This window comes from Megascapheus bottae, chromosome 29 (assembly GCF_031878675.1).
Source record: "Megascapheus bottae isolate mThoBot1 chromosome 29, mThoBot2.hap1, whole genome shotgun sequence".
Classification (NCBI taxonomy): Eukaryota; Metazoa; Chordata; class Mammalia; order Rodentia; family Geomyidae; genus Megascapheus; species Megascapheus bottae.
In genome coordinates this window covers 2889815-3466530 of record NC_143537.1, presented here as the reverse complement: position 1 = coordinate 3466530, position 576716 = coordinate 2889815, and the positions used below count along the sequence as shown (strand labels likewise).

General features: G+C 40.6%; 1 long non-coding RNA gene across 1 annotated transcript; it reads right to left on the bottom strand.

Annotated features, from left to right (window-relative positions):
* Positions 1 to 68822: 68822 nt before the first annotated feature.
* LOC150044540 (uncharacterized) lies at positions 68823 to 78084 on the bottom strand. Its single transcript, XR_016533118.1, has 3 exons — positions 77999 to 78084; positions 71418 to 71721; positions 68823 to 69097 (listed from the first exon to the last, which is right to left on the bottom strand). It is a non-coding gene; the product is annotated as an uncharacterized LOC150044540 (long non-coding RNA).
* Positions 78085 to 576716: the final 498632 nt, after the last annotated feature.

Here is a 576716-nt window from a genome sequence, read left to right as displayed (position 1 = left end):
ATGCCAGTGTCATAAACTAAAATACAAAAAAAAAATTGTGCAATGGAGCTTCCAGTGATGGTGGAGATAATTTAGATCAAGCTTTTCCCTGCTGAAGAGGACTGGCAAAATTAGACTGGAAAAATGCTAGTGAAAAAACCCTCAGAATGAGTGAGAGATTAAGGGGAAATTTCATGGAAAAAATAGCCTTTTTCCCCTGGATATTTTCCCCACCTCTGACTGGGTTATTAAGTGTGGCCGGAGTAGCTTCAGGTAAGCATTTAGGGATAAGGGAGTGATAGGTATCTAGGTGGGAATCAGCCATGAGATGATCCTCAGAACATGTATGAAGTATATGCTTTTAAAAATCAATGGATACGATCCCTCAACCAATAAAAAGCAACCAAGATGGTGCAAGGAGTTTGGCCTAGTGATTAAAGTGCTTGCCTAGCATGCATGAAGACCCGGGTTCAATTCCTTAGTACCACATACATAGAAAAATGCCGGAAGTGGTGCTGAGGCTCAAGTGGTAGAGCTCTAGCCTTGAGAAAGTCCAAGGACAGTGCTCAGGCCCTGAGCTCAAGCCCAGGACTGGAAAAAAAAAAGCAACCAAGAACAGGAATAGGAAATCCAACATGGAGCCCCTGGAAAAGCAACAGAAACAGTAGAAGGTAGAAATGTCTAACTTTAGTTGTAAACATTACACTTACCAGGTTCAACTTTTGGAATAATGGTGTTCACTCTTCAAAGGAAGAAGAAATCTAAAATAAGGATTGAATATTTACAGAGGACTTGACATTTTAAAGTATTAAATAGAACAATAGCAAGTAAATCACTTAGATGATCAGGGTTACACACATTAGACATGGGAAGAAAATCAAGTGAGCGATAAATGAGCAGTGAATTTCTTGAGTGAAGCAAAAGGATGACAATTGCAGAATACTTGAAAAAAATGACAGTAAAATTGTAAGTAGCTATAGTTGGAATGTAGGGGAAAATCAGGCAGAGATTGGTATGGAATTCATATTTGAAGAGAGGGTGGTGCAAAGCGTGGCAAAATGGGTGCAAGATTTTCAGTCATTGGATCAAGAAGGCTGCAAACCAAAATCGAGAGGGTAAGGAAATCAATTGATCCTTACCTCTCACTAATATTAAAAATTAATTCCAAGCCGGATGAAAGTGACTCACACTTGTAATCTTCGCGACTAAGAAAGCTGACCTCTGAAAGTCACTGTTTGAAACCAACCCTGGGTAGAAAGTCCACAAGACTCATCTCCAATTAACTATTAAAAAAATCTTGAGCTGTGGTTCAAGTAGTAGAGTGCTAGCCTGGAGCGCAGGCCCAGTGCTTAGGAGTGTGTTTGTGTAGGGTAGCAATGCAAAATATCTGCTTTACTGAGAAATGTAACGATGACTCTTCAGAAGTTCATCCAAAGTATAAGCTGTAAGGAAAAATGTTAATTTCCCAGAAAATTTGAGAGCTTATTCTCAAAAGTTTCCATTAAGAAAATGCCAGGTACCACCACCCCCACAACCACAATAAAACGATCATTCAGATTACGAAAACATGATTTCCCTGCATTCGGGTGTTAAGAAATGGTGTCCGGAACATAGATGAAAGAGAACGAGAGAAAGAGAACATGACCCCTGCATGAGAAAACTGGGCCAGAGGCTTGAACAGGTGATCCACTTATCAGTCAGAGTGATCCACCCTAGAATTATTTAAATGGAAATTGAGGCATGGGGAAAGACTGGCCCAGGTGCTCAGCAAATTGGTCAAATGAACAAGAGGGACGCCACTTCAGTGTGCGCAAACAGCCTGAATTCTCTATTTTACTACAGGGAGAGTAACTTTGGAAAGCAGTTTGGCCCCAGCCTCTAAACAGAATTGATCATCATGACATTCGGAGACCTCTTAGGAATTGGCCTTCAGTAGGGTAGTGAGAGGAAGTAGAAGAGTTTAGACGTCTTGCTTGGTTGGCCGTGATTGATGTTTTCATCTCGTGATTTCAGAAGCGTTCCTGGGTGATGTGCTTCTGTTTCAGGTTCTTTGTGGAGAAATTTCACCCTGGAGAAAGTGACAAGTGACCATTTTGTTTTGGCATTCTCTTTAAAAAAAATACACAAAACATCAAAGAAAGGCTGGGAGATGAGCCTGGGAAATTGTACCCACGAACACTCAGGTGCCTTGTTGTAGACAAACTCAGGGAGCAGCGCAGGGCAGGAAGACAGGTTTCAAGGTGACCTCTGTGCCCTGTTCAAGGTCATCTCCCTGAGTGTAGAGCAGGGAGACAAATGAGTGGAACCCAGGCGGTCCATTCACGTGAGCCCTTCCCTACCAGCCAGCACCCCAATTCCCATGGCAGAAGCTCTGCCTGGGTGTGTGAGAGAGACAAAAGAGAGAGAGAGAGGGAGAGGGAGAGAGAAAGGGGAGGGGGAAGGAAGAGGAGGTGGAGGGGGAGAGGGAGGGAAGGAGAGGGAGAGATAGATAGAGACAGACAGAGACAGAGACAGAGGCAGAGGCAGAGGCAGAGACAGAGGCAGAGACAGAGACAGAGACAGGGGCACACACAGATGGATTTTCCTAGTGCATTTATACCCCATGTTATTCTTCAGTATTTTGTGATCAAGTCATTGTACAAGGGGGTTACAATTCCCTAAGTCAGGTAACAGGACAATACAGAGCTTGCTCAATATCACCCCTTTCACCCCTCGGCCTCACCTTCCCCCTTCATTTAAATCCGCTGAACATTTTATTTTCCTGGCCTTCCAGTAGATACACCAAGGGGTTTCCGGGCAGCAGCTCCGTTTGTGAATACAGCGCATCTTGATTGACGTAGGCACTTCCAGCATTCCTGGAGTCCCATCTCTTCCAACCTTACCTGTGAAACGCACGTTTCCTGGTCCCGTGTTCACATAGGTACATTGAGTATCGAGAGTGAGCTCTCCCACTCTTCCTCTCTCCATCTGTCTGTCCCCCGCACTCCCTTTGACATCTCCCCCCGCACAACACTGTAGCTTCTGGTATGCACGATGTTCAACTAAGAGCTGGTTGTTGAAAGGACTTACACCACTGGAGTCTGCCCATAAACAGTCCCCATTTTAGTCACTCTCTGTGTGTATAATCCTGTGTAGGTTCCATATATATTATTTGAGAAAGAAATAGGAAGTTTAGTGAAATGCAATCATCTATTTCCTAATCCTTTACAAAGCCTTTTTTTAAAAAAAAATTGTAATTTTAGTCAATGATGTGGTTCACATCTCCGCCAACAGTGAGGATTTTATGCAAGCCTCCTGTAGCAGGTGTTATTTTTGTTTTTTGAAATATTTGGACATGTCTGGTAATCATATTGGGAAGCTGCTGGACTTCATGCCTGGTTTTATTCTACAGGCTGAGCTCTATAAAATCAGCCTTTAACTTCAAGTCCTCTTTGTAAACCCAGCTGCCTGTCCCTCTACCCTGCAAATGAGTTTCTCTACATTTTCTCTGAAGGTTCGCAAATCTCCCAGTGGTTCCCTGCATTAAAATGATTTATTGTCCCAATTATTATTTAGTTTCGGTTCGACATTTACCTTTCGCTTTTCACAAATTATTCTCTGATTTTTTTTAGAGATTCTGTTTGCTAACCTACTCAACATCCACAATCCATCTTTCTTACAGCATTGAAATCAGGATTTATACAAAATTCCAAAATATATTTCATATTTTTATCACATGAAAAAATATTCTTTTTATGATGAACGTGCATATATCCATAGAGATGTATGTATTTATATATTTATTTGACTGGCTTTTGAACATCTAAATTCTTACTGGTTTCATCTCCTTTTTCTGCCATCTTGGCATCTCATACTACCCACGGGGCTTAAACTCAAGCCTCAGTGCTGTCCCTAAGCTTTTATGGTAAGGTTACTGCTCTCTGACTTGAGTTACAGTTTCACTTCTAACATTTTGCTGGTTAACTCTAGCTAAGAATCTCACATACTTTCTTGCCCGAGCTGGATTCAAAGCCTGATCCTCAGATCCCAGCCTCCTGACTTAGCTAGGATTATAGGAGTATGTAACTGGTGCTTGACAATAATATGGTTATAATTACCACATATTGCTAATAGCTACCAACTCAACATGTATGCATTACATATCTCTCACAAGCGCTTAACTTTGATTAACATAAGCACTTGTTGGTTATTTTTCATTAGCATCATTGATTTATTGGATCCAAACATTTGTGGACAGACAAATGTTAGAAAAAATACAAACACATTTCTAAGTTATTTAGCAGTGGAAGTAGGGTTTGATGAAGTACTTTGAGAGGGGTAGATATAATCTTAGCTATGTAAGGGGTTTTGTTTAGCTATTTCAAACATTAGTAAGTGTTCAACATCAAAGATCAGAAGAAAAAGCTTATTATTTTAAAAGTGAAGGTTATGCGAAATATTTTGAAATTTATTGAATTTCATTTCAAGATGATTTACTGGAAACTCAGAATTTTTCTTTCCTTTTCTTTTGTCTTTTCTGTTTTGGTACTTGAGAACCCAGGATTTTGCACTTACAAGGTGAGCACTTTGTCGCTGAGCAACTTTCCAGCACAGAAAGTCAGATTTCTTTGTGAATTCTGTTTATCAAAGTTTGCTGCTATAATAAATCTCATAGCCTGAGAGCCTATCACCAATTTTATTATAATTCTGATTTTTAAAAATTATAAAATATATATCAAAATTATAGAAACCTTAAAAGTTATTTTTTCTAATAAAAATGATACATTTATAATTATTTAAAAGTTTTTCAAAGTATGTTTTCTTGAGCATTGGTTTTCAAATGCTAAGTAATATGTGAAAGTCTGAAAATGAGGACTTAAACCCATAGAGTTCACTTATTTGAAAATTGTTTCAAAACAAATAACCGCAAAGTAGAAATGGGAAAATATAAGACAGTAGTGTTGAAATTTATTTATTATTTTTCTATATTTTTTAAATTTCAGGACATGCTAATCTTTTATGACTTCCTGTTTAGTAGTATATACTAGTCCTAGATATTCTTACGTTCTCATCATAAAAGTAGGTATTCTCCCGGGAGGGGTTAAACCCAGACAAATGACATTTTTAGCAAGTTCTCCCATGATGCTCCTTGAAAGTCACACATTAACAAACATGAAGAAATAATAGTGATCGTCCGTTTTATACTTCTTCTACCTTTCTACACCTTTGAGTGTCAATGTTTATAAACACTTGCAGAAAATATAAAGTGGAGTTTGAGTTCGAATCTGTATAACTCCATCCGCTCCAACCCTCTTATTTCAGCCTTGACCAGGCTGTTTGCACATTGAAGACAATGCAGTCACTCACAGAACAATATGTATGCTGAAACAGCACACATTGTCAAGTGTCCCCTCTTGCTGCAGCCCTGGGCAAAGGACAAGTTATTTGGAGAACTATTTCAGAGAGAACTCCAACATCGTAAGTGGTTATTATGCACAGCAGGTGTAAATGAATTATTTATCAAATATGTTTTCATTATTTCTCCATGAAAACATTGAAGATCTTCCGTCCCAGCTCTCAGTTTCAACAAGCATTTGTATACTGAGCAGGTCTTCACTTAGACAAATATTTATGGATATGCATTCAGATGAAAAATGAAAGAGCTATTATGAACACAAGCACTGTACCATATTTTGAAAGCGTCAAGTGAATAATTAGTAAATAATTAGGCCATTTGATAAACAGTTTTCTTCATTGCTCACTTTACTTTATTGTGTGTTTTAACATTTGGTGTTTTTGAAGGGGTATATCCCTCTCAAGAGATAAGAAAAATCTATTTATATGAATTTAAAGATCGCAAGCTGTTTATGCATCTGAGTGTCACAGGTATTGTAAGAATGAGCTCCAGAACTGCAAGCAAGTATCAGAACCCAAATACGCGCATGGAAACACGAATTTCAGCCACACAGAAGGAGGTTGAGCTACATGTAAAGAGAAGATGATTCAGTTAGTGTGTCACTGGAAAATTGGAACTTGTGTGTGTGTGTGTGTGTGTACATTTGCAAATGGGTGTGGGTACACGCACACACACACACACACACACACACACACACACATTCATAAATTCTCCTCTGTCGCCATTTGAGGAGCAGGTTCTGTGGATGATTCAGACAACCCAGGTCTCTCATACACATGAGCCAACATCTCCAACTCACAACTGAGCCGAGCATGGCAGAGGTCAGTGACTTAGCAATTCAAAAGGACCAAATCGCCACCGTGAAATCGCGTCCCCTCCCCAGGCCAATAGGAGCCATTTCACAAGCACAAATCGACAGCCCAAGCTGTTTCCTTTCCGGAGGCATTCAGTCCACGGGGTGAGTTTTGCAGCCCGATGGAAACCCCATGGATTAGACGGATGACAATATAATCCTCTTTGAAATCACGTCTGTAGGGACCCTTCTCATGTCTATTCACTTAGGCCACAACAGTTGGTGGTGTTGGGCAGGGGGTCTCTGCAGGTAGGGGTCAAATGTGTTTTGAGGGTTACGGGTATGAACAGCCAGGATGGGCTTTCTGCCCTTAGTAAGATGACAAAAGGCACCAAATAGCCCTCTGTTCACTGTCCACAAAGAGAGCCTAAAGGGCTGGACTGGAAACCAGTCTGCCCACATCAAGAGCCTCCAGACCATCCAGGTAAATGAGTGGGCTCTTTCATCTCTAACCCAGTGTAGAATTCTGGGTTAATCAAGACAACAGGCTCAGTCCTCATCCCTTCTCCCCAATACATGACAAGAGGCATTTCAGTAGGAAAGATAAAATCAGGGCAGCCATTGCTTCTCATAGCATGTGTTTATCTCACAGGGGACTCCTCAGTTCAGAGAGTACACATTCTTCTCACCAGCCTCTCCTGGCCTTCATGAAAATCTCCAAGAACAACCAGGGATCTGGTATGAGGTGACCCGTCGTCTTATGGAGATGAGGAAAAGTCACCCGGCGCCATCCTAAACAGAATTATTTTAGATGCTATTTCCAAAGGAAAGTAAAATAGGGTGAAATTAATCTGTGTTACTTCAAGGCACTTTGTAATGAAACCAGGTTTCTTGTGGCATTTTGTTCTTACCGGAAGAGCGATGTGAGGGCTTGCAGGTTAAACATATTTTGTCAGGTTTTTCAATATACTTAATTACCATAGAGGAAGATTTTTGATGTGCCTTTGTCTTTATAAGTGTAAGTGGTCTATTGCTATTTTCTCCTATGTAGATCGAAATAATTATTGGATACCTATTTTATTCAGATGAAATATTTAATGGCTGAGGCCAAAGGTTTGCTTTTGAAATTTCATCTTTCTTTTTCCCATTTAGGTGTTTCATAAGTAACTTCAAAAGACAGAACAAAACTAGAATGGCCTATCACTTTCCTTTAATCACTGATGCTTATTAGAACAGTTTAAACAGAATTGAAACACATCATTTTTGAACATTCTTTTCTTTTTTTCCAAAACACTGGATCTCTTATTAGAATGAGTACAAGTAGAGACTGTACCTGATGATTTTATAAATGTATGGTCATTTGTTGTGCTTCATACATAGCAAGATATCTTATACTGTTGTAATGGTCCTGTAGTGTTTTGTATTGAACTGTTAACGAATTTCAAAATTCTCAGTGAAAATAAGATTGATCAAATCTTCTATGGAACCAACCCAGATGCCCCTCAGTTGATGAGTGGATTAACAAAATGTGGTATTTATACACAATGGAATTCTATGCTGCTGTCAGAAAGAACAACATCACCCCATTCTTAGGGAAATGTTCAAAGGAACATAGGCTCAATGGTTTCCCTCATTTGCCATAATCAGTAGAAACCTTGAACTCTTCTAGCAGAGATTTACAATAGAGCAAAACCTAGATACATAAGGCCATATAGTGTGACACTAAATGAAAGGACCTCCAGGATATAGAAACAAAAGCCATATAATGAGTGATTGTCCTTAATGTACTATGTTATCTCTCATCTCTTTTGCTTTCCCTTGGTTATCTCATATTGTTACAGTATTTCACTTTGTTATCTGATATATTAGATATATGCGTATTTGGTTATTTGAAATCGGATAAGGAAGGGGGGAAAACAAGATGAGGGATGGGGGTGGGGGGAGGGAAATGGGGACCAAGACATGAGAAAGGGTATTAATGTTTGTGAAGCAATGCACCTTCTATCTGGCAAATATAATATAACCCTTCTATTAATTACAATAAAAATATATGAAAAAAGATTGATCAAATCTTCAAAAACAGATGTCTGCAAAGAAACAAAAACCGTGTGCAGTATTCTGCAGATGGCAGGCACACGTCACTTAATCAGAACTTTGAGGTAATTAAGGGATGTCTGGAGACCTCTTACTACAGAGACAAATACGAATTCCAGGCCCTGGTGTTAAACTATAGGAGTCAGACAGCATTACCCCAAAGGTTTTTGTTTTTGTTTGAGTATCTTTCATAAGAGATACCTTTAACTGAATACATAAATCTGGTCAAATATGTGAGCATAAAGGGCCTTGTCGAAGGACCGATGGACCTACCAGAACTATCCGCCCAACCCATATTCATGGTTAGTTGGTTATTTTTTCTTACTGAGTCTCTTCCGGTGAGAATATGACAGCATTTGTCTGTAAGAGTGCGTGTGGGAAACCCTTAGGTGTCTGGCTCCGTGATGAACAGGAGTGTGTTTATTAACGGCCTTATTTTTCTCTCCCTTTCTAGTGCTCCTACAGACAGACCCTCCAGTCTGTGTGGACATTCTATTGTCCACCCTCTTTGGGGCTGATGGTTTATTGTGGGATTCAGCTTCATTTTCTTTATAATCCCAGTGCCTCTGATAAATTACCGGCTCCCACTTTTCTACTCATGTTTCTAGAAACCCTTCTTGAGTTAAACAATGCTGTAAAGACAAAGTACAACAGAAATAGTAGGAGTGTGTAGCCTTGGTGTTCTATGCCTACATACAGATTTGAGAGGTGAAAAAAAATGAGATTTGACCATTTTTGCCTCAAGTAGCTAATTTGTTCTAAGATTAAAAGAGACAGTGAACAACACTTCTTTTTCCAGTTCAGGATTGTGCATGATACTTCATAAAACGTAGCTGTTAAACTACAGGACCCTTTCATAAAATTAAAAACAGTATCGGGAAATGAAGGAAATTACTATATTTTTCTATTTCTATATGAACTGCCCATTCATGAGAAAACAGTAAAAGGCTCTAACAGGAGAATAGTACTGCTTAAAACTTTTAATTTGGACATTTATAGAAATAATGACCTTTGGGGATTGTTATATTGGTCTTCAAAAGTGTTTATTGATCCTACTAGCATCATACTTATATGATACTATAATATATAATTTTATTATAATACAAGTATTGTAATAAAATCTTGGGATAAATTAGTGTAAATGAATAAAAATACCATTAAACTATGTGGGCTTTTGATTGAAGTCTATAGTGTGAGGAAATATGTTGAGTGATTAAAGGTGAAGAAAGCATGTCTTCATTTCATAGTGGCAGGCATTAATCTATGGGAGTAGATAAAGGGATGAATTCTAGGAAGACTCTTTAATATTTTTTATTGTATTTAATAAAAGGGTTACATGATATTTGCCAGATAGAAGGTGCATTAGTTCACATACATTGATACTCTTCCACATGTCTTGGTCCCCATTACCCTCCCCACCACCCCCCATCCTGGTCCCCCCCCCTTCCCTGTCCAATTTCAAGTAACCAAATACAAATGTATCCAATATATCAGATAACAAAGTGAGATATTATGACACTATGAGATAACAAAGGAACAGCAAAAGAGATGAGAGATAACATAGCACCTTAAGGACAGCAATCATTCATTATATGGCTTTTGTTTCAATGTCCTAGAGGTCCATTCAATTTGATTCCACATTTTAAAAGGACATGCAGGTTCTGTATCCATTGGTAATTAACTGATGAGTCTATGTCTTGTGGTTTCTATAAACAACATCTCAAAACATGGCACCTTTTGACCTTTTGAATCCTGCAGTTGTGCATTATGGCTTATGTGTGGTTTAGTGGAAAGGAATGGCAAATCTCTGCTTCTGGTGCAAACAAGGAAGACTTGAGCCTTCATTGTCACTCGGAGGCTGATACCTGAGAGAAGACAAAGTCAATTGGGGATGTTTTCCACAGCTATAGATTCTGACAAGATGCACTGTTATATCCAAACAGAGCCTGGCACTTGATCTGTAATTCTGCTGGGGAGGGCAGAATACCAGGCCATTAAAAAAAATCCCCAAAGTGAAAGGAAAAGCCATGTGCTTGGAAATTCCTTATCAATGAGTGTCAGAACACACAAAATGGACCACAGGTTAGCTGTTCGACTTGACAAAGAAATTTCAAATTCATTTCTCTCTGTCTTTTATTATTTTTGGAAATACACGAAAAGGTAGGAGTGAAAATGGAAACATGCCTTAAGGAAGGTAAACAGCAAACCCAGAATTTTCCATAATCTCTATCAAAACTACTGAATTGATCCTGAGAAATGAGAGGCATTTTCCTTTTGTGCTTCCCAGGAATGTCTACATAACCTCACAATTGGTATGCATGTCCCTCACAATCTATGTGGGATACTTGAGGATCTGCATGCTGTCCTCAGAATTCTTAGTATTGAAAATAAGCGGCTTTTTACATTCACGTAATGTGTTATCTATTCAATAAGTAAATAGAAGTAGAGGCGTGGTTCAAGGGCACAGAGCTCGCTCCACAAGTTGAGGGCCCTGGCTTACACGGTCAGTTCAGAAAATAAAGAAATAAAATATCATGTTTATCAGGGTGGTGTGGGAAGAAAGTGAATGATAGAGAACTAAAAAAAAATTGCCAAAATATAATGTCTGTAGTTGGCATAGGAAAATCTCACTGAGAGCTCCTGCACATTCATGGGGGGGTGGGGGTTAGGAGAGATGGAGGAGGTTGGGGGTGGGGGTGGGAGAGCTGGAGGAGGTAGGAGAGGAGATCAACAAAGGAGCACAGTCTGACTGATATAAAATACAGTCACCGTAAAATATCATGGTGAATTTCCTCTTTGGGTAACTCATATAAAAAAGGAGTGGATGAGAACATGACTGACAGGAAAGTAAAACAGACTCTGATAGGGAGCCACTTGCCGGCAGGGGTGAGGGGTGAGGAGCCAAGGGCGAGGGTTGTCAGGGGAATAGAACCCTGGCACATTACATGCAGGTATGCAAACAGAACAGTGAGAGCTGGTGAGGTTGTTTGGAGAGGGGAGAGGGGGAGGGAGGGCGGTGGTGCTGGTAAAGTGATGCCCTGTATTATACACTTGTATGGAAATACAAGAAAACACGCCTCCCACACTAACCGTGCTAATAAGGCATTTCTTTTCAAAGAAACCCACAGAGCAAACGCAGAGTTGATTGTTACTTCGAGAATAACTGATTTGTTCCCCAAGGCGGGGTTATCGTGTGGATTTGTATCAGTTTCCCCAGGCGTGCCCTACCACCTTCTACAACATTATGGTAATAACTCGATAGCGAGGGTGACATTTGAATGTCCAACTTGGTGTTAATAGAGCCATTTCACCACCTGTGACACCACTGGTGGCTGAGATCTCTGATAGATTGTAAGTAACTAAAAGGAAACCAAGGTGATTTTATGAAAAAAAAAAAAAAAAGAAATCTCCAGGCTAACATGTCACTCATGGAATAATAACCTGGACGACAGTTCTCACCCCGGCGGCTAGACATCTGCACAGCTGAGAATGCCCTAGGAGATGTCACACCATCAGATAGGAGCTGTGAGTGTGGGCTGGTCGAGGCCAGTCCCAGCGATGGCGAACTCGCCAGGCTCTGTCATCCTGACGCCCGGGTTGAGCTGTCACTTTAATAAATGAATCTCCTCTTTGTTTTGATCAGCAGTGTCAAGGCTTATTTGAAAAAGAGACTCTGATTCCTCTTACAGGCCAGCCCAGCCAAAGTCAATTGGTACCATTTCAAGGTGAATTTATTCATTCTTTATAAAGTTCTGTCCACGAATATATCAAGACAGTTGCATAAATTGAAATAAATAGAGTTGGAGTTACATATTCTCTCAGTAATTGAAATAGTTTCCCCCAATAAATTTATAGTAATAATTCTACCTTTATGAAACCTGGCCTAGCTACAGAAAAGAAAGCAGAGAATTACCATTTAGATAATATTTGGAAAATGCAATTGGGGCTAATATGTTGATAAGGGCAGCTGACGTTGTCCTTGCTTTTAACCATTCCACGTTAAACTTGAAGTCAAATACAGTTGATAAAGTTGCCTGATGAGCCGGCACCGAAGTGCAAATATTTACCTTGAATTTGGTCCTTTCTATTTAGAAATGGCCAAGCACTCTTCTTGTCTGATTTAAAGAACTTCGAATTTGCATTACACACAGGAACTAAAAATACAACAGAGAAATGAGGAAAATCTTGATACCTGGATGTAAAATTGATTGAATATGGGTTGCTTCTGATATTACCCTTGCCATTCTTAACGTTATAAACTAGTTTTGAGTTGTCAGTTCGTTAAACTTATTAATTTTGGAAAGAGTTTAGATGCCAGGGGAAAAAAATGTCCTGGTTAGAGGAGAGAAAGCTTCTTCAAGTTTATATCTGTGTGTGTAGGAAGACTTAATCTCAAACACTTACATCATGCTGTTCTTAAAAGGATTTTCAAAGCAAAAAAGAAAAAAAAAGAAAATCTTATCTGGGAAGTTTGGCTCCCCTTCTCACCATCAATAAGCCTTGGGAAATAAGAAAGTCTGAGGTTTGGAGAGAAAAATGCTTAGACTTGATAATGACGGACACCCAGGAGTGATTCACTTCCCTAAAGGAAAAGTGGAATAACGGAGGTGTGATGCTAAGAGGGAATTTAGGGGGTCATATCATCTATGCTAATCCACCGAAGTCTGGAAGCCACCTCTATGAGAATGTTTCCCCCACTGACAATCCACAAACATAATCACACTGATCAACGGAAGATTCCTTCCCCCTCCCTTCCCCTCTCTTTATCTCATTCTTTCAAAGGCAACTACAGCTCCCTTTCTCATCTATCTGGCTATTATCTTTTCTGATGTGTACCCAGGGACAAGGAAGCATTGCTTTGCCTTTAGAATGTTTTCATTTTGTGAAAAATGGACAATAAATGTGAGCGTTACCTTAAGGCTGAGGAGCTATAGGGCTTGAATTATATAAATTTCAAAAGAATATTTTACATCTGAGCCATATATATGCATATATATCCTATTTGTTATTGATTAACAGTCTTGTTACATGGCTCTTCTAGAGCCACCCAGATGAATGAGGCGAATATTTGTGTTCTGATTTCAGCAGAGGACATCTCCGCACTCTTCATGGCACCTTTTTGCCCAAGGTGATGGTAAGGAGGACTGGGCTCTAGGGATGAGGTTGCCTTTGGGGAATTCCCTGTTCGAATGAAAATGTCCCACACCTAGAGACGAGGCACCAGGACAAAGACTCGTCCTCTCAGAGGAAGTGTGTATTCTGGTTTGGGTTCACTACTCAGCTAGACCCCTGCCTGGTTTTTACGATGGTTTTAGCGACAAGGTAGAGAGATAGGCTGGTGAAAATGATGATTTCTAAAACTTTCCCCCTCTAGAACATACGTTGTGTCATTTTCTTTTATGTGTGTGAACTGCCATGAGGAGGAAAAGCCAAACTTTACTGCTTCCATAGAAATATTACTGTCTGGGTTCACAATGAACAGAAATATGGCTTTGGAATAGGCAGGGAATGCCATGTCGTTTGCCTGAATGGGTGATTCTGGCGGTTTAAGCTTCGGTCAGGAATGAGATGAGGACGTTCGATTCTGCCATCTAATCTTAGTGTAATCACTCTGTGACATCTGCCCAAAGAATATGTTTTCTGCCGATTCACCTCTCAGATTGTGCTCCTCCTAATTAAGCGGCAGAACCATTGGCTGCCAAGACTTCAGTGAGATAGAACTTAGGAAGAAATGAAGGATAAACTGTAAAAGAGAAAAGGCAGGACCTGGATGCTGGGATGCCCTTTTGCTTGGTAGATAAGTACTCTACCACTGGAACCCAAGCCCTTTTGACTTTACTTACCTAGGGCTGTGTCCATATTGTCTGTGCCTTTTACATAGGCTGGGACTGCAGATTCTACCACCAGACCGGCCTTGTTTCTTTGATAGAGGATCTGCCTACTGGTTTTTGTCTTCCTAAACCACCCTTGAACTATCATCCTCTTTTTTTTTCCTGCCTCCCAAGTAGCTGGAATTATAGCCATGTGTCAGTCACTATATCTGGCTACAAAAGGAATTTTTGAATGATGGAACTAGCCACATCTCATTTTTGGACTGTGTGAAGGAAAGAACTGGTAGCATCAGTAGCTTGAAAGGTAGAGATGGTATCTCACTCTAGAAAGAATGAAGGTGTACCAACTGGTTAATCGATATGTGCTAGCGTCTCCATGTTGAGGGAACTTCCACTGAGAAGCAATCCTAATACAAACACAATCTTTCTGAGGCCCTAAGGGGGTTGTGGTGCCAGGAAGAGAATGCAAGGAAAGAAGGACCTGGAGGTATGTCACCAGAAATCTCCTACTTCATTTCTGGTCCAGTAGTCTGGAACCTCTGACATTCACCAAGATATGACTGGCCCATTCCTAGATCAAATATTTTTTAAAAAAATTCTGTAAACTCATTGGTGGACTCAGCTCTTAGAAGCGGAAATGGAAGGGCCAAAGTTCTCATGTGTTAGAAATACGTTTTGATAATGACATCGATCACCTGTGCAGGAGTCTCTGCTGCTTCTCTTCCTCCAGCATCACTAACAAATTGTGTTTCCCAAGTTTTGATATTTGCCAACTTGCTAAAGGGAAATGATAATTGATTGTGTGTTTTAACTGGCATTTCAGGATGAATTAATGAATCTAAATATTAACTCAAAACCTTTAGAACTATGTATATATAACTTGCTTTGGACTGGTGGTCCATCTCTATTTTTCTTTTTTTTTCTTACTGAATATAACTCTTTAAGGTGTTACCTAATGGAACTTGTGCCTTTCAAACATTGCCTCTAGTTTTTTTTTCCCTCTCATTTTTAGTTGCCTTTTTCATGTAAACACTTTTTTCTTATATGTTTCTTTTTAAGATTGAATAGGCCACAATATTAGTACTGTGGTTTTTTGTTTAAGATTTTCTTACTGTAAGATGATGTAATATTAATATTAAATATTATCAATATTAAGTGTGATTAATTTCATAATAAATGTAAATAGAATAACTATATTTTTCTGCCTTTTGCCTTTTACCTTTTTTATTTCTTCTATTTTGATCTTTGTGGTATATTTCTGAGGAAGAGTTAGGCTAGAGATCCATCTTCTTTCTTTTCATGGATTTAGGAAAGTTTTGAAATAGTCCATGATAGAAATCTTAATTGAGATTTGGGACAAAAACAGAATTTTCTTGAGAATAACTTAATCACACACTTGAGATAAACTATTAGCCGAATCTACTAAACCGTTAAATTAAACATTTCAGCTAATTACCAACATTGTATTGGGTGGTATGATTTGCTTTAGCCACGAGGCCTTCTTCACAGAGGGCAGGAAGAGGGGGTAAGATTATTTAGCGAGGTCATTTCCAGGTTGTAGTTTTCAGTATTCTTCCTCACTGTTCTTGTTTTCTCCATCCTTTCCTTTCCCTTGCCTCTCTCCTTCTTCCTCTTTTCCCTTGCTCCTTCCTCCTTCCCTCCCTCCCTCTCTCCCTCGGTCCCTTCCACCTCACCCTCCCTTCCTATTTCAATCAACACCAATTCTTTACTGTAGTGCTGGTGTTTTCTGTGTACAGTGTTATGAGCATTGTCATTTAAAACCTTTGGGTGTGTTCTTTTGTTCTATCTGTATTACCTTTGAGCTTCCTGCATTTTTGTGTCCTTTCCAGCCTCTTTGGGGCAAGGATCTTGCAGCATCTGCTTACCTATTGTCTGCTGTGCTTCCCTGCGAGCATTCTACTTTCTAGTTCTTCTTATTCTCATGGATCATTCCGTTAGTAGGATCATACATGTTACTGGAACTTTTTGAGCCACTTATTCAAAGGGATGAAATGAATACGAGTTATCTGGGTGCCAGGGGCCATGCCTGTCATTCTGTCTACATAGGAAGCTGAAATCAGATGAGTCCAGGTTTGAGGCCGATCAGCCCCTGCCCCCTGAAAAACAAAGAAGGAAGGAAGGAAGGAAGGAAGGAAGGATGGAGGGAGGAAAGGAAGGATGGAGGATGGGAGGGAAGGAAGGAAGGAAGGAAGAAGAGGAGGGAAGGAGGGAGGGAGGGAGGAAAGGTTATGAGACTCATTTTCAGCTGCTTGTCGGGTGTGGTGGCACACACCTGTCATCTCAGGGATGTGGAAGGCTGAAATTAGGCCGAAGAAGCAAAGTCTATGAGACTGCATCTCATTAGAAGGAGATGGGTCGGATGGTAGGAGGCTGTCATCTCATCTTGGATGGGAAGTTTAAAATAAGCAGATCAGAGTCCAGGAAGATCTTGTACCCAGGAGGAAATGGAGATCTTGCCTTAGAAATAGCCAGCACCAAGAAAGGCTGAGAGCAGGTGTGAGAGGTAGAGCGGGCATCGTGCCTATGGGATCTGCTGACTTGGCAGCCCCTGCAAGGAGACAAGTTCATTCAGGACCTCGGGCCGTGTGTGAGACAGAACTATGTGCTTTACCTTCGTGAAGCTCTGTGGTTATGAGACTGCGCCGTAAGTAATCCTGATCCATTCTCTCCTCCATCTTCCTTCTCTTTTGCTCTCCAACAATGGCTTACAAGAAAACTCTTCATACCTAGAAAAAAAAACTACTTTAATTATTTCATAACAGAAACAACAAAACATCATGTTAACAAATCTCTCCAAAAATCGTAAGCAATGACTTCTTATTCCAAAATAATAAGGCATTTTCTCCAGGCTTTGTTGTTGTGTGTGTTTAGATGTCTGACACCAGTAAAGCTTTTTGTTTTCAGTCCTTGTCAGCCACTGATTGGCTTTTTAATAACATAATTTACCTAAAAGAAGTTCATGTTCTGGCTGGGTTCCAGAAACACAATCCTGTGATACCGCCTACTCAGGAGGGAGAGATGGACTGCAATTTGAAGCCAGCCTAAGCACAGAAAGCTTCTGTTTGGAGACCCCAGTGTAAACCTATGGAGTAGAACTGTGGGAGAACCTCTCACCTCCGCAGTATAGGAATGTGCGGAGGGGTAGATTGTGGTTGCCTGCCAGGGCAAACAACGTTACCTAGACTCTAGAGATGGAGGTGACAGCTGTAGTCTCCTCCGATTCATAATTTACCAGGTTGTAGGCAGCCTAGCAGTGACGGATTCTCCTTAGGCAAGGTGTTACTCATTTGAAAACCATATTATTGCTTTATATCAGTGTGAACTTATTCAAAGGTTTAGGCTGTCCCGTTACTGCCATAAACAATGCCCAAGCACAGGGTTCCCTCCAATATCTGAATGCATACTCAACCACACTTAGTGCTGTGTCTAGCTTTCCCCTCACTTAACCCTTCTGTGTATTCACTATTACAGAGCAGGTATTGTGCCAGCATGGAAAATATTGTTAGGAGGAGGGCACACATTTATTATGGCATGAAACATACACACTGATGCCATTTTTAAAAAAATGTATCCTTAGACGGGGCTTCCAGCACACCCTTGTAATGCAAGCTATTCAGAAGGTGGAGATGGTAAGGACTGAAGTCGGAGCCGCCCAGGACAAAGCATCAGTGAGACACCAGCTCAGAACATAGGCTGTTGTCAGAGCTGTGTGCGAGCTGCACGTGGGACTGGAGTCCAAGGTAAAGCATGCGACTCCGAGGCCATCACTGTGTGCAGGAGGGGCCTTGGAGGGTCTCCCCTGTCCTAGACTGGAAACACCCATACCATCCCTCAGCCACTCAAGTGATTCTTCTTCATGAGCCACGAGAGGGGCCAGTGTGAGACGGCATCATGGAAGGCTGCGAGTGGGCTGCAGACCGGCTGATGTGGCTGGCCGCCCCCTCGTGTGGACTCCAGGGTGAGGCTGAGTTTAAGCTTCTCTTCCTTCACGGATGGATGGGTTAGCTGAGCCATTGTCCCCCAGGGAGACAGGATCCCAGACAAAGGACCCTTTTCAGCTCTGGAATAGGAAGCGGTGGTAAGAATGCACGTCTTCACCGCGTGAGTTGAGGTAGAACATACCAGATGTGGTGATCAGTTGTGACCCACACTGCCTTGAAATAGGGATTTATTTATATTATAACCGTTCCAGAACCAAGAACAGAATAGAGCACATAACACACTCCTGACCATTTATTAGGCGGACTGCAATTAAATGCCCTTTTCAACTTGTTTTGAATTAATCAGCAAAGTTGCCTCTAAGTATTGCTCGGTGCTTTCAATGTGAAAATTTTATATTTGAATGCTAAATGAAATGTAAGCCACAAGCTCTTGAAAATTCTCCCGACTGTTGATACCACACACAGTCTATTTTATATTGTTCCTTGACATAGCGTTCTTTTTTAAAAAGCAGTTGTACCAATTTGTAGACCAAATGCATGCATTGTTTTTAAGCAAGCATTATTTTTAAAAAAAAATTCCATCCTTCAAGACCCGCAGAGTAAATGTGAGATCAAATATGCATTCATCAAAAGGCACCTGAAGACTCTTCCCGGGTGCCTTCCTCTCTGAGTGGGAGATTGCTGTATTAGCCTGCTGTTGCTTCAGGCAGTAGTTGGTATCTTACCTGTGGTTAAGATGAAGCTTGTAAGAGTCTTAAGTCCTATCCCTCTAATTAACAAGGACTCTAAGAAAACCCAGGTGTTTATCCCACTGAAAAGACAAAAGCTGACCTTGGTTCAGTGAATGTAACAAATCCTTTGTTTCTTCCTTGTCTTGTTACAATTACACTGAGCATTCTTCTAGCTTCAGGCTGAAAAGAAACCAGATCTGGTCTTTCTCTCCTGTCTGGGGACTTTCTTATTCAAATAGCTCCTTCATTCTGACTTGCAAACTGTCAGCTACCTAAAACTCAGATTAATAATCTGGTGTTCAGTAAATCCTGAGAAGAATCTGACCAGCTTTCTGAACTTATTTGTGTTCCCCTTGCTCCTTCAAAAATGAAAGGATGGAAGAGACCCCAGAAAGGAAGGAGTTCTGGAATTCACGGGTGCTCAGAGGGCCTTGGCAGGGAAGCCAGGACTGAAGGCTCCGTGGCAGGCAGTGATGGAGGAAAGGCTAAACCACTGCTTCCCCCGACGGGAGGGAAGCGGCCAGGCCAGCAGGCCCTGATGAGCCGTCCAGCTCAGCACGAGGTTCGCACAGGGTCCTGGGCTGAGGGGCTGCAGACATGTCTAGAAGATGGGGAGTGTGAACAAGTTAAAAAAGTGTTCTCCCAGCCCTAGCTGCTTAAGAATGTGGATTAGATGTGAGAGCATCTGTTTACAGTCTGAAAAAATATATGTATATATTATATATGCATGCATATATTTATGCATACATAATGCATAAAATGTACATTATATTATATAACATAAATTATATATTTATATGTAATATATTTATCAATGACATATATAAATATGTGACATGTAAAAATATAAGGTATATATAGGCATAGAATGTGTGAATAATATATAAATAATACATATGTGATATATTAAATACATATCACATGTATGCATAGTGTGTAATGTATTAATATAAGTATATAAAACTATATAAATTGTATATTACATATTAACACATAATATATTACAGTGTATTAATATAATATATGGCATTATATGTATCATATATATATAGTTAGTTAGGTAGTTGACCCAAAATATTTCTGAACAATTTTATGTTTACTTTTTCTCCTTTATTTTTTTGCCCATTTTACTCCTTTGGTCTGATCTGGAGAGAAGTCTAAGGTCTTTAGCCATTCGAACTCTCTTTGGTGTCCAGGCCGCTGCAAGTGCATGAGGGGAAACTGCCTGCTTCCCACGAGTTTTCTGAATGAGGAGATAATGTGTTCATGCATCTGAACTCCTCGGCCTTCCATTGTTAAATACAGTGTGGCTCTGTCACATAGGACACTTGGTTTTATGAACACAAGTGGATTATTTTTCTAAAGGCCTAAGGGTGCTGTTAAACATCTAAGGCCATAGGCAAGAATCTAATTTCCATTTCAAATCATTCTATGAGGTATGAAAGACTTAACTCTATCTCCATCCCAACCAAATGCCACCAACATGACATAACAGAGACCAGCACCAAAATATTTTTCTAGGAGGAAACTGAAATTGCTCTAAAGGACAAGAAAGTTGGAACAAGGTAATTTAAAGAGTAAACAAAAAATATGAATAAGGTGAGGTCACATTTGAATATTTCAAAAGGCAAAATTTCCCGGGATTTAATAAAACTTACTTACAATAAAGCATATCTTTCAGGCACGTGTGAATTTCCACAATAGATCACAATTCCCACAGTCGAACTTGATGGTTACAATTGAAATTCCAGAATTCACAGTGTCTGATGCTGCCAGTTCTTCAAATGAAAGAAGGAAAGCTTTTGTGACCGTAACACAGACATTTTCAGCTAGTTATTTCCATAGATTGTGCGTGATTCATATACTAAATTGGAGATTCATATACGGAATTATAAAATATAATGCAGACACCCGTGGCTCATTCTCACCCATGGCTGAGGTCTGAGGATTATGGTTTGATGCCAACCCAGACAGAACTGTCCATAAGACTCTGATCTCTAGTTAACCACCCAAATCCGAGCAAAAAAGCACAAAGACTATGCCCAGGCCCTGAGTTCATGCTCCAAGACCAGCATAAAACAATATAAACAATGCAATATACATCAAGAATTTTCCTAGAACATTTGCTAAAATGACTGTCTTCAGATAGGTTTAATAATTTACAAAGAAAAATGGAAAACTTTAAACTTCAATCCAGTTGAGTTCTCAGGGAGGAAAAAAAATCATGTAAATGGAAAAATTTAAAACTATTGAAGGAAAAACAATTAAATAGATGGGTGCAGCAAGGCATGGCTATTATATTTTCTGTGTCTGTAGGGGTACTGGGTGTGACAATATTAGGATAAAGATCAGATTAGAAGTCAAAAGAAATTTTCATTTTCAAAATGAGAACAATAACTTGTGTTATATAATTGCTTGTTCCAGTGTGGGGTTTCCTGAGCGAGTCCTGCTACGCTCTGGCAAGCTGTACTTTCTGGAAAAGGGCAGCATATTAAAGCATTTCACAGTGTCACATGATTCCATATTTGTGGAATGCTACCCATGAAACACTTTGGGGGCTGTAATGAGAGACATTGTTCTTCAAAATCTTCAGTGAGTTATTTCCTCCTGTTAGCAAAACTAAAAGCTAAAATGCCATGAATAAGTATGTTTCTTTGGCGAGTGTGTTGCAAGTAGATGATTTAATATGAGAGTCAGGATGCTGTCAGATTTTTTTATGGCACTCGACGATGCTCGAGGAATTTAGTAATACCCATAGGTAAAGCTGGTACTGATTCATTTTGTTTGGGGGTGAATCGAGCCTGCAGTAACCAAAATTCATTCTGTCGATGAGGTAAATATTGGTCATTCCTGTATTTCCTTCACATTCTTTAAACAACAGATCCCACATTTAAAGTGCTGTCTCCAGGATCCCAAAGTTTTACATTAACTACTGCCTTTCTTTTTTTGTTTAATGTTATATCTGGTTTAAGTTTAAACATTCCCTGACTTTGGTTAATTTAATGTATCAGTTTATGTTGGCTGCAGGTCTCCAGGTGGAGAGTCAAATGTTATTCTAGATATTTCTGTGGAACTATTGTTCGATGACCACATACACATCACCTGCCCTTTTTCCAAAACTTCACCGAAGTTCAAGAGCTTTTAAACACACATCAAAGAAATCTATCAGATGCAAATGAGTAATTTCAGCCCACAATGACTGTTTCAAATGACCTCTTCTTAATGTAGGCACTCTTGATATGTTTGATGGCTTGCCTTGTATATTTTGTACATCAACTATTATACAAATAAGATTAAATCATTGCAAGTGATGAAACAGCTGGAATGAAACATCGTGTGATGTTAGCTGAGATATTTATCTCCTAATTCTGTCCATCACCAAATTTGTTTTTCCTATACGAGCACACCGTTTTCTCTCAGAGACTCAATGAAAACTAAATCGATCTATGATCAATCTACAATCAATTATCTACTATCAATCATCCAGCAATCTATGACATTATGTATACATTCTGTATTTCTCTAGTTATCTGTTGGTATATCTATCTATCATTCATCTATCTATCTATCTATCTATCTATCTATCTATCTATCTATCTTTCTATCTATCTATCTATCTTTCTATCTATCTATCTATCTATCTATCTATCTAACCATATCTATCCATCATCTATCCTCTCTCCGTAGCTACCGTATCTCTATCTACCATCTGTCTGATTTTCTATCATTATCTGTCACTTATCCATGTATCAATTCACAGGTGTTTATCCATCTAGATATTTCAGCAACATTTTCTCCCTTTTTTTCCTACTAAAAATGATTATTGTACAGCCTTCTATGTCTCCCCCACCCACGCAATACTCAAAATGGTCTTTCATCCTGTTTTCCTTTGACAAAACAAATCATCAAGCACTATTACTGCAAAATTGCCATATCATTTTGGAAAATAGTCGAGTTTGACAGGGCTGGTTTGTAGAGTATTTGAATAGTACAATAGGCAATCGCTCTCTCTGTGGCTTTAGCTTGCAGGAGAAAATCGTTGCCTGGTCGAGCTGGGTGTCCTGTGAATCATCTCCACATGACTAGCAAATCCAGGATGGTAATTGTTTCTTAGGAAAGTCTTCATCGTGCCTGAGTGTCAGGTAAAACACCAGGATGAGGATAAAAGCAAGAGTAGGATGCTCAGCAAGACCTGGCCAGGACGTCGGTGCAAGGCTGTTGGAAGTGCCCTGGGATCATGAATGGCTGGAGGTAGCGTTGGTAGATTAGGTGAGATGACGGTGACACAGCTTGACCGTCATGGCCACTGCCCAATCCGTGCCTCCAGTACAACACACAGCTCTGAAAGCTCAGCTCCTACGTAAGAAGAACACAATATGTGCGATTCTTCACATTGGAAGTTGTTATAGCTCCTTACAATTAAATTTCAGATGCTCGAGAACTTAAGTCAAGAGCCTCACCTTTTTCAAGCACTGCAGAATATGTCTGCGAAGCTGATATTTCTGTAAAACAAAATATCAGTTCACCCTGTGCAGTCCCTTTCGGTGGAAGTGTTCCTTCTCATTGGTTATGCATTTATGACAGGACTGATGAGAAGTCTGAAAGTTGCATTTTTTTTTTCCTCTCCGCAACTTGACATTTTAGGGAAATAACTGCGTGGTTGATAAAAGCCCAAATTGGAAGCTTAGTTGAAATCTTGCGAAGCTGAATCAGAAATGGTCATTTCTTTTCTAATTATTCCTTACCCTAAGTCCTGAAAAAAGGAAAAATAACATCTTCAACTTCTTGGTAACGATACATATAGCATCATTTGAATATATTCTCAAGATGTTTATTTTGAAAACTCTTTGTTGTATATGGTTTTACATTTGTAGCTAATCGGTATTAATTCCTTATTGTCATGCCTTGTATGTTTTCAGCACTTACCTGACACCAGTTCAGGTCCCAAACAAAATATTTACCATTTTCCCATAAAAGCATAAAAAGTATCACAGAATTTAGCTTACAATTTGTTCATTATTTGTGACACAATTACTGTACAAGGATTAATCATTATAATTTCTGAACCTAATAATTTATGCATTAATGCTTTGTCCCTGTCATGTCTTTAATTTTTGCAATTAATTGTTTTAATAATGGAAAGGTTAATTGCACTATTCATCAGAATTGCTTGCTGTGAAATAGTAGACAAATAAGAACCTTACAGATAAAGGGCGTACTTACTAATCAAGCCTGTCATTGCTTTAGAAAGTAAACTTGTTGCAAAGCACTAACAGATTTATGTAATTTGCAAACTCTTGGGGTTCAGAAAAGTCGGCTAAAGCAAATGACGTTCTTATAATCAGCTTTGTTTTTATTTACACTCAAAGTCACTCACAGTACCATGCAGTGACCTGTGTTTTCCCTTCTTTGTGTACATTTATGTAGCCTAAGACTGTGCATGTGCACACGGGCACATGTACAATCTGGTTTTTTTTTTCAGTCGTGGAATTGAACTCAAGGCCTGGGTACTGTCCTTGAGCTCTTTCACTAAAGACTAGTGCTCTACCACCTTGAGCCACATACCACTTATGGTTTTCTGTTAGTTAATTGGAGATAAGGGTCTTACGGACTTTTGTACCAGATCTGGCTTCAAATATCGATCCTCAGCTCTCAGCCTCCTGAGTAGCTAGGATAAAATGCATGAACCCCCCGCACATTTACAGTATTTTATTAAGGTATAGCTTACGGTGTTAATGTTTTATCTAAATGTAGAAGCAGATACTATTACCCTTTAACAGTCATTCGTGCATATTGAATAAATCATATTATTGCAATGGATATAAAGTCAACCAACATTAGTTTCCTCAGTATTCTAGATATTTGGAATAATTAAAGTACTATGATAAGTAGGTATTTGTGAACTTCTTTCAACCCTCCACACAAGCTAGAAAAGATAATTAAATTATACAATTTTTAAGGTGCTAAAGTAGTAATTCATAAAGTTTGGCTTGGTTCTAACTGGCACTAATATGGTTGAAGCATGATATTTGTGGCCACAGAAAATAATAATGGTAGAATTTTCTTTTTTATTGTAATTAATAAAAGGGTTACATGATATTTGCCAGATAGAAGGTGCATTAATTCACATACATTGATACCCTTTCACATGTCTTGGTACCCATTTCCCTCCCCCCCCCATACCCCCTAATGGTAGAATTTTCTTCCAGAGAACTTGGTATCCAAAACGTACATAACCAGATGACTGACTTCTAATAATGCCTTGTCTTGGTATCACTGGTAATTTTTATTCACAATATTGTCTCATGGGTACAAAGTGGCCCCTGGTGCGCCACCCATTTCATTCGTATCCTGGACTTCAGGCCAGAGACATTACAGTGGATGCAAAGAAATACTCAGATATTCCCTGTGATGAACTCCATTTGAGAGCTCAAGAATAAGTAGAATGTGTAAACAAGTGTGTGTGTGTTTGTGTGTGTATATGTGTGTGTATGTGTGTGTATATGTGTATGTGTGTGTGTGTACATATAGAGTTCACTTTATCACTAAAACCAAAGGGACGGTCATAAAGTCTCAGATTGCTTCCTCATCTTACCCATTTTCAAACCGATAAGCAATCTTTCCTCTTGGAGTTGGATTTCCGTGCTGATTAGCTTTTTTCACTATTGTGGAAGGATACCGGTGAGAAAGAAGAGCATGAAAGGTTTATTTTAGTGGTATCAGAGATGTCGGTCCTGAGAGACAGATAAAAAAGACTGAGAAGAGGAGGGAGGGAGGATGGAGAGGAGAGGGAGGAGAGCGGGAGGGATGGGGTGAATAAGGAGGGAGGGGGGAGGAGGGAGAGAGGAACCATTTCTTCTGGAGGTGCTTACAGAATTGTTTACTGTGGCCTGCGTTTCTCTGTTTGAGGAACATAGGAGAACTTGGCACAAAGGCCTCCTGGGACCTCCACCAGCCTTCTCAGCCCAAGGCTCCCCAGTTAACTGGGCTTCTGTTATAAAGTAGGCCTGGGCACGCTCGCCCTACGAAAGAAACCCGTTGTCTACCTTTGTAGGTAGAACTCTGCCACTCCGTCTGGCCTGTCGTAATGTCATGCTGAGCAGGGACGCTTGGCCTTCTGTCCTGGGTTTTAGAAATTCCTGAGAAGAATTAATCCTATACGTTTCACCATGTATGTAGACAGAAGGGGGTGATGATCCTCTCACACCCCACTGCTTGAAAAATGCAAGTTATAGTGTCTAAGCCACCAGCAACCAGTTGCTCTTAAAATATAACCAGAGCATAATAACCTATGCTTACTATAATATGTATAATATAGTGAGTAATGGTGCCAGCGAGAGTACACAAGTCTGGAAATTAGGGGAATAAGAGGACATACTAGCAAGTTATATGAAAATTTACTTTGTGAAAGAAATGCATGCTGGGATAAGAGATTTGGGGGATGGCGTGTTCAGATGATAAACCCTAACAAAACATGCTCATCGAGTTCATTGAATAGACATTTAGAACCATTCCTCAGCCAGACCTATCCCAGTTCCTGGATTGAGTTCTTTTATCTTCTCCTTTGTTGAATCAATATGACTATGAGCTGCTGTTACATAACCATTTAATTGATGAGCGCTTGGTTTGGTGGTGTCCTTGCAGTCTGACCTCTGTGTGAGGTGTCAATCTCGTATTCATGTTGTGGGTATGAGTAACGTGACATGTACGTGAATACTGCGCTCGGAAGCACAGAGTGTTTGATGGCGGGGTATGGCCGTTAACTCAGATACACAAATAGGGGATCCGTGCTCTTCTAAACACGAATACTGCCGTGCATGAGACATGAGGCTGGACTGTCCTTAGAGAAGGAAGGGAAAACAGCGCTCGAAACCCAGACAGGCAGGAGCAAGCGGCATGAAGGAGGGAGGAGAGGAAAGAAGCTTGGTCTGGAGACGATATATTACATTTCACAATGTGAAATGGACCACTGTGCTTTGGAGACATGAACAGATGAAACAAAGACAGCAGGATCATGGAGAATTTATATTCCATGCTGACGAATTCAGCTGGCACCTATGCCAGCTGTAAAAGAAACGGGTTGGAGAGTATCAAAATCCCCTCCGCTCACCTGCAGCATAGACTGCCCCTGTTTAAGTGATTTTGAAAAATTTGCAGTGCTGAGGCAGAATCTTGAAACACGTGGCAGTCACTCCCCTATCATAGCCGTTAGATTGTTTTCACAGGAAATAAAAACAAGGTGATGTTCAGTATTCTTTCAGAGTAAAAGACTTCAAGTAGAATTGTCTCCATTTATTATGGAAGTCTCTTTTGTATTATTTTTTAGTGGAATATGCAGCCACCCAATTGTTTACAGAACTACAGTCAGAGAGAAAGACATGAGCAGATGGAAGATCAAAGGGCAGCAAAGCAGAGAATCTGGCAGGAAGTCTTAGCAATTTATAGCCGGGTGAATAAAAAAACTTGTGGTGGCATTATAAAAAGATCATAATCACAGCTCCTATCTTCCATCAGATACTGTGAGATTTTCTGATCTTTCCTGAGAGGAATTTGGATAGCTTGGACCTTCCTGAGATTTCATCTTAGAATTCTGTCTCCATTTGCTTTTTAGGAAAGACCCAGGCCTTTCTGTAGAAGAGAGCCATTGTGTTGAATTGTAGAATATCACAAGGAAATGAAAACCAAAAAGAAACAGTCACATAAAACAATATTATGTATAAAACATCATCATTCTCCTATTAGACACCCAGCTATAAAATTTGTAAGCTTATTAGGGCATATGCTATTTTAAGGCAAAACCCATATGCTGGAGAAGAAATGACCTCTTCAGCAAATGGTGTCGGGAAAAAGTGTTGATGCACAGGAGACTGGAAGTAGACTCCTCTCTCTCTTAAGATGGCCTTGGGAGCTCCTATGGAAAAGTAAGGGGGAAAGCTTGAAGACATCATCACAGGTTACTGTTTTATGAATATCTCTCTGACTGCTGAGGAAAGAAAGCTCGGAGGGAAAAATAGGATTGTATTACCTGAAAACACTTATGTACATCAAATAAAACTATTACCTGAACAAAGAGACCAACTACAGAATGAAGGGAAATCTTTTCATCTGGGTGCTGGTAGCTCACACCTGTAATCCTAGCTACTCAGGGAGCTGAGGATTGTGGTTCAAAGCCAGCCCAGGAAAGAAAGTCCCTGTGAGACTTTTATTTCCAATTAAGTACTCAAAAACGAGAAGTGGGGCTATGGCTGAAAGTGGTAGACCATTGGCCTTGAGCAAAAGAGTTCCGGCCCTGGGTTCAAGCCCCTCAACTGAAAAAAGAAAGAAAGAAAAGAATTTTTCATGCTATTCATTAACCAAAAGACTCATATCTAGAATACATAACAAGCTCAAGAAATTAAAATCACCAAGAACAGAAAAGTTCTGCTAATGAATGGCCTGGTGGTATTTTTCATTCAGAGAAAATATAAACGGCAGACGCCTACAAAGAAACCGTTCAACATCCTTAGCCATACAGAAAACAAAAATCAAACATACTCTGAGACCCCATGCTAGTCAGAAAGAAGTCATCAAGAAAACCAACAACCTCAGATGATGATGAGGCTGATAATGCTGGTAAAGAAACCGTTTTCAAGGTGTTGCTGCAAATGTAAATAAAGGCGACCAATTGGGAGGTCATGATAGAGACTCCTCAGAAATCTGAAAATAGCACTACCAGATGAATCTGAAAAGCTGACAAAACAACAATAACAAGAGAGAGAGACCTCTGGAAACTCATGAATTATTTTAGAATAGGGCAGGCTGTAAGAGTAATACAATACCAAATTGCCCTGTTAGACTGAATGAATGTGTGGAAAATGAATGATTACTCTGTGGGAAAATAAGCATGAAACACCATCTCATGTATTTTAACATCCCTCAATGAAATACTTAGACCCAATCTAATAAAAGATGGGGCCGGAGTCGTAGATCCCTGGGGAAAGGAACAGAATGGATATCTCTAAATATAAATGACCAACAGGTATGGGAAAATGCTGAGTAACATTCAGCATCAAGGGCATACAAATCTAAATTATAATCAGTATTGTCTTACTCCCATGGTAGTGAAAGGATAGAACACAGAATCGGGATAGACACTGTGGTGAATGGTATACAAGTTTCTGACACACACACACACACACACAAATTATTCAGATGCAAAAAAAAAAAAGAATGAAATCTTGTCCCATGCCCGAACACAAACAGAAGACATTATGTTCCACGAAACAAGGCAGATGTAGAAAATCAAGGGGTTTTCTTTGTCCTACGTGAAAGCCAAACCAAGGCGTTGACTAATAGAATCATGACAGCTAGACTCTGAGGAAGAAAGAAGTTTGAAAGTCACTAAGTGAACAGGAGGGGAAGACTCTATTTCCAGGACAGCACTGATTGTGGAGGTGGGCGTGGCAGGTATCTCTAGAGGGAATTCATTCCCAAGCAGAATTCTGGCTAGTTATTGCCCGGATGATGACAGACAACTCACAGTTTATGCCCCAAGCCACTGGCTCTTGTTCAGTCACCATAGCTAATAGACTTAGAGGAACATGGCAGGTTTCATAGTCACCCCAAGCAGAAAAATATGCCACTTTTTTCATCACCAAAATAACCACCAAAAAGCAGGGCTGGAGAAGTGACTCCAGTGGCAACTTATGAAGCCCAGTCTGGCATACATATTAACAAGCAAAACCAGCAGTGAAATGTGTACCCATGTGAAAACAGATACGAAATAGAAAGAGTATGTAGATGTAAAAAAAATAAAAATAAAAAAATAAAAACACCAAAATTGGGTGCTCTCTTTACTAGGGGCCAAGTATAAGACATAATAGTTCTGGTGAAAGAATAAACAAATGTTTATGGAGTCATGCAGAAAGTCTAGCAGTTGACTGACGACTGTCAACCGGTTTTGGCCAAGAAATGCAACAGAGAAATGAGTCACTTTAACAAATGGGCCAGGCGCAGATGTAGACACACACACAAAGCATAAATCTTGACACAGACCATAAACCTTTCATAAAAATTTGCTCAGTCTGGACCATGGGTCTGAACATAAAATTCAAAACCATGAAATGTGCAGGTGATAATGTAACAGATAAGAGAGAGAACGTTGAGTTTGAAAGTGGTCTGATACCTGCAGTAGCCACTATAACAATCCATAAATTGGACGTCCTAGAATTTTGAAAAGATCAATCATAAAATAGTGAAATAAAATGTGAAGTATACTGCCAAACAAGAAGCCAAAATTGTTAGGCAATGTTTTTGAAGGCTAGTTGCCAGTGGCTTATCCCTGTAATATGAGAGCCACACAGGAGGATGAAATCTGGGGAAAAAAAAATCACAGTTTGAGAGTTCATGAGACTCCATGTTCAAAATAACAAGCAATGAGCCAATCCAGGGAAATGGGGCATGTTGTAGAATGCCAGCCAAGTAAACAGTCTGAGCAAATGCAAGAGCCCTGAATTCAGACTGCCAGTCCTAGAAACAAAAAAGGTTTACAAAGGATTATCATACAAAAAATACTCTTAAATATCAACAGTAACAAAACAAGCTAACAAAGTAATTGGGCAAGTAAACCAGGCACATGGTTTACCAATGATATATCATTTCTTAGATATCACAGTTATTGATAGTGAGTGGAAAGCAAGACAAAGAATGCCAGCAACATATAGGTCTATGTGGTTATTTTAAAGAAAACTTGTCTTTATTCTTGAACTGATATACATTTGATTTATTTCTGAGCTCATGTAGATGTTTCCATGTTATTCAGATGTGTCTTGTTTAGCAACACCATCAAAAGTCTGTATTTATTGAGGTTTGATGTGATACATTATACATATACTTAAATATGCTAAAACGTGATGAGATGTCTCCTGGGACAAACTTAATTGATCATATTTTATTTAATATGGTGGCAAACTTCTTTGGATGGAAGTTTTTTTTAGACTTTTTCCTTGCATTATGAAGGGAAACCAAGTTATATTTGTCTACTTTTCCTAAAGAGTGCATTATAAAGCAAAATTAAAAAGTGTTGGAAAAGGTGAAAGATGCATAGGATCTAAAGAGAGACATGTACTCATTACCTTATTTATGTAACTGTAACCCTTCTGTAATTACCTTCACAATAAAGGTTAAATTAAAAAAGTAGATAGTCTTCAAATTATGGAGGCTGGACACTTTCTAGTCTGCTTAGACACATTTATAAACACTATAGGAATAATTTTACTATTTAGACTGTTCAGTGAGGCCACTTGGAAAATTATCAAATCCTGGAACATATTTTGTGTATATATCTGCATTAACATACAATTTATATTAATTCTAGTAATCTCAGCCATACTTTCCAATCTATAACTTTGTTCAAATTCACTAGTATTGATGTGAATATAATATGTATTTTTTCTCTTCTGGTGTATTGTTACTTTGCTTCTCAAATATGTATTCTGTTTTTCTACCATTCTTAGTTAAATTTAGACATGTCTCATAATGGCAACTTCCTTTTCCATTGTAATTTCTCATCTTCTGCCCTTATTTTTTTGTTGTTGTGAAAGCATTTCTTTCTGTATTCAAAGCCTTTCTTAACTTGAAAGCATTGGCCACTATGAATTTTCCTCACAGTGAGTATTTGTCCATATTTGTAACTTTTGGTACATAGTAATTCCTAAGAACATTCTATAATAAGTTCAAGCTTCCAGACATTTTTTTAAAGTTTTTTTTTTAGAAAATCCTTAATTTGCTGGGTACCTGTGGTTCGTGCCTGTAATCCTAGCCCTCCAGGAGACTGAGAGACAAGGATCATGATTTGAAGCCAGCCTGGAAAAGAAAGCCCTTGAGATTGCATGTGCATTTAACCAACATAAAGCAGGGCAGGGGCTGGATGGAGGCGTGGCTCAAGAAGGAGAGCCAAGGCTGAGATCAAGAATCCCCTGAGTTTGAGTCTTATTTCTCTTACATTATGATCTGAGAAAAAAAGATCCATTTCCTATTCCTCCAAGCCCTCTTGATTTTTTTTTGTTTTACAAAACCTAAGAGACCTAGAATGCTGTGATTATATTAGGCAATCATACTTATCCTACCTAGACTTTTTATAATAATAATAATTCCATATGAGGAAAGGAGCTAATGGGTTTATGAATTCCTTGTTTATTGCCATGATCTTTTGTGGCTGTTGACAGGGTAATATATGAAAAATCTAAACTCCCTACTCCTTTTGTTCAGGCTGCCTTGGGTTTCCTGTCAGGCCTGATGTGTGTATTCATTCAGTTAGCTGCTGGCCTATTACTAGAAAGCCTTCTATTTTTGCTAGAAAATTCTACGCTTCACATTGCCGCTCTACACTCAAAAGATAAACTTTTTATCTCGCCTCTTCTGCAAAGGCCTCTCTGATCCTGTGCAATCTGTTCTGTCATAATCTGTTTCTGAACTTCATTAGTACGCTGAATCACACGATTATTTTCAATAAGGACCTTCAATTATTTAATTATCATTTACACTACCTGCTGTTTATTTAACATCTGGAGAATACTTGTGGTTCCAGCTGAAGTAAAAGAAATGAGTCCATAATTACTGCTTTACTATATGAAAAAGTCAATGAGTTGATGATAACAGTTTATGTTGTGGACAGTAGAGATTTATTTTTTGCCCAAAGGTAGAGGGAGCACGGATGGATCTTAACTTGCACCTGGAAGCTAAGCATTCTCAGAACCTGCTTGGTGTCTAGCTGACTGATGGCTAACTGACTTCAGGCATGTTCTAAGCAATGGCATCAAATGCTATGCAGCAGGGCTGTCGTGTGGCGCCTACCAAAGCGATGATTACAAGGCAAGTGTGAGATTTTCATGTTTCCATCGTCCACTCAGAGTGGAGGACGGATGTGGGTGGAAAGGAAAGCAAACCAATGCAAGGCAGCGCTCAAGCCTGAGAGGCACAGGCTAGAAGGTAACACCCAGTCAGTTCTGCTTCTCTTCTTCCTTCCACCCTCTGTTCTTACTCTTCCCGTAGAGGAAATGGAACTTTCTGACATTTCCTAGTGTAGTTCTTTTTTTTTTTAAGCAATAAGCTGAAATTACCCCCATGGAAAGAGGAAATGTGAGTAATAAAAAAATATTCCTGAATTTCTCCTCTATGAAGATGTGTCTCAAGGAGCAGGCTGACTTTATGACTTAGTTTTTCTTGTGCAGCAGTGAAATTAGAGTGCTTTGAAATGTTAATTATTTATCATTTTAAATTATGCATCTTCAAAAAATCAAAGAAACACATAACCTATGATTTATTATTCATTTAGCATGGAAACATCTTTCTATGTGGCTGCTTCTTTTCTAGGTACAGAATTTGAGTTTTGATGTAAAACTTATCAACATACGACTTCAAGTAGAATATGAACAAGTTCAATTATTTAAAAATTGTGCATAAACCCTCCTCATTTATTCTCCAGTGTGATTTTATCATGTTATATATCTTAATGGTATTTATGCCTGTGCCATTCAAGACAAACCTTAGATAAATAAACAAATATTTATGCACAAACCCATGCACATACCCTCATATATAGATATACGCACATACACATAGATATATCTACATATATCTCACACATAGTTATCTGTAGATATGTAAATATATATCTATGTATGTGTACATATCTACCTATTAGTTTGCACACACACAATTATCAATATATGCATATTGATGACAAACATATGTATATGTAGATCTATGCATAAATGCCATATACACACATATCTATGTGTGTGTGTGTGTGTGTGTACTTGTCTTTAATGGCATGGTACATTAAGTGTGTCTGAGATTAGAGAGAATATATAAATGTCACTTGGCAATAAATTAAGCAGCCTTCAGTATCTAGAAAACGGAAGTGTGTAAAGGGTTCTTTGCCATGATGTCAGTAGACATGTTTCTGATAGAGAAGACTCTACCTTCTAGCTGTTTGACATGCAGTAAAGGGAACTCTATAGCTGTGAATTATGAAAACCTCCTTGTTCTTCAGAGACACGAATTCTCTATTGAACTACTTCAAACCACAGACAGTGCCCCCTCCAGGTAAATGTTGACGGGTGTTTCAGGGGTTACCAAAGGCAGTAATTCATCATCATTTATGCACACTCAGTGCCCTTGAACTGGAAAAATATACGTTATCCATGCAAAATGTAGAAAAGAATATCAGTTTCCTCAATTCTTTGTGCCAGAATAGAAGCTACACCTCCCTCTATCTTTGCAACCTTATTTTGAGATTCCTTTGTAAGGAAACTTAAGTTTAATTTTATTGACCGGCCCTGGAGGTCCATCCTCTGCCTTGTCTTGGCTTGCCTTCTCTTTTTTTTTCTAGATTATCAACACCTATGTTGGTGTTTGCCTCAACTTCTTATAACTATAGACCTTTGTTGTTTTAAGTGACTACATCTCGGGGTACTGTAATTTTGTTTCACAACAGCTATCTACTGCCATTGATAAAAGGCAATAATGGATGGAAATTCAGGGATGCTGCTATGCTAGAAACTTTCTGAAATTGAATTTTTAAGTAAAAACCAAACCAAACAAAACCCTGAAGTCATCTGGCTGTGCGTAGAGTGAAGGGGTGTGGACTTCACTTGTGGTCAGTATCTAAATGCTCCCTACAGAAAGAGCCCTCTATGAGAACAGCTATGTTATATGAAGTACCCAGTTAACCCATCACTATGCTTTGGGAGATTGAGATCTTCCTGTAAAAAAGAACAAACAAAACAGATTTTCTTCGTCACAGAACTTGAAAAGTTCCCTTTGCCAGCATTCTGTCTCTTCCACCATTTCATATTATGAAAGATAATAGTCATACCTAACAATCTAGGACAATATTCCCTGCAGGATAAACCACTGTAACGTTAAAGCTCAGTATTTATTTCCTGTGCCACCTTCCTGTGGACAAGCCACGGATGCTGCATGTAGGAAGTCGAAGAGTGATTCCTCAGTACCTGGTGCATTAGAAAAGATTGCGAAAACTCTTTGTACACAAATCAGTTGAAAGCATAACTTATCTGTTGCAGCCCAGGAAGATTAAACACAGGGCCATAAAAAATCCCTGCAATCACAGTAACCGGAGTTGAGGTGGTTGCGATTGCTTTAATAAATCCTTTAAGTACGCTCTCAATCTCTCAACAATTCCTGACAAAGCTGGTGTGCTGTTGTGGTGTGTCTGCCTACCTGGAAAGTCCTGATGGTGAATATTTCATGTGGCTTATCCTTTCTGCGAGTTCCTTGTCTGGGGAGAAGCGAGTTCTACTGTTTGCTGGTTCTGTTTAATAACCTTATTAGTTGAAGATGGATTTGTACTTCCAGCCTTTAGCCACCTAATTTCCTGCTACAGAAGATAAAATTTTTATTTTTCCAAATGATAGATGAGGTGATTATATTTCACAAATTTTAAAGCCATGGACCATTGAGCGAATCAGTCATTTTACCCTTATGGATAGAGTCTGAGAAGACAGGTCCTTATTATAATACCTGCCTATGACTGCAGCCTATTCTTCCTGAACTTCATGTGGAGATTTTATTTCAGCATACATAATTGTGTAAAAAAAAAAGGTAACCCCTTCTGGGAGAGACTAAGTGAAATATGGAATTATTTATTTTCTTTTTATCTTGGCATCTTTGATGGAGTGACACCCCCCAGATTAACTCACTGCCCTGAGGAGAGGGAACCAGGAGCACATTTGCAGTTCAGCAGGCTCTAACCCTACATTACAGAGTGAGGAGATGAAGCCACGTTGCCATATCGGAGCATCAGGGTGGTGGCAGCTGCAGTGTGGTACATTCATGGAAGAGGATCTGGGGTGTAACTCAAGTTCTCTAACCAAAGGGTTAGCGAGAAATGGGAATGCGTGTCGTAGGAAGAGGGAGGTCCGGGAGCTGGGATAGAGAACAGGAGAGAAGAAGTCACAGTGTCAAAGGGACCCAGGAAAACCGAAGGGATGGGTGGAGTTGGGAGAGGTGGGGAGAATGAAGGCAGGAGGGGAGACCCCTGTTCTCATAGATGGCTAGGCAGAGTGGAAGCCCCTTTGTATAACTACTTAAAGATAACAGTACAGTACTACACGTAAGACAGAAATGGGGCTACTTCAAAGCTCTTACTTGCTGAGTGTGCTCAGGCCTCGTTTGACTTCCACGTGTGGGACATTACTCGTGGGGAAATTGTGACTGGATATTTTTCAGCTCCCCTTGGAAGCATCACGCACCACATACCATCTGCAGAGTGTGAGCGAAAGCACGGCCCACGCTGCAGTCACGGACTGTGAACCTGCAGTGTCACCATGCCCAGGAAGAAAGTTCCCACAGCTCTGAGGTCATTGCACCAGACTCTGCCTGGAAGACACAAGGCTGAAGAGGGCCTTGGAGTCTTTTCCTTTTGCCATCCTATTCCAGCTCCCTGTGTTCTCCTCCCTGGTGGAAGTGGCTTAGTGTTAACCCCTGGCCTCTGCGTTCAGACATCCCTACCCGACACACAGGGTCTTTGCCACTGGGTGATTCTGGGGCCGCTGTAGGCTGGACACTCTGCTCTTTGCAAGTGAACATTAATTGGACTCTTCATCAACCGAGTGTGATCCTTTTTCTCCTCGTCTTCCCATCTGCTCTTCTCTGAGTCCCACTAATGACACATTGTGTACCTCATAATTACACCCCGAGTGTCTCTACCTGATGGTTAAAAATCGGATTCCTTCCTAGAAACGATCACCCAGTCGTCTGCCTTTTGCACAGAGCCATCTTTAGTTTGTTTATGGAAATGGAATGAAATAGCTCATGGTTCTTGTGAGTCTTGTTTTCTCGGAATAGCCAAGGTTGGCCAAGAACCACAGTCCTCTTGGGTAGGTTTGCAAGTGTGAGCCACTGCTTCTGTCTGCATGTGTGCTTTCAGCAACAAGGCCCCAAAGACGACACTCCAATGTCTTTGGCCCTCTCTGTAGTAAATTGATAGTAACATCCGTTACTCTTCCCAAGGCATGTGAAGTTTAACAGGGTCACTAGTTCTTTCTGGTTTTCCAAGACTTTTCTGGTTGCTAACCCTGAATGCTCCATGTCCTGAACACCTCCCCAACCCCAGGAAAATCGTAATGGTTATTTAGTTTGTCTATCTGTTTGCTTTCCCAATCCAGTCTCCATTTCTACATGAATGAAGCTGTTTTCCTCATGAACAGAACTGGAATAAAACTCCTCCTGGGTTGGAGAGAGAGAGAGGTCCTGGAGAAAACTGCAATCCTCAGATGGATTCCACACTCATGCAGGCATCAGAGCTTGGTGTGAGGTTCAACAGTTGCTCTGGAAAATTCCTTCAGAAGGTTCCACCATGTCTGGAGGCAGACATCGTGTCTCTCGGCATGTCTGACACTGACAGTTTTCTTGTTTTTTTTTTTTTCTTTCTTTTTTTTTCTCCTAGAGCTTCAACAGACTGCTCTTTCTCTGGTTAAACCCCAGAAGGATTGTGTGCAGGAAGCATGTGGTATGAAAAATCACAGAAAACTGGCTTATTGAGTCGTCTCCACTCAGTGGGGGTGTGAGCACAGCGCAGTCTGTTTTACAATCTCTGCTTTCCACTGCAATCTGTCAAAATGTGCTTATTGACATCGCTGACAGATTTCACAACTTTTCAATCACTGTGGTTCTTTGAGCTCCACCGTCAACATAAAACCTTTATGTGAGCGGATGTAAATCCCATCTTTTCTTCCTGGGGAACCCAGCTGAAAACCATCTACTGCTGGAAGCTTGGGACGTGAATGAGATGGAGATGGGGTCTAGTTCCGAGATGTGTGATTTTTCCCTTCAAGGCTTCCTTTACTACTTTCCAAGAGAGTCCAGGAAAAAGAGGGAGACAGACAAATAGCTGCCTTAACTTGGCTGTTGTGTGATCAAGTATTTTCCTCAGTAACGTTTCCCTTCTCTGGTCAGAATGTTTCTGTAGAGCCCAAGTGTGCAATCCTCCACGGGCACAAGGGACTGCCTGAATTCCTCTGTGCCCTTAGGAACTTTGTGCTGCTATCACAGCCATGCCCCAGCAGAGTGACAAACATGACATTCTCTTGACCCAGCTCCCTGTGCTAATTTCTATTCTTCCTTCTTGCTGCCATCAGAGAATGAGCACCCAGAGACAAACAAACAGATAAACAAACAACAACCAGAAAACGTTCAGGCAGGCCACAGACTTGGAGACAGACAATAGCCCCCATTCTTCCAAGCAACCCCTCTAAGTGGTGATTAAAATTGTATTTATTTTTATCCTAATCCTTTCCAGCTCATCATGGAAGGAGATAACAGAATCTCCTGCCAGATAACGTTTCACTAGTGGTTCTCTTTTCTTCCTCTATTTCTTCTGTAGCTTTCTCATCTGTGAGGAAGAGGACTGAAATAGTGTTGAGGGGAGGATTGCATTGTCATAGGTACCTAGTAAGTATATGTCGTGCATAAAGGTTTATGTAGCTTGGACAGAATCGTGCTTAACATGTAAAATGTTTTCAAACTTAATCTTTCTCCCTACTTCAAGTATCCGTTTGGGCTGAAAAATATAGGGTAGGAAAGGCTAGAAAGTATTTCTTTAGTACAGCCAATACTAATGTAAAAGTAACTTCCAATTATGTTACTTAAATAGCACATTGTTTATTCCAAAGCAGAAGTTATTTCTGTAAATGTCGTAGTTTTTCAACCAATGTTTTTATGGATTTTTATATTAATAGTGAAAAATATATGCCTTTTGGTTTTGTAATAATAGTTTTGTGATCAATATTCTCCATGGTGAAATGTAGTTGTAAAATAGTAAACAAATAACAAGCCTGCGAGCCTAACCACTCAGGAGGCTGAGATCTGAGGATTGTGCTTTGGCAGGAAAGTTATTCTGATTGATTTATCAAAGTGCATATTATTTTTATTTCACTCATTTTTTGCTTGTTTTTTTTAATGTGTTATTTTTAGTGACAGTTGGATGCCAATTCAGTATTTTCACATCAAACCCTTCTAGCTAAACATTTGAGTTAAGACTGAATCTAGGTAGCAGATAAACCATGCTCTTTTGTATATCTGAAACAAAGGACCAATGTGGTCTTAAGCCCAAAGGAATACACTCAAATAGTTGGTTATTTTATTTATTCCCAGTTCTTTGTGTATCAGTAATAAAACACCAGGTGATATTTAACATGCTTTTATAAAATTAATTAGAATAAATTGCAGTCCATGTTGACTAGTCTAATGAATCTTTGCTTATGCTATTAGATTAAAATATGGTTCGGACATTTGGTGTGCTGTCTTTGCAAAGTGAGGAAATCTAACCTTACCACCAGTTAGCACAGCAAGGGTCTAACTGAATTTAGCTGAGACTTGGTCTTCTAGATAAGTTCCCACTTATTCCTGTTGACTCCTATTAGCTACTGGGCCAAAATGGCTCCTGGGAAACTACATAGAACATCAAATTAATGCAAGCCATTTCTCAATCATTTCCCACTCTCCTGAAATGATTGAAGCTGATGTAAGAGGGCTCATTAAAATGAAAACATTAGGTTCATTAAAAAGCCATTAAACTGCCTCACTTCTCTGATTTATATGATCCTGTTTTTAGGCATTGTTTAAAAGTCACTGCATTCCCCCCCTCCCAATTTCTTCTCTTACTGTTGTGGAAACGTTATCCAGAATAAACACTCTGGCAGGGTGGCCATAGCATCCGGATAAATGTCACAGCCATCAATAGTCTTCATAGCTTTTGTCCACCCTTGCCTTACTTTTCTGCATTTTGTGGTGCTTCCAGTGAGTTCTTAACTGAATTCTCGACTCCCCTCTTCCCTCACGTACCCCTCTCCCTTTGCCCAAACCTTCCACACCCCGTCCCTGCTGTTGATTTTGAGATGAGTAAAATTCCATTCTGTATATATACCACATTGTCTTGATCCATTTGTCCTCTGAGGGGCAGCTGAGATGATTTCGTATCTTGGCTATGGTGACAGTTTTGTTCAGCTGTGCTCATTCTTACTGTTAAAGGAAATAGAAGATCCGACCTCGGGTAGATGCATCATTCTGGGAAGTCTTAGCATTGTCTTTAAGATTGTATTTGGAGAAAAGTAAAAAGTGTGGAGAAAAATAGGATGGAGTCTTCACTTAATTTAGTTTTGGACATTCAGTGTAACTCAGATGGAGTTAATTATACCATCTAGTTTAAAATATAATGTAATTGGCTTACAACTCCTACTGAGAAATTGTCACAGTGAAGGTATTATGTGAAGAGATAATACTTAGAAATTTTAAAAAGTTAAACTTTTACTGAACAGGTATTAGGTTGACCCAAAACATTCTAGTAATTGAACAAAAGTATATAGTTAAAAGCATTGATAAATTGGTTCACAAACTTATTGCCCAAATTTATGCTACTCCAATCTTAACAATAATTTCAAATGTCAAGATAAAGTAATAAATCAATAAATAATATTATCAGTTATATTTATCATTGATTCAATGATTATTGAATTGAAATCATTTGATTATATTCTGCTACAAAATTTAGAAAAATTGTTAGATCTTATGAGCAAAGTATGATTTTAAAAAAAGGAATCTTAGGAGAGGAAATCAGAGACATGGATCCAACTGCGAACTGACTTACATTTCTGACACACATTCAAGTCTACCATTTGCAAAGAGACCTGGATGAGGTTTGTGGGTTAATTGGGCTATAAAGATATTTTGTGCTTTTACTTTCTATTTTTAAACCTAAACCAAGCAAGTAGAGATTTCTCCAGAGTGAATCTTAAGAGAATGACAGAAATGGTTAGAAAAACCACTTTTGAACATGTTTAAAAAATGTTATCAACAGTTGGACAAGAAAAGAGTTATGAGAATGAGGTAACTTTTATGTGAAATCCAAAAAGTTAATGAAAGTGAACTCTCATTTAGGAAACAATATACTTTATTTAATATTTTTTTTGCCAGTCCTGGGCCTTGAATTCAGGGCCTGAGCACTGTTCTTGGGCTATCTCAAGGCCTAGAGCTCTACCATTTGATCTACAGCACCACTTCCGGCTTCTTCTGTGTATATGGTACTGAGGAGCCAAACCTAGACAAACACTCTACCACTAGGCCATGCTCTCAGTCCTTAATTTATGCATTCAAATATCAAAATCTTGATTAAATTCAAAGGCAGATGAAAGTACTTTCCAGAAGAGATGAGGGTATATAAGTCAAATGCATAATTCCATCTCTTCTTCTTCTTCTTAAACTTTTCACCTTCTACTACTTTAAAGAAAAAAAAGTCATAGGCGGATCAGCATGTAAAAATATGTACACACGTGTGGCAAGGAGTCACGGAGACATCAAAATAGACAGTTGTCCTAGTAATTAAAAATAAAGCTGAATTATGTATGCCTTCTTGCCTTATTGTCAATCTCACAGAAACTGCCAAATGCCTAATCTAGTAACATATTTGATATGTTAATAAGGTTTACTTATCAGATGACAAAAAAATTAGAAATCCTATTGGCAAAATAAAATAAAACCAATGGGAAGTATCCTTTATAAATTTCCTCTCATTTGAAGGAAATAAATATATTTATTTAAAATATACAATATTGTATTGGGGAACGTTTCAGGGAATTAGTGTATGTAGATTGAATACTATAAATTCAGTGTGTTGGTAACTCCTGCTTAGGATCCAGAAGAGATTTCACTGCACTGTGGCAAATGAGTAATTTGAATGAGACACAGAATTATGCAAACAATTTCTAGTTAACAGATGGTTTTAATTAGTTGATAGCCATTTTGAATAGTAACAAAAAACATGACTTTATTCTTCTGGTACATTGACTATCATGCAAACCAATATTAGCATCTTTCGTTAAAATGATGTATGACCTAATAGAGTCTCTCATCTATCCATCTTCTTCTGTCTGTCTGTCTGTCTATCTATCTTTAATAGGATGGTTGATAAGTTCTTGGATCCAGTGAATTAACTTAGTGTATTAAAATACGTCTTTTTTTAACCTGTGTGGAAGTGATACAATGAAAGCTTTATGATTATGAAAGGATGGTCATAAAGTCGTGGTCCTAATTTACTTCACAGCCTTGTTTTTTTTCAACTGAGGTCTTCATTGCCACGAGGCCTATAATAAAAGTTATAGAATTCCCCTCCATCCAGCTCACACTGCTTTCCTATCAAATGGAAGATCCGCTGAGCTCCCTACGTGAATCTGTCCTTTTGTCCCCTCATAATCGGCTGTGAGGTGGCCAGGCGTCTGGTGCTGACAAGCAGACGTCTTTGATTTATTGGCTAATATCACTGCTTGTTAGTGGATGGTTGAGCAGGAGACTAAAAGAGCATAAAATCAGAGAGAATAAATTATGAAGGCACCGAACTGTGCCATTATGAGTCCTTCCGTGTCACAGCTGTGACATCTCAGAGGAAATGGAGGGTGACAACGCATTCATTCTTCAAAGAATGAATGTGCCTTCTCCTTGTGATCCTGACCATAAAGAGATAGATAGATAAATAAATAAATAAAATGGAAACACACCACAGGAACCTATGGGAGTCAGACAAAATTTATAAAAAAAAATGCCTTCCTCTCATTAGAGCACTTGGGTTTCACACCGTGTGCGCAGAGGTGACCTATTGAGCATGCTCCACTCTTAGCCAGCACAATAGACCCATCTGTAGACACTTCTAGAATCCAGGCAGCCTGGGCTGGAGAGTTCTAGTGCACGGCGCTGTCTTGTGGTCTCCACCTCAAGATGACTCCTGGGCAGGTAGTTTGCACCAAGCTTATTTTAGTGAGTCGGTGCAGTCTGTCCATTCATGCTACTAAGGTCTACCTGAAAAAGAGTGAGTAGTTGGTGAAATAACATTTCCAGAGTAAATGAAAACTACTAAACTCACTTTGAAATTTGTTTAATCTGTTCATTCAAATGCATATATTCTTTGCAAGAATATAGTATTGAATGAAACGGGCAAGGCAGCCGTGTTGCTCTAAGCCATAGGAGGAAAATCACAGCTTGAAGCCAGCCTGGGCAGGAAAGTCTGTGAGACGCTCTTAAAAAAAATCAGGGACAGCACCAAGGCTCTGAGATCAAGCCCAAGAACAACACGCACACACACACACACACACACACACACACACACACACGCACACACAGCGTGTGGTGTGTACATATACATACATATGCCATTGATTGCTTAGATGTTTGACTTCTCATATATGGCAGTGATTGAAAGGTAGTTTTCTTTGTAAGACAGAATGTAAGGTGATTGACTCTCGAGAACTCATGGTGATAAATCACTGCAGTTTGTGTGATAAAGGGGAAGCAAAGCAAGGCATCTCTCCCTTCCACAGATTTTTTTGTTCTCCCAGTTGCACATTTTCTTTTCTTTCATTCCAAAGCCACCAAAGGAAAGCTTTTGGGAAAAAAAATGCCAGACCAGGCTCAGTGCCGTCACATTGTGTGTTCAAGTACACACACACAATCAAAATCAGTGTGGAAGAATGACGGTGAGAAGAGAAGGCTGAGAGGGAGTGGAATAGCTGAGATGACGGTCTCTGTGCCAGAATCAGGTTGGATAATGTATTAGTTCATACCTTTTTACTTTAGAAATAGCTGATTACTACTTGGAAAGATCTGAAATGTGTAATAAGATGTAATAAGTTAAAAGTAAGGCTTACAAAATAAAGTCAGTACAACAACATTAAAATAAACCCCAGAATAAAACTGATACTAAAATCCCAAATTATAGAGTTCTTTCATATGCTAAGGATGGTTCATAATTTTTGTTCCAAGCATTTCACCAACGAGTTTGAAAAGAGAGGCAATGATAAATTTAGTTTTAAATACCTTTAACCTAGCAGTAGAGGAGGAAAGAAGACATTTTATAGGAAACCTTTTGCATTGGCTTAAACTATCTTCTTATTTCTTATACCAGTTTATTCACCACAAAGCAATTCCATTTGGTGAAGGACACAGTAAATAAATACAGTATTGATCAGGGATGCCTTAAAGACCTATTCTTAAGTAAAAATCCTATTTTTTTTCTGGGTGATAGTCACATATACTTCCAAGTAAGTCAAAGATTGTCTCAAAATATACCCACATTTTTAATGGCAAAAATAACCTTGGTACTCAGATGGCTTTTTCCTCACCCCCCCCATCATTAATGAATCAATGTCCTATGGTCACATATGGGATTTAACCACCTTCCTTTTGATGACCCTTCTGGAAAACAATCATCTTCTGTTAGGGGACTTCTAGGATGAAGTGGTATGCCTTTATAACTTGTGCATCCACAGCCTTGGGTGAGAAATACCAGAGTGTGGTTTTCTGGATCCCTGCAGTGCAAGGACGAAACAGGGCTTCTCCAGACTGGAGAAGGTGAAGAAATGGAGCTGTGAGCAGGGGCCACACTTTGTGTCCAGGCACCATTCTCTCGGTGCAGGGAACTGAACAACCCCCATTGTACAGCAGCCAGGAAGAAGGTGCCAGGAACTCTTCTTGAAGCATGAAAGGGGAAGGCTGGGAGCTGTAGAGAACAGGAATCATTGAATGTCCTTTTTCAATATGATGTGATTGTCATGGTGCAGAGTGTTGCACAGAGGGGTCACCATTTCATAATCAGGTGATGAGTACATTTATGGGGGGCATGTCACCTTTTCCTTCCAGCTCCCCCCAGTTTCCCATGCCCGTGTCTGCCCTCAGGTTCTCCTGTTCATTTTTCACATCCTGTCTACTGGATAGCAGGATTGCGTTTGTTCTTTCTTCCTCCCTCCCTTTTTGTCCTACAGTCTTTACACCTCCTAAAAGAAAATCCCCTCAAACCCAAAACAAAAGCAGGCACCACCACTACCAACAACAAAATGACAATGAAAGCAACCCCCACAAAACAAAAGCAAAATCCCCAAGCAAAAACAAAGCACTGCTACCACCGCCACCATTGCCCACAACTACCAGAAAAGCCATTTTTTTTTCCATTCATTTTTCTAAATACAAAGAATCCTGGCTTGGAACTCAGTGCCATCATGCCGTGAAACAGACACTGTCACAAAAAGAAATTTACAGAAGAGTGGACTTTTATAGTCCACAGGTTTTATGTGGAAGAGCACAGTTTAACTGTAGCCAGTTCTCAGGGCATTCTTAATGTCTTCCCCTTCAACACAGAGGAAAATAATAATGAAACTCCTTCCTACCACCACTTTACACTAGAAATAAAAAATTATTTCAGATTTCTTCAGTTCATAGATAACACGCAATTCATTGTGATGTCACGTGTGTATATGTACATTGGGCATGGATCTGTGCATATACACACATGTATGTATGTGTATATACATATAGATATAGAGGGCATAAATATTATTCAATTTAATTAAGCAGTTTAACTCTGGTCAATAGAATTGTTAAGATGATTCATGTACATAAAAATATATGACTGTATTTTAACACTGGGAGAAATAACTACAATAATATACATTTATGTGGTTTTTAATATGTTTGACTCATACTGAACATTTATATGTAAGATTGTGTTTTGCATGTAGAAATGATCTTAAGGAGTTAACATCATTTCGTCAGCGTTCTTAGTCTAATAATAACTATGGACTATCTTGTTACTATGTTAGAGAGCTCAGAGTCACATCCGGAACTTGTGTGCTTTTGTTCCATGTTTTGTTTTTATCTGACAGCACCATTCTTAATGACCCGAATGTCATCCACAAGTCCAGGCTGTAATGTCTTCACGGTGAGGTGTAGATGTGATTATTTCAGCGTGCCACTTGCTGTACCAGGGGAAATCCTGTGAACTCTAGGAAACCTGTCCTGACATGAGCTGAGGGGACACCCTGCCTTCCATGCTACCCTGAACAGGATGTGTGTGTCTGTCCCTTGAAGGGGGAAAAGGAGGCCTGGATTTCCACCATTGGTGAACACGTGTGGGGTTCCATATACATGGACACACATGCCCTTTCCACACAGGCAACTCTCCCCGCCAAGGTGAAATCTCAGAGGCACAGCCGTGGCCACTTCTTGCACACTTGAGTGGGCACAGGGCAGTGGTGTGTAGCTGTGTGTGGTGGGTCTGTCAGCGCTCACAGCAGAGCTCTGAGCAGAGGGCTCAGCCGTCAGCCCACCCAGGGTTCAGGCTCGTGTCCAGCCTGGCACTGCCACACAGCCCAGCCCTCGGGGACATCTCCTCTTCCCTGGCTGTGCTTCGCTTTGCCAAGCTCTGTTTTGCTCTTGGTCATTTGAGGGGACAGTGGAATCTGGAAATTACCAGAGCTTCAGTCCCTCTCCCTCCCTTCTTCATGAAAGAGGACCAGAAGCTGTACACAGGCTGAAACTTTCCTTTTGTGACAATTAGAGTCAAAAGCAAACAAACAAAAGAGAGCAATGAGGTTTGCTGTATTTCCACAGATTTTAGGCATCCGTAACACAGAACCTGAATTTTAGACGATCACATAACTAAAATCGAATTTCTGAGGCCAGGTGTCTCTAGTTTCTACTTGGACTGATTTCCTAATTTCAACCGAACCCAGGTTTGTACTTCTGTCAAGATGCCACCCTTACCACACTGGCTTCCTAGCCAACTTTCTGCCTCTGTCTGTTTCTCTCTCTGTCTGTCTATCTGTCTATCTGTGTTCTTTGCACAACTTAGCATTGACTATTCCTAGCCCTAAACCTTAACCTGATCCCTGTCCATCCATAGTTTGGAGTCAATAAGCACAATGAGAAAAGGAATTCACTGTTTTGAATAGCATGTTGGCATACCTAGCTCTTGAGCTGCGAATGGTCAACTACTGATATTCCCTGTGGAGAAGGAGAGATTGCAGAGTGGAGAGATTAATGGGAAATTGTAAAAGAAATGAGGAGAGTTATCTGCATCGCTCTAATGGGTGGGTTAGAACCAGGCATACGACAAAATAAATAGTAATAAAGTGCTTCTTGAATCGTATCCCATCTGAACGTGATGATCAAACACTTCATAAATATTTCCCATCAAACACTCGCTCCATCTGTCCACCACGAGCAAACAAAAAGTACTTGACAGAGAATAAAGGGAATGATTTTGAAGTAAGAACAACTGTATTTTATGTGTAGATCTATCCTTTGTTAGATAGCATCCCATAAATCCATTGATCACCACAGACTTCAAGTTTATAGCTGTTGCGCAGAATATTTTAAATGATTGTTGGCTAAGAGGAAAGTATCTGGGAAAATAACGTATTGTAGAGTCCTTTGAAAGAGTGAAATGGTAAAATTATTAGGTTGTCATCTAAAGAATTACGTTGATCTTCAAGATCCCATTATTGTTTATGATATATCTTAAACAGAAGGAGTTTGATCTAAGACCCCAAAAGCACTGACACGGCACTGTACCAATTTATAGTCATATAGAGGTGATTGGGGTTCAAATCACCACCGGCTGCTGTCAACAAGAGCCAGTAGCTTCTCTCTAGCCTGTTTACTGTGCATACCAGCTTTGGCATTCTCATTTAACATGCGGCGTGGGGGCAGTGTCTGGTAGATGGAGCATCTCCAGTTTTAATCACTTCACTTTTCATTTGAAAAGTGATTCATCATGAGAAGTCAGTGGGGTACAGAAAACACTAATTGCAGAAAAATATCAAGGACAGTTTTCCTCTGTCTTAATTAAACATTAATGAGTCAAGTTATTTGCAAATGCGTGTTGCAGGGATGGGCTTGTCTGTCTACATTTGGTAAATACTGACATGGGATGTCAAAATAAAGCACCTTAATTGATTTATACAGGAATAGTTTAAAAAGATTGCACCTGGCTTGACATTTCCCTGGGTTTTTATAGAGTACTTTTGGATAAATTATTTATAAAGACACTTTTCCTGACCTATAGTAATTACAGAAGTGATTGTTTCAACACTAATCAATTGGCTGGGAATTTGACTCTACTGTTTCTATTATGCTAGCAACTTGAATTCTACAATAGATAGTTGAAAACATTGTCACTTAAAAATATTTTTCAATAGGATTATACAGTCAGGAATATTTTTTCTTCAGCATTGGAAATAAGTTGTAATTTTTCAAAAAACATTTTCCTTTATGGAAATTAATTAATTTTGTGACTATATTAAACTTTTACTGCAAAATACTTGTTCAACTCATTCATTTGAGCTACAACCCCAAACATTAAAAGTTATATTTAATGTATTTATATACATTTATTATATATATTTAATATATTTTAAAGGAATATATTAAATTCAAACTCTATTACCTCACATAGTTTGCCTTTGATATTTCATAGTGCATAAGTTAAAACAGTAAAAATTAAATAATTAATTAATTAAGGCAATCATACTTAAGATTTTGATTCTCATTTTTTAGATGGCCAAACACAATTACTTAACATAGGCTCCAGATTTTTTGAAATGTAACTTTTTAAATTAAAATTTTCAGAAATTTTCTAAGTGACGCCTCAGTGGCATTTATGGTCATAGGAACAATTAATCATTTAGAAATCATATACATCACATGTAATATGAGTCTTCTGTATTATATTAATGGCTTCCAATTAACAGTATAAGAAGTAAAATGACTAGTTACGCAGCTTAAACTACAACAATGTTTTATGTAGATCATGCAGTAATGCTATAATTTTCAGAAAATTACAAAAACTCTGTACGTATATAGTTTAAAAGTATGATAGTATCTATTGTTTCTTAAAAGGGGAAGAGTCCCTGATGTGCCTTAGAATGGCTTGTAAACTCTGTATAAAGTGTTTTCAGGGCCCCCTGTGAAATTCTATTTTGAATTCTCTGAAACTCCCACTTTCCCAAACCATATGGCTGGATGCAGATAAAATTGGCTACAGCAAATTGTGTAAACACATTTCACATTTTTCCACCTGTGAAACTTCTGACACGATAGGGTGCATGTCTCTACTATTATTAGTGCTAGATTTCTAGTGAGTCTTTTAGAAAAGGCAAATCAGTGCAAAATATCATATCCTCCCTGTATTAAAAGCATACAAATAAGGCAAAAATTGTAATGAATTCATCTCAGAAAAGGAAGGGGGTAGAGGAAAATGCTAGAGAAAGACAAGAGAAGTTGCATCTTCTCAGATCAGCCATACTCAACAATGTTTTGATGTATCAGTGAATGGACACTTCTTAGTTTAAACTTAAAAAAACAACAATGTGAACACAACTGCAAACTTTGATGCCCTGAGATTTAAAATGAAAGGAACAAAGGGGTATCAATGTGTGAGAAGTAATGCACCTACTATCTGGTGACTATAATGGTAACCCCTCTATACATTACCTCGATAATAAAAAATAAAATTACACAAAAAGGAAACCCAGTATACCATTTCCAATGTGCAACAAAGAGAGCTTTTTGTATTTTATGGGTGAAGTTTTGGCTTGGTTTTCTTTCTGTAGAGAGGCAGCATGGGAAAACAAAGGATAAGGAAAACCAGACTTTATTATGAGGAAATATGTTGGTGGCAGAAATCAGGAAAGAAAACCATCAGATATTAACCAGGTTAATATCTGCTATTTAAGTCCCAGTATTTTATTGAAGAAACAGATTTTCAATTTATCATATGTATAGTTTTATTTTTTAGACTCCAGGTTGTTAATTTATTCCTTAATCTTTATTATTTCTTTCTGCCTGTCCTTCTCAGGTTTGATTTGTTCCCATTTATCTAGAACTCTATTGTGAAGAAATAGTTGTTATACACAGCATATATACATATGTACACATGTCTATACATTAATCTTGTATATGCATATATTTCTGTGTATATAAATATATGTATGGTATGTATATATACATATGTGCATAAATATAAATAGAAGTATATAAATTATACTTATATCTTGCATATATGTGTATGTATCTTTTTATGTAGCCACACTTAATAGAAACACAAACACACCTATATTAATATATATATATATTTCTCTTCAATTTATGCAGCTGCTCATGGTAGTATTTTCCCTGCTAGCCCTGCTACTACAGCTCTGGTAGTTTTAGACTCTAGGAACTGGGACTTTCTTCCCTCCTTCCTGACCCCACTAGCCGCTCAACGATGTGGCATTCTGTCTCGTGCAGGCTAGCTCTGTAAGAACTCTGCTGTGAGCATGGACAGGGTCTACCGTCTCATGGTGTGTTTGCATTCCTTTTGGTTTTTGTTTGCTTTGGGGTTTAGTTTTGCCTTTCTGAAACCTGTCATGACCCTAATATCGATGTCATCTCTAATAAAACCTAGCGGGAGCCAGGCTGCCTCAGCTAGCCCTGGAAAGGCCCAGTCAGTCCACAACCGACTTCTGTTCTGCCTGGCATAGACTGTCACCATGGCAGCTTTTCACAAAGAAGAGAAGCGAGGCCTGCTAGGGGTTTTCCAGTGACCTGCATCTATCATGCCCAGTCTTTCACAATCCCTGAATGAAGGGTTATGATGCAGAATAGTGATAAGGAGAAGGACACAGAGGCAGCCGTGGAGGGGGAGCTATTCCACAGGGAAAGCACACTCGTGGGTGCCTGGACTGCGTTGCTGAACCCACAGAAGGGGGATCAGAATGAGAAGAAGCTAAGGGGGCTTCCACGAGACAGAAGAGAGGTCAGAGCTGGCAAGGCCTGGCTGTCCAGGCTGGGGAGGCTTCAGGACTGTGGCTCTGAGGATGGGACAGCGCCTGCTCAGGGCTGGAGAAGAGTCCAGGCACAATCAGGTGCAGACTTTTGAAGGAAGGGGTGCAGTGGCAGTTCCTTCTCCAGAGCCGCCATCTAGACTTCTGCACTTCTCTGTATTCCTTTCAGGCTCCCCGTTCTTTTTCAATCTCAGAGCGGGTCGGAAAGATGCCGTTTAAACCATCTTCACTTGACCTATATGCTTGTTTTTGTTTTAATGAGGCTGTGTAAGACAGTACAGTATTTTTTTTTTCTGATTGTTTATTCGCATGTAGCTCCTGTGATCTGAGTCTTTGTGGCTGATTTATTGTGCGTTTTTTCCTTTTTCCATCAAAGTGTTCAATCTTCAACAGATGATCTGAAAATCTAAAGCCTTTATATATTGCATTAACACAGCCATAAGCTCTGAGTTACGAAGTGCAATAATTAATTTCCTCATTTATTCACATTTCCATGTTGGTAAATGTTAATCAATTCCTCCTGTTTTAGAGGTCAGGCATTTAAATGTTAGAAATAATATCCATAAGGAAATACATTTATTGATATTTAAGTCATTGAAAACAGGAGGATAGAATGAGAAACCATTTAATATAGCACTAAATTAAATTTACTTGATATTCTCTGAGAGGTGTGAATTTTATGACTGCCATCATAATAAATATCACTTAATAAAGTGAAATGTCTTTGGATTTATATTCTTGCTTCTAAACCTTCAGAATTTATTTGTAATTGCTCAAATTATAATGGTCTTTAGACAATTTATGCATTAAAATATAAAACCCTATGGTAAGTTTTTATATTATAATGGACTATTAAGCAGTGTAATGTACATATAGCTTACGTTTCATTACTTATTGATCTCATTCAGCAATCATCTGTTGGGCACCTGCTCTGTCTTGAACTGGTTTATCTTTAGATATAGAAAAGAATAGAAGGAATATCCATGGCCCATCAGAAAAAAAATATAAATAGAAAGGTAATTCTTTAATAGAGAAACTTAGACCCCTCTCTTCCCCCCAAAAGCCCAACAACTTATATTTTACCTGGTGATGAGGGTTGTAGAGGGAAATGAAGAAAAAGAAAAAAAGAACAAGACAAAATAACAGATCCGTGCCATGGAGAGTGAAGTGTGAAGAGCAGAAATCACTTCTTCCATTTCCATTGAATGGTCGGGGTGGGTGAGATTGAGAAAGAGAGATCCAAGAAAGGTGAATTAAGGTGCACAGCTGTCACACCGGAGTGGCCTACGAGGCAAGCAGGCCTGGCTGTGTGAGCAGGCCAGGTGATCACCGAGGAATCAAACTCACAAGGGCGGACAGGAGGTCAGTCCTGAGTAGCCAGAGATGTTAAAGACTTTCTTTACTTGAGGATAATTGCAGAGCCTTTCCAGGCTCTGAGAAGTCATGTCCTATGTATAAGATTTCAACACAGTGATCCATGGCTGCTCGTGTGTGTGTGTGTGTGTGTGTGTGTGTGTGTGTGTGTGTGTGTGTAACTGGAAGAGCTGTACTGGGAGAGCAACAATCATACCAGCTCAGGACCCAGACTGCTAACTCTAAACTTGAAGCGTGCATTTCAGCCGGCCAGATGAAGAGGCAAAAGGCACAGCCTGACTTTCACAGAGGGCAGTGATTAACTATGGCGATGAGAGGTTCTCCTAATCTTTCCTTCTAATCTTATCTTCCCTACAAAGTGCCTCCTCTGGAATTCTAATGTTATTTTTTTTTCCTTTTGGTTGGACCCCTGGTGCGTTATTGTCTGAAGGCAGTAATTGTCCAGCAAAGGGCACAATTTGAGAAGTACCCCACATAAGCATAAATGTCAGGGACGGTGAATGTGGCTCAGAGATGTAGACACTTCTCAGTCACCACTTGCCAACCTTAGGAACCTTTTTGGTTTGGGCTCCACCTCATTCCCTTGAACTTTCGAGGCACCCTGTTGTATTCATGTGTAATATCTCTTTCAAGTAGTGTCAGTCTCACAAGCTTTTATAAACATCCACTTTTTTTTTTCCCTTGACACTCTTTGTACTGTCTCAGACACATGTGTGGTCTGTCTTGTGGCTACCAATGTTTTCAAACTGAATTTTCAGAAAGTTCTAAATATTTTGTCTGCATCCACTCTGAGCTAAGAGAATATCTTGCATTAGATTAAACAATTTAATCTAAGGGGAGGTATATTTAAAGCTCCCCCCACTTTTTTGTGAGCCACGGGGCTTGAACTCTGCCTGAGTGCTGTCCCTGAGCTCTTCAGCTCAAGGCTACTGCCCTACCCCTTGAGCCAAGCCCTACTTCCGGTTTTCTAGTGGTTAACTGGAGATAAGAGTCTCAGGTCCTTTTGTGACCAGGCTGGCTTGGAACCTGGATCCTTAGACCTCAGCCTTCTGAGTGGCTAGGATTTCAGGCAGGAGCTACCGCACACGGCTATTTAAAGCCCTTTTAAATACTTACTTTCTTCCTAGATGAAAGAGATGAGGCAGAATAATGGAAGGGGTGACATGGGTGAAGATGCCTTGTCCTCACAAACCCACGAGGTGAATGGAAAGCCCCTTGGTGCAACTACTTCAAGATAATAAAAAATTACAATGAATTCAACTTAATAAACAACGCAGCTCTTATCAGGAACTCACTAGTTCCTGATACCATATTTCCAGAAAGGGTCAAATAAATCTATTTTAATGTGAAAATTTAGCATTAGCCTTTCTGTGTTAATGAATTATTACATTTCCATCAAAATGATTGTTTGCCTAGAATGTATTAAAACAAACCTAAGCCAGAGATTTAAATTTCTAAATATTATGCAGTCTTTTCAAAATGAAATGGGCATATTTCAGAGCTAATGAGCGTGTACTTCTAAATAACCAAGCAAAACAAAGATAAGGCAAGTTATAAATTTATTCAGTCTGAGGAGCTTTTATCTTAAATAAAGCCAAATTGCTCTTAAAAACATTCTCTTGATGCCTTAATAAGCCCAACTTAGTTTCTCACAAGAAGGGTCTCAAGCAGTGTTATTTTAAGTTCTAAAGTAGTTAAAAATATAAAATAAGAATTTACTTTGGGAGAAGATTCCATCGTAGCTATAAATATATGTCCTCAAAATCTCCAGTGGGTGTGTTTTTGACAAAATGAGGCCAGTGTTAAAATAAAGCATAAGGAAAAGGAGACATTCAGATAAATATGTATTGTAATAAGAAGAGGAATAGAGTTTAGGGAACCTTATTTGAGAATTACTTATGTAAAGGCAACATAAACACAAGCATAGAAACAGTATTGAAGAGGACTTGTATGATGGTTATTATCTTTGTCTTAATTTATTCCTTTAAACTGGGCATATGCAAACCAAGGCACTGTGCAGGAGGAGCTAAATCAAGCTGGGATTTGCAGACAATAACACATTGGTATTTAAGATTGAACTATTGTAATATTATGGGGTTTCAATCCCTAGTGACTTGACAATTCAAGTAGATTATCTTGATATTATAAATATAATATTTATAGTTCTTTAAATCCCTGAATTCTGTCCTGAATGTCATGCAAAATGCTAGACTATGTATCACAATAACTCTGTAATTATAAAATGACTTTATATTGTCTTGTACATGTATCTTGTAGGGCTGTCTGGGTAAAGTCTGAAGAGACTATTCAGATTTCTGATACATCCATTCAAATAATTTCAATAGGCATTTCTTTTTATAGTCATAAAGTTGAAAAAAGGCATTTTGATGCATATGTCATTTTAAAATAACTTTGGATGCTACTTCTTTGTCCCTGAACACAGATGAGAAAGAATAGTTATTTTAGTCTTCAAAACCATTGTATATAATTCCACTGGGGTCTATTCTTTATCTGTCTCTTTTTCCTAAGGAAAATGTTTTGAATGGGAAACATTCTAAGTCAAACATAGTGTATATATTAAACTAAATCTGAAGCATTAAGGATTACAGGGAAAGTGTGTAACATGTAAAACACTGAAATTCTTGCCGAGGAAGAGATGAACAGGATTTCAACCATTTGGTACAATGCCAACTGGGAGCTTTTACAGTGTGGGAATTTTGAATTTTTCAATGCCATATTGGTTTTATAGTGTTTATATTCAAAACAAAAAACAAAACCCAACGAAACCATGTAGCCCGTAGTTGAACTACAAATTCAATAGCATGATTGCTAGGTCAGAGGACTTCAATGTGTCTGATGAGAATAATTCTAAAAGTATACGTTAGTAAACTTAAAAAAAACTATAGCTTGATTATCTTTACTTGTGCAAAGGGATTCTCCCTCAGCCAATCAGTTTGTGAGTACAATTGTATGTTGCTTGTTCTGAACCCTGTCATCATCTCCTCGCTCCCTCCCATCCTGCCTCCTCTCCTAGAGGCCATGTGGAGACTATTTCAAGGATGCTTCCCTTCTTCTGCTCCTCACTCCTCTCCCCTCTGGCCTGGAACTTTCCACCATAGACTTTTCCAGTGCCATTTTTCCCACTATTTACCCTTGAATCTTAGCCATTCACTCTCATTTCTGCTCCAGAAGTTATGTAGTGAAAAAAATATCCATTACCCACCCAAAATAGGGTCACAGAATTCTTTGCATGAACCTATTTTCTAATTATACATGTGTATGTGTGTGAGAGAGAGAGAGAGCAAGGCATGCAGAAATTAAATATACAGACACATAATACATCTGATCACATCAGATGTGTTAGCCTTCCCATCTCCCACATAAAAACTGTAATTAGCACACAGTACTTGTGAGGTGGTATTTACCACCTCAGTCACAAGTCTTCCTAGACCCCTACTACTACCACCGAAAAAGAATCGGCAGACGGTTACCATGCAAATAAAAGTTAACTCAGCCAGCAGTGAAGTACTAACACTTGTATGGAATTAACATGGATATTTTCTTTCAAAGGAGGAATATTCCATTCAATTTCTCATTTGCTTTGGACACCAATCCTTTGCACTGAATACTTGACTATTTTTCCACAAGGGAGACATGACAGCCACAAATGTTCCATGCTTCTCGGCATTAGCCAAAAGAAATGTACGTCGTCCTTACTCATGTTCTGAATTTGTAACTTGAAGGCCACAACAGAAAAAGCATAAACCATAAAGAAGAGGCTGAGTCCTAAAATATTATTTTCTCGATATACCTCCAATTTTAGATTCAGAGCATACAAAGTTCAACATTAATTTTTATGTGGCCTAAATTATTAATCTTAGGGTTGGGATATAGAATATTGTATATGGGAAAATGGTACTAGCTCACAAGAAGGTGTTAAGAAATAGAAAAAAATATAATTATGTCTTTATAGATACACACTGGATTCTGTGTTGTTCTACCATTTCTTTTAAATCTTCAGCAGGTGGGAAGAAGCCCCACCCATTTAAAGGAGAACAAACGTCTTTACTCTGTGTTCTGATTCAAATATCAGCCATATCTAGGTTAAGACGCTGAGGATAATGTTTAAATATCAAGGCAATTATAACCCAAGCAAGCTGATATGGCCTATCAGGCATGCCATGAACGGGAAGTGCTGGTGCCACGTTTATGAACTGAAGTAACATTTAAAGAGGAGATGTTGGCTTGGCGAAACTGTTTCCAGAAATGAAGATTCAATGGGCTCAACACAAAAACGTTCAAATCAGAATTTTCTCACTGGCCAAATTACTCTTTGAATGGACACGATATTCATGTGCTTGTTTCAATGTTATCTTGTTTTGTTTTGCTTTTCCTGTAGACTTTCTCTACAAGGTCATTGTGGATAAATTCTAACAGTGAACCCTTTTATATTTCTTGCTCTTTGTATAGTTCATTATGTAGCTCTCATATTTACTGGAAGTCATGTGAACAATCAGTTAGAAGAATTTAATAGTGCAAACGACCTGGGATCGAAAAAAATTTAAGCTTATTTTAACAGATCTTGTATTTATTCGCTTCTTTGTGTGGAGCGCTAATTTTCTAGCCTGAGAATCAAAACTTGTCCCTGAACCAAACTCCAGATTTCAAGTTTAAAATTCAAAAGTAAGGTTGTTGAGTGGGAAATGCTATGAGGACAAGGACGGATAAAGAGTTTGGGTTTTTTTTCCTTTGGTCAGTCATGGGGCTTGAACTCGGGGCTTACGTGCTAGCAAACTCTTTTCACTCAAGGCTGGTTTTCTGGCTGTTTATTGGGGATCAGAGTCTCTTGGATTTTCCTGCCCAGGCTGGCTTTGAACACTGATCCTCAGATCTCAGCTCAGTGAGGAGCTAGGATTACAGGTATGAGCCACAGACATCCGCAGCGCAACCAGTTTGACCCACCTGTCAGCTCTGCTGTAGAATGAGACCTTGGTGGGAAGAGGTGTTCCTGCATGCTTCGGGAACTGTATCGGGGGACTTCTCAGTCACCGCCCCATCGAGTCAAGAAACCATAAATTATTTAAATTTTTAAAAAGTACAGGTTTACTTTTCTTTTTGGACACTTGTTTTTGTTTTTAACTTCAAGGACTGATTCCAGTCTGCCAAAGACCTTAAGCATAGCTTTGTATGTGATTTGGTTATCTTTTTTTTTTCCTTTTAAATTCAAATAAGGCCTCCAAACTTCTAATTCTAGAAATAAAAAGAGCCAGATAAGAATTTAAAAGGTGCAAGTGGGAGGGGGGTGAAGTGATTGATGTGAAATAGAAAGGATTTTGACAGGATAAGATACAAATCTTTTTCTGTTTCCTATGTTACAAATTTGAGCAAATCAAAGATTAAAAATCTTCTATGCAATTTGCCTAAAGTCCCAATTCATCCTCAGATTTTTTTTTAACACAACCAATTTAAACACGTTCTATTATCTCCCAGGATCAAAAGAATCAATCAACATCTTCTACAGTCTTGTGGGTCCTCAATCATGCTTGCCCAAGGCAATGAAAATCAAATCAAAAGCTTCCTCTATGGGTAGGGGTTATAACTCAATATATCAGAAAAGACCGCCGTAGTGAAAACCTTGCATAAAATGAAATGAAATTCATGCTCATTGAAACTGTATCTTTTCAGAGATTATGTGAAGATCTTTCTCAATTTGTTCCTTTTCGCCCCTCCAAATGAGTTTTCAAAATGTCAACCTGTTATTCCATCTGAGGCAGAAGATTAATTTTGCAATCAGTTCAACCCCCAATGCTATCTTCAAGTTGGGAACTTTCCTCTTTGACCTTCAGGTTCAATCATTTATTTTTTGAGAAATCAATACACATTTTGAAACTAATATATACATATCTAAAGGCACGCATACACTGCTATGTAATTATCATCACAACTGGTGGCTGTGTTGGGTGACAGATGTCAATATATTTATGTGAGTTGGATTTGGCCAAGAAGGGAAAATCCTAAAAACAAACACAAGACAGAACAGTCTTTGAATTAGTAATGTGAATATGGCTAGTTCTATTGTTGTGGAATCAATGCCCCTAGCATGTTATGTCTGGGTTATCAGTGGCACAGACAGTTGACTTTGCTATCTTTATTAGGGATACATTTATTTTTACCTGTTATTTCTCACAGGCGGATGAGGAAACATTGTCGTACATGCATACGTTCAACTAGACAACTGAGTAAATGGGTGGGAGGTGATGCAATTCCAGTTCTTATTGCTGGTTTATAGGCCAAGCATTAGAAATGGAGACAGGTGGGATCCAGACATTTTTCAACCCAGGTCGGGCTGGCGGAGTGTAGAAATATGCAGTGTGCCAGCCGTGACTTCCAGGCTATCCGCTGAGCAGATTCATTGGAGATGTAAGCACATTTATTCAGAGCCCAAATACATAATGAAAACATTTTTATTCCACATAACATCTCTGTTGATATGTGCAAAATGTGTATTTGCCATATTGCACAAATAATTAAGCAATTATAATCTTTTCTGTGTCACAATATTAGAATCTCTTTTGTGTTGATGAGAAAAAGATTAAATTTCGAAATGGCGTTGAGGATATAAACAGAAGTGGTATGCTAATAAAGATATTTTAATTACACGCTGTTTCCATTCTACCACAGTTACTCTGGGGGCTGTGTGTATTTCATAGATTTCCACACACATACCTGTACAAATGGTGACATTTTTCCCTTGCTGACTTATACATATTCACAATCTAGCATCAGTAGAATCCACCAAAATGAAAAGGCATAACAGAAATTAAAGACTATATTGGTAGATAATGCACAGCAATGTGTCCTCTGAGTCAGGAAAGTCCTTGAAATGAGGTTTCAATTCCATTCAATTTTCCTGATTATCACAGTTAGGGGGCACATTCATATTCTATAGTACATAGGTGAGTAGCCGTGTCTTACATCGAATGTGAGAGATTGGGTTACATGTACCGTGATGTAAAAAGTATCAGGGAAGTGCAGAAGTGGTTTTTAAGTCTCACTCATGATAGAACCAAACATGCTAATTTAACACTTTAAGATTGGCCAAGTTCATGAACATACTTGGCTGTATAATCTGATTATTTAACGTTCGATGTGGATAGTTTTCTGTTTTGATGGGCGGTGGACCAGGAAGGCCTTAGATCTGTGATCCTCCATTTCTGCTCCTCCTTCCTCAGTCTCCAGAGCTGGGACTACAGGTGTGTACTGCCTGGCTCAGCTGTGCCATCTTTATATATCGCCTCCACCGGGGGTTCTAACGGGAGCACAGTGAGCTGGATCTCATGATTTTTACCCAGAATCAGCACAGAAGAAAATGTGGAGGTATTGGTTAGACGGTTCTACATTTCTCCGTTATCATGAACTGTCATGCATTTGTGCATGGCCTGGAAATCCATTTTGTAGAGTCTGCAGTGGGGTGAGTGCCAGCTGACTTCGTGTGGTCGAGGGGAGCGAAGCTGACTTCAGATCTGGCTGTGAATCACGGTGGAATCTCCTCCTAGGTACACGTCAGGCCTTAGTGCAGCCTCCGAGTCTCCACATGATTTTAGGCATTGACGACCAATTCCAGATTTTCTTCTTTACCACACAGCTCTTTATAGGATATTTGAAGACAACTCTTTCTTCGTGGCTTTTACATTTTTATTGGAAGCAATTATAGTTGTGCCAGAAGGGTTTCATTTTGAAATGTCCATATATATAAAATATATTACATATGTAAAATTTATTATATATAAACAATATAAGGTGAATCTGATCATTATAATATGTAATAGTCTATTGTCTAATATATAGTATGATACTATAATACATTATTAGGTTATATTTCATATTATGCAATGTAATATATAATATGATAATATTATATTATATGTTATATAAAATATAATATATTGTGTTTTCAAATTTCTTTTTTACTCTGGGTTACAGTTATTTTTGTTTATGAAAGCCAAGATTATGTAGGAGAAGAAAAAGTGGAATGTACAAATAGCCGCACAGAACTCAAGGTTCAGAATTAGAAAACACTTTTCCTGCCCAGCGTAGTGGCTCACACCTGTAATCCTAGCTATCCAGGAGTCTGAGATCTGAGGATTATAGTTGAAAGCCAGCCTGAGCACTACAGAACATGAGATTCTTATCTCCAGTTAAGCACTGGAAGTGGTGCTGTGGCTTAAGTGGTAGAGTACCAGCCTGGAGCTGAAGAGCTCAGGGACAGCGCCCAGGCCCAGTGTTCAAGCCCTACAACTGACCAAACAACAAACAAAAACATACAACCTCAAGGTTCAGAATTAGAAAACACTGTTCCTGTGGTCGTGTGTGACAGATAATACCTGCTCTCCATAGTTTATCAAAATATGATATTCATTAGAAACCTTGGTAGTAGTCTCAGGTTGTGACTGTCAGTGCAGAAGAAACCAAGATGATGTGTTCAGGCCAAGGCTACATGTGGATCTGGAAATTAGTTTTAACTATTGAGATGCTGTAGAACATTGTATTGTTAGATTATACTTGTATATTTGTGAATAGCAAGAATATTAACTTAACTAATGATCCTTCAAATGGATATGTAAAATATAATTTAAGCTACTTGCAACATGCAAGGGGGGAAAAAAGGAGGCATCGCTTGTTATTGCCAAAAATCGCTGGCATGTGGAAATCAGAAAACCATTAGGCTGCGTAGAAATAGTTTAATACAAGGGGGAAAGATCACGTTATTTAGAGCAGTTAAATGACAATCGATGCAAACAGTGGTGAAATTCAGAGGGAATAAAATCTAGATATGATTTAGTGCATGATAAATTCTGTACTTAGTATTTATGCATGCAAAGGTATGGAAATCTTTGCTCATTAACCAAGGCACTTAGTTTGTGAGCCAAAATCCTTCAGGCAGTAGTCCTAATTGTCATAAATGTTTATCTCTATGCAAGTTTAATTTAGACTTTAGGGAGAAAAAAAAAACAACATGTTATCCTGAGTGGTGAATGTTCTGCTTTTCTTTGTATCTTCATGATCGAATAAAACCAGTTTGCTCAATTCTCTCTTCATGTTCTTTTTCTCCTTGCAGTCTTCATGTTATCCCAGGCATAATTCTCCCACTACTTCTCACTGCTTTATCTGGAAGACAACACTGTGCCTGTAGTCTATGTACAGGCACACTCCATTTACCATAGCATTGCTTGCTAGCGTGGTGATTTTTCATAGCTGCTTAACAAGTAATGGGTCTTACGGTGTCCACCTTCATTCGAGTGATACTTGCCAACTGTCTCTTTGTGCTGGCAAATCTCCTCACCATTAGCATACTCAGCTCCAGCTCACCGTGTCTTTAATTCCCGTGTCTTTAATTCCTGGAAGTTTCCCCCAAGCTGAATGGGTAAAATAGGACAGCAGGCAGGATTCTGTGTATGAAACTTGGGTGACTAGCGACAGGGGTGGAAAAATTAGCCTGTCTCTCCCATTTGAACACTTCTCGTGAGTGAAACGTCAGGTAATTACCCCTCGCTCTTCTGTGATTTTCATTTCAAATGGTTGTGCGGGAAACCCATCTCCATAGGTGCTATCAGGATTTGTGATTGATTGATTGATTGATTGATTGTGGGTCATAGGGCTTTAACTCAGCCTGGGCACTGTCCCTGAGCTCTTCAGCTCAAGGCTACCACCCGACCCTGAGCCAAGTTCCACCTCCCATTTTCTAGATTATCAATTGGAGATAAAAGTTTCAGGTTCTTTTGTGCCCTGGCTGGCTTTGAACCTTGATCCTCAGATTTCAGCATTCCTGGTAGCTAAGATTACAGGCATGAGCCACCACGCCCGGCTTGGATTTGTGATTTATTTCTCCCATGGATGGAAGCTGTCTTGGATGTTTTTTTTTTTTCCCCAAATAGAGAATGGTGTTTGTCCCTCTGTGTACAAACCCATATGTCCTGTAGCAAATGAACAAACCCTTCAGAAAAGTATGATAACTAAGTAGTAGGAACCTTAATGTAGATAAAGGCCAACACACATCTGTGAGGAGAGTAAAAATTAAACATTATGGACACAGAATCTCATTAAGTTGGAGCTGCTGAAAAGTGCCCGCTGCCTGGAGCAATTGCCGCTTGGCTGTAGCCATTGCAGGGAAGCCATGTAAATATGATTTTCAGGAGTCTTCCAGCTTTTCAGGAGAGCAGAAATCTGATTTGATGATATGTTTACACATTCTCCATTACGTTAACTTACAGTTACCTAATGGCACTGACTAGATCAACACAAACATTGTCCTGGATGGAGCTTTGCTTTGCTAAGATCCTTGTTCACAAGTTCTGTTGTGATCACTCACCTGTCTACCTCCATCTCTCGGCCTCCTCCCTCCATCCCACCTTTCTTCCATCTCTCTAAAATGAAAGAATAAGTGACAAGGACAAGTGCCACATTCCTTCAAAGACACCTTGTCAGTGACCTAAAGATGGCACTCGACTCTCCACTTCTTATATTTTTATTACAGACGCCATTTAACAAAGCTGTTTATGAACACAATGCATCTCCATCAGTGTCATCTCTTTCAACCTTCTCACCGCCCCCCTGGGCCTGCCCCTTCTCTTTCCCTAATTTTGTGGTATAGACAGTGAACCCTGAACTGCATTCTCCCTTTTCCTGGCTTCATTCTTCTACCCCTTCTCCTGTTGGCCCCATCCTCTCTCCTTCACATGCCTGTTCCCTGGTGTTGATTCAGCTTTGACCTGGTCTTTCTAGACGAGGATGCTATTTGAGCTATCCAGGGAGTCTGTTACATCTCAGTTGATTTATTTGTAACCGCTTGCATACCACCCAGTGTGTTCACTTAACAGATTTCTCAGCCCAAATGGAGAAAACCACACAAGCTTTGTTTCTCTGGGTCTGGCTAACTTCACTTAATATCATCCCCCTCCCCCCCGCCCCAAACCTTTCCATTTCCCAAGGAATCGTACAAGATCAGTCTTTCTAGTAGATGAGAGACATGGAATTAATCAGTCCAGAGGGCCCTCAGTGGACAAATGGCCTCTTCTTCAAGCCCACCACCCTCTGTTTCCCTCAGTGACCCACTGGGGCCCAGGCCTTTAATACGTGGCCTTGGGTGGGTGGTCCACAGCTGACAGCACACTGCTGGCGTGAGTTCTCTGTCAGCACGCTCGCCTGGCTTCACAGAATCGCTGTCAAGATGTTCTCGTGTCATCAGTTTCCTGATATCCCTCTGGGTCTTCAGAATGTGGGACCAGGCCACGGCACTAACTTTCTCAGCCATCTTCTGTGACTGAATCGACTCCCCGCCCCCAGCTCATTTTCATGTAATTGCCTCTCAGGTGGATTTGGTTTTATGTTATGAATATTTCCATTGCTTTTATAACTTCAACAATACCCCAGGTTGCAATAAACCTGGGAATTCCCATGAAACATTGTAGAGGAGGGTTTTTGCTTTTATTTTTTGCCTGTATCTATTTTCTAAAAAAGGAAATTTTGCTATTTAGTTTAATTTAAACTAATTTAATGCTGTAGAACCTTATACAAGGTTCTCTAGAGGCTGTGTGTTCTCTAGAGGCTGTATTGCTGATACTCAAATATTTTCTAAGGATATAATCTCTGTGGTATTTTGCCTTATATTAATTTGGATTGGTAAAGATGCTTTTGATGGATGGAAAATTATTTTTTCAGTGATGGGAAGTATGCTTCTGTCAGTAAATTTCTATTATTGAAAAAACCAAGTTTTTTAAAAGTGTTTCCATGATTATAAATTACTGTTAGCCAGGCATGTATAACTCATGGCTTTGAACCTAACTACACAGCAGGCTGAGAGCTGGGCCTTAGTATCATTTTTCAAAGACACCCTAAATAGATAAATCAAGAGAGCTTCTTTCTTCTATTTAACTGGCAAAGAACTAGAACCGGAGACATGGTTCAAGTGGCAGAGTACCATCATGAGCAAAAACTAGATTGAGACAATGAGGGCAGGAGTTGAAGCCCCTGTACTATACAGACTCAGAAAGGAGTGTGTGTGTGTGTGTGTGTGTGTGTGTGTGTGTAAGATCCAGTTGACAAAATATTGTTATTTTTCAACATATGGTCTTAAAATGCTATTTCTGAAAATAGGAAATGGACATTACTGGATGGGTCTCCTTCCAAGTTTATATTCTTGTTTTAAGATTATTTAATAAATACCATTATTTATGTAAGAAGGATGCATCTTCGTTTTTTTGTTTTTGTTTTTGTTTTTTTTTTGCCAGTGTTGGGGCTTGAACTTAGGGCCTGGACACTGTCCTCGGTACCACTCGAGCCTCAATGCCACTTCTGGCTTTTTCTGTATATGTGAGTCTGGGGAACTGAACCCAGGGCTCTGTGCATGCTAGGCAAGCACTCTATCAGTAGGCCACACTCTCAGCCCCGAGTAGGAGACATCGTTTAAAGTCAGATTTGGTGGGAACCTTTTATTGTGATTCTTGTTAACCACAAATATTCTACTCATCCAGGACTTGTCAGGGCACTGCTGATTTAAAAAGATTGTTTTCCGTTGAGCTTCACAGTAGCATCAATAGATGTAGCAGAAATAAAGCACGGGATTGAGTTGAATGATCTCTCCTTTGCATTATAGGGTTGGAGAAGTTATGGATGGAATTTCAATATCCATCTGCAAAGTCTACTACTAGTAGACTAGAAGAATATACTTCATAGCCAATCATGCTCAAGAATATCGAGGTTGTTCTGCCATGAAACCAATGAAGGAAAATCTGTTTTTCTTTAAATGGGTCTTATTTTTGCTCCCATGTAGGTATATTTGATTTTACCTATCACTGTTTTCTTTTCCCCTTTATGTTGTTCGTATCCTTCATTTTGAGTTTGTAAACCAAAAGTACCACGCAAGAGAATCTTTGGCTCATCTTGGCTTAAATGTCAGCTTTGGAACCAATCAAACACTACTAGCATTCTGTAGCATTGTAAAAGAACAGCTTCACTGGAGGTAGACAGATGGGGTGGGTCCTTGAAGAAGGGGTGAGCAGACACTTCTGGGTAGACGTTTATGTGCCACCACGTTTCGTGTCACACTTCCTGCCAGGAAGGTATCTGCTGTTATCTACAGGAAGCTTTGGTCTGAAGGGAACTGAGAGGTGTCACTACAAAACATTGTATCCCTTGATAGGCACAGATAACTAGTGACACATAAGACTCAGCATCCCTAAAAGTTATCCTGGGATCTTACCTAATCAAACATCCAAGATTTTCCACAGGAGAGTTAGAAGCCAAAACCATGAAGTGATTGCCCAAGAGTCTATTATTCCTAAGTGCCAGGAACACCCACACTATCCACCCACAAGCTCACGTATTTAATCCTTCCTTCACGGCCTTCAGAGGCTTCCTTAAGCATTTCCCGTGGGCAGCCCTGTAGGTGAGACTACCTTCCCTGGAGAGGTTTCAAATCCACAGCCATGCTGACCCCAACCCCACAATTCTGAGGCATGAGCTTAGCTGATTATATGCACCGAAATACCTGCTTAGCTAGGTCCCTGGGCCAGGCAAGATGCGGTTCAGAACACCCAGCCATGTGGTTTTCCATGCCCCGGACAATGGATCATTTGTTGACAAATGATTGAAAATGTAACAAAGGCCACAGAATAGATTCCTAAAAGTAAAATTGAAAAGATAAACATGACTTTGTGACTTCCTTCCTTCTTCCATCCCTCCCTCCCCCCTCCCTCCCTGCCTCCCTCCCTTCTTCCTCACAGACTGACTGTACTGTTGTATTATTAAACTATTGAAATCCTTAAGTCCTCTTTTTTTCCAAAGGTAGCTCTGCCTTTGAAAGCCAGCGTTTATAAAACAAGTAACCATCTGCATCTTGGATCTTCATCTTGTCCTTGAAGAAGTCTCCACGTTTCTTAGGAGACCCCTTTCTGCAGCTGTGTCCCTTGTTCTTGATGCTGCATGTCTTCGGACAGCCCGTTGGGTTGTGTTTATCTGTGCCTACTTGTTCTGTGAGCATACTCTAATATTAATGAATTTAAAATACGGAGAACCATATAAATCTTATAAATGATGTTATTTCCAAGTTTCAAATGATCGGTCTTTGCTGTCTAATTACAGAGGTATAAAATTTTAATACCAACTCTTAGGCCCACTATGGTAGTGTTTCTTACACTTCTACAACTCAATCTTTCTAGGAGCTTTAAAGATTAACTTGATAGTTTAAATTTAATTGATATATTTCCTTATGCTGTAAAAGCAATTCTTTGTGCATTTGTACTTTGATGTGATCGGAAATGAAACAAAATAATCCTCAGCTTTAAAATTATAAAAAATACATGCAGGAATTATGGAATCATCAATGTTTCAGAAAAAATTATAATTTTTCCTACAGTGGCATCGCATAGCCTTCCACATTTCTGTGTCTTTAAGTTTGTAAAATAAACTAGATTTTAAAAGCATCTGTTTCAAATTTGATGCATACTAAAATATTAAAAATTCTTAATAATACATTAGCCTGAGATGTCTTGATTTTTATACCTTATGTAACAATTCAGTCTTTTAAAAGCTTTAGAAAGCTATTTTATGGCATTAAATACATCTTTTTCGTGTTTTTAAAAATACTTGTCTATTTTTACAAACATGAATCCAACTTTGTGAATATATAATCAGCCTTTGAAATCCATTTCATTTCCATGAGAAAAGTAGATGGGCTCTTTCTCATCTTTTTACTTTTGATATTCATGGGACGGGAAAATGTCCAAAATATCTCTGAAGTCGAAAATGAAATAAACACTTACAAAATTTCCCCACTCTATCACCCAGTGTGCAAAATTAGACCAACACAATTTCCAAAAGAAGATATCTATAGTAAAAAACAGACCTATGCAAATTTCGGGTTTTAAACAGATGAGCCGTATCATGTCACGTGAACAGTGAAATTGAAACTCCACAGGGTTTTGTGTTTGAAATGACATTCATAGCATCGTCCAACTTCCTGGGCTTGAGTAAGTAAGACAGTTCTCTGTCGTGGAAGAGATCACGACAGAGTATGAAGATGTTTGATGGAAACTGGAAGTGATTGACTGGGAAACCACAATGGGTGTGTATTCTGTTCTTTAATTCTCTTTTCACAAATCTCTGTCTAGAAGATTATGGTGGCTTCTGCCCATTTGTAATCCTAGCAGAGACAAGAAGATATTTGCTGAGCCCGGCACAACCGCCATACCACTACTTTATAAATAAAAAGAATAGGTCACTTCAAATATAAAACAACAAAATAAAGTAAAACAAGTTGTGAGCTGTGGCATTGCGATGCCAGTTTTTACAGAAAAAAAGATCCTGGTCTAGGATCAGCCTTAGTTAAGACTCTGTCATGAAAATAACCAGAGTCAGAAAAAAACAAACCATAGCTGAGGGTTTGGTTCAAGCAGTCAAGCACGTGCTACCATTGGCATCAAGTAGATCCCAGGTTTAATCCTCAGTATTGCTAAAGGAACAGCTGGCTCTTTAGAAAAAAGTTATATACGATTATGAGCATAATGATAGGTTGTGAATAGTTCATTCATTCTTTTTCATAGCCAGGTTAATCTGTGTTTCATTTCAGAAATAACATGATTATTTTTGACCTTTAAAAAATTCATAGTCAAATGGTACTGCAGGGCATTTTCTAATTTGTTCTAAATCATTTCCTGTTCAATAACCGTGTAACACAAAACTGTGATCCATTTTGCCTACTGTACTATATAATTGTGTGATTACATCCACATGCATCTACAGAGATCCCTTACTCGGGTGGGGGCATTTTTTGTTTCAAAATAATCATGTGTCTACCCAGCACACTTCTCATGGTCACCTTTCTCTATCATAAACCACCTTTTCATGATAATTGGTTTCGTCGTTGTGAAGTATTAGTGGCATACACAAATGTAGGAAAAACATATCTCACCTTACAAGGTTGACATGTTGGCAGGGATTCTCCGCAGGGTGATGGAGTCCTTGTAGCCTTCATTTTCCCCAGCATGTCACCTCTCTCAGACAATGCCAGGAGAGATGGCAAACTTGATCCCAGCTCTTTTGTTTCTTGCCCCCTCTAGACTTGGACACATCCACAAAGAAACCTATGAACAGAATCAAATGTGCACTATGAGATGGTCTTCCTACGAAACACTGGCTGACGTCGATAACCATACCTTGCCCTGACTTTATAAAAAGTAGCTGAGAGCATCAGTGTTCTGTGCTGCAAGGAAACAAGCGTTCACTGTGGAAATCCCATTTCTCCTTACGTTTCGCTGAACCTTGTCATCTGAGCATCTTGTTTTCAGGGACTATAGAATCAAGACCCTGTTTAGAAATACTTTGTGTCGGTTGTCAACTCATTTCTAGTGATGCTGACCTGTTACAGGTTCAGCACGAGTGACAAGTAACAGGTTAAAGATTGTTTTAGACACAAACTTAGAAAATTGTTGGGAATTAGTTTATCGGTTAATTTCTCAATGGTTTGGGCAAGAAAGGTACCTTTTGAAAATGAAAGATAATATTGGACATGAAGTACTGAGCATTTGGGGCTCATTTTTAATGACCTTTTGTATAAGCTTTTTCCATTTTTCTGGTAAAGAATGTGTTACATAAAAACACCCCCAAAAGACTTGTCTAGCATATCATTCCATTTTTTTTGGAGTAATCACCCATATCTCACAATTTAAAATATACATTGAAAATCCTACAAGATGAATTTTACTCTGTAAAGCAGAACTTGAAACCTCAGCAGCTGACTTGCTAATTGTCTTTAAGAATCAGACTTTATTCAGATTCTTTCCACAGACTTTCAGGATTGAGTTTTTTTTTCAGCTCATTTATCTCCCAAATAGCAGCTAAATTAATAGCTACGCCTAAAAATTAGAGAAAAGATACTTGGTTTATATAGAAAGGTTTCATCTGGGGGGTGGGGGGAGAATAAACGTCTTAATTTTTACCACACACATGTTTGCATACCATCAACACAAATTTCTGAGAGGTGACCATCAAAAAGTTATAACTGCTTTCGTGTTCCTTATCTGGCTTCCACTTCTTAATGATGGAAGAGATTTTCTGAGCCATCGCTGCAAAAATGCCACTCATCCCATTTCAGCCCCGAGTAATCCAAAGTCATTTATCATTCTTAGGCAGAATTCTATCTTAAATGTATGTGTGCTTTTTGCATTCTTTACAATGAAATGATGTCTTCTTCCACAATCACATGTGTTTTGAGATGGTGATCTTGGCTTAACGAGCCTAAACGTAAAAATAAACAACAAACCACAGTGACAAAAAGGAATACAACACTTAAGTTCACCTTGTGGCCCTGTCTTTGGGTATCATTTTTACAGTATTTATTTATTTATTTATTTATTTATTTATTTATTGCCATTCCTGGAGCTTGAACTCAGGCTTGGGCACTGTCCTTGAACTTGACACAGCACCACTTCTAGCTTTTTCTACATATGTGGTACTGAGGATTCCAACCCAGACCTTTGTACATGCTAATTCGAGTACTCTACCAGTTGACTCTCTCTCTCTCTCTCTCTCTCTCTCTCTCTCTCTCTCTCTCTCTCTCTCTCTCTCTCTCTCTCTCTCTCTCTCTCTCTCTTTCTCTCTCTCTCTCTCTCTCTCTCTCTCTCTCTCTCCCCATCTCTATTCCTGAACATTACAGTATGCATAAGTCTCTGGGAAGATATTTAAGGGAAAGGAAGCAACATTGCTAATGAAAGGAATGTTAGCTCTGATCTCTAAATCTAGCTGGCAGCCTATCTTGGAACTGCATAGTGTTCACATAGAGATTTGTCTAAGGGAGGGTGTTGCCTTTCGTTTGGGTGTCGAGGAGATTGATTGATCTGAAGTTCAGAAAATAATTCTTTCCTTTGTGCAAAAATAGAGGTTTCCTGTAATTTCTTGTTTCAATATACACAAGACTCATGTGCATACTGCGCCAAGCATGTATGGTGTTCTGACAGAATTTGTTATTGAAAGCAATTTGGCCTGAGAATTCTTAAGCTCACCTAAAAATTGCTCAGTGTTCTTTCCTCTCTATTGTATATTTTTATTCATATTCAACATTAGAAGTCTTCGTGCATTTTAATTTCCGGTGCTATTTTGTGACTATTGGGCATATAGCTTAGAAGCCAGCATATTACTGTACTTTAAAAGATTATTTTATTTATGACAGAATTATCAGTCAGAACAACTTTAATGATATTTCAACCCCGATGTAATATCGGCGAGGTTATGATAATTTGTAACCCTCTGTAGTATCAGGAAAATCACTTTCAGATATTTTACCATTAAAATGTATTCATCAACCACCAAACTAATCTTTTCATTAGTGATGTGATTCAAGTTTGAGAAGTGAATGTAGAAAAAGCTTCAGTAATATCGAGACAGGGAAATGTGATTGAAAGTCCTATCAACACACTTCACAATTGGTGATCTTGATGAGAAGAAAATGCAACTAAAATGAGAAAGAAATCATCTTTGATGATACTGTGTTTCCTCCTGATAATTCTTATTTTTCTATGAACAATGGTCAATTAGACCAACCGAGTGGAAAACACTATTTTTTCCACCTCTTTCCTCCTCACGTGGCCCATATTGTTTTAAATTTTCTATGTTTATATATTCTAGATTGCTACTCATGAGAGAGGGCCAGGAAGGTGTGTGTGTGTGAGTGTGTGTGTGTGTGTGTGTGTGTGTGCTTGTGCGTGTATGTGTGACATGCATACCAGCTCTGGGACTTGAACCCACGACCTGGGTTTGGGCCACATCTCTACTTCCAGCTTTTTAAGAAATAAAACTGGGACTTTCTTGTCCCCGTTGGCTTCAAATCATGATGCTCACATTGAGCTACCTCAGTAACTACAACTACAGGCGTGAACCCCCAGTGCCAGGCTCAGATTATTTTTTTTAATTTTAATAAAGCAAATCTTGACCTCACTTTTTGGAAGCATGAATATAGACTAAACTTTTAAATTGTGGGAATCACCAGAAAGAACCTGACTACCGTATAATGATAGTATTACCATTTCTAAAGAGTATGGCTAAACACTTGAAGCACTGTAGAGCGAGGAAACAGATGAGCAAAATGCTCATTTTGATGCTAAATGGGAACCAGTTAAAACACAATGGAACGCATAAAACTGAGTTAAAACACAACAAAAGACAGCTACTAGAAATCTGTATGACATACAGAACTCTGTTGTGTATATATGCACACTATTCAATTGTGTTTAAATGTTTAAGTGACTTTAATACTACAAGGAAAATTTAGCAAAGAACTAAATACCCTTGAGGCTTTGCTGAACCAATTCATAATACACCTTAACTAGGACTTTGTATCAGTAATGGTATTTGCAATGAGTTTATTTCTGAATGACTCAGAACTTTCTCTTATTATAATACAAATGGAAGATGATAATGAGCTAGAAAATTATATGTTTGTGCTCCAAATTTCATCTCTATACAATATAGAAGATAAGTCATATCGTCTCTTCCCATAACCAAATATTGTAACACAATACAGCAAATTCCCATTTTAATCAAATTACATTTTTAAAGATACCTTTTCTATTGTCTGAAATTGCATGTGGCCATCTGTAATATCCAACTGGCCTCTCTGCTTCTTGCAGTTTTCAGGGCTTCAGCAAATATTTGCATAAGGTGATGTGCTTGATACCCCATTGTGCTTTCGTTGTGCAGTATTTGAATTTGGTGTGTTAAGGATCTCTTCTTTTAATATCCAGTAGATCAAATTGTGATCTCTCCGCTTACAATGATTCTCTTACATTGAAGCTTCTTTTTTTCCTTGTAAGCCAAATAGCGACAATATTAGTGCCTCATGAGGTTGTGTGAAGGACCAAAATGAGCTGTGAGAGATCAAATTAACATAGAATCACAAATAGGAAGTTTAAAATGAATGTTGGTTCCCCCTCACTGTCTCCAGCCCCATTTTACAAAGAAACTAAGCTAGTTTCACTCACCGAAGCACCTGTATTTAAGACAAATATTACCCTGAATTGCCTAAAATTCACATTTTTTTGCAGAAAGACCATTAGGTACTATAAATTGAAATGTGTGTGATAAATAAACTGTGACATGTAGAATCACCAGAAATAGTGTCATAGGATTTTAATCAAAGAAAAATCTTGTTCATATCCTGACTTGCAACTTGATCACTCTGACCTTCTCAATGACGGCCCCAAAGTCAAAACAGCCACCCAGAGCTATGGTGTGACGGACCAACCAAGATCAGAGACCCTGAAACAACTTTCCTTGGTATAAGTTATTGTATCTTTACTTCTAGAATATTCTTCTTTAATACTGAAAAAAAAGTTCTGAGCATGCTAAATGGAAATTTTAATAATATTACTGAAACTTAAAAAAGTCACAGGATGTTCTCAATGGATGATGCCTATGGCACTTTCACAGTCTTTGTTCTTGTAATCATTTCTTCCTGCTTGCAGACTCTTCGGAGGGTTTTGGTGAGCATGCACTAGGCATGAGGCTTGCAAGCAAAGCTTAGTGTTCATTTTAGAGAGCCATTTTACTTGATATATGCGCATCCTTCAAAATATTCAAATTAAACCAGAAATGATGGACTTTTAGGTGCAGAAAAATATTTACAAGTATGTAAATCAAAGTAATCATTACTCAGAATTGTTGAAATCACACATGCTTTACTGAAGTAATGGAGAAATTTCTGAGCAGAAAATACTTCCAAGAAGTTTATGCCCCTAGGATGATATATGTGTATGTGTGTGTGTGTGTGTGTGTGTGTGTGTACTTAATTTTAGAACTTTAGGATTATATATTATATATATAAATTGCATATACATTATATATTATTTATATAATATGTATAATAAATGCATGTAATTTACATGAATTATACATCAAATTTTATATATAACCTATAGGATTATATATCACCTGCAGATAACTAAATAATTATTATAAGCTGGCTTTCCTTTAAGCAGAAAGCTACTTCCAGAAATATTAATAATAAATCTCACATATGCTGTGGTCAAGTGAGAACAACCAGACACAGATTTACATTCCTGAGGAGGAGCTTTGACTTTCTCTCATTTTCCTCAATTATAGAGAAATGTCATTTAATCCTTATTAAAATTTAAACTTTTATGGCAAAGGGAGACCAGCATAATCATAAATGTGTGACCTTCGTGACATAGCAATAGTCTAATTTGCAATTCTTACACCCAGCATAATTTTACTTGTCTTTTTAGGAACTTACTTAAATGTGAGTACACATGGTTGGCATGCTCGCTATTGTAGAGGATATTATACAAATAGATCAAGCAGAGATGATAATGAACTGAGTTCTCGGTGTCAGAGGTGCTGCAGGTATCATGACTTCCATGGTGACTGTGAGTGTAGATGGAGGGAGGATTCCTCGGCCTCACTCCACCTCCTGTAGGAAGCAATTCTTCCCCTCCCATGCTGGGGCTTCTCACACATGTGTCCAAACACTGACAGTGGATTTGACTTCCCATTCCTTGTCCAGTGGTCTTTCAATCATCCTGCTAGCCTTGTCTTCTCCCTCATTTCTCATGGCCTCCGAAGAGGAGGCAGTGAAGGAAGGTAGGCAGGCAACAGCACGTGGGATGATTATAGAATATATTTCTTCTCTTGGATGTAAGCAAGGCAAATGACCACTGTGTATTTCATACGGCCGCGTGGGTTTTTACCAGACCTTAGGCATCTTCGTTCTCTTAGTCACATCGTATTATGTATTCCAAACATCCTTTATATTCCATACCTCATCACCATGTGGAGCCTCTTTTAGCCAAGCTGGGTCTTTCTCAGCTCTGTATTTTCCATGCTCCATCATCATACTTTTCTTCCCTCCCTCCTTCTCTCCCTCCCTCCCTCCTTCCTACCTTCCTTGCATGCTTTCTGATCCGTCATAAAGTTTGAACTCGGGGCCTAGGCACTGTCCATGAGCTCTTCTGTTCGAGGCTAGCACTCGCTCACTTTGAGCCACAGCACCACTTCTGGTTTTCTGATTGTTGATTGGAGAGAAGAGTCTCGTGGACTTTCCTGCCTGGACTGGCTTTGAACCACCACCCTCAGATCTCAGCCTCCTGAGTAGCTAGGGTGACAGGACACTGGCCAGCAGCCATCACAACCTTTGTGCATTGCACCAATCGAGACGCAGCCAGCCCAGTCCAGCCTCGCCTCTTCCCAGGCTTTCCCGAACTGTATCACGCAAAATTCAGATTCCACACACATCTCCGGAGTAGCTCCTGCCACCAAGTGAGTTTTGCAATACTGTCTCCAAACCAAGCCCGGACACGTGACCAAGTGACGTACTGGGGAAACGATTGATCATTCAGCTGTATCTCATTTTACTAAAAACACGGCAGGCTATTGTTTTCTCAATATTGTACATGTTCTCTTAGACCAACCACTAAGAAACACTTTTGTTGGTGTACTTGTTGCAATTGCCGTGAGAGGTGTTTTCTCTTTGGATATGTACTGGTTACTTTTTCCTTGTTCGACCCTTTCGCGTTCTATTTTTTCATCATATTTATTAGTATTTTGCCTCTCAGATCACTTATTCACTGCAACACTGATTCTTTGAACTAGTATTGATTGACAGCTGTGTGTATTTTGCCCTTCTAGACACAATAAATATACCTGTAATGAATAATAAAGGTACAGTTCCTGTATATCTATCCTGTTACATGAGTGAGGAAAGGAAGAGACTGAAATTAAAAATTAAAATAGAACATGAGGTGATAATTGCTATGAGGGAAAACAATGAAGAACAGTAGTACAGAAATGTGTATGTAATCATGTGGAAAGTATGTAGTCTAAAAAATGAAGCCAAATGAAAAGGACTGCCAGGAGTTTGGCCTAGTGGTAGAGAGCTTGCCTAGCATGCATGAAGACCTGGGTTCGATTCCTTGGTACCACATACATAGAAAAAAAACGGAAGTGGTGCTGAGGCTCAAGTGGTAGAGCTCTGGCCTTGCAAAAGTCCAAGGACAGTGCTCAGGCCCTGAGCTCAAGTCAGGACTTGCCAAAAAGAACTATCTATTATATAATATATAATATGATATATAATTCCTGACATTGAAGCACCCACATTAGAGGCACAAGTACTAATAAACACAAAGTGAAGAAAGACTGGGGACCTTCCCAAATTATTTTCAGTAATGGGAGCTCATTTAAAAACAAAGAAAAACAAAACAAAGAAATGCCAGTGTTAAATTGAACTTACACCCTTGACCAGATGGAGCTTAAAGATAATTAGAGAATGTTTATCAGTAACTGAAAAATGCACGTTTTCTCACCTCCTACGTTACAAAACAATTCTTAAGTAGGAAACTCTGAAAATGTTTGTTCATAGGCAAAGACTTTTTGGACGCCGGAAACACTAGAACGGAGCAAACACAACAAACGGGATTTCATGAAATAAGAGGCCGCTGCACAGAAGAGAACACAAGTCCACAGAGGAAACCAGAGGAGGGAGGGGATGATTTGTAAAGTGTCGGTTGTGATACCCACAACTCCATATGATCTTCCAGGCAAAAATAACTCCAATATGAAACGGGCCCTAGATAGAAACAGATGGGGAAATGCTCATCTCCACTAGCAATTATGGTAAAGAAGATGAAAAGGAAGAGATACAAACCACCTCCAGAGCACCGGACTAATGCCGGATGGAAAGAAGCAGCTGCCAACCCCCATGTGTATAGAATGCGGTCCCTGAATCTTTTGGGGGGCCATGTGTGTTAGAACAGGCATGGGGAACTTGTAAAGGCTGTTGAGAGGTGTACGAAAAGGAAAGCAGGCTGTCAAAGAGACGGACACATGAGTGTCCTGCCCACGACAGCCACGGAATGGAAAGTGGGAACTACTGAAGTATCCAACAACTGATGCATGGATGCAAGCATGCAATATTGCTCTCAGCCATGTGCAATGCAGTAAAATGTGTGTGTGTGTGTGTGTGTGTGTGTGTGTGTGTGTGTGTGTGTGTGTGTGTGGAGAGAGAGAGAGAGAGAGAGACAGACAGACAGACAGACATTTAAACAGCCCACAGCACTTTTCTTTAAGGAAAACTTCCTTGATTCTTCCTTAAAATAAAACTCTTCCTGCCCACTGGCAAAGAAAGGCTTTTGGAAATTTCAGTTTCTCCACATATGCATAGACGGATTAGTTTATCATATTTGATAATACTGTTTGTTACTTGATTCGTAAGGAGTCTCTACTCGTGTAGCCTTTTGCCTCCTCTGTTTCTCTTCCCTTTCTCTCCACGTCTGTCTTCTGATGACTCTGGAGAACAATTACTTCTGCCAGGAGCATTTTCACTTTGGAAAGAGAAGGGAAATATTACCCCATCTTTCTTATTTTTTATGTGTTGGGAATTAGGCCCCATTTTCTCACTGACATTCTCATTTTCCTGCCTACTTTTCACTCAGATCATGACTTCTAGCAGAACGGGAGTACAGATTGGTATTTTAGTGTGAGACTGTCTTCAATAACTTATAAATGGCATTTTACCAACTGAAGAAAATGATTTTTCCCTTCACTAATCTTGAATCACTGAAAAAAAATCTATAATTATACCAATTAAAAAATCTCCATGAATTGCCTTTAAAAAACATAATATATGGTGATTAGTTGTCATAACTGAATTTCACTGAGTTCAAAATCATGATTTATTAAAGCCAAACTCATTTCTTATGAGTTATCTTTTCTTCTGGGATTGATTAGCCATATTGGTATTTGGGCTCTGACCGAGCATGGAAGGGTATTGTACATGAGACATTAATCAGGAAATTGTGCATTTCTCTCACAACTGGACTTTACTTTGTGATATTGTATTAGCGCATAACATGCAAATTATTTTAGGTAATTACCTCATTTTTCAGTGGCCATTTGATGGATAGAAGTTTCATACAGATTCTTCAGTGTAATTTAAAGTCCTGCAGTGATTTGTTTCTTTCCTTGTTCATAACAATCCCCATTTGAATTGTCATCTATCAGACACATGAGGCCACTTGGAAAAAAAATTCTCATTTGTAAAAGCTAATTTTCCCAGCTCCTTTCACCCTAATTGAAATTGACAATTTGAACAAATGTTATTAAAGAAATAAATAGATAGATGCATAATACGGCTTTGCACATCTAAAACTCTTCGGGAGATTTCACTGAAATTAAAGATATCTTCTTCTCCCTTGTAGTTGAATCTGGTGTTGAGGAAATTTGGGTCCACGGGCTGTCTATCTACTCAACTAGCCAAGTTGCTGTTTATTTCTGCTTAAAAAACTACTGCCTTACCTACTAACCGAAAATCCCACATTATGAAATGATAGCTGTATTTGCCCATCCTCATAATAAAGAGATCAGCTAAGTATTCCAAGCAAAAGAGTTTCAATTAACAGTGTGATATGCTGCATTAGCATAGCCAGGTTATTTTATGATGGCAGTTGTCCAACACATTGAATATATTATCAGAAATCCAGTCCAGACTATTATAAGATACATTTGTACATGGGAAATGCCTGAAACGTTTAAATCATTCTTCTCCATATTTTCAATCTAGTATGTCATTTAATCATGAATATTTGTTGTGATCGTGTCTATCCAGACACCTGCTGTTGTAAAATAGCTTCCCCATAAATGTCAAGTAATGTAAAATTGAATGCCTATATTTAAATAGATTTTAACAGATAATAAAACTCTTGAGATTAAAACGGTTTCATTCAGGAAGGCAGACAATTCTTTCCATGGTGTGCAATTACGTGTCACGTTATGTAAAATACAATTTTTAAAACTTCTTTCTTTAAAAAAGGAAGCACAAACGAAACAAAAATAAATAAATAAACAAACAAACAAATAAATAAATAAAGAAGCCAGGATTTAATGTTAGCATCTGAGGTTCTCTTTGGAAAATGTGAAATATAATGACAAGGTACAAACTTACATTTTCTAAACATTGCTTTGATGAGATCTGCTTTTAGAAGAATTCCTGTGAGGGTTATTCCACACATTCAAGCTATCAAAACAGTTTTTACTCACCGGTTCACCTTCCTTCATCTAAAACAAAACAAAAGAATTAGAGAAGTCTGACACCCTATTATAGAAAGCATACGAGAAAATTGTGTTTCCACTTACAGGTTTGTATGTGGCACCTTATTTCCAAGCACCTCGATCTACAGCTTACAGTTGGCTCAACAGCACAAAACGATGATTCTTGTCTCTCGAAGTAACCGCTACTGACAGTATTCCACTCACGGAATATTGAAATGCATGTGTAAAATTAGATCTCTGGTAAAGACTCTTTTTTTTTTAAGAATGTTTTAGGCTAATAAATATTCAGCAGTCTTTCCATGATGGGTGAGGTGTATGAAAGACAGTGTAGAAGGTGCCAGGATGTTGCCAAAAAGTAGCTTCCATACCAGAGCAAACAACCCTTGTGTGCATGGGGTTGAGAGACAGAGATTCCAGAAGAAAAAGTCCAATTATGAGAGGTGAGAGGTGCCAACGCTTTTAAACCAAAGCCAACCAAGAACTCATCTGAAGCAAACTTGGGTGCATTGAATTATGCAAAATAAAAGAAGATTCCACGAGAAAGGAGCAGTTCAGGATCTAAAAAAGGAAGTTTTCCCAGGATTCAAGCCCGAAACGGATGATCTGAAGGAAGGCTCAAGATATGCTAAAGACAGGGAGAGAATTCTTTGGTTTAGAATATCCTGATTTAGAAAGGAGGGAATATGTAACTCCTGCTTACATTTCACTCATGTAGAGCTTATTTGTTGTTTAAAACATGAAGTTATTCCCACAATCTTCTTTCTTTTTCATTTTATTTAGTTATTTTTATGTTATTGTTTTGTAAAGGTGATGGACAAAGGGTTACAGTTATGGAAGTAAGGTAATGAGTTTATTCCTTGGTGACATTGTTACTCCCTCCCTCCTTTTTCTCCCTCCCTCTTGACTACTCTGACACCCAGGGTATAAAGTTCAATTCCAACACAGTGTCTTGTGAGTGTGGCTGTTGCATTGGTTCACATTTGTCCTTTGTCTCACCATTTTGTTATTTCCATTCCCTGCCCCAAATCAGAGAAAGCAGTATACAAGATACCAAAATAAAAAATTAACAAAAAACATGGATAACAGGTAATTGAATTAAATGGGGGAAAAAGAAAAGAAACAACTTCATATTGTACATTTAAAAGAAGAGAAAAAACTCCTCTTGTCTTCATATCTCAGAGTTTATGGTGTTTAGCCTCATTTTATGTAGTCATATGTACATGTGTATTGCACTTTTGTGATCCTCTGCTAGGAAAATCCTAAAAGCACATTAATTCTTACAAATGAAGGAAACCATGGAACCTGTGCTTCTTTGGGTCTGGCTTACTTCATTTAATCTGATTTTTTCCAAATCTTTCCATTTCCCTATGAATGGGGCAATGCCATTCTTTCTTATGAAAGCATAGAATTCCATTATATATATATATATATATATATATATATATATCATACTTTCCTTCATAAATCCAATTGTTCAGGCATTGTTAGTGAAACACACTTTGATAATCTGATATTATCTTTGCCTTCCTTTTTCCTAGTTTTAAATGTTTTAGAGACTTTATGCTTTGGGCATTTGGGCTATATTCTAGTCTCAGATCGCATTTTGTATTAGCATTTTATTTCCTTTATTCCTGTGTAAGTATATTCCTTATATGAAGAAGTAGTCATTTGAAAGAGCTAGGTTTTACTTACACTGAGCTTTGCTTTTGCTTAGTTTCTTCTATTCTTTTAGCTTTATTGATATACAAATCAATTTTGATGGTGCCATTTTGGCTATTTGGGGTGAGAGATTGTTTCCAATTTTAAATTTTCTTGCAGTGTAAACACATACATGATTTGAAATCTCTTTTTCTGAGTCAAGCATTGAAGGCTATGAATGGTCCACAAGGAGAGATTTTGGTTGCATCGTGCACATTTCAGTGTAGTTTCGTTTTCCTTCAACTCAAGATATTTTCTAATTTCCCCTGTGCCTATTTCTTTCCCTATGTTTTTGTAGTCTCCACAATTGTACTTTTCACTGTTTATTATAGGCAGTTATTTGTCTAGTGTGAAAATTAACCGTACAGTGCTTGAATCACCTAAAATGCCAACTACTGGTATGAATTTATAACAAAAGCCACACTGCAAACTAAAAGTGGAGTGCAGTAAATCAGGTGAGCCATTGTGACATAAATTTGAAAGATACTTTGGGATTTAATTTGAAATTATGATGACTTGACCAGATTCTTCTTGTTTCTAGTCTTTAACCCTTCTTCCCTCTCCCGTTCCTCCTCCTCCTCTTTCCTTTTCTCCTTTTCCTTCTCCTCTTTATCCCATTCCTCTTCCTCCTTCTTTTCTCCTCCTCTTTCTTTTTCCTTTTGTACACCTTCTTCCTCCTCTTCCTCTTCCTCCTCCTCTTCCTTCTCTTCTTCCTCCTCCTCCTCCTTCTCTTCCTCCTCTTCCTTCTCTTCTTCCTCCTCCTCCTCCATTTATCTTTCTACTTCATGATCTTCTACTTTACGAATTACAATCCTTAAACTTCTGTGCTCTCACTAGACTGTGCAAGGTGGTGGTGGAGTTTAAGGATTTATCATATTTTCTCCCTCCTCTAAAATCTATTTAGCTTTCTCCATTTGGGGAAAGCTTAGTACTTACCTCATTTCTTTACCTAAATGGTTGTCATCGTGTACTGTAAAATAATCAATTTTGTGACTAGTCAAACCTCTTATTTGGATCATATAGAAATGAAATCATTAAATAGATGTAAATGTGTCACAAATTATAAAGTTCTGTATAATTGCTATGCTTCCATTAAAACTTAGCAGTCAAATCCTATAGAATAGATGAAAAGTTTTCACATGCCCATTATAAATTACATGTGAGTGTGATAGCTTCAATGATTGTGAACACATTGTATGTATGATAGGGGTAGATAAATAGGAAGAAAATTACTGAGTTTTGAACTTTCTGCTGTGGAACACAACTAAGATTCATCTTAAAAATGCCAGATTTGTTTCATGTGTATGCTCTCATCTTATCATTCGTTCATTTTTGTTATGTCAGTATTATTTTTATTTACTTTTCCTCAGTGAAACCAGTCTGTGATGATTCAGTGTTTTCCCCCTACTGCAGAAATACTCATTTAATTTGTTGGAAAGGGGGGGACAATATTACTGTTTATGCTTGAGGAATACTTATGTATGCATGACAGCATCACTGGAGACCTTTTTTTCTGTTGTAGGTATAGGACGTTTGGGGATAAGACACAGAAGCTCTTCATCTGAGGTAAGACTATCTTTCCCCATCCCCATTTCCATGTGTTTAGAAGTAGTGACACAAAACACAGTGAGAAACTGCTTCCGATAAACTAGTCTCAGTGCAAATTGTGGGAGAAATAGCACAATCATTTTGCAACAAGTATGCCTACGATGGTGGGAACAGTCTCTTTCCAAATCTTCTTTGCCATCTCCTCAGGTGATGGAATTCTAAGATGTCAGTCTTGTCCTCAGAGTGTGCTATCCTCCGCCAGAAGAGTGCATTTCCGTGCTATGTACAAAATGCCTATTCTGAATGTAAACCAGCTTAAAATATCATACAGAATTGAGCGCAGGAGGCTCACATCTGAAATCCTAGATACTCAGAAATCTGAGATCTGAAAGTTGGCTGATCAAAGCTAGACTGGGCAGAAAACAATGTGATTCTGACTCAAACTATCTAGCAAAATGCTGGAATAAAGGCATGGATCAAGTGATAGAATATTATCTGTTAGTGAGCAAGTAGATTGAGTCCAAGGTGTGATACTGGGCTTGGAAACAAAGGTAACAACAACAAATCAGACAACAACCAAAAAAAAGGAAGGAAAAATGTATATACAGCTATCCAACTTTATGTATCTGTGTGTAATTATGTATATATCATCTATCTAGCTATCTATCTACTATCTATCCATCTCTCTGTCTGTCTCTTCTATATCTTACCAAGATATTCCCATGTAAACCCATAGAGACAGTGACAGAAGACTAGCATGTAAAGGAAAGCTGAGCAATGTAAGCTTTCCCAGTTTAGTCTTCCAATCAGAGTTGGTTTCCCAGTGCCAGTGAGAGGAAATGGTGGCCCTTATGAAATCAAGGAGCTGAAAGCTGACTTTCAGACAAGGTGGGCCTCTTGAGACCATGGAGACGACAATGCTGCTACTCAGTCCAATCAGAGCAGCCGATGGTTCTTTGGGCCGAGGCAGACCTTTGTATATGAGTTCACTGAAGTGACTGGATTCATTCTATAAATGATGACATCGTTTTCCTATCTGTGTTGCTGTGAAATATTTCCTTTTGTGTTGATTCTTACACATAATGCATGAAAGGTCAGGTTTAACCCAAGTAAAACTATGTCTTTAGTGAAAACAGAAAAAAAAAAGAATGTAAATAACTCTCCTTCAAGTATTAGGTTAAATATCCATGAACTACAGCAGAAGGCTACACGGCAGAAACTTAAATTTGGTACTTCTTTTCTTAAATTGGAAAACTTTTTAGAAAGTCTGTTTATAATTTACTTCAATAAGTTATTCAATTTATTCCCAAAGATAAATTGGTTAAAATCTGTGCCTAATAGATGAAGCTTTCCATCTAAATTAACATTATTTCCTCCGTCTGCTTTACAACATTTTTTTTAATCACTGTTGAATATACTCAAATGATAACCAACTAGGATTGATTCTGGCCTGGTAACCAGTTTGATTTGGGATTACAGGGAATTTTGAATCATCATTTTTGGATCTTTCTTCCCTCTTGTGGGTTATGTAAATAAAAATGTTACATTCAATAAATTAAAGGAAACTCAGATGTGTTCAGTGCTGCGTCAGCTCGGAGATACTCGTGCCTAATTTTCACGATGGTTCATAAATTATTCTGTAAGCACTTGTCTGCAGTGAACTTACATCTCCCCATACATCTCATTTTACTCTGGGACGTGGCCTCTATTCTCTCTTCTTATTTCCTTTCTTAAGTGTATTATCGCGCATTGTTTCTTAACATAAGGCAACCAGGTAATGATACTGTCAAAAATAGGTCTTCAAACAACGGCTTGTGAGATTCTGACACTTTTTTTTTTTTAATGTTGAGGGCTTTTTTCTCTCTATTTACTTTACTGCTGATGAATAATGAAACAAAAAAGGTTCTCAGGCATTATTGATGAGTATAAAAAATACATAAAAGCAACATTTCTGACGATGTTTGCTTATTTGATAAGTTTATTGTGAGATCCTAGAAATAAATGCAACAAGAAGCTGGAGGTGTGGGTCGGATGGCAGCTAGGTGTCTTGGATCCATTCTTGCTGCCAAAAAAAAAAAAAAGAAGAAGAAGAATTAGGAGTTAGGGGAAAAGTAGGAAAAGAGGAAAAGTTATTTGAAAAGTGAAAACAAACCGGGTGTCTGGGAAACCGAGGGAAACCCTTATGTCATCTAGTTTTGCCATTTCCTTTTCATAGCAAACAACCCTACAGACGTGATCAAAAGGAGATGGTGTCCCTGGAATGGGAATGCATTGTTCATTGGAAATCTATGCAGGGTGTGTGTGTGTGTGTGTGTGTGTGTGTGTGTGTGTGTGTGTGTGTGTGTGTGTTTGGTTGTCACTAGACATACTTCCCTACGTTGTGAACTTAACTTTTCTTAAATATCCCAACCTGGAGCACATGATATTTATTGATTTCAAGTGTCTGTGAAAGAACATTTTGGGGACCACGATAACTGATCCCCTGAGAACTGGCATCTGTTAAACAAAAAGGAAGTAGGCTCTGGGCACTGTGATACTCTTTTTCTCTTCTATCAATCACTCAGCAATAGAAAACAGGGAAGAAATGTTTTCATGTGCAGGGGTGATGTTTTCTTCCCCGTTTTAGGCCGTTTTAACAAAAGAATGTAAGTCATCATTACCGTAATGGCCTCAAAGGTGGAATCTGAGCTCCGTCCAGTGGTTTCGTTTAACATCAATGGCTATGGTTGTGGTGCACAAACTGTTGTTTTGCATTGCTGCCTTAGCTCAGGAAGGGGATAATGGCGCCCAGAGGGAGATGAGTGATGGAAATAATCTGAAAACTGTCAGTCGCAGCGTTCCACCGACTTCATCAAAGATGCAGTATTTTTTTAAGCAGTCAGATTCAGAGCCTCCCAGTGTCCTTATTCAAAAACTGACTTTAATGTTTGGAACTATTGTAGAAAGTTAACGGTCTTCTTCATCGTTTCATCCACTTGATTTTGTTTAGGGGGTCTTTCTTCGTTTTAATGAGCAGCTAGAAAGTGAGATTAAGTACATCACTTAATAATCATTCAGCCAGCACAGTGTCATCCACATAACCATGGACAAATTAAGTTTCTTGGAACATGTTAGTTTTTAGAGTTCAATCCCAGTTAGTGTTTGGAAAAGCATAAAGGATATGTGAATTATTCCCAGGAATCTAAACTTTATCTGTATTTGTGAATCAGCTTGGAGAATTTTTTTTTTAATTATCTTTTTTTTTGGATAATATTTGGAAAGGAGGGAGCATTTAGAATCCAGGTTCTCTATGTATCAATCATATCCTGAAAGTGGCCTGGAAAGAAACTTCCGGAAGCTCTGCTAACCTATTTGACTCCCTGAAAAAGTTCAGGGGATCATGCTTGAGAAGGAACTGGAGGGGGCGTTTAGCACATGGATTACTAAACTGATTCAAGGTTCAGTCCACTGGAAGGCCCGGTGGCTTGGTCAAACCTAGGTTAAGATGTTCAGTCAGATCACAAGTTCAAGTCTGAGTTGTAAGCATCCCGGTGATGGCAGAGCTGACTGGACTCCTCTCAGCAGCCTGGTTGGAGACGTTTGGCCATTTCCGCGATTTAGTGACTTTCACTGCTGCCAGGACCCAAAGAATTCTCTTCATGAACTGTGAAGGAGAAAGCAGTTTGCTTTAGGCACTGGCTTTGTTTCTTTGTTCTTTCCAGGCTCTGCCCATCAGTTGAAGTTTTGTGCTTCGTTTTGTGAATAAAATCCACACCGATTTCCTTCTATTTCATTTGCCACGAACACAAGGTGTGGAAGTGGACTAAAACAAAACGTATCTTGGGGGAACGGTGGTAAAGACAGCCAAAGAGCCATTGCTTTGCTCCGCAGAGGTATGGACGCAGTTCTTATCCAGGATTACCAAGGATCTGTTTTTGACAGGAAAGGAAGGAGCGTGTCTGTGGAAAGTCCCCCTCTGCTCTCCCATCCTCAGCGGCTCTCAAGCTCTGTGGCCTCCCGCTCCAGCCCCAGGGAGGTGAGAACGTGTGGCCTGCAGATCTAATTTTTCTACCCTGAGCTGGGTGAGAGTGATGCAGGGCTGGTTGTGGAACACACACACACACACACCCATCTGCCAGTACTCTGGCTTCTCTTTTTGTCCATATTGAAAAGAAACTTGAGGTTCTATGACTGGCTACCAGAAACCCCATCTCATCTGGCTGGATACTTTGTACTCAGGACCCCACCTATCGGATGGAGTACATGCAAGAAGACCTCTCCTGGGGTCCCCTCCTCGATGCCATCCCTTACACGCTCTGCCTCCCCACATTTTCCTCGGAATGCTCGGGGTCATTGACAATCAGTCTTCCTGTGTGATTGTATCGGGGGCTGAGTGGCGAGTTCAGAGGTCTGCTCATAGTGACACAGAGCCGAGATTCCTGCACGGCTTGTCCCGTGGGTAGAGCCTCTGCCCTCCATGGTCAATCTGAGCCTCCCTTTCCTACCTCCTCTACATTGCCCACCATTGACCTGAACTCTCAGTGTGAGGTGGCCAAATTTGAACCCCTTATCCCATGGCAGAGGGGTCGGTTAACCTCGGTGGAAGGACATGAGAGCCTTTTGTTAAAGTATTAAATATCTTTTCCGTCTTCAAGAAAAACATTCTTAAATGATACACAAGTAACTAAACAAAAAAGAAAGATATCTCACGAGATGGGAAACGTGCATGAGATGAAAACCGTCCATGAAAATGGGTATGGACGAGCACTTAGGTTCGACTGTTTTTGTCGGACTTAGCCTCTTTGCAGTAGTGAGTGACAGAAGGTACCAGGCAGACACATGGCTGGGGCATAACTATCCCCCATCTATGGAGCAGTGTGGTCAGGCACTAAGGCAAGTCACCTCTGGAAACTGAGGAGAAGTCAGCGTGGACAAGAAATGGTTAACATTAAGTAATATGGTCTAATACCATTATGGTACTACAGCCTTATGAAGTAAGATTGTGGAAAATGCTTCGAGTTTAGTCTTCAGAGAAGAAAGCCCCAGTGTTCAATTACTAGCACCAGAGTCCTCTGCAGCCCAGTTCATCACGCGCCAGCAGTCTAAAAGGCACATCATGGCAGAAGCTCTGAGCCAGGGCCCCCAGCCCTGACCCTCCTGCCCGTTTCTTGACTCCGCTCTAATAAGGGCCAAGAAAAGCTCACAACTCATTTCACCTATCAACTCCATCTTCCCCAAGGCTTTCCACACCCTGCGTTCATCCGTCGTCCTTCCGTCTCAACTCTGATTGTCAACTTCATGAGTGACATAAGAGCGAAATGAAACATGGATTGGAAATTAATCTACATCATCTACACATTTCATGGAGGTCGTATGGGAGACCATCTTTGAAGAACCAGAGGGCGTTTTGACAGGTGGACACTGGGGAAGGGGTAACAGTTTACATGCTTAGTGCAGTTTGAATAGAAACCTACAGGTGGGGTTTGCATTGTCTCTTTGTGATATATAAATGCTCCTGAACGATTCGAAGGCCATGAGCATATATGTAAACTACATTTGGATATATATTCTGGAATTACCATGTGTACTGATTGAGTGTGAAAATAATTTAGTAAGGCAGAGGAATTTCCTTCCTGTGTTTTGCCCAGAGATAATGGTCATAGAAATACTTTCGAATTGCAGTTAAAAAAAATAGTGTGCACAAACCAGGGCTTAGAGAATGCAAATGAACAAGACATGGAAAAAGATATTACAATGTTATCTACTGTTGATTTGAATCCATAATAATGAGCTTCTTAACAGTTAATAAGAGTTGGCCCAGCATAGGCATCTGATCTGTGTCTCATCTAAAGTTAACACATTGAGTGAACCACCCTTGAAGAAATGTGGTTGTTTCATTGTTGGTAAGAAGCAAAATGAGTCCCTCTTCCCTCTAGCTCTCACAAAGTTCACTTTTCCTCATTGTTGTTTATGTCTTCTCAGTTAGTAGATTGGCATGTTTTAAGATCTAGCTTTAACTACTGTAACATCATGAAGTGAATTAATGTCTTACTAAAAAAAAAAACCTAGTTGACTGGCCTAGGGGAATAGCTCGAATGATAGAATGGTAATACAGGTCCATGAGTTCAAATCCCAGTACCCACATATATTAAGAAGGATGAGAAGGAGCAGGAGGAGGAGGATGAAGAGGAGGAGAAAGAAAATGTATTCTAATCACAGAAGCTTGAGCAAGCAAACAAGAAAAGACAGCGATGCCACTACTTTAATTACAGAATATTTGCCCTTATTATGTTGGTGACCATAATTTTTGTTACACAAGTGCTATAATTGTTTTATGATCAGTAGCATCACAGGATAAGGACTCGTGATTAATCTGCTTAAAGTTGTTCAAAATGCAGTTACTAAGAAGCTATTAGCCGGGCACTGGTGCCTCATACCTGTAACCTTAGCTACTCAGGAGGCTGAGTTCTGAGGAGCATGATTCAAAGACAGCCAAGGCAGGAAAGTCCATGAGACTCTTATCTTCAATTAACCAGCCAGAAAGCCATATGTGGAGGGGTGGCTCAAGGGATTGAGCACTAGCCTTGAGCACAAAAGCTCAGGGACAGCATCTCAACTCTGAGTTCCCACCCCATTAGGGGCAGATGGAAGGACAGAAAGACATGTATACATTGGCACTCTGCTTAGTGACATGCATTAGTAACTCCGATTAGGAGAGGGTTAAGCATGCAGTTTTCATTGAATCTTCATCCCTGCCCTTCAGGCACCTACACATCGTGTTGAACCATCTGATCATGTGCAGAATATGCATAACTCGGGACGGGATTATAAATACACACGCTGAGCTGCGCGGAACCTGTCATCACATTCACTGTTGAGAACTCTACGCGCGGGTGTCAGGGTTTTGGAGGCAGATGTGCAGTGATAATGGAGCATCCAGGGCTGATGTGAAATGGGGCGAGCTGTGGGGAGGGTGTGTCACAGGGACTGCCCTGATCTGGAGGTGGGAACCGAGGGGACAAAGGAAGCAGCTCTCACAGAAAATCTGGGATCACACGAGCCCGGAGTGGATGTCAGAGCCCAGGGAACGCTTGATTGACTGACGCCGGACAAGAGGTCTGAGTCAGTTCCTTCTCTTTACTTTTTTTTTTAAAACGGAGATTTATTCAATAGCCAGTTTCCTCACTTTTACTGAATTTCTTGATTAGAATCAGGTGTGGAAGCAATCTCTGAAAAAGCAGAGAATGTACACAAGAGCCTGACCTTTGTTTTATTAATATCCCTTCCAAGAGGGAATAGAGAAGTTTTTCTTATAAGTAGGTGCCTGTCCATTTGCCGATATCTCCTCATTTTTTTGTCATCAGAACATATTAAAAACGTATAGAGGGACATATGCATAGATAAATAATCAAACTGACCAAGGCCTGGTCTGTGCAGGGCTGTCACTTGACAATGCACTGACAGTTTTAGCAAAATGAATGTTAAAAGATGGAAACCTGTGTTGTGTAGGGCGAGGTAATGAAGTAGGTAGGTGAATGAAGAGTGTAACAGCCTATCACTGTGTTCCTCATCTTTAATATACATCTGTGGGATGCGATCTGGTGACTTGGGGTGTTGAAAGAGATGAGGGATTAGGATGGAAGGAATGACATTGATCAAGTATCTTTAACCCTTCTCTAGATCACGGTGATCATTTTTAAACAGGTGAATTGTTCTCACTAATGGACATCTTGAACCGAAACCCATTTGTACAATTATGTAAAGGGAGTAAGCAATAATAACAATAGCAATAGTAATAACATTAAAAAATAATGAATTGTCAAACAGGAGATGTATGGTGTCTACTTGTAATTTTCATTTTGTGTTTCGGGGTTCTCATTACTGAAATGTATTAAAATCTCCAAGTAGAGTATGGCATAGTGGTAGAGTGCTTTGCCTAGCATTCATAAAGCCCAGGTTCAATTCCTCGGTAGCACAGAAAAAGTCACAAATAAGAGAGAAAAAGGACAGTTTCCTAGCTCTGAGTGCAAGCCCCAAGACTAGGGAAAAGAAGTCCAATCATAGCTAATGCCTTGACAAATATTTTTATAAGCTCATGTACGTTATTAATTTGTGGTTGACATACTTATTTTATAATGGGCAGGAGTAGTTTAAAAGTTATAACACAAATCTAACTCTAAATATTGATTTCTTTCTGTTGTGTGTCTTGCCGGTTTGGGCTGGTAATTAATATGTGCACACAAGGTAATTTTTTCACATGTCACTAGGCTCTACATGGCAGTATTTCATAGCAAAGGTTCCTTTCACAGATTTCTGTTGGGATTGAATAGCCATTTTGTCATCAGGAAAGGAGAGACAGTACTTTTTGTGGCAGTGGTACTGCCTGTCCGTGTTATTTTTAATATGGAATTGACTGGGATCAGTGGAAATTCAATGATCTCTTAGTTTTTTTGCCATAGCTGAGGCTTTTGCAAGGTGAAAATAGAGAGGTTGCTCTTTCTCCCATGATTCTACCTTCAAGAAAGCTTGGAGTCAAACATGTGATTCTCCTACTGAAAAATGTGAGGTGTCCTGTGTATTTCTCTTCATCTCTGAGTTTTCTACAATGTACTCCATCTTTATTCTGCTAAATTTATTATTATGAACCATCTAAAAGAGATTGTATGTATACATATATATATACACACATATGTATATATATATATATCATTTGGGGGCTGGACTTATCTAGTAGATTGGTCTCTGCCACTTGTGACACACCTCCATTTTGGATTTTTGCTGGTTGTTTTGGACATAGACTCTCACATACTTTCAGATGTATAAACATACATAAAGTACTTACAGAAGCTGAAACCTTATATATTATTATAAGCATCCTATATCGTACATAGCCCTAGTATAGAAAATACAGAAATAGTAGCTATAATTCTTTTCAAATTTCTAAGAAAAAGCTGGAAGCGTTATTTCTTAAGTTTTCAAACAGGAAATGGTGTTTTCCCTCTATTAAAAAGAACCTATGCTGGTGAACATAAAAAAATATTTAGCAAACAGATTTCCTGGTGATGTTGGAATTATCATTTCTACTGGTGTGTGTGTGAGTGTGTGTGTGTGTGTGTGTGTGTGCACGTGTGCATGTGTGTTTGTGCAGGCACGTGTGTGGCTGTGTCCATTTGTAAATGGCTGGGAGGTACATACAAAACTAACCCCAATATCCTTAGTGGCTAAACTATTTATACTGAACTTCCAGTTCTGTTTTATTTTTTTAACCTGCAGATCATTCTTCATCAAGGTTTAATTAGCCACAATGATGCATTATTTCAAGTGTGCAACTTAATTTTAATTGATATTTAATTGCTCTACTAGCTCTGCCTACCCCTACAGTATTCTATACTTTCCCAGATAATTTTACATGATCTAGAACTTGAACTTTGTGTAACGCATCTAGGGAGCTTTGCTGTTCAACTACTAAGCACTCTTTCTTTGATTTCAGGCTTACTTCAGGGATACATTTGCAAAGAGAAGCTTTTACATAAAATATTGAGATCTACTTTATGTCAATTTTGGTTTTTATCCAGTTATATCTGCATAATTTAGCTTATTTGATCTTAGAAATACAGTGTGATAAAATGTCAGTGAATGGAACGTTGGATATTGGGAACCAGGAGGAAACAATTTATCTAAATTATACCTCAGGCAAAGAGATCTACCCTTTATGCAAATTTATCTACATTTACTTAATATACTTTAAAAACCTATGTTGGAAACTATTTGTTCTAATATAAAATACTTTAAAATCACTGTATTTTTCTTAAAAAGTTTGAAAATTAGAAGGTGAACATCAATTGAGATTGCTAATAGGATGTGTTTCATTCTTGCCTGATATATACAGTTCTGAAACAGGCCCAGATAACTCTCTAAATCTCTTTCCTTTCCATCAGGAATTGTGCTTAGCCTGTTTAGTTAGGACATTTATATATTGACTATCGTTAGTCCTTGCTCCACTGTAATTTACAATCTAATTATTGCACGAATGGATTATTTCTAATGGCAGAAATCAATAGGAACCATTTCCATGTATGAGCTTAAGATAACATAATTTAAACTAAGCAATAATTCCATAATGGTGGAGACACGGAAGCTTCTTCTAGGCTGATAACATGGACAGGCAGTTTATCATGAAATGAGGGCCCCGTGCTTACCACAGGAGCTTTCCAAGACTGGTTTGGGGGAGGAAATCACACAATAGAGAACCAGAGGAAATGCACTGTGACTTTTTGCCAGTCATTTGGGGAATGGAGTCTCATGTACTTTCCTCTCTTCCCTGGGCTGGTTTGGAATCGTGATTCTCTAGATCTCTGCCCTACCGAGTAGATTGAATTATAGGCGTGAGCCACTGCGGCTGGGCTCCAAGTGCTACTAGAAGATAAGAGGTAAATCCTGGTGGCTTCTTATGCTTATTCTTTTCTACTTTAGTCTTCTTGGTAAGACATTGGCTTCAGGAGTCAACCTGGAGTCTGCTTTGTCTCTACAGAAAGGCTTAGCCCAGTACCCGAGTCTCAGTTTCTAACAAGGTCTTCCACTAGCAGGGCGCCCATTGCTTTTGATCTGTGAGAAGACGAAAGAAGCCCTCACATAGGGAAGTGATCATTTTCAAAGCCTCCCACCTATTTAAAAAGAAAAAAAAAGGAAGAAGAAATGCATTTGAAGGCACTGGGGAAAATGTAGGGGAAATCAGCTACTTTAGGATTATTCTGTTCATTTACTCACAAATATACACCCATCTATTATCTATGAGGAAAAACCCTAAATATCAAAAGATTAAACATAACAACACTATGAGATTTATCAGTATGTTTTAGATGGGACAATGTCAGTAGAAAGATAAACTGGGTTAACCTCTTCCATTCTTGTGGAATGGGAAAAAAGGAGTAGAAAAAGAGGACAAGATTGTGAGATGTCATATATCATATATTTTTTTTTCCAGTCCTGGGCCTGAGCTCAGGGTTTGTGCACTGTCCTTGACTTTCTCAAGGCTAGAACCCTATGAACTCTACCACTGAGCCACAGCACCACCACTTCCAGCTTTTTCCCCCTATGTTATGTGGTATCAAGGAATCAAACCTGGGTCTTCATGCATGCTAGGCAAGGGCTTTATTATTCTTAAAACTAAGATAAAGGAAATAACCCCATACCAAACTGCCTCTGGGACCTCACTTCATCTCCACTCATATATATCTTCCGTGTTCAAAATGCACTTAGTCTCTCAACTAGCATATTTTTTGGTGAGTAGGGATGAATTGAATTTTAAATTACAGCTTAAGCAACCAACACAACATCTTCAGAAGCGTTGGAGGTAATGGTTTTGTTTCTTCTACTGTGAAGGATACTTGAACCTTCCCAATTATCATGTGCATAGACAATCTAATGAAGGCTTGATGCTGTTCATTTCTTGTGTTACTTATGTTGTTTATAGTCTGGCCTTGAGTCTTTTTGTAGAACTCAATTTGCATACTCCCTACCCCCATCCACTCAAAACTTAATATTTTTAATCCATCAGCACGACTTCATCTCCACCCTACTCATATTCCTTTATGCAATGTACCTAGGATCACAGATTGTTAACATCTAGAATCTTTACATATGGAAGTCCACAAAGACTATATATATATATATATATATATATATATATATATCCAAAGACTATCCTAGCTGGAAGTAAATTTACTTCTAAGCTGACTGATATCTGTGGAATTTTGTTATTAATGGAGTGATTTTCCAGGCATGTAACTTCTCTCAATAAAAGAGAATATTTACATGAAGATTATATGCTTTCAGAGAAGAATAACTTAGATATTATAGGTGTTCACGTAAATCCTTGGGAGGATATGTTTCCTCAGCGTATTTAGTCAGTACAGCTGATGTTTGCAAATGGGCCAGTCACTCTTCTTGCCCCTGGCGCATGTGGATGGCTGTCTATTCTGGATTTCTCCGCACCCGATTGAGAATTATAATTAGAGTTTAGCTGCATGCTCATGAATATTCAATCACTCCATAAAAAGAATTAACTTGAGCCCTAGATCAATTATATGGAAGTTGATAAACTCCTTTAGCAAGTGTGATATTTTCAGGGAACAAATTCAGGGATGAGAGAAATGTCATTTCCTTTATATATATTTTTTCTCCTTATAATTCAAATTAATCACTTCATGTGATAACAGAAAATTTAATGGAGTCCAGTTCTTCCCTCTCTCCCTCTCCCTCTCCCTCCCTCCTATCCTCCCTCCTTCCTTTCTCTGTCTCCCTCATTCTTTATCTCTCTGAAAATAGTCTTTATTTATTTAAATAATGATATATTAGCCTGGTAATGTTGGGTCAACCCTGTGATCCTAGCTACATAGGAGGACTGTCATTTAAAACCAGCCTAGGAAGGAAAGTCCATGAGACTCAAACCTCCAGTTAGTCACCAGAAATCTGTAAGCAACGCTTTGGCCTCAAGTGGTAGATCATTCAAGAGCTGGAGCAGAAAAGAGCTTGGGGACAGTGCCAGAGCCTAGATCCTGAGATCGACCCCCAGGCTCAGCATTATGATAGATCATTCTTCCTATTGATATTCTTCATGAATATCAAGAATCAAGATTCTCCAGGAGTGGAGTCAAGATTCATCCTCATCATCCATCTCATACTCGCCCTGAAATCCCCATCATTTGATATACACGGAAAGGAGAACCTGACAGAAGGTTTCCCACACTTTTCCTGGTCCTGGAGATCTGGACCCTCCAGGGTCCCTGCACACCTGGATTCGTAGGCCCTCAGGTGCACTGAGGGAGGAGGGTGCTTGCTCGCAGTTTAACAGTGATTTCATATTTTCCGAACGCTGAGATTTCCCAGAAGACAGTGAGAATGCAGCTTTATTAACCATTCTGTCAGAATCCTACCACTCTTGCCATCCGTCTGGGCGGGACTGTTTACCTCCCGGAGAATTTCAGGGGCTTGTGGGCAAGTCCTGGAGGAAATCAGGGGAAGAAAGTGGGAAGAAAGTGAGTATTTAAAAAAAATACATAAACACAATTTATCTTGTCCTGGATCAAGTTAAAATATTTCAAACCGAGACACTCATATTTTTACTTCTGTGATGGAGCATGAATATTTGTTTAGATGAATAACGTGATTGTCCAAAGATGGAGCTAGTTATTGTACAATAGTTTCTGCTTACATTTTATTTTTGAGAAGGATCAGTTCATTTATTGCACTTAACTAAGGTACATGTTCTCTCTAACAAATAGGGTGATAAAGCAAATATAAAGTTATATAGTTTGGCACAGGGTCCAAATTTAATATCTGTTCTTCTCATTTAAGCTAAATGTGAAACTACTGTGTTTGTTTGGAAAAGTAATTACATAAGTGCAAACTATATTTAAATTCTGAGAACTGTGTGTGTGTGTGTGTGTGTATGTGTGTGTGTGTGTGTGTTTTACAGATCAAAAGGAAATAGAAGCAACCAAAATATAAAAGTGGGTAGATTAGATTGAATAAATACTAATAATACTTATTGAACCCCATGTAATTTTTTTAGCATAGTATTCTTGAACTTAGAAGAACGGATGTGGGTGGGTTGTTGACTTGTTCTATATTTTTATCATCTTTGGAGGAATATATGCAACTAATTACCATGCTCAGAAAGAAAAGCACTCACATGGAAAATGAAATTTTTAAAAAATGCATATTTACTTCTGCTCTAATAGCACAACAAAGGGCTTACATATCATTTTTCTCTTGATGTGAATTCTACATTCGTGAGAGCTCACATTCTTTATAACCTGGGTCGTCTATTTTTGCCTGTCAGCGTTTTAAGTGTTTTCAAGAAAAGAAACATTTTATTTCCCATGTTTAAATTGTAGTACATGGTTTCTCCATTTGTATTTTATCTGTGCTTGACTCTCATTTTCTATTGTTTAGTAGACTCTTGAACCTTTTCTCCACCACTAATTGGTGGTGAGTGACTCTGGGCAGAATTGAGTTTTCAGGGATTTCAATGGAGGGTTAGAGAAATTCCCAGCAATTAAAATGGAAAAGCCTTTTTTTTTTTTGCTAGAGCTAAGATTTATAGGATTCAAATCTGGAACACTACAGTGTGGATTCTTAGAGGAAATAAAAATTAGAATAAATACAGTCCTCATGAAAAGTGAGCTGGAATAGGTGATAGGCTTATCAAGCTAACCTAGGCTACCAATGAGATCTCACCTCAAAAACTCAGGAGGCTGGGATCTGAGGATCGTGGGTTAAAGGCATCCCAGATAAGAAAGTCTAATTAAGCACTGAAAAGCTGGAAGTGCAGCTGTGGTTCAAGTGGTAGAACACCAGCCTCAGACAAAAATCTCAGGGACAGCACGCAGGCCCGAAATTCAAGTTCTAGCATCCACACACACACACAAAGCTAAATATTTTTAACTAGAATACACTAGGCTCAAGTATTACATCCTATGATGCGGTATGATTGGTTTCACACCTCTCTTTGTAACAATGTGATCATAAATGCAAAAGCTCAGTGTAAATGCCGTTTATCCTAGCGCTTCAAAGCTGCTGAATGGATGACTTTCTTAAATGCAGTTACTTGTTTTAGTTGCTAACGAGTAGTTTAATATGACTGATCTTTCTACATTGACTTTATATCTGAAAGCCTGGATTAAAAAAAATTAGGAATTGGTTCTAGAAGTTATGTAACTTTTTTTTAGTTGAGGTACTTGCAATTTTCTACATAGAAAACAGTGACCAGTCAAGAAAGGTTGTTTCAATTCTTGTTTCCTGATGTGTAAGGATTTTCTTTCTTTAATGGAACTGCAACTGTAGTTTGACTAGGAGTTAGGAGAAAGTTTTTTGGCTTTGTCCCTCATCTAAAGAATAACTCAAGTTCTGAGTCACAAATGATCACATTGACGCTAGTGTTTCTTATTGGTTTGGTTGGTTTGCCTTCTTTCTTTTCCTTTTCTTCCGTTCCTCCTTTTAATTTTTACCCTTTCTTTTATCCTTCTGGGGTTTGATTTTTGAATACTTTCCTCTTCCTCACCTATGCTCAAGCCGCTGGCTTCCCTTCCTTCTCATTCTTCCCTCTTCCTTCCCTTTTTTCCTCTATCTCTTGGCTTTGGTTGTCCTGAATTTACTGAGGAACTCTAAATCACTCTGCTTTTCATCATTACCTTTTGAATTTAGTTTATCCTTATAATTTTTGAATTTACTGAACTTTGTGACAGTGGCTCACCTCATGTTACATGATTCCAGAACCTCCGTTACTATTCTTTGTTATACTCATATATTTATCTTGCTGGTCCAATTTCTTTTGCCATTGTTTGTCTGCCTCTATTGATTTTCCTGTGTTCTTCCAGTGCCTGACTCGTGTTTGGCTTTGTTTAGTTTAGTTTTGTTTTCATGTCATGTCTTGTAAAATTTTTTTTGAGGTTATTGGATGCTAGACTACTTTCCAGGCAGTGGCTCATTGTATCTTTCTTTCTGTGGGGAGTGGAGAATTGATTTCTTTTATCCTGGTGTAAGCTGACTTTATAGTTTATTGTTGCCATGGTTACCCTCAGGGGTAACCAGTGTTGTGGACACAAACATGGCGACCACTTTGCCAGGGGATATTTCCTGATCCCTTTCTCATCCTCATCTTTAGTCTTGGTGCTGGCTTGCTGTTACTATTCCTTTCTGGTTAGATTTGTTGGGGGTGCAGCGGTGATTTCCTTCTCATTCAGATTTCATCTCAGAGTGAAACACACCTTGGTACCCTGGAACTCAGGAGCCATCTCTGTGTCCTGGCCTTTCCACCGGTTCTCTCTCTGGGATCAACCTACACTTCTCTCACCTGACTCTTCCTGAGGAATAGAGAGAATTGTCCGTCTAACTCCCAGCCAGCAATTTATTTTCATCAGTGCCCTCAAGCAGCTCCTTCCCTTCCTAAAACTAAATGTTTCCATAGAATGGACAAGGAAGTGGGCCTGGTGATTTGTGTCCAGCCCAGTGATCGAAGGCCTTGCAAACGTAGGCTCTGATGGAGGCTTCCTGCGAATTCTCCTTCATTTCTCCAAGTATTCTCTGGGGGAAAGCATTTCAGAATAGTCTGAACTCCCCATGTCTCTTCGACTTTGCGTGGCTAGGATTAAGTTAGAACCACCATTACAAAATAACAGATATTGAGAAACTTAAACAAGGAGAATGGATATCACAGTTTGAGAGGAGAGAGAGAGAGAGAGAGAGAGAGAGAGAGAGAGAGAGAGAGAGAGAGAGAGAGAGAGAGAGAGAGACAGACAGACAGACAGACACAGAGACAGACACAGACACAGAGAGTGGGCACTCAGCTGTCTTTTCCTCTTCCAAAAGCGCACCAGTCGGCTTGTCCAAGTGGGATACAGTCATGACCTTGACTATCTTAATGGTTTCCCAAAGACATCAAGTCCAACACCGGCCCATCAGAGCTCAGGGCTCCACGGATGAGCGGCAGTGCCCAGGAGCCCTCACGCCCTTCCCCAGCCCCCTTGGGCACCCAGGCCTTCTGGTTCAGTGCCAAGAGCTCACCTGCTCTCTGTCCCAGGAAAAGGAGGACGCCCCGCGCTTCGCCCTCCAGCCAGATGCCAGCTTTCCGCATGTTTGGTGTTGTCTTTCGCTCCCTGTCTTCCCCCCTCCTTCCCAGTTTTGCTTTTCTTGTTCTCCCCGGATGCCTCTGGCAGAGTTCTCTCTCCTGTGCAACAGGAGGTAGCAGGTTCTTCATTCACCAAGTCCACTTCCAAGATTGAGGTCCTACTCCTGCTCCCGACAAACCTGAATGCGTCCCCCCAACCATCTATTTTTTCCCTTAAAGAATGGTAACTGTGTAGGGACACACAAACATGCCCTAAACCAGCTCCATAACTTTGTACATGTATTTCATAACTCACCTTCATGGGCATTTGATAAACTGCTCTTTTTTATATCAATAAATATATATTTAACATTGCCACAAATAATCATCGATGATATATCAATATAGTGTAATTATTAATAACTTTTCTTATATTGTTGGCCTGAATGAGTTGATTATTGGGGCTTCAATATGATATTCAATCTGGATAGGATGTACTTTGGTTAACGTCACCCAATCTGTACCATTTTCTTGACCTTTCTTTCTGTTACTCTCTACTTGAAAAAAACAGATCAGTTTTGGTGGAATCACTTGGCTAATGTCACAGTTATACAGAATGTGTTGTGCAGGGAACAAAAGTGTGCCTTGCCTCCATTCCCCAGGGTAAGCTCTGGCAGCCATGGGAATGTATGCTTTGGAAAGGGATCATGGGACACACTCACTTTACCTGCCCATGATGAATACTGCTCTCCCTGTGTTTCTGTTCCCAGACTAAAATATACATACATACATACATACATACATACATACATACATACATATATATATATGTAGTCTGTGAGGACTTCTCTTTTACTACGATGTTAAATTATCATCTGCCTTATTGAAGCTCCAGAATAGTCAGCCTAATTTCATAACTGGAACAAAGGATAGACAATATGGGAAACCAAATTAGAGAGCGTTTCTTACATCCTCCAGTAAGCCTATATCATGTCAGCGAAAGACAGGCATTCTTAACCACCAGTTCTCAGCACATGGCTCATTCTGGGTAGACCAGCTCTCCCACAAACTCAGCATTCACCACCTGCTAGAAGCTCTTCATATATTGTCTTACTTGACACTCACAGCAAGTATACTACCAAGGCCACAAGAATAGGATGCTTCTAGAGGCTTTGTTCAGAATTGCATGCCTAATGCATCAAATGTTAAGATTTGAACCAAATAGAAGCTTTGCTTCACACCCTAAATATTTAATAATTGCATTTTCTTCTGTCTCTTGACATGTAGAAGTGACTTTCCAAGAGTCATATGCTGTTAAATGGACAATAAAACCTATATTCCACCTTCAGAGACTCTTGATTTTCCCATGAGAAGGTCGCATCCATTCTTTATGTCAGTCACACAAACATAAGAAAAGATGCCTCTGTAACATTTTTGATATTTTTTATTGTAATTAATAAGGGTTACATGATATTTGCCAGATAGATGGTGCATTAATTCCCATACATTGATACCCTTTCACATGTCTTAGTCCCCATTTCCTTCCCCCCCACCCCCCCATCTTGTTTTCCCCCCTTCCCTATCCAACTTCAAATAACCAAATACAAATATATCCAATGTATCAGATAACAAAGTGAGATACTGTAACAATATGAGATAACCAAGGGACAGAAAAACAGCTGAGAGATAACAGTACCTTAAGGACAACAATCATTCGTTATATGGCTTTTGTTTCTATATCCTAGAGGTCCTTTCAATTAGCGTCCTACTATATGGCCTTTTGTATCAAGGTTTTGCTCTATTGCAAATCTCTGCTAGGAGAGCCCAAGGTTTTTACTGATTATGACAAATGAGGGAAACCATTGAGCCTAAATTCCTTTGAGTCTGGCTTACTTCACTTAATATGATTTTTTCAAAATTGCTCTTAGGCCCACCTTTGAGCTGATCAGCTTCAGACAAGTTCTCATCAATATAAATATGACATGTTTGTTATTTGAAATATATTCATAATCAGTTCCTGGATATGAGCTGGCTAGTCAGTTTCTCATTGTAAGGTGAATGAATTTTTCTCAATTAATTGCTAATGAGATCCTCAATTGTGCAGAAAAATATTCAGGATAAAACTTCAAAATTTTAATGAGTAAAAGTGGCCAATGTCTGACCTCCTTTCATAGAATATTAATTGAGCAATAAGTACTTATCCTAAAGTAATCATGGACTCCAATGTGAATATGTTGACATGATAATTGCTGTATTAGGCTGATTGATTAAGGTTGTGAAAAGTTATTAGTGTGAGGGTGAAAGGTCACAAATTTATGCAGTACTTAGTTTAATTTGAATTCTGTCAATAAAAGGGGAAGTAATTGTGGGATCATATTTTATAAAAAAATTATCATTCTCTCTTCCAATTAATGTCTTTGTCATTCTGTAAGCAATTAATCCAAATGTAGATTACTTCTCATAGCCATCACTGAAAGCATTGTCTTATAATATTTTCTAGGATTATTTTTTGCCCTATGAAGTGTAATAAGAATGTACTTCAACAAATAAATGCAAACAAAGTGAAAGAACTAGGATTATTTCATGTAATTACTAATCAACACTTGACTAAAATTTGAGGAGGAAGGAATTGACAATATTAGTATTTATGTGCCATGGAATGTTCTAGATAGTTTGAACAAATTATTTCTTCTTATAATCTTATTTAATAAGACAAATATCCTCATCTGCTTTCTCTATTGAGGGAAAATATATTCCATTAGGGGCTATAATACTTGAGCATGCTCATATTGATATTTAGGTGCCAGTTAATATGGTTTTTTGGTGCTCTGTTTCAGATTCATTCATTAGGAAAATAAAATTCTTGTTAAAGTATGTACCTACAGTATTTTTCAAAATTATTGGTCTAATTAAAAGAAATACATTACGTTAGTCAGCATTCTTACTTCATGCATCATTTGATAGTTATTACATGTAATGCATTACAGTGGAAAATTGTTCAGAGAGCCAAAAACCTGTTTTTCAAGTGTCCCATGGGTGGTTATATTGTCAACCCTTACTCTCATTTGGCAAAATCATTAGCTAGATAAACGTGTGACATTCTTGACTGGATGTGTCCATAAGTCCACTTCGGAGAATTCAGTGACAATTATCGTAATTGCCTAAGCAAAAAAACCCCAAAAATCAAAAAAAAAAAACAAAAACAGCCTGCAAGTGAACACAAGTTTGAAAAACAATTAGTGATCAGAATGTAGAGAAAAAAAAATAATAATCCAAATGAAAATTCAAAGAGCAATCCATCGTACAAGCTAGCCTCTGAATTCACTTTTCTAGCGGGCCCCAAAGACAACGAGTGCATCTTCTTTACCAGGTTGAGTCAAGGGTTATCCAAGAGCCCTTTCTTTGTCTTTTCCTCCTCCTGTGTTAATGCATGGTCCCTGGCTAGATTCCTAACTTGTCCTAGAGGGGGGGCCCAGATTCTGCCTTGTGAATAGCACCACACACCTTGAACACAGGGGATGGCAAGTTGATGAGGTAAAGGTGAAACTGACAATACCTCTTATTTAGCTCAGAAATACAGACATTCCTTAGGATCAGGACACTTCAAGCATTTCAGTAACCATTCCCCTCCATAGGAGACGAGAATTGCTCTGCATTCCTCCCTTTTATTTTGTCTCATTACACCTTTCAAACATATACATTTTGTTACACGCTTCCATTAAGGCAACTCATTTTAATTTTCAAATATGTGCATCTCATCACATCTACTTTAAGCGTCTTTACATATTCTCCATTTGTGGATTTCATTAAAGCTTTTCCCTGGTATATCTCATTACTAAATTACTTTCATGTATGTTATTATAACGTATATTTCTCATTACGTTACTTAAATATGCACATCTCATTACACCTTCCTATTTATGCATCTCATTACACTCCTCAAAAGATGTGTATCATATTACATCTTTCTCCTTTGCATATCATTACATTTGTCCAATTATGCATTTCATTATGCCACTTCATTTATGCATTTTATTATACTTTCTTTTATCCGTGTCATTACACTCCTTCAGTCCAGGCATCTAAGTAAACCTCTCCTGCAAACCATGGTTTATAACAACTCACAGTTACTTATCTCTGCTTTTCCTCATGTCATTTCTTTTTTTCTCTAGTACCCCTAACTGCAATGAATATTGGTCTGAGAGATGGATTGAATGACTCTTCTTAAATATACTTGTCTCTTCACTAGTTTACTCCATTTCAGTAGATGCTATATATATAATATGTATTTCAAACATTTCTCTTTTTCTGTCAAACCCTTTGAAGAAGTAGTGCCTGGGCACTGTCTGATGCTGTCAGATATTATAACTCATCAATGCTTTCAAATCACATCAGCTCCTTTATTAAGCCTTCACTGCCCTCTGTTTTGTAAGACACCTGCTATTTCTTTCTGGTAGGTACATCTCATTTGATCCCTTAGTTGTTCACTGTTATTTTCTTTCAACCAGTTAGACTTCTTTTCCTACAGTAAATCATCTAGCCTAGATTAGTTTGTGATGATAGCATCATTTGAGCATTCACTTCAGCCACAGTCAGAAATTTCTTTGTGTTTTGCTCTTTCCTAAGTGATTGCTCTCTGTCTTCAGAAGTATCTTTCTTTCTTGGAGGCTAGAGATATCTCTGGAATGAATTTAGGGGTCAAAAATGCTGTGTGTGTTTGTGTTACTTTAGATAAATTATATTAACTTTATATAAATTATATTATGTATTACCAGAAAGAAATTGTTCTGGTGCTACTTGAAGCAAAAATGAAAAAAAAGTCTTTCGATATTCGCTCTGTTCCAAGTGTATGGTTTTGTTGGTTACTGGACAGCATGTTATTATATGAGCATTTTAACCACCATCAAGTCTAGTAGTATCTAAATAAAATATACAGGACTTTATAACTCCCAGTCTCACTTAGGACACAGCAATTTTCACAGCCTTGGGGCCTTATTCATCAACCCGCATCTCAACAACAACAGTGGATTGGGTCAGGTAGATTGGACTCTAAGTCCTTTGTTCTGTGAAAATCAGTCATTCTTTAAGTCCTTTGGTTGACTTTATGATGTTATGAAGATAACTTATGTTTATTTAACCAATAATAGTAGGAGGAGACATATATATATAGACATATATATATATCTTGCATAGCAGAAATATTTTTGTCTAATTTAATTTGATCATTTGCATCATTTAATTTTGTTATTTGATATAGTTATTGTTTCCCCATGCAACAAGAATTATGAACTCCTATTTGGCTTCATTCACTGAAGTCACTCTTCACCCAGGGAATTTCCTACTAGAAAGACAAAATCCAGATGGTAATAGAAATATACATACCCTGGGTAAATAAAAAAATATTGGTCAATATGTGAAATGGATGAATGAATTTTAAGGGAGTCAGAATTCTACCAAAGAAAGCTGAGTAGAAATTTCATGTTGAGGCATGTAGAGATATAACTTGAGTATATGTAGTTACCCTTCTCTTTTCCTAATCCTCTTACTTACCAGTTCCTTTCTTCTACCATGAATTCTACACATGAACCATGAAAATTCTCTTACCAAGAGTAGTTCACAGAAAACTTGGATTGGTGAATGAAGGAAATGGAAGCATCATTTCCATCAAATTTCGCATTTATTCGTTGGTCACTTACTTGGAGAATACAATTGTTCTCTTAAAGTGAGTTCACATTCTGTACTGATAGATATTATCCTTATTAAAAATGGCCACTTTTTACCAAAGATGCATAACATACTACAAGTTCCCTGTTGAGCAGCTGTATTATACAGCACTTTGTAGAGTTGTACTATTATTGTGGTTTTATAGAAGCAATTTTGTTTGAAACGGTCTCATTGTATTCTGTGATGAAAAATTCTTTAAAAATTCTACATCGTTTACCACGTTGTAGAACTTACTACTTACATTTTGAAGAGATGTCTATTCAAGTTAGTAATTTACTCAATAATGAACAAATCAATGAATAAAAAGTATGGATGTTACTATTTTAGGATTACACAATAATCAGTTTAAAACAGGACATCATTTTTTTTCCTTCCTTGAAAACAATTAACTGAAAAAGTATGGAAACCCAGGCAAAACAGAGTAGAAATTTGAATACCTAAAAGAGCAGGACAAATTAGAAAGTAGAAATTAAGAGAGAAAAGTTTAAATCATCTTTCCACTAATGTTTTTTTATTTATGACCCAATATCAAAAGCCTCTAAAGATCATTATGCTAGTTATTTACTAGTCTAAATATGAAATATTTGGGAAGCAGAAGCTAGCTGTTTATTTCTTATGCCATGGTTGTAAACATTTTTTTAAATCTCCTAATTCTAGTCCTTCTAGAAATGCCATTGCACATAACTACGTATTTATGCATTTGGAGGGAAGAAACAAAACCTTCTGACAATGAAGGAAGGAATGGAGAAGTGTGAATGTGTTTCTCTGTGTGGAGTTGTGTGGCCTGCAGGTGCACGAAGCCTCTCCTGTCTGCTGGAAGACAGAATCGAGCAGAAATTTATATGTGATTTCATACATAAAATCCTCCCTGACACACCCCCCTCAGTCACTGATCTCCAGAGATTTCAAATAACCTTATAAACTGAAAACAGTGTTATAGCCACTTATCTCTTTACGGCACCGAGCCCAACCACCACTTATGATATAAATGTCAACTCTTCCCAGCGTGCTGTGTAATACCACCAGGGTTTTGACTTGACTTCACATCACTCTCCGGTTACCCACGCTGTCACCAAGTGAAACCAGCTTTTCCCCAATCCAGGTGTCAGCTCGTTCCCACATCCGGCCCTGCATTCTCTGTGTGTACCCTTCAGTTCTTTACCAGTTCACACGTGGCATCCACAGACTTTTGTATCCACACGCATCAGCACAATGCAGGCAGAAGTACTCAAAAAATTATCCTCACGTAGGTCTAAGAACCAAGCACGAGACACTTTTGCATTTCATGCAGAGCACTGTAGCTGTGAATGAACAGCTATTCTGTGATGCCTAGGTACCATTTCCTAAGAGAGAGAGCCATGTAGTGGCTTTAGTCTCATCTTAAAAACATGGAAGTAAAAGCTTAAATACTTGTGCCTCCTGTATCCACTGGACAAGTAAAGAAAGTATATTTGAAATCAGGGTAGTCTCAGGGCTTCCTCAACGTAGCATATTCTGAGGATTGTTTACCTGCTATTCATTCGAAGAATCACTGAATTTTCCCATAGGAAAAAGGTCAAGGAACAAGATGGAGGAATGAAATCTAGTGGGACCATCTTGCCTTTGGTTCATCTAACCCAGGGGAAGGCTGCCAGGGACCAAGCATAATCTTAACCCTCAGTGCCTGGCTCTCTCTGTCTAACCCAAAGCCTCCTTCTGCAGCAGAAGCTGTGTTTACCCTTATGTGCCAGGAAGGACCAGGAGATCAAGAAAATCATTGTTTATGTTTAGACTCTTTGTTCCCCCTCTGTGTCATGTCACTGATGACAAAATATGACAACAGGTCTTCTTGGAGACTAATTAACTGGATAAAATGAAAAAAAAATCCATGATTTAAATTTTAAAAGAATTCCAAATGAAGTGTAGTTTGGTATAAAGACACAAAAAGTATCACCCAAATATCTCTGTGGGCCTCCATTTCTATCCATGAGTCCACAGAATCTTAAGAATCCCTGCAGTTGTCTCAGAAAAGGATACGGACGAATCGATGGGCAGTCCCCAAAACTTTGATTGCATTTTGATTAATCCCCAACCTTGGAATGAATGTCATCAAAAATGTTCTTTTAAGCCTGGCCCATTGGCTCACGCCCATTATCCCAGCTATTCCCGAGGCCAAGATATGCAGGTTGGGGTTTGAAACCAGTGCCCCCAGCCCGTGAGAGTCTCATCTCTATCAAGCACAGCTCTCAGAGTTTGGGCTCACCCCCTCTGTGACAGAGAGCAAAGGCGAGGTGGATTTGCTTTCCAGTTTCTCTCCAGCATCTTTTCCTTTCCACATACACAACCAGTCTGTCTTTGTTTTATTTCTATCATACTGGACAAAAAAAATGAGCTGAGGGAGAGGAAGAGGGAAATTGACAGCAGATATAGCCCTTACTAGCATTTGTTTATATGCTCCCTAACAGATAAGGGGATGTGTCAAAAGATGAGAGGAATCTGTAATCTCTCAAGACACAAATCCAGTTGTGATTTGGATGACGTTTGGAAAAAAAATTAACTTGCACCAAGTTATACTTTGGATCTAGATTTGAAATATCCACCCAGCCCATGGATTTTTCATTGCAATGAAGATGTAAGTTATTGTACATTTGTTATACTTCCCTTTGCTAATAATGAATTGTAGTGTAGGTAGATTAACTTCAGTAAACGGTATTCCATTCATTCTGAAACGTTGGGGATATTCTAATATAGGTCTTGTCATCCTTCAGTATAATTATTTGTTATGGGTTACATGAAACATTGTTCTGTATCACTCTAGGCTGTAAGACAAAATGACCCCCAGCTTTGCCAAATGTCCTGAGAGGGAAAATTACCCGACTAGAATCACTCTTTTCATAGAAAGGCAAATTGACACTTTTGTTCTCCTCACCTTCTTCTGACGATTTAACCAGACTTGAAGTCATTTTACACACTTCGTCTTGCAGTCTTCCCATGCCTTGTATGAATTCACGTTTGGAGCTGTATTTTAAAAAGTATGTCAACAGTAGGGATCTGATAAAAAATTTTCATTTATTTCAGGCTTCCTGGAAAAGCAGGGAGTGGTGCTGTGGCTCAAGTGGTAGAGCTCTATCCTTGAGAAAGTCCAAGGACAGGGCTCAGGCCCTGAGTTCAAGCCCCAGGACTGGCAAAAATCAGTAGGATGTATTTTCCTCCTGTTCTTTTAGAAACAGGAGGACACTTCTGTAGCTTGCTATCTGAGCCCAAGAATATTGAAGAATCTACAATATTTTAACTTGGATTTGAAGACATTCAAGTTTACCCTTTGAAAGAACTGTACATTTGTTTAAAATGTACCTAACTTAAAGCTAAAAGCACACCCATCTGAAAATAATATTCTTTGGGATTTATGAGAATGATTTAGACCAACAATTCTCCTGCCTCAGCTTCCTCCTTAATGATGAGATTTCAGACATTCGGCTACCATGCCGCTCATGATAATTACCTTTTCTTTCTAAATCTGTATGCATATAGACTTTCTAAAAGTCAACATTTTCTTTCTTGACCTAATTGCCAACAACAATAATCATCTTTCTTCCTGTTGCTTAGTTATTCATACCTGTTAATCAGAATCCTACATTTATCAAATTATTCTCTTTTGAGTTCATACTTATTTTACCCTTTACAACTATATATCCATACATGTGCATGTCTGCATATATGCAATCACATTGTTTTATTCCAGTGCAAAAATCAAGTACTGTTACAATATTCTAAGTTTTCTATGGAAGATTTATCCTCTACATCTTTATTGATATTAGTCTTTCCTTTGAAAAACTCTCTGCATTTGTAAGAATATTGTATAATTCAGTCCTAAACTATATTTTTATTGATTTACTGTCATCATATTATATATTATCCTTGTTCTCTGGTTTGGAGGGCCTCCTAAAGGGAATACTTAAATAATTATCAGAACCCTGTTACTTACTTTAGAGATTCCATGGAATCTGATGCAAGTTTGACTGCTAAATCACATCAGTCCTTGTATTCAGAGTGAATATTTAAGGTGCTTCCTATTACTTGAGAGTCATAATGAATCCATCTAGCTCATTTAATATCATATTTTGAGGTTAATAAGTTACATTTGCATTTCCATCGAAGAGTAATGAATTCTATTATTGATTGTAACAAGGAAGAAAAAAAAGAGGGTGGTTTCCTTTATTCTATTGTTTCAAAGACTCTTTGTCAGCAAGCAGGGAAGCCTGGGGTGGGGAAGGACTAATTAGTAATGTGCCACTCATTCATTCACCCACAAGGTGGGATCTGCAAGGAAAAGTAGGTGTTTTTATAGCAAGGTCATAGCAAGGTCACCTAGAGACTGAGACCCTGTATGAGTGACATTTAGCCGACCTTTCTCCCTGGATGCCATGTGGCTTCCTTGTTGCTTTGTGGAGACGGCTAGCTGCCAGATATTGGACAGGGAAGTCTGGGTGAGTCTTGCTACCCAATATTTCTCCTTCCTCTCTTTTAAGGAAAAAAAGAAAGATGGCAACCATTAGTATCACATTGGGGGTGATGTTAACCACAAATTTTATATTTCTAGAACTCTTGAGATAGCTTTACCTAATGTGTCCCTTACCCCAAATGCTGGCTGCATGAAGGTAAATTCTCATCCTCAGCTCATGGTTTTTTTTGTTGTTGTTGTTATTGTTGTTTGTTTTTTAAATTATATCTTTAAAACTAATCCCTCTAAAAAATCCAGATAATAATAACGTTTCTCAGTTTGAGATTCATTAAAGTAAATGGTGAGCTTACAAAAGAGTGGGAGAAACATGTTGTTTCTTCATTGTGCCGTGGAATTCACATGGAACCCTCACTGCAGTTTGGTGAATATAACAACGCCTTTGGCTGCTATCTGTTTTAATGCAGGTCATCAAGGAAAAGTATCTTTCTTTGCTGTTGATTTCAGAGCTAAACTTGTCGTGTGGGGCCCAACATCACCTTTGTGCTACTCTTAGGTATTTTCTTTTTCCTGGTGTCTGGCTAATCCATTTAAGAGGAAGTCGATAAAAGCAACCTTCTTCATTTAAATTGGGATCGGGCTTAGGTTACATCAGTCTTGCTTCCTCCCATGGTAATTGAAAGAAGCATTTATTTTGAAAAATCTCTTGTGTCTCCTTACCAATAGCATCTCAATGAGCACACTAGATGGAAAGGATGGTGTCAAAACTCAGTGTGAGAAATCAGGTACCAGGGCTTACACCTGGAATCTCAACCCCACAAGACGTAGAGATTTGCAAGCTAACAGTTCCGAGCTAACCAAGGGCCCAAAGCTAGTGAGATACCTATCTCAATAAACAAGCCAGGTGTAGTGTTATATGTCTGTAACCCAGGTACTGGGGGGAAGAGGAGGAGGATCCGAAGCCTGCTGCAGGGGCACTCCACTCTGCTTGAGAAATAAACCCCAGCAGATGGAGGGAGAATGATGGAAGGGTGATGTGGATTGAGATGCGTTGTGTTCATAGGCTGCCATATTGAACTGAAAACTTTGTGTGTGTCTACAATTGTTTTTATAAAAAAAACTCGAATGAATGAATAAATAACATCAAAATACTTGGGGAGTAGCTTTCATGGTAGAAATCTTACCTACCCAATGAAAGATCCTAAGCTCACAAACTGCAGTGGCATAATAAAGCAAAGAAGAAAGGGAGGGAGGGAGGGGGAAGGTGGGAGAGAAGGAGGGAAGGAGGGAGAAACAAAGGAAGGAAAGGGTAAGAAAGGAAGGAAAAAGAAAGAAATAGTTGTCAGAAAGACCCTCAGTCTTTGAGTGTGGCAGGGTTGGGTCAGAGTTTGATTTGGATGGAAATTGAGTGGAAATCCAGGAGACTAGTCCTGCAGAAAAGAGCTGGGCAGAAGGAAACTAGGCCCGTGCAGGTGTCGCTTGCTGTACAGTATGTAGGACAAGCTGTTGGTCCACACACACACACACACACACACACACACACACACACCTTGTTCCTTCAATCGATGTCATGAGGGTAGAAGGAAAACAAGCACAGAGAGCCCCTCTCCCCAGAAGAAGTAACACCATCCTCAATACCCTAGAAAGATTAGGAGCTGAGCAAAACCAGATGTTTACTCTACAAATATTATGATTATCAGGTACAGTAATAGCAATCTACTGGTGCTATTTCTAAGTAAGCAATTTCTACAGTAGGCAATATGGCTTGCTACACTCACGCACTCTCTCTCACACACACACACCTACACACCTGCACACCTACACACAATCGCTTGTGTACTCAACCATCTGAGAGACTGAGGAGCAGGGATGAGGGATCAAGTGGAGGCTCCAGGGAAGACATAAATAAATACTTCCCTTCCTAAAGCCACTCTGCAGGATATCAACATTTCATCACCCTTAGTTTAGCTGTGCTAAGTCCAAATGGAACTACTTGCATTAAGGAAAAAAATCCATCTTCAATTATGCTTAAATCATCACCTTTATTCTAATAGTCTCATCATTATATTTGCAAATCAATAATATCGAACACATCCCAAGTATTAATGAAAGAGTAGTATCATGCCCTGGTTCTAGATATTGACCTGAATTATTAAAATGTTCCTGAAGATTCATAAGGGCATTATGAAGATCAGGCAAGATATATGACATTAGTTTTTTTAATACTCCACAGTTTAGTGAAAATTTCTTTGCAGGACTAAAATCCCGTAGATGTAATGTCTGTGTGTGTTAGGACTTGCTTTATAAGACAGCAATTATTTTCCTGGAAAGAAAACTATTAAATTGAAATTTTGGCATCATCATATTAAACATTCTACAAAACTAATGTCATAATCAGAGTCATTCTAGAATTATTTCTGGGACAACATTGTTTTATGTAAACCACTGGGATTTTTTTTTAATTTGTAATATTGGAAAGGCAGTCCACTTTGAGAATACAAAGGGCTTCTCCCCTTGAATGATGAAATACTCTAGTCCAGGTACTGAAAAAAGAAGTCCTCTCTGCCCCACAATACAGTGACAACACAGCACAGAATACACTAAATTCTTCATCTAAGACAGGACGCATGCACAAAGAAATGATGGTTTCAAAAGATAGGAAGACTTAAACCTTTGCCCCAAGCCCAGGTTTCAAAGGGCTGCAGGATGGTGGTTGTTTGGGGATATGAAAAGGCCGTGCAAAGGATGGGTCTGATTAAAGATCATTTTTGAATTCTGTGTTTTAAAATGGAGATGAAGAAAGCACTTTATTTGGGTTTTTTTTTTTTGGAGTGGGGAGTCTAGATTTTATTTTACCTGAGCCTGTCATGACGGTATTTAAATCAAATCTTCTACCTACATCATTTTGATTATCCCCCCGAAAAAGAACCCCAAAACATCAAAACAGCAACAAAGGAAAAGCTAACCTTGAATTTTCAGCTTTTATTTCAGCTCTTGTAAACAAGTTACCATGGTGACGGTCCTCACGTGAGCTCCTGTCTCACTCCAAACCGCCAGCATGTGTGGACTGACAGCACAGTCTAACAGGACTGCCAGCTCTGGTGACAGAACCGGCCTGGGGTCTTTCAGCTCCTCCTGCAGAAGGCCAGCCAACACTTAGGAGTAGGCCCAAATGGCTGTGGGTTTGCAGGAAAACCAAAGCAACCAAGAGCAAGCTAGGAATGGTGTGTTTGACTATCTGGAAATGTTAATTTAGTAAAGGGAGGGAAGTTAAAGTGAGGATCTCTACGCTTTTTAAAAAACGTAATTAACTAGATGTAGGGGAACTTTTTACCGTAGAACTGTTTTCTGACAGCCAATCCAAGCACATCTGTAAGAAGGTATTCAAGGCAAAAAAAAATTCAGACTCCCTTTCACTGTGCAATCCCTTCGTGGCCTCTTACTGACGGAGGGGTTACAATCATATAGAACGCCTAGAAAAGGTCTAAACTAAATTCATATTTTAATGATGCAAATCTCATTTTGAGGAAATTACAGGGCCACCAAAATATACATCATGATGTCAGGATGCACATATATCTATATCTATATCTATATCTATATCTATATCTATATTCTTTCCTTCTCTAATGATTCAAATTCTACTTCTCAAGTAAAAATATTTATAAACATGCTTGAGAGTTTTCAGGCCTATAACCATTACCAGTGCTCAACTATCTATATTCTGCATGAATACAAAAACCATGTTTCTTTTAGAGAATGCAATTGGTGTCTACTTTACTGTTTTTATTATTGCCATGACGTATAAACATCTATTACAGGCTAGCACGGTGGTATGTGCTTATAACCCCAGCCTTATTTATATCTTTAATTATAACACTGAACATTTTCTCAGTTATTAATTAAGGAACTAATTTTTAAATTAAAGTAAATCTATACAAGGTATTTTAAAGAAACTTATCCCTCTCATAACATTGCTGCATCACTGAAAATTTTATTACATGTATGATTTGCTTTATACATAATACATGCGATTCAGAATGTATTCCTTAATTCAATTAAAATAGTTTCACTGCCTTGCTAATCAAACTAGGATCCTTACTTATGTAATAAACAGATTCTAGTAAAATCCTTGTCCCCAACTGTAAATGTGTTGCAACACAAACTTAAGAATTCTAGGTGATTCACAGAAAAGTGGATCAAAGATAGGACTCTCTGTCTCCCTTCCTCTGCCTCCCTCCCTCTCTCTCTCTGTCCTCTCACTCCCTCTCCACTCTCTCTCTGGGCCCTCCCTCCCTCATTCCCTTTTCTCTCATTTTTGTGCCAGGTCTGCATTTTGAGCTCAGATCCTGGGATTTGTTTCTGAACTGTTTGCTCAAAGCTAATGCTCTACTTGAGCCACACTTCCAACTAATGAAAATATTTTTTAATTGATAGTTTATTGAACATAAGAATCTCATGGCTTCCACTGCCCTGGCTGGCTTCAAACCATGACCACCATCCTCAGATTTCAACACCCTGAGGATCTAGCAGAGATGAAGTGTTTGATTTGAAGTATTTCAGGATTAAAATGGGGAGAAATCCAATAAACATTTCCTTCTCCCCATGTAGGAAAGGAGAGTTTAACATTCTGACACTCTGAGAATGAGTGTGTGTGTGTGTGTGTGTGTGTGTGTGTGTGAGAGAGAGAGAGAGAGAGAGAGAGAGAGAGAGAGAGAGAGAGAGAGAGAGAGAGAGAGAGAAAGAGAGAGGGGGAGAGAGAGACAGAGAGACAGAGACAGAGAAAGTGGAGAGGATGTGCAGAAAGAAGGAAAGAAGGAAGGAAGGAAAGAGAAGAAAGAAAAGAAAAAAAGGAAGAGAAGCAGGGAAGGGGAGGGAAGGGAAGGGAAAAGAGAAGAGAATGACCTGTTGTAACTCCAAATGGCCACCCATTTTGATCTTGTCACTCAAATCTGGAAGCGAAGTGTCCCGTGCATCATGTTCACACATCAACACGAGCGACTTCCCACACCCATGGCTCTTTGTCCTTCCCACTCTCACGCCATCTCCCTTTCATCTCTCCTTGTTTCCCCTGAGCCACAAATAATAATTCATCCAATAGGAATGCAGAACCGAGGCATGCAGGACTGTGAACTTTTCTCCCAATCAATGTTCAGTGAATGCCTATTGAGTGTCTGGATCCTTCTTCCTGGCACACGGGGTTTGAGTCAATAGCAGCAGGTCATCAATGGTGCTGCCAACACTTGAAGTTGCAGGGGAAGGCCACTTGAACATTGTGTGTGTGTGTGTGTGTGTGTGTGTGTGTGTGTGAGAGAGAGAGAGAGAGAGAGAGAGAGAGAGAGAGAGAGAGAGAGAGAGAGAGAGAGAGAGAGAGAGAGAGAGAGAGAGAGAGAGAGAGAGAATTCACTTGTGCTCACTGGGCAGTCTAGCTGTAACTTGGAGCTGACCCTCTTTTTACACATAAAACAAGACAGAACCAAACACAGTGCCTTCCATGAGCCACTCTAGACAATTTCCCTTGCCTCTAAACGGCTCCTGTCACTCCATCCATCCATTCGGTATCTTTATTTTTTCCCCTATTGTCCCCCACATTCTTCCTTCTACATATAATTTCTCCACGTTGGTGGTTCTGCCTTGGCTTTCGGTTCTCTTCTTCAGACAATCCCCCTGACGTTTGCTAATACCACCTCATTTAATGAGGTGGATTTTTTTTTTTTACCCATGTTGTCATGGGTCTTATACTTTTGTCTTTAAAAGATCATTTCTGGAAACAGTCATGGATGTCTCTACTGAGACAGAGGATTACAGCCTCACAATACCACAGATGACAGTACAGGAGCTGGGGCTAAGTAAACTCCCCTAGAATACAATGAAATCAGCATATCTGCAACAGGATTAAAAATAATAAGTTTCAGGACAATTCCAAATGCTGTTTCACACTTTTGAATTAAAGATAATAGAGTGACAAATGGAATACCCACTCAAGGAGGTAGCACATTCTTTTGTTAAGTTTGCCACCATTTCCTTTGCAAAAATAAAACGCATAAAACAGGCATTTTCATAGGTTACTGGTGACATTAATGTAAAAAGCATAAGCTTTATTGCTAACCATTTGAGATGCAAGAAGCCTCTCTCTGCCACAGAAATTGGATGACCATGCGGGCTGACAGATCCCTTGTGTTATAAAATAATGCAAACAATATTTTTTCACCCCAAACAAAATTGGTTAAAATTACATTTTCCCAAGTCATATGGAAATGCACTAATTTGTAACTTTCTAAAGCCAACACATTTATGCTTCAGAGATACATAATTTAGTAACAAACAGGCATACTGAATTTTGATCAGGTTTTAAAAATGGGTACAATAGCCTTCTCAGACTTCAAATGAGCCTAGAAAACTCTTGGTAGTCTCTCCCTCATGAAATTGTAAGGGGACCATTCCAGTGAAGGCTTCCCCCCCCCTTTTTTTAAAGCAATATGCAGTGAGAAAAGGAAAAAGGGTATTGAATATTTGTATAATACATAAAGGCTGCAATGATTAAAACAGCCTTCAGACTTAATAGCAAGCACTTTGGCTGTAAAGGCAATCATTCTCTGAGAACGTGGAGGAAAACCATATTACCACACTTTTATTTGGGGGATTGATAACTGAATTATATAAGGTGGAAAAGGCAGAGCCTGATATCAAGCAGGATACAAAAATAACAGGGGTAGAAATGCTTTGTCTTTTTTTTTCTCCCTTGTTTTTTTAATAAGAAATGACTATGCAGACTTTTCAGTTCTAGAAAAAAAGAAATAACAAAACCAGAGGACCACCTTTTAATATCTTATTCCTGGCTATGGTACAGTATGCATGGAGCTTTTTATTAATAGAGAATGCAACATTGGTGGAGAATTTTCTCTCTCCTTTCCAGCTGAAATCCTACGCTATAGATAGGTGAACACAGTGAAAATATCTCCATGGTTTATTATTATTGATAATAGTCAAATAATCAACTACAATAAAGTAACATTTACTTAGATATGCTAGAAAATACAACTTAAAATGGCATAAAGAAAAATATACTTGGGGCCCAAAGTTTAGCCTAGTGGTAGAGTGCTTGCCTAGCACGCACAAAGACCTGGGTTCGATTCCTCTGTACCGCATACATAGAAAAAAGCCAGAAATGGTGCTGTGGCTCAAGTGGAAGACTGTTAGCCTTGAGGAAAAACCCAAGGACAGTGCCCAGTCCCTGAGTTCAAGCCCCAGGACAGGCAAAAAAAAAGAAAAACAAAGAAAAAAGAAAAACACAGCGGGGATTGGTTCCTTAAAGAATTCAAGCATACCGGTGGCACTGGACTTGCTCTGCGGACATGTCCAGTAAATGTAATGTCATCTGTTCCTCTTCACAAGTCTTAGATTTTATATCTTCTACCTTATGTTATTGTCTCAGCATACTTGTTACTTTTGTTTCATCATATTTCAAACATCATATTTAACAAACAAGTATTCAAGAAGGGAATCTCTGTGTGTAAACACTTGCACATAAATTTTGGAACATAATTAAAATTTAGCTGAGAATTTGTATGTCATAGATATATATTGATCTATGTAATAAAACATTATGTCTATAGACTATATATCCCATCATCGATTTTTATGTCTGTCTAGTTATATTTCTATCTCCAAGACCATGTCAATGACCTTGGGTACCCAAATATTGAGTCATCACTCTTGTACTGTTTGGTTCTAATATCCACACATCCAGGATACTATGCACCTTCTGTTCCTTTAGTCTTGACTTATCTCGCTTAACATGATTGGCTCTAGAATAGTGCAGGGATGAACATAGCTAAGCAGGTGTCCTTATCATATCTTGGGTTATGATGTTCAGGGTAGATGCCCAGAAGTGATATGGCAGGGTCGTAGGGAAGGTCAATTTTCAGTTCTTTAAGAAACCTCTACACTGCTTTCCAGAGTGGCTGAACTAGTTTACAATCCCACCAGCAGTGCGGTAGGATTCTTTTTTTCTCCACAACCCCGCCAGCATCTGTCATTGTCTGAGTTCAAAATCTTGGCCATTCTTGTTGGGGTAAGGTGGAATCTTAGGGTTGTTTTTATTTGCATTTCCTTTATGACCATAGATGATGAACATTTTCTCATATGCTTTTCTGCCATTTTAATCTCTCCTTCTGATAAGTCTCTCTTTAGTTCCCTTGCCCATTTAGTGAATGGTTTGTTGGGTTTGGGAGGGATTAGTTTCTTGAGTTCTCTGTAGATACTGGATATTAAGCTTTTGTCTGATGTATTATTGGTCAATATCTTTTCCCAGTTGGTTGGCTGTCTTTCTACTTTAGTAGCTATACCTTTGTCTGTGCAAAAACTTTTCTTCTTAGGTAGTCCCATTTGTGGAGTTCTGTCCAATCTATTGTGACCCTGGGACTTTGTTCCAGAAGTTTTGCCTGTGCCTATGAGTTCCTGTTACTTTTTATGACACAATTTGCCCAGGAATATCAATAATCAACTTGATTCTTGAATTTGGTAAAGAACATTTCTTTCTCCAGCATTTTAATTTGTTCCTAAATAAGCCACAGCACAACCCACTCCTATAGGCCAAGACCTATGTTCAAACCTGGGTCTTGGCCCTAGCTTGGCTGGTGCACTGCTACTGGAACCATGCCTCCATCCCAACTTTTTTCCATTTATTTTTGGAGATGAAACTATTTAAATCATTGCGTCCTTCATAGTAAGGCTTGCATGTATGAGCCACTGGCACTCTGTGCAGGGACATGCCTGTTAATATGCTAAACGTGGAAGGAAATTGTCACTAGTGGGAGCTGATAGAATTCCGCAGGGGAGCTCCTTGTTCACAGGTTGTGTCACCGACAGATGCCAGGGAATGTCCCTATCCCCAAATGGCAGTAAAGTCTCAGGTGACACAAGGTGCTCGAGGGGTAGGGTACTTTCATGCTCAGTGCTCTGAGTGTGATAAACAGAAACTATCAGAGGAAAGTGGAGTTCTGGCATTTTGTGGGGATGCCTCATTCATTCCCATGTATGGTGGACTACTGTCAGTCACGTGGAGGTGTCCTCACACACTGTGCATCCACTCAGCCTAGAAGCTCTTCTGGTAAGGAAGGCTTACCTAAGATAACTGTATTTTGCTGCTGTAGAAAAGACAAAGAGCTACAGGACAGGCAGCAAGTCTTTTTCAGCCAGGGAAGTCATTTTATTTTTCTCTCTTCTAATTTATGAGGAGGGAGATGAAAAAAATATAAAATATGGACAGTGCATTTCCACCTTCAGATATAATAGGCCTAGTTGATTTATTTCTCCTGATAATATATTAAGTTCATAATATGTCTTTGCTCGTGGTTCAGTTTGGTGGCATTAAACAAATAATTTGCACTGTTTCAAGTTGATGGGATTTCAGAATTCCACAGCCACTAACAAATTAGCTTGGCATCCTGACTTTCATATTTTGAAGAAAATGGAAAGTAGTTTTTCATTATCCTGTTCATTAGCAATTTTATTGTCAGGTCAAATATTTTGGCAGAAAATAATTTTATAATCAGAAAGGGGGAAAACCTATTCAAGTGACAAATCTAGTTTTCTTCCTCCTATTTTTTTTGGGGGGGTGAGGGTAATGTGAAGGTTACATTCTAATTCATTTTAGTCTTCTGTAGATTAAATTGAATGGTGTTCACAAAATAGGTTTTAAGGGCTAACAAGAAATGAAAGAGACTACATAGCCCTCTAGATTTATTTGTTCACACAATCATGGGTAGTTTATTTTGCAGTACATCTGACTCAAAATGGTCTTGTTGAACTATTCCAAAAACAAATGTTCCTTCCCTTCTAATCCATGAATATCTATTTCAAGTATCTACAAGAAAAGAAATCATTAATAGTGAAAGTTATGCATATTGTCCCGTGTGTGTGTGTGTGTGTGTGTGTGTGTGTGTGTGTGTGTGTGTGTTCAAGAAACTCTTTACTCAGTTCCGTGTGGCAGGAGAGGTTTTATTCTGAGATTCAGAAACAAAGGCAGAAACAGAACACTCTTCCACCAGTAAATGCTGAATTACCATGTGTTTTCTGGTCACAGATGTGTGAGCGCTCACATCTGACCATCCATCAGGCCCTCAAGCCTGCCTCTAGCAAGAGTATCTCACAAGAGAGGAAAATTCATTTAAAATTACTGCTGCTATATGATACATGGAAATTACCCAAAGAAACAAACAATAGGAAGGAGGAAGTGGGGAGGAAGAATCTGACCCTCTCCTTTAGCAACAATTTTGACTTTCTGTGTTTATTTCTCATCGGCGATCCCAGATATGTTTTAAATTAATATACAATGTACTCATTATGTCCTCTCACTCTGCCCTTTAGATTCCAACAGTGATAGCTTTTCTTGTATTTTTCTCAAGAAAGATACAGCTTGGAAGAACATAGAAAAAAATGCAAAAGCAGAAAAGGTCCCCCCAAAGGCCCCAAACCCTCCTTGAAATTTCCTGTATTAAATCATGGCTGGAAAGCAGCTTGCTTCCGGTGTTAGGATTAAAGTACTTTTATTGGATTGATTCATGAAGCATTCTGTTCCCCTAGTGTATAGAGGCGGTCAGGCTGAGTCAGGGCGCTGTCAGAGCCACATCCACATAGTTCATATAGGCTAAGGTCCCACTAAACATTCATTATCATCCGTCTAAGGTAGGAGGAGAGCGTGCAAACTATAGGAATGCCTCTGATTCAGGAAAAGGAAAAGATACGTAGGCAGACATTGTGTGATCTTCATCCGTCGTGATCTAAAGCATATCCCATCATTATCTTTTTTCTTCTTTTAGAGACTTATTAGTAATCATATAAAAAGCTTTATCCCCTGCCACCTAAATTCATCCATTTTTTTAAAAAAAATTTAGTTTTATCGTCAGGGTGATGTACAGAGGTGTTACAATTACGTACGTAAGATATTGAGTTCGATTCCTGTTGACGTTAGTAAAGACGTCTTAAAAACGTCATGTCTGACTTTCAAAAGGCTCACTCAATACAAAATAGCTGGATTGATTATGCATGGGCTCTGTACTTTGCAACATGTTTCTAGACCTTTCTTACCTATGTCACCAAGTGCATTTCCTGCACAGACTCCCCATTTCCTCCCTTGCTCAGTATGCGTATTAGCAGGAGTAAATGGACTCGGTTTTAGTTATTTTTAATATCTTTCTTATATTTATTTTTCACTGGAAAAGTGCCAAGTGTATCTAGCTGTCTTTTGATATGTGTACATGATGGAAAGACTTACTGTTTAAAAGATGACTCCTTCTCTGCTTAGAATATTTCAAAGCCTACTCTAGGCAGTTTTCAAGTGTTAACAACAACAACAAAATAGCACTGTTCTCTAAAAATACAACTGGAAATATATTTCCCAGAAGTATCCTGTTTGTGATTATCTTTTTTTAATATTTTTTATTGTAATTAGTAAAAGGGTTACATGATATTTGCCAGATAGAAGGTGCATTAATTCACATACACTCATACCCTTCCACATGTCTTGGTCCCCATTACCCTCCCCCCACCCTCCTCTTGGTTTTCTTTCAGTTGCTTCTCAAGCATATCCGTGGTCCTTGCTTAACTGTTGACTGTGGGTTATGGATGATGTAAGCTGGCTAGGTTTCATCAGAACATGGAAGAGCCTCCTTCTGCCACTGGAGAACCGATGTCTGAGGAAGCCCAGGCTGTCACTGAGAAAGGTGGTGACAGGTAGTCTTCCTGTCACTGGGGTGGATGATGATTGGTGGTAAACAGCCTCGGGGGTTTAAAGGTTGCCGTGAAGGTCAAACAGACTTAGCCTTGCTCAGTGACCAATGTGTTCAGTCTCACAACAGAGACAAGGAAATCTCTCTGTGACTTCGGTATAAGCGCACAGGAATTACAATTCATCCTTTGTAAGAAGTGGGCTCATAGAGGCAACACTCACTGGACTTCCCTCCTCTTCTGGAGGTCGGGGGGAGCTCGGTTATTAGCAAGGAAAACGCGCCTGTTTCCAGAAGGTAAATTCATGTCCAGGTGGCCTAAGGGCTTTGGACTGAATTCCAAAACTCTTATTTTGCAGAAAGTTAAACCCTTACTTGGTCATTATTCTATGTCAGGGTATTTTTTTCCCCCTTAAACCAGTGACAGGTTTTATTAACATCAGATAGAAACTCTTGGTTGCTCTTAAAATATGCAGTTCTGAAGCTGCTCTGCACTGTTGTATTGTCAAAAGACAATCCTTTAGAGCATCACTGGCCGTTTATGAAAACTCTTTAGTAAAACTATCATTCTGGTCGTGTTATTTAGTGTTCTGCTTTTCTACCTTCTCTGTTTCTGTATTCTGGGGGATTTACCAACATGTCTCTCTGCCATTTCTATACTCCATTTTAATTATATTCATTTGATTCTCTAATACATACCAGCCTTTGGTAAAATGTAGAAAATCACTTGCCTGGATTCTTTCGTACTAATTATTACTAATTATGAGTAATTAGTAATAATTACTAATTACGAATTATTTTCTATCTTGGTGGGATGAAATGGTTTCTAAGGTGACTTTTAATGTAGCACAGTTGAAAGTGATCCGGGTTCCATATTATAATTTAATTTGATACATACTAATTCCAAAGCACTTTTCTATGTTACCGTACTTAAAAGGGCAAACCTCAAGTAGAAAAGATTTCAGTCTGAATTTTTATAAGAACTTTATCGTGATATAATGCATACGCCATACAATAGATAACACACCAACTTAAAATACACACCTGAAGTCAGATGCTGGTAACTCACACCTGTCATTACTACTCAGGAGGCTGAAATCTGAGGACTGAAGTTCAAAGCCAGCCCAGGTACTAAAGTCCATGAGACCCTTACGTCCGATTAACCACCAGAAAACTGAATGTGGGGCTATGGCTCAAGGTAGTAGAGCGCTAACCTTGAGCAAATATGTGCAGGAACAATACTCAGCTCCTATGTTCAAGCCCCAAGACCGACAAAAAAATTTAAAAAATCAATAAAAATAGATGCACACCTGTTCACTCCTATATCCATGGAGTTATACAACTGTAATCGCAATACACGTAGAACATTGTTCTCACTATCTCTAAGAGAACCTTCATAGTCTCTAGCATCATTCTTATTCATAATATTATTCTCAATTGCAAGTTTTCATCCTTATCAATCATTATTTCAATATTATTAACAATAATAATTAACAATAATTGCAAATATGCATTCTTCATGATGATACTGCAAGGAATAGTCAAATGTAATATGGACACATTATAGGAATACAATTCATCTTTCCCCCTTCATTATACAAAACCGAAAAGAAAGATACACCTTCTCCTATGTGTTGGGTAGATACATGCATTGCTTGGATGGCATGGAATGTAAAGAGAAAAGTTCTCTGTTGGTGTCTTCCCACATGCATGCATGCCTTGCTCTGATTGCATATTGGATTTGTTTGGTTGAATTACAATTTTTCCTTCTTGAGACTTCTATTTCACATATGTAGATGAGGAACATGAAATCCCAAACCATTTTTTTTCATCATGGAAATAAAAAACTACTTACAAATTCTTGTCTCAGAAGCTAATTTAATTGGAGCATTCCAACCACTATTGCTTATTTCACACTTCAGTAGGTAAAGATGCATTAATAATCGAAGTTTCCAACTGTAATTAACATTAGCTTTAGGCTCCAGACAATGAAATGATTGCATTTTAATATATGGGTTGATAAACAAAGTTAATCTAACATACGAATAGACAGCAAAAATAACTTACATTTACCCTTTCTCGGCACATCGATACATGTATTTGCCTGTTATCTAAGGAAGGGAAAATACTGTTAGAAGAAGACAAATAAAGGACACCTTACCATCATTATAACCAAATCTCGACAATTCAATGCACCAAAATGCATTTGTAACATTCTAGGAAAACGTTGCTTTTCTAGTAAAAATTAAAAGGTGTTTTTGGTTTTGCTTGATTTCTTTCATAGTTTTATGTATTATTTAGACTTTTGTGTTCTTTCACTCAGTTTCTAATTAAATGGATTGCTGTAGATAGATCTCGGAATGATGAATTTTTATGTGAACATCTTGTTCTTGATAATAGAATGTTGTTGCTTTCTTAATTGTTTGCCTATCCCTGTTGTATCACTTTTCTTTTGCTAGAGATTGTATTTATATTGTATATGTATGAGAGGAGAAATGTAACCATTTTTAGGCTGCTCACATAACCGAGGTGTGGTCTCAGGATAGCTGTTCTACCACTAGAACCAAGACAAAGTGCATTATTGAGTGGACAACTGTTTTCTTCAGTATAGCTTGTAAAATGCAGCATTTTTAATAGTTAAAGGTAGATAATTACTGTATTTAATATCTTCAAACCCTTTGCTGGTCAAGGTACACAGGAGTATAAAACATAACTCCTTTTTGAGGGGGCATTGATTACTCAGAATTCCAAAGCATACAGATCCTTGTGAGTATGTCCTTACGTATAAACTCAGCAAACAGCACTGTGCATTAATTTATCAATCGCATACAAAAACAAATGGAACCTAACGTTCAGAGGATCGTGTGACTTTCCCATAACACAGAGTCAGGATCTAAAACTTCTGTGGATTGAACCTTAGAGATCTTTTGTGTGATAGGACAGAATAGTTCAATCTTAAAAAAAATGAATGTAGCATAAAATCGAATTATTCTTTCTCCTGATGCTTTACGTGGATGACCACGTTGTTTAACGAAGTCACCGAAGCTCAAAGAAGTAGAATAACCATAGATGGACAAAAGCCAGATGCCAGTGATTCAAGTCTATGATCCTAGCTATGCAGCAGTCTGAGATCTGAGGATCGAGGTTCAAATTCAGCCCTGTGAGTAAAATCTCAGAGACTTTTACCCCCGATTAGCCAACAAAAAGCCAGATATGGAAGCATTGCTCAACTTTTGGAGTGCCAACTCTGAACAAAAGTATCAAGTGTTAGCTAAAGGCACTGAGTTAAAGCTCCAGTACTGGTATGCACATACAGGTGCGTGCATGCACACACACACACACACACACACACACACACACACACACACACAGGTGTCATGGCTACATAAGTATAGTTCTAGATTGAGAATGGAGTCTTTAGCTCCAGGGATGTGCTGTTTGTTACCAGAGTTTAGTACCTTCCATAAAGAAATGATTTGAGGTCAGAGTACAACTCACTCTCCTTCAACCATAATTAAATATATTATAATGAAGTATAAGATTATGGATAATTCGCACATTCTTTCTTCAGCCCAATGATTGACAATGTTCCTTCAGTTTGACTGAGTAGATTTCTACCATTCTTTTCCTTGTGTTATGTTTCTAGCAATCGTTGCATAGCATCGCCATTTTAGTATTATGCAGATTCTTATTTGTGAGGTGTCAGATTAATCTTCATTGTTAACTTTTAAGATAATCTGACCAGATGGCATTGAGAATACATTAATTAAATTAGGAGTTCTAATAAAGACATACTTTTTTTTATCCTCGGGAAGGCTTAACATTTCATTCCCTTTCTTCTATTTGTGTTCAGTAATCCCAAATGTTATGAATAATTACATGTCATTATTGGAAAAAAAAACCCTCTGTTGAGATACAAATTCTTCCAGATGCCTTCATAATCATTCTTTCTTACAGCTAAAAATTGAGACAGTTGTTTGGCCATAAAGTTTTAAATTGAACTTTCTTGGTTTGGGATCCCAGATTCAGTATTTTAAACCAAATGCTTTTATTCATCCTTTGTGCATGACAACTAGCTACAATTTTAGCCACAAATTAATGTTCATCTTTGCAACTTTGGTGTTGTTGGGTGTCTTTATGATGCAAGCTATGCCTTCACCATTAAAATGATCTTAGATTTTTCATATACACAGTTATTCAGCTGGTATCATTTGTACGCTGAGATATAAACTTTGAGGTCAATGCAGAACACATCTGAATTGATCATATGATGCTGCACCAAACGCAACCCGGGCTTCCCACTTCAGAGCATCTCCCCCTCCAGAACAGATGGGAACTTATAAGTGGAATCTCTCAGGCCTTGTTTCCAGAAACGCCAAATGACCAGAACCACGGTGAGCTCTAAAGTCTAATGGTTCAACAAGCATGGCTTTCCCTCTGGGGCGCCTTTTCTTCTTCTTTTAATGTTTTATTTCTTGATCTCTAAGTAGTTGTATGAAGGAGTTGCCATTGAACAAAGCTGGTGCTGAACACAATGCATCTTGGTCAGTGTCATGCTTTCACCACTCTGTCCCATCCCATCCCTCTCCCCACCTTCTAACTGTGGTAGCATATACAGTGAGTTCTTAATTGCATTCTCCCCATTGTTTCTTCTTTATTCATCTATCCTTTTCCCCTTGACCTCTCCCCCAGAACACCACTTCCTGGTGTTTACTTTGTTGAACTTTGGCTTTACCTTTCTAAGGAATTCCACTATTTTAGATCTCCCCTGAATCTACGATATTGTGGCTAATACATTTAGGTATAATTGTATAACACCCAATATACTTACTTATAAGATAATAAACTAGGGCCAGGAGTCTGGCCTATTGGTAGAGTGGTTACCTAGCATTCATAAAGACCCAGGTTCAATTCCACGGTACCACATACATAGAGAAAAGCCAGAAGTGGTGCTGTGGTTCAAGCGGTAGAGCTCTAGCCTTGAGAAAAGCCCATGGACCCTGATAAGGCCCTGAGTTCAAGGCCCAGGACTGGCAAAAAAAATTTTTTAAGATATTTAACTGTAAGGAAAAATATGCATCCTTTATCTCTCTGGAGATATTTTTCCAGGTCTTTCCACATCTTTCAAGTGGTTCAATATTATTCATTTTCATGGATGAGTAAAATTCCATTATAGAATAGATAAATATAGATGCTATAGGTACTGTAGCCTTCTGTCTCCCCCCTCCCCACACACAGACACTCATACACACAATCACATTTTCTTGACTCATTCATCCAACAATGGTATCTGCACTGATCCAGTAGCTTTGCTTTGATTAATAGTGCTGCAGTAAACATGGATAAATGCCCGCTCCAGGCATTTATTATTTATTAAAGCAGATCATTGTTTCATTCTACATTGAACTTTTTGGAAAAAAAATTTTTTAGCAGTCTCCATACTGCTTTCCAGAGTGGTTGAACAAGTTTATATTCCTAGCAGAGGGCATTCATTCCCTCTGGCACATTCTTGACGGCAGTTTTTGTTGTTTGTGTTCTTGATAACAGCCATTCCTGCGGGGCTGAAGTGGAATCCCCGTGTTGTTTTGATTTGGACTTCCTTTATAGGCAGAGGATATTGAATATTTCTTCCTGTTCTATTGGCCACCTTTATTCTTTTTCTGAGAAGACTCTAGCTCATTAGTCCACCTATTTATTGGGTTGTTGGTTTTTCTATTGCAGATCATCTATCTTGCCCCTTTTGCAATGTTTTTAAGGATAGCTGTGCCTCTGTATCCCATCGTGAGTGGTTTGCGCAATTTGTATGCCCAAGGCACCTGAACTGCTTCCCAGAACTCTACTTCAGATTCCACCAGCGCACTCTGAAGGAGAAATCCTGGGGCCTGCCATGGAGGCCACTGTTGGTCAACTGAGAGATTATCACCTTACCTTTATTCTAAATTTCTTGTCTAGGATCATTGGGTCTCACACAAGCTTATTCCTCAGTATTCCTTCCTTTCTTTGGTTTTGGACAGAAAGTCCACTTCAGTTAAACAGCGACCATGACCAATAACAGAATGGACCAGAGTTAGAATGCTGCCTTTGAACTTGACACAGTACCTATAGAAGGCAAGTGACCCTTTGCCTGTCGTTAATTCAGAGGACAGTCGGCACAGTATTAATATTCAGGATAGGAGTTTTGGTGAATGAATTTTTCAAGCAGCAAAGATTCTAACAAAATGATGAATCCAATCTCCAACTCCTACCCTCTGCACCAGGGAAAGCACAATACGAATGGAAAGGGCATCTATTCTCATTATGATCTTTAGACTGTCATCATTGGGGCTAATTCTAATGTCGTACAATAAATGAGGAATAGTACAAATCCAATTTGAATGCATAATACCACATTTAGTGTTCATGGCCACCTGTTAATAGGAAATAGACTGAGGCAGAGTTTCTGAGATATCCATGGGGAATATTCATTTATAGTCAACCTTCATATTTTTGTGAAATCTTTGTCCTGGAATGGGTTGTTTGTGCCATTTCTTATTCCTGCAACAATCTGTCACTAGAAGGAATTTGAATTTTAATCGAATACGATGTGAGAAAATACAATAGTGAATGTTTCTTTTAATCTCCTCAGCACTATTATTGTTTGTCAATTTAATTCCTTTTCTATAGGTTAATTATAACAAGTGTTATAATTTTAGTTCAGGTGTAGCAGACTTTGATGGACGAGGCAAATGACTTTCCATAAACCATACTGAATATAGTCTATGGCAAAAAGAACTATCATTTTACTAGCAGACTTAGTGAAAGCAAAAGGTCTTCATTCAAATGATGCATTTGAGAGCACATGAATTTACGCCGTTCTGTAGATAACCTTGTAAATCTACCTTTATGCAATCATTATAAATCTACTTTTATGCAATCATATAAACACCATAAAAACAGAAAAGATAGCCTAAGTGATTCCACTAAACATTGTTATAATGAGGAAATAACTGTTGGAAGAATATCACATGAAAGAATGTTCACTGGTACCGAGTCAACCTATTGATAACTGATAACCAAACATTCCCCAATGTCTTTATTTTCACTTTCCAGGAGAGTTTGTAAAAGTGATGGATATTTTGAAATTTACAAGGACATTTGCTTGTTTCCCCCCCTTTATTTCCTATAAGTAAAAACATGGATATAAAATTTCCTCCAACAACCTTGTCTTGGTCCCAGTTTGCTGTCATGGTAGCAGAATCATTATCGTTAAAATAATTTCATTTTCATCTTATCGATGCAAAAGTATATATTCTTTCTCCAATCACGGAATCTAGATTTTCTTAGAATCTTTCTATCTAAATTAAGCCCTGGTGATTGTGGACCATTTCAGAAAAAGTAAATGATTTGTGACTTACATTTAAAACATGAGTAGCTTCTCCCACTCTACCCCTTTTATGCTTTTGATCTATGTAGAGACACACCTTGGGGAACTCAGAGCAGAGTCACAGGTAAATCTCCCCATATTTGTCTGTGCCAAGGAGAGAATTCTGCTTCTAAGATCTCATCATGGAAATGCAGGATAAATCCAGCTTCAAACAGAGGATCAAGTTTCCTGCATGGCAGAGATTTGGGAGCTGCTTCTTCCACATTTACACAAAATAAACCACAGGCAAGTCAGAATCGCAATCTTCACTGGTGACCTCTCTCCCAGCCGCCATAAACCAGATAATTCACCTCTACCCTGACTCTGGAGCTCCGTGTCACCAGCTGCATGCAGATCTTCTCTGCAAATCCACACGGAGTTGTGACTCTCCTGAGCTGTGCAGGGAAACGCTCTCTGGAAATATAAACCAGCACACCCTGGGTTTCCTGCAAGATCAGTTTACTTCAGAGAATAATTTTGCTCCTATGACAGGTTTCAGAGGTGAGTGTGCAAAGGAAGGATTCCACCTTAGCAGCAGAGACTCTTATTTTCCTTTCCTTTTTTTTCTAAATCACCTTTAAGTAGTTGTACAAAGGGGTTGCCAATGCACCAAGCTGTTCACAACTCCAATGCATCAAGACCAGTGCCATTCCCCTCATCATCCTCCCCTCTCCTTCCCACCCTTTACTTTATTTTCCTTTCTCATGGGTTGAAAATAAGTTGTATGATATACTATTGGCAACAATGACTTCTAAGTGGTATTTGCATGAGGGAGGAGGAGAATTTTGAAGGCGACAAGGCCTGTAAAAATCCCTAGGGAAAGCCTCCACCTTCTTAATCTGTAGATGGCTGTTCTCAACACTCGGAAGTGAGAACGGTGTGCTTGAGGTAGGAGAACGCTTAGCACGTTGCCATACATTTGATACCCAGTCTTGTTGTGCTTTCTGTTAACTATAAAGAAGGGAAAGTCTGTCTTCAATTCATTCCACATGACTCAATCTATGTCTGGAGGGGAATTCATCAGAATTCAATGCTTCCAGGGCAGTGGCCGTTTCTGCTTTGTACTGTATATGAAACACCTTCCTCTCTGCCCCTGTGGACCTCAGTGGGGTTTTTGAAGACCGAATGAAGATACTGATTTGGTGTGGCCTTTATCCAAGCTTTCATCCACCCTTATCAGTTTGGATTCCATTTCCACAGACAGCTTCAGGGATGTCCTGCCAACTCAGAAGTCACATAACATGAATAAATATTGGTTGATAAAGTGAACAAATCTTTCACAAATTAAAGCGAGACTGTTACTTAAACCAGATGAGTGAACACTGGATGCACACGGGCCTAGAGAAAGCCAGTTGGAACATGAAGTTGAATTTCTTACAAGCTTGGCCAGTATGGTCAAAATAGACCTTTGTCCAAGACCAGTAGTGCCAACTACAGTTAGCTATCACTACAGCATGCCTCCCTCTGTGGGAAAGGAATAAATAACTGACTGGTAAAATTTACATTATGCAAATGTTATCTAATGGATCCTGAAGACTAGAAGATTGAGTGAAAGGATAGAAAATTTATGCAATTATATATATATATATATATATTTCTTGGTAGCGCTTGAGCTATAGCCCTGAGCTAGAAGATTAGAAATCTGAATAAATGTTAATTTAATACAGGAAGTAGTCCAGACCAGTTCTGTGAGCTCACAGTTCAGAAACACTTGAAGTAAGTCTTTGTCTTTGATAAAGCTCTTATGGTTTCTGAAAATAAATAGATGCTAACTTTTGTCAGGAATGAAAAAGTTCATCGTGTTCAATGGGAATGTGAAGTTTAAAAGGGTCGATTAAAAAATAATAATAAGTGCACTACTATATCTCCAGGTTTTGTCCTCAACTTACATGACATTGGAAACATACACAGAGCTAACTTTGTGCATTTCCAGGTAGTAGAGGATGGCTTAGGTTCTGATTTTTGTCTGTCAGAGATCATCTTGGAAGATTAATACGATGGCTTCACAGAGCAAAAGCAAAATGAGAACCTGAAGTAATTATGCACATCAGTGATTGAGAGAGAAAACAAATCTGAGAAGGAAGAGGTCTATCTGCTCCAGTCACCTGGGGAGCAATTCCAATAATTTATATCCATGGCCTTTTCCTCTGTAGATCTGACTCAGATTTTTTTGGATGAGCCGAAAAAGAGATAATTTGAGAAAATGATGCTGACATTTCCCTTCTTCCTTCAAATTAAGGAATAATCACTAACCTAGATGATGATAATGATGATGATACAGTAACAGTGAAAGTAATAAAATAATGGTAAAGGATTGATGTCAATGGTAAATCTACTTTTCTTTATTCAGATAAACTAATGGCACTTCAAACTCCTATATCACAAAATCATACCCAAGTTATGCCAATAGGGCTACATAAAAAATAAAGGATCTAGAGAAGAGGTACCATATTTAACTGGTTTTGTCAATGGACCTTAAACTTAATTAAGCAATTTTTTTTCTTGGAGTCTTAAAGTCATTACTATGTAAATGTATATTGGAATTTCTTCAAAGACAGAAACAGTGGATAACATAAAACAAAACTATTGGACCAGAATATCAATTTTTATATCCACACAGCTCCTACTATTATATTTCATATGTGTATCTACACAGGTAATTCTTATATGAATATTATTTTGTAATGTTTATGTAGATTTATAGAGTTACTGACAGTCACAGACTTCACAAAATTCCATTGCATTTCTCCCGTTCAGATAATCTCTCTCTTTTTTTTGGAAAGTGCGGTCTATTTTGAGGTTTGAGTCTCTTGAATAAGTTTTCTCTATTAATCAAGTTAACCTATGTAGCAATACGTGACTATTATAGAGCGGCTCCTACTAAATAGTCAACAAATAAGTCAGGGTAGTTTCTAAACACACTCTGGGAAATGGAGGCATGAAGTAATCAACCTATCCATCTGTAGGTAATTTAAGAAACCCATCCTACAATGAACAAGCATGTAATTACTAAGAAGTACAAAGTCAGAATAAAAACGCATCCACAGTTTAACTCAGAAATGAGCGTGTGTCGTTTCTTTCTTGTGTTTTAGAAATAAATAGCTGTTGTGATGATTTTAAGAAACGGTTGTGTAATAATTACACGTCTGTCATGATTGAAAGCATGGGTAAAACAAACTCTCTGCAAACGGGTGCCTCCTTAAAGAATAATTGCATACTCTGTCGTGTCTGATTGCTTGAATATTTCAGAAAGCAGTGACAAAATCAAATAGACTCTACAAATCGTTCATACTCAACAAAACCTGATGTGTTTAAATGGGAACAAATAATGCTTTGAATATCCTCTTGGATTTCATAGATTAGAAAGGGAATAAAAACAGTTTATTTATGCTTGTTCTCTCCATTAGCTAGAATTATGATTGAAATCTGACTAAAATCTCAACAAATTACCAATCAGTGAAATTTAAGTACTACAGTGTAAGTCTCAGCTACAGAGAATGTGAAGAAAAATTTCTGACTTTAAGGAGCCTCTAGCTAATTAAAGAAAGCAATTGTAGTTTTCGGGAACACACGAATGCTTTTTAACTAAACAGAAAGTGACATTAGGCTAATTAAAGAATAATTATCAATAGTGATTGCTTGGAAACGAGAGCCACCAGTGTTTCAGAAGTGGAAGGAAAAATGTACATACACCGACACACAGATGCAAACGTAAGTTAGAACGTTACTGATATTTATATCACAACTCGCAAGTCACAAAATGATGGGATTTGAAATTGGTTTTATTTAGACCATTAAAGAGATGGTGTAAACAGGACAAAGAGCTGGTGGTTCACGCCTGTAGCCTAAGTTACTCAGGAAGCTGAGTTCTGAATATTGTGCTTCCAAGCCAGCCTGGGCTTTGAAAAATGTGTATTTCATATAGAGCAAATAGGAAAAATCGCAAAGACTGATAACACAACTGAATCCGTGGGGGGGGGGCAGAATTTGTGTCCTACACTCCTGTAGGTGTGTGTGAGTTGTTGAATACAAGGCTTGTTCTATAAGCCCATGTGTGTACACATTAAACTCTTTGTTTCTAAAATGTATTGTGCTAGTGCCATTAGGAAATCTATCAAAATTAACAACATTGAATTTGAGCGAGAATGTCCCATTAGTTTTGTTTTTTTATTCTGGTCTTTGTGTTCTTGCACTGTTACTCACTGCAACCCTTCCCCACATCTGTCTTGCTAATGGATGTTAGCTCTACAAACTTTGTTAGGTTCACGTTCTGGTAATAATACTTTAAAGGGGCACTGGGTGTTGTTTAGATTTTTTGAAAGCAATTCTCCTGCTGTCGCCTCTTGGTTCTAGCACTGCAGTTGAAGGCATTTTTCCCAATTAGCAACCACACGTTGAGTTTCCCACCATCTAGAGTGGTTTACTGGAAGGCACAGGAGCAATGCAGGTCTCCGAGGGGCTTTGTCTTCCCACGCTTCTCCAGCCATCCGTCATCCAGTGATTGTCCAAAGTCCCCTTCTAGGATCTTGTCAGACTTGAAAGTTGTTGAAAATTGTCTTTCTCTAGTTACCCATTCCTCAAGAATATGTCCAGAAGTCCTAGGGATTGGAAAAACAAAACAAAACAAAAACAAAAACAAAATCTAAAACAGAAAAAAAAGCCCTGTTCAGGGCAATGGGTACATAACCCTCTGTTTTACCTGTATTTATTCTGTTCTCAAATATGAAAAACATCTACTCCTGTATGGGAAGCACTGTGGCCTGAGGTTACATTGTGTAGTGTTTGGGGATTATTTTGGGGGGGAGTTGGTCATGGGGCTTGAACTCAGGGCCTGGGTGCTGTCATTGAGCTCTTCCACCTCCTTCTTCTGTCCTTTATTGATGTTTGAGATTCGAGTCTTGTTACCTGATAGACTGGGATTAGTAATTTCATACCAACTAGTTCTCAGTCGTTTACGGGGTGAGTGATTTTTGGTATCTTCTCATGACCACGGAGCGGGGCCATTCCCCCTTTCTCTTTCCTATGGTCACCTCATTAAGATGAGGAAGCATCATTTTCCCCTGGCTTCACTTTCCCTCCCTCCCCAAGGTACTCTGCCATCCTCTGACCCACAAAGCCCTGTGTCTTCCCTTTCCTTTCTTAAAGTCTTGGAAATTCTTCCTACATGGGTGAGTTGGGGCTCACCACCAACCAGCAAACAAAGCGTTGCATTCAACCTAGGAATTAGAATTGCAAGTGCTTTGGGAAATGAGTTTAAACCCATTTAGTTAAATATATACCATTTTCCCCTAATTATTCTCCATTATCCATCTTTGGATTCCTAACAGCTAGTTTGAGCACCATTTTCAACCCTATATTTAAAAAGGCTTTATCTGCAAGTGGTCTTTCTGTAGAAGGTATGGAAACAGCAAGAGAGAGAGAGACAGAGACAGAGACAAAGAGGGGGGGGAGCCCCCAGACCCTGTGGAGGCAGATTCATGGGCTCTCATTCTGGAGGCAGAAACATTGAGTTGTTCACAGCACTGATGTACTCCACCCTCTCCTAGCTTCTCTCTGCTCAAGTTAAGATAATTAGAAAGAATTTAGGCTAATGAAATTACATTCCCAGCTCAGAATAAATGGATACCTTAGTTTTTATGATGGGCCCTGTGTGGTGACAGTACAAGTTTGTATGGCAGACAGAGGGGATTATCACCTTGATTCTTTATTCAGTTTTTGAACTTTATCCCAGACCAATTCAACTGTTAATTTTCAATTAAACTAAATTTGGGCCAGAAAAAAAAAACATTAAGCATGAAAACATAAGTAAATTCCTTTTATCTAGCTTGGCCTATTGGTGAGGCAAACTGGCTTTTCCCATACTTGGCATTTATTAATAATATTTTGAATACCATTGCACCTTTAAAACTGAATGTGGTGGAAATCTCTTGTGGGATTATGAAATGAGTCGATTTGCATTGTAATGAGAACAAATGTTTGGGATTGCATTGTTGAAATGCTAAAATGGTGTGTATATAATTATTTTGCAGCTTAGATTTGCAGAACTCATTTCCCCAAATTCCCCTTTCTTTCTTTCTTTCTTTCTTTCTTTCTTTCTTTCTTTCTTTCTTTCTTTCTTTCTTTCTTTCTTTCTTTCTTTCATTTTTCTTTTCTTCCTTTTTTTGGCTTTCTCTCTCTCTCTTTCTTTCAGAGCCTACTGACTGCTGGATGGGAGGTGATTAAGGTAATTCAAACTGTTCACAAATGACTTTCCTATGGAATGAAAGCCTTTCTTTGGCTCTGCCTGGCTCCTTTTATTATCTTAAAGCGGCCGGAGTGTTGAGTCCCTGAGTCTACTGAAGCTCTCTTTCCTTGTGCACTTGCTCTTTTGTATTGATTAACCATTTCACTGGAGGTGAGCCTGCTCCTCTTCAGAGTGTAACTACTTTTTCTTTGCTTGTCTTCCCAGTAACCATAACGGCATCTGTTCTAATGCCTGAGCTTTATCACTGCAAGTCAAACTCCCAAACATTAATCCCTCATGCTTTAATTCCATATTCTATTAACACAATGAATGAAGATGCCATTTCCTTTTCCCCCCTCTGTTTTAATAGCCTTTCCTACAGCCTTTGAGTAGGGGCTAGGAGCAAAGCAAGCTTTTATTACTTAGAATGAATGGGATTCCTTCCAATACAAAGACGTACTCCAACATTCACTTCTTTTCAGAGTTTTCCAGTTCTGTCCACTGAACGTAAATATTTACCCCAAAACATCAGCAGTCTTAAGACATAATGCGGGTAATTTTTCCCTTGTTTGTTTTGGCATTCTTTAATAAAATATTCATATTGGGAGTGCAGCCTGATAAGTTGCATTTCCAACTATTTTAATTGTTAGCCTTGCCCCAAAGAATGCAGTTCTGATGGAAGAGTTTGGGCAAGTTGATTATTTTGGAAAGGAACTAGAGAATATAGTACATTCTTCATTTTTCTATGTAAATAATGCTTTTTGAATACCAGAAAAGTAAGGGATTTTACCTTCATACAATGGGGTATTTTTCGGGATTGCTGTTTTCAACAACTGAATAACAATCCTATTTATGTTTATATTGCTGATACCTCATACTTTATCAGGCTAACTGGTACTTAATCTCTTTTACATACAGACATATTTACATGTATACACATACATACATACACACACACACACACACACATATATATATATACTCCAAGCATGTGGTATGAAGACATTTGAAAGATCATTGTTGTGAAAAATACAAGATTATAAAAATATGTATTAAAATATAATTTTATCACTATTCTCACTTGTTTTTCTGGGCCACCCTAGATAAAATAAATGTGAAAATGTACAACATTCAAATATAAAAATTAACCATGTGCCTTTGGTTATTCTCTGCTTGAGAAATTATAATTAAACTTGTGACGATTAGAATCAAGACATTTTGTAATTTAAAAATAATTACTTTCTATTCAATCTTTGATGATTTCAAGAAAGTAAAACTTTTAGGCTAGAAATGTGGCTTAGTGGTAGAGCACTTGCCTAACATACAGGAAGCCTTGGGTTCAATTTCTCAATACCATAGAAACAGAAAAAGCTCGTAGTGGTCAAATGGTAGAGTGCTAGCTTTTAGCAAGAAAAACTCAGGGACAGTGCCTAGGCCCTGAGTTCAAATCCCAGAACTAGTGAAATATATTTTTAAAAAATTACAAGTGTGGTTAGTTTTAAAATACTTGTGTAGACATGAAAACAGGGAATTTTAAATACATTCAGATCACTTAGGGTCTACCTGGTTATAGGCAGTAAACATAAACAGAAGGCAGAATACAGTAGATTAAACCAAAGTGTTTTTAAATGTGTAAATAGAAAGCAATCAGTGATGAGACTAGTTTCAGATACATTTATTGATTTGATCTAGGTCACTGGCCTTCCCAAGGCAAGTTTCATTGGATCATGTGAGTTTTCTAAAGAAAAGAGGGAGAAAAAATAAATACTAACAGATTAGCTGATATTTCCAGATTATAATAAATTGTCCAATATATTGTACTATCCAGAGACATAAAAGCACTTGGCTCCAATCTTTCCTTTCATCCATTCCCCTCCTCTCCCCCACCTCTCCCTCTCTCTCTCTCTCTCTGGCTGTTCACTTTATCATATGTTATTTTAGAATTCATAGGTTTCATAAAGCAAAAGACATGACAAAACAAATACAAATGGAAGAAATTATTTCATGTTTATTTGGTCTTCGGGCCAGAGTTTTGAGATACATATATATCCAAAACAAAACAAAACACAAACAGCAGAAAAAAAAACCCAAAACAGTGGGTTTTCCTCTGTGTACACAAAAATTACAAACTTTTTCTTCTCTCCAACTTCGAATCCCTTAATCTTCTTGTGGATGAGAGGCTTCCTCCTTTCCCTCCCAAAGCCTTAGTCTGTCATGACCTTTCCTACCTGTTTTGTCTTTAGAAACAGCTTTGTAAATGTCATGAGCTTAGGATTCTTTTTAGAGGCTTTGAGTCTCAGCCCTCTAACCACTGCGTAATCAGATTCAGGTTGGTTGTCGTTCATGATATTTATTGACTGCTGGTTTGGCTTTAAGAACCTAATGCCATAGGTTGAAGTGCCATATTATCCTCTCATCAAGAAAAAAAAGAAATCAAACCTATGGGGCTTGTTAGTTTCTTTTATTCTAAATATTGTAAAAAAAAAAAATTCCTGAATCAGCTATAGCCTGAATGGCCTAGGTTCATGAATTTCTCCTAATAAAAAAGAAGGCAAAAAGAAATAAAAAAGAACACCTACCGAACAATTACATATATTCATTTAAAGACAAAACAAAACAGAAGACACACTCGTGCTTTGCATCGGGATAACATCAGTGGAGAATGGTCTCATCAATCATTGCTCATACTGAGCCATCCATGCAATCAGCAGGAAGGAATGGTATTTTGTTACTTGCGCATAACTCAGACCAAAATACCTGAAGGGAAAATCGGAAAGGGAGAAAATATTTATTTTGGCTCTAGGTTTCCAAGCTGTGTGAGGGAATGGGAGCCAGGAAATAAAGAATGAGAAATACAATACACCATCTCTTTAAATACACATATCGTCCTTAAATCTAGAATTTAAGCCTTAGCATAGATATCTGTGTGCTTCTAGAGGACGTAAAAGACAAAACTAAAAATGGAACACCTACAAATTTTTATTTTTTTGTCAGTCATGGGACTTGAACTCTGGGCCTGGGCACTGTCCTTGAGCTCGTCAGCTCAAGGCTACCTCCCTAGCCTTGAGCCAAGCCCCACTTCCCATTTTCCAGAGATTAATTGGGGATAAAAAAGTCTCACGGTATTTAGTACCCAGGCTGGCTTTGAACTGTGATCCTCAGATCTCAGCCTCCTGAGTAGCTAGGATGACAGGTGTGAGCCATGGAGCCCGGCCCTAGGAACTTTTGTTGTTTTTGTTTTTATCCCCACAAATCAAAGCAATATTGTAGATGACTGTGATGTTGCTAATTTCCTTGCAAAGGTGATCATCTCCAATGGCATTCCCTTACTTTTTGAAGTAGAACTAATTCAGAGGAAATCTTGACCAGGTTGACAGGATCAGGCATTGGCCTAGGCTGATAGGAACAGCTTTCTCTCCCAACCTGGAAGCATTGTGACTGACTAGACTGGAATAAACACCATTGTCATTGATGAAGCAACCCAGCCATTGTTTCCGTCCACTGAAATGTGTGGCCCCTCACCTCTTCCGCTGGTGTTTGCTAGCTGAGCAGGTGTGCGCTTCAAAAGGATACTCAGTAAGTGGATTTCCTTTGTGTGTCTAGATTTGAAGCTATATTTCAGGGTTAACCAATGACCCTGGCTATGTTTGTGTGTAAAACCTAAGCATAAATTTCCTGACAGATGAGCAAATCCTATGCAAATGATGTGGCATTTATAATGGAAATTCATATTTCTGTTACTGTTGCTTATGACAAAGGAAAGAAGCAAGCAGGGATAGAAAGCCCTCTTCTGTCTTCAACCTTCATTCTCTTAGTGTTCCTTGACATTTGGGGATTTTAAAATACTGTAATTCTGCCAGAGCAGTACTAATCAATTTGCTAAAATATTAAAGTAAATTTAGAACTCTGACAAGATTGATTTGCAATGGGTATTAATCTTGAGAAAGCTTATTTCTCAACTTGTAATAAATCCAATTATCCCAACACATACTGATTGTGCTTTTCTCTTTTTCAAATTTTCCCTTTGCTTCCTTCTCCCCAGGATTAAAAGACTCGGTAACTCATAAAAGTACTTAGCTAGCTTCAGAAATCTCCTACCTATCTTTAAGGTATGGAAATGCAATGCTATCACGTGGACAAGTAAATTAATACATTTTTGAGAAACTAATCCCAACTGATTTGTATAAATTAATGGACTCAAAGCTGTACATTCGGAACTGTGATACGTTTTGAAAGCTATTGTGAGCACACAATAGTATACTGTACCCAAAGGACAAAAAAAAAAGTCAGGCAGCCCTTTGAAAAACAACATTCTTTGTGTAGTTGTGTGCCTTAAGCACTAGTGCATGCTTTGACATGCACAGTCCTATTCTGATCATCTCTCTGCTATTGGTGCTTTATGAATAACTCATCTTCACTTTGCAGATTGGAAACAGGGGTGCAGGTGATGAAGTTGCTTCTAGAAACTATGTGGGTAAGCCCGGGCTGGATCCAAGAGAAACAGTGATTTGGTGCCATTCATATTGTATTTAAAAAACAAACAAACACTGTTGTCCAGATTATTATGATCTGGGAAAATCAGATTGAATAGAAAGCAGGTGAGGCGATAGCATAGAGAATTCAGCAAAATAACCTAAGAATTAAGGGTGAATGCTTCAAAAGCCTATCATCGTGTGTTCATAAATTGGCAAATGCTCATCGAACATGGAATTAGAGGTGCCACACAAATATGAAGAAAGAAGAATAGGGGCTGGATCCTTAGCTAATTCTTACATTATTAGAAAGTGCGAGTGGAAGAGAAAAGTAACTGAAAGGATGCGGAAGTCTCAGGGTAGGATGTGGGGATAATAAAACTTTAGTTAAATACAGATTTGACTATGCAATATGGTACCCATTTGTCACCTGTGGTTTTTAAATCTTTCAAGTGTGACAGGAGGAAACATGCATACAGCAATCAAGGCCCACTTCAATACATTTTAGAAACCAAGTAGAGCACAAAATAGTAAAATAGTGAGCCTTAGCATGCATGCACGTGGAACTTGGGACTACTTTGGACATACTGTCCTAAATAAAACATATTATCACACTTATTCTCCGTCTTATATTTTATCCTGACTGCTAGATATTTTATGTGATTTATATGATTCATATTTTCATCCTGTTGGGCAGAAACTTATCAGAGAAAATAGGAGACTCTGGAGCTGGTTATCCTGAAAGAAGCACTGTAAGAGGAGGAAGACGACACATGCGTGGAAACACAAAACATTATTCCATGACTCTCAGTGCCCACCTCAGTCTCCTGGACATGAGAAGAGTGAGGAGGGAGATTCGAACTCAGGGAGCAGTTAGTACTGTAGTAATTATCAAGGATAGGCCAGGGAAAGGAAAAGTGAAATTTGGGAAGAGCATATTCCACAAATACTTACCCAGGTTTCTGTAGAGGACAAAAAGAAATATAGCTGGAGATGAACTGTAATGTAATGAGATTATAAATGAGTGATCCGTGTGGAGTAATAAATCTGAAAGCGATTTTGGAAGGGTTACACAAGCAGTGAGTATGGACGAGGAGGTAGAGGAGTAAGAGTGCCAAGTTAGACTACAAATAATACCAAGGAAGATACTCACGTAAAAAAAAAGGCATCCAATGCTGTGAGTTTAATGCACAAATCAAGATAATCACCCAAGCCTGCTGATGCCTCATCTCTTTGTAAATGGCTCTAGAAGTTCTGTGTTTATGGATAAGCCTCCAGCAGTCGCCTCTTAAACTCCCCCAGCCTTCTCGTTGGCCCTAAAGCTTACTGGAACTTGCTCTCCACGTTTTATCTGTGGTTGACAAACCCCACTGGGCCACTAAGCCTGAGCTTGGCTTTCTCAGTACTTATTGAAGAGCCAGATAAAACAACCTGGAGACAGATGGCCTTTGAGAGAGAGGAGATGGGAAATTTCTACTCAAATTTACTCCCTGCTTCCCCTAGAGTCCAAGCTTCAGAAGTATGGTTCACAGAGTGGCAAATCTTCCCGCAAAGGCTGAGCAAAGGTGTTTGCTATGTCACCAGTCTCCTCACCTTGGTGCTCCCTAAGGAACAGGTCAGCGTGGCAGTAACTCCTCTGTGCTGCCGCTTGCCACCTCAGCTCTTCCACCCAGGCCTTAGACCTTTTACAAATCAATTGTCAGCACTTTCTTTTTTTCACATATTAATTGCTCTGCTTTTTTTTTTTAAGGATGACTAGAAGTAGGAAAGAGAGAGAAAGCGAGCTTGGGGAATGTCATTAAGTCAAAAGGAGGACAAAAATGCTCCCATTCTATAATGTTAACTTGATGCTCTAGTATAGAGGGGTTATAGTTACATTCACCAGGTAGTAGGAGCATTACTTCTCACACATTGATACCCTTCTCACGTTTTTTTCCCCACTTCCCTCTCCGAACCCCTCCCAATCATCTTGTTTTCCCCCTTACCTTAGGAAATCCTTTAAAAAAATAACGAAGACAATTAAGATGACTAATTAGGAGAAAAGACAACTTTAAGGGACACATGTGCTTTGAAGAACTAGAAGTGTTTCTTTATGAAAATATACAACTTAGAATCCATGTGTATAACTCGGATACCAGAGTAAGAAAATAGCAAAAAGAAACATTTTGATTCCTACAAAAAGAAGGCAATTTTTTCTTTTGGAAAAACATGGAGATGTGTTTAAAAATGTGAAAGGCTTGTAATGTTTACCAGCGTGGGGACAAAAGGGGTTGAACTATGGCTGAAAATGTTTGTGGAGGTTGCTTGGCAGAAATCTTTATGGTCATCCTGACATAAGGTTACATGCTTCTGTACATATTTTTTTTTAAGTTTGACTAATATTTGAATGCACTGAAAAATTTAAAGCAAGATGGTGTAAATCATTAGTTTGAACTGAAACCGTGACCGTTTGCCCCTAAATTTTGTCTAGGCAAAATTTTCCTTTTATTTATGCAAATGAATACTGAAAACTAGCCATCTCATTCACAGTGTCGTGAGTTTTTAACCTTAAACTAACACATATCCACATCATTGTATCACTGGTTTGGAAAGCATTAATTCTGCATTTAATAAAATGTATTGTATAGAGGTCAAGGCAAGGTCTGTGCTTGAGTTTAAAAAAATGTGTTGGCAACAACTTTAACCCAAGAGTTGGGCCCTGTTAAGCTGAATATTATATATAAATTATCAGTGTCTAGTGCACCAAATATTAGACTTACAATTAGACCCCTATTATCATTTCTATATATTAAATTCAAGCTTTAAATTTTGATCTTTGATCTATCGTCATCATGCAACTTACAGTGCAAAGCACTCATACATGTCAATATCAGCACACCACCTGTCTTCCAAATACATGAAGATTTGGAAAATAATGATTATTTTGCAATCGTCACATATGAAGCCCCCAGTGACTGATGCTAGTTCCTGAAGAAAGATCCTGACTTCATTGCCTCTTGAAGCTCAGTTTGTGCTGATATTGTATTATAAAAGAAAGACAGCAGAGACATCCATGGGTTGATAAATACATATCTGTACTGAATTACCTTATTTTTCCAGTTAGGTTCTATAAAGTGAACATGCCTTCAAGTAACCGATGTTTCTCTTAACTAAGAAAATATTTTCAGGAGAATGTGGACAGCAGAGAAATTATTTCCTTCCTTCCCTTAGTCCCTCTTTCCTTCCTTCCTTCCTCCCTCCCTCCCCCAGGGGATAGAAACACAAACCATAATGCTGAAGCAAATATCGATTACTTTACCCATTTATTCCTGACATAGCCCATCCCTGCTGTGGCATCCCAGCCTATTTAAAACAGGCTTCAGAATTTATGACTGAAAGAGAAGTAGGATGCTTGCTTCTATTTGATCCCAGAGCACACATGTATGACCATACAGGAGAAGACCCAAGCTGAACAGAGCAAGTGCATCTATTGGGCCAGGTAAATAAAAGTCACCCAGTCCTGATCAAGCCAAAATATTGGAGGCAAAAAAAAAAATTCTCTCAAGAAGTAAAGTTACTTTCATCTCTCATGGCGTTTGCCTTTGAGCACCAGAACTGTGTCAAGAAATCGACAGTGAATTGAAGAGAGGCGCCCGAGGTTCCCTGTGGCAGGGAGCATTTCGATTCCCATGGGAGATGGAGATGGACCCAACAGCCCATTCTCTATTCCCGCCTGTGATTTGCAGAGGGAATGAAACGACATCTTGTGTGAAGACATGCAAGAATGGATTGCCCTCCAGAGCTCCGGAGGGGAACGGGGCACTGTTCACCCTGCACTTGCTGGCTTTTGAAACTCTAAGCAGGGACCTAGCCAAGCCTGATGGAGTCTGTGCAATCAGAAATGGAATATTTTTTTTCTGAAAAAAGAAGACCTAGAACATCCTCTTTTCCACTGAGTCCTCATGACAGCTTTGTTGTTTTCTCAAACATAATGCAAGTGCAATTAAGTTGCCAAAATTGTATTTCAGATTAACGGGAAAAGAATGTGATGAATCTGTTACAGTAACGTCCTTAGTTCCATTTATCTAGACTCAACTGCTCTCACATCAACTTAGACACATTTAGGGGGATAGGTATATTATCATAAAATTATTAATCCCATAGCATAACAGCATCTTGGTAGAATCTGTTCATTTCACTGTTAGCTAACCGCTCCAGCAGAAAATTACAAGAGCAAGGTGTAGGAATTCTCAATATATCGTACTATGAATACTTTTGCCAATTTTGTTTTGTCCAGCCCTGTGACTTGAACTCAGGGCTGAGCACTATCCCTGGGCATTTTCAAGGCTAGCGCTCTACCACTTGAGCCACAGCACCACTTCCGGCTTTTTCTGGGTAAATGGTACTAAGAAAATCAATCCCAGGGCTTTGTGCATGCTAGGCAAGCACTCTACCACTAGTCCACGCTCCTGGTCTCTTTGCCAAAATGTTATATGAGGGTTTCTTGTCATAATTTTTCCACTGGAATTTTTTTTTGTATGGCAAACTAGGATTCAAAATTCATCCATTACCCTGATCTCAGCCTCCCTTTCTTTAGCTCTGGGGCTGGAGTCAGGTCTCGCCTGTGTATCCTTTTCTATATTTTCCCAGGGTGTTTCCTGAGTATTTCTTACCTCTCCTTCTGTAAAGGGAGATTCTAGGAGGTGATTGAATTCCCCAGTCCACCCTTGATCACGGAGCTGACATCCATCGATTCATGAAATGATGCTATTTGCTATTTGTGACGTACAATAAAGTAGAGCACTAACTCAGGATTTAAAGATCAAGTCCAGAAAACATCAGGGGACAGTAAGAACTCCTCCCCTCTTCCATACCTCTGGAAGCAAAAAGCTCAGAACAGAAGATCTGATGGTTTTGCTTTGAAGCCAGCTCGGGCAGATATGTCCTGGTGAAACTCTAATCTCCAGTAAACCACCAAGAACCTACAAGTTACACTGTGGCTCAAAGTGCTCGTGCATTCGCCTTGAACAAAGGAGCACAGAGGCAGAGTCCAGGCTTGAGTTCAAGCCCTGGGATTGTAAAAATAAATAAATAAATAAAAATCAAACAAACACACAAAAACTACTTAAAAACAACAGATTCTAAAGAAGTATGAGGCTTTACGTGACAATATGGCTTTAGGAGATGCTCTTTTAGGTAAAAAGCATATATTTATTTCTTAACAGAAAAAAAAAGAACGTATGTATGTGTATCAAGTTAAAGTCTCACTGACAAACAAGTGCTAAGTAGAACATGTTGGCATGTCACCGGAGGTGAGCGAGCCTGCCATTTTCTGGAGGACAGCCTATAGTTAAGGAGTATTGAAAGACACCACAGGCATTATAGGAAACGTACAGGGCAGAACGAGCAACAGTGGGAGAAAATCAAGCTATTTGAGCTAATGGGCGATGCCGTGTTCTGAGTTATTGTATTTGCGCCTTTCACATCACCCAGGCTAAGGTGGTGACAGTGTTTTAATAATAGAGCTACTATTAACCTTGCAATCGCAATTGGCTCCCGGCAGAAACTTGACATACAAGACAAGACCTCAGCCAGAAAGTGATTTTCGAGAAATCAGATTTTGTTCGGGAGGAAAGAAGGGAAAAAAAATGAAGCGATGGAGTGGGTTTTTTTTTCTCTTCTTCTTCTGCAGGTCCCTTTGAGTTTCTGAGACCTGGGGAGCAGCTCTGAGTTGGAAAGTGGCAATTTTGAGACGAGGTGTCAGGGAGGAATTGCATGTGTCCAAGGCTCAGCCAATGATGCTTATTTTTATGGCCTTCCACGAATGCATCATGTTTTAATCTTTCTGGGTTTTGCAGACTGGGAATATTTATAATGACTCACAAGCCTTTATCATAAATAGAAATCTTATCCTTGGGAAGGTCAGATAAAAGGAACCAATTGTGTAATAATGTTTGTGGAGGGGGGGTTGCTTTTTTTTCTGAGATTATTTCTTTAATTGAAACAAATTTAAAGTTTTACTGTTAAATGTCATAGGTGCATGTTCATGAGAAATGTAAAAATTACCCGTCTTATTCGCCCTGCCATTGCTTCTTCAGTTCGTCATTCTTTGCCAAGTTTTAAAGACACTCAGCTCATGTCTGGTTATTTCACCTCGGGGCCATTTGATTTCTCTGTTATCTTGGAAACAAATGTACACAAAGGACAAATAAGGTGAAAAAAGAATAGATTTACCAAATGCATCTCTATTCCACATTTAAATCATTAATCATTTTAAGCTTAAAAGGTAAAGCCTTTAATTTGATGCATTTCTGGCATGTAGGAAGCCCTCAGACTATGCGCTAGGAACGGAATTGTGGGAGCAGAGAGAAGAGAATATGAGTGAGAGGATTTGAACGAGACTGAGAAGGAAGAGAGACAAAGATATGAACAGTGAGTGCTGATGATAAATATAGAAGATGAGCCAGGTGCCAGTGGATTCCTCCTGTAAACCTAGCTCCTTAGGAGACTGAGATCTGAGGATCAGGGTTCAAAGCCAGGCCAGGCATAAAAGTCTGTGAGATTCCCATCTCCAGTAAACTACCAGAAAAAGCCAGAAGTGGTGCTGAGGCTCTAGTGATAGAGCACAGAGAGGCTCAAAAACAGAGCCTGAGCCCTGAGTTCAAGTGCCAGGCAAAAAATAAAAATAAATAAATTTAATAAAAGAGAGAAGATGATGTTTCTGGAGACAGTATTAACAGCTATTATTAATGTATTAGGAGCAAAGTTATCAGTTCATGCTAGACATCAGGCCACATGAGAGCAATGAGCTCTAGTTTTTTAATGGACAATAAAATGTTATCTGTCTTCTTATAACTATCAAGCTCCAAAGTAGTGTACAGGCATGTGTTCAGTTAAGGAAGAACTTCCAGTCTTCTGGAGAACCCATGCATTCCTCTAAGGAAAAGGAAGGCAGTAGAGAGGAGCCATCGCCTGGGATGGGAAATTGTCTCATCGCCTTCATAAATGGCACAATTCCTCATGTATGAAGCACTGTGGCTCAATTGGGTTTTAAATAGTATGGATATTTGCTACTCTAGCCCATTTAATTATGAAACAGAGACAAAGTATGAAGACTTTTCAGAAGCATGTCTGCAATGGAGCTGACAGAAAAACAAATTAGATTCTCTTTCCTATATTTATCCAGTGTGGTGAAGAAGGCTTGACTAAGTTAGAGAAAGTACATTCGTAAATTATCTTTGTGAGCGAGCCAGGCCCATCACAAAGATTACAGACATTTTTCTTTACATAAATTAGAGCTCTATCTTTCCTTACTTTAAACTTTTCCATTTGTCTAAGTCTTTTCAATGTGACTCTTTGTTTAACAGTCTTACATCAGAGACTTGACAAGCTGAGAGGTGAGTTATCTGGGGGGAAAAAATTAAGCTCCTCAGAAGCTGGCCTCCCACACAGAATTAAGATAAGATGATCTTGAATCCCTAAGTTCTCAAGATAATAGTTTTGTACAGATATTTTTATCTATACCACTCATACTGGGGTGCGGGGAGGGTGTCTTTCCTGTGTTTGAGAGTCAGAATTTTTGCAGAAATTCTGGTTTTCTTTTGTCCCCTGAACTTTTACTACTGGGATTCGCAAATAATGGAAATTACCAGGTGACTGAGAACCTCTTATTTCTCCTTTATATCCATCATATCAGTTTGAAATGTGAGTGTCCATATTGTTATAGAGACCAAAGGAAATGGAGACCACTGGAAATGGAGTTGCATGTAGAAAAGTGAAGTTCAAGAGGTTTTTAGGCATAAAATATTCCAGAGACAAGAAGGGAAGGCTGGGCAAGGCCCATCATACAGAATCCTTCCCTGAGCTAATAGCCCCGCTCTCCAAGCTGACGTAGACATCTCTGCAGAGAGAAAGCACAGCAGAAAATTGCCAAGGGCTTTCCCTGCATGCAGGCTGATACAATACAGAAACTGTCCTTTCTGTGAAAGAAGGAAGGGAAATATTCAGCCTCTAGCTGAGGGAGTGTTAACCTAACTGACTGACTTGTCTTGGGTCTTGGCTGTACCGAGATGGCCTGTGTGATTTAAAATTCAGTGTACCATTGTGGTCATAACAGATAGAGTCAGATCGCATAACGAGGCTGCTTTAGTGCTTTAAGAAAACACATTGGAATGGAAGGTTTCACAGTATATGGCAGAGAAAACTACATAGTAACCAGCTTATAAGGTATCTGGAGCCAGAAAGGTGGTCTGTCATCCTAAGTCTTTGGAAGGCTGAAATCAAGAGGATCACAGTTCTGGTTAATGTCAGGCACAGAAGTTCATGAGACCAACAGAGAAAAACCCTGTGTGTGGATGTGGCATGACTCATCCAGACTATGGTACAAAATGTGCATAGAAAGAGAATGATCCAGGCCTTTTATTGGTGTGGAGGTGAGGGGGATCTTTGGGCTTGATCTCTGAGCCTGGGCGCTGTCCCTGAGCTCTTCAGCTCAAGGCTACTGCTCTGCCCCTGAGCCATAGCACCACCTCCTATTTTCGAATGATTAATTGGAGATAGGAGTCTCACATTCTTTAGTGCCTGGGCTGGCTTTGAACTGCGATCCTCAGATCTCAGCCTCCAGAAGAGCAAGGATTACAGGTGTGAGCCACCATGCCCAGCTGATCCATAACTTTTAATTTACTTATTGTGTGTGATTTTGATTCCAAGAGCCTATATATCAACCTTCAAATGAATATAGATATAAATATTAAAAATAAGGAAAATGCTTCTGAAATATAAAATTGTCTATGTAGCAATTAATCACCAAAATAGGAAAATAATTCATATATATTTATAATATATAATAAATATAATATATAAATGGATATGTAATAAATAGTATATGTAAGATATATACACACTATAACAATTTTTTGGAAGCATGAAATGCTTATTTTGGAATTCTAGCAAAATGTACAGTGTTAATAGATGGCCAGTAGAAAAAGCTGTTATTTTGGAATAATAAATTATAAAAGACTGATGAGTCAAGAAAAACAAAACACATTTGTTCATGAGAATTATTCAGACATGCTCTATAAAAACTACATGAAAGCTAAAAATCTAAGCTTTTGAGATTTGTTAAACTAACTATAGAATACCCACAAAATGAAACAGGCTGACAATACATGCAGATATTGTAGTATCTAAAAAGACACAGAAAGAATGCAACTCTGTAACCCCTCTGTACATCACCCCAACAATAAAAATAAAAAATAAAGAGATACAGAAAGGGCAATGACATATTTGAATTTCAAAAATATGCAAGTTTATTTAGTTATCATTCCTTACATATACATGAAGATTGGAAATAATTTATAAAATGAAATGTTGAGGATAGACTTTCTTTTAGATACTTGATTAGGTTCTTATTTTTCTCTTAATTTTTCTCTATGTTTCTGCCTTTTTCCATGTATATCAACTGTTAGGTTTTCTTTTAAAATAACTAGCTAAAGAAAATCAGTACGAGAAAATCCATTTGAGGAACATGAACATAAGCCATTGAAATTTATACTTAGTCAAGTACAAAGATATTTTATCATTTTCCCATGGAAAAGAAAGAACTGCCAGCCAAATCACACCAAATATATATAGTTTTTCTGTATATCCAGGGATGGAGAAGGGATTCACCTGTAGCATGATGCACTTGACACGATACTATAACCCTTATGCCACTAATAAGTGCTGGTGGTATTCCACTGGAATGGTCCCAATACACTTTTCTATCAGTGAGGGCTCTGTTCTTACACTGGCCATTCTGCATGGAGAGATGGTCCTGAAGGATATGGCCAAAGACATGCCCAAGCCTGGCACTCCAGAGGAGAAAGTCAAATGAGGAGATGAAATAAAGCCTCAAAGGGTGCTAGGCCTGTCTCAAGACAACATCCACAACCTCTGATTTAAGAGAGGGATCACAGTTTTTCAAGGAGGCACGTGAGAAGCAGAGACGCCTGAAAAGCAGAGAGCTCCAGAGTATTCAAGTCACAAAGGAACAGCCTCTGTGAACCGGGCAGAGAGCGTAGTTTTTGAAAGGGTGGTTTCCCCTGGGAGCCCGGAGCGTTGGTTGTGTTTTATGTCATTGTCGTACCCATCAAGATTCAAATATACAGTCTCTGCAAACTATCTGAGTCGTCTCCATTCCTGAGTGATCATGTGACTGGAGGGAGCGAGCAAAAGCCAGGGCTTTGAGTTAATAAGACCTGGAAGGCCTAGGTCAAAAATCACATACAATGAGTAAATTAAAAGATCTGGATCAGCCAGGCCGGTGGTGGCTCACGCCTGTAATCCTGGCTGGTGAGACCTAATGAAGACTTGGGGGGGGAGGGAGAGAGACAGAGAGAAAGAGAGAGAGAGAGAGAGAGAGAGAGAGAGAGAGAGAGAGAGAGAGAGAGAGAGAGAGAGAGAGAGAGAGAGAGAGAGAGGCATGCAATACATGGAGAAAGGAGGTGTTTTCCTTCTATGTACGATGTTTTCTTCCTCCTATGTGGAGACATTACTTGATTTCATTATACCTGTTTGTTTCTGTCCTTTCTAATGGCTTGTTTATTCAAGAAGATCTGCAGTTCTCTCCGAGGACAGGGATAAACTCACAGCCTCAAGTTCCTAGCTGCAGCATGTCTTCCACAATACCATGGAGTTAATCTCCCTAAATATGTTGTATCACTCACAACAGCTCAAAATGATTCAAATGATTCATAGGGCTGAACTTCATACAATATTTAGATGTTACCTACTAGGCTACACAGAAATTTGTTTACCATCTTTGTGGCTGATATATATATATATATATCACAATATAATATATATGAGTATATATATATATATACACAAGAAGCCTTTAAGATTTGTTCAGAAACAAGGTCCCTATGGTTTAGATTTGGCTAATCTTTCTAGGCAATTTCGATTTGTTTTTGTTTTCTCACCTCTGGGAGTTTCTTCCTGTTCCTGCTAGTGTCTTCAGCATACATGGAGATTTTAATTTACAGAAATTAAAGATGTAGGCTTTCAAGTCATCCTTACAGTCCAACTTGACCTTACTCGGTCCCAGCATGTTTTCTATGGCCTGGCAAACAGTTGTCCCTTCAAACAGAATCAGGAGTTAGACAACCACAGAACAAACCACATGTGGTCTTATTGCCACGGCTCTTGTTTGATGAACCTGTCGCCTTACTGTTGTCAAGTGCATAGATCAGCTGACATTTCCTTATGACCCAAGTTTAGTGAGCATGTAACCATTCTTGCATTTTCAGAAGAAAATGAATGAAAAGGGTGTTGTTGATTGGGATTAGTATAGTAATTAGTTCTTGAAAGAAAACACTAAATTTTTGAATAACAATATTTGGGTCAATGTCTGATAAAAAAAGTTTGTTCATTTTCTTTCATGTTTTGAGAGTTTTGTGCAATATCTTATTTCATTACAAATTTTCATAGTGAAGGAATATACAGTACAAATTCATATCAAATAGTAGAAGAAACCTGGAAAACTTTTACTTACCTGGAAGTTACCTTAAAATTAAATATTTATTCTAGAATATGCCAACAGAGATAATGTTATTATATATTGCTCTCTGTCATATGACTTCTTTATCTGGTGAAGAATTAACTGTCAACTTCTGTTATCTGAGATAATAGTTATTTCTTCTGAGCATGTACAGCTGTAAAATTATTTAACAATGCAGCAGATGTTATTAACTAAGGCACCACTTCTTTCAGCAAATTTAGTTCCAGAAGACTTTATTATTTTTGTCAGCTGGATTGCTTCTGACTCGAAATGACTTAAACAGTAAGGAACGTGTATTATCTGACATAATAAGAAGTCTTGCCTCATGGTGGGTGTCTGGGGGGTTGATTTATTGGTAGAACAGTGTGAGCAGCTCTTGCTATCCTTTTTACTTCTTTTCTTGTGCCATCATAAATATTCAGTTCATCGGAGACAAGTGTAACCATCCTGGGCTTCAACCTGGAAGGAATAAAGGAAAGAGATCTTAGCTTTTGCCCGAGCTCTCTGATACAATAGGAAAGCTCCTAGATTACTTTGTGATGCTTCATTGATGAGGCTTTGTCTCACGATCACTTCTGGAACTGAGATAATCCATAATCCAAGGATTCATTTATGGTCCTTGACTTCCTCAGAGCCGATTCCGGGGCTTGACCTTATTCTATCTTTCTTCTTGCTTAAAGCTATCTTGAAATTTTAGATAGCTTCTGAAATGCATCCAGCATTCCTATGTCTACCGATCTCACACACCTGAGATGGCTGATACGACACATAGGACTGATACCGAGTATGCATCTCTTCAGGCAGTAATGGCTGCCTGCATAGGTGTGTCCACCAGAAAGTGAGATGAGAATGCTGGCCTGTCAACTCACGTGTTCTATTCAAGTGATCATTTGAGTTCAAAATAGATGTGATTATGCTTATCCAATCACCAAGATTGACAGCAGCCCGGGAACTGTGATAGCCACAAATTACAGCCACAATGGAAATCGGTTCTTTGAGCGAAATAACACACTAAATAGTAGCCAAAAACAATTGGCACAATCGAAGCTTATAAAGTTAGTGACTGAGAGTCAAAGCAGTCTTTGTTGTGTTATTATTCTGCACTGTGTTGAAAAAAAAAATCATTGATTAACCCTACAAATGCCACCAAGACCTAAAATCCGGCCCTCTCTTCTCCATGTGTATGCAGAGAAACAGAGACAGAGAGAGAGGGAGAGAGAAACAGAGATAATCTGAAATGGCTTCTCATCAACACAAGAGAAAGAGAGAGTACCCTTCTATCATGTAACAGATGTGATCGCCCCAGCCTGCCTCCTCCAGGAATACCACGTACTCTCTGCTACTTTAATCTCTGAGCTCCTGGCACTTCCTTAGTGTTCTGTGCTGTTTGTGAAGTAGGGACACCTCGCATCCTTTCCTGTCTGCTTTCCTTCTCCTCCTTCACGTCAGCTTGCACTCCTAACTTAACAAGTCTTTTCCTCTGTAAACTACTGGCACCCAACACCCATCAATTAGATCATTGCTATCCTTCAGAGCTGCTATCTGCAGCTTTTTAAATCTTATCAGCGGTTGCAGTTAGCAGACTAATGCCACGAGTGTGTAAGCCTGGAGGATCAACCATGGCTCTCAAAACTCAGACTCCAAAGCTGACGGATTCTAGCTGGGACCTGTTACAGCCACTCAAGACTAATCTACATCACACCTCTAGCGAGAGATTTCCACGGGCATTGCATGCAGATTACATCAACTGATTTGCGAATGATGGATCGATTCTTTCACTGAAAACCATTTTTGAGCCCGTGTATGTGTTAATTGGGAATTAGAGAGTGGGTTTCAAAATTAAGCAGCCGTGTACAAAATAAAGTATAAGGACAGTGACATGTGGCAAATGGATCTACATTCTTCAAGCTAAATCATTTCTAAAATAATTTGGTCCTGGAGATAAGAAGTTTTCAGATTATGCAGCCAACACTGGCTTTGACCTCAACTTCCTGAATAACTAAGAAGATAGGATTGAGCCACTGTTGCCTAGAAAACTACATTTTCTCTAGACAATTGCATTACCTATTTCAAATCATTTCATTTAAAAACTATTGGCATATATGAAAATGTAGGGGTTTTCATTATGACAAACCCATACATTCATATAATGTTACTTGATCACATTTATACCTCTGTTATTTGTCTCTCATACCAACTCCCTTTGCTTTTCTCTGTGTGTCTCCTAGACTCCACGTAGATAGTTGATGGAATGTACCTGGCATGTAAAATATTCTCCCAATAATTTAAGTATAATTGATATTATTTTAATTGGAGAAAAGGGAGTGACCATGAAAGTTGTTTATAATAGCTCAGAAACACTATAAAATAATGTAAATATGTTTGATAAATAGCAGTAATCACTTGGTACTGGCTTTAAGCATCTTGCCAAGAGATTCTTTCTCTTTCTTAATTTGTGACATATTTTGAGTAGAAAATTGAACTGCTTGTGAACCATTGTATTCTGCCAGACTTCTTTGCTTTGCTTTTCTATTTTTTTAATGTTTTTTCATGTCTAGAAATATCATTCTTACCTGAGATACTAGACATGAAATAAACCAGCGTATTTATTATCTCAGGGGAGATACGCATTCTTTCTCTTCCAATGGAGGTATGAATGTTTTTATTTGACATTCTAGGCTTAGGAAGGCAAAAAGAATTGTTCCTTCCTTACATACTAGGTACAAGGTTAATGAAGATAAATGGGGACCATTTTACACACTCAATGGAAAAAAGTGCCGTCAGAATAAAGGGTCACTTCCATTTCTGAGCTTAAGGAAGCGAGTGATCCCACAATGAATAATTAGACACTAAACGAAATGTGCAATTATTAATGGTACTGTCTCACTTTCACCAACTTAATTGTCTACCAGAACACTATCCAAAGATCCTACATTATATTCTCTGGTTTCTTTCTTCTTCTTTTTTTAAACGTCGTTGCCCACTGAAGCTTTTACAATGATTTACATTAGTAATAGGCTTTCTCCAGTTCACTTAATGTAATCATTCTCAATTTAGTCTTCCTTTGATGGAAAGCAATTAACGAGCTTGCCCCTCCCATCTCCCTCCCGAGCCCCACACCAGAGCTCTCACTCCTCAGCCCCCAGTACCCCATCAGGGACACTTGATCCAGCAGGTCCTTTCCTTAGGGTGAGAACCACACATTCTAGACAACCACCTGCACCCAGCTCAGTGCCTCACCAGCTGGACTGTCATGGCATCATGTTTCAGTCACCCATTATCTGCCTCCTACTTTACCCAATCCCCTTCTGTAGGTTCTCTGAACTGGGTAGGGCACATAATGCTTCCATTCTCATCCAGGAAATGGAGGCCCAGAGAGGTGACTTTTGTGTTTTTGTCTGGGGCCAGAACACCGCAGGATTGAAGAAACACCTTCCAAATTGGGGAGCATACAAAAAAATGCTAAAATGACCCCAAAGTAATAGCTACTGTATCTCATAATGGCTGGCACAAAGAAAGCACTGTCAAGTGCAGGAGAAAGGATGAAATCTAAAGGCAGCAATGTAATATATAGAATAAAGGCCACCTCAATTGTGGTATAATAAAAATAAAGCTAATAGTAAATGTAATTATCATAAACGCCAAAAGGAAATAGAGGGAAGGGAAAAATAATACACTGAATCCCTTGAAAGAAACTGAAAAAAAGACGAAGTTAAACCAGTAATTTGCATTAATTTGTAATAAAAAAAAGGAAAAGTAAAAAAAAAGAAAAGGAAAGATCTAACATTTCCTTAGTGGGGAAAAAACAATTTACAAAAAAAGACTCATTACTGTCTGTGTGTGCATGTGTGTGTGTCTGTGTGTCTGTGTATGCATGTGTGTGTGTGTGTATGTGTGGATGTCTGTGTGTGCGTGTGTATACGTGTGTGTATGTGTGTCTGTGTATGCATGTGTGTATGTGTGTATGTGTGTGTATGTGTGTATCTGTGTCTGTCTGTATGTGTGTGTCTGTGTGTATGTGTGTGTCTGTCTATATGTGTGTGTATGTGTGTATGTGTGTGTATGTGTGTGTATGTCTGTGTCTGTCTATATGTGTGTGTGTATATGTGTGTATGTCTGTATGTGTGTGTATGTGTGTATGTGTCTGTCTGTATGTGTGTGTATGTGTGTGTATGTGTGTATGCGTGTCTGTGAGTGTGTGTATGGGTGTCTATCTGTATGTGTGTGTGTATATGCACACGAGTCCTGGGGACTGAACTCATAGCCCAAGCTTCATCCCTGAGCTTTGGGGCCCAAGGCTGAGCCACATCTGTGTCTCCAGCTGTTTGCTAGTTCACTGCAGATAGTGGTCTCATGAACTTTCCCGCCCAGGCTCGCTTTGAGCTGTGTTCCCCAGGTCTTGCCCTCCTGAGCACCCAGGACGAGCTGGATATCCCAGCGCCTGAGAAAGATCCCCCAGTTTAAGAAAGTAACTGATGATGAGCATCTGTTTCCAAGTTCACAGAGCAAACTCGGAGTGCGGATGGAAAGCTATACCTCGGACTGTAGTATCAGATTTTCCCAGAAGAATAAGAATGTCTTTTAAAGCTGTGGATTTAATTTTAAAATACCTTATGCCTTCCATTTGAGAGCTTATACACATCCAAACATCTGGATAGATGGAAGACAGTATGAAATTGAATATAAATCACATTATGTCTTTGTATTTCCTTAAAGGGTGCAACATGAAGCATCACATTTCTTAGTTTTTGTGGAACACACAGGAAAAGACCCTCAGCCTGCTAAATTATGAGCCGTGATGTTCACATGGTGAGTTTAGGACAACGGCACTGGTTTTTGTCTGCTCCGCACATCGTGTTTTAAAGATTTGTTCTGACTCCACCAAGCGGCACGGAGGTGTGCGTTGGCCAACATTCCTTTCCACAACTTTCCTGATGTTTCCGTGGAAAATTCAGTATATAACTACTCAATTCCAGTATCAGAAGTACCACTCTGTCCCCTTACGACTAAAACATAAATGTGCCGTCTGGTAGAGTGGGCCAACGTTGTCTTCTGACACTTCCCATTGCAGGAATGAGTTCCATCACTGAGGTCCCAGCTTGTTCTGGTCTGCCATCCTGGTCAGGTGGTCTTGATTCTTCAGGTGGTGGGGCCATTCCCTGCCTGGCCAGGACAGGCCTCTTTGTAGAGGAACAGAAATTCTTCAAGAACCTGTTTGAAGCCAGTATCCTCGCAGATCCATTTCTCTTCTTCCTGGTGGCATGCCTCAGTCCGTCTTCTGCAGTAATTCTATTTATAGTTCAGCTAGGTCTTTGTAAATAGTGCCAAAGATAACCTAACCCAATGTTCTCTGTATTTGTTTCTAAATTGAATTTACTTGTTTTTATTATTGTTAATATTTATTTGATTAGCATTGAATTTATTTTTCACTGGTTGAAATTAGAGAATCAGAAAATTCTAAGGTCTTAGAGAAAGGAGATGAATTTCTAAGTCCATTTATTAGACTTCTTTAGTTGTTCTGAGCCAAAAGAACAGGTGAATGCCAAGGGATTGTTACAATGGTGGCTGTAGATAAAGAAGTAAGGATTGTGAGGAAAGGTAGATGTGTGAAAACACTCACTGTGTGTGTAATATCTGACATATTAGACAATATCAGGTACATAAATACATTTTAAGGCGTGACCTGGGATCACACATGCAATCAAATCCCTTCAAAATTAGTTGTCACACCATCAGAATCAATTATGATATATTAGGTCAAAGGATGTTTATATTATTTCCTTTTTTAAGGAATGAGGAGTCAAACTCATTTTCTTCTCTCTCTAGCTCACAACTCTTCTCATAGAGCTTTATGAGCTACTGCCCAGCCATGCAGTGATGTGAAAGGTTTGCAAATGTTTTATATTCACAGGGCTTGCAGAAACTACTTTCTAGGTTTTTTCCTCCTTTTTTCCTTTCTTTTTTGTTCCCAAATGGTTTATCAAGCTTGGGAGAAAATATTATGCATAATTGCTGTACCTTAGATTGCAATATACTATACCAAACTAATCATAGATATTTATAGCCTGCATAAACTCTGTTTGCCCATCCATGGAAAGCATTTAATAAAGCTAGTTCATCTGGAAAGGAAGTTAAATTAAATAATCCAAAATGAATGTGATGCATATTCACAAAAATGTGGTGTTTAGATTGAGCTAACAGAAAGGAATTCAGGCCTCAGCAGAGACAAACTAGAATTTACTCTCTCTCTCTCTCTGATACATTACCCCTTCCACTGTCTATGGGTTGTTCACTCTTCACAGAGACCCTGTGTTGGCCCATTTTTTCAATGAACTCTCTTACAGTCCCATACATCATTATTATATCCTGTATAGTTATGATAATATAAATTATCTTCTACCTCCATGTACAAGTCCAGAACTACATGAGATGATTCAGATAAATTTTCAAAAACTTTTATTTGATCTATTTTTATTTCATGTTGAAGTAGGTTTTACCTTTCTACCATGAAAGAAAATATCCTGTAAGTGAAAATGCACAACAATGTATTCCTATGAAAAGAATGGTGAAGTAAATTCCATTTTTTTAACTCTGTAAAATATTACCAAATTTCCCAAGTTTTGAAGTACAATTGCACCTTTATGGGAGTCTGTAATAAAACACATGATATATTTAACTGGAGCTTGTTTTTTTTTAATACATGTGAGTTAGGTGGGTGAGGATTTTGCTGGTTTATTTTTGTCCCTTTGTGGACGAGCTACAATGACCGTGGCATGAAGAACATGAAAAGAACTCATCTTTCTTTGCTCTAGTTTTTCCATTCAACTTAAATGCTAAATCAACCTCAAAAAAATATGTATTTAGTTCTAAAAGTTAGTATCTTGGACTCTGAAGAAATGCTGGCAGATATTTGTACCTGTACATTCCTGGGACACATCAGAGTCCATGAGAAGACTGCCTCCTTTGCCAATGCCTATGCTCATTGTCATTGTCACATTACAGGAAGTTGCATGCTGGCCTACATTCACCACGGTGACCTCTCTTAACTAATATCTTATGCTTCTGTGCTTCTTTTGCTGTGTTTCCTTTCTTGGCTGTGGAAGTTGCAGTTGAGATTAAAATCTTCTTTGTTTCTCCTGTTCTTTTAATGGTTCTCATCACAACAGAATACCTTGAGTTTTCATCCTAGCTTCCCTGGCCCCTTTTTTAATCTGAATCCATTTCACGTTCCAAACTGTACTCACCTTTCCCTTTATGTCTTCAAATCAGATTACCCACCAATCACCATGAACGTGGATTTTCTTATTTGCTTTCCAAAAGTCCATCACAACTGCTCTGGAAATACATATCAATGATTTTCAACACCTTGCAGAATATTCTAAACCTTAGACTGGAGTCAGCCAGCTCACCCAGTCTGTGTGGTTTCCTCTTTCTAAACTGGAAAGTTACCACCTTAACAGAGTCTTCCTTAAAAGAAAGGGATTGGAGAATTCTGAAGTCAAGGGGATAGTCATTTTAATAGAATTCTGATAGACAAAGGTGGGTCTCTGGTTATTAATCACAACTTATGCCACCATTTTTCTTGCAAATTGCTGAATAAACACTGATGGGCTTGGCATCTGACTACTGGAATACAGTCAAGAAACGACGTTCAGAACCTGGCCTCCAATGGTGAAATGATGTATGGATATGACTCTGATGACTCCAACACTTTCTTTTTTGGACAAATTTATAATTTCTGCGGAACTGGAGGCACATTTCTCACCATGATAGTTGGCCACTTATAAATTGTGCAGCTTAAGAAAGTGAATCAATTGCTGCTTCAATTGCTAGCAAGCTAAGAGAGAGTGGAGAGGTCATTTATTAACTGCATTTCAGCAGCAGCGAAGGTCTGGAATTGGATACTATCTGCAAAACATCCCCTATTGACCGATGAGGGAAGGAGAATCTTGGAGCTAAGGGGCGTTCAGAAACCCAGGATATTTTTTACAGGAGGAGAAATACAACCCAGATGTTTAGCTTTGGATGATAGTCCAACGTCTTTGAGATGACACTGAAAGCCATTTCCAAGATTATGAAGGCCATGTGTTCAGGCATCACAGGAATTTAGAGGCATTTAGAAAGGCAGATGTGAGCTCTTCTGTCTGTGTGAATGTGTGTATATTTAGCAGCTCTGTGTCAACATTGAGCATTTAAAATAGATTTTATGAATAATTTCCAATAATCCTCTTCCCCTATTTATATAATTTCTCCTAAGCCTGGGCTTACACAATGTTCTATACCCTTTTCTCTTAGCTCAGAATGGTCCCTGTGTCTAAGTCTCTTTTGGACAGGTTATTCTTAAAGATTATTTTGTTAGCTATACGTCTTTCTTCTTCCTCCCCTTGAGAAAATTGTTATTCTCTTAAAAGCCTTGGGAAATTAGCATCTGCCTAATTTTTATTTTTGTCTTTGATTCCCTCTGGAAAAAGAAGAGAGAAGACAACTCAACAGCTGTCTTCAGGGGCAAAACAAATAATGTATCCCTTCCTTAGTTTTTTCCTTCAGGTATCATGTGTAATTAGCAGTTTCAATCTTCTCGTCTATTTTCTGCAACAGGACCAAAGCTAGAAGTCTGGGGCATTATGTTGGTGCTCTCACCTCTTATTACAGAAATGGGAGAAAAATTTCTCTTGCACATAAAATACCAATGTTGAAAAGGCTAAGAAAATGAAGATCACTTGATCAAGAGATACAAGTATCTCATTAATTGTAAATGCTTTCATGTACCAAGTGATTCTCTCCAATCCAAATGTCTCAACAATAACTTTTTAGATTAGGATAATTTGATTGTCATAAAGATCTAAAAGGGTCAATTTCTTTCATTTAATTTACATTGTTTTTCAGTATGTATATACAAAGCTTTGAACCTTTTATTTTGTCATTTAATTTTTGCCTTTGGGTACATTTGCAATATCTGGGACTTTCATTGTGATACTTCTATGTAAACACACTGTACTTTTAAAAGTACTTCTATTTGCCTGGGAGTTTGGCCTAGTGGAAGAGTGCTTGCCTAGCATGCACGAAGACCCAGGTTCAATTCCTTGGTACCACATACATAGGAAAAAGCTGGAAGTGGTGTGAGGCTCAAGTGGTAGAGCTCGAGCCTTGAGAAAGAAAAAAAAAAAGCCCAAGGACAGTGCTCAGGCCCTGACTATAAGCCTCAGGACTGGCGAAAACAACAACAACAACAACAACAACAACAACAAAAATGTTTATTATTTGTTCTTTCTCTTCTCCTTTCTTTAAAAAAATTTCCTTACTCTTATTTTAGATATACTGTTACAGTAATTGTAAATATACTGTTATGATAATATATATGTATGTTTATATATACATACATAAATATAGTGGAATTCTATTCATCCATCAGAAAGAATGATAGTGTACCATTTCTTTCTTTCTTTCTTTCTTTTTGTTGATCATTGAACTTGAACTCTGGGCCTGGGCATTGTCCCTGAGCTCTTCAGCTCAAGGGTACTGCCATATCCCTTGAGCCACAGCATCACTTCCAGTTTTGTAGTGGTTAATTGGAGATAAGAGTCTCAAGGACTTTAGTGTCTGGGCTGGCTTTGAATCTTGATCCTCACATCTCAGCCTCCTGAGTAGCTAGGATTACAGGCGTGAGCCACAGTGCCCAGCTAATAGTGTACCATTTTTAAGGAAATGGAAAGACTTGGAAAAAATTATATTAAGTGAAGAAAACCAGACACAAAGAAACAGATTCTATGGTTTTCCTCATGTTTCATAAATAGAATAAGCCTATGAATCTACCAATTAACACTGAATGGTAAAAAAAAATACACCAGGACATGATAAATTGTGTACAGTCTCTTCTTTTTCAACCAATATCTGCTGATTTCATTATGTCATCATCATGACTTTTTTCCATATGTACTGGAAAGAATGGATCTCTTGAAATATTCCTTTCATAAGGTCACTTTTGTTGAGGTGATAGAAAGTACTAAAGTTATGTTACTAGTGAACATTTTCACATTGCCCATGAACTTTCCTCCTTTCAGGTAATTTGTAGTATCATGTCTCCTGTATATTTGTGCTTATTTAAATGTATTGGCAGCATTTGCCTTCTTATCCGAACATTTATTTATCTATTCTTTTCATCTCCAGTAAGTATAGCACAAGATTATTTTTCATCTATCCAAATCCTTCCTTTGCTGTTAATTTTTTAAAAATTGGAAAGATGATTGTATCTCTATACAAACGTTCTTTTGACATACAAATGTTTTGAAAAGGAACATAGTAAGATTCATGAATTTCAAAATAATTCTAATAAATTCATACTTAAAATTTCAAGTGTTTCAAATACTATTTCTTGTTTAGGTACTTGTTATCCAAAACAAATCTATATATTTCTTTAAATGTGGTAACCTTTAGATACCTTTGGACATTAAAGTTAATTAGAAATATTTATATCCTAATATATATATATTGCAGAAATATCTCTATTTTAGTTGGGTTTAATGGTTAGCAATAATGTATCACAGTTAATGTATTCTTTGTTTAAATGTTTAAAATGTCTCATTTTAGTGCTGAGTGCCTCATTGATGATTAATATCTCTTCATCATTAGGGATTGGGAAAATGATTACATTCTACTTACATCATTTATAACCTAGAATTCAGAAAGAAATTGCACCGCATTCATATGCAAAAATGACTTACATGGTTGTTTTATTTGTTCATTAAAAGTAATGGATCAGTGACTAGCCTTGTCCAAACTGAAGTGTTTCATGAGATTGAATCTAATGAAATTTTACCCATGCCGATTCGATAGACATCCATTTTTGGCTAGTGGAAGATTTTACCAATTGGCTTCAGGCATGCATTGTGGGAATTTTTATTTTCTGGCACGATCTTGGTAGCTTTTCTTAGCTTTTTATTTTCTGTTGTGACAGAACGTTGGAACTCATCAAGTGTATTTCCAGACCTAGACATGGAACTTGTGATTTCTCCAAGGAGCTAGAGTTGTTTTCATCGAGATACAGGGTGTTAAAACTATAGTCTCAGTGTTGGATGCTTATTGCTGGTGAATTCAGCATTGTGTCCAGGACTTTTCCATGACTCCAACTCTCTTTCCCCCTGCCTCTCCTTTACTCACCTGTGACTCTTGTTATTGTTCTTCTTTCTTTTCTGTTTGTTAACCTTCATTTTTACGAAACTTGCTGTGGCGGGGTCCTGGATGCAAGAGAATTCTTTTAGCTTCAATATCCTAAACTAAGTGGACAATTAGCTTTCTTCATCCAAATAATTGCAGTCATGGCTGGAACCAAGATCTGTCTTGCTGAGATCTAACAGACCCTTCCTAAACCAATGGCATTTGTCAGGCATACAGATGCATCAACTGGCCCATACACATTGATGGAGAGAGAGAGCAGGGGTTCTATATTGGAAATCTCCTGTCGTCTTATTCATTATAACAAAGTAGAGACATCAGAACAACTTTGAAGGTCAATTTCAAGGGCAGCAGGCTCCTGTAAGAGAATGGCCTCACTGTAAAGGCTTGGAGCTTTTAAACTGACTATTTATGTGGGCTGGGAATGAAGTTAGGGTCTGTTGCTGCCACCAGCGCTAGGGGACTCTCACTGACAGAGAGACGGGTGGCTCCTTGTAAGCAGTGAGTTCTCCGAAGATATTGATTGTAGTATATTCCCCAAAGCTCTCTCTGCATTCGAGAATCGGGGAGTGTGATCAAATTTCAGAAGCCTGCAGAGGAACGGGCATAAAACAAGACAACAATATAAACCTGCATGGGGTCACATGCGTGTAGCAACAGAAGTGTGGTATGTGCTGGGGAGATTCCAGTGGTGTAACTGAGAGTTTGATCAGATGAACGCTGGAAAATGGGTACTTGAATCATCATGGGAACGAAGAAAAGGGGGTGGGTGGAGTTGGGAGAGAAAGGGGGGATCAGGAAAGGGTTGAAGCTGATAAGGACTGGTTGTGCTCATAGAATCACATGTGGAATGGAAGCTTCTTTGCACAGCTACTTGAAACTCAATCATGATAATTAACCAACAAAACAGAGTACCTACCTTTCTCCCGACAGGAGACTCCGTTAAAGGAGATTTGCTGTATAGAGGAGACAAACCAAAGATCAAAAGAGCCATTTCACGATTCGCATTCTCCACCAGCCGTGCTCCGTGCACCTCAACTGCATGGCTTCGAGTAGGAGCCAGGCCTCGTCCATGAAAAAGGCAAATCTCCCTTGAACAAACATCTCCATGGGCAAATTGCTAATGGGGCTATCATGAATGGTTTAGGTGATGATCCGAGAGATAATTGAGAAATTGGGGATGCTCATTCCTTTTGCCCAGATCTGGCTTCCCTTGTTCTGAGCCAAGCTGTTGACCTTTTCTTACCTCTTTTGTTAAGCTATTGCACCAAAAGGATTATGTATCCAAACAATTTCAGAGAACCTTTTTACCAAGAGAAAAGTAGGGGGCTTAGAGGTGCTGAATAGTGCTGCATTTAACCTATTTAATTGGAACTCGCTGTTAATTAGATCTAATTGCAAAGTTGTTTTAATTGGGGAAAAAAATCAAGCGATGTGAAGATACTGGAGTACATGATGGAACAAGGTGAGTGAGGTCACTGGAGAGTGTGTAAGATTCCCGCCTGGGATTGATTGAGTGTGAAGCTTAATCAATTTAATTTAGGTGATTGATGTTGATCCTTTCCTTCCAAAAATTGCCTGTTGGTATCGTATTTATTTATTTATTTGTATGTAATCAAGATACTGTGCATGGAATGTCAACTGCCTACAGCCACATCCCAATTTGTTTATTTGGGTACAATGATGTGTTTATTTCCAATCTCAGTAATTCTAACATGGCTTTGGTGTCACTAATTAAGAATTTTCACATTCCTCGCAAGAGAATTGGGTTTTTCTATTAGGAGAATTTAATTTTCTCTGGGAAATAATTCAGGCAACAGGGGAAAATTAACCTATTAGTTCCATCGGTGCAGTGGACAGTTTAGTGCCTTAAAACATATGTCAGGCAGTTCAGCAAATGGTGTCCCCCCCTTTTTGCAAAAAAGAAAATAAATCAGGTCAGTGTCAATATATCTTATGCTTCCTGGTGGTGGGGTAATTATTATATAATCATAATGAGAAGATGAAGAACATCCTTATAATACTTACTATGTGCCAGGCATCGTTCCGAAGCTCATTAAGTATAATAGTAATTTAATACCTTCAATTATGTAAGTGTATTTCCTTCTGGGAACTTTCTTTTGCATCAAAGTCACTGAAGTTAATATCTTCTTAAGTAGAGGATGCTGTTTCTCACGCCATTGCGAAGAGTGCAATGGAGTCTTGGCAAGAGAGATTGTTAGCCTGCGTTTTATACTTAATAGGCATTTGAGAAATTTGGTTTTCTTCACAAAGGCTGTGGATCTAACTCACCTTGCAAAGCTGCGCAGCGTCAACCCTCCAGCCACACATAACCAGTAAGGTGCAGAGCTGTGCCATGTCCAGCTTGCCACTGAGAGCCTGAGCCTGAGTGTCCTGAGCTCTCTCCCTCATCCCTCCACTTGAGACAGACGGTTTTGTCTCTGGAGCTGGTGGTTGGTAAGTTCCAAATTTACACCCCAGGCTGGCAGTCCAAACTCCCAAGGCAGACAGGACACCATGGCTTTAGAGCACAAAAGCTGCAGCTGGAAGCAGTATTCTGCTCTGCGGTCCCTGGAGGTAGAAATACTCTCTGGGTTTCGTCCTTAAAGCCTGCTGTGGATGAGAAGACTCCCTGGGGAGGGGGGGTGAGGACAGTCACCTCTGCTCAAAGACAAGCATTCACAGATGATGCCTAACCTTCTAGCTGAGCCTAAATAACTGTACAGTGAACCCATAGATTTCACCACTCCACATTTGAATGTAGGTGAATGTGAATCCAAACACAGTAAGGAGTATCATTGAGTAGGGTGAAAATATGATACAGAGTAGCATTATCTGGTTAAAAACAATCTAACATATACTACCTGTGACACTATACAGAAACGAAATATACACTCATATATTGAAATAATATAAGGAACTGTCTACAGTGTATCATTCTTTTTTTTTTTTTTGCCAGTCCTGGGCTTGAGCTCAGGGCTTGAGCACTGTCCTTGGACTTTCTCAAGGCTAGAGCTCTACCACTTGAGCCTCAGCACCACTTCCGGCTTTTTTCTATGTATGTGGTACTCAGGAATTGAACCCGGGTCTTCATGCATGCTAGGCAAGCACTTTAACCACTAGGCCAAACTCCCGGCCTACAGTGTATCATTCTGTGGCTAGATAACTGTAGTACTAACTTAGGAGTGTACTGGTAAATTAAAGCTCAGGCCACTGAAGTGTGGTTCTCCAAACAATGCTTCTTCTCCCTATCTTCCTTTCCCATGAATTTTCTTTCTTTTATCTATCTATCTATCTATCTATCTATCTATCTATCTATCTATTTATTTATTTATTTAATTTGTTGCTATATGTAGGGCTCATAAAATTAAGTTATAGCACCAAAGACATAAGCAGAGGTTACTGCAGAAGGGTATTGTTGAAAAAAAAAGCCTTTATCTCTCTTCCCTCCCCCAGGAGAAAAAAAAAACCGAGCAGAGAGGAGTGCCCAGAATTTCCATCTCATGTTGTCTGAACTCTAGAGGTGAGTGCTAGGAGGAAAGCGCTGAGTTAGAGTCTAAGCCAGCACTCCCTTTCCTAACTCTCCTTGACATAGAGGATGAACTGCAGCTCAGTTTGGAAGGTATTACAAGCAGAGTTTCCTGAACCTTTTTGATTACTCCTGTTTGCTTTTGCTTTTTTTCTTTTTTCTTTTTTTGTAGTTTATGGACACCCTACTGACAGAAAGTCTTCTGTTTGATTCAATAGTAAAGAGATATTTTTTATTTATTTGCCTATGCTAGGCAACTTGTGACCTGGAATAGAAAAATTATCTTTCAGAATCAGTGGCTTTTTATTGAGAAGGGCAGTTCTAAAAGAATCATGTAGCATTAGAATTTTCTTTTAAAAGTCACATCGAGAGCTTCTACAAGAATAAGTGATATTGATTCCAAGGGGTCTATAAAATCCTTGCTTGTATGGTGGTGAGTTTCGAATAGTCCCTTTCTCTTGCACACTGGTAATACTTCATCTCTAATATAAAACAATGAAAAGTAGCTTTTCTATTAAATATTATGGAGAAACACTCTAAATGAGTTCCTGAAAGAGTGGTAGTGGAGATGGAGGTGGAGAGAAAGTGTGAGTTCTATCAGATTCTTTCAGATTATCAGCTACTCTCCAGGAATAATCTGTATGTCCAGAACATACACTCACTCTCACCCTGTGGTCCTATCAAGTCTGTCTGGTACATATTCATGAAGAATATAAATGAAATTATTTAGTGGACCTCTAGCGTGACAATTAGACATCCATGTACTGTCGATACTCATGGAGAAGGACATAGAGAAGAGATAAGGAGGAGCGTGTCAGTCAAGAAGGGAAGGGCGTAAGGACTCTAGAAGTCCCTGCAGTAGATAATGAAAATCAAGGCTACAAGAACAAGGATGTTTCCTATGATTTCAAATACAAAAATAAACGTTACACGTGGGTTTTCTTCTGACAATTTAAGGTTTCGAAGTTATAAATACACCTGCCAAAGCACCTATGACATAGAGGAGGAGATAAGGACAGAACCATGAGGTATCAGGGAACTGACATGGAGGATCAGAGCTCGAGGCTAGCCCAGACAGTAAAGCCCAGGAGCCACCAACTCCAGAATGGCTAGCAAAAAGATAAGAGCTGAGAACACGAATTAAGTTATAGAGTGTCGGCCTAGCAAGCAAGAGGCCTGGAGTTTCAAGTCCAATGATGCCCAACCGAAAACTACAGAAAAGAGAGGCACTTGAACTTGGGCTGGAGTGGGGAGCAGTTGAGGGGTAAATGGGGGCAAATCCTGGCATTTCCTCCTGTTCCTTTCCGCGTGCTTATCATAACGCTGGTATTCTAAACACCGAGAGCTCAATGGCAGGCAGCTTGCCCGGTGACTGTCCTGTGCAGTGGAGATCTCCCAGGCATGTTTAATCCAGGAGAGTGGGCTCTTGTGAACATGGAGAGAAACCCAGAACTGTTTCCCTTAACTCATTTCCCATGTGAAAGAGGAAAACAGACACAGGCTAAAAGGGTCACAGCATTTATGAAACATAAAGTATTTTTTCACTAACATCGTAAAGAGTATTGCCCACGTAAATAAATATCAGTAACAAATTGACCACATAGCAGAGATATGAATCACTAGCCAGTCCCATGCAGACCTGGCTTGGGAGGTGTGGTCCTAGATTTTCTTTTTTTTAAATTGTGCTGGAAAGTGAACTCTGGGCTGTATTTTGAAGGCTTGGTGAACAAAGGAGAACCATTCTCTAATTACAACTCATTCTCTAGTGACATGAAGCGTGTTAGGTATTGAGCTATGTAAATTCTATGATTTGAAATTAATTTCCTCCTATGTGTATTGTCTTTGCATGACTCGTTTTTAAATTTCATAGATATCTCGCAAATAGCACTTGACATGCACACAGCCATGTGCTTCTCAGCCAGTGCCAAACTCAAGGGCCTCTTTAGTTTCATGAACTTCGTCCCAGTTTGGATTTTAGTTTTGAAGTGTGTCTGTTTATGAACTTGAAAAGAAAAGAATTCGTATGTGCAGAAATAAATCTCTGGATACTTAAAAATACCACGGATTTTGTTGACGGTTGGGAAGTCGTACATAAATCCTGCAGCATTTCTCTTAGAGTTGACTTATTTTGCTTTGTATTCATGAAGGGTTCTTTCGTTCCTGTAGAAGAATGGTGTCTTTGACCTACTGGTAAGGCAGATATACTTAGCTTGCCAAATATATCAGGATATCAGTTTCAACTTTAAGGTAGCACACTGAAGATTCACAAGTCGTCATGTGAATGAGATTTTATATATTACAGGCCTTTGAAACGATTATTTCATTTCTGTGTATTATATGCTATCTTAACTTACAGAGGTCATCTTGCTGAAATTAGAACATTATGACTTCTCCATTGAAATACAAGTGGTAGCACACTAAACTGAATCGAGAGTCGATAGATTGAAATGAGGACAAGTTGGACGTAGTTTTGTTTGCAATTCTGCATAGAGGGCAGGTTTTACCACTAAATGAATCTTGGGGGAAAAAAAACTTTGGAATGGAAAGTTGAGGGAGTGCAGTACTGTGAAGTCACTTTATGTTAGTGCCATGTTTAACATTTCCATATCTAAAAAGGTAAAGCCATTACAGCATTCTTTTCCTTCTTGCTAGCTGCGAAGCACAAAAAAGTGCGTCTGTGACAACACTTACTCATGCTGTTTGGATGTGGGCTCTTATGTAAGTAGCAGGAAGAGAAAACCTGCTCATTACAGTATTTGCATAGCTGACCATTTCATTGTTGCATCCGTCCACTGGACCCTATTGCTTCTCTTTAAACACCATCGTCATCAGAACCAGGAAGCTTCAGCAAGGAGCAACAGGAAGGAAGAAATTTGTCAGAAGTTAAACACGGAAATGTGTGTTTTCTTTCCTAAAGGATTTGCCGCTTTGGATGCTATGATTTTTGCAATATTAGAATTTGTATTTTCTTTCTATATCCATAATCTAACCTGTTATAATCTCTTCCCGGATACTTGGAAGTTATTTTTATTACTTCAGGAAGGTTACTCAGCAAAGTAGGGATTATATTATCTTGCTTCTTTTCTTGGGCATTTAAATGTAACATTTTAAATTTTGGTCATCTTTTTCTTCTATAATCTGCTATATTGATCTGTTTAGTTTACAAATACCCAATCCTCTTAAGGTGTCTTATCCCAGAGACTTGGTTTGGCAAGAGTTATTGGTCTTATCATTAAAATAAAATAATAAATCTTGACTATAAGATGGAAATCAGTTGGTTCAAATTGCCTAAAATCAGGAGTCTGAAAAGATGTGCAAGTAGGATTATAACTACAGTAAGAAATAGAAGATAAAACCAAGCATTATCTGAATTTCTTATCTTCTTAATTTTACTTTGAAGACAATGACTCTTCATTAATCAAATCATTATTTCCAGTGAATTTGTCTTGTAGAGAATGATCTGAAGAATTTTAGCACGTGTGTGTGTGTGTGTGTGTGTGTGTGTGTTTGTGTAAGAGAGAGGGAGTATTCTAAATCTCAAACTATAAAATACTCAGATTGGTTTGCTTTGGCTCTAATCAACACTCATGAACTAGTGTCCAGTTTTGAGTGTCACTGAAGTCATTATTGCCCTAACTTATCTAGTTCATATCACCACGAGATGTTGACTGTGGATTAGAACAGGTGAAATGGATTTTATACCTCATTTCTGATTTAAGGGGGGGAATTCATCTTTAGGTATTAAATATGATGTCAGCATTGGGTTTTCTCTAGATGACCTTTATCAGGCGGAGAGAATTCACTTTCCATTCCACCTGTGCTGTGAGTTTTTATCGGGACTGGAGGATGAATTCTTCTCAAGGCATTTTGTGTATTTATCAAATAATGATGTCTCCTCATATCTTTAAATATGGTGACTATTTTAAATATCAAATCAGCCTTGCATTTCTGGAATAAATCTCACTTGGTCAGGGTTTGGGTGCTCATTCAAGTGACAAAGGGACAGGAAGTGTTCTGATCTGTATATTTTGACATCATGGTATTAGAGGGGCTAGAAATGTCACGTCCTCTAAATGTACCACATGATGATGATGATGATGATGATGATGATGATGATGATGATGATAACAATGATATTGATGCTGTTACTCATTATTATTATTATTATTTTTCCTGGCTTGGAATTGAAGCGGCTGTTTCAAGTCTAGGGAACAGTGTATACCGGTCAAGGCCTTTGTATTTATTTTTGCAATGGGGTATTGGTGACTGTTTCCCCGGCTGCTGTTTCTCCTCCTGTCTCTCCTCATGATGAATAGGGATTATAGGCATAAACACCATTCTTCCCAGCTCACTTGACTATTCTTTAAATATGAAGTTCTTTCTTCTGAATAACCTCCTTGATCTGACAGTAATGTTTTTAAAAATAACCATCACAGGGCGCTTTCTGTCTCTCCTTGATTATCGTCTTCTTTTCTGTTATTTTTCTTCACTGTGTATTTTCACGTCGACCATGCGTTCGTTGTTGACAACATATCGCTTTGAATAACGTCTGCATTTTTAATTAGTGTCATTTAGATTATCTTCGAAGTAATTACATACATATAGGTTGAGGTTTCTGTGTGCCATCGAAGTACTTACTTTGTAGTAACCACTGCTGTTCTTTTTCCTTTTCAGTCTTTGCTGGATTAATTACTCTTAAGATTATTTCATCCCTGTTTCTAATTTCGGATTGACAACCTTTGCTTTATTATGTAATGAGAATCTCCTGAAAATTGGAGGAAATCTGAAATGCAGGCTCTCAACATTTCTATGCAGAATGTTACTGGAGGTCCTAGCGAGACATTAATGCATGAAATGAAATAAACCATAGAAATGTATTTAAAGAAGTAAATTGGAATTGCCTTCAGAAGACTGTTTAGCTAGAGTAGTCAAAAGAATAAGACATATCCAAAAGAAAAATAATTTGTAGCATGGTGGCCAGCATTAAAGTCATTAGTCAATGAGTATTTTGAAGTGTATTAAAAATCGCTGTTGGGGAAATTTTTCTCTGATATTACTTAGGTAAGATAAGGCTCTCTACATTTGAGGAAAAGGCAGCTAATCTTGGTGGTTTTTTATTGTTTGTATTAGATTGTCCTACCTTGCTTAGTGCCGGCATTATCTTTAAATTTTATTTCCCCCTAATTGAAGAAGACCCAACATCTAATCTTAGTTTGTTTGGAAATCACCTCAAGAAAAAATAGCTCCTTTCTTTCACTCCGTCATTTACCTGAGCACACAGTGCACTCTTCTAAATGAATCTAGCCATGTCTTCAGATGAGCTCCTAAAAACCACTTTTATAACCCTAGTAGTTTTCATTGAGAAAGCTGATTCACTATCTTCAGGTCTCACACAGTGGTGAGAGTTCTGCTCTTCATTCTGTGTATGTTCTTCTGTGCTCGGACAAGAACTGAAGATTACAAGAAGGACCACCAGGACTCCTTATCAATTAAGCAGATAAGGTTTTGCTGTAAGGTTTCCCATACACGTTCTAAACCACTTGGTCTATGCCCCCATCATTTTTAGTTTTAATTTATTTTGGGGTAGGGCTTCACATTTTTTTTCCCGGCTTGGCCTTGAAATGTGATCATCGTATGCTGATCTCTGAATAGCTAGAATTATAGTCTTGTCTAATATTCCATGGTTCTATTTTTAAATAGAACTATTTAGAACCAGGAGTATGGCCTACTGGTAGAATGCTCGCCTAGCATGCACGAAGCCCTGAGTTTGATTCCTCAGTACCACCTACACAGTAAAATCCAGAAATGGTGATGTGGCTCAAGTGGGAAAGTGCTAGCCTTGAGCAAATGTGTTCAAGGACAGTGCCCAGGCCCTGAGTTCAAGCGCCAAGACTGGAATATACATACATATACGTATACATATACATATATATACATATATATATATGCAGCAGTGCTTTGAGTACCTCCCATGTGCTTGCCTCTGCTAAATAAATCATTAATGTATAATTCTCTATATTCATGTTATGAATTTTGGACATACCTGATTTAAAAAAAGTTCCTTCTACTGGCCTAAAAATTAATTGGTTTATGTAACTGAAATGTACAAAAATAGGAATAATTTCTGATGAACTTAGACAGCCATTATCTCAGGTGAGGGAAACTGAGGTTGGATTTCTCTATCCATTATGATACTGGCACCTGCACCACACATTGCATAATGTACAGCCAACTCAGGTTAGGTAGACTGTCAGTCACGTGACTGTTTCTAGGTGTTGTCTTCGGACATAATATCATCCTATGAAAATGGAGCCGTTCTTTGCTGCTGGGAAATTATGAATGCTAAAGAGGAAAGTATTGTCTCCAAGAACATTCCAATAAACCTCGTCGTGTCCCATCTGCCAATTTGGGCTGTGAATCTGCCACTGATCTAGCTCCTGTTGGAATTATGAGACGTTCTGATTGACACAATCCTTGAATTGAAGGTAGATTTGATTAGAACGACACCACGTGACTGGTGTGCATGGCTGCTGGAGATGAGCTGTTCAAAAGTCAATTCAGCCAACTGTGAGCAATACAAAATGTGAAGGAAGGCTGGGACCATGTGGGATCTCCTTTCTGTTATTTGTTATCTTCCAGTAATTACAATCTGAGAACTTTCCATCATCACACATATTGCTGAATGGATAGATAATTACACCGAGCCGAGTACAGTGAAAGTGATAAGAGAATTTTCAAACACCCCTCTGTTAGGTAGCTCGACTTGTCGGGCTGTGCTTTCTTGTCATCTGAGTCTCTCTGCTCACTTCACATGGTCATAGGATTTGGATTTATTCCTGTCTGTTTTGATCCTGTTGAGTTTTATCCTTGTTCCTGCTTGTTGAGCTGTTTCAGGGGCTTGGTTCTGTCAACTGTCATATTAACTCAACTCTCCAGGCTGGCATCACCGGAGAAGATGATAAGAATGACTTCTTTATCTCTATCTACCACAGAGATAAAATGTGTCAGGAGAGTGAGAAGCCATGTGCACTTCTTGTACTTTTATTTTTATGTCTAGGACTAAAGGAGAAATAAAAACTTGAATGAGTAGCACAGATACATAGTAAACTTTAAGGTTAGAAAACATCCAGGGTGGTTCCTACCCGTTATCAACGTCAGTGATACACGTTCACCATCGTGATTGTGGTCAGATCGAATAGTGCTACAGAAAGGCCAGAAATGACCTGCTGTGCGTATTTCACAGTGAAAATGGATGACCACATGGTATCCTGACACATCAGCTTTGTTCATGTGAAGACCGATTCAGTGTTCAAATGCAGATGCCTGCAACAGGTGTCTGTGGCTTTCTTTCTGTCCATCCACCTATGATGAATTGAGCCTTGCTGGCCAGCCATTTCCTAGAAGCTGAGTGTGGCCTTGAACTCTCCTTCCTGTGTGAACCTGTGTGACAATGAGAAGTTTGTTGAAGACACCTTGTGTTCGTTATAACAGACATAAGAGAAAGGTGTCAATTTATTAGGGGAATTATTTGTTTTTTGTTCCTACCTGGAATCAGAGTAATGCAGGAAAATTCCCTCAGTACTTCCTTGGGCTAACAGTATTTCAATTAATAGTGTGTGTGTGTGTGTGTGTGTGTGTGTGTGTGTGTGTGTGTGTGTGTTGTGTTTATTACGAAGGACTATTTCATGTTCTTTCACCTCATCTCCAGATAAAGGCTTCTGTCTCTTCCTTAATGAACTATTAAGAGTTAAGCTCATAAATTAGATACTGTTTCTACTTCTAATACATCCAGAGTGTGGAAACAGTGGGTCCTTGCTCTGTTCCTCAGCTTCCCTTTGCTACATTGGCCCCAGAACCATTCCACATTCCTCTTGTATTTTGGTCATCAGCTTGAAGTCAGCACAGTAAAGTGCCTTCTGATATTCAAGTAAGAAACTAAAAACCCAGGAACATCTCAGTGTCTTTAGCAAGTAAATGATTATCTATCATCACTGTGTGAACCAGACTTATTATTCTGTTCAGCCCAACACAAGATACAATCATTTCAGTACCTAAAATCCATGCTGGTAGTTTGTATATTGGGCATTAAAATCCGCTGTAATTTCTTTTAAAGAGCTTATAAACTTTTAAACCTCTACCGTTATATTATTTCACCATATACTCTTACAATGGTTTTCCTAAAATAACACGCATGTATTTAGGCTATCGCTTGTTATTGTGTAGTGTGTACTGCTTTACTCTCTGAATCTCTAAGGCAATTAAGCCAAGCATAGGTATCATTTATAATATTGAAAACCATAAATGTCTATGTATTCTTAGTGACCCCAATTAGTGATGGTTTACTTACACAATCCTAGGAAATACGTAAAATGTGTTCACCTGCGTTTTCTCGTGAATATCTGGAAGTCAGACAACAAAGATAGAGTAGAGGGAACCACATTTATAGTATTTTCTTTTTCAAAACACTTTTCACTATGAAAAGGCCCCATCTGGGGAACAGTAAGTACTCAGATTATCTGAATATAGATGTTATGTAGATATATATGTGATATGTGATCTAGCTGCTATATCTTGTATATATGGTGTGTGTGTGTGTGTGTGTGTGTGTGTGTGTGTGTGTGTGTGTGTAACAGAGAAAGAGTACCAGAGAATACAAAAGTGCACCAGTCCTTCCTACATTTATCTGCATGCTTGTCAAACATACATGTCTGATTCTCTTGCATGCTATTTGTTCTCTCTCCAAAATTCATAGATTTCTCCTGGAGTCATAGATGTAGAGCTTCTTTTCTTCAAAAATAATAAATAAAAGAACAAATCTGCTCAGGACAAAACAGAGTTAACTCCTTCACACACGAGTCTTTTCACAATTCAGCTTGACCTTGAACGTGATTACTTTTCTAGCCCCGGGTGCAGTTCTTAAATATATGATGCCTACCTTGTTGACAGATGAGTGACTGAAGTGAAATGTGTAAAACTAGAGTGACACATCCAGCCAGACACCATCGTTAGCCAGAAACAGGTCCTCCAGTGAGTCGTCAGCTGTGCTGAAATCCATCTGGGCTGTTTGGGTTCCATTTCTTTGCTCTAGGTGAAATGTATATGAACTGTAAATGCCTAATTAGGAATGTTTCCTTGGGTTGGCCCAGCAAAGGAGATGTAGAGAGTGAGGCTTAAATTTGCACCTCTAGACCAGAGTCTGTCTTTGAGGATAGTTATTATAAGACCTGTACTACAGTGTGGAGCTTGGCAGACTCTCGTCCACTCCTTGCGTGGCTTTCTCCAGGACACACACATACATCATGGCATGGAGTTTATTTTTCAATGTCATACACATGCTCACCTTAGAAAAGGTTTGCGTGATGTTACTCGGGAGTGAATAAAATGGACATAATGAGAGATGCACTCTGATAAGTGTTCACTACAATGAACCAATGGTAACTTTATGCCCTTGTAATCTCCTCTCAGAAAGAGAGACAGGAAAGAAGGAGAGCAGAGGAGGGCATAGGAGAAGAGACAGAAAGTCTATGAGAGGAAGAACAAGAGAGAGAGAGAGAGCAGAGATAAGAAAAAAGGGAGAGTGGGGGTGGATAACCCTTGGTTATCTCATATTGGTATAGTATCTCACTTTGTTATCTGATATATTGAATTTATTTGTATTTGGATATTTGAAATTTGATAGGGAAGGGGGGAAAACCAAGACGGGAGGGGGGTGTGGGGGGGGAGGGAAATGGGTACCAAGACATGTGAAAGGGTATCAATGTATGTGAATTAATGCACCTTCTATCTGGCAAATATCATGTAACCCTTTTACTAATTACAATAAAAAAAAGAAAAAGAAAAAAGGGAGAGTGGGGGGTGGAGAAGGAGAAAGAGAGAAGGGTATTTATGAAGAACTCTACAAACTTATGCAGAATTTCCACAGGTAGCACAGAATTCATAATCACTACAAATTAGAAAGCTGTTTTTCACCCCCTCCCTAAATATAGATTTCATTTGCATCGTCATATCATCTGCTAAATGTCATTTTTCAAATGTGAATTTTTAAATGTCAGCTAACAAGGAAGTTTGAAGACTCAGTCTCTCTTGCTATTCTGCCTTCCCCAGTCTATTATTAAGGACATTTTAGCAGCTGATTACGCAGAGTCTTAATTATGCCCTGGTTTAGGTATATTGATTTAAAGAGATATAATTAGAAAAATAATAAAAACAGGTCATATAGAATCTTCTGGAAGCTTTGGTCGTATAGCATGCCCATCCAAATATATTAAAGCAGATTCATACAAAGAAACCGAATTGCAAAATAATTGCTGAAATTTCCACATACCCACAAATCACATGCTATTATAGGCCACAGCTCAGAGCTTTCACAGAAATTTCTGGTTCCGATGGAAGGATGGATGAGCAAAGCTCTGAAGTCTTTCTAATATGGTAATCCAACCACTCTAATGTCCCCCTGCATTTACTCAAGCAAATCGTAGAGGGCTTTCTGTTCATCTCTGTTTCCTGCAGAAACTTTCCAGAAGATTCCAGATTAATTGCTCTCTCCATTGTCATTCTCAAATGATCTGTTCTATGGGGGGGAAAGTATGTGTCTAATTAATGCTATAGCATCTGGACATTAATCTGCTGGCCCTCTAGTCCTCTAATGAGACACCAACTCACTACGAGATCTTCCTTAAGAAATAATAAACTGGCTCAGTCGACATGGCACTCTCACCTAATTAATAAAATGGTGACAAATCTTAAATCCCTGCGCAGTGATTTTGTTTTGTTTCTGGAAGAACTGTTGCTACACATTTGCAAAGGGACATGAAAGTATGAGAGCATGTAAATCTTGTAGTTATCAACCTTTGAGAAAACAAACAAACAAGAGATTAAATGATATCAGTCCTGCCTGAAAGAATTTTCCCTCAAATAGTCCAGAAGATCTGGAAAGGCAAGCACATAAATCTGCTTCCCACTAAAGGGCCTGTGTAGAGTGACATCTAGTGGTGGTCATATCTCCGCTCGTCCATTCATGGTTCATTTCCACAGGAAGATATATAACAGAAATAAATAAATATATATATAATTTTATTATTTTTATGAACAGATATGTGACACTGTGAAGTATTTTACAAGTACCAGTAAATTATCATCCAGCGAGATTGTAGAGTTCTGATGAAAATAATGTTTTGAAAGTAATATGAGAGAAAGGATTGGGATTGGGGTGGTAGATTGAAGAAGAATGAAGCAGGGTCTCACTTATGTGGTCTTACTGGTTTTAAAACATGGGGCTAGGGTTGTATTCACATTTCCCTTCAAATGAGCAGGATGAGACAATCAGGGGACAATCCGGTGACTAAGGGTATCTTTCTGAAAATAGGTGTGGCACACAATAGAATAAACTGTAGACACACAGGGATCTCTGGCAGAAGATTCCCTAACCATGTGTGTTGTTATTGTTTTTAGAGGAAGAATTAAACACGTTATGCCAAAAATATCTGTGTACAAACCTACAGGTGTGTGTGTGTGTGTGTGTGTGTGTGTGTGTGTGTGTACATGGTTGTCCTGATGGGGCTCAAGTTCGCTCTTAAACTATTTTCAATTGGTGGCAAAATTAAAATTAAGAGTTTTGATATGCATTTGTATGCCATAATATTTTAAAAGGGTAGGTAGGTCTGCTACAATTTAAAAAAATAAAAAGAAGGGTGGTGAAATAGCTAAATACTGCTGTTGCTGGTGGTGTTTGTTTTTGCATTTTTTTTTTTTAGTTTCAGAAAAGGAAAGAGGAAGAGTGAACAAATGTGGTCGTTATTTGGTAAACAAGGTGTGGAAAGGATCTGAGGCTAAGCGTGAGAGGGCAAAGTGGGGGAAAGAGAAGGAAGAGAGGGATTACATAGTACAAAAACAGATAAATTAAAAAGAAAACAAATCCAAAGAAATGAACTTGTTACCTGACTTACGAAATCACAACCCTTCTCTGGAACCCCTTAGTAATAACAGCACAACAATATTTGAACACTGGAGGGGGGAAAGGAAATGCTGATTACATTCCCTAGCTATTCCAGAAGCACTGACGTTTTGACGAGCAGCCCTGGTTCCCAGGAGAAGTTTTTTCCCTGGCACCATTTCTGACACTCGCCCTCAGACAGAGCTCAGAGAAACCCAGCTCTCTGTAACTCCGCTGTATTCTGCATCACTTTCAGGCCTCCCTCATCCATTATGGACCAGCGCCTCACTTGGCCATTTACTGAACTTGTGTCCTTGGGGACCCGTGGACCAGTCATTCTGAATGAGGCTGACCCAGTGTACGACTGAGATTCTTTCAAGTCTCTGTCTTCACTTTTTTTTTCCTTTTCTTTTTGGTTAAAGTAAAACGATTTCTTCCTTAGTGCCACGCAATGTCTCTCCCCAGCAGAGCCCCTGAGACTTCTCTTCCGCCACTTGGCCTCCATATTCTGGTGGCATTCATATAAAGTTTCAAAGTGTCCTTGAAGTGTGTATCCATCCACTTTGACCTCCTCCCCACCCCCTCCTGCACACACAGGCACACCCCCCACCCCAATCCATTCGTTAAGATGCCTAGAAACTTCTTATAACTTCCTTGACCTCTGAGGTCTTCCTTCTTGTCACTAGGCAAGCTCCTCCAGGCTGCCACGGCAACTGTCACTTTGAAAGCTTGCCTCTCTACTTGATTCTGGCGGTATCAAGGTGAATATTGTTAAAGACCACAGCTAACCGTCATACATCTACCGTTTTTTACACACTCGGTTTGGAAAACAGCTTTGCGCTAGACTATCCAGGGAAGTTATTATATAGCATAGGATTTGACTTCTTTTAGCCACTAAAAACATATTGCTGGGGTATGAATTAGTTCTACAGTACAATGATTTCAATAGCACCTCTTACCTAGAGAGGGGATTAGAGCCCATGGATTCATTGAGTCTCTTTTTTTCCCCTAAATTTTATTTTCTTATTTTACTTTTTTAAAAAAAATATCATTTGGTCATTGTAAAAGGCGGTTCCACATGATATTTTATAAGTACAATGCATCTTGATAGGTGTAGCCCCTTTTATCATTGTCCTCCACCTCTCTCTTCCCGACCTCTCCCTGTAGTTTTCTTACTCTAATATTCACATATGTACGATAAGACCACCTTCTCTCTCTCTTCAGTGTTCACCCTCCCCCTCTCCTTCACCATAATTCCCAGGACACCTCACTTGCTGAATTTTTAGCCTGAAGAAAAAAAAAAAACAATCAGAGCCTTCTAGAGACTAGACACTGGTAGATTTCAGAAGCTGTTTAAATACATGAATGTAATAGGCTTCCTGCGTCTACCCAAGGATAGGAACCAGAAAATACATTTAACATTCTGTCCCAGGCTTGAATGTGACTGACCTACAAAATCTTCCTGCAAGAACGACATTAAGATTCACTGGGGAAAAAATATCCATCGGTGCAAAGCTGTCAAACAGTGGGTAGACATCACTCGCCTTAAGAATAAGTGTAGCATTCTTCTGTCAGCTTCATACTGAAAAAAAAAAAAAGAAGACGACGAAAGAAAGATACAGCCTGCCTGGGAAAATGCCTAAATACACAATCAGAAGGATTTGGGGGGGGGTGTGGATTGACAGTGACTGCGATCTCCACAGCATTTCGCAAAAGGCAACTTGGAGATTCTCATCCGTGAATCTTCCTTGGCAGCATCGCTCACATATACGTGGTGAAATTCCATGCCTTTCTCGGGATGAATGCTATGGCACCATTTGCAAAGCAATAGGTGGACCTGGAATGCAATTGTACTAAGTGAAGTATGTTAGTGCCAGAGAGACCAAGCCCACATGCTTCCCGCTCCTATGTGGAAGGTAGTTCTACACGGGATGGCGTGTACATGGTGTGAACACGAACATAGTAAGTAAAAGTATATTGCATGAAGGAGAAGATTCCAAGAGTGGAATCCAAGTCTAACAACACGAGTTCCAGGAAGCTGCACCTGAGATGTGGAGATGAAATGGGCGGAGCTCACGAGAAGGTAGGGAGGTGAAGGAAGAGAGGAAGGGTGGGAGATGGTGGTCAGAAGATTCAGTGTACATGATGGGAGAACGGGGCTGGGAAAATGCACACGATGGAGGGTGGAGTCGGGAGAGAGGAGGGAGAATGGTGAAAGACATGCACGGATGAAGAGGCATTGCACTCGTGGTCGACAGGGTAAACGGGAAAGCCCCTGCGTACCATGCCTTAGGGACAGGAAAATGGAAGTAAACTAAAGAAGGTTTATCATCTGTAATTTCTACTAGATAATGAGATATTCATCCTCACTCTCTAGCCAACGGAAGGTCTCATGTAGACCTTGTTTGAGTGGAATAAACCTTACCACACCCCATGATTGTTTGACCGGCAACTCCTCCTCCACCTTCTGTCTGTCTCATGCTGTTTGTGTTTCAATGGATACCACGAGAAGCAACAGCACAACCTATGTCTCAGTCCTCCACCTTCATCTTACTAGCGGTGAGCCAGTTACCAGACTCAGAGTGAGTCCTGTCTTCTCGGGGAAGAATTTCTTACTTTTATCTGGTGGATTAAGATTCAGCTAACATGTAGAATTGCCTGAGGCCACACAAAGTATATGTGTGTGTATGTATATACATATGTGTATATACATACACACACATATATATACATATTTACATGATTAATAACTGGTATATCAAAGGCATATCCATCCATTTTTACCCGCGTATACTTAAATTGACTACATGAAAATATAGGTTAAATATGGACTATGTATTTTATGTGAGTGAGATAGCTGTACTAGCTTTACATTGTATCTACTTTACACGCCCATTGTTTGGTGGAACAGAGTCCTTGCATGCTGGATGGTTGAAATTTAGAACTTGAGCTTCACCTGGATTTATACTTGTTAGTGAGCCATGACAGGTTTTCCTTTTTTTCTTTTGACTCTTGATTACATCTGAATCCTTATCCAAAATAGAAATGTGTATTGTGAACACACGTTGTATTCACTTTTTTTTTTTTGCCAGTGTTGGGGCATGAACTCAGGGCCTGGGCATTGTCCTTGGGCTTTCTCAAGGCTAGTGCTCTATCCCTTGAGCGCCACTTCTGGCTTTTTCTGTGTATGTAGTACTGAGGAATCAAAGCCAGGGGCTTCATGTGTGCGAGGCAAGAAAACGCTACCACTAGGCCACCCTCTCAGCCCCTGTATTCACTTATACATGCCTGTGTACAGTCTTCCCGTGAACAATACTGAAGATCTTTCTGCTAAGAACCACCTTTCAGTGTCTCTCAGGAAAGAATGTAACACAAGCCCCCATCCTTCCAGCAAATAAGAGACAGAAACAGGATGGCATATAATTAAAATGTTTACAACATTTCCCAAGAGATATAAGCCACTGACATTTTCCAGACTGCAAGCCAAGAAGTACTTAGGATTATACAGATGTCGTGTGCAATCTACAATAACCAGGCAACGAAAAACACAGTTTAGACACAGACCAGGAAATATGGATTGGATAACCTTTCTTTAGAACTCAGAAATTAAAAGTTAAGTCCGCTGAGAATTAATGGTGAGTGGAGCCATCCAGCTCTTCCCAGAGTATATCAAGAATCCATTTCTTCATTTCTCCTGAATGGTTTCTCCGGTGTGTATCTGTCTACTCAAACCAGGACTACTTAATTCTGTCTCCTTGTCCTCAAATACTCTCCTTTTGTGCCATGCCCTCTGGTCTTCCCTGTCACAAATTGGCCTTTCAGCACACAAGTCTTTACAGCAATGCAAAATGGATGAGAACCTTAGCTACCTCCAAAATGCCCAACACTTTCTTTTCTCATAACAACAATCATTCCGTCAAATGATACGTATTGTCACTGCCCTGCACCACACATTATTACTGTAAGGTGACTATATCCATATTCAACAGACAACATTATTTTCAGGAAGCAAAGGAAGATGCCAACCAGTGGTATTTTAATAAGCAATGGGAGTTATCTGGAAAGCAGCGTAGGGGGAAAGACCAGTGGTAATGGGGCGGCGATTTGAGACTTGTCCTTTGGTATGCATTCTGTTACTTCCTGAATCTTTGTTATTTCCCTTCCAGGATCAAGTTAAGAACTCATAGAGCTGGGGGGTAGTTGGGAGACATGGAGGGTGGAGAGTCCTGAGGCCTTGCTATCCCAGACATCCCAGCCATCAGCTCATTTCTCTTAGTTTCCTTTATTACTAATCTACAATAACTGCTCCAGGTTCGACAGATGTCGCTACAGAACGTAGGATTTGATTCCTTTAGCTATATACACCCTGTGGTGATCTAGCTGGGTCATATTGTAGACCTCTTTTTAATTTTATGGGGAGCCTCCATGTTTATTTCTATAGGGTTTATGCTAATTTAGGTTCTTATCAACAGGGCCTAAGGCCTCCTCCCCCCAGCAGCCCACCCATCTTACCTATTGCAGCATCTGTTGCTTGCTTGCTTTCTGACTAGAGTGAGACAGAAGCTCTTAAAGCTAGACATGATGACGTGTCTTTGTGCAATGATTGGCCCATTGTATTTCATTTGAGAAGGAAGGATAGTTTCGTTGTTTTTCTTTTTCTTTTTTTCTTTTTTCTTTTCCTGGTACTTGGGCTTGTCCTCAGGGTCTAGGCATGGTAGTGAAGCTTAAGCCACAGCTCTACGTGTGGATTTTTTGGTGGTTAATTAAGGATAATAAGACTTGCATGAATCTTTCTGTCCGGGCTGATTTTGAACTACAGTCCCCAGATGTCAGCCTCCTGAGTACTCGAGATTGCACATCTGAGCCACTCGTATCCAGCACGAGAATGGCCTTTCTAAAGGCCATGTATCAATCTTCAGTACAATGTTTTGTATTTGTGAATCAAAACAATAACTTCACAACACGCACGTTCCTTTGTCACGTATGGAGGAGTATCCTGAAAGGTTGAGAATGATATGTGTGTAAACTTTAAATCTCATGTCTGTGAATAAATAGAGCTTCCTCGGTTTGATTTAAAGGGATCATTATAGCTGGCATTTTTAGCCTCCGTGATTTTTCAAAGAGATCGATTTTGCTTACAGAGCATGAATACAGCCAGCTTATTTATCATCTCTGAGGTTGTTTTTTTTTTTTTTAAAATTCAAGTTTAGGTAATGGAAATGGTCTCGAGGAAGTTTTCTTTCCCTCATCCTCAGACATCTGTAATCTTCAGTCACAGTTAGACTTCTGGCAATTCCGGGTACTTGAAAACACCCCACAACTTTGCTCTGTAAACAGTAGATTTCAGGAGTGTAGGTGCCATCGCCTTTGCAGCGAGCTCAAGGGTGAATTCTTTTCTTTCTCTATCATTTCCTCTCCTGGAGCATCAAGATGCTTCTGGAGCAAACATTTACTGACTTTGACAATAATCTGGACACAACAACCCAACCAAGTAAATGCATTGTACAATGTAAAATTTAAGATAAATATTACATAAAGAGGACATAATTCATTCTTTGTTTTCCTATGAGATAAGAAAAAAAATAATATAGACAAACAATATAAGATATGGGAGTTGCCATACATTTAGCATAATAGCTTAAACACATTTTTCTCCGTAGGAAGTCTCCTTATGGTAATAGGACCATGTGAGAAATGGTTGGCGATAAAAATAAAATATGAATGCAAATGATAACTCGGCATCTACAGAAGCTCCAATACATTACCATAAAATATATGCTTATTCACAGTATCCACATTGTAAAAGAAAAAGCATTATGTGAAATACCAATATATAACCCCATAGAATCCTTTAGGATTGTTTTCTGATAAACAGGACATTTAATAAGTTCTGAGCCTTCTGCTCTACACTAGTGCCTGAAGCTTTGAAGTTGAAAGCCCTCACATGTTATAATGCTGATAAGCAAATAAGCAGTAGCCAGGCCATTAAAACTGACAAGTGGAGTGTGAGGTATAGTCGCTCCGCTCACCAGGTGCCAAAGATAATGCTCACCTGTTTGAACTGTACGGGAGATGGTGGGAAAAATGATTTAGGGAACAGGAGGCCCTCACGGTAAGAGAGACCTAGTATCCACCCATCTAAGACCTCCCAGCTCTTCGTCTTCACAGCAGATGAGAGATGGTTGGTGCAGACAGGTGGGAAGAAGAAGGCAGGTATGCCAATGGTGACAGACCCTGAAGATTTTAAAAAGAAAAATCGTATCGGATGTTAGCAAAGGACCCGGAGGCGAATAAACTTCTTGGCTTTGTTCCCATCAAGGATCCATGGTCAATGGATCCTGTAGATCTTTCCTAATATTTCTTCCCCAGACGGAAGTGGGTCTTTCAGCATGGTAGCTGGCACTAGGGCACGAGTTAATGAATGAAAGAGTGAGCAAAGAGATAGGAGGATAGTGGGTGCGTGTTAATTTCCACCTGTGTGCGAACAAGCCAAGCTGAGAGAAACAGATGCATGCTGCTCTGATTCTTTTCTAATTGTAGTAAAAATTATGCTGGAATAACTCCAGTGGTCATCTGTGAATGATCTTAGCTGGATAGTCCTGTGTCCTAATTCCAGGAACTGATGGGTTGCTTGTTCTCAAAGCCTGGCTGACTGGATTCTCTGTCAAAGTCTCTATTGAACTACTTGGATTTTGGAGAAGGAAGATGAAGCTTCCATTTAGGAGGGGTAGAAATTAGTCAGGAGTGATATGAGTACCACGGTGAACAAAGAACAGAGAAAACATTGAGTTTTCTTGACCTATGAACCAGGAAAGTATTTACTGCTTAAATAAAATTTGGAATGGGCCCTGAATTTATTAAGATATATTAAGCTGTTTATTTATTTGTTTTTTCCTATTCGAAGAGAGTATTTGTAGAATAAAGCAGTTACATTTTTTTCATTTACTTGCCAATAGAAATCAACCTTGAATTTTTCATACCTTGATCTTAAGTGATTTTTTTTCTCTCCTTATTAACTTCCAGTTCCTATCACCATTGACTCACACATTTCTCCAAGCTGAGTCTAAGAATCATTTTCGTTGGTTAAAAAGCTGCCACTTCATTCTGTGAGAATCTCTTTTAAAAAGTAAATAAATAAATATGAAGGCCAGAGAGGTTAGGAGTCACCCTGAATCTAAAGAATCCTTATTCAAATGTTGGAGAGCGTTGTGTGAATGGTATTTGTGACAGGCCCTGAGATACAATGGCTTTGCAAGGACAAGGGACAGGTGCTTGCTGGGGTGGCTCCTGGCCTGGATGAATGTAGCTCTGGCATTGTGTCTGCATGCCCTCTCTGAGATAATTTGTTCATCCTGCCATCCACATGAAGAGGACAGACGAAGGGGGTGGATTTGTTTCAGCTCACATAACCACTTACTTCCTCGAACTATTTGTCAATACATAGTCCAGAAAAATAGTGTCTAGTGAAAATTGAAGGGCAAAGAGAAAAGAAGAAGAAGAAGAAGAAGAAGAAGAAGAAGAAGAAGAAGAAGAAGAAGAAGAAGAAGAAGAGGAAGAGGAAGAAGAAGAAGCCTGAGTGTCTGCTGAAGTGTAGTTAAGGGAGATACATGGCAGATTCTGGAAAATAAATAGAAATGTCACTTTAGTGAGGAAACCCCAAGCCTTTTACTTTACCAGTTCCCTGGCGTTTAGCTAAGAGTTCACATATTTTCCCAAAGCATGCTTCTGTAAATTAGAATATTCTCCAAATGTTGGCCAGGCTAAAATTCACTTTTTAATGAACAGTATTTTAATGTCAGTCTCTCCTTGTCTCCTTAAATGACAAAGAACTCATCTGACTTTATAATGAAGGTTCAACTGCTCTAACACTGGCTTTGCCATTTATTGTGCCTTCTTGAATTTCCCTGCACATTCAAATTCATGGCAAGTTTGAGATGTGCCTGGTAGGAAAAAAAGGTTAGGAGATTTAGAAAGCGACTAACCCAGAATCAGGAGGACACAGAGGTTCTGGGTAGAATACCAAAACACCTCCTGGTGACAATTTCCTAACGGAAAACTGAAGGCTTGGAGGCCACAGAAAACATAAATAAATACAGAGGATATCGAACAGAATAAATAACCTGCAACATCAAGCTTGGAATCCATGACTTTTGAGTTAGCTATAATTCCTGTGTCACTTTCTTGATATTTAGAGTGAAAGGTTTATGAAGGGCCCTGTGCAGTGGTTTCACAGATCTCAACTTCAGGATTATCTGGATCAATGTGTTTGCAATTGCTTTTGCTTTGTGAACCTATATGTGTGTGTGTGTGTGTGTGTGTGTGTGTGTGTGTGTGTGTTCCTTCTACTGTTCTGCCCATTGAATTAAAAAATCCCCAACCTTAGGACAAGAAAGAGTGAAAAGTTAGGTAGCTCTATAGAAATTTCTTCCACCCAAGTTGTGATGCATCCACTATGTGTAACATTTGACTCCCAACAAACAAAATAGTTGACAAAAATGGGCCATGTCTTGGTATTCTGAATGCTGATGGAAACATTTTTTGACAGGGTCACTAAGTACTTTAAATATGTATGGAATGATTATATATAAATATATATACACACACACCTATATCCACACACATATATATATGTATATACATATATCCACACCTATGTTTATACAACCCTGAGTGACACCACATACCATGTCCTCTGACATGGAGGAGAGATGAGTAAATAGAATAGTTCATCCAATTTTGCCTTCCATCCCTGTGATCTCTCCTCTGTGGAAAAAATTACTCCAGGTAAAAAGAAACTCTTGATCAATCTCCTAAACAAATGCTAACTTTTCCTGCTTGAGGATTTCCCTGAGAACTTTCAGTGCTAAAACTTGGGTTAACTGAATAGTTCATAACCTATGAACAACAAGCAAAACAACAATAATTTTCTTTAAAAGAACAAAGAAACGGAAAGAAGTCGATGAGTTAATGAGAGAATGAAATGGATGCATCACTGGAGCATAATGCTGTCTGTCTTTGCTTCTTGCTGATAAATTGTGTGCTGGACACACAGGAGTGTTTGCAAATCTAGCTAGTGAGGAGAAAGATATTAGGGAGACCACAGTCGGAGGCCAGGCCAAGCAAACAATAACAAGACCTCCCCTCAATGCAACCAGTAGCTGGGCCCAGTATCATGCCTTTGTTATCCCAGCTATGGCAGAAAAGGTTGATAGGAGGATGGCAGTCCAGACGTAAGTGGGAGGAACAGGAACAGACCCAGATAACAGCTCAAAGTTTGTAGCATGGAGCTCTGAATTCAAACCCCCAAAACCCACAAAAAATGTGCTATGAGAAACACAAATAGGAAGAGACTTAGGATCTTGGAAATATCAATAAATGGAGCTATGTGCTGATGTACATAAAAATATATAAATTCACATTTAAGAGGAATTATTTAGAGAGGGGTCTGCCTCAGCACAGTTTATGTTTATTACACATGAATTCCAGATCCTGTGTTAAAATGTTAATGTCCAATATTCATGCTAGTCATTTGACTGGTTATTGAATATGCAAATCCAACAAAATGACTTCTTTGGATGGTAGCGTTGTCTGAGTATCAACCAAGGTAAGGCGATCATTTAGATTAATAAATATATGCTAGAATTTGTAGGAAAAATAGGTGTGCTTTTATAAAGAGAAATGAAATCTTGTTCTGTGCTAAGCATTTAATGAGCAGAACTTATTCCCCCAGGAGCCCACTGAATCAGCATTGTTTCCTGACATTGTAGTCAAGCACATAAAGATGCTTTTCTGGTTGGTAGTCATAAACTACTCGAGAATCTTACTGTGAGAGATGGTACCTTTAAGACATTTCTTATTTCTTTCATCAATTCTATTATTTAATTTGAATTCATGAATATCAAAAGGAGGTTTTGAAAATGGATGGCAAAAGGAGTTCTTTGAAATGCATGTGGTTTACCTATTTTCCTACTTCATTTGCTTCTTGCATTATACCACTGTTTGGTTACATTTTGCATTTGAAATGTAATTGCCTATTCAGTAATTCCTAGCATTAGTCAGATTTCTTGGGTGACATAAATATTGATTTACTTTTATTTGGACTGATAAAAAGAATTCCTCTTACTTAAGCATGGGTATGTGTATGTGTATGTATATATATATATATTATTTTTCTGTTGAGAAATCTATTCAAAATACTTTCATTGGAGCAATTTGTGTTTTTAATTTTTTAATCTCCCAACTGCACTGCAAACATAAAAATACCCCACTAGATTTGCTTGGTAAAATCTGGAAATTTTCCCTGTGAGGGAATTAATGGTCAGTCACCCCGGGTACTCTCTTACTGGACAGTGACTGAGCTCAACAAAAGGCCAGCAAAATCTCCAGCACCCTGCCCAGTGAAACAGGCAATGAGCACATTTAATCCAGTTATATACCTATATAAATCCAATACCTATATAAATACCTGTGTAAGGTGGGTTAATTCTATACCGTGTTCATTTTAACTTTCTCACTACATGAGGAAGCCAGCAGATATATGGTCAGCCGTGTATGATTGGCCCCGGGTGGGAAGAAATGGCAGAGTGATCTTACGTGTGTTTCCTGCCCAGTAGTCCAGCATATCTTTCCTTCTGGGATGCGCAGGGGAGGAGTTTCATTCTCTTTTGTACATCTACTTTCTGCACGCAAATCAGGCTTTCCAAGAGCTTCTTGTGTTTGGAGTGAGTGCATTCTTCTCTGGGGATGGGGTCTCTCCCGATCCCTGGCAATTCCTGGCCATATCTCACTAGCTGTCAAAAATGTCCCCAGATACCACCAAAAGTCCTCTGCACCCTAAAAGTTCACCACTGAGGATGGCTAATATAAACGACAAGATCTTCTGCCAGTACTTCAACTGTTTCCTATTTTCATTCGGGTTACTCACCTCAAGTTACCTGTGGCTGTACAAAAATCTGACTTTGCCTCTGCAAGTGGGAAGCTAGACATATATAAAAGAAGTAAAAGGAGAATGAAGGGAAGGCGGGCCACACGCCTCGTGGAGTCGCTCTGGGAATGGGAGAAGGCGCGTCACCAGCTCCTGGCACATCCACACCTCTGATTCCCTGCTGCACTTCATTCACACGCATTTAGCCATTGACTCCTGATGCCACAACCTTAGTGAACTGGCAGGGCAGCTTCCCATGGCTGTGACTTGTCGCTAACCAGATTTTCCGTCGCATTAGGCACGAATGCGCTTTTCTTAATGTCAGGCATGTTTATCATTTTACTGATTTTCACTTGAAAGGTAATTGGACCCTGCAGATCGAGTTTTGATTCTTCATCTCTCATGTATTGAAGTCAACAGGTTGTTTTGTATAGTTTGGGGATGCTCCAATTTTCTTTTCTTCATGGGGAGAGGGCTGTGGTCAAGGTAAAATTTGTCTTCAGAAGAACAAAAGGCCATTGAAGCAAATCTTACAGGAACGTTTGTAGTGGCTCCTAATTTTTGTAGTGGGAGCAGTGTTTCCGGTATTTTACTGCAATGTCTGTCTCTTCATTTTACAGTAATGCTTATAGTAGCAGTAGTCCCACTAGTGAATCTTTACCAATGGGAAGATAAAGATTGAACTTAGCACGGCTGAGTGGAAAGCTGGGAGTGAGCAGTCGAGTCTAGAAACCTTTCCAGGTGACTCTGATGTACACTGAGGTTTGAGACATGCCGGCATCTAGTCTTCTGTTTGAGGAATAATTAATAAGGATCACTGGATTATTCACAGCCTGGAATGTGAACACCAAATATCTTTCCATATTTTTTTCCCATTGGCTGTCATTGTGATCATAGGTGTTTATAAGGCAGAGTGCTGCAGGAAATGAACCAAAGGCAAAGTAAAACAGGAAGAGTGATAGCATCTCCTGAGCTCACGTTGTTTCTTTTTGCTCAATCGCCCTCTCTCCCCCTCTCCCCCCCCCCTCTCCTTCTGCATGTATATAAATCCTCTTCTCTTAACCCTGTAAATTGGAAATGATTGGCCTGCTGACTTGGACTGAGGCTATAAGTCTCCATTTGAAGGAATCAAGGTTATGAACTTAAGATGCATGTTAGGTCACAAGCAGGTGCCACGGGGTGAAAGATTCCTTGGAACCCTGGTCTCAGTGCTATTACCTGCACCCTTTACTTTTAGCACACCGAGTTCAGTCCGAAGGCTGCCAAATGACTGTAGCTCTCACCAGAATGAGGGTCATTTTTCTTTTTAACCTACACCTGAATGACCCAGAGAGGCTTCTACACAATGACAAACTTATTGATGCTGGCTGACAAAATCCAAATGGTTCCATCACCCCCAAAAAAATCAGTGCAAAAGACTCTGAGCCCAGCCGGTGATCCACTTAGCCGATGATAAATCCTAGCATCATCCTGGCCATTACATGGCGTTTTGTGCTATTGATACATCAGTCAGCAATGGTAATCAAATGCATAAAATTTCCAAGGCTATCAGATGTCAACCTGGGCTCCATCCTGTCAACAGAAGAATGCCCTTAAGTCCTGTTACCTTGACAAATCATGGGCAAAACGTTAAATACCACCGTCTCTGACATTGAGATGATAATAAGGTCAGGAAAGGAAATTGAAACCTGTGGACATTTAAGTTATAATCATGATCATGCCCACGCCAGGTATCCAAATAAACTTACATTTGCATTAAAAAAAGTTTGATTACTTATGTCTTACCTTACAAACTCTAGTTTGGAAATTGATTTCCAGAGGCATGTGTACTTGTTTGTTTTCAGCTTGGAAAACATACAAATAAAGAGTGATCTGAAGTGTGAGATTCATTTTCTTATCAAGTCCTTCATATTCTTTTTATATCACACTGCCCACAATTCCAGAAGTAGTTTGATATTTCAGAAACACAAAGACTCAAAAAAAAATTGATTTTTTTTGTAGGCAACAGAGTTACATAATATATGGGAGAGGGGGAATAGCACAAAATGTGCATGTTAGGGGCTCTAGCATGATTTTCCCATGTGGCCAGGATAGTGAGACACTACGTTAGGGGAAGAAAATGAGAATATGAGCAGCAACTCAGAGGAAGTTTCAGAGAAAATTGAAAAGGCAATAGTGTCCTTTCACATAGGCACTTCCTTATTGAGGCTGAATCTCTGAAAACAGTGGGTTGGCAAATTTGCCATTTAGATCTGGAATAAATTAATAGCAACACAGGGATCAGCATCTATAAGTACCCAACAGCCTGAGTTATTTTTGTATGTTTATTCAAATTCTCCTCTCATCAGTGTGCACTTGCTAGGTTATTCCGCTAGAGGCCCAAGACCTTAAAAAATGCCTACATCCATAAAAGAGCAGAACTGGGAAAATGAAGGTCAAATTCTAGGGAGGAATAAAGACAACTGTAATTTTCATGAAACCAGAGTATCCACTGTCAAAAGATTAATCTTGTCTAGTATTTACTCGTTTGGTTCGTAGCAAGGAAATTCACCATATGGTTCAGTCAAGGAGCCATGAGATTTTTCTTACCTTCTTTCTTTACAATAAACTCTACTCTAAACCATAGTTACTCCCATGTCACCAGCAACATCTAAAAGGATCTCTTCCTCCCGAAATGACCCTCTGTCTCTCTTTTCTGTCTCTAGTATCCAAGCCACCTTTTCAAAGCACCCATAGGAAGTGTAAATTTTAACACATTCTACTGACTTCCTGTTGCTCTTAGAATGAAATTCAAACGACTGCCTGGAAGGTAATGTTGACTTTTATGCTCACATTACAGGTGATGGAACCGGCACCTTTAATATTTAATTCCGTGCTGACAACACATGATTGGCAGGTGGCAGGGCCCAGCCTGTGTAAATTTAAATAATTAATCAGCTGCACGTTTTTTTCTGCCCTCTGTGCTGTGTTTACAGTAATACTTGCACAGACATGACAAGACACATAAAGCTAATTATGGGACAATCATGCCAGAGCTGTCAGATAAAAATACTAATAATGATAAGCATAAGATCAACAGCTAAAATTTGCCAAGTATCCATGTTGGAGACCTATAAACTCAAGGCTCTGTGTAATGGGTTATTTGATTCTCACAGCAGAACTTGCTCATTTATGCTTGATAACAACCTAGCATTTGGATCACAAATGAGCAAGACATGAACTGAATATCCTTTACCCTGGAGTGGTCTACATTCACTTTGTTATGTGGAAGGATTAATATTCAAGCCCTCAGTCCCTTATCCTGTGACGTGGTCATATTCATAATCTTCTTTCTTTTCCCCATGTAATTTCTTTGAGCACAGAAAAGGATAAATCTGTGCTATTAAAATAGTGAAAGCATCATAGAGATACATGCATACATCAGGGGCTTGGGTGTGCTTTATAACCGTGTTTAATAAATTTATGTCTTTTGCAGTTTCCATCAAATTCTGCAAAATGGTACATCTGTATTGATTTTTTTAAATAGAAAAAAAAAACTTGTAAGAGTGGATTGCTGGCCAAAAGAGATCTGCTTTTATTTTCTTTGTTGTTAATTTTATTTCAAAATTAACTGCAGTCACCTTAAGATGGATTTCGATGGCTCTGTAGTCCATTTATAGTAGCGTTCACTCAGAGTTGCAGAAAGGCTAAAAGATGAGGAGGGAGGTGTGGCGAGCTGGAAGGTGAAGGATGGCAGATAATGGAGGGGTAGTTCGTTGATCAATGACCAGATGAATTAATGTTAATAGATAGATACATGATAGATAATTAATAGATAGATGGTTGACAAGCAATAGAGAATGAATAGGGAGTAGATAAGTGACACATAGACGATATTTCCATAAAGACATAGATAGGTGATGAGAGAGGGATGATATTATTAGAAGGTTGGCCTTGGTATAATTGTGGGGCGTCTGAAATGGGGTTCCTGTGAGCCTCTGGTCTTCTCTGTTCCTGAAGCATCAAGTCTGTCCACAGCAAAGGCATCTGGAAAACATGAAGCGGACATTTTAGGTCCAGGATGATTGAAGTTGTCCCTGTGGGGGTGGCTGACCTTAGGAGACATGAGCGCAGCAGGAAGAGGTGAGGCTGTGGACAGGGAGAGACTCTCTCCTAGTTCAGCCACTATTAACACACCACCATCACCAGGCAGTAATACTCCCAAGCTTTCGTTTATCAACTCCAAAACGGACGACATCCTCGGGATGCCTTTGGCGTCCACGCGTCTGTCTCTGCAGTGGATAAAACAAACGCCTTGGCAGTTAACATCGTTTCACATCCTTTTTATATGGCCTCTGAGCTCTTGGGCAAGAGTTCAGGCTTTTCTTGGCTTCATTTTTCTCATTTGTACATGGAGGAAAGGCTTAGGAAATAGGTTTGTTGTAGGAACTGAAAATATCTGATTCCATGTCGATTGTAGAAATCTAGACACCATGATTATCTTTTTGAAAAAAAAAATATCTGTACTTTGCCTGAGAAATTAAAAGGAAATTGCTATAGGTCTCTGTAAATTCCTTTTGTCCTTTATAAATCACGGGTATAGTTTTCCCTCGTTTTGGATACTGATGTTATTAATAAGGACGCATTGAGTATCTGTAATGAGGTAGGCATGGTATAAATATGCAAATAAAGCAATTATTTTGTAGCCTTAATGAAGGGTGAGTGTAACAGGGTATGGAGGGTTATTAATGCTAGGAAATGTGCTGACACAGGAGCTTCCTCTTTCATAACAATGCCCCGAAGTGCTTTTAAAGTAATTTAAATAAATAATTCTGAGAGTTACTGAAGTGAGTTCCGAAGGCACAGATTGAGGCTCCTGTTGAGGCCTTTGCTTTCTTTTCATTTCCTTGCCGTTATGTCAACTTGTTCCAGGAAGGTGAAAAGTCACATGGGAATGTGCTGCTTCACACACACACACACCCGCGCACACACGCACACACACACACGCACACACACACACACACACACACACTCCCCTACTTCCCGAATTGCTAGCCCCCAAATCTTGTCAGCCCCTGGTCTCCATTCACTCCCTGATTTTACTGAGAGGCTAGAAATGGAAGCAAGGTCAGACTACAGCAGGATCATGCCTGAGGTCACTATGGTAGAAGTACCTAAGAGAAAGGTAGGGAATAAATGGAATGAAGAGCCCGTGATCACGTAAATTAAAGGTGTACTGTGGGGGAGAGGGTTGTGATATGATATTGTACTATATTGTTGTTGTTAGACCTAAGGAAACATGACCTCCGTGAATAGTTCCTGCATCGAAAAGTCAGGATTATCATCAACTTGTCGAAACCGAGTCACAAAATCAATTGTAATAAGAATCATCTCACGGGGAACAGTTAAGTGTGTAGCACACAACAGGAGAGGAGAAAAGCCATCCGCTCAGTCCGAGAAGAATCCAAATTATGAGGGATGCGTACAAGGGAAAACCCCGCCACAGCTGAGTAAAAATTCTGGAGATTCAGGAGATAAATCATGGAGACAGAGCTTGGTTTTCGTCATTGTCCACATCGCGGCGAAAGTCAATCCCAAAGAGCATATATGCAGAAAAAAAAAAAGAGGGCAGAGTTGCCGTTTTGAAGATTACAACTCTTCATCATTAAGATCTTAGCCAGGAAGACCGAAAGACATCTGAAGATGGGGATGAAGGGAGAAGACTTCTGTCATGAAAAAGACTGAATGGTGTGCAATACATTATTTTCATTTCGATCCACAAGGAAAATAAAATCCAGTAAACGACCGCTGGTTAACCATTCCGACAGTACAGTTTCCTTCCTCAGCTGCTCTCCCACACCCCTACAGCTGGGGTTCCACCTGTGTGGCACTACACTTGGATAATAAGTAAGCTTTGATGGAAGCAGGGATGGGTGCATCTATGTATTGGACAGAGGAAGAGGGAAACACGCCATGGCTCTCGATTGGGTTTTCTGTGTAGAAGTCTACCCAGAACACAGAGAGGTGTGGCTCAGGCAAGATCAGACTGTGTGAATGGGAGGAGAGAGCTTGCTGGAGAAAAGCAATCCCCATTCATCTAACTGGCACTTTCCTCTCCTTCAGCTGCAGCGCCTGTGTTATCCACCAGCTTCCTTTGGGAAATCTAAGCGGACTCACAAGGCTGGGTTAGACATCTTGAGCACCCTCTGTTCACATCAGCCATCAGTCACCACACATTGAACACTTGCCGTCTGTTCATCACACATATGAGTCCTTTAAGCCAACGGTATAGTCAAACTGGTTTTGATTTTAACCCCACACACTCGCACATAAAAGTCTGTTCAACAAGGTGGTCGATAGATTGAACAAAGGAGATAGGAGCAGATATGAAAGGGTATCGGATCCGATGTGAGATTTATGCCCGTGCAGGAGAATCAGGGAGAGGTCATAGGATATAGACCTCTGCAGAGACCTGGACATAGCGCCAGATGGCTGCTGCTTCTAGAATCTTCCCCCCTACGAAGCTCAATTATTCCCATACACAGCAGAGCTCATAAAATACCATGACTTAGGAAAAGAAGAACACGTTCGACTCATCAACTCAATGCTTAAAAATTGTGACTATGAAACAAGCTATTCATGGAAAAAAAGAACAAAAGGAGAAAACGTTTTAGCGGCATCATTGATGTACAATGGCGAGAGAGACTAGAGTGGAAAACAATGAGAAGAATGTGATAAATAATGTGAGATAAAGCCCGAGAAAGGAACAAATTGTTCCTTGGTTAGTGAGGGGAAGCTAGGTGTGACGACACTGATGTTTTATACTTTCCTACATGTGGTGTTCTATGATTTTATTTTAAAGTTTCCTTTGTTTCCTGTATTAGTCCTGAAAAATGACTCCCATTCTTTAGCATAAAAAGAAGCAGAGAGCATGCACAAATATAGGCCAGTAAGATTCAAGGCCGGTGGAAAGATCGTCAGTGTATTTTCATTGCATGTGGTACACTGTGAGAATTCCTGTCTAAGTCAGGTGAACCAATGCGACAGTGTTATTCACAAGATGGGATTGGAAATGAACTCTACAGTTTGGGGCAGGGAGGTTTGGGGGGGGAGTGAGATAGGGAAGATGGGAGAAAAACAAGGGAGGGGTAATAATGTCTGACAAAGAATATCCTCATTATCTTTCATATGGAACTGTAACCCCTCTGTACATCACACTGACAATAACATTAATTAAAAAAAGATTGTGAGATGAAAGGCTGGTTCTAGAAATGAACCATTAGGACTGAATACCCAGGCATTCACACATACACTCACATTCATATTCTCACATACACAGACAAAACTCTACATATGATAGGTTGGAAGCTGAACAGAGAAGGTTCTGAGGGGGCGGGAGAGGAACAGAGGAAGAGAGGGGGGGAGGGGGATTACAAAATAGGATCTCAAGGAAATTATCACCAACAGAAGAGGAATGCTTTCGGATGCTTCCGGGGATTTGATTTACAGTTGTAATAAAAATTAAAGCTTGGATGGACCTAGGTATGGAAAAATAAGACAGTTGATTCTTTCCCCTCAGTACCTATTGAGCACCAAGGAAGCTCATGTTGTGTGTCAATAGAAGACTTTGGGATGAGTAGAAATTCCAAGTTTCACTGTGTTCAGATAGCTGACCCAGTAATAGGATTACCAGCTCCACTTTCCCCATGACGTTTTAGAGGTCACAAGCTCACAGAATTCGATTTCCTTGATGTCAGCCTCAGTTGATGATTCCCACACAGACTGACTTCTTGTTGTGTTGTCCAGGGCTCTTGTTTTCTTTCCTGGGAAGGAAGAAGAGACATAGGACTTATATGTGGTCTTAGGAAATAAGTTACATTTCTAATAGCTCGAGGGGAACAGATACTGTAAAACCTATATTCATATAAGAGTAGAGGTAGATACTAAAGTGTCTAGGATTCCATAAGTTGATGTGCTAGTATTTGAACACTTTGCAAGTTTAAGAAACTTTGGTGTCGTTGGTATGTGTCACAGATGAACTCTTCTGTTTTAATAGGCTTTGGAGTCGAAACCTACTAACTAAAATAGATAAGTAACTATTATATGAGATATAGCAACTAGAATAGGAAATACAGTGTGGAAAATTCAAATTTGGGGACAAAGGATGCATGACATTGGTCTTCAGAGGGATGGATTTTAACTGACACGTGATAGGATGGAAGAAATAGAATAAAAGAGCCCCAGAGTTTCCGTATCCGCAGCAAGGGTCATACATAGACATGAGTGGCCCCTCCATCTTCAGAAACACTCTTGGAATCGAATATTCTGGAAACTCTGCCTTGGAATGGGATGAAGGCTTGGAATGGGAAGAAAGGATGGAGACTGTTGGAAAAAAACATCTGCCGACCTCTACCATCTCTAAGTAAATCAGTGGCATGCCTTGCTTCATTTTTAATTTCATGACCTCGACCAAGTTCAATGTTTTGGTTTCCGAAAAAAATGTTGGAAGATATTGAATTGGCGATTTCAGGTATGATTGGTATGGGAAGTTCCATTCTTACACTTACAATATATATATATATATATATATATATATATATATATATATGTAGCACAGTTGAGTGAGTCACAGAGTTAGAGCTCAGATCTTCCTTCATCTTCTTCCCTGACCCATCTCTGGAGGAGTAGACTGGGGTGTATGATTGAAATCAGAGAAAACCTCAGGTTATATAGATTTGGTGGCAGGTGTTTTATGTAACCCTCAATGATCCCATCTTATACGACTTGGTTAGATGGCAGTCTCTCAACCATTAAATTTCATGTATCTCCATGGCGATTGTTTTATAAATAAAATTCATTGAAGAAAGTTTCATTATAGTAAGAGCCGTGATGTGAGACATATTGGAAAAATAAGTTGCTGTACCATAGAAAGATAGGCAAGCTCTATTTGTAAGATGCCCCCAGACCTTTCATTTGTACTGATTCTGATTTTCTTAACACTTTTGTTGCCATGATAATAATTATTTCATCTAACAGAAATTTCATTGAGAACACACTTCACTGTGAAACTACATCCACCAAATCTGAATGTAAATTCATTATCAATCTCCTTATCAAGTAACAACATGCAGCACATTTGAGACTTCCTTTTAATTGTGAGACATCTTATTTTCCAATCTATTGATGACACAGGTGACAATGCTATTTCAAAATGCTGTGCATCTCAAAAGACTTGTAATAGTTGGATAAATGTGCATTCAGGGAAAACTTAGGTAATTAAGACAGAATCTTTGGTGTCTAGATAAAAAAAATTACATTGAAGATTAATTTTGGAGAATGTGACCATAATATATTGAAGGCAGGCAGGCAGGCAGGCAGGCAGGCAGGCAGGCAGGCAGGAAGGAAGGAAGGAAGGAAGGAAGGAAGGAAGGAAGGAAGAAAGGAAGGGAGGGTGGGAAAGAATTAGGAAGAAGAAAGAGAGTAAGAGAGGGGAAGAAATAGGGAAAAGTGGAAACACTTCTAGTTCCGATTACTTAGAGGTCAGTTCGCTGGGGATGTCATTTCATCTTTCTCTGGAGTGCAGTAGTTAGAAGAAAAAGAAAGTGACAGAGTGTCAGTGTTGATTGGTACTATTTAAGGAAACACCAGAAGGATTGATAATGAGTCTGAAGTCACACAGCTAATGAGAAAGGACTGCAGCAGGAGAGCGGAGAGGAACACTGGTGTGGCATAGTGGAGGTGAAGAGCCGAGTAGCCAGCCAGCAAGGAGATGAGACAATTACTCTTTGTGTCTCGCAGAAGGCCCAAAGGGGCCCAATTAGAAATCAAGTCGCAGGAGGAAACATCTCAGCACCAATTGTGAATGAGGAGTCTTGCTTCTAAAGGGAACCACATTAAACAGTACCCCAGACTCCTTATTTCAGAGCCATTTGATTCATTTCTTAAAGATGGACAGTAATTTCTGTATTTTTCCTATCATAAATGCCATTTCTAAATCATCTATAGCACAAATTAGCAAATATCCATACTCTGATTTCCGAGAGATGAGTTGCATGAAGAGAAAGTGAAGGCATTTGACCCACATGAAAATTGTCACGTCCCTGGAGTATTCATAACTATAGAAAAAAATGATTTCACCTATAACTGATTGGTAAGACACATCTAACCGAGATAGAAATGATGGCAATTTGATGGATACAATTCTTGGATATTTGACTACATGAATTAGAATCACAATAGTAAACGGATTTGCTGTGTGTGTGTGTGTGCGTGCATACATGCTGGTTCTAGATTTAGAATTCAGGGTCTGGGTGTTGCCCTTGAGCTCTTTTGCTCAAGGCTGGTGCTCTATCACTTAAACCACAGCTTGGCTTCCTGTTTTCTGGTGGTTGGTTGGAAATAAGACTTGTGCTGCAGGCTTCAAACCTCAGATTTCAGCCTCCTGAGTAGCTAGGATAACAGCCACTGGCAGTAGATGTTTAAGCAGATAAAGAAAAAAGAACGTTTCCAGGGGGTCAGAATGCTTTTCGGTTCCTGGGATGATTTGATCTCAGGGCGCTGGTCTGAGATTCACAGGAAACACCAAATCGTGTGACTCTTGGGCGAAAGGGGTGCTCGTGAGAAAATGGGTGATGTTTCTCATTCTCCACTGATGTAAATTCCTAGTTCCTCGTCCACATGGAGCTATTCTGTGACCAACAATTCTGGACCCAGTGATTCTCCATTCAATATCCGTCCTTTTACCCTTCCTCCTGCTTTCTGGAGGAAAAGCGGGGGTCTTGCTTTTGAAGATAGTAACTTATCCTCCCTTTGCACACCACGGGCTGATGCAGACAAGAGCCACTGTCTGCTACAAAATCAGTGAGGCAAAATCATTTTCTACTTATTCCACATGTTCTTGAGAGCCTGGTACTTGGGGTAAAAGCAATGTGGAGTATGCAAGAAACGAACCGGGTTTAGGATTAGAGCAAGGGACTGCGGGCACACCCCAGTGTGGCAGGATGAATCAGGGTCAGGACAGGGTTTAAAGAAGAAATCATCGTAAGGTGAGCAGGCGCCAGACTGAAGAGAATGAGGGGTGGGAGAAGAGTGGTTCCCATGGTGCATATGAAACAGAAGGAAATGAGGAAAATTAAGTGGCTGGTGGAGAATTGACCCCGAAAGCAGATCTAAAACGAATCTTGGCTTTCGTGCAGACAGACATGAGCTTAACAGGGTTTCATTGGTTTATTCTCCTCACTTCCACCCCTTTCCCCATGCCTAGACAGGCATGGAAAAAGACACAACGTTACCCGAACGTGGACCCTAAGAGCTGCTCATCTTCCACCCTCATTCCGGAGTGCCACCTTCCATTGGTCGTGGGGCCTGTGCTGACAGATGACTTGCAAGGTGAGCCCTTTGTAAAGCTACTCAAGGACAGCAGAACTAAGACGTAAAGAGAAGAGCACCGTTCTCATTTTAGAAGCTCGCCCATGAGAATAATCACCCCCAAATCAGGGTGAACAGAAGCGACACGAGGATGAGGACTGTGTCTCCTAGAGGAGTGTGGGAAGTAGCTTCTGCTTCGCTACCTCAGCCACCTCACCCCCATGCTCATTGTTCTGAACCCCCAGGCCCCCTGTCCCCCCAGCCCCATACACATTGTGTTGAAAGCCAGCTCCGTGTTCCACTTTTCCCAGTGAGGGGTGCACGGGCAGAAAGCCAGGTGCCATCTCTGTCACCAAATTCCATGCAGAGCCAGGCAAGTCAAGACCGGAAGCCAGTCCAGGTTTCACAAGGCCCTCTGCGTCCAGACGAGCTGCCGGTCTCAAACCCTGTCATTAATGTGGCAGCTCACACCTGCCGGTAGATTGGTACTTCATGTCAGTAGGTATCTCCATCCTTAGCTGCCAGCACTCTATCCAAATAATAAGTTTGGTGGGTTGAATCTCTGCAGCAGCTCGCTTTGCCAGAACAAAGCAGACCGTGTGGTGAATTTATCTGCTGGTGCTTGTTGTTTTACTGCCTAGGACAAAAAATGAATTCTACTCGTGCCAGAGGGGAGGGATTGAATCATTTATTAAGTGCAGTCTTGGACAGGTGTCTCAAATGTCAATTCTAGGATTTAATCTAAACTAATCTTCAGGAAAGTTAGATTTAATGGAAATGAGAGCTCAAAGGAATTCAGCATGCAGCAGGTAGCTGGTGGCTTGCGTTGCAAATACCATTGCTAATGACAGTCTTTTAAATAAACTCCCCATGTGCCTGTGATTCCCCCTTGTGCTGGGGTAGGAAGCGTTTGGAAAATTGATGTTGGCTCCTTGGCAGGCAGCTAAACAAGTTGTTTTCTCCCAGTCCCTTTTCCTGGCAGACAGGCAGCATTTTCCAAATAAAGCTATCTGGTCCTATATGTAAGATCAATCCAGGCCTCTCCCATTCCTTCCTGAGCAGTTATCTCTAGGTGTGGGAAGTACAAAATAGGAAGCCCCCAGAGGCAGAGTTTAAAAAGTCCAAGAGACAAAGATTTCCTAAATAACCACCACACATTCTGTTTCCATATGGACAGGTTAAGAAAAAGAAAAAGAAAAGGCGGAGTTAGGAACCAAGAGCCTAGGGCTCACACTCTCATCTGGCTCACGCCTGTCACCCTGTCTACTGGGGGGAGGAGGGGCTGGGATCTGAGAGTCTCAGTTCAAAACTCAGCCTGAGCAGGGAAGTCTGACTTGGAGATGGTTATCTCCAAGCAACACCCCCCTGCCCCCCCCCCTCCGCAACAGCCAGAAGTGGAGCTGTGACTTATGTGGTTAGAGCACTAGCTTAAGACCAAACACATTTAGGGACAGCACATAAGACCTGAGTTCAAGCCCCAGGACTGACATAAAAAAAGTAGACTTATAATCACTCAATGAAATTCAAAACATAATGGTTTCTATCTCTTCTTCAAGCACCGTGCCTCTTGCAAGATAATTTAGATGGGCATTGAGGAGCTAATTCTTCTGAAACACACACACACACACACACACACACACACACACGCACACATCTAAGAAGCTTGGTTGGTTAGTGATGGCCCCAGAATCAAATGCAAACTTCTCTAATACTATCATGGAAAGTGCTTTCCCCTCCCCCTTCCCCCCTTCTCTGGTTTGTCCATGTCTTCATCCCAGTCAGTTTTCCTGAGTTGTACTCTAGAAACTCTAGAAAACTCGGCTGCTGGCGCCTGCAATACTACAAGTCTGTAGGCAGTGCATTGACTTTGCATCTTAGATAGAAAAGGCCAAGGCTTAAAGCAAGTGCTCCAGCATGGCCTGCTTCCCGCCACAGAGCCCAAAACCTGGAGAGTGCTGGGCCAGGGGCGAGCGCAGCGGAGGGTGTTGGGTGGCTTTTCCACGCAGTCCTCTCCACCATGGCTGTGTGAGGAAGCAGCTCCAAGGCCTCCAGTGAAGAATAGATGTCTCTCAATGTGCTTCATAATCACAGCGAGTAGTGCTCATCCCGGAGGAAGAATGACGTTTTCTCCTCCCCGGCCACATGGATAAAAGTGGAGAATGTTACGTTAAACAGCTGTAGAGAGCCAAGGGTCACAGCCATGTCTTCTAGGCAAACATGTAATATATATCAACATGATAGATAGATAGATAGATAGATAGATAGATAGATAGATAGATAAATAGACGTATATCAGGAGCAGAGCCCACATAAAATTTTCTCTTCTTTAAAAGAATAAGAAAAGAAAAAAAATCATTGAGCCATATATGAGAAAAATTTTGTTGACTCCTGGTCAAGGACAAGTTCAAAGTGAATAAATACATATCATTCTTCTTTGGGGCAAAAATAATTCTGTAGTCTGTTAGTGAAATACTTCCGTAGGTAAATGACTATGGATATGCAACATATGATACTCGTGGTATGGTTTGCCTGAGAATTCAAAGTTCTCATTTTAGAAAGCATTCTAAAACATTCATGAACCTCTGTCGTTCCCCAAGCATCAATGAAAAAAGTAGGGCCTTGTATTTCATTTTTGTTTTAAGGAAAAGCAACAGCCAATAATGAACAACATATATACTCCATGAATTGCTTGTCCTTTTTATCCTCAAATGTTTGAGATCATGTCTTTTGAAGAGATGTGTAAAATTTAAGGTTCTAGAACTATGAGCAACATAATTTCATTCTGAATAATTTGGACACAAAATCACCAGTAATTGTTAAACTTACAACTATAATGAAACCAAATGGGGGCCAGAAATACAAAGTACAGAGGAATGTACCGTTTGTCCAGAGGAGATTGAAAAAGAAAAAAAAATTAAATGTAGGATTGGGACCTAAAATTAGCTAGCACTCATGATCTGGGCTCTGTCCTTTTGCTTTTTCTCTCAAGACTGGTGCTCAACTACTTAAGCCGCATCTCCACCTCCAGCTTTTTGTTGGTTACGTGGAGCTATGCCTCTCTTGGATTTTTCTGCCAGAGCTTACCTTGAGCCATAATCTTCCAGCCTCCTCCTTCTGAGCAGCTAGGATTATAGGCGTGAACACCCAGCTCTGGTCTAAAAGGATGATGCTTTACCACGTTGATTCTTCTGATCTAGCCATGTGCCCCACAGCTTTCATAAGCAGAAAGAACCATCCCAAATGCCTGTATTTACACCTCTCATACAAAGGAAAGGAAGCTGGTAAGTCAAAGATAAATCGAGACTTGGGGCAAAAATTAAGCTAGGTTAATTTGGGCTATGTTCAACGCCTTATCTCCTTTCTTTTTTTCATTCTTTCTTTTCTAACTCTTAGCAAGGAATTGCTTTAAGAACATAGAATAAAAATAAGGAGAACTTGGTGTTGGGGGGAGAAGAGAAAAATATTCCCTGCTCCCCAAATTCTCCTCGTGAGTACGGAGGCATGTGGGGTGCATAGCTGAATCGGAAAGGTCTTCTTTCCTTCTCCCTGAATGTCATTCCTCTGGGTGCTGCATGGTCCCTGCTTGTTGAATGCCATTAGATCTATTTTGGACATTTGGATGTGGGAGGGACAGTACACACTTGCAAGAGAATCTTGCCTGTGACTTTTGCAGTACCATCTGGGATCCTGCATATTCTCTCTTTGTCTATTCAGAAGTGGGAAGGAGAATTAGATTCATAAAAATAAAATAACATAGATAAAGGGCTGTAAACATGTTCACGGAAAGGGAGCAGGCGCTCTCTCCACGCTCCCAGGAGTTGATTCACTTCCTGACTGAAAGATGAATGCAAGGGAAGAGTTCTGGGAAGCACAGACAGAAAGAAGCACAGGAGTTTGGCGTGAGCTGGGAAGATGTGACTCCTGTCTCTATCAGCCGTGAGCAAATTCCCTTTGTCCTGCCAAGGCTGTATTCATCCTTCACAGACCCAGATACAAAACTCAGAAGGGATTTCGGAGAGAGAGAGAGAGAGAGAGAGAGAGAGAGAGAGAGAGAGAGAGAGAGAGAGAGAGAGAGAGAGAGAGAGAGAGAGAGAGAGAGAGAGAGAGACAGAGAGAGAGAGACAGAGAGAGAGAGAGACAGAGAGAGAGAGAGAGAGAGAGAGAGAGAGAGAGAGAGAGAGAGAGAGAGAGAGAGAGAGAGAGAGAGAGAGAGAAAACAAGATCACTCCTCGAAGAAAACCCTAGGTAATAACACTAGAGGCCTTGGGCCAATGTGCAAGCTGTCTTGCCAGTTTACAGGAGGAGGTATATCTCACCAGGAGCAAGAAGATTATAGAGAGCCCAGAGAAACCAGGAGGAATTGTCCACAGCATTCCCCACTCCCCCGCCCATCCACACACACACACACACACACACACACACACACACACACACACACATGCACAGTCTGAGCAAGGGAGAGGGAGCCACAGGTCTGCAGAATCATCTTTGGGTTCTTGCCTTTTATCTTTTATTTTTATCTTCATCTTTTATCTTAACTGTCTCCCCAAGAATATCACATGTTCTTGATTTCCACGTTTACAGGAAGGGATTTGTTCTCCTAACAGTTCTACACACACGTGCTTTATGGGGTCTGACAGTGGAGATTGCACTAGAATTGTTGTTTGTATCATATATTTTAAATACCTTACCGTCACCCCCTTCTAATATCCACAGAATAGAAATCTGCCAGGATGGGCCATTCACACGTGATTATAAGTATTTCTCTATGGTCCTGGTACATAATGACACTTGACACCAATTTTGTAAGAAGAAAGGAGGAGAAAAAAAACACAAAACATCTCAATGAGATCTTTTTTTTCCCCTTCTCTCTCTTGTTTGGCTTGGCATAGTTTGAATATCACTTTACACTCAGTGTATATTCATGGAGATTTCCCTTTTTTGGAAAAAAAATAACAAGTTTCATAAATAGGAATGAAAAGTTTCAAAATCTAATTTGCCTGTTTCTGAAAAGCAAGATGTGAAATCTCCTGGGGAACATCTTTCTGTATAACCTTACAAAGAGAATCATTGTTTTGTATTTACTTTCTTTCCTGTGCAACGCCTCTTCTAATATTGCATTCTTGTAAAGCATAGATCAAAAAGCCAAACCAGGCCCATGGGAATGGAGAAAAGCTAGCCCAAGATGTTCTCAAATAAACTATATTAATCTAATAATTATGAAGGTGCTTTGATAAGGAAAAATACACCAGGGAGATTTCTGTGGGCAGACCTCAACTTCCATTAAGTTATTTGAAGGAATATTTATTAGCGAGCATAGTGTTGAATCTGAAGTGTATATTTCTCTCTATGGATTTTCAACTTCAACATTTTTTTATCTCTTCTAAAGGAAGTGTAATTCCAGCTACCACCAAGAGAAAAACATATTACAATAATATTGGAATGTGATTCTGACATGTTACAGAAGGTCTTGTCCTTGAGTTTAACGTTTAAAAAAACAGTGAAGGGTCTTAGATTCTCCACATGGTTGTCAAATTCTGCCTCACACAAAGGAAACTTCTGGAAAATTGGTTCTTTCATGGCTAAGACAAGGAGAATTTTTGCTCTTGGAGAGTCTCAAGGAGAGCAGTGGTTCAGATTAGAAATGATAGGGGAAATGTATTATTAGATTAATTAGATAATTAGCAAAATGCACAGCTGTGCCCTCTGACAGCACATTCAGTGCCTCTGGGCTAATGAGGCAGACCATAAACTTTCCAAAAGAGAAATTTACAGAAACAGCTATTCATCTGGCAGAGCTGATGAAGAAGGACTGAATAGTCTAAGAAACGAAGTCATTGTACATGGCAATCAAGCATTGTGATTCTATACGTTTTCAGCCTCTCAATTTTATACTTCTTAATTCATAGCTGTATACAAAAATGTATTGTGTATTTGTGCCTTTATATGCATATCTATAGTTCACTTGCAAGATATTTATTACTGGGTTTCATAATTGGATGCCTAATGAGGTGGTAGAATTATAGCCATGTGTCTGTACCAGGCAAAATATAAATCAAAAATCTTGTTACTCTCAAAGGGAGTTGTTATTTCTGGGTTTTTTTTGCCTTTATTATTTTCCTTTTTCTTTATCAGAGTATACAAGTTTAGTTTCTAAGAGAGTAGATATTATTTCTAGGCATTTAAATACTCTTTCAAATAACTTCCTAATAAGGAAGTATTTTCTCCTGTTGTCAAAAAGTGCAGCTGTGAGATTTTTTTTCTAATTGCTCAATTAATCTAATGATACATTACCCCTATCATTATCAAACTAATAAGTCTCAGCTCTGGAGTTCTATTCTGTACTGGAGCTGTCTTGTTTGTTTTTTGATAATATTGACTTGTGAAATTGTCTACATGCTTATTAGAATTTAGCTTAAGTGAGTTCCATATTTCTCATGACTTGTTGATTGGCTTGAAATTTGCAAGAAAAAAAAATAAATTTGCCTTAAGCAAACCTTCAGCAATGATTGCATGGTTTGATCTTTGTTGGAATTTTCAACATACTCTTCTCCAAAACCTCTGATCCATCTTACACGGGGGACGACACCCTCAATTTTAATCCTGAAATTTATCGCAGGAGAAAGTGTATTTCTGGGTTGGCATGTCCGGCTAATCTCTGAGGCTGTTTTTGTACTTTGTGAAGAAAACTTAGAAGATGGGGTTCTTCTGGATGCAGTCTCCCAGGCTCAACTCTGGTTGCAGCGTCTCCTTTCAATGGCTATGTGCTGTTCTTCTGCATCTCCCTGATGGCTGTGGCTTTGTGGTGGCTCTGGTTTTGGAGGCAAGGATTGCTCCTCTGCTTTGGCACACGGTCAGGCCTGCACATGTCCCCCACGGACTCTCTCTTCTTCTCATTGACATCAGGGTCTGACTTCAGGCCAGGGAGCAGTATCAGGGGAAGGGTTTCCTGTGATGCCCGTTGACCTCTTCGTTTTGCCTTCCTGATTGGTGTGTGTTTTGATGGAGGGGGAAGCTAAGCAGTGGAGTCCAGGAGCCTGAACACACTGGAGAGTTAGCATCGTCATAGGGCCTGGCCTGGCCTGGGTCACTGGAATGCCCTGGGCATGCTGCAGCAGACCTGGAGCTTGCTGGATTCCGGCCTTCAGTGTGGAATGTCTGCCTGAACTCTCTATCTAGCTTATTCCAGCTTATTCTCGGCTAGGAAACACAGTGCTCTTAGAGAGACCAGAAGAGATGGGAAGCCCTATGAAGATGCCCTTTGTCATCATCGCATCCCCTTGAAATGTGTTGGGCTTCCTTCATTCTCTTGTAGCCTCGTGACAACTTAGGGAATCGGATCTTTGGTTACAAGGATGAATCTGTGGATAACTCTTCTTAAAGTTCCCACCTTTTCCCTTTGGTCCGTGAAAAGAAAAAAGAAGAGGAAAACATTTCCATGGAACACTTGTAGAATGAAGGGGTTTGAACACAAAAGTTAAAACTTCTGCTACCATCAGAGGAACTAGCAGCTCAGAATTATGTACTCCAATGACTAACTTGAGAACCAGTACTGAATGAATTTTCTCAGTCTCCCAACAGTAGAATAGTAAAGGTTAAATAAGAAAAAAACCATGACTACCCTTTGAAAGGTCTTACTGACAATTTTTCTTTTCCTGTTAATGGAGCTGATTATGGGCAGACATTGAATTTTTGCTATTGTTTTATATTTAGTCTTGGCTTTGGTCAAAGTATTGTGAGATTCTCCCTGGAGATATGTATTGTCTTGCTCTTTTAAAGACACTTTATAATTTGCCAGTTTACATACTTTTGTTGTTTTTATTTTATATTTCTATGATGTCCCTGAAAGTGTAAATGATTTTAGGATTAATTTTGCCTATACATTTATACATGAATGTATTTAAATATATGCATGCTTATATTTTCTTTATATATGAATATGTAGATATATCTTCGTATATATGTTAATATAAATTTCAGTTGTATATCATCTATAAGATAAACATATATGTAAGTCAAACATATGTAAGTCTGTCTATTTGTTTATGCAGGTAGTTAAGGATATATAACTAGCCTCCATCAATTTTCCATGAACCCAATTTGCCATCCTAAGGATTGTATGAATTTTAACTAGAAAAATCGAAGCTAAGTCACCTAAGAAAAATTAAAATGAAGCTCTAATATGTAATGGATAGGAACTTTGCAAAGATCTCTCTCCTTCAACTGTTTGGCTGACAGGACGGCTAAAACCCGTCAACCTGAACTTGAAGTCATGTCTTGACCACTGTCAGAATTTTTAAGAGAATATTACTAGTGTGTCATTCAAGACCTAAACATGTTGTTTTATCATCACTGCCAACAGAATCATAAATAACAAATGTCGTGTGTCAAAACCATAGGTTACATCAAATTATGTAAGCCAATAGCCACCAAGAAAATAATAGAATAAAAATACACCTTGGGTTTGGGGCCTTAGGAATTTTAAGACTCAGTTAGGCTCTTGAGGAAAATCAGATTTCCTTTATTCCTCAATTTTTCCATCGGAAGAACTGGGGCTGTGGGCTTTGTAATATTTTTAGCCCCTCAAACTTGTTCTGTAATTTTATTTAGGATTTATTTTTTTTATTTCCCTTTTATGCCTATACTGGGGCTTGAATTTAGGGCTGCTAACTCTCACTTGTTCTTTTCCCTCAAGGTTAGTGCTCTACCAACTAGAGCCACAGCTCCACTTGTAGATTTATTTTTTTGCCAGTCCTGGGCTTGAGCTCAGGGCCTGAGCACTGTCCTTGGACTTTCTCAAGGCTAGAGCTCTACCACTTGAGCCTCAGCACCACTTCCGGCTTTTTTCTATGTACGTGGTACTGAGGAATGGAACCCAGGTCTTTGTGCATGGTAGGCAAGCACTCTACCACTAGGCCAAACTCTCGGCCCCTCTTTTTTTTAAAAAAATGAAAATCGGAGTCTCACAGAGTTTCCTTCCCAGGCTATTTTTATTTCACCATCCTCAGATCTCAGCCTCCAGAGAATTAACTAGGATTACAAACCTGAGCCAGGAGAGCCTGTCCTCGAGGGTTGTAAATCTATAATCTCTTAGGTGCATGTAAGAATGATTCTAACCATGACTGCTATCTTCCAAATAACGAATGAATTGTTTTCCAAATGCAGACAGCATGCAACTCGTTCCTTTCTTACACCATCTTTTCATATAAAAAGAAAAAAATATCCCAAAATAGGGACCCCTCTGTATTCTGCTTATTTGCTCTGTGGCAGGTTGTTTTGGGCCCCTATTCAGCCGAGTAAACAAAAGTTCTGGTGGGGTTAAGGATTAATGGCAAGGAAGGATTGCATGACTGCAGAGTGTGTAACCCAGAGGGAAGAGATCAAGAGAAACATCGGACAAACACCTGCCCTTAGCGCAATTGCTAATTAATTCGTGCGCATTGACGCGGCTTGCAGATTTGCTAGTGTACCAGGGATTCCGGTCCCATCCCATAAATATAGCCTTGATTTAATGAGGCTTTAATAGGATTAAATGGTTTCAACTTTATGACTTTCTGTGTTTGATTACGGTTAGTGTAGTGCTTTTTTCCGTATGGGTAGGTATGAAATTCACCGAGTTTTAGAGTAGATTGTGAATGAGAAGCAAAGGGGAAGGAGAAGGGAAGTTGCTGTCCTTAGCTTAGCTACTTAATTTTCTGGAATAGCAAATAAAACTGAAAGCTTTGAGATTGTCTTGGGCTATCTAGAGGCAAGCGTGACCCTTACTGAGGAGCTACATGAAAATTAATTAACATCTACAGAAATAGACCAGGGCTTGCATTGCTGTTTCTATGAGTGATTTGCCCCCATTAAGTTCTCTATGTTAAGCAGAGATTGAGTCCCAGATCATTATAAAATTCTATTTTAAGGGGCTGGGAGTGTGGCCTAGTGGTAGAGTGCTTGCCTAGCATGCATGAAACCCTGGGTTCAATTCCTCAGAACCACATACAAAGAAAAAGCCAGGAGTGGTGCTGTGACTCAAGTGATAGATCGATAGCCTTGAGAAAGCCCAAAGACAGTGCCCAGGTCCTGAGATCAAACCCCAGGAATGGCAAAAAAAATCATTTTTATTCCCATATTTTCAGGTGAGATACTGAATGTAACTTATATTTTTTGTAACTCTTCAGGTACAGAAGAATATTTCCAATTTGTTATTGATTGTTATTGGTTTCTTTCCTTTTTCTTTTCTGTGTGTGTGTGTGTGTGTGTGTGTGTGTGTGTGTGTGTGTGTGTGTGTGTGATCATCCTGGGCCTTGAACTCTGAGACTGTGAGTCTGGGCTCTGCTCATAAGCTCCTTAAGTTCCCAAGGCTAGCCCTCTACCACTCCAGCTACAGCACCCATTCCAGCTTTTTCTGTGATTCATAGGAGACAAGAACCTAGCAGCCTACACAGGCTGGCTTAGAACCGTGATCCTCAGAGCTCAGCCTCCTGAATAGCTGGGATTGCAGGCATGGGCAAGCTGCTTCCAGCTTCTAGTGGCTTCTATTAGTAAAATTTGGCTTTAAGTTCCTAGAAAAGCTGTAAAGCTATGCTGTCATTTTACATACTTGAAGGACAGTGTAAGTCACCTAACTAGTAACATGCAAATCTGAACTCAAGCTTTGTCATCATCACCATCATCATCATCACCATCATCACCATCATCATCATCATCACCACCATCATCACCATCATCATCATCACCATCATCATCATCATCACCATCATCATCATCATCACCATCATCACCATCATCATCACCATCATCACCATCATCATCATCACCACCATCATCATCACCACCATCATCATCATCATCACCATCACCATCACCATCATCATCATCACCGTCATCATCATCATCACCATCATCATCAACATCATCATCAGAATCACCATCAACATCATCATCATCATCATCACCATCACCATCATCATTATCATCACCATCATCATCATCACCATCATCATCATCATCATCATCATCACCATCATCACCATCATCATCATCATCATCATCATCACCATCATCATCAACATCATCATCAGCATAATCAACATCACCAACATCATCATCATCATTTCACTTAAGACACATGACTGTTGCTTTTCAAAATATATATGCATACATACTCTATGTGCTCAAATACAGCATTTGCAAATTAATACCTACCGTGCAACAGAGTAACCATAGAAGTTAAACGTTACCATACTTGCTAAAAATCAATTCAGGCTCTTCCTGCTTATCTTGGTGTCAAATTGTATTTATGTATTTGGTGTCTAGTTCTCCATCCAGTCCATCATTTCTAGCCTGCACAGTTTTAGTATGTACAGTGACTGAGACACATATTTGGGATTTCAAATAAAATTTATGGCACAGGAAAGAAGATATAATAAATGAGTAAAGTGCTAAATAAAAAAGATAAGCTAATTACATGATATCCGTCAGGAAGTAAATCACATAGGCAATTTAACACAAACTCACAAAGGCAGGTTCCGCCAGCCTTGGGGACAGAGCCTGAAATTGCCTGTTCCAGAAGCAGTTGTATTCCTTGGGAATCGAGAAGGAAAAGAAGTTACCCTACAAAGTTCTGATAGTGGAGACCAAGAAATTGAGGCGGTCTAAAAGATGTTCTCCAGCTGAGCCACTTTTTTCATATGACAACACAGATGTGATAACTAACTCCATGCCTACATAAGAAGCAACAAATGTTCTTTCTTCTAAAATCACAATTGAATTTACGGGAGGCAATGTGTTTACGTGGGCCGTGATCAGGTCTAGCCTCTGTGGTCACAAATGCTTTATTTTTGTGAGAGGGCCTCGAGTGGGTGGAGCATACGAGACATAGTTAACTCCTGAAAATTCATGGAGTAAAGGTTTTGAGTAAACCTTAGGTATCTTCATTTCCTTCTCTGGAAGGAAATTGGATATTGGATGCATCCATTAGGAAAGCATTGGTCTGGAAGAGATTTTTGCCACCCCTAGAATCTTGGAGGGTTGCCTGACAATCAAAGTTTGCAATAGTTTTCTTTTTTTGTTGTTAATCTCTTCTTTTTTAAAAGCAATGCTATTTTTTGGTCAGGGTGATGTGTCCAGTGGTTACAGTGACATTTGTTATGTAGTGAGTTCATTTTGCACCGTACTTTTGGAAAAGGACCATACTTGCAATTATCACTAATACAGAATTACTCAGTGCCGTAGATACAGTTAGTGGTTACACAATTTCAATATATCCACCAAAACTCCACACAGGATGGTGCAGACTAGTCCAATAAAAGAAAAAATGGGGGGGGGAGGCGGGCATTGCACCTGGACAGCTGGGTTCCATGTCAGGAGTGATACTTAAGAAGAAATAGAGCCAGGATGGAAAGATGTCTCCAGAAAATACCTTCCACTCGACTCCTATCCCTAGAAGGAAATCGTGACCACAAGAAAAACCTGGAGGGGAAATATCACTTCCACTCTGGGTGCCTTATTTGACACAACATAATTTGAAAGAAAGCAAAATACAATTCAGTACCCATCTTCAGGCAAGAGAACACACAAAATCAATCCCCACTCTGGCATTCCCATGTAGCCAGAGGATGCAATGTTTTCTGAATTCTTGTGTAATTACATCTCCAAGATCTGAGTAATTCAATTATTTAATACAGCAGTGGCAGTGCAAGAATAGCTATATTATCGTTCATAACGACACCCATAACTCTGGAAGGTTTAGAACCATCAAGTCTTCAGAGGCTCTGTGGCTATTTGCTCAATGTACATTCTGAAAAAGGAATTGCCATTATTCTTTACTGGCTTTGACCCAAGGAAATATTAATATCTTTGCATTGCTTTTATCTGGCTAATAATGGAGTTTAGAGTTTTTAACATCTTCCCAGGCCAGTGCTCCAAATCTCACCCTCTTATTTGGTATTACAGTTTCCGTAATTGGTGTCTCCCGTTAACATTTATTTAAAGCTGCTGATTTAACATTTAAAAATATTCGGGGGTTAATGGACCTGTATTCACAGATGCATTAACCTCAATAAAAACAAATGGAACCTCTTGTGAACTAAAATAAGTTCCTAGCATGGATACACTTTCTCTAATCCTCATGACGTTTAGATGGTCCTGCTAAAATGTCAGGTCAGAAACAAAAAGTCTACCAACACAGTTAATGTTCAAAGCACTTTTTCTTTTCTTTTCTTCTTTTCCTTTTTCAGGACTTACAGTCCCATGCAACCACTCTCAGCTCCTCTGCGAACTGTGGAGTCTATAAAATCTAGCACGGGTTACCCCGCACAGATCACTTCTTAAGACATCTCCCAGCCGGTTTTCTAGAAAACTGTGATAAACTAAACAAAGCCCAATGTGTTTTCTGCATTCTGGTGGGGCATTCTCATGCCTCCCCTTTGGAGAAAAGACAATAAAGTAACAGGAACAAAGTTCGCACACGTTGTGGGTATGACTTTACAAATAACTGAGAGTGAGAAGTAAGCTACCCAAACTGTTTTCCCTGCAAAGCGATTTAGACAAATCACTTGCCCCTTCTGAGCTCACGTGTCCTCTGCTGTCTTTTCAAACGTCACCGATCACTTAACATTTCTGATTCTGTGTGTGTAGAGTCCAGGCAGGACTCAGCGGGTTGGTTCTTCCATTCCACATGAGGTCCTCCCTCAAAGAACACTGGCTTACCAGCATCCCAAATGAGTTGGAAGGCAGGGAGGCGTCTTCCCCTTCAAGTACCTACTGGCCCTTTCCAAGACATTTATCTCAGCACCATGGTATCAACGTTGGCAGTGGTGATTGACTTTCCCACAGGACCAGTGGGAGCCGAGAGCTAAGCTTGGTGGAGCTCAAGGTCACTTTGGAGGGGAATGGATTCCTCCTACCTGTGGGTGACACAGTTTCCCCTACGTTCAAGGAGAGAAGGGCTCAGCAGAGACCGTGCTTTTTTAGCCACCGTAGATCACTTTCCAATCTCGACCTTTCAACGTGCATGGCTCAGTTCAAGTTTTCAATGAGTAATGTGATCACTAGACCTTTGCATCGCTACCTTCTGACTCAAAATATCTCCTTTAACCAAAATTCTTCCTGGTCCTGCTATAAAACTCTCTTCCAGGGGCCATCTGTTTTCTCACAAGAGTTAATGATAGGGCCCTTACTTGGATTTAATGCCCTTCTTACCATCGTATTGATCATGGCTTTATTTAGGAGAGGAAAAGATACCTGCGCTCTTTGGGCCCCTGATAATTTTTTTTATTCTTCACCAAAGATTGCAGTGAACAGAGTAGAGACATTTTTTTCCTATTAGATGAATAAATAAATATGTCATCATTTTTAGTTGAATAAGGGAAGTATATAAGGGAATAATGTAATAATCATAACTGATGAGGAACTTTTTCTGTACATAATGCTGGATCAGGTACCCAGCTGGCAAAGCCATTATTTTTCCTGGTTTTACATATGAGAATACTAAAAGTAATACTGGGAAATACTTACCCGGTGTTCTTCAAATCTAAACGGACAAATCCTGATTCTCTTTATTTCTCCTCGGCTGGAAGGCCATGTCTTACAATTCTCAAACCTTTCTGTACCAACATGAAGGAAACAGCAGTTCATGTTTGTGTTTCTAGAATATCTAAAATAACTCTGAAGTGCCTCCCCCTACCCATATACAAATATATATATATATGTATATATGTATATACTTATATATATACATATATATACATACATACACACATCAAATTGGCTCTGAGGGTATAATTAAGATTCACAGTTGAGTTGTCATCCATGTTTTCCATAGCAGATTCAAGGCATAACTATCCAGTGTCTGTAACCTGAGCCTCAATTATCAATGTGTGTAGAGTACTGAGAGTCTTGCTATAGTGCATTCGGTAGATGAAGACGAAGTCTTCTCCCCTGTATATGAGATCCTGTGAGTTGTCTAATCCAGTCTCTTCTAAAGGCTTAAGGAGAATTTTATACACATGCTAATCATGGCAAAACAAAAACAAAAACAAAAACCAACCCCTATCCTACTATTCTCTCTAAAAGAGGTCCACTTCATTTCTGTCTCAAAAGCTTTGTATTTCTTGTTACTTCTTTCTGGACATCTTTCCTCCTACAATTTAAAATAAGTGATCTTGGCTCCTTCTTGGAATGAACCCACATATAAATGACAGGGAATTGGCTCTCTGACCTCTGTATCCAAACCAGCCAGTTATTTATTTACTTATTTTGCTCTGGCTTTCTTCCTTTGGGCAAGCTCAGAGGACCTCTTGATTGTTTAGCTGACATTAGCATTTATATTTCCCATTGTCCTCCTGGTGAGAGAAAACAGTGACTGGTGTTTATTCCTGCCCCCCCTTATATTTATAAATGCTTATAACTTCTAATTCCTAGCAGGTAGGTACTGTGCCACAGTGCAAAATGAGTTAAAAGGACACCACATTAGCCAGAAAATCCCCACTGCCTCAGTCTTACTGGGGTGGACTGACCTGTATCCTGGCTTCTCTTTGCACAGTTCTATAAGTGTATCTCTGTCATTGTCATGTGGCTATTGTTCTAGGAATACAGAAGCTTATCTCACTCAGGGTGAGCTTTCCCACAGCTTTCACATGGCCTGATAGATCGTGGCGATTCAATAAGTGTTTGTTGCACGCACAGAGAATAAACTCTTCCTCCATGAAAGCCAAGCCGCGGACACTTAATTTAGCCTACAGCACTAAAGTTTTAGCGACAATTTGGCATTTTAATTATGAAATGCACTGCCATTACCTTGCCGATTGTTTATTGGGAAGATTGGCTGGAAATGACATTGTATCTTAAATCCATGAGCAGGATATGTGACTCTAATTAAATTTCTAAAGAGGCCCTACTATTTTAATGCCTGGTTTATAATCCAAGGGAACGCATAGTGTTTAAATTGGAAAGCCATTTGCGAGGGACATTCGGTAGGCTGCGACTTTTAATTCCTCTCTCGGCTGAGATTTTCTGGGTGCCTTTGGAGGGTCAAGGAACCATCGTCATCTTCAAAGACATCATCTAGAAAGTCCTGGGGTGCAGGGGGCTGGGCCCTTGTCTGTGTTGTGGTTATCGTGGCATTATTGAGCACGTGTACCCCTGAGGGAATCTCACTGCCATTTTTAGCAGGACTTTGGCACGTGGGCTCTGAGATTTCCTCACCCCCACTTTGAGCCTCCAGGAGACATGAATTGGCAAGCAAGGTTAACAAGCAGGTGTATTTAAATGCTAAAATCTTTACCTCCATTTCCTTTGGTCTGATTTTTGTGTCTTCTGAGGACAAGATGAATGTCAAATTGGTGGAAGGCCTTGCGCTACAGTAGATTTTAGGATGTGCGCTCTCTCTCTCTCTCTCTCTCTCTCTCTCTCTCTCTCTCTCTCTCTCTCTCGTTCTCTCGTTCTCTCTCTCTCTCTCTCACTCTCTCCCTCTCTCTCTCTCACCTCTCTCCATGAGCTCATTTGCTTTTCTAACTTGCAGGATACCACTGGAAAACTTAAAGAGCTCTCTCAGATGCACTTGACTTTCCTTTAACTCGGGGAACCAACTTGAAAACGATGGGGACACACTGGGAATGGTGGAGAGCAGTGGATCTAGATTTAGTATTTGACCAGAAACCAAGCAGTTAAATGAATCTGGATAAGGAAGGAGATGGAGAAGGTCATTCACAAAGTGTTTCCAGAACAGACTTTTCTGGCTGGCAAGCCAGTGGCTCGCAGCAAAGTCAAGATGGCTTCTGGAACTTTCCAGGCCTCTAACCACAATTACAGGGCTTCCTGTACCAGATCTATGCCAGCGGCTCTTAAACCGCCTAGATGATGAAGAAAGTACACTGCAGACGCCATTGTCTTATAGGAGGTGTGTACCAGGGCCTGGTGTCATTAAAAACTCATGCTTTGGTAAACAAGGTGTAGCACAGCTTAGAAAAATGAGCTGAAACAAATATGTTAATTTTTTTCAGGCGTTGTCAGTTTTCTGGTGCTGTGGCTTTGTTTCAACTCCACTGAGCATCAAGCAGATTGGATTCTCAATGCAGGAGACTCGAATGCCCCACTCTGTGAATTGGAATGAATTTGGGACACACTGTTGCGTTTCTCTCTTGTCATTCCCATGCTCTTCTGAAAACTGATTTTTTTTTTGTCAGTCCTGGGCTTGCACTCCAGGCCTGAGCACTGTCCTTGGACTTTCTCAAGGCTAGAGCTCTACCACTTGAGCTTCAGCACCACTTCCAGCTTTTTAATCTATGTATGTGGTACCGAGGAATTGAACCCGGGTCTTCGTGCATGCTAGGCAAGCACTCAACCACTAGGCCAAACTCCTGGCCCATGAAAACTGATTTTTATAGGACTCTGCCATTGCACGCAGGGCAAAAAAAAAAAAATTTAGTGGCTGTCTTCGTCTGCTAAATTTCCTGACAACTACTCACCTCAACTTTTCCTCTTTTCTTTCCCTCTCTCTCTCTCTCTCTCTCTCTCTCTCTCTCTCTCTCTCTCTCTCTCTCTCTATATATATATATATATATATATATATATATATATATATTATGATGGGCACGTTTTGTGTCTCAGATACGTTGTCTGTAGCATGTACGTGATGCCATAGTTTTAGTTACTTAGAAAGACAGGACACTGAGAGTTGGCTGTGTTAAATACTGAACCAGTTTTAATACCTTGAAATTTTACATCACATTGGTTTGGACCAGATGTTTCATTCTAGTCTGAAGAAAAACAAAACAACAGGAACAATAACCAAGAACTCTCTAGATTCATCAGGGTAATCACCCACAAGACACCCTAACTGCAGTGCGAAAAGATGACTCGTTAGCGTGTTCGTGTCGATATTTGGATTTTGCTATGAAGGGACCTCTGCTATAAGTGACTCCGATCTCTTTTTTTTATCCCTTGCATTTCCAAAATGAGGTGTGCACAGAGTCTTGCCCACCAGCCCTACTTGCGTCCTGAGCAGCTGCCTCTGGACCTGTTTCTCTTTGATGTTTTCTGTGGGGAGCCCATGGGATCCCTGAGCCTCTCCCAGACAGAGCTCCTGGGGAAATTGAATTCACATGTGGAAAGCATAGGGGCCTGACCTCCGGCATGTCACCCGGGTGTGATCACACGTATTCCAGCGAGAACTTCCCAATCCAGGACACTTCTGCGTTGCTGGTGTCCAGAGTGTGTCCGGGTGTGTGGAGAAAGATGAAGGTCTTTAATTTGCAGTATTTCTCGGTTGCCTTTGATTTTCTTGATAATTTTTTCCTCTTCCCAGTGCTCCATCGCGTTTTCTCAGCCCATAGATTTTTCATCTTGTTCAAATAAGTCATTAAGTTCGGCGCTTTCTCCAATGACTACATCGTGTCACATGGCACGTCCAAACAGGGGGAGGCCCGGCGCTGTTGTTTAAAATTATTGCTCGACAACAACTTATTTAACCCGTAATTCAATAAATGCAGAAAGTGCATGGGAAAAAAATCGACGATCTAATTGTTTGGAGAGAGGAATGAACACAGTATTAATATGCTAGCTTTCTGTTGCCACACGTGAAATGTTTGGAGCATTAGGTAATTAGCTAGGGCAAGATAAACAGCATCTATCCCATCCCGTGGTGAAGTTGAAGAGGCAGGAGGTAGCGGAAAGGAAAGTCATGTCAGAATCAAAGGGAATTTTATGGAGCAACCTGAATGCAGGATGCAATCATCTTTATGTTATGAAAATGTGCAAGAAGACGGAATTAGGAAGTGTCTTGTCAGTTAATGTGCGCCCTGCTTTTTATCTACATGATGTACTAAATTCTTGCTTATCTTTTATATCTACTGTTTGATACCTAATACTAAATTCCTAGAATTATTAAAGTCACAAAAGCACCATAATTCAAGTTTTGTTTAAGGGAACACAGAAATATGTATTTCCAGTTGGGGTTAATCATTATTCTTGGATCATAACAATGTCTTCTTACAAGCAAGAACTTAATTATATGTCATGTGGCTTAATTTAAAACTATGTGTATTTATTATATGTTATATAATATATGCATGCATTATATATTATGTAACATATAATATTATATATTATGTAATGTATAGTGAACATATATTACATAGTATATTAATATAATAGCATATTGTGTTAATGTAATATTGTATAGACATATAACATATAATATGTGAAAATATACTATAATATGATTGTGTATGTAATTTATAATTTTATATAAGGTATATTATAAACTACATATAACATGTATAGTATACATATTGTATAGATCTATAAATAGTATGTTTATGTTATATAAATTATAAAATAGTATACATTATATAATACAAATATTCTATACAATAAATAATCTTGCATAATATTCTTTGCTATGTAATATGTAGTGTTTGTATATTATGTCGTATATAACAACTACGAGTTCACCCTTACTCTACTACTTTTCTTTATTTAATATTTTTTCCCAGTCCTGGGCTTGAGCTCAGGGGCTGAGCACCGTCCCTGGACTTTCTCAAGGCTAGAGCTCTACCACTTGAGCCTCAGCCCCACTTCCGGCTTTTCCTATGTATGTGGTACCAAGGAATCGAACCCGGGTCTTCATGCATGCTAGGCAAGCACTCTACCACCAGGCCAAACTCCAGGCCCCCTTCTGCTACTTTTCAACTCACACTGTGTGTGCCCTTGGTTCTCTTCACGGGTGTTAGCTTCATTCAGATGTACCCGCCCTTTACCCTCCCTAGACGTCCCTGAGGTTTCAGACGCTCCATCGTTACAGACCCTCTTGGGGCTCCTTTACAGTGAGTAGACAGGCGTCAGTCCTGTGTGCACAGGAAGTGGTGGATAGAGGTAAAGGTATTCTCAGGTCCAGGTTTGTTTTGTTTCAGTGCAGATTGGTTTGCCTATTATGGACCAAAAAAAAAAGAAAAGAAAAGAAGATAAAATAAGGAGGATGCAAAGCTTTCACCAGTTTGTTCCCGGGTTGAGTGAGATCTGCCAACCTCACAGAGACCCAGGTGCATGTTTTTTTTCCTATGGGTAAGTTACTTCTGAAATTGATCATGATAAATTCTACAGGACTCTAGGCATTCACACACAGTGAGACCAAAGGTGGAGACTCTTAGGGGCAGAAGAGAAAGATACTGTGCCTCTGTGCCTTTCATTACGGAATATTCATCACAATAAACTCCAGAAAAGGAAATCCAGCGATTTCATTTCCTTCCTTGCTATTCTTGTTGTTGTTGTTTTCTTTCCTTTTGGTTCTGGTTGTTCATTCACCTGTCTTTGGGAGGAGATAGGGAGGCCCAGAAATGGAAGGACAAAGGTAAAAAATACAGCAGTGGGGCTCTCTCCACATCAGGGTAAGGTGTGAGCCATGATGGGAGGAACCAACGGAGAGAGACAGAGGAAAGGGATGACTGTCATCTAGACATGATTAATGATCAATTAAACCTACTCTTCCCCTGCCTTGACTGATTACAGCCCCTCTCTACATCATCGTTATAATAACAATCATTTTTTTTTCTAAGAAAAAGCATTCAATGAAGCCGCAGAGCTTTTCCGCACCCTTGATCTACCGTTACTGCTGGATACATCAGTAAATGATTGACAAAAGAAACCAAGCGACTCCCCATTCCTGAGCAGCAGGCGGTAGAGGGAGACAAAGCAGCAGAGGGGAGATTAGCAAGGAGACCCCAGTGCTCTGGGGAGGTTGCAAGTGTGTTGTGGCTGTCACAGCAAGGGGAATGCCAGTTATTTACTTCAGAGTGAGTTTTAATAACTCGTGCATATTTGCAAGAGAGCAATTTGAAAACCACCATGTCTTTAATATATCAAACACATTAAAATGTTAATCTTAGCAGATAAACGTGCACGCTTAGAGCTCAAATGGCAATCCATTAAATTTCTTCTCGTTGATTTATTGTAACTCAGCCTACTTACTGAGTTGAAGATTATGTACAAATTACTACAATTATGTCCCAAACTATGCTCAAGAAAGGCACTAGAGGGTAATGGTTGTTTATGTTCCACTGTCCCCATCATACCCAGCGTATGTCAGTATATTATCACTTTGTGGTATTTAAAGGCTTTTCTGACCTTGAAATTCCTATTTTTTTTCCCCAGACTGACAAACCATTAGAGTAATCATAGTCACAAAAATAGACTAATTAAAGTAGAAGCTGAGAAATGACCACATTACAGTGAACTCTTCAGTAGGCGAAGTCACATTTTGCGCTAGAAATCGGCTCTTCTCTTCTTCCCTCTCTCTTTCTCTTTCTTCTCTCCCTCGTTCTCTCTCTTGTCTTTCGTGCAATGGTGGAGATGCCCTAGTGTCTGCCACAGGCAAGGCAAATGTTCCACTCTGAAATTACACACCCAGCTCCTTTCTTTTACTGAACCCTGACAAGTGACCACCAAGACATTTGACAATTTACACTTTATAATCTAGAAATCATATTTTATATCCAAACCGTTTGTCCTTTGGAATAAGCAGAATAGTTAAAAATTCGGAAGAAATGAATCTCTAAACTGGAACCACTTGGGGATAATCTCATACAAGTTTCCAAGTCTGTTCAACCATCTTTCTCTCTTCTTCCTCCCTCCCTCCCTCCCTCCCTCCCTCCTTCCTTTTTATATAAAAATAGGCGCACACACAGAAAGAAATACAACAATTAACCCAAGAAAATGGGACACCAGAGTACTTTCTTTCTGGGAAGGATCCACACAATTGCATAACGGGGGAAGAAATTTATTATTAAAATGTCAACACTTCACAACTACTAGCCGTTGATTATGCTTATGGGGCTTAATTCATGAAAGGGTCTTTTACTGAATCATATATATCCAAAGTCAGTATCTCAGGAAGGTCAGAGGGGGAGAGATTCCCTTGGTGGCCATCACCTTTCTACATCCCTGTGAATCTACATTAGAACACATGAGTAATTCAAAATTGAGACGCATTTATTGGTTATGATAGAAAAACCCATTTTACGCCACGCTAATTCACTGAGTGCACTGCATGTCACCTCAGCTCTGCCGGCGTGGCCTCTGGTGTCTTGGAGGGTTCCTGTGAGGGCTTTATTTTCATGTTGTGTGATCAGGTTTCGTGTTTACGCCCAGTTTTCACACCTTTCGCCTCCCTTCACAGTCAGGGAAAAGCTCAGTTGAGAGGAGTGGTTGGCAATTTGGCTTTTTACAAACACGGACGTCAAGGCCATGTTGCTTACTCCGAGAAGAGCGTTGAACATGGAGACGCACGGTGATAGATTATAATCACCAAGAGTTGGAAACTAGTCGAGTCTACCACCTTCTGAGAACGCAGAGCCATGTCCCGGGGATGTGGCCATGTACAGCGGTGCTTCCGGACAGCCTTCAGTCCCTTTAGCTTAGCGAAGGAAATGCAGGGGCAGTGTCTGTCCAAAGGTGAAAGCTCAGGGTTTAATGAGATACTTCCTCTTGCCCCTCCTCTGCTTCTGAATCTCAGCGTGTAAGATTCAGATTTGGGAGCATTGTAACTTTAGTATCTCTGCTTCCTAGCTGCCAACAATTTGTCTTTCAAGCTAGAAGTTTCAGATAACCGTCTTCACTCCCTGAAACCTTCGTCTGTCTCTCAGCTCTCTGACTTTTCTTCTACGTCCCTCAGATTTTATTTTATCTTACTGTTGGCTTTCTAGACTGGTTTGAGAAAGGAATAAATAATTCTCGCTCTTGAAGAAGTAGTAGAGGTGGACATGGTGGCCCATTTGCTGTCGTGCCATTTTTCCTCCCCAGAGGCTGAGAGATAGGATCATAGTTTGCAGAGATCATGATTTTCAAAGTGGTGACATTTTGACGATGGACCAATCGCTAACGTAAGATACGATACATGCCTGTCATATCAACTATGTATGCCCCATTGGAGGCAGATGTAGGAGGAACAGGATTCAAGGTTGATTGTGGGTAAAACCGTGAAATACACAAAAAGCAACAAGCCTGAACAAGTCGTCTAAGCTCAACACTGAAAGTTCAGTTTTCAGCACTACCAAAAAATCAGAAGGGGTGAGAAGTGGATAGGTGAGGGAGGACAGGGGAGGGGGAGGAGAAGGGGGAAGAAAGTGGAGGGAAGAAAAGAGAGTGTAGGAATGTAGGCTAAGAATTGTAGAGTTTGAGAACCCAGAGAAAATGAACCACACTCAGGAGAGCGGGGTCTCGATTTAAGGTTTCAAACCCCGTCACATCTTCAGTGACCCCGCAGTGATTTCATCCTATATCCACGTGGTATATATTTTTTATTAAAGAATTTATTAACGTTGATGTTCATCATATTTCAAATGTCATGTTTAGCAACAAGTATTTAAGAAGGGAATCTCTGTATACAATCACTGGCAATTAGGCAATTAGGTTTTAGAACATAATTAAAATTAAGCATATTTTTCTCTTGTTTCCAGTATGGATTTTTTTTTCTGGTACCAGGTTTTGAACTTAGTGCCTTGTGGTGTTTGCTCAGCTAGTTCGCTCATGCAGCCCTCTATCTGGGACTGTAGAAGCTATTTAACTGTTCACAAATGCTGTGTTGACATGGTTCCAGACGACAATGCAGCATGACAAACTTGCTCTGCAGTGGCATTTTCAATAATTGTGGAGTTAAATGTGACATTTTTTTCTAAATGCTACTGAGATAGCTATACCTGAGTCTTTATTAAAAGCCAGGGATCCCAAATTGGAATGGAATAGTACCCTTCTAAATGAGTGTGCCCGAATATGCCAGAACGCTGCAAGTTAAAAAGTGAAAAATAAGCTAATTAGCCATGCTTTTTCCCCCTCAACATTGTATCCAACAAAGTCATTTTTTCTTCCTTACCAAAGCAACATTTATTATGGAAATTGGCAGCTGGCTACTAAATCTAGAAATATTAGCATGTCTTCATTCCGACAGGGAAAAAAAATACCCAGCACATTATGTATAGCTGACATTTATAAGTGCTCAATCAGTATTGGGTCCATCCCAGGGAAAGCATTGCTTGTAACTCTTCTGTTTCATTTTTCCCAATGTCTGCAAGCACCAGATTTTATTCTTTTGCTTTCACAGATTCATTTGTTCTCGCCATAACTTCTGACCGTAAGCTACGTATACATGAGGTACTGGTTTGGAAGCCAGGAATAAAAAATAATAAAACAACCCCCAGTCGGCGATCTGATGTTGCTTTACTTTCAGGGGAGAGGCATCTCAGAGTAAATAACACACCCACAGAGGCTGTACTCAAATGAAGCAGAAAATTCCAGTCACTGGGATCAAAACTTGGTATCATACCCTAGCATTATCTCCATGAGTCAAAAAAACATCTGTATAATCCTTATATAGCCTAATTCCTCCTTCACTAAATTATCTATTTGCCTTGCTTATCAAAATCAGAGATAAGGGGACTGGAGGTGGAGTTCAACTGATGAAATGAGAGTGCAGAGTAAGAACTCACAGCCCTCTGGTCCAGCCCTGGCACACACACACTCACACTCACACACACACACTGGAATCAGAGATTAATCCAATTGTGGATTAATCATGTGTGGATGGCTGTAACACCAGCCAATTGAAATAGAACCAAATGGAAACACTAGCAACAAGAATTAATGCCGTCTGAATACTAGTTTCAAGATAGGAGTGATAACTTTTTTAAAGGTTGCATGGTATCGTATCCTAAGATTAAAGAAAGAGAAAAAAGATACAGAGAGAAGAACGAGAGTGAAGAGGGAGGGAGGGAGGGAGGGAGGGAGACACCGAGAGGAGTGAGAACAATATACCAGATAATCAAATTGTATACTTTACAGCAATATAACAAAGTGCTATTTCTTTGGAATAAATTTAACATAATATAAATAGTTCATGGTATGTAGTTGTTCTCAGCTATTCGTGAATATATTAACATTCAGGATAAAGCTCATGAAACTACATAAAATGCTGTATTTTCCCACTTATGAAGCACCTATTTTCTTAAATGTCCTTTAAGATGAAGAATCAGCTAGCTATGATATTGTACTTATTCTTATCTCTAATTCCAAAGCAAACATTACCTGTAACAAGCATTCTGGTGATGAATTCTTAGTTGAAAGAGCATTCTTTGGCATTATGCAAGTTGTTTATAATCTTCAATTCAATGAACATGCTGGGTTGCACGATTTCGTGTAAAGAGAATAATAGATTATAAGCTTAACTATTACCATTTCATACCGTCTGGCCTCGCCAGCTGAATCACAGGCTCATTTTTTTTCCAGCATGACCTCCAGTGAGCACGTATAAGTAAACAGAATCTCAAATTTGCTTAGAAAAGAAGAGCAAGGATGCTGTGAATTAAATCATTTTCAGCCAGCATGGGTAAAGGTATGAGTGAGACCAACTCCATAGCGTGCTGAGTGAGCCTCCTGGAGATATTTGTTTCTGGAGTTCGACTCCTTGCCAGCTCTCCTCCCTCCCTGAGTGGGTGACCATTATGGGCTGTTATTACCCAGAACCATCCTCGGGCTTCCACATTGTAGAGTTATGGGTTAACAGCTGAGGGCCTCTCCTCCTCCATTAGCGACCTGGGAAGAGGAAAGTAAGACAGAACGCATCCTCTGACTCAACAGACAGAGGAGGCTCCAAGTGAGAAAAGGGGCAAGGGGTCTCTGCTTGGTTTCCACTGCAGTATTTGTATTTTTTGAGACTACTCGATGTGTTCACTATATACATTCAGTATTTGTGAAAATACCCCATGTGTGTTTTGGCCGACAGAGTGTCACATATCCAACTAAAAGCGTTGCCATGGGCATGGCAAGAGAGACGTGGGTTTTGGTGGCACCGAAGAAGTGGGGAAGTACTAGACTGGGATTCGTCTCCTCTCTACTGACACATTGGTCTACGTCAGCCCCTTGGAAAAGGGTCGCTCTTGTTTAAAGAACTATTAGTGTCAGATGTCACTTCCTTTCCACGTTTTTGTGACTCCCACTTTTACTCTTTCTGCCTCCTTTCTGGCCATCTTTCTTACCATTCTTTCTTTTTCCCCTCTCTCCCTCCTTCCCCTCATTCCTCTCTTCCTAAATCCTTTTAGGTTTTGAAGAAGGGTCCCAGGCCTTGAACTCAGGGCCTCACACTGGCTACACAAGTACTCTGTGAGCTCTATGCCCTCCCAAGCTCCTTCTCCAACCAGATTTGGCTTTGATTTTATTTTTGAGTCAGGTTCTTGACATTTATTACCTAAGTCTTAATTTCAGACAGGAATCTTAATCTGAGAGTTATAACATTCATATGTGGGGGGGGGGGAATACCAGGAAGGAACAGAGATGTGCTTTCTGCTTCATGATCACTGAAATTGTATTATCGTTATAAGTCATTCTGATTACTTAGATATGATTCATGCCGGGGCTGTAGACCTTCTGTGGTACGTCTGACTCTATCTGGTAGCACAGAAATGTATTCTGTGAGAATCCAAAGGAAAACCTGAGCGGAAACGTCTCAAGTCTCTGGTTCTGGAAGTTCCTTAGGCACCAGGCAACCTTTGAAGATTTAGGTCATTCATGTGTCAATTGCTAAAAATCTGAGCCGACTCCCCCTTTTTTCCTGGCCTCATTTCTTATTCGGTTACCAAAGCAAGGTGTGTGCACAGGTCCCCAGGATCTGACTCTCTGGAGTTATGGGTAACGATCCCAGGGGATGGACACAGGGAGTGTTTCTCTGGAGTTACCAGTTCTTCTTCCATGGACATTCCGGGCATCTCACAGCCCCACAGATGACCTTACCACGGGTGGTGGCCAACGCCAGGGCCAGTCCTGAAAAGTGTGCGAGCTTTGTAATTCTTGACCCTAGGCCCAGGTGCGTCCATGTATGCATTAATCTTTGCTGATTTAATCATATATATATATATATTCCTCCTTTAATCCTCACAGTGATTCATTTTCTCTGTTATTGGGTTTCTAAAGCGCAAGAGGCTCTGCAATGTCATCTCTAAACCCCAACTTCAAACTTGCAATTCTGTAAGAAAACACAACTTACTTTATATACATATATATATGTGTGTGTGTGTATAGTGTATGTATATATATGTGTGTGTATATACGCATATATATGTATACATGTATATACACACACACATATATATGTATATGTTTGGAAAATCAGTAATGAGATATTATTGTCACTCTCAAGGTATATGCCTACAATATGTTTAATATTGTTTCCATTGCTTGGATTGAATAGGAGCAGGAAATTCTCTAGTTATTATTTCTTTTTTTAAAAAAGTTTGGCTGTGCAAAGTTCACTCTGAATTCTGTGCATTTTTAAACCCATGTGGCCACATGCTACGAGTCCATCACTCCTTTAATATTCAGAGTTGTGATATTATAAATAAATGATGCTCTACTGCTATGTAGCTCATAAGCTTGGGCGATAGTGACTTGTCTGCAGTCTACAACTCTTTCCAGTCTTCTATCTCCTTGTTCTTTAATTGTTCGTATTCTTTAATTCCTCATTTGGCTGGATATTTCATAAGTACTTTCAGGGAAAGAACTTTCTCACTGTATTCTTCTAAGCTCCCAATTTTCTTCCGTGCCTGCAAAGATAGTATATAATGTTTGCCTCTGAAATCCTATAGCATTTATTGTTTAATAATTCATGCCTAAATCGATATGATTTTTAAAGGAACTTTAACATACAAATGGAAGGGGCGAATGTCATAAGTGTGCTAATATCACCCCAAACATATACTGTGAAAAGACTTTTATTTGTCTCCTGTCTTCCATTTATCCACGCTCAAAATGCTTGCTCTCCTTTGCGTAACATTTCATCTTCTTGTGATCCTCAGCAATAGATGGTATTAAATAATGAGAAGAAAAATAAATACCAAGACGATGTTGTCTTTCATAAGGCTGTTGACTGGAATAGGAGGGGTGTGAGAAGATAAGTTCAAGGTTTATAAAGAGGGGGATTGTTGGGCCTTTTAAATACGTGCACTTACGGATGGCCTGTCAGACGGAGAATTGTGTCGAGGGCTGCGAGCCTGTGGAAAACTTGTTTGTGATATTACCTTTCTCTGCACATGGCTGCATTTTCAGGGCCGATCTTCAAATCCATGTCTAAATTTAAGTTTTCGTATCATAAAAAGGCAGTGTTCTAGTCTGTGAATGTCTGTGTGCCATCCATGGTCAGGGGTTGTTTTGAAAAATACCCCCACGGAATATTTCTCTTCAGGGAGGTCTGCCTGTGCTTAGGAAGTGATATCATATCCACCATTTCTTTCCCTGTGCTTCCTCCGGAAATCCCATGGAGATTCCACGCACAGGAAACCCTGAGAGCAAAAACAAGAGGAACCACAAAACAATGGTGTCGGAAGTGAATAAAGTATTTTCTACAGCACACCTGGAATCAGTCAAGATTAGTCCTGATCTCTGGCCAACAGACTTTTAGCTCCAGGGCCATGCATGCATCATGGGAAGTATAAATGTTTCTTTATTTTTAAATGGAGTACTTTTCCCAGGTATACATGAACTAAGACAGTTATAAAATATGTACAAGAGATGGAATTGGAGCCCATATTGTGTCGAAAGCCTACGTAAGTCACACACACACACACACACACACACACACACACACACACACACACACACACACACGACATTAAATAGCAGAGGTTATCTCTTCTCTGGTCCCTCACGGGTTTTGTTGAGATACGCTCTGTGGCTGCCCGATTGCGTGGAAGGTCCACTCATGAATTGGAGCTCTGAATGGCTTGACCACAGTCTTAGGTCAACCGTCTCCACCGCCACCTTCATCTCGCCCCTGGGAATTTCTATCCCGGCAAAGCTGGGGAGACAGGGCGAATTTAAAAGGCCAACCATAAATGAAGCCATGAATTACCAACCCATCCAGGGTTCGGGAATAATGTCCTTTCCGACTTGAAATGGAAGCATGGCTTCACTGAGAAAGCCATATTGCCTTCCGATTTCGAGGCAGGCCCTGTCAAAACAGAAACCCACAGAGTGTAAAGTTTTTAAAGTGCATTTGTTATAGCTTGCTGGATGGACTATTAAACTGAAACACTACACACTGTTAAACCTTCAAACTAGCACTGCAAAACAACAACAAAAAAATACTTATCAAAAATACAGCCTCTGGGAGATTTGTTTACTGGAGAAATGTGCTGTCTTTGCAGTTAGTTTCTCCTTAATGAGGAGGTAGTATAGAATTTGTCTTTTTCATTGGAGGGCAAAAAGCCAAATACAGGGTATTAGCCTTAAGGTAACAGGAGTTTCTAGGCAGGGTTCACAAATCTTCCTTGGGGGGTGGGAAACAGCTAAAATTGTGCAACCAGGTTTCATATTTGAAAACTATTTGTTTAGCCTCAAAATGTGTGTTTTTTTTAGCACATGGCAGATACAAATTTGACAGCTGAAAATGTCAGCCTGAAAATAAGTCTGTCTGTGTAGAACATATTGTTTCCCTAAAAGCATATATACGTATATGTATATATATATATACATATCCAAAATGTATATGTATATATATACTTCCAAATGAGAAGGAATATATATTTATATATAAATATTATTGAAGAAATATACAAATATAAATATATATTATCAAAGACATATAAGTATATATTTGCATCTATAGATACATATATAGATATATACATAGATACATCTCTCTCTATCTATCTATCTATCATCTTTCTATCTAACTTCTCATTCAGATGATCCTAGAATTCCTCAGATCCTCAGCAAAGTTAAGAGGCTGGATCACTTAATTTACGAGCTCTGTCCAGGTTGCTTTGAAAACATAGAGCAGTAGCGTGTTCTGCCACGGTTCTGGGCCCCAGCCACCGCCTGCCTCCTTCTGCATGCTCCTGGGCTCTGGAGGTGACCTGGAGAATGTGTGACCCGCCTTGTCAGACAGTTCCAGGGAAGAGGAAAGGTGGAGGAATAGAAATAAACCAGGAGGCCTTCAGAGGCGTTTTCTTGCTTTCTCTGGCCCCCACCCTCCTCCCCCGTTTAATTTTTCACTTGGGTTCACAATGGCATCTCTGATGAAGCCTCCTGGATTTGTCAGAATCCTGTGCTGGCTTAATCACCAGCCTGTGATGGCCTGAAGACGAAGCGGGCAGGGTCATCAACCCATCCACCAGCCCTCCTCCCTGGTGAACGTTCTGTGTAGTCCTCTCTCTCTCTCTCTCTTGGAGAGAGCGGGAGTGAGAAAGAGAGAGAGAGAGAGACAGAGACCATCTACGTGACCTTGAGGATCAATTGGCTACAGCAAAATCACCTTGGGAAAGCTGGCTTCAGCCTGGAAGGCCTTCCTGAATTCCTCAATTCCTTCTGGCTTCCTGCTGCGTGTGGAGGAGAAGAGAGGCAGGTGTCTACACCACCATGACTTGGACCTGCAGGGCTCTCCATCCTCCCTAGATTATTTCCACACGTGGTCGAGACTCGGCCATTTCACGTACGGGTGGGTGTGTAGAAGCGTTTGCTCTCGGGGTCCTGTGACCCCTGGAAAGTCTGTAAAGTGGGGAGTCATTTTAACTGCGCTACAGGTGCTAGACCAGTGGTAGATTTCTCCCAGTGTTAATTCTGACAAGGTCTGTCGGGTGATTTTTGCCGTGTGTGCGTGTGTGTGTGTGTGTGTGTGTGTGTTTCCCCAGTCAAATGTACAAGGGAATGCTGTCAAGAGTGAGCAAGACTTCCTGTGGGCTTCTAATATGCCCCACTCATGTCCCTCCTCTAGAGAGACCGACCCTGGCTTCGTCCACCATGTCTTTGCTCTGGCCACTCGTGCATTTATCCTGTTGGCTTATCACGTGCTGGGTCTCCATGTGGGGAAGAAACCACCCCAAGCTACCCTTGTCCAGCATCTTCTCTTTGTGTCTTCATCATAATCCCGAGAGATGCGGGTGTGCACACGGGTGTGAATGCAGGGTGGCTGGAGAGTTCCCCGGGCTCTAGCCAACACAGGCCAGGCGGTGTGAGGCCCACCCTCGCTTGCAAATCAGAGGCCGCCTGGCAGCCCGTCCTGCAGGCCACAGGACCGGACTTCTCCCTCCAGAGAAAACAGACCTGTGAAGCTGGCCGGGTGAGTCCCCCTGGTCTAGCCTTCCCCGAGGCCCTGCGCCCGGCCTCCCCTCACTCGTCCTGAATCCACTGGTTTCCAGGTCAGGCTGTCATGTGTGCCTGCTCATTCTGTAATCTGTTTAGCATAGATCATGTGAAGCCCGAATTGTGCAAGAGAATCCCATAATCTTTCCAGAAACGTGTGGCAATTTGCACCATCCTGACCACGACAGGGCACCATTACCTGTGCATATACACTTGGCATGCAGTGCCTCAGTGACTCTTGGTGTCAAGGCTGAGCGTGGGATAACATGTGACAGGATGCACAAAAACAAGCCCTTCCTTCAGGGTACTCACAGAGCTAGGAAATAGGAAGGGATGGTGGGGTTGGGAGAGAGAGGGGAGAATGATGAAAGGTGGCATTGATCAAGCCGAGTCATGCCCACAAACCACCCCTCTCCACAGGTATTTAACGATCATTAAAGACAAACCCAGAAAGTAAATAGAAATTCATAAGGAACCCACAAAGCAGTAAAAGCAGTGATAAGTATGTAAATAATTAGATAAATAAATCAGTTTGGAAAACAAAAATAAAGCACTTCGAGTTAGGATGCTACCTTTGTGTTCTTTCTTTTTTGTTAATTTTCTTTTTTTTATGAGTTTAAGTAGTTGTAGGAACGCGTTCCATTTCCACAAGCCGGGTTATATCATACTCAGTATTTTCTGCAAGTATGCTGGTGGCTTTTTTAATGTCAAGATATTACATTTCAAGTGAATATGGATTACTCCCCAGAAACCAAAAGCCATTGACAAACATGTGAAAATGCATGCTAACAATCTGAAAAATGAAGCAATTGTGACTTTGTACCTTTTGTACAACCATAGTAGTCGCAAAAAATCCAGCCACCTATTAATTTTATTTTGTTGCCATATTTAACCCCAATTACCCCGTGCCAAGCTATTCTTTTAAAATTTAATTCCCCTTCTCACTTTCCCGTCCCCCCCCCCCGCTTCTGCAAGCTTTCTCCCCTCATGTAAACTGCAGCAGGTGCACAAAATTGAAGACATCACAATTAAATGTAATCAAATATTTTAGGCACTAATGAACAGCTCCAGGAAAACAAGTCAAAAGGAGAGAGAAAAAAAAAGCTTTTAAGTGAGTGGATTTTCAAACACCCAAGGCACCATAGGACCAATTAAGAGAGTCAGATACCAGGACACATACTGACATTAATTATCTTTGAGTTCAGGGAAATAAAAAATAAAAGCAACAATTATCATAATAAATCTCCACACAGTACTTGTAAATTGTGCTAATCTACAGCACACCTGGGCTTCAGATATTTAAGGCGAATACTCAATCAGGAGGTGAGGACTTCACCCAGAGTCTCCGGGGACCGGTTTTCCCTTCCCGTGATCTGCCAATCAGAAAGCGAGATGTAAAACATGGCCCACAGTGAGGGGATGCTTTCCTTTCCATCATCCTCACTCACTATAATTTATTCACTAAAGTGAGTCACAGAGCCAGGATTCTCTTCAGGGGATGTTTATTCAAAAGGAAAGAAAAAGTCAAGAATAGATATTCAAGGTAAAAATTTGAATCGTGGAGTCCCCAAGTCCCACCCATGTCTGTAAATTTATTCTCCCTCAAGCCAGGAAAGACTCTGACTAAAGAGAACAAATATTTCAGTTTGGGAATATGGGTTTTCAGGGTTTTTTCCCTCCTCCCAAAATGCTCAGGAGGAGACATGCACAGAAACTTAAAATGCTTGAAGCAAAGAGAAAGAAGAAAAAATACCTTTGTTATTAAATTTGACCTAAATTGTATTGATCACTTGGCAAACAAAGAGAGTATGATATTTTAACGAAGAGGTGAATTTTTTAAGCCTTAGAGGGTGACTACACTTCTTCACCTGGGAAAAATAACACTAATATTTATTATTCAGGTACTTATTATTTGCTATTTAGTAATTACTACTATAGCAGATAAAGACTTACACAAATAATTGTATGGTGAATTCTTTATATATGACCTTAGTAGAATGCTAAGTTTAGCAAATTAGGTGATAAAATTTGGATTAATTACTTAAGAGATACATACTTGACCTCAGACTCTTGGGTGTGTTAAATGACAAAGAAGCACAGATGCCATGTCTTTATCTGCTGGTTCCTACCTATATCTCTGATATAACTACATTTTGAGAAAAGATACCCTGGCTTTGCATGATATTTTGAAATTTCCAACACCATATATGGAATACATTTATGATAAACTTATATGAAATCGTTCCTGATAAGAGAGCTTAATTGTGTTGTTATTAAATATTAGCTGATCAGTGTTTAAGAAACTCCTGATATGAGAATCTATTTACATTTCTTTGTTTTTTTTTTTATATCCACAACACCTGCTTTGATTCAGGTGTTAGAGGCTCCAAAATTTTTTAATGTAGTTTGGCATTCTTGTTTTAATAAAGAAATTCTGAAGTGGAGTCACCAAGTCAACAAAAAATGTCAGAGTTTTTCCAGCTACTAGCGTTATAAAAATTTATCCTTAATGTACTATGTTATCTCTCATCTCTTTTGCTGTCTCTTGGTTATCTCATATGGTTACAGTATTTCACCTGGTTATCTGATATATTGGATATATGCGTATTTGGTTATTTGAAATAGGATAGGGGAGGGGGTAAAACAAGATGAGGGGCTGGGGGGGAGGAAAATGGGGACCAAGACACGAGAAAGGGTATCAATGTATGTGAAGAAATGCACCTTCTATCTGGTGAATATAATGTAACCCTTCTATTAATATATATATATATATATGGAAAAATATATGGGAATTATAGATCCATGGGCCCAACGCCTGCCTGGGAGGTGTGCAAGGCTTTGATCTGACATAAAAACACACCAGAGCTTATTCCAAGTGCATGTTCTAGGCTCTGTAAGAGAACCATGCTAGAATCAAGACGAGGATGGCGAGCTTCTGTCCTTCCCATGTATTGTGATGATGATGGTGAGATGATGATGGTGATGATGGTGATGATGATGGTGATGATGATGGTGATGATGATGGTGATGATGGTGATGGTGATGATGATGATGATGATGGTGATGATGATGGTGATGATGGTGATGATGATGGTGATGGTGATGATGATGATGGTGATGATGATGGTGTTGATGATGATGATGATGATGATGATGATGATGATATGATGATGATGATGATGATGATGATGATGATGATGATGGTGATGATGATGATGATGGTGATGATGATGATGGTGATGATGGTGATGATGGTGATGGTGATGATGGTGATGATGATGATGGTGATGATGATGATGATGATGGTGGTGATGATGGTGATGATGATGATGGTGATGATGATGGTGATGATGATGATGATGATGATGGTGATGATGATGGTGATGATGGTGATGATGATGGTGATGGTGATGATGATGATGGTGATGATGATGGTGTTGATGATGATGATGATGATGATGATGATGATATGATGATGATGATGATGATGATGATGATGATGATGATGGTGATGATGATGATGGTGATGATGGTGATGATGGTGATGGTGATGATGGGGATGATGATGATGGTGATGGTGATGATGATGATGATGATGATGATGATGATGGTGATGATGGTGATGATGATGATGATGGTGATGATGATGATGATGATGATAGTGATGATGATGATGATGATGATGGTGATGATGATGATGATGATGAGATGATGATGGTGGTGATGATGATGATGATGATGATGGTGATGATGATGATGGTGATGATGATGATGATGATGATGGTGATGATGGGGATGATGATGATGGTGATGATGGTGATGATGGTGATGATGGTGATGATGGTGATTATTGTGCTTTGTTGCCTCTGTCCCGGTTGAAATCAAGCACCTTTCCCCTTTGGTGACAAAGATCTTCTTTGAACTGATCAAGTAACGGGTTCACGAGGCTCACTTTTCCTATCCTGGTCTGGAGTTCCAGCATGTGCTGAATGTGAGGTCGGGTCCAGCAGGCTGGCCTGCCTCCCTGGGTGAGACTATCAGCTCACCTGCTGGCGTCACACCCACGGGTGTGGACAGAGGCTCTGGGCGTCTCCATGCTGCTGTGCTGCTTTTCCCAGCACCCAGGTCAGCAGATCTGGAGACCCCTCTGTCCTCCCTCAGCAAAGCCCCCTTGGCCTCCCTGTGTCCACGCTCTGCCACATCCATTTGCATCTCAGGTGTGGTCTTCTCCTTCCCTGGCTTTTAGGAACCATGACAACCCCACCTACACGAAACATCCCTTTGTCCTACAGGCTACCCTCAGAAGCCCGGAGCTGCTCATTCCATGGGGCTGGAGACGTTCTGGCCTTTCCTTGCCCTTGGGAGTCTGTGGGATTTTCCTGGGAGCTATTGTTTAGTGTTGTTGTTTTTTTCTTTTTTTAAATCTTAGTAGAGTATGATTTCTGTCATTGCAATTCTGACTCTTTTGAAAGCTTTTTCCTGGGCCTCATACCTGGTGCCATTTTCATGATCTATTCTCAAAAAATGGGCCACACTCCAATTTTATTAGTAAGATATGTCTCCTTACTCAGGGTGAAATATTTAGAGATACATTTGTAACTGAACAGAACAGAAAAAAAAACTGAATAAAACCTGAAGATAAAAGGCAGATAGAAAGACCTTAAAAAACAATTCAAAGTATTCAACAAAATGCAGCTTTACCATCTGAATAAATACACGGGGATATTGGAGTATTAAACAGTATTGAAATCACACATGTCCATTAAACCATCTCATGTCATTGAGGTTCAAAATCCACATTGTAAATGTAAAATTGACCAGCTTGGAGAGAAATTTTTGTTTTAACAATTAGCCATGCATCTTCTTTTAAAAGAAAAAAAACTTTTTTTTGACTGTCTACTTTGCTTTTTTTGTTTTAATTTTACTCTCCAATGAGGCACATCCTACAATGAGAGCTTGGAGCATAGTGAGGTACAAGGGTTAAATAGAAAGTATCAGAGGGAGGTTAGTGGAGAAACAAGAGATGTGTGATCTGTCTCCTTTGAGTATTTTCTTAATAAAAAAAACAACTCTTTGTGAGTATGGCCCAGGCATACCAGCCACTAAATCTGCTGTTTTTGTTGATTTTTCTTTTGACATACAAAGCAGATCAGTAAACATGTTCATTTATTCCTAAATGTACTTCCACTGTTATACAGAGGAAAAATTGAGAATATTTATTCCAGTATTCTTCACCAGGATTCCCAGCACAAAGGGAAACCCATTTGGCACAGACTCAATGAGATTTGGTTAGAAGCTAAAAGAAAGTGTTGGCTTTTGTTATTAGTAGAAAAGGAGGAAGAAATTTGGGTATACATAATCTTTAGCAAGCGGCTTTCTTATAGGAAAGAACCTCCTCTTCCTCTTCCTCCTCCTCCTCCTCTTCCTCTTCCTCCTCCTCCTCCTCTTCCTCTTCCTCCTCCTCCTCCTCTTCCTCTTCCTCCTCCTCCTTCTCCTCTTCCTCCTCCTCCTTCTCCTCCATTTCCTCCTCCTCCTCCTTCTCCTCCTCTTCCTCCTCCTCTTCCTCCTCCTCCTCTTCTTCCTCCTCTTCCTTCTCCTCCTCCTGTTTCTCCATCTCTCCTTTTCTTTCTCTCTCTCTCCTTTTGGCTCCTTCACCCTGCCTCTGCCTTATTTTATTTTACCAAGACCCATAGTACATTTTATAGACTTGGAAGGAAATTTCTCCTTTTCTGTCCTGACAGAACCTACCCCAATGACCTCCAGGGACTGTTTTCCGAGTAGATCTATGATGCCAGCGTAGATCTATGATGCCAGCGTGGTGTCTGGCTCAGGTTGCAATTATTTCAGCAATGGTTTGAAAGCCCATAGAGGAGCTCACAAATCCACGTGTCCTCTTGTTCATTCTCTACATCACCATCGTTTACATGACAGTAGGAATCTTTCACATCTTGATTTTCTATTCCTGTACCTTGAAAACTACTTCAGTGCATGCCTTGAAGGATGGGTGGATGTATATATCTTGACTTTTCTTCAAGGGCTCTCTTTATCTTCTCAACTTAGAAATGCAGGGTTTTTTTTCTGTGTAGTTGAACAAATTTAATAATGTACTCCAGCTTGCTCAATTTCATATCACTGCTAACACTTAAAAAAATAACGACCCCCATTTCATTAGCTTTCGTTCATAGCTAAAAATACACCGTCCTCTTCCTATAGTGGGAACTTGAGAAGCAGAAATGGGATCTGTTTCTTTTAATTACTCAAAGATATACTGCTTTATTTCTTTCCTTTATACAACTTCCTTCATAGATGATATATATATTTCTCATTTATTCTGCATAATTATTATTTAATTGTATATATGTTACTCATATATATATAATTGGGTGAAATATTTGAAGGAAAAACAGCTGCTGAAGTGTAGGCTTTGGGATTACTTATTTTCCATTCATTCTACTCATCGAATTTTCTAGAAAACCTACCTAGTAAAATGTCGCATTACTCCTAATTTGACAAGTTTATATCATTTACATGACCTTCAAGCTGCAAAGGAATTGAAGGCCTGAGTTTTCAGGGTTATTCCCATCAAGACAGAAGATCTTCATTCTACCTGGATTTTATATTCACCTAGTTTTTTTGTTTATTTGTGTTTATTGATTGTTAGCACCTTTTCTGGAACTCAGGGCTTGTTAGGGGGATGTGTTTTTGTCAAGACTTTAGTGGCTGATGTGGAGATGGAGTCTCTCTGATTTTTCGGCTCCAGCTAGCTTCAAACCCCAATCTGCTGGATCTCAGCCCGTGGGGAGCTGGGATGGCAACTCTGAGCCGCGGGAGCCCGGCTTATCTAGACCATCCATTTGAGTTCCTTTATGGACTGAATTTTCTCCCATTAGCCCCATGATAAAACAGGACACCAGCTGAGGGAATGTCCTGCCCTGAGCGCCCTGGCATTCTAGTGACGGATCTGAAGGTCTTCACTGCAGAGTCTAACAACTGTGGTGGAGGAAGAACCATATGCTGGGCCCGGGGATTTTCAGGTGGTGGAGAAATGTTTATGCCAACCTGGAATGTGGAGGTGAAGGGGTCGCAGAGCCTCCGTCTGTGGGAGGGGAGCCCTTTGTGGCCCACAGCAGGTGTCTGGGGCACACACCCTAGACCAGATGCAGTGAAGAGGACGGGGATGGGGAGTGCTGATTCCAGGGAGGTCGTCTACAGGAGCCCTCAAAGCCACCAGTGTGTGTCCTCCTCCTGGCCAGCGATCTGCCCTCTGAGAAATCACCCACTGACTTAACCAACTCCACTACTGGGTTTAGAAGTCTCTTAAGATTGGCCGCACTCCGTTGTTGATTATCAGGCGTTGAGGACACACGATGAGTGCTCAACCTTGGGCCATTTTCCAGGTGGATCTGCAAATCTAGCTCCAGGCCACTCATGAGCCTTAGGTCCCGGGGTTTTGTAGCTGAAAGCCAGATTAGGCAGAAAAGTCCTGGAGAATCCATCGCCAGCGAACCAGTGCAAAGCAGGGTGGGAGGCGAGGATAGCACGGCAGCAGAGCAGGCAAGCAGAGGCTGTAAGCTTAAACACAAACTATTCAAGAAAAACAGAAAGGGGGGGAAGAGCCCACCCTCATCTGCAGGTGAAAGAACACAAGATATAAAGCCAATGCGGTTATGTAACATAGACAGAAATGCAATGATAACCGTGGTATTTGAATGTGCAAGTAAGATTTGCATTTGGGGGTAATTTCAAATTGCTATGAAAGGGAGTGTTTGAAAAATATGTAGACAGATGCTGCAAACTCAGGATAATGATGGAGCCCCTCCACAAAAGAAAAACAAAACAGATGATTCTATCATAAATTATTTAGAAATAGCACATGTCATAGATAGAGAGATAGGTAGAGAAATATCTTTAAATCACCACCAAACTTCCGACACTAGCTTATCTGTCAATTGCAAATATTCCTATGGGTTTCATATGCCGGAGATGAAAGGAATTGTGTACATTCATTTTATTCGCTGAGTAATGAGGATGAATCATTGTCATCTGTTATCACAGTTTACTTTTTTATTTCTATATGGAACTATATTTGATAATTCTGTAAGTAGATAAGACCAATTCCTGAAGATTAATCCCTTCTGTTCGTCGAGATGTTTGAAACACACACACACACACACACACACACACGCACACACACACGCACACACACACGCACGCACATCTTTAGTAACATGTCATCTGAAATAAACACAATGCTTGCTTCATAACAAAGAACATATTTTCTTCAAATATGTCGTGGTAATTTTAGATCGAAAGCAAGGGAGTCTATATTTGTGGGATTAGCACTATTATTTATAGCAGGCACATGGGAAGAAAGGAGAGGAGGGAGGATATACACCAGTGGAGAAAATCTACATGAATCCATGGCCTATTTTCCCCCTTCGTCCCCAGTCTGGAAAAGTAGAAGCAAATTCTATTAAAAATAAGACAGTTGGAGATAATATAGTTGTGATATTTTTAATCCTTTTGATATGACAGAAGGATTTTGAAGGATCTTCCTTATCATTTGGGGAAAAGAAGTGAAATATTTCACTAAACTCCCGAAATCTTTACAGATGCCATTTGAAGGCACATGCTCACCTCCTCCAATCCCTTACTGTACACCAGCTATCTGCGAAATAAATATTCACATCTGACGGTGGGGAGTAAATCAGTAACCCAGTCAGTGAATAGGAAACACAGAAAAATGACTTCTAAAAATATATACTTACATTTCCTCCTGTCCTAACAGGGTTTGGCTTGTCTAGTTGGTGTGTCTGAACAGCCATCAGGTCATTGAAGCCCATTTTGGAAATGTGTAATTTGGAATATTCTACCCGTTGTGCATTTCTTCTCAAGGCATCATTCAGACAGTGGGGTTTTCATACGGGCATGTGATATACTTTACTACTCTTTATACCTTCCACGATCCCTCCGTAATCCCCAAGTTCGACTCTTCCTTCTATAAGTCTTCCTTGTTTTCAGATGGGTTTCGTTAGGACCCTTTCATCCAGAGCTACTGCATGTTTTCAGCGCATTCTCTCCTCTCCCTCGCCCTTTTCTCCTTTCCATCACAGATAATCTCCCATTTGTGTCCAGTCTCTGTGGTTCTCTTTAGTCCTGGAGTTGATACAGGAGAACTTTCTGAACCTGAGCTTTCACTGGCATCTTTTGCCAATGCCGGCTTTCCTTCACCATTCACTCTCCCTGTGTCTCTGGGAGGGAAGAGTCTAGAACGGCAGCCACACACCAATCCTGTCCTTTATTTGATCTAAATAAGAGTAGTATACATTCGTGTAGATGATGCTTTGTATTAAGGTAACCAATACCTTCACATTTCCGCAGCTCAAGCCATCCACTTAGCAATAAAGGACAAAGAAGCTGATTTGAAAGGGAAGCAAAAGACTGTGATAATTGTATGTCCAGAGGAGACAGAGAAATGGAGGGAAAATCACTTTTCCTGTGGGAGCCACTGTGCAAGGCTTCTGCTAGGCAAGATTTTGGCACAGAAGGAAACATTTTTTTATAATTAAAAAAGCAATCTTTACAGATGGGTGCTGGGGGCTTATGCCTGTTCTCTTAGCTACTCGGGAGGCTGAGATCTAAGGATCATGGTTCAAAGCCAGCCTGGGCACAAAAGACTGTGAGACCCCCATCTCCACATGTATCCATATCCATATATATATATATATATATTCTGCAATAGAACAATATTTGACACTATGACTACAGTATTAAATTTGAGACACATACTGCTTGGTATTACGAATGAGATTTCAGTCTCTTTTCATCATATTTGGTCTGCTGTCCACACAGAGACTTTCTTGGTCCAATATTTCCAGGAAAGTGCACCAAGATTTTTTTAATGGCAATTGATATATACAAGTAATTATTAACTATTAAAGATTATCTTCATTGAAAAAGAAAACAAGGTTGCCTAAACTAGTTATTTCTACATTTCTGTGCTCCAAGAAAAGCAATGATATAGCAGACTTTCAGTTCCATATTGACCTTTGTGAGTTTTTGAATGAAGACTGGATGACATATTATTTCCGTGTATGCCTTTCTAATACTTGTATTTAGGATAATGAAATATGTAGACTTAAAGCTAATGTCTCTTAGTGGGGAAACATTTTTTCCTGTCCAAGGATCATTTGAATATTAATAACTTCAGATTTCTTTTTGTTGTTGTTTTGGTCTGGTTTTGTTTTCAACTTTCTGCTCCAAGTACTTAACTCAGTGTGCTCCCCTTTCTTCTGGTATTCTCTCTCTCTCTCTCTCTCTCTCTCTCTCTCTCTCTCTCTCTCTCTCTCTCTCTCTCTCTCTCTCTCTCTCTCTCTCTCTCTGTGTGTTCTTTCTCATGCAGTATAATTTGTCTTATATAGTTATATAGGGCACAGAATTAAAGAAGTCACTTGCATCATTCCCGTACAGAAATGGGATGCTGTTTGAAATCAGGTCATTGTTCCAGCCAGCACTGAAAATTCTGGGTAGAAACATAATCAGATCTGTGCCCTTGTGACCCAGAGGTACTGAGATAAAACAGCATTGGAGGGGGGAAAAAAGAAATCCAATGACTGTGAAATATTGAAATTTCATGTTATCAGTTCTGGGGTGGGGAGGGGGAGACATTTTTTAAATAAAGGCTCCAAGAAATAGCTCAAGACCAGTAATTCATATTGGCCATTCATGGAGGGAATTCTCCTGCTGGTGGGGAAAACGGGCTCTGGAGTGTCTACCTAGCTTGGGCAAAGAGTGCAGGGATTGCTTGTGGAGAATCTCAGCCTCTGCACTGTAAAATGGGGATGGGATATGGATCTGCTTCCTCAAAATATTCAGAAGCTCAAATGCAAAAACAAAAAAGTAGCCTAGCACTGTGACCCATGCCTGAAATGCCATGACCTCAGATGGTGGGGGTCAGAGCATGGAGATCTAGGGCTGGTTGGGCCCCCCCAAAAGCAAAGACTCTATCTAAAACAACAAACGAATGCCAAAAGCACTGATGTCGTGTCTCAAGTGGTAGAGCTTGAGTGCAAGATTAAACCCCCAGTGGCAGCCCCCCAAAACGATGAACAAACGCTACTACTAACAAGGAAACATCGCCCAGCTTTCGGTACCCAGAGAGAACAATTTCCAGACCCCTGTGGACGCCACAGCACAGCGCAGCTCAGGTCTGTAACATGAAGTGAGGGTGGGAGGGCTGCCTGCCCCCTCTCCCATCCCCTCCATGCACTGTCATCACACCCAGAGGACTTCTGATACCCAAAACCAAGGCAAGACGCGGAGGAGGAGGAAGAAGAGACTTGGGTCTCCTGCCCACCGCAGGGTGGCTGAGCCTCTGCCTGTGTGTCCTCCAGTCACAGAATTCCAGAGAGGAAAGCACCATCCAGAAAGGGAGCATGTACACAATGAAGAACATCCAGAATAAATCCAAACTGCCCCCCATCTCAACACTCCAAGTCGAGAAATAGTGGAAAGGCTTAATTTAAAGGGTTGCACTTATGAGCAGAGCTAATTAGGGCAACTAATTACCTTTAATAGACACCACTCTCTTACCTCCACAGTGAGAGGAAATGTAGAACTCTCGGAATGCATCTGAGATCTAACGTACATAACCCTTGTGACCGAGGACAATACGGGTGTGTGTGTGTGTGTGTGTGTGTGTGTGTGTGTGTGTGTGTGTGTGTGTGTGGTGTTGTACCTAAGCTTTTTAGCTCAAGGCTAGTGCTCTACCAGTGGAACCACAGCTCCACATCCAGCTTTTTGCTAATTCATTGGAAATAAGAGTCTGCAGGACTTTGCTTCTTGGAGCTGTCTTTAAACTGCATTCCCTCCCCTCAGCTAATGGGAATAGCTAGGATTACAGATGTGAGCTCATGGTGCCTGGCTTCAGGATAATACATTCAATAAATAGAAGGCCCTTACAAAAATTGCCTTCTGCCCCCCCTATTTTTATTAGTAAAAATTAGTCGTATAAGCCTGAGTGGGGGCAACGTCTCATTATCCCAAGTTCATATATGCATAACATGTATCTTGTCCAAGTTTTCTTTGGAATAACCGTAAGTATGTTCAGATTCGTTGGCCTCAGGCAGACAAATTCACAATAGCACAAAAGCCATCTATCAGAATGTGGGCTTCTTTTATTGGATTCTTGGCTGAAGAGGCAGGCTGCTTGACCAGTAAGTAGGAGACCCTGAGTTCAACCCTCAGTGCTGCCTTGAAAGTTTAAAAAGATATATTGGTACATGGCAGTGCACGTTCTCAGAATCACAGAATATTAATCGTTTTATTTACTTAGCATATTTATTATTTCTTAATACATTTAAATGTGTCCTACAAATTGAATTCAGAGACCGGCCCTAGGAGATCCAATTGGATTTTAAATTTCTCCTAGTTTAAGATAAAATGTTGGAGCAGAGCCTATTTGCAACCTGGGAGCTATCTATACAACATCTCTAATTTGAAATAAAATATGGGATATTCGAATTGAATTATGTGATTGTAGTTTCTGGTGCCATGCGCCGAGACCTTTCCTGAGCATTGATTGACATTCTCCGGGGAACGAAGTGGCTCTCTTACGAATTCCTTTTGATTCCAGCAAAGGATGGAATAATGAAGATGTTTCCATTGAGGGAGATGAATCCGTTGATGGGCAATGAATTTCCCATTTGGGGGACTGCAGTGAGTTACATCTGCAACATCACACAGCGATCCTTACAACAGAGAATTGTGGGTAAAGAGTGAAGGAATTCACTTCCTACTCTAAGCTTCTCTGGTGGAAATAATGGAGAATTGCGGGTTTATAATACCACAGAATTCCACTTGTCCTCTCAGAAAGTTTCCTTCTTACACTCATTATATAGGGAAATTTTTTTGCATTGTGTGTGTGTGTGTGTGTGTGTGTGTGCCTGTGGGTCTTGAACTCAGAACCTGGGGACTTAGCTTTTGTGCTATCACATGAGCCACAGCTCCACTCCCAGCTTTTTGATGGTTAATTGGAGATAAGAGTCCTTTGAACATTCCTGCCTGGGCTTTGACCCACAGTCCTCAGCCTTGTGAATAACTGGATTTCAGGTGTCCACAGCTGTTCAGCTTCTTCTACATTGTTTGACTGAGGGGAACAAACAAGCCTCAAAGATGAGGAACTCTTATTCTTTCCCTAGTTCCCAGAAGATGAACATATACAGACTCTATCTGTGTAATTTAAAAAAAAATCCCTTCTTTCAAATGTACTTGTACTTTTCAAGCACATTGTGGGGCTTGAACTCTGGGCCTGATGCTGTCCCTGAGCTCTTCAGCTTAAGGCTACTGTGCTACCACTTTAAGCCACAGCTCAACTTCCAGTTTTCAGTTAGTTAGTTGGAGATAAGAGTCTCATGGACTGTCCTGTGTGGCCTGGCTTTAAACCTCGATCCTCAGATCTCAGCCTCTTGAGTAGCTCGGATAACAGGTGTGAGTCCCAGCTGGGCTCTGGCCCATCTTTGGTAAGCATTTCTCACTCTCACCTTTAATACTAGAAGCTCAGCAGTACACAAAACCAGAAAAAACAACAAATTTTTGTACAAGTCACAAAACCAATAATCTTCCTTTTACTCAGAAAGAAAACTCTATTTTTGCTTTCACGTGTTTGCAAGCCTTCCCTGGAAGGTGGCTTGGCCTGGGTGGGTGTGTCTACTTGTGACTGCACCTGCTCCTTCTTGTAGGCCAGGAAGCCCACCCAGAGTCAGACCTCGGGAGTAGGAAGTCGGAAAAGAAAATAAAGTATAAAACATAAAGCTCTACAGGTCACTCTGGGCTCAAGGAATATCTACCTTCGTCTCTGAACAGTGAGAGTGAGGCAAAGCCAGCAGCAGTAAAGGCAGTATTTTTTTTTCCCCCATCATTGTACAGGAGAGGGGAAAAAAGGTAAGTCCCCAGTTCCTTTGACTTTGTTTCTTTTCTTGCTTTGTCTTTTTAAGTGGAGACATTGATATTCTTCACATTGCAGGTCAGGAGGAAAGCGCACGCCTTTTCAACATTTACCCTCAGGACTCTTTTCATTCCAGTTGTTTATTTTCATGACTTCTGCTCCTTGAAGCTAAGTTAGACAAGCATCTTGAGGTGAAAAAGTTTAAAAACTCTTGAGCTGGGCTCTGGTGGCTCAGGCCTGTAATCCTACCTACTCAGGAGACGGAGATCTAGGGATCAAGGTTCAAAGCCAGCTCAGGCAGAAAAGTCTCTGAGACTGTTATCTCGAATTAAGCAGCAAAACCAGCCAGAAGTAGAACCGTGGTTCTAGTGGTGAAGCTCTAGCCTTGAGCAAAGGAAGGAAGGAAGGAAGGAAGGAAGGAAGGAAGGAAGGAAGGAAGGAAGGAAGGAAGGAAAGAAAAAGGGAGGGAGGGAGAGAGAGGGGGAGAGAGAGAGAGGGGGGAGAGAGAGAGGGAGAGAGAGAGAGGAGAGAGAGAGAGAGAGAGAGAGAGAGAGAGAGAGAGAGAGAGAGAGAGAGAGAGAGAGGACGAGAGAGAGAGAGAGAGAGAGAGAGAGAGAGAGAGAGAGGAGAGAGAGAGAGAGAAGAGAGAGAGAGAGAGAGAGAGAGAGAGAGAGAGAGAGATTTCTATTAGGAAAAGCAAAGCAGCCAGGTCTTGAGTTTAAATGTCAGGATCATATATTTCTACTTATTTTGGGGGTAATCAAGGGACTCATGCTTTAGCCTTATTTTTTATAATATGAACAATGGTTCTTTAGGAATGAAATTTTTCTTCTCACAAAAGAAGTGAGAACTCACAAGGTCCCCTTGAACTATCTGCCACTTGGCACAAAAGGTAAATCTGCTAAAAAAATTTATATATATATATTTTTTTAAATACTTGAAATTCTCTCCCAACATTTTCTAAAGAGCTAGAGAATGAGAAATCAACTTCTAGGGAAAGGCAGACAGCGTGGAAAGGCTAACAAGCTTCACAAGAAAGCAATTTTCTAAAAAGAAAAAAAAAGTAGTTTTCTAAAATTGAAGGACATTATTCCTTCAAAGAAAATGTGTCGAAGTATCCTTTTAAAAAAAATCAGTCCCCGCTAAACTCCAATTGTGTCACTTTTATTGAAAGTCACTCTGGATTTGTCTATTTTGTAATTGGCTTGGCTTGGGTCATCAAGTTTGACATCAGTAGGAGCTGCACCACAAGGCACACTTATCAATTTTTTAATAAATTCCACAGATTGAGAATGGTAAATAATAAATGATATGCAGCTTGCAAAGTCAATATTTAATTTAACATAGACCGAGGGAGAGGAACACGTACACGTAATTGGGTTGAGTTTACTGAAAGAAGGGCTTTTATCATAAAAATCATAAAGAAAGAAAAAAAGGAGATCAAGGCACAGAAAAGTCACCAGCCAGTAGCAGGCTAAGGAGCGAATAAGGTGAAATCACAAGTGTAATTAATAAGCCTGATTCATTTTAAGATAGGATCATCTGGAAACCCAAAGAAAGTCATTTGATTTTTTTTTTCTAATTTTTTTGTTAGAATTGAAACATACCAAAAGAGTGTATTAATGTTTAACCGATGTGGGTTTTGCAATACGGGTGCTCTGGTGGCCTAGAATGTTAAATAATTTAAGGGGGGAGGGGCAACATACCTTGACATACTAGTAGAAATAATGATCTTTTCTTGAAATGTTTTTGGAGAGGTGGAATTTCCAGCACCCTCGGAATGTGCTGTGCTCACAACCTACTTTCCACATCAAAGTTGTAGTTGTGAAAGGTGACATACTCAGTTCCACAGAATCTATGAGCTAAGGGCTCTGTCCATGCAAAAGCAGGCCTCCAGCTACAGGCTGTCACTACAGAAACAAAGTGACCATTAGTGAGATATTAAACAGTGGATCCCTATGCCGACCAATCTGCAAACAAGCACAACGTGAATATGAGGGTCACAGGGGGAAAAATGGGGGCTAGGAATGACATGGAGTCTAAAAGCAATTTCATGATCAGTTCCTGTAATCAAGGAAAGGGTCTCATTCGTGGCTGGCTTTGAATGTGAATCCTCAGCTCTCAACCTCATGAGTAGCACAAGTACAGGCGAGAGTCACAGTCACTGGGCTCCAAAGACTTTCTGAATAGACATTAGGACGACGGGGGTGGTGGTGGACTGTGACACCCATACAACTTAATCTCTGCAGTCAGGATGTTGGGTATTGGGTTCTGGAAAATATCTCAAAGACAAAATAGTACTGGTCAGCCATCTGCCAATTGTCTCACAGCAGATGTGGAAGAAAGAAGGCTGTGCCATGGATACCCAGTTGTACTCTGTCTTTTCCTGGCACTCTCAGCTGGGGGCCAGCAGCTCATGCCAGTAATCCTAGCTACTCAGGTGGCTGAGACCTGAGGACTGATATTCAAAGACTGGGCAGGAAAATCGGTGAGACACTTATCTCCAATTAACCACCAAAAACGTTGGAAGTACATCTGTGGCTCAAGTAGTCAAGTAGTCAGCCTTGAGTGAAAGTTACTGGACCATGGCCAGCCTTCAAGGTCAAGGCCACAATGTACTGTCCCCCCAAAAACAAACACAAACGGGGGGGGGGAAGAACTGGTCTTATCTTCTGCTAGTGTTTTTTTTTCTCTCCTCTGTAAGATATTCCTTTGTGTTTATTCTGCTTCTCCAGACACTAAATCTTCTGGTAGAATATTCAAGTACAATAGACCCAGTGATCTAGAAAAGTCTTTCTTCCTTGCGTACAGTGTGAAGTGTCACATACCGTGCAACCATGCCTTTGGTTGGTCATGGCTAGAGTGAGAAAAAGAAAAGCACAAATGAAATTACACAACTTAACGGATGTAGAAACCAGGTGAACAGATACATAAATTAGCCAGTGAGTCTAGATGGAGATGTGAGATCCCCCTCTCTCTCTCTGTCTCTCTCTGTCTCTGTTTCTCTCTCTGTCTCTCTCTGTCTCTCTCTTTCTCTCTCTCTCTCTCTCTCTCGACAGTTTCAATCTTAACAAAACACAGCGAGTCTCCACAAAAGTGGTTCTCATAAAGCCAACTGGCCTTTTCCATCTTGCCATTCAGTGTTCATGTTGGCTCCATCATGTGAGAGAGTCCTCACCTCTCCTTTTCTGCACTCGGCGAGTTGATGGTGATCACGAGAAGCTTCTGTTTTGTATTCCTGAACACACACAAGGTGACTTTGTGTAACTCAGCCGCCTTTTCAAAAATGTCTCCCCCCGCCCGCCTCTGTGTTTAGCTCCAGACTGTGAGATGAAGATTCCTTAGACAAGAAAATAGCACACAGAGACCCTTGAAGGCCTTGAAGGAAGCTGTGGGTGCAGGAAATTGTCATCTTTATCCAAGGCATCCGAAAACCTGCTCTTTACCACAGGTAAGTCCAGCGACATGCATTTCTTCTGACTTATTTCTGACAAAGTCCTTTGGAAGGGCGTTTCCTCCGACTCCACAATATAAAAAGACGACAGACCTGCATTTTAAGGAAGTCCTTACTAGTGTCTTCCTCAGTAGAAGTGATTTGTTAGTAGAACACATTGCCCTTTGGGGGCTGCTACTTTTTTTTTCTGGACTTTGACCATTTCTTAAGTTTGACTGGGAGAAAAGCCACGGTCTTCAGTGGCAGCTGCTTTGACAGATCTGTGTGCGCTCACACCCATTCTCTGTGAATGCCGTGGTTCCGATTCCCTTGAAAAGGAGGCTGTTGGTTTTATGAAAGAAGAAATGGTCTAGACCTGGGCATCATGGGCGCAGTTTTCCCTGCTTTACTCTTCTCACCATCTGCACAAGACAGAAGCAGTGTGAGGGCAGTGAGTACACTCGCGTGTGGGTCCTTTGTTGAATTTGCTGAAAGTCAGGTTGGTGGCGTCCTTTCCAAACACGTATGTATCCACAACCTGCTTCGTGTCATTGGACTGGGATGGTGATGTTTGGCTGTTGTTACTGTTACTTAAATGTTTGATTTTTCTCGTTTGCGGGGCATTTCCTGGCAAAGTTGCTAATTTCCAAAACGGTTTTTCCATCGGTAAAATCCAAATGGAAGTAGCACTAGGATTGGTTTGAAGGTGACAGTGGCTCATAAGGATGTGCAAAAGCATTAGTGCATGCCTTTAACCCAGAAGCTGCCGTGAGGGTCAGAGGAAAGATTTTCCTGCATAAATCAGGGAATGTTTGTCTACGGATTGGTTCTGATGTTGCTGAGTGTTGGTAGTCAACCTTGTGGCTCCCTGCTTTCAGACATGAATCGTAAAATGTGACCATTCAGTCCACCAGCAGAAATGAAGCTCAAACACACCACTATTTTCTAAGTTGTGGTACAATGTATTTCCAACCCATCTTGAGCTTAGATAATTAAACGAAGAAAAATACATGTCTGCTTAGATCACATGCCATCTCAGGAGTTGACGCACACCATGTTTTCTTTGGGATTTGCTCATCATAGAATGATGGATTACTGAAACATACGGATTTTTTTCTCTCCTCTGTCACTCTCATTCATTCTTAGACATAACTGGAAAGGTTGATCTGTGAGGGTGTTCTTACACAGAGTGTTTATAAACTAGGCACTGAGATAGCATGACACAGTAAGGAAATCGCCTGGTCCTGTCCTAATTTTGCCCTCGTCTTTGTCTCCTGGGGACTTTTCCACTATCCTTGCTTTGGCTCATTTCATTTCTTTTGAACCCAGATTAAGTAATTCTTCTCTGAGAATGAATGCCCCTACTTTTAGATTGTTCTTTGCAGTGTTCTGCCGAACGTTCACGTTTTTCAAGCATTCGTGGTCTGAACTAACACGTTTTCTTCCTAACAGGTGTCTCTCCCACATAACAAAGTCCAAAGGCAGGCTAAGCGCCAGCAAAGTAATTGTACTCTTTAAATAGCATGTCTATTGTTCCTATCAGCTCATAAAATCTTAGATGCATCTCATTGCCTTAATTGTAAACCTGAAGGGGCATAACATTTTCATCTCTGAAACCACGTACCATTACTGCACGGCGCGCTAGGCTTAGAAAATGCCCAGTTGAGTGTAGCAGCAAGGAAGCAATCCCACGGTAACTGGACCTGTGTTCCCCATGTTTGTAAATAAGCAGACTGTTTATTAGCTCAGATTTGTTACATGGTGTTACAAGCCCTTCAGAGGGTCTCCAGGCCCGGGAAAGAGAAACAGGAATGCGAGAGTGAGGTTTAGGGGGTGGAAATTCCTGTTTACAAAGCCATCCATCCTCCAGAGAATCTTCTGCAGTCTGAAAGTACAACACATGTACGCTACGAAGGTGGGAGGTAGACTCAGAGGGCCTGGAAAAGGAATCCGGATAGTTCTGCCTTGGTCCAAGGAGTTGTGATGCATCTAAAACACCCTTTCCTACCGAGGGAGAAAGTTGCATACCTATATTTTAACCACTGGCCTAAGGGTATTATAATTTATTTCAGCCAATCAAAGTAACAATTGCTTCAGGAGTTGCCTAGGGGGACTTTCCTTTTGTGGCTTGATTTCCCAGCAGTCCTGGTGTGATTAAAAACTCTCAGCTTCAGATTTTCACCTGTCAAATGTGCTCAGGGTATAATCTGGAAGCACCCATTCTGTTCATTTCTTTCCCTTACAACTTTTGTTTCTGGTGGTTGTATTGACCTTTTCTTCTATGGTATCATAGTCCAGACCTCAGCACTTGCTTATTTTTGTCTGAAAGAGTTGTACCTGCCCCCACATGAATCCTGACATACAAGCGAGGAGAAATAGCAACTCCCATGTTTGTCAAGTTTGTTGAGATATTTCTGAATTGGCTTCTCAGTGAAAACCGGCGTTATGACTGACAGCAAAATGATAATTCTGAGCATCTTCACTTGACATATGAAAAAAATGCAAAGATAATACTGATTAACATATCTTTTGCATTTAAATCACTATTTTTTTAAAGGAGAAAATTGTACATTTGGTGGGTTGTTTGCAAAGTCAAATAAACAGACTTTGGGATGTGCAATGTAGTAATTAGATGCATTTTATCTGTTTGTGACACTGGTGGCACCTCCTCCTCATGAAAGCTCTCAGGGTACAAAACATCCATGCCGCTAGAACATCCATGGCACAGCAAAAATCAGTGCCCTGGAGGAATCGGTGGTGCTTGGAGGCAGGTGACGCAGGTGTTTATAATGAACCTTCCTGGAGACAAAACACACCTGAGCTTCGATGGCCAGGAATCTTGCAATGTGATGTCCTCTTAGAAGGCTCTGTGGCTTATTTGGAGGACAAACACTATGGAACTGGACTATCTCCATTGTCTTGAGAGCCCACGAAGATGGAAGGGACTTTAAAATAGCCATAGGGACCTCATTGATGTAGGAAGTAAGTGAGGAATTCCAGATACGTTAGTGTGGAAACTCAGTCCAGAGCTCAATGGGAAGGCTCTCATGAGGGAGTTTTGCTGTCACTCGAGATGAGGCAAAGGAAGGAGTTTTGTTATTGCTGTCATTTTTAATTTTGGCGATGGTATTTTGTTTCCATCCTAAAATGATAAAACTTTTCATTGCAAGTAATTGTGTGGCTTTATCTTCTATCGATAGAAATATGTCATCCTATAGATACATAATTTAATGGAGTCATGATAGAGCTTTGGATAGCATTATTCTTCAGTTCATATTGGTATAGCTTGCTAATATACATATATTAATAGTTGTCTTGTATCTTTTCATTGCAAAGATTTATAATATCTGCTTTTCAGTTAAAGAAAACTAGAAAGAAAGCTAGTATTTTTGCTGTGACTGTTGCTCAGATCAATAAATGCAGGCTTGAGGTTAGGCCTAAGCAGAGCAGGAAAAACCTCCAGCCCCCTAGAAGCATGCCTGAAGTCAACTGGTGACTTTGAACCTATCAGATTCAGTCAGCTGCCCCAGCGTTCTGACTATCTTCATTTAATAACTCCTTTGTCTTAATACTTTCTATGGTTAGACATGTTACCATAAGGTAACATCTTACAGCCAAGCCCCAAATATGTTGTAATACAATTCATGTTACCCGACGTGATTAAAGGGAAAATGAATTTATTTCCTCACATGGAACAGATACAGGGGCAGAATTTATGCATGGGAAGTCGTTGGCCTAGCCGTTATCATCATTAGGAATTGTTTGTGACGACGGAGACAAGGGAGAGAATAACTCAGAATGAGGAAAGACGGGGGACAGGTGGAAGGAACAGGAAGTGAAGAAGGCCACGGAGAGAGCAGGAATGTGTGAGAAAGAGCAATCAAAAGGAGGAAAGCCTGCTGGGTCGGTTATAATACCCTCCTCCACGTCTTAATAAACACATCCGCTGCAAAAATGACTCAGTAGGGCTGTTGGCAGAGAAACTGCAATTTGTGCTATTTAGTTTGATTATAAATGCATGCCAGGATGGTGGAGGAAACTGATTGAGAGCTGGGTAATAATTGTATTGTTATTAGCCGACATCCTGAGGCTGGCTGTTCCTCAATGCCTCTAGCTTAGCTTTAAATTCTGGTGAGGGCCAAAGGGCATACATTTGGAATACCGAGGGGAAAACACATTTGTGAATTTGTACCGAAAGGCTCCTCCAATAAGAGTCCAGCCTAGGGGCGGCCTGTGGATTTTGACACTGTGTGCCTTTGTGATTTAGATACATTCTCTCCTTGAGAGGTGTTGGCCTTTCTGAACAGGAGGAAGGAAGACCTGAATGGTCTCTGATCGCTATTCCTGCCATTCAGATTACTTTTACACATCAAGAAACAGTGGGAATTTATAAGTATGTTATGTAAGTTATTAAAATAGAGTATTTCCTAATAGCTTCAACAGTTGCTTTATACAGTATTGAAACAATAGTTTGTAGGGCTAATTCTTATTTATTGATCAAAGCTAAGTGCATAGCATTACAAGTTAATTCTATAAATATGTATCAGGACAGGTTTAGAGGTAGATACAAAGAGATGCTGCTTAAAGTTCTCTCTGTATGGATATATATAATATGAATATGCATAATTTTTACATGGTCCTAGAATAGTTAGGGAAATATTATGTAATTATTTAAAAATGTAGACCTTATTCCTATTTGAATTTGCAAGTGTAGAATATAGAAAATGAAAAATATACACAGGGGACTGGGAATTTGGCCTAGTGGTAGAGGGCTTTCCTAGCATGCACAAAGACCGGGGTTCAATTCCTCAGTACCACATACATAGAAAAAAGCCAGAAGTGGTGCTGAGGCTCAAGTGGTAGAGCTCTAGCTTTGAGAAAGTCCAAGGACAGTGCTCAGGCCCTGAGCTCAGGCCCAGGACTGGCAAAAAAAATTTACATAGGCTCCACAACGTTCTAAAACTTGGTGATAATTTCAGACAGCTACCCAGGAGATGATAATTCAACACATTATCTTTTCTTCTATGCAGGAAATGTTGGCATTAATGATGCTGACTGAACTAAAGCAAACCACTTCTATTGATTTGCCTACCTTAGAACCATTTTACCTTGACACAATTTTCACCACGACAAAAGGAATATCAACAGCAATAATAATAACAGAGAAGGAAAACAAAGCCAAGACATGCGTATCTTCTTGTACACCTTGATTCAATAGCTGAATACAGGAGAGAATAAAAGATACAAAATGACTTTTGTCATTACACTTGCATTATTCAAGGTGAAATGACTGGCATTCTACAACACTGCTAGTCATAATGCTTGAAAACAGCTCATTCAATAAACACATAAAGATACCTTTCTTTTTCTTGACACTTTGGTTTAAAATCTTTTTACCGTGGACTCTTCTGCAAAACTAACTGACTAGTCTTCTTGTCTGTAATGAAGGACTCAAGAGATAATCTCCATGTCTTGCTATAATGTAATTAAAATCCAATTTTTAATATACTTGCTAAGTCTTTCGTCTCCATGATTTGTAAGAGCAGAGTAGCTACTCAGGAGACTGAGATCTGAGGATCATGGGTCCAAGCTAACTTGGGCAGGAAAGTCTGAAACTGTTTTATCTTCAATTATCTACTCAGAAAACTGGAAGTGGAGCTTTGTCTCCAAGTGGTAAGAGTGCTAGCTTTGAGTGAGAGATCTCAAGGACCTTGCCCAGGCCTCAAGTTTAAGCCCCATGATAGGCAAAAACAAATATGTGTGTATACATATATTTTTCCTTACATATATATATATATGTACACATACATATATGCAAAGAATGTGTTAGTTTAGTTACCCTATTCTTTATTAAATGAGAAACTGTGTTTAAATGCTTGAGTATCCCACGAACCCACAATTTTCTAAAGACCTGGACTGTTGATATTCAACCTTCTGTTCCTACATTATTAGAATGATGATGGAGGAATTTCTGAAATGGCAGAAGATTTAATGGCATAACCGTCTATGAGAATTATTAATTGGACTACAGTATAGAAAAAAGCATAGACATTTTCTTTTAAATAATCAAGCTTCATGCTGTATGAGTAGATTCATCCATTTAAAATTAGATTCCTTTTTATATTGTTACATCAGATAAACCTTTTTGGATACTTATCATACTACTGCTTAAAGTTAAACAGGATGAGCTATAATAATTGGTGATTCCTTTTCTCCCACAAGTATGAGTAATAATTCAGCTGAAAGTTTTGGATATTTACTTGAGGCTAAATATGTCTGGAAATGTGTCTGCATAGCATGGTATTACCAAATACATTAAACCCCTCTTCAATAAAACAGGTAAAAGAGAATGAGCACTTCAGATCTGATTGGAAAAAGGTTTCTAAGTTGTAATAAAGTCAAGGTTGCCTGACTCAGTAAGAGCTGGTGTCACTGCCACTCAGATTACATCTACTTGGCATTCTATTCAATCTATTGATTGATTTTCAGCCTGTTACTCCATGGGTTTTCCTGTGTGTGTGTGTGTGTGTGTGTGTGTGTGTGTGTGTGTGTGTGTATGTGTGTGTGTGTGAAGAGTCTGTCTTCTCATGTTTGCCTACTTTGTGAAAGAAAAAAATGTTGCTGATGACATCAAAGTGGACGTGAATAAAAGAAAACTGAGGATTGATAGCTTTTGTAGAGACAAGAGATGGCGGAGGAACCCTGTGTGTTCCTGTGAGCATTTTTACCAGCTTCCCAGGGGAGACTGGTTTTGGTCGTCAAGAAGAGGAACTGTAAAACCCCAGGCTTCTCGAGGCCATGGGGTTTCATAGGTTTCAAGAGTGAATGTGGCGAAGCTAGGAGCCTGGGTATTTTTGAGTCTCTGAAAAACCACAGAGCAAAGTCCACCCAGAAGACACAGCAAGCCCTGCTCCGTTGGTCATCCGTGCATTCTGTGGAATGCTGTCTAATGGCCAAGGTTTGCAAAGAGAAGTCCAGATCACTACCACGACTGTGACAGGTCTGCGAGTGGAGCGTGACCTCGGGCTTCGGCTTGCTTTGCTCAAGGTTGGCACGCTACCATCTGAGCCCTGCCTCCACTTCCCGGATTGCTGGTCCCTTTGTTTTGGGCCAGTCCTGAGGCTTGAACCTGGGGTCTAGGCGCTGTCCCCTTAACCTTCCATCTCAAGGTCGGTGCTCCACCCCTGGAGTCTTAGCTCCACATGTGGCTTTTTGGATTTGTTAACTCATGAGTCTCAAGGACCTGCCTACCTGCCGCTGGGTGGGGGTCCTGATCCTCGGGTCTCAGCCTCCTGAGTAGCTGAGGTTTCAGGCACACACTTCCAGAGCCCAGCCCAAATCACCACTCTTCAACACTCCTCCCAGGTTACCATAATAACTCACACCTTAAAAAACAACATGCTCCACACCGCTGCGCCAGCCTCCATGGATGACATGGAGTTTTCCCAGTAGTCCCACCTCCTCCTCCTCCTCCTCCTCCTCCTCCTCCTCCTCCTCCTCCTCCTCCTTCTTCTTCCTCTTCTTCTTCTTCCTCCTCCTCCTCTTCCTCCTCCTTCTTCTTCCTCTTCTTCTTCCTCTTCTTTTTCCTCTTCTTCTTCCTCTTCTTCCTCCTCTTCCTCCTCTTCCTCTTCTTCTTCTTCCTCTTCTTCTTCCTCCTCCTCCTTCTCCTCCTTCTCTTCTTCCTCCTCCTTTTCCTCCTCCTCCTGCTCCTCCTCCTCCTCTTCTTCTTCTTCTTCTTCTTCTTCTTCTTCTTCTTCTTCTTCTTCTTCTTCTTCTTCTTCTTCCTCCTCCTCCTCCTCCTCCTCCTCCTCCTCCTCTTCCTCCTCCTCCTCCTCCTCCTCCTCCTCCTCCTCCTCCTCCTCCTCCTCCTCCTCCTCCTCTTCTTCTTCTTGGATGTTCTTGGCCTTTGGGGTGAAGACAGGTATAAGCAACCATTGCACATCAACCTCCACAAATTAGTGACAGGCTGCAAAGAAAGCCACCAGAATAGGGAGCTTCTGCAGGGCCAGCCTTTGACATTATTGAACCCCGCTGCTCCCCATAATTAGGAGAGGCCATTAATCATTAATTGGGAGAGGAATCATAGCAACACCACTGCCTCCTTCTCCACTCACAATACAGAAACCAATATGCTGTGTATCCCCCCCCCAAAAAAAAATGTGATTTGGGATCCTTCAGATGCTTTCAAACCTGAAGAAGATGCTTATTTCATGCTGTCTTTCCCACACGAAGCCCTTTGTCCTCTCCAGTCTTGGGTGAGATGCCTGCAGCCCTGAAACGCCTTCTGTGTCTGAGCTATGAGACAGGGCAGGCAGAGAGTGCCTGGAGAAGGGCTGAAAAGGGGCACGGTCTGCACAGCTGGTCTTTGCCAGCTTCCCGTGGCAGGAAAACCTCTGGGCTTCCACTTCTAGACCTGCACGGAGGGAGGCGCTAACAGAGAACCAGCGGGAACTCCAGCCTGTGATTTGTTGTTGTTGTTGTTGTCATTTCTTCTCTTAGTTGTTAAGCTGCACAATGGCATAATGATCATGGAATTAATGAGCAAAGAAAATGGGAAGGGCGCTGGAATGCACCGTCTGGGGCTTTTTCTAACAAGCTGTCCTTGTGTTTGCCACCCCCATCTGTTGGGGAATTTGAAATACCACCTTGCTGAACACAACAGCAACATCAAAAAAAAAAAAAAAAAGAAAGAAAAAGCATGCGAAGAGCAGGGTTCTTGCTTGACTCCTCCTCCTTGAGCTGGGCTTGACCTGCTGCTGGGGTGAAAACCTTTGCATCCATTCTTTATGCCCTGATGGAGTCATTTCAGATCTTTGTAGCAAACCTCCAGAAATCCCCAGATGAGGTGGGGCTGACCAGGGATTATCTAGATGTAATCTGAGAAAAGAGAATTAACCTCGGTGGAATTTGTGAAGGTAAACATTTGGAAAACAAGAGCAGGTTCCCTTTGCCTGGAGACATATAGTGATGATAGTCTTAATTTAATGGGAGAGGGGGGAGGCAGAAAGATTTTCATTATTATGAAAACGCAGCCATATTTCCTAGGTCCAGATATAAAGGAAGAGTTCTAGGGTTTCCTTTCTTCTTGGCACCAGGAAGACATGGTACCTGACCCAGGTGGCGGGGCCTTGAAGTCGATCCCCGGCTCAAACTGTAGGAAGATCCTATGGGAATGGCATTCAGTACTATCAATAGCATTCTACCCCATCCAGATCGGAATTCTATTCCAGTAACTATTGCAATAGAATCCAGACAACAACTGAAGGTCCAGTACTGGAAGGCAGTTTCTCTTGACTCTTGTAAATAATGAGAACCCTGGAGCAAGTAGCAACCGGTTGTATTTATTATCATAAAAGCAATAAACACATAACTGCAATAAACAAGCAATTTTAAGAATAGAATATGTATCGATGATTTAATCAACACAGCAACCCTCTGGCTAAGTGTTTTTGCTCTGTTTTATAAAAACAGAACCGAGTGAGAGAAACGCTTTTAAGTTACTTGGCCAATCACCTCCAAGATGACATATATACATATATATGCATATATAGTTATGTGTATATGGTGTCAACATGCAGAAAGCAGAACTTTCTGAAACTAAGAAACAATAAATTAACAAGCTATATCATAGTTGATATTCCAACAAACCTTTGCTATGGAATTGATTTTTTCCTCTTTCACGCCAGCATTTCTTTCTCTGTATACTTGAACCATTGGAGGTAATTACTTAGTCATTGTTTCTCTGACTTAAGATTCTCCAACAATTCCAGTCCAGGATACTTTACAAGGCCACCTTCCTTTATTATTGCTAAGCTCTAAACTTTACTTCGCAAGATGGTCGCTTCATTCTGTGTGTGTTGTGAATCCTTCTGACTTCTGGTAACATGTGTGTTAAATGTGACAGATATTTAACTGATTGGATAGTTTGATGACTAATCGCAGAAACTTGCCCACTGCCAGCTCATACCTCTAGAAGTCTGTGGGATAGGAATCCATAAATAGTCCAGGAAGACCAACAACACTGTGAAGTCCACAGGATATCATATCTACTAGCTGGAAGTTTACAGATTCCTTCACATGGATTTAAATAAGTCAGCCAAAGGTGGACACCTGGATTGACAAACACAGCACTGCAGAAGGGTTTGTGTCCTTTTCCCCCTACTTATAAAATAACGAGAGGGTGTTCAGGAGCCGGCTTACATAAGTGACACTTGTGAAAATGGATTCGCAAGGCTGTGACATATGGCGTGTTAGGAATTGCCGTTGTATTGTAGAGATGGTTACAAGCAGCCAGATTTTACAGTCACTGCTTTGTCAAAGCTGGTATTTTAATCACCACCATCACCACCATCTCCAGCTTTTTTTGTTTTAACCTTATCTCCTACCCAGAAAATGGGGCCCAGAGTGCCGTCCCAAAACAAACGTGTTTTCTCTGCCCCATTATTTTATTAAGGCAGTACGGGTGCACACACGTTTGTGTGTGTGTTTATATATATTTCAGAAGGATACAGGAAAGGTGGGACTGGAGGAGGAGGGGAAGGTTATACTCATCTTATGAAGTAGAACTGAAGGACTGTAATTAATGCCCCAAACAGGCTTAAGGCTGGCCAGTTTCGACTCCCCAAAAGGCCTGTGTTTCTTCTTGTCTCTGAGAGCAATTAGAAGACCAAATGCACGTCACCTCGCGGAGCTAATTCCAAGTATTAGCAGGGCAACATGACTCAGTTTCTTTTTTCAACCCATTGATGTCTTGTATAGCATCAAAAATAATAATAATAATGAGGAAAGGATGTAACTCTTGGTATGTTTGAAATCATCACAAAATACGCTATGAAAGTAGCTTCGGCATATTTACCATCTGACTTTTACTATTAACATTTTATTTCTCAAGAACCCTTTTTCAGGAACAAATTTCTCCATCTCTCATCCCCAAAGTTCTCCAAATGAGTTCCTTCCTTGCACCAGGTCAGATTCGCTGTGCTGTGTTCATCTTGTGTGGTGGAGAGGAAAAGCGAGCTGTTTTCCCCCAACCTTTCTTTCCTGCCTTGCATGACAAATACAGCCCCGGTGCCGTGCAGTCACACAGGGCCTTCTTTCCCAGCCTAGGAGAGAAAATTGCAAGGTGTTTGAGAATAACGAGCGGGCCCCACTCCCCTCGTCTCAGAACACAGAACCTCCTAAAAAGCCAGGAGAGACAAATTTCTCTTTTGTGGAGCCCAGCGTGTCAGCCCCTTCCACAGGCTCAAGATTGGTGGAACCTGTCCATGGCAGCCCATTCTCATCTTTTAAGTCCTAACAGTGCCGGAGCTTTAGTTCCCCTTGAACTCGGTCTAAATGGCTTTGTAAAATACGTTATGCTGTGTGTGTGTGTGTGTTGCCACAGGCATATCGATATACAATGTAGCGTGCGTCTCTATTGTTTCACTCTCTTGGCTGGCATATTTCAAGACCCAGCCAAAGGCCTTGCAGGAAATATCATGTCTCTTTCTTAAGCCAAGAGAAGGCAGAGATGATGACTCTCTACTATACCCAATCTGAAAGCCTAGCCGTCTCCCACTGGGTGTGATTTTAAAAATACCTAATCTATGCTCTCATTTTTGAGGATTTCTGTGAAATCCATTTAGTTCCCCCCTCCAATATTGTCCTTTTAGATTGGGCTGTAATGGTTTGCGTCTGTTATCCTAGCTTCTCAGAAGACTGACATCTTAGGGTCAAAATTTGAAGTCAGCTTGGGCAGGAAAGTCTGTGAGGTTTTCTAGCTTGAATTAACCACTAAAAAGTCAGAAGTAGAGCTAGAGAAAAACAGAAGTACCAGCCTTGAGCCAAAAGCGAAAAGACAGTCCCTAGACCCTGTGTTCAAACTTTAGTACTGGTACACCCAAAATGATTTTAAGATATTTTTGGAAAATATCCCAGCTTGGGCCTACCTCAGCTGTCCTTGAAAGCGACCAACAGAGAGATTTGCTTATTAAAAACGTATTCAGCTTTACAAGTTCTCAATGGAGATTTGTCCTATCAGCAATGGTTTCATCAGAAGCAGGAATACCATTCATTTGTTGTTTTAATATACAACAAAATTTCTCATGCTTTTAAAAAGTTGCTTAAAGAATATTGAAAGGAACAGCAAATCAAACAAGTGTCTAAAATTTCACAGTAAACCAAATGTTTATTTTTTATGAATGATTCATTAATGCTTGGTTTCCATCTGTTCTAAATAGTAAGACAGGCAGAAGAAAATGTAACTTACCATTTTACTAATGTCTTTTCTATTCCTTCCCAAACTGAACTAGTTTTTTTTTTTTTACGATCTCTATTGCTAAAATGATTGGTGAATCAAATACTTGATTAAATGAAGAAAGAATGTCCATGCATAAATCATATGACAGCTATCAGGCCCTTAATCCTAAACTCAAGTGTTAAAAGAATGAAGTCCATAATTAGTATGGACAAATAATATTCCTGACCAAAATAAAGAGAGCCATGAGGACTCCATAGGAGCATAAAACTTTAAGATATCAGAGGCAATCCATCAACACTTTACAGGTTCAAGGTCAGCTACTCTCACATAGCAATTGTTTTGCATTTTAAATAAGCACGTATCCAAGAAATTATTTATATGCCTGCATTTTCTGCATTCCTTAGTGGTTGACAAAATCGTTAGCCCTCAGTAAGGATTTGGGATTGAGCAATGATGCTTAAGGGGAAATAAAACCACTGAAAGAACATAATCAAAAATCCGAGTTGGTCTGGGAACATGGCTTAGTGGTAGAGTGCTTGCCAAGCGTTCATGAAGCATTGGGTTCGATTTCTCAGAAGCACATACACAGGGACAAGCCCCAAGACTAGAAAACAACAAAACACCAACCAAACAAACAAAACAATAACAAAAACAAAACAAATCAAAGGATCTGATTATCAAGAATGTAATGAAAAACATACTTTGCTTTTTGTAATAGGCCAAGTTCACAGGTCAGTTTCTGTGTTATAATGAAGGATAACAAGGGTTTTTCCAGGTCCTAAATTGCCGGGGGCCTACCGGCAGCAAATTGGGGTTCCTGAAATAGGAGGCAGGGACTGGAAAAATTAGAAGAGAGACAAACACATCGGGTCCGGGAGGTCTGCAGCCCAGGCAAAAACTGCAGTGCCCCGTTTATTCTCAACTCAAAGTTTATATCCCTTCTTGAGACCAGGGCACTGCCAGGTGTTACATCCAGATGGTTAATCAGGGAACTGTTGGGGGTTACATTCATAGGGTAAATCTCAGATCAATTGAACAGGAGAAGGCCAAAAAACAATAAGACAATCAAGCAATTATCTGATGCAAATCAAAGTACAGTTTGATTCCACTCTTGCTCCTGATACTAAATTCTACCTTTAACTTTACTTGCTAGTAAAAAAGATCACACAATAAAAGGCTGAATGTTTCTATTGCTGGCTAATTATTTACTTGCTTTACAAATCCTTAGTTTTTTTTTTTTTTCCAAAATACAGACCTCGTTGTTTTCATAGACTTGATTGAAGCAAGAACAAAATCAGGTTGTTTGTTTTCTTCTCTGCTTCTCTATAGAGGACAGGCTTCGAGGCAAGCAAAATTATACCTTCTTGTCCCCTGCCCCCAAAAAGCAAAACCAATAACAACAACAAAACCAGTCTATGCTCCGGTGAGATTTCCTTACCTTCATTTACGTACTTGTCCAAGTTAAATGTGCTGGAAATAGGTCAAGCTTGTCCATTATTCTTACTATAAAATGCAGAAATGAAAAGGGCTTAATACATACAAGTGAAATAATCATAACTAACATTTACCCAGCGATTATTATTTTCACCTTGTTGAGGGGCTTCCTGAATCTCTGCTCCTTTTACTCCCACACCCTTCAGGCTATGCAGGAAGTGTTTGCTTGTGTTATCTCTGTTTTACAGACTGGCTAAAAATCGACTTAAAAGGGTTAGAGAACTTCCCTGAAGTCATGCAGCCTTTAAACAGGTAAATGAAAATTCTTTAGCATCCTTGGGCCACAATACCAGTATGTGTTACAATATATAATTCTGTACTGCATTCCTTCTTAAACTTCTTCAGCTGTTTTTTTAAAATTTGTGTATTATTTTTCCTACTTCATTATTGCGGGAGAAGTGAGCTCCCTGTACCCTCTATGCTATGATTTATAGGTATTGTCAGGATTCTCAAAACTTTACCATTTCTCTTGCTCCCTCTTAAGGGCTTACTCTAATTGGAAATTATGACTGAAGCCATACAAAACAATTTGGCAAATTGGAAATCCAATTGCTATTTTCTGATGATTCAATATTCTCATGCCATGAGGTTGAGCTGAGACAGAAAGCTGGTGAGTCTTGGATTCCATGCCTGCCATTGCTGTATTTATTTTGCTTATTGGAAAACAGAAACAAACCCAAAACAAACAAACAAGTGAATCCAAATCAACCATGGAAGAAAGTGGATTATCAAGCTATTGAACCCACACACTGGCCCCAAAAGAGACCCTAGTCATTAAAACGTAGAGAATTCTAAAGTAATAGCACGGAGAGGGTTCATTCGGCTTTGCAATACCTACCTTTGTAGATATTTGTGGAAATCACTACTTCATGGGGGAAGTTTCCTTGGCCTTTTTCAGGTAGGCAATTCTATAACCTGCGAATCCCTTTAAACATCAGTAGAAATGCTTGCTAAATTGTACTTGCTCTTCTGAGTAAGTCTGAGGTCAAAGTAGTTGTGTCAGCCATCTGTTTTTACATATCTGCATATATATTAGTGAACCAGGCCTCAGGGGAGGGGGCTGAGAAGCCACAGGACTTTCCCTGCCTGTTCCCAGTACCTCAGCTTTTGTTCTTTGGGACTTCCTGGGTGAGCACTACAAATAAAATTAAAAAAAAAATAATAATCATCTACAAAGTTAGTGTCACAGCTCAATCATGCAAGACACCTAAGCCCGAATAAGTAGGAAATGACTATACAAAATGCTGCACAAAGAGTTAGGGCATCACAGAAAAGAGCCATCAAAACAGGAATCATTTCCGTGACACAGAACCTAAGCATTCTGGCCACTCACAGACTTGGTGTAAATCATTTCAAAAGATGGGAGATTTGCAAGATGGATTTAAGTATCCAAAAGGCACGTGTGGAAGAAGAGGGATCAGCTCAAGAATTAAATAAGAAAACCTTTTTAAAAAGCCATGTTTCCTGTGCTAAAATATAATACTTGTCTTAGAAAGAAAGCAGTGTAAGAAAATAAAGGGGCAGAGATAGAAAATTATAAAGTATTTTTGGAAATCTGTATAGCTTAAGAGAAGGCTTAAAAGCATAGAAAATTCTGCCTGTTGTCTCGGATGCATGTAGCTATAGCTAAAGTATTACCCGTGCATGAACGTCTTGATAGCCATCTGAGGAGAAATTGGAGTAACATTTGAAATGAAAGGGCCTTGTATCTTTGCTAGTTTTTATTTTTCTTTTTACTCTCAAATACACAATATTGGTATCAAATATAACTGGATGGTAGTTACCTAAAACGTTCCTATAGTTTAATGATTTTTGTGGATGCCTTAAATATTTTCTAATGACCTAACTTCAAAAAATATGAGGAGCGGAGAAGAACATACTAGAGGGTTGAGAGAACTTTTATTTAGAAAGCAAGGTGAGCATGCAAGTTACATGATATACAGGACTGGTTCTCCAGATGGAAGAAAAAGAGTTAAATTGGAAGTTGCAATGTCACAACACTTACAAGAAAAATGTGACCCTTTGGTTTTCTAAAAGAACCTGGTTAAAAAGAACCTAAAGTAAGCTCAAGGACACACTTGAAATCTTGAAGAGAAAAAGTAGCTGTATGTGTCAAAAACAGATAGAGTAATTAAATATATATATGCTGGAGTGTGCATGTGTGTGTGTGCCAATAGTGGGTCTTGAACTCAGTGCCTGGGTGTTGTCACTTGGTTTTTTTCCAGTGAGTTCTAGTAGCCTACCACTGGGCCAACCTTCACGTCAGTGTTTTGGTGGTTAATTGGAGATAGCTCATGGAGTTGCCTTCCTTGACTGGCTTCAATCCTCAAATATCAGATTCTTTTTTTTTTTTTTGCCAGTCCTGGGCTTGAGCTCAGGGCCTGAGCACTGTCATTGGACTTTCTCAAGGCTAGAGCTCTACCACTTGAGCCTCAGCACCACTTTCGGCTTTTTTCTATGTATGTGGTACCGAGGAATCGAACCCGGGTCTTCATGCATGCTAGGCAAGCACTTTAACCACTAGGCCAAACTCCCAGCCCTCAAATATCAGATTCTTGAGTAGGAGCTGGGATTATAGGCGGGGGCGGTCAGTGAGTGCTATGTAGATAAAATTAAAAATGAGAAGATTTCAGTGAAATGTTTTCCCTCGATGAATTGGCCCAAAATTAATAGTAAAAAAATTAGTAAAAGCAGTAAGAAAATTGATATTTAAGGAAACAGTAAGTCAGATGCCAAGGGCTCCCACACCTGAGCAACTGAGAAGGCTGAGCTCTGTGATTCACAGTTCAAGCCTAGCCCCTGTATTAGCCCGAGAGAGAGAGAGAGAGAGAGGGGGGGGGACAGAGAGAAAGACAGAGAGAGAGAGAGAGAGAGAGAGAGAGAGAGAGAGAGAGAGAGAGAGAGAGAGACAGAGACAGAGACAGAGACAGAGACAGAGAGACAGAGAGAGACAGAGAGAGACAGAGAGACAGAGAGAGACAGAGACAGAGAGACAGAGAGAGGGGGGAGGTACCCAATCATAGAAAAGAATGTAATAAGTATTTTGCTAAGTGTCAGCCCAGATGATAAATAAGCACCAGAAGAATGGGCGGAGCCTCCCTAACATGCCTCCCATGTGAACATCACTGGGTGTGAAAGCTGTGTGTCAGAACACACACTCTCAGAACCATTCCTGCTTCAGCCATGCCAACGGGAGGCACATACTTAGATTTGCAGGCTATCAACCCGTATGGATGCCCAGATAGAAGCTGCCAAAGCCAAAGCCAAAACACAGAACACGAGACTGTTCACCACCATTCCTTTAGTCAAAGGGTATAGATGGCGGTAGGTAAGAAGGTTGTGGGAGAGTTTTCGTTTTCCCCTTTGGGTTATTGCTGGAATCTTTGCCATAAGAATACATTCACATATTTTGTTTCATTAAGCAAGTACATTTATAATTTATTGGATCAAGGGTTCCAACTTCAGCTGGACGCCCTCCACTTCCCCTAAGAGAAGGCTCTTATCTAAACTGTAATGCTCGCCATGGCTGCCACAAGTCTCTGTTCAATATCTCTGGTCCCCCGCTTCATCCTTCTCTGATGGCTTCTTCATGCTCCAGGCAGCAAATCCACATTCACAGGGGAGGCCAAGAAAGAAGGGATGAAAAGTGTGGGTTCCACTTCTCCTTTGTTTCTGGGGAGGCCAAAATTCCCACCGCCCATCCAGAAGTCCTCACTCTCGTCTCCCTGTAACTCACTGAAAAGAAGTCTAGAAAAAAATGACTTCTTTTAATTCCTAGACTATGTTTTTTTTCTTCTTCTAAGGAACCCCAACGAAGTTGGTAAATGGCCATGTATGCTACGCAGATTTACAATTTTTCACACGATAATGAAAACCTTGCATGCATTCTGGTGAGTGCATTTAACTGATAACCTATCTGGCTGCACTTCGGAGATGCCAGAGAATGTGTTTTCTCACACAGACTCGAAGAATTCAATCATCACGCCTGGCTCTGGCTTCTGAAAGCACTCAAGTTTTCCAAACACAAGGTCTGTTCTATAAGTGAGCCTCCAGCCCCACACTGGGCCCTTTTTGCTGTCTCTCTGTTTTAAATGTCTTTCATTCACTTTTCAAATTTGGGGCTTAGCAGTGATTCCATTAAACATTCATGAAGCATCATATATAGAACACACACACACACACTCACGCGCACACACTACCCTGCGAAACTAATTACCCCCAACTCTTACACTGCGTGTCTTTGTAGTATTACAGAATTCTAGGACTCATCCAGTGAACAGTCGCTATGTTTTGCCATCTTTTCTCCCTTTAAGAATCATGGCGGAGGTGGGTCTCATGAGTCAATCCTGTTTTACTAGCTATTCAGCAAATTAGTTTGTGGAGAATTTCAGGTTCAAAGACAGCCTGGGCAGAAAAAGTTCCTCAGACTCCCTTCTCCACAAGAGTCCATCAGGAAATAGCACCCGAGTGCACAACTCAAGTGGTAGAGTGCCACCAAAGCAAGCCAGCTGTGTGAAGTCCTCAGACCCTGAGTTCAAACCCCAAATCAATACAAATACTCGTTCACTCTGTTTTCACTGTGAGATCATCCAGTCACCTACAGCATGATTTTTAATGTCTACATGGACAGTTGTGCTAATGGACTATACGTAATTGAAAATATTCTCTCCCACTAATCAGTAGGTGGTTTCTGATGTTTTCTTTTCCTCTTTATTTTTTCTGATGCTTTCTTTTTATGAACAGAATTCCAGTGAACCTGCTCTGCTTGTAGCTCAATCTTTTTGACCCTCCTTGACTATTCCAGAAACAGATCAAGGGCTCAGGATTGGTGTGAGGCCTTTTCATTTGCAAGGAAGTGGTATCGTGCAGGACTTGAGTGACACCAGCTCTTGAAGAGGAGACTGGGGAGTATTTTATTTGAAAGGTCTGCAGTGAGCCAGGAATGAGCAGTAAGCTTAATGGGCGATCTGGCACAGCAGGTGTATTGATTTGGGGGGAGCGAGGGTAATATCGGAGCGCTGACATTGGAAAGGCATGCATAAACTAACACAGAAGAGCTAGGAGAGAGCCTACCGGGGATGCGATAATCTGCCATTCTCATTTCAAGAGTTGGGCAGTATCCCATTGGCAGGTCACGGAACAACTCCTTGCCTGCCATCTGAGGACAAGTGTCAGGCTGTAAAAATAAATGTTTTAGAGGAAGAGGAGCCGGTAGCCCAGGCAGGCGTGCGTGAGCAGGCGGTGTCTGGAGTTTCTGATGGCATGTGTTATCATGTTTGATGCTCTTTATTTAATTGCATTTTGCTACTGGATTTGGGTATCGGGGCCACTTCATTTTTCAGTTACTGGAGGAATGCAACTTTTCAGAAAAACAGAAAAGTAGACTGATTCAAAACTGTTTGCCCAATGCACTGTTGGTGAGAAAGCCAATATTAGGATTTCATTAAATTATCACTAGATGCTTTACAAAACAAAAAGGAATTCTATGCGTGCCTTGAAGGGCAGAACCTCTGTGAAAAGATAACATTATGGAGTAGGCTGATTCTTTAAGCAACATTGCAACAAGTGAGAAATTTTGTTAGATTAACATGAGAGGTAATTGAAGATTGAAAAGGAAGTTACTTAAAATGCAGTTTCATGAAATATGTTCTAGTAGCCCAGGAAGATATTCCATTATACCTAAATTTTAATGGGATATATATATATATATATATATATGACTTGAATAGAAGAGCTTAGTTCTATGTCTAATTTTGTATCTCCAGCATCATACATAATGGTTGTAATGAATGATGTGTAATTGAAAAATGTGCTTCTAGCATTATTAAAGGAAAGGAAACGTCAGCATTTTTTTTTGAGAAATAAAAGGACTCCACCAGAGCATGAGACCTACGGAGGCTCCCACAGCCTTTATTTATTTAATTTTACAGAGCAGAGAGTCAGTTCAGACGTGTGATGAAATAGCTGAAATGAAATGGTGATTGCATACATTCAGTTCGAATTAGACATGAATTAGGAAAATTATATTCTTTCTCATCACTAATCTCCTAATCCTTAACAGATCAAAAGCCTTTCCTCTGGATCCTGTTCTCTTGTCAAAACTACAATTTTGGTTCAACACAATCTGTTGTTGGTAAGACACATGGACAGTTGACCAAAACTGGAGAGCAGTCCGAACCTTTCTATGTAATTATACCCATCTCATATTTTCTGGCTTTTTCAACGTGAATGAACTGAGCCTAAGTCTTTAGTCCTTCAGATACATTGGCGCTATACGACCACTTTCCTCTATTTACAAAAGTCATCTGGGTACCCGTGGCTCATGTTTGTAATCCCGCTATGCAAGTAGATGAGATCTGAGAATAGAAGTTTCAAGCTAGCCAGGAGTTAAAAATCAAACAAGACTCCATCTGCAAAATAACCAGGAAAAAGCTGTTCCAAGTGGTGTGTGCCAGCTGAACCCTGATTTCTAAGCCTAATACCCCGAAAGAAAAAATAGCAAGAAAATTGCTTTATGTGTTTTTAAAATGCTATCAGGGCAACATCTAAACATCTTGCTTAGGATTTGTTTAACCCCCAGTATTTCCTCAAAAGCCTTTGGTACAATGCTTTCAATAGTTTATTTCAAATTTACCACCTTGTAAATGAAGGGAATTTAGAATGAACTACTTAAGCCCAAATTTCATTCTTAATGTGTCATCTCATTTGTCATCTGTCTACCTCCTACTATCAATTAATTGGAATTATGTTTTGTGACTTTGAAAACCAATTATATAATCAGTATACTTCCAGGTTGCCATCTTGTCTGATCCACTATTTATCTTCGTTCCATCCTCTGAGGTGTAAGGTTAGATGTTCACTTGTAAAAAACATAAATTATGAATTGCATTCATTTAGATGGATGCAAACCGTTTCTGCCTTGTAGAGACATGCCCAGACACTTGTCTGGATCAGGATTCACCAAGTTTATACTTCGCCCCGTGGCTCTGCTGACAAGCACCCACTGTCATACACACACGCAGGTCTCAGGCAAGAAGGAATTTCTCCTGAACTTTTCTGCCCTGGCTTGCCTTGAATAGTGATCTTTTTCATCTCAACTGCCATTTTTTAATACAGGCATACACACTCAAAATTTACTGCTTAGTGTATATATGTATATATGCATATACATACATATAAAGAGAGGGCTGTAAAGTTAGCAAACATATTTGCAAATTTAACTGAAGCATTTTCACACACACACACGCACACACACACTTCAGGCGTATACAAGATGTTTTTGGAAACAGGAGAAGGGAATATATTTGTAGTTTCTTTTTTTTTCTTTTTTTGCCAGTCCTGGGCTTGAGCTCAGGGCCTGAGCACTGTCCTTGGACTTTCTCAAGGTCAGAGCTCTACCACTTGAGGCTCAGCACCACTTTCAGATTTTTTTCTATGTATGTGGTACCAAGGAATCGAACCCGGGTCTTCGTGCATGCTAGGCAAGCATTCTACCACTAGGCCAAACTCCCAGGCCCGTAGTTTCTTTTTTTCCTTTTTTTCCTTCTTTTCCTTTGCATCACCAATGTAGGCAATCATTTCTGTCACACAGGTGCCAGGCCACTTGTTCTTCTGGGTCTGGTCCTGTTGTCAGAGTTCAGGCTAATGCCTGCTGCTGCTGCTGATGACTGGGGGCCCTTCAAGTGAGCAGAATACTTGCACTCTGGTTGGTATCCTGACAGCCCCACATTCTCTAAGGACATACCTAGCTGGGTTTGCAAACTTGGAACTACCCTGCCCCTTAAGCCACACTTGTAGTTCTGGGCTTTTTGAGGGTTCTGTGGAGCGTCTCGTGGATAAATACTCAAGCTGGATTCAAAGGGAGATGCACACATCTCAAGTTTCTGTGAAAGGTGAAGTGACAGCTTTCCACAGGGGAGCGTAGCAGACAGCAGAGCTATGATGTCACCATGGATAAGTTCCTCTAGTGTCACAGTCCCCTGACCTATTTATGATTAGCTTAATAAGGAACGTCTCATAAAAAAATAATCTCACTGTTTTTTTTTTTTCTATTAAACCTTGACTGCATTCCAAGTCTCCGAAATTGTGCACTGGCTTAGGGTGACTTGAAACTGATTCCAGAAAGAGGAAATCCTGAAAGAGGGGGAAAAATGACTTTGAAAAATTTAGAATGTGTACATGTGCTGTACACATTGAAAGGCCGTTTCCCTGGAAAGAACGGTGTGTGTTTAGAAAGATCATATTTGGTGCACACACTTAAGTTTCTGGAAGGTGGTCTGTTTCTGTTCTGTGAATAATGATTCCTCCTGGGCTAGTCGTGGATGTTCTGTCTGGATTGACAACATGGTTGAAGCAAATACTGTATTTTTTTTTTGAGTTTGGAGAATTGGCTTATTCCCCTTTTAATTCTTGTAAGCCCAGGAAAATCTTTTAGTTTACCTGTAAGAGAAAAGCCAACCACAAAATTTGATCCTTGCGTCAATAGGGTTTCTAGAATATATATATATAGTATATATATATAATATTTATCCCTACAAGAAAACCAGGACAAAGCCTTTGGGTGAGTAGGTGTTCAGTGAGGGAGAAAGGAAGATAGAAGGCAGAAAATCGATCCCATCCCATTCAAAGAGCTCGAGAATTAAGAGTTTCAAAGCAAGTTAACGCACACCAGCTATTTGCTCTAAAAGTTTAGATGGAATTTTAGGGTAGGTTGGGACTCTGTGCTTGCTGGAGTTAGCATCTTCAGGTGTCAATGTCAGGCATCTGTATGGGATCTCCTCAAATCATCAGAAGGAACACACCTTTTAGTTTATGTTTTAGTTCAGTCTTGGCAATATGGATGTTTGGTTACTAGACAGGAGCGCAAGCACTCAAAGACTCCAAGTTCCTGAAAAATAATTTTTTTTGCCTCCTTTGATTGCTTCCTGATGTATCTGATGCATGACTTCTCAGTTCAGAAGTCAGTTATCTTCTTTGTTCTAATCCTTCCTATTTGCCGATTCTGCCTGTGGCTGTAATCCTGGTTCCTTCTGAGGCTGAGATTCGGAGCATCATGCTTCAAGGCCAGCCTGGTAGAAAAAAATCTCCCTGAAACCAATTTTCAATAAAGAGCTTCATTTGGTGACAACCAAATCTATCAAGCCAGGCAATGGTTTCAAAGCCTGGAGTATAGGGATGGAAGCCTTACAGCACACCTGAGCAGAAAGCAAGTCCCTATCTTAAAAGCATACACATGGAAAAGGTTTAAAGGAATAATAGCCCACAGATCAGAGGGCAAAAAAAAAAAAAGAATTATCCTGCTCACAGCATTATAACAAAGTCAAGGAATTTTTTTCTATTGTTTCCAAGGAAATGTACCTGACAGTTAAAAGAAGATCCACTTGGTTAACCCAAGGGTTTCCTTAAAGTATTAAGTGCTAAAGTATTGATGTCCTCTCCTCTAAGCACTGCATGGAAATGAATGAAGGAACACACTGCATTCTCTTCATGACTGTTGATTTGGCCATTATTTTTTTTTTGATCGATAACCATGCTGCTCAGGTTTGAGAGATTAGCTTAGTTGAAACTCCCTTCTTGATGATATTACTTTCATAAATGAATTGAAGAATAGCTCTTTTCCTGGCACCCATTAAAACAACAACATATTTCATTGCTACAACCTTGAGAATCTTTTCAGCGTGTTCTGTCCTGTGGTACTGGGCTTTGAACTTGAAGCATGATCCTTGTGGAGGAAATGTTCTACTACTTACCCACCAGTCCTGGATTTGAAACTCATCATTTCCACCCTTTTCCAGTAATAATGAGAGTATGTGATCAAAAGCAAATGCCATCAAGAAGGATCTTAGCCTCTAAACACACAGGTTTCCTAAGCAATCGTGAACAGTGTAAAACAAACCCAGAAAAACCACTTGCATTTGTGTTCACAGGAAACATCCTTAGTATTATTAGTTGTGTTTGCTTTGTTTCTTGGGGAAATTTCTTTGACCATTGGCTACTGTTGACAACACAATCATGGCCCCTTCTTCCCCAACTCCTCCCACCAAAAAAAATAGTAAAAATTCCCTCCCTGTCCTTTAGCTTTTTGGCAGGGAGGGGCTGGCAGCGCTGAGAGAAATTCCACCTTCCAGTGTGAACAGGATTAATCAGCTTGTGGAGACTCTTCTCCTGGAGTCAGCAATCAGTGGAGCGAGGAATGGAAAAACTCCCAGGGGGTTTGCTGAGCTACCAAGAATCTGGATTCAAATTCCAAGAAATCTATTTTATCCTCTCCAGGGTCATTTGCCCAATTGCAAGGCAGAGACGAAAGCCAGACAGCAGGGAGTTTTGTGTCTGGGTGAAGAGTCTTAGCAGCCTTTGCCTTTGTGAATATCCATTTATTTCCACAGTCGTAAAGTTGTTATTTTTCTCCCTTGATAAAGATTTGGATATTTTTTCCTTTTTTCTTTTTTTTGATATTTTTTATTGTAATTAATAAAAGGGTTACATGCTATTTGCTAGATAGAAGGTGCATCAATTCCCATACATTGATACCCTTTCTCATATCTTGGTCCCCATTACCCACTCCCCCACCTCCCATCTTGGTTTTCCCCCCTTCCCTATCCAATTTCAAATAACCAAATACAAATATATCTAATATATCAGATAACAAAGTGAGATACTGTAACAATATGAGATAACCAAGGGACAGCAAAAGAGCTCCCCCTTTTTATGATAGGTAGTCAAACTAGTTCCTATTTAACAAAGCAAACATATATAAATATCATGAATACAAAATACTGGATCAATGTCACCCCCTTTCAATATTCTCATCCATCCCTCCCCTACACACCCCTTCTGTCCCTCTTGCTAATTTTGTAGGACCTAGATAGTACTCTTAGCTGCTTTCCCCCACCCCCATCATCTTCTATCAGATTATAGAGCACACTAAATTTATTAGTGGGCTTCCCTCCCTCAAGTATTCATGTTCTCTTTTCCAACTGGTTCCATTAGCTACATCTTCTAAAAATTCTTGATAGTTTCTCTTCAGTCAGATGCCTTGGGAGATGAAGAAGGAGCACTCAGAAATTTTATATAGCCATCTGGCATTGTTTTGGTTTCCATGGCTGCATGTATCCCCCCCCCCCCCGAGTAATTCGATTATTTATTTCAAATAGTGGCTTGGAAGTGAGGGAACCATTCTGCAGGAAGGAGGAGCTAGCCCTCCTCTTTCAGAGCAGTCTTATGCCTGTTGCTCTGTTGACTCTGAAACCACTCAGTTTGGACTCTGACCCATATACAGGGAATATTTAAAGCCCCACCCCATTTTGGCTGCTTTCTCTTGCATCCAGTTTTAATCCAGATGGGTGAAAACCGCAGCAAGGTAGGGAAACATGGCAATAGTTCATTCATACTTCCGTTGCTATCATTTGCATCCTTGCTTTAGAATAACCTTCCCAATTAAGGCTTTTTCAGGTGCCCACCAGGACAAAAAAAATCTTCCAATTTGTTCATGCCCATTTTTTTCCTACTGTGGTCACTCCAAGAGTTAGTGTCTGTGACACTGTAAAATAATTGAAATACCTCATTGAATGCCAGTCCACGGGAATGATTTCACCCTGGAAACTGTGGATGAAAATCTAGAATATATTTGCTCTTGACGTAGTCTTCGGCTCTTGTGTTTGGAGTCATCTGAGGTGGGGCTGGGGAAGACACTGATTTCCCAGCGGTCTTGTAAGCCTGGAGAAAGGACTTAGTGAGTGTGGGGGTCTGTGCTACGCCCCAGGCTCCATAACCATGTCAAAGTCAACGTCACCCAGAGTGCAACACAGCAGTGCACTGCGGTGTGAAGCTTTGTGCACAGGGCTCCATTTCTCCCCACGGTGTCCCCCTAACTCTCAGCAGGCAGAAATGAGCTGTGCTGCATTCGGAGTGGGAGAGGAGATGGAAATGCAAAGGAATGGCTTCGGGAATTGTGAGTGAGCTTCCTGATAGACCAGACAGAGGGCCACCTGACCTCCCCACCACCATCTTTAATCCTGAGAATTAAATCCAGGACAATGACACACAAACCAAAATTCCATGCTGTCTTCCACATCGCCGTCTTGTTTTATAAATGCGGTGGTGGAATTGAAGTACCTCCATGCACTTCTTATAAACTTACTCAGAGAATAGCCTGTTTCAAAAGACAAGCACACAAACCTCCATGGTTGACTTTAAACTATGACCAATTCTAGTTTTAAAAAAACGTACGTTTAATAGGCTATTATCATCCGATGTCCATGCTTATTTTCAATACATTCATTAAGTGCCATCATGACACTCTAATGGAGTAAAGGAAATGTCCTTTGTTCAAATGGCAGTGTTTTCAAGGCCATGTTTCTCTCTTACAAATGAAAATAGTATTCCCAACTCAACCTACCTGATTAAAACTATTGATGGCTCATGGCCTTACAGTATTATCACCTAAAGGAATATAATTGGCAAATTCCACTATCAGTCCTTTAGTATATTCCATATTTTCTCAAGCCCCATCTTTTTGTGGAAAATCTAACACTTGTTGGATACGCCAATTATCTGTCTATAGATAATAGTGACAGTAACATGCTAGGGAATTAACAGCTCCATTCATATTATTATACTTGGAACATTGTTGCAAGCCAGAAATGTCATTGACATATATAGACCCCCGCATATATGCATTCACAAATATTATAATAATCCAAAGAACTACTCACTTCTGGTGGTATGAAGAGATTCAGTATGTTATTGAAAATCCTATTCTTAAAGGGATTCTATGAAAGTCAGGCAAGAAAGAAGGAAAAGAAGGGAAGGAAGGAAAAAAAGGAGAGGAGAGAGAAAAGGAAAGAGGAGGGGGGAGAGAAGTGATAGAGATGAAGAGGGAAGCCAGTGCAGTTGATTGAACTCAACTACGTGGGAGAAAGAGCTGATCCTGAGCTCTGGGCAGAACTTAAACCCCTGGAGAGCCTGCTGGTTTTACTCAGGTAGAGCAGACCAACATGGTAAGCCAACATGTTAAGGTAAATTGACAAAGAATGAGCACTGGGCTTTCAAAATTATTTAAGCTTACTGTGTTTTATGAAGATTTCTGTAAGAAAGGAAAAAACATCATTAGTTCTGCTTTCTAATTAAAAAAAAATCTCAGTATCTTTTTATACAGGTTAAGTTAATGAAAATGGGATCAGAGATGAATTAATTATCCGAATGGTTTGTGAAAAAAAAGTCAACCTGTTACGATCAACACAGTTTAAACTTTCAAGTGCAAATACTTTTTTTTGAGAATAAATATTTCCACAAACATCATTTCTTTACCATTCACGATGACCTAGAAAGAATTAAAAATAAGACTTCCATGTTGCAGCATTTTTTCTCCCTATGAACACATTTTCTTGTCAGAAAATTTCACAATACAATGAAAATAAAAGACCTAAATTGTATGTCCAGTATGCTAGAATGACTATTTCAAAGTTTTCCAGCTTTTCACGTCGTGTCGACAAATATCCTTTTAAGGTTTTCTTTTAGGCTATAGATTTTACTCCTCTTGTTTTTTTTACCTTCTCTGGGTTCTGGCATAGGTGACTTTGTTTGTTCATTGGAAATGCCAAATTCATGTTTCCTTAACTAAAATTTAAAATAGTATTTATTTTTAAGGCAATGTAATGTAGAAACATGTACCTCCTTTTTTGCCTTCCAGTGATTATAACCTTCCAATAACCTATGGCAGAACAGCTACCTGAATCCTTTAGGTCTATCATGTAAAGTCCTTTCCTGAGTGCTAGGCAGATATGTTTCATTTGAGCTATGAAATATTAAATAAACATCTAAACATCAACAACATCTAAACATCACCTGAGTTCATGTACTTGGAAATGTCTGGCTTCTCATTAAGAGTCTGAAGATCTGGGATGTGAGGTCTGTAATTCCACCTGTTCTTATACTCAGGTACTGGCATGGCTTTGGGCTGGTGCAGTCGCCGTCCTGCATGCAGAGGACTCTTCTGCCCATCTGTCTTCCGTACCTGTCTTCCCAGGTCTTTCCTGTAGCAAATTTTCGCTAACTTCTAAAATATCTGCCTGGCTTCTGAAAACATTGGACTTTGTAACCTGACATTTGAATAGGTTGAACATTTATTCACTTGGTATCAGTGTCTATAACAAATATACCAGAGACAGAACACTTTATCCACACAGAAATCATGAGCAACAGGGCAAATATTCTTCGAAGTAAGCCTAATCTATGAGAGTGTAATGTCTGTGTTTCTCTGTAGACCTGTCCAGTGTAAATACCTTGTTGAAATGTAGCTAATATTTCTGTATACTTACCAACCTTAAGGGAAGCAAACATTCTAAAGTGCATTACACACACAAATTGATATGAATTGAGATTCCTTTCATACGACTTTATAATGATAATTCTTAAAATGAAAGAAAGTATCTCATAATGATGCACTGGTAACAAATACAAGTATAAATTATGTTTATTGAGGCTTGACCTTGACATTTGCAAATTTGTGCTTGTGGTTTTAAAAAGCAAAAACAAAAAGCTCACATTAAAAAAAATTATTTCAGCCAAGCCAATACATGTCTCAAGTATCAAATAATCTTACATAATATTCAGATACTGCCAGGAAATTTTGAATATGTGGTATGCCAGCACACAGAGGGGTTTAGAGGGGCTTATTATCTATTATCTTTCCTTTCTTTTTTGCCAGTCCTGGGCTTGAGCTCAGGGCCTGAGCACTGTCTTTGGGCTTTCTCAAGACTGGAGCTCTACCACTTGAGCCTCAGCACCACTTCTGGCTTTTTTCTATGTATGTGGTACTGAGGAATCGAACCTGGGTCGTCGTGCATGCTAGGCAAGCACTCTACCACTAGGCTAAAATCCCGGCCCCTACTTTATTTTTTAAATTTTCATGTGTACTTTGTTGAAATGAGTCTTGTCCTTCTGCTAGGTTTCAGGGTATAAGAATTCTGCATATTGAACAACAGGAAATGTGGGGAGGTCGGCTATGTATTATACACATTATTATGCACATGTATTATTCATTGTTGCCCCAAGGAAGATAGAAGGAAATCATAAAATATCACAGTTCAGATTGAGAAGTGGAGCCTTATTTCTCATCTGCCTTGTAACTTTTATTTTTCTTTTGTCTTTTGCAGGTGGCTCATCCAGCCCCTTGCTGTGCAGACACCACACTGTAGTATATTGGGGTAGGGGGGCATGTTACATGTTACAATTGGCTAACTTTGTCTCTAATTACACAGTGCATTGCATAGCCAATTTGTGTTTTTAAAATGTACTCCAGAGCTTCTACTCTGCCTTGGATGCCAAAAGTCAGATGGGTGTATTTATGCATGTATGTGCTTTCCCTTTTTCTTGTAAGTAGACCCTGAAAAGTCAGAGAAATACATAAGACACCTCACCAAAGTCACGATAATGCTTTGAGAAAAATCATTAGTTTTATTTTTTTAAGTACATGTTCCTCAACTGACTTTTAGATAGTTGGTTTAGTTTTTTCTTCTTGTTAATGTTAAGCAGTCCAGTCTCCTTCATACCAGTTTGGGGTTAAAAGTAAATCTGGTTCATATTGAAGAGTTCACCAGCTCATTTATCCTCAAGAAATGCAGTCATAGCTGCTCTTCTAGTGAGAATCTATCTTAGAAGTTGTCTCTGAAGCACTTATGGACTGGGGGAGGCTGTTTGAAGTAACTGTATTTCAAAATAGTAGAGGGAATATATATATATATATACACATATGTTTTTTTTCTACAGAGAGAGCATTTTTTTTAGTGGGAAGAGACTGACATAGCATTTTTACATTTTTGCCATTATATCATGCGTTCTGGGAAAAATATGGAAATCTCTGCATAATTTTAAATAGGGCATGTCAAACTTATCAGTTATGTGAGAGCAAGAAACTAACCAAGCATAAGGGCAAAATATCAGAAATTGGATCTGAAGTTGGGAGAAGTTATAAAGGCTCCTACCACCGTTGATGGCTCAAAAAAATCAAATAAATTGATTCATTATAAAACCTGAGGAAACTTTGTAATGTGCGAGAATATTGTTATAGGTAGAAATTTAATATCACTTGTTGATAGTGATGATAACAGAACAATCTCACACAGCACCGAAAGTACCAAAGAAAACATATACTCTATCTAGCATGTTGTGGGTACAGGATAGCAGAAAAACAAGTTTGATGATATGGAGCTCTAATCCATTACTATCAAGATCTCTGGATAAGAATATTAGAATAATTGTCTATGTAAAATTGACTCAAAATCAGCTAATGACTTCAATAACTGATAAAAGTAGCATTACCTGAAAAGATCTCATCCTTTCAAGGAGACCAATATAAGACAATGTCTGTCAAGACAGCTTCCATTTATGCAGTTTCTTGGACGTTTAGTGGATCATGGAAGTCCAACAATTTTGTAGCGGAATAAATGCATATGTATTTTATTGCAAAAAATAATTCTACAAGGCAGACACTATGAGATCAAACATCTTTTCAGTTTACCCATTGGGGAAACTGAGGAGCTGAGAAGGATAATATTAACCTAAGCAAGGAGAACAAGAATCAGAATATTATCTCAGTTGACCAGGTCGGGAAACTGAAGAAGGAAAAGAAGGCAGATTGCATTCTGTAAACATAGAATTTGGCTTTCTGATTGCAGTCCTCATCTCTAATACACACGGCACTATAGGTACTAAATAGTACACACTTTAATAAAGAAAAGCTAACATCGTAGACGCTTACAGGATCCATGCCCCCTTCTCAAATCCTATTTGAAAATTCCCATTTTGTGTATATATCTCATTTTTTAAAGTTTTGATGAAAATCAGCTTAAAAGCACTTGATTGCCTCAAAAAATAATGAATCTTTTTGAGTGAACTGACAGAAAATCCTAGACTAGCTAATCAAGAGAGAGAAAGAGAGACAGTGTGTCATTAAATCAGATTTTTTTTTCCTTAGGCTGAGGTGTCATGGCTCAGTCAACAACCAGCCCAATTATCTTTAACCTGGGGATATATATTAATAAGCTATCCCCACCAGGGCTCAGATCTTCTGAATGTGCCCCTGAAAAAAATAGATGGTTTTGAATAAAGACAATTATTAGAGCTATAGAAATAGTCATTATGTCTTTCTAGTTATTATTGTTAGAGCTGTAGGAACCATCATATATGTGTGTATGCATATATATATATATATATTCTTAGTTATTTTAGGAAAACTAGGAAAGTGGTAGAAATGACCAGGCCTCAGGATATCCCACTTGTTAGTCATATATATAAACTCTTGGTGTGAATGGTCCATTGGCTGGTCCTGCTCTCATGTGTGTTTCCTCCTTTCCTGAGATTTCACATTTGGGGGAACAAAAGTGATACCAATGTGATAGAGGAAAAAAGAAAATCAAGCCAGAATCCTTAACAGTAGCTGGGTAGCATATGGTCACGCTGGCTTTTTAGGTGAGGGGAAGTTAATCTGCACATTGTAAACGGTTCCAAAGCAAGGTGAGAAGTGTGTCTGTTTGCTGTTGTGTGAGCACAAGAGTGGTTGACGTCTTCTAAGGGGAAGGATCGTAGCTTTTAGTACGCATGGAGGTAAAAAAAAGATTGCTGCGGGGTACTCGTGGCTTTCCCCTTTAATGCTAGTTACACAGAAGGCTGAGATCTGCGGGTCCTGGTTCAAAGCCTGCCCCAGCAGGAAATTCTGTAAGACTATCACCTCCAATGAACCATCACAAAGAGGAATTGGAGCTGCAGCTCAAAGTACTAGAGAGCTAGCCTTGAGCCAAAGGACTCAAAACAAGCCCCGAGTTCAAGCCCCACCACCACCACCAACCACAACAAAAACTTTGCTCTCCACACGTTCAAGATGAATGTGTGGAACAAATTAACTCTGTGGTTTTTAATCTTTATAGTATTTTCGCAAAGACATAATCTAGTTTTTTAAATACATTGTATTGTGATTATTTCGATTTTTGTACAGAGACGTTACCATTTGAAAAGCCAGATGATGAGTGCATTTCTTTTTGGCCAATGTCAATGTCTTTCATCTTTCTTCCTTAAATAAAACAAATAAATACCAACTTTTTTTTTTTTTTCAACTTGAACAGTGAACACTTTTTCATTGTGCCATGGCGCGGGGCAGGGTGGGGGGAGGTGTCAAAATATCTCTCACTGATAAATGTGGCTTTATTTGTGTGAAATAGTATTTTAATTGTTATATGAAAATCATGCACGTATGTGGCATGATATAGATGTACCGGTTCACTATAAAGCTATCTGTGAAATAGCTAATAGGGTTTACATTTTTGGTATTTACCGTGTAGCTGGAAGTTTGGGCTGCTGTGGCGTCAGACGCTCGTGTTGAGGAGATGAGAGCAAAGCAAACGAAACTTGGCCGGTCTAGCATTTACTCAGAGCTACACAAATACCAACTCCGTTCTAAAATTCATATGCAAAGCCATCTGGACAAGTGGGAGGTGTGTGGTGTTGTTATATAAATTTACCATTTATATTAAAGTCACACCATCTCATTCTAAGGCTTTCTATAGATGCCAAGCACACAAAAAAAGCCCAAAAGAGTAGGAGAAGAGGATATTTTCATTAGAAGGGATACTTGAGACTCAGACATTCGCAAAGCTGGCTTCTCTTAGACAGGGCCTGTGATCAGAGGTCACCTCGAATTACCACACTTAGAAAAGAACCATTGTTCTGAAGAGAAATGTGAATAAAAGCCTGCCAGGTAAAGGTGTCTTTGGTTCTGCCTCAGAATTGCTTAAGTCACAGAACTTTCTGAAATTGCTGGCTCAATATTCTCTTGGTGGACGTGAATGTTTTCCCTGATCTGCGGGTTTCTTCGGCTACACCCTTCGTTGTTAGTATACTTCATTATGCCTATTCTATTTTTCTATTTTTCTCCAGCGTGAATGCAAAGCATCTGAAATAATAAAAGCTTTTTTTTTTCCTAATCAAAAACATCTCAGAAAAGTTGGGCCATTACCTTACCTGGGGAGTTAAATTAATGAATACAAGTGTTATAAGGTGATATGCTTTTGATTTCTTTTGTATTTCCCCTTGCAAAAAATCATCGCCACTGTCTTTCTTTAAAGTAAGGAAATGTAAAGGGGAGGAAAAGGCGATAGAGTTCCAAAGGAGAATAGCAAGCTGATGCAATCAGCAAAATACTCTTCCATCTCAGAAAGCTCTGGGCAAAATAAGGGGAGAGGAGACACGTAAGGTTGAAGCAGAGATATGCTGCGTGCTGTCAGATATTTGAAGAATGAGTCGCTCTGAGCACTACCCACTGGTGGCATATAGACATTTCAGCTTTAAAATGCATCTTTATATCTGATATCACCGGGACACCTTTTCCCCAACAAATCTTGATGCCGTAAGCCTGACAACCCACACCACCTAAGTAACAGGTGTATTCTAAGAAGGAATCAGCAAACATAAGATAAATAAATAAAACCCATGAATAGCCGTCAAATCCTCCATCTTCTTTACACCAGTGATTCCCCCAGTGGGAAGCTCGAAAACTCTGGAAACATCTCTCTTGGAATTGGAATGGAATCGTTGGGAAGTAGTTTATTCCTTGCAGCAGGGGCAGGATTTGCTTGCAGATGTTGATGGCTCTCAGACTCTACTCCAGCAGCCCAGCCCACCCCGCCTGGCCCTAGGGGGTGGAGCTTTTGGAGAGGAAGTTGGGTCCCTAGGGAGTCTCTAGGGGACTTTGGGCAGAGGTCCCAGCCCCCATGGAGCCTGGTCGACCTTCTGTCAGACAGTTGCTTCAGCACAGGGCATGAAGCCAACCGGCCAGCCACCTATGAAAAGGTCATTTCAAAAACAAACAGAAGTCCCCCTTCCCCGCCCCCGTGGAAAAATTTGTGAAGCTTACACCATAGGTAGATCTTGCTTCAGGTTTTATTTATTTAGAGTCTGTGAGTGTCGTGATTTTTAGATCCCTGTCACATCACTTTACCAGGAGTTCCACTTATCAGATAAAAGCACACAGGGAGCAGCTGTATTCTTATTAATGAGAGGGGTCTGATAAATGCATTATCTTATTTAGTAAGCAGGCAAGTCCCTGACAAACAGGTGAAGATCTATGACAATGCTGGGGTTTTTTTTGTTGTTGTTTTCAGTTGGCTTCTATGTTAACATAGGTTTTATTGGGGGAGGGGGGTTATAGTTCTGATTTTGTTTTTAGTTCTGGTAAGTTTGAATATCTTCTTGAAATCGACTTTACTAACACAGCCTGCACATTACCAAAGGACTGCCATGATTCATTCTACGTGTTAGCCTTGCCCCTTCCAGTCCACTTAGAAGGTCAGGGGCACAATGTCATCGTTTCCTGCCCATGTGGTAATTGCTTCTTGCAAAAAGTTCCATGGTGTGGGTTTTAAAGTCTCTTGGGTGCTGGGATTCCTTAGATTGCAGATGTCACTAGAATGTAAACTCAAAGACACCCTCACTGCTCAGCTAGCAGAGTCTGTATAATACTTCCAGATATTTATGAAGAAGTAACTAAGCGATTTGCACACATTGTCTTTGCATGAATTTTATGTAGTCCTGCTTGCCTTGGGTTAATTTATCTAATCATCTCTGAATCTCTTTGTGGAGATTCCATGCCTTCTCTGCTTCCCAGGGGAGGAAACATGAACACAGGTGGCCTGGTCCACTGTCCAGTACAACATATAACACCCAGGTTTCATTTTAGGCCAGGAAAGAGATTTCCCATAAGAGTAATGAATTCGACATTTGTAACCATCGTATTCATAGGCTCCTTTTTAGGGAATTAAATAGCATTTTACGCTTTACATTTTTTTTGAATTATCTAACCTTAAAAAGCATCCCCCCCCAAAAAAAAGTTTCTAAGTTTGGGACCCAGGAACTTGGGCCTCATGCCACAGCTTCCACTTGGAACTCATAAAGCAAGAAACCCTTCCAGAACCATCTTCTACTTCCGTTCTGATGGCATTAGGGATTGAGTCTCCGGAAACCATGGTCTGTCCAGTCCAGTTATCTGCTACAAGCTGTGGCCTGGCTTTCTCATTCGTTTTTCTGGTCTCTCTCACATCTCCATTATCAATCTGTTCCCCTCTCTGTATTCCTCCTATTAGCATACAAACCTGCTCTGATTTAGTTTATGATTAAAGAAAGAGGGATTGAAATTTTAAAAAGAAAAAAAAGTACTCCCCAGTTTTCAATATCTATCTAGTATATATATAAATATAAATATATATATATATATATATATATATATGCTCCTTTTCTTTGACACATAAAATTTGTTGACTTGGTCTCTCTTCTACATTCTTTGGTTCAAGAAACTAGCAGGAAATCAAAACAACTCTAAGATTCCATCTCACTCCAGTTAGAATGGCCAGGATCAGGAAAACGAATGACAACAGATGCTGGAGGGGATGTGGCCAGGAGGGATCACTACTACACTGTTGGTGGGAGTGCAAACTCATTCAACCACTATGGAAAGCAGTGTGGCAGTGCCTCAAAAGGCTAAACATAGAACTCCCCTATGACCCAGCAATTCCACTACTTGGCATTTACCCAACCATCCAGAAACAAGGGCATACTAAATCCACTAGCACAACAATGTTCATTGCAGCACTATTCACCATAGCAAAGATATGGAACCAACCTAGATGTCCCTCAGTTGATGAGTGGATCAACAAGTTGTGGTATTTGTACACAATGGAATTCTATGCTGCTGTCAGAAAGAATGACATCACCCCATTTGTTAGGAAATGGAAAGACTTAGAAAAAATCATATTAAGTGAAGTAAGCCAGACTCAAAAGAACTTAGGCTCAATGGTTTCCCTCATTGGTCATAATCAGTAGAAACCTTGGGCTCTACTAGCAGAGATTTGCAATAGAGCAAAATCTTGATACATAAGGACATATAATGTGAAGCTAATTGAAAGGACCTCCAGGATAGTGAAACAAAAGCCATATAATGAATGATTGTTGTCCTTAATGTACTATGTTGTCTCTCATCTCCTTTGCTGTCCCTTGGTTATCTCATATTGGTATAGTATCTCGCTTTGTTATCTGATATATTGAATTTATTTGTATTTGGATATTTGAAATTTGATAGGGAAGGGGGGAAAACCAAGACGGGTGGAGGGTGTGTGGGGGGAGGGACATGGGTACCAAGACATGTGAAAGGGTATCAATGTATGTGAATTAATGCACCTTCTATCTGGCAAATATCATGTAACCCTTTTACTAATTACAATAAAAAACATATATTCACATTGTACATTAAAAAAATAATAATAAATAAAAGAAAAAAGAAACTAGCAGGGAGAATGCCTCTCACTTGATCAGCAAGGGTTTTTACCACTGGAATCATGGTTCCAGTACTTTTGTTTTAGTTGTTTTTTTACTTGTATTTATGTTTTGACTCATCTGGATTACCATACTTCTGTTTCTTCTTTGTTACACAGATACACCTTACCATACATGCAGCTTTTTCTTGATTGAAATTAGGTTTTGGAACCATTCTCAGCAGCTTGATTTGAACTTGAGCATACCCATGGAGAAGCTGGGAATACAGGCATGAGCTATGAAGCTTGCCTGGCGTTAACAGAAGTTCCGTCACACCGATTCGATGTTAAACATTATGCTAAAACACCACATTAAAACAAAGAACAGACTATTTGGGACATTACTTGAGTCTAGAGTTTGTTCTCAGCCTGAGATTCACATATCATGGACCAAAAAAAATTAATAAAAACAGAACAACACAGACTTCATGCATGAAAGAGACTGCAGATTGCAAGGGGAGTATATTTCTTTTCCAGATGATTTGAGAACGAATGCTGAGAATCTCATTTTTTCTACTTTTGTCCCTGGCTGTGTTTGAACATGATGGAGGGTAGAAGACTAGTATGATTGTATTCCAGTAATGCACCAATTCTTTTTTGAATTTTTTTGCCAAATTTAGAAAGGCTTTTAATTTCAAACCCTAGCATGTGTATTGAAATTTATCATACTATGTGGTCTTCTAAGATAATCCATACACTGTAAAGACTTGATTTCTATCTCATTATTTACTTATTTTGATGATCAGAGTGCATTAAAGTTTGCAAAGAGAGACGTTCTAAGGTTTCAGCCAAAAGACCTTAGTGACTGAGCTATTGATAAATTGAATGTTGTGTCATTGACTATGTAATCGGATTTGTATATTTTTTTGGTAAAAGCCCTTTACCAAACTTTTTATCTTTGGGAAGCATTAGATTCTTTTGCTGCTTTGAGGGAAACTTTGTCAATTAAAATTTGAAAATTTGACTTTTCATTAACTGAATTTTTTTGTTGAGTGGAAACTATTTTTTTTTTGCATGATTTGGGGTTCTGCAGCCAGTTGTAAATTCTTGCTTTAGTTTTAAATTGAACAGCTTGGTGTGAGTTTCTTAGAATTTGTTTTAAAACTACTGCTGACCTTGAATTAAGTGGCAGCCCATATATCTTTACACAGGTGTAGGCTTCGACTTATGGCAAATATGTTTGTTTTTACAGTCCTGCATAATTTCCAAATTCCAGAAATTACTTCTGTTTTATAGCCCTACCTTCTAACGCCCTTCTAGGAAGGGCCCTGTCAGCGTTTTCAATCACATCCTTTGCAAAACTTTATAACATACTCATAAAACGTATTCTGGGATTCGTTTTTTGGCAGATCGACTCTCATCAGTAAGAGTTGTTAGTTTTCTCACAATTTATGTAGTACACACTGGCTGTGTGTTCCCACACAACTGAAATGCAGGGCCTGGTAGCCTTTCTCTAAAAGATGACCTCCTTGTTAAGATCTCTGTGTTGTGCTGTGGAATCTCTCCTTTCTCTTCAGAGGGGCAACTTGTACCTTAAGTTAGAGTTTGCACAGCGTAGTTCAATCTACATGAGTTCATTAATGCATCCAAGATGGTGAATGCTCTGGTTAGTGAATGCAGTTAAGTACCGATAACGTGGCATCCCCTATCCTTAGTCCTGTAGGGGCTTAAAACGTTAACACCCATTCTCTAGCCCTAGGGAATTAAGTCTGTTCCGTTTCTTCTTCCTCCTCCTCCTCCTCCTCCTCCTCCTCCTTCTTCTTCTTCTCTTCCTCCTCCTCCTCCTCCTTCTTCTTCTTCCTCTTCCCCCTCCTCCTCCTCTTCCCCCTCCTCCTCTACTTCTTTCTTTCTTTCTTTCTTTCTTTCTTTCTTTCTTTCTTTCTTTCTTTCTTTCTTTCTTTCCTTTCTTCTTCTTCTTCTTCTTCTTCTCCTCCTTCTCCTTCTCCTCCTTCTCCTTCTTCTTCTTCTGTATTTATTGACTACTGGATGATATGCTAGTGTACAAAGGTCTAATTTCCACTAGGCACAAGGACGTTGAAGGAGACAAACTCCACAATAAATAGTGTTTCTCTAGAGACCTAGAGAACTCTGAGCAAAGACACTCGAATGAGGGTTTGGAATGTGTTCCTAGGTGGAAGGTAGGGGATAAGTGTTTTGTGTGGAGCCCTTCTCATTTCCCAAGTCTAAATACACACACACACACACACACACACACACACACACACACACAGTAACCATGTCATGTGACACACATGTAAAAATTAGCCTGGTCGTGACATAATCCATACAGATATCAAACCACCACGTTGTCATCAGGTCTACCTCAAGGAAGTTAAAAACACAAGTGCCTCCACTCCCAACATCCCTCCCTCCACCGAGCCTCCCCTCACGTGGGTACGCTGCTCCTTTTCGTTTTCCAGGGTTTGCGATTTCTTGAATGGCACTTCGCTTGGCACTCCCTGTGAAATGCCATTGATTTTCTCCAAAGACCTGGCGGCCTTTGAAGACCCACCCTGCTTCTACCTCCTTGCATCCTGTCCCCTGATGTTCTTTATTAGTCCTATGGGTCCACACAGTGTCCGGACTTCTCTGAAGAAAAGCAGACCTACACCTTCCAAACCCATGCTCACAGTGGATGAAGGGCAATGCTACATGCCAACCAGAACAACAGCCCATGGATTCCTGGCTTTTCCCTTGGTCGGCGAGTTAAACTGTCCTAACAGCTTCACTCCTGCTGAGTCGTCATCTGTGCTGCTCCGAGGTCTCTAGACAGGGTTTGGCATGAAGACGTCATTCGCCTACTGTCACAGATGGGCAGAATTCCACATGGAAGAAAAGGGATGGGCCACTACCTCCAGCTCGCCCTGCGTGCCCTTGAACGCCCGTCCCACGCTTGCTTCAAGAGAATGCCGACGTAGGTGTGAACAGACACAACCATGAAACCAGCCTCAGAGCCTGGGATTCCCTGAGCCTTAACCCCTCAGACTTGTTTCATACTGCATGCAGGGTTGATGGAACACCCATTCACAGAAACCACCCTTCCTTCCTTCCTTCCTTCCTTCCTTCCTTCCTTCCTTCCTTCCTTCCTTCCTTCCTTCTTTCCTTCCTTCCTTCCTTCCTTCCTTCCTTCCTTCCTTCCTTCCTTCCTCCCTCCCTCCCTCCCTCCCTCCCTCCCTCCCTCCCTCATTTCTTCCTTCCCAACACCTCTCTCTCTCTCTCTCTCTCTCTCTCTCTCTCTCTCTCTCTCTCTCTCTCTTTTTCTTTTTTCTTCCTTTCTTTCCTTTTCCCTTTTTAATGCTTCTTTGGTCAAGCTCCAAATATATCGGCTTTGGAATTTTTTTTTTGTCATAAAGAGACTTAAGTGCCAAAGCACCAAGACTATTAAAGACACCGGCCCATCTCTATAGAGCAACTTGGACCCTTTTTAAATTTGTTCATCATGGGCCTTAATGCATAATAAGTAGCCAATTAAACTGATTTTAGAATTGGCGTGTAAAATATGTGGCCATTGCAGAGTCATCTTTTCAGGAATGGGAGAAACTCCGGCTGTAGCTAAAGTTGAAAAATAATTCGCTGGGGGGCTGGGTGGGGAGGAAACGGTCCAGCTCAGCGAAACTTAATTTACTAATGCTTAAATGACACTTGGAACCAGGCGAAACATAGACAATACAAGAAGACAAGGCAAAGTCTGTGCTGATAACAAATGTGTATAAAAGAAGAAAACAACAACAAAAAAACATCTCCAGTACCTAATGCCGAAAAGATCAGAGCCCAAACCCCAGAATTGCCAACCAGGAGAAAATGGGCACGTGGCTCTCAGTAATGAACATTTCTCATCTTAGGAAGGTTTGGAGGGGGAATGCAATTCAATTAGTCCCTGCCTGCCACCCCAAGAAGCTGCAATTTGAGAAAATATAGGAGGATGGCAAAGCACCAACTAAGACGTGGTGGGATGGGGATGTTGGGGTCCCTTAGAGTAGGATTCGTCTGGTGCTTGGGTTGTCCCGTGGCAGCTTATCAGCTTTACTCCTGTTTCTGGGAGGTTATCAGTGACCATGCTTGTAAGGGCTTCCCTTTGGTATTTTCAGCTTGCCCTGTTAGGGTAACCTTGAAGCAGTAGTTTGGAAGCTGGTACATATTTACTTGGCCATACCTTGTGTGTGCAGAGCCCACTTAAAGAGCAATTCTCGCCACTATAAAATATAGATTTCAACAGAGCCGGTGAGAATAATTAATGCTATTAAGACACCATGAGCCTCCCTGTGCTTTTATGTGAAATCATTTTATAGTTGATTAGACATTCTACCCCATTTATGTAAATGGAATTTAACTATTTCCCGATGATGCTTACATTAATGACGAATTATCTGGTCCATGTCTTGGTGGCTATCACAAATGGACTGAAGATTAGCCACGAGCCCTCCATCCATGAATGCCTGCAAATGTATTTCCAAAGAAGAGCTTAGTTTTGCCTGCCTTCTTAACTAATGTTGAAGGTGATTGGTTATATTTAGAAGAATGACCTTGTAATTCTGCATGTGGTCTTTTCCCAAAGGCTCTGATGTTGACTCATTTTCAAATTGTCATTTAGTGATTTATTTTTTTCATATCAGTGTAGCTTGTTCTTCTCTCCTTTTATCTGTTGATTATGCCTAGAAGGCTTCAGGGGCCAGGCACTGTTATAGTCTCAGTCATTATCATTCTCCCCTCCCTTCTCCTCCCCTCTTCTCCTCCTTTTCTCCCCCCTTTCCTCCCCTCCCCTCTGCTCTTTTCCCTTTTCCTCCCTTCCTTCCCAATCCTCTTCTACCCTTTCCCCTCACCCTTTCTCCCGGACCCCGTCCCTCCTCTTTGCCTTTCTCCTATCTCCTTCCTTCCTTCCTCCTACTGACCTGAAATACCTGGGGTTTGAAATAACCCCAGGGAGAACTCTCCTCTGTGGCTCCATGTTCAGCCATGGACAACCTCAGGTCTCTTTATGAGGACGACAGACACATATATCTGCACTTATTTATTCACCGGGCACATAGTGAATCTCACGATCTGTGCTGAAAGTTGAATGGTACTTCAGACCCAAGGATAAAACAGGAAGACTTTTCTCCTGTAGCTTTGATCCCCTGTAAGTAGACGTTACACTCAGCTGGAGTTGACTGGATTTCTGGTCATTGCTGTTTCTGTTTTACTGCTACCACACTCAAGACACTCACATACGATAGTTCTTGTTGGAGCAGAAGTAAATGTGTCCATGCATCGATGGTTTTCTTTCCGAAGAGATGCATGTCTGACTGTGTGGAGAGTGGAAGGAACAGGAGAACAGTAGGTAGTGGGAAATTAATGCCTGGGTGACCAGATGACCAAGGAGTGAACACAACACTTGTTTTAATGGTGGCAAGAAGAGTATATGCTTTGTACTTGCTTTTCTGGAACCTTCTAAACCACTCCCAGGGGTCATGCCTTGACAAGGTAAGAACTCCTGTGTCCTCAGGGTTTCACAGTCCAGGATGAATTTTACTTATGCGCAGCTTAGGACATAAATAGTAGACAGCGGTGGGCCCAATTTTCCCCCAAGACGTAGGAAAATGCTTTCACCATGGACTTTTTTTAAGGAATACTTCATGGAGAATATGTGAGGTAATTCACCCAGCTGAAAGAAATGAAGACTGTCAGGCACTGAGCTGATTTTTAAGAAAACAGTTTGAAGTCCTCATCTTTTCGGATCTTTAAGCTATCGTTCAGCTTGATTGGACGGTGGGCCTCCGTCGGTACCAGGGTGTCTTAGTGGTAGAGAAAACCCATGAATCCCAGCTGTAATGCTGACCTGTATTTGCTAAACTTAAGAATACTGAAGCAAAAACTCATTCCCCTAAACTGACCTATCCCAGATTAATTATTCATATCCAATCTTGATTACATTTTATCTGTCACTCATCAGTATTAATTCCCTGTAAAATATGGTTCAATGCGCGTGAACCTGTCAGCTTGATTTTGTAGAATTAATTAATGGCGATTGGACATATGAATTTTAACAATTTGGAGTGCGGATGCAGACTTAAAAGAGTTTTCTAACCTTTCGTGTTCCTATTAAGAAAGCATTTTATGTTTCTCCCATGAGAAGTTTTCAGATTATGTACATAAGGAGAAAGGCGTGTGCGTGTGTGTGTGTGTGTGTGTGTGTGTGTGTGTGTGTGCATTTTAGGGCACAATATTATATATCCCTCATCCTGAGATATACTAGAAGAGATTCACTTCTATTGACCAAATTACTCTAGGACATATTTTATGCTATTTATTTTTAAGGGTAAACCAGGTTCAAATGAAATGTCAAACCCAATTTTGCATGTGAAATTTGAAATGGTGTTTGTCCTTAGAGAATATCTTAGAACATCTTCTTGCCAAATTTGTATTTGCATAACGGTAATGTGTAAGATTGTGTATTAGTTTGAAGCCAACTGCCAGCCCATAAACTGTTTGGTAAAGCTAATGGAAACTTGAATCTGAAATGCCTGGATTTCAGTTAAATCTTTGCATTTTTCATTTTTTTAAAAAAAGGAAGAAAAGGCAAAAGGAAATGCTTAGAGTTTCTTACTACTTAAGAAAAGAATATATTCTGTTTATTTCCAACATTTCTTCCTTTAACTGCAGCAGACATAAATGTAAAATGGATGTTGACATATTTGTTTAGCATCCCTGAACAGATTAAACTGCTTTAGAAGTTCTTCTGTAATCAGGCTTGAAAAATAAAAACCGACACTCACATCCCCGGAGAGATTAAATTGTTTCAAAAGTTTCTCATTAATCAGACATGAAAAAGTATTTTTTTTTTAAATGTGGAATAGGTTCGTGAGGAATACTTGAGATTTTCCTTGCAGCAAACTTGTTTGCAGCTTGGCATTGTTCTGTGAATTATGACTTAGGCTTTATACTATATATACCACATGAACAATGACCATATATATTTCCCTTTTCCCCTGCTTGTAATCCTGTCCCATCAAGGCACAGCTCAGCTTCCTGATATTATTTCATTTAAAATGCCCCTTAATTGTCCACTGGAAATCACCCTTGGTTCTCACTTCTGTATATATCCTATTTATTAAATTAGATCACACCCATATGCATACACAAACACATAATGCCTTCTGTTTTCATCTATTTCATATTTAAAGGATAACATCCACATATGAGAGAACACTTGCATCCTGTGTCTTTCTGAGCCTGGCTTAATGTTTTCCATTTCCCCACGGATGACATAATTTTGTGCATCAGGATGGCTGAATAACATTCTATGTGAACACACACGCGCACACACACAAACACACACACACACCTGCAGAGATGGATATGCACACATGTATGCATCTTGCAGGCTGGAAATGTGGCCTAGTGGTAGAGTGCTTCCCTAGCATGCCTGAAGCCCTGGGTTTGATTGCTCAGTACCACATGCACAGGAAAAGCTGTAAGTGGTGCCATGGCTCAAGTGGTGGAGTGCTAGCCTTGAGAAAGCTCAAAGACCGTGCCTAGGCCCTGAGGTCAAGCCCCAGGACTGCAGAAAACAGAGTGTTCATATACGTATGTTTTCCTATCTATATGTGTGGGCACATATACATGTGTATGTTCATGTGTACACATGTGTGTACAAATGGACACACACACACACACACACTTTCTTGATCTAATCAGCAGTAGTTTGCAGGACCTCTAGGCTGTTTCCATGGCCTTGCTATAATAGTGTTACAATACACATGGTGATTGCTTCTCTTTTATGTCCTGATTTGCATTCCTGTGGATAAATTGGTACTACTGGATCATTGGGTAGTTGTGTCTTCATTTACTTTTTGAGAAACCTCCATGCTGATTTCCATAGTGGTTTCTTGGAGTTTTTGATGATAGGATAAAATGTGATTGCTATGTTGTTTCAATTAGCATCTCCTTAATGCTGAGCTTTCTTCACGTAATTATTGAGCTTTTAAATTCTTTTTACCTTTTCTTTCAAAAAGTATGTATTTTACTAATTTGCCCCTATATTAATTAGACTATTGATTCTTTTTAAAATTCTTGTTACTCTGTGGTTGTTAGATTCTTCTCAGATGTGCAGCCGACAAAGAGTTTCCGCCATCCTCTATGTGTAGTCTCGTTAGTTTAGTGACTGTATCATGGTACTAAGTGCCGAAACTTTTTCACTCAACACCAATCCCGTGTTTCAAAGCCTTGCTCCTGTTGGCTCAGCTCCTGGAGTTCCATTAAGCAAAGGACTTCCTCTGCCAAGAATTCCGAGTATTTTCCATACTCTGCCTTGCAGGTGCTTCCTTTCAGTTCTTTGTGAAAATGATCTGAATGGGGTGAGAGACAGGATTCCTGTACTAGTGTCTGATACACAGTGCTCCCTGCACCACTGGTTGAAGAGGCAATCTTTGCTTCTACATACATTTTTACTTTTCATTTTTATGTACTCCTTTGTTGAATATCAATTGGCTGTAGGTGCTTGGGTCTATTTCTGGGTTTTAGAGTCTCTTTCCTTGTCTGTGAGAGTCTATGTTTATGCCAGTACCATTCTCAGGGTAGTTTGTAGTTTGATGCTGTAATTAATTCTGTCTGCCTAGCTCAGCGCTCTACCTGTATTAGGCATAGCCGAAGCCTTAAATAATAGAAATATAATATTGTGTCCACATCCTCTCTTTAAGAAAGGGCCTTGTGAATGGCTTTTCCCCAATCACTCTACCAATCACTTCACCCCCAAATACCAGGATTATAGGCGTGAGACCTCAGTGCCCAGCTGCTTTGATATTTGGATATGATTTCAGGCAGTGTAAGACTCATCAAATTACAAGACAACTGTTTGCGTTTGGAGGATATCATAGAAGACAAAACTGAGCCGTGCATCATTCATTGTGAATGAACTCCAGAGGCTTTGCTTTATTGTCTGCTCCTGACAGACAAAGAAAGATGTAGAGGACCCCAACTTTTTGTAAATAAATAATCGTGTTGTCTTTCTGTATTCTTCTCACAACTTCTCAAGCATTCCCATGTTTGTCTTTAATTTTGTTACCGAGTTGCTTTAACATGACACTCAAGGACAGCTTGAGTGCTAGTTAAGTGACCCTGGAAGCAGGGGAAAAAAAATTTGTGAAGAGAATGTGCAAAAAGAACAGAAGCTTTGCTTTTCCAAGGGTGACTTTCCTGCTTTCTCTGCTGGACATCAGCCATGCCCTTTGCTTTGTCAAGATATGATGTATATAGAATTCAGGTCTTATATCTACTACCATGCTTACTATTATTATTATTATCAAATCCTTGCTTATTTTTGTATAAACTTGAATTTATTCATGTTTTTATTATTATCTTTATGTAATTCTACAAAGGACTTGCTATTAAACAAAGCAATTTGGTCTCTGTCACCTCTTCCAACCCATCTCTCCCTACTCACCCCTTCCCTCACTGTTCTTTCTTTTGTAGAATATACATTGGATTCCTGTCTGCCTTGTCCCATCTTGTCATCTCCATTTGCCTGTCTCTCTCCCCTTGACCCTGACTCTCCCATTTTGAGTACTCCAGATTTTAGGCTTTCTAAAGGATTGTACTACTTGAAATCTTGTATTTGATTTTTTTTGTAATTGATACCTTTATCCAACTTTGTTAGGATAGGCAATATAATTGTTTCTCACTAAAATTAATGGAATATATATATATATATATATGGCTTATTTGATTTGTGTCACATCTTTTTCTCTTAGCCATGGAGTTTCCAGAGATACATTGATATGACTTAAACAAGTGATGGTGACTTTAACAACAAAATGCAGTTGTTAAGTCACCAATACTATAAATGAAAAATGTAATCTGCAGACCAGAGTGTTTGCCTGCCTCATCTTTTCCAGGTAACTCCCCATCCCTTTCCCAGTTTGAACATGTCCACATACCCACTCAAGAAACCAAATGCCTTAACCCCACTGCCTTTTGCATTTTTCATGTTGTTTAAAGACTTGCAACTCACTGAATACGTCAAAACCCAGCAGCTATCTTCACCTCTTCCTTTGTAAAAATGCTTTCCTCAAAAGAATTTAAACAAGACATTTCCACCACTAATTCAGACATTGGAATGAAGGAACCTTCACGTCTTCACTAATTCTGACTATGCACATACATTTTATACGGCATGCTTCAGTGATCAAGATTTACCTCTGCTTCTGTCTCCCTTCTCTGGGAAGTTACCATCCAGGGAGATTTTTCTTTGAAAATTCTTTCTTCTCTCTCCGTATTATATTTTCTTCCATTATCACTAACTAATCACCAGAAAAGTGAGAATTATGCACCTTTCATCTCTATGAAAGAATGTCCTGGAAATATGCCTGGAAAAAGTCAGGATTCCCATTCATTTAAAACTGTAACTAGTGCGAAGTGTAATGCATAATGAGTGAAATCAGGAATCAAAATTAAAGGATTGTGTGTGTGTGTGTGTGTGTGTGTGTGCAAAAAATGAAATATAATAGGGTCAGATGAGTCCAAGCTCCCTTTGAGATGAGAGAAAAGACACTCTAGACAAAGGAACATTTGTGCTATGGGTGAATAAGTAGAGGAATATTTCCTTCAGTAAAACAACACAGGGAAAGGACAGGAGGCTATGGGCATAGTCCTTCCAGGGCCTCATTTACAGTGGCGAACATTTCTCTTCCCTTAGTGTAGGAGGTCAGCGGTGCAATCAGAGAGTTTTATTTGGATGGGAGGAGGGGTGAGTGCGGCAGAGCCAGTGTTGTCATGGTTGTTTGCCTTGCTGCAAGGAGTCAATTGTAGAACAAGCCTGGCTCTGACAGCAGGACAGCACACATAAACAACAACACACAAGTGGAAGAGCCTTAATCTAAGGGCCATTGCAATCAGACTTGCTAGGGGCTTTGAGAAAAGTGAGCTAAAATAGTCCCTTTACTTGGTGTTGGATTCCCTGGGAAGGGAACTGCCATGGAGACTGAGGTTGAGCCTGGGAATTCTCAAGAAGCCCAGCCTTGGGGAAGGGATTGGGCGAATGGAGGAAGGAGGGCTAACATCCAGGTAGCCAAGGAGGAAATGAGATGATGGGCATTCTCCAATAGCCTCTCCCAGGTCCCAGGGAGCTCAGATGCAGGGGTGCTGTGTGGTGGGATCCTGACAGAGGACAGGGGAGCTAGGAGGAGGGGGGGTTCCTGCGAGGGGATGGGGTTTTGGAGAACCCATCAGGACAGCCTGAGAGGGAGCTACAGCTGCAGGTGGTGGGACTGAGGCCTCCTGGCCACCCAGGTGGCTTGAGTCTGGCTGTGTGCGGTTGTGGCAGAACACAGAGGCCCCTGCGCTGCTACAGAAGGGTGAGGGCTGAGGTTGGGTGTCTGTGCTGCTCCTCAGAGGACGTGCTGATAGGATGAGAGCCTGTCCTGTGTGCAAGGAGAGGCAGAGAGCACAGAACCAGGAGCCGGGAGCCAGGCTGGCCAAGGCCCAGTGGTCTCTCGTCCTCTTCCTTGTCTTCTCTCAGACGGTGTCCATAGCTTCCTCTAACACTACTTCTCTGTGTTTATTTTTTCTTTAAGTGGGAATAGCCCCCCTCCTTTCATGAACAAACATAAAGCCTGGGGACACAGGAAACTCCACCTGGCACCTAGCATCTGCTGTCCATAATTTCATGCTAGCCGTTGAGTCGGATGTATGGCGCCTTTCTCCCCACCTATAGAACTTCAGGGAAATGTTACTGTAACTGGCTCTAAAGCCAGTACCCATTCCAAAGGTAGAGCCAAGCACCTTCAGTTAACCACAGAGGATACAAAATAATAACGATGGTAATTCATATATTCAACTATAGTGATGGGGGGGTATTGTGAAGGTTAAGAGGAAAAAAGGAATTGCTCTGCATGTAAATATGAAAAGTCAGGGGACACTGAGGCAGAAGGAAATGAACTTATGTTTACCATTCCTGTGACTGCATTTCTAGATGTGTCCAGGACAAAATGTGCATCTGATTTTCATTAAGGGCATTTAAAATATCACCTTTTATGTACGTTACAAAAGTATCAGCTGCATAGATAGACATGAAGATAAATGAGAGATATTTGCATGTGGCTAAATTCTTAAAAATAAATTGGAAAGAAGTTCCTCAGAACTCTTTACAATGCTAACTTAAAATCAGTACTTTAGAAAAACTGAACGGTGTGGGGGGAAGGTGGGGAGTTTGGCCTAGAAGTAGAGTGCTTGCCTAGCATGCATGAAGACCTGGGTTCCATTCTTTGGTACCACATACACAGAAAAAGCAGTAATTGGTGCTGTGGTTCAAGTGGTAGAACCTTAGTCTTGAAAAAGCCCAAGAACAGTGCCCAGGCCCCAAGTTCAAGCCCCAGTACTGGCAAAAAAAGAAAAAAAAGAAAACCTGAACAGGAAGTGTATATAAATCACTTTGCCAACATAATGATTTAAGACTGACATTGTACAGCTAACAGAAAGTTAGCTGTATCATTAATGATTGAATATATTTTCAATTAATAAAGTTGTTTTTACATCAGAGGCTTGTCTAAAGGTTTGACATATCATTCACTAAGGATTTTCTTCTTCTTCAGTTCTTATTTTAAAGATTCAAACTTTCCTTAAAAGGTACAATTACGTTCACTTTCTGGCTCTGTAAGGAATTAAGTTTCTGGTGCTTCTTAATTTTTAAAAACTTTGATTTAAATTTGACTTGGGTAGAAAACATAATTGTCAGAAGGAAGTTCTTTGAACAAGATGAATGCAATACTGTATTTATTATTCCTGCCTTGAGCATAAAACCTGGAGCTCTGTCATGGCCTGTGCTATCCTTACATTACTTTTTGATACATCTATTTTGAATTATTTCAAAGTTTCTGAGGTATGAGTATTAAAGTGGGAATCTGATTCAAAGTGTAAATCTTGGAAGTTAGCAGCTAAGCCATATTCTTAGAAGGTGAAAATTGCAAATTACATGAATAAACTTGGATTCCACTCAAGAATATCCTTTGTGCTTTCTAGAATACATGGTATTTTAATTAAGAAAATACTGCCTTGACAGTCTCACAGGATACTACAATCCATTTTGTTTTCCCATTTCCATCCCTCTTTTGAAAGTTACGTGGGGTAATTATTCTGCTTGCTCCCTTTTTTCTTGAGGGTAGATTTTAATTTGTTTTCCTCTTGACTGCTGTATTTAATGAGATTCCTCGGGTATAAATAACAGATATCTCAGTCTCTGAGACTAAATGTGCGGTAAAGAGGGGACAAAGCTATCTATGTAGATGTTAATTTATGAAGAATATAGGCCATTTAAAACAATACATTAAATGAGCTGAGTATCAGTGGTTCATATCCACAGGGTTACCTGTCTATGCACGAATCTGAGATCTGAGAATCAAGGCTCAAAGCCACACTAGATAGACCAAGTTCATAGAATTTTAAAAAATCAGTTTTCTTTAAGTATTATCTAAATATATCTCCATTGTCTTTTAATAGCTGCCTAAAGGGATTTCTATGCCACACGTCAGTATATGAGTGGAATGCATCCTGAATGGTGTCACCCTTCTGTCATTCTCCCCCAAGTAGACTTTTTTTAAAATCTCTAATTTATCATCAGAAAGCCAGAACTGAAGGCATGGCTCAATTGATAGGGCACCAGCCATATAGAATATGTAGAGCAAGGGCCAAAAGCCTGAGTTCAATATACCCAATAACCTACATACACACATGTACATATGCTCACACACATACATACTCATGCATATATACATACACATACACACATACATGACACAGAGAACATTAGAGTATAGTAGTTGTAAGATGAGGACTAAATCCAATGTGCAGTCACAAAATTATGTCGTACAGCCCCACTGATAGGATTTGATCATTTGTATAATTCAGTTTCCTAGAGAACTCTGAAAATCAGTTTGTACTTCTAATAAAAATTACCTCCCCAATGCATGCTATTGACCGGGGATTCTCTCCTGTCAATAATCCTTAAGGAGTTTAAAGATTATAAATTTTTAGCACAACATTGTAATTTGATTTTGAGCATTAAAATCTGTCAACAGAGATTCCATTAGGTATTTTAAATGATGACGAGAACTCTGACAACATAAGGGAATCATCTCTTCCTGAAATAAATCAGGAAAAAAAGAAAGAGAAATCTGCAGTCCACTCACAAACAAAATGAAACTAGCAGAATGAAAATTGAACAAATGCTTTACTAAATATTATACAGCCTAGACACAAGGTTTCTTTTATTTGGCATTTACAAATGGTTAAATCCTGCTTTTAAATTTTGTTTTCCAAGATGAATTCTCAGCTCTGTCATGTAGTACCCAGATACTTGGCTTGATAGAATTTTTTTTTTTTTTGTTTTTTGCTTTTTGTCTACTGGAAGGAGAAGAGCAGATCTCTAGCCACCATGGAGGAGGGTTAAATCCGATCAGAGTTGTTAGGTGCGTGGATGGAAATGTCACAGTGAAACTCCTTGGCACAGCTAATCTATGCTAATACAGTGAATTATGAAAAAATATCCAACCCGAGTCTGTTCGAATTGTCTTTCCACACCTCCTGAGACAATCAGAATGCTTCCAGAGGCGCAGAGATGGGCCGAGTTGCCAAATGAAAAATACCCACAGGTTGCTGCCTTTACCCTGGAGCGGTGGTGAGTCTGGAGGAAGCAGTTCTGTGGCCAGTCTCCTGGTGTGGCCGGGAAGATGCTCAGAGGAAGGGAGCCCTGAGAGTGAGCTGCCAACCAGGGATGGCCCTCCCAGCCTTCCGTGTTCCCCTCCCGCACTTCCTATCACTGATTCTCCTATTTTCCTCCAACCATCGACCCAGTTTCCATCTTGAGTCAAGAAACCAAAAGATACATCGTCCTTGAGTTCCTTTTCCCTTAGGACTCACTTTTAAGTGGCAAGGTCCGAGTCTGCCTTAAGGACTTTGTCTTAAAATGCCATCCCATGAGCAAGAGTTCTGCTAGCTCAGGAGTTGTTCTTGAGGAGAGATATTTCATGTCTCCCCCCTCCCAACCTCAGCTCTTTCCCCACCCTGGCCAAAAGATAGTACAACAAACTATGTGGAATTTATGTTTTTCACTTCCTGACACCCGACAATAATCTTTGAATAGTGTTTTTATCTCATTTGAAGGAAGCATTTTGTCCTCTGCAAAAATAAACTCATTTAGCACCTGGAAATATTACGGTGGCCCCCGGCTGGCACAATTCCTTAGCTCTGTGGGTAATTTAATAGCATAGAGTGATTCTGTGTATGGGACATGCATCATATTGACTATAATTATACCTCAGCGAGTGAATGATCTTTGAGCAGACATTTTGGCTCAATCAACAAATTAAATTCTAACATTTAGACAATGCAAACTCCCTGAATAGAGTGACTCGTCTAGCTATCAACAATCCAGTGTGGCTAGGCGAACAGAGTCCAATCTTAAACTAGTTTCTGCCTTCTTACCACCAGTGTCTTGTTGAAAGAGAGCTCGGAGACAGGACCAGCTGTGTTTATATGTTATGAGTAAATCAGAAAAGGTAATCAATTCAAGACAGTTTTAAGGCGTGAGAAATGAATGAGCCAATGAATGAGTGGAGAACAGTTCTTTCACTCCCAGGAGCCATGTAAAGAACACATACAGACAACGCTTCTTTATTTTTTTAATGGGAAATCTAAAAAAAAAAATCAGAAACAGGACATATGGTCTAATGTTGACATGTTTTTCTTACCCTAATCTCTCCTCTGTTGCACACCTTTTTGGTTCAACATGCATAAATATTTGGGCAAATTCAAAGTACTAAAGCTTTTCTCACTGTGAGGGCTTCCTCTTGAATTTTTGAACATAGTCTCATTTATTTCCAAACAGGAATCACTTTCAAAATATTTTTTTCTCTTTTTACTGGTAAAGATAGCCATTTAGCCTCACAGTAAAACTATAAAGATTTAAAAGGGAAGGGAGGACTTTATTTGATTGGAAATAAACTGCCCTAAAAGTCTGTATAATATTGGGCCTTTACTTTTCATTTTCCTTTTTCTAAGTAATACCTCGTAGCAATCATGAACCAGAGCTCTGAGGATTACATTTGGCTGCCCTGGAGTAAATGAAAAAGAAATTTGATCTAGTTGCTGATGACGAAGTCCTATCATCCTAGCTATTCAGGAGGCTGAGATATGCGGATTGCAGTTTGAAGCCTTCCCCCCCCCCCCCCGCCCCCGGAAAGTCTAGGAGACTCTTGTCTCCAATGAAATGCCAAAGAAAGCTGCAAGTGGAGCTGTGGCTCAACGTGAGAGAGCACTAGGCTTGAGCACAAAAGTTCAGGGACAGTATCTAGGCCTGAGCTTACCTTTCAACTAGCACAAGGAAGCGAGGGGGAGGGAGGGAGAGGAGGAGATGGAGAAGGAGGGAGGGAGGGGGGAGGGAGGGAGGGAAGGAGGAAAGGAAGGAAGGAAGGAAGAAAGGAAGGAAAGAAGGAAGAGAAATTTGATAAGCAGAATTACTTAATCCACTTGGCAATTCCATGTCCCCTTAATTGAAGTTTTGGTTGAAACATCTATATATCTGTGGGCTCTATGATATGTATAACGACTCTATCACCAGCATTTTTCCAGTTCATACATGCTGACACTGTAATGAGATGATTTATTTCCTGGACCACTGTCCCTGCATTTGCCTTACCTTTTAGGTAAACTCTTTCTGAAGGACTCTTTCATATTGCTAAATTGGTATTCATTTCTTTAAAGTGCAGAAGCAAATTGAGTTAGTTCATTTTTTTCAGGACCATAAATCAAGAACAGGCCTCTCCCTTATTAGACATCTGCATCCATTACAGAGATTTTAAACCTCAATAATTGATTTTTTTCAAAAATCAATGAGCATTTTAGCAACACCATCCACATTCATCTTATTAGTTCAAATATTCTTGAAAATTTATGGACTTTTTATTTATTTTCCCTACCTCCTGGAACACAACTAATAATTAATAATAATAATAATAATGAAATACCACATCTTTAAATAGCATCCAGTAAGCCAGACAGGTGTCTAATTCTAATCGTGACTGTTTTCAAATAAAAGCCTTCTCCAGATGTGCTAAAGAAAACAGTAATCAAACCCAAGCCACTCCATCTGTAATATATGCTACTCCACTTGGAGATATTTTTCTTTGAATTCCTAATTTCAAAAAAAAAAATCCTTTTAATGAGAGGCAGCCTAAGTGTAAAGCTGTCAGTTCTTACTCCTGTCCTTGATGCATACCAAAAAAAGTGGGAGAGATTTCACTTTTAAAAGAAACTCCAGTTTCTTGAGACATTTGTATTCAAAGATGACTCTCTTTCTCCTCTTTCCTCCTCGGGGAATAGCTCTACTCTTCAAATGAAAAAAAGAAAAAAAAAGAAATAATAAAACACATCAGGAACAGCAGACCTCAGACCTAACGTTTCTCTCCTTGTCTTGGAATGTTATTTCCATATAGAAAGCTACTCTAATAGGACACTTGTAAAAGGCAGGGAATTTAGACCTTGCTGAGTCCTCTCGAGAAATTGGATTTTTGCTTAAGCAAACAGCAAACCAGGCAGTAAGGGAAAAGCTATTTATTTGGCTGCCTGTTGAAGAGCCTTACAAAAATACAATTCCGCCTGCACTGAACAGAGTCAATCAGCATACATCGGAAAACAAAATCCAGTTCCTTGGGTGAGGCTTTTTGTGGACTCTTTTGTGTAACAGATAATCTCGAATACACTCCAATGATATTTTTCTTGATTACCCTTTTCTTAGATGTAACAACTTTGGTAGTTTACTTTCAAATTATGGAAAAGGCAAAAGGCTTCTACAAGCTGTCCACATCTCCCTCCTCTTCTGTGGAAGGATTATTTTGAATCTTTGCTATTCAAACACGGGCAAATTTATACCAAGGAAAGCTAATCTTCAGTTTACGGTATTTAATAATGCCATTCAAGTAGCCTTATGACAACAAGTTTACCTTCTTAAATCAGATTTACTTTCAAAAAGGTTCTCAGGGTTTAGTAGGAAATGACTCCTAATCGCATTTGTTTCATGTCTGAAGTATCAGACAATCTTCTCCCCCTGTCTGGGTACTTGCGTCTTGAAATAAATACCTGCACTTCCTTTCACTATTTCCCCAACTCCCATGGTAAAACCTAGAAGGAAATTTTGGAGGGTATTCCCTTAGGGACAAAAGAAAAAGGTCATGCCTTAGAGGTCACAGACCTACGAATTTAAGAATGATGAATATTCGCTTATGCTTTCTGGTGTTTGGGGTTGTCCCATGCAGGGCAGAGCTGCCTTGACTCCCAGAAACAGCTTTCTACCCACACATTTGGTAATTGATTTTCGGTGAAGAAAATTAAAAGGACTTTCTACCAATCACAGTCTATGCTCTGAAATTTGGTATTCCCCTGGAACCAAGTTTCACCCTGATAGGTTAGGTAGTGAGATATGTCCTAGAGGTTTAAGTCTGACCTCCCTCCCTCCCTCCTTTCCTTGTATATGGACTTCATTAAGTTTAATGTATCGCCATTTGCTCAGTTTAAAATACCTTTATTTCCCCGATTCCTGGAGTAATTCAGTCACTTTACAAAATAGACATTACAGAAAAACGTGGCACTTAGACATAATCTCATTCTCAGGGAAAATATTAATTGCCACCAACCAACTTCCAGACATATTTTTTTTGCTAAATGTTGATGTTTGTACGCGAGCTCACAAGAGGAGTGACTGAAACGAGAGCCTGTGTCGCTCTGATGCTCTTGGCTTTCTTTCCTCGAGATTCCGGCATTTTCCTGCCCCAGGACTCGTTTATTGCCTTATGTTTATCAGCGTGATTAGTGAGAACGAGTAGCCTCTGCCATACTGGGTGGCTGCTCTCAGGAAAGTTCAGTGGCTCCTCTCTTGTGTGGCTTCCACTTCAGTGCCAGTCCAGGGAAGTGTCCTTTGATGTAGTGACACACACACACACACACACACACACACACACACACACACACACACACGCAATTTAACATCTGGTTGCCACCCAAAGTCGCCAACCCATCAACTGGTTTGTTTGTCTGGGCTAGATACGTGGAGCTTTCTCTACTCCAAACGCTCCTCCACGTCACATTACTAATACCTGAGGCCACCCATGGCAGGCAGGCAGTCCACCTCAATATTCCACCACTCTCCCCTGGTTCCTTGAGTTGGTGCGAATCCCCTCCACCCTCTTAGGGATTTACCTCACAGAAAACAGCTTTTCTCTGATTTCCCCTTTTTTCTGTTTTACCAAATGGGCATCATTTTGAATCAGAAATGGAGATCAATTCAAAGGATGTAGTTCTTCCGTGTCCTGTTCCCTGCCCGGCCCCTCTCTGCTCTGCACTAAGATGATTCTTTCTCTCCCCCCCCCTTCATCCAGCCATGTTAACTTCTCAGGGCAGGACCGGGGTCTCAGAGGTTCTGTTCGGTCTTGCAAGTCACAGCAACTCTACCTGCCATCTCTTGGCAGGGCTCCATGGCTTTGATCTTAGATCGCTTGCTGCATCAGGATTTCTACCAAGCTGAATTGAGAGCTTTTTTTTTTTAGTGCCTTGAGGAGAAAATTTGGCAAAGTTTTTTAAAAAGAATTGTTTGATGCAGAGGAGTATATCCTCTGTTAATAAAATATCATTTAGGCCCATGTTGGCTTTGGGTATCTATAACCACAATGGAAGAAGTCAGTGTTATATATCTGCTGACAGAAACATGGCATAGCGGTTGCTAATTTATTTGCTAGAAAGGTAAACTGTTACATGATGCCTCCTGACAGAGTAGAATAACTTACTTAAATTTCTCCATGAAATCACAGCACCTTCAAATGTTCTGTGTACAGAGCTTGCCAATTCCTTTATAGGAAAGAACAGAATTACCTCTTCCAGGATACATTTCTTTTGGCAAACAAGTAACTACTCTTTTATTTGACTTCGCTCTCTTTTTTTTTTCTTTTGTAATTCTAGGGTCGATACGTTCTGTTTTAATTTTAGGCTTGACTTCTGATTTGCTTTGAAGACTGCGGGAAATGCCGGTTCTCTACACGTTTTGCGCGCTTGAAACATACAATGAAAGAATTCACTTCATGTATTTTTCATTGTGTCTTACCAAGCATCCACTTGTGAATTTGTGTGTTGTGTTTCCACATGGGGTAACCAAAGGAACAATGGCCCAGATCTCGCTTCGTTTACAGCTATCCTGTATTCCTGTGCTTCAGTGCTTCGTCTGTTTATGATGAATGGTTTGCTTTCTCACTTCAGACTGTAGTTAAAATAAAAGAGATTTTTAAAGGTAGGGGTAGAAAATCTCTCCACAGATTTCTGCCCTCTGGTGGCCTTGAGGTTCTGATTCAATTAGAGCTAAGTGAATACTTGCCAGAGAGAATGGAGATTTTATATATTTAATTAGGAAGCAGGTAATGATTAATTTCTTGACTTCTTTCTCTCCAGTGTAATATTCAATTGACTCAGGTTTTTTTTTTATTATTTAAAGGCAGTCACTTGGCCTGCTTGTTTTTTCTTTCTTTTATGGAAGGTATGTTTTAAAAAAAAAAGTCTAGTTTTCTTCAACCACCAGAGATTAAGTTCTTGTTCTTGATTCTCCTCTTCAGGATCATCAAGTGTCCTGAATTACATGGTGGAGGAAATACTCAAAAGAATAAATAAGTAAGTAATTATTCAGGAAGAATGCCTGTTAATGTGAGGATTGTGTTTGTGACGTGCCCGTCTTGTCTCTGGAACGCACAGAGGGACGTTGTTCTTAGTGTAGCTTGACAAGATTGATGCATAAGTCCAGATTTGCGTGTGGAAGTTCATGAGTGGAGTGTTTCCGTCACCCCTTTCTAGTACTTTCTCTAGGAACACCGACAGAGGGGCCCACAGTGGCTTTATGGCTCAAGGCCTGTACACGTCAAGAGTATTTAACAGGCCTCGCGTGTCTCCTGGAAAAAGAAAGCCAGAAGTTACTAGATCATAAGTTTCTCTAATAGCCTTAAGCCTTCATTTCTATACACTTGCCAAAATTCTTAAGGAAAGCTGTGTCCTTTGTTTTTTTTTTCTTAGAATTAGACTTAGTAATAACATACATGTAACACGTATTTATAGAAAGCCTACTCTGGACCAGCCCTTCTGCTTTGAGAGGTTGGAAATACATCATCCCATCCACAATACTCTACGTGGTGGTTGAAAAGTGAGGAACTCAAGACTAAAAGCTTATTAAAACACTACTGAGTCGCAAGGCTTGTTGAGGGAGGAAAGAAAAGATTTGCAATGCGAGCCAAAGCCATGTGGTTCTAGGTTCAAGTCCTGAAGTATCCAGTGGATAGATCTCTCAGGGTCACTCCGAATCAGATGACAGACACAGCTGCCAACCCTGTACCATCAGATTGGCTTGCTACCCGGTCTTATCCTGTCTCCTTTTCTTCATGATTCTGCCAAGCCCAGCAGAAATGATAGATTCAAATGATTTATGTGCTGCTGACCGTCTCTCCCTGGGTCTATAATGCTGTAGGCAGGCCAAGTGTTTCTTCCGCTCTTGGTTATCTCTGCCTAAGTCCTCAGAAGTGTGTGAAAGGAACTCTTGATCTCTACTAACCCCAAGGAGAAACAGAGAGGATTTCCAGGTGGAGTTGACGCTGGAATGACTCCAGGGAGGATAAGGGGATCAACCATGATGAGACTTAGGGGAAGAGACGGTTAAATGAGATGCACCGAGGGGAATTCCAGGTCCTGCATGGGGCCAGCAGGTGAGAAACCATCTGAACGTCGTGTGGATCACGAGCCAGCGTTCCTAAGTGTGATTACACCTGCTGTGCGTGCCTACAACTCTGCGTCCGTGACAAACGTCTTAGGCGTTCAAAGCAACCTTTTCTTCAGACCCAGACCCCAGGCCTTCCTGCAGCAGCAGGACCAGCTCCGCTCGCAAAGTTCTCCATGTAATCCAAGTAGCTCTCCTGGACAGGAAGAGAGACTGCTTGCTTCTTGTTCCTCTCCACTGGAGAAATGATAGACTTGCGTGCATCCTCCCTGCAGTCCTCTTTTGACAGAAGGCTGACACACCTCCAGGTGTGTGTTTGGTGAACAAAACCATTGGCTCCTCTTTGGCAAGCAATCCACGCGTGGGCTATATCCTTCGTGTAACATCCGCCGACGGCTTCAAAGACCACAGGCTCCAGGACTGAGCATCCCACAGCCAGGTGTGCAAGTAATTCATTGCCAACCATCTCAACAGAGACGTAGGAGAAGATCTGGGTCTCTCTTCTCCAGTATGCCGGCTGTGACATTTTGGAAGACTCGAATACGACACACGTACGGAGCTCACTTAGAACGGAGCCTAATTGTGAGGGCAACAGTTCATGTACAGAGCTCATTTGGATCCATCTACCTGCTTAGGTTTTCAGTGAATCCCTCGATTGGACGTCAGGTCTTGAAGCCTGGGTCCTAAATCAGCAGATACTGGTTGAGGCAGGATTCTTCCCTCGTGTAGACATCACAGAGCTTCCACTGTGCACTCCATTAACAGGGATTAAGAAAATTAACAAGAGTGCAAATGTTTAAGAAGTGTAATACAATATTTCGATGTATTTAATAGATCTTGATTATGCGGAGACAAGTGTTAATAGTACTGTTTATCAGGCCCTGATTATGTGTCAAACACACATCTAAAACACTTGTCCCTGCGTGAATTTCGTAAAGCCCAAACAATCCCGCCACAAGCAGGTTTGTAATGGAAGAAATGGAGCCCAGAAAAGCAATGCCACTCCACTGTAGTCTCACAGCACTCATGCCCATCCAGATAATGGAAACAGAGGTTGTGCTTTGTTTTTGTTTTATTTATTTATTTTTGACATTTAACCACGGCTTCTTCTTGTGGATAATGCTCAAAAGGTAGATACGAAATCTTTTGAGGGTCTTTGAACCTAAAATAAAAATAAAAGGAGAGTTTCCTCTTTGCCTGTTTTTCCCTCTATTTAATTCCCTTTATTATTATTATTTTTAGTCCTATGTGTGGATGGGAGGGCGTAGCAGAGTAAATGGTAATAAAATGAATTTTCTTTATCATTCATCTCCCAAAATATTTTTATAAAGCTATGATGGGGGGTAGGTGATTTTTTTTTCATCTAGAATATCTGAAATATACAGTTCCCAAAAGCAACGAAAACAGAATATTTCCAGTTTTAGAGGGCAGGTTTGGTGGCAGTTAGTTTGTGAATCTGGCCTTTGAGATTTATTCTTCCCAATCCATACAGAAGTTTTCATCTTTTCAAACCTCAAACAAGGAATCATTTTTGAATTTGAGATTTAGAAATCAGAGAGGGACACCAATCGATTCGGTGAGACATCACATAAAATCTCTACCCTTCTTATACGTCGACTCATCTAGTTACGAGCAGTTCTGTAGCTTCAAACTGAAGGAACGTATCTGTTTACTTCCAGAGGATAAAGGAAAAAATGAAAAGTCTAAAAAAGGCAGACAGTCACAATGTATCTTATAGAAGCATTCATCTGTCCACAAGAACAATCTAATATATTTAGCAAAAAAAAATGTCCTGTAATAGACTCTCGTGGATGACTTAGACTTTTAGTCATTTTGATGTCCAGACTGCAGGATACCTGGTACCTCATCACTTACAGCTGGAACATGCAACACTGTATTTAGAGAGCTAGCTCCATGCCCCACCTCCTCCAGCCCCTGCCTGGAAGTAAATTGTATCCTGTGGCTAAAATTTGACGTAGTTTGCAAAGTACATCCACCACACCATCTTGGGCAGTGGGTTATGGTTTCCAGGATTCCCCCAGAGGCACTGACGATCTCCATGTTGGAGCTACACTTTCTTAAGTCTTGGATTCTTTGAACACATCAAATGGCCTTCCGTGTTTTTAGGCTGATGGTAAAGCTGTGCTCAAAGCTCCCTCTTAACGCTCCCCTCAAGGCCATTTTCATTAGAACTTTGTACATGGGCAGTTCAAAAGACACAGCTATCGATTTGGGTTCAGATGTCCTGTCTCTGCTTTTATATTATGCAACTTTTTTTTTTTTGACAGACTTTCTAAAACCACAAACTGGGTTGCCTGCAATTCTAGCCAGGGTTTGTTGTTTTTAACCTCTGCTCACGTGTTTTCCTCCAGCCATATCTTTCTGTGTCCTTGTCGACATCGCAAGGAGAAGAGCTCCTTGCAAAAGATTAGCTGAAAAGCTGCTGCCATTTCAGAGATGGGCCCAAAAGAAAACCTGACCTTGCCTTGGCACAAAAAACAAAACAACAACAACAGCCCCCAAAATTCATTTACTTTTGTGGCTGCAAAACTTGGTCAGAACCATTCACTAATTGGGTGTGCAGATAATCAGAGGGTTTATCTCTTTCCACCATTTCATAAAAGAAGTCAGGAACCAATGCCTGTAGATTGCAGCCACAGGCTCTGTAGTATAGGAGCTTGGCTTATATTTAATGGAATTATTTATTTAAGGAAAGGGTGGCAGAGGCAGCTGAGAAATTAATTATTGGGATAGATTGTTTCTATCTCTTGTCAGTGTAAAAAAACTGTAAAAGAAGGCTTGTTTTCACATTGTCACTCTTTTCAAAGTGGCAGTTTTGAAGAAGATAAGAAATACAAGTCACTGCCTGCGCTGATTCATAGCAGGTACATTTCAAGGTCTTCTAGTTTGTGCGGAGTGGATGAATGTGGGTAGGTTATAGGGAGTGACTGCATGGAGTGGTAGCCTGAAATGACATTTTATAGAGGTAGAAACCCCTGTGACCTCAAACCTGGAGAGAGAAATATTGCCCTTGCTCAATGAAAAGCATATTGCATAAGAAATCCTACAGAGAAGGGTCCTAGGAATATCACTACTTAGTATCACAGCTAGCGTGGGTTTCTGGGGGTTAGGATTTGTGCTCTGGTTTTCACCAGCATCATCTAATTTGATTCCCTTGAGAACCCTTGGAAGTCAATGATGCTAATATGTCTCTTCTATTATACACGAGGATCAATGGATGGAGAGGAACTGTGGAAATCTTTGGACACTGGTAGGTAGCCAGTTGGTTTGGGACGTGAGATAAGATGCAGCATGACACTGTTGCAAAGAATCAAGGAAAGAAGCCGGGCATGGTGGCTCACGCCTGTCATCCTTGCTACTCGGGAGGCTGAGATTTGAGGATCCAGGTGCAAAGCCAGCCTGGGCACAAAAGGACCTGTGACTCTTAACTCCAGTTAACCTCTAAAAAATGGGAAGTAGGGCTTGGCTCAAGGGTAGGGTGGTAGCCTTGAGCAAAAGGAACTCAAGGGCAGTACCCAGGCCCAGAATTGAATCCCCAGGACTGGCAAAAAAAAAAAACATACCAAGGAAGACAGGGCATGAGAGCCACAGGAGTGCTGCGCTAGACCCAATCTCGGAAGCCAGCTCAGCATGATGACGAGAGTGCGTGTCCCAGCCACTCTGGAGATGTTTGGTTAGCAGGTTCACAGTCCAAGGCCAGCCCCTGGCACAGTGAGCACGAGATCCTCTCAGAAATTCAAACTCCATGTTAAAGAGGCTGGGGTGGGATGGAGGGTTTCAGCAGTTGGGATTCCAGCCCAGAATCAGTCCCACAAGATTGCATTCCTTCAGAAGACCCTTCTTCACCCCACAGCTGGGCTCACGTGCTCTCAAAATATCCCCCGTACCCAGGGAACAAAAGCAAGGACTGGGTACAAAGCCTGTCTCCAAAATGCGTCAGTATTTAAAGCAGTATACGTATCATGGGATAGGATAGGATAGGATGGGATTATCAGAATGGTGTCTGTCAAGTCTGACAACATGGGCTTGTTCTGTAAAGAAAATGAGCATGCTGCTTCTCTTCTTCTCCCTTTCTCCTTCCTCCTTGCTCCTGCCTTCTTCTCTCTTCTTCTTTTTGTAACTCCTGATCCTGCCTGCTCTCCCACACGCTGACGGCCACACACTAGAACCCGGTCTCAGTTGGGTTGGCTTGTCCAGCCTCTTCACAGAAGCGCTGGGAGCATAGTGAGTTTGTCTCCTACAAAAGCAGTGGATGCCAGGCCAGTGTTCAAAGGTCACCCACCGAAGAAGTCCATGCAGGCTCCATCTAGGATGTGGGGAGACCCTGACGAACCCTCAGATGTGTGTCTTTCAGACCAAATGGAGGAAACACGCTGTCCCCTTCACAAGTTGGTGAACTTGACAGTGCAGGGCAGGGCCTGGGCTGTTGCAGGAGGAAATGAAAGGCCAGAGTGGGAGGTTTTCATCTTGCTGCTTCCCTCCTTTGAACCTTGTGAAATTCTTTTTCTTCCTCCCCATGCTGGACTTCATCAGGGCCAAACAAAACACTTGTGATTGTAACCTGTTGACCTGAGCCAGGACACACATATCCCATCTCAGGGCCGGGGGACTCCAGGCTTTTCTTTGTGCCTGATGGAGTTGAAAGCCATCCAGGAGACTAGTAGCCATCTCGCCCTTTTAGTATCCGTGTCCAAACTCATGAAAGAGAGGGCTGCCCTCAGTGCCCAGCTAATGAAGCCATCTGAGGCTGATCACATGGCCAAAAGAAAGAAAGAAAAGGCTGGTGTACAAATAATGCCACCAGTCAGATCCAAGGAGGCTGTGAAATAGTTGGTTTTGCCTGACTTGGTAAATATACGCGATTTATGCAGCATTTATGGAAGTAGGAAATCATACTATAAATCAAAAGAAGTCGTGTGTGTGTGTGTGTGTGTGTGTGTATGTGTGTATGTGTATGTGTGTGTGTGTTGAGGTGTGTTAAAAAGTTATAGAACAGTAAGTGTCTGATGTTCAAAATAAAATACACAGGGAGATAATCACTTCTTCATTCTTGGTTTATCATCATTATTAGTTACTGATTAACATAATGGCTCCTGTGAATCCATCTCTTGATACATACACAGTAGTGAGTCCCGTGTTTGTGAAGGCTTGCCTGTTGTACAAGTAGAAAAACCTTGCCAAGGTCATTGGTACCTTGGTTCCAGTGGACATTCCTGGCATTGGAGACTGAAATATGCCTAAGTTACATAGAAACTACAGGCGATGGCTTTTCTGTCACAGGCCAGTCTCTTCCAGTGCTTCAGCTTTCAAGCAGGGTGAGAGAGGGCTGGGCTTGCTGTTTTCACGTCTGATTTGGGGAGTTTGTCCTTGGATGCCTCCCACTTTGTCCTCCTGCATCCCAGGCACCACTCTGACATTTCAACAATGATAAAGTGACTGTGGGCTTCTAGCTCATTTTTTAAATTTCCAAAACATTTGGGAATCAGCATCAGTGAGCAGGAAAAAAAAATAGCCAGATTCCATAGATTTGAAATAGCAGCTCATGAAAAGGATAACATAAAGTATTTTAAGACAAGGTGCTTTCTGTTCTTAAAAATAAAAGCTACAGTATAACATGGTGCTCAAATCTGGAAGGGACAGAAGCAAATTAAGCAGGACCCTCATGAGTGAAATCCACTCCACTGACCTCGGGCCGCTCGGGTCCTCTGAATTGCACTCTGTCATTTCCCAAGGATCTTTAGAACCATCCCCACATCAAACCCATTCCTCTTCAAAGGGCTTCTGTGACACCTCTGGTTGCCCCGTCCAAAACAGAACTGAAGGGCTGGAAGCATGACTCAAGAGGTGAAGCACCTAGCTAGCTCTGATAATTACTCTCTTCACTGCCTCCCTAGGGCCCTGCCGATTTCACTTTCCTGTTTAGATGTGTAGAACCATTCCTATGTCTTGCCTGGTACTTTTATAATCTGTCACAAGTGATTTATATCCTGTCTTAGAAGACATGGCTTGAATAGCTGGTCTGTATTTTTAAGTGGGTAACGGGGCTCAAATTCTAGGCCCAGGTGCTATCCCTGAGCTCTTCAGCTCATGTCTAGTGCTCTACCCACCTGGAGCCATTTCTCTTTTCTGGTGGTGAATTGGAGATAAGAGTCTCATGACTTTCCTGCCCGGGCTTGGCTTTGAACCTCGATGCTGAGATCTCAGTGTATTCTTTTTGCTCCCTTTAACATCTGGGCTATGTAAGTCTCCATTCATTCTCATTTGTGGTGTTTTCATGTCTGATCAACATAGATATCATGTCCTTCCCTCTCCTCTCCAGAGTGTTTCTAGACCACAACTTTTTCAACATGGGGGTTCTCATTAACTCTCCAAACCTATCTTCCACTACAATATCACAGAGCAGGGCTCCTGCAAAGGGACATTCTGTCCCTTGGCCAGTAGCTGGTGTCATATCGTGCCAAGGGCTTGCTTTGGATGCTTCTATCCACATGTTTCGGCTTTGAAGTGTTCTATTTGCCTGTGGAGATCTGTTCAAATAAGCCACTCGCTCCATCTCTCCAAGCCACCACGACTCTCTTATCCCCCAAGCATTCAACACATTTGCCACTCATCCAGATTCCAAGCTAGTTTCCCTTTGGTCATTGCTGTATTTTATTTAAATTATTGTGCATTAAATATCGCTGTCCTGGGCCTTCTCTTCTAGTACTCAGGGAGTTGTTCGTGGGTGTGGACCCGTTAGAGAACAGCAGAGGGTGAGGGACTGGAAATCTTTGCGAGTCAGAATTCTGCAATGCACATTACATATTAAAAATAATAACTAAGGAAGTGGCGTTATGGTTCAAAGTGGTAGAGTGCTAGCCTTGAGCCGAGGAGCTCAGGGACAGCGTCCAGGCACTGGGCAGTTCAAAGAAAAGAAAAAAGAATACTAATAACTCAAAATGACTGCCCCGACAATCCCTTCAGCCCACTTATATTTGCCAGGTCTGAAGTTGCCCACCAATGATTTTTTTTTCATTTTTTTGCATATATTTTTATTGTAATTAATAGAAGGGTTACATTACATTTGCCAGCTGGAAGGTGCATTAATTCACATACATTGATACCCTTTCTCATGTCTTGGTCCCCATTTCCCTCCCCCCCCGCCCCCTCCCTCATTTTGTTTTCCCCTCTTTCCTATCCAATTTCAAATAACCAAAAATACACATATATCCAATATATCAGATAAGAAAGTGAAATACTATAAAAATATGAGATAACCAAGGGACAGCAAAAGAAATGAGAGATAACATAGTGCATTAAGGACAACAATCACTCATTATATGGCTTTTGTTTCTATATCCTGGAGGTCCTTTCATTTAGCATCATACTGTATGGTCTTATGTATGTAGGTTTTGCTCTATTGCAAATTGTGTACACAGTACGGGCATGAGACAACAGGAGGTGCCTGTGAATATAGAACTTTTAACTATTATTTTGTCACCTCACATGGGAAAGCCTGTTGAAGTGCTGTTTTGTCTAACGTGGATTCACATAATCATCTTGATATGAATTTATCTAAAATCATCCCTTTTGTGTAAGTCTTTACGATCTGCTCCTGTAGCAAGGTTGGGGACTGTTCACTGCTGGGTAGTTTGCTGGTGGCAGCCAGGGGCGACCTTCCAAGGCAGGGAGTGGTTGACTTACGATGGGCCCAAAGAAAATGGCTCTCCCCGACTTCATAAAGTTACACTCTTTTACCAAACCCTGAGCTTAAGCAAGCAGGGAGCCCATCTTGTAAGAAAAAAGAAAAAAAAGGAAAATGTGGTTCGGAAATAGTTCATGGGATGTATCCTGTGGCTGAAGGGAGACTGTGGGGTAGATTTTCTACTAGACTGACGCTTCACCAGAAATGTGCACACTGGAAACTAGCTTAACTCCAGAAGAGACGGGTTGTCATACAGCCGGGGAAGAGACAGTGAATGGGTAGATTAGTAATGACTTAAAATATGATCCAAATTTCATTAAGGAGAAATGCAGAGCAGTGTTGAATCAAGAAAAAGTGGTATGGCTGGCTTCTCGAATAATCAGTGATTTATCCCAAAAGAATGAGACAGATTAGATAATTTCAATGACGGCCTCTCGATTAGACCGTTTCGGCCATTGAAGTAATTTGCGTTGGAAGCTATGAGGCAATCACTTAGGTGTGTGTGGCAAAATAAAATGTGGAAGGAGAAAGAAAATAATGTTATAAGCCATTCGTGATTACCAACACACACGTGGAGGTGCAAACATAGAGGAAAAAATACATTTTACCTGAGAAATGCCTTTGTACTGACTAGATGACTTCCTAGGCTAAAAATAAAGTCTCAAGCTTTCTACAAGGTGCCAATAGAACATTTTTTTTAATTGTGGTTGTAGAGTTGATATACGGAAGGGTGACAGTGACATGAGTTCCATAAGGAATACAATTCTTTTTGAACCATCTCTCCCCTTCTGTCACTATCTCCTGTTTTTCCCTCCAGTCCCCACCCACAAAATTTTTCCCCATAGTTTCTAGTGAGTAGTACTGTTGTCAGTAGAACATTTCCTACAATTGCTGGACAGAAGAGAGCATAGGGCTAGGAGAGTTCTGTTGGGAATACGGGCTACAAGATGAGGACGTGGCTCTGTGGCAGAACGCTTGTCTAGCGAATGTGAGAACCTGAGTTGAATCTCCTGAAATAGAACAGAACAAAGGAACCTAGTGCCACAATTTACTTTCTTTAGTAAATTCAATTGTGAAGTAACCTACACCGAGAAATTCTCCAGCAATCGAAGAATCCCAGCTCTAGTGAAAAAAAAAATAAGAAAGAAAGTTGGTTCATCATGGTTTTCTTCCCCACAAAGATTCAGGCAGCGTTTAATCTTCATTCCCTGGAGCTTCTCACACTGTTGAACCAGGCATCTGTGTATTGAGAGGGTTTCCTCTTCCATTTCTTCTTTTCATCATTCCTTTTTAAATTAAATGCTTTACTTTTATGTATTCTTATTTTAAATTTTTATTGTAAAGGTGATATACAGAAGGGTTGCAGATACGTAAGTCATATATTGAGTATGTTTCTTTCTGAACAGTCACCCTCTCTCTCTCATTTTCTTCTGCATTTTTCCCTTCTGAACCCCTTTGCCCCTCCCAAATTGTATAGCTCGTTTTCAACAGAATGTCTAGTGAGTATCACTGCTGAATTAGTTCACTCTTTGTCCCACCATCTCTGCTTCTCCTAAATCAGATCAATTTATGATCAAGACCAAGGGTAGAAAAATCTAAAACAGGGACAAAGTGGGTGGGAAACAACAGAAAAGAAGACTAAAAAGAAGCACAGAGATAAAATTTAAAAAGCTCTATTGTTTCCATTTCTTGGAGTTTCTCTCATGGCTCTAAAAAAATGCACCCTGGATTTTAGAAATCCAACCAAGCGCTTTGAACTTTCCTCTCCGCCGTCTCTCCCATCCCAGGACCTACAATCTGTGCGGCGTTACAGATTCCATGCTGCCATAATAACAAATGGCTCTAAAAATGTCACATGCTTTTTCTTCCTGCTCCCCTTGTCGGACACAGAAGGTTTTGGGCTGTGAGTCATGATAAACAAACCCAACTAACAGTTGGGAGGAAGATTAGAGAAAATGTTCTCTGGAGAATTCTATTGTTAGGAAAATGGAGAAGACCCACAGCCACAAAGAGGAGTCAAGCATTCACATACCCCAAGGACAGATTCTACACCTGCTGCCAGCAGAGAGAAGCTGGACAGCTTGGATTTTATGGGAAGGAATCATTACTTAGAAAATATTGGCTCCAGTCATGTTTTCTTTTCTTTTTATCCACCCCCCCTTAAAATCAGATGTTCATTTTGTTTGCAGAGCAACTTATGTAGTCAGGTAATGAACGAGTTGATGAAATTCCATATTGCTCAGATATAATTTTCCTCCTCCATTTAGCCGCATGTTGAGGTATGTTACATGAAAAGAAAGGCATTTTTTTTTCTGGAAAGTTGGATAAATGTGATAGCTGAAAGACATCGATTGAGCTGAAAGATATCGATTAAGTTGGAGACTATCCAGCAAGATCTACTTTAGAAGGTAGATCAGGTCACCCCTCCATCAAAAAACCCCAACAAAACAAGTCTGAGGCAACCCTTAGAAGTCAGTAAAAATCTGTGTATAGCATCTCTTATGTTATAGCTGAAAATTTACAGCTATCTCCACCAGCAACTCTTAGACAAGTCAGTTTCGCTTTGCAAAGGGGACGTTGTGACCCACGTAAATCCTTTGCTTTCTATTCCCTTTAAAGTTGGGTAGAAATTATTTATGTGGTCTTTCCTACCTTTAAAGTTGAAGCTTTTTGATTAAAACTTATATTACTGACTACTGCTTGGGTAAGAAAATGATTCCAACAGCTAAGCTCACAGCAGGACCTGACATCGGCCTTACAGGCTGGACCAAATTTATGCGCAATTTATGATCACTGATACTGCATTTCAGACAAAAACACTCACTTGATCTAGTAGTTCACATGCTGTTTTAAATTAACATTTGTATGTAATTATTCAGAAGTTGTCTCAGTCTTCTTTCTCCTCCTCCCAGAAGAGCAATTCAGTCAAGTGTGTTAGGCTATCACTTAAGTCAGTCAGGAAATGCACATATTTCTAATCCTCTAATGATATATGCTATAGAAGAGTAAGTGCATCTCAGAGTTCTTTGTGTTTTAAAATGTAATTGAGGATTTGGGACTAAATAAAAAATAGAAAAAAATTAATTATACATATATATACTAATATCTATCTATCTATCTATCTATCTATCTATCTATCTATCTATCTATCATCTATCTATCTTTTTTATCCATAAGGCTGTTACTTAAAGTAAGGGGGAAAATTCATGGTATTTAACTTAACGTGATGTTCAAGATGGGAGCAACGCATTTCTGTAGTAATTTACAGGGGTGTTATAACCCCTGATTATTCTATCCTGTGTCTATTCTTAAACTAGGGTTGGACTGGAAGCCAAACATTTACTCTGAGAGTTTCGACTTTTGAGTTTCTTTACACTCATAAAACATCGTTTGGCTTCCCATATCATATAGCTTCATAGTTTCTAAGAGCATTTAAAATGTTTTCTACATTTTAAGGGATGGGAGATAGCAGTCAAATAGACATGGTTGTTGGCACAGCCTTCCCTAAGCCGAACACCAAATGTTTACCCTTTTAATCCGGACACTTCAGTCCTAGGGCCAAAAGGGGAAAATCAGGCGTTAGGCACTGCCAAGAGTTTCTTTGTTCACGCGGAGATAAGATGCCCAGTCACTTGGGACTCAATGCAATCTGGCTCCTAGCACGTGTGAACCCGCGCCACCATCTTTCTCTTCATATTGTGGGAACTCGCAAGTTTTGAACTGGAAAGGGAATGGTACGCAGCAGGGATACATTCTATGTTTTCCTGAGAAATGAGAAGAGCCTTAATGGTTGTGTGGAATTTTCATTTTTTTCAGGGTTTTACCCAGATCCTTCACCTTTCTGCAAGTTGGCTTTGGCTGCATGGAGACAAATGGCACTGCTTCACAACCATTCTTGCCGTGGCCAAAGTTTTCGTACATTTGTTGTTCCACTTTAGCATCCTGGGTAGATTCTCTAGATTTTTTTTTCTGAACTTCTGGTGGATTTTTGTCTCTCTATCCATGGGGAAGTTCAGGAAATTTCGTGAGCTGTTTCTTACTAGTGATGTCATCAGAATTTCTGGATTTCCTTTTCTTCAGAAATACTTCGTTAAATATATAGATCTATCACCTCTTTGAATTTTCATCAGATAAAGGTACCTCTCTCTCTCTCTCTCTCTCTCTCTCTCTCTCTCTCTCTCTCTCTCTCGTTCTTTCTCTCTCTCTCGCTCTCTCTCCAACATATTAGTTATTAACCCGAGAACTTTTGGCATCTTCTGGAGTCTATATCTGAGCTGCCTGAATTAATTCTAAAGGGTTACATTGCAAATCCTTTTGAAAAATTAGCATCCACTTCAATGCTAAAAGTAATATCATAGGGTTGTAAAAAGAACTCTTGAAAATCTTTGGAATGGAAAACAGCAGCTTGGAATTTTAATAATCTTTTTTTTTCATGTGTGTGTGTGAGTCCTGGGACATGAACTTGGAGCTTTGCCTGAGCTTTTTTTTTTTTTTTTTTTTTTTGCTTAAGATTGGCATGCCACCAGTCAGACCACGGCTCCATTTCCTTCTTTTTAGTGGTCCTTTGAGGTAAAAACTCTCACCCTTTCCTACACAGGCTGGCTTTGCATAGGATCCTCAGATCTCAGACTCATGTCCCAGACTCGTGTCGGTAGCAAGGCTTGAACTCAGTGCCTTCCGATCTTGCTTGCTCAGCTTGTCTGCTCACAACAGACACTGAAGAACCTGAGACACCTGTCTAGCCCAGCTTTCGGCCTGTTCCTCTATAGATGGAGTCTCTCAGGCCTTTCTACCCCTTCTGGACTTAAACCAGGACTGTCCAGTCTCGACCACTGAGTAGGTAGGATTATAGGTATGAGCCCCTGCTACCAGGCTAAAGTTGGATTCTCCGTCAACTGAGACCCATGTGTCTGTCTAACTCTCCTTCGCTGTTCAGCTCCCTCCTCAGCTAAGCCTTTTCTGGGTTGCATCCAGTCTTTCACTCCCTTTATAGCAACTGGACCCTGTTCTGCATGATAAGGAGATGAGAGTTTTATAGGATTCTATGTGTTCTTTCTAGAATGTTCTCCTTTTTTTTCATGAGGTTGTTGTTTGTGTACAATTTTTTTTGTGTGTCACACACAAGGAAATGTTCATTTCACACCAACATTTTTTTGCCTAATATGGTAGTCTAGGTTCACTGTACCTCCTTTTAAAACATATAAATACCTGATGGATTCCAGCTCTATGTGAACCCACCTCACAAGTCTTTATGCTGTCAGGGAACCTTCTTTTTGGACATACAGTTACCTATGGCATTCATATGTACGTATACATGTGTACATATATATGTACACACGTGTATACATATATATACATATACACATATATACATATATGCCCCACACACATATGACATTCTCACTACAAATTGGACCTGCCTTTTAAACCTTAATTTTAACAGAATGACCAACCGTCTTCAGTGAGAACAAAACCACATTCACAGTCTAATGAGCACTGATAAATATTACATCTGTCATGGTGAACGAAGGCTGGCCCCCTGCAGCTACCCTAATAGGTCAAATTAACAGCCTCCATTGCTAGTGTGGATTTGCCATTCATCAGAGCAGTGGCTGTGATGGTCTTTTTTTCCCCCCAGACTTCATTCACAGGGACCCTGAGCTGTAAATAAAAATCATGTCCATCAGAGATAGACTGGGGGCTGTCTCATGGGGATGGAGCTTAAAAAGTCCTTTCTGCTAAGAGGCTCAGTATTCTATTACATCCCAAGTCAGAGGTCATTTTTGAAATGTGATTTGATGCCATCAGGATAGATATTATAATAGCATATTGTTTGCCATTAAATGGCATCTGTCTGATTGGATGACAGGAAAATGTATGGGTTTTCCTGATCATTTGATAATTCCTACAACTGCACCCAAAAAGAACATACTTTTGATATGTCCCGTACCTGGATCTCCAAAATGGAAAACAAGACCCTGTCTTAAAGCCTGTTTTGCCTGGCGATTTGGCATTAAAAAAAATCTAGCCTCCATCACACAGGAGAGAAAAGGCAGATGACCTGTGTGTGTGTGTGTGAGTGTGTGTAGTTATGTGTCTAGGCAGGTGTCTGTCTGTGTCTGTGGAGCGTGTGAGCAAATTAGCACTACAAGTGGTGTGTCTTATCCACTGGTGACTGATGCCTCTTCATTCTGCCAGCGGGTAGCTACGCAGGCGTGCAAGCATGCCCAGATAACGCGAGCCCCTAATAACGTGTTCCAACTATTGTCATTGTGCTCTAAATTTCCGTTTGGTGACAACCCTTTGTGAGATAATTACGCGCCATCAATGTTCTAATGAACTACGAGACACTTAATTCCTGGACAAGGCGCAGCGTAGCTAAGAGATGTGTCTTAGGAAACTTTCCAGTGAGGAACTCACAAAAATTCAGGCTTCATTAGCAGTGTTCAGAAAGACAGATGAGCCTCCATCTTGCTGAACCCACTGCTTAATTTATTGAGTGACTTTAACAGCGACATCTCTTTGGGGGACTTTTTACAGTTTCTAAGTTGCTCACTGTGATTTTAATAGACATTTGCCTCTCTGAGCTCAATAAATATACAGTGTGGTATGAAATCTTAGAACCTAACATGCAAGCAACTGACTGAATGAGGTTAGCAAGGATTTATTTCTCTTCTAAATATACTTCTAAGCTCAAGTCCAAGTGTAGAGAAAAAAAAAAAGAGACCCAAAATACCTACCTACTTTTGAAAACTTTTTTCTCATGTTATGTTAAAACCTTTGGGTGCTATGAAACAGAAAAAATATGTCAGAAAGAATAAAATAAAATAAACAAAAACTCCTGGAGCAATTTCAGAGTATATTTTGGAGAGCTGCAGGAGGTTTGAAGACTCTGGCTGTAAGTTGTTCAGCGAGGTCAAATAAATGTCCATAAACTTCATTTCTCACCCTCCAATTATTTAGGACCACACATAAGGACATAGAGTTACCGGTTCGATGCTCCAGCTGTTTTTCTATGGTATTTTTGACAGTGTATGTACTTGGCTATTTCTTATGGTACGGAGGCAGGTAAGACCTAACAGTAGTTAAGCTGTGTGGAATACTTGATCTGATAGGTACAATGAACCATTTTAACCAACCTCTGTGATTCCTCAGACAAATCTTAGGCGACCTTAGAGTTATGACCTTTGTTTTGTGCTAACACTTTTCAGCGCTTTCCGTCCAGTCTTCCTTGCTTGTTTCCCTGATTGGTGGCAGAAAACAAAGTATTGCAGTGAGGACTCAGCTTAAAGACAAAGAACAGTGATGTTTTGTTGCTGTTGACGTTGCCAATTGCTTGCCATCACAATGGAAATTAATAATAAAATGTCTCTTTATACAAAGGTGCATAAGATTTCTTCGTCAAAGATCCAACATTGGGTTTCATAGGGGTGGTCTTAATATTTCCTCTTTTGAAAAGAGTGCATTTCTTTTTGATGCTTTTTCTCTCCTGTTAACAGGAGTTTGAACTGAGGGCCTTTCTCTCTCACACTCAAGAGCGGCACTCTGCCACTGGAGCCCCCTCTCCAGCCCAGTGTGTTTGATGGTGGTTGGAGAGGAAGTGTCCCTGAGACTTTTCAGAGAGGCTGCCTTATTTCCATGCAGAGTCTTCTGAGTTGCTAGGATTACAGGTGTGAGCCACCGACACCCAGCATGGCACCTGTCTCTTCTTATGCTGTATCTCCATTTCCTGCATCTGCCCAATGGCATAAAACTCCAGTAGCATGGATGAAGCAGTCTCTTGTTCTCTATGACGGTGATTTCGGGGAACTCTCCCGTATTGGGGATCTTGCCTTGATGTAGAAAGCATCTTCAGTACTCACCATGAGCACTCAAACAGGTAGATTGGCAAGCTGTGTGAATTCATTTCCCTCAACCTAAGAAAACCTTGGCCTTCAGCCTTGACCTCCACATGCATGCCTCTTGAAAGATAAAGCCAGAAGCAGCAGGAACTGGAGATGCATTCCTAGGTGGTGTAGAAGCACTCATTTTCCCACCAAATGGCTACAACCGAGTCCAGCCCACAAAGAGAACTCACTCAAAGATCTTTCATAATAATTGTCTCCTGGTGTTTAACCTTTAATTAGCTGTGAACTCATAATGGCTTTAAATGGTTTTGTCTTTCCTAGGAGAAGGTCATAGAACCATCCTCTAGTCTCTTTCTTTTCTCCCAACGTCAGGTCCCAAAGATACTATGATTTTACCATAAAATAATAGATGCTCTGGGGCCTTTGGTTGGTTATCTTGGGTTGACAGCTCACTGGGTTCTGCACAAAATCTGACTTTATTAAAAAGTAGGTATCCTTCCCATTTTTTCTTCAGGAGGAAATTCAAATGGATTCTCCTTTTCCTGGTTTCGCTTTGTTTCTTTTTTCTATTTGTTTCTCTTGGCTCAGTTTGATGTAATCTGCTTTTGCTCCCCCAGCAAGCTGAATTCTGTGTAGCATGGGGGCTCTGTCCTCTTTAGGAGAGCATTCGCTCTTGGGTTTGGCAGAGATTACACAGTGTGAAAGACGGGCAGCGGTCCCTCCTTCTGTGATGAATACTTCAGCTGTGCCATAGGTTTCTTTCTCTTAAGGTAAATAATTCATCCTCAGATGTCCTGGGTCTCATAAAAAAAATGGAAATGTGAAAAGAAAGAAAAGAAAGGAACTTTATGAGGGCGAGTGTACTATTTTTTCCCCCTAATTACAATGTTTGTGCAAACACATGGGTCCTTATAGAAAAAAACAAGTGCAGGGCACCAGAAAAATGCTCACAGGGGTCACACTTGAAACTGCTTGGTTTGAAACCCTACCTGATTAGTCAAATGAATATTAAAAAAGTAACTTCATAGACGAATGTATGAGCTCGTGTCTTCCCCAAGACCACCAGCAACATCCCTTCTTGGGAACATGCCGGGCTGACAAAGGAGAATGGGCCATGGTTCCACTGGAATTTATAAGCTAGTCTTTAAGATGTCCCCCAATTGTCACATTTATATTTTTCACCCCCAAGGCTCTGCTTCTCCTGCCCTCAGCTTCCCACCATGCTGTTGTGTCAGAGATGTGACGCGGAATGGAGTTCTCTTCAAACCCAGGACCCACATACCACCTGCTCGGCCTGCAGGGGATTTCTTAGTTACCAGGACCCAGTGTCCTAGATTGAAGACTGTTTCAGAGTGCTGGAACATTGCTATCTAGAAAGAGAAAACACACACCACAGCCCATCAGGAGTGGAGGCTTGGTTGATGGCAGTTGTTAAGGCTTTGTTGGGGGAATGAGGGAGAAATGCAGAGGGGGCAATGCCATTCGAGGAAAGAGTATGCATTTTCTATAAGTCATCAAGGGTTTACAAGATACGTTCTCAGTTTTTTACCAGTGTAAGAATTACCAGCTGACCAGAACAGAGTTTTAGGTCATTATTTTTTTGCCAGTCCAGGGCTTGATCTCAGGGCCTGACCACTGTCCTTGGACTTTCTCAAAGCTAGAGCTCTACCACTTGACCCTCAACACCATTTCTGGCTTTTTTCTATGCATGTGGTACCGAGGAATCAAACCCGGGTCTTCGTGCATGCTAGGTAATCACTCTACCACTAGGCCAAACTCCCGGGCCCTAGGTCATTTTTTTTTTAACTCCTCTATTTCAGGCTGTGGAGTGGAGAATAAAATTACTTAATAGCATCTTCAAAGACAAGTTTGACGCAATATTCCTTTTATCTGTCCCAGAAAGAAAGAAGGGGGGGGTCAGGATGCATTATGCCATCATCATTCATGATTGTAGTGATTTATTAAGGAAATAGAAATGTGTGTGCATGTATATGCATGCATATAATATAAGCAAACAGATACATGGGTACATAGACATGGAATATATTCTGTTTTTTTATGGTAGGAAGTAAAAAGAAAAAAGAAAAAGCACATATCCAGTGTGAGAAAATCCTCACAAGAACGTAAATGTAGTTATTTGGTATCGTTGGTGTTTTCTGCCCATGGTGTATTGGTTGTATTTGTATAAGGGGGAGGAGAAAGGGAAGGAGGGGAGAAAGAGGGGGAAAGGAGGAAGCAACTGTGATACACAATTATGTGTTAATTTATGAGTGCTAATTACGAGTGAGGTAAAAAGCTGTCTCCCTACCCTGTATCCTAGTCCCAGCAATGCTATGAAATAGATCTAATTTTTCCTATCTGCCTATGGAATACAGACCTTACACACACACACACACACACACACACACACACACACACACACACACACACGACTTCCTTAAATGTTTTCCAGTTAAGAGAGGAAAGATTATTCTACCATTACATAGGTAATTTGGTGATCACATTAGTGTGTGTGTGTGTGTGTGTGTGTGTGTGTGTTACATAAAATATAAAAATTTTCTGGTGTGTTTTATCCTGAAAATCACCAAAGAGGTCATACAATCTTCTTTTGAGAACCTCGTGGGTTTGTTTTTTGAACACCAGCAAAAACAGTCGTTATTTCCATCCATAATATTTAAAAATACCTAACATAAATCCAAATGTATTCTCAAGTTTGAGAATAATATACATTGAGGGACTGGTACAAAAAAATGGCAATTTAGCCCAGTGCCAGTGGTGCATTTCCATAATCTAGCTACTCAAAGAGGCAGAGATGTGAGGCTCTCAAAGCTCCCTTGGGCAGGAAAGTCCATGAGACTCTTCTCTATAGTGAATCCACCAAAAGTCAGAAGTGATACTGTGGCTCAGATGGTATAGCACCAGCCTTAAGCACAAAAGCTCAGGGACTGTGCCAAGGCCCTGCATTTAAGTCTCAAGATTGGCACAATATAAAGCAATTTGGGGGGTATGAATGGGCCGTGAGGAAGGGGGAAGCCCAGCGACACTGGAGAAGAATGCTCACGCTGTGCTGTTTGGCTCTTTCCTAATTCTCAGGGATACCTCAGAAAAGGACATTGATATTCCTATTCACATTTGTATGTATCACTTAAATTAATATTTAATTTCAGGGAGAGTGAGGTGGTCACTGCAACGGATGTGCAGAGTTTTAATTTCTTTTCCAACCGGCAGGGGAAAAAAATACAAAAGCCTGAATGAAAGAATGGTCAAATGTAGCCTTGTCTTTTCTTTTTCCTACAGCGATTGCGAACTTTTCAAGTCAAGATACCTTAGCCTTCCATGCAAACTTTGTCACAACTGAAAGGTAGACTTGAATAACAAGCTGTTTAATTGCATGGATGCAAGCCTCAGCTAGGCCTGGGGGTGAAGGCAGGCTTTGCACTGGATCTCCTTGCTGAGTTCCTTCTGTGATTCTAACAAAAGCAATGCCATTTAGGAAACTGGAAGTTTCTCTAAAGTGAAGCTTGTATCAGTTCCATGGTCCACCAATTCCATTTGGGAATATACCTCAGGGAAATAAATACCTTTACCCCTCCAAAGATCATGTAAGAACATCCAGATACATTTCACAGTATACTTTAAACTATGACTATACACGATGTATTTTATTATTGTATTGTTAGCACGAAATACCCAAGACTCCAGTAAAACACACAAATAGAAATAGAATATATTACGAAGTGACACAATAATAAAAACGAAACAAGGGGACAATGCTGGAGAGACACAGCCAGCAATCCAAACACAGAGCTCGTATTTGTTCCTTGTCACTGTCACCTGCGAAGGAAACAAAAGTCATGTTCTGAATGTTTTCTAATATGCTCAATTACATTAAATACCACATTTAGAAAGACCCTGTCCCATGAATTATGGACCAGAATTGTATTTGGGAATTACCTGATGGTATATCCAGATTGTGCGTATGTGTGTATGTTGTGGTGTGTGCATGCATATATATATATGTCCATGTGCATATATGCGTGTGTTTGGATGTATCTGTGATGTGTGTGTACATGTGTGTGGGTATAACTTGTGTGTAGTGTGCTTGTGTGCTGTGCTTGCATGTATGTTCTGGTGCGTGTGTATGCGTATGTACATGTGTGTATTGGTGTATGTGTGTTTGGGTGTGTCGTGGGGGTGGGCATGGCTTGTGTGTGGTGTGCCTGTGTATTGTGTGTGTGTGTAAGTGTGTACTGGGGTGGTGCACATTCAGTTCTCTTCTCCCAGTGCCGTCCACTAAACATGGCAATGTCGCGCCTTGGTGGAACGTAGGTTAAGTGGAGCAATTTTCCCCACTTTCCTTTCTGGAGTGTTTCATGTCTTCCGTCGTGGCAGACAGGAGGTGACACCTCACAAGGCAGCTTCTGCCTACCAGGAAGGCTGGCCAGGCTTCCCTGCCCCCTATTCCCGCTCTATCCCACCCCCTTCAGGCCCTGGCCCAGCCAGGTAGCCAATGCCCGGGTTGTGGAATGCATTGACCCATTGTTTCTGGTGCCTGGACGGAAGGGGGGTCTCCCTCAGGAGTCGGGGTCAAGTGAGGCCTCGGCCGGGACTTCCCTGGGCTTAGAGGCCTGGCATCCAGTGCAGGGTCAGGAGGAGAGCCTGCCATGGCCCACCCGGGGCTCCTGACCCCAACCCTGAGAGCTCTTCCATCCCCAACAGGGCCCGGCTGTCCTGGTCATGCGGGTTTCTCTTCCTAGCACGCTGTGTGCCATCTCCCCTCAATGGCTGCGAGTCTGGTGTGTATTTAAAATGATAATTTTATTCATACGATTGTGTTTAGATTATACAGTCTATTAAAAATTTAAAGTTATTTATAATTCATAAAACAAATACAACCATTTTGCAGGGGAAAAAAATTAGAAAAGAGAGAAACATGTGACCTTTTGAATGCTCCCAGAAAAGTATATTTGAATATTGCCAAATATCTACACTAACAATGAATCTTGGAGGGTATGAATTAATGTGTCTTACCCCAACATTCAATAACATTCTTTATATTAATATGTTTAGGGAATTAGCAAAAAAAAGACACAACTCTCCCTCAAGATATATCACAAGCCAATTAGGAATACTTTATAAATATACTTCTTCTAATACAAGCGGCAGCGAATAGCGCATTGATTAATTAATAACTATTTGGAAACAAAGCTTTGAGTAAATAAAAATGACAGAAAAATAGAATAATAAATGTTACACAGTCACTAAGCCTTTATTAAATATCTCCACGGTACAGAAAGTGTTGATGTATTAAACAGTAGATCTATCTATCAAGAGGAATTCTTCTCTGGAAGAGAAGAATGAAATCTCTCTCTCTCTCTCTCTCTCTCTCTCTCTCTCTCTCTCTCTCTCTCTCTCTCTCTCTCCCTCTCTCTCTCCACAGTTAGTTTAGTCTTGAGATGCAGAAAAAAACCCCAACGCTAAAGTTCCACAGTCAGAAAATATAAATAAAAAGCCTTAAATATATACATGTATGACAAAATGAATTATCTGGACATGAAACTGATATCGAATATCATGCAGTATGAAATAGGTGAAAATATTTTCTATTTTATGAATATTTTCTCTCTCTTTTGCTTATCAATTTCTCCTAAGAATATTTGAAAAGGTCATAATCCACAAGAAGGAAAATATGCAGGAAACCCAGTCAACTTATAAATACAAAAGAAATAATGACAAGCACACTTGGGTCAGTCATTTAGTAAATGAAATTTGAAACATTGAAAAAATATTTCAGTCCACTGGCAACAGACTTAATAGATACCTCCATAAGTAGTTGATGGCATATAAGTGTATATGTAGTTTCCTGGGGTCAATTTAACATCATATTAGCCTTTTGATGCCCACAATAATCGGATAGGCAGAAGTGTAAACATTACTGTGATTCAGGAGGCTCTTGTTTTTTTAGGTGGGCACTGATCTGAACACCAATTCTGGTTCTTAGCAGTGGAACTGAAATGATTGAAAGCTGTCACATGCTTTCCCCTGTCCTGCTCTGCTTCGGTCTGCCTCCTTCCATGATCAGTGTGCCTGGGCCCCACCCCAGGCCAGCCCCCGCCTTCCACAAGCTTTCTGTAGTAGGAGGTTTTCTTTCCTAACAATGCGAGTCTAGAACCCATCCATGGTAGCTTTTGATGAATCTAGAGGGCAACGCTGGCAGCAGGTGCCGCGATACTAGAGTATTCCTCACATAAAACATGGAGCTTCACGAAGCTCACTGGACTTATCCTGGTCCCTAGACAAATAATTAGGCACCTTACGAGACCTGGAAGTATCCTGCAGTATTTCATGGGGGTGATATGCTCCTGATACATTTCCCTGCACGTACCCCAAAACCCAGTGACTTTTCAAGAAAGGGCCAATCGTCCTCCGTTGTATTCTTACTTTTAAGTTGGATAGCATCCCATGATTAGCAATAATTAATGTCGTTCTAATATCCACCATCTTAATGCCTTCTTCACGGGCCAGTCTCTTCAACTATTCAGATACGGAGCGTAATGTTTGTAAAGGAAAGGGCCAATAAGATTCCTAGAGGCAATGGCAATACAACACCAAGCTACTAGTAATTGTATGAATAGTAACAAGTTTTACCAAATGTATCCAGTTAGCCTTGCTTACCTGCGAACAGTGTATAGAAACAAGCAGACGAATGAGTCTCCTGGTACGAGTCAGTGAGCAATTGCACTAATTATGTTTTGGCCTTTGGGAAATTCACACACAACACATTACAACATAACAACAAGCAGACAAAAATCTGGTCTTTATTTGTGCTCTCTTCTCTGCAAATCAAGGATTACATAGTCATTGCAGTATTTTTCCTTTGTAGGAATTTAAACATTACATATGAAAATGTATTCAGGTGCCAAGGCCATGAGTGTTAGAGTCTGGCAGGTTTTTCATTATCAAGGTATAAACAAATCGAAATATATATATATATATATATATATATTTGTATCTTTAACTTAGAGGAGCTATAGCATTTGAATCTCTTCCTCTAACTCCCTTTGAAAGACTTTGCAGGGTCTCAGAAGCATCTCCAAAACCTGATTTGGGGTTCTCATCCAGACTCTGTCAATTAATTGCTTTTTAAAATTTAGTTCTTATTCTCACTTTCCTGATTTATAAAACATGTTCAACTTTGCAAGGGTTTCTTGAGGGTTAAATGAGCCAGAGTATAAACAGGTCTAATATTTATATGTACCCATGAATGGATTCTTTTGTTGCTTGCCTGTCATTTGGTGATAGGTGACAGAGGCGCCTACTCCGTGGAATACATTGATTCTTATCGTGTAGAAATTTAGTTCAAGCCTCTCGAGCCCTTGCTCTCTGGGGTTAGCAGATATGTCTGTCCTCATTTCTATGGACTTACCTTCTTCACTGGCTTTTTCTCTTAACTCATGATCTAAGTAAATTTTCATCCTTCAAGGCACCAGTGGCAGAGCTGTAATTCTAGCTATTCAGAAGGCTAAGGTCTGAGGATTGTGGTTGGAAGCTAGCACAGGCAGAAAAGTCCATGAGACTTTTATCTCTAATTAACCACTCGTGAACTGGAAGTGGTGCTATGGCTAAAAAGGTAGAACACGGGACTTAAGCACAGGGAAGCTCAAGGAGAATACCCAGGCCCTGAGTTCAAGCCTCACAACTGAAAAAAAAAAAAAAAGAAAAAAATGTGTTTCTCTTTCTCTTAGATATTTAGAATGTTAGAAATTTCAGAATCATCCACTTCTGCTGTCATCTATAGATGACAAAAATGGAGCAAATTATTGGCCACTAAGCAGCCTAAGACCTGTTAATTTAACTTATAAGAGAAAAAAATGCTTAGGAATCAAAATACTCTTAGGAAAGTTTTCTTTTTTTTTAATTTTTGGCAAAAATTGGAAGCAAAAATCTATTACATAAAACTGGTTTTCTACATAAGACCCATGCACCATACCATAGTATATACACATGAAAAGGAGATGGAATATTTCTGCTGACCAATCTAGAATGATATACCACAGATAAGATTCAATGAAAACAAAACACCATGCTAAGAAGCTAAAGGCATAGCCATCTACCATCTTGAAAACAAGGAGAATCAAGTTATGTAAGTGGGTATGCTTTAAATACATGTACCAGTGTGTCTATTTGCATACATAACTGCAAAGGATCCAAGATTTGGTGGTTTATTTGCATAATTGAATGCAGGAGACACTCAAGGCTAGGCAACTGGTTCATGGATGGCAAGGCTGCAAGGAAATGGTGGTTAACTTCATTTTTATCCCTTGACAATTTGGAGCCAGGTCAGTATGATTCTTTAAATATCTTCCAAGTGCACCTCAGTAAAAAAATAAAATAAAATACGGACAAAACTGTAAGTATACACCACAGATTTTTGGGGGGATGAATTTATATACACAGAAAAAAAGTGAAAATATAACAGAGATATTTCTCATTCTTGCTCATGGCTTGTCCTTTAGATGGACACACACACACACAACACACACACACACACAACACACACACACACACACACACACATGCAGAGTCACATGCACACACTTTCTTCCACCATATCATAAAATTATATTTTGAAATGATATACTTCAAACAGAAGTGAATTGAATTTGGTAGAGGTTAAAATCTTATTTAGGAGAATTTAATCATCTCATACCTGAGAATTGCTTATTCACTGGTATCAGAAGTTGCGGAGTTTGAACCTCTGCCTTTCCATTGCCCAGTTCTAGAGTCTTGAGGAAGTTACCACTCAGGATTTCAATGTCATAGCTTTAAATTAGAAATAGAAATACTTCTCTTTTTTTTTGGTAGAATGGACATAGAAAATACCCAGCCCAAAGGACCTATTAGGTACTTCATGAACCAAACCTCTTGTATTTTACTATCCAAAGGCTTTCTGTTCCTTATCAATACAGACCTGTCTCCCCAAAGCAAATGGAGGACACAAGAGAAATGTCCAATGACATAGAACTTAATCTTTCCTCTTTGTAAATGTTTCCTCCAAGATTTCCAGATTTTAAGATTATCAGGGGGAAAAAAATGAACACATTGTCTCTGATTTTTCCCATGCACAGGATTAACACATGGAGCCCAATTTTCAATGCAAACTACTTTTATTTTGTCCAGATTGTTCTGAGAAAAAGACTCTTTGAGTAATTCCACCTACAAGGCTGGAATTAGGCTGGCTAATTCCAAGTCGGAGAGCTTTATCTTTCGGTATGTTTCTTTTTATTTTTTCTCCCCTTTTCTTTTATATCTTGCAAATCTCTCATCTCTTCAAAGGATTCCCTTCAGAACCATAGGTCAAACATTTACAGGTGGTTGGTTTTGTTTTCTGATTTGCAGTCTGAAGGCTGTGAACTTGGACAGAGCTCATTAAAGCTGCCTTTCTGCCTCCTCTCATGAAAAGCTCCAATGACAGTACTTGAAAAACAGCCTCTGGCAAAAGAATATTGAAATCCAAAGGCCAGTAAGTGAAGAATCATGTGCTGGTCAAATCTATATTAATCTAGCTTGTTATATTGTCTTAACAGCATTCTCAAGGGTGTTCTTCTCTGTTCCTGACAAGATTCATTTCAATAACCCAAACGTATTCTCCCTCCTCAAATCAGAGTATTTATACTAGGCCAATTTCATAATTGTTCTGGAGGAAAATAAGCTCTCCATCGTCCACCTTGGCCAGACTGCTGTTTATCAGAGTAGTAGAGTCCATTTGACTCCAAATATTATGTGACTGGATAGTCACAACGCTTTCATTAATTAACGCCAACTTAATGGTTGAGGTGAGAGTGTTTTGAGTCAAAAATCTCATTTATGTGAAACAAATCTGAATGAAATCCTAGATTTTCAGAAAGCTTCCCAAATGGTTTCCAAATTATGATTGTTACTATTTGATATAGCCTAATCCAAAATCAGAGAGAGCTAAGGAGGCTGTCCTGGCTCGGTGACTTCCACCATAAATCAAGGCTAATAGTCAAGAGTTCGCATCCTGAATTCTCTGGTGAGTTAACCCTGAGCCCCTCTTCTCTCACACCCACAGAGCACTGTCACATTAACTGTTGAGCTTCCCACTTATGTTTTGTGCTATACTAGAAATTCTTTTAGAAAGACTTTTTTTTATTAATCACTGTCTTCAACAGTTGTACAACAGAGTTTCCATTTAACACAGCAAATTACACAAACAATATGTGTTCACCCGCCTTGCCCCTTTCTACATTCTCACTGATCCACCCCTTTCCTCATTCTTCTTAATACTGTACATTGGATTTGGGTCTGAATTTCCCATCTTCTCCTCTCCATTCCTCTACTCCTGTACCATTCCTTTCAGCTCCATCCACTGCTTTCCAGCCCCAGCATCCAGGAGCTTTTTTTTTTTCTCAACTTTGATCTTGCCTTTATAAGGAAATCCATTTTTTGAAATTTCCCCTAAATTTTCTGTATTTTCATTTAATACAATTGTATGTACTCTCATATCAGCCAACCTATTCATTTACACATTTGTAAGTTAAACCTAGCTTCAACATACCTCCTTGGTTTCTCTGGGCCTGACTTACTTTACCTTTTTCCATGTCTTTCCCTTTCTTTACAGATAGTACAATGTCATTATTTCTTATGGAAAGATCAAATAATCTTGATCCAGTCATCCATTTCTGGGAATATGGGCTGATTTTGTAACTTGCCTATGACGAATATGATGCACAGGACTGCAATAAACATGGTTGCTCTGGTGGCTTCACTCTGTCCTTGTTCTTCATGTCTCAGCTTAAATCACCCTTCCAAAGAACTTGGATTGCCTAGGATTTCTTCCCCCTTGTTCTTTTATCATTTCTACAGTTCTGTTCTGGAGCCTTTATATTACAGGAGAAAATAAGCATATTGTATGAAGCTATTTAAAACTTTCCCTTCTGTGCTTTAAATATCTATAAAGCCACTACTGAGTCAGTACTTGGTGCTGAAATCCCCCACAAAAAATATTTCTGATTGGTCATCATTTTCTTAGTGTCAGTTGCTCCTAAGGACCAAGTTGTTCTTTGAGTCTTTGTTTACCTGGGTTCACATGGTAACTCAGTTTCCCTGGTCAAAACCAGAAGACATAGCAAACAACGTTCTACCCCCTTTCTTTCCATGGTGACCCACTCATCCATCCATCCATCATCCATGAATCATTTATTCATCTCCATCCATCTATCCATACATCACACATACATACATACATATATACATACATGCAAACATATATCACGTCAACCATCCATCAATCCATCCATCCATCATCTACCCATTACCATCCATCCTTCCTCCATGCGTCTACCCATACATCATATATACATACATACACATCATCCATTCATCCATCCATCTGTCACTCCAGCTTTACTGATAGATGTCCTTTTCTTGTACATCCTTATTTTTACAAACATTTTTCCAACAACCATGTAAAACGTCATCCTACATTTGAACATGACATGAGAAAAGCAAAGCATTTTTGAACAATTTTCCAAGTGATTTCGCCCAGGCGACTGTAAATGCCTGGAAGAAAGACATGTCATAATGAAAGGGGTTATTTTAGAAAGACATCATTGACAGAGAGGCTGGAATAGATTGAAGCAGAGAGAGCCTAAAATCAGATGTCTATTGAAGCCATTGAGGCATGAAGTCGTGAAGGGGTTGGTGATGGGAGGGATGGAAGAAAAGGAATTAAATCAGCATGCATTGGTAGAATTATACTTGTATAACCAAAAACTGCATGTTGATTAAACCAGGCCTAAAGAAGTAAAGAGTAGAACTTCTCTGTGGTCTTTATAATTTATAACTTTTCAAAATGATAGAATCCTATTGTACATTGTTGGAAATTTTCCTGTGCAGCCATTTCCTCATGAGGACTCCATTGTGATTCTGAATTTAACTTGTGGTTGATTACAAGTGTGGGTTTATTTTCCACGTAGTTGTGAATTTTCTTATCATTTTATTTTGGAATTCTATTGTAGTTCCTTTTGGCCAAAGAATGCATATTGCATGATTTGCATTGTTTGAGCTACATTGAGGGTTTTTTTTTAATGGCCAAAGATATGGTTTGGTTTTGGAGTTCTCACTGCTCCTGAGAACTGTACGCATTTTGTGGTTAACCATATACATCACTAAGTGTGATGTTCAATTTATTTGTATGATCTCACCAGCTTTTGTCTGCTTTTTCTATGATCTGGATAAAGGTATTTCACTTTCTCTTTTAGAATTACAAACTGGCTCAATTCTGTCAATTTCTGATTTTTGCTTTATTTCCTTGAAGACTATGTTCAGGTACACATATATTTAGGATTATTGTATCTCTCATTCCAAGGAATCTTTAATAGCAATAACAATAACGATAACAATAGAAGTAGGGAAGGAGGAACAAACAGGTAAATAAAGCTCATTCTTATCTCCACAGACTTTTGTGCTCACACACACTGGTTAGGTTTGGAATGTGTGAGGAGGCAAGTGTAAAACTCTTGTGCCCAATGTCAGCGCAGGCTGTCTGGTAAATCACACCCAGTAAATCCACCCTTTCCAGTTTTTGTATCATGAAAGCTTCAGGAAAGACGAAGGCTGATTTTCCTGTGTCCTGTGAGGTACCGGGTGAAAGGAAAGCCCTCAGGTAGATCTGGGCAATGGCTGGTGAGAGAGGCCTGGTGACACTGGCTCTGAAGGCACATGCATGGGAGGCCAGAGGCCTCTGGAGCTGGGCCAGCTGGAAGCTGCCAGAATCCACACCTCCTCCCCAACGTGAAACCCAGCGGACAGGAGCCATGCCAGCTCTAGCAACGTTGGTGAGATGTCAGCCTCAAAGGCAGTCAGGAGAATAGATCAGAGGGCCACAGCGGACCTGGGGAAGGGATCTCAGATGAGAGAGAGGGCCACCAAGCTTGGAGAAACTGGGAAGGAAGTCCTTCCCATGTGCTGAACACTTCTGGGCCCTTCCCTGTGCTGTGCGAGCCTCGTGTGTGCTATGACGAGGCAGCAGCTGTGTGAGGGTCACACGGTCTGAATCAACCCACGAAGCCACTGCCCGTGTCGAGACGTCTTACTGTTTTGGTGCTCATATATCAGAGACACCCAGAAGGCTTCTTGAGGAACACGTGTAAATAAAAATGCATGATGTCAGGCGGGTTGGTGAATGGAAACCTTCTGGATTTGGACTTGGATAACTGGTCTTCGTACCAGACCCTAACCCTTCTTTCCTGGTGTCAGTTATAGGAGAACGGTGGTTACACAGAGGATGGAAACGACAGTGAATGAACGCGCTAGGTTAGAGGGTAGCTCACCCATCTGACCTCTTACACGTGTAGGGAGGGCATGGCCTAGGCCAAAGGGCAGCGGTCAATTTCTAATGTATCCAGTGTAGCACCATCTTGTCTCCTGAGCACAGCTTTTCTATCAATAATAGGCTGCTAGGGAATGTATAAGAAACTCGAGTTAATACCAGCATGCCTACTATCCGAGGGTCAGCAATACAGCAGAAGTACCAGGAGAGAGCTGTCTACATTGGTTTGTGAGAACCAAACACGTCATTCTCTCTCCAAGGTGGGATTTAGGATCTTTGGCTTATAATTTTTTTCCCCTTTGCTTTTAGGCGAAAAAAAAAAAAAATCCTGTTCCCATTGTCATGTGCTTTGCAGCCTGTTGTATGCAGGGAAAGTTGCTGTGCTCTGAAAAAATTTAAGCAAGGTTGTAAGAAAGTCTCCCTGAAAGCCAGGTACAAGAGCTCACACTTGAAATCCTAGCTACTCAAGAGGCTGAGATCTGAGGATTGTGGTTCAAAGCCAGCACGGGCACTGAAGTCCGTGAGACTCTTGTCTCCAATTAACTAATAGAAAACCAGAAGTGGCGCTGTGGCTGAAGGCATAGGGTGGTAGGTCCCTGAGCTGAACAGCTCAGCGACAATGCCCATATAGATTGATGTGTTTAAAAAAAAATAGGCCTCTGCGTGGTGTTTCATTGTTTGTTTGTTTCATTTTATTGGCAGAAAGGTATGTATTTGTCTTTATGTCCTATTTTTAAGTTCTTTTTTATGTATTGTAGTACTACTCCTACTTCCATGTGCACATAGCGAGGATTCCAGGCATGCCTCCACTACCCAGCTGCCTTAAGGGTTGAAGTGGGAGCTCAGTAACCCCCCCCCCCCACACACACATACGCCAGACTGGATCCTAATCAAAATCTTTCCAACATCTGCCTCCTGAGTGGCTGAGATTACAGGCAGGAGCTCCTATTCCTGGTCTCTCATTGATTAATCTTATTACCAAGCATTTCACGCCACTGTGTGAGCCCCAGGGAACTAAACTTCTTGTCTGGCTCTGTTGGTTGTTACATTTTCCCAGGCATAAGTGCCTAGCATTCGTGGCAAGCACTGGTCATGTACAGGAGACAGTAAATAAGTGCATCCCCTTCTCTTTCCATTTGTAGTACTGCCTGGGGTCTAAGATTATGTAGAACCACCAGCCTCCTGCTCAGTGTCCTGCTTAGTGGAGAAGCGAAGCAGTAGAATATTCATGAATACCTTCCCTGTTATCACCGACAACTGTCAAATGACTCTTTAAAAAGTATATAAACAGGGCAGGTGACATATTGTCTCATCGTTTGATGACACTGGGATTTGAACTCAGGCCTTATGCTTGTGAAACAGGGGATTGATGGTTCACACATGTAGGTGGTGGTGCAGAGGACAAGACACCAGCCCCTACCCCACATGCCTCTCTGCTTCTTGAGACAGGGCCCTTCCATCCTGCTACCCCACCGCCACAACCTCCTCATCTATTTCCTCTCCTTTCTCAAGGTAAAAGTAGAGAATTAGGCTTCCTGAATAGTTACAGGCTCATGTTTTCCATTTTTCTGTACAGCAGCATTTGTTTTGGAATGTTTCGCTGTTTAAAAAGCACCCATGAAAGTTTGCCAATTACCCAGAATGTAACAACGTCAACAGCAAGACACATTTTTTAATTCTAAAGAGTGATATGGTTGTGTGGTTCTCTCTCTCCCTCTCTCTCTCTCTCTCTCTCCATTTTCACTACTGGCAGGAAGCTGCAAAGACATACATTTCCATTTAAAGATTATTGCCTCTAAATTTCATCTCCAGTGTTGTCCATATTTCATTATTCTTATTTCAGTTGCAAAGTTAGAGGTTATTTAGGAAGGAGTTTTTTTGTTTTTGTTTTTGTTTTAGATAAAAGACTGCAAATAATACAACAATAGGTCAGAGACTGGGTACCAGAATGGAGTGACAATTTCCTTTTATTTGATCACCACATTTACTTCTGGCAGGAAGAAAAAAAAAGAAGTCAAGAAAAGAAAGCTGGGTGATTAATTATAAGACCTTGCTCTTTTTTTTTGTTTTAAGCAGATCACACAACCTGAAACCCTGCCTTGCACACATATACTTGAGTGCTCTCTCTCTCTCTCCACTCCTTCAGATTGCAATGTCTTTTCATGGGATTTCTGTCGAGCCATCTCTGAACTCTGATATTTTATTCTCTTTTGAAATCAAAGTTTTAATTCCTGGCAAGGAGAAGGAGAGGAGAGGACGGGGGCATCTTTTAGCTGTGAAAGCTTTTTCTCTGAGACTTCTAATTGACAAGGGAACTTTCAGGTGATTGAAGGTGCTGGCTTTGTACAGAAAATCTGTAATATCTCTTGTCTCTTCCTGCATGCAGATGACAACCTTCTGCCAGCTTCTGTGCTTCATTTCCTCCAGCTTCAGGGAGTGTGTGTGTGTGTGTGTGTGTGTGTACACGTGCACGTGATACTTTCCATTCAAATTGGTCCAAGCCAGTGAACCCTTTCCATTTCTAGTAATTTCTAGGATTTCTTCTTCAGCCAGACCAATCTGCAACCTCCCTCCTTCCCTACTCCCCGTCACCCACACAGGTGCCGGGAGCTTTGTGAATTACAAGTTGTTGCTCATGTTTATTGATGGACTGATATTTGGGAAAGCGTGAAGGATTTTTTATTATTATTATTTATTTATTTTTCTTAATGTTCAGTTCAGTTCTACCGAAACTAAACATCACCCCTCCTGGGTGCTGCCTGGCTCGGAGAGCTGGGTTTCAGGGAACTGAAGTAATTGAATCGGATTAGCAAAGCCAGCAGAACCAGCTCGCATTCCACCAGGCGTTTCCAGCATTGCAGAGATGAATTGTAATTATTGAAGGATTAGTGCAGGCTGGAGACCAGGTCCGTCCTGAATTCTCTACCGCCGTGGATAAACAAAAGCAAGGAGGAGTCGTGTTGGCTCTTTAAGCCGCTTCTTATCTCTAATAGATTTCTGTTAGAGTCGTGTGAACTTGAAAAACTACTGCCATGGTGAACAAACTCATTCAATGCTTTTCAATAAAAAGTTAGGCCCAGGTAAGCCCTCGAGTCTAGAGGGAGACTTTAATTAAGGCTACTTCCTTTACAGTAATTTGCCAGAACAGTATTTTGGTATATACCAGAGACATTGGAGAATCTAGTTCTTTCTAGGATTAATAAAATAAATAAAAAATTAAAAATACAAATTAAATTTCCTATTTTGATTTACCTAAAAGTGATGAAGGTAGCATAGAAAGATTTTGTTGTTGCTGTTGGTTGAGGGACTTGAACTCTGGTCCTGGAAACTATCCCTAGGCTCTTCAGCTCAAGGCTACCACCCTATCCCTTGAGTCACAGCACCACTTCTGTTTTTCTAGTGGTTAACTGGAGATCAGAGTCTCATAGACTTTAGTGCCTGGGCTGGCTTTGGATCATGATCCTCAGATCTTAGCCTCCTGAGTGGCTAAGATGACAGGCGTGAGCCACCATGCCTGGCTAGAAAGTCTTTCATCTTTATTTTACGTCTTTTCCCCTCCTGGGGAAACTTTCCATGGTTTGGACCCCTGTTCTAGCTTAAGGTGCTGTCCAATTATTCATTATACTTGAATCTCCCCTAGTTCATCTGACCATTTCGATTCTTTCTGTTTGGTTTGGTTTTCCCAGTATCTTTGAGTGAATTTTTATTCTTGTACCAAACCTGCCTCAAGCATTTCGTCAAAATACCTCTTACTTTGACACAACAGCCTTCCCATTGGACTGCTAGAAAATACATGCAGACATACAAGAACTCATCTACACTGCTACAGATGATTATCTCGCTATAAGTATACACATTCATGAACATAGGAATCAAAATGCCTTTATATTCAGTGATCCATCTATCATCTATCCAACCCCCTCCCACATACATGGCTTTTAACGTCAACCCGTAACTATTCCTGAGGTAAAGAGGAGTCATATTGATGTTTCTGTGGCTAACACAGCCATTGTGCCAAGAAGAACCTTGTTAGTAGGTGGCAATCGGTATCTCCACCAAGTGGGTTGCCTGGTGTTCACACCGTGGAAAGGCTCTGGAAATTCCTGGTGTACTGGCACATGCCTGCGTCCGTGGGTCTGGTGGTTTGCAGAGGGTGAGGTGAGAAGAACTGAGGCTGCATTGCTAGGCGTTCAGACCCAAACTGATGCAGAGTGTGACGTTCAAGAGGAGACATTCGAATGTCCAAATCCAGGAAGCTTCAGCCAGAATGGAGAATCAGGTGATGACAGAAGGCAAGAGAAGATTTAGGTCTCTGACTGAGACGACCGTGGTGCTTGAGCCATCACTTGGCGAAGTGAGTCTGAGAAGCTCAGAATGCCTTGATTGGGTTGTAATACCTTATTCAAGTCCTCATAATTATGTCCTCCTCCTGCTCTTCCTCCTTCTCCTCCTCCTCTTCATCTTCCTCATCTCCCAGTATTAATTCTTTACATTGTGTCTAAGATACCTGAACTTGCACAGGAAACATCTTTGTGTGTGTGTGTGTGTGTCCTCATTTCCATTTGTTGTCATCAACTGAAGAGAACACTATTAATTTGAGCAATAACTCTGAACGAAAGGGGAATAAAAGACTCATTTCACAGAGGTGCTGGTGCAGACAATTCCTGGGAAGGGTCTAGAAGAACTCGTTAAGAGGAGTCAATTAGTGCTTTTTCCCTTCCACTTATTTGCGTTAAGTGCATAGTGATTGTCTCTTCTTGCCAGATAAAGCTTCTTTGTAATAATAATCATAAAAACGTGTTTGCATCCATATTCAGGAGATGTTCAGGGTTGGTTGCCAGTGAGAGGCGAAGGTGTGTGTTGCCTGCCTCCACGTCCTTGCGTGTGGGTCTGACCTCTCTGCCCCGTGGCTGGTGGGCTCCCCAGTCCAAGCTGCAGACTGGGGCTCAGGGCAGTGGAAGCTTTCGTAGCCACGTTCAGTGTGTTGAAACAAAGGTTCTTCTCATGGCATTGGTGCTCTCCCCCGGCTCTCCCAAGCATGGTGTTCACACTGCCTTGCTCCTGGCTTAATGGTTGACCTTGTCCCACTCAAATGAAAAGTGTGAGCAGACCCAGTATTCCTTCACCTGCATGTCGTCCAGTTCACCTAGATTTGAAGTCCGTGTTGCCCCTTGGCAAAAGGCTACAGCTCTCAGTTAAGATGGGTGACCTGCTGGAAGCAAGGAAGGAAGGAGGGAGGGAGGGAAGGAAGGAAGAAAGGAAGGAAGGAAGGAAGGAAGGAAGGAAGGAAGGAAGGAAGGAAGGAAGGAAGGAAGGAAGGAAGAGAGGTCTGGTCAGGAAAATAGGGAGGAGTGTCAAATGGATGCCACGGCCTCTGTTGCCCCTGGCTTTCCTCATACTAAAACTCCACGTAAAAGGGAGCCGTGTATGATTGAAATTCTCACTGCCTCATGTAGGAAGTTGGGTGAGACATCCTGGGCTGTATTTACGTAGCAATGCTCCACAGAACTCCTTCCTAAAACATCTCTGTCGCTGCTGAGAACCCAGTGAAGAAACAAGACATGCCACAGACATGACCAGGCAGGGATAGCTTGATGAATTTTACTGGATGAGCTGAGAATATTCCCAAAGCTTCAATGCCCTAGCACTCATTTCTAGAACTGCTGTCAAGACGCAGAAGCCTGAGGTACGGTGTTCACTTAAACTGTAAGCATAGAAAAAACACACCAAAATTTCAATAGAATATGAAAACTACACAATTATTTTTTTCTTTGAATGCACCATCAAAATATGGATTATGGATATAATTACAGGTTTGTTGTTCTTTCTCTTGCTTTATTTTTTTTTTTGGCAGGGGGATCATGGGGTTTGAACTTGGCCTGGGTGCTGTCCCTGAGCTCTTCAGCTCAAGGCTACCACCCTACCTCTTGAGCCAAGCCCCACTTCCCGTCTTCTAGAGGTTAACTGGAGATAAGAATCTCAGGTTCTTTTGTACCTGGGCTGGCTTCAAACCTTGATCCTCAGATCTCAGCCTCCTGAGTAGCAAGGATTACAGGCGTGAGCTACTGTTCCAGGCTTGTTCTTTCCAAAAATTACATAACTCCTTTTTGAGACGTTTCCTACTCTTATTACTCTATCATTGCTATTATTTATGCAAATGCAAGAAAACCAAATATGAGAAATCAGGCTACCAAGTTTTAAATACCTTTACACTGAGGGGGAAAAAAATCATTCCCTTACCTTATGAGGAACTGTTTATTTGTTTACTTCTTTTTATTTGTTTTGACAATAGTGGGGCTTGACCTTGGGCTGGGTGCTGTCTCTGAGCTCTTGTACTCAATCAAGGCAAATGTGCTACCGCTGTGAACCACACCTCCACTTCTGGGTTTCCCATGGTTCACTGGAGATAATCACTCGGACTTTCCTGCCTGGGCACTTTACAACAGGGATCCAAAGATCTCAGCCTCCTGAGTAGCTAGGATTCTAGGATTCCAGGATTCCAGGAGTGAGGCACAGGTCCCCAGCTATGCTTTTCATTTTTAAATGTGGACAAGATTTAAGGTGGGTTCCATATACCAATGTTAGAAATGATTCCCAAAAGCTCAAAGGTCATCCTTCCTGTTTTTCCTCCCTTTCTGTATAAGCTCATGGATGATTCATGCACCTATGTAAAAGTAAATGTACCGGAAGAGTATTGGAGGTTCAGCCAGTCATCAGAAGACTAGAGGGCCATTTGTAGAAATTCATGGAAGCCAGGAAGGAAGGAGACTTCACAGAGCCCAAGTGAACGTGTGTGGTCAGGGTGTCCCGTGTCCTCATCTCCATTTTGACAGTGGTATGGTGATGCCATAGTGGCTTCTGATCAGATTCTTGTTTCTCCAGAATTCTCTTGATGGTATCATCCTTATTTAGACAGTTGAAATTCCTGAGTATCTAACCAGTGTGGTTCTCATTCATTTTCATCTCTGGCTTGCTTCATCTTCTAGTCTTCCTGTTTCTATCCACGGTTCCTTTCCCTTTCCCATCGAGTCCATGCCCAATAGAATCTTTCTGTTCTATTTCGTTTCTGCTTCAACCACAACATGGATATTTGTATTTTCAAAATTCCAATGAGATCTGTGGCTTTTTTTTTAACTAAATAACCTTTTAAATGATCAAACTTAGTAGTAGGAACTCTTCAGTGGGTGCTCTCTGATTTAGATGAATGATCTAACACATCCTATTACCCACTGCACTATTTCACTTTAAGAAATTCTCAGCTCTCAGAAGTAATATCATAATTAATAGTGGAGAGAAGTAAGACTATAATATTTAGTTTGGTTGCTGCAGAAAGAATAAAAGCACATTTGGGAAACATTTACTGGAATTCAAAGAAGATGGATAAAAATCAATTTTGCCGTTGTCTGTATTGCTTTCCTTGTTGCTCTTGCCAACACGCCATAAATTGGTACTAGAATTAGAATTTTGACATATCATTAATCAGAAAAATAAATATGAAACAGCTTGATGAACTCTGGTATAGGAAACAAAATTTTGAACAAAACGCCATTCCATATGTATCCTTTCTCACAGGAGCTTAATACAATTTAGTAAATCATGAAATAAATTTCTTCAAGGGACCTTGACTCTCTCATCTCCATTTTCCATGGAACTGATTCCAAGAGAACACACAAGCTCAATGCAAAAGTGTGCATTCATATGCTTTTGGTACCAATGTTTGTGATGCTCGCATCTAAGTTCTACTTGATTTTAATATTTATATCTAGCTGGAACATACTTTTTTTCTTTTTCCTCTATGTAAACTCTTACTGGAGGGTTCTTATTTCACAGGGCTTATAGAGAGGAGTATTTAAATTTTCTCAGACATCTTTGCAGGAAAGAAACTAGCATTTGTTTGTGTTTAATTTACTATCTTTAATTGTACAAAGGGATTTCCTTTCAGCACACTAGTGGACAAGCACATGTACAAGTACATGCTAATCAGTGTCACTCCTTTCGTCATTCTCCCCCATCTCTTCCAATCCAACCCATCCCTTCCATAGCTGTGTTTTTGGGAAGCAGGGTGTGGTTCACCTCCTCAAGCTTGATATTTGTGGAATCTATGAATGTGGAGGTCTGTGAGTACAGGGTCTTTGTAGAGGTGATTACAATAGTGATTTTGGTATGGTCATTAATCTTGTATTACCTAAGAGAGCACCAGATGTAATTGGGAAGCAGGTAGAAAAGAGCCTGGGTAAGTTCCACACACAGAAAAGGAGTGAAAAGAGACAAGGGAAAGGTTTTCCTGTAGTGCCCTGAGGAAGAGCCGACCCTGCCTGCTCGACTCTGCCCAGGGACAGTGATTTTTGGACTTCTGGTCGACATTGCTGTGAAAGAATAACTTGTTCTCACTGACCTGGCATCCTCTCGTTGGTAGGCTCTGAAAGCCGACGCGTGCAAAAGCCGACGCGTGTAGGGAAATGTTTGTGAGTTCAGGCTTTGGAGTCAAGCTTCTTCAGGTGGAGACTCTCGTGTGTGACTAGGGAAATGAAAACTGTACTTTTTCCTCCTGGTCAATATTTTCTATTGTAGAATGGGTACAATAATAGCAGTACTCATTCCACAGATCTGTCAGGAACTTGAAGATAGTGATTTATGTGAAGTGGCCGGCAAATCACACACTGAGCGTAACGACTCATTATTTAGCCATAGATTGTTCTGCACTATTGAGGAGTGTTAAGCATTTCCATCTTTGAGAGAGATTGGACCTTCCTATTGATTTTATTGTGTTTTGTAACTGCGTGCCTACAATGGTTAGTTGACAATAAACAAAATGATTTTAAATAGTGGCCTATTTGGTCAAAAGATCAAACTTATCTTTTGGTCAAAACCTGGCTGGAGAGATCATTAAGAATGGGAGAGAACAACATTGCATGGAAGTTAACCCTTTTAGAGACAGTCAACGTGATAGTAAATCTTGAGATTTACTTGTATAAAGGAAATGGAAACAAAATCAATTGTCAAAATATTGATTTATTCATGGAGATGTCAGCCAAATTAGCAGCCAGAGGTCTAGAATGTTCAAGACACCCAATGGCTCTTGGTCTGTTTCCAGGATTGTCTTTTTTGGGGGGGTGAAGAGGGGGGGTGAAGTAGTCCTGGGGCTTGAACTCAAGAACTCGAGCACTGTCCCTGAGTTTCTGTCTATCACTATCTCTGGCAGTCTGCCCCCTGAGCCACAACTCTACTTCTGGCATTTTTTTTGAGGTGGGGGGTAGGGGAGGGAATAGTTTAGTAGAATTAAGAATCTTTCAGACTTTTCTTCCCCGGGTTGGCTTTGAACTGTGGTCTTCAGATCTCAGCCTCCTGAGTAGCTAGGATTACAGATGTGAGCCACCAGCGCCTGGCTCTAGTTTCTTTATCAATGAAAACAGCTGCTTTTCTCAGTGATTTCCTTATGCCTACATGGAATCGTATACATGCATTTTCTGTTTTAACTCCTCGCTGCTTTTATAATAGCCTCTGCAGTTACTTAACGACATGTTAAAGAGTGTGATTCTAGTAGCAGATGTAACGAGAAGTATCCCACATTTGCAGTTTTTAAATTTGCGCGTCTCACTTGATTAGCATTGCCGCTCAGAAATGATTTAGCCTCGTTTAAAAGAATGCATGCATTCCTTTGTTATTCTTAGGTGGAACTGAAATTGGTGACTGCAGTATTTTTACTTCTACCTAAAATAAACAAAGAAATAAATAAAATAAATCTGATAACTCATCCTGAAAGATTTAGTGGATTCTTTTAAGATTTGTGGGGCTGGGAGTTTGGTCTAATGGTAGAGTGCTTGCCTAGCATGCACGAAGATCTGGGTTTCCTCAGTACCACACAAATAGAAAAAAGCTGGAAGTGGTGCCATGGCTCAAGTGACAGAGCTCTAGCCTTGAGAAAGCTTAAGGACAGTGCTCAGGCCCCGAGTTCAATCCCCAGGACTGGCCAAAAGGTTTGTTTTACAGGTAACTACAAAACACTGAGAGAAATTATTATTGAATATCTCTACTATGAGATATTGAAAGTTTGAAGATTGAGGGTATTGTTTTTACCAATTGTTGCCAGGTTTGGAGTCTGAGCTCAGGTCCTGTACTTGTTCAAGTGAACATCTCACATTTGAGTCAGATCTCCAGACCACCTTTTTGCTGCTGATTTTGGAGCTGGAGTCTCACTAGCTCTTCTGCATGGGATGGTTTCCAATCAGAAAGCATCTGTCTCCAGATCTCAGACTACAAAGCAGTGAGGATCATATCTACATGTCTAAAGAAGAACGGAGAGGTTTCCTGTTTCTGCTCTTAGTTACCTGAAAGGTACATAAGTGATAGTTTCATTTTCAAATATGAAAGATACAACTTTAGGCATTTTGCCCTTCTGATTCATGAAACTTTAATGTATGTCACTTGTCATGTGGTTGACTTGTTTTGACACTCTTGGGATTGGGCTAGGGACATTGTGTGGTAATAAAGCATGTAGTAATGATACTGTCATTCAAGTTCGCAATCCACTAAGCCATGATACATGTTTCAGTAAGTGTTTTATGGTGTTTGGTTCAAAACATATTCCATTAAAAAGTAGCAAATACTTGGAGAAGGTGAAATTTTGTGTTTTTCTCTCTAGAATTCCTCACATTTTAGCTTTGCTTAACTGATTCTCACAAAATAGAAAGATGCCTCTATTTCTTCCTCTATTGAAAAGGAAAACAAAACCAAAACCAAAAAAACCTGTTGTGTTGTAGTCTCTTGTTAACAGCCCAGTTCTGTGGTCAAACTGGTTTTCTGTGGAATGTGTCTTGAACAAGAGTGAAATATATAATATTTACATTCTATACCAACCGGAATAGCATTTTCTTTTAAAATTGTACAAGAAATATAACATTTTATTGAAAGGAACTATGCATCCTGATAGTCTACCAGTCTATTTCTTCTTTCTTGTCTTCCTATCAAGACCTGATGTAAAAGATAATATGTATTATTCAATTTATAGCCTCTTCCTCTTGTCCCTTATAAACTCCCTGCTCTCTTTTCACCATTTAACCCCAACCTGAATTCATTTACTTTAGCAAAGCATACAAAATCCTTCTTTATTTCTTTATTCTATCTTTCAAATTTTTTTTTATCTTTTGCCCTTTGACAAGAATAGTCACCATGCTGAAGGCTACATCCTACATCAAAAATAAATGTACTCCTGGCCAGAAGAAAAAGAGAGAGGCTGTGCATTATTTCATCACTACAAAGCCAACGCACATTATTTTTGAAATTGTTGGCAAAGTGACTTCAGGAATACTTCTCCTATACCTCTAAGATTTTCAAAACGGAACGTGGATAATTTTTACTTCTGAGTCTCCCATAACCCCCTGGGGCATGCTCTCTGTGAGTCAGTTGAGGAGGAAAAAAATGTCATTTTTAAGGCCATGAGAATGATAGCTTTTCTTCCATAATTGATCAAACTCAAGGTAGCAATTTTATACATATAAGTATTTTCTTAGTGGTTTTAGGACTATTTGGGCAGGTAGAAATCACCATGTAAAGGCAATTCTAGTTTCAAAGAAAGAGTAAAAAGGAAATATATATATATATATATATATATATGTGAAACTCTAACCCACTCCAAGTATAATTTCTTTGAGTTAAGAAAGAGCATCATTCTGTTCCAAAGGCCTAAAAGTTACTGTAGAAAGAGAGGGAGAAGAGTGAAGCAGGTTCATGCACTCGGCTAATCCTTTCAGTCTCTGCTTCCCTTTTCTGATTTTGTCAAGAGTGCAGGGTCCTCGGGATGTGGTCTTTTGTCCTCCCCCAAATATTAAAGATCAGCCACAAATCCTGTTCAGAAGTTTACTGGGTATTCCATGCGTCCATTGGCGTGCCGGTGTGACCTCCCGCAAGTTAGACATCGTACATGGCAAAATAATAGGCCCCATATATGATAATATACTATATGTATATACATCCACACATCCACACACATAAATAAACTATTACGTCCTTAAACCCCAGAGATTTGTGTGAAACTATTATTGACTTTTAAAGAGTATTCAACTAAATGGGAAAACCAGAGAAATCTATTTAAGTATTAAGGCATAAAATTGCTTTCATATGCATTGATAGAATATCTCCTATTCACAATAAAATTGACTCCTAGGAAAAAATGTTTTTTTCAAAAAATGTAATAAAGATTTGGATGGTTGAGATGAAGTCTTTTATAGCTCCCATTAATTCTCCTTTTTTCATTTTCTCAATTACTTTAACAACTATTTTAGAAGTGGAAAACTATACACATACACACACACACACACACACACACACACACACACACACACACACACACACACACCAGCACTTTAAGATGAACTACAAACCCCAACTTTCAGATTTCTTCTTGCAGCTATAACCTTGGCACTTCTTAGAATCCCCATCATCCGACCTTCTCTGGGCTGCTTTCTTTAGTTTAGTGACCGAAAGTGACATTTCCATTTTCCTCATACATGAAATGATCTGGATGAGTTACTGAAGATGGATTCTGATGGAACTCTCAGCTGAGGGCCATCTCTCCTTCCAATATTGACTGGAGTTTGCTGCAGGGTGGGGTGGGGGTTCTCGTTGCTCTTTTTCTTCATTGTCATCTTTCTTGTTTGGCTCATTATTTAATTGCCTGGTATCTTAAGGAAACCAAGGGAACTGAACTCAGATCTCCCTGGACTATTTGAGTTCAGCCAAGCCGTAGGCAGGCAAGCATCTGGCGAGGGACTGTGGTACAACCCTTCAGGTGTAATGAAAGCAGTTAACATCTACATTACTCTAAAGCATTTTGTTTTTTTGTGTGTATGTGTGTTAGTTTAGGTTTTTTGGGTTTTTTTTTTAACCAAATAGGGTCCCTAGACTCCAAAGAACAGAATAATCTAGGGAGGTGGCAGAAAAGCATGCACATTGGCTCTACCCCAAAAACAACTCAATAGAGATTTCTGAGAGTAAACATTATGCACAGCCATTTTAGAAACACCACCAGTTCCTCCTTTATATGCTGAAAATGTTAGAATTAATCTTGGTTTCAGACACCAACATGTTGCCTTGAAATCTCTATACAGCTACTTAAGGATAATTTTTCTGAATGAATATGAAAGATTTTTTAATAGGAAAACTTCTTGGTCATTTTCCATTTTTAAAGCAATAGTGATTACACACTTACATACTGGATTGCTCACACTCATTTTTGACTCTTATTTATAACATTATCTAAAGTCAAATTAGAACCAAAGCACTTTTCCTTTCTCCCTTTCTTTTTTTTGTCTTGAAATCTTTATTTAATTTTTATTGTGATTAATAGAAGGGTTACATTATATTCACCAGATAAAAGGTGTATAACTTCACCAACATTGATACTCTTTCTCATGACATGGTCCCCATTTCCCTTACTCCCTTTCCCCCCACTTATCTTGATTTCCCCCCTTCCCTATCCAATTTCAAATAACCAATTAAGCACATATAAAAAATATGAGATAACAAGGTGAAATATTGTAACAATATGAGATAACCAAGGGATGGCAAAAGAGATGAGAGATAATATAGTATATTAAGAACAACAATCACTCATTATATGGCTTTTGTTTCCTTATCCTGGAGGTACTTATATTTAGTGTCATACTATTTGGCCTAATGTCTCTAGATTTTGTTGTATTTTAAATCTCTGCTAGGAGAGCCCAAGGTTTCTACTGATTATGACAAATGAGGGGGACTATTGGGCCTATGTTCATTTGAGTCTGGCTTACTTCACTTAATATGATTTTTTCTAAGTCTTTCCATTTCCTAACAAATGGGGCGATGTCGTTCTTTCTGACAGCAGCATAGAATTCCATTATGTATAAATACCACATCTTGTTGATCCACTCATCAACTGAGGGACATCTAGGTTGGTTCCATATCTTTGCTATGGTGAATAGTGCTGCAATGAACATCATTGTGCTAGTGGGTTTAGTATGTCCTTGTTTCTGGATGGTTGGGTAAATGCCAAGTAGTGGAATTGCTGGGTCATAGGGGAGTTCTATGTTTAGCCTTTTGAGGCACTGCCACACTGCTTTCCATAGTGGTTGAACAAGTTTGCACTCCCACCAACAGTGTAGTAGTGATCCCTCCTGGCCACATCCCCTCCAGCATCTGTTGTCATTCGTTTTCCTGATCCTGGCCATTCTAACTGGAGTGAGGTGGAATCTTAGCGTTGTTTTGATTTGCATTTCTTTTATGACCAGAGATGTGGAGCATTTCTCCATGTGTCTATAGGCCATTCTCATTTCTTCTTCAGAGAAGATCCTTTCTCCCTTTCTAGTACACTTATTGGTGTATCAAGAGTCAGTCATGAGAAACAGAAAAGCCGCATTTCCAGGGGTTGTGTCAGGAGTCTTTATTACAAAGCTCCTGACTTTTGTCATACAGACCCTGGAACACATCTAACACTGTTAGAAAACTGAGCCATGACAGTAGTAAATCAGAGAAAGAGCAGAAAACCAATCCCAACTCACCAGATTAACTCTAGTGGAGAGCCAGGAGAGGGAACACAAGAAGGCATCCTGCCACCTGAGTGGTCCATAAAGTTCATGAGATGGTAATCTTTAATACCCACTAAAAAGTCAGGAATGGTGCTGTGGCTCAGCGAGGTGGACGGTAATGGAGCTTCATAGTTCAGGGACAGTGCCCAGAATCTGAGCTGAAGACCAAGGACTAGATAGATAGATAGACAGATAGATAAAAGTGGCATGAGCTGATTAATGTTTGGTGTGCAATGAAACATTGGAAAAGGAAATAACGATTCCGTTTTCTAACCCGTCTAACCCAGCTTCTAAAAGTTTGGATGTACTCATGGAGGATTTGTTGAACAAACCTGAAAATGTCCAGGGAAAGTGATCAACGGATTCTTTCTTAGGACTTACCTGTGTTTTCTTCCTTGAAGATTTTTCAACTCTTTCCCCGTCTGTTGTGGTTGGTGTAAAACACCACAAGTTTGAATATGCTTTGGTCTTCTCCCGGCTTACTTTACCTTTCCAACTCCCAAAAGGTAAAAGGAATGATAGTCGGTGTTGTGTATCCGTTACGTGACAAGATATCATAAAAACAAATCCACTGTGTACATAGAGTTTAAGACTCAATTTGGTAATTAATTAATATTGTATCAAGCGTAGCATCAATTAAAATTTAATTAATTAATATCACATAACTCCTTTTGAAGTCCTGACTTAGCATTCAGACTGATGTAGGCTTTGTCCCCTGGAAGAGCCTTGGACCTCTCAGCTGTTGGCTTCTGTAAGGATGGTTCTGATTGGCCAGATGAGTTCCCACGCCCATGCTGGGTCTCCATTCATCGCCGTATTGATTCACTGTGTAGGTGTGATTGATCTATATGCAATTGAACAAAGAACATAAGGAACACTGTCTAAGAATTGGGCTATAAGGGGATCTGGGGAGATACGATTACAGGTTGTCGAAGTTTCTTGAAAGTGTTCATGTTGACCAGAGCCATGTCAAAATAATTGATAATAATGTCTGAGTATAACTTATTGGCAGTGATAAACATAGATAATTTTACCAAGCCCAGATAAATCTAGAGGACATGGTAAGCTGAGATTTGTCAATGCTTTCCCAGATGATGGTTATATTTCACAGTCTAGAATTTCCCTCCTGACTTAGATGTTCCTTTCTGAATTGTGTGAATAGATTTTTAAATGTAAATGCAAAGTCTTCTGTCTGGAATGGGAGGGAAAGCCCTCTAGAGTATCATAGGATTAGAAAAAAAAATCCTGGGAAAATCTGGTTCTTGTTTGACATTTAAAACTGGACACAAGAGAGATTCACACTTCCAAGCTCACTTTCTTTCAACCAGTGCAAAAAAGAGAAAAAAAAAATCCCAGCTTTGTTTAAAAAAAAAAACCTGTTAATATGGGATATTTTATTGGCTCAAATAACACATTTTCATGTTTTTTTTCATGTTTTTCCTATTTCCAGATTGACTGACGTTTTAATTGATAAATTAGAACTGTAAGAATGATTAGGGTGGGCAGCCAGGCTGACAGGTAATTTTCATTATGAAAAGAATTACATTATTTTTAATATAGTCTAAGGAACCTAATCTAAAAATCAAACTGGTTTACAACTTTATTCAACCCCAAAGCTCGACGTTAGTGTCGTTATTCAGTCATGAGATATCTTCACGGGAAGCAGAGTGAGTAATATCTCAAATGAAGGAGGGTAGGAACAACCTGACCAGCAGTGACACTGAAGCTGTGTCTGTGGCTCCTATCTGGGGTTCTAGCTACTCAAGACACTGACAGAAAGCCAAAGTTGAATTTTGGCTCAAATGGTAGAGTACCATCCTTGAGCAAGATCGCTAAAGGACAGTGCTCAGGGCCTGAATTCAAGCCCCAGTACATAGATCACACACACACACACACACACACACACACACACACACACGTGGGCGTGGGGAGTGGAGAGGGCTAATCTTATCCTGTAGGGACTAAGTATTCTGTTCTATACTAAGAATACTTTTTAATGAATGATTGTTGTCCTTAATGTACTATGTTGTCTCTCATCTCCTTTGCTGTCCCTTGGTTATCTCATATTGGTATAGTATCTCACTTTGTTATCTGATATATTGAATTTATTTGTATTTGGATATTTGAAATTTGATAGGGAAGGGGGGAAAACCAAGATGGGTGGGGGGTGGGGGGGAGGGAAATGGGTACCAAGACATGTGAAAGGGTATCAATGTATGTGAATTAATGCACCTTCTATCTGGCAAATATCATGTAACCCTTTTACTAATTACAATAAAAAATAAATAAAAAACATTCAACACGTACTACTTCACTCCTTACTTATTTTTCTCTTCAAAAATGATAGAAGGCAGGGTTTGAGAAAAGAATAGTAAGTGTGTAAGACAAAGAAAATGATTAAATACTTAACAGTATAAAAATAAGAAGTTTTGACTGGAACTAGAGTATTATTTTGTAACAATTTTTTTTCCTGTGCATTACTTAGCTGGTTGACAATGGTTGACTAAAGAACACATTTGCTAAATAGTACCCCTGTAGCTTAAATGAGTTGATAGAGATTTTGTAAATTAGTGCATTCTGAAACACAGTCATTAATAAATAGAATGTTTCACCTGCATACAACATTTTAGGAATCGTGTTCTAAATATTTTGTTACAGAGATGGTTGAAAGAGAAGAAAAATTCCTTTTCTCCCCTCTTCTTTTCCTTCTTCTGTCTCCAGCTAGCTTCACAGCTACTATACCAGAATATAGTATATCATAGTCTGATAACTCTCTATATAGTTAGTTTGGTGCCACTTATAATGAATGTAGCTGTAGTTCTTAATCTTTCTTTAATCCAAATTTAAAGAGAGAGTTGAGAACATGCTAGAAGAATTTTTTTCATTCTGTACCATGATGAGGAAAAAATATGGAAAGAGGATGAAAAAAAATGAAAAGGGGGAAAATACAAATTTTAACTTGCAACTTATACATATTATGGAATTACCCCTTGAAATTCTATATTTTTGGCAACAGAATTATATCTTTTTGTTCTGTTATATGTGGACTGCTCTATGGAAATGCTTAAACATGAAAGGATGTATACAGTGAAATTAATAAAAGCGAGTTTGTGTGATGTGCATGTATAAGGGTTGTATATGTATAATATTGGAAACATATCATCAAGTGGTTCTTTGATTTAGCACCCACATCCTTAGGAGAAACACTGGAATGCAAAGCATCCAAGATTCCTTTCCATAACATGGTACTTTGCTTCTGACCATCACAGCAAGAAATGGAGACGAATTCATTATTTAAACAGAGCTGTTGATGGAGGCAGAGCAATCCTAACAGAAAATCCTTCAAAAGAGAACCCTCCCGCTCATGCCGTCATTGTTGGGCAACAAATGGTGCCAATTAAGATATAGACTCCTTCTTACACAACATATTAAATTAGGCTTTGCAAATCCTGCATTCGGGATGATTTGCCTTTGTAAAGGTGCAAAGATTCTAGAAAGAAAAATTTCAAAAACAGAAGACAGGACATACAAGAAGGACTCTTTAAGTCGTTTGAAATTATGCTCTGTTGGTCGCTCCACAGTAAACTAGGTTTGAGGAAATTTGGTACTGGTATTTTAAAATAACCTTTTACCCTGAGATGCTGTATAGATTTAATAATCATGATATATGTGATGTGTGTGGCTTAGAAGTTTTTCTATAAAAAGTTAACTAATTGCTCTTTGGAAGGGTGAGTTTGGGAAGAATTCCTGCAAATAAATTAACCTCCTGTTCATTTGTTCTTGCAAAGAGAAAAAATAAAAAGAAAATAAGATAATCTCTTGAGTTCCGTGTGAACTGTGGCATTACAAACAAAGTGTATTTTCCTTGAATACAATCACTACCTTCAAAAAATGTTTGGGAACAGGAAGATAGTTCTTATAAGAGGAAAATGGGGCTATCTAGCAATGTCTTCTGAAAAACCAGAGAAGGCAGTCTATTTCTGTGAGCGTCACTTAATTTTATGGTAATCAGCATACATTGTTTGCAGAAAAATATTAATTTAGGTGGGTCTGAGGACTTGTCACTTAGTTAATTACTCACATCTGCCGTGCTTACCATCAGAGCAATCTGTTTGCCAGGAACTTGACACCAGAAAGAGAGAGAGAGAGAGAGAGGGAGAGAGAGAGAGAGAGAGAGAGAGAGAGAGAGAGAGAGAGAGAGAGAGAGAGAGAGAGAGAGAGAGAGAGAGAGAGAGAGAGTGTGAGAGAGGGGGGGGGAATAAAAGGCCTATGCGCTCTGCCATAAATCTCTGTCCATAATATCCTTCCCTTAATACACATGAATCCAAATTTGAAAAGGTGACAAAGGGAAAACATAAATTATCAGGATTTTCTGCTTTCTCTCATTTGTGTTCATGGAAATTTAGAAAATTAACTTGAAATATCATGACATTCAAAACAAAACAAAACAAAACAACCACAAGCAGAACTGTGAAACTAGAGGGAGAGAGATATAAGATAGGGAGGGGGTCAGGAAGGTAAATGAAAAAAAACTTCTACCTTACTTCCTAAAATGGAATGAGTGATTTCACTTGGTAATATTTTTAAAAAGTGAGTTTTATTTCTTATCATCTCCTCCTTGGTTGAGATATATATATGTAGAAATTAAAGGTCTGAGTAGAAACGGAGACTTTATGAATCCTGTTAGCTTTGGGCGACAGTGTTGGGTTTGTTGAGAAGTGATTTGCTAGTGTGAATGGAGCAATGTGAGTGATCGCCTGGTTACTTATTCTGCAAGTCGACCTATGGTGCCTGCCATTCCCCAGTGACTCTGTCACTCAGGTGCTTGGAGAAGAGCGTTAACTCTCGGCGCTCTTCCTGGCCCTCAGCTTTCATGGCACAGCATCATACATAAGCAAAGAGAGTATTTCTTGGTCAGTATAAAGAATGGTGCAAGTCCATCCCATAGGTTTACGTCACCAGTGAGCCCACATCTCTGATGCATCATCCCTAATGTCACTTTTCTATCCATACTTGTTAAGTTCCCTGAGAGACTACCACAGAACTCACAGGCTGGATGTTGCCCCTTGGCTTATGCCAAGGCTGGCTCTCTATCCTCTACCCACATGAACCCAATGGCGAGTTTCAGCTTTATTTTATTAGTTCATTAGAGATTAAAAACATATATATATTTTCATGGACTTTCCTGCCCCTCTGGGCCGGATTTGAACTATGATACTTAGATCTTAGCCTCCTACGTAGCTGTGATTCCAGGCAGAAGCTGCAGATGCCCAGCTAAGATGAAATCTCACAGTGCTGGCCAGGCCACCCAGCTTGCTGTGGTTACGGGACTCAGCGCCAAGGCCAATGCACTGCTGACACTCAGGCTTCTCTGTTTCTGATCTCAGTCTGACTCTGGGAGTCCCTCATTTCCGTATCTCATCATCGTCTACCTTTATGACAGTTTTTCTTCCGTGAACATCTTTCCCAGTTTTTTCTCCTCAAGCAAGCTCACCAAGCAGCAGGGTCACTCCCTCGTGTGTGTCTCCATTTTTTTCTCAAGTTATTTTTCCATGTATCTGATTCTCCACCCACGCTCATGTTATCTTCTCTCCAACTTGATCTTCATGTTCATATAATTTTTTTTTACTGACAAGCCTGTCATGTTCCCATTTATTATGTCCAGATAACTCAGCGCCCATATCACATGCTTTCTCCGTTAAAATACCCTCTACTTATGGAGTCTGATGTTTGTCCTGAAATGTAAGCTCGACTGAGGGATGTAAGCAGTCATGGCCAATCACTTAACATGCTACGTTAAATATTAATTCACTTCCGAATTTACGTTAGGTACAAAGCAAATATTTACTCACCTACCAGTGGGCAAACTCTAAACCAAAGAATTAATTGTCACCATCCACATTGATTAGTCCCACTGGAGTTTTGCTGTTGGATATTTGTCTGGCATTGGTGGATTGTGTCAGGTTTAACAGTTTTTGGTTTTTTTCATCAAGTCAATTGTCACGGTCTTTTCCAACAGATCAAGAATTTTACACATTCTCATTTGGGTACACCCTATGTGCAGGGTAAAGCTGTTATTGCAAGAAATACCTGGTGTTTCACACATGCATTAAATATAAAATAAAAATGAGATGTGTGAGAAAACACCGTGAATCAGGTGCATTGTGTAATATTCACTGAACCATCCAATTGCTGGCAGCATTAGACGTGAATCTTATTTGGCGTTCATATATGAATTGTATAAACTTAAAAACTCTTATTTATTAGTAGTTACTTATTATAGCCTTACTATTTGAGGAACAGGGGAACATCAATAACCAAAATAATGAACCTCTCTGTCAAGGAGCTCTAGTTCAAATGTAAAATACAAACTATTTGCCAACAGGCAATAATTGTTATGAATGAATCTTGTATTTCGGATAGTAAAGTGCTAACTTACAAATGGAGAAGAGGAAGAGGCTTAAGTGGATTGTAAACTTGTGAGGGTACGTTCTAAATTTAAAGGAAGAGAAATAGGGCAAATGAAATACTTTGTCCTTCCTGGAGAAACTTGTGTCTGAGGAAGATAGATTTTCAATCCTCTTTCTCCTCTTCTTTCACAATGAGACGTTGTATTCCTTTTTCTTTTACCTATTATTTTTCGTTGTTTCCCAATCAAGCCCTCGCCTAAGCAGTGTGATACAAAACTTAATACACTATAGAATTGGTTCTGAAATAGCCAATGGAAAGAGGCATACCTAAAGAGTGAAGACTTAATGAAGACTTTTTAACAGCCTATCACCTCCACATCACCCGGTTACCACCTAAATGGCAGGAATGGGTGTTCAGCTTAACATATCACGAAATAGCGTGTTGTTTCTGGTGGCTGCAAACTTATTAATTCTCAATGCATTGGCTGTAGCACGAATTCAAGAGAGAACGTATAGCCTGGCTTCTGAGTTCCTCCTTTGTTTCTAAGTTGGAAATAAAAGAAATTAACAAAAGAGAATTAGGAGCATCATAACCTTTGTTTTCCCACATGAAAGATGATGTTGGTTTTTTAAACAAAAGGAAAGAACTGATTAATGCCCTGCCGATATCGATAGAGGTGTTGACATCCTGTTTGCAGCTAACAGTAAAACAATCCATGTTTCTGTAGCTCACTGATCTAATCCTGCCTGATTACCTACACATTATATTTCTCAAATGTTTGCGTAGCCTTGGTGTCACCTTTTTTATCTTAAGGCATTGCATTTATTGGTTTTACTTAATGTGAAGTTGGCAGCTATAATGTTTTTAAACGAGGGGGTTGCATTTTATCTGAGTGTCTTATTTTGTACCATCTCCTGCCATTTGGCCTGATACCAATAGGATGCTGTAGTTGTTTTATTATTTTTCTGTTGACACACAGATAAGTTTTTTTTTTAAAAAACATTATTGTTTTGTGGCAGATGATAAAGTTTGCTGTCATCTTATCGTCAATAAAAATATGACCATGCTTGATATTGTTCCCTCATCTAGTGTGAGCACATCCTTTAGTCTGTGGTTCAGGCAGAAAACATCTCCCGACACTCACAAGAGCTCCAGTGTCAACCCGCTGTCCCTGTACACCATCAGTGATTGCTTTCCACTCAACAACACTCCCCTATCAGTCATGCGGTTAGTCAAAATGGCCACCCATGCCCATGGCTGCTATTTAAGAATCCAAGTCCACGCCAGAGGCCAGTGGCTCTTGCCTGTCATCCTAGCTGATCTCTGGGGGCCGAGATCTGAGGATCATGGTTCAAAGCCAGCCTGGGAGAGAAAGTCTATGAGACTCTGATCTCCCATTAACCCCCAACAAACCTGAAGTGGTGTTGTGGCTCAAAGTGGTAGAGCATTAGCCTTGGGGAAAAAAAAAAAAGATCTCAGGGACAGAGCTCAGGTCCTGAGTTCAAGCCCCACGACCATCAACAGCAAATAAAACCAAAACCCCAAAAAGCCTAGCTGTCATTATGGGATGTTGGTCTTTAACATGAGTTTCATGCATTTTCCATCTAAATCCTCTAATGGTTGAGAATATTCCTGGCTGCTCTGCCATCATCTTCTCTCTCTTCAATGACTGGCACATAAATGTAACAAACAAAATGAAGATTAAATGGAGACTTTTGCATGTCATAGATACGCATGGATCTATATAATATATCAGTGTGTTTATAGAACAGATATCTCATCAGAGGTTCATATAGGTCTGTATAGTCGTATTTCTATCTCCAAGTTCATGTCAAGGAAGTCCTTCTTCCTTCTGCTGTGCATCACGAGGACCCCGTCACCTGCCCTGCATGCTGGCACCTGTCCAGGTTCTTCCCGCTCTCTAGAAATCGTATGCAGTTTCTGCTCACTTATTCTGCAAGATTGTGTTCCTGGCAGCACAGAGCATTCCAGACAGGCCAGAACCCACTGAGTGTCGTTCGCCACCAGAGCCCCAGGACGTGCAGGAGAGCCTGGGACATCTCACACCCTCCGCACTCCTCTGGGATGTTGGCAGTGGCGTGGTCTGGTTGATGGCACCGAGGACAGCTCAGGTCACAAGCGTACACGCGGCCCGGAGCCTTGTCTGCAGAAACTCGTGTCCTGTCCTGACATATGTTCAAGTTATGGCGATTGGCGTCAAGGCTCATCCCTTGAATCAGAGCCACTGCAAGTCTCCTTCCTCCTCCTCTACAGGCCCAGCTGCTGGCATGACGACGGTGGCCCAACGCCTTTCACATGACAGAGAACAGCATTCCTCGCTGACCTTTTCCCGCCTCTCCTCCTCCTGCCCTGTCCTGTGCAATCCACCTTCACTGCCCACCGGGGCCTTTCCCTGTCGGCCTCGGCCGGCCTCTCCCCCCAGCTCACGCTTCACAGGCTCACGACTTTCCTCTCCCTTCTGAGACTCTGCCACGCGCAGTTCAGCACATTCGATGTGAAGATGAGGAGCTGGTTACTGCTGTCCACGAGGCTCGCGGCCCTTTCGTCCTGGGATGTCTGGTCCCTGGAGAAGCGGCCGACACGGGATGAAGTATTTGATGGCTTCCGTGGTTGTCCTGTGGTCACACCTCCACCATCAATGAAATGCACGTGCACCCCCATGCATGACACATGCGTGTGCAGTATGCCCACCATCAATTAAGCACGTCTCCACCTCTACCAGCCAGAGGATAAGCATCTTCACCTCTCTATCAAGGCAAGCACGCACACGGGCACCTTGAGTACACCTTATCATCGTGAAACCCCTGTGTTCCTATCAGATCCCCACCCTCTGGGGGGAGGACATTCCATCACTGGCGCCTGCTGGCTTCCCTTTTCCTTCTCCTGTCTGTTCTCTTCTAGAGCGCGTTATTTGTGGAAAATAACAGGAGTCACGGTGGCACTCTCGTGCGTGTCAGTGAGTGTGTTCTGTGATCCCATTTACTCTCCCATTGGCCCCTTTCATCTGCCCAAATTGTCCCCCTTCTCTTTTTGTGCTTTGTTCACAACCTGCACTCTGTACAGGAGAGACTATTTACTGCCATGTCCACCTTTCTCATTCTGATTTACCATGACCCTCATTCCCATCTTTTTTTTTCTACCCACAAATGGTGCCATTCCTTTCTTTCTTAGGATGGGATAAGTCTACACTGTGTACCTATCACATTTTATTAATCTGTGCATCACTCCATGGGTTCCTAATTTAATTCCATCACTTGGCTATCGTGAACAGGGCCCATTAAAAATAACTGTGCAGGTAAGTTTATTATGCTGGCGTGTGTGTGTGTGTGTGTGTGTGTGTTTATTCAGTATTGTATAGCTGGCTCAAATGATAATTATACTTGTGGTTCACTGAGGATCCTCCATACTGATTTTGATAGTGATTGCACTAATTTACATTCCTCCCAACAGCTTATGAGGGTTTCTTTATCTCCCCATCCTCCTTAGCATCTATTTTCATTTGACTTTGTGATGATTGCCCACTGAATGTGGTGGAATACTTTGTGTGTGTGTGTGTGTGTGTGTGTGTGTGTGTGTGTGTGTGTGTGTTGTGTGTGTATACCGGTCCCTTTGCTGAAGGTTATTCCCTGATACTTGAACCACAGCTCCGTATTTAGCTTTTTGCTGGCTAATTAGCAATAGGTGTCTTAGGAATTTTCCAGGCTGTCTCTGATCCCTGACTCTCAGACCTCAGCCTCCTGAGTGGTTAGGATGACAGGCCCAAGAAGACTGTGACCAGTGGGACTTTTCTTACATGTCACCCCCTCTACACCTACCATTTGATCATTCCATTCCAGGTATTCCAGTGCTCCAAAAAGTCAACAAATGAACTAGGTATTTTCCTAGGTTATGAATGTGCATGAGTTGTTCTTCCTGTCTAGAGTCTACTGTCCGTTTCTTCATAGCTAACTCTTCCCCTTCTTAATCAAACATGCTCAAATGCTGTCTTCCTAATGAGGGGAACACCATGACCTCCCATTAATATAATTTATAATAAGCAACCTTGGGGACTGTAATCCAACTCACCCTGGCTTATACTTTTATTTTGAATAAGGTTTTCATCAGACAACATAAACTGTAAGTCCACAGAGAGTAGACCTTTTGTTACTTCTGTGTTCTAACAGTAGGTGCCCAGGAAGTTCTGTTAAATACATTGCAACTGCACAAGTCTTGCTTTGTCCCAGTTCTTACCATTTAAACAGAAGTCTCACTGATATCTCCCTTCGCTGTCATTTACTACCAAATAGCTAGAGTCATGTGTCAGATTAGGAATATGTGGCTTCTAATAATTTCCTCTTAAAACTTTGTATTTAATAAACTGATTTCAAAACTGAAGAATGTAGACTATTAAAGGCATTTTCAATCTTGATCCCTTGAGAATATATTCCAACTTTGCAAAATAATAATAATAATAATACCATATCAAATGTCAAATTTCGCCTGTCAAGTGTGTGGAAAATGCCATTTGTGAAGTTCCTGCTCTAATGTATGCCTTGCTCTCCTCCATTATTTAAAGCCATTAAGAGATCTGAAATCACCAAAATTGAAATTGAATATGGGCCTCAGATTTCTCCCACGTTCACTTAAAATATTTTCTTCACAGTAGCATTCCTGTGCCTGTCTATTTTTCCCCCTCTCCTAAATCCATTAGAGAAAGCACAGAAGAACCATAATATTAGCATATTTCAATCACCATTGGGTCAGGGTAATTAAAAGAGAATCAAAACCATATTCTCTTAGAATAGAAAAGTGCTTAGAGAATAGAGAGTTCAAGCCCCTTAAATTGACTGAAATGTTAAATAAGGCAGAAAAAAAAATAACTCTGTGGCATTTCCCAAAGCTCACATTGTCAGTGTCATAGAAAGGACTAGAATTCAGGTCACCTGATTTCATATTGAAGTCCTTTGTAACTATCCCATAGGGCATAGTTTTAACCACTGTTTGTTAGCAAGTACCGAGGCATGAAACTTTACATTATTTTTCTGTCTTTCCACTTTAACATTTCTATGTACCAATAGATTTGTAGGTGTTTGGGCCACACAAAAAATGGGTATTATCAGATCCTTCCATTTGTTTATCTCAAATCCTGACCGTTGTTGACATATCATTACACACATGTACACTTCACAGTGTGAATGATCAGTTGTGCTCCAATTGATACTTCATTTTCTTTAAGATAGGTAAATTATAGGGCATTCATATTTCATATCCCAAAAGTTTCATCTCCAAGTTCCAGGAGTAGTTAACTGCAAAGCTCAAAAAAAAAGGAAAGAAAAGAAAAGACGAGAAAAGTTATCGGATTTCCTTCCATGCTTCCACTCTGTTCCTTTTAGCTGGAAGACTGTCACCTTCCTTCATCCGGCAAACACTGCTGGTGAAGCAAGTACCTCGTGTGGACGTCAGTGTCTTTGTGAAATAAAAGAGGACTTGTCCTGCCTTCCATTTTTAAGAGGAAGGAGGGAAAGAAAAGTCCTTTCCATAAAGTTTTGCAACAGTGACACACATTCATGTGTCACTGGCAAAGCTGTGTCACATGTGTGACTAATGCTGTCACTTGGAGGTGAAGGGAGGGATGCATGCAGCCAACAGATTGTCTCCAATAACTTTGGAAGGCAAAAACAAGGTCAATAGAGAAGTTCGATACTCAAACAAGACCACTAGCCCCTAGTATTAGCATGAAAACAATGGGCAGTATATATATTGCAATGATACACATCATCTCATTATTCTTGGATGTATATTATTATGATTAGCAGTAGTAATAACGATACTGGTAAGAATAGCTGAACTTCATCATAGAGATCTATTAATTATTATTATTATTATTATTATTATTATTATTATTATTTTGATGGCCCTGGGACTTGAACTCAGGGCCTGAGCACTATCACAGGCTTGAACTCTTTCACTCCAGGCTAGTACTCTACCACCTTGAGCCACAGCACTGCTTCCAGTTTTCTGATAGCTAACTAGAGAGAAGAGTCTTGTGATCTTTCCTGCCTGCATTGGCTTTGACCCACAATCCTCAGATCTCTGTCTTCTAGGTAACTGAGATTATAGGCATGAGCCACTGCTGACTTGGTATCATTGAAATTATTCAGTTGGTCTATATAGCCTTTATTTGACTACCGTGGATTTGTTTCTATTAAAAAACATGACTTTTAGTTCCCATATATCCCTGAAAGTCAACATTCTATAATTTGACCACAGGCTGATTTTTTCCTTTATGACTTGCAAAGCTTTTCATAGGTCTGGTGATGTTTTTAATCTTTAAATATTTAGGCGTTCTCTAGGCATGGAGATTTCAATAACTACAGATCGAGATTTCTTAATAAATATAGGACTTCTATCTTATTTTTGTATAGTTCTTCTATTTTATCTTGAATAAGTGTTGGTAGCTTCCTGTTAGGGAGAAATCTGATTGTATTTGAATTCTGAATTTCTCTTATGTTATTTCTATTACCATTTTTTATCCTTTCTGTTTCTCCAGCTCTTTCACAATGGGCCTTGTTTAATTTCTCATACCAGCATCTTTTTCATTTTATGTTCTACAAGTTCATTCCTTAATTTCCTTTTATGCATTTTACATTATTCCTTTTTGCTAGTGTGCTGATGGAAAAAACCAGCATAATTTCAGGTGTCAGTTTTGTCAGGCATAATGAATTCTATTAGTCTTTGCATGGGAAGATATTTTGTTTTATAAACTTTCTTCTCTCTTTTAAGTACCACTGCCTTATGCTCTTGATTATTCCACCATTTGTTGTTGCTATTCTCATCTTTACCCTTAAGAGTCACCCGGTAGAAAATGAAGTTGGTTTTGGGGGAGCAGGGGCTAAGATCTGGAGGGCTGTAGTTGAAAGACAGCCCAGGTATTTAATATACATTTCATCTTAAAGTCCTCTTTTCATTTTTAAAGTAGCCTTGTGGTTACCCTGATAATCCCACCTGGAAAATTCAGTATATAACCCAACTATTTTGAAGTTGTCTGGTTGATGACTTTGATTTCATCTGAAGGTTAGTTCCTCTTTGCCAAGAAGTAGATGACCGTGAGTAAATTGAGCTGGAGGCTGGATTCTTTTTTCCCCCATCAGTAAAATAAAGGTTACTATCTTAAACATTTAATGATTCCTATCTTGAAAGTACTGAGAGAGAAAATCTGCAGGATTTGCTTCACCCGACCGGCGCTTTACAGTTGGGAAGATGGGTAAAAATAAAATTAAAAAAAAATTGGTGAATCATCTCTGACACATCCTCCGATCCCCAGCTCTGCGTCACAGTGGCTGTCCCTGAAAGATGGATTACCCTTGGAATAATCGACGCTGTGTGAGAAGACTGGCCATGCGTGCAGGGTGGACAGGGGGATTGAGCCTCTCTCAGCCAAACCCTCAGCGCGCCCTCCCTGGGGTCTTCCTCCTTTTCCAGAGCCCGGTTGGGGTTCGGTGGGAAGCCAAGGTAAACGGGCATTCTCGGGCTGACCACGCGCCGAGAGCGGCGGCCACTTCCTCGCCAAGTCCCCGCGTCCTGGGCGCCATGGGGCCGCACGCGCGAGCCCTCCAGGCTGCCCAGAAATCTGCTAAATGTTTACTGTCACTCTTCCTCTCCCCAGATCCACACGTGATCCCAGAAAACACAAGTGCAACCTCTGAGTTTATGCATCCCAGGCGCCTGAGTCCTTCCCTTCACGGGGGACCTGGCTTCCTTCCTTTCCTGTGTGCGTTTTTCTTTGTCACATACCCAGGCCCTTGCCTAGGCCTCTTCCTCCTCTGATCCTTCTTACCAGCTCTTCTCTTGATCTTCTCCCAAAAGAAAGTGTGTCCATCATGCCCAGTCTGCCTCAATTTCCCTTTCCTCTGCACATGACTTCTCGGATGGCTCCTTTGGTTTCCCGGTAACCTCCAGGCCTTATTGTTATTATTATTCTCTTGATTCCACTTATAACACTGTGTGCCCATTGTGTTTGTCCTTCCCATCTAGCCTAGCAAACAATTCAGTCATGTCCTTGCGGCAGAACATGTGTTTCTCCTCACTCGTGTGTTAACCCAGATGGCTGAAAGTGTGGCGGCTTTCTGTTCTTTACCAAGATGGAAAGGACTGCAGCCATATCTAAGTACCAATCATGACTTACTTAAATAAGCCGAAGGAAAAACTGAAGAAGAGAAAAAAAAAGAGATGAGAAGGATGTGGGAGTATTTTATTCCACTGCAAGTCTGGAACAGGAGCCAGAAGAAGTTACCTGAACTGAGTAACTCATTTTACTCAAGTTGCTCACTACTAGAAAGGCTTTGATCTCATCTTTGCTCCTCTGGATATGCCTCCTTTGTTCTTTTTCTCTTCAGACAGCTCACTCTGTATCTTAAGCAGAAAGGAAGAGAGGACAGCCACCCCCTAAGTGATAACTTTGGGATCTCCTCCAAATTAAATGCCATCTTAGGGCAATCATGTTACAAAGATCAAGTGGGCTTCTTGAGGTATCACAGAAGTGGGAATCTCACCAGAGAGAGAATTTGATTGGCAGCCTGAGGTCAGATGATGCTTGACCTTCAATTAGCCAAGGTCATGCATATGGGGGACATAAAGGGATGGCATTGCCACGGATATGAGATGGCAGGGCCCAGGATAGCACTAGACAAGGCAAAGATGGAAGGACTATTGGATGATTCAACATCTCTACCATCTTGAAGAATGAAAAGCAAGTGAATCCTTAAGGTCTCAAGTGAATGATTTTACTAGAGTGCAATCTTGGTCCAGTTAACAACTCAAGGCCAGCTGGCTTGAACTGCTCATCTGGGCAAAAAGGCTTCCCACACATCAAAGTCTTCGGGGAAAAGAAAGAAAAGTCTGTATCCAGTCCACCAGGCTAAGCCTACGCTGATGTTGCCCTAGAAGCCCTGGGGAGTGTGTTGGCGTGTTTTACACACAGAGCCACTCCTTGGGGCTATTGTGTATTTATTAAACACCACCAGCACTCATTATGGATGTGTTAAAAATTCAGATCCTCAGAGAACGCAATAGATCGAAATATTGATGCTCGCCTCCCTCTCCCCATCTGTCCAGGCATCGATAACAACAGTGGATGGGGTGCTCGAGCACTGGGCTAATGTACCGTCCTTCGATCATAATTCCAGAGTTTGCCTTAATTAAGATTGATTTTTTGGCCCTATGTTGTACATCTCTTAACTAACAGAGAAGTCGCAAGGGCACAGTTTGAGCATTAAGAATGTGCGGGCCTGATAAGGAGGAAATGGAATCAGGACTCTTGTTTATGGAGTCAAGCAATGGCCTAGCTTGTAGGCTTCCAAATAAAACCTCGAGCAGATTCCAAAGGCAGGGATGCAGCCACAGAAGGGAGCTCAAGCAAAGAGCCCACGCTCTTGTGTTTCCTTTCTTACATACCGTGCCTGAGTGCATTATTGTATTGTATGCAGTATTGTATTTTAGAATAAGTAACTGAAGGCCAGAGCAAGCTGGCCAGGGATATCTGCTTTGTATTTTTTAAAAAGATATTTTCAGAAGCTTTGCTATCACCAAAAAATAATAAAAAAAAATTCTATGGAGTGCTCACCATCCTGCAGGCTCTTTCTGAATACTTGGGTAGCACAAAAGGATTCAGGCTGCTGTGCCCTCAAGCCAATTACAGTCGAGAGCAGAAAGGTCACGTGATTTGATTGTGCAGGAGCCTGGAGAGGGAAAGAATACACCTCATAGAATGAGAGGGTCACAGGAAAAGATTGCAATGAGTCTCCTTGACTCCCCACTCCCATCCAGCTGTGCAAAGAGGCCTCTTTGGGGAAATAATTTTAAAATACATTGTTTGTTTGCTTTATTGTTGTTGTTTGGAAAAGTGTCCAGTGGATAGGGCAGGCGGAGCTATGCTACAGATTGTGCAAAAATGTGTGCTATGATTTTTAGCTTTGTATTTATGGAAGTATAAGAACTGATGATCACAAGATGTGTGTGTGTGTGTGTGTGTGTGTTGCAATGTTTGCTTCAAAGAAAGGCAAGTTCCTGTTGTTATCTTCTTGCTTAGCTTTCACCATCTCCCACAAATGAGCACAGCACACCTCAGATGCTTATTTTCATTACTCATTATTCACCCTTTGTGTCTCCTCTTCTGTCTTCTGCTCAGGAGAGCAGGTTGTAGACGTGGCAAATGCTGAGAGGAAACATTTGGTGGTGGAGATTAGGAACTCTTCATTTTAGTTACCAGAGAAAAGGATGGAAAAAAATCCTCCCCCACCCCACTCATAAGTTGAACCTACACACACTTAACATGGAGTTGTTTGGGATAGAGACAAATTATGTATGATCATATGGCGAATCAAGGCTAGAATCTCCTGATCGCAGCCCTAAGGTTTTCATCGTGAAGCTCCAGAACTTGCCTGAGGCCTGTTGGGGTCTCAGTTTGCTCATCCCGCTGCCTCAGAAGCTGCAGACATCCTGTCACCTCCCTGCATGCATCTCGCCTTCCAGGTGCCTCTTACCTGTGAGTCCACCATGAGGAAGCCGTCTCAGTCTTGGAGTGTTCACACATATTTTCTCCAGAAGAGACCACTGATAGAAGAAACCAACAACAGTCTCAGAGCTGGTTCCCAAGCAGAAGTTTCAGAATACCCTCCTCACATGTTGATCCAGACAGAAGGGCGGACGTGATCTGAATACAAGACAATCTGCTCTAGTTGTTGGACCTGTTGCTCTGGAAAGCAGTCGTAGAGAGTATGGAGCCATATACCCCTGGCATAGCTGCAGAGAGGAAATGGGTCGGGTGGAAGCCACTTAGTAATGAAAAGCTGAAAGCTAGGAAAGCAGGGGTGGGGAAATGGGAAGGGACTGATGGTGACAATCTGTGGAGAGACTGCAATATCTTTTTCTTTGTATCTGTCCATATAGACACACACATGTAGCCTTAGGTCCTGGCTTTCATATCTGTTTCTGCTCTGATTCCTTTACTGATGCTTCGTTTCATACTCAGCCTTCTACTCCTGGATTCCTGCCTTCTTTACTTTGTTTTTGTTTTCCGGGTAGCTACAGTCTCTTGCTTTTGCTCACAGTCAGACACGAGCTGTTCGTACACCTACAGTGATTGAGATTACAAGCATTCCCTACTACCTCTGGTCTTCCAGGTCATTTTTTTTCTCAGAGGCATTGTGGCTTCTGCTTTCTCAAGGATCAACTCGATCTTTGGGTTTCTGGTCATGCCTCTGTGTGTGTGTGTGTGTGTGTGTGTGTGTGTGTGTGTGTGTGTGAGAGAGAGAGAGAGAGAGAGAGAGAGAGAGAGAGAGAGAGAGAGAGAGAGAGAGAGAGAGATCGAGAGCGCCCAAGGCAGATGGTGAATACAAATGAACCAGCCCCGGGCCCCAGAATTCCTGTGTTAAACCAAATAGTGTGATGTGGTTGGAATAATTTCAGCCAGGGTGGGGATTGAGGGGCGCTGTTGAAATTTGCCTTTCTCCTCAGGCCTTCTGCAGTCATGGGGGTCCAGAGCAGTGGCTGAGGCTGTGTGATTTGTTTTTGCCCCCAGGTGACACTTAAAAAAAAACGTAACTAATATTCATTTGCACTTGTGAGTCCTAGTAATTAATTCCATCCCCTGCCTTGTCTCATCTCGTGCTACCCCCTCTCCAGAAACCGTAGAAAAAGAAAACAGAAAATCTCTAGAGGCTCTTGAAGTAATGAGGAAGCTGATGGCTTTTTTCCCCTCCCCTCTTCTCCCTAACAATGGCAACTCTGATTTCTCCCTAGCAGTCTTGAGCTGACAGTCAGTCGGTGGTCAGGGACCTAGCTTGCCTCTTTCATCTTTCTCCTCCCAGGACTGCCTTTCTCTCTTGCAAGGCCCCTCTGGGTGACGGAGGCCACTAGATGGAGCTGTAACAATTTAGCTCAGGGATCACAGAGGCATGGCTGGAGCCCAGTGACCACTTTGGGCTCTGAGACAGCACCTCACTCCTTCCTCAAGGACAGTCAAGGAGGGAGACAGGACCCCCCCCCCCACTGTCAATCCCCACATCCCGCCAGGCCTCGAGCAGAGATCACCCAGTCCCTAGGAGGCATACAGGCCGATCTCATCAGTGACCCTGGCTGGCTTTAGGCCTTTGGAGAATGGTTTGTGGTTTGCCTGCTTGGCTGGTGGTGTCAGAAAAAGAGCCCTGCGCCCCAGAAACCTGGGCTGGGGGACGGGCTTTGTCCACTTCCAGCCTTGCTGAGACTGCCAGCCCATCCACCAGTGAGCAGTTCCAGCTCTGTAGGCCCCTTCCAGCTGTTCACTGCGCACATGCATTTACCGAAATGGCTTTACCTGGATTTTGCATGCTAATATCACTTTCTATTGCCGATCTGGCCAATGACGTTTCCTTCTCATGGACAAATGCGACTATTCCCCCGGGGATAGAGGATTGAAATGGGTGCTTTAATCATGCTCTTTTCACATGCTAAAAAAAACCTCAAAACCCCCAAAACAAATTTCTTCATTATTACAACATCTCGTATTCTTTGGCAAAAAGGTTTTGCTAAACCACACACACACACACACACACACACACACACACACACACACACACACACACACACTGAGGGGGTGAAGTCAAGAAAAGCTACAAATTGACAAGTGCCTTTCTCCAGTCTAAAACTTTTCTATTTATATCCCCAGCCCATGACAGTGAAAAACTGACTCTTCAAATCTCTTTGTAAACTATTAAAAGGATAAACAGATACACAGAGAAATACTGGAAGGTATTAATTATGATGGAAGGTTTTTCCTTTTCTTCCTTTCAGTTAAACCTCTTTATTACATCAGTGAGAAATAGGAGACCTAAAGATTAAGTAGCTTACACCAAGGTAATTCGGTGAGTAAGTGAAGATAAAGATTGTGCCAGAAGGAAGCCCAGATGGAACAAAAGGAAGACTAAATCCATTCTTTATTTTCTCTACCTGTACAATCCTAACAGCCTGACCCCAAAATGACCTCCTGCCTGTCCTGTGGCTGGAAAGTTGAAAAACCACAGAGTGATCCCGTGCCACGTCCCTAGCGTGATAAATGGATTACGGTCCAAAGTGGAGTTAGGGCAAGTCTTCCGATGTTCCCTGCTAGTTCATCTCATCCAAGAAAATGACCCACCCACCGGGATGCCCCTCTACGAAATTTACCGGCTTCATCACATCTCAGCCGACATCTGTGAGCTCCTTCACTCATCCAGATCGAGCCTCACCTCTGGTTCCTTTTCCATGTCCCTCCTCTGTGGTCCATTTTAGAAACAAACTCAGTTTAGGATCCTGCTGCCTTTGATGTCTCCTTTTAGGAAGTCCCTCTCTCTCTCTCTCTCTCTCTCTCTCTCTCTCTCTCTCTCTCTCTCTCTCTCTCTCTCTCTCTCTCTCTCACTCTCTCACTCCTTCCCTCCTTATTGATGGCAATTCCCGATGCCCTCTCACCATTTTAGATTTCTAGCTCCTCTTTCTTTCCTCACTTCTACACAGTCCACTATGTGAGCAGCTCCTCTTGGATGATGGCTTCCTGAACCCTTGCAATAAGCCTAAGGAATGATTTTCCTTGGAGGGAGCCTGGTAGAGCGCCGTGCTAGTGGTTTCACTCAGGATCCATTGTACTCACCTGGCGGAGATTTTCTCTGTTTCTTCCTCCTCCACATCTCTGAGTAGCTGTTTCAGGTAGTGTCTCTTACCAGGCTTTTTCTGGTCCTCGAAACCAGGGCAGTGATCTTGCCCTGCTTTGAACAACTCCTGTGCTTTCAGGAAAGCTGTGGGGGGAACAAGTCCCCGAGCCAGCCTAAGGCTGCTTGGATCTCGAACAAAGAGAGCCACATGTCCCTCTGGCCACGAGGGTTGTTTCGCAAGACTCTTGTCCGCTCTTCTTTTTTGTAGCTGCCAGCCTCCTTGAGTAGGAAAGGCAAGTCAGCAGGACTTTTCCCACCTCTGGGAGTGTCGTGCAGTCGTCGGTTTGATCCCCCAGGGCTACCAAAAGCAAATAATACAAGACATACCCAAAGCAATAAACATCAGTAGCTTTAGACCCGAGGGACCAGCACTTTAAACAGTGACCGGATTATCCAACATGTCTGAGATAGGAAAATGGCCAAACTATGAAAGCATCTAATTATAGGAATCCCTGCTATTCCTCAATAATTCCTGCCTCCTGGGTCACCGGAGACTCTACTTGGTCTCACTAGAGGCCTGGCAGTTGATTGGCTCTCGCCCATGACCCACAGCAGAGGCGGTGGTGCCACCAGCTCAGTAATCCTCTTGAAGAGAGAACCCCCAGGATGTGACTCTCCTTTCCCACTGAAACGTCCATCAGGGTCGGCTGTGGCAGCCAAAGTTTGGGGCACCCCTTTAATGCACCTGTTTCATTTTTATTGAGTATTTTCCACCTGCCCAGGCCAGGTTCACCACAGAGAACGTGGCACTCGCCTCCCAAGGCCTCCAGCTAAGAGTGGCAACAGAGCAGTCAGATGAACCCAGATGAGCTCAGTCCAAGCCCGAGAGGACGTTAGGAGGAGGAAGAATGCGCCGAGGATGCCGAAGGATGTTCAGTCCCGCTGCAACCCAGGCAGAAAAGCCGAGGAATTTCCCTGGGGCTTCGAAGGATTCCTGAACATCACAGATCAATAGCGTCTAGGGGACTTTGTCCCTGAGGAGCCTGTGACACTGGACAAGCTCCGAAGAGGCCTGCACAGCTGCACTCTCATGGAGCACTGGTTTTCCAGACTCCAGGGCGTCGGTGTAGACTGACATTTCATTGCCACCCCTGGAGATTGGTCTATGGAAAGAAGTTACTGTCGTTGTTACTCGTTCTATCTAGCAGTCGTCGTAATATAACCCTTCTTCTACCCTACACGGATGCTCTGTCATTCCTTCCCATTTCAGGAGTGTAGGCACATTCGTGGGCCCAGAGTTAGGGACGAGGTGAAAGAAAGCCCATGCGTTACAATCGTGGTTCCTCAATAGTGCATCTGCACTACGGCAGCTGGATTTGGAGCTTGTTGGGATTCGGTTGTGTTTCTTGGTCCACCCCAAGAGCCGGAGGGCAGTCTGGAGGACAAAGCCATCGCATAGTATTAGCTCAAGTCTGAGGGATGGAAGCTGGTCTCTGACCATCATGATACTGTAGTAAGCTCAGCCCGTCAAATCCCTGGACTTGGGGCTGAGGCAGGGAGGTTCAGGTTTGGTGTATGACTCTAGAGAAGTGGAAGCTTCACATGTGGGAAAGGCAAATTTGCCCGGGTGGGATGGAGGTTCGGGGCCCGCTGCCATGTCAGTAGCAATCACCTAGAAGGACAGGTGTGGGCTGGCACTGTGTAATAATCACGAGGCAATTCTGCAAGTCAAGTCAGCTTTAATCCGCAGATCTCCAAGCATCTTCAACACATTGATTTATTAAACGTGGCCTCTGTAATAGTAATGTCTTCAAAATGAAATCACTTAACCTCCCGGTTCAATAATGTTTCTGGTATCTGGTGCTATATCTACATGACACTGAAACAAGAAGGAAAGGCAGTCAATTCACAAAAAAAAAGTCAAAACTTGTTAATTGCATTGTGTCGACTTAGTTAAGTGGCATTGTATCCCTCAAACAAAAAACTTCCTCACTGGATTATTTCTTTCTAAGCTGATTGATTGGGTACGACCAGAATGTGCATGTGAGGGTCTAATGGTAATTTTTTTTTTAATTTTCTAAGTTTTCTGGAACTGGGACAGACTTCTTTTTATTATCCATGTTTTACAATAATTAATAAAAATGGCCCTTTATACATGTGAGCGTGATGATAATGAGTACGGAAAGTGTTGGGTATTATAATGTGTTACTTAAAATTCTAGACCTAATTTAAGGTCTCAGAAGTCTAAATGATAGAAAGAGGTAATGCTCCCTAACCCAGAATATTATTTTCTAATTTAATTGAATTTTACATTGAATGAAGCAAGAAGAAACTGTCAAACTAATGCTCACATTGAGCTTTCTGACGGTGATAGGATTTCCCAACAGATCTGAAAAAAATGAAAAAAAAGAAAGAAAGAAAGAAAGAAAGAAAGAAAAAGAAATAACAAAAAATGTGCTTGTTAGTTTGCAGTTGAAATCACTGCATACAAATTAAGGCCATATCCCATTTCTCATTTTCCAGTCAGCAGTCTTCTTTGTACGTCTCTCTGTGTACATAATTTCAGCAGACCTATGAAATCTTAATAGAAACAAAAAGTTATCTGTGGCAATTGATCTTTGGGTTGAAGCACCCCCTCTAGGAAGAATTTATTTTTAATCAAGTTTAAGCATAAATAACATGCCCAGGACTTCTGATGAGGGTTTTAGAAGCCCCAGGACAAAATGCTTTGCATTAGCTTCACATTAATATAACTAATATTTAGTGAGGGGGGGGCTTTGATATCATTGCCATTAATGATTTTCCTAACCAAGGCTGTGAGCAAATGCCCACGAATAATGAGCTGGCAGCCTTCAAAGTAGGAACGTGGATTTGCTTAAGAAAGTGGAATGGGATCTCGAGAGGCCATGGGGCAATTTTTTTTCCATGTTGAATCAGAAATGTGAGCTCCATAGAACTCAAGACACAGGCCTCTTACATGACCCTGGCTTAGATGAATATCCTCTTGTCTCAGTGCATCCTCCCTAGTTTGAGTGTTGAGAAGAATAAATAAAATAATGCATCATTTTAGCCGAGTGTCTTATCCCGAGAAGATTCAATACCAGATTAAAATGACACAACAGTGGCTTATGAGCATTCTCATAGTTAAGGAAAACAACTCCAAATGTTTAAGTGGTTTGATCAAAGTGAAGAAAAGTGAAGATCCAGGAAAGAGTAGTGTTCTTTTTCTTTTTCTTTTTCTTTTTTTTTTTGCCAGTCCTGGGCTTGGGCTCAGGGCTTGAACACTGTCCTTGGACTTTCTCAAGGCTAGAGCTCTACCACTTGAGCCTCAGCACCACTTCTGGCTTTTTTTTTTGCTATGTATGTGGGGTACCGAGGAATTGAACCCGGGTCTTCGTGCATGCTAGGCAAGCATTCTACCACTCAGCCAAAGTCCCAGCCCCCCCTTTTTTTTTGTTATCCCAGACAGTAGAGTATGGTTCTAACAAGTTCAAGTAAATATCAGTGCTTCATTGGACAAAGTTCTTACGGCTGAATATTCATAAATTAATCTAGCATCTCTAATCACATAAACTACTGGGTAATTTTATATACCTTACAACCTCAGCTAATTCTGAGCCTGCATTCTAGTCTTATCAGGTAGGAAAACTAAAATCCTGCAAACTATCACAGAATGATTGGCGCCTTAAATTCACAATCTCTGATACAGGGTACCATGACAAAGGAATACAGACAACTTCTCACCAAACTCTTCTTGAATCCATCTATACTTTAGATATGTGTGATACATTTCAAACTACTAACGTATATTTTCTGTGGGCTCTAACACTTTCTGGGACAAATATATGGGACTATTTCTTTTGGAATCTGTTGCTAATCAAAGTTTGGAGAGAGAACAAAATTGGGTTCTGGGTCAAATACTTAAAATATCTTCTTAAAAATGTTCTTCTTCAAATGAGGTTATTTTGAGTGTTCAAGAGTGAAGGTCTTATCATTCAGGGAGGGAGAGAGGATGCCTCTGCTGCTAAGGTAAATTCAGGGAGATTTATAAGACCAATGAGCAAGCATTCATTTATATGTGCCCAATTATTTCCATTCCAATCCTCCAATTATAATACTTTTACATAGTCAGACCTGGTGAGTCTCTAAATTGCAATCCAGTCTCCAACCTTAAGAATATGTCATTGGATCTGTTTTCTAGATAAATTCATCTTGCAGCTATAAGGGGGGAATTTTTTCACAGAATATTTTTTCCTAGCTATATTTTGTTTTAATGTGTAATGTGTGCTGGTCCGAGGGCTTGAACTTGGGGCCTAGATATTGGCCCTGAACTTCTTTAGCTCAAGGCTAGTGTTGTACCACCTGATCCATGCATCCATTTATGACTTTTTGATAGTTAATTGGAGATAAAAGTCTTAGGGATTTTCCTGCCCAGGCTAGCTTTCAAACCAGGATCCTCAGATCTCAGCCTCAGCCATGAACCACTGGGGCCTGGCTTTGAAAACTATATTCTTCTTTCCTCCTCTCTGTTTTCTGTTCTATTATTTTCAAATAGTTGAAAGCCATATTCTTGATGTTTTCTTCGTGAAAGGATCTTACAGTATGACTAGAATTAGTTATACCAATTCTAAGACTGGATGATAAGAACCTGCAAGTAAAAATTACTTGATATGTTTCATTTAGGATCTCTTCAGTCCCCATCGCGGAGGTCCTGTAATACTGAGTATTCTGTTCCAAAGTGTTGTGGAAGCTTCCATCACCGCTTGGCATTAAAGATAAACCATTCGTTACTTCTAATTCTTAGTGGGGTTTGAACTCAGGGCCTTGTGCTTGCTAGGAAGACAATCAGAAAGCCACATCGCTAGACTCAATCATCACCATCTTTGTTTCTCTGAGGTTAATGTGCGAACATCTGTGTATCATCAGAACAGAAGCATGAACCTGTCTAGGTCTTCCAAGCAGAATGGATATATCCAGGAGTGTGTGCACTATAGAACCACTGTCCTCACCTCCGGATCAATATGCTATATTTTCTACAAAATGGTATCTGCATTTAGTTTAAACAAGTGTGAGTGTAAGAGCCAAGAGACTTGTCATTGCAGAGACGAGGGTCAGGTGATTGGCCAGAAACATCTATGGAGTTCTTAAACATTTTCAGCATATTTGAATCTAGACAACTTTTTTTTTATTTTTTTATTGTAATTAGTAAAAGGGTTACATGATATTTGCCAGATAGAAGGTGCATTAATTCACATACATTGATACCCTTTCACATGTCTTGGTACCCATTTCCCTCCCCCCCCACACCCCCCACCCATCTTGGTTTTCCCCCCTTCCCTATCAAATTTCAAATATCCAAATACAAATAAATTCAATATATCAGATAACAAAGTGAGATACTATACCAATATGAGATAACCAAGGGACAGCAAAGGAGATGAGAGACAACATAGTACATTAAGGACAACAATCATTCATTATATGGCTTTCTAGACAACTTTTTATTGTCCAACTAGCAATACGGACTCCTCTTTGTTTCCTAATTCTCGCCTATTCTTTACCTGCCTCTTCGATCCTTCTAGAAATTTCATCTATCCAATGCTTGGAATGGAATGACTGGAGTCTCCTTGCAGCAGCAAAGAACTCGTCCCAATAGAGAGAAAATTTCACGTTAGGAAAAGATCTTCGTAAACCCCTACCACCAAAGAAATGGCAGGCAGACATTACCTAAAGAATGTAACCAGCTTCTTCAAAGACATCCATCACTCTTGTCCTCTTGACTTTCTGCTGAGGTGAATAGATGCAGCACAAGGTTGTGGTTCAGAACTACTGTGGAGTTGGTGTGTGGCAGACACCTGCCATTTGGCAATGGACGAGGTCTGGAAACAAACTCCATTTCATTCTAGTAAGAGAAGTTATAACAATCCACCTGGATTCCAACTGTCGTTATTTTAAAAATGTACATATATATATATATATATCATCTTGAACTCTTATTACCCTGCCTGGCAATTGACAAATGCCTAGTAATTATTAGCTGTTGCTATTATAAATCTTTATCAGCCACATCATATACAGTGAACTATCTCTCTCTGAGCATTATTGTAAATACACTTAGCTACGGTAGTCTAAAGTTTCTCCAGTTACTCAGTAAACAGATTGGTTAATTAAAGCCTCAGCTTTTGTTGTAATAGAGTCCCAACTCCCCTCAGGCTAAGAAATTTTCTTGCCTGATTTATCATTCTAATTTAATGCAATATCCCTCTATTCTTCCCTTTAAAGACATAGGAAGGAGAGTCTTTTTCTAAAGATATAATTACGGAATAATGCTATATGCACACATAATCACATTTAAATCCTTACAACATGGAGAGCCAGATACTATAAAGTGTTCGCAGTTTATGGGTTGATCCATTTCAGATACCATGAATTGGAAGGCAGGTCCCAAACTCAATGAATTATTTGCAATGCCTGTACTCCCAAAGTGGTTACAGGATACTGCCTTGCCGAGAACAAGTAAGATTACATGCCCAGACTCCTGCCATTAAATCCTGTATTCTCCCAGAAGCAAATAGACCTAGAACTGACTCCTTTACTCTCTGGGTCCTCTCAATTTGTCTCCCCAAACTTCATTCCTAAAGCTGTCGTCTGTTGTGCACGACCGCAGTGGAGTCATTGTGGTCAGCTAACCTGCTAAGGAAGTTTCCTTGGCTAGCAGCTTTGGGGGCTGTGAGCCTGAAGGCCTCTGGTGACGGAGGGCTCTGCAGGCAAAGGGCACGGGAAGACATCACATCAGATCTTTAAAAATAAGCTCTCAAAAGGAGAGCCAGGGTTGTGCTCTGGCCTTTCAGTGCCCTGAGAAGGGCATGCCCCAGTGACACAGGGGCCTTCCATGAAGCCACCGTTACTTGGCACCTCCAGTCTGAGGACCCAACTTTCTAGAGTAAAAGCAACCTGTGAATCTGATGCCAAGTCTCCTCCTTTAGACAGAAGCTGTCTCTGCTTGTTCTTGGAAATCTTGTCTCCCCACTGCCCCCTGCCCAGCCCTCCCCAGTTCTTCTGGTGATTCAGACCCCACCTCTCAGGTTTGATTAGGTTTCTCTTCCAAGAAGTGTGATCACAACCCTGATGCTTATGTGGACTGGTTGCCTTCAACTCTTCAGGCCAGTCAGGGCGAGTTGTGCTTCAAATAGTAGAGAGCTGGACTTGAGCGAAAAAGCCCAGAGAGCCAGGTGGGGTGGCTCATGCCTGTCGTCCTAGCTACTCAGGAGACTGAGAGCTGAGGATGGAGGTTCAAAGCCAGCCTGGCCACTAACAACTCCGAAACTCTTATCTCCAATGAACCACTAGAAAACCAGAAGTGGTGCTGTGGCTCAAGGAGTAGGGTGGTAGCCTTGAGCTGAAGAGCTCACGGACAGCACCCAGGCCCTGAGCTGAAGAACCAAGGCAGACAGACAGACAGACAGACCAGACACACACACACACACGCACACACACACACACACAAAGAGTAATACAATTCAATTTTAAACTGCCTTCCACAATTCGCTCATGCCCATTACTTTAAGTGGACGTTTCCCTTAATTAATCATATGCTCACGCTTAACTCTTCCAGTCGGTATTCATGAAACACATGTGCAGAGACATCCCCACGTATGCACAGATCGAGTCGGGCAGATGAAAGCACTGCGGTCGTGTGTGGAGCCTGTCCTATCTACACCTTCTTTCCCGCTTGGAAATGGCAGCCTGGAACCGCAGAAGAGCTCCGATCAGGATGAAAACCAAGTCCAGTCCACCCGTGAAGGGGGCTAGCCAGGGAGCCCAGTGGAGGGGGTCACCTCCACAGGCTGAACGCAGCTTTCACCAAGGCCACGCCTTTCCCTGGCATTCGGGGCCATGCTTGCAGAGAGCTTCTGGCTTCTCCTTTCCTGAGGTAATAGGCCCAGGAGCTGAATCCTGCTTCTCCACAGCGAAGCAGGACTTCAGCTCCTGGCCTTATTACTCAGAGAAATGGAGAATGTGAGAAAAGGATCTCTGCAAGCATGGCCCGTGTCAGAATATCTCACGGCATCAACCAACCTGCCAGCCAGCCTGTTTTCTGGTATATTTCAAAGTCTCTGAGCAAACCAACGGCAGTTGCTGACTGAAGTAAGCAGACCTTAAGTAGGGAGGATCTCTCTCTCTCTCTCTCTCTCTCTCTCTCTCTCTCTCTCTCTCTCTCTCTCTCTCTCTCTCTCTCTCTCTCTCTCTCTGCTTCACTCCCTTGGTTGAAATGGTTTAAATTTAGGCTGCTTACTTACAATTGATGATCAAATAAAATCTAACTTGCTAAACAAAAAAAAAATCATAGAATTCTTCTGACCTACTGGGGTTTTCTAATAAATTTGAAGTCAATGCTCTCTGATGGCCAGCAGACAGCCGAGAGTCCATGCAATGACTTTAAGTTTGCAGTTGGTACACACCTAGTGCCTGGTTCAGAATGAAATGGTTCTGGTAAAAACTGAACAGGAAGTTGAAGAAATAGGCCAAGAATCATGGCTCAGAGAAAACATCCCAAGAATGCACAAGGGAACAGCTTGTGTTCCATGCCATGGTCTCCTCCCATTTACTTACCCGGAAAGAGGACTAAAGAGTGCAGTACAGTGGATTCAAATGATAGTGGGACCAATACTTGATTCCATCTGAACTATAGATGCCACATGGTAAAATGGACGCATTCCAGTCTGTGGCTGCAGAAGCAAGCCTTGCTCACCTCCCGTCACTTTATGCTTCTGATATTTTATGTCCTGTAGAGTTCCCTGTGGTATGGCTTTCCACCTGTACTCAACAACAACAGGAACAACGATGACACAGTGTTTGGTTCTGTGTTTCACTGAGATTTTATTGTATCAGAAATCACTGGCAGCCGTGGACGTTTGTGCAGTACACCTTTTCTGGTGTGTAGGCTGTGGTTGATGTGCCATCTTTACAAGCACTGCGCCCCCTTTGTGCTTAGGGTGAAACGTAATCCCTTATTAGATTCTGTTTTCTACATGACACGGGATTTAAGAGATATAAATAATCCGGCCCACATTTATCATGTGCTGCAAGAATTTTTGGGTAATATACATGTGGCTGTCTAAATAGTACATGTTTTCCCCAGCAAAAAAAAAAAAAAGGATTATCTAGAATGAAAGCTCAGTGAGGGCTACTTAATTCAAAGGTTCTCTGAAGACCTCTGATACACATACACACACACACACAATACATATATATAGATACACACACATATACAAACATTCATACATAAATAAATATGTATACATAAATACATATTTATACACTTGTATATGTGTATAGGTGCATAGCATATATACATACACACATATATGTATATACACACATGTGTGTATTTGTTATATACACGTACACTTGTACATACATGAAGGCCCTGAGTTTGAATCGGCACCACGCAAACCAAGTCTGAACCTTAACACCTGAAAATGGTAAAGGATTTGCCATTGTCAGTTCGCAAGGGAAAGAGATGAGCAGACGTACCTTGGCACGAGAGTCTCTTCTCCAGGATCAGGTGAAACATTAAGACTCCCCCATTCTTACAGTAATCCTGCTGTCACATGCACAACACCTGTTATTTCACACACTCACCCCCTGATTATTATAGGCTTTTTCAGCCTCCTTGTACATACCACACTCTTCGGTATTGGAAAGTAGGAATTCTGAGATGGCACTCTCTACAGTGGCCCCATCCGTCTGACCAAACCCTTCCGGCTTTTTATGTTGGCAACTGTATACTGTAATTTGCTCTTTAGATAATCTCTTCCATTTCTTCATTCTGTGTGTCCTTGGTTCTTTTCATTGTCATTTCTTTTATTTTCTTTCATGAGCAATGTACACGTCAAAAATCACTCTAAACAAGGAAAGGCGATCGTAATTCCTCTGAAAATATGGGGCTTGGGAAAACCACTGTCCTGAGTGCTAAGATTTTCTTCTGTTAAATACACGATCATCTCACTGGCTCACAACAATGATTGTTATGAAACTTAAATAGAATTGCATGCATGAAATGACTTAGTCCGGTGCTTGAATACTGCCAAACGTCTAGTTGGATTCATGGGGAGATGTTATTCACTCTTGAAGTTGTACAGCCTCAGATTTGTCGAATCCGTATCCGTCCAATTTCTGAGTGTTCTGCCATTCACACGTATTTTGTTGAGCACTGATAATGAATTGTTACACTCCTTTTTCTACTCGTAAGTTCTCCTCGCTTCGTTTCTCTGTCTTTTGAAATCTGCTCGTTTAAAAAGTGATGACAGATCGCATACGTTTGGCACTTCTTGTGTGCTAGAAGCTTCATTTATGAGTTCTCACAGGCCTGCGGACTGGGGTTTTCACTTTATGATCCCATTGCTAAATTGAAGGACTGAAGGACGAGTCCCTGTCCTGAGCAAGTGCAAGGATGAAGAGTCCCAGCCCCCCCTCCCCCTCTTCTGGTGGGTTGTACAGGACGAGCTCCTTACCCAAATTCCAATTCTGTATTTTATGTGGTTGAAGGTTTTGCCCTCAAATCTTGGCATCTACCTTGCAGAAGGACTTGAAAGGGAAAGACATCCGTGTGTGATGTGTCGACTGGATATTGAGGAGTATGACTGGGATTTTGAAATCTGGATGTTCCCAGTACGTCACTTCAAGAAGGTCATTGAGGTGCAAGCTAAGAATGCTGAAAGCCTCCATTTGAAGAGAGCTCTAGATGCAGCTCAGGGGCCTGTGTCCTATCTGTGGGAATGATGACCCTGGACCAGAGTCCCTTTGCTTTACTCTCTGAGGGTTCTTCTTTTGGGTTCTCTCTTTTACCCCTGGATCACAGACAAAAGGTAGACTTTGACGAAAGTGGAAGGCATGTAACCAAACACCAAGCAGTATTCTATTTAAGTGTCTTCGTGTCTTCTGTGTATGTGTTTAAAAAGTGGTAGGCATGTAACCAAACACCAAGCAGTATTCTATTTAAGTGTCTTTGTGTCTTCTGTGTATGTGTTTAAAAAGTACGTCTGTTAAAAAATAGATGCAAAAAACATTTCTTTAAAAAAAAATCACGGGCCATCTAACTTCTGTGTCTTGCAGAAAGAATGAACCTCAGTAATAGCTCTTTCTTCCAAGTTCTCTTATTCTACTAAGACTGCTGGTGTCATTACCTGTGCTTTCCTGGGGCGTGAGAGTGCACGGGGGAATCCCCGCCCTGGGTGATTCTTATTTCTAAGGAGAGACCTGTCATTCTTCCCAACATTTAGAACTTTCCCAGACATGCCAGGTGATTTTTCCCCTGTGTCATCATTATTGTGTTTGTTCGGGTAACACTGCGTCCAGCTTCTTAAGACATAGGTATATATATGTGCCAGGAGTCAGGCATTGGTGGCTCACACCTATAACCCCAGCTACTCAGTGGGCTGCAACCTGAAGGTCACAGTTCAAAGCCAGCTGAGGCAAGAAAGTCCATGAGACTGTGTATCTCCAGTTAATCACCCAAAAGCTGGAAGTGAAACCATGGCGCAAGTGGTAGAGCTCTCGCCTTGTACAAAAAGAACCTCGTGGACAGAGCCTATGCCCTGAGTTCAAGTCACACACACGCACACACACACACACACACACACACACACACACACACACACACACACACAGCACAGCACAGGGGAGGTCAAGTCAGCTCTGGATTTCAACCCCATATTTTTGTTACTATAGCTCATCTCATTCAGAGTAAACTAGCAGTCACTGAACTAGGCTACCCTCCCACTGGAGGCAAGGAGGAAATTTAGGCCAAGGACGCAGGGTGGCTCCTGTGTAATGCGAGCCCATCTTTCATGTTCACACAGAACTTGCTTTGTGAGGCATTACCTGAAAGACACCACACTTTCCACATTGTGCGGCCTTCCATTTCTCTACCTTGGGAGACATGAATGGCTGTCCCAACCCTGCGGAGATCTGAGCCCTGCGAACCGGGGGGTTTGACAGGTTTGAACCAGCTGCTGGTTCACTCCGCCAGCTCTGTACCCGGCAGCCCCTGTGCCAAGGCGTGCAACTGCACCCTTCCTTTCTACTCCCCGCCACCCCAGACGTTAAATGGAAGCTCGTGCGACCACCAACTACAAAAGCCAGGAAGCTGCCTCCCCCTCAGGATTCTCTTCAGAGCAGAGGGCCACTGGGACAGCCATGCTATTTGTGGAAACAGAACTGAGACTGCGGAGAGTGGCTCGGCCACAATGCCTCCATTTTCCCATGAAAAGGAGAGATGGTGGGCTTCGGCCAAGCCTGCCTTGCTGTTCCCGTACTGGCCCCTCATTTTCATCTACCTTTGTCTCTCTCTGCAGACACTAGCATCAAGGCAAGCCACAGGTGCATGTCCGTGAATTCAGCGTCCCCGGCAGACGGTGTCGCTCTTCTTTAGAGAACTGTGAGCTGTTTCTCTTTTGCTATTTCACCTACAGTGAAAGCAGAATTCCTCCCGGGGCTCCATGGATCCTCAGGACCCAGTTAAAGCCTAGGTTTTTGTTGTTTTCTTTTTCTATTTCACCAAACACATCTCCCATTGCTCTTTCCACCCACCATCACGGAACCATTTAGCGTTTCTTGTCATCCTCCAACCCAACTGAGCGTGTGTTTCCTGCAGAACCCATGCCCACAGGAATGTATGTCTCTTCCAGGAAAAATCTTTATCCTCCAGAGCCTGGTCCTTTTTTCTCATCAAGTTCAATTCTCAGCTGCTCCAAGATTTCTTCCCATCTCCCAGGCTTGTGTGGATACAGAGATTTGTTGCTTGGGTGTGTTCTGTTGCTTGGCTTTTGACACAGGGTCTCCTCTTGTAGCCTACACTGGCCTCGAACACAGACTCATGCTACAGGATGACTGGACCCAGTGGCATCAGTTTGTCATGGCAAGGGAGTCGAGAAAGCACAGATAGGAGCTATCTCAGTCCAATGTGTTGCTGGTGACACAATGAGACCCTCGTTCAGAAATAACCAATACCCAAAGAAGCTGTTGGCATAGCTGACATGGAAGAGTACCTCTTTATCAAACAAGAAGCCCTGAGTTCAAGTCTCAGTACTTTCGTTGTGTATGCACGGCAGGGAGGGAGAGGCGTGTGGTAGAAATAAAGTCTTAATTTTTTTTTCTCTAATGGTACTGTTTCCAAATAGGACTAGAAGTCTGGGCCGGTGTTTACTTTTGATGGTATTTAATTTTGTCTCCCAGGCTAGATTTCCCCATTATTGCTGTATTTCTGATCACTTTTCCTTGATGCTGTTTTGATGTATAATTCCTCTCGCATACCAGAGCCCTGCAAGAGCCTCTGCTGAATTTTGAATCAGAAAAGTAAAACTGAATCTGTTTGAAATCTTCAAAGCCATCTCCAATGGCATGCTCGCAGCGTCATATAATAAATTGAACACAGAAACAATCGTGTTATTAAGCTGATGTAGTCATTGATTTCTGCTCTGTGTCGTGGTCACATTCAAAGCTGAGATTTCCAACAGGTAGCATGCAAAGACACTCATTGCATATCAAATTAACAGACGGCCATTTTCACCTCATGGTCCAGCATGGGAAAAATTATGCCTTGGGAAGTGAGTAGAAATTTAACTATTTGGAAAGCAGGGTGGTGTGTAGCACTGGGCTGTGTGGTGGTTGTTGTTGTTGTTTTGTTTTACCCAGCAGGGAGGAAAAGCAGGGAAGCCAGAATGGAAGTGAAGTGCTTGCTTTGCTCCATTTATCTGATGAGCACTAATTTGGGGATTTGTCTAGAACATTTGGCTTTGACGGGAGGTTCTCCAGGTAGCCCATATGTGGTCAAACATCTCTGTGTGCCACAGGCAAAGGTATGGGCCACGTTCAGTGGGAAGCCATCAGGGTAGTGTGGGGCTGGTTCAGGGCTGTCTTCCTCTCTACTTCCTTGTATTTTTTTGACATGCAGTACTTTCCACTGAGTATGTCACATCTTCCCCTCCTCTGTGGGCTCAAGGATGTCCCCTGTGGAATCACTCTGGTTCATGTCTTTGGTTCTCTGATAAGAACTTTCTGCTGGTGTTGATGACTTTGTCCCCATCATCCACATGCCCTGGAGATGTGACCACACATTTGTGAAGTGTTAAGATGTGAAAGGAAAGAGGAGAGGGGAAAGGAGCAGGGTTTATTGTGGATTTCAGTGTTAAAATTCAAATTGCACGTGGTGCAAGATCTTTAGTTTCTTAGACTAACCACAGCTGGGAGGCTTGTTGAGCGGAGAATAATAGCACCATATAGATTTTTAAATACAAACTATCTCAGTGACCATTCGCCCAGGCTTGTTCCATTTATATGTGCTTTCAAGCAAACATACAGGGCTCATACTGTTCTGCGATTCTGGTTTTGTGGCATCCACAGATAGATCCAAAGTGGACTGTCTGTCCTTTGTCACGTCATTTTATGTCACTGCATACTACATCAAAGTTGCCATACTCTAACAACATAGTCCCCTATTACTGAACATTTAGTCTTCAATACATTACAGAATAACCACTGTTATTATATATTCTGTTTTTTACCAATATCGTGTCACATATAATAAAAAATTCCTTTCATTTTTTAGGATACCTGGGAGAAAATTAGAATTATGAGAAACATACCTGTACTCTGACTATAGAAAGGATGAGTGAATAATAAATTATGAGGATTTTTAAAGAATGTAGTTCAGACATTTGGTTATTGTAGAAGAGAAGACATATTACAGACATACATACAACATTTATTTGTGCAGGAAACTTTTGGAGCAAAAGTAAACATGTCTCTTCTTTGCAAAGAACTGATAGTTTAAAATTAAAGAACTTATGGGGTCCTGCTTGGTGATATGCATGAGTAAGCTACTCAGAAGTGATAATCCAGAGGATTGTATTTCTAGACTGGCCTCTGCAAAATGTTGGAGAGACCTCATCTAAGTAAACAAGCTGTATATGCTGCTTCAGAACTATAATATATGCATATATATCTGCATATAATATATATAATACATGTGTTATATATATCCACAAAATTAAAATCAGAAGTAGCATATTATAAATTAAACACAGATATTTAGTCTATGTGTATTTAGTCCATGTATGTGTTTACTTACCTATTTGTAAGACAATTATAACCTTCTGAAAATAAGCAGTGATTTAAGAAAAGGAGAGGATATAGTCCCCAACTAGGTAGACAGAATCCCTTTTTATGGAACAATAAATGTAGTCTACACAGGGCTTTGACCCATCACGATACAGATGCTTCACCAAATGGCTCTGAAATGTGGGGAAATAAAACATCCCCAACACTACTGAAGATACAATAAATACAGAGTCAAGAAGAAAAAAAAAACGATGTTTGAGATGTTTCAGTGAAAGTCCTGAAAGAATTGCTCACCATCTGAATGTAGACTGAAGTGCCAGGTGAGATTTCACGACAGTGGTGCAAGGCACTCTGTGAAAATGTTTGCGGCAAAGATAGTGTTGAACAGGGGAAAAAAAATCAAGTCATTGTTGACTCACACCCGTAATCTGGCTACTCAGAAGGCTGAGATCTGAGAATCATAAGTTGAAGCCAGCCTAAGCAGGAAATTCTGAGATTCTTATATCTTATTAACTACCAAAAGAAGCCAGAAGTGGAACGGTGGCTCAAGTGATAGAGCACCAGCCTTGAGTTAAAAAAATCAAACAAGGACAGTAACCAGCTCTGAGTTCAAAGCCCCAATATTGGTGCATCCTCACTACTTCTCCCCCCAAAAAACACACGTATAAGTCAGGTAATTGAATAAGACTGGCTAGGATTTGGAAGTAGCCCAGTGTCTCTAGTAAAACAGTTAAGACTGAGCTAAATCCACAGCCCTTGACTAGCACCAGGATTTTCTATCATGATCAAAGGCTATTATATCCTTGGACCCTCCGAAGCCAGGCCTCTGAGAGGAGACCCTGGAGACACGTGAGGGAATGGATGAAGCAACGGAATGGAAGGCAGATTCTAGTCCCAGCCTTGACCCTGCTACTCTACTAACCGAGTGACCTCGGAAAAATGCCCTGATTCCGTAGGATGCAGAGTTCCATCTGAATAGAAAGAGTTCGTGAACCCCGAGTTCCTAATTTGTGCAGCAGGAGTCATACAGATGAGTTGATATCACATGAATTTTTTTTCTTTTTTGGTTCTGGAATAAACTGATGCCGGTGAAACGTTTTTATTTCATACTAGGTCAAGATCTTTTCCTCCTCCTCCTCTTTTATGCATTTCTCGACTTCTGACTAGTTCTCTCTTCATGTAGTATTTCCTTAATAATTGATCAGGTTTCTGGGTAAAAATGCAGAGTCAAAGATGCCAAGATAAAAAGTGCTTTTAGACCGGGAACCTGTTGGGTCGGACACTCTTGCCTGCGGAGCTGGCACCTGGACTGAAACCTGGTCACGTACACGACTGCAGTCCGTGCAGAATATCAAGGATGGAACCAGGAACCAGACAATCTATACTGAGTTTGTCTGAATGCTAATAAATCATAAAACATCACTTCTTCCCGGCCACTGGAACTCACTGCATAAGAAGGCTGTGGTTGAACAAAAGCCTGGCTCCCCACAGAACCCCTTCATCTGACCCTCACCAAAAAATCCCAAGCCAAAACATAAAAAAGAAAAAGAAATAAAAAGAAGGCAGAGGAGGTGTTTGGAAAGGAAAACCGAAGAGACTTCAGGAAAAACATGGGATCCCTTGTTCCAGAATCTTATATCTGTATCATGGTTATTTTAATCCTAATCAAGACTCTTTGCAGCATGGCGACCACCTGAGCGAGCATGACTTCTAACCACACAGCTGGTTGTTGAGCTAATTTACTTCTTTCAAGGGTTCCCCTGGTGCTCGCTTGATATTGTTTTCGTGTACAGCTTCCCTTCCCTGTCTGGAGTTCAGTCAATCCACCTCTCCGAATTGAATGTACTCTGACAGGAGCAGGCGGGAGAGGAGATACAGGAAAGCCAGTGCCACGAGAGAGGGGAGCATCCCTCCCTGCTTTCCCTGCCAGGAGGCGGTAGAAAAGACAAAAAATAAAAAAGTAAGAAATGCACACCAGAAATTGCTGATGGAGAGGCAGAAGACACCAGCCACCACGCCTGCTGAACGGAAGGAGAAGCTTGCCTTCCGATCAGTTCTCTGCCTCTACTTCCCCTCCACAAATCCTCACTGTGTCCTGAATCTCCTTTAACAAGAGGCCCCTGTTTCCTCTGAGCAGTGGGGAAATATTCCTGTAGGACATGAAGGCAGCAATCCCCTCCTCAAAGAACACATCAGAGCTGGTGGAAGTGAAAACCCTTGCCGTGTTCTTTCTACCTAGACCGCTACTGCAATATTTGAAACAAAGAAAGCAATATTTATGCAGACATGTAACTTCAGACACATACCTCAGGCATCGTCCAGCCTCAGGGAGATATTTTTTTAAAGGGAAAGCCATGATGATGATGATGATGAATTAATTTATTTATTTTCTCCAGTAACTCAAGTGACACCGTCTTAAGCCAGGCTACCACCAGTTATGAATTCCATGTACTGTGGGAATTCACTGAGGCCCGTGGATATGCGTGTAAAGCAGGAATGTGCTTACCTCTCCAGCTTGGCACCCCAGGTCCAGCATATCACTCGGAGTTCCTTCTTGTCTAAGGGGATCTGGCAGGAAGTGGTCAGCTCTGATAATGAACCGAGAGGTCAGTGATGGCCTTTTTACAGTGAGCCATGGGGCAGAGTGGAACGCTGGCTGGCCTAGAGTTAAGTTTACAAAACACAAAATATGAATTGAGTCCTATTTTCCTTTTCCTTTCAGATGAGTTATATAATATAGATGAATACATGCTTTATATATGTGTGAAATTGTGGCCAAGGTTTGAAATCTTGATAAAAGCCACTTCTAGCAAAACACTCTATGGAACATTATTATTTTTAATAGAATATTTTTATTGTAGTTCATAGAAGGGTTACATTATATTCACCAGATAGAAGGTGCATTACTTCACATACATTGATTCCCTTTCTCATGTCTTGGTCCCCATTTCCCTCCCCCAACCCCGCCCCTCATCTTGTTTTCCCTCTTCCCTATCCTACTTCAAATAACCAAATACGCATATATACAATATATCCAATAACAAGGTGAAATGCTGTAACAATATGAGATAACCAAGGGACAGCAAAAGAGATGAGAGATAACAGTACATTAAGGATAACAATCACTCATTATATGGCTTTTGTTTCCTTATCCTAGAGACATAAGGCCAAATAGTATGACACTCCATAGGACATTACTATAGGATGGTAAGGAAATAATTTGAGTTCTCTGCTGGACTACCTTTATTTGTCTATTCTCTCCTGTATTACAATGTTCATATGGAAAACTTTTTGTGTATACTTGATTTTTTCTTACTTCCTTAAGTAGCTGTACATAGGGATTTCAATTGAACAAGTCAGGGCGTGAGTATGATGTATCTGGATCAATATTTCTCCATCTTTCATTCTCCCCCTCACCCAACTCCACCCATCCCCTCAAGGTGCCTGATTCCCTTAAAATGTGCCTTGAGTATAAATCATTAATTCGATTTAAAGTCTGGGGATTTAAGTCTCCTGCTTTTCCAATAGGTTAAATTTTCCACTGGGGAGTTCCAGAAGAGGGCAAACTTCCAACAGTTACCTCAATTTCCCATTTGGTTCCAGGCTATCCCAGTGTGTTAGGATTCCACAGAACAATTTCAACTGTGCATTTTTTTTTCTAATTTGTTTTGCTTTTTCTTTTCTGGCATTGTTCTTTCATGCAGCTTGCAAGACTACTTTCCTTTCAGCAAAATGTCAAATGGTGGTGAGTTTGCTCAATTAGCTTTGCGGATGTGTGTTTCACTTCTTCTGGCATCTTTCCCCTCCTCTCTTTGTTGTGGATTTCTTCTATTTCAAAGGGGAACATCAAATAAATTCTTCTTTTGAAAGAAATTAGCATTTTAATTCATAGGTGAGTCTGTGCAGTCGTGCTTCTGATTATGTTTTTAATTAAAGGACAAAAAAACATCTACTTTCCCCCCATTTGATTCCACTATTTCGAGGTGAGAAAAGTACTTAAATCCTAGCTGAAGGGAGGGTAATATTTTGATACAAATAACTTTATTTCATAAAGTACTTTTGTCAATGAATTCTGTAGGGCCAGGAAGTATAAAACATGGTTTTGTTGTTTCATTTTCTCTATTTTATTTGCATAACCTTTATGATTTTAGTTACATAATCTGAAAAAAATTTAAACCATATATGTACACACATATATAGATCAATTGATCCATTTATGTATGTATGAATGTATGTATGTATGAATGTATATATATATATGTATGTATGTATGTATGTATCTGTCTGTCTATCTATCTATCTATCTATCTATCTATCTATCTATCTATCTATCTATCTACTGATGGATCTGTATGTATCTGTCTATCTATCTAGTTTCAGGAGCATGGGGGCCTGGGAAGGTACATTTATTTTTTAAGAAGTTAAAAAACCACAACAGTTATTATTGAAATGGTTGGTAGCAATTCGGGGGTGTTGTTGAGAGAATGAAGTAAAAGAAGGAATAGGATGAGGTCAGAGTCATGAAAATAAAAGTTTGAATAGTCACCTGGGTACCTGTGACTCGAACCTATAACCTTACCTTCTCAGGTGACTGAGATCTGAAGCTCGCAGTTCAAAGCTAGCCTGGCTCCAAAAGTCCTTGAGTCTCTGATCTCTAAGTGACTTTACAAAAACAAAAAAAAAGCCACAAGTGGTGTGGTGGCTCAAGTGGTCAAGTGCTATCCTCTAGGATAGGAGCACAGAATCAGTTCTCATCCTAGGCCCTGAATTCAAGCTCCAACCCCAGTACTCAACAAGAAAGTTGTGGACAGTCTGTTTGTAGCTATATGAGCATCTCAAGTCCCTTTTTCCCCACTGGGTCTATTTACCTAGGTTTTGCCAGCCATCAACAATAGTTTATCCTGACAAACGACTTAATCTTTGATACAGCCATTCGTGTTTCTAATGCCGAAACCAAACACTTCTTTTTGTGCTTTCTCCACTTCCCCAACCAGGAAGCAGGTAGGCTTCACCTAGAAAACACAAGTCAAGGTCTTCCAAGGACGACTGGACTTTGAAGTGAAGAGACTCTTGTCTGCAGTTTCTTTGAAGTTAATTCAGATTATACTCCCTGGTTTTATGTGTTCTTTACATGAGGATATGTATTGTGTCTCTTTATAAAATCTTCTGGACTGTCCTGGTGTGGGGATGAAACAGAAGGCTCTGAGAGTTTCTTTCCATCCTTGGGGCAATTTTCACCCTCTGTTTCTTACAGGTGAAGAGAATGGAACCATAAACAACAATAACAAAAACCCAAAACAATGATTGTATCTTCTTTCTTTCTTCCTGCTTTGCATCCGCCCTCAGTTTTTCTCTTCTGACTTGGGGGAAAATTCTTTTTAAAATCTACTTGTCCTCACAACAAAGTGGGGCTCCATTCTGTGGGGAGGTAATTGACCATTGGCTGGGATCCACAGGTGTCATAAATGAGTTTATACTGGAAACCCTTGTGCTAGAGTTGTTTTTGCCAGTTTTCCAAGTGGTGAGCCGAGAGGGAGAGAGACAGAAAGTGAGGGAGACACACAGAGAGAACTGGCTACTGAAGGTAAGCTTGCAGAAATCTAACCAGTGTCTACAACTTTGTTTTGTTGAACTTTTATCTGTGTAAAGCAGTCTTTCCCAAAGTAAGGAGCCTGGCTAGCGAGATATTGATCAAAAGTGCATCTAAATTTAAGTGAAATTTGCCTCACAGACTTGCAACCAGAGTCCACTCTGTTATTGAGTAATGTTCTATGAAGTTATCCATTTTTGCCTTGAAGGGCAAACAAAGCCTAAATTAATAAAAGACCATGAACTGTGAAAAGACACACCCAGAAAGGATGCATTAATTTATGAGTTTATGCCATCTATAGATACCTTACTGAGTGTGGGGAACGGAAAGCTGTAGTTTTTTTAATGCTGCTGGAATGGAATCCTATCACCGAAAACCTAAACTACTATAAAATGTATGGCTATTCTTTTCTTTTAACTCCTGTCCCCTTTTAAGAAATGATGCGTGGACTTAGAAATCTATAGTGGTTGTTGGGTGTGTTTTTATGGTGGTGGTTTTCTGCCTCCTTAGAATCTAAGAATTTTTGGCAATAATTAAATGGCTGACCAGTAAAGGAAATACATTTTTATCAACTATGGATATGCTACCTATATTACGTTCAGTAGCTATTATATCCCAGGTATTCAAAAGAATACCAAGGAACAGAGTAAGTGGGTGTGCATTTTCAACTAGCTGCAGCTCTGTGCACCACACTACGTGTCAACCCTGCTCTGAAATCAGGCTAGGGTGGCGATAACAAAATCATCTCCTCTTGGGTATGCATTATGGGGCCAGGAAAGCAGTAAATGTGGTCAGGCAATTGTTTATTTCAGGTGTTTGTGAGTTCCATGCAGAAGACCCCTGGAAAGATCAGTGGAGCAGCTCGGAGGGAGCACGAGTTAGGTCTGAAATTGGACACAGGTGGCCTTGGCTTCCTTGGGAATGTGAGATGGCAGCCCACCATGGCGGTGTTGAGAGGGAACAGAGAACGCTGTGTGCCCAGTGGGCTGCTCAAGCTGGCTGGCCAGCAGTGACGGGGTTAGTAGGACAGGCTTGCGTCGTATCAGATTGGAAGGATGTTTGAATTCTTTCCTGAGAGACAGGGAGAATGGATGGCTACTTGAATCAAAGAGTGAGATCTTTTTTTGGGGGGTGGGGGTCAGTTGTGGGGCTTGAACTCTGGGGTTGTGCACTGTCCCTGAGCTCTTCTGCTCAAGGCTACCGCCTTACCCCTGGAGCCACAGCACCACTTCTGGTTCTCTGGTGGTTAATTGGAGATAAGAGTCTCAAGGACTTTAAGGGCCCAGGCTGGCTTTGAACCACAATCCTCAGATCACATCCTCCTGAGTAGCTGAGATGACAGGCGGGAGCCACCGCCCCGAGCTAGAGTGAAGTCTTAAAAAAAAAGTTGTTAAAATTTCTTCTGGTTATTCTGAGCAGGTGAGGGAAGAAATATCCAAAGAGAAATTGTGGACTATGTGTAATAGGTAGGTGGGAATCAAATGGACTCCTGACCTGGTTAGAAGTTCAGCTTGGCCCGCATGAGAACACTGATGGAAGGGTGTTGTGTGAGAAGTGGAATGCCAGGGGTTAGGAAAGTGGAAAGAGAGGTAGGATGAGCAGGAAGGAGGGGGTCTGTCTATCTCCACATTCAGAAATGGCTGCAAATGAGAAGGACATAGAGAATTTTCAGTCTGTATAAGTCACCGCACGTGAACACAACTAATGCCTGTAAATTGTAGTAATATTAACACTTTACCCCTCTCACCATGACACAGTTGAATATAATACTCATTTCTCTTTCAAGATAAGCGTAGGTGACAAGTGACTCCTTGATGTTCTGGCTAAAGTCAAATAGTAGCCACTAGCTAGAAGTGGGAGAAAGGAAGAGGATTTGGAACTTAGCACCACCGAGTGCTGTGTGAATGCCAGGGATTTCGGATTCCAGTGGTCTGAGGAAATAATTGTTGGGTGCATGGAGTTCTGTTTCTTTTTTTCTTCCCCTCGCTCCACTATTTCTGTAATTGGAAGCTATCTCTGCATAATCATATCTTTAGTGAAGAGTAGTTCTTTTCATTCGCCTTGTAAATGTGCTCTTATTTTCTTTAATAAGTGGTATTCTTTTTCTTTTAATATCTCACCTAGCTTCTCCATGTATACCAAAAAGGGACCGCCAAAAAGTATCCCAAACTTTAAAAGTGGGTCAGGGGAATACTACTTACGTTTATAAACTTAAAAAAGAGAAATGGATAGTGTCTCAAACTGGAAAGAATAACGGTAAGAGTCCTGGAACTACCTTGGAAAAGGCAAACATCCCATCCATTATTTTGTATCTTCCTCATTTTTTTATTAAAGAATTTAACACTGATTTTTACAGCATATTTCAAATGTCATGTTTAACAAATAAGTATTCAAGAAGGGAATCTATATACAATCACTGGCACTTAGATTTTAGAACATAATTAAAATTAAGCTGAGGGTTTGTATGTCATAGGTACATATTTATATATCTTCCTCATTAAAAAAATGCCTTTAATCCTCCTTATTGGAGGAACACAAAAGGTGCAAGGCCTTCACATTTGTTGAAGCTAACTCCGGGAAATGAAAACAAGAGTTGCTGCTTCATTGTTGCTTTTCTTCCTTTTTGTGTCTTGTCAGTCTGGTTTGGGGAGGGGAGGTGGGGGCACAGAAATGGGGGGACAAGGGTGACGACATGCAGTGGGGGTGCTCTCTAGACACTTGGAAATGAACTCTACAACTTGTGTGTGGAGACAGGAAGGGAAAAACTGGGAGGAAGCCAGGTGAGGATTTTACTCTTTACTTCTGCAATTGCAACCCCTCCGTACATCACCTTTATAATACCAAGAAAAAATTTTAGAAAGACCTTTAAATTACTAAAACACCCCTCAGATAAAAAGACTTCTATATCTACCGTCATGTAACTTGGAAGAGTTCCTTCAACCCTTGTCACTCCGTAATTAATAATAATAATAATGATAATTGCTGCACAGCTCTCTGTCCAGTGAGAGCAGCGGGTGGCTCTTATAAGACATGGGCATTATCTTACCGTGAAGAAAACTTGCTGGACATTCACAGAGGAACGGAATCATGCCTTGACGAGAGTGGTCCTCAAGTCTGGGGAATCGCCACATGCTGGTGGCTGGCAGCCCGACCCCAGAGACCCCGCCCCGCCAGGGCCATTCCTGTGATGGGCACTGTGGAAACGCCTCAGAGGATATGGAGGCATGTGATGATAACAGAGAGGGAGAGGGGAGGGGGGAGAGAGGAAGGGGAGAGGGGGAGGACTGAGTTAGCAACTCCAGATTGTATTCTGAGCCCTGGTCAGGTTCTGGGTGAACCTCCATCTCTGTTGAGGAATTTGTGCTGGGACAAGCCAGCTTGTCAGTGGGTGCCATGCCTTTGATGATTGGAAGATGGAACCTTGCTTGTGGACTAGTTTTTTTTCTTGGGGGGGGGGGCTGGCATGAGAATGAAGCATTATGTTCCACTTGCTTTCCCTAAGAAAAAACTGAAATGTCCTTGATGGAATGGGTGAAGTCAGTATATTCTGCACAAATGTAGATATGAAGCATGGAGTTCTTAATTGCTTCCTTATTTGGAAGGGAGGTATGGACATGGAATCCTGGAGCTCTCTTCTCCAAAAGAAACCTCACAGGGGTGACATTACTCAAGATCCTTGGCATTCTAGGGCTATACCACTACTTGAAAGACCACACTTTAATTAAGGCAATGACTATCCTGATTATAAGGTAATCACTTCATTATTCTTTGGTGAAGACTAACAAATGCTTTCTACATAGTGGAGTATCTGGCAGGTGTAATTACTGTTCTTCACTCCAGGATGATATAGTTGTGGTGTGTGTCACTGCTAGTTTTTTTTTTCTTCTATGCAGAGATTGCGATTCTTATTTCTCTTGGACTGTGGAAGTTTGACCTCCTCTTGGGTATTTACCAAGCCCCATTGCGCATTTCTGTACACCTAATATATTTATAACATGTTCATATATACACTCACATATATATGAAAGGAAATTATATAGATCTAAAGTAGAACCACTTTAATTTTAATACCTTGCAAGCCTATTCTTGCAAAACAGGAATTTGCATGACAAAAATCACCACAAGGGGTTTCTTAAAAGAAAAACTGTAAATCTTTCGATAGAGAGATGCTGACTCCTTCAGAAACAGCAAAGCATGCACTAGACAGATCTGATATAATTAAAACAAGTAAAATCTATAGTATCAGGATCAAAGCCAGTCCCCTTGACAAGTTGCTAACTCTCATTTAAAGCATTCCCATTTTAATGTGGCTCTTCAGAGGAAGAAAAAGATGCACTAGTGAGAAAGAGAGAGAGGAGAGGAAAGGAAGGAAAATTTCCCTCAACCAAGGGCAAAGTCAGTGGAGTGCCTGGAGAACCATCTTTCACATCTGGCCGCTGGGTTTGCTGGGATAAGTTAGTCTAGACACAAACCCACGAAGGTCATGATGACATCTTTGTCATTTGAGACAGATGTATGCCACTTTTTTTTAAAATTTTGTCTTTGCAGTATGCTTTAACATTTTAAGAAGTGAGCTGTTACACTAAGAAGGTGTGATTTAAAAAAATGATCAGTGTCCTTCTGCGGTTTAACCAGACTTGCCTCCAGCATTTAGAAACCCACCAAGAATTTATTTTTGTTGGAACTACAGTTGTCAGCCTTTCTACAGGTTGAAAAGCAACTGGTTCATGCCCAGTTGATGTTTAGCTTGAAAGAACTTACAGCTATTCAATAAGTGATGGGGTGAAAGTTATTATATACCATGCTATACTAAATAAGCAACACTGGGGAGATTATAGAAGTGTTTGGGAAAATGGTAGATTGTTACAAATTAAGAGTTTGGATATGAAGCCCCTAGTCCATTCTCTCTTAGCCCTCTGACCCCCGCGGGTCTGCAGTTGCCCTGTTGTGCAGTCACACAGCTGTCTCGTAGAATAACGCTATGCCTCTGGAAGGCACAGAAAAAAATAGCTTCCTTTCTTTTTTTCTTCATTTTTGTGCCTCCCAAGGACAATTCTTACCACAAAATTGCTGGTCACAGCTATGTATTAAACGTGAAAGAGCCAATGTTAGACCTTAACCAGGGAAGGAGGAAAGGCCAGGGTTATCTCTTGCCATCTTTTCATCCACACAGTCCTAGCCCGCTCTCCTTTCTCTCTCATGATACTCCTTTAAACCCATCCCTCAGCTCTGAAAAACCATGTCGTGAAAGTCAGCCCATGGTGTTAGCTGTGGAGACCTCTGGGGCTTTGCTTTTAGCTCTCTCTAGAGTGTGATGTGTGTGCATTCTGCCTTCCACTCACCCTAGGCTTTCCGTGCTTCCTTTTGTCTGGCCGATTCCCCTTCTCATTTTGCCCAGTCTTCTTGGCATTGCATCAGCACTTCTAAGCTCTTTATGCTGAGTTTCCTACTTTCCCTCTCTGGGCAGACAGCAGTGGACTAGCTGAATAGTCTTGGCCTTCTTACCCCATGGCCTCACCTCAAAATCCCCCAGCAATCCTCCACAAGTGCCTGTTACCTTTCTGGTTCTACTCAGTCCTTGCTTGGGGAATATAAATCAATAATACTTCCGATAACAGAATCTGACATTCCCAGAGGCATTTAGGGTGTGCGTGTGTGTGTGTGTGTGTGTGTGTGTGTGTTCAACTATATTTGTTCATTTTAATGACTCGCCCTGGCTTGCCAGCAGGAGGGCTGGCATCTGGAGAGGGGGAGAACAGGAGGGAGGGTCTCTATTTTTAGCAGACCTGCCATTACCGAGGTGGAATTAAAGTCTGGGTGCCTAGCGGCCAGATGTGCTAAAGATTAGTTACCATCTCTCCCATTTTATTTCTTATGAGAAGTTCCAAAGGAACCACAATAATAAGTCCCATAAAGCCACATCTGTTTCGACCTGTAGCTGCATCTCAAAGTATACACTTACATATGATTTTTTTCTATAAGGGGGAAAAAAACCCCACTTTTCTTTGTGGTCACTTTGTAGTTACTCTTCAATGTTGCCTTTCTTTATAACTTCCCGTGTGGCCTATTTTACTTATTTTATAATGAGGAAAACTATGATGTTTAAGAAGAAGATGTACTTTGGGATTTCAGACTCTTTTTGTGCATTGACTCTAGAGTGGCCGTAGCTTTTTCTTCAGGGAAAAAGTGATTTCTCTGGTCACTTCAAGAGGCCTTTTCTAAACAGCATGTAAAGAATGAAATGATTAGGAAGGGACAATGGTCATTTCAATTCTAGAGTTATGACTTATGGGTCTGGCATTTTGGAAATCTGACATTTCTCTGTTTCACACTGGTAACGTGCTACGTCCGTGCCCAACAGCAAATGCCTGAGCATGTGTCAGTGAACTCTGAGCGGAGGGACGGATGAACCTGTCTTCAGAGGTTCTTTCTGCTATGTATGTGTTCTCCAACCTTCTATTCCTCCCATGTGTGGAATCCAGGTGAATGAATGACACCTAAACAGCACCTGTATCTGATATTGGCAGCAGTAATAATGATAATAATAATAACTAGAAACAGAACTGGGAGGGGTCAGGCAGAATTAAAATCTCCCCCAAAGTGGATATACCTCTCATTTATACATGTAGACATTAATTTAGTATCAGTCACAAATAAATGAGAGGAAAAAGACAAAGGAAAACCACCTTCGGTGAGTGTGTGTTAACTGCATACAGCTGTGGGATGGGACGTAGCAAGTTTAGTGTCCTGAGTTTGAATCCCAGTTCCAAAAAAAGAAAAGACAAAAAAAATAGAGTTAGAAAAAGCCCATTCATATACACACATATATACATATATATGTGTACATATACACATATGTATATATGTACATATAAGCACACACACACACATATATATATGCTGATATAGTCTCTGCTAAGTGGCTCTATGTTTTCTTTTTTGTCCCTATTAAGTAGGTAAAGGAAGTGTTGGCCTCTACATCAAGAAACTGGGAGATGAGTACCTTTATGTGCATGCTAACAGGTCTGCCTTTAGCTACTGCTCCATGCGTCCCTTAAAGACAGATTACACATTCCCAGCTATAGGCCCAGAGAGAGGCAGGCAGCATCTGGCAGGATCTTGATAAATACTTTCTCAGTGACTAAATAGCTTGAATGGCTCATGTTCTGATGGCCTGCTGGCTTTGTAACTTATCTTCCTCACACAAAAGACAATGATCCCATTTCCATTGGGGTAATAAGGTTGTGTGTGAGTGTCAACTTCAAATGATAGGAATTTAACATATTTTTGAACATCTTTCCCTTGGCATTTATGCGGTCACAATCTCCCCTGGCATCATCTTTCGGTTCTTAGGCCCGTTCCCCAAGGAACCTTGCAGAAGCCAAGGCTTACCCCATCCTCTGTCACTACAGACGTCCTGTGTGTCTCCTGGGGTCACGTGGGCTCCCCCATTCTGGGCGTCGGAGGCATAAATGGCTTGTATACCCGAGACCTTCCCGGTCTGATTGCTTTATCTAGCATGGCATTTTCGAGTGCCGCGCACTATGACATTTATCTGACATTTCACTCTTGCGATGGCAGCATGAGATTCCCTGGTGGGAATTGGGTGTAATTTGCTCACTAGTTCATCCCTCAGTGGGCGTGTGGGTAGAGCCGACGCCTCTCATTGTCGGCGTGGGGTTCTACTCTCAGTGTGCATGTGTGCGGGCCTTACTTAGTGCCTGTTTACTCAGAGCACAAATAAATAGAAGTGACAGAACACGATGATGCAGTAATCCTATGTTTAACTTTGTAAATGAACCTCCACACTATTTTTCTCTGTGGTCGAACCCTGTTTTCCTAGGCACAGTATATGAAAGTTGGGATTTCTCTGTATCCTTGCGAGTACTTGGTATTTCCTTTCTTTTTCCTTTTCTTCTTTGTCTTTCCTTCTCTGTACTCTCCTCCCTCCCTTCTTCCCCTCCTCCCCTCCTTCCTTCCTCCCTCCCTCCCTCCCCTCTTTCCTTCCTTCCTTCCTTCCTTGGAATTAAACCCACCTTCGATGGTTTGAAGTGAGGGAGGGTTCCTCATAATAACGTTATGAGTTTGACCTGTGTTACCCTGGAGTGGTTGACATTTCTGTGATGTTTTGTAGAGAAAGAAGTCATTAATAAACATGAATCACAGATCAATTTGGTTTTCCATGGAGATATTAAGAGTTATTCTCTTTTAGGAAATGGTAACCCTGTAGACACCAGAATCTTAGGGACACCATGGTATTTCCATCTCCCGACCGGGCCCACGAGCCCTCCCTCACGTCCTGTGATGGTAAGGCCCTGGCTCTCAGTTCTAGACTCTTACCTCCATTCCCCCCAAGTAACTGCTGACTCAGTTTGCAGCCACTGGTTCACCTCAGCCGCATTCCACGGAGCAGCCAGGACTTTGGCTGTAAGGAGATGGCGTCTGCCTTCTGCTGTCCACCTCGTCCACGTTCAACTCAGAGGGCCAAACAACAGCGACCTAGCGCTGTTCTGGGATTCCTTACATTTTGCATTTCACTTCACATCTCCTGGCACACAAAGCCCCTCTTTCTGTGTTGGGATGGAGTCCAGTCTTTTTCCAGTTTAGGTCACACAAGTGCAGAATGACCCCATGCTAGCAGCCTGGTTTCGAAAGTCGTTCTGAACCCCCCGTGAGTAATAGATCCTTCTCACAGAAATGACTGCTTTCTCCATGACCTCAAGTGCGCCACACTCTTCCTTGGCTACGTCAACAGCACATCCACAGCTTCCCACAGAGTCTCCCCACACTTAGATTGTATTTAAGCACCGATGGGCGTCCCTGTTCAAGTTCACGTCTGTGATCAGTAGAGCCGAAGTCCCGTGGGGGGGATAGCTCTTTTGTGCTGTGTGTTTTCCTCCTGGCATGGCTGAGAACAGCTAGCCACATCTGGGAAGTCTACTGATCCCACAGCTGTGTTCTTCAAACATCCGGAGGTACTTGGCAGTCACCGAGGTCACAAAGAAAGGCTGGCTGGTTATTTTCTTCCAAGGGAATTATGTTTTCTCAAAAGGGTAACACGGTATTAGTAAGGAAGAGTCCTATGCCGACTGCTCTGTTGGTTTATTTATTTATTTTCCTAGAAGAATCCAAGCCTCTTATTTCCTTATCAACAGCTAAATAACCCTTCTGGAAACCCCTGGCTGGCTGGCTTGCTTGCTGAGTGGCAGCGCTGTCTGTGTTGAATAGCTGGAGGGGAGGATAATGGTGAGCAATGGAGCTGGTTAAAGCAGGGAGTGAAAGCCCCATTCTGCCTTATCGTGGTTTCTGCACAGTTTGTGTCTCCCATTCAAGAGTGGAGGCTTTCTTCTCACCTGGGTATTCGGCGAGCAGGCTCCAGGCCTATTGACATAGAAATGATCCACCAAGCTGTGGGAGGCCTGTATTGACACGGTGTGAGAGGAGACCAGGGGTCATCACGATCCCGGGCTTGTGTATTATGAAGATGCTGGATTGTGGCAAATCTAATCTGTCCATGTCAGCATCTGAGCCTCCGAGCCTCCTTACGTGGGATTTTGTATCTTTCGCTAGTTGAAAATGTTAATTTTTTTTTGTTAGGTAGATGAAGGTATTCCTTGAAGTAGAGTCACTTACTCTGGATTTCTGCACACATTCTGCAGTTCTCCAGTGCATTCAGTCATGTTCAGATGATGGCAGGATTATTTTTGTTAGCCACAGAGGAAAAATATTTTTGCGATGGTTTCGTAAGACAGGAAAAATAACAACAACCAAAAAAAAAAACCTAAAAGACATTCCATGGGTTATGTTTTAAAGGTAAGCTTACTTTGCCAGGCAGAATTCTCCATCTGCAAGTCAAGAGACTGAGGAGAAGGTGCTTCCTGACTGCATGTGTTCAGAATCAGCATTTACACTGACGACTCACGCTTACCACATCCCCTGTCTCTGTAATGCAGGATGACAACACTTAAGTTCCAATGGCAGGGATTGAGTTACTAGCTGGTATTACAGCACAGGTATCGTTCAGCCTGCTGCATAAAGAAATGGCAGGGTTCAAAGGACTCACATAGGAAATTAAATAGAGAGAGGAAAAACTGAAATCTAAGCAGATCGCCCATGGAATAAAATATTTAACAGGCTTCCTTCCTGAAGCCCTCTGCCAAGCAAGTCATCTTTCCTAAAAACCCCTCTGAACATAATTTTACAAACGTGGAATCTTTCAGGACTTGGGTAACGTGACACCATCTAGGTTAATATGGTCAGAAAATGTGTTTATATTTGTCGTCACAGCATTTAAATACCTTTGCCTTTCAATGACTACATGATCTATTTTCTTACCACTCTAGCACTCTAGTTGAACATTTGATCCCAGATGAAGGAACCCTGTGTTACAGCTCAGGGATATATTAAAGGAATTTTTTTTATGTATGTGGAGGGGGTCATTGTAGAGGGTTTCTATATTTTTAATTAAGCTTCTAAATTTTTAATTGTTATCATAATAGTGATATAGAGAGGGGTTATAGTTACCTAAGTCAGGTAATGAGAACATTTCCTTTTGGATAATGTCACTCTTTTTCCTCTCTCTCTCTCCTTCTCTCTCCCTCCCAGATTCTCCCTCCCATCTCACCCACAGCTTGTAGAGTTCATTTTCAATACAGTCTCTGGTGAATACCACTTCTGCATTTGTTCACCCTTTGTCCCTCCATTTCTTTATTACCGGTAGAAGTTGTTTAATAGTTGCCTTCTAGTCCACATGCTAATATTATTTCAAGATACCAAACTTAGGTTTTGCTAGTATAATTCTGATTGAATTAATTTTTATCATGGTTCATTGTTTTCTTGGGATATGTTTAAGGGTCCAAATATTTTCTTGTCTTTTTTCATTTATTGCTTATGTATTTGTGAATTTCCTATCTGTAGGTAATGTTTCTAATGGAAATAGCCAATTGCTGTATATCCATCTTGAGACTATAGCCATGTGATGTTTTGCCTTTCTTGTGATAACCCAAATTCCCCTACATCTTTCTAGGTGAAATTAATCACTGGAGTTAGGCTAAAGAAAATGTAATAATCTGTAAAGGGCCTATCACTCATTTTTTTTATTTTAAGAGTTTTTATATACAATCAATAATGAGCACTGAGTGTTTAGAATGGCTTTCCAAGTACCTGTGGAGAAAAACATGTAAGCCTTGAAGTTTCTTCACCTATGCCTGTTTTATACTGCTAGACTAAATCCTACTTAGCCATGGTATATCATTTCTTTGACATAGTGAGAATTTATTTTCTTGTTGTTTGGTATACAGTTTCTGCCCTGCACTCTTTACAAGAATACTTCTGTCTTAATGGTACATTAACATACATATACATACATATACATATATGTACATGTGCATACATATACATATATGTACATACGTATACATATACATATAATATATGAGAGAGAGAGGAGTTCTGGGAAGTTTCTCTTCATTTCCAGTGCTCTGAAACAAGGCACATAACATGAAATCTGTAGAATTCTTCTCTAAGAAAACATGTAGTTCTTGCTTCTCTCTTTAGCTGTGGGTGGGGTTCTAAATTGATAACATCACCTGTGTTTTCGTGGAAATGGCATTTTTTTCAACCTTTATGCTTTCTAATCCCGATAGGATCTCCTTCCCCACTCCCCATCTGCTTTTACTCATGTGCAGAAATACGCACCTGAGCAGACCCCAGGTCAACGGCTGGGGCTGAATGTAGTAGGTGGGGCTAGGGCCTTGCCTGAGATGGAAGCAGAAACCAGGGAATGTGAGGAAAGGCAGGGTGGGCTAGTTATTTCAGACATCAAGAAATGTTTAGAAGCCAGGCGTACTGGCTCACGCTTGTCATCGTAGCTACTCAGGAGGCTCAGATCTGAGGTTCAAAGCCAGCCTGGGAACTAAATTTCCAATGAATCACCAGAAACCCAGAAGTGGTGCTGTGGCTCCGGTGATCGGGCTGTAGCCTTGAGCTGAAGAGCTCAGGAACAATGCCCAGTTCCAGGGTTCAAGTCCCATGACCACCACCAACAACAACAACAAAAAGCCTGGAATTTTCCTTGTTCTTCATTCCTTTTTCTTCCAGACAGTGACTCAACGACTCACAGCCATGATAGCTTTGTGTTTTTACTGTGACTTTTTGGTAATTCTGGGGTTTACAGTCAAAACCTCCAGCTGGTGACACTCGATCACTTGAGCGCTATCCTTCCATAAAGCCTTTTATGCTTTAGGTAGTATCAGGGTTTTTTTTTTTTGCTTATTTTTTAAATGACATCCATTATCCATACAAAAAGGGGCTCATTTTTTAACAAGTCCATTTATGAACACTGCATTGTATCAAAATCGCTCTCCTCCTCCCCTTTTCATGCATCATATTTTTTGTGTAGTGTTTTCCTTTCTCACAGCATGAAATGGGCATGTTTCCATCATCTTAAATTCAGTTAGTGATTTATAGCTTTTGTTATCTTTCAAATAAATCATATGGTTTATCAAACTTGTTTTCAGACACCTGGTTCTTTCATTTCTTACTTCGTTTCATTTTTTTTTTTTGCTGGTGTCTTTTTTTTGAATAAGTAAACTCATTTACTTGTACAAATCAAAAAGTCACCAAAATATTTAGGAAAAAAGAAATAATGACTTACATTTTAAAATATTTGGGCCCACTTTTAATATTTTTGGAGGTTTCTTTTTTCCCATATATTTTTATTGTAATTAATAGAAGGGTTACATAATATTCACCAGATAGAAGGTGCATTACTTCACAAACATTGATACCCTTTCTCATGTTTTGGTCCTCATTTCCCTCCCCCCCACCCCACCCCTCATCTTGTTTTCCCCCCTTCCCTATCCTACTTCAAATAACCAAATAAACATATATACAATATATCAGATAACAAGGTAAAATACTGTAACCATATGAGATAGCCAAGGGACTGCAAAAGAGATGAGAGATAACATAGTACTTTAAGGACAACAATCACTCATTATATGGTTTTTGTTTCTATGTCATGGAGGTCCTTTCATTTAGCATCATACTATATGGCCTTATGTATCTAGGTTTTGCTCTATTGGAAATCTCTGTTAGGAGAGCCCAAGGTTTCTACTGATTATGACAAATGAGGGAAACCATTGAGCCTATGTTCCTTTGAGTCTGGCTTACTTCACTTAATATGATTTTTTTCTAAGTCTTTCCATTTCCTTACAATGGAGCGATGTCATTCTTTCTGAGTGCAGCATAGAATTCCATTGTGCTTAGTCTTTTGAGGAACTGCCATGCTACTTTCCATAGTGGTTGAACGAGTTTACACTCCCACTGTTGGTGAATTTTCACTGTTGCTTTTTCATTTGGGGGTTGTTTTTGACCTCCATGCCTATCTTTGTTTTTATTCCTTAACTTAGAATGGTTAAAGTGATTTCTTTTTCTCTTATTCCTGCTCTACTTGGCATTCCTGTTCTACTTGGCCCCTTAGATTCTATTGAAGAATTTTAGAACTTTTGGGCAAAAAAATCTACCTCATTTTGGCTCATTTGACCAGTCAATTAAGATAAATTTTGTTTTATATCAAGTTCTAATTGGAAATTAAAAAAATACTTGCTGGTTGTATTGCATTGTGATTGCTTAGTTGTTTATGTTTCTCCCAAAAGTTGGAAATATTTTCAGTGCAAATTAGCATCAAATGAGTTATTACAAAAGAAAAGTTTCTTGGTTCTTGAGTAAACAGAAGTGTCCTCCTGCTATAAAGATGTGAATTTCAAAATCAGAATCCCCTGTAAGATGCCAGACCGCCTTCTTAGTGAGCTACTTCAGGTTTTCTATCTCGTATTTTGGCTGTTGGTCTTTTGTCTTGCCGCATTGTCTTGTGCACCCAGGCTTTTGAGTTGTCTATTATGACTGTGTTCTGTCTGCCTGATGCTGCTCTAGCTTTTTCCTTTAGTGTGGATGCTGGGTCTCCTGGGAACAATGCCTCCATTGTGGAGTGAGTCTTTTCGTGTGTAACTGAATTGTGTCCTGTTGGAATCCGTGTCTCCTGTTGATGAGTGAATAGACACTTGCTATCTGCTTGTTTGGCTGAAAGGAAGACTTATGAACAGGTAGGCTGGCTAGCAAACCATAGGATCTCCCTTCACCAAACTCTTGGCCTCCTTCTGTCTCCCAAACCAAGGAAGACCAACCATGGCTGTCTATGTTCTCCAGTCAACCCAAATCTGCTCTGATACTTGCTGTTCATTGCAAGAAACAGTAACAGGATGACCCCAGCCAGCATCTTATTTGCTCTAAAGATGGGCAAGCTGTAAGCCATAAATCCAAGTTTGTATGACTCTCCGTGGCCTGGCTTGCTCAGGGATTCTGTGTGCATCTATGACACTAAAACGGCCACTGGGTCAAGAAGTTTCCTATCTTTTTTTTTTTTAACATACAAAGTTAAGAGGATGTGAAAGTTGAGCACACTCGGAGTTATCTTCAAAACTGAATTTGTGCAGCTGAGCATATGTTTTGTAGCCATCCAGATAAAAGTTGGGGGGGGCAGGTAGGTAGAAATCTGTTGGATGTGTCAGTGTTAATTGTAGTGGACAATGCGGCTTGTGGTAGAGCCCTTTAAAAAGTGCTTGCAAATTATATGGAGTTGAAAAATGTATACCTGTATGTACTTCAGTACCCTTAGATTCCCATCTTAAAGTGCATTCCATGTTAAAAAAAAGAGGGGTATTAAATGCTGGGGGTTTTAAGGTGAATCTAGGAGATGTCAGTGATAGTTATTGTTAAATATTGATGAGCCCAGTGGTAAGGACAAATGATTTCCTTAATCTATTTCACTAATAGAAATTATTTATGAGTACATCATTAATTATTTACATTTTCCTGGTATTATGTTTGCATTAATAATTAAAAAATATATAATTATCTATTAAATCATCTCAATATGATTTAGCTTCATTTATCTTTGGCAACACAAATAGCAAATTGATCATTAGCAATGGTTTTCTCATACAAGGTAGGCCACTATAACAAATGGGTATTTAGAAGGAGTGACAATAGCTTGCATAGCTATCATTTTCTGCAGTATTTCTGTGACATAATTAATGTTCTTCAAAAAGTTGCTGGAGTTTTTGACCTATCCGTCTTTTGTCTGCTACTTGCTCTTTACACTTCAGGTCTCCTGCATGTGAAAAGAAAATTTCTTTCTACAGGTTGCCAATTAACCCAATACCCCCAGAGTCAAATGTCTTTCTTTATCGAACAGGTAAAGAGTGATTTTATTCTCTGAGCAGCATTCAACATCATTGGGGAGGGGAAAAAAAACAATTTATGCTGATCCAGATGCTTATGATGGCAGCTTTTCTTTCTTTCATTCTTTTCTGCCTTTTTTGGTATTGCCAAATACTTTGGGAATTTCGTTGTCTTGAAGTTAAATCTGGAGTTATAACCACAAGATAGGAATGGCAAAGTCTTGGTTTAAAAGAGGTTTTCTCCTTAGGATAGCATGTTAAAAGTTCCTGACAGCCTGTTCAAAGAATAATAATACTCACTGCTGGGAATACTGTGAAGAAAGCCCGAATGACCGGCCCATTGTTCTTAAATGGAGGGAGAAAACACGTTACGTATTATTGGATATTGAGGCGAATGCCAGGAGGGAATCCATGCAAGACGAGAAGGAAGCCCAGAGAGGGGTGAAAACGTGGCAGGTGGTGTGTCCGGGCCTGCAGCTGGGGAGTGAAGTGAGTCCATCCCAAACTCACACGCTGACCTCGGGAGTGACCCTATCTGAAGGCAGTTTTCTTGTTTCTTGGAGAACTTGAGGTAGAATGAAGGGCAAACCCCAACCCGAGAGGACTGATGACAGTTTTAGGAAAGGTGGAGGCATTAGACACAGAAGCATTCCTCTTGGCAGGGAAGATGCCCACATTACAAGGCGAGAAATCCTTCAGGGCCGAGAACACCCCAGCAGGGGTTCAAGGCTGATGACTCCCGCCTTCTCTGCCCAGAGTCCTTGTGCTGGGAAACCTCAAGCCAGCTTGCAGTCCACGGTGAGACCTCACCTTCAGAGCATTAGCAGGGGAGCTTGACAGCCCTCACTTTAATTGCTTACCAGGTTGCCTTAGAGCGAGCATGCCATCTTTAATACTTGGCTTAAAGAAGACAGAGTATGCAAAGAACCTCCGTGAATGCTTTATTAGCAGTTGTTCTCCTCGTTGGTCGGGAATCCTCTTGGCTGTTCAAGCTTATATGAAGGCTAAATCCCCGACTTAGAGGTATCTAAGAAAGCTTTGGGTTGGCCCCAAATTGGACATCTTGGTGGAAGAACCTGGTTTTGGTTTTGTTTTGTTTTTTTTTTTTTCATTTATTTTGCAGGACTTTGAGCTCATGTAAGATATGTCTATAAGCTTCCCTGGTTTTTTTTTGCCTCTATGAATTATAGAAGCACCTAGTATGCCTCCAGTTTGACCTAATTAATGGTTTTGTTCAGTGGTTATCATGACCTTATTGCCTCTCTCTTTTTTTAATTTTTTTTAAATTTTAATTAGAGATACTGAGTCTGTGGAACTGTTTACTTATTTCCAGCTATGCAGTTTGGAGTCATAAAATGGGGAGGGGGTTGAAAAGAATGGCTTTGCATAGCGAGTTGACCCCAAAGGGACATTTTAGGACATGGCAGCCCCCCTGTATAAGAACTAGGGCTGAGTGCATCATGTGTATCTTTTTCTAATGTGAGGATTAGGTTGGAAATGAAACTTACTCTCTAAGGTGAAATAAATGCTTGAACTAGCATACTTAACCCTAACCATGACTCTAGCATCAATTATGTGATTGTGAACCACTGCTATTTAACTTTTCTGCACTTTAACACTTATAAAATGGATCATGTATTGTTATTTTCAGGGTTTTTTTTTTTACAGAATTGTGCTCGTGGGTGATGAGAGCATTCCATTCCTATATCGTTAATGTTTAAAAAAACAACCCATGTGTGGAGATCTCAACAACATACCAATTATTTACTCATTAAAATGTGAGCGAGAAATCATCCTGCTAATCATTAGGTAGGACCCAATCGAAGAAGTGCAAAAAGAAGTTTCTAAAACCGCAGCACCCAGCTACAAAATGACATTAAATTGTCCATGCCCCCAAATATTATTGTTATTATTAAGAATAATAATAATTCCTTGCAAGTCAATGGCAGCTCAGACTATGTAATTGGCATAGAATCAAGCAGCTTTCCAGACAGATGGGTAGACAAGACAAAGACTGCACAGACTTAAAGACTTCCATGCATACCCACGGATTGTGGCACAACTGGAAGCTGGTCATCCTGGCGTCGGAGCCCTGGGCTGGGATGCAGGGACTGGCGGGTTGTGTGTGGGGGCCTCTGAGTCCCTCTGTAGAATCAGTGTCCTTTCAGGAGTCAGGGCCAACCCCATTTGCTGGCTTCTGAAGGCAGCCTGCCATGCTTCAGCCTTCCATGCTTCACCTGCGAACCTGTCCCAAACACGAGAGCCAACAGGGTGCTCTCCACTGCAGCTTTGAGCCCCCCCCCCCCACCTCCGGATGGACCGCCAGCTCCCTTTTGTGGTTTATTATCGAGGGCTTGTCTGAATTAGCCAACCCCCCCTGCCCAGAAGAAGTGAGTGGTGGACAATGCCGGGGGTGGAATTCTTCTTTGAGGGTATCTTGGCATTCTACCCAGCAGATCCAGGGTCTGGGTGGGGTCTCACCATAGGACATCAACAATAAAACATTCTCTGAGTTAGCTTTAGTGGTGGTGGTGGTGATCTTGGTGGTGTTTGTTTTTGTATTTGAGTAGGGTTGGTCCATATCATGTTTTATAAATCTAGAATGATTATAGTTTTGCAGATCCATTGAAAGGAACATTTAACGAACTGTAAAGTATAATGTCTAAAAGAGACAGATTTTTACATGTCCTAAAATAAGCACTTGCACTGTTCACTTTAACTCAATAGGTACATTCACCCAGCCCACATGAAGGCTTTTCCAATGTCACAGCAGACCTTCTCTGTGGGCTCACAGTTAAATATTTCACCCATCAAGTTAGCTCTATCTTACCCGACACTTCAAATAACCACTATTGATTTTTGATTACATTAGTATCTATATTTATGTGTCCATAAACAAAGTTTATGGCCCTATAATTGATACTATTATTACTACTACCAACTTTTAGAACTTGCAATTATATTGCCATAAATATAATTTACAGTTACAGTAATAGTATAAGCTGGAATCCATAAAACAGTCATTTCTTTTTTTGCCCGCTACAACTGGTAACCAGTGTGATTTTTAAAAGAATCCACCTAATTGGCAAAGATAATCACTGCATTGTTTTTCATCTCAGAATGTGATCCATTTAGTTGTTTAATGGTGCTTGTTTCTTCTGTCATTTTCAAGATGATTTTGGTGTGAGTTGATAGAAAAAAAGGAATAGGTAGGTATTTCTGACCTTTTGCCTGATAACTAGTAGATACTGTAACAAATACGTTAGACGACTCCTTCTGGAGCAATTTGTCATGTAATATGGGAGGTGGCTAAGTCTTAAGACAAAGTTTCACTTTGGTTTTCTTTATTTTGGATAGAACATTGAATAATAGTTTTGTAAAAGAATTTATTAAGAAAATAAACAGTGTATAGGAATTGGTTTGTCCTTATTGAAAATAGTGATTTGGTTCTGGTAAAAGCAAGGGCTTGAATGAAACTCTTGGTTCTCCTGTAGTAGATGTCAGATGACCATAGGTCTTTTTTTTGGGAGGGTGGGGGGTGGTAGACACAGGCAGTCCTGCAATCTTTATTTCCTCCAAAAATTCTTTCAAACTATATTTACCATTTGCTACAATCCTTTTGTTAAATGATCTATGGATCCTCCATCTCAAAGAAAAGACAGATTTTTTCCCTTCATCTCCATAAATGTATCTTCATATATTTTTTACCTTAATTTTACAAAAGTTGCTCTTTGATGAATAAAACAGTGGTTTTAAGTCTGTGGGGGTGCAGCTAGTTCAATGCACAGTAATCTCTGTGTTCTGTTCTGTGGGTGTTGGAGATGACTGTGTGCTTTGGTGGTCGATTGCTTCCAATAAGGCATTTTGTTCCTCAGAGCTGTATGATTACTAATCACCCAGATAAACTTTTGTGCGTGAAATTAAAGAAGTAGAACTTTGTCTATCAGACTATTCATTGGATTTCATGGCAAAAAAAAAATAAAAATACAACCATACAAGTATGGCATAGATTTAAAATCATTGTGTGAGACAATGCTAAAAGCCACTGGAGACAATCGTTAGGAAAATAATGTCACCAGTATCATTAATTACTTAAAAAAAGACAGATATGGGGCCGGGAGTTTGGCCTAGTGGTAGAGTGCTTGCCTACCCTACATGAAGACCCGGGTTAGTTTCTGCGTTCATCTTGAAGATAATGCAGATGTTGTGACTTCAGCCAAACATCTGAGTTTTCAAGAATTAAGTGAAACACAAGGAAGAAGTTGTTTTCTTTTTCTTTTTTGGTTGTCAGTCGTGGGGCTTGAAAAGAAAAAGTTTTAAGGACAACTTAAAGTAAATATTTATTTTGAGTAAATGTGTAGAAACAATTTGCTTGTCCAATTAGAAACATGAAGCTAATAAGGAATCCCATAAAAATGAATGTTTCCAAAATAGTAAAAAGGAAAACAAAGGAATTTGTCAGGTTAAGTGCATAGAACATTTAGTTACCCCAAATTTTATGTGGTGGGGTTTCATTAACTTCAAACACGGAGAATAAGACATAAGGGTTGCATTCCACTTACAGTATGTTTCTAGAGGTGAAAGTGGCAGGGAAATGAAATGACTTCATTTACCAAAATTATAGCTTCTTTTGTATAAAACTTTAATCGTTTTGTAGATGACAACCGCACGCGTAACGTTCTTGGAATCCTCTTCATAAAACATTAGTTAGCAAAATCATCTTCTCTGCTGAGCACAAAGCTTGCTTTCGATGGCTGTGCTAATCTAGTTTGGATATATGTGGTGTTTAATCTTAATTATGAGACTGAAGATGATACAGCGTTAATTATTCATCTCACACACTCCCTCCACTTTATTCTATCTCCTAATTTGCTTCACAAAATGTGTGTAGCTTTTAATTAGAGCCTGGATAAGGTCAGGGGTCGGGGTGGGGGTAATGTGTACCAGGGGTGTGGGTGTGAGTGTGTACAGGTGTGTATGCCTCCGTGAACATGTGTGTGTGTAAATTTGTAGGGTGTGTGTCTATGTGTTCTTCTTCACCAGAGTAGACAGATAATGGGCTTGTGATTCAAAAGGCAAAAGACTCTGGTTGTTCAGTTTCCTTGCTACTCCACCATTCCTGGGCTTTTTAGTGGAAAGGAGGAGCAGACACACGCAGTTGGTGGCCATTTTAGTCAGGGATATGTAGTTTATGTCCATATTTCTTTAAGTGTTTGCACAGAAAAACAGCCACACAAGCTCCAGCCAGGAAAATCAGGCAATCACATCATTTTTTTCCCTATAGCATTCACAGAGACCCTTCATTTACCATTTACCAAGCTTTTATTCTCCATGTCTGAGAGAAAACTCCCACAAATGATTACTTAAAAAAAAAACAAACTTACTAATGGGTTTATCTAAAGAGTTTACTATTTTCTCTCTCGTCTCTGATTGCAATAAGTAGTGGACTTTAATACTTGATTTATATATATATACATACACACATATTTTATGTATTTAAGAGTTATACCATTTTTTTAATCAAAAGCAGAGCCAGGTTGCTAGAAATTACTGTCAGTATTCTCCAGATGGAAACAGTCTCTCCCTTTAGAGGAGATGAAAGATAAACATATTCCCTAATTCAGGAAATCCATTCGCCCTCACATTTAATGAGTTTGGTTTTGTTTTCCTACTTCTCTCCTTTCTCCTGGAATAAGAAATGAGAAGGTCTGTGCTTCACACTGAGCTGTCTCTGTACTGTTTGTTTAAATGTTACTTCTCCGTCTTTGTATTTTTCCAGCACTTATACAATCACTTTGTGCTTCTCTCTCTCTCTCTTTTTTTTTTTTTTTTTTTTTTTTGCTTTTTTCCCAGCTGTAAAGTGTACATGCTACTTGTTATTCTCCAAGGTGGCTTGAAAACAAAGTCACTGAATTCACATCAAGTGCTTTAAACAGAACATTGTGCTCTTGCATAAGTGTTCTTATTATTGAAACCCACAAAATCTTAAGGTTCTGGCTGTAGAGAATGCCCAGTTTTTCAAAGATGATCACATCGTTTAAAGGTATGGAACTCGCAGCTTATGAAATACTTTAGTTTTCTGTTACTAACTGCACAAAGTTGTCAGAGGAAAATAGATCATCTCTACATGAGTCCCTAGAACTTATAAACATAGATGCACATTGCAAGGAAGATGAACTTTTTTTTTTGCCAGGGATGTACATATGTTGCTATTTATCCTATTGTTCATACAAAGCTCCTGCATTCAGAAGAATTAATAGGCATCCCCAATGATACATAAAATGTAACCTTTATCATATAGTATAATATACATTCCACATTGTCTTGATCAGTTCACCTTTTGGAGGGCATCTGAGCTGTCTTCATAGCTTTTCAGTGGGAATTGTGCATCTGGGTGTGCAGATTCGACAGGGAATATTTAAATGTCTCACCATTAAATATACTACACGCTGTATGCTTGCAAACAGAGTGCCTATTTTATTTTATTTTTTTATTAATTTTTTTATTGTAATTAGTAAAAGGGTTACATGATATTTGCCAGATAGAAGGTGCATTAATTCACATACATTGATACCCTTTCACATGTCTTGGTACCCATTTCCCCCCCCCCCACACCCCCTACCCGTCTTGGTTTTCCCCCCTTCCCTATCAAATTTCAAATATCCAAATAGAAATAAATTCAATATATCAGATAACAAAGTGAGATACTATACCAATATGAGATAACCAAGGGACAGCAAAGGAGATGAGAGACAACATAGTACATTAAGGACAACAATCATTCATTATATGGCTTTTGTTTCCATATCCTGGAGGTCCTTTCAATTAGCTTCACATTATATGGCCTTATGTATCAAGATTTTGCAGAGCGCCTATTTTAGACTAGGGCAATTTTTATTTATACAATGAATGGCTATTGGATCAGGTCAGATAGCTGTAATCACATTTATCGAAATAGTCAGATTGTTCTTGGCCATTTCTCTGATAACAGGTTGACATTAGTTTTTCGGTTTGATGGACCTTTTATTCACTTCATCATGGTGTGACACAAGGCTCTGTGCTGTAATCATATCGGTAAAATTTTACTTTGGATTGGTGCATTTATGTAGACTGGATTTTATATATATATGATATATATTTGTATAAATACATACGTGTATACACACATACACACATATTTCATATACACCTGCAATTACAGATTCAGACATATATACCTATCCTATATATGCATGCATATAGATAGATAGATACCTTTCTATGTTTATGTCCAGATACACACACGCACACATGTTATCTATCCATCTTGGATGATTGCAAAGCTTCCACCTTCACTTCCACCTTCTGAAATCACTATAACCTAGCATCACATAAAACTTGGAATAAAGCCCCAACGATCAGACCTCCCCTCGATTCCCTTTCTCCACTGTGTTAATATTGAGAGAGGAGCCGCTGTCTTCACATGCGCTTTCCCGTGTTCCTAAAACCCACTGAGCCGGCTTTCCCATGCCTTGACTCTGCCCACCAGCCGCCCCTGCTCGGGAGGGAGGGAGGGAGGGAGGGAGGGGACAGGACGTCCTCACTGATGGAGATAGGCCCACAAGGAGCTGACTACTGGAAGCCAATTTTTCTTGGTTGAACTTTTAATACCCTGAGGAATTCCTGAGGGTTCTGCGCCTCTGTGGACTTTTCCAGACCCTGAGCCGGGCCTATCCCTTGGTCCTTGGCTTTGAAATGAGAACCTCCAGTTCTAATTGATCTCTCTGTCTGTCTGTCTGTCTGTCTGTCTGTCTCTCTCTCTCTCTCTCTCTCTCTCTCTCTCTCTCTCTCTCTCTCTCTCTCTCTCTCTCTCTCTCTCTCTCTCAGTTGGTCCTAGTGATTCTCCTCTGAAGCTCAGAAAAGGAAATTTCAATTCATACATTTTGAGATAAAATAAACAAGATGAACAAGCAAGCAGCTACCACCCTTCGATAGAATCCCAAGCTACAGGCACCAGGTACATGACCAGGGACCTGCAGGCGTTTACGGCTATTGTGAACTGACTAATTAGAGTTTGTGAGAGTCGCCCCTCTCATGAATAGATTAGGAACACTATTATGTTAACAAGGCGTTTACTAGAAAAGGCTGGGAAATGTTTTTCTAATGATGATAAATATGCCCCTGCCCTGCACATTACAACAAGGGAGTTACATAAGTGAAAGTGCACTCAAATAGCTTGAGAAAAGCACAGGTTCTTCCACATGTAAAAATTCTTCTTAATCCATTTTAAAATCCATAGGATTGGAAATTAAAAAAGCAAAACAAAACCAACAACAAAACAACAACCCCAAACCAACCAGCCTGTACTTAGCAAAGACAGTGAAAGCCAGATGCTGGGGACTCACATCCAAATTCCTAGCTACCTAGAAGTTGGAGATCTGAGGATCGTGGTCCGTGAGTCTATGAGTCTCTTACCTCCAATTAACCATCAGAAAACCAGAAGTGGTGCTGTGACTCAACATGGTAGAGTACTAGACTTGAGCAAAAAAGCTCAGAGACAGTACCCAGGCCCTGAGTGCAAGTCCTACTACCAGCCCTCCCCCCAAATGTATTTAGTGTCATCATTATGAAATATATTGCTAGTTAAAATCCCTCCACGGAAACATCTAGTAACCAGTAGAAAGTTGTTGCCAATGGTTTTTAAATGTTCATTTCTCCTGCAATGATTGGTTAGCCCGCATAAACATGTAGGGTGATAAACCTTGGCTCTTTGTAAAAGGAATTACAATTCTTATTTCTTTTAAATTGAAAACTGGAGGAAAAGTAAGGTAATATTCCAAGGCTTAATTGGTTTGAGAAGATGACTGAAAATTCTAAATTTGAAGTTGCCACTTGGAAATATTTTCACCATCATTTTCCTAATTAACTTTATTTAATATTAGTGATTAGATCTAATTGGATTCCAGCTCCTATATGTTAATCGCTTCAATTCTCTCACTTTGGTAAGCTTAAATTCAAATGCACATGCATCATGGATTTCTGGAGTAAATGCGAATGTACAGTTTTGAGAAGGCTTTACAATATTGCTCGTTGATGAATCCCAATTCAATTGTTAAAAAAATGGGAGATGAGAGATAAAATGCAGGGCCCTATCAGTTTTAGTTTGCAAAATTTTTGTAAATGCCAAGTATAAGCAGCCCCTAGCTTAGGAGAATCTTTCCCCATCTTTACTCCAAGAGAGGGGTGGTGCTGAGAGGTTTTCTTCTGTCCTGGGGGGGGGGTGTGCAGAGCCAAGGTTTAATCCATACTTGATTAAAGATATAGATTGACTTGATCAAACCCAAGGACTTGTGGTCATCAAATAAGGAGGAGCTGGCACTTGATATGAAATGGTTTTCAACATCAGCAGAATAATAAGGATGAATAAATTATGTATTCCTTGAGCTTGAGAGAATACTCATTGCACACGTGTATGGATATGGTAGTTTATTTTTTCTAGTTCAGAAATGCATAGGATTTTTTTTTCCCCTGAAGCTATTTTGGTCACTGAAAGCCCCATTCGTGCTACTGGTAAATTATACCTGTGGCAATTAACTTCTTCTAGTGCTCACCCATTGTAGACGGTTGTGTTGTGAAGATGCTTTCAGTAATAAGCGTGCGCTGAAATTAAAAGAAAATAACTTCTGGTTGATTCACGGGGGTAGATCAGATTGCTTTGAAGTAGCTGATATGGGTGTGTCTAACAAAAATAGGGAACAGGAAGGTAAAACTACAGCTACTCCAGATGCAAAGGACAGATTGCAATCCATGGATCCCAAAGGCAGGGGGTAGGGGCTCCTATTCTGAATTGCAGGTATTTTTCTCCTGCAGAGCTCCAATCCACGGACACAATTCCAGTGAGTAGCTAAAGAGATTGATTTACGAAACCTAGCTAATGACCTCCTGAGCAATAGCTACAATTTATTAGAATCTCTTCAATGTTACCTTGTCCACTACTCATTATCCACCATTTCTAAGACCTGCAACAATGTTTCAAAATGAGTTAAATCAATCTTGTAGTACAGATGAAGCCATGAAGGATCAGCCAGGTTATAAAAATAATATTCATAATAATAGTAATAATAATAATTCAAGGCCATCCAGTAAATAAGTGACATAAAACTCAGGTGTGTTTGACTCACAAATCTCTAACACAAACTGTCAAAATGATGTGTATATGCAAACCCGTGCCCCCTCTTATCTATATGGATGGCAAATGATTTTAAAAGCCTGATAATTTCATATCTGCATCCCACTTTTCTAAATTTTGCTCTTGTGGGGAGGAGGAAGAGCCAAGTCTTAACAGATGCCAGTAAACAATGCCAGCATTTCAAAAAAAACACTCTGCTCTTTGCAATAACATCTAAATTATGCAACCCGTGTTTTCAAGGGGAAAAAATGACAATAATAGTTACTGCAATCGTGGGGTTTATTCGTATCCAAGTCACTGATGTGCTCATATCTCCAAATACAAAGGCACTGGATTAAACAAATTGGGAAAGTGATGGTTGAAATTTCACTTCAAAGAATTTTTCCCCCAAATAAAAGGGAGTTAAAATGCATATATATATATATATATATATGAAATGAAAAGAAAAAAAAGAAAAGCAACCTTCCTTTCAATATTTTTCCAGTCAAAAGTATTCTTAGTAAACAAGGGAGACCATACATGAATTGGCTGGATCTCGGTTGGAATTTTCTTTTCACAATAACCTGTATTTAATAAGCTGGTACCTACAGTGTGCATCATGCCGCTTCAAAGCTTCAGCCAGGCCAGGAGGATGATCAAAGGAAGATGGCGCCCTGGACCTCCACTGTTAGGCTAAGAAAGACTCCTATCTGCATGTGCAGAGCTACTTTTTGTTGTGCCGGGGCAGGGAAAGGATTCACTGCATTTTCTATAACTCCTTAAAGATTTTAATCCAAACTTGCTTTCAATGTTAGAGATAAAGGGGGGAAAAATAGCACCTCACTGAGACTGGGTTATGAACAAGGCCAGGGTGAGAGACAGAGGAGGGGAGGGGGAATGACAGCCAGTCTACTTACAAGAGAGGCAGAATTCCTGAGGTTTCTTCCAGGAAAGTTTTAGCACACAGGGAACTCAAAAGAAATAGGAGGAGGAGGAGGAGCCCAAAGCAGGGACTGTCACACCAGCTGGTCCTTTCCTCATCCAATTCCTATTGGATAGTGGTAAGCTCTGAATCCTGCCATAGTCCTAATTAATCAGGGTTTCTGAGAGGGGCGTGGAAAGCCTCACTAATGAAACTCGGGATGCTCGACAGGGTGGTAAGGCCCCTTATCCGCCCTTTTCTGTGGTTTAATGTTGACTCCTACCTGTTCTTGTTTCCGACTTCTCTGTTTGCTCCTCGCACAAAACTAGAGAAGCCACCTGCAACTCTACCTGGTCATATAAGCCAGGGGTTCCTGTGGCTTAGAACATAATTAATTGACCCCATTCAGTTTACAGAATTCTAGAAAATACCATCAAGTGTTGGAAGGACTGTTGAAGAGGTGTGATCGATCCGTCCATCCTTGCTTAAATAGGAAGGTTTTTACATGGCCATTGCAGGGTTGGTATGTGGGGCCCACGTGAATTGCAAACGCGTGTTGCATGCCAGCCGATGCTTGGTGAGACAGATTAAATAGAATTTAGGAAGGAACGAACTCCACTGTTTCTTATGAGAGAAAAGGCCAAGAAACCTGAGGAACGTAGGATCATTACCGTGATTTTTTCCACCCTGAAAATTCTCATAGTGGCGGAGAAGGATTCATCACACCTCTCCCTCAACTTTCATTTCCGAGTTTTCAAATACAGGTTTTGTGTCAGAGATGTTGTAGTTAGAATAGTCACCACTTACTTAATGGCCATCTTGTCTGACTTACTCTATCACTGCCTTTATGGTGTCATTTTAAGAACACCTGGAAATCTCTTCATGGTTTCCTTAAGAGCTCTTCTGTCTCTTCCCTAATGTCTCACTAATTATTACAAAGAACCATTGCCATCATGTCTGCAGATAAGTCTTCAAGTGACCCACCTCCGTTGATGAGAAACACACACATTATGTTGGTCACAATACATCCACGCTAACGTGTACATGATTTACAGCTCTTCTGATGAAAGGAAAAGAAATAGGGAAGACAACAAAGAATTCCAGAAGGGAGGAAGGAAGATATGAGAAAGAATTCTAAGGATGGAAGTGAAAGAAATACAATCTCATTGCCAGCGAAACTGCATCTCAGGCAAGCCCTGCTTCATGTCATTTCTAAGGCTCGAGAGTCATGAGAGTGGTTATAAAAACTTCCAATTTGGCTTTGGAATCTGAAAAAAAAAGGATCTTTATGTGGAAGGAGAACCATTGGGGTTCTTATATCAATAATTCCTCCCACTCGCTTCACAAAAGACAAACCCAGTGGAGCATAATATGAATAATCCCTCCTTACACCGGCGTCCTTTCTTTCTTTTTCTTTTCCTTAAGGGTTTTCTGCCAGTTCACAGTTCTTGCTTCCTTTGATGGTTTCTGGGCCTTGGGCTGCAGCTGGAACCATCAGTATCCCGGCCAAGCTTAGCCTTCCTCGGTCAGCAGCCGGCCTCTCCATCTAGAAAGTCAGCTGTGTGAATCCTAAAATGTCTCCAGGGAGGTTGATCATGGCCCCGTTCCTGAAACGTTTCTCTCTCTCTCCAGACAATGGACAAACTAAGAAGACTCCTACCGAAAACATAGCTCTGAGTTCAAGTCTCCGATTTGTCCATGGCGGTCCATGTCTCGTGAATCTGAATCATTGCTCAGTGTGTAATCTGTCCCATATGATCTGGCTGTGAGGCTCGGTGTGTCCAGGCGAGTGGAGGCAGGCAAGCACGTGGGATTCTTCAGGCAGGCAGGCTTAGAATTCGTATTTGCACCCCCACGTCCTGGTGGATAAAGGTCATTATATTACCTCTTGGAGGTGTGATCTCTTTATATCAAACAAAGAAAAGGAAAAAGAATGTCCTGTGTGAGGATCGAGAAACCATTTACCACCAGTGTCCATTGGACTGTTTAAAACATCATTCATACATACATACCGAAGTTGTCAACGCAGACACATGGCTCCAGACAACCAGTCAGAAGCAAACAAAAGAATCCTAAGAAGTTGACGGCTTTTGCCCCGAGGATTTGACCCCTTGAGTACACCCATGCGTCAGACGCGTCTTCACCTGTGACAGAGAATGTTGGGAAATGTTATAAGCTGGACTGTCACACACGTGCATAGCCGTCTTAGGTGACACTGGCTTGTTTACTAAGGGAAATGGCGGTGACTGCTCTGGGTGCCTGGGTGGCTTTCCACTTTCAGTTTTGAAAGCTGTTTTTTTTTTTTTGACTTGTGCGTTGCCTTTGGGTTGCCTCACATGGCTGGTTGAAAGCAGTAATCACATACATGTATCAGTTTGCCACTGTATTACCCTAAAATAAAACAAAGATAAGCTATTTGTCTCACCACTTGCTAATATCTGTCTAATCTGCACATTCCTTCCTGAAAGGAAACCACCTAGGGATGCAATTATTTCAAAGTTTGCTTAAATGAATTGATACGGAGGAAGGAGAAAAACACTGTGAGCCAACTGAAAGGAGAAAGAAGAAGCAGCTAGGGAAAGAAAAACAGAGTAAATTTCACTGGGCGAATATACCACATGGTGAAAATATCCCAATAGAATCCCTGCGCACAATGAATTCTTACAGCTAATGTTTGAAATGGTCACTCTGAAAGTCGCTTGAGGTCAGGAAGGGAGTGAGTATTTACAGTTTGATTTTACTGTGTCTGGCCTATGGCAACTTGCTGAAATTATCTCTGTAGAAGTGAAGGAATTCAGGAGCTCCTTTCTCTTGCCACCCCTCCCCCATTAGCTGGTAGGTGGGTAGAGCCCACCAGGGTCTCTTTGATGATTGTGGGGTTTCTTGTGCAAGCTCTGGGGGGGGAATGGACCCGTATAACTGAGACGCATCCTGCTCTTGACCCTGGAGCTTTTCTCCCGGTCCTGCCTCATGGCCACTTCCTAAAAGTTGCTTGATTTCTCCATGCTTTACTTTCCTCCTTTGAAAAGTAGAGGGAGGGGAATAATCGTTTCTGCCACAGAGAGTTCTGAAGGAATCAAGTGCAATGGCATAAAACACAAAGATTGCTAAAAAGCGAGTCGCCTAAAAATGGACATTTTCTATTGTTTCTTATAAAAATGTCACTTGCTATTATTATGGACATGACCATTGAAAGGAGAAAATCCTAGAAGGAAGCCAGGTCACTGGAGATGGGTACCAGGATTTTTTTTTTTTTAAAAAAACATGCCTTTTCCAGAAATCTGACAAGTTTGTACTTAGTCCCATGAGCTAGAGATGAATGTCTCTAGACACATGCTGAGTGATAAGAAATAGGAGTCCCTGACTCCTCTCAGGCGGGCTCCACCTTGTCCATTTGAGAGGTCCTCAGAGCGTTAAACCTTAAGAGAGACTCTGTGAAGGCCCCCGGGCTAACTCTGAGCACATCAAAAGGATTGTCCCCTGAGAAAGCTGGCAAGGTCCAACTGGACAAAGAGTACTGGAGGTGGTGGGTGAGAGGGGAGAGGTGACCCCCAACTCAAGGGCTGAATTGTCCTTTCTGGAGATTTTCTTTCTCACCCCCTCACCCACCAGTTACATAAGCTGTGGAAACTCACTGTGCAGAGACTCTGGCAGAAACTCCGCTAACTGCTGGCAGCTGTACATCTGGTGCTTGCTTCTGATTGTACATTGTTTTGCACCACAACTCTTTACTTCTGTTTACCACTAATCACAACTTTCAGATTGGGAGAGAAAAAAAAGAAAAACTCCAAAAACAACCATGGGGGAGTAGGAGAAGTGGGGGGGGGGGGGGAGAAAGTCAAGAGCCTTGCAAGCGCTTTCCTGTCCTTTCAGAAAGGCCTGACTTCAAACATGATCGGGGATTGGCTCATTTGTTAGGCAAATGGGGAAGTTCTGCCTTAGAGCAAACCACCTCCCCATTCAGTTCAAGAGGAAATCAACTCTGCAGCTCATAGGCCAGGCCCAAGAGATGACCTTGACAACCCAAGTGGAACGCAGGCAGGCAACAGGCTTTCACATCTTAGAATTTTCCCTCCCTACATATTCCATTAGATAGCAATTTTCTTTGTCAAACTTCCCCCCACCTCCTCCTGTAAATTATATAATAGGACACAGCTGGCTGTATATTCCCATATATGCTGATACAGTGTTGTATATAAATTGCTGCATAAAAACATGCCAAATGGGCAAAAAATACAACATGAGCAAAATTATCAGATTAGATTGGCAGATGCTTATATTAAACATTTCTGTTTACATCGTGGATAAAAGGTTTTCATGGGCTTTGATTTTTAGATTCAGTGGAGTATCTCTGTTTCTTTTATGAGGTCTAAATTACACTAGTTATTACCGGTTTTAGAAAATGTAAGTTAAATTACAGAAATAATCATATGCTTTTGCTATTTATTTTGCTCATTACCAGTCGTATCACAAATGTAGCCATAGCCACAGGAACCGATCACCAACCATTCCTAACTCGAGGTGGTATCACTGGGAAACTGACTGGACTGGTGGTTTGTTTTGTTTTTAATCAACAAAGCAAATGAAAGTCAATCAATGATATTAGTCCATGTCCCGCTGCCATGACTCAAGCTTATTATGGACAGAAAATGAAAGAATAGCCAGGAACCAGTGTCTCACACCTATCCATCCTCGCTACTGAGGATATTGAGATCTGAGGACCGAGGTTCAAAGCCAGCCTAAGCAGGAAAGTCTGTGAGACTCTTATCTCCAGAACCCAGAAATGGAGCTGCTGTTCAAGCAATAGAGAGCAAGCTCAGAAAGAGAGCCTAGGGATACTACCCAGGCCCTGGGTGTAAGCCTTGGGACCAACACACACACACAGAAAATAAAATAATAAAGACATTTTGAAACAAGGGTGAGCTCCATTTTAGTCTACCCAGCTGTGTAATCTCAAAATCCGTCTCTACAGGATTTCAGTATGAAGATAGTGAAGAAAGCTTAGCGAGAACCTGAAAACGCAGGCTGAGCGATTCCAGGAGCAGAATACGCTTAGTATGTCTGCAGGTGGAGGAGGCAGGGTGTGAAAACACCGGTGAGGGAAGGGATGAGAAGGAGACGGAGAGGCAGTTGGAGTGGTTAAGTGCTGAATTCCTCCACTGTTGGTGACTTTGGCAATGAAAAAGGAGGCAAAGATTCGCAGGACCCTTGAGTGGCAGCTACAGCAGCTAATCGTGAGAAGGACAGGTGGGGAGCATGGGAGGTAAACAGAGCAAGCTTTGCTTACCACGTGTTGACCTTGCAACAAAAGGGAAGACAAAATCACCCCAAGAGCTGGAAATGAGAGGTTGGGATTAAGTCTGAACATCATAAATACCATGGTGGGAGATACATATTTCAAGTCATCTGACTAATTATAATTAATAATAATTGCAGCTAATATCGACAGACTGCATGCCAGGCATTCTGCCAACTTCTTTACCCAAATAATCTCATTAACTCATCACCAAAAAAAAAACCCACACATATCTATGGGTGTCCTAGTTTTTATTTCCATATTATACAGGATGCATCTAAACCTCAAGCTATGTTTCCTTTCTTCCAAGGTCACAGGCGTGATGACAAGCAAAGCCACAGTTTCATTCTGTCGAAGTCTGTCATCTTTGACTCACTGGAACACTGATGTTAAGAAATCAAAACTGAACATTATATATATATATATATATTTCCATATATATATGTTTCCATTTCTTGGAGTTCAGTTCTATAAACGTCATTTAATGTGGTCATATGCACTAGTTATTGAGCTGTTGTGACCCTCTGCTAAGAATATCCCAGACTTATTCTACTTACTAAAAATGAGGGAATCCATGCAGCCTGGGTTTCTTTGGGTCTGCCTTGTTTCTCTTATTAGGATTTTTGTTTCCTGACTTTCCATTTCCTTATGAATGAGGCATACCATTCTCCCTGATGGAAGCCTAGAATTCCTCTGTGCATCCAAACCACATTCGTCTACTGAGGGGCATTATATCCTGTTGAGTCACGGTCAGGACTTGTATATGAGCTTATCTGGTTTGTGGAAGGGAAGGGGGATCAGAAATGGCGGGACAAAGCCTGAACCCGCGCACGTCGTGATGTGTGGGAAATAAACTAGACAACTTGGGGCAGAGGTGAGTCTAGGTAGGGAGAGGGGAAGAAGCGGGAGAAAATGAGGGAGGGGTAACACAGTTCAAAAGGAAGTGTGCTCATTATGTGTGTGAGCTTAGCCCCACTGCACTCCACCGCCACAATTTAGAAAGTAAGAAAGAAAAACTCCTGTCACGACTCTTTGGAATTATATAGGTAGCCAGGAGGGAATAAAGGAGAAAACAAACTTAACTGAGGGGTGCCGGGTCACGTCACTCTGACTTTCCATCATTGTGGTCACATAAGCTACAGTAGAAAGTAGAATAAGCTTGGAGGAGGCAAAGGTTATTGGGTGTGGGAGGTTTCTGTCCCTGGCCTTGTGGCCCCTGGGCCTTTGCACCTATCGCCGTGAATCTTCGGATCACAGTGGAAGCTTGTAGGTGAGATGATCTCATTCCTCTCCTGCTCTGGGGCCCCCGTGCTTCCTTCACCCCCCCCCCCAGAATCCTCACTTCCATCCCTGAACCCCATTTCCCATAGGGCCCCAGGCCTGGAGGCCACAGAAATCATTAAGCACGACGTCCCCCCTCTCCTGCTCACTCCACAGAAGACAGTATTATGTAGCCAGGGAAAAAGAGGAACAGATAACAGGCGTTATCCACCCATGTGCTGAAAGAGAACAGGAGCCATGTCCCAGGAGACACTGCAAATCCCTCTCTAGGGGAGCTCGGGTCTCTGTTGCCTGGGAAAGCAAATGTCTACCCCTACCTTCCTCCCGATTGTCCGTGCAAGGCCATTTATGAATGAGGTGGGCAAGAAAGGAAGAACGTTCCTGAAGCTGTCCACTTAAAGGCCACGTGCGGTGGCCACCGGCCCTGATTAGGACCGCTGTTCTGTTTTGTTTTTAAAGTTAGTGTCAGATAATTAATGCCAAGCCCAGGATTCTAACTCAGCGGATCTGAGAAGCCAGGGCCTTTTCTTCTCATAATAGTCATCAAATACAATAGGTGGCATTTTAAATATTTCATAAAATATGAATAATAAATAACACCATAAATAAAAGGTCAGAGGCTGGCCTAACACTAGGGAACCCGCCCTGTTGAGGGGACAGAACTCTGGTGGCGTTCCTTCTAGGCTAGAGCTCTCCCGGGAAATGGCTCCACACACCTGAAGGGGCTTTTGGATTTCTGGTTAATTTGGTCTCGTGAAAAATACGTTTCTATAATATTTTCACTCAGGAGGCCCGAGCCTTCATTAAAGAAGAAAAATATCGGAGTCCTTCATCTCCAGGGGGAGATTCATGTCTGTATTGGAGAGGAAAGCCAGGGCTCTCTTTTGCTGGTTTCAGCCTTTTGGCTTGGAAATGTGGCCTGGGTGAAATGAATCACGCGCTCGCGTCGTCTAAGAGTTCCACTTCTAGAATGCATCGGGTTGAGTTCTCAGGTGGAAGTTATTTTCAATAAAACGGGGTCAGGTAGAATTTACGTAAGGCCACAGCTAAACGAGATCATGGGAGTAGGAACAGCTACTTCTGATGCCAAAGATGGAGAAGGAAAAAACTACATACATACACACACACATACATATACACGTACATATTACATATGAATGTATATCACATAATACTTTTAATTACAATTACCGGGCAACCCATGGGTGAAAGCTGACTCTCGCGTCCTCTTTCATACAGTTGAAATATTTTTCTTTTCTTTTCTTCTTTGTTTAGCTAAGTTGCTAAGGTACAGAAGCAATACGCTGCCACGCAGAGATAAATTTCACTGCGAACAGGTCGCTGGCCTTGTGTTGAGAGATGTTTTTAAACTTCTTTTCACCTTCGCGTTTCTTGATGGACAAGAAATTCAATGTATATGAGCTCTTCTGAACACTTGATTTCTTTAAAAAAGAATTCAGCCAGGCCCCAGTGTCTCATGCCTCTACTTTTAGCTCCTCAGAAAGCTGGGATCTGAGGATTGAGGTTCAAAGCCAACCGAGGCAGGAAAGCCCCTGAGATTCTTCTCTCCAGTTAACCAACCAAAAGCCAGAGGTGGGACTGTGGCTCAAGTGCAAGGCTCAGGAATAGCACCTGGCCGGGTGTTCAAATTCCAGGCCTGGTAGAGAACACACACACACGAACACACACACACACACGCACACACACACACATGCACACACACACACGCACACACACACACACACACACACACCCCAAAACCAAATAGAGTGAAACAATTCACTTTTCTTCCCAAATGTCATATACTCTGAATATTTAGCATTTATATACAGGGGCAAGGCATACTAAGGACTGGATAGTTCCCTTCATATAAGTAAAGCATGCTTTTAAAAAGAAGCATTAAAAAACACAAATTATCTTCCCTTTTCCATTCATTTAACTTCTATCTGTTATTTATTTTGGATTATATTTTAGGGACCAATGTTTGAGAAATCTGAAGCACAAACAACATATGGAGAACTAAATATTTTGTAGACTTAATGATGTATTAGTATTTTGCTTCGTATGAAATTCTAATCACCAGATATGTTTATCTCTGCAGATGGGAAACACAGGCCCCTGATACCTCGGGGGATTAGAGAACCAAACTTCTGTAACAGAGAAAGGGGAAAAAAATCCCATTGCAATATGCAAAATTTAAAAGAAGGAATTAATGAGAAATGTGAATGGTAACAAAAGTTTATTATTAATAACTTCTTATATTTATAATTACCAAAGAGCTCTCCATGCCTTAGAGATCTTGATTCCATCCTTGCAAAAAAAAAGTAATGAGATAATAAAATACAATCTAGAGTGAAGTTGGGGGAATATGCAACATTCTGCATTCATTTTTAGTTGGATGGCTTGGAACTGAGATAAAGGATTCTCATAATTAATGCAGTCCACAACTTAGCCTATTTATACAATAGAAGCACCTGGCTCATAATTGGGTATTTTACTAAATTCGAATAGATATTTTCTAAATACTTTAAAACCCTATGAATTGGAAAACATAGGATCGAAGGTTATTTTCTTGATGTGTTATTTACTGGTTTGACTGAAATGAGTCAGAGATGAAAGCTCTCAAATGTGTACCGACTGTAGAATATTTTTATTTGTATGAAAAGGGCATTATGCATATTCTTCTCATGAGTTTTCTTTTCTGGTAAAGCTAAGTGCATGGAAATAATTAGCATTTGGTTCTGAAGATTGGTTTGCTGGCTATTCATGTCAGTTTAATTTTTAGAAAGCATGAGCAGATGAACTAAACTGGGAAGGTGTGGATAGTTAAGTACAGACTATAGATATGTAAGCACTGAACCCCACTTCAGATAAGGTATTGCCTGAATGTAATTATATATACATATCTGTGTATATTTATAAATACAAGTATCATTATATATGCTATAAAGAATAACTTCTGTTATCATGTAATAATATTTGACATCTGTTGCAGGTATTCACTTAAAAGTGAATGTTTTCACAGAAATACTGGAATTTTAGGTACAGTAACACCAAGAGAATGACACCCAAAATTCATAGAAGCCCTTGAAGAAACTTCTAAGTCTCTTACAGGACTTTTTTTTTTTTTAGTGAGGGCTTTTGTTTCCTAATTTCACAAAAGTTTCTTTGAAAGTCACCAGTGTCATTTCTTGGCCCTACCATTGACTTGTGTGATGCTAGTTATGAAGGTAAAGTCTCTTGAAAGAGGCACTATGGCTTCAGTAGTGCTAGCTTTGAGCTGAAGAGCTCAGGGACAGCACCTAGGCCCAGAGTTCAAACCCCACGACAGACATTTAAAAAAAAATTCTGATTCTAATTCTAATTCATTTACTGCCATCTACAATGGAGTATGTCTAAGAGAAAATTCCTTCCTGCATTCCCCTAGAAAAGTAGTAGATCCACATTCAGTAGGCGTATCTTGATATACCCGTTAACCTTACAAAACAGAAGCCAAACCTCCTCAGAAACCAGTTTTCCTCTTGTCCTATTCTGGGCTTAACTTAGGACTCATTCTCTGGTATTTAGAGAATGCACAGTTCCCCGTCCACCTGTGAAAATTTCTAATTTCATAGATTTAATGCGTGTGACTGATGTCACGTAGCGTTGGCTGGGAACTTTGTAAAGCAGAATCCTGAATTTACCTTATCTCTTCCTTCTCTGAATACAGGCTAATTTGGTTGAAACACCTGGGTTTTTTTTTTTCTGTTTTATTTTGTGGTAAGGTTTACCCCTATAGATTTAAATCACAGTTTCTCTTCTACATGTCATTTCAGAAATAACATCCATGTGGGGAAGCTTTATAAAATGCATCTGAAGTAATTTTTGTTATCTCATAAATAAGGGAAAATGGGTTTTGTTTTTCTAAAGGAAAACGATCTACAAGACAACTCAATGTCAAAATAAGACATGTAGTTTTAGAGATAGTTACATCTTGGGGGATTAAAAAAAAAAGGATTTTGCTTTCATTTCCTTTTTGATGTGTTCCAAATACTGTTTGTGTTGATGAAAACATTGCTCTGTCTCCAAACAATTCCCCCCTATAGCATCCGTTTAAATTATATCATCATTATAGTAATTATATCATCTTGATAGTAATTTGGAGTTTTTTTTAAGCTTTTGGAAAGATCTTTGCTGAGGGGCTAACAATGAAGGGAAAATTCCCTCAGCTCTTTGGGCAGAGTGAAATCTCTGGTAGGGGTAAATTGAGATAGGACAGAAACCGGCACATTATACGTCACCCCAAAAGAAGCGAAGCATTGTAAACTCTGAAGTTTTATAGGTGGGCTGTGGAAGTGTCTTTAAATTGATATATGCGTCAATTATTCTTTAAACAGCTCCGTCTCAGACTTAAGTTTTTTGTGGTTTTTTTTTTTTAAGAATTCTATCAATGTGAAGAAAACATACCTGGCAGAATATTTTTTTTTGCCAACTTAATGACAGATAATGTCATAGATGTTTTCTGGCATGAGCGCTAACACATCATTTACTCCTCTTTCTACTGTTGTGAGTGGCATTTAGTTTAAAGTTTTCTGTCTTTTCTCGCATTCCCAAGTGATTTAATTTTCTCATTTTGCAATGAGAGTTGCGAGCGCTGACAGCAAAGGTTATGTCCTTCAAAGACAAATGTCTGTGAAAAGCAAGGCTCACCAGCAGTTTGATCAGAATTGACTAAAATATACTGCTCTGTGGCAGATAAATTTGTCCATAATCCCCAAGTTAAGGCAAAAAAAAATCAAATCACAAGCTGAGTTTGTTTATAATCTGCCTACCTATCTGATGCTGGCTCATGAGCTGCAACATTTGAAGAAGATAGGAAGAAAGGATTCGTCACTGAACTGGCATGCATTTTTTTTTTGCATCAAACTTCTGTTCATCTTAGCTTTTACCCATATTGTACAAACTGTAAATCAGGTAGACATATACTTCAACTGGCTGTTAGGAAAATCTGATAATTAGCTTCCCTATTAAATATTTAGCTACGTCAAGTACCCAAAGATGGACTTCAATTCAGACGTCATGCATGTGACATATACTTTTATTTACAAATGTTAAGGGGTCCTTTTTATCCAGGAATGACTTAGGGCAGAATGCTAGGTTCAAACCAGGTGTCATAGAATTCAGGGTCAAATAACACAGAACTATTCACTACGTTAAGATAGAATCCTTCTGCTAAGCAAGCAAATGTTTCATGCACGTTCAGTGAAAAGCAGATCATAGCTTTCTGATTTCAGTGTTAGGATAAATGGTTTTATAGATTTTGATCAAAAAGAAAAAGGTAAACACATGCTCTTCTTCATAAAAAGTGATAGTTACTTGAAAATAAAAACAAAAGCCCTCCCAACTTCTGTCCCTACCAAGCAACTTCTTAAAAGCCGCAGTCAGGCGTTGGGGCTCCTGCCTGTCTTCTTAGCTACTCCAGAGGCTGTGAGGCCGGAGGATCAGGGTTTGATGCTAGCCAGGCACAAATGTCCATGAGAGACCCTTCTCTCCAATGAGTCACCAGAAAACGATACATGGCGTTGTGCCTCACAGTGGAAGAGAACTAGCCGGGACTCAGAGACAACGCCCCACTCAAACCATGACAATAATAATAATAATAATAATAATAATAATAATAATAATTTAAAAAGTCACCATTGGTCACAGTCATAATGTCTTGTGTTGCGTGGAGTTTTTTCCCTGGTGGTTAGGTAGACGTTTAGAAGTATTAGCTGATAGGAGAGTGGCTTTAGTCAGTTGATTTCTTTGTGTTGGTAAGGCAGAGGCGGTGGCACTGTATCTGGCATTGTCACTTTGATCCTCTTCAAGTCCAGAGACCCCTTTGTGTTCTCGTTTCCTCGTCTGTAGAATATGGATACAAGTTATATCTCTTTCTCATCTGACGAAACGTGAATGTGTGATGTTCATGTCACTATTTTAGGGGGGAAAAAAACAACCCTGGCAGTTTATAGACACTCAGCCAATGTAATAAGTCTGTGCTGTTATTAATTATTCCTAAATGACACCATTTCATCCCGTTTTATACCACAATTCCATCTTAGATCTGCTTCGGCTGTCTAATCCTCTTAAACTAATTCTTCTAGGATGAGCTAGAGGGAAGAAAGCTCGAGGAAGAAATGAAATGTCACCCTCCTCTCCACCACAGTGTAGGCTGTCTTAGAGAAGGGAGGGCAGACGATATGTGATCATTCTCAGCTACCAGCCACCCGGAGTCCTTCCATCTCAAGTGCGAAGCCTCCGGATTTTATTTCTGAATGATGGTGAAATCCCTCCCCTCTCCCCCTGGATGGCTACAGCTGTGCTCTAAGTGTTCCTTGGCTTCTGATCTGCATTCACGGACCCCACCCCAGGACTGAGACCACCCCACTGCCATTCTATGACAAAGTCCCAGACATCATGGTGACAGTTTGTCCATGGAAGGACTCCATGTCTTCTCCTTTCCATGCGGAGAGTTCTACTATATGCCCTCCCTCCCTCCCTCCCTTCCTCCCTCCCTCCCTCCGTGTCCTGTCTCCCTCTCCCCTTCCTTCCTCCCTTTTCCTTCCTTCCTTCCTTCCTTCCTTCCTTCCTTCCTTCCTTCCTTCCTTCCTTCCTTCCTTCCTTCCTTCCTTCCTTCCTTCCCCTTTCCCCCCTTCCCCCTTCCCTCCTTCCTTTCCTCTTTGGCTTCTCTTTCTTTGTTTCCCTGTCTTTTTTTCTCTTCTCTCTTTTTCTTTTGATGTCAGTGAGACCTTCAGAATTTGCAACATTTTGCGCTCCTTAAAAATTAGCGTATTCAAAGTCATTATTCAAAGTCATTATTCAAAGTCAGCTCATTATTTCGTCACATCTGTGTCGTGTGTTTTTTTAAATCAAACGCTTTTATCGATTTTATTATTTTGTTGGTGGTGGTTGTGGGACTTGAACTCAGGGCCTGGAACTGTCTCTAAGCTCTTCTGCTCGAGGCTATCACTCTACCGGTTTGAGCCACCGCGCACTTCCACTTTTCTGATGGTGAATTGAAGATAAAAATCTCACTGACTTCTGTGCTCCAGCTGGCTTTGAACTGCCTCCTGAGTAGCTAGGATGACAGGCGTGAGCCACTGGCTTCCAGTGTGTGTTATTTTTTATGGGTATCTTTACATAGTTGTGCAAAGGAGCTGCCATGTCACAGGGCAGTTCAAAACTGGTTAGACAGGAACCTTGATCACTGTCACCTCTTTTGTCTTTCTCTCCCAGCATTCCCCATCCACGCAGTTCCTCACTCTTCGTAGTTTTGGAGAATACAAGTTGAATTCTTTTATAATCTATTGCTATTTTCAAGATAATTTCTTTAAATTTGGAAATGAGTTAGATATGTTATTGCAGAGGCGCTGTGCTGAGAGGCTACAGTTCCGTAAGCCAGGTAATGAGTAAACTTCTTTTTGAACAGTGTCACCCCCCCTCCCTCTTTTATTCCTGATTTTTTCCCTCCTGACAACCCCCCAGTCTATTTAGACAAATGGTAGTATCTTAGCCTACGTTCAGATACCTTTTTTTTTGTATAAACAGCATTGTAAGCTAATAATTTTTACCAATGCATTAATTAATGGCAGATGATTTCTGTGTGTATGTGATTATTAAGGACTCCTCGGTTACAGGTGGTTCTGGGTCTCACCCTCAGACACAAGCTGATTGAACCTCTACGTTTACTAGCTTCAAACTGACTCAAGCGAGTCTTCTGAGCCAGGCCTCTGAGTGCCATCAATCCTGAGAGCGATCTAGGTGTGTGTGATTTAAAAATCACGGCCATCCGGGTTCTTCCTTTAATGGATCCTCATCCTAATTTCTGGGATTTACACACAGATTTGTTTTCTTTTTCCTTCCAAGAGTTAATTCCTTCCCCTCGGGACACACATCTGTCTTCTCCCTGCCTTGGACAATCCTATTACATTTACACAGCTAAACTACCACTCTAAATGGCTAGAAAGACATGAATATAACACTCGGTGTTGCTACTTGAGCTGCAGACTTTCAAATGACACCAAGAAGGGATTAGCTTTGTAAAAAAAAAAAAAAAAAAAGATTGATGCAGGGATCGTTCACGCCATCGTGAGTATTGGGTCTTTGTTCCCAAATAAATCAACTGGCTATTCGGAGGAGTGGAGACAGTTCTTCTGTCGCCAAGCAACACACACCTGTTGGCGTTCAATGGGGCTGGTGTCTGTTTCCAAGAGACCACGGTGATGGAGGCTGTTGGCCAGTTCTTGGAAGACAAATGGTTTCCTGCCTGCAATCTGATCAGCATACAGTAGTGGAGGACGTCTTGGTACAATGTGGGATTTAATTAGCAGGAAGCATTTAAAAATCCCCCTTTCTCCTAGGAGCAATGCAAAATAATGGTGTTTTGAAAGGTAGAGGTGTCATGTGTTACCAGAAAGGCTCCATCCCCCTCTGTCTTCAGAGTTGGGGGTGAGAGCCCATTCTCCCCTTAGGTATTGCTTTTCTGTCCCCTGATATAATTTGAAGTAGTTGTTAAAGGAATCAAAGGACAACCCCCGCCCCCCCACACACACACACATAAAGGGGACTTGAAGAAGTCACAGTATAGAAACACTTTCTCCATGCAAGCTCTTCCCCAAAATGCTGCAGCTTCACATTGTGGAAAAGCAGAAAGCCTTATTTTCTCTATAATGTTCGCTTATATGACCAAGTCTCCTCCTCCTCTTCTTCCTCCTCTTCTTCTTCTTCTTCCTTCTTGTCCTCTTCTCTCTATGTCTCTGTCTTTGTCTTCCTTCTTTCCCTCCTTCCTTCCTTCCTTCCTTCCTTCCTTCCTTCCTTCCTTCCTTCCTTCCTTCCTTCCTCTTGTTTTTTTTTTTTTTCCCCAGTCCAAGGGCTTAAACTCAGGGCCTGGGCACTATCCTTGATCTTTCTCAAGGCTAGCACTCTGCCACTTGTGACACAGCACCATTTCTGGCTTTTTCTATGTATGTGGTATCGAGGAATCAAATCCAGGGTTTCATGCAGGCTAGGCAAGCATTCTACCAGTAGGCCAAACTCCCGGCTGTTTTCTTTCTTACCTAAAGATAATGGCTTGCATTATCTCTGGAAACACTGAACCACTTTCCGTTTGTTTTCCAGAATCAAAAGATGGTAGAAACATAGCATGGAGGTAAGTGTTAGCTGGGCTGGAAACTTCCGCTCTGGGACTCTTGAGAAAACGTGCCACCAATTATCTTTGTTTTCCTCCCTTTTCACAACAAGGATTAGGAATAATTTTCTGAATTGGCAGCTAAAGCCCTATCATTTACACACAAGAAAGAAACTAAGGCAGAGACGGTCAGACAAATATTTCCCTTCTGGGATTGCTCCTGCCATCAAGCACAGAGACTAATACCTAGCAAATTTCCTTGTATCACTATCATCACCAATAAACGAGCAGCTTTAACCTGGAGGCAGGAAGTGTCAAGGGTTCAGGAGGTGCTTTCCTAGTCACCTGTATGCGTCTCTGACATTCCTGGGAGATGTATGCAAATTATCCAGGTTGATTTGTTTACCCAGTCATTTGCCTACTTGACAATTACTGTCTTCTAGTAGTGCCTAGGTTAAGTTCTGTGACATTGAATAATTGTTTTGCACTTACATTTCTATGTCAGTGTTTATTTACAGTGTGTGTGTGTGTCTGATGATTCCAGAAGTGACTGAGTCGAATTCAGTGCATGCCATTATTTCAAAAATGACATACGTGGCAATTTCTTAAAAGTTATTAGCTATGTCTTTGGGAAAATCATACATGCTTTATATCTATGTGACTATATGTTGGTATCTCTATCGCTATCATCCATCTATCATCTATTTTCTGTCTATTATCTATAAATAACTACGCTAACCATAAATCTCAAAAATAAAAAAAATCTTGAAAACGACATGTAAATTACATACACAGTTCCACTACTACATTAAATGCTTCTATAGCAAAGACCTGACCAAGTCTTGCAAAATCTTAGATTGGCTTTCACTTAGCACACAATTAGAGGTGAGATATATAGTCTTACCCAAAGTAATTTTTAGCCATCTTAAACTCACTACTTTTCTTTGCCAACAGAATGTTATTAATATTTTATCTTTAAACTTTTCTCTCCCTTCTGACATATTATTCTCCTTCCTGGCTCATTCATACACATTACAATAATCAAAAATCCCTTGAAAATGTATCCATTTTTTTCAGTCTTAGCCACTAAGCTATATATGTCCTCTTTAAAGGACAGATGCAAAAATTAATTGGCACAGATGGATCATTTACTGTTTTCTTCATCATAATAATACTTCACATGATCACCTGAAATTGGCATGGCAGATAAAAATATACCATCACCAATTCTATGGGCTCTAAAGAAGGTATCACATGCTTGAAAGAAAAATTTCTTGGTAGGATACAAAAATTTCAGAAAGCTATTACTACAACAGTTCGTTTTATTTTTTTTTAAGTGAGTCAAGCAGCACACTACAAAATCAGTAACATTTTTCCAAACTAATAAACATTGTATAAGAAACCAAGAAAGCCTCGACGGCACTCATAGAAACCAGGAGTTAGAATAGGTGCCAATGCAAACGTCCAACATACTGAAAACTTCCAAGCAATAAAAGAAATCCACAACGACACAAATAAATCGAATGTTCATAAACCAGGAGAAGGAATCCAGTTATCATATCCATTGTACCCAAAGAGATCTGCAGGGTTTATGCAGTCTCTATCTTGGAAAGAGAATTTGAACTCAAAGAGAAGCAGCATCTACCAACCTAGAGAACTGAAACGGCCCTACTAGGTCATGGCTTCCTTCAGAATGATTCTCGGGGGGGCGGGGGGAGCCAGGAAGATAGCTGTATCCTGGTGGAATACAGAATTATAACCAGTAGAAGCCAAAAAGTTGCGAGATTAGTGGCGATGTAAAATAAAAACCAATGCATATCAAGGATTTGCAAGAGACTGGCATGGCAGGTGTCTCCCATCCATTTCAAAAAGGATCGAGATATTACCTTGTTTTCCGCCTCTTGGGTGAGTGAGCTTTAATGATATAAAATGAGAGACGATTCACCATCCTCGTGACGTGTCATTTAGGAGGACATTTACACATGATACAGACTGGAACAAGTAGAATAGATGCGGAGCAGAAGCCTCAGGTCTTACCTCTTGGAAAAACAAAGCTACTATTTCCTAGATCTGGCTTCCTAGATGGTTTCCTTTAGATTTCACTGAGCTTTTTTTCTTCCTGATTAGTGCACATCGTCGTTAAACTGCAAAGGAGAAATCCTTTCTAAACTTCAATATGTTTGGAATTAGATTCGCATCATATTTTCTGAAATTCCTAGGGCTTCTTATTTTTATCTCCTTTTGTTCCTTACATGCGAGAACAAATCCTACCTCCAAAGTAATAGCTATAGTGAAAACTAGATGAAATTATGATATATAATAGGCAATCATAAATAGCTTTCCTTTGTAAATAAAACACTATTTTTAAAAAGGATGTCAAAACTTAAGGTAAATATGTCATTATAGATCCAAAATTATTTTCAAATAATCTCATTCCACATGTTAAAGAGCAAAATAATCACAATACCATATATGTGTGTGTTTACATATATTCCTAGTGTTTTATTGAGTGATTCTAAACACTTCAGTTCTCCTTATCTTATTTGGTTTTAGCAACTACATCGAGGCAAATATTTGCTCATTTACAAGAAATAATCAGCCAGGCATTACCGGGTAGGTCTGGAATACCACTACAATTCGGATGGCTGACACAGGAGAATCTAATTCTAAATCAGACCGGACCCAAGCTATGTTTAAAATATGAAGCCATCCTGGCAATATAGTATGATTTTTATTGAAACATTTTAACAATGAAATTTGATGGCTTCCCTTGGCTTATCGGGCCTATAATCCTAGTTACTTTTCTTTATGACCTAACACATCTTAGGACTATTAAAGCTCTTGCTTTACCAAAGACTAAATAGTAAAGAAAGATAAGATTTACCTTTATTAAAGGGATGTGCTCAGAAATAAGGAAAGTTAGGATTCTTTAGTAATAAAGGTGATCTAGTAAAAACGGTAGCTGAAATGTTTGTGCATCAAGCCCTGAGCCCAACAAAAAGAGTTATTTACATCACTTTAATCCGGAGACTACCTTGTGAAGGGAAGACTATGAAAACAGCAGACATGTCACGTGAAACTCCCCAGGTCACACTGGAAATAAATGGTAAAGCTACAATCCAAAGCCATATTTGACATCTGTGTATGTTAATTGGATGTTTTTAGGTCAGAAGTCTGTAAGTGTGGTATCTTCAGACCATCAGCTCATGCAAGTTAACTGCTTAATTCATATGTAGAATTTTGCCATATGTCCTTCTAAAAAATAGCATGTCAGTAGTTAACTAAAACAAACAAACAAAAAAACCCACAACACAACTGGGTTTAGAATGGAAGGAGAGAATAATGAATCCTGTTTGGTTGAACATAGAAATTGTTTAATTATAAACTTTTCAGCACCAACACTTGTAGTAACATGCCGACTCCTCCTTTGGCAGGAGTTTTCTATAACAAACCAGTGGAATTGCTTTAGTTATGGGATACCAAATGGAAATGACATGAAACCCATGACACCTCCAACTGGGTTTCACAATGCACTTAATTCATGGCTTGTCTCTCACAGCTCTGCAAATGTCTGCACGACAACGTACAATGCTCTGGAACCGCTATAAAGTCACGAGACACTGGGGCGCTCTGGGTTTGATGGATACTTTGCTAACTCTAGAAGTATTCATGAGCCAGAAAAAAATATAGTAAGCCCAAATAGTGTGAAAGTCCATGACACGTTATAGCACACCTAATGGGGATATTAAATGTGATTAAGAGGTTCATTTTAAATGCTACCCATATTTAAATCTATAATTCCATTTGTAATCTCAGCTACTGAAAAGGCAGAAATCTACAGGGTGGTGGTTCAAGGACAGCCTGGATCAAGAGTGGACAGGGACCCCATCCTTACCAATTTCTGGGAGCAGTAATCAATTGTGCCATGAAAACCATGCGGGAAGCAGGAATAAGCAGACTAGATTCCGGGGGAGAGGAGGGGGAAACCCGGAAAAAAATGGAGAGACCTCATGTGAAAAGTAACTCCAAGGATGAATCCTGGAGCCAAGGCTCAAGCATTAGAGCCTGTCTTCCCAGCACGAGGTCCTGAGCTCATTGCCTGTATCACAGTCAGGCCCACTGGATTGCAGGGCAAGAAGACACAGAAATTGAAAGGAATAACAACAACAACAAAAAGAATCAAACATGCATTGTGAGTGGGGGGGGGGGGCGGGAGGAGCTGGTGTGTGAGAAGACCGTGGGGGAGTGCACAGCGAAAGAGCTCCCAGGACTGACAGAGAACAGCAGCAGGCTCGAGTCTCTGAATTAGCCTGGAGAGGCCAGCGGAAAGTTCTGCTCCGGGAGATGCAGAGGAATTGAAGATGAGAGGCAGTGGAAGGAGCAGCCCCCGCTGTCTCGCTTGGAAGAGCAAGAGAAAGAAGAAAAGAAAACAACCAGCATCATAAAGAGTGGTGTCCGCATCCCACTCACTCAGAGGCCAGGAGTCAGGAAAACAAGAGTGCGAGCAGCAAACACAGAGCAGAAGCTGCAGGAAGCAAGATCACTCAGGAGCTGGAAGAGCAAACCCAGGTTCCCTACTTTCTCTGCTCCAGGAGGCAGCCCAGGCCTGGTGCCATTGGCAGGCACACCCACCTTGACAAATTTCCCCTTGAGCCTTCGCTCTGAAAACCCAGCCCAGTGGGGTCCCTGACCTGCAGGGAACCAAGCGGAAGGAAAAGAAACCCTGTGTTTGGCTGAGGAGACCCAGGCTCTGTGTGTGGGAATGAGCTCTGAATGGGGCTTCTAGGAGACCAAAATCCTTCCCATTTTCTTTTTCTTTCTTTTTTTTTTTTTTTGGTGGGTCATAGGGCTTGAAGCTTGAGCTCTTCAGCGCTACCCGTGAGCCAAACCTCACTTTCCATTTCCTAGAGGTTAATTGGAGATAAGAGTCACAGATCCTTTTCTGCCCTGACTGGCTTTGAACCTTGATCCTCAGATCTCGGCCTCCTGAGAATCTAGGATGACAGGCGTGAGCCCCCGCGCCCAGCCCCTCTGGTTTTCTAAGTCAGCCTCTCTGTCTTTACACAGGTTTGGCTCATTTCTCTTGTGGAATCGTGTCACTGCAGGGGGGCTGCGTGTGACAGGTGTGGAGGGGCTGGGAGAAGGGAAGTCCTCATCTTTCCTCTAGAGATGCTCTTGGCCACCTAACCCCTCTTAGGATTCTCTGGGTCATGTCTCTCTCACGCAGGAGGGCTGGGCGGGGAGGAGTGCATTTAATCGAGGAATTGGAGTGAGTTTTCCCAGATTTGTTGTGCTGGAGTGATGGGGTGATGGAGGCTCACACGGATGTTGTAGAGACAGCAGATGACATGCCACAGGATAAGGAAGACTCGGGCATTCTAGCCAGAGTCAGCGTGATGGAAGTCCACCCTGGGTCAGTTTGGAACAGGGTCACGGGTCTCCTCCTGCGATCTCCTCCCTCTCCCCAGCACAGGAAAGGAGAAGACTGATCACAGAACCTGTTCAGCTGGGATTCCAGGGGCGCACAGGGAGGGAGCACAGGTGGGGACCATGACAGGACGTGAGCCAGAGGTGGTGGCGAGAGGATGGCCAGTTAGCTGGATGTGAAACCTAGCAGCGGAGGTGAGGGACAGCACACAGGGGTGAAGTGAGGTCAGTGGGGTTTGGGTCCCAGCAAGAAATACACTTGGGAGTTTGAGGATTCGTAATAACAAGACCTGAGGATGTGGAGTCTGATGTTTCCAGCATGCTCGCCTTGAAATGGAGGTGGGGGGGGAATGAAGCCTACTGACAGTTATGTAATGAGAGGAGGTCGAGGAGCAGAGAGAGAAGAGGTTGACGTTCTCATCCCTGGGAGGATTAAACTCAGTCAAGGATGAAGACAGAGGGAGAGAGGGAGAGGGAGAGAAATAGAGGGGACAGTGAACCAGGGATCAAAATCTCCATGAAAAGAGTGGAGATTCATAATAGCTTGCAAACTAAAACCAATTAGTTCACTCTCAGAATCCTTTATAGAGCTTTAGCTTTGTCTGTGACACAGCATACTGCTTATTAGTGTTGAACAAAAACCATTAAAAATACACACCATCGAACACCTTTGAAAAGTCCCCGGTGATATAAATTTATATTTTCACCTTTGTTGAAAATCCTTTATTTTTGCACATAGGTAATAGGGTAGTTTAACAAATGTGGGTGTGGGGATTGTTTTTATATATATTTTTATCGTATGTTTAATCATTGTTCTTCTTCTCTGGCCTGGACCATCTCAGGGCTGTTGGATAGTGTTAGTTGGTTTAAGTTCTTTGCTCAGGCTTTCTCTGAAACTGAATTTGGGTCCCACTGACCTTTAGCAGTGTAGGAGGTGATGAAACTGGATTTCTCTAAAGATTCAGCTCACAGAAGGCTCAGAGATGTGGGATTTAGTTCTAACCTGCTCTGTCTGCCTACCACTAGATACAATTATCCATTGTTAAAATGGCACGAGGGAGAAGATTTTATTTTGAAAATTATACCTACTCAGCCAGATGAGCTCAAATAAATAAGTCATTTTACTTTAAGCTTGAGGAAAAGAGTATGTATTTTTTAAAATATCTACAAATAATGTACTTCTTCTGACTTTCACATTTTACATAGACTGGCAACCGTGTATTTCAATTCACTGTGTCTGTCCTGTCTGTCACAATTTAGAAAAGGGAGTAAAAGGTATTGCCTGAACAGACCCCAGAGAAATTCAGTGATGGAATTTAATGCCATAAATGGGGATTAATGATTGTATGACGGGAAAATAGCTTTCATACAAATCAGTGAGGGTTTTTCTTTTCTTTTCTTTTCTTTTTTTTTTTTTTTTGGTAGCCCACCCTTGATAGCCTTCATGCAGCAGACAGAATTTAGTCCGCATCAAAATCACAAGGTCCATCATTTACAATCCTGATTTAAGGAAAAAGCAGTGAAGTAAATAAAGGCAGCAGAGTTTAAAAAACATGAATGAAGAGGTTTGCATTAAGTAATAAACAACAGTCATTCAAAACTGTCAGCATCGGCTGCCATTTTAAGGGTCAGTTGGCTGTTTCTTGGGCTCTCCTTACAGAGTGTAGAGTGCATTTTTGAGGTAGTCACGTGGGTGCTGGCATTTCAGGCATCAGAAGGGAGAAGCACACGGAGACTGTGTACCCTCCTTGCTACAAGTACCGGCTATTTGTGGGATACACTTAGAATTCATCCTTACATTTTTCTGCCTTGTGTTTCTGAGCAAGGTATAGAGCCACCAAAAGGAGCAGGATTCTTCATCTTCAGCAGCTCTGAGTGATTGTGGATCTCACGTCTAGCAAGGTCAAACATTATCTAATTGGGAAAGGAGTGAGCCAGAAGCATTCACAGTTACACCACAAGCTCCATGATCATCATTTACTTGTAATTATGTTTTAATAATAAAGCGTAGACATTCGTCTTTAAAGAAAAGCGATGTTTCAAAAATGGGCTTGGAATAGCAGAGGAACGACTCGTTTGTTTTCACCCTAACAATGTATCACGCCAAAATAATAATGATAATTAAAAAATCTGTGTTTGAAGAAATGAGGTCTCAAGGACAGAACATGGATGGGGCATTTTTTTCCACTTGTACAAGATCCTGAAATCCATTTGAGAGGTAACCAAGAGCTCAGCATCTGATTGCTGTCTGTGTGTCCTGGGTGTAGACTCAAAGACCAAAAGGAACAATCTCATTTCAATTAGCTTTAGAAAAAGAACATACAATCGGGAAAATAAGAATGGCACTCTTGTGATATTCTGTGTTATATCGTAAAAAAAAATGGCAAAAAGGAGAGACAAGCCATGAGCACTGAAACCAGGGGAGACAAGGTTAAAACCCAACTTTGCAATCCTGTGGTTGAGTTGAGCCTACTAAAATCTTAAGAGAGAGCAGTGGGAGGCCATTATGTGATTTTATTTGGTAATATATTGGTGTACACCCACCCATAACGAGAGTGTACCAGGAGAAACTGGACTGGAGATGCTTCTCTAACGATGACAGAAATGGTCTCTAAGCATGGACGCCACCCCCCCCATACACACACGTTACACAGCAGCATTTCTCAAAGTTAAAACCAGAAGGTAAGAATTAAATGCTACCAACTTCATGCAGGAAAGAGAATGTGAACATGGAGGTTCCTGGAAGAAACAAGAATGGCGTGTGTGCTCCAGGACTGAAATCAGTATCATGCTAGTCCGCCATGCCCGTGTCAGACCCAGCCAAACATCAACCTCAGTGGAGGGTTCCAGTGTCTAACATGGGAGATCACCCTAAGTTTCCACGAGGGAACGGTGGAGAAAGTACGGGTGGCAGAGGTGCCCAAGGGGGCGTTATTCAACCTTAACAAAGGAGGAAATACTTTTGTCCTCTCTGGCCAGTCAGGGAGACACTGTTCTCTTTTTTGCTTGACTTCTGATTGGTTTGTTGGAAGACATGACACGAACATAACAATGATCTGATCCCCTAGGAAAAAAGGAAAAGCACATCCTAACTCTTCTTAAATGTGGGTCAGCTTTGAAGACACCGACCTCCCTTGAAGATAGCTGACTCAACAAGCCAGAAATGCAAGGATAAATATCACATGACTTTCTCTGTATGAGATATCAAGAGGGAAATTCATTAAGACCAAGTATAGTAATGGTTTCTAGCATTAATCACACTGCTTAATCAGTGTGAAGTTTCAGTTTAAGAAGATGAGCAAGCTTGGGAGAAGGACTGTGGAGAATTTTGCCGACACTACGATTGTACTCCCTACACCAAGGTCTATGTTGAAATATATGTAAAATGGACAGAATGTAAAGCAGGTGCAATTTACCATAACAAAAAATGCTTCGACACACATCAGAGATAGCCTTAAAATGCAAGCATAGAATTCTGTGATAAACAGTGTTAGAATCAATACCAAAAATGCATATTAAAAGAAAGGGGAGACTTCCATTCATCCATTCACCACATTGGTTAATCTTCAGTGGCATTTGACTAGAAGCATTGGTGAACTTGAAGAGAAGTCTTCCTTTGGTGTGGACTTTAAAAGCAAAATATGCCCGAACTCATAACATCAAAATTACTCATAACCCCAAGATGTGACCCTTCATAGCTGGCCTAGAAAATACTTGGTCATGGTCATGTAAAGAAAGAAACAGAGATTCATGTTTGCCTTCAAATACTACTTTAAAACAATCCAGTGTCGATACCTTATTATTAAAGTGATGAATAGTATTAAATCTGCACTATGGACAGCTCGGGGGACAGTTGAATCAAAGGCTAATCACACACATGAGTGTTTATATGTAGAAAAAAAGAACCATTTCAAGACATATGGCTAAATGATAAAAGCATTTCTGAAGAAAGGATGTATCTATTAAACAGTGAAAGCACATACACACACACACACACATATATATATATATACACAAATAATTCTCAGATCCAAAATACATATTTCTCAAGTATGTAAGTGTTTAAGTTACTTTAAAATTAGAGTTGTAAAATCAACATTATGCCAACAGTTTTAGAAATCAAGGGATTTCTTTTCCAGCCTGCTCTATTTTAACCAAATATTTTATATATATATGTGTCTACATGATACAAAGTTACACATATATAAGTATAATTTTATGAATCTATAGCATTTATCATTTCAGATGATACATGCTCATTCAGTTGATGAACACTGAAATTCTTTGCTAGTCTTGATATTTTTTCTGTTGATAAACTATAGAAAAGGTTAGGATAATGCAGACAATGTGACAAATGTAATCTATAATACTTTCACAGGAAAAGCTAAAGCTAGAAGTACTGGTCAAAATTATTGAATGCTTTGCTGAGTGACATTTAAGAAGCAGTACAGCAAGGAGTTCTACCGGAAGTAATCATTACTTTTTGTATCACCAGGCCACGTTATGATGCTTGTTAACTTCTTAATTTTTTTTTTGACTCAGAAATTTCACTGCAGTTCAAATCACAATGGTCTCACTTCCAGAAGTGAGAAAAATCCCAACATCATGGTTTTCCAAGTATATCCTTTCTTGTGAAATTTGAATTTTGTATTATTATTCAAGGAGGAAAATTTTGTAAAATAATTGTGGAGTCATATGCAGTGAATGATATAGAAAACAGGTGTTACTGACTTTCATTGTTCTTAATTTTCCTTGAACTTCCTTCTTTTAAAATCTGTTTTACCCACCTTTATCAGCCTCAGTGAGGCGTTCATTTTGATAATTCCCTACAGGCATAAAATGTACCTTAATTAGACTCAGCTTCCTTCATCGTTCTCTCTGGAATGTCTTTGGCATTACTCTTACTATATTTTCATAGATTGCACATTATTATTGTTTTCTCAAGCGCTGTCTTCTTTGTCCACCTTTGTTGAGTGACAGCCACCCTCACAAATCTTAATACTCAGGCAGCTGAATATATTCTTGCAATCCAGTGACCCCTGTGAGATTGGCTCCCAAACAAGAGTTCACACACTGTTAAATTCTAAATCCCTTGCCCTGCTCACCTGTTCTGGCCAGTGCTTTCAGCTCTCATGGGATTCATCCATGTAATAATCATCTTGTTGCCCATTAGACGTGAACTTCCCTGGCCTACCTCAGCTTCCGAAAAGAAGAATACTCTCCCTTGTTACAACTCATGCTTCTTTTCCTTTCTTTCTTTCCTTTTCTGTGCGTTGCGGATCAGGCACCCATTTCAATAGATAAACTGAAGGCTGAAGTTCCAGGAGACAGCCTCTATTCAAATCGATGTACTCAGTACATACGGGCTGTGAAGTAGAATAGATTACAAACCCTAGCACCGTTAGTGGGGAAAGCGGAGAGGATTTTCCTGTCAAGGACTAGTTCTGAAACCTTCGCCCAGTCTCTGCTGCTCGGGTCTTTTGTCCTCTGAAGGACTGCACATCTGCCATCTGCGTGCTTTCCCGAGCACCTGGCTCTCACTGCTGTCCAAGTTCTCAGGGTAAATCTCCGCTGTGGTCTGCAGGTTCTGCTGGTGCTCAGGCTTGCAGGAGGCTCAGACTTCTCTTTGCACAGTCTGGGGCCACCGAGGTTGCTTGTTTCCTTGTGGCTTGTTTACCTGTTGCTTTTTTGTGTGTTGTTCACAGAAGTTGAATTTCATGATTCCGAATTGCCTTAGTGTAACAATGGAATGACCATAGCAGGGACACAGCTGAGGAGCTGAAGGGGTGGATGAAATTGTCTGGTAGTTATTAGGTACTGAAGGAGGGATAGAAAATTGTGCAAATGTACTTCCAACATTGCATTTTTTGGGGGGTATGAGATAAAGATGCTATTTCTTTGAAACATTCTCCAACACCAGTTGTATACCATTCTGTCCTCTCTCTCTCTCTCTCTCTCTCTCTCTCTCTCTCTCTCTCTCTCTCTCTCTCTCTCTCTCTCTCTCACTAAATCTATTGGTTGAAAACTATTCTGTAGGATGTGAGGCACTGGGGAGCTATGTAAATGATTCCACTGCAGGCTGATGAGTTAGCTCCGTGAGGATTCAGTGAACTACCAATGAGCTGGCCATAGTTCATTGCAAAAGGCAAGGCTCAAAAATGAAAAGGAGGATTTCAAGGGCATGCAGCTCAGTGGCAAAGCCCTTGCCTCACCAGTGCAACATCCTGGGTTCAAATTTAGTACTAAAAAAGAAAACAGGCAAAAAAAATTGAAAGAATTATTTCCAGGTCCCCATCACTCTCCTCATCTTGAAGTTGGTTTTGCAATTCTCTTCTCTCCCTGCCGCTCTGGAAGGACAGAATGCAGGAGACAGGAAAAGAAATGCTCATCCGACGATGTAGTTGATGTAGTGAGTTCCTTCATCTATGGGCATTTTGAAGCCCAGGTTCCGAAGCCACCTTTTCCTACCCAGCCGGCGTGGGTAAACCTAATAAACATCAAAGCCCCAGATGGAAAATTGACATCCAAAGAGACTAGTCTAGAAGCACACCATTTAAAAATGCAGCAAAAGAACTCATGTTGTTCCTAAGATCTTTCTTTCTCATACTTAATCAGGGACTCTAGTCTCTGTGATGTTGATTTTTTTTTTTTTATGAAAAGGAAGAAAGAAAAACCAGGATGTAACTGAGGCTCCTGAAGCATCCTAAGTGGTTTGTTGGTGGTTTTTTTTTTTTTTGAGAATTTTAAACTATCTGCAGAAAATACTTTGCCCATCCACAAGAAGTAGCTATTATAAAGTCTCCTGGACTGTGTTGGTTAGTGACTCGTTTAATAACCATACCCTGAGCCTCCGTGTCACCCATGTGGCCTTTCGTGAGTGTCTAAAGAGGACAGTAAAGCTGGGTTTTTGGAGATACCCTGGCTTGACTGCAGAAAGACTATTGAGCCAGTCACTCACGACTGGCTATTGGTTGAACTACTGACCTTAACAGTTGATGCAGCTTTCAGAAGTGCTTAACTTAGTTGCCGAGAGTAGCCTACCCTCTCGTGAGATCAGGATCGATACTTATTAAATACTTCATGAACTCTATTCATTTCTAAAACAGCCACTTGTCTGCCCTTCCTGTCATGTTCTGAATTAATTTGATATGTGATACAATTCTTACATTTTAGATTAGGTTACTGGGGTGCTGAGAGGGAAAAGCAAACTGGATGGCTTGGGAAATGGCGTCTGTGTGCTGTTTGTACTTCGCTTTGCCCTCGCGTTTTTCAGAACTGCTTTCTAGAACAGTTCCTGTTAGTGTCTTTCTTTCCTTTCATTAATTTTTTTGGTAATCCAAATCCCCATGAAAGTTTTTATGACCAGCCTTGGTTGTGAGGGGAGAGTAGAAGGGGATGAGGATAGTTTTTTGCTGACAGAAATTCGCGATCTCCCTAAAATACCTGCCACCAAACTAGAGTGGACATAACAACGTACAGAAGGTCATGATAGTGAAAAAACTGTTCACTCAGTGTTCTCTTCATTCTTTCACCTCATTGGAAAGCATCTGCAAGACAAAGAGGGGAATCTAGCCGAGAACACGTTTGTCTTCTTGGCTCTGTGAGATGAGATGTTCATCATTAGATTCCAGGCAGGATTATTTTCTGAAATTCTTCTTTTTTTTAAGTTTTAATAAACCTGATCCCATGGTAAATTGACCTTCTTTCTGGCCACCTCTTTTCTTCAGGATTTTGTGTATTGGCCGTACCGAGTCGGACAGTGTAAATTCTGTTGTGCTTATTGTGCACGCATATTTCCACATATTTCTGCAATGTACTTTGTTTTCTTCTCCCTCTCTTTTTTTTAAGTAACTAATGCTTTCTATAATACGTACTCAACTTCCTTAACAATTTTCAAGCAGTGTTGGGGTATTTTTTTTTCTAATGAATCAAATCGGCCAATTCCTTCTGAGTGAATTTTTTTAAAAAAGCCATTTCCCCTGTGTAGCCTTCTTGTCGATGGCATCCCTTCTAAGATCCTCCCCTCCCCCTACAAACTGCCAGGAGAATTACTATTTCCTCGGTGTTGTGTCACATCCTGAGCTCCTTCTTGGGTGAATCGATTACGATTTCTCCTCCAATTCTCCGCCCCGTAAGATTAGGGAGCATTTTGTTCTCATCTGAATGAGGCACTGCCCACGACCAGACACTGAGTCACGCTGTGAAGGTTGCACCTGCATGTTCTGGCCATAGTAATGGCTGAGCTGGTTCATTCCAGCGCCACCTTCTTCCAGTTGGGGAGTCAGAGTGTTTCTTCCCCAACATGGCTGAATCCTTGAAGGCCAGGGACATAGCTTGAATGGTTTGGTTTTGTGTTGCTTTTGCCAGACACATTGCTTAATTCCATTAACTCAGGAGGACCCGTGTGATATTTCAGGGAAGGTGAGGAGAAAAATGTCCAAGGGAAGATGTGTGAAGGTAGATGGAGGGGTTGGAAAGAGCTGTCCGACGGCAAACATGACATCTCACTTAATCACCATCTTCACAAAGGACGGCGAAAGCTTCTTTCGAAATCCATTTCTTCCATCTCCATCTCCCCTCCGTGTACCCTGAACCCCTTTGCTTGTTTTCCTGAGATTTCTGAAATTATCCACAAGCTATTTTCACCCCCAGCTCATTTCATCGATAGGATTCTCATGGATTCATCCTCGGGAAACATTTTTATTTTTACTATTTTATCTGAAAGAAAGGAAATAACCTATTATCACTGTGAATAACGCAGTGTAATGGTGGGGCGGTGTGTACTTGGCACAGTTATAAATAAGCCTTGGAAAGCACTTTTTCCCTCCCTTGTATTTTAAATAAAGGCTACAGACAGCCACGAGAAGGATGAAGTCGTGTTAATATCACAAGCTGTTACCCACCTGCACTCAGAGCCGCCTTAGGGCGGCAGCTGTCTGGGCTCCGGCAGGCACGTGGCTGTCTGTCTGTCTGTCTGGAGCCCTGTGGCTTAGGCAGAACATGAAGAGGCCGGGCTTCCACCAGGGGTCTTTGTTGATTGTGCCTCCAAGCATCAGGCTCTGAAGAGGGGTGCGGTGTGAAGTTTTGGGAGGATGATCGGAAGCCACTCAAGTAAGAGGTAGAAAAGAAGGAAGGGAGGAAGGAAGGAAGGAAGGAAGGAAGGAAGGAAGGAAGGAAGGAAGGAAGGAAGGAAGGAAGGAGAAAGATGGAAGAAGGGGAGCGTTGAAGAAATGATGGGACAGTGCCTTGTGCCCCTTCTGCTTCTGGACCTAATGAGGTTGGCACAGCTGTCCGTTCTTCTTCAGATTCGGCATGTGTGAGCCAGGGAAGGGTTGGGGGTGTGGGGGTCATGAGACTCTCCTTCCCCAAACCCCCTTCCATAGGGACAAACAAAATGCAACATCCATGTCTCATTGATTCCTTTTGGCAAATATTAGCTGTGAAAATATTAACCGAGTAGGAGCGAGTATCTATCCAGGGAAAGCTGTGTGGATTAGACCTAGGAGAAAATAAAATAAAGAAATTGTACACCTGGCCATTCCCTGGCCTTTGTGGAACGGGATGTTTCCTGGACTTGCTGTTCATTGCTCTCCACAAGCACGACGGTTCTCTGGAGAACTGTACTTCGGGATCTCTGGATGTCTCTGGAGGCGATTCCAAAACCTTCGCTATGTGATTTAAAAAGGGAAAATGAGCACGCCGAGGAGACATATTAGGTGCAGATGTAAATCCAACTCTCAGTCGGCCTCAGACGGGTCTCTCGCAGATGCACTGAATTTCAAGCATTGGTTCAGCGTGGCTGATGACAAAGATTGGCTCCCGGCCCTGAGCACTTCCTAGACGAGGCCCTGGCCCACCTTTACCTGCCCGAACCTCTGTCCTACGGTGACCACGTAAGACGCAGACCACAGCATTCGTTCCACCTGAGGAGGACTGAGAAGGAGAGGAGGGGTATTAGAGGATGGGACCACTTGTTCTCAAGAGATAAAACAGGAAATCGTGTGTCAGGGCCTGTTCACCAGAGCAATCTAAACTGTTCTGCCTTGAACAAACAAACAAAAAAAAGAAGATGGAAGTCAAGGTAGAAGAGGCTTTTCTGGAGGCTGAAATAAATTGGAAATAGAGTCCTCGGAAGGTGATTCTGCTTAGGAGATCCAGAATGTCTTTGCACATGGCTACTGACATGAAAGGGCCAAAGGTCTGTATGTCTGCGTCTGGGCTCTGAGAAGCAGATAGTGAGATGGGGTGGTGACAGGGTGGGTGGGGATGCAAACCCCGACAAGGAGGAAAATAGTTCACGAGACTCTGAAATGGCGCACATCTGCACCTCCTTTCTCCCGAGGACCAACCACATCATCATCTCTTGAGTAAAGATGGACAGTGGTCCCTTTCCCTTCTTCTGTGCTGCAGGCACCAAGCCTTATCATCTTTCCCCTGGCTTCCTCAGGCAGAACCACTCACGCCTGGGCCCACCTCAGCCTGACAAATGTCTGTGCCTGCCATTGCTTCTGTGGAACAGTTGTAAAAGCCACTGTCTAATGATCTTTCCAGCTACCACTGCCCTCCTGAAAGTTCAAGCAGCTTGCTCAGTGTCCTGCCCCCATCTTGTCAAGAAGTGCAGATTCCTTACTCAGAAGGGAGGTTCTAATTGGATGCACTGGACCTTGACTGGCTTTTCCGTGCTACGTTCAGGGTAAAGGTGAACCCGTGGCGATGTTTGTCTAGGAAAACAAGAATGGAATGTCACTGATGGAGGAATTGTAAAGAGCATATATGTCCTCTGGAAGTTATGTGCTTAATGAATTCTCCATGATCTGCCCTTTGTGATACCTGATCCACCACCAAAAGGAAAAACAAAGAAAACAATCCATGATGAATTCTTTCTGCCCTCTACATCTTGAGTACTTGTGTTCATATTTTTAAGATGTGTACAATTTGAGATATTTTAAAATATGTTTGTATGTATACCTATATAGAGATATAGATATTAATCCCAGATTTAAATTTTGTAACAGGTAGCCTTCTGCCGTAGAAGTCCTCCATTGTTTGAGAACTCAGACAGAATTCCTGTGGAATCATCTGAGCAGGCAGGAAGTCGATAAAAGTAAGTCTTTCCTTGTTTCCTCCTTACCTGACGTCTCAGGATGCCAGAAGGATGGTTTAATGTCTAGTGGAATGTGCTTTCTTCTCAGACCTGGACAATGTGTGTAAAGCCATCGTTTCAAATAATCACTGATGATTTTTTTCTTGATGAGTAGAGATTAATTCATGTGGCACAGGCAAATTCTTAGAAAATGCTTATTGTTGGGAAAGCTACTGCTTTTTGAAATTTTATACCACATACACAGACTCGTGCATGCACGCACACTCACACATACACACATATACAGACACACACACACACACACGAATATACACAGGTTGACAAGTAATACTGAACAGCTTCACCAAAAGTCATTGTCTACCTGGGTTTCCAAGTGTGAGCAGTTTAAAAATTGCAACTATATTAATTCATTTAACTATGTTTTGATACTAGGATGAGCCAAGATATTTCCATGATGAGGGAAGGAAGGTGTTGCCGAGTTTCCCTTAAGGAAAGACTCTTTTGTACTTGGCCCAGTTTCTGAGAGCCATAATGATATTTTAATAAGTAATGGGCTATAGTGTATCTCCTTATTCTTTTTTCTGGGAAGTAGAAATGTGGTTAACAAAAATGGAGAAGTAAGACTTTGAAGAGTGAAATGTACTGAATGCGAAGTGGAATTCTGTTAAAGAAAAAAACAAACAAACAAAACAGCAGCAGCAGCAATAAAAAACCCACTTTTTCGGAAAGAATCCCATGAGTTGAGCATGTCAGTGTGTTGCCTAAGAGTGTGGCGCCCTGTCTTACACCTTTCCTATTAAAAATGCTGCAGTTCACCTTTCTTGCACCGTTCCCCTAACAAGCAAGTTGACATTAAGTCCTTATTCTTGAGAAATTGTAATATGGGGGCCGTGCGTGGTGGGGGTCAGTTGGCAAGGAAAAAAAAAAGAAGAGCTCTTAGCATCCTGCCCTCTGTTCTATCCTTTGTTCATTTTTTTAAAAATCCTTGATCTACGCTATTCTTCTTAATGAGTTGTTTGATTATCTGTCCGGAACTAAGCATGCTTGAGTTCTGAAATACTCTGCAGACATAGGAACGTAAGAACTAGCGGTGAACTTGAAGCAGACTGGCCTCAGAAAGTCCTCGATCGCTGGCACAAATAGTTTAGTTTGTCTACTTTGAAGCAACTTGTGGAGGGGCTAGAATCTGCGTATGGTTTAGACAACTCACACGCCTTAAAGCAAAGGAGGGTTCATGCTGCTCCAGTACTTTTTGCCTCCTGTCTAAAATACCCCAACTCAGGTGAAAACTCTGATAACAATGCACTAAATTCACCCCCTGTGTGGCCAGAATCCATGTTGCTCCTTTGAAAGAGACTCGACTTATTGATATTAAATATGCTACGTTGGGTGGAGGACGTTGGACTTTAAACTCATAGGGAATCTCTCTTAACCAACCCACTCTTCCAGGTCCATCATTGGTGGGCCAGAGTGAAGGAATGGGTTGCTTTTCTGTTTCCCCCCACAGATCCTAAAATGTTCAAAATTTTGTTCCCATAATCTGTGATTCATGGCACCCTTAATTTTGATTTATATGACCCTATTATTCATGATAAAGTGGGGGGGAGAATTCACTTTTTTTCCAATTCAATTTTAAAAATTAGGGCTAGCAGTGATGGAATTTAAAATCAAATTATCCTGTCAGAGTGACAGATAAATCTCAGGAGTTTCTAATGAGATTTTTCCCCCCACAGTCCAGTGTTGAGGTCTCTCTTTCTCAGACTATCTCAGTCCAGGTTTCTGACAGCGAGTGACAATGAAATGTGCTTCTATTTGAGGTGCTTTGGTTCTTATTTAGAAATTTGAGGGTGACTTACTTCTTATATTCCTAGGTAAGAGGAGGAAAGGCATATACATGTTCGGACAGGGGCCATGTTGGTAATTGTTTTATAGGGAACTAATCATGCTATGCTTACATGTGGATTCATGTAGTCTATCAACTCTCTCCTTTTCTTTCCCATGGTATTTTTCCTAAAGAGACTGTGGGCGCTGATATAGATACAACACTGTGTGCTCGCTACTATTTCAGTTTTCTTTCTCGTGCTGAACAGAATCCACAGCCTCTTGTATTTTTGGAGCTCTGGGTAGAACTCGATTGTGTTTATTTTCCCATTTTTTAAACCACCTTTAAGTAGATGTCCAAAGGAGTCCTCATGTCACAAAGCAGTTTAGGAGTGGGGTGTGTCTCCATCCCTGTGGCCCCTCACTTTGCCTCTAATGCTGTTGTCTTTGCTCTGAATTTGCAACTGCGTTCTCAAGTTTTTGGTTGTGGAATAAATGACTCTGGCTGATTCCTGACAGGTGCAGCTGGTGTCAATTTTTACACGAAATAAGGGATGTGCACAGTATTTCTCTAATAGACATGTTCAACAAGCTGTATATTTAAAGATACTCCCTAAGATTACATCCGAGTTCAGAGGAGAGTGACTTGGTGTAGAACAGGTTGTACTATGAGGTAGATTATACAGTTAGCCCGGATCAGTAGTTCACATAATAAAATGCAGTAGTTTGCATTGCCAGCCCTGTACAGGATGAAGGAATTGCTATTTCCTTTCTTTGTACATTCTTCTTTTCCTCCCTCCCGACCTTTGAATTACCCCAGAGAAAATTCTTTAAAAAAAGTTTTTTTTTTTAAAGAGAGAAAACAACAACAACAAAAATAAAACATCATCAACAACCCTACATCCCTGAAGTCGAGCCCTGCTTCTTCCTTGGGGTTCTGTGTCTGCCCATTGGCACAAGCCCTACAAGGGGAGCATGAACAGTGAGTCTGCCCTGAGAAGATGGCTACTCAGTTATTACTTGAAAACAAGATACGGAGAGTCTATTCCGGTTAAAACTCAACTAGCACTTGCTATTCAGGAGAACATGTGGCGAGAAGAAACCTCAGTCCAGGCCCTGAAGAGCCGCACATACTGGACCATAGTTCAGTGTCTTAGTGAAAGAACAGAAGGAAGGGCAAATAACACAAAATGAAGAATGAATTACTTAAGATTAAACAGTGGCTCTTACGCAAAGAGGCTACACAGAGAGCTAATGGCAGGCGTTTTCTGCAGACAGATGGAAAGCTCTCCTATCCCACCAGCACTGATGTGATGAAGTCTTGGTGAAAGATTCATTCCCCCCCCCAGAAACATTTGCATATAAATATAAACATCATTACTAGGGGCTAATTGCCCCGTAGGAACTAAAATGTGTGAATTAGCATCTTTAGTCGTTCTTCTTCTTCTTTTTTTTTAAAGTATCTCTAACACGCATCATATTTGGTGCTGCATGACTGCAGCAGATAATTACCACCATTAAGAATCTCAAACGCAAAATCAAAACCATTTGAAATGGCTTCCAGGGCAACGCAGCACAGTGAGTAGCCACCAAAATGAGTTTGGGAGGTTGGCACTCATGCATATTCATAAGGGCACTTAATTCCACATTGATCGTGGGGGGCTTCAGAGAGCTTGTCGAAAGAACAGGCCCCTCCACCCCCCCAGAAAAAGACCAAACAGCAGAGGTAGGGAGACGGAGCTATGGATCCCCCCGGCAGGAGGCAAGGAATCACACTTCCAGAGGGATTTCTCCTGGCTGTTGAGAGGGATGGTGGTTTCTGGGAAGCCATCCTGGGGTCACATGATTTCCCCTTTCTGCCTCACTCCCCGTGTGGAGCCAGAAAGAAAGGTCAGGGCTCTGGAATCGTCCAAGGATGGGTTCCTGGCAATGGATTTGGAGAAGTGGGGCTTGCAGAGTGGTGGGGTGAACTGTCCTCTCTACAAAGAATATGAGGGAAATGGGAGAATGTACCAGGAACAAAGAATGGAAGAGAGAAGAGGGAAGGAGAGGGAGGGAAGGAGGGAAGGAAGGAGAGAAGGAAGGAGGGACAGAGGGAGGGAAAGTGGGGAATGGAAAGCACCTGAGAAGACCCAGCTGGCCGTGGTGGACAGATGGAGGGTGTGACCCCAAACCCGACCTCTCTGAAGGAGACTGCCAAGCGCTCTGCACACAGTCGCCGCCCAGTTCCAGCCTTGTGCTCACCAGGCCATCTTGCTGACACTCCGATTCTTAAAAAGCCATTCCCACCGGGCCCAGCAAATGTGTATTCTGTTGGAACAAATCTGTTAAATTATAGAGTAGAAACCTTTGCAAATGTTTCGGTTTCAGGTTTGCACAAAGCAAACAGTATCGTATTTGAAAGCAGACCTCCTTGGTGGAATAACGCTTCTACATCTCCAGGCACTGGACTGCTTTTCCTAATCCTCATCTCTTGCCTCTTGAGGCAAGGATGCTTGAAGTTCTCTGAGAGAGAGAGGGGGGGGGAGGGGAGAGGAGAGAGGGGGGAGAGGGGAGAGGGGAGAGGGGAGAGGAGAGAGGAGAGAGAAACAAACATTATTAAAGAGATGGCTTATCAACCTAAGATGCTAACCCCTGACATCCATTCCTTCTCCTGCCTTGCAGGATTTTTCTCCCCTATAATCTGCCATCGCTACAAGGAAACAGGAATTGTGGCTCTTATTACGTGGTGAGCATTTATTTAGTGAGTGTTTGTCCTCCCTGTAGTGACATTTAGTTAATCATCAGGCTGAGAAGATACCGTAGAAAAATATATTTGCGGTGTCCACAACGTTCTGGAAATGAAAACATGAACCACCCTCAGTCACCTGTTACCAAACTGTTGAAGCAGGAAAGCCATGGCATCAGTCCCCTGAAGAATCACCAGGTAATCTGAATCAAAAGGTGTCGCTCTGGTGCCCCGAGGAGGCAGACCATACCATAGCAAATGTCATACCGTAGTAGCCGTGGAAACGCTTTTCTCAGCTATTAAAGCCTAAAGACGTGGTCACTTCTATGGCATGTTCACAATCAACAATGACCCATGGCACAACCGCTAAACAGAAATAATAGCACCCGCCAATGCTTGTATGAGGAGAGAAACCTCCTTCTTGGTTGTCGGATATCTTCTGTCACATTTTGCTTTTCAACGCAGCCGATATTTTCTTCAAGTCTCCAGTCACGGCCTGAGCAGTACACGGCCTTGAATCCTCGCCACCCAGGAGGTGGAGGCCTGAGGATGGAGGTTCAAAGCCTTCTCAAGTAGGAAACTCTGTGGACCTCTTATATCCAAGTAAGCAGGAAAAGCAGAAAGAGCAAAGGAAGTGAAGGTGAGGATCCATGGAAGAGTTCCAGCCTTGAGCAAAAATACTAAGAGACCCTGTGTTTAATCACCAGCACTGCTAGCTCACAAACCAACAAACAAACAAATAAATAACGTGTTGGTAAGGGAAACACCCAGGCAATGTCACACACCATCATGTGCATGTAAATACAGAATGACTTTCTGAAAAAGCCACGTTACTTTAGTCCAACCGGATCTTGAAAATCCTAGAGGAATTAGACACTCTAGGTTCACAAGGCTATTTTTCATGTCACTAGTCAAGAATTTCAGAGAAGCCCTTACAAAGAAGATGGTCATTATGAAGAAAAATGTCATTTAGGTTGAAGCAGGTTTCTTTTTTAGAGATTCCTCCTCTTGGGTGAGATCCCAACAGCCACAGGACGTATCATCCCTTTGTTCATTCCCCCATTCCAGTGTGCCGGTCCCGACCTTGATTTATAATCTTGCCTGCTGTTCTCAAGGTCTGTGTGTCACAGAGGCTCTGTTAGAAAATTGCCAGTGTCTATAGAGAGAGACAAAGGTGTTCTCAAGTTTCTATGCAGGGAGGAATTGGAAAAGGCAATGTCTATGCAGCCCCAATCTAGTTTGAATCTCCACACACTTGTAGTACAGAAAAAATATACATATATGTGTATATATATGTATATATATTTCAGCAACTGAGAGTTGTAGCTATCTGTTCAGTTAGCATGAAGTTGTACCCTAGAAGTAGAAGGGTAAGGAACTTGGATGAATTGAATTGAATGAATACTCTCTCCTCTCAGGACTGATGGGAACTAGGTAGGATTGTCACAGAAAAAGAAAAAAAAAAGAACAGAGAAGAAGGAACATGGAAACATGTGGGGCCCCGGAAGGAGCGGCAGGTGTGCTGGAAGTTTCTGGAGCCCAGGGAGAGTTTCAGGCTGGGAAGAGTTTCTTGCTGCAAATCTTACACGTGTACATGATGGAATCGGCGTCTTTTGAGGCGTAGAACGTGAAACGGCACGGTGTCTCCTTCTTTGAGTCATCTTCATATTGGTCAGAATTTGTGCGTTTTTTTTTCTTTAAGGTAATTTTGGGGGGCCTTGGGGCTTCGAGGGATGGGAGTTCTCGGGAGGTAGAACTCAGAGACTCATGCCTGCCTGCTAGATCCCTTGAGCCACATCTGCGGAAACTTTCGCCTGTTTCTTTATTTTTTAACTTTTGTTTATTTTTTTTTTAATTTTCATTCCGTTTTAATTTTTCCAGATAAGCTCTTTTTTTGTTTTTGTTTTCGTTGTTGCTCAGACCACCTTCAGAAGGGGGCTCTCTCAACTATGCTTCCCACAGAGTCAGAATGACAGGCGTGGGCTACCGGGCTTGGCTGACACCAACGACCTCTGTTCTACCATTCTGTGCCATCTCCTTCACCACCGTTGTGTACCACCTTGTTAATTTTCATTTCATAAAGCCATGCAGCTTTGATGATTTGTGACTGTGTAATGTCATAGACTGTAGTAATTCTGTGTGCGTGTGTGTGTGTGTGTGTGTGTGTGTGTGTGTGTGTCTGCGTGTGTCTGCGTCTGCGGACCTCTTCTGAGTCTTGAGCTCAGCATTACCATTCTTTTTTTTCATATATTTTTATTGTAATTAATAGAAGGGTTACATTATATTCACCAGATAAAAGGTGCATTAATTCACATACATTGATAGCCTTTCTCATGTCTTGGTCCCCATTTCCCTCCTGCCACCCCCGCCCCTCACCTTGTTTTCCCCCCTTCCCTATCCAATTTCAAATAACCAAAAATGCATATATACAATATATCAGATAACAAAGTGAGATACTGTAACAATATGAGATAACCAAGGGACAGCAAAAGAGATGAGAGATAACATAGTACATTAAGGACAACAATCACTCATTATATGGCTTATGTTTCTATATCCTAGAGATCCTTTCATTTAGCGTCCTACTATATGGCCTTATGTATCTAGGTTTTGCTCTATTGAAAATATCTGCTAGAAGAGTCCAAGGTTTCTACTAATTTTGACAAATGAGGGGAACCACTGAGCCTAAGTTCCTTTGAGTCTGGCTTACTTCACTTAATATGATCTTTTCTAAGTCTTTTCATTTCCTTACAAAGGGGGCGATGTCATTCTTTCTGACAGCAGCATAGAATTCCATTGTGTACAAATACCACAAGTTGTTGATCCACTCATCAACTGAGGGACATCTAGGTTGGTTCCATATCTTTGCTATGGTGAATAGTGCTGCAATGAACATTGTTGTGCTGGTGGATTTAGTATGTCCTTGTTTCTGGATGGTTGGGTAAATGCCAAGTAGTGGAATTGCTGGGTCATAGGGGAGCTCTATGTTTAGTCTTTTGAGGACCTGCCTTACTGCTTTCCATAGTGGTTGAATGAGTTTGCACTCCCACCAACAGTGTAGTAGTGATCCCTCCTGGCCACATCCCTTCCAGCATCTGTTGTTATTAGATTTCTTGACCCTGGCCATTCTAACTGGAGTGAGGTGGAATCTTAGAGTTGTTTTGATTTGCATTTCTTTTGTGACCAGAGATGTTGAGCATTTCTTCATGTGTCCATAGGCCATTCTCATTTCTTCTTCAGAGAAGACTCTCTTTAAGTCTTTGGCCCATCTTTTAATGGGATGGTTGTTTCTTTGGAGACTAGTTTTGAAGTGATTCAATTTTTTGAGCTGTTGATATATTTTAGATATGAGGCCTTTGTCCGTTGTATGGTTAGTGAAAATCTTCTCCCATTCTGTAGGCTTCCTAATTAATTTACTTGCTATGACTCTGTATTTAAAGAATCCTTTAGACTCTACTCCCAAGCTCCTTGATCTGATTCAAAACTTTGGAAAGGTAACATGGTATAAAATTAACTCAAAAATCAACTGCCTTCCTCTGTGCCAACAGTGAGAGGAACGAGGCAACAATCAGGAAAGCAACTCCTTTTGCAATAGCCTCAAAGAAAATAAAGTACCCAGGAATTATCTTAACTAAGAAAGTAAAAGAACTTTTGATGAAAACTTTAAAACCCTAAAAAAGAAAATTAAAGCAGAACTGAGGAAATGGAAAAACCTCCCATGCTCCTGGATTGGAAGCATCAACATCGTGAAAATGACAATCTTGCCAAGGGCTATCTACAAATTCAACGCAATACCCATCAATATCCAAATGTCATTCTTTAGAGAAGTAGAAGAGGCAATCCAAAATTTCATATGGAATAATAAAAGACCCCGTATAGCAAAAACACTTCTTAGCAGAAAGAACAGCGCTGGAGGAATTTCAATACTAAACTTTAGACTCTATTACAGAATTATAATTATCAAAACAGCTTGGTACTGGCACAAGAACAGGCCTGAAGACCAATGGAATAGAACTGAGGACCCAGATATTAAACCACAGACCTATGGCCACCTAATCTTTGACAAGGGAGCCAAAAAAATAGAATGGAAGAAAGACAGCCTCTTCAACAAGTTGTGCTGGCAGAACTGGTTAAGCACCTGCAGAAAACTAAAGTTGGATCCTTCTTTGTCACCCTGCACTAGAATTAACTCCAAATGGATCAAAGACCTGGAGGTAAAAGCCGACACACTGAAAACTTTACAAGAAGGAATAGGAGATACACTAGGCCTCCTTGGCACAGGTTGAAACTTTCTTAATAAGGACCAAGAATCACAACAAATCAGAGACAGCCTGGATAAGTGGGACTGCATTAAACTGCAGAGCTTTTGTATGGCAAAGGACATTGCATTGCCGTTCTTGATTAGCTCTTTCATTCTAAGCTGGTGCTCTAGCATTTCAGTCACACCTCTGTTTCTGGCTTTCTGCTGCTCCACTGAACATAAATGTCTCCCAGACTTTTCTGCCTGGGCTGGCTTCTTCATCCTCTTGAGAAACTGAGATGAGAAGTGTGAGGCACCGAAGTCCAGTCCTGGTGATTCTTGTCTACTGTCCTCCATCTTCCCAGGGCTGAAAGCCTCCTGTAAAGTTTCCCTTTGAGCAGTAATTCCTGTTCCCTGAGGCTGAGTGTATACTACGGCATCTTATCCCCCTCCTGTGACTGTGCAATACCCAGACAGGCTACAGCTGAGTTTTAGATGTGAAATTCGCATGAAGAACCCATTGACATTTTAGCACTTAGGGAAATACAAGTAGTACTCCTAATTAAAGCTATACCATGACTCTAGTTATATTGAAGTAGGATATAGGCTTAAATAACACATATTAATAAAAACAATTGCCTGTCATTCTGTTCTTGTGAGAATTAGGAAACTTGCAATTCAAAGTGAGTTGTGTCATGTGTCTGTTGAATAGAGCTAATGAATGGCTTCCCATCTGTAAACATCAAAAATACATTTGGTTTTGGTTCTTTGGGGTTTTTTGTTGTTGTTGTTGTTTGTTGGTTTTCCTTTGAGAATTTCTAATAATGTTCTTTCCATACTTCACACCTGATACAATTACTTCGGGGGAAACTTATGTTCTAGAGCTGCTATGAGCTTCTAGCCCCTGTCTTTCAACAAAGCACTGACTTAAAATACCTTGGACTCATTTCTTCCCATAAGACAGTCCAGGGTCAAGGCTAATTCACACCAAGGTTCTGGATATGTTTTGTAGGCACCTGTCGTGATTCTATAGTATTTACTCGTATCCATCTCAACAACCTTCTGACATTCCACCCAAGAAAAGGTATGGTGGGGTCGGGAGACAGGTTAGAAAGGTGGAGATAGAATGCAAGAGAGGAGTGGGAACTCCCCTGGTAAAAACACAGGATGCCCAATCAATGTGGATTTCAGATAAACACTGATTGTTAATATATTATTGATATTGTGATTTAGAAATCACCAAAGAAATAGCTCCTGGGACATGCTTATAATGAAGAGTTTGTATTTCCTGTTTACATGGAATTAAAATTCAATAGAGCATTTTTGTTGTTTAATTGCACAATCTGTCTACCTGATGGATCTGAAGATTGTATCCCCCGGTTTCATCTTGGGTGGGATCCGAGAGTGATTGCATTTCATATGCATTCAGTTCAGGTAAACCATATTCATTTTCCAGCAGGAGGTGATCATCGATCTATGAAAGGCCCATCTCTTGTTTTATTCATTTGATCATTCATTCATTCTGTTTTTATTGATTCCCCAATTTCATTTCCCTCTTTACCTCCCCTAGAGTGATGCATCCTAAACCAGTGTGTGTGTGTGTGTGTGCGTGTGTGTGTGTGCGTGTGTGTGTGTGTGTGTGTGTGTGTGTCTGTCTGTCTGTCTGTCTGTCTGTATCTGTGTCTGTTTCTGTGTCTGTGTGTGTGCTCAGAGCTTAACCCTAGCTTCCTCCCTCTTGAAGGCAAGCACTTTACCCCTTGAGCCACACCTCCACTTCAGCTTTTCACTGTTTAATTGGAGCTAAGAGTCTCAAGAACTTTCCTGCCTAGTCTTCCTTCAAACCAGGTTCTCAGATCACAGCCTCCTGAGCAGTTGAGATGACAGGCGGAGCCGTTTCATAGGTGCCTGGCTTAAATCACTTTGAAAGGATCTGGTTTGAGTCTTCCTGCTTCTCTCTCTCTCTCTCTCTCTTTTTTAGTGTTTGTCCTCATTTTTTATTATTAAGGAGTTTATTAACATTGATTTTACATCATATTTCAAATGACGTGTTTAACAAGTATTCAAGAAGGGAATCTCTATATAAAATCACTGGTACTTAGATTTTAGAATATAATTAAAATTAGGCTGAGGGTTTGTATGTCATAGATACATAGTAATCTATGTAATGAAACATTATGTCTATAGAGTCATAAATTTTTATGTCTATGTAGTTGTGTTTATATTTCCAATACCATGTCCATAGCATTGCGTATGTAAATATTGAGTCCTCGTTCTTGTACTGTTTGGATCTAATAGCCACATATTAAGGATACCATGTTCCTTTTGTTCCTTAGGTCTTGACTTGTCTCACTCAACAGGGTTTGCTCTAGATTCATCCACTTCCCTGCATATGCCATTATTTTATCTTGTGTGTTGGCTATATAGAAGTCCATTGTATATATATACACAACGTTTTCTGTATCCATTCATCTGTTGTAGGGCATCTGGATCGTTTCCATCTCCTGGCTACTGCACTATTCCTCTTTCTTTTTACAGCTCCTCAGCTCTTCATCTCTCTGGAATGTTTGTTCAGTCCACCTCCTTGCTCTAATTCACTTACTACACACATGGTAAATAGTGAATTCCTTGCATGGACACCTTCTCTCACCTTTGGCTTTGCTTTCACTTATAGCTCATTTGATGGTTATTTATAACTTGTCTGTCCTCAGGAAGTTGCTACACAGTCATGAACGGGATCTTTCTTTTACTTAAATGGGTCTCTTTTCTTTCTCATTGTCTTTTCAAGTACCTAGAACCAGGCCGGTGGTAGATTGAGGAAATAGAAAGGGCAGTGAGCAAATGAGAAGATGCACAGAGTCACCCTGGCGGATATGTGTTATAAAACGAGTCTTCTGGGGTTCTCATTTAAGACAGGTGTCTGGGGTATGTGACGCATTACTCTTCTGTATCTTGGACGAAGCATTCTATTCCTAATTTCACCGGGTAAGACTTTGCTTTTCTAGACTGATAGTGACAGGCATGAGGGTTCCTTTCTTGTCAGCCTTTTCTGCTTTCACTTTTCTTTTATGTGTTCTTGTATCTGAGTCTTAAAACCATGGGACTGTATTTTGTGCCAAGTCAAAGGAACTGCACAGGGTTATGTTTTTAGACCCTCTACTCTTGGCATCATCTCCTTATGAACCCTGGAGAACTCCATTGCTAGGTTTTACTGACACCCTAATTAAATTTAAGCAAAGAGAGACAAAAACAACATCACCACAGGAATATGAATTATAAAAGAGGGAGACAGACAGAGCCTTTCCTGGTATGATTCTTTGCACAGACATTAGCTTCTACAGTCTAATACTATACAATGAAAAGAGAGCTTGCTGTATCTATTAGTGGAACAGGACACTAATAGGTATTTAAAGGCACTTACGTAAAAGGGTTATAAGCATTGTGCAGATATTCAGGTTTGTGGTTTAGAATTTTTCTGCCTCTTGACATATTTTGCTAATATAATCTGGAGCTGAGACTGCTATCTGGTCCCTGAAATTATCATTTCATATCTTCTCCCATTTAATGTAATGGCACATGTAAAAATGTCCCATTTTACATACATCTGTAATTATTATTCGCTCTGAAACTTAATCATCTATTATTAAACTATTTTAAAATAACTGTAACATGATCCAAAAGTAATAGCGAGGTCCTATAACTATCTTTCTACTTATTATGTCTCTGATTGTGGCTCTTAACACTTAGTAGGTAATTTAAATGCTTATTTAATTTTCATGCATAGTTAACTCAGATAAAAAACAGTGAAAGCATGGAGTTTGAAGTCAGAGTCAAAATTAGATTACAATTCCTTTGGTTAAAAGCCATGTGATTTCATTCTGTCTGCTCTACTTCAGTTGTTTTCGTATTTTCTCAAAATCATGTTTCCAAGTAATCACAAATCGCGCTGTTATTAAAACACATTGAAGGTGAAAGTGTTTTCCTGCATGTATTAACACAAGCCCCGGTAGATAGGCCCTCAATAAGACTTCGATCCTATATTTACAGGTGGTTTTTTTGTTTCCTTATTATTTTTAAATTATGGTCTAGATTATAGAGGAGAGAGAGCTAAACTCCTCAAAGCATCTCCCATATTTCACATGTGTATTTTTCTTCTCAAGGATATGGTTTTATGTGGTTACAAGTAAAGTCGTGGATGAGAGTTGCTTACGTGTTCGTCACTTATCACATAAAATATTACTGAACGTCACATTGTATTACTTTGATCAGCATGCTGGAGTCTTGGCCCGGGCTAATAAGAATACATGTTCCCTCAACTCATGCAAGATGGCAGTATTTGAGCCCTCAGGCAGGCCTGCCATTTTGATTGACAGCCAAGAAATGGATGACTGAGAAACTTCACACCATTCCAATGAAAATGCAAGAGAAGCCGTGCAAGTTATTTAAAAACAATGACCACCACAACAAAAAAAGAAGGGTTTCATGATCAACTAACTGCCTGCTGAGGGAGCAAGATCCATTTGATAAATAAAATGTCCAGCTGTGAAATTAAATTGCAACACACGAATTTAAAGCAGCTCTCTGAAAAGATCTCCCCTCATCAAGTTTGCTATACGTGAAGCCAAACACAAATTCTGCATCACTCCTCCGAGAACCGCCACCGGTCAACGGCTTCTCTCAGTGCCCAAGGGAAGACAGGTGGACTAGATTCATTTTGAGTTCATTTATGGACTATTTTTATTTATTCTGCATTCTCCTTTTCTGTTCCAATGGAACAGAATTCCCCAGTGTGCTTAGACGGGTTCACCCCCATAGTGAATTGTGCTTAGAGTTATAATTATATGCCTAGAGAGGCAATCGCCCTCACTCTTATGTGGGGTTATTTAATTTATTTATTTTTATTTTTCCTCTCTGAGGAATTCAACACATTTCCTACAGGACGTGAAGGGATGGGAAGCTCCGACTCATTCTTGACCTACTGTTACTCCAGGAATGTTGTCTATTTCCCCCACCCCAGAATCGTTTCCGCCAAACCCTGTTCTAAGACGTCAACTGACACCAAGCCAAACTTGCATGGCCAAAGCGTTTGTGATCTGTAATGAGTGGGGGAAGACCACTAAATTCTGAGCCGACATCTGGGGGCGAGGGGACCCTGATAGCAATGTGTAAGGAAATGAGACATCAGTGCAAATATGTCCAAGGAAAATAATCTTTCAGCAGGTGAATAGCTCCTGCACTTTCATCAGACTCAAGCAATTACCCCGCGATGTCATTCTTAATTCCTGTGTTCTCCCCCTCGCCTTCAAATCCCTTGGTCCACAGCCATGAATTCTGTCAGTACATCCATCTTTTCCATGTGTCAGTAAGAGACCCAAACCAAAGGACAAAGTGACCCACCAGTGGCTGGATGGAGTCACGGCGGGAGATTACGGATAGAGAGGTACATTTTCATGCTTCCTGATTGCCTGAGAGGATTTGTATGACTTTTATGCCATGGCACAGCCAAGTGACCCACCCAGCCCAGCCTTTCTCCCGATCACACGATGCCATGTTCAATCTGAGCTCCAGCACATCCTTCTTGAGCCACAGACCAGCCCTGCAGAGGGTCCTCTCACCTGCGCGTGCCCCAACACACCCGCAGTGCTCACAGGGTGAAGACAGCCGAGCAGTCTTGATGGGGGACGGTAGCACACGGTGGTTGGAAGCTGTCATAAAGCCCTGATTTCCTGCTTTGAATGACTCCATCAGACCAGTCACTCCAGCGTCCATTTCTGTCCCCTGCCTGGCCTGTGACAAGAACAGATGTGACGTTGTGATTCAACAGCTAACACTCTGCCACAGCTCCACTTCTGGCTTTTTCTGTGTGTGTGGCACCTAGGAATTGAACCCGGGTCTTTGTGCATGCTGGGCAAACACTCTACCACCACTAGGCCAAACTCCCAGACCTGGATAGCACTTCAGTTCCTCCCAGAGATCTCTGCACATGGCTGGTTTGATGCTTACTGACTCTAGACCTTTCCACGCACATGAAGCTACCCGAGACTTCTCTGTCTTGGTCACCTGATTGGCTCGTCCAGGTGGAGACCACGGTTGAGGAGAAGGCCGGTCCCCTGAGCCCAACACCGGGACCCACGGGTGATCGTAGCCCTGACATGCTGATTGTGTATGCAGGATCCACCTGCCGGGAAGAGGCCGGTGCCATCCTGTCTTGTGAAGAGACCCAGTGAGTCCTCACTCACCCAGGCATCTTTATTGTTCTTTCTTCTTCTGTGTATTAATTTCAGACTGATATGATTTCTTTAAACTGGCCCTTCTACCCACATATTTTGTGGCCTTCCCCCCACAAGTGTATATTTCCAGTTCATTTCTGCATAGCAGGAATGAAAATAAGAATTTTTTGTGTTATTTTGTGGTAAATGAATAGTTTTTCTATCCATTAGAGTGTACATAATAGAATAATTACATATTCGTGACGGTCAGTTTTCTATAAATATTGAAATCTAGTAATTGCCCTAAAGCTGCCTGTTATTTACTCAGGAAATATGCAGGGACTGTTTCTGTATGTCAGAAATATACTTTGGACCTTTGGGTTGCTGGAAGGAGATTGTAATAGGATTTTGTTGCCATTATTGTTAATATCTGCTATTGCCTTCACCTCTACTGTGTGTGGAGAATCTGCTTCTTACCCAGGATTACAGGCATATGTCACTCCTCCCACCTAGAATTTCTTTTCTTGATGATACTAAAAGTGACAGCTCGCTCTGGTTTTCAGTTTTGAAGGGCTTGTTTTTAGCATTTGAAAATACACTTACTCCACTCATTGACGACAATTTGGAAGGGTTTTCTCTTAGAGACGTTTTAATCATTTCCTCCATGCCCCCCCCACCAGCATTTCATCATACTTCAGATGCAAATATTAACATTAGTTGAGAAAGAACGATTTCTTGGGAGAATAACGTGTAACCTGGCTTACTTTCTCCCACTTGCCTTCTCCTATCAAGGACTGAGAGGTAATATTTACCCAGGAAAAACAGGCAGTTTTTCTCTCTTAGGTCCTGACTTTATCATCCCTTTCTCCTCTCCCTCCTCCACCCCAGTGCTATCCTTAGTTTAATCTGAGAATAGGAATACATGCAGATGGAAACCTAATGGCCTAATCTTTCCTAGGTCTATTTCACATGTTGCTAAACAGGTTTGGGGGTGGGTGGGAATTATCTCATCTGCCTTCTTCTCTCTCAAGACAGTCCTCTGTTTCATCTTGACAGAGTGGCCATAATATTTTAAAAAAGCAGAGGAATGACACTGTTTTCTGTAAGGATTCCTCCGCCAGCCCTCAAGTTTCCTCAGGCTGATAGGTGCTTTGGCAGTGTTGGCTTAAGAGAGTGGCTGCCATTTCAAAAGGAGTAGAATCTTCATATCAGAAATCTGAGGAAAACCATCTTTGAACTCACATCTGCAGCTGGCATCACATTAAATGTAGAAAGCATTTTCCAGTGATAAACTGCTATGAAACTCAGAAGTAGAGAAGAGTAATACTCTAATTATAGAAAGCTGAAGACACTCTTTCCTCAGTAATTTGCAGATAATGTGCATGTGAAAGCTAGGTGTTAAAAAAAAAATTCACCAGGAGAGGTGGCTCATGCCTGTTGTCTTAGCTACTCAAAAGTCTGAGATCTGAAGATCAAGGTTCAATGCCAACCCAGACACAAATGGACCTGAGACTCTTTGTCTCCAATGAACCCCTAGAAAATGGGATGTGGGGCTTGGCTCCAGGGTAGGGTGGTCACCTTGAGCTGAAGAGCTCAGGGACAACGCCCAGGCTCAGAGTTCAAGCCCCATGACTCAAAAAATAAAATTCCTTTTCTTGTGCAGTGGTCCTACGTCCAATGTATACGTTGACGCTGCGTTCGTCCTCAAAGTTCAAGAACTGTGTCACACTGCTCTGTGTCATTTGATTGTGGAACTCAGAGTCACTGACTGATCAGTGTTAACTATAAACTCTCTGACAATGAGACGCATTAGTGCAGAACATTCCTAATAGAAACAACAACAAAAAATGCAGGCCATCTTTTGCCAAGATTTCAGAGAACTGAGGAGGATAGAACATAAGGGAATGCCCGGGACAATTGGTTTAGAAATAAACTAGAACTACAAGTGTCCAGGTGCTGTCATTTTTAGCCACACAGGCTGTTGTTTGAATTTGACATCGTCACCTGAGAAAAGACTGACCCCAGTGAATGCAAGAGTTTGAGTGTTACACCCTGCTTTCTTGATGGAACAATATTCTTCAGGTAACTTCTGCTTGTGGAGTCCATTTTTATTAGAGGTGGTTCTATCTCCTAGGACTAAACATGCCCATGAAGTGTATTGGTTCGGGAAGCTTGGATGTTTGGAAGGAGTCTTCTGGTGAAAACGGTTCATGGTTAGTACTTTGGAGCCTTGGGGCTGTAATTCGTGAGGAATGCTGTGTATTTATTGCCGTGTTGGTCTTCATGTTGAAGTTGTATAGAGAGTATGTCTCCCCGCACAGTTCTAGTTAGCGAAAACACTCCACGTAGCAGCTAATTGAAATGTCATCAAGCTTGATGCCAGTGAGTACTCTCGACGATTCCTCCTATGTGTAGTCATTTAAAAACATTTCGATAGGCAATCAGACCTGATGTGATGAAGCGCTGTCTTCTGTGGGCTTCAGCGACTGCACCAGGTCTCCTCAGCCTCTTTCCCTCCAAGTCACAGCAACAAAGCAGATTATCCAGGCGCTAGGAAAAGAAGCCGATCCTTTAATGGGGAAAAGTTCTACAATGACAACTTTCCAGCGAGTAACAGCAAACTCTATAAATCAATTTCCCCTGTGAAATACTTAACTGGGTTCTCAGTACAAACTGTCCCTAGGCTGGTCTCCCAAGACACTCATCTCAGAACCAGGGTTGAAACGTCAAGGCTAAAAGAGACCATGGAGCGAGCTGTTGTGAGGAAAATACCTTCCTTGCTCAGGTTTTAGATGAATAATGTTGGGGTTTTGTTTTGTTTTGTTTTTTCAGAGTTACCAAGTTCACAGGCGGTGGCTAGGTCCTGAAGCTTGAATTTACAATAAATCATCTCTTGTATGTTCATTTGCTTGTTTTGGTTTTGGTCGGTGTTGGGGCTTGAACCCTCGGCTGGGTGCTGTCCCTGAGCTCTACCACTTTGAGTCTCAGGGCCACTTGTATTTTAGGGTGGATTTGTGGGAGGAAAGAGTGTTTGTCCATGGGCTGGCTTTGAACCACGATCCTCAGACCTCAGGCTCCTGAGTAGCTGGGATGACAGACCTGAGCCACCAACGCCCAGGACATCTTGCTTTCTTGGAATTCTCTGACCTGGAAATTACATATTGAATTCCTTTCCGACCCATTATCCATCACTGTTGTAAGGGCTGTGATGGAGGACAAGGTGAGGTGGGGTTTTATGGTAAGCAGACCGGAGTGAGAGGCAGGGAGGAGGGAGGGAAAGGGAGAGGACGCCAGGCGCGAAGCCGAGGCCGTGGACATGACACGATGGTGAACGGAGGAAATGAAATTCCACATGGCCTGGGCTCAGGATGGGAGGACACGAGGGAGGGGGAGTTAGGGGAAAGGGGGGGCAGGTCATACCGGTGATGTGTGGGCCTCTGTGAAGACTGATTGACTCTACCCGAAGGAAAGGAAATCGGAAGCCATTAAGAGCTGACATTATGAGATTTTCATCAAAACCAGAGCCCTCTGAATGCACGGCAGGAAAGGAGTTGGAAAGGGATTTATGTGTGTGTGTGTGTGTGTGTATTATATACATTATGCTACTAGATATTATATAGTATGTTACTATAATATAATTCTAATATATAACACATATTATTTATATTTATGATCTATAATTATTTTTATCACAAAGTTTATGTTTATTATATAAGCATATATATTATATGTATATAATTTCATTGGTCTGCGAAAGGTAGAAATCAAGGCAGGGCTTCCAGTAAGGGAAAGTGAAGAGTCGAAGTGGCAGAGTTCTTGGGTTTTCTCCAGCTCTGCTCAACAAAAACGAATGTCTGCCTTGACTGAGTTCACCACTTAGATGACGGAGGTTCATGTCTAAGTGATACGGCGATACGAAGAGTTGCTAACGTGTTTGGCTTCTCCTTGGATTATTAGCAGTGTACTTGTGCTTAGGCTTGAATGGATTCGATTGTGAATCCCTTGCCAGTGCTCATAACTATCACCTTGTCTCCTCAGGGGTCTAAAAGCTGGAGAACCACAGTTCAAGGCCAGCCAGGGATTAAAAAGTCCATGAGACTTGATTTGAAAAAAATAAAAAATAGCCAGCAAAAAAAACAGCACTAGAAGTTGGCTCAGTAGGTGAACGAAAGAAAAAAAACCAGCCGTGTAACCATCCCAAGTGAACATAAGGTTCTGAGTTCAAACCCCAGCTCAACCCCCCAAAAAACTATTAGAGACATTCAGCCTGAAATTTGATTCAGTCCGGCCACGGTGAGATTTTATGAAGGCCTGTGGGATTTCAGGTCTAGGTAACAAATTGGGGTCAGGCCACTCTTCCTGGTCTGCTTCTGAAGGACAAGCCTGTTGGGGACCAGTACGAACAGAGCCTTAGAATCGGGAAGACCTGAAATCAAAGCAAGTTCCTCCGGTTTCCGGTGCGCACGGTTGTAGGGATGTTGGGTCTGCAAGTGGGATAAGAGCTGTAAATGAGCGTCGGCTCTTGCTGTATTCCTTCACTTCTCATTCTCCCCTCTCTCTCGTTTTTATCTGCTGCTTGTCCTGGTGTGGCTGTGCTAATTTATTTTCTTGAACATGCTCTTAAACGAGAGGTAGTTTCTGTCATCACAAGCCTATCTCTCGGAACTGGCATTGCATTGAAAAAGAAAAAAAGAAAATGTCGTGGGCCCAGAAATGTCATTGTTTCATCACTTGTTTCTTCTTGGATGATCTCTCCTCATGCTCTTAAAATGTGACTTCCTACAGGATATGGAGGAACACACATTTTCTTGGAGTTTTCCTAGTTCCCAATCTAATCAAAGGGCCTTGTTGGTAGGCAGCTCACTCACGCTGACAACAATCCCTCCTGCTCAAGGCCCCGAGCTTGCCCATCATTAGGGTGGCCGTGGGGCTGGCAGCATACTCAGGGCTTCCTTTCTGTCTGCTTCCAGGAGGCTTGGACTCACCCTGTCTCCTGGTCTCCCTCCACATGACATTTCATGTCTGTCCTGAAAGCCAGGAAATTCCAGACCTGGCTTGATATTCCAGAGTCCATATAAAGATATCAGAGTAGCACATTAGATGGCATGTCTAAATACTAACATGTGATTATAATAATTATGCTTACTCAACTATATAAGTACATATATATACATATACGTGTATGTATATACACAGTATTGACTCCTCAAACCTGCTGAAACAGATAGGGCCTTTCCCCTCATTGAAAGGGTAAAACCAGCTCTTGAAAAGCAGTGGCAGACATCATCAGAGCTCTTCCAGCGCTGTCGAGGGCAATCCCCTCACGTCGGTCGCCCTGACAGGATGTGATTTCCTTCTTCAGTCTCACACTAGGAAGACGTACTCATTCTTGACGCTGGTACACAGAAGTGATTCTTGCTTTCGGTCGTCCTCGCCTTGTTCAGGGTTGGTAGGCGAATCTCATGACTCCCTCCACACGTCTTTGAGGACGAGCTGCTGCCATGATTCCACGGGCGGTTACGTGTGTCTGATGAAGGAAGGCCTTCATTTAAAACCCAGTATTGCAACAACAACAACAATAATAAAATTAATCCCTTCTAACCTGGCGAGATCAAGTCTAAAGTGTTGATTAGCAGGTAAAGGCCTTCTTGTACATGACTGGAATCCCAGCATTTGAGCGATGCAGGGAGCAGGGGCTGTGCACAGCCCAGCAGCCGTCTTCCAGCCACCTTGCCTTGTCCGGCTCGCTCTCTCCTCTCATCCCCAGGTGTCTGGGCCTCAGCACCTTGTTTCCTTTTTCATGCTTCTTTCCCTTGCTTCTCTTCTCCTCCTATGTCTATTAATCAGTACATTAACCAACACTTGACTCCATATATACTGTATATAGTATATATTTTATATATATTATATATACTATATATAATTCCTATTATATATAATACATAAATATGTGCCCACACATCCCTAAAGAAATGGAAGTTTCACTAAAAAAACACATGCAGCCCTGAGATCATATTTGTGTATATACAGATTTATAAATACAGGCATGGCTCTTTTAGTCATCTGCCACTATTTGTGATTACAGTTCTAGACTCCGATCTGTGTGCCGTTAATGCTTTATGAAATGTTTGTTGTGTTGGTGTGTATTTAACCCTGAAGGTCTTAGTCAATCTCATTGAGAATTCCTCATGTTATCTTTCAGCTTCTTTCTATCATCTCCCTGTCTGAATTCTTGCCTTTGTTTCCACCCAATTAATTATTCTAAGGTGTCATATTTAATGTCCATGCCATTAGAGTGTTCAGAGGTGCTTCCAGTACCTTGTCATATATTTTCATATCTAGGAGATATGTGTAGAACTTATTCATATGTGACTGTTTGCCTTGCCTTTCTTGAAAAATTTAGCTGAAAATTCTAAAATACAGTGCTAAAAGTTTACTGAACAAGAAAAGGATATCCTGGGAGTTCAGTCTAAGTGTTTAGATTGCTTCATATTCTGCCATATATGGCTTCTATGCAATCAATCCCAGTTATGAGAAGAAACCCTTTCCAACTCTGACAAGGTTAAGGACTTAAGGCCATAACACTTATTTGTAAAATATGACACATAACTTACATGTTACAAATGCAAGGCATATTCAAAGATGAGTCAGAGGAAAGTCCTGCTTCTTGAAAGAAACAACGCACATCTGAACATTTTCTCCTGGCTTGAAGTATGTGAACACATTCAGCCATGCGTCTGCCAGTCCCTCATTTGGCTTCATTCACGAGTACTTGATTTCTTTACACATAACTTTGACCTTTTATTCAGGAAAATAGCATTGTAAGAACTTCTCAGGCAATGGTGATGATTTAAACAGTTGTCTATATTGCCCCGAACTTTCACAAATTTCTGATTTAAGTGCAATAGTTAAATATCAAGCAGCAGATCGGCTCAGTTATTAAATTTTCTGTATTGAATAGATTATGTAAATGGAATCCATTATATAATCACAAGAACCAATCAGAATGGGACTCGTATCTACAGTGGTACCGCAAAAAAAAAAAACCTTAAAACACTGTACACGTGTTCTTCTGAGACAGTCCTGTATAAGATTTCTGTCATGAAATGGACTGCAAGTCTTTTTGTTCTTTTTGTTTAAAAAGAACTAGTTCTGAATGTATGGTGGTTCCAGAAGGCTACAAATTGAAGCTGACTGAAAATGTTAAACTGAAAAGTTTCTCATCTTTGCTGTTTCCATGTGATTTCCACACGGCTCTTGTTATCATTGCCACAGTTGAATAAAATATCTGTCTAGATAGTTCAACGTCATAAAACATCTGCCATGATTTCTGTGTTTTCATTAAATCTGAGGATTTTTTTGAGGGGTGGTAGGTGATGTGTTTGAACTGAAAGTTCAGACATGCTACTGTCAAGGAATAAGTTACTGGTTTATTAAGACTTTCGAATTTTCCTGAGCCAAACATTAAAGCTATTGCCATTATGTAAGCAGTTTAGGAATAAGCTGGGGTTGTATACAAGAATTACCGTTGTCCTACAAGACAATCACATTTTTTTGGAAAAGCTTTTGGCCATACTAACATTACTTATCCTGTTCGGTCTTCTTTTCTTAATCATAAACGAATCATAAAAGATTCAGACTGTCTTTAAGATAGATATATTCCATTGGAAAATCATAATAGTTTGCTTCTTAAAGGGACACAAATGTTCCAGGCGATGGGCTTTGTGTGTGTGTGTGTGTGTGCGCGCGCATGCTTTTCATGAAACATGAAAATCAGTAAAAAGCCTTTTCAAGGGAGTCACTGCCTATTGTGAAAATGATTCTTACGGTTGATTTGATTATTAAGCAGGCTTACACAAACGAGTGGAAGGTCTTCTCTGCCTTCCTGAAGAGTGCCAGTCAATGCTATTCCCTGGAATAGAACTAATAAATTAGTTAAGTGCATTTATTGTATTAAAGCATATTAGTTATGTCTCAGGTAATTCCATTCCCTTTTTAATAGTATACATGAAAGTAATTTACTCTTATGGGGAAATGATAAATTTTATTCTGTGTAACTCAGTTTCTATACTGGTGATAAAAAGAAAATCAGTTGAAGAACAGAAAAGGGGTTGAGGGTGCTTTATCAGCAACAATTGTAGAGCATTTGTGTGAATTGGGAAGGTTAGTTACATTTTCCATGGGTCTGTTTGCTTGTGAGTAAAACAGAGATTGTACCAGTACTAATAATTACACTATTTACAAGGATTCAAATAAGTGGCATTTACAGATTATTATTAAAGTCACGGATTACCACTGTAACCTATTGATTCATTGTACAGATCAGAATACCTACAAATCCCTTACTCCTAGAAGTGTACACTGAGTTTTATAATCCAAAAAGTGGAATTAGGAAGTTCTCTGAAAACTCCAAACTTTCAAGTTCTAACACAATGCCATTTGTAGATAATTTCACACTGTGGGACTTTGCTTTGTACACAAAATTATTAAAATATTGTAGGACTTTCCCTCAGGCTATGGATTTGGAATTGATTAAATAATTTAGGAATAAACTGCTACTGGATACAAGACATATTGTAATCGAGGACAAATGCATTATTTTGAAAGGTTTTTAGCCAAAGTACTCATTATTTATTTATGATTACTTATCATTATGCATTACTGCGGGCTATGTGTATATGTGTATATAAAATAGAAATGAATTTTCATTTTAGAGCTGGGTTCCATCCCCGAGATAAACCATTATAGAGGCAGCAAATGTTCCAAAGTCGGAAAATAATCGAGAAGTCTTACTGAATCTGCTCCTGGCCATTTAGAATTAGGGGTGCTTAGCCAGCAATGCCCTGTCAGGTAAAAGACTAAAAGGCTGGCTTACATTGGTACCTAAATTCCTTCTGATTTCATTCTTACAATTTTTTTAATTCATTGAATTAGATAGGAATATGGACAACCCTGAGAATCAAGGACCAATGAGATTGTCATAAAAGCCAATCAAACATGGTCTCAAGTTGCATTTTCTATTTTTTTAATTTATGTATTTATTTTTAAATATTTTTTATTTTAATGTATAGAGGGGTTACCATCACATTTGCCACATAGAAGGTGCATTAATTCTCACACATCAATATCCCTTCTGTTGTTTCTATTCTTTAAACGTAGGAAAGGATATGAATTTTCAAACCAATAATGGCAGGTTAACTATGAAACATGACCTGAGTAGTAGTATTTATTAACAACAGCTTCTGTTCAAAGTAGTATATATCATGCACTATTTCAAGTGATAAACTTCTAGTGTTTTTTTTTTATGATAATGGAGAGTGAACTCAAGTCTGCACTTGCTGGGTAGATACTTTACAACTTAAACCATGCCCCCAACTTTGTTTTGCCCTTCCCTCCCTCCCTTCCTCCCTCCCTTACTTCCTTTGACTTTTTTGCTTAAGTAATTTATTTTATTTATTCGGGGTCTGGTACTGAGGTTTGAACTCAGGGCTTGCATTTTTATCTCTTAGCTTCTTTGCTAAGGGCTGTATTCTTATGGCTTGAGCCACAGCCCTACTTTCTGATTTTTGGTGGCTAATTGGAGATAAGAGTCTCACTGACTTTCTTGTCCTGGCTGGTTTTCAATCATGGTCCTCAGCCCTCTGAGATTTAGTGGCACCAGGTGGGTCTCACGTTCTCATCTGCAGTTTGCCTCTGAGCACATTTCTCTTACCTATGCCTTCTGTGCAGAAATACCCCACCATACCTAGCTTTTCTTTCTTTTTTTTTTTTTTTGAGGGGAGGAGGGGGAGGACAAAAGAGAATGACCAAAAGACGATCTCAAACTATGATCATCTTGATCTCTTCCCTTCCAATTATCTGGTACTGTTAGCAGTTAGCTCTTGTGCCCAGTCTGTACACCTATAATCTTAACTATTCCTCTGCTCATTTCTAAATCTTTCTAGCTGCCCGGGAGGTGGGATTGTGGGATGGAAGGCACATGTATGAGTCTGGTAGCTGTGTGGCATCCCATGTCCTTTTGGCAGAAACCATTACTGTCCATTTACATTCTCCTGCATGAGGGAGAAATACATCATTTCTGAGAAACTAAATTTCAAAACTCAATTTTCGCATTATCCACCTCCATCTGACACCAAAGTCATTAAAGTTGCAGAACAAGGATGTGAACTTCAGACTTTTAATTTTTTTCTTAATGTGCAAAGCTATCATCGTAAGCATGTGTCAGAGTCCTTTTGCCCAGTTTAACGACCTAGATAGAGAAGCTTTCCGTGCAAAGCCACGTCCTCCACTTCTGACTGATAAAGGCATTGAATTCTTGAAGGACAGCAAAGACCGTTAAAATTTCTAGATGACCTGCTTTGGCCCTTTCGATAGGAAGGGCATTTCGCTGACCCAGGCAACGGTCTATTTAACTTCTTATATCCAGAATAAAAATGGAAGTGGGGTCCAGAGACGGTGTGTCGTCTACCTCTGTTTCTTGACCTTTAGCTGTGCGCGCCATGTTTTCTGCTGCTCACCAGTGAGCTTCTCCACCATGAAAGTGTCACCTTTCTGTAATAAGTGAAAAGGAAGGAGCTTTAACTACATGGCTAATTCACAGAGGGACCAGTCGGGATTCCCAGTAGATCACTTCCTGACAGGAAGTGACATCAGCACAGATGGTAGCTTTTGTCTTCACATGCGTGTGTAGGCATGCACACACACACACACAATGACGCAGTCACACAGGGGCACTGTATGAACAGCACACGTGCGTTTTATTCATCTCCACCTCTTGTTGGTAAAGTCTAATTACGACACAGAGAGGGTGGATAATACAGGACACATACGCTTCTTGCTGCCCCAGTGCTGTGGATGCAATGGACACCCAATGTATTCCTGCAGTTTAGTTTTCATGCAACATTATCATGATGAAAATAAAGGAAAGAGCCTCATGCTGTTGAAAAGAAAGTACATTCAACACAGAATGTTCATGGAAATGGAGTATGTATTAGTTATCCTTGGTGAGATCTCAGAGCTGCCAGGGTGATAGACTGTGTTTGGCTAATCTCTTAAAAACAAGAACTTCAGGCCTGGAGTTTGGCCTAGTGGTAGAGTGCTTGCCTCGCATGCAGGAAGACCTGGGTTTGATTCCTCGGTACCGCATCCATAGAAAAGCCAGAAGCAGTGCTGAGACTCATGTGGTAGAGCTCTAGCCTTGAGAAAGTCCAAGGACAGGGCTCAGGCCCTGAGATCAAGCCCAGTATTGGTTTAAAAAAATAAAAATAAGACCCTTAATGTGGACTCACGTACAGCCTAAGAAACTATGGGTAAATGCAGCAACAAAGTCATTTTTTCCCAATCAATTTTAATTTTACCAAAGCAAGAAAGTCTATTCTCTTGAGTGTTCCACTCTGCTCAGTGCTGGCTCTTCTGCCTGTTGGAAGCTGCGGGGTCACTTAAGAATCTAGGCGTTTGCTTTACCTGTGGGCTCTTTCTGTGTCCCCAGCGCAGGTGTCATTTTGCAGTTGTTTTGATGGTGAGCTGGTTACGGCCTTCCTATCTAGACTGTTACACCTCCAGGGCCATGCACAGTCCCTTTATGGCTTCTAGGATGAGCTCTGAGTTTTCAGAATGATTCCCAGGAAGGTTTTGTTCAGGGGACCATGAGACATAAAGTTGATAAGCACTTCCATTATTCCTTCTTTTCTTTCCTTTCCATTTCCTTCCATCCTCCCTCCTCTCCCTCCCTTCCTCCCTCTCTCCCTCTCCTCCCTTCTCTTCCTCCTCTTTCTCAGTCTCTCTCTCTGCCTCTTGCTGTGTTTCCTTCTCTTTCAATCTCCTCCTCTTGATTTTTCCCTTGATCACTGAGGCCAGCAAATTTGAAGCCCCCATTTCTTTTCAGTAGTGATCCCATGTGTATCCCAGGGGTGTCTCTGTCTCCTCCGGTTGGTTCCCTTCTCTGAAGGAATGGGCATGGTCTGGTGTGACGTTGTCAGGCGGAGGCTCAAGCATAGGAGATTCCAGTTCAGGACCCCGTGGAGGGCTTGACCTACAGGTTACCTCTGCATCTGTGTCAGGAGAGCCTGTCACCTCCATGTCTGTCCTGACACAGTGATGTCAGGAATGCCAACAAGCCTGCAATGTGAAGAAAATGGAAACTACCACCTAGGTGTGTCCATTATACCCAGAGACCTGAAGTTAGGAGCGTGGTTCTTTACTCTGAGTCAAGAACTTAAAAATCTAAATATCATTTTCATAATTACAGGAAAATCTCCTTTGCAAACTAGGAAGGCACCATACTGTGAAATTGGAAGCGAATCATAACTGGTCAGAGTGTGGCAGTGCCTTGCCTTTTCTTTTCTCATGAAATATGCAGCATGAAGTAGTCATGCAAAGTTGATTCAAAAGTACCCAGATAATTTATTCTGAATGAGAAGGAAAATCATTCAAGTACTCCGCTTATCAGAGTACAAGATTCACAGGGTCTGCCTGCCTTCCAATCAAGACGGGGGCAGGTGACGCCAAGGCAGAAGCTGCCATGTGCAAATATAGCAAACACAGGAAAGATTAGTAAAGAAGAAGAAAAAGAAACCTCCTTTCCCTGGCCAATAAATCATATGTCCCCTCATTTGACAGCTTCATAATTTTCAGTACAAAAACAATACCAGTTGTTTTTTTCTTAAGAATTTGAAAGAATCCCAAACTCTGAAAGTTTGAGTATGGTTTGCAATGCGTAAAAAATAAATATGTGTGTCAGACCCTTGGGAATTTGTCAACATGGGTGTGTTTGTATGTACATGTTCATGCATGTGTGTTTGTTTGTATGTGTGTGTGTGTAGCATGAGAAGGTTGCTGTCATCTGTATCACTAGCAACAAATTTCTGCTAATGTTGATTTGTGCAAATGGCTCTGTGTTGATACTTGCCTTTAGCAACATTAAAAAAAAAAGTCCTAGAGGAATGACTAAACTTCGCTAAACTTGACATGAGTTTTGTGAGAAGAAAATGCAAGAAGAAAGAAACATGGGTTAGGGGAGGAAGAGAAGACACCGATGGGAAGTGAAGGCATTTATAAAAGAGCCGATCGTGGCTAATACCGACTAGTAAGCGGTACAGTGAAAGATGAGTTGACGCTGAGCTCTGACAAGGTAAGGGTGTGCTGGCATCTCTGACATGCCGGCTGCTGCCATGTTAACCTGACGGTTCTCCCTTTGTTGGGATTTGTGGCAGAGTTTTCTGCTGGAATAACTCCTGTCCTTGTCACCACCTTCAAATCTCTCTTTCCATGGCATCTCCTGATGCCCCTTGTAGCCTGTCTGGTCCCGCTAGTTTAAATACTCAGCAGGTGAATGGGGTGAAGGCCTGGAGTCCTGGTATTGAGAATGTGGGGCGGAAGGTGTCAGGAGTTTGAGGCCAGCCTAGCCTTCATGGGCCTATGGAAATCCACGTGTGTCAGAGAAGAGACAGAGGGAGTGCAGAGAGACCCTAACCCTGTGGCTGATGAGTGTCTTACCTAAGTATGTGTGTTTTACCCTCGTGGAAGTGCCTCTCGATTCCTTTCCCTTCAGGATACACCGCCCCCCCCCCCCAGGTTTCTTTGTCTTCAAAGATACTTGAGTGACACAGGGTTGGGGTCATCAATCCATTAGCACAGAGACGGTGCACAGATGATTCTGTTGTCAGAAAAGCAAGGTTTTCTCCTGCATGTCACCTTTATCCAAGTGAACATACCAAGCACAAAGTGTCAAAGACACTAGTCTAGACAAAAAAAAAAAAAGAAAGAAACAAAATTCGGGTTTCAAGATGTGTGGCTCAGTGGGTAGAACTCTAGCCAGTGAGTGAAAGCATTAGGTTCAGAGGTTAAGTCCCTGTTTAAAAAAATAAAATAAAAGGAAACTCATTTTCTCTTACTTGGAAAGAAAGCCCCCTTTATATTTATACATAAATGAATATGAAAAGGAAAAAATAGTAAATCTAGGTTGAAAAAGTAAAACAGATAAAGAGAAGATCTGAGAGACAGTGAAAATATTATATTGTCACACTGTTTAAAGGAGTGATTTTTTTTCATTATTTAGAGAATATTAGGTTGTGTAATCAAACCCACATAGATAAGATCATACATGTTTAACGCAGTGTATTTACCCCTGTACAAATGAAAAAAAATTTAGTTTAATATTCCTAGACCAATATGGCTATTAATTTCTGTACAATGCCAACTCAATATGGTAAACTGGGATACTTTTTCCAAAGTTGACAGCACAGCTAAAGTTTCCAAAAATTCAAATAATATATATATATTTATATAAAAGATCAATAATAACAGTATGTTATACATCAATAGCAGCAATGACTTTTCTAGTTTCTGCAGTCATCTGAATAAAATTAGATATCTAGCACACTCCATGAATAAAAAGAAAAAGATACAAAACAAAACCCCAGAGAAATAAATGAGTGATTTTTGAGATGTCCTTATACAAAATGTGACTGCAAAGGAGTAAACAAAATGATTCGTGTGGCTTCTTTCTTTCTCTTTCATTATTATTATTGTTTTTTTCTTTGGCTAAACCCAGGCAAGCAACATGTAGTTTCAAACACTGACATCAAGACACAGAATTTCTTCCTATCCCCCTTCATACATTTCAGTGTTTGCGGTTGTGTTCGGTGTTCATCTTTCACACATGAGCGTGCCAAGCATCAAAAGCTTTCACACTCAGATGAGCCACACTTGTGGCTTCTCACCTCTCTTTCTGGTTTGAACTTGGCTTCTGTCTCTTTCCAAGCACAGACCACTAATGAGAAAATCCCCGCTTATGAATTCCGCTCGGAACGGGATCTGTGTTTCCCTCCTCCTTTTGCATAATGTCTGCTTTGAAGTCTGGCAGTCTCACCAAGTGATTGATCTCGCCCAAGTTCATCACTTTTTCAAAGTACTGCCGATATCATTAAATTTTAATTAACCCTTTGAGCTCCTCCTATGATGTAAAGATGTTGGGACATCAAAGGTTCCTGAGTTAGAGCACTGGTGGCAAATCTTTTGTGCCCAGGGAAGCTTTCCTGGCAGATATCTGGGATGTAAATATCTGGTGGGTGGGAGAGGGACCCCGTCTCTTATTTTCCTATGGGTGACATTGTTAAGTTTGTTCCGGGGTTAGAGCTAAAATTCTATTGTTAGTCTTTCAAAGCTGGTTATTTAAGTATGGCTGTGTGAAGGGCTTAAAAGTGGTATGTGCTTGTACCGTCTACACAAAGCCCGGTAATCAAGCTGTCTGCTTAAAATGTCACTCGGGTTTGTACTATCTCCAGGCGTCCTTCCTCGGCTACCATTCATAATTCATCCCTCTCCTGTCTTCCTGCTTAATGGGACTTGATATTTTGCATGTGGGCCTGGGGGGGGTGTGAATTATAGAGTCACATTGAAACTAAACCCGAAAAGGAGGCATAAAATTTCTACAGGTGACTGCCAGTAATGGGCAGAAGGAAATAAAGAGTTCTGGGGGACACTGAATGAATGGCAAGTCCTCCTGGACACATGGAAGCTCGGGTGTCCTTGTCTGTGTCTCTTAGTATCGGCAGTGGTCACGATCACATGACCTGTTGTGAGTGCTTTAAAATGACAAAAAACAACTTTGGTGGGCTTCCTGACCTGAGACATCTAGAAGACTTAGCAGCAAGGTGGTTGGGTAGAGGGATCTTGAGTGATTAATGGTCAGACAGAACATTTGCTGTAAGATATTTCTTGTGACTCTGGGAAACTGTGACCCGTTTTGTAACTCAGCAAATAGAAATAGAAACATCTCCCTGGATTTTATCTTTCACGCTTCTACCCATTCTCTAGCTTCCTGTTTGAAATTTAAATGTGGTGATGTGCCTATGTGGTATGTTTTGAAATATTATTGTCACGTAGATTATTAAGCGTGATGGGGTAAGCTTGCCATAAATGTAGGAAGATTTAACAAGAACAATAGTAAAAAGTTTCCATTCTTTCAGTAGCCTTTTTTTTTCCCCTCCTGCTGTTTCTCCACACAGAGATCCAAAGATTCTCTCTGGAGAATGGTGCAGGGTGGAGGAGAGGAGATGAAAGTCTTGATTGCCTGACTTCTTGAGAAGTAATGATAAGCTCATTTCCAAAACCCAGATGCACATCTGCCCTCTTGGGGTCACTTTAATCAAGATGTTATCAAAGATGATGCAGGTCTACTAAGATGAGATTCTGAGACTCGCTGAAATGAACGTGGCTTGGGTGTGCACAGGGGGTGTCTGACCTAGCGGGACTGGCATTTATGAGATTTAAATTAAACCCGCATGGTGACGAGGAGAAAATTCAAAGATTCTGTCAATAATTTAAAGGAAGTTGATCTCTTTCCTCTTAAATGGAGTTTGATCCAGTTGTAGTGATGGAAATTGAGTCCTGGACTAGTTGAATGTCAGAATGGTTCTGGGATTTCTGGGAAACACAAATCTGTACCACAGACTTTGTAGTGCTCTGACAACTACGGTGATTGTTTCACACTGGGAATGGAGATTAATTCCTGTGACCAAAGCTTTGTGTGCATTGCTTTTAGGATATCTTTCCTGCATTTGAAAACACAAATTAAAATTTACACTAGACACAGGACACAGGACATAATTCATTTAAGCTTTCGAGTGTTTATTTCCTTTATATACCACAGCATTAAAAAAATAGCCAATGATTTGCGGGGAAGTGGATGGATCTAGAGCGAATCCTGTTGAGTGAGAGAAGTCAAGACCAAAGAAACAAAAGGCACATGGTATCCTTAATATGTGGCTACTAGATCCAAACAGTACAAGAGCAAGGACTCAGTATTTACATCCCCAATGCTATGAACATGGTATTGGAAATATAAACACAACTACACAGACATAAAAATCTATGACTCTATAGACATAACGTTTTATTGCATAGATTAATATGTATCTATGATATACAAACACTCAGCCTAATTTTAACTATGTTCTAACATCTAAGTGCCAGTGATTGTATATAGAGATTCCCTTCTTGAATACTTATTTGTTAAATACGTCATTTGAGATATGATGTAAAAATCAATATTAATAAATTCTTTAATTAAAAAAGTAGCCAGTGTACTTTGTCATGATGCCATTCAATGTGTCACATTCTTTGTAACTGTTACCTGTATTTGGGGGGGTTATTTATTACAGAATATTGTTCATACGTTGGTTCCATGTAACCATAAATATAAAAGGCTGGTGCTACTAGCCCATACGAATAATCCTAGCTATTCTAGATGCTGAGATAGGAGGGTCCCGTTGAAAGCCAGCCCAATCAGAAAAGTGTGGAGATTCTTACAGTCAATTAACTACCAGAAAGCTGCAGGTGGTCCTATGGCTCAACTACCCTTGAGTAGTATTCTACTCAGGGAGAGTGCCCAAGACCTGAGTTCAAGTCCCACGACAGACTAAAGGAATGACTATAAGAAGAAGGAATTTTGGGGCTGGGAGTTTGGCCTAGTAGTAGCGTCCTTTCCTAGCATGCACAAAGACCTGTGTTTGATTCCTTGGTATCACATATATAGAAAAGGCTGTAAGTGGTGCTATGGCTCAAGTGGTAGAGCTCTAGCCTTGAGGAAGCCCAAGGACAGTGCTCAGACCTTGAATTCAAGTCCCAGGACTGGCAAAAATAGAAGAAGGAGGAGGAGGAGGAGGAGGAGGAGGAGGAGGAGGAGGAGGAGGAAGAATTTCATGGAGAATAACTCTAGTTTGTCTTCAATGAATCCTCTCCAAAATGTGATCAATAAAAATATAATATCTGAGTTTAAAAGTTTATCAATCGATACTAAAAGCTATAGGTTGTGGAAAAGGTTTAACATTCTTTCAAAGGACTTGTTAACAACTATTATACTGTATAGGTGGGATAACATGAGTTTAGAATTGCTTTTAAACATTTGAGGAGTGCTGATTTCAATTCACTTCACCTATTTCACCCATCTGGACATTTATCTCCCAGCCTTCTCTGTTGACTAGGGAACCAAAAGGGATGGTGATGATGAAAGATATTCTGATATAAAACAAATATCCAATGTATGGGTCATCAACCTCAGTTATTTTGGGGCTTCCTGACTCCCCACATTCTCTGTGGCCACTACAGGAAGATGACCTGCTGTGGTTCAGTCAGGGTGTCTTCCTCATGGAGCTATGCCTTGTTGTTGTAAAGAGGAACCTCTCATTTTAACAGAGGCCAGTGTCATGTGGAGACTTCTTAGCTAATCATAGTGCTCTGGGATGCACCTGTTCTCCAAACCAACTCCTATATGGTGTAGATGTGAGTGTGTGTGATATAAATATTTATAATATATAAATGCATATAAACTATGTAATATATAAATACAGTTTTATAATATTTATAATTCTAGTATAATGTATAACTACATATATATAATCTCTGATTTTCATATACAGAAATTGACGTTGAGAATAGCTATAAATATATAGCCAAGAACAACAGTGCTTTATGTGAATGGATTAGCAGCACCTGTAAACATCAACAATATCTAGGAAGTAGCTCTAGATCCATTCTCTTAGATCTAAGCCAATCTTTGCAGGAAACTCTAACTTCAGGGTGGAATCTAGCCAGCTGCCAATCCAGGCACAATGGCTTCAGAATTCATCTAGACGGAAAATTCCCCAATTATCACATCTTTGGCTTCCAATGGTAGGTTTTACATTAAAAGTTCAGTGAGCATCACAGATGAGTCGTCTTGATTGAGATCGTTAAGGAATTCTTTATCGTTCGTTCAGTGGTATCTTGCCTACAGATTTATTATGATGGCCGATGGTGAAAGTTGGGCCATGGTCTGAATTCAGAGGTTGCCTTTTTCCTAATAAGTCAAATGGCTTGGTTCTCTCCTCTGCTGGAGTGCTAGTTCATTCACAGGCTCTGACCAGATGACAAGAAGTTGTTTCCTCTTACTATGAACTCTCAAAGGGGATCAAATACCTGAGAGTCAGTATTCTTCCTAATATTTCTAAGGGACTAAGGATTTTTTTCTGCTAAGCACTGAAGAGAAAGCGAGTGAGACATACAAAATAGAATCCGTGTCCCAGTGGGAATCAAAATTTGGTTGAACCAAGCACAATTAGAATGAAATTGTAACTTACAATTGGAAGGAATATGTAAGCATCCCACTGTATACCACCGACCATGGCATCAACATCAACTGGTAAATCTTAATCAAAATAATCTTACCAGGCACTGGTGGCTTATGCTTGTAATCCTAGCTACTCAGGGGCTGAGATCTGAGGATCATGGTTCAAAGTCAACCCGGGACACAAAAGTCCTTAAGACTCTTTCTTTTCTTTCTTAAATGTGTTTTATTGTCAGGATAATGTGTAGAGGGGTTACAGATACATTCATCAGGTAGTGGGCACATTACTTCTACAGCCTTGATAGCTCTTCTTGTGTTTTTATCCCTCTTTCCCTCCCCTAATTCCTCCCAGTTATCTTGTTTTCCTCCTTCCCTTCCCTATTTTAAATAAACAAATACGTGTATATACAGTATACTAGTATACAAATAAGACTCTTCTCTCCAATGAACCACCAGAAAACTGAAAGTGAGGTTGTGGCTCAATGTGATAGAGTGCTAGCCTTGAGCTGAAGAGCTCAGGGACAGGGCCCAGGCCCAGAGTTCAACACCACACTGAAAAATCATCATCAACATCATCACCATCATCATCACCATCATCATCATCATCATCATCATCATCACCACCATCACCATCATCATCATCACCATCACCATCATCATCATCATCATCATCATCATCATCACCACCATCACCATCTCATCAACATCATCACCACCATCATCATCATCATCATCACCACCATCACCATCTCATCATCATCATCACCATCATCATCATCACCTGTGATTTTTTAAACAGTTATCTGATAACGAACATAAAATGTCCTGTTGGACCAAAATTCTGGAAGTATTCATCAAGAAGATGAGCCAAGGACCCAGGAAACTATAATTTGAAGAAATGTCAGAATCAGCAGAGGTGATGGGGGAAGTAGTGATAGAAATACGAATATGCAATTAGCTAGATTCATGAGTAGCTGAGGAAATGGCATCGAAATTCTGTGACATTAATAATAATGTTATTATAGATGGCATTTTTCATCTCGTTTTATTGCCAAAATTATGGTCAAAGCAGAATTCCTGAAAAGCAGGGAACATTTTCTGTTAAGCGAGTATGGTCACCATCTCTCTTTTCCTGAGCACAAGTTAAAAGAAATGAGGGCTGAGTGATTGCAGGCGGTCATATTGGAGCATATTTCTAAAAGCCAAAGTGAAAATAAATGCAGTGTGTTCCATAGTCCTCCCGGTTACTTCCCTGTGATGATATAAGGGACGTGTCGTTACCTGCCAGATAGAAAACCCTTTAGCACTGTGAGTGTGGGCTGTGCTTGTGAAAATGGTCATGAGTACAGGTTATTTCCCTCTAACTTCCGATCTTGTATCACTTTAAATTTTCTGAGTAAACATTTATTTCAAGCCACATCAGGGAATCACTTCCTGTAAAAGCACGCTGAAGTTAAGAATACATGAGCTTGCCGTTTTGCTTATTTTTGATTTGTGTCTTTGCATCTTAATGTTCAATTGGAGTAGAATGGTACATTCTAGAAAATACGGTGCTGGAAAAAGACTATTTGTGAGCACCTGGTATCAGAATTTGGTTTTCATTGTTTTGAGATAGGTCACATCTGTGTCCTACAGCAATAGTAAATACATGTAAATCATAAATTCAGGTCCAAATCATTGAGATTTCAAGCATCATTCTAGAAATAAAGTCATGACTGTTAATCATTTTTATTATGGCTCTAGTGCCATTGAATGAATAGAGATGGAAGGACAGAAAGACCGACAGATATAACATGTATATTAATTCACTAAATAAAAGTGAGATGCATAATCAGAAGCTTATACTTCCTGGTAGATGTTGGGGTAGGTCTCTGGAAGTGTTGGTGTGATTCAGCAAGAATGCAGGCTAGAAAGAACTGGAAGGGAGAGAATTTTTCACTCTGTTGTGAACTGCACCTAAGCAAGGCTGGCTAGAAACAAATGGCTACTTCTGGATTTCAATGCTGTCACTCATCCACTAAGGGAGGGCCGCCCTACACAGCTTAGCAAAGTTCCTCCTGTGCTGGCCCAAAAAATGAATGGAAACCCTTGCCGAGAAAGTTCTTACTTGTGCTGCTGTGAGCTCTGGTTTCATGATGAAGAAATGTTCAGAGATTTACTGCAGTAGGCAGACTATTAAAATGATCAAATGGCTCTCCGCGGACCTCAAACCCGCCCACGTCTTCTTCTGTAGTTGTAGAGACTTATATCACCATGACATTGCCCCCAGGGAAACAAAATTTGTATACAGAACTGATTTAATGGTATTGGTTTTAAAAAAAATGATGGATGTATGAATAGCCACTACGTTCTGGGACACTAGTGTTCAAGGGTGAGCAAAACCGGGGTGCAGGTGAGGATGGAGACATGAAGAAAACCAGGCCTTCAACAGATTATGGGACTCCTTCCAATATCCCAGCCTCATTAAGTGACAGAGCCAGCTTCGTCTCATGTTTGGATTCATGTTTAGGTGACCTGGCTGGGAGATGCGACCGGGATGATCGAGGAAGATGTGGGCATATTGAACCACACGAGAAAGGGAGGAAACCCAGAGGCACAAATGCACATTCTCATTACAAATCTATGTTGAGACAGCATGCAGTCGCCCCCACCCAGCGTTTAGCAAGTCTCTCGGGGAATACCAAGCGGGAAGTACCCCTGTGGACGACGTACAATGGCCAGGCCTGCCCATGTCAGTCATCAGAACACTGAAACGGTGAAACGCTCTGCTTCAGACACAGCCAACCCTCGGCCCCACGCACAGCTAAGTATCCTCCCTGGACTAATTATTTTTTAAAAGTTAGACAGAAAACCGTTATAAGTTGTAGGCCCTCATGTTGGCAGAGGGCGGAATAAAAAGAACATGTCTACAAAGGATGCGGTTTTGGGTGGCTGGCCATCCTTTGTTTCTTGCCCTGTTGATGTTTTCTGGTGTGGTGATGGGTTTATACCACCCCACCGAGCCGTCTGCTCTGTGCAGCCATATTCAGTGATCCTGTCGTGTCTGGACTCGCACACCCTAGCTAATCTGTGAACGTGTTCTCACGGTTATCCCGAAAGAAGTGGGCAGGGCCTATCCATTCCCAGACTGTAACCACAAAGGAAAGTGGCAAGGTCTGAGGGATAGAAACCAAAGCCTTTTCCCTTCCTGGGAAGGAAAACTCCTACATCAGACATCAACTTCATGCCATCTGTCTGCATGCTTCTTTTGTTGCCTTTTCTTAAAAAAAAAAAAATCAAAGTGTCGTAATGATACCCAGAAACCATATCAACCGGGTCCATTTTGCCAAACTAACCCAGTCAGATAGGTTCCTCTTCATGTATCCACAGTGGAGCTCTGTTCTGCTTTCAACCCGGCTATGTGTGTGGGCAGAAAACAGGGATCATTCTCTAAAAGCCATGGAGTTTTTCTCTGAATCCACTGCACCCTCCTCCCCCTTCTCTGCCCATGTTGCCCAAAGAAAAGACCTGGAAGAATGCATGCCGCTTTTTCTTTCCCTCTGTCAGATGTAAAGTTTGAAGACCCCACCATTCATTGGTGGTCAGAGAGGAAAAGACATTTTTTTTTTCTGAAATGCAAACCTTTCTAAAAAAGCCCAAGGCCCCCTCCGGCAGGCTCCAGCTTCAAATGCTTTACCCGCCAAGAGCATCTCAGTTTGATACATTCTGCTTCATAAAAAAAATGAGCCGGGATGGAGGTTCCTACAGGGTCTTCATAAAGTGGTTATAAAATAATAATAATAATTCCAAAGATGAAAGATTTAACCTTAAACAACCTTTAATTCTGATCTCCCCCACCTTTGTTTTTCTTCTCAGATAGAAAAAAAGGAAAACCACAAACCAAGCAACATGTTGATTTTTCTTCCCAAATGTCTTACATTTGTCAGATTTTTTGTTTGTTTGTTTAAAGTAGTATCCAAAGAAGAAATGGGCTAAGCTCAGTGCAATGGGCATAATTACATTATATATATATATGTACATAATTTTTATCTGTCACCCAATGAAACCTTCAGAAAGGAATATTCAGGCTAGTGGTGGGGGTTTTGTTTGCTTAGATCCTTCACTCATCTTTGATTTTATCATTTCACCCTCAAGTTCCCTTTGAAGGCCAGAGCCAGAGCCTCAGCAGAGTTTGTGTCATGATAAAAAGCTGAGAACCCAGCCACGACCTGCCCGTTCCCAGACGAAACACTGGTTCCTTGTAGACATCTACGATGGGTTTGTCTAGATTCTTACAGCCAGGCGAAACTGACTACCACTTCCTAATCTGGGCGTAATGATTTCAATTTCATCTTCTAGATGCTTCCTCTCCGGTGGCTTTTCTACCTGATCTTGGAAATACGTTTTTCCTTCTTCTGGTATTCTATAATTTCTGATGGTTGTATTTAAGGTTGGCATGCCCATGATTGTTTTTATGTGACAATTGACCTAGGGAATTTAATTTCATTGTATTCCAAATATTTAGGATGTGCAGAATCAATTGCTTTCAGAGGAAAAAAAAATCCAGATTTGACATCATTTTGAAATCCTGTGCTATTTCATAGATAGATACATAGATAGATTTAAACATATATCTTCATTATATAATATTTCTAATATATGTAATATTTATAAATGTATATATCTGTAATATTTATATTTTTGTATATCTTTACTATTTGTATCTTTATATATATATCCTTATTATATATACTAACTTTATATGCCTTTATTAATACATCTTTACTACATATATATTTATCATATAAAATATATCTTTATTATATGCACCTTTATATATCTTCATTATATTTATTATTATATACTGTCTTTACTATACTCTCTCTATATATACATACACATATGATATATATATATATATATATATTTACCCATACACTGTACTGTTGGTTCTTTTATATGTTTTGCTCTGATCTTTCCTGGACTAGTAACCTCAAGCAACCATCAAGCTCTCTTAACTTCTTTGTAATACTTTTTTTTAATCTTGCAGGCTTCCCTTCCCTTCCTGTCATTTCCTTCTCTTCTTTATAATTTTTTTATTATGTGAAAGTACTTCTCCTTAGCTCTCATTCTTAGCTTTAAGCTAAAATTCATTTTCCCATCATTTTAGGTTGTACAGATTTGGGGGCGGGGATTTTGAAGTTAGGGTGTGCAGGGAATTCAAGCAGTGTTAAAGGCAAATATGAAGTCCCTATGATATAAAGGTGACAGTGAGCTGTCGAAGAATTTGTGCAAGGACGATTGGGGAATGACACGTGGCAGCTCTGAGATGTTAACCCAGGACAGTGTTCAGGCTGCCTGTGACTCTGTCATCCCACCCCTAGGACTCACCTTGTAAAATATCTCCCCAACTCCATGAAGTTCTTTATGCATCCTTTTGACAGCGTTGTAAACTGGTGGCTTCTAGGACTGTAAACTGGAGGCAACTTCAATGTGAGTTAGTGAGGGCAAGTCTAAACATGACACGGTTCTAATCTCATGTAGCAGAATCTTATCCCCTAGGAGAGACATGCAGGTAGATTTTTCTAATCTGATAACGAAAGCTGTATTATTAAATTATATACATATACATATGTATCACATATATAAATCCAGTACAGAATCCTATGTTTAATTCATGAATATATGACTAATTATTTGCAGATTTGCAAAAGGATAATTAACTAGGATAACGAACCTGCATAACCCTTGAGCAAAAAGAGGCTCAGGGACAGCGCCAGGATGGGCCATAAATAAAACAGAGCGAAATGAAGACAATTACACAAACACGTGACCAAGCACTCGTATGGGTAAAAGTCCATCTGCAGAAAGGAGTGAGGCCAGTGGAAAGGATTCCTTTCCATCAAATGATTCATAGTCTTGTTCCTCCTCTTAATTCATCACTCCATCCCAAGAGGAGAGCGGGGGTTGTGATGTCATAACATTACAGAATTATGGGATGGGTTACAGAGTTACAGCAATTAAGAGGTGTCGGCGGGTGTGAGCCAGTGCTATCGATTGGGATATTAATCGGGACAGGGTTAATATTAATGGCATGGTTCCCTTCCAAGAACCAGATTCTTCCTTTAGAATATTATTTATGAGTTTTGTAGCTGCTTAGGTTGAGTCTGGGGTGTATTTTACTGGAAGCTGTGGTGTGCGTGTTCCTGGATCTACTTTGTGCATCCTATGTCTAACTGTATCCATGGCAATGCATGTAATGGCATTGGAAGTGGTAACCGAGCCAGTAGTGCAGGTTGTCCGTGATGGTTGAGGAGGTGAGGCTCCTCCAGGCAGGGCTCTCCCCGCTCGGCTGCATGTGCATGAGAGAGGACTTCCCAAGAGACGGGGTGAGGATGTCGTAAACAAGGAAAACAGAATGGATGGAAACACGATTCCTACAGAAGTGTGGGCAAGAAAAGGAGCAGTGCAGAAAGGGGTATTTTCCCTGTCCTGTGGCTTCTTAAAATGTTTTTGTTGATATTGTAAAGGTGATGTACAGCAGTAGAACAGTTACCTAAGTCAGGCAATGGTTCCGTGTCTTTCAGGGTGGCGTCAACTCTTCCTCGCTCTCTCCCACTGCTTCCCTCTGTCCTCGGTTCTTTTCTGGGCACCCTCGAGACACTAGGAATAAAACCTTGAACTTACCGCAGCACTTCCTGCTGTCTGCACATCAGGTGCTTCCGAACGGCCAGGGTCTATAAGCGACCACGTACTGTCAGAATAGGAGATGGAGATGAGGTAGACCCGGTGCCCAGGCACGTGGTTAAACATTATGTGGGATGTTTTCTTGAGCACGTGAACAGATGAAATTGCCACGTCAACTGGCAAAATAAAGCCAATGCCCTCCATTATAAGGCTGGGCCACTTCTAAGAAGGGAAAGGCCTGGACACAAGAAAACACTAGCATTTGTCAAGCTGAGGGGCGGGTGAATGATCCTTTCACTCCCTTGTCTCTCTTCTGAAAGGCAAAAGCAAAAGAAAGAAAGAAAGAAAAGAAAAACACAATAGGAAGCCATTTAGATTTTAGGTTTGTTTATTAGGGCATCTGGTTTATTCTGTACACATAGAATCAAAGCTTACTGTGCAGGTGAGGCTAGTTCTCATTCTAAAATGTCCTTCTCTGTCTCGGACTAGCCTTTGCCTGCCAAGTCTTAGCATGTGTTTATGTCCCGGTTGATGATTCCCCTGTCTTCCTGGGATAAGAACTCGCTGTTATGACAACACTGTTTTCTCATGCTGTCGTGTATACAGGCCTAGTACATCTACATTTCCCATATGAATTTGTAGACTACGCATTGATGTCGATGACACAGAGAGCTGTCACCTGGGTCCTAGTACGAATGTCCACTCCTTGGTACACTAATATAATTTCTACTCATAAATAGCCATAGCAGACGTGAACAGCGGGAAAACTGGAATGCCTCAGTGTAAGCCATTGTGGTATGCAATACTAGAAAGTGGTTTTTCTTTAGTACATCTTAGAGAATCATGATAAGAAAATTTGACATTTCAGAATGCTTTTTTTTTTTTTAGGGGCGGGGGGAAGAAACTAGCGGCATCCAAAAATAGGAGTTTGTAGTGACCAACTTGGTAGGTGAGCCTTCAGTGAGGGGTTTAAGCCACCCTCCCTCACACTTCAGAGACGATTAACATGTTGCAAGTTGCAGAAATCCCGGGGTCAGCAGAAGCAGGCTGTGTGGTCCCTAACCCCGGAGAGAGTCCACGCCTCCAAAGAGCATGTCATATCCCCTTATCACAAGAAGCAGCCCATTAAGTGGATATGGTAGTAAATTTAAAATTCCCCCCGGAAGAAAAGGTTGACAAAATTGAATTATGAAGAAGAGCAAAGAAGATTAAATTACCAGAAGAAGAGTAAAGTCTTGGGAGTAAAACTTTATAGCAGACCTCAGGCCTGGGAAGTTTTATTAAGTAGGGAGTTTGGGGACACAATAGGATACCATTGCTGAATTTGCAAACTTTTTTTTTTGGGGGGGGAGTGTTATCTGTGTGTCCTCTCTGAAGAGTGTCCACAGTGTAGGCCATGTGAGGCTAGGAAGAAATTGTCAAAAATTTGCTATTAGAGAAACCTAAGATGAGCATGCCCTCATTCGAGAGGCTGGGGGCTGCAGGCCTGTCACTAGCTGCTGAGACGGGCAGACAGAATCCTGCTGAAGCAGTCGGGTCACGAGGGATTTATAGCGATGACACAAATGTCAACTCTTCTTAGTGCAGCTCCCCTGACTACTTCTTCTGTGAACCCCAGGAATATTCCTGGGGAGTAACTTTCACACGCTGTGTTTTTTTTTTTTCTCACCCCATTGAGATAGGAGGGTTTGCTGTTTGGTAAGTTCCATCTCACACTTTCTAGGTGTGGAGGTGAGCAGACCAAGCTGTTTCTGTGCCAGCAGGGCACAAAATGGCTGCCTTTGAATTGTCTCTCCATAATTAAAGGCCTGTATGTGTGTGTGTTAAATGCAAGAATGAAATACCCTCTTGACCTTGAGTCTCTTGCTGTCCACGTACTAGAATTCATTCTGTAAATATTGATATAATTAGAGTCTAGATTAAGGTTATATAAGAATAATAGTGCTACCTTCAAGAAAGGCACAGTGAGAGAAATTCACTTAGCAATAATTTATGATGTAACTTTTCGACACTGGGAATTGCTGATAACCATGCCAAAATGTCACAGCTACAATGGCCTGGCAGTTTTTAAACATGGGAAGTGATTTCATAGGTAACCCCTCTAAAAAATAAATAAAAAGAGACCCCAGGAAAGGAGCTTTCATTTCATAACAGTGGACCAATCGTCACCAAGTTGAGTCTCATGAAACCATGCATGTCAGTTTTCCCTCTGAGTTGGAGCCTGCAAAATACCAGCTGATTCTACTTACTCATTCATCAAAAAAAGTCTGGCTCTCAGTGGTGGTGGTGATGATGATGATAGGTGATGGTGGTGATGATGTTTCTAGAGGATAATAAAATTGGTGAGAAGAAAGTGAATATCAGGACATCAGGTGAGAAATCAAATCTTCACTGACCTGTGGCAGGAGAGTCAAGAGGCAGCCAAGAAGAAGGAAGTTATCAGGAACTCAGAGTGAGGGAACAGTCCCACGAAAGAGAGCATTAAACACGCCAGGACCCAGGCGCCACATGGCTGCCAGTTGAGGATTTGTGAAACATGAAGTCAGACAAGACAAAGCCAAGGGCCAGGTTCTTCTGGTTTCATGGTGGCTGTGAAATCCTTTGGATTTAGCTTAGAGCAAGTGGATATGTCACTGGAGGGTTTGCAAGGTGGATTGACATCTCTTAGTGGCTGGGCTGAGACTCAGTGGAGAAAGATTCACCAGAGAGCCGTGGTGGAAGCGACCAGCGGAAAGGCTGCTGTGTGAGAACAGAACTGGCCACCGTTCACGGGCTAGAGCTCGGCTTTGTGGGCCCCACTTACCAGGGCCAGGCATGGAGACAGAGGGGGTTCTGTTCTTCTGGGGCGCATTCCAAGGCTGGTTAGACATCACGGGCAAGCGTTAGGTGTGTGGTTCTGACACATGAGGGAAAGGCTCAGGAGAGGATTATCCAGCAGAAAGAGCCAAGGGGACAGAGAGGGTTTAAATTTCTGCTGTGGAAGGATTTAGATCCCTTTTCCATGGTGGGGAGAGGGGGCAGATGAGGTCAAGGTCAGAAGCTTGAAGGTCACAGTGAGCTGATGTGAGCGTTGGAATTTCTAATATTCTTGTTTTTATTTAATTCACACCATCTCTGCTCAGCTGATTAAAGCCCTAATATCCATTCCCCTCCTGCCTTTCCAGAAGAATTCCGCATCCTGTTAGGACGTGGGCATGTCACCGTTCACGTTGCCTGCCTTCGCCTTTCTTTGCAACTCTGGCGTTTGTGGTAATTTCACTAATTACATCCAGGAACTTCCTTCCAGCCTAATGGACTTAACCCTGACCTTCTTAACCTTCACTGGACACTTACTCCACACACAGAGACCCAGGCAGAAGCCAAATGCACCCCAGAAGAGAACAAGGCACTTGAAAAAGTGTCAATGAAGCCAACCTCTCATCTCCAGGAATGGTTGGAATATTCATGTTAATGGTGGGTGTCGAGAACATTTTTAAGAAGTGTAAAAAAAAGAAGATAAAATAAAACCCACCATTCCTTCTCTTCACCCCTCTCCGTGGCAGTTGGTTGGAGGTTGTAGTAAGTGGCCAGGAGAGAGATAAATCCACCTTTAAGCTCTTCCCCTAATCCATCGCCTAGACGTTTCCCCCCTGGAAGCATCAGGATCCACTTCTTTCGTAGACCTGGAAATAACTTTCTTTTTCGCTGTGTGTCATTCTCCCACTGCTCACCCAAATGTATAAATGATATAAAGGTAATGCAGTTATAAATATAAATGTTAACATAAATCATGTCTGGAAAGATGAGGGGGAAGGATAAAAAAGGTGACATCGATCAAGATGCATTTTATTCATAAACTGATTCCTTCCTACCACTACTTAACAGACAATAAGAAGTAAGATTAATGAAATAATAATAATGACCACACTTGCCTGCACCAGCAGGCTCTATGTCCACTTTTATTTATCCCTATAATTGTTATTTATTCCTTCTAGTCCTTTCCCTTCGTGGCTCAGGTATTTTGATAACATCGATAACTTTTCAAAGCAAAAATGGTTCTGCCTTTCTGAATGAACTCCTTCCGTGTTGACTTATTTCACTCCCATGTCATCATGTGGTACTGTCACTTTTTTTTTTTTTTGCCAGGGCCTGAGCACTGTCCTTGGACTTTCTCAAGGCTAGAGCTCTACCACTTGAGCCTCAGCACCACTTCCAGCTTTTTTCTATGTATGTGGTACCAAGGAATCGAACCCGGGTCCTCATGCATGCTAGGCAAGCACTTTAACCACTAGGCCAAACTCCCGGCCCCCAATACTGTGGCTTTTAATCCTCCTCTTGGGTTGTTTTTGTTATCCTTCAGTCTTTCAGGACTTGCATGTCCACAAGTTAGTAGTCTGTCTGTTTTTTCCCCAGCTTCTGTGCTGAACCCCCTCAGCTGGCTTCCCTCTTCCCTCTGTGTCCTGCTCTTTCATGGATCTCATTGAGTGCCTTTCCCATCCTTTATTTGCCCAATATCTGCATCTTCTTCCCTGCCATAAGCAAGGATTATTTACCTGGGATTTTTTTTTTCCACCAAGCTTTTTAAGTGAGTAGCTGGACTTTTTACTGTTTGGGCCAAAGTATTTGTCATTAATTACTATTTGTATTGCGTTCCTTTCTAATAATGACGCCTTTATGGTCTCTGCTCTTAGAGTTCCTTCACATAGTCCTTTGTGGTTTAACTCATCATTCAGTTCTGTGACTTTTATTACAGAGGCCCTTAAACCAGGCTCACTGGGTGGTTTTCCCATCCTTGGGGTAAAGGCATCTTAATGAGGTGAAGCCCGCTGGCCCCACACTCAAGAATCAGATGTGTGTTAGGTAGAGGCCCTGAGCCTGGCAGGATGCAAAAAAAAATAAAATACAGACTGGATAAGATCAAGAGACAGGGCCTATTGGCAGGGAGAGGGGTCTGGAAGTGAATTCTGTCAGTGCGGATAGCTGCCACAAGAGCGTTTCTGTGACGGGGCAGCGGGGCCCTCTTCCACAGCGCCTGTGTCGTGGGAGCATTCCCCACATGCACTGCACTGCAGTCACTCGTGGTGAAGGGTACACGGGTGACAATTATGGCTCTGAAAATACAGAGCATCTATTTTTTTAATGTAGTGCTTAGTGGGGTGTGTTCGTATAGAGAACAGGGTGAAAGCTGCCAGATGCATCAGCTGTTTCCGTTGCATGGGTCCCTGTTTGTGGGATGTGAGTTCTTATACAACATGCAATGAGCAATGCAGTGTTTCCAGGGCAATTCCATCAGTGGGCTGGGAGGAGGAAGAGGAGCCCGAGACTCCTCTGGAGAAGGCTACAAGGAGAGTTGAAGATTCTCAGCTTTGCTCATCCCCTCCTCAGACTCGCTTATTGTTGTTGTCACTTCATCTGTGGAGAGCTTGGAATTGTAGCCAGGTGCTGGTGGCTCACACCTGTAATTCTAGCCACTCTGGAGGCTTGAAATATTGTGGGTTCCAAGCCAGCGGGAGGCAGAGAAGTCTCAGAGACTCGATCTCCAATTCAGCCATTAAACAAGCAAGGCGGGAGCTATGACTAGAATGGTGGAACCCCAGTCTGTGCGCAAGAGGTTGAGCGAGAGAAGCTGGAAAATGGAAACAAGAATGGAAATAGTAGTTTGATATTCATAATGCTAGTTTTCCAAAAACAATTATTTCAAAAAAAACGGTTATCTCTTTCATGAAAGGAGAAGAAATGTTACTATATGACAAATGGAAAGACTGTTCCCCCGGACAGATTTATTCTGTATACAAAAGGCACAAAATATAAGCACATTTCTTCCAGAGGCTTCTCAGGGTTTTCATTCATCAATTCTAATAGAGAATTTCAGCATGCGTGTATATGTGTGTGTATATACATTATTCTAATTACATATAATTGGTACATTTGCACTTTAATGGTGTACTTGGTATACAAATTCATATTTACATTTCATTTAATATATAATTAATAGAGAACTTATTAAAGTAATATTTTTATTAAGATCATAATGTCATTGCCGTTTTCTCAGGAAACATCCACTGGGCCATGCAGGCATGCCACTGATAGTTTTATAGATAAAAGAATGAGAAAAATAAAAGGAATGTCACCTGCTGGAACTTCTGTGGTATTTTAAAAGAAAATTATACATCGGTTAATGGTTTTAAAATAGAAATAGAGGTGAAGCTTTGCAAGTCATTGATTTCATGGAAGTAAAAGCTGGTGTGTGCGCTGGGGTGGGGTGGTTAGGATAGAGAAGAATTTCCTAGGCAAAAGGAAATTTCAAGGAACGTCTCAGCCTCAACTTGGTTTTATTTCAGAGTAGTTTATCCCCCCTTTGAAGAAGGGATCTTTTGGGTCCTCCTGGGTTGGTGATCCTAGCCTGAATGCTGTGAAACAAAGCTGGAAGCCTCTGGGGGTGCAGGATAGGAGAAAGTTGAGCTGGGTTTGCAGGGCTGTGGGGTCGGGCCTGGGCCCTGTGGTTCACAAGACACAGCGGTAAATGTGGCTTAGCCGCTTCAGGTCACGCCATGAGCCAAAAACTTCTCTATCCACCCGCAAGCCTTGTCGTAATAGACTACACAGAAGGTTACACATGGCTGATCCTGGAAGCTGACCGGTCGAGGTGGAAAGAAAAATCCCACACCTTAGAGGGGTTGGAGGGAAAGCATTCTCAAGACAGGGAAGCCACAGTCAGGACACAGCGAGGAAATAGATTCAGCCTAGAAATTCAGGTGAGAGTCAGGGGATACACTCTCGATTCCAGTCTTTCCAGGGCAAGCAAGCAGAGTGGACACGCAGCGGGAATCTCTGTGCTAGCCTTGAGGGAGAATTCACCTTCCATCATTTATGTACTGATTCAGTGAGACCCAGCCCTCTCTAGGAGGCAGTTTGCTTGGTGTGAAATGAACCTTCCCTTTGTTGTAATATGGGAATTGTAGAAATATTTCATCTTCCTCCCAGGACAATTCATTAAAAGCATAGATATATATATTTTTTAGAAATGAAATATATATGTGTATATATATAAATAAAAGCTATTTTTACCTCTCATTCTTTCATCAGATGGCAGGTTTCACAAAAGCAGGAGTTCTTATTTTCCAGAACTTAATATCCTCTCCGATTCATAGGAAGCATTCATATATATTTCATTGACCGGACAGGAAATCTTCACTGATATGATCTCTGACTTTATTTTCCGCTTGCCATTCTGCCTCTTCTAATTCTGCAACTCTCATTTTTAAAATGAGAAGGAATGCTCGTGTGAGGTTTCTACAGCTGGTATTTAATGGAAGTAATAATAGTTGAGTCTATTTTATATATTTATTGTCCTTTGGGGGGGATGTGCCCACTGCTTATTAGCCATTAGGGAAATGTCTTAAGTGTGTGAGAAAATAGGAGCCATACGGAGGGCAGGTATTTGCTGAGCCATTCCGTGAACTACATTATTGAAAGGATGCCAGCCAGCAGAGCAATGTGTGGAATTCTTAATCAGTCCGCGTGTTCTCTTCTCATTACCACCACATTCTGGGCCTACAACTGCCATGCTCTCCCTGAATCGCCAGCTTCTCTCTCTCAACACGGGCAAGTCCAACTTGGGAAGGAAGCAGCCCTCGCCCCCCACATCCCGCTTCCATCCTTCGTTTGCTTCCTCCTTCTCCATTCATTCTTCATTCTTCAGCGGAGGCCTGGTCATACTTTGGTGTCGACCTTGACCTGCTCTGGAAACAGAGGGAGCCGAGTGAAATGAAGATGTGTGTAGCTTCATCCAAAACGGGCAGGTTTTCAGGAGAGGAAGGGTAAAAAAAGAATCCATCAGCTTATAACGTGGTGAGTTTTCTTCCATACATGCACCCGTGTAAATATTGTGTGTACCCAAATAGCACATTGTGGAAGGCTCTTTACATGCTTTTACCTGACCATTACCAGAGAGAGAGAGAGAGAGAGAGAGAGGAAGAAGGAGGGAAGGAGGGAGGGAGAGGGAAGGGGAAAAGTGAAGAAAGAAAAACAGGAAGAGAAAAGGGAGGGAGAAGAGAGAAAGAAGACAGAAAGAAGAAGAAAAATGGAGAAAGCAAAGGAAGACAAAGGGAGAGGAAGGGAAGTTCCATGTAACATGGGTTCCAATGCTGAGTAGCTTAAATTGTATCCACATCATTCCAGCATGTGTGATTGCACACACACACACACACACACACACACACACACGCACGCAGGCACGCACGCACGATAAAACGTCTATCACTAATCAAATCTCCGGTAACACGGCTGCTTGGGTGCAGGCCCTGAGTTCCACAGCAGTCGTAGAATCCAGTACTTGTAGGCACTTGGTGAGAAAAGACAGGGGATCTCTAGCTGGGAGAAAAACCCCTCGGAGTGCACGAATAACATTTCTTCTTCACACTTGAGATGCGGCTCTTGAAAATAAGATGTAGAAAGTCGACAGGGCTGTGTGAAGGAAAATCCCTCCAGTGCCAGGAGCAAGGCTCAAGATGCTAACTCGGAAACATGTCTTGAGTGACAGCTGAGAACCTCTGGGGTAGACAGCAGCCCCCCACTTCCTCCAGCCACCCCCCGCCCCGTATGTGATGGGCCAGTGTGAGGAGGAAGCAGGAGGTGGAGATCCTGGGACACTGGGTACTCTGGCTTTGCAGTGGGGTTAAGAGTCAAGGGCAAACTGCATGCCCCAGGGCCTGGCTGGATGTCTTCACTAAAACCACTGATTCCCTTCCCTCTGTGGACAAGGAAGTGTGACCGCCTTGCTTCTCCTGGTGAGCCCAGGCTCTTATCTCAGCCCTTGACAACATTCTGGAGGGTAAGATGGGAGATTCACAAGTTCAAGTCCAGCCTGGGCTACATAATAATCCCTTCTCATAAAAAGTAAATATATATGGTGGCTGTTCCCTTGTAGGATTCTTGGACATAAAGAAAACTATTTCTTCTGTGCCTTGACCCTTTAATTCAACCTTTTTCTGCTGCTGTTAAAATGATAGCAACCTCTAAAAGAAGGAAGACTTCACATGTAAGAAATCTTTAGCAATTATGCGGTATAGACAGTATAATTTCTTTTTTTGTTGTTTTTATTTAGTGGTCTTTAATAATGTATTCTGATTACAAAAAGAAAAATTTAATGAAAAGAGGCATTTGTTTTGAGGTTAGGTTGCTATTAAAGTATGCAATTATATAAGACCTATTAGTATTATGCAAACAAACAATATATATATATATATATGTCACTATTGTAAAATGGAAACAGCCGATTTTTAAATATTATTTATTTACTCTTATTGTAGGGTAATGTATAGAAGGGTTGCAGTTACATTCGCCAGGTATTAGGTCCATTACTTCTCACACATGGATACCCCTTCTCATGTTTTTGTTGCCATTTCCCTCCTCTACCCCCTCCCAATCATCTTGTTTTTCCCCCTTCTCTTTCCTGTTTCAAATAAACAAATAAACCTATATACAATATACCAGGTAACAAAGTCAGATACAGTAACAATATGAGATTAACCAAAGGACAATAAAAGAGAAGAGAAATACCATAATTCAGTAAGAACAATAATCACACACGATAAAGCTCTTGTTTCCACATTCTAGATATCCTGTCATTTAGTCTTATCCTACATGACCTTCTCTTACCCAGGCCTTGGTAGCTATTGTAATCCTCTGCTATGAGAGTCCTAGATGTTAGACAGTATAATTTCTTGTGTGAGCTTGATGATTTATGTAGTCCAGGATATGTCTGTTTCCCCCTGTTGCTTGCTTGATGCTGCAGGATGGGTGTGCGATTTGTGCATGTCTGGAACATGCTGTATTCTTGGTAAGGGAGCTTGGAAATGTGTAGGAAAAATAGGATCCACAAAAGAGCATCGAGCTTTACTTTATTATATGTGTACAGTAAATGTAACGCTCAGAGTCAATGTTCCCTATTTCCGCACCTGGTCAGCGTTTCAAAATGAAACTTGAAGGATGGTTTCTATATCTCTTGTCACTTATTTCAGATAACTGTTCATGTGGGGGCGGAAAAACTCGTAGAATCAGTGTGCTCTCAATCACAACATGCTCAGACTGTGCCATTTCTACGAACCCTGCTTTATGGCAGAGAAAGTCTTTCTCAGCCGCTATATGGTTAATTTATTTCATGTGTAAAATAAACGCTACACTAATAACAGAAGGGCCAATCTAATTGCATTTCCCCCAAATTGTTTTCCGTTAAATTTCTGTCCTGGGTCTTGAACTCAGGATCTGAGCACTGACTCTAGAGTTTCCCAAGAGCTCTACCACTTGAGCCAAGCACCGCTTCTGGCTTTATTTAATTATGTGGTGCCGAGGAATTGAACCCGGGACTTTGTGCATGCTACCACTCTACTGCTTAGTCCCCTCTTCCGGCCCTCCTCACTATTTTTATTATCATTTATGCATCATCAAGTTATTGGGTGGTGATCATTTATCTTGCTGTATTATTTGTGTGTCTGGGGCAGAGGAAGGCACATTTGCACCCTGACATTCCCAAGCTCTTTGCAGTCCTGGGGAGAAGTAGCACCCATCTTCTCTCGCCTGTCTCTTGTCACACAGGCACAAAAGCATAGGAAGGTTCCTCTCTCTGGAGTCATCCCTTGACCACAATTTCAGCCTTCCTTCCTGCCCAAATATGTGCAGAACCCAATTGTTGAGGGAAGGGATTGCCTCCATGTGTTTTCAGACTAGATGGACATCTGCATATCCTCAGTTCTGCCCAAATAGGAAGACAAAGACCAAGGTGAACACCCCGAAATCCTTACAACCAGACAGGAAACTTGATCTCTGAGTTCACAGCACTTCTGTTTGATTCCACATTTCCACATTACCTTTACATTCCTTTACTCCTTTACATTCTCAAAAATCAGACCCCTGAGCTGTTAATGTCACAGTCTTGGACTCTCTAGATAAGTGAAGAATGATACTAATTCTCACTAAATCCATGCAGCATCTCTATTTTCTGGATAAGAGAATATAGCTCAAGCGAAGCCATGAACCTGTTTTGGCTTTTCTTGGGGAAAGAGGCAAGGGACAGGTTGCTTGTTTGATGTCTGTTTCTAGCAAAATCCAGCTATATCCTAAAAGGTATATGTCAACCTAACCTTGGGGCTTTTATGTGAATGGTTAAAGCAACTCTCTTGGTCCATTGAAATTAAGCTGGGTTGGTTCCCTGCAGGCATTCTCTGTGGCGGTTATTCTGAGCCCCGCAGCAGAAAGAAAGGCCAGTGAGTGACAGAGTTAAGATTCCTACCCCACTGGCTCCAACAGCTGTGAAAGTGACTTGCAGCCCAAAAGACAGGAGTGGCTTGAATTTGCCTCGGAAGTCTTGGAAGAGATCATACAAGAAGAAACTATTTGGACATTAAAACCACTCCTGTATTAAATATATTCCATGTTTCACAGAAGGTTAGACTTCCCTGCGTATTCCAAATATATGCAAACCAGTTGTTGGGAAGATACAAAACTTTTGTGTATGTGTGTGAAATGCACACCTGGCTGTACACACACACACACACACACACACATTGTGTGTGGTGTTTAATCCCTATCAGAACGCAATAGTGAGGTCTGAAAGTACCTTTTCTGTTAAAACTCCCGAGGCTTGATTTCTCACACCAAGCTATCTTATCTTCCTTCCCTTCAATCTCTCAGTTAATAGGATTTCTATGAACCAGCACAGCACTGGGCTTGGTAGCTCCGCAGATTAGGCTGTGTGCTCCCAGTTCAAACTCAGACCCGACAACACACCCAGTAATCCCTCGTGGTCGGATTTCTCTCCAAAGGGCATGAAGCCCACTTTATCTTTCAACCTGATTTCAAGCTGAGGTCCTTTGCATCTTTCTTTTAACTTCTGAGAGAGTTTTCCTTCCATGGGGGAAAAGTATGAACTGTAAGCATTTCCTCATAGAGGATAGATTCATTTCCCTTCCACAGATATCTCTAGGAAATCAAAAGATTTCCCGTCTTTGCCCCTTAACCATCAAAAATGCTAGAAGTATCTTGAAGATGAGTGGGAGACTGAGCAAAGCATTTCTCAACTAAATCTTCAGATAGGTTGGAATATGATTAATGTCTTCATTCTACATGAGCCTGATACCATGACTCTGCAAACTTTTTAAAGTAGGAAAGATGAAAACCAGCATACACAGTCAGAGGAAATTATTGTCCATTATTACTAATTTTAAGATGAATTAAACAGTGGACAGTAGATTTTCCTTCCATTCACAGTCAACTGAGAAAGTCTTGAGAAAGCTGCCTTCCCAAATACAAGAGTAGGAAACTAGAGCTGGAGAAAAGAATTCATCTTCAAATAAGCTATTTCTTTTTCAGCACATGCGTGTGGTCACTGTCTGCTTAAAGACATCGACTCAGAATGACTCTATTAGCCATTTTTTGTTCAGAAATTCTGATAATGAAATTTGTCCTTCTGTATCTTTAATTAATTCACCTGAATAAAAAAGTAGTGAATGGAAATTCCCCAGTCACTTGTATTTTTATTCAGTGTGATAAAATACCTGATTGACATGTTAAGGTTAGGATTAAAATATCAGACAGGAAAATAATAGCTGGACAGGTCTACTAGAAGGAAGCTGTTAAATCCTCAACATCAAGAACTTTAGGGAAGATTTTTTTTCTTTTCCTTAAAAAGTCCTTTTCATTTTTATCAACACCACCATTATACTCAATCAAGTGAAGTAAAACACTGTGACAAAATAATCATTTGAAATTTTGAAACTGAGTTCAAAATCTTGGCCACTTTTGTAAGCAGTGGTAAAAAAAAAGAAAATCTCCTATCTATGTCTCCACTTGCTTATTTCAAACCTAAACAATAAATACCAGGCCTCCTAATAGAGTTTCTGGAAGGTTTAAATAAATTCCTGCATTGTGACATTATCTGCATACCTCATGCATAATACATAGTTAATAAAAAGTGTATGTTCAGTTCACAGATGGAAAGGTAGGCATAGTTAATATCTCCATGGCATGGTTGAAGTAAATGTCAATTCTTCAATAAAAAAAGAAAAATAGTTGGGGAATAGTAGGATTAGGTAAAAGAATTTATATTATACCCTTTAAAATTGATTTTTTGATAATCTATATTAAAATTTTGCTTCTTGGCCAGCCTCAGGTAACTCATGCCTGTAATCTTTGGATGGCTGAGATGTAGAGATTCATGACTGAAATCCAACCCAGGGAAGTCCAAAAGACCTCACCTACAATGTAACCAGCAAACAGCCAGGGTGGAGGTGTGGCTTCAGTGGAAGATGAACAGCTAAGCAAGGTAGCCCAGTGAGATCACAGGGCTCAGATGAGTTCAAACCCTGGCAGTGCCAAAACAGAGTGGTTAAGGACTGCAGATGTTCTAGAACTCCGAATCATTCCACTTTCTTCTGTCCCATCTCTTTTGATGCATGGGGATAGAGTTATTATGGGCCCTCCCTCCATGCTTAGTCTGAGGACCCTAGAATTTTGATGAGAGAGCTTCTCTTAATGCTGTCCTTTAAGTAGGTCTGTAGACTCTGTAGTTTTTTTCTTTTTTTGTGTGATAGAAACTTCAACCCACATACCTACCAATGATAGCTGATTTATTTTCAAAGACCTTTTTAAAACCAGTTTTAAAGCTTGCATAACCAGCACTTTATTAAAATAAAAGAGAGACCAACAAAAAATGGAAAGAAGAGTCCCTCCTTACTTCTGTGGGTCTGGTAAGTGTCACAGAGTGGTTGGCGAACTACAGGTCCTCAGTGGTCCCATTGCCTGTTTTTGTCATTTGAGTCTTACTGGACCATGTGTTGAGGAGAACACCCATTCATTCCCACACCTTGTGGGCCACCTTTCCCATTGGAATAGAATCCAGAAGTAGTTACAATAAGAGATAAGGGCCAGTGAGATAATGAACTTGTAAGGAGAAAAGGTTTATTGTGGCTCATGGTTTCAGAGGCTCTCTGGCTCTGTTGCTTTCCTGCCTGAGAAATGCAATGTAGAACCAAGCTATTGGCTGGGAAACACAGAGGTACAAGAAAGGTTTTGTCCCAGATTTTCCCCCAATAACCTAACTTCCTCTCCCCCCAGCAATCTACCAATGGGAAAGGTTCCAGTATTTCCCAGGGGAATCACAGGCTGGTGACCAAAGGCCGACTAGATGGCCCTTTGATGAACACCTCTAAACTGTAGTAGGCCTGTACAACATCAAATATTTCCTGCCTATGTCCCAAAGTTAATGTCAATCCTGGGTTTAGAAGAGAAAGGAGGTGCCCCATGAGATAAACGACTCATCTTCAATTTTAACCAGATTAGGGTGGGTGCTATTATAGCACGTAATGGAACTGGACCTCAAAGGAAATCAGATGTGGGTGGTACCCAGCTCTCTAGTTATCTTGTGATGTGTCAGTAATCCGGCTTGGATCCTCTGGCTCAATCTTCTATCTAGTTGACTGCCAACTGAGGCTGGTAATGCACGTGAACAAGTTTATATGTTCTCTCACCAGCCAGGGTCACTTCTGCTGGCTTGCCATTCACCAGGATCAGTCACACTGGTATGAAAAGCAGGGAGGAAACTGGGAAGAAATTCTACCAGGCTTCTATGTGTCATACATGTCACTTGTTCCATATGGGACAGTCTTTCTGTGGTCATATTGAATCATGAAGGTGAAGAACAAAAAAAAGAAATCAATGTTGTGATTAGACAAGAAATCATTTTTGCATCTTGGTCTGTCTGGTATACCTAAGAAAGACAAAGATACTTATCAGAGAGAGGGAGAAGATGGAACTGAGAGAATTCAGACTCAGGATCTCCAAGGGCCTTGTAAGTTGTGTGCCAAGTTTGAATATTATTCAGTGGGCAGTCCTGGATGCTTTTAAACACAGAACCTCATCTCATTTGTGTTACAAAAGAAGCACATTACCTCCCAAGCGGAGAACAGATTGAAGAATTTGTCTATGTCAAGAAAACCCAGATGAAATTCTTCCCCTTTTATTGTGAATTTCTTTTGGCTGAACACCTCATTTAGAGATACTGAAGAATTTAAATTAAATATTTTGCCAGGGTAGGTCATAAAACAGTTATAAGAATTAATAAAAAAATTACTCTATTACAGAGATTAAGACATATACATGCACTGAAGTTATTGCCTTGAAAAATGTCACCTTCTACCAGACACAGAGCTCCTCAGCCACTCGCTGTTCATAAAGATTATATACCAGCAGCAGACTGAGATTAATGATGAAAAGCCTTATCAAAAAGCTCTTTTGTTTTCCCCTACACTAAAATACAGCTTTGAAACTACTTCATACGGTTGAGTCCTGTTTGCATTCTCTCTCTCTCTCTCTCTCTCTCTCTCTCTCTCTCTTCTCTCTTCCTCTCTTCCTCTCTTTCTCTCTTTCCTTTTCTACCCCCTCTCTCTCCCCCCCCCCAGTGCCAAACAGGTTTTCATTTTCTGTATGTGTTAAAGAGACAGATTCTTATGAAACTGGAAAATGCCCATTTTTTTGTTTGACTTTAAGGTATACATTTTGCAAATACTAGATAATAAATCACAGCATGCTGAATAATGCATGCGATGTTATAAATTTAATTTTGATGTTCTCATGACTAGCGAAACAACATAATTCATCCACAGTGTAATCACACCTTTTATAACAATTCTTATATACATATATCAGGTTAATTATAAGCTGTGTCGCTGACAGGAGTCTTATGAAAACTGAAAACAGTTTTCATTTCTCTTTGGAAGTAGGTGATACCTTTTGTTCTTTTTCAGCTCGTCTTGTCACCGGTATTCAGTGTAAACTGTGGGGAAAGAAATCTCTGCAACTCATGGCTCAGGTTCATAGACTGCCATGTTGCCTGAGTTCTTTTTCCCAAGTAAATGGAACCCTGAGTTTAATAGACATAGACTCTTCCAGACACTTCTCCCAGGGAGCTTGTGGTGCAATGGAGAAAAAGACCTGAGGAGTCACAAGTCCAGAGTTCTTATCTCAATGTTATCACAAAGTTCCTTCCTCTTCCTCTTTACTCTGAATTCCTGGGATGATAACCTTGTCAGAATTGGGAAAAACAAACAAGCAAACATAGAACTTCCCTCTAAATCCAACATGAAATCATTCTGTATCATTTCCAAATACAGGGAAATGCTAGATCAGTTTTGTTGTTGTTTTTTGTTTCATTCCTGGGGCTTAAACTCGGGGCCTGGGTTCTGTCCCGAGACCTCTTTTTACTCAAGGCTAACACTTCACCACTTTGAGCCACTGCCCCCCTTCTGGGGTTTTTGTGCGTAAATGGATATAAGAGTTGGGGGACTTTTCTGCCTGGGCTGGCTTTGAACCACAATCCTCAGATCTTAGCTTCCTGAATAGCTGGGATTACAGGCGTGAGCCATCAGCACATGGCTGAATTACTTCACAGAAATAAATAAACCATATTGTCACGCTTAAGAAGAGTAATTGGACTCACCTAGAAACAAACGAGCATGGCCGTTATAGGTAGAATAGGAGTTCTACTTATCTAAAATTGCACTGCTCGGGTATCACAGAGAAATCCTAATTCTAAAGTTTGTCCTGTTGGAGTGAAAGGTTATATTTAATTCGTCCTTACATTGAGTTAAAGTTGTTTCTTACCATAACCCATCCCATCACCTTAACAACCACTAGGAAACTTTTTTTTTCTGTTCAAAGGAATTCTTTAAATGATGTGGGAAGACTTGTCTTTTTACTCATGCTGCTATGCTTTCTTTCTGTTCTAATTCTCCAGTTTAAGCCTTTTATTGTGGTTGTTGTTTTATCCTATAAGAAATGGCTTTTTTGCTTTATGTGTTTTCTTGTTGGTTTGTTTTTTGGTATTGTGAGGCCTTGAATGGATGCTCCATTTCCAGGTTAGTGGTATACCTTCCAGGCCAGGAGAGAATGGCTCTCTACTGGCCCCTTCCATTCTCTCAAATCCATATTTTAAATCCTGACAACTCCACTTGATTTCTATCTGTGTCTGTTTGTTAACTATTTTCTGGCTGATTGTCCACGAAAGCCTCTTTAAAGTAACTGTGAGACACAAACACATATGTGTTAACTTAAGCCCACAGTTCGTACTTGAATCTCCTCCACTTCCCTTCCTGTGTGAACTTGATCCCAGCTTTGTTCTTCCTTAGCCTCATCTGTTGCTAAAAGGGGTAAATAATTAGATACAAAGCTTATGGCATTGACTTCAGCAAAAAGACATGCTCAATTCCAGCATATACAAAGAATTTATCTATTATTGGGTTAGGATTTGGAATGTTGTTCTTGTTATAATTCTTTCTTGATCCAAATTAAACTTATTTTAATTAAAATGAACTCTACCAGTCAGTGTATACTGTTTAAAATGGTCTCATCAGTTATTCTCAGTGTGTGCTGTCTCTTCAGCCTTTCCTGTAAGCAAGCCCACTATTATCTTTTAATTTTTGTAAAGAGCCATGTAACATGAGCTGAAAGAATGAGAAAGTGGCTCGCACTCCCGAGTTCGGCTTCTTATAGGCTTGTTTGTTCATGCACTACAGGAACTTTTATGTCCTCATCCCTGACAGGCACACCCCGAATGAAGCCAGACAAGGTACAAAAATCAGCTCTGAAGAATCTGAGTAGATTTTCTTTTACTTGTAGAATCTGATGCAAAAACTTAAGCTTCGCCATCCTGTTTCACCCAAAGAGAAAACCAGTGTGTTGCACTTTTGAAGGGCGATGATATTCTAGTGGGTAGAGACCTCAGCTTCTAAAAGAAATGCATGGAGGAGTGGCAGGAAGGGAAGATGGAAAGTGCCGTCAGCTCCCAGGGAAGGCTGCCTTTAAATTCAGTAGACACCACTCTGAGGGCCCGAGGAACTGGAGAAAGCCTTGCCTTGTTTACAGGAGTGAGCACAAAGAAGAGAAGGGCCACTGGAGTGGGAATCCTCAGAAGCAGAGGCAAGAAAGGATGGCAGGTGTCTGACCTGTGTCTTCTCCATGGCATGGAAGGGTGGGCCATGTGCTACGGGAATAAAAGCTAGCATTTACCAAGGTCCCAAAGGCCCCAGCACGGTTAGCTCATCATGGGGGAAATGCCAGGTGGAAATTAGATGATCTGCTCATGGGCTGCGCTAGTGTTTCAGAAACTGTGATTTCAGAGTGAACTAGTACTGAAACGAGACGAATCTCAGAAGGTAATGCGAGTGTGTGTGTGTGTGTGTGTGTGTGTGTGTGTGTGTGTGTGTGTGTGATAGCAGCAGAATCTGGTCAGTAATGTCATGGGTGTGGAAGATGAACAGAACTGCACATGGCTCAGCTTGTGGTGACTGGAAGCAGTGAAATAGTAAATCCAGTATCCACGGTTCAATAGTGAAGAGTCGAGATGGCACAGGAAAAGAGGAAAAATAAAAATAAATAAATGGGGAGGGCTTAGAATGCTTTTCCAGTTCTAGGACCCTCCCTTTTTACAGATGAGCCACTCCGACCATTCCCCAATTCTCTGCCTGAGACGTCTTTATTTAGCAAGCAAACATCCATTGAACCCTTGACAACCCACTGAGAATCTTCGAATTGTATAACTGATAGGATCTAGATGTCAGTTAGAAAAACCTGCAAATATATACATGATATAGGATATACACATGTAGGATAATATAGAATAATTCATATACATGTAATATATAAGTATATGTGAATGTATGATGTGGAATAGTTTTCTGATATATATATATATATTGAAGTATCCCTCTTTCTCTCTCTCTGTCTCTCTATCTCTGTCTCTGTCTCTCTCTCTCTCTCTAAATATATAAAGAGATAGGTGGGTAGGTATGAAGATAGAGAGACTGGTTGATAAATAGATTGAGCTCAGATAACTGCTATTTATCAGTCAGAATCATTATCTGGATCTTAGTTTTCCAGTCTCAGGGAAAAGATTGCGGTTGTTTTTGCTTTAAATTAAGTAATTCATAATAGTACATATAACTATGTAGTTTCCTAGATTATAGTAGATGCTTAATTGAAGCTGTTCTCATCCTGTTCTCATAGTAGCTATTATAAACCGAGTCATCTAGCTGAGATGGATGGCTCTCCCTCATGTCTATCTCCAAAGCCATTTTTAAGAATATTAAAATAACAAGGGGCTGTGTGTATAATTAATAGGTAACTGGTGACGAATCCATTAACTTCTTTTTTTTCCACCCATCTTTTTAAGTAGAAAACTAGAAGCCACAGGTAATTACCAGGCAGTCCTCTTGCTTTACTGGTGAAGTCAAATCCATTTGGGAGTCGTGTTACTCAATAGGAGGAACCTAGATATTACACACAAGTCATAAACTACATCTTTCAGCACTAATCACATAAATGATGAGTGGCTTTAGTTGCCTTCATGGCTGTACCTTGCCATCTAAATCTAGTCAAAATGGGCTGTCATTAAGTCATTTTATGGACGTAATTGCTTGTATTAAAAATCCATCTTCAGTCTTCCTATCCTGTCCAAGACTTTCCTATTGAGGAAGAGAATTGTTTTCTTTCCTGTCTTGGCATGGCAGAAACCAGGCATGAAAAGCAGAATGAGAATTCCCCTTACCTACTGGGAGTGCAATCGATACACACTTTTCTTCTGTCCTTGGCAGTTCCAAAAAAAGGGTATAGCTTGTTCCCTGTTCCATTGTCTGCTCAAGATTTTTATACTGTTGCCCTACAATGAAGTAAGTGACATAGCATCTGAAGACGCAATCTCCTGCTTTCAATATCTCCAAAGCAGTGGCATCATAAGGCTGTTATACATAACGATGAAATAAAATAGTATCTCCAAGAAGAAGCCTGGGTGTTCAGAGGCTTCCAATCCTTTCTCCAAAGGGCAGCCGCTCTACAACGTTTTGGTATTCTAGGGGCATCCTTTGGCAGAAAGTGCTCACCAAGAACGGCTGTCCTGTTCTGTGACCAGCTCTGGAGTCTCATTTGGCACACAGACTCTTTAGCGGGATGTGATGACTTCAGAGTCCAGAAAGAGCCCCACGTAGCCCATGGAGAAGTTGAGCCATGGAATTTGCTCAAAGGGCATTTGAAGGCCGTGTTATCGCCACGTGTTGTGTACTAGTTAAGCCATTATGTTTGGGAAGTTTTCCTGATGCTTCACCTCCCTTCCAGCTGGCAGATGCTTGATCAAAGCTTTGCCTCCTTGGACTTACTGAATTTCTTCCTGTTAGATCTGATGAGTATTCTCCCTTAGGAAGGCAGGGACCCCAGCCCTCTCCCCTTTATCTTCACTTGTACCCCTGGATTCGTTAAGCTAGCCTAAAGACAGCATGCTAAGAACTGCCCAGCAATTGAGAAGATGGAGGCATAAATATCAAGAAGCATATGTGTAAAAACCAAGTGGATGAAGAACACCGATAAAGGTAGATGTCTCAGAGTCTGTGTGTGTGTGTGTGTGTGTGTGTGTGTGTGTGTGTGTGTCACGCATGCATGCATGGTGCACAAAGAAATGTGAAAAACAAGATTGAGAAGAGCACTCTACTGGAAAAAAAAAGTCAGATGACTACTTCAAAAAGGACCATTGGTTAAATCAAGTCTGAAAACATCCCAGAAAAAGGCATAACATAGAAGTCTGGCAGTCAAAATTATATCACTGAGTTATTTTTTTTCCAGACTTATACAGCAGGTAACCCTGCCATATATTGCCTGTGAAGCAACCATAAAGTAATAATGTAAACAAATGCTAGTTCACTAAGGTCTGCTGTATTGTTTTATCAGGCTTCTTTCTATTTTGGTGAACCCTTACGTAAATTACCTGACTCTACTCCAAGCACCTAGAAGAAGAAACTCTTCCACAGAATTTTCTCACATGTTGAGTACTTTCCGTTCTGCACATTCCTGTGATAAGAAAATTAGGAGCTCAGTAATCTAGCTGAGATTGCACAAATTCAGAAGCAATTCTGAAGTCTCTGTATATTTTTTGTTGTTTGTTTGTTTTAGGGAAAAACAGAGTATATTTACAGGGTTGTAGCTTGGCACATGCCTTGACATGTTGTGAATAGCCAGGACCAACAACCTGACCCCCGGAATGTGGAAAGGACTTAAATCCTCCGTGGAACATGACACTTCAGACACAGGACCATTGTAAATATCTATAGTGATAACTCTGGCTTGCAGATCAGGATTTAAGAAAGCCCGGGGAAGAAGAAGGAAGGGCTGGCGTCGAATGCAAATGCATGCATTGCTTTACTCCAGGGATATGAATCAAACCCTCATTGTATAATTTGATTTGGTTCCTCATTGTTTCTAATTAGAAATAATCACATTTACATGATTTTCCCTCCTTTTTAGTTTCTCACCGAAATTGCCTTGCTCAATTATGCTACTTTATGGTTTCATATAATTTGTATCTCTTGACTCAACAGTCCTTCCCTACCCCTGCCACTATCATTTGGGATGTTATTTCTTTACTTAGTTTTGTAAGGAGTAAAAGTTTGAGAGCTATTTGCCAACTGATCACCAACTAAGGGAACTCCAGTGAACTCAAGAGACACTAACCGCAAACCTAGGCATGCTTGCAAGTTCAAAACCAGGCTAAGGCTTAGCATCGATATGTGAAATCAATTAAAGACTTAACTTCTTTCAGGAGAAATAAATTGGCACTTGCTCCCTTTTCAGTCATTAAGAGCATGTCTTTTGCTCTAGGGCTTTGAGTGCATGTACAAAGAAAACAGACTACACCAGCTTTGATGTTGCAAGTTATTTTTTTTATTAGAAATTCAGCTTAAATATGGGCCGCTGTCTTTGCTTTTATCTCAAATGTACTGATCTGATTTTTTTCTCAATAAGAAAACAGAAGTACATGCAAATGTATATATCCACAAAGATAGTTCAGTAATGTAAGGTGATTTTTCCCTCCTTTCATGGGAAAGCATGACAATAAGAGTTTAAAGAGTTTCCCGGTTCATTTAGAAATAAAAAGTCTGCGAGTTAAATAGGTGAGGGCCCAAAAATATGAGACCACTGAGTCACCAGGTGACAGAGTCACTAGGGTACATATTCAGGGGAGAGGACAGGTTCTGTGACTATGACCTGCTCATTCCAGTGCACAGATACAAAAATGCAATTTCACTCTCATTATAGCATAGCAATCTGTCTGAATCTCTGCAGGTGTGAAATAACATGTCTATAATTTATCAGAGAAATATGTTTGTTTTCCTTCTGGCAACAATTTTCAGCAAAAAAAAATGCCAATCATACTTTAAAGTATACGTTTGATGTAACAAATGGCTGGTGTTACCTATTTTTGTGCCAAAAGCCAGTCCTAGGTCTACTACTATATTTTCCTTGTTTCCTCTGTATTCTTTAAACTCAGGGATAAGCAGGTGCTCTGCCACTTGAGCCATGGCTTCCATTCAATTCAGATATACATTTCAATACTGAAGAGAGCGGTGGTGATTGAAGGGGTAAAAGGCAAAGGCCATTAGGGGGGAAAAAAGAGGAGGAAGGTGGGCATGGAAATCAAATCTCAAGAAAGCAAAGGAAGCTGGGACTTGAACCTCAGGGCCAATTGGTTTGACTGAGGGGACGAGTCCAACCCTCACCCCCACATTCACTCCCACTCCTCCCGCCCAGAAGCAGAGAGAGGATAAACAACCATGGTAAAGGATGCTCCATCGGCTAAGGTGCATGGACTGACTGGAGATAATGTGTGTACGGGAAGATCGAAGCAGACTTCCTCTTAGCACCTCTGGGGAAGCATGGATTCCCAGTTTTCCTCCAGCCGTGCTCTCCTTGCTCTCCAGTGATTTTCTTTGCCTGCCATTCTCAAGCGGGCCAGGTTGCTCTTGCTTGACAGTTGAGATGTTCAGAGGATTAGCACACTGAATGGCAGGTTGACTTCCAGTGCCGTCCTTTCCTTTTCCTTCACGTTCTTAGAAATGCAGCATAACCCAGACAAGACGACAACGAGGAAGAAAGCTGATCTCCTGTCAAGTGGACACACAAACACATCTGGCTTTGAGAAAAAAAATATAAAAAGGAAGGAAGGAAGGAAGAAAGGAAGAGAGGAGGGAAGGAAAGAAGGAAGGAAGGAAGGAAGGAAGGAAGGAATCAAGTATGGACTTGGATTCCTACACTTGTCCTTGCTATTATCAAAAGAGATGTCTTCCTCCTGTATCAAAGCAAGTGGAAACTGGTGAAGCCCTGCAAGGAGGACAATGAAGACTGAACTCCATAGAATTCTTTGCGTTCTCTAACTGCCAAGGTCAGCCAACGTGATCTTCCTGGTGACTTCCTAGGCGGTGGTAGCCCTTGGTTCTGTCTTTAGGAAGAGTAGTATCTGCAGTGAGATGGTGTTGTCATCAGATGGTGGGTCAAACGGCATTTGATGTCTTGCTCATTTTCTTTCCACTCAGTTCTTGGGTGAAAATTACATTCATATTATTTTTTTAAAAAAACACCATAAATATACGATGCTGTCTAAAAACAAACGTAACACTGAAAACACGCTCATCCTGGCCTCTCATCTCTCCAGTTTGTTCAACCTTCGGGTTTTCTGCTTCTCACCATTGAACTCAGACTCTTCCCCGGTGCTTTATGATATGTCGTCAAGAACGAATGTTCTTCCGTGTCTCTTAGTTCTATGCAAAATGCAGGAAATGCTTTGCTTTCTGTGTGTTTTTATTTTTTCCTCTAAGTATTTGTAGCTTGTTTTCTTGTACTTTTCATCCCTCAAACCTGTATAACGCCTTCTCCCTGTCTGCACTGCGTGATGTCCTTCTGTGTCTTCTCTGGGTCTCTCCGTTCTGTTTTCTCTTTCTGGAAGTGGCAGCGGTAAAGGCTTCCATTATCAAGGCAATTGGCTGGTCCATGTTGTTTTCATACTCAGAGGAATTATTGAGATGGAACAGTGTGTGCTCTCAGGCAAGGCTGTCCTCACCCAAAGGCCGGAAGTCCTCTGTGCACTTCCTGCTCCCTGGCATCTTTGAGCTTCCTCCAGGCCTACCTCTCACTTCATGACTTTGTGGGATGAGATAGATCTGAAGATGGGGGCATGGCAGAAACCAAATCCCATGGGCGTGTGAGCTCTGTTTCTAAGGAACCTTTGAAACATTGCCTCCTTATGGCTTCCATCCCGTGGATTTTAATACCAACCTCTCCATTTATCACAAATAGTCCTCTTTAAAACATTTTTTGAATCATTGTTGTAAAGGAGATGCACAGAGGGGCTAAAGGTCTCCCAGTTTCTTTTAGACAAGTTGTGTAGTTCTCTTACAACACCACTTCTGCCTCTGTTCGCCCTTCATCCCTCCATTTCTGTGCCTCTCCCCCCCACCACCTTCCCAAAGACAGACAAAGGATCAAACAAGGCATGAAGAAAAGAAAACAACCGCAAAGACAAAAGCCATTGTTTCCATTTCCTGGAGTTCATTTGATGAATGCTATGTTGTTTGATGAGCTGTGCTTCTGCATTCCTCCTCTGGACTCCTCTCTGGGCCTCGCAGTGTGTGGCCGTCTAGAGACCTGTGTAAGTGATTATGTCTCTGTGTATTTTAGATCTAGCTTCCTCATGCGGTAGAAAACATGCGCCCTCTGTGTCTCTGAACTTGGCTTTCTCATCCATCGCCCAACAAATCCCATAATGTGATGCTCTCTAATGCAGTGGAAAATTCCATTGTGTGTGGGTTCCACATTGTCTTGCATCCACTCTCCCATTGCAGGGCATCCGGATGCTATTGTGAATAGTATCACAAATATTGATGTAAGGTAAAACCTGTGGGGGAGTTTTCGCTCCATCTAGAAAGTAGGTGCTTGTACATTTGGTAACGATCAATAGCGAGTGGTGTGGCTTCACTTTTCTCTTGGTGATGGCTGTTTTAGACAGGAACTGAAAAGGACCACCGTTATTTCTTATTTAACCTGAATGTTAAAGCGTCAAAGTCATTTCTTTCATTCCTATTGTTTTGGTGTCTGTTCAGTTACACGGCTGATAATAGAACTCAGCTCTCCATGTCTTGCAGAAGTGAATGTGTGTTGTTGGTTTTTTTTTTTTTTTAATTTAGCATTGTGTTAGTTGTGGAAAGGTCGGTGGTGTTTGGATGCATGCCTGTAATGAAGCCTTGATCAGATTCACTCTTCTGTTACTCTTTGTAACACCTTCCTCCTTTGATGAAGGCTTCTTTCTCACTGAAGTAAAAGTCTTCAATGGAACTCAGAGTCTGTCCTGGAAATAAAAGTCTATCCTGTTTCTCTTTCTTTGGGGGGAGGGGTTTGTTGAATTATTTACTTTAGGGATCCAGGAACTCTGGAGTTTCCTATGTCATGGATCAACTCCTATGTCATGGATGTGTGACTTATAATTCCACCTGGTAGATTCATTTCTCTTCCAGCCAGAGGAAAAGTGAAAGCATTCTTATATGAAATACAACTGTGATAAATAAAGTAAAATCTGGGCAAAGAGTCTGGGAGAAGAGACCAGATGGGGCTGAGGGAAAATGGAATTACACATTCAATGGTAATCCCCTTTTACAAATGTTTGAAGTCCAGGAAAAAAAAATATTTTGAAGATGAAGATCTATTAAAAAATAGCTGTATGAATATGTGCCCGTGTGACATTTAAGAGACAAACATTTCTAATTGTACTGTTAAGAGAAATGTGGATTTGGAAAGATGGGAGCTTCAGCAAAACAACCAAATTTTTGACATTAAAAAATAAAAATAGGGGCTGAGAATACGGCTCAGTGGTAGACTGCTTGCCTAGCCTGTAGGAAGCCCTGGATTCGATTCCTCAGGACCACATAAACTGAAAAGGCTGGAAGTGGCACTGTGGCTCAAGTGGTAGAGTGCTAGCATTGAGTAAAAGAGGCTCAGGTATAGTGACCAGGCCCTGAGTTCAAGCCCATATATATATATACATGTGTATATATATATGTATATATATACATCTCAAGTCATCCTGTTTTGAGATCCAGTTAAATTTGCTTCTCTTTAAGGTAATAAATAGAGCTGGCTTCAGTGACACACACCTGTCTCCTAGCCACTCAAAAGGCTGTATCTGAGGATCAGAGTTCAACAACATCCCGGGCAGGAAATTCTGTGAGATGTTTTCTCTAATAAACTACCAAAATTGTTGGAAGTGAAGCTGTGGCTCAAGTAGTAGAGTGTTAGCCTTGACGGGAAAAAAACAAAAACAAAAACAAAAAAAACAAAACTCGGGGTCAGCTCCCAGACCCGGACTTTAAGCCTTTAGACTAACAAACAACCGTCATAATAACTAATAATTAAGTGAGACCCTGTGTAGCCTTTGAACTTTTAAACATCTCTCTTTCTTCCTAAGTATGTGCATGGCATGTTTTTTATCTTTGTATCACATAGAAGCAAGTTTATCATAGTGAGTGCTAAAATGTAAGAATGAGTGAGGGAAAGCGTATTGGTGGATGTTTTCAATAAAAGTATACAAAGAAAATACCCAGAATAAAGTATTTCCAGAGAGGTAGGCAATTACAACTTTTTGTATCTTTCTGAAGAACTGAAGAATTTCATTTTTCACTTGCTTAATCATGATCTAGTATTTTGAGATTTGAGCTGAAACAGGGGATGATTTCTGGGTGCAGATATAAAAATGAACTGAATTTGGTGATGGGATGAGGTACCTTTCTAATAATTTTGCTAATAAAATGGTTAGGGAAAAGTTTCAGTACTGTGTTGTCCCTGAGGGAAGGATTATTGCCTTTCTAACATATTTCACCAAGGAACCAAAATATGAGCATTTAGAAAAGAATGAAGTGTGCATAAGGCCCAAACTTAGATTAGCTGAGTTGTTTTGAAGAGGCATCAAATAATTGATCAGGAAGTAAAACTGTGATTATAGAATAAAATCACAGTTGAATTGTAGCCAATAATTGCAAAAATAATTAAAGTCACAAATCCTCCCTGAAACAATGTGAAACAAATTCTCTGTAGCACTCCGTAGGGATGGAACTTGCTGGCTTTGATTGGGATTAAACCTAGAGGTAAAAGTTACAGAAGTGTGGTCTGGAAGAAAATCACACTGACAGTAGATCATCTGTCAGAAAAAAAAGTAAGTTAAAGAAGAAAAAGCTTCCTAAAGAAATGAATGTAGTTGTGTGATTTCCATTTCAAAGCATGCAATTTATTACACTTCCTTTAATGATTTTTAAAGGCGTCCATGTAGCTTGTTCTTTCCTACACAGGCAGGCTTCTAGCCCTCAGTGTATTTCTTTTATGCTGTGATGGAAGAGAGAGCTACTTTGTTGCATGTTTAGAAGGGAAAGAAAGGGAATTTAAGAGTGAAACCCCCTCCCCAACCCCCATACTTGGGAAGATTCTGATAAGAAGACTTTGATTCCAGAGAGGTGAAATAAACATTGTTTTCATTTTCCTGCTTACTGCTGGATGAAACCAATGATACACGATACGATATCTGCCCTCCTTTAACAAGTCATGTCATAATCAGACACTAGTGGCTACTCAGGAGGCTGAGATCTGAGGATCGCAGTTCACAACCAATCCAGGCAGGAAAGTCCATGAGACACTTACCTCCAGTTAGCTACTCCAGAAAAGATGGGAAGTGGAGCTGTGCTTAAGAGGTAGAGAAAAAACCAGAACAAAAAAAGTCTAAGAGACCGTGCGTAGGCCCTGAGTTCAAGCTCAGTCTGTTGTGCACACACACACACACAATTATAAGATAACAAAAATTCCGTTTGAACCACACAGGTTGACTGTATCCTGCCTGGTTTTCTGTCAGCCCTTCAGCCTTTCCTTTGATGTATATGTTATGATCTGAGCATAAATATCTACCCAACCCGGGAAGGTTCCGGTTTCTTTGAAATGTAATATGGAGAATTGCCCAGGCACAGGACACACCGTACAGAAAACCTGAAAGGAGAAAGAAACGATATAAAATCCACTCATAAATTGAAAGCACCCAGTCCCAAACAGAAGGCGTAGCTGCCCTGGCCAAAAACTAGTTATTTAAAACCAATCCTTTGTTATCTCCTAAGTATCTGCCGAGACCCTGACACTGAATATTTTGTATATGGAATCTTTTATCCTAAAGGGATTTCTAATGCACACACACACACACACACACACACACACACACACACAGCTCCTGGAAATAATAACTGAGGGTGGTGGCAGGCTCTGTAAATGAGTATAATATCTGAATTCTAGTGGTTCACACCTGTAACTGTAGACATTCGGGAGGCTGAGATCTGAGGATCAAAGTTTTACACCAACCCCAAGGCAAGAAATCCTGTGAGACCCTTATCTCCAATAACTACCACACAAAGCCAGTCATGGAGTCATGGTTCATGCAGGAAGCCCCAGATTTGAGCACAGCTAACATGTGAGACGACAAAGACTTGAGTTCAAGCTCTGCCATATGCAGGCAAATTGAATACTATGAATAATTTACCGGGGAATGTTTAAACCCAGATTAAACTCTTCTTTAAGTAGATACATTCTAGTCCCCTCAAACCGTCATTAGAAACTATGCATCGACGCTATCTGTATTTTTAATAAGCAAATGTCAATTCAGCGTTGACTCATGTTTACAAGCCACATCGTGAGATCAGGCTGCAACACATAATAAATGTTAAAAACCAGATGAGCATTCGTGGTCTGGAAGTCATGCGGTAGAGCGACCAACAGGTAATTAGAAAATGGTGATGAATAATCTAATGTTCACTGTCTGCAGAGCATTTCCCTCAGAAGGGTCAGGACTGAAGGTTGAATATAAATTAAGCAAATAAGGAAGGGTGGCCAGAGAGATCCTTGTGGAGGAAAGAAGCAGCACACCCCCACGTAGACGGAAGCAGAAAAGGGGCGGGCTAGAGGAGAGTCTGAGGGGAGACAAGAGCAGCGGGGCCCTAAAAGACTACGAGAAAACATGGCTGGGGTGAATCCCAAAGAAAGAGAAGGAGGAAGGTAAACAGAAGTGACCTGAACAACAACAAAAAACCATGTATCGGGAATTATAAGACACACACACACACACACACTCACTCACACACACTCACACACACTCACACACACACACACACACACACTCACTCACTCACACACACTCACACACACTCAGGTATCCATTCCCCCATGACTGGAGATCCTTCTAGAGAGTGTTTCTCCTCTGAGACAGGGTTGGGCTGGGGCCAGCGGTGTTGTCATCATGGCCAGAGGCCTTGTTTCCTTGTCCCCTCCTCTACGTGTAATAGAAAATGGAGTTACTGAAGGGGTCTTTAGTTTCAGGTAGCTATATGTGCACGCAGTGTGCCATTTTCCAGTCTCCCCTCTGCATCTCACATGCATCCCGTGTCCAGTCTCACTTCTCCATTTACACACGTGTACATAAAGTAGTTACCGTCCTTTAGACTCTGTTCTCCCATTCCCACCCCCGGAGACCCTAGCTCCCAGCCCAGGCAGTCATTTAAATATATACATGGATACATGCTAATTGTTCAAGAGGGTTTTGCCATGGTATTTCACACAGGCATGTAAAGTACTTTAATTGGATTTTTAATTAGTTTGACCCCTTCACTCCGACTTTCCCATTTTCCACACCCTTTAGCATTTCAGCGGCTTTCAGTGAGTTTCTTTTTGACATCTTCATTCACTGAGGGAATGTGTTTCCTAAGTATTCCACCCCACCCCCGCCACCATCCCCGGATCGTTCCTCTCCTCTCCACTTGTGTACTTCTAAACGGATGCCATGGACCGTTCTGACTCATTACCTCCATCTTTGAGTAGGAGAAAAGCAAATGAGAAACAATTGTCCACTCTGGACTTTCTGGCACTGCCCCGTGGTTTCTTTTTTTTTTTTTTTTCCTGCTTCTCCTAAGCTCCATGTTGGATTCCCTTCCCCTGTGATTACTTGAATAGCTTTGGACCAAAAAAAAAAAAAAAGATGATGATGAAGAAGAAAATGAAGAAGAAGAAAAATTAGAAAAAAAAAAACGCAATTTGAGCAGTTGTGGTCTTCTAAGCCCAGCATTTTGTTTGTCAGCCTGTATTTCCCAAATGATATTCCAACAATCATACATAATTTAGCACGTTATGTTCTTGATTCTGGTGGGCCGAGAGTGATTATGTGAGAAAATAAGGTGTATTGTGCTGGTGGATCGCGCATGGCAGCCCAACCCCACCACCAGCTGACAGTAATCAGGCGAAGGAGAGCAATTAGACAGAAATTGCCCAGAATTTGCCTGAGCTTAGCGAAGGTAACACCATGACCATCCACAAGTGGTTCGGTCAGCAAGCTGGGAGTTTGGAGTCTGAAATGTTTCCCTTAGAAAGTAGGAAGTGTTAGTGAGACCCCCCCCTACACACACACACACACACACACACACCCACACACTCACCCACACCCCACCCCACCCCACCCCACAGATCACTTTGGGATGTAAAGAACAGTATTTGTGCTCAGAGTTGAACTCTGAATCAAGTTGCCCTGGTGATTTCCTGGTTACTTTGGAGACAGAGTCTTTCACCGACTTTCCTCCCTCTGACTGGCTCTGGGTTACCATCTTCTCAATCTCCGTCTCCAGGGCAGCTGGGATTACAGGGATTAGCCACAAGTCCCTGGCTGATTTGGGTTTCCTTGGATAGATACTGGCTCCCACTCCTGTTAATGTTTCTGACTTGGTTTTCAAAAGCCCCCTGTGAAGTAGTTCTTGTCCGCTGAATCACACGTTGGCTTAAACTAGGATGGTTTAAAAAAAATAATAAATGCTGTCTCTTAGTCCAGGATCCTGGCTTGCCACCCCCTCTAGCTCAACAGCCACAGAAAGGTTGCATCCTGATGGAAGGGTTGAACCAGAAGTGGGAGAATCTGTCCCTGAGCTCAAGGAATGCGCTGTCTGTGCCCTGTGTCCAATGGAAACTTGGGCATCTTCAGAGGACTGGTTTATGGAAGGCCATTTGCTTTTCTCCTGGGCCTGAGAATCGAAAGGAATGAGAGGCAGAGAGGGTAGAGAAAGATATTGTCTTGGAGTCTTTCATCTTGGAGGTGTTCTCTCATGACTTCATCCAGGTCCGTTCTGCACAATGGCATTCTCAGGTTCACTGGAAGGCAAGCATTGGGCTGGGGTGTCATTCTTTGCAGGCTGAGGCCAGGGGCACTGGCCTTGGGGATGGTCTTCCATGCATGAGGACCTTTTGAAGTCAGCAAGTTGTTTCCACTTGAGCATCAGGGCCTTTACTATTCCTTCTGCTCCAGGCTTAACCTCTTTTATGCCACCCACCAGCCTCAACAAGCAAAACGTTAACATTTTCACAGCCAGCCCTATCAGAATAATTGTCCAGCAGAGGCACAGGGGAGGTTGCTGTGACTTTGAGAACTAAATAATTTTAAATCTCTGAGGCAGAATTTTCCCCAGATCTTCAAAAAAAAAATCGATTTCCTTTGTTGCTTCATGTCCCAATCAATATTGCTGCACCCTGCTCGGTGATCTTGGGGGAACACAAATGAGCTTAGAAATTGGTGCTGGCTCATAAAATCTTTAGACATCCTTATCAAATTGGACCTTGAAATGGATGGGGATGAAAATATTAAATGTTCTTTACAGGAAACTCTCCTAGATCATTTGTCAAATCTTCATGGTTCTTCATATATATATATATATGCACACATACATATGAATATATACATATATATTCATACATATATATATACAAATATACATATGTATGTATATATATACACCTACGTAGATGTGTTTTCATAAAAGACATCAGCCATGAAGATTCTATTTTTTTTAGTTCATCATGGTTTCTTGACCAAACCAATATTTCCAAACAATGCTTATAGGAAACTATTTTAACAAAACTGGGGGATATTTGTAGGTTTTGCTTGTTTGGTTTTTGTCAAGATCTAAGACACTCCTGTGCTGAGTGCCAGCCTGCCCTCCAGTAGTCTTTAGCAGTGGGTGGGGATGGGACCCCAATCTGGCCATGTGGCCAGCCTTTCTTTGATGAAAGAACACACTTTTGGTTAGCCAGCCATCAGAACAGTAAGACCATCAATCAGGGTGAAGGTGAATAAAATGTGACAACATGGCAGTCATGGGGGTGGAGTGTATCGTTTCCTCTGCCTGTCTCCAGGGGAAATGTGTGAACCCAGCCTATGTATGTATGTTGTTGTTTTTTTATTCAGAAATAATAAGGGCAAGATCTCAATTAACCACACAGGATTAAGACTGATTTTTAATGGATTTGGAGAAGAGTTAAAATATCCAGACCTCCTGACCTTCTGTCTTATAAATCATCAAAAAAAAAAACCCCAAATAACCCACACTTTCATGATCCTCAAGTTCTTGCTAGCAGAGAAAAGTACTAAGTATTATATTACCCAGTCTCGGTGACTTTTTTTTATTAAGAATTTGAAAATTAGACATTGCTAAATGTCACATCATGAAAAATGCATTGTAACCACAACATTTATTAGATGACACACTCACAGCCATTGGCGATACATTTCCAAAATTATTGTGTAATATACATCATTAGATAGAGCTCAGCATAGGCTCATAAGGAATCAATCACCTCCGTTGTTACTTTTTAAATTAACTGGATTTAGAGAGCCAGGGATGTTTTCAGTTTTGTTTCCCCATCCCTTTATAAATTTGAATTCCATACAGTATTATAAACTTCTAAAATATGGGAAAGCCACGGCCTTTTTAGAGCTCATATGAATTTTCTCTGTATAGAAAACCCCCTAAAGCTCCATATACTTGAGGATGGAAGTTCAGGTGAGTACTTCTCATAATAAATTGCATGAGTACATTGTTTACATAAATATTGTCAGGTTTACAGTAGAAAATAAAGTGAAATGAAATGATGCCAATACCACCACCAACAAAAGAAAAAAAATCTCAGGTTGTTTTGTCAAAAAGTCCTTTACTACAGGGTTCAGGGGTGGAATATGAAATTTAATGAGCGAAAATGTCAAGGCTCGCCTGCTCTGGGAGAGAAGCATGTGAGGTTCAACTTAAATGGCAGTGAATTAGTTAAAGTGGGCTGGGGGAGAGATAAGAGAAAATAACTACATCCAAGTCTGAATTCCCAGTGCGCTAAGCAGGAACCTGAAAAGCTAAGAAGAGGCCGCCTTTTCCATAGATTGACATGCTTTCCTGGTGACAGTGTGCAAGCTCCCGTGCTGGAGTCTCCCCAAATCTGAGGAGCTTGATTGTGACATTGCCATCCTTCCCAGGTGTTGTTCCAGAAGTATGTAGTTAGATTTAAGAGATCTGCTTGACTGGGCGCCTGGAGCGTGTCACACCTGTAATTCTCGTCACTCAGGAAATTGAGATCTGAGAATCACAGGTTGAAGCCAGCCTGGAGGCAAACTGCATGATACTCTTATCTAGAATGAACCCCCAAAATGGGGGGGAGTTTGGGGACAGCAACCAGGCCACAAATTCAAGCCACACAACTGACACCCCCATCCCCTAAAAAATTAAAGTTCTCTTTTGACACATGATCAGATGCAGTTCTGCAAAGAACAACATTATATCTCAAAGACATGCTAGAGGAAGGGCTAACCTCTAAACAGTATAAAATTAATCAAAGGCAAAAATATAATTTTTTGCCAGTCCTAGGCCTTGAGCTCAGGGCCTGAGCACTGTCCTTGGGCTTTCTGAGGGCTGGAGCTCTTCCCCTTGAGCCACAACACCACTTCTGGCTTTTTTCTATGTATGTGGTACCGAGGAATCAAACCCAGGTCTTTGTGCATGCTAAGCAAGCACTCTACCACTAGGCCAAACTCCTGGCCCGCAAAATACACTTTAATGGAACAGGGGTTTACAAAAACATACAACCATATATCATGATGATAATAATTGTGCTATATTGAATTTCTGCTTAAATGTTGCATACATGAGTTTTAGCTATTTTAAATACTATATATAACTATTACATACATTTATTTAGATGCCTGCGATTCATTTGACTCTCGACATATCTTGATAGCCTTCCTATATAAAGACCAGATTAATTCAGAGGGGAAGTCTTCTTGTTTGTCTTTCCCAACAACCTACCTCAGTTTGCATCTCCTCTTGATAAGATTTAAACTACTAAATGTGCTCTCAAATTTTTGCTGCAGTTGTCTGGGACAGAACGCATTCATTCATGGAGGGGGTGAAGGAACCAGTCCTGGAATGGAGGAATGAATGCATGAATGAATGAATGACCTGCTTCCCTTGGACGCTCACTGCCTTCCATTTCTGTAGGTTGACAGTGGTGTCCCTTTCCCTGTGAGTGTCAGAGGAGGGAGGGCCGGTGCGACGCCTCTCCCCCTTCAGAGGACAGTAGATGTCACCATTGTGGGTGGCACTCTCCTGAGTGGGCCAAAACGTCCCTCCTGTGACAAAGGCCATTTTTACTGTTTCCATTGGAAGTCGTGAAGAACCAGGCATGCTGTGACACTACTGAGCATAAAGGAAAGCCATGCCAGCCTCACGGAATGGCTTGGCACAGGGAAATGTTTCCCTTCTGGATATTTTTGTTGTGCTTCTCTCAAGGGCTTTGCCTGCTTCTGTGTTTTCATTTTGGGCATTTGGGCTTCAAAAAGAAAGATGAGTGAAATATGACAAGAAAACATTCAATCAGACTGAAATGAGCTCTTGTCAGGTTGGTATATAAATAAAGAGACCAATCAACCACAAACCTCTCTTTTCCATTCCCGGAAATGGGTTTTCCATCTGAGAAACAGTAGGGGGTGTTTAGGGAAATCTCATTTCCTTCAGTTGCAAAGCCTGCTGCACCACTGTAGGAGAGGCCCCATTTCCAGATGGGCTGTTCTCTGTATCCCCAGTCTTTGCAGTCTGCCTTGGGGATTGTAGAGCTTATCACCTGGGGTTGCCCTGTGTCGTGAAGGATCCCTCCTCTTTTAAATGCATTGAGATGGGCTATGGTGATCTCTTCTATCTTTTGGCTCAAAAGTACATTCTGCAAAGTGTTGCATCTCTCTGCTACTACTGCACAATGGACAAATAATTGAAATCTCTTTCAACACCAGATGTAACCTTTAACTGTTTATTAATATTAAATCATTTCCTCCCTTCCTTTATTCCTCCTTCCTTCTTTCCTTCCTTCCTTCCTTCCTTCCTTCCTTCCTTCCTTCCTTCCTTCCTTCCTTTCCTCCTTCCCTTCTTTCTTGTAAAATCCCTATGATGATCCTGAACTAGAGGTGTAAAATCCAACCCTTTAACAACAACAAAAAAAGATCTACCTCCATGTCTGGAATATATTTCTTAGAATGAGTTTTAGTTCTTAAGTGGTTAAGTTGCAGGCCTGGATCCTAACAGAACATTATCAGTCATCTCCTGTCAAGAAAAACATAATGTCTAATCTCTGACAGAAACGAATTACTTCATAGGGGACAGGTACATTTGGGCAGATACTGGTTGTCAGCCTTCACTGGGAGATGAGGAGCCTAAGAAATAGATTTCATCAAATTCTGAGATGGGAGGAAATGAAATCTTAGTAAAGAAAACAAGTTATGTCTCTGAAATGAATTGCATGAGCAGGAAGATATATCAGGTAAAAAGCGAATGTTAAAATCATTTGGTAACAGATGACATGAAACATTTCGGACAGATATTTGAAGACAGATGTAAAAAAAAAAGTCACGATGTGACGGGTTTATAAAAATATTCATGGTTTCCAGAAAACTAAATAATCTCTAATTTTGGGAATTGCTTACAAACACGGTCTCATTTTAGCAGTACTTCCCCCCACACACAAAATAAAATTTGGTTGTTCTGTTTCTTTTTTATTTTTTGTGGATTAAACAGACTATGGAGTCGCCTTCACCCCGTGAGCTTGAATGTATGTAAAAAGGGATCGCAATGCCAAATTAGTTAAATAAATGACCCCATGTTTAGGGGCTCAAAGCCTATGAGGTTGTTGCCAGCAATGGAAGAGATATGAGATAAGGCCCTCAACCTGGAGCCTGAGCCAGGTTAAGGAAGGTTTATTTCCAGACTGCCCCATTCGTATTCATACACAAAGGGAAGGCACCAGGAAGGAGGGAAATGGGATGGATCCTCAGATCCTGAAGTATACGTTACCCAGAAACATGAGGAGGAAAAGTTAGAGGACAGAGCACTGCTTCTGTAGCCATGTTTTCCAGTTAATGACAGTGCTTTAAGTAATTAATTACATTATAAATCTGGGCAGATTGTTGGACTCTTTGGACTTTCTCTTCTTTCACTTCTTAAATGAGAAGAATGATTCCCCAGTCTTTTGGGGCACAACCACAGCTCCAACTTGGGACATTACACTTTCTCATCAGGTGCTCTGCCTCTTGAGCCATGCCTCTAGCCCTGGTTTTTCCTGGGTCATGGAAAGAGGGGATCTTAAGGACTGTTCTGCCCTCTGGCAGAAAGATTTCAAACTCTGAGCATTCGGATGTCAGTCTTCTGAGGAGCTGGGATTATAGGAGCGAGCGACCACTGCCTGGCCTAATGTCAATTTTGTTCTGTTCTGTTCTGTTTTAAACAAGATCTTCACATGCAGGGAAGATAGCTGGGGAAAAGCCAGTTTTTCTCCACCTTTTCTTTGCATCGCCAACTCTGCCAGTGAGCGGGAGGAAGGGCCTTTTTTAGCTTTCCAAAAGTCAGCACTAAGCAGAGGCGTACGGGATGTGGAGAGTGCATTTCCCTTCCTGTCACCAGCTCAGTCAAAATGTCTCCTTCACTCTCGTTCCCTCCTTCAGGCAACGCCGGCTTGCTCTGCCGGTTTCTAGTCAATATTGTCAGGAGGTAGAGCACAGGCTTAATTTCTCACCCTCAACTGGTAAGAAATAAAATCACGGGGATATCCAGCGAATTGTGAAGCAGCAGGTAAAAATGGGAGAATAACAGGCCAAAGAAATGTGATTGCTCGTCTTCTCTTTGGAGATGTGTGTAGGGACCCCTCCTCTCTTCTCCATGAACCCCGTGGTGGCAGTTGGAATGAATGTTGGAGAGACAGTATTCTTAGAAGGGGCACAAACAAAAGAGCCCTGTCTTCTGGAAGCTCTTGATCCACGGGTGTTCGGTTTTGCCAATAGTAAGTGCATGGAAAAAACCGCTCCCTGGCAGAAATGTCACCCCCATGACTTTCCAGAGGTGAATCAATACCAGGCCTCAATCAAAAATTCGCCATTATGTTTCCAAACATGGTGTGTGTTGTTGGTGGTGGGGGGGCTCAGTGGAGACATTTACATATCCACTGAAATACTGGGGGAGCAGAGAGGTCTGGTTCTTTAAATTGTTCAGGACTTGTCAGCCAGCCCCCCATCCCTGTAGATTATAAACAAGGAAAGGAGCCACTGTCCTCTTGCTTCATACTTGTTTTCCCAGAAGAGGGCTGGGACTGCTGGCTGAAATGTCAGAATAAAACAAGACTCGCCTATTTTTAGCCTACTGCTCATACAGTTTCCCTCCTCTTTAATCATACATCAGGTTTTCAGAGCAGCCACCTTTTGCAAGCTTCCAAGTTAAGCAGAGCTCGCGTCAATAAATACAAGGAGAGACTTGCAGACAAGTGACAGCAATATACAGCCCCATAATGGTGTTTATGATGAAAACATTCAGTCCTGTGTTGGCTCTACGGGAAGAGTAGTGGGGTATGGTGGATTGTCCTAATCTCAGAGTGATTCGATCTTCAGACACAGGCTTGCATGCGATGCCCAGGGCTCCCTCAGGAATTCAGATGCAGGCACACACATGAAGCTGCCATGCCCCGTGCGTCTAGAAATGTCATTCAGCCAGAAAACCAGGAGACAAGAGGCCCTTGAGCTGCTTCAACTTTCAGAGAAAGATGTGGGATAGGAGGTGATAATGTTTCCATTGTACTGAGAGTGAGGGGAGTGGGCTTGGGAGAAATAAATCCTTGTGGTATGTAGGCAAATGGCAGGTGGTTTGGGAGAGATTAAAACACACAGAGAGTGGGTGCTCCAGGCCTGTTTGGAAAAGCAAATGTTTTTGCTCATTTGTTATGTGTACATGTGTCCTGGTCTTCTCTGTATATTCCACTTTGCTGAGGTTACACTATTAAAATAATGGAGGAAAACAGATGAATACCAAGTAAAATTCTGCGTCATTCAGTGTTCACTGGTGGGCGAGTGAACAGTGTGTAATGAAAGTGGTTTGAGCTTCAAGACGGTTGTCGTTGAAGCCATGTTCACTGACATTTAGCAGAGAGCTGAAACAAGCAGAGCCAAGACGTGTGGCTCAATCTGGAGAACGACTGCTTCCATCAAGGGTCAAAGACACCCATGGGAGAAGGACTTGAATCCATGTCCAGAGGAATTCAGGGGGAAAAAACAATGGCAGCATACCAAGTAAGAGGTGGAAGAGTGGGTCAAGAGCTCAGGGCATTGTAGGGGAAAAAAAATGACCCGCTTTCCAACCACAGCTGGGAAGTGTGACACCTGTTTTGGGGTTTACTCAGAGAGGTGGTTAAGTTTTATGCCATTTGAGAGTTTGGACCAAGGCCATTCATGCTTAGATTTGCTTTTTATAAAGATCCTTCGGACACCCTTACGCAATTAGGTACGCTACGCCATGAGAAATGGCTGGATGAGGCTGGATTCCAGAAATAACTACGAGGTGTCGTCCAGGACTGGTGGTGGTAGGGTGAGGTTTCAGAGGAAGAATGAAGGTGCCAAGAGAGGTTTGGGTATAGGAAGTCATTGGGGAATTGTTCTTATTTTTCTCAGTTAGAACAAGCCTTCCAATTCTGGAAGCACAAGAAAAGTCAAGAGTATCAAGATTACAAGTGGAGAGCACTTAAATTCGAGAATTTATTTGATATCTAAGTAAAGAATCAACTGGGTGTGAAGCCTGAGAGTCCCTGCTTTGGTCTGGTGGCTCAGCTAAGAGGAAATTCCAGAGGGAATTGTTGACACACCCCAGACAGTTCGTGGAAAATGGAAGGGTTGGGGGTATATTTTGAGATTACTTGGGACCTGTTAAGCTAATATCAACACCACTTTATGGAAATACAGTTGAACCTGCTGGCATTAGGGGTAAAGATGCAGCTGGCCACCTGTTCTCTGGGCTTGCTGGCCAGATGTTTGACTCAAAGCTCACATTCCTGCACAGAGGAGCAGACTTTGACTTGTTGAGATTGAAACAGAAATATATATAGATATATAGATACCAGCTTGGTGCTTAGAAATACATTCAAAGTTCGGGAAATTCTTTTCATTAAAGAATTTATTAACATTTCATATTTCAATGACATGTTTAACAAACAAGTATTCAAGAATCAAGACTGTTTTTATAAACAGACGACTCACCTGTCTTGAGATGGGTTAAAAACCGTAGAACTGGGTTGAGTTCCAGTAGGAAATAAGCAACAATGCACTTAGTTCATAAATTCCTAAATAATAGGTTACCTCTAAGATCCTTTTAGGCCCCTTGATTCCTTGAAATTGACGTTAACAACAGCACCACATCCATAAAGAATACAGCCATTCCCATCAATTCAAGATGCATTCGTAACGTATCGTAGTGCAAGTGTCCTGGAAGCTGTCTTATGTGGTTCATCAAAATTCCGGCAATGAGTTATAGCTGTGTTATCTGGACTTTACAAGAGACCTGGTGAGAGCATTTTTCATTTAGTCTTGTGTACACAAGTCGAACATCGTCTTTTGTTCCTTCTTCCTAACCCCCTTCAGTGGTGAGACATTCTTTCATCCATTCTCACGAGATTGGTTATGAGATAGAGTACAGCGTTTCCCCTGAAAAGCTGATTAATTTGTGGAAGTATTTTCTAGAGTTGATAAATCGATGTACAGAACAAAATACAACACTTCATTTTAAAAGGAAGTGAATAGTCTTCGCGCGCGCACGCGTTTGTGTGTGTGTGTGTGTGTGTTTGTGTGGGGTGTGTGTGTGTGTGTGTGTGTGTGTGTGTGTGTGGTGTGTGTGTGTTGTAAGTACATTCTAAATAGCATTTAGTAGACCAAGTAGATTTCTGAAACACAGGGTTCTGGGGGCATCCACAAACTGATGAGTTTTGTTATGACAAGAAAGAGAAGACAGAGGGGCTGGGAGTTTGGCCTAGTGGTAGAGTGCTTGCCTAGCACGCACGAAGACACAGGTTCCATTCCTAGGTACCACATATATAGAAAAAAAGCCAGAAGTGGTGCTGAGGCTCAAGTGGTAGAGCTCTAGCCTTGAGAAAAATCCAAGGACAGTGCTCAGGCCCTGAGCTCCAGCCCAGGACTGGCAAAAAAAAGAAAGAAAGAAAGAGAAGACAGCTTTGTGTCATTCATCTTTAAAAAAAAAATCTTCTTTTAATTCACAGCCTATCTTGAGTCCAGGTTTCTAAGAAATAGGTTGTCCTGGGACTGTGAATATACAAACTGTTGGTATCATTTAATTTTATGAAATGAAAGCAATCTAAAATGGAAGCATTAGCCCTGTGCTTTATATCAAAATCATTGCATATTTAATATAAAAATGCAGCCCCAAATTATCCCATGTTACCGCCTGAGAAACCAAAGAAAGGGTGGTGCTCATCTCAAATTAAGGACACAGAATTTCCGGGCAAGATTGTCACCATTCATTCTTGGATCTTTTCATATCAGAACCTGGGCCTGGCTTCGGTGAGACCCAAAAGTGTGACCCCAGAAATAGATGGATAGGAATCAACCTGAGATATGACAAAAGACATGGCCGATTCCATGAAACAGTTACTCTCCTCCCCAGGGCCCTAAAATGAGTTTTCTCCAGATTGCACTGGAGGTAGCCCACTTCTATTAGTAAGTTGAGCTTTTATTATTGCTCTCAAACCTTTCACTCTCTTAATCTTTATTTCTTCTAAAACTTTAATATCGTTAAAGGTCTCAACTCAGACATACATGCATTTTAAGACATATGAAGTATTTTGTTTGTCCATACCATTGAATCATGCCTGGATTTCTCAATAAATCTGTGCAGATCAGATCCTGAGGAGCGTGTACATACATAAACAGAATTAAAATAAAAACTTCCCATCACACACATGGCTCTACAGCCCTGTTTAATGTGGTCCTTTTGAGGAGCACCCGATTTCCTCCTTTTATACCCATAGATACTATTTTAGGTTGGTATAGAAAGAGCATTCTTGGTCACATCCCATCTTATTCCTGTTCTAAGATTTTTTGAGAGCCTTTTCACTGGCTTTACCTAAATTCTACAAGTCACTCTTATGGCAAGCTGATAAATGTCTTTATGTTAATATCTGGCTTAAAGTCTTGGAAATAGAATTAGTTTGAGGAAGTCCTGGGCTATTTTAAGACATTTAGTAAAAAAAAAAAAGAAAGAAAATTTAATATTCTGAAATCTCATCTCCCTAAGCTTTTAAGACCTCCCTAAGAATTTTAGCGATGCAGAATGAGTTTCAAATCCTATCCCGAAAAGTAAGATTTGAAATGACCCCAGCAGGTGACAAAACTCCCACAAATCTCGCTATACACTTCTTATATATGTGTATTCATTCTGTGTGTGTGGACATACTCTATCTTATTTCATTCTAACTCCATGCTTTTGAACATCATTAGAATTACTTAGCCTTCCATGCTAGAAACATTTTAGATAAGCAATTTAAACCATGATTTCTCAAATTATAATTCATAAGCCAGACTCTTATTTATTACTCCAGTCAATTTCAATGAATACATCAAAACATTATTTGATCCTCTTGAAAAAAGGATGCAGTAAGTTTAAGTAAGCTCAAATACTAATTGAAGAGTATCTTAAAGTGGACTTCCAATTATATTCCCTATCTCTGACCATGAAGATGATATAAATTATATTATTTGGTATAGTCATTTTATTTTTAAGTTTCTTTAAAAGCCATCACTTAACTAAATAATAAGACAGTTCTACTAAATAATTTTCATTCAAATTAAAATGCTTTTTTTGTATGGCATAAGGGAGTTGGATGCCAAATTCAAGAATATTGTTCAAAATTAAGAAGAGTGGGGACAGCTGTATAGGGGAGGGATGGGTGAGGATGCTGAAAGGGGGGCCATATTGTATTCATGAACTGCTTTGTAAAATGGCAACTCCTTTGGGTGACTAATTAAAGATAATGATTTATTATTATTATTAATTATTATTATTATTATTATTATTATTATTATTATTTGGTCAGTTGTGGAGCTTGAATTCTGGTCCTGGGCATTGTCCCTGAGCTCTTCAGCTCAAGGCTAGCACTCTGTCCCTTGAGCCACAGCAACACTTCTGGTTTTCTGGTAGTTAATTGGAGATAAGAGTCTCATGGACTTTTGTGCTCTGGCTGGCTTTGAACCCTGATCCTCAGATCTCAGCCTTCTAAATAGCTAGGATTACGGGCATGCGCCACTAGCACCAGCTTTAAAGATAATAATTTTTAAAAAGAAGTTTACATTTTCTATTCAGCAAGAGGAAAACAGGAAGGATTCTTACATTGGTTAAATGCCCTAAGCTAGTGCTTTGACATGGATTTTTTTCCAGGCTGTGTATAATAGAGCATTCTTGCAATAAGTCTGAGCTTCATTTGACTTTCGGATTTTCCTCCTCCAGGAAGCAACGTGTAGGCCTGCTTTCAGCCCCCTCCTACTTCCCAGATGTAAACTTCTAATTCCAATAGTCCTATGATTTAACCCCAGGCAGTAACTTGAAAAATAACCACTTCAACCAGTTGTCTTCCCAACCCTAAACTTCACTTGTGACTCTTTCTTTCAAATAGGGTTTGGGCAAATAGAATTCCTTTCTCAAATTTCAGAGTTCTGGACCCCCTCGACTCTTAAGATTGCCCGTAGGAAGAGGAGTGAGCTGCTTTTCTGCACAAGCTCATTTTCCTCCAAAGAAGAGTGGACAATAGAGGCTACGTGAAGACAGAGGCAGGGGTTTGGGCCACCGACACACCGTGAATTCATGAAGCCATTGGAAACCAGAACAGACAGACACAGGCTCTCTACAGGGTGTTGGAGGTAGCCAAGAGCTACAGACTTCTTAACCCCTCCCTTAGAGATACCAGAACCGTGGAAAGACAATGCTTCAGTTCCTTCATGTTGATGTAATTTGTATATGTGTGTATGTCCGCGTGAGTACATGCATGTATACCTGTGTCCATGTATGTGCACGCATGTCAGTCCCAGAGCCTGGCACTCTCCCTGCACTTCTATTGCAGAGTTGTACGAACAGAGGCTGCCAGGACCTCACTCGTCACCAGACCTCACAGGGTCCCAGCAAGGACTGTAGATTGTACAGTAAGGGTTCTGCCATGTCAGCCTCAGCTCCATTCCAGTCTGGTTTTTGTTGAGTATTTTACTGGAGAAAAGTCCAAGCTGGCTGTGAACTGGGATCCTCAGACCTCAGCTTCCTGCATGGCGGGAATCACAGGCCTGAGCCACCCAGCACTCCGAGGAACTTTGTCAGGATTTATTCTGTGCCTCCTTTGTCTCCTCCCTTTTCCTCCCTACCTTCTCACAGTTGCATTGTTCGTGAAGGAATGAAACATTCTACTGTTCCGTGATCCTTCCTATTCATGCTAGGCTTCTACCTGCCTTGAAGTTAACACCTAGCCTTCTCCTGATTGTAAAATTAACATGTGACCCAAACTCCTTGATGACAGACTTACCACCCCCATGGGACAGTTTTCCCCTCAGTCTTATTGACGTCACTCCTGGGTCACCAGTTTTCCCCCTGAAGGTTTCTGGAGGAAACTTCTCTCATTCCTCATTTTCTCCTGTCATCTTGGCTCAGTTCCCTCGTGTCCCTCTATCTGATCTGTCATTGACCGCAGGATTGGCTTACAAATACGTCTGGGGTTGTCATTTCTCCTCCTCTCCATGACTGGACACGTGTCCTGTTTTTCCAGGACTCTACCCTCACCATTTTCTTCCAACAAACTCTTTTAGATATAGAAATCCAGGGAAAAAATAATTTGAAAATATGGATCAAGTTGTGTTGTTGTCGTTATCAACTTTCTTTTATACTTACTATACAATCTACAGTCCTTGTTGGCACCCTGTGCGGTTTTGTGACCAGTGAGGTCCTGGCAGCCTCTGTTCGTACAACTCTGCTTTGACTTGATAGGTTCTGCACAGAAGCTATCTCACCAACATCCCTATGTTTTAAATATTCATTGTCCTCTTTCTGTCTTGAAAACCTACACTGGTGAAATTCCACCTTACTCTGGTAGAATTGTGCCTCTTAGTCCTTGATAGCTTGCAAAGACAAACTTCTAAAAAGGGAGAAAATACATTTATCCTGATTGTATTCTCCACAAGGCTGTGTGATGCCCGAACTTTAAAAAATAATAATAATCTTAGTAGCACCCCCAGGTGACTATTCTTCATTTTTTTTACCATTTGAAACGTGTCACTTCATCCTATTAATTGTTTACGTGTGTCCTACGGGCTGATGTTACGAGAAAGCCATATGGCACGTCACACAAGCAACAGCCTTTTCACATTGAATGATATTGAGTCTGTCTGTGTTCGGAGGTCTTCCTGGCTGACCCCACGCATCTAAGTTCCCAAAAATACACCCTGATGTTCATGACCAACAGAAGGATTTTGCCATGCATTCTCAGAAAACATTCTTAGTGTCAACCCATGAATGATTCCCCCTGAAACCATAACTACCAAAGAAAACAACCAAAGAACAGTGGTAGAGATTGAATACTACCCAATTCTGTAATGGCTGTGAGTTCTGGGATTTCGTTATTGAATTCTGTTAACACATTTATTCCAACTCGTTTGCACTGATTGATGTTGTATTTCAGTTACTATGGATGGTGCTTCTTAGTTATTTGGTTAACCACTAATCTGAATAGCATTGACCAGGTGTGTGTGTGTGTGTGCGTGTGCATGTGCATGTGTGTGTGTGTGTGTGTGAGAGAGAGAGAGTGTGTGATTTGTAGAGCATGAATTCAGATCCTGGGTGCCTGTCCTGAGCTTTTTCATTCAAGGCCAGCTCTCTACCACCTAGAACCACAGTGCCCACTTCTGGTTTTCTGGTAAATGGTAGTCTTTCCTTCACCAGTCTGCCATACCATTCCTTTCTTCTGGGTTTCTAGACCCCAGAGTTCACACATGCAAAACCCCCACCAGCACGTGAACCAGACTCTGAAAACAAATCTTCCTTTTCTCTATCTACACATTTCATTACTTCTGCCTCTGCACAAACCCCATGTGGGAAAGCACCCCGTGACAAATACTCGAAAGGAAGCAACTAATCATTTCATTGGTCTTTTAATTTTGTTGGATCACAAATGCACCATGAGTTTCAAGAACAGGAGAAACAACAGTAACCAAAATAAATAAATAAATAAAAAGTCCACCTTTCAAGGCTCCGGCAGAATGCCACGTTTCTCATACCCATGACACTCCCAAGGTCATTTCTTCAGAATTCGACCAGACACAACAACAACCACACGCTGTAATTTGCGATTTTTGCCTTGACCCGGTCACTTTAACAACAGGGTTTCAAGGTGTTTTTTTTTTCATTACCCTGTTATTATGACACATACTTTAAAATGTGTTTTGTTCCCCTCAAAAGAAATTTCATGCTTTCTGTGAAGGTTATATTTATTGATATTTTGCATCTTCGGTGTCACTTATTACTTATATCAGGTCCATTGGCACTTAAATTATATCATGTCTTTGTGTTATGGTTTCACAAGTATACTAGTTAGAAGAATTTGATATATGTATACATATATATGTGTATATATATATAGGCTCTTGAAAGTTATTCATGATTTAAACCACTACCTCTGTTAGTAGGACAGTCGGACATTTTCTAATCTCTTTGTACTTGTAAAACAAACATAAAATAATATCCATTCACAATACTCCAAGAAAAATTGAGAGAATATTGATAAATATGTTTTTGTGGCAGTACCTACCATTTTCGGATCATTTTTCTAAATCTGTAGGGTGATTTACGTCTCGTCAGTGAAAACTCTTATTATCTCCACTCCACAGATAAAGAAGGTTGAAACCTGTATTGTTCATGTGGCTTTGTTATGACATCAAATCTCTTCACAGAAAGCTACACCTTAACACGGTGACATCCATTCGCTGGCTGCGTCTTTGTATTTTCAGTTCTCTGCCTAGTATTGTGTCTTGCCTATTGTAAGTGAGTAAGTCTTGTTACACTAATGAATATTCAATTAAGCTGTGTTGAAAGGATCCCATTCAAATCTCCTGAAAGACAAATTGCACCTCGTAAAGGTCAGTGTACACACGTGTGTGACTTTGTATGTACTGCAGGTTTCAGTGGCGGATTTAGACGTGCCTAAACAGAAATCTTGTTGGTCACGATACCTGGTTAAGAATGATGAAATGAAAATCACTAGACACTGGAAATCAGTTCCAGGGTCCCCCAAATGGGTGTTAAAGAGCCATGATCATTCACCCCAGGCTTGGTTTGTGGTGGTCCTCAAATCGTAGGATAGTGCAGAAGAGAAAAGCGAATTAGATTCGATCTGGGACAGTCAGCAGGCAGGAGGACTTGCTCAGGCTCCGGAGCCTGTTGTTGTTTGGTGCAGTCACGAGCCCTGCACCATGGGCTGAGCTATAATCAAGACCATTCCATTCCAGCCTCTCCCTCCATCCAGGGTTCTGAGCCGGTGTCTGCTCACCGTTCCCTGCACTGATGGAAAGAAAGGCCTCCCCGCTGGCTCCTACTTCTGTGTGCAGATCAGAGTGGGGACAGGAGATTCTGGGACCCCCCCCCAGGAGAGCAGAGCAGGCGGCTGTGCCCCCAGCTTGAAAGTACCGGTCCCCATTCTTCCACTGAACATCTGTCGGATTAAGAGTTTCCATTCCCCATCCCTGCAAACCAGAGTCCTCCTACCTGAAGTGGTAGGTAGTGATTTCCCAGCAGCTCTTTCATCCTCTATGACCATGAAAAAGGGGGAAAAAAAGAAAGAAGTATCCAACCAAAGCAGCATTGTGGTCTTTGTTATAAACACACACGTTCTACACATTCCGAGATGAAAGGAAAAGTGTTTTCTGTGGAATCGGGGGACTCACTGGGCCAAGCAGGACCTTTCTGTACATCCTCTTCAATAATTGAGCAACATTGATTGTGCTCTTATTGTGGGAAGAAAATTAAGTCCTGCAGGCATTAAAGTTTCATTCTTTGGTTTTTCTTTTCTTCTTCTTTTCTGTGTTCTCTGAGAGTTACAATGCCACTATTTGGTCCACACATACTTTTTTTTTTTTTTTGATGGGTGAGACAATGCTCAGAACTGTCACATTATCATAGCTACCTGACAGACTTTTTTTTTCCCTGCCAAATAACTATGTTGACAGAAAGAGTCGACACAGAAGATCTAAAATATAAACCTTTCTTCATACTATTGACTTATGACTCGAAGAAGAAGAGCCTCCAGGAATCCTGACAATCACACCCTGGCTCTTGACAAAAGTAGACTTCAATGCCACCTGGAGCCTCTCTGGGGGTGGGGGACGGGCCCACCGTAAGATGTTGAGTGGCTGATGATTTCACAGCTCATTGGGGACCTTTTCTGGGGTTGTCTGTACACTCATATATTTTTTTTTAGCAAAATCTACCCAGAACATTTAGAAAATGCACTATCCAACCACTGACTCCATTCAGTGGTTATTGTTTATTATTCTTTTTCTGATAATGAGACATCACAATAACACAGTATCATCCGAATTGTTGGGGTAAATTGGACCTTTTTCCTCAGGGATGGAGAGCAAGAAAGAGAGGGAGAGAGAGAGCGACAGAGAGAGAGAGAGAGAGAGAGAGAGAGAGAGAGAGAGAGAGAGAGAGAGAGAGAGAGAGAGAGAGAGAGAGAGAGAGAGAGAGAGAGAGCGACAGAGAGAGAGAGAGAGAGAGAGAGAGAGAGAGAGAGGCTAACCCACCCATAATCTCTGTGTACTGATGGATACATGACCGATCCTTTTGGCTTAGCATTATTTATGTTACATTCAGTGTGTTAAGATGATCATTTAGCAATTACTGACTTTCATAGACTCTCAAGATAAGGCTAATGAGGCCTATCAGTCACAAAACCTCCTATGTCGTCGGTGTAAATGGGCTATTTGCACTCCGAATGCCCCGTTTAAGGTATTTTGGTACACCTATTTGGACATAGAAAGGCAGATGTAAATGTGTTTGCAATATGCCATGTTGTTTCTCAGCATTTCTGACCTTTGAAATTTTGTGTGTAGTGTTGGCTAGCTACCAGATGAATGGGTAATATATGGATTCAAGTGAAGGGAAGGTGTCTTTGCAAAAGGTAGAGTCTCAGTGGCATTTATTTTTAGGTTTTTTCACCTCAGAGAATAATTTCCAAAAGTGAGAAATATTGGCTAAATTCTGCTGTCAAAACAGAGCTGATTTTCAGTATTAAATACACTTGCACACAGAGACCTTTATTGAGGATAAAGCTATGTTGAGACCCAAAATGGGCCTTGGAACTCGAAGTTCACCCTCAGTTTTCCAGTGTCTGTATGTGTGTGTGTACATGTGTGTACCTGTGTATGCATGTATATAGTGCATGTACATATATAAACATGCATATAAAGGCATTTAGAGAAAATTATTGGACATTTTGGATCCTCAGATCCTCGTAACTGAAATTGATTGCAGTTCCACCCAGAGCTGTCCAGATTTAAGGGTTGCCTTCTGGCACATTTCGAATCAGAATTCACGGGAATCTCATACAATTTACTTTTTATCTCTGCTCCTTCTGGGAGAAAAGCTTTGCCTTGCCAGCCTGGCTATGAGAAAGTTCCTGATGGCTTTTGAGAGAACATGTTTTCAAGCTCGCCTCGTGCCACAAAAGCTGAAATGTCTTCATCCAGCTCCACTGTCCTCAAGTACGTTCTTTATCTTCTCTAAACTGCGCAGCTAGCCCATCATGGATGTAACACAGAGCCCAGGAGAAACCCTTGTGGAAAGGGGCAGTCATTTGAAAGAATATCTAAAGGTCATTACAGGGGCAGGATTGCTGATTATTGGATGGAACAAAAAAAGCAGTCAATATTCACAAATTCCTTATCCTGAGTCTGGCATAGTCTCTATAGCAAAAGAGTGTGGCTCTATGCTGATAAGAAGCAGTCTAATTAAGTCACAGTTACTATCACAATTAAAATATTTCATCACCACAGCCTCTCGTACCATCAGGGACAGTGTCTACCTTCACTTAAAAAAATAATCTTTCTTCAGTGCTCCCAGCCCACCCTTTCTGCGTTCTGTGTATGGGGTTTGTTCTGTTCACACAGTTGCTGTTCAGGCCAGAGGTCCGGCCAGCCCAAGTCCTTGGAGCTTTCCAGTAGGACAGCCAGGGCATCTTAAGACTGCAGGTGCCCGGCCCAAATGCCCACTTGCATTTGCCTTTTCTTGCCTCCCATTTGGAAGGCAATGTCAACTCCTAGCGTATTGTCATAGGAAAACTGGATGGAAGGGAAGAGCAGCTGGTTCTCTTTGGTGTGAGTTCAATTCTACACTGCTTCTGCAGTGAGCAAGCGGTCTATACATTCCATTTCCGTGGCACTAACCCCGTTACCGAGCGAGAACCCAGATGTGTGGCACTCAGAAGGTGCCCATCGGCCAAGCCTGCCTGAGGGCACTTGGCAGAAATGGAGTCTGGGGGAGTTCCAAGTTAGAAGATACGCAGTAGAATTTCTGAAGTCGTGAAAGTATCGTGAAGAAGAGTAAAGTTAAATATCAAAAGCCCAAAGTATTTATGAAGCCTTTCTCATCAGTATCCAGAAGGAATTCCACTAAAAATAACGCCAGGGAATCCAGTTAAAGAAATATCTAACTGGCCTTCACCGCATCACCATCAAAGTGGAGCTGATGTAGATGAAGTCACTTCACAGCTTGGCTTTGTCATCTATCTCAGGGACTCAGGGTCACTTCCAGTAGAAACACAGCCTGCTCCCTCCAGACAGCCAGCCCTGTGAATAGAGAACGGGTGTCATTTGAGGACATCCCTGCTCATCGAGATCTAGAACTGAGATTTCCTTCAGAAAACACGATGCTCAGGACCAGTGGCTTCCCCGGGGGGCATGTAAGACTCTACAACATGGGGCACGATGTCTGCAAATAGTGTCTGGTCCTACAATGAAAGGTTTCCATTGGGGAAAGACACACACACACACACACACACACACGCACACACGCACACACACACACACACACACACACACACACACACACACACACACACACACACACACACACACACACAGGCACATACCATGGCGGGTGCTTCTGAAGCTGATCTCAGCACACCAGAATCTGACAAAACAAACTTGCCTTCCAGACACGGATCTGAAAAGCAAAGTTAAAGTTGCCAGAGAAGAAAAATGAGCAGAAATTTGGGGGCAACCGACATACAAGGATGTGGAGACTGGAAAAGGACACCTCCTTTCACAGCCAGTACCCCACAGGCTTTGTTGTTGTTATTCTTTTGTCCTCCTATGCCTCTATTTGTCTGAGTAGATCTATGGCTACACAAATAGTTTTATATGCTGGCTATGAACGTCTCCTGTATCTTGATTGCTTCTGATTCATCAATTAGCTCCTACGTACCCTCTGCCATGGATTTCTGACTCTTGCATCTAGAAGCTTGTCAGTAGATTTCTACACGAAGCTGTAATGAGCATTTCAAATAGAGCATGGACCGAGGCGAGTGTTTCATTTCTCATTAAGAATTCTGTCTGTCTTAAAATGGGTTTTAGCTTATGTTAAGAAGCTGGTAGCTGGTTATTATTGACCTCCCATGTTCTTTTCCTCAATCTATGATGTTTGAATTACAGTTCACATGCAAAGAGTAACAATAAAAAATATACTGCATTGCCATATAGCAGACACCCAGGATGGTCCTGCAAGCCAAGGAGAGATCTTGTAATCAGTAGCTTTAACAAGCAGATTAATAACTCTAATCCCATTCTCTCTCTTGTTTTCTAAGTTGTTTCCTACAATGGCTGGTGGGAGTAGGAGTTTCTATTCAGATTCTTGCAAAGTGTAAGTGTGTGTGTGTGTGTGTGTGTGTGTGTGTGTGTGTGCATATATGCATTCTTTTATTGAAGAATTATTTCTAACAGGCATTGATCTGTACGTGGACTAACCAGTGTTAACAGAATGCTGACTGAACTAATGTAGATTGCTTAACTTCTGAATTTTCATTTGATTTCTGATACAGTGGAGATAAACCCAAAACTCAGGCACCACCCCCGAAATCTCTCCTCACTCCTCTATTTTTGTATGCATCAAGCTTCTCTCTCCTCTGGTTTGTGACACCTATCATCCGATTTAGGGTATACAGTGATCTTTCACTTTAGTTATTCCTGAGCCCCGCAAAAAATTTGAGTAATTCCCAAATTTAAAACAACTTTTCTATACCCTGGCAATCCTAATGTAAATATGGTAGCTGTTGCCAAGAAAAAACCAAGGGGTAGAATAGACCTGGAAGTATTTCTGGGGCATAGACCGAGCATCCCTGGTCCACAAAGTATGAAGTGTAACAGTCCATTTTTTTTTCCTTGAGTGTTGTCATGAGTCTGTGAAAGGAAGGCGTTGAGGCAGTCTGTGGTGACCTGTATCTGGAGTCAAATGCGGGTTGAACTAAAGAATTGTGGGAAATTATCTTCAGGTTGTGTGGACGGTGGCACAGTGAATTGAATGTCAAATTGAGGCTTGGATCCCAATCTCTGGTTATCTCACTGAACATCTGTACATGTTCTGAAATCCACGCCAAAAAAAAAAAAAATGTGCCATCAGATATTTCTGGTCCTAAGCATTTCACTTCGGGGCACTCAGGTTGTAGTCAGGACATGCATCGTATTATCCAGACATTTATGCATGGAGGGCATGCAAACCTCTTAGAAGACTAAGACCAAAAGAAAGGGGGATTCTGCAGTTGTACGAGTACTGAAAATCACCCAGGGGTTATCAGGAAAAGTGAACTGTTCGTAGTTCCTTTGCAACTTCCTTCCCCTCCCCCCAGTTTATTTATTCTGTCTCATCTTGAAATGAGGAGGCTGTGTCTAACTCCTGCCATCTAGGCCATTTGGTAGCTGAGAGGGGAGTTAGGTTGAACTGGCCGCCATCTTGTCTTCATGGTGGAGTGAAGTCTCAACCCCAGGTGACGAGAGTGGAGGGGACTTGAACAATAGGCTACTGGACCCGTCCCTTCTGCTGTGCCTGGAACCAGTGACTTTCTAGCCTTATTTAGGCCTGGACCAGCTCAGGCTCCTGCTTCACGTGTCCTGGGCGCTCTACACAGAGGCCCACTTCAGCTCTCCATTGGAGTTTCTCCATTAGTGTTGGCTCCTTACTCTTTCCTTCCTCTCCTACTCTCATAACTCAGTTTTCCAGTGGTGTTCAGTGTGTTTGAGATGGCTGCAGGTCTTTGAGATAGGAGTCACTTGCAGCTGTCCACTTTCTAAAAAGACTCACCATTCATCCTCCCCACACGTGGCTTCTCCGTTTCTCAAGACTGAATCCCCCTACCACAATCTTTGACATTCACATAACTAATTTAACCTACTGAATATTCATAAAAATTCTGCCAGTTTTCTGTACAGTGTGACAATTCAAGATGACAATGACAAGTAATTTTAACTCCAGTTTTGGAGATAAGGCACAAGACAAAAGATAGCTATATAATAATTACACGAATTTGCATATATGTTATATATTCCAAATTCTGACATACTTATAGATATTCTAATTACATTAATGTGTAGCGGTAGCAGTGATTGAAGAATTTGTGATGGATAAGGGAATTCATGGCCTTAATTATAATAGGTATCTTCAGTGATGTTGACACTGAATTGTATCTACATTTTTCTCATTTGATAGAATATTTTGAATATGACAGTAGAGAATGTAATATTTTGTCTATGGATAATCCCGTTAAAATAGTGACAGTTCTTTGTACTGGGTGAGTATTTGTGAAGTAACTTCCCAAGGGTTTTGAAAAGAAATCTAGAAGTTCCAAGGAATTTTGTGATATCAGAAATACCAACAAGGTGACTAAATACTTAATAGTGGATACCCATGTAGTAAGTGAAATGGGAAAATCAAGTTTAAATTTTGGGGAGAGGATGAGCCTTCGGTACATTTCCCCTAAGAATTCATAGTAGCACTATATATATATGTGTGTGTGTGTATATATATATGCATTTGAATGATGAAGAAGGGTAAAGGAAGTAAAAGGCACAGGCAGACCTGCCAAGCACATTTCTGCATCGGCCAAATTGGCAACCACCAGGGACCAGACAGCAGAAAATGTGGTTTGGGTTTGTATGCCGCTCAGAAGGAGATTCATTCAGAAGTGTGAAAAATGCCATTTTTCCTCACAGTTGTATTTTGCATGTGGATTGCTGTCTGGATCCCATTCACATTCACGGGTCTTTTGAACACTAAGTAGTCTCTCGGAGTGTTGGGCCTCAGAGAAAAGCTCATCAGCCAGTTGTCCACGGTGAGAAAGTACTGCTCGGATGGCTTTCCAGCACCCCACCTGCACTGCCAGCAACTGAAATAGCTAAGCGACGGGAAACTATTGCACGTAATAAAGACTTTTTAAACAATAATGACGGAGCCCACTGGGAGTCTGAGATTGCCCTTCAGGGGGCCTGTGTTGGAATTCTGTCTCTTACTTAGATTGAATACCATCTTCAGTTCCAAGACCCCAGTGGTTTTAATAAAGCACTTCAGAATCACAGGGGAAATTTTCCAAAATACATTACACCCCTGACACAAAACCCTAAGAGCCTTGGGGCAAGTATTTCATCAATAGTTGGTTTTGTTTTGTTTTCCGTTAGAGTCACTGGCCCATCAAGATACAAACCCCTGCTTTGTTCATCACCAATAACCCCCGAAGGAAGTCTTATCTGGACTTGTTTGGTGACTGGCTTTTGTTCTATACGGTTCTCAGCTGTAGAGATTGACTCTGCTACCCAGGCTGAACCAATAGATAGATATTTTAAACTTTTCCCTCTGGTGAGTGATTTGTAGAAGGACTTGTAACTTGTCTTTATGGTTTCAACAGTTAATTTCTAGGAATTTCAATCATTTTGAATGTTCAGTGGCTCTGGTTAGAGGGTCACATAGCTGCTGTAAAGCCTTCTATGTATTTGCTTTCTGGATCTCGAAAGGTAGATTTTATGCTTTTCCTAGGAAGGTGTTTGTTTTTACTTGTTTCATTGTAGGGTGAGTCGGACACAGCAAGGTCAGGCTCTTTTTGATGTTCATACAGAATCCTTACGTTAATTTGGGGCTAGCGAATCATGGCTCAGTATCCTGGACCTTAACCCGAGAGCACTTCAGCGCAAACATCCGAGATGGGAACCACTTGGAAGTTATCTTTCCGAAATTAATGTTGACACCACATCGTTGGCTCTCATCCTGTACAGCGTTTTCAGCCCGGGAAAATAATAAATCCATTTATGGCCCAGGAATCAACCCTGGCCCCTAATAAGGTGTGGCAGTTAAGAGAAGGAAGGAAACACAATCATGTGATGGCAGGGATGGCCCACGTCTGTAGAGAATGTCTGGAAGGTCACGCCTTTGGCATGCCTGGTGTTCTGCCTGGACTTACCATGTTGACTCAAACTTCAGGTATGAGAAAACTCAACTCTACAGTTAGGTTGAGATTGTGCCTGAGGGTCGAGCATCTGGCTATCACACGTGAGGCTCTGACTTCGGGCCTCAGTTTTAACAATTCCGTTTTAGCATAGGCAAGTAAGAGGGCTTCTCCGTCTCCCTTTAAAACTTTTCACTAGAGGGCCGGGAGTTTGGCCTAGTGGTAGAGTGCCTGCCTAGCCTGCACAAAGACCCAGGTTTGATTCCTCGGTACCACATACATAGAAAAAAGCTGGAAGTGGTGCTGAGGCTCCAGTGGTAGAGCTCTAGCCTTGAGAAAGTCCAAGGACAGTGCTCAGGCCCTGAGCTCAAGCTCAGGACTAGGAAAAAAAAAAACAAAACAACTTTTCACTAGAACAGCTGCCCTCTCATCCGCTTTGTGTCACTGAAAAGGTAGACAGATACTACTCTCCAGAAAGATGACGACTCCTTTCTAAGACACTAAATGATCAGGCAAGCCAGAAAGACATTCATGGTGTCTCCTTCAAGAGTAAATGAACGTTGGGTCTCATGCATGTGGTGTCAGAACCACTGAGAGCCAGAAAATGCAGTTCAGATCCCAGCATGCATCGCTTCCAGGCCTGGGCAGCTCATCTCCCGTTTCCACATCTCGAGGCCACCACCCTCCGCGACATGTCAGGTCCACCCTCCTTTGAGACCATGGCTGGTCCCTGTGAACTCCCTCATCTGCATATGTAATTGACATCCCCCATCATTGTTCTCTTAGGATTTGACATCCTGCCTGACCCGGGGCAAGTTCTCTATTAACTTAATCCAGTGATCTGACCTTCCTAGCCTCTCCATTAAGATTCATTCAATTTCCTTGACCAGACAACAATCAAAATTAAGTGCAGGCAAGATGGTAACAGAGGAAATGAACATTGGCCTCTCGTGGATGTACAGGAGGTAAAAACAGAAACCCTCGAAAATGAGAAAAAGGAGGAGGAGAGTCCTGGAGAATTGGGGACACTGTGAATGACACTGCGCTCTCTCTCTCTCTCTCTCTCTCTCTCTCTCTCTCTCTCTCTCTCTCTCTCTCTCTCTCTCTCTCTCTCTCTCTCTCTCTCTCTCTCTCTCTCTCTCTCTCTCTCTCTCTCTCTCTCTCTTTCTCTCTCTCTCTCTCTCTCTCTCTCTCTCTCTCTCTCTCTCTCTCTCTCTCATGTGTGTGTGTGTGTGTGTGTGTGTGTGTGTGTATCCCAATAGAGTGGGTTGTACATGAGTCGAAAAATCCCCCCAAGATCTACAGATCACTGACAGGGAGAAAAACTTAGTTTTTGTTTTTCCTTATTTTTTTTTTGGTGGGAGGTAGTTGGGTGGGATGGGGCTGGAATATAAAGGCTTAAAAATAGCTAAGAAATTCAGGTACAAAATTGCTTTAAATTAACATCGTGTTGGCTGTGTTTTGACCTATTTTCCCGCTGACCATATGGATATGGTGCAGTTATCATAAGGACAATTTCATTGCAGGTGTAGTAATTTTCATGTTGTAGTTGACTAAAAGCAAACGAGCTCGGGGAGTGTGGCATCCAGCCCAGTTACAGCTTTCTCTGTGTATGTGGTACCAAGGAATTGAACCCAGGGCTTCCTGAATGCTAGGCAAGCACTCTACCTCTAGGCTATGCTCCCGCCTACCAGTTGTCTTTAAAGCTGTCCCCATTTAAGCATGTGATCCAGCACATGTCATTTAGTTTGTATAAATCTATCTTTACTACTGGGGGGGGGTGGGAGTTTTTTTTTCCAATATGAATTACAGTAGGTAGATTCCTACTTTCAATACTGGCTTCTGTCCTTTGTTAGATCATTTTTCTCCTGCTAGTTTATTCAGTACTCTTGTGTAAAACCTACTGTAAATGTGTGCATTGATCTAGCATTTTGTGTTATAGATATTGAACCTGTATCTTTGTATCCATATTCGCGTTTATCTTTGTATCCGCGTATTGGGCATAGAGAAAGCCTATGTCCTCTTAAAGAATAGGTGATCACAAAGAGAAAGCTGGTATAAATGCTAATGCTGGCTACCCAGTGGAAATCTGTGTGGCAGCAGGCAATGGGTTCTTCTGTCATTCTTACAAAGTCCCCAGGGACCTGACTGACTTCTAAGAGTGTCTGATGGAGTGCAGTTAAGTGCGAGGAGTAGAAGGAGCACAAGAAGAGAAACTCGGACTTTGAGCCTTCAATTTTCTTCCTGTATTTTCTACAACAGAAGACTCTGAAGTTAGGAACCAATATTAAAAATGGGAATCTGCGCACTGTCACTGAGGTCTTTTTTAAGTGGCATTGTTTCAAGTAAATCATCTGTTAACATGCTTTCACACCTAGAACTGACATTCTATTTGTTGGAGATTTCTTGAAGTGCCATCTGACATGTAAAATCTTATTTTTTTCTATCTGTGATGAAAATAGACTTATAGAAACTAATCTATAGGCAAGGGACAAAAACCCTGTTTTCATTAGGCCAGATTCTAAGACAGTCGTTTATCTACCTCTTAATCATAGTGGTAGCCCACAACTGGAGAGAAGGCTTTTGAAGTAATCCATAAAAACTAGCTGCAGTGTGCTCCTTGAATAATAACTATGTTTATTTATTAGCACAGTAGCAATTATCTAGCTATGTTAAATCGTTGGATACGCCGTGTATTAGAAAATTCTGAAAGCCATAGTAATTAGTATTCTGAGGATGTTGAAGTAAGTTAACCCACACTGGTATTACAGTAAGTAACTTGATTAGATGCCACATACCTATCGCCTCAATTATACCACTTATTGATGTAGTGCCAAAAATTTCTGCTCTTTTATCAATTGGAATAGCTGCACTGGAATTATTCTACACAATGCCCGAGGTAAAGCGCCACCTGACAGTGTGATAGCACGTCTCTGTAAGTTGTTGGCAATCTGCCATAAAGGATTGTCATGAAAGATCTATGTCTGTGTGTGTATGTATATCTTCAAGCTAGAAAGCAAAGAATCATTTACATTTTCCTAAGTCAAGCTGATATAGTCCAGGGCTCTTTTGAGTTTCCAGACCTACAAAAAAAAAATAAAAAGAAAGGACAAATGTTTCAGAATGCCACATTTGTGACACCTCTCCTTGTGGATCTAGTGTCTCTAGAAAACTGTGTGTGTCACACCCGGACATGTAGGAGACACCTACTGACATACATGAGTCCTAGCTCTCCATCAGAAATGTAGACCCAGGCTGTCTCCATCCTTCAGTGAACCCAATCTTAATTACTATGGGAATGTTTGCTCTTGTCAACATTTCCAGTTTTTAATATGTTAGCTGATGACAGTGTTAGGGTCATCTTTTGTTGTTGTCATTTCTATCAGTACAAATTCAGGACTCAACTCTCCTAAACTGATGATTATATATGAATCATAACTTGTAGAATAGAACTAGGCTATGAAGGAAGATGTAGATGAAAAAAAATGATTTCTAAGATGAGAAGAGGGTGAGTGATGAATGGGGAAATAGGAAGATCAGGGTCTCACAGCCTTTTCTGTCCAGGCTGGTTTTGAATCATGATCCTCAGCTCTCGGCCTCCTAAGTAGCTAGGATGACAGACAGAAGCATCGTCATTTTCCCACTCACTTCTGCCTTTCTTGATCTTCCTTTTCAGTTCCATCAGCATGTTCTGTTCCTGCAATTCTTGTTCATAAGCATACATTGCAATTGTGCGATAAATCCATTTCACTTCAGAAATTTCCTATTTATGGGGAAGTAAGAACTCTAAAAATGAGTGAAAACTAACATGAATTTTCTCCCTCATAAACTCAAGCTGTGGAGTTGTGTTTCCATATCCATTTCTGGGCTCTTAGTTTTTTCTTGATTTTGTGGTAGAATACTCATTGAACAAATAAATGAATGATCTGGGTCATGGGACATGTGATGCAAATTTAAGCTAATTGCCACTTTGTCTCCTTAAATCAACGTAGACAGATGATAGTAAAAAGAGAGTAACAGTTTCTGGCTGATACAGGACAGACTTTAGAACTGATTGTCTCAAATACACTAAGCGCCCCAGAATTTTCGATGTGAATGTATGATTAACCCACCCTGCCAAAAAAAATCAGAAAACAGAGAAGGATCAGACTACAAACCATCAAAAGACCCACGGGACCCAGAAAAGAACTGTATCACAGACACATGTGTCAAATTGTGTCTTCATCTAAAGTTCCTCACACTTCTGAGAATCATCAACTGTTCCAAAGTCTTGTCTTTCATTGTGAAACAGTATGAAAATTGACAAGCATATACTGATTTACCTAAGCTTGTCCTGCTATGCTTCTCAAATGCCACTTACAGAGTGCAGTAGAACACATGGAGTATAATAACAGCATGGAGTTCACTAGAATAACAACATGGAGTAAACTACAAATGGTGTTGTCTTTAGGGTCTCCACGAACAGGATTTTACCTTCCATACTGTGTACAAAAGTTTATTCAGAAAGTAATTGAGAACCTAACTTATGCAGGGCCACTCATCTATCCTACAAAATAAAAACAATAGTCGAAGAAAGAAAAATTACTTAAGAGAGAAAAGAAGAAGACCATGGTGGAACTCTTAATACAATTAAACCATCTTGCAGACACAATATGATAGGGCCACTTAGAATGAAGGATGGAATGTGGGCCCTGAATCTGGGGACTCCTGCATTCATAGAGCTGAAGTAGAGACACAAAGGGGAACAAGTCACACAGATAAAGAGGTGGCACCTTCACGTCTGGCAAGTTCAGGAATGTGCAAGGCCTAACAGAAGTTGATGGATGTCAGGAAGTTTTCTACCTCAGACCTTAGGAAAGGAGAATAGCTGTGCCAAGCCCGCAGATTCAAAGTCCCAGAGACTTGTGCAATAATACATTTCTGTGCCGTAAAGACATCCAGTTATCCACAGCAGCCTCTGGAATCCAAACATAATCCAAAGTAGAAGACACACACACACACACACACACACACACACACACACACACACACACACACACACACACACACACACAGCCATTCTCAAGATGGGCAATATAGCCCATTCTTCCAAACATGACAGCATAGGAAATGAAGAAAGAATAGACATTACAAACACTGCTTACAAGCATACTTTAAACATCTGGTTAGAAATTAAGAATAATTTGGTAAAATGGATGTGCATGTTGAGAACAAACCATGTTATTTATTTTGAAAATGTATTCTGACATTTTTCTCCTGACCAAAAAGAAGTTGAAGGAAGGCCTGACAGCATCGCGGGCAAGGAGGAGGAAGGAATATTCTGTTGTGCTCTATCTTCTTCTTAAACCACATGGTTTATTCACATGGTAAACACCCAGTGAGGAAGATGTGCTGGGGTAAGGTAGAAGAAAGCTCTTGTAAATTGCTTGTGCTTGTACGGAGAGCAAATACAGCATAGAATATGTCGTGGGCCAGAGAAGAGACTTAGAAATGAAATGCACCTGAAGCATAACTTAAAGTAAATAGTTTGTGTTCTTGGGGAAGGACTCCAGAGGAATATTACTGTAACAAATCGCTACATTTAATTCTTGGCCAGCAGCCAGGTGTAGGTCAGACATGAAATTTTTCTATTTAAATAACTAGTAGGACAGAGAAAAAAAAACTCGATCCCCATTCTTAGATACACAAATATATACAATCTCCTAATCTATGTAATCCCGTGGGGATGATTTCTCGGTAAGTTGATTGGGAATCCTATGACTGTATGGAGACAGTTCCAGTATCTCTAGACAGATAAGTGATAGCAAATAGAATACCTGTGATTGCTAACTGACATTCCCATAACATATATATATACATATACATATATATATATATATTTTTTTTTTCCCTCATGGTCCACTTTTGGCTGTCTCGGGCAATCCTATCTGTGAGCATTCAGAGAATTTGCTTGTGGAAGGTCAGCTCAAGGAGTTCAGCTAGAATCATTCAACTGCTACCCAAAGAGAATAAGGTGACACCTAGCAGTTTGCCCTCCTTTCATAACCCAGTCACCCAACTCTCCCCTCCAGATGAAGGGAAAAGCCAGCAGGGATCCTGACAGACTGAGAATGAAGTCCCAGTGGCTTACTCACTACCTTTGTTTTAATTAGCCTTTTTACGGAAAAAACAACAAAAAAGGCTAATTAAAACAAAGGCTTAGTGAGTAAGCCACTTGGAGACTTCATCTCAGTCTTGTCAGGATCAAGACTGCTTTTCCATTCATCAGGAGGGGGACGAGTAGGTGTCTGGGTCTACTGAATAAGAGAGGGCACAACTGCTAGTGTCACCTTATTCTCTTTGGGTAGCAGTTGAATGATTCTAGCTGAAATCCTTGAGCTGACTTCCACAAGCAAACTTCTCTGAATGTCACCCTAGATACAGCTGAATTGCCTGAGACTTGCAAAAGTCCCGGCATGATGGGCCAAAAAATTATATATTATATATGTATACTGTATATATATCTGCCTTATGGACATGATTGTCAGCTTAGAATCCACAGGCTCTTCTATTTGCTATCACTTATCTGTCTAGAGATACTGGAACTGATCCATACAGTCAAGGATTCCCAGTTTAATTACCAGAGAAAAGTCAAAGGAAGGTCTAACATCAGAGGGAAATGGTTGAGCTGTGTGCTTTTCTGTCCTTCTGCAACCTCAGAGTTCATCTCGGTATCCCCAAACCCAGCGTTTCAGGACCACACGGTGAGATGGCATCCCACCACGACCTCACCCGCACAGGACTGGCTCGGGTGCCCTGGGGCCGATGCTTCCAGAAACTGCCCCTTGCTTCCAAACCCATGCTCTTTCTCACTGTCTTTTGTATGTATCATTGATTCTCGGCCCGCAGAGCAATCACTGGGGTATAGCAGCATTTCACGGCGTGCCATCTCGGGCTAGCCTCCATGACCTTGGCACGTGTCATCCGTGTCACCTAGCGAGTGCTTGTCCAGCCTTGGTCTGCTGTGCTTCGGTCACTTCGGAACCCTGAATCTACCAGGAAGTGGTTTGAAAGGATAATGTTCCGTCAGCCACATCAGTTGCTTTTTAACTCATATTCTTCCAATCATGCTCCCTCATAACCATGGTAGACTGACCTTATCAATTCTGTCCATCAAAACCGGGCAGTTCAACAGTTTGGGGAGAAGAAAACAATAACAACAAAAATAAACATGCCTATTAAAAATGATAAAGTGATATTTGATGATGTTTCCCTGTGCAGAAAAAAAAAACCCACAAAAGTTTCAGAAAACAATTTTAACTTTACTAGAATTGTAATCCAGATGAGCAGGTTCAGTTTCATTCTTAGGGTGGCTCTTGCCATTTCTCCTATAGCAGAATAAAAAAGCATATAAATAAGGTTTGTGCGTCTCTTCCATGTTCTCTTCCTCACTGAGACACCAGTGGCTTACCATTTCATTTGGAACTTCCTCGGAGTGGCCTACAGACACCTAAAAATAAGTTTACTTTTCTCTTTCCATTTTTATATTGACTCTGGTTTCCAGATACCTGTGAAAATATTTCCAAGAGGTAAATGTACCAAGAGGTCAGAGAGCCGGGGAGAAAGGAATTAAGGGCTTAAGGGTGGCTACAGAGGGCGCGTCCAAATAAAAGTAATAAATGAAGGAGGGCACAATCAAATAGACTTTTTAAAGTCAATTCCTTTTTGAGAAATAGATTATCTGTCTAGGTGAATTCCCCTTTTAACATTAGAAGCCAGCTTCCAGATAGGACCGATCCATGCATTCACTGGCCCCTAAATGGCATTGATGAATTAGGCTTTCTAATCGCTAGCATTGGCAATGATAAATCTCTTGACTTGGGCTTTACGAAGAAATTGGATTTGGGGAAGTTAGCTGCAGCCCCAAGCGTTCTGTAAGAGATGGAAGCTGTGAGACTCCTTGAAATCTCATTTACTTCTATGCAGATTGTTCGGGAAACCAGATACATGGTTGTAATTTTAGACAGTGGCTTCAGCTCTAGGTCTTTGGTGGAACAAACCCAAGAGAGGGAGTTTAAAAAGGAAAAAAAAAGCAGGCCATGAGTTACAAAAGCAGAGGGAAGAAGAAAGAATGCAGGTTCTTTCAGAGAAATCCTACCTTTTTTTTTTTTAAATCTTTTTCCAAAATCAAACCATGGCAAGCTTTCCATGTGACTATTAGATGTGTATGTTCAATTTCATGAAACTGAGAATAAAAAAAATATAGTCATTTTGCTTTTGCCCTCCATGTTCATCTTGGACATTCCTTTAGTGTAGACTTGGTCATTTTACATGTCTTAACCCATGAAAGAGGAGAATCCCTTGAGAACCAGAAGGGCAGAGTGAGCTTGCAAGCACCCCTTGATTTACATGAGCTGGAGCAGCAGGCAAAACAATTAAAATGATAAGTTTGTTTGTTTTGCCCACCTCTGCAAAGATCAGAAGCAACTCTTGCATGATGCGTGATTTTCCACTTGTGCCGGCTTTTCTTTGTTTTTGTCGTCGATTGTCTCCACGGGTAATGCCGAGGTTTGAATTCAGACCGAAAGGTACAATGATGATAAATTGCAATGCCAGAGAGCCATTATCTTTCTTTACCAGAACCAGTGGATGGTAGTCACAAAGACTCAAAATAACACCCAGCTGACCAATGCTGTGGCAAAACAAAAAAAAAAGTGTGCATAGGAAATACGAACTACTTTCCCTTTAGAAAATGAAGATACTCTAGGATATCTCTGACATAGGCACAAATTACAGCCTTGGTTTAGGACTACAGCAGGATTCAGATGTCACTATGGGCTAAGTTGATGGCTGGTGGAATTAAAACTGCTATGGCTTAACTCTCCAGAGGTAAACTAATATACATATGATATATATGTATACATGTGTGTATATATACATATATGCATAAGTGTATATGTACATATATGTATATACTTATGTATATTTTTCCTACTGTGTATCTCCATCATGTTTACTTTAGAGTGCCCATGTGAGTCCCTGTATCAGTGAAATGATTATATTTAATAAATCTATTATTTTTGAAAACAAAATTGGCATCTGCAAGGGAATTTGTTAGGGTGTTGGAAAGATGAGTTTGAACAGTTAACTGGCCATGTAAAAAGACTCATCTCCATGTATAGAATTACAGTTCGGTTCCTTAATGTATACAATTAACATGCACAAGTAGAGAAACACTCGTTGTGTTTCTTTCCTATTCCTGCATCAATAAAGCACCCAGAGTGCTGGGTTTTGAGTAGCCAGAAGAAAGGATATCCCCTCCCACTGCAGACAGAAGAGTTCTGAGTGCTTCCCCAAGCAGATTAATACAGGAAAGGGGGAAAACCTATTTTTGTGTGGCAAAGAATGGATCTATCTGTGTTTCTGAGAAGTCATTTATGACGTTTTCCTCAGGGTGCATGGATGAGAGAGAGAGAGAGAGAGAGAGAGAGAGAGAGAGAGAGAGAGAGAGAGAGAGTTCACAGTGGCATTATAGTGTTGATTTAAACCACAGTGGATAACAGCAGGTTGGGTCTGATTTACCAGTGGTCTCAGAGGGAGCAGAATTGTTTTTTGCCTTTCATCATTGGCCAATAAATAAGAAAAGTGAGTGATTTATCATGTATGTGGAGGAAAAACAAAAGAAAATCCCCCCAAAACTCCCCCAAAACTCTGATAACATTGTCTATAATGTAAAATAAAAATATAGGAAGTCAGCGTTTGTTGTTTTTTTTTATTTTTTTAATTCCTGTGGTCCCTTCATTGCTTCCAGAGGCTGTAACTTTGGGAAGTGTGTCACCTCTCTAGATAGGGTGCAGAGACACAGGAGAAATGTGTGTCTATCTTTGAACTTGCTTTCCTGTGACCCTTAGATTGAGCACCTAGCTGTGCTCAATAGCGAAATGGATTCTAATTGCTTCACAGCAGGGTAAAGTGATTTAACCTGAAGCAAAACAAAAGTTTTCATTTACCATTGCCAGCACTTTCACCCTAGCTCTACTCTGCCTAAAAATAAATAGACAGGTAGGCCTACAAAAAAAAAAGGAAGGAAGGAAAGAAATGACACTAGAATAATACCTTTTTGCCTGGTTGTGGGAGGAAGAAAAAAGATCAGTGTAAGAAAATGTGTTCAGGGGCCTGGAGTTTGGCCTCGCGGTAGAGTGCTTGACTAACTTGCATGAAGACCCGGGTTTGATTCCTCAGCACCACATACATAGAAAAAGCTGGAAATGGTGCTGTGGCTCAAGTGGTAGAGCTCTAGGCTTGAGAAAGTCCAAGGTCAGTGCTCAGGCCCTGAGCTCAAGAAATCATTATGTATTGCTGGAAATGACCTGAGCCAGTGTTCCATTCAGCGTTAAATTCTAGTAGGGAAATGGGATGATCTGTATGTATTCATTGACAAATCTAGAGACTCCCAGAGCTGTGTTCCGGCAAGTGACTGATTGTGCATGGGCGTGAAGCCTTTCTGACATGAACACAGAACCCATCATTTATGACTTCTCTCTTCAAATATAGATGAGGCACCTCCTAAGTCCTAGACACTCAGGGGAGTCCCCGTGGGTTGTGAAGAGATAAACCAGACTCACTGTCTGTCTTCTGGAACTCACCGTCTCATTCATGTCATGGAAGGGACCAAATGTCTGATGGGCACAGGGACTGGAGAAGAATCACATTAAATATGTATACACATCTTATTTGGGGAATCAGTCAGACACTCTCCTTACCTTGAATTTACAAAGGCATGATGGCGTTTTAGAGATCGTGTGCTCTGCTGCCCTGCTTGAGTTTGCGTCATGTTTCTGTGCTTTCCCAACACTTGTGTGAATGGAGACAGAGGAGTGGGAGAAGACTCAGTTGTAAGAAAATGGGATTCTGTCTCCACTCAGACTCAGGGCTGTGTAATGAAACGGGACTGCTTTCGCTCCTCGGCCTGTCTGTGGGAAATCCTGCCCCCACTCGGGGCGGCAGGGGGACTCTTCCACATTCCTTAGTCTTTCCCATCTGCTCTCCAAGGTAGATGGCGAAGAATCTGTGGGAAGAAGCAGCTTAGCAAGTTCATCAGTGCGATTGTTCTGGTCATTATGCATTCTAATCTAATCTCTGCTATTCATAGCAGGGGCAGTTAACACAATTAAAAGGAGACTCTCATTTATTTAAAAAATTCAGTTGTGAGTTTGCTCTTTCCCAGCCCTCCCAGCACACACACACACACTCTCTCTCTCTCTCTCTCTCTCTCTCTCTCTCTCTCTCTCTCTCTCTCTCTCTCTCTCTCTCTCTCTCTCTCTCTCTCTCTCTCTCCCTCTCCCTCTCTGTGTCTCTTTGTCTCTCTCTCTCACACATGCATGCACACACTCTGTCTCTGTCTCTGTCTCTCTGTCTCTGTCTCTATCTCTATCTCTCTGTCTCTCTCTCTCACACACACATATGCACCCACGCACGCCAAGCCCCACTTGTGAGCTCTGGCTAGAATCCTTCAGCCTCCTAGATCTTGGCATTGACTTCGTGGGAATAAATTTCTGCATATGATTGTAATGCCTCGGTCTCTTTCCTAAGACCTTTTCTACTCCTGGATGATACGAATCTTGCAGCGTGCTGTTAATCCATGTCCCCCTTCTATACTGAGTCCAAATAAGAAATCGCATTTATGCCTATTAGCATCCACAGAAACATTTGTCAACCAAGACTCTGGGAATGACATAACTTTTTTAAGTGTGACCATCTGGGAGAGAGTCCAAGTTGGCAAAAACGCTTAAGAAACCCATTCATGGCCACTAAACAGGAAATGTGCTTAAGATTTCCTTCATATTTTCTGCTGTTAGAATGGGAAGAGCAAGATCTAAATTTAAAAAGAAGGAAGGAAGGAAACATACATATACACAAATCAAACTTAAAAAGCACAACTCTACCCTATAGAGACACATAACCCTAAAATGGCAAAGTGTTAGCACAGCAGAGTAGATGTACTAAAATGCAGAACAAAGGTTGACTCCACTCTCTTCTTATGACTTAAGGAGTAGTTTGGCACCTTTGATTCAAGAACAAGAGTAGAAATTTTATTCTACCTTCTAAACTCTGAGATTGAGGCCCCATGAGTTAAACTCACATATACTGCAACATATTTATGTATCATTTACATTTAGAAAACTGTGGTATCGGGGTGTTTAGAATATAAGGCAGTGCACCACTTTAAGTGCCATCTTGATAGGGACATATGACATACTAGATAATGAATGCCTTCTGGGGAAAAATAAATGAACACTTAATAGAAGGTGTGGAGATCAACTTTTGTGACAGTGCCTGTTCGCATATGATTCCTCTAAGAAGCGATTTATTGCAGTAGATGTGTTTTTCAATATTAGGAGGGGGGAGGTTTGGTGTTTGGACAAATAATGGATTTCAGAAACTCATACGCTTCCATCTCAAAACAATTTGTATGCAGCCATAAAAACAAAACTCTATTTTAAACTATCTAGGGTCTACTTTTTCTACCACCTTCAGTTTTGTCGCATCACTACAGCCTGAATTCAGGTGTGGAAATGACTAAGCGAATATCCTCTCACTTGAGCCAGGCCCATGCTCCTTTTTTGGGATGATTTGAAGATAGGATCTCATGTTTGGTCCGGGCTTATTTCCAACTGTCCTCATTCCATGTCTACCCTTTCTTTCTGTTAAGGACTTTCCAGGAATTCATCAGAAAAGAACACGGACGATGTCTTTCCTCCTCTTTCTTTTTGAAAAACTGGAATCTTTCCAAGAACTGGGTTTTGCCCTCAATGAACATATCTTAACTTCTCAAATTTACCCCAAAAACGAATAAACGAGGGATTCGCAGTCCTCAACCAGCCCATGAATGCTGCATTGGCTCATGTAAGAAAGCCACGTGTGCTTTTCCTAAATGCATACTACAGGGCAGACATTCTTTGCTAACTAAATATTGACTTCTGTTGCCTCATTGGTTCACAGAATCTACAGCTGAGACCTGAATTCATTTCACACATTTCGTATGCCCTCCAGATGACAGTGAAGAAAAACGTTCTGTGAGAGTAGAATTTCATTTTAAAACAGTTCAGTGACACAAAATTCAGTGAAATTGCTAATAATTATCAAGCGAACTAAAATTGGCACTTTGTGAAGCTGATCATTCAAGTTGAGTCTGTACAAAAAGAAATATTTATCCTTAGTGTGCAATGCTTTGAATTTAAGTTGGCAGAGTCATATCATCAAAAATGGGTGGTGTTTGTCTCTGCATGCTTCAAGGGTTGTTATTCAAAGTCTAGTCATCAACACTGTGGCTCACTCCTGTAATCCTAGCTAATCGGGAGGCTGAGATCTGAGGGTCGCAGTTCAAAGCCAGCCAGGGCACTAAAGACCCAGAGACTCTATCTCCAATAGAAAAGGGGAAGTAGCACTGTGGCTTAAGGGTAGAGTGGTATCCTTGAGCTGAAGAGCCCAGAGTTTAGTTCAAGTCTCATGACTCCCCCCCCAAAAAAAGATAAAATCAGTTTCTTCTTATTGATTGCTGATTAATGTGCTTCTGTATTTCCAAGCATATGTATGTGTGTGTGTGTGTATATATATATATATATATATGTATATATTGTGTGAATCTGTACATCACTGGTGTGGTATTATATAAGAACATGGCATTTGGGTCTGCCATTTCTTTTGATCAAGGCGTGTTTCTTAACCAGACTTTTGGGCAGGGCATATCAGTAACCACATGAGATTACTACCTGCATTAAATGGGTGAAGATGTACAAAGCATGCTGAAGAGTCTGGAAAGGCCTCAATGTCACCTATTATCAATACCATGACCCTCATCTCTGTCTCTGGGGAGATGCGTAGCAGGCAGCTTTCAGGACATTTGGAATCAACCCAGGATCATGTTTTTCTCCACTTGAATTTCAGTGAATGTACTGTACCTCTACAGCACAACATAAAACACATACGCCTTGTGATACACCCAAATATCCACCTTCCAAACTCTGGCCGTAGTTCTTCTGATTATTTGGAAATACACTCTCAACACTTTGGCGGGGGGAAAATGGAGAAGACACCTTCCATTCTGTGGTTTCTTATTCTGAAATGGTCTGTGAATACAGAGGTAGAATATTAGTATCCATTGAGAATGAGTGTCATGAGTTCTGGTATACTGTTTAATCCCAATGACCCCCAAATAAGGATTTGTGAACATATATCGTGTTCTTCTCACCCAGTAACTGGAGTAGTCCGTGTTTGCGTTGGAAACTCCACGGTCAATCATCCATGGATTCTAATGGCTGACGTGGTGGCAGACATTATCCCAAACAGAAGATATCGAACCACTGACAGCTGTGGGCTGAGTGACGGAAAGTCTAAGATAAATCAAGTCTAAGATAAAAGTCAGCTCCTCTGACTTTTCCCCTGTCTGCAAAACTCACACATCGAAATTAGGATGCATACCTCTTGGCCTAATGTTTGAAGTTGTCTTTAGAAAAGAAAAAGACATTGATTCTTGGTGACTGTGTATACCACTAACAAAGGGAGATTGGAATTTCTTAATAGGACCAAGCTTCACTTAAATGATTTTAGTTCTTGGCCATCAACATTTTCACATTCCTCTCTCATTTCCTTCATCTAGGAAATGAATTAGTGTTTGTCTTCAAGGCAGCATCACCAACCCAGTCTATTAATAAATAGAAAGGAAAAGATGAAGGGGTGGGAGAAAAAATGGCAAAAATCCTTATGTAGGTTACTTTCACTACATGAGAATTTCTCATTTTCCCTGTAGTTTATTCATGACAAAATATGTTTCCTTTCAGTATCAAGTGTGATCATTTGGACTGAGCATAAATTATATACAGTATTTTATGCTATTAAATTGAGAAATGACAAAGGGTAGACAAAATTACCCATTTTGTGTGTGGGGGGAGAACCCTCAACCTATTTATTTATTTATTTAGACAGTACTAGGGCTTGAACTCGGGGGCTACGCAATGTCTTTGGACATTTTTATTTTTTTCAAGGCTAGAGCTCTGCCACTTGGGCCCCAGCACCACTTTGGGCTTTTTCTATGTATGTGGTACCGAGGAATCGAACCTAGGGCTTTGTGTAACGCTAGGCGAGCACTCCACCACGAGGCTATGGTCCTGGACCTATATGTGCACTCTTTGTCTGTTACTGAGTTAATTTAAAATTCTACCCCAGGACTAATGTAAGAGCAATATTCCTAATCTTCTGTTTCCCTGGACTTTGTTTTCCACCCCTCGTGTGCAATTGACGTTTGTCTCAGAGAAGCCCTGAGTGTTTTATGGAGAGTCGGCATGGGAGTCTTTTGCCTTTTTAAATCTACTCCACCATTCTGTGTCTTTTGATTGGAGAAGTTAATCCTTTCATGTTTAAAGTGACCATTGGTATCTGAAGAAGTGGTAGTTCCATTTTGTTGTTTCTGGTCGCTTGGTGATTCTTTTGCTCGTGTCTCTTTCCTGTGCTTTCTGTTTCTTGCATGCCACCTAAGAACATATATATATATATATATATATATATATATATAGTTACTGTTATTTACATTGCTCTCTTCCAAACATTTTAGAAAACCCAGGGAGTTTTGTCACCTTTTCTTCACAGTGATACTTACATAAATTAGAGTGAATTATGCAGCATAGTTTGTAACAGTTTGTGTCATGGTAGCTGCATATAATTGTTTATATTTGTATGTGAAAAAAATATATCTACAGTTATGTTCCCACATCATACTCCAGGTTAACTGTAAGGTATTAGTAGAAAGGTGGAAAAGAAAGAACAAGAATGTACCCACAATTCCAATTCCAATAGCTAAAAATGGGTTCACATAATTTCCTCTCTTTTTTTGCATTGCAAATTCATATGTAGTATGATCCAAACCATTCTGTGTATTGTTATTTTTTTTTAGACATCCAAGTGTCAACTTAGCAATGAAAACATTAGTCCTTAGGGCTCAGTATTTTATATATATATATATATATACATATATATATGTGTGTGTGTATATATAATATTTTTTAATACTAGATATAAGAGCTGGGCTCTGGTGGCTCACACATGTTAGCCTAGCTACTTCAAGGGGCTAAGAGATTTCCAGGAGTCACAGCCAGCCCAGGTAAGAAAGTCTCTTATCTTCAAGTAATCACCAGAAAACTGGAAGTGGCTCTGTGGCTTAAAATAGTAGAGCACACAAAAGAATTCAGTGACCTAGCCCATGCCCAGAGTTCAAGTCCTTTGACTGATAGAATAATGAATGAATGAATTACTTAAAATTATATATATATAGTTTATTTGAAAGTCAAAATTATCCACTGTGTATTCTCTTAAAAAATGAAGCCATGGCTTTATGTGAACATTAGGTGATTCCAAATGTGTAGTGATTGCTGGGAATAAGGCAGACCTGTGAAATGAAGAGCGTGCATGATCTGGCTGGTTGCCAGATCTCAGGAGGTTGACATCTAAGGATGGAGGTTCTAAGCCAGCCTGGTCACTAAAGTCTGTGAGTCTTTTACCTCCAATTAACCACCAGGTAACTGGAAGTAGGGCTGGGCTCAGGGAGTAGGCTGTTAGCCTGAGCTAAAGAGGTCAGGGACAGCGCCTAGGCCCAGAGGTCAATCTCATGACCACCACCACCAACGACAACAACAAAAAGAGTGCATGATCTATGGACAATTGTTTTGTTGCTGTTTCTTAAAAACACTGGAAATCCATTCAAAACTTTGAGCAAGAATCTGAAAAGGCCTCCTGGACCACACACTGGGAAGATGTGTGGCGGGGAAGGGAGGAGAGGAGAGGAGGAGGAGGGGCACTTGATCATGTAGCATTTTTCCTGGGTTCTGTTTTATCTACATAACTCCGGGTCTTCTGCTTCTCTTTCTTTTGTGTGTGTGGATAATTGCTTTGTTGTTAGTGCACTGACACTGAGTGACAGTGTTTTGGGGTACTTGACAGCCAAATCTATTGGCAGACGATAGTGCTCATACGTGAAGCGAAGCTTTCTTTCTGTCTGGTGACAGTAAGAGCTTCTCGGGTGACAGAGGAGATCTCAAAAGCAGAAACAGGGAGGGGAGATGCGGGGGGGGGAGTGCGATTCCTGGCAGAATAAAAACATCTATTTAATCCCGCTATGGTGAGAAATATAACAGGCAATGCCTGTAATAGCTGCAGGTTAAAACAAACCATTTCATTTGTATGTGTGTTGCCTATAGAACATTTTATCACTTAGTGAGCTATCAAGGCCTCCATATCAGGCACTGGGAAAAAAAAGCAGCATAAACCAGAAATAAATTCATCTTTTCTCAGTGGGGTTTATTAAAAAGAGACAGTCAGGAGCAAAATATAGAGGAGGAAAATGCAATTCTGGTCTATTTCATATCACTGAATTAAGGTCAGGGGAGTGAAGATGTTTCTAAAAATGGTTAGCAGTATTATATCTCCAAAATGGGAAGAAATAAAAAAGAGGGGGGGGAGATTTTTGCAAAGTGATTCTCAAATAAGAGGCAAGGGATTTGATATGCCATTGATAGCTCACATGTGAAAATGTTATGGCTTAAGATAAACAATGTCTTCTCTCCAATTCTCCCTTGAGAAGGAGAAATTCTGATCTGTCACATAGGAAAGAGGGGGAGAGGCAAGTGGAAATGATTGATCACCTGTCTAGGGCCCCTCTAAAACAAGGGGTTGGATCTCAGTTACTTCGGTAGTCTTGATTCAGAGTAGAGGAAATAATGAAGTATTCAAACACAGAATCTAGTATGTTGAGTCGAGTAGGATGCTTCTCACTTTGCACCAGTGGAGGAACTTTGTAACAGGACCCCCATCCTGGACCAAACTGGAAAAGGGCATGGGAGAAGGGATTGAGTTCTATGCAAAAGTCATCTTTTGAAATAATGCAGTCTTCCTTGCAGACACGGGGTGTGCATCTCCAACATACCCTTAGGTTTGCCACGGGAACCTACAGCACCTGTTGACTGGATTTCAGTTTTACTTGTTTACCTGAAACTATTGAAGACAGTCAGGATACACTGGAGAGGAGCCCTCTACACCAAACTCTTCCCCATCAGGCCTTACAAACTACTAGTTTAGAGACAGACAAGAACCAAATGCACGAATGTCTTTATGTCGTGCAGCGTGAAAGCCCTCCAAAGGAAAGAAGAGAGGAAGGTGTGATGCCTGGCTTGCCGAAAGTTCACAAGAGGCTTTACATGGGAAGTTGACTGACCAGAAAAGATTTCTAAATGACCTTCCAATGTCCTTTCCTAATATTTAGTAAGGTCTCCATTTCCAGTTTTCATCATCCATTGTCTCTCATGTACCTCCTGAGTGAGACAGAAGTTATGAATAATTGAGTTGAAATGAATAGATAAATTGGTTTCTCCGGCTGAGTAGCATCTCCCACTGTGAAAATTCAAGTGGGAAAGATGAATGATGATGGTGCTGGCTATCTCGTGTGATCCCCAATTCACTTATCTCCTACTTTTCAATGTTCTTTCTTTCTTCTTCATCTTGTTCCAGCTGCCTACCTCACAGCTCCTTATCAATTTTTCATTGGTAGTTTGCTTCATCAGTGAATTGCTAGAGCTTTTTAAGTCTCCTTTCCTGAAACGTTGCCCAAAAGCAGAAATGTAGATCATACTAATGTGTTTTTAAAATTAAATTAGTGTTGAGTTCGTGGTGAGGGTCCTGCCATCTGCTGATATCTCGGGGTAATTCTGAGATGGCTCTGTGCCCACCAGAAGGTTGTGACAAAGTTTCAAAATGCAGAACTTCTGAAGGCTGAAGTACATATCCAATTAGCTTCACGTTCTACGTTTGTTTCTAGTAGTTCATGCTCCGTCTTTTCGGTTCTTCCTGGAACACGGCTTCTCATATATCATCCAGTTCTCATTTTTTTTTTCTTTTTGCCTCTTTATCCATTTAGTTCTTCCACAATTATCTCTCCTCATGAGGATTCAGGGGGCAGAAGCCTCTGTTGGGAGTCCTTGATTGGTGTGTGTGAGTGACGGATGGAGATATAGGTAGACTAGGATCCAAGCTGGGTCATGATGGCCCATGCTTGCTACCTAGACGGCTGAGATCTTAGCATCACCATTCAAAGACAGCCAAGGCAGGAAAAGCAGGGAAACTCTTATCTCCAATTAGCCACCACAAAGCTGGAAATGGAACTATGGATAGAGTGGTAGCTTTGAGCAGGGAAAAAAAAATCCCAGGGCTAGAGTTCAAGCCCCAAGCCAGACACAGTAAATAATATAATATAATATTTACTTATTTATTATCTAAGCCTGGTAAAAGAGCTCAGAGCCAAAGAGTAAGTGTATCTGAAGGGAAGCATAACAAAATGTACCATTCCTACTGCATGTTATATGGAGACCTTATGGGAATGAGCCGGTTAGCTACAAGGACCTGTTAAGACTCATGGGGCTGAGGGGCTCAGGGCCAGGTGTGTCCTTTTGCCACAAGGAGGGGAAGGAACTGGTGTGAGCCATGAGTGGAAGAAGTGTCCACGTTGAAGCATAAGAGACACCTGGAGACAGGCCAGAGCGACCATTCTCTTCCGACAGCAGCATTAGTAATCTCCTGGACATCAAGGACAGGAAATGAAATGTATCTGAGCTCCAAGGTTCAGAGCAGCAGAGCGGGGAGTCCTGGGGGCTCATCCCGGATGCTTCAGAACTGATAGGCTGGGAACACAAAGGAGAGGTGGGAGTCAAAGATAACATGAAGCTTTTGAGATGGGTGAGGGAATGCAATATCCTGGCAGAGAGAGCACTCAATCACATCACCTACTCTAAAGCACTGCCCGACAAGAGGCAAGATTTCTGCCCAAAAGGTTGAGGGAAATACACACACACACACCACCTCAACAACAGCAAGAAAAAGAAAAGAAAAAACCCCAAAGCCTCAGACAGCCTTTGACATCCGAGTCTGACATTCTGATCCTACTTGTAGGATGCCTGTCCTCCTTGTATCCACAGAGTGCACGACTGGATGGGAAAGGCCAGTTTTGCTTTGCCCTGTGCTGTTACAAGCTTTCACATAGTGTTTAGCCGCACATTACTGTGGGCTTTGGTGTAGCTTGATTTGTACATAGTGTTTGGATTCTCCTGACTCTGAGGCAGGCCGGGTGATGTGCTAGGGAGAGGGGCATGCTGTTCAGTGGATTTACCATCTGGGGGTGACAGACGGTGACCCCAGAGACATAGAGGACAAATCCCCTGGTTTTCCTTGTCCATCGATCAAGTTCAAGGACACACACACACACACACACACACACACACACACACACAAATAACACAAATAAATTCTCTTCACGCCCATTAGACATTAAATGACTTGAAGCCCAACAAAAGGATTTTAGTCCTCTAGTCAGTTCTTAGAGTCACAAACCAGTCATAAGAAGGATCCGTGCCTACTTAACAGGGAAGTTCTTGCTGGGTGAGTGACAGATAGCTTTCTTTGTAATCAGTCTGTGATGATTGTGACATCTCTCCTGTTGTTTAATATCTTTAAGATCTCCTGCCATTACTCATGACATCCAGAAGACATTTTCAGATACAGTTTCCAAAACAAACTTCCCAGGAAATCACCACACTACCAAACTAGCATTATCTGCCATTAAATAAAGTGTGCATGCTTTTGAAAAAGCTGTTGGTATTTGTTCCAGACACACTGAAACTTCTAAGTCTATGCTTTTAACACATCCCGCTTCTGCACTTACTTATCTGGAGACTTTTAAAGTTAATTTAATTAGAAAATTATGCACAGTCAAAAATATTCATGTAGGGTTCTAGGAACCTAATTAAAAATATACAAAGATGCATAAATAGGCCATCTTAAAGCCTTATTTGTAATAGCAAAAAAGAAAACCCAACTATTAACAGGTTTATCATCTAAAATGAGATTCTACATCCTTTTATAACATGATATAAAGATACAAGTGAGAAATAAGTGCATAGCCACATACCTGTGTGTAGCTTTATGGAAAAAAATAGAATATCTTTTGCAAAATCTCATGACGAAAGTATATGGTACAGGCAATACAGGATTTCAAGTTTCAGACATGTTGATCTATTCCAGAACCGTTCAAAGATGTGCACACATGTGGAATACAACTGTGTGTGTAAGTTTATAATCCTTTATAGTCAGTTGTGCCTAGAAAGCTCACTGTGGTTTTGGCTATATGAATTAACACTTCAATGCATGTAGTTGTCCTGAGGCTCGAACTCAGGGCCTAAACACTGTCCTGCTGGGGGCTTTTTTGTACTGAGGAATAGCACTGAATGTACCACTTCTGGCTTCTTGGTGGTTAGTTACCGAGGACAGCCTTGTAGGCTTTCCTGCCTGGGTTTTCCAGACTTGTCTCTAACTGTGCAACTGGTAATCTTGAGAAGACATCGTGGAGATGTGGAGAAAGGAGATCTGGTGGCTGGCTGGCTCCTCACAGGACAGGACACTTAGAAGCCTGTGAAAGGACTGGCTTCTAAATGGAATTATTTGGAGGATATTAGCAAATAACAGACCACTCTCCCCATTCTCAGTAAAACTTTTGAATTCCTAAGCACTTTTAAATGTGATCTGGGTGGAATGCTATGCAAATGAGATTAAATGAGAGCTATAACTTTCCTTCTTAGATGTTGTATAGACTCTGATTTATCAGAGACTTAAAAAAAAAAGGAATGGCTTTGGAAAGGGAAATGATTCCATAAAATGTGATTAAAAGGAGAAAGAAAAATGGGCCAAGGGTTGTGAGCAGGCAAGCAAGAAAAGAGAAAGAAAAATAGCACATTAGGAAGCCATAGTGAGATTTACACGCCATCGCCAGCAATACAAACCATGCAGGAAAATAAAATAAGGCGGAGAAATCTGATAGGCATGTCTGCTAATGTTAACTACCTCAGGTGCTGGCAGCCTTCAGAAGAATGAGTTGTAGTAACAAATTTGGAACACAGTTTGGCCCTATCAGGAAATTGAAAATGTCTATAGCTAGCAATCGTACCTGTGTGTTTCTATTGTAAAGACACATGGACGTAAGTTCACAAGGGTGGCTTTACAAGGGTGTTTATTGTCACAAGCCTTGAAATTCCACACAAAGGAAAGGAATACCTAAGTATCCTTCGGTGAGTTGGTGGCTAATTGTATCTTGTATGGACAAATGGGATAATGTATCAGATATCTGGGATCACATGTGTGTGAAAGACGTATTGAAAATTTCAAAAGTGTCGTGTTGCAGTATAAAGCAGGCTGCAAGAACACTTACAGAAGAAGTGGTCTCAAGAACGCTATACAAGCGATAGTCGGCAAGGGCATGTTCTGGAATACTATTTATATTAAAAACTGCACAAGATACTCTCCAAATATGCTGAATATGTATGTATATAAGCTGTAAAAAATAGACTGAATTAAATTTATGGCAGTGTTTGCCTCTGAAAAGGACATATGGCTTTATCCCAATGCTAGTTTATTCTCATAATAAAAAGATTAGGCAGATAAGCTGCACAGGAACAGCAGTCAGTTCTGTGTATGAAGAACAAGGATTTTCATTATATATATTAATTTTTATCTCTAAATAGATTTCTGGTAGAGAATAAATCTCCATATTTTTTTTTCTTGACGGATATCAGTTTGCAACCCTAATTGACAGGTTAGGCAAATATTTTCTTTCTAGCAATGCGGTGTCAGAAGGATGCATTTTAATGTCCTTTCAGGAAACAAGACATTTGTTTCCTATAAGGTTACATTTATTCAGTGCTTGTAAATAGGACATTTGCCTCCTGTGCAGATATTATGAGACACTAATTTGAAGATTCTTTGATTTAGAAATACCTACCATAATTTACCTACACAAGACATGGCTTAGTGTTAATCTCATTTAAGTCACAAATTTTCCTAAAGCAGCACTCAATATGGACCATCAATTATCTTAAGAAAAGAAACACAGAAAATATATTAATTATAGGTTGTGACCCAGCAAATTATGAATTTCTAACCAGAAGTAAATTATTGCCACTAATTAGCTTTCTTGTTTGCCAGGCTGGGTTAAATCTTCATAGCATTAGTCATTTCATAAATCATTTTCTGAACGTGCAAACATGCCAGGAATGAGCATTTGAAAATACATTGTTTCCTTATATTCATGAACAAGGATATATTGGGCAGATGGTTTTTCTGATCTCAAGATTTCTCTGATGATTCCAAGGTGGAATATTTGAGAAGCTAGGAATTGTATTTCCTTTACTTATATAAACTGTATGATGACCCTTTTTATCTCTCTCTTATCCAGTTAAGTACTGGACAGACCAGCCTATGCTGATATTGAAGCGAGTATGGTATTTTGGAACGTGAATGACCTATATCCACTTAGAGCAAAACCATGAAATCATAACCCCACTGGAGCTGGGTTTGCCCCAAATACCACCAACATCAGCTTACAATACTAGACTTTCATTTTTATTTCTTTATATATGTATTTGTTGATGGAAGGGTGTGAATTCAGGGCCTGAGCACTGTCAAGAGCTCCTTTGTTCAAGGCTAGCCCTCTATCACTTTGAGCCAAGGCCCCGTTCTGGTTTTCTGGTGGTTAATTGAATCTCCAGGGGACTTTTCTTCTCCGTGTTGGCTTCAAATCTCCATCGTCAGATCTCAGGCTCCTCAGTGGAGAGGGTTACCTATGGACAAGAACCACTGGCTCCCCCAGTCTATTTTATTGCACTACATAGTGGATGATAATCGGATACGCTTGCTTATATGTCACTTCTCCCATTTTTTTTTTCCTTTTTCAAAATCTCACCTACTTCTGCCCACAAAACTCGCTTGATCATGTTATATGTATTCAGGGATACAGGGATTGGAAAAAACCAATTCCCTAAGACCATCCAAAAGGAAACATATCCTCATGGGCGAATGACTCTTAAAGGACGCAAGTAGGAACAGCCTTGTCTGCAGGTATAAGCTAACCCATATCAGATACATATATGACTTTCTTTTCAGGAAGTAACATCTCATCCTGACATCCTAGACACAAAGCTGAGGGCTAGGTTTTTGGGGTTTTTTCACTTTGGATATTGGTTTATTCCTAGCACTTCCACTGGGCATAGAACCTACCAGACCCCATGAAACATAAATAAATGAAAGGTGACGCTAGTGAATTCCTTCACCAAGAATGGGGAGGGTGACAGGGCGTCTGTGGACTGCTGATGTTGCCGGGCTTGTCTCTTGAGGGGAATGGGCTGCTTCAGAGCCAGGGTTTTTAAACTTGATTTCATCAGCATTTGATGGAATCCATGGCATTTAGAAATCAAATCAGCATACACACCAGCTCTGGAAACAGGGGGGAAAAAATAAAAGTCGTTTTGTTGATTAGCCACTTTCCTTGAAGAATCTTAACTTTTAAGAAAGCTTTGTCTATCTTGTTTGATTTCCAAGATGAAGGCTATTTCAACAGTAGTGTGGAATGAGGATGTGAAAACTTCAGGGAAATAAAACCAGGTCAGGCTCCTGGCACAAAGACAAGAAAACGTTGCTGCTGGAGTCCCTGAATCTACTCTGCCCTTGGGCCCCCTGCCCCTGGTGGCTATTTCGGAATATTCCAGAACATTCTCTGAGGCTTCTATAAACTTCCACATTACCAACAACAACTTTCTTTTGTGTTTCCCCCTCAAGTGCAGCCATCACTGTGGAACACCAGTTGAAGAGGGAGGGTGTTAAGCCGCCTCTGTCTCTTCAGCCCTTGGGTTCTGCATGACCTCCCGTTCCCAGGCTCCCTCCATCTCTTTCAATGGGTGTTTACATGACCTCGGGGAAGCTTCCTGTATCTTTGGAAGGAGTGTTGTGGGAGATACCACCCTGCATCAATTTCTTTGCTGCTTCTATATGGCTTTGAACCATGAGTCTTCATGGCCAGGACCTCCCTGTTATGCTTTCATTAACTCTCTCCCCAGATTGTCTTATCCTGTCCCCTGACATAGATACCTAGACAGCCTGTGTGGAAACTATCTCCCATGTCCATCTTTATCCCCCATCTTTTTGCCTTCTCAGCCCTGAAACTATCTCTCTGTTTTGCCCCCACCCCCAAATTTCTCTCCATCCCACCTGAAACCTTCTCTCCGTCTAACCTTAGAGGTCAACCACAGCTGACTTCAGTAAAGTGGCCATGCAAACGTATCCTTCTACCTCTCCCTCTTGCAGCCACCTACACTATGTTGTTCCTGACACCCTGCTTTCCCATGGCTCCTTCACCACAGAGGAAGAAAGGCTCTGGAAGCGAGTGGACAAGCTTGTGCCTTTGGCCAGCTCGTGAGTTAAATGAACCAGTGGGGTAGGAGCTGAAAGGCCAGTTATGTGACCTTCCCTGGAGGTGGACTCCGTAGATAATCTCTGGTTCCACACTGCACACTTGATTGTGTGCTGTTCAGAGTCACTTCATCCAGCGAAAGCTGTGTATCTCCTCCTCTATCTAACCTGCCTAGGTTGGCCGGCGTACTATGTGGAAATCATTTCACTTCATCCTAAATAACTGTGAAGGATTGGCAGTGCTCTTCTTATTCTCTCCATAACGGAGATGAGATTTGGAGTCTTTAAGTGACTCTCTAAATGTACCCAGCTAGCAATTTTCAGACCTGGGATGGGAATCGAAATTGTTAGGGTTTTTCCCCTCCCTCTCTTTTTCGTTCTCTCTTCGTATATGATTTCAAGCCATTGTAGGATTATTTTTTATTATATGAAATGAGGTCAATGGGAGATTAGCCTCAGTTTCTTCATGCATAGAATTAGGATAATAATATCTACCTCGATGCGATAATTAAATGAGATAATGCATGTAACGTGCTTAGTACTGTGATTGGGCCCCTGGTAAGCCCTTGTGATGGGCTAGGATTTATTAAAAACCTCTTCTTCTATGAGATGTGAAGCAATTAAAGGCTTTTGAGTGAGATAGCAGTAGAATGAAAGGCTCAGTGGGGAAGATTAATCTGTCACTGGTGGAAGGTTCTACTGCAGTCGAGGAGAACCACAGACAAAGCCAATTGCTTCAGAAGGATCACAATAGCTCAGACACAAAGTGCCACTTGCCTCAACAGAAGTGGAGGCTGTGGGGGACCGGCCCCACCTGGAGGCAGATCTGCAAGGGTGAAGCTCCTCAGGCAGAGCCCCACGTCCCCCCAGGTTCCATGGCTAAATCGGAGCACAGGAGAACAGGAGAAATTGAGAAAGAGGCAGAGCAAGACAAGAGTATGGCAGATGCTGCCCCAGGCCTCACACTGTGTGGGCTGGAAGTCAAGGGCGGATGGCAGACCCGGCCTGAGGATTTCCATCTCAGACCCTCTCGCTGCTCCATGCTATGAGTCCCCCAGTGTTCCAGGGAAATCAAAACATTGCACAGTCCTGTCATACACCAGGTGGTTCATCTGTGACCACTTGCATACCCCCTTAGGGGTTTGTCCATCGACGTGCAGGTCCGTGCACTCCACTCTGAAGGAAGGAAACGATGCAACCTTGGTTTTCTCCTGGTGTGCAGACACACTGAGGAGCATGTGAGAGGGCACCGGTGGATTAGCCAAAGTATAACAGACTCTAACCATACAGGCTAAGATTATACTATGTTGTTGATCAAAGCCCAGGAAAATTAACATGAGGAAGTGGGCGCGTGCCAAAGGACAGGTGGGCCGGGGTGGAAGACAGAGGAAGGGGGAAAGGAGGGCAGAATGCCATCGCGAATTCACTGCAGATACTACGGAATAATGAAGACAAGTAAGGGGAAGGGTGACAGGGATCACATTGCATTGTATTCATGAACAGCTTTGCTCTATGGCAACTCCTTTGCACAACTAATTAATGACAATATGTCTTCATGTTTTACAGTCCTATCAAGTCTGCTTTGCTCACTCATGGGGACACCACAAAGCTTGACAAACAGTCCAGGAGATAGATAGGAATAGCCCTGGTTGGTTCAAGAGAGCTGTTTTAGCCACCAACCTTGAATAGCAAGAGTGTCCTTCACATTTTTACTGGGAACATAATTTGGTTTAGAAAGGTCTGTACTGGGTTAAACACTAGCACTGCTGAGTGTAAACAGTTCTATGGAAATGTGTGATTGAAGAATTAATTACTTTGCTGTCCTGGATATGTATTGGAATTCAAGGGCAAGAAAATCAGTGGTAGTTTAAAGTTAAATCACTTTAAGATAGCAAACACTGTGCTTATTTGATTTTCTTTTGTGGCTGGGAAGATTGCCCCCCCCAAAAAAAAAAAACTCTCCTTTTTAATACTAGGGCCATGGCTTATCCATGAAAAATCCTAGAATGAGAATGAAACTTCAGGGATCCGTACAAATGTACAAGGTTTATTTATTTATTTTTCTTAAACCATATGAATATAGCAATCTCTCAAGAAAAGTGAAGCATTTCCTATTCATTAAATATATATATATGTATATATATATATATATGCTTACATAGTCTTCTAAATTCCGTGGTTGAAATCCATCACCAGACAATAACAGAATTCACCCAGCGTGATGGTTGCTCAGTGAACCCCTGGGATCCGATTCTCTGCTTCAGCAGAGTCTAGGTGCACCATCAGAAGTGCTACACAGCAGGTCAGGGTACTGCAGACGCCTTCACAGCAGACGGCACACTGGAATTGACACTAAAGCTGATGTCAAGACTCACACAAAGACTTCCAGTCTCACGGCTCACCTGAGGCCCTCATCTGTCAAGATTAACAAAGAATGAATACCGGCTAAACAAGCAGACTGTGATATAATTGTCATCTTCAGACTGGTGAAAGAAGATTTTTTTTTCCTTTTCGTTTTTTTTTTTCTTCTCAATTAACATTCAAGCGCGTGAAACTTGAAATCCATTTACTCATTTTCTGATAATTTATGCGGCGATGCACAGAAGTAATAGTCCTATTTTCCTAGCACATCCATGCAATACTTTCATCCCTAAGGATTCTGAAACTCTTTACAATTATAGCTAATGTTTGTTAAAGTACTTGTAAGGAGGAGGGTACCGGAGACATTCCAAATATTATGATTATGTAAAGCTTGAAACGGTATGTATAGGAACACTCTGCTGTCATCAGTCTTGCCAGTATTCATGTAGAGAGAGGAATTCCGTTCTGAGATGGGTGAGTCGGTGTTTGTACAACCTGGTCTTCTGGAAGCCACAAGTCGGTACTGATGTCTCTCTGGGTATCCTCCATATACCCTCTCTTCTGGGGCAGTGCATAGGCTGGGGATAATACCACCCCCCCCCCATGCCCCAATCCCTCCCCTACTCCCCTACCTCCACACACACAGCAGCCCCTTGGCTTTTTGGCTATTGAATCAAAACGGTCGTTTCCCATGATATGGAAATTTTTTTATTTTCTGTGGAGGAATCTGGGTGTAAAGTGGCCCTTTCCTTTTGGTCGCCGATGGTTGTGGACTGCCCTGGCTGAATTAGTCCATGCCATGTGCCCACTGAGTTTTCCCAGGACCGATGCCCGGAATTGGAAGTAGCCCGACAGCTGTCTGAACAGACTCCTTGGTAATATGGGAGGGGATGCCCAGTCTAACAATGATGCTGATTAGATACGAGGAAATGCAAACCCTTGTGGAGAAGTTGGATCCCCTGGGTTTGGAGAAACGCTTCTGAACCCCGCTTCACCAATCCGTGTGGTTGGGGTAAGAGCGGATGCGTGTTGTATGATTGGGAAGATTGGATGCTCCTGTTCCCAGCATTACGTGGTGTGTTTGCTATACCTCTGAACTCAGAGCACTACATAAGGCAAGACCAGACTGTCGTTGCAATCCAGAGATTGAGTCCTGTGTGCCTCGTAATCTGTTGATACTGTTGCAATCTGGCCAAGGTGGTAGAAAGAACGCGCCTTACACTTTCCCCAATACCTTGCAGGTTTACAGTCTCCTTTTGTTGGTTATACATTGCCACGGAACAGAAGTCCTATAACGATATCCACAACAACCACTTGACATCTCATCACTGTAGGCTGTCAGGGGTCCATCAGTTCTCTGGGTGCATTTGAAAGTAGGAGGTGGTTGGTGGCAGATTGGGACAAGGCTTGGTTTGGGTACAAAGAGGCTGGCCCTTCCTCTGTCCCTCGGCCATGTGAAGCCGATCTCTACACCGAATTCTTCTGCAACCGTACTGGCAAGTGTGACTGGTGGCTAGACACTACCACAGTAAAGCTTTGTTAGAATAAGAAACAAAAGTGGAAGTTGGTGGACTCTAAATCTGGCCATCTGGAAGGGGACTTGGCCAAATGATGAGGGTCTCCCATCACCAAGTGTCCTCATGGGAGAAGTCATGGCACCACCTGAGTTGGCAGCTGTCTGAGTGAACTCCAGGCATCCCCCATGCAGCTCAGGAGCTTCTAGCCACTGAGAAAGAATGGTCCTTCATGTGTCAAGCACTATTCCAGCCATTTTCAATGAATACTGCATCTTACTGCTAAACTTTCCCATGTACCACGTGCTCCATCGCTATCCTGGACATTCTGACAACGTTAAATAATACAACAACGTAGTCATTAATGGATAGGCATCTTGAAGAGAGATGTATTCGAGTTATCTCTACTGTTGAATGTATAGGGGTTTTAGCTAAGCTACTTAGCATTTTAAAGGTGTGTTTTATGTGTGTACATGTGTGTTCTTCTGTTCTAAGTACCCTAGTTGAGAGAACATATAGAAAATGATTTACCTTGAAATCAGGGCTCCAGAGAACTCCGTACACAATAACCATGACTTTCTCTCAGTTATACCCTTACAGTACTTCATATCTGTTCTGCATTATTTGTACTTTCTACTTCTTCTATATTATTAAGCTAGTGGCCCCTAAAATAGGAGCAATCAAATCACTTACTTCCAAAGACTGGCCCATTGTCCACAGTGGTCTGAAACTCTCAGCTGATATCATCATCATCATCATCATCATCATCATCAACATCATCACCATCATCACCATCATCACCACCACCATCATCACCATCATCATCATCACTATCACCCTCATTATCATCACCATCATCATCATCACCATCATCATCATCATCACCACCACCATCATCATCATCACCATCATCACCATCATCATCATCACCATCATCACCCTCATCATCATCATCATCATCACCATCATCACCATCATCACCACCACCATCATCACCATCACCATCACTCTCATTATCATCACCATCATCATCATCACAATCATCATCACCATCATCATCACAATCACCATCATCATCATCATCATCATCATCATCACCATCATCATCACCATCATCATCACAATCACCATCATCATCACCACCACCACCATCACCGTCACCATCACCCTCATCCTCATCCTCGAGGTGGACAGATACTTGGACATGGACTGTTTGTCCTTCTGGGGTCTAGGGTATGTAAATTCCAGTAGACACAGTTGGTTAAAAGCATAAATGAGAAGTTGTGTTTTGGAAGAGCAAGATGGAGGTTGGTTTGTTGGTTTGCACCACAGAACCTAACTTCTTCTGAGTCTTTGCTCAAGGCTCCCTTTCACTAGCACCTGACCATTTGGGTAGAAGATTATGACAGTCTGGGTTTGAGGAATCACAAAATGCAATGTCCCTTGAGGAGGGGATGAATCTAGTAAGCCTTGATTGGATTATTTAAATTTTTATCATTTTTTTTTGTCAACTCCAGTAGGAGTTTGGTACCAAATCTTTGGAGGCATTTCTAATCCATGCAGGCATCCGTCTAGAATGCAGCCATTTTAAGGTGACCTGAGTAGCTACTTTGTCCTCTGTAAACAGTGCATCGATGTTTATCAGAGCACTGATTCAATTGCAGCAACATTTTTTTCACTGAAGTGTGTTAATAACACAAATATTACACATGCTTAAAATTAGTATGTATGAAATGTATGAGTACAGAATGGTCTCACCTGAACATAGTTTATAAGCAATAATAGGAAACTTTAAACAAAAAAAACACCTTTAAATGACTTGCTCTGATCACGAAAACACTTAGAAACATTGAGAATCTAGTGATTTCAGACCTTAACTCCATTGCATCTAATCACCTTGGTGATACACATTAGACTTGCTTTAGAATGCTTTACTCCTTTTCTTTCTTTTGTCTTTTTCCCCCCTCACAACATATATAGGACAACTAGGTTGGTCCTTGAAGTCTGTAGGTCATTTGACGGCACCCACTGAGAGAAATATGGGAATGAGCTAGCAAAATTCGCTTTGCTTTGAAGAAACAGAGCATTTCGATATGTCTTTAAGTAGAGGGAGGAAAAAAAATGAAGGAAGCAAGCTTAAGGGGTGAAATCACTAGCCAGCAAGCGTATTGTGATAAATCAGCCCGTAACGTGATTATGGCAACTTCCTTGGGAAAGAAATCAATGCTGAATCAGACTTAGATAGACCAGGGGGATCAAATAGAGGTCAAAGGTACTTCTCCATCTTGAAATTGGATAATTATTACCGTTATTATTGTCAGCTGCTGTAATATAATGCTGGCAGAATGTACAGAATCCCTGTACGGTCTTTACTGGCTAGCTAGACAAGCCACTCTATTACCAGGAAATAAATCTGAGCAACAGCAAGTGAATTAGGGTAATTAGAGAAGGGGAAAAAAGTCTACCTTTGAGTTTTCTTGAGATTTTTAAAGAAAAACCTGGAATCATAAAGAAAAGCAGGGCTTTGCAAAGATGAAACCGCAGGCTTCTGTTGTGAGAATTGGACCCTAAGACTTGCTTTAGTAGAATGTGCAACAGATTGGAAATCTGAGGAGACAGAATTTTTTTTTTCTTTACTGGAGTTTTATTTCAGATTCAGTGGAAAAGCTATTTCAGCCTAATTTATGGAGCAGGTGCTTGAAAGTTAGTTTTGCTGAGAAGCACTGACTCTGTGCGCCCATGATACCAGGAGGAATCAGAAGGAAAGCGAGGCATATTTGCAAGATGGATTTGAATAACGCTTAACCTCTTTACCCAACCACTCAGGCCCAAAGCAGCAGCATCCGAGAGGCTCTATTTGTCTTTCTCCTCTCACTGTCAGTTCCATGATTCTCTGTTATGTTGCCTTCATAGTCTTGGAATCTTTCCCCAACTCCCTGTCCAGTCCCCACTCCCATCATCGGGTCTGTGGCTTTCCTGTAGGATTTCTGCCTGCTCTCTCTCCATCCTGTGTCCAGCCTCACGTGGTCCTCGCACTTTCTCCATAAGCCCCCACACTGGCTATTTCTGACATGCGAAGCAGATCACGACATCTCTGACTTCTAAATCACATGGTGCCCCATCCCCTGATGCCTTTCCGAGAGTTATTTTCCAAAGATGAAGGCTTTGTTTCTTATTTTTATTTTTTTTCTTTGTCCTGAGCAGGAATCATTTTTTTAAAAAAATCTGTATGTCATGTTCTACTCAGGATTTTGCAGTTGCCTTTGACTCCATCTCAAGGCAGAAAGGCACTGTCATTTACTGCTCTCTGGTCTTAGGTTGTTACGTTCACAAATGCTTAGTATGGAAAGGAATTTCAGGACATCTCCTTAAACACCCACCTGAAGAGTAGCTGATAGCATTGCCATTTACTCTTCAGAATTACATTCCCATAGAAGGCAGGCTTATACTCATTATTCATATAGATGACTTCTGTTTTACCACTAATTTCCCCTAAATTCAAAACTCGTTTGAAATAAGAGAACCCTCTCTAGTGAAGCAGGCAGGGAGGTCAAGATTGAAGGCCCCATGTCCTTACTTGGCGATCAGGAAAGGAAACACACACACACACACACACACACACACACACACACACACACACACACACACACACACACACACACACACACACACACACACACACACACACACACACACACACACACACACACACACACACACACACACACACACACACACACACACACACACACACACACACACACACACACACACACACACACACACACACACCCCCCCTACCTGGAAAGAGTACCATGAAAGCATCAGTAAATCATGAAAGAAAAGAATTCCAGAGGGGAGGGAGTATTATTTTCTTTGTGTCATCTTTCTGTCCTGTAATTACCCCCAGTTTTCTCATTAGAGTAACAGGAACACAGTTCAAATGGGCAAGCGGATCTTTGCTTTTCATATTCTCCATAAAAATTAACTACAGAGATGACACAGAAATGACTGTCATTTGTTAGCTATTCAGTTAATTTGTGTTCTCATAAATTTTAGATGTTGTGGAAAGGAAAAAGTAGATGACACGTTTTGGGGTTATTTCAATGCTAGAATTGTCCAGAAAATAAGATTTTATAACCAGACAGTGTTATTTCATACCTTTAATCGTAGCTATTTAGAAGGCTGATACTTGAGAATCATGGTTCAAAGCCACCATGGATAGGAAAGTCCACGAGACAATCATCTCCAATTAGTCACCAAAAAACAAAATAATATTGGAAGTAGAACTGGGGCTCAAGTGGTAGAGTACTAGCCTTTAGCCAAAAAAAAAAAAGAAAAGCTCAGGGACAGTGTCCAGGCCCTGAATTGAAACATCATGAAAAAAATTATATACATATTTTTCAGTTTTCATAGTAATATATATTATATGTAATATATTAAATATATTATATATTATTATGAAAACAGCTGAACTAATAAAGAGCCTGTATTCTTATACCTTATCTCTGCATCTTGGGTTATAGCTATAAATCTGTATTCATCAAAGCATTTCTAGAGAAATAAAAGGAATTTGTGTAGAGTGTTAACCCCTTACAAATCATGCTTCAGTTCACACTGTAGAGTTGAGGTGATGAGGAAAGTGCATTGCCAGTTGACTTGCTGATGGTTTGGCCTCGTGATATTTTAACTTCAGCACCACTACTATTATGAAAAGTAGTGTCATTGGGGTTGATGATTACTGGTCACCTCAGATAACTTCCATGTTCCTTCTTCCATCCCCGAGCTCATTCTGTAGATTAGTACAATTGCTGTGCTTCTTTTTTTAAATTCTATCCAATTCTACAGCCTAATAAGAACAGAAAGGTACATCTTGAAGGTACTTCCTGAAGTCTTCTTATTATGCCACTCATACA